Below are 576,716 nucleotides of genomic sequence, written 5' to 3'. Positions count from 1 at the left end.
CTTGGCTTGAGGAATGTTGCAGAATAGAGCACATGGGCCAGAGAGCAATCATACACCAGTACATATGAATGCTAGGCAGTTTCAAATTTGCTCTTTGGGAAATGAAACCTCTGAGAAAATATTTACTTTGCAAATAAAGTTCATTTACAGTGTCAGACAGGGTGACTCTTTAACATCACACCAAACACTAGAAATTCCAGTATAATCACAGCATCTCATTAAACATGAAAAATAACCTTCATGCACTGGCATGTTCTGAGGCTGTCAGCAGTAGCAAAGGAAATGCTACAGTATGGGATGGCCTCAGTAGCCCTGAGGATGAAGAGATATAAAATGGCAAAGAGCACCAGGCCTTGAGAAGGCTGATTGAGAAGGCCATGAATCTGGGAAAGGTACCAGGATGCAGAAGAGAGAAATAATTTACTGAGAAGCTCTAATCCAGGGAAGTCCTTATGCCACTCCTGAACGAAAAAAGCTGAAGTGCTTGCTAGTGGAGCACTACTTTGTTTTGATGGCTTTACTCTGATGTTGTCAGCATGGAAATGACTAGCACATAATGAACAATTTCATGTTATTGATATTTACTTGAGAAAAATATTAGTCTATCTATAAGTACACAATATAAAAAATACGTATGTTTTCAGATTTCACAAAATCCATACAGTGGCACAGAAAAAATTAGGGCATCATAAGTCATTTCAATTTGAACAATATAAAGATCATAGTTTTTCCATTTCAGAAATTTAAAAAGTACTGTTTAGGTAGCCTTAATGACACAATGTCATATCAGGATCAAGATAAATCCCTCAACATCACCCTAAACAGAAACATTCTAATATGACAGTCCACTTCTCAGATATTCACTAATCTTCCATAGCAATCTGGTTCCCAGACAAACAAGATATCAAACCCTAATATTCAGAAACACTTCAGCTTATATCAGGATGAACAAGGAAAGAAGACAATTTTGACCAAAAGTGGATAGAGAAAATCTTTCAAAATTTATATATAGGTTGCACTCATGAGTTAGTATTCAGAGCCTGTCTGAGCCTGCAAAACATGCCCATCCTCCCCCACAAAAATGTAAACCTATTCTTGTCCACAAAGCAAAGATCCAGCCTACAGGTTTGGGGAAATAACCAGGGAGATTTCATTGAGTTAACTGCAAATGTAGCTGGTTTCTGACTGAAGGTCTTCTGTGCATTCCTTTGTGCATATTTGTGCATAAGTCATTTCTTGGCCTGTTCCTCTGCTCTCCAGCTATCTGTAAGAAAAATGCAGTAACAGAAATAGCCTACTACATATTGGTTTACATTTTTAAGCCCTGTTTTGACAGGACAGTCAGATAGAAAAGCGGAGATTCTCACTTATTTTTCTAAAACTCTGACATGCAGAGAAAAACAAAGGGTTTTCTTCTCTGCAACACTAGTTTCCAAGTGCACAAGATAAAGTCTGTCATCCTTAAAGGGTCCATGTAGCATTAAATATTAATAGATAAAAACTATTTCCTGGTAAAAAGGAAACAAAGTTAGTGCTGCTATATATAGCTTGTAACTGTGGATGTTTTCTTACATGAAAGCTTCCTGGTTAATGTATGTTGTATTTATAGTTAGGCATATTTCAAACCATGCAACATCATGTGACACTTTCCTCATCGTTCTTGAGTAGTATGCCTCTTTCATACTGCTTTGAACTTTGTTGGTGAGGAGGGTATTCAGACACCAGAGCTCTCTAGGCTCCATACATTGATCTCTGTTGTCTGCACAGCCATGAAAATCACTTTAATCAGATTTTCATTTAGCTACATATTTGCTTTTCAGTCTCTAATAAAAAGGTTGCATTTGGAAAGAATAACTTAGAAGTAGCTTTCCCCCTAAAAATACTAAAATTACATCCTAGATTACTGCTTTGCATTTCATATTTCTTCTCACATTTGTTTTTTTTTTTAATTTATTACTAAATTCCTTTTTTTTTTGTTTGTTTGTTCTGAAAGTTCATTAAAGATGCTGAATAACTTTTTATCTCATAAAAACAAGCTTTCTAGTTTAGATGATAAAGAATGAACTGGAGAGTTTCCCAGGCAGTAAAATCTTAAAAACTTGCAAATTCTTTTTGTGGAACCTTAAGTTAGCACAGATCTACCAAGAAGAAAGGGACTAGGAAATCCAGCAAATCATCTTGTCCTTCACAGTTGTTTGGGATCCTTATTAGCAATATTGCTCAGTAGGGTCAAATCTAATAAGCATAAGCCCTTTTAACACCTTTATAATCTCTGAACAGCCTAACAGCAAAAGAAATAAAGAAAACAAAGAAGAAATCATAAGGACAAAGTTTCTGATATGATTCATTTCAGCTGAGAAAGTGAGGGCAAGTTAAATGAAAATGTATGGGGGCATGATTAGCTTTCTCTTCTAGAGTAAGCAGGCGTAACACCTTATGCCTGGAGGAATCTCCTACAGAAATCTCCCAGGCATTGAAGTGAACAGAAGTTTATTTGAACAGAAATGTTCAGAAAAATTACTATACAGTGTTTACCATATATATTAAGAAAATACAGTGTTCTAGAATAATCAGAATGAACATCTCTGTACTCACCAGTGGTTGCTTGATATGCTTTAGAGTCACCTGGGACTTGAATGGAATGTGCTGAAAGGCTGTATATTTTCTGGTTTAAAACTTCATTAGATCAATATTGCTTACTTTCATTAAAACTTGAAATTAAAACTTGAACTTGCAGCAAACTGCCTAGGGGTATCAAGTGAGGTGCTGAATGCTTGCCTTTTCCATACAGTCAGTGGCAGAATGACACAGAGTATTTCCTAGGAAGAGGTCAGTACCTGCCCTGTCTAATGGACTTGCTGGGAGCTGATAGGCTGCAAACCTGGTTTGGAGGTGTGCATCACCTTGCTAATTCTTTTGTACACACCAAATAAATAATAATAAAAAAAAATGAACTCCATCAAAGTTTTCCAATTTACTTCCTCTTGGAAGTGCATAGTAACTAAGCAATAATGGACTATATTTCTACCTTTCAGTGAGAACTTGAGAATATACTAAGAATTTGAGTCTGGATTTAAACATACTGTATGTAAGTGACATCTATTTTACAGAAAAACAGCATTGTTCACATCCTGCTCACCTTATTCATGTTGAAGAGTAACAGCATGAAATGGAGCAAGAAGTTATTGCCTCAGTGGGTTTACAAGCAAAGTTAAGAAAGTAGTAAATCAAATTAAAACTGAGGATTAGGAGTTCTCTCACTGTATATTGCTCTCTCCCCTCCAGATCTGAGTTAGGGACTTTGTTTAAACAACTTGTCTCCCTCAGAGAGTTTAAGGTTCTTTTCCTCCTCTTGATTTACAACAGAAAATATTTTGTAGCACTCATAATAATACTTCAAGAGAGCCTGTTTCTGCAGTATTATCACATCTCTGATTTTGACACTGCTGTTCTCAGTGGAGCACCTAAGGAAAGAGATATTGAAGGTCTAGCTTCTTGCTTACAGGGAGCTTTTTGTTTCAGGTTCAGTCAACGGGGATTGAACTTCCTCATCACCTCCAAACTTCACAGAATAAAACACACACAATTCTTGCTGCCTTTCTAGTCAAGGTTTTAGTGACCAAAATTTATACTCTAACAGGTGCTATTTGATGTGCGTGCTTGTGAAATGGTACTGCCTGCTGCCTGAGGTTTTGACATGGGGAGTTTCTGCACATATGAATACACTTCCCTGTCACGCATCAGCTTTGTCAGAGTCTTAGGGGAAAAAGAGGAGGAGGAGAAACACTTGCTAAAATATTTGTAGTATATCCCCTGATCAGATGGCAACAGCTGCTTGCAATCAAAATGTGTCACTCTTTATTGAGTATTCATGTTGTGAATATAGCAATGGATTCTGCTCATAATAAATAAGACGTTCTCTTCTGAAAGTAAGAGCCCTGGAGAAACTGACCCCTTTGCACCATGAGTGACAGAGAGAAGGTCACCACTCCTGTTTGCATTGGAAATAGTGAATTTCCCTCTTCTAGAATCACAAACCTGTTATTACAGGGTGCCCTCACAGTCTCTGAGTACAAAGAAGCCTTGTTCCTTCACACCAGCACTTATATTTCTTGATTTCCCCTCTTCCTCCTTGGCAGAGAATATCACTGAATTAACTATGGTGTTTTCCATGCAATTCCCATGTCTACCTCTGGCAATAACGCACAAAAGGAAATTGTTTCAGAAGAAATGCTGATCTTGGATGGGGCTCAAAGGCTGGGGTTTGTTCTTACTTTTCACATGTGCACCTTGGAGTTTTATGAAAGTGCACAGCTTCCCCTTGCACCATAAATGCAAAAGGCAGCAGCTACCTGTGGATGACACTGTTTGCAGAGGGGCGCAAACTCCTCTGCACATAAAAGTGACTTATTTAAAGGAGCAGACTTATAGAAGACTGGTAAGGATACTTTTAGGATTGATGAGTGAAAAATAAATGTACTACAAAGACAAAACAGTTAGTCTTTAGTTCATAGCCACTTCATCATGGTAGAACTGCTTCTCTGGCAGTCTTAAGTTCTGAATGTGAGTCCTAAAGAAAGGTCTTAAGTAGTAGTCAACAGCAAGACAAGAAAAAAGACAAAAAAGAGGGTTTAAAGAAGACACAGGCACATGCATATTTTAGGGAAGAATGGAAGAATTGGAATCTGTTTTAGAAGTGTTCATATTATTGACACAATCCAAAACAGAACTTGCTCTATTTTGGTATTTGTAACATTGCAAAAATGTGTTCTATTTAAATACACAATTATTATGCTTTGTTTCTGTCTTACAAAGATACTTCAACCATGAAGAATTAGGCCCAATGAGAAGGATAACTTCTGAGCCTGCTATTAGAGAAAACCAGGCTGATATATTTTGCCAAGAAGCAAGAGGGAAAAGCAAATGAATAAAGTTAAATGGCAAACTTTGTGTTGGCACTGACAATTCATAAGTACATGTGGTTCCTTAAGTACTGAAGAAAATCAGTTTTCATCTAATTATATAAGAAATTTCTTGAGTCAAATAAGCTCTTGGGGAGCAAAGACTAATTTTCAACTGAGCTTAACCTATTCATCAACACTAAGCTTCCATAATTAGTGAGCTCAGTCATGCAGAAAGTTTAAAGAAACACATCTCATTGTTATTATTTCAATTTCCAGGTCCAAAGGAGAAATACAAGACATGTTACCTTTGATGTTTCTGAAATATAACTGAAAATTGCTATAGTCACACAGCATGTACTTTGCAGTTTCACTGCACCAGTTAAAAGCAACCTGGGAAAACAGATTTCTGAACAAGGTCTAATATTCACCCCACTTTAATTTTTATGGTTTTATAACTCCACTGATAGATGGAGGCAGGCTATTGTACAGTAAATCAGACATCCTCCATTTGCTACTACTTTTGAGGATCTCCTTTTCATCAAAAAGGAAGGCAAAAATCACATAGTTATGTCTCATACCTTATATGACCTGTAGTACCTAAAAGCCCCTTTCTATATTAGAGTTCTGACAAGGAAGGCCAAAATTACTCTTATCATAGCTGGTGCTCCAAACACCTCTGTGTGAAGAAGGAACTTTTACAAACTGGCCTCAATGTTTTGCATCTGCAGGAGGAAAACATGGCATTTGTAGTTTTATGCGCCCTACCATTTTCTGCTTCATTTCCTTAGGATTTCTAGACATGACTCATATTTGAAACACCAGCAGAGTAATTAGTGAAATTTCTGGAAAGGAAGAAATCTCATTTTACTGAAAATGTATGGAAAAGTCTTACTGGTAATGCTCCTATCTCTGTTATACAGCAAAGCTGCTCTAAACCCACAAAACTACTAATGTAGCTACCAAATATTTATTAATTACATCTCCATTGTATACACTTCAAAGAAGCGTCCAGATAACTATATGGATATGTGGGACATATATGTACATGTTTAAGAAAACCTTATGACCTATTTATTTTGAATGTCATATTGAGAAATCTAAAATAATTTCGGGAAGATTGAAGTGTATTGTATCTCTTCTGTAGTAAAGATGGATTTACACTCTACAGTAGAAATTGCATTTCAATTTCATTTTCAAAGGGAAAGATGCTGATTAGAATTTGGGATTCTAAGAATGGAATGTGTAAAAATTGATTAGAAAGCAGTACCTCAGTATTCTTCATCTCAGTGAAGAATAGGTGTCCAGGAAAGAGAAAAGAGGAAAGGAAAAGTTCTGTTAGATATAAACTTTTTGATAGAGTTTCTTTGTACTCCTGTGCTTCCTGCTGTTCACAGATAGCAACCACTTTCTTGGAACTAGGACTATCAGTTTATTGGATATAAGGACATTGCACACCATGGAGAGTTCCTCAGTCTCCAGATGGAGCACTAAGGTGCAGAAATAGCTGCATGGGAAGAACAGCTGTAATAGCGGCTTTATCATCTGGACTACCACCTCTATCTCCTCAGAAAAGTATCTGTATTAAAATCAAGTACTGAAAGTATAAGACAATGTTCTTTCAAAATTAAATCATGACACAGAAACCACCACTGTATTTGGTCTTTTAGGCCACCCCAGATGATAAGACTTTTTATTTCCTCTCCAACTATTGTGTTGATGGATTTTGCTTTAATGCCCAATGTATCAAAATAACAATTGTGCAGTATTTGGCAGGTGCAAACCAATTTGTTCAGCTCGGAATGCTTGACTTTTTATGATGGTTGTGACACTACATTTGTTTGACTAATGCAATGAACATACAGTAAGAAAGATGCCAAAAGGCAAATTCATGATGAAATAACCAACCTGAAAACAAAATCATTGAAGAGAGTTGTTGTTATTGGTATTCTTCACAGACTGAGCAGTTTTAAAGATTGTGTAGCAACCACAAGGAGGAACGCTATCCAGCCTCTTAAAGACTTGAATAGATGGTTTGTAATGTACTGTGTATGTCTGTTCCTCTCTCCAAGATTTTTACCAAAGTGTAACAAAAAACAAAAATCTTAATTATTTTAAAAGTACTTTATGTGTGTACATGCATATGTGTGTATATATACTTAAGCCAGTTGTTTCTCTGACATGATTTTACAATTTTATAAGTTGAACTTCATGCCTTTATAGGAAATCATCCAGTTATTTACACTTCCAGAGAACTTCCTTATTTCTCAATTCATATACTGCTTAAAAACAGAATTAGTGAGAATATTATATATGTCAAGAAACATTACAATTCTGTAGAGAAAACTTTGAGGATTCTTATCCATTGAGTAAACATGAACAAATTTAAGTCAGCCACACATGCCTATTTACACATATGAGTCTTTTTGTTTGCAGCTGAAGGTTTGTCGTTCTATTTCTTGGAGTCACTTTTCACAAATTTTCCTAATACTGTTTTGAGCTTCTGGAGACATTCACTAGCACATTATTTTGGTATTGTAATACTATTTTTCCCACTCTGATTTTGATATCCTAGCATCTTTGATTTAGGTTGAAACCCACTTCTGATATTTCACATTGACAAATATTTGTCTCACAGACTCCGATGGATCTCTGTTTCTTGTGCGCACAAAGAGACAAAAACTTCTTGCAATGATTGCTTAAATGCATTCACTGGCATAGCAGCGGGTCCTGACAACAGATGTGGCAGCAGCTGGAGAAATCTTTTTTAATTTGAAATTGATGCTTGAGTCTATATTAAGCCAAGTATATCTCTGGCATTGAAAACATGTAGATTCTTGAGGATGCCTTTGACTGTGTTGAAGATTTATTTCTGTTTCTCTATGATGACTATTTTCACTAAAAATTGATAAACATCAGAGCCTATCTAAAATTAAGTCGCATGTTTACATGTCCACATGATGAAATGTCTTCACTGATGGGTCACACCCTAACAGTGAATTGTCTAAATAAGTCTTCCTCTAGTAAAAGTGCAATTATCTATCTTTCCAATGACTTGGAGCAGTTCTCAGGAAAGTTGCCATCACAGAAATGCACACAAATCTCAGAAAAGGCAAAGGCCTTGCTCTTGTTTGCCTTGTTGTAGGGTGACCAGCGTATGGAATTGCCTCAGGATTTCTCTGAAGCTTGCCTAAATTTTATCAAGGTTGAAATACCTTCAGGGTATGTATCAAAGTGAGGGGTCTGGGATCTAGGAAATGGACAATAAGTATACAGGACACAATTTTGATTTCTCCTCCTTTATTTGATAAAAGAGGACCATCTTATAAATTTTCACTGCCTGGAAGTTTAATCAAAGTTCAAACTAAGTGAAAATTATTTGTAAAAGCCTCACTTAAGACTGTGTAAAATTTATACTTAGCTATTTCTGTTGATGTCATCCCTGTTGCAGCCTTCTTCCAAACATTCTCTCAAACTTCTGTTTAAGTTTAGCAGATGAAATTTTAGTTTCAGCTTCATCTTGCACACTACTCAGTAAAGCTGTAGTCCGTAAAGATCAACATTCTGATGAAATGTGTCCCTGTGTTATGGTTTTTGATGTCTAGCCTATACCAGGGCAGAGATAGGAATGTAAGCTGCTGGAATGCTACCAGGAGTCAACAAAAATCTGTCTGTTTCTTAAAATTATCTGTTGCTTCACTTCTGCAATACATATAAAAGGAAGACCCCCAAAATCACAGGATGACATCTATGCCCAGGGAAGTTTAGGCTGGACATTAGGAAAAATTTCTTTGCAGAAATAATGATTAAATATTGGAATGGGCTCCCCAGGGTGGTGGTGTAGTCACAATCCCTGGAGACACTTAAGGAAAACTGGATGGGGCAAAAAGGGCCATGGTCTGGTAGACAGGGTGGTGCTGGGCTATGGCTTAGATTCAACGAACTCAGAGGTCTTTTCTGACCTAACTGGTTCCACTGTTCTGTGATTCTGTGAACAGCAGTCTGATGTTCTTATTACTATCTAAACAGAGGAAATATTGATCAGCCTCTGGTTTCCTGCAAAAGCTCCCCTGATTTACAAATTTTATGATCAAGCCTAGGTCCTTCTAAGTGCTGTCTAAGTACTATTTTGCTGCAGGTAGATACTGCATATGGGATCTAGAACCTGCTGTAGAAGAAAAAGACAGCTCTTTTTGGCTACGCAGTCCCAAAAATCAGTGAGCTTCTGGTACCATACAGCTTAACCACAGTCAGCAGGACTTTGGTGGCTAAAGATCTGCCTATGAGAAACTCATGCTGTTTCCCTTCCACCTCCCACTCTCCTTAGCTTACCTACACTCCAGTAAATCAGGGGCCTGGAATCAATTAGGTGACCCTGTATTCAGAAAGACTGTCCCAATAACTATTAAACACAGACAGGTAATTTCAGATAGCAGCTGCAGATGTTCTGGTTAAGGAAAACATGAGTTTACCTCTTTGACTTCTGTTTGCCAAGATGGAGAAATTCAGTCTTTATGAGATTAATAAATATGTTGTCTTGCCTGGAAGTAAATGGACGACTCTACAAAAGTCATTTCACCCAGAAGAGCTGAGACCATGTCTTGTGCTTTCTTTTCCTAATGGATTTTAACGTCTAAGAGTGAAGAAAGACATGAATGAGCTGAAGTTTATCCATAAGCATGCTTGGGTCAATGGGGATTTGCAATAGGCAGAATTTCTCTCCAGTGTTTCATTGCAGTATGTAACTATCATTATATATTAGGCAATGTTAGTGAAATGCATATGTGAACTCCTAATCCAATCAAAAGAGTTATGAAACTGATGATTTCTGAGATGAAACAGCTACTTTTGGTTTTATTTCCTGAGACCCAAGGGCATGTGACATATGCTGAAACAGCATAACAGACAACCTGGAATTTGAAAGACAGCTTTCCACTTTGTTATGAATGTTTCCTGTGTTTGTGACAAACATAAAGCAGATAAAATGCTGAGATTTTCACCCTTTTTTGTCGCTCTCAGCTACTCTTCTGCCTTATGAATTCTGAAAGATTTCATAAGGCAGAAGAGTAGCTGAGGAAGAACGTGCCCAATTTTTGGGAAATCTTGAAATAATTTCTAATGAACTTGAAACTCATTTCAGTGTACTGTAGGTACAGAATTGTTGTTGTTTATTTTTTTTCCCTCACAACTTTGAATCCATGCTGGACAAAATACAGGTCAGACTGATTTTTGGATTGCTGCTTTGATCTTCTGTAAATGCAGGCCCTACAATGCTCTCATGAGGCATATAGTAATTCTTAGTTTTGACTTTTTTGTTGCAGATCAAGAAATTGAGGCACATACATGCCACAGCTCATTTACAGAAATGCAGGGGCTAAAAGTTAAAATTTAACATTTTAACTATTGATCATACTTCTTTATACTTCTTTTAATTTGACTTCTCCTCTGAAATTCATTGTTCAAATGTAGCAAGGTCCATACAAGGTGTGTGACAACAGAGACTTCATAAAAGGCTTGTATTTCTCAACTCAAGTTTGTTTTCAGGAGTAAGAACTATCTGTTACATAACTCACTATTATCTGAAATAAGAAGGAATGTGTCCTTTGACCAAAAAGTACAGAATTTAAATCCTGGGAGTTATAGGAAACTGCCACTAAAATTCTGTTATATTTAACATGTCAAAGAGCATATAATTAGACTGAGAGTTGCAATAACTGTAATAGCCATTGCATGACACTACAGTGAGTGGGCAGTAGTGGAAATCAATACACTCAATAGAATACTACAATGTGGAGATTAATTATCATCCTGTCCAGATAGCAGATATTTTTACCCCCGAATTCATGCTTGCAATTCCACTAAGTAAATTCAGGGAAGGGAAGCATGAAAGTCTATGAAAGGAAATGTGTAAGATATGAGAGATAAAAATCTCAGCTAACCCTGCCTGTGAAGTTCAGCAAGACCCCCATTTCACCTCCCTAAACTTATTTGTTACATAACAATGTGTATTTGCATTCTTAGAGAGTGATTCTCATATGTTCTCACATTATGCTTCAGTGACTAAGCTGCAAAATATTTTGTATATTAAAAAAAAGTCTCAAGGACTACATAAATTCTCCATGTAGAGAGACAATAACTAACTCTGCAACATTTTTCTCATAGCTGTTACTATAATAATTTAAAATACTAGAACTGCTATAAGAAAAAGTAAATAAAAGAATCATCCACAGGCATGTCTGTGGTATGATCTTAACCACTTAGGGAGCAAGTAAAACAAGTTCACACACATAAGGTAAGTACCCTGGTTCCCGTCTCACTGATGCAATTTTTTGGCTTCTCTGGAAGTATGATTATCTGGGATGAGACAAAGCACACATCCGGGATAGTCTGTTCACCAAATGCAAAGACACACTCAAAGGAAAAAGAAAAATTCACAGCTCAGTTAGTGCTGTGACCTCTTGGTTCAGGGTCTGCTATGAAACCAGCATGAATGAGGGAAGTACAATGGCTGAGCTAATGTACACCACAAGCAGTCAGCCTTGCTGGGCCTGTGCAGCATGCTAGATTGCCAGGAACAGATTTTTTCCAGAAATTGCGTAGGACACAGCAGCCGGAAGCTCCTACTTTGGTGATTGAGGATTCCCTGGTGAATACCTCCCACTCACAGTTAACTCCTCCCAGCAGCTGCAGCTTCAGAGACAGAGGGCATGTACAGCTTCATTGTTGTAGATAAGAACTGGGACCAAACCTCTCAACCTTTTCTTTCTTGGAGGGAATTTCTCCTGGAAAGCCAACTCTCCCTGTTGATAAAATTAAGTCAGAGTTGCTTCGTAAGACTTAAAGAGCAGTGTCTGGAGTTATTTGAGATCTGGAGAATACATACTTTTGTCAATTTCTCATTTTAATAAAATCCAATTGTTTGGGTTTTTAAAATGTGTATAAATAGTAATTTTCTCTTTTAAAATTCCTTAACTCTCAAAAATATTTTACCATTTCTAAATGGATGGTCTGATCTATGCGGTCATTAGTGGAGGAGATGTGTTGATAGCTTGTAGTAAATGATGGTCTATATCTAAAAAGTTTGGAAAGTCCAAATATAAAATAGAGACCTGTACTTAATAAAATGGAAGAGTCGTGAGAAGGAGCAGCTATGGAGGTAGGCCTGTGCTAAAGTGCTTTTGGCAATTTCTGGTATTTAAGGTGCTCATAGGATTCTTTAATGAGTTTGAATCAAGACAGACATATTGCAGGAGATGTGCTCAACAGAGGCTGCATGAAATCAGTCAGTGCACACATAGTTAATCACAGGCATAGCACTGCTAAATCCAGCTAATACACAAATGCTTAAACTTTACAAGCACCAAATCCCTTGGTGTCATTACACAAAACATGGCAGTTGAAGAGCAAACAAACTATTACAGCTTTTGTAGGCATATGATATTTCAATGACATATACACAGAATTAAATATTAATACTCACTGACACCAGTACAGTGGGGCCTCTTGGAGCCACACAATCTCCAAAGCTACCTGTTTAAACCAGCCCTTCAGCCTGGAGGGTTGGGGACAGCCTGGGGTACTGCTCTTGCATTCACAGGTAAGTACTGAGCAATATGTGAATTTTCAGTTTAAAAAGCACAGCAAAGAGAAGTGGAGGGGGAAGCAGAGGAAGTGAGTGGGGAGAGGGAAAGAATTGGGTGGGATGAGTACAAAGTCAAGGAGATGACAAAGTGATGAAATTGGAACCTTTTAAAAATGAAAACAGAATGTCTCAGACCTTTTGTTTTTATAATTTTTCTCTTTTTGTCATGATTTCCTTTCATTGCAAGTTCACATATATCTGTTCTGAGTATTTAATTCCACTCATGCAGATGAGCTGATGTGACACTTTTTGGTCTTCTCTTTTGTCCCCATCAGCTCCATTTTAAGCAACATTTCCTCTCCAAATAATTGGCAGGACAATCCATTTCTAGGAGAATACAAATACTTTGAAATTGATTACCTTTTTCTAAAGTATTAAAACAGTTCTAAAGAAAGTGATCTTCATTTACACACTGAATAGAAGTTTCAAAAAGGTAGTGTATTTAGGTGGCAACAGCCACGTGGCCTTGGAAGTTCTGCTGTGAACAAAAAATGGGCATAGGAGAAGAAAAGGCAGTTTCAGCCAATCTCACAGTTTTCTCTTTTCTGGATTTAGGGATACAGTGACTTTTATCATTTCCCCACAGTTCCCAAAGGGCCACATGGAGGTGTGTGACCCCTCAGCTCCTGGCATGCCTGCCCCTCGGTATCTCCCTTGGGGAGAGGCCAGCACAGCCCTGTCACCCGTGCTTAGGAGCAGATTCTGACATGTGCTATGCCAAAGATGCTCTCAGGTCACTGCTCTGCAAGCGGCTGTGTGAAACAGCATTTACAATCAGAACAGGGATTCTGTTCTGATTGTAAGAGGGGCAAGGAGAAACCCAGGATCAAGCTAAAACTGATACTAGCTACTTTCTGAACCTCTAAGACTTCATTTTCCCCTCTGATGTTGAGGAGGCACATAAAATACTGATGGTAATAGCAATTAATGGATGGGTCATGCAACAGATGTAATTGCTTTGCATTTTCTTCAACAATTCAATTTTTTTTAAATACAACTTTAATTGCAAATGAGCAGCCAAAAGCAATAAAAATCTTTCTCTTAAAAAATTCTCTTTGCATGCCTTATATTACCAAAACTTATCAAGTGGCAGGTAGTTGTTCTTGTTACCTCATCAGCACACCATACTTCTCAAATAATGATTAATTTTTTTAACCTTTTTATCAGTTTGTCGAGAAAACAGGTTCATCAGGGTGCTTTGACATCATCTCAGTAACTGCACTAAAATACTTTAGGTGACTGGAAGAGTAATTAAAAATATGGTGCCAATAACTTTAGAACTCATGAAAAAAAATGTATAGGTCATTGTTGCTTCTGTAATGCCGTTCACAAAGTGATAAAAGAAATTGCTGTTAATTACCAGGCTATTACCATACTTAATTCTGATAATGGTAGGCTATCCAAACAATGTTGAGAAATAGAAATCACATTATTTTATTCCTCCAGCAAAGTGGCAGTACTGTTCCTATACCATTTGTTCTGGGGTTGCTCTATTTTTGTTAATGAATTAGATTTACTGCCTTATAGCTGATACAGAGACGTCAAAACTTTTACTTTGAGGCATCAGCTATTCTCTTTCAGGGTGATTTACATGAATGCATATGAACATGGTCTCTTGAAAACATTCTAGTGCTGTGGCATAGTTTTCTTTTCCTCCTTTAGGATGAAACTGGCAAAGTAGGAGGTTGTGCAAAGCAGAAATAGGCTTTACTGACACAAAACCATAGCTCAAAAACTCCAGGCTCCAAATCTCACCCAGACTACAGCTGTGAGGAAAATATAAGAACTGTGACTCCAGGGAAATACTGGGAAATAGACCAAAATTAATTCATTTTCATTATGACTAATTCCAGAAAATGTCTCCTGGAAAGTGTTTAAGCTCATGCCCCTTTGATTTCAATTGGAGTTTAGGGAACCTTACAAGAACTGAGTTGGCAAATGTTCATCTCATGAGTGTATTTTAATGTTTTGAAAGTATACAAGCTGGAAATGTCTAGAAAACACAAGGTTAGATCCTGTTTCTGTTTATGCATGTAATGGTTTCGCACTGTTTTTTAATAATTTTATAGAAACTGAGAAAAAATAAGGTTCTTAAAATATCATGTATCTGCGCTGCAAAATATAGAGGATGATTATAAACTCTACTGCAATGAAACCATACTTAGTGAAATCCTCAGTTGTTATAGAACCGTGGAACATTTCCCTGGAAAAGAATTGGTTTTATTCCTCCAAAAGTCATTGGAATTTTCCTAGAATAAATGTGAACAAGATGTGATCCTCCGCATTTCTCTTCTGTAAAATCAGTAACAAATGCCATTTACGTTTCACAGTGCTAAAGCAGGCATTTCAGCTATTGTCTTCTACACTTTTTAGCATCTTTCCTTAACTTTGAATAGAATATTTTTTCTTGTCATCATCTTCGCTGTTGTCTTGGTAAGTTTCTTCACCAAAAGAGGCTGAAAGTCAGAACTCCCTCTGCTCACCTAAATTTTCTTATGTTCCAGTGCAAACTAGGGGCTCTACAGGAACAGTGTTTCCCTCTGTGTTATTCCTCTCCTCCTGGTCTTTCTGTGTGTTTGGGCTGAAGAAATCCTGCCGCAAGTATGGCAAGGATCAGGCAGGAGGTGACTGTCAGGATCTGTTGGTTTGCAGTGCCAAATGATACAAATGCAGAGGCACGACTGACTTCCCAGCATCCTGATGTTCTCACTCTTCATTCTGTACACTGCTCTCTCACTTACATTCATGGGCAATTGAAAAAAGGCTGGGGTACAATCAGGATCGGTGTAGATCCCATACATGCTTTTGCTAACCCAAGCCAAAGCGTTTTTCCTTGCAGTGGATTTAAAATTAGGTCCTAAGTGGTTCTGTGACCTCAGGTGGCCAAAATCTTCTTTAGCCAGCTGTCAGTGCACTGTGAAGGGAGCTACAGCACTAAGATTATTTTTGTATGACACCATATTTTATGTGGCATAGTAAAAAGAGAACAAGCAATCCCTCTAGTCACTCACTGTTACTGTTAACCACTGTTTTGTTCTGCAGGACCATAGGTTTTGCACTATACATCTCCTTAATTATTAAAATGAGATACATTGAATCCTGTATATCTGTTTTAGTGCTAGAATGCAATGACCTTATGATATCTGTGATTATAGGTCTTGAAAAAATATCTGAAACCTAAAATCATGATACTACAAACATGTTGAATTTTCCTTCCCATATTAATCTTGTGAGTACAGTAAAGTTGAACTTTTCCCTGCATTCCATTTTAGAAAATATTAAAAAAAGATCAAAATGTCTGAAAAATAGAATTAAAATGTACAAGTCTCAAAACCAACATCATCAGAAACAACAACCTGGAGAAATACTTGATCCCTGAGAAATTTTTTGGATGTGTGTTTGGGAATAGCAGAAGAATTAAAATCTTAGCTAACATACAGTGTGTAAATTTAGAAGATCAGAAATTTCATTATTTTACACGAGAGTTCTGTATAGTTCTTGCATTTTATTTAAAGATCACGTCAGATATCTGAGCTATATCCCTTGTGCAAAATATTGTATCTTCTTTTTTCTAGTGATTTTAAAATAGATGTTTAAAATACTTTATTATGATTTGAAAAGAAAAAAATATAGCAAGCTTCCTTGCTTATGTCCCCTCTTTCAGCTAATACCACTGCAGATCAACACAAATTTCACTTAAACAAATGATCCTCGCTCTAAGCTGCCACTTTCTGAATATGTGAATTGGTGCATGTGTCTGCATGCAATTAATTCATAAGCAGGCTAGAAATACCCTCACAGAGCTCTGTTAAGCTGTAAGTGGAAAGCAGCATAAAACACCTTTATAAGAGAGTGTATTTCAGCCATGAATAACTGCACTTAGTCCAGTTCCTCTTGAACACACCAACTTCATGTCCATCACTCAGTGTGCCAGGCTCCAGTGCAAAGATGTGGCTTTAACACTTCAGCACAATGATAGGTTGACTTTCTTGGACTGGGAGTTAGTTTCTCCAAATGTTGGTGCTCTAGCAAACCGTGCAGTTACTTTCCATCATTGAGTTGACAGTTTAAATAAATTGGCATTTTAAAGGAACTAAATAATCACTCTGCTGCTAATTTAACTTTAAGTTCAGTTCAAAGGTTTACTTCAAGACATGGCAAGGCTGGCATAAAATAAAAGTGCTGTTGAAGTTGGATGCAAACACTCCTCACCTTCAACATGATCAGGAGTGAATGCTATGTCTTGATTAGAAGATAGACCATTTTCCCTTGAACTCTATGATCTCTGTGGGCCTGACCGAGGAAGGTTGTGCTAATTATTCGGCATCTTACCCAAATAGCATCAGTCATTCTGTCTAAATCATTGCCATAACTTGCATGGGGAAGAAAACCCCAATTATCTTTCTTCTTCTCTTTTTTTTTTTTTGATGTTGCTCTTTTGCCAACTGACTCAAAGGCAAATTATTAAAAATAAAAAATTTGAAAACCTTGTTAAAAAACCAGAAATGGTTTTATATTTCCTTTCCTGGAAATGTCTAGAAAAATAGTCAGTGTTTTATGATTTCATTATCTGGCTAATAGTCCATTTTATTGCACAGCAAATGGTTAGGGATTACCTTCATACATTCACAGGCTCTATTTTACAGCTTATATCTGATTTATAATCACTCCCACAAGCTTCAATGAAGTTAGATTATTTCTCTAGATTTGATCAATTTTCTGAACTCTACATTCATGTATAAACAGTTTTGCATTTCAATGGAGACTGGTTTTAGTTTGGGTCTTTGTTTTGTTTTTGAAGAATGCAGAGTCTGAGATTAATAGGATTAATAGCCTGTCAGTGAGCATGTATAATTATGTTCTTCGTTACAGCAGCAATGTTTGCAGAACTACCACAGGATTTTTTGAAAGGTGTGCCTTTTGCTCATGAAAATGGTTCAAGTTTATCTGGGCATAGGAGCCGTGATTCCTGTGAGAGGAAGCAGGGCCAGTTCTGAATGGCATTACTCATTCAGAAACCAAATAGCCTTTGGGAACCATTTGCATGAGAAAAGGCTGCTCCTTACACGGGAAAGGATTGTAGAAAGAAGGCTGCACAGACTCAATTCCTGACACGTCTGACGTGTTGATTAAGACCTTTTATGAATAGAGACCTTGGTTTCAGCCTGCTATTAACACGTTAGGCATTATTAGTTGCTCTGCAGTTCTACAAGCAATGTGTTGGGAAAAGGAGGATATATGTCCTTTGCCCAGTGTCTTTCCCTTCGCAGAAAAAGTGTGAGTAATTGTGACAGTGGTCACAAGGGTTCTTGCATGAGGGAAGGGACAAGAACGTTGACTCCATGTTCAGAAGGCTTGATTTATTATTTTATGATATATATATATCACATTATGACTATACTAAAAAGGAATAGAAGGAAAGGTTTCATCAGAAGCTAGCTAAGCTAAGAATAGAAAAGAATGATAACAAAAGCACCTGGCTCGGACCGAGAGCGAGAGCCAGCTCTGCTGTGACTGGTCACTGAACCAAAACATCCACATGAGACCAATCACGGATCACCCTGTTGCATTCCACAGCAGCAGACAACCTATTGTTTACATTTTGTTTCTGAGACCTCAGCTTCTCAGAAGGAAAAGTCCTAAAGAAAAGATTTTTCATAAAAATCATGTCTGCGACAAGTAATATGTGAAAAAGGTCTGCAAGCTCGACTTCTAATAAAGAGAGTCCTCCACCTAACGCAAAATGTAATGGTACTGAAAAACCCCTGTTTTAAGTTTGTGTCCATTTGAAATGGCATCAGAACAGCTTTGCCTTGTCCACCATGTGGTGCTGGAGACTGGGCAGTGCTGTGCCAGGTATAGCCAGACATGCTCTCCCTTCAGTGGTGTGAAATAATGCTCCATCAGCTGGGACATGAACACGAGAAACATAAAAGCAAGGCAGGAATTCTCAAGTCCAAGCAAGGATTCCTGAGTCCAGACTAAAGTGGGTTTGATATTTTGTTAGAGAGGAGTCTCATGATTATATAAGCGTGGCCCTAGAGATGTGGGCACAAACACAACAGGGGTCATTGAAGACGGGTAATGTCAACATATGGTTTGACTTGCTCTGTCCCAACCACCTCTAACATGAAAAGGGGTTTAACTGGCAGGCTATTGAGGCTGGTCCCTCAGAGCATTTCATTTGTGCAACAATCCATATGGCAGCACAGAAAAGGAAACTGGAAAAGTTACTGGTATCTATTCTTGTTCATCCTCTTTCCTCAGGTTAGGGGTTGTATGTTGTGCAGATGACAGCTTCATCCTCCTGAGCAGGCACATGGTAAAACGTAGGTTGTAAATTCTGGGGGATAATGTTAATAAACTTACCATGCAGCTACAAAATACACCTCGGCTCTTTCCCCAGAATGTTTCATCCTAATGAGAAACGGGAGCCCTAAGTATTCAGGAAAGCACTTATGGAAGAAGAAACAAGAAAACAAAGGCTGTACTCTAAAATTTTTCTGGCTTGAGAAGTCCAAGGAAAAGTGGGATATTGTAGCACTCAAAAGGTTTGATACAACTAATCTGGTGCTTTGGGCTGGGGCCAGAGTGCACGTCCTCATTGTCAGATCATAATACACAGAAAAGTCCCTGACTTAAGGTAAGCCCTGCTCAGAAACAACCTAAACATCAATGTGTTATCAACCTTATTCTCATACTGAATCCAAAACAGGGCACTGTACCAGCTACTAGGAAGAGGGTGATTCTATCCCAGCTAAACCCAGGAAGGTAACAAATGAGGGGATAATCTAAGGGATGATCCAGATCACAGCCAGCAGAGTAACCAGAATCATGCCCTATCATTAGTATCCTTACCTATGTTTCTTTCAATCCTTTCCAATATTTACAGAGCAATATCTCTGGTACCCGTAGCATCAAATAAAGTTTTAAAAATTATTCCCATATAATAGGATGAAAAGCAATGTGCAAGGAAGCAAGCTCTAGTGTTCCAAAGGGATTAAGTAGTGATGATGCACTGTCTCACTGTAAGAATATGCTATCTTTATTCCAACAATGAAATTAAGCAGCCTTCTAGATAGAAAAATAAGGAGGTTTGCAGCCCTACAAAATTACATAAAAATACGACAACATAACAAGGTTTTACCAAGAATATAAAAGTACCATTTTGGAGCCAGGGAAGACATTGTGAGATGTCATCATAGGTTCTGCTAATCTGGAGCTGGAACCCTGCTTTGACTGAAGTGGGAATGTGAGCCCACCCTCTTTGACCAGTGACCTTCATCTGGCTGTGGCCACCCAAATGCACATGTTGATTTGGACTGAGCAGAATTTAAGAGGAATGTTCACTCAGAAATATTTGAATGTTTTCCATTAGGAGGAGAGCATTGTCAAGATGCTTCATATGCTGGAATGTTCTTGTTCCAAAAAAAAAAAAAAAAAAAAAAAAAATTCCAAGCTTGTTCCTGGAAACCTTCCAGATGTAGCAAGAGTGCTGTGTTCAGACAGCTCTGCAATGTGCATACACATCCTTTGGTCTGAGAAATCCCTCTCTATCCCTCCTTCTTTTATTCACTAAACCCTCTACATTTCTTGTGCTGTTTCCCTGCCCAATATGAATAGGTGAAGGCAGGAGAGCACTGACCATGCTGCTGAGTTGAGCATCAGCCTGCTGTCCTCTAAAGCAGCCTGTGGTGTGAATGGTTCGTGAATCTATGCTCAACACTGCGCTAGAGTTTTCTCTTTAGATGAAGAATGCTCAGGCCCTAAGTCATTCTCAGAACACAGAAGTGTTGGTCAGACTTATTGATTTCGTGACCTGCTAGAATATACGCAATGACTTTGATGTGCCTTGTCACTCTGAGCCTTTATGTATCTGTGAGAGGTAGAAAAAACCCATAATACTTCAGCCCAAGCTCTGAAATTATTCATGGCTTTGATAATTATGATACCTGTAGTGAAGTGGATGAATCAAACTCTGAGGATGTGATTTTCATCACTACTGCAAATTCAGATAATTTATGGAGCTCCCTTGGAGTATAACAATCCAAAGGGAAGTATAGTGTAGATATTTGCATGGCTACAAATAACTGTAGATAATGGCTTGTTTTTCAAATTCCAAAGTTATAGCTGACTTTTTTGATAACTTTTATCACCCCTTCCTATTTTTTCCCCTCATTTATTGAGCAATGAATATGTCCCTCAAAAGTGTGATAATGACAATTAACTTCTCTTTGCTGAATTCTTATGATCATCATTAACTGTCATGAGGCATTTAATCAAATACAAATATGGCAGTAGTGAAAACTTAACAGGTACAAGTCTTTTTTACATTTGAGCAAGACACTATTTATGAAGATGTACATAGATGCATGTTGCAATTTCACTTTACCTCTGAGCCTTGAAACTATTTTTTAAGTTAATATAAATTTCTAAAGCAATCAGCAGTAGTCTGTGGTTCATGTGAAGCCAGGGGAACAAAGAACAAGGGATTACAGCAAAACTAATAGCCAACACCAATACTTTTGAAAGACTTAGCCCCCTGGCATTTCTGATGGAGATTTAATTTTGACATCCCATGTTTTACTTTTAGGCACTCTACAGCTAAGTACAGCTCATATGAACATCTGTTCACCACTATAAAAGCTTATAGTGACCTGTGAATTTGAAATTTAAATCAGGTAACATTTCAGGTTATAACTTTTAGATTAAAAAGAGACAGCTCAGCATTGTAAATTAACTAATGTTGGCAGAACAGCTAGAGCATAACTACCTTATTTTTTTTACCTTAAAACAAAAAGCATATGGGATTGATGTCAGCCAATGCCATTTTCTCAGGGTACAATTATATACATCTGTTATTGCAATAAAATGTTCTTTGCATCTGCTGGCAGAATTTTTTCCAAAAGTAATATTAGCTTATAAACCTGTTTTTTTATTGATACTAATTTTTTCTATTCCAAATGTCCCTCATATTTTTCAGCTGCCTCCTGCTATTTTGCTCCATTCTGCTTATGGCTTCTCTGATGGAGAGCCATACGGAACCAAATCCTGTTCACTTACAAAACTAGCCCCATCTGTCCTACTATGTAGACTTAGGCTATGTTTTCACTGTCAAAAAAATTTATTTTTTTACAGTGAGATAACTGGATGCATTAGAGAGATTTCTATCAAATCCTAGTGGCAATGAAAATTTTTTCCATGATGTAGGTAGATGAGCCTAGGTTTTAATGTTAACTTCGTCTAGTAACACAGTAGTAGCAAAAAAGAATTACTTATACCTCATGTCTGTTATGATCCTAAACTGATGTACATTAGTTACTTGGCTATAAGATAACCACCTGTTTAAAAAAAAATGAAAGAAAAGTACTGAAATCATTATTTGCTAAAAATCATTGCAAATTCATTGGTGTCATACAGTTCGTAATCTTGTATCACCCAAGTAATGACATTTAATAAATTGAAAGTGCTTTCCAGCTGCTGATTCCAACTGTTATTTAAACTGTGTTCCGACTTCACATTGTCACGGAAGTAATGCACAAAAACGGAAGTCCAGTTAAATGTTGGTCATTGATACAGACTATAATGTGAGGCATACCAATGGAGAAAATTGCAAAATATGTCATGATTTTGCATATATATTTTTTTGTATCCTGTTTTTATCATCTTATGCATTTAAGTCTCAGGAAGTTGAGCTGCAAGAAGTTTCTGTCACATGAAAGTTAGAGTAATAGTTTCCCTGTTTTGATTACTTTGCAGACATATATGTGAAAATGTTTATTCTGAATTTATGTGGGCTGTTGACTGAACCATGGGAATATTTTGTCACAAAACTAAATGACATGAATTGAGAAAACTTATATCATAATTTCTAGTCCTAAAAAATTTCTTGCTATTACTCACCCACTGCTCCAGCTCAAGAGTGGAGTTTTCCAAAGACAAATTTTTAATCTTCAGATGCATTGTTGTTAAACTATATATTATATGAAGAAGCAGTGAAACAATATATAAAATTATTTTCAATATGATTAGCATGATTAGCATGAGATTTTATAACCAATGTTCTAACTTATGGGAACTACCACAAATCTTTTGAAAATATATTTGATATTTTACAGTGATAGAGTTGAAAATTCTGTGTCACTCCTTCATGGTCTTTTGAAAATATGTGAGAAAATATGAAAAAAAGAGCGTGTTGGGGTTTTTTTTTCCGGAAAGTCATACAACACAGACAGTACTTACACTCTGAACTAGTTATTCTTTCTGATCACTGTGTTCTCTGGGAAGGGAAGTGATATAGCTCCCAAATTGTGCGTATTTCTCCGTCTTCCTCACTCTGTACTTCCCAACCATAACTTGTCCAAATCAAGCTTCCAGCTTCACTTTCAAATTTTCTCTATCCCTTTTTCAAGCTCTTTCTTATACCTGTCTTTCATTTCCATACTTGCTTAAGATGATTCTGTCACATCCTCAAAAGGGAGGAACAAAAAAATGCATGCTTTCCCAAACATAGCAGCCAGAGTTCAAATGAGGAAGAGCAAACTATTGCTCCAGCAGAGAGGTCTAATGAACAGAGCAGCAAAAACAAACAGGAGGTCTACTGCTCCTGTGAATGGCGGTAAAGAGGTATTCTTCTTCCATACCCACATGTCCCACACCCACTCTGAGAATACAGTATAAAGGATAATAGGGCTAAAATGAAAATATTAATCTGCCATAAATTTTGCAGATGAATAATCTAAAATGATTAGCAATATTGATGGAGTATAAGATAACTGGATACAATACATGTATTTCTGCATGGTAGACGAAGTTGTATTCAGACTTATCACACACAGCGCACCTCGTGTTAACCTGAATGACCCAGAGTTATTGATGTAGCTGGAATAATACAGAGGCAACTGTCATGCTAAATTGTATGGTAATAACAGCAATGTTGCACAACTGAAAACCAGAGTGAATTCCAAAACTGGATGGTATTTCGTCATCATGAACTACATAAAGCTTGGCTTCATGTGATCCATTGCCATATTCTTTGAAGAGATGACATTTGAACTAAAGTACTTTCAAGACTGGTGCTGTGGAACAAAGGTGTACTTGACTAACAGAACATTCTATGAAAAAATGGTGCCAGTTTCAAAAGCTGACAAATGTTCTTAGTTCTTTAAATGCTAAAAAGAGAAAAAAACCAAAGGAATCCTGGAAAGCCAGGGCGTGGACAAGGGGCAGGCTGCCTCTGGACTCCAGAAAGGATGGAGACACAAGTTCAGCGTGGCAGCTAGGTAGACATCCAAGGACTGGGACTATTGACCAGGGCTGTGTTATCCATACACCATATACTACCTTTTACTATGATATGATTATTACGGCTAAATGGCTGTAAAGACCTTAATTCCCTTGAATTTGCATGCAGAAGGCTATTAAGTTTGTACAATACATACTTGTAGAACAGGGTTTCACTTTACCTGGCCTCATCATCACTGTTCAAGCATTGTGAAATTAGTCTTGAATGACTGAAATTGCCTTTCAAGAATTCTAAATTCACGTACAATACACCACAAGAACTAATAATTAGTTTTCCTAGCACTCATTCTGCTAACTGTGTTTTCTTCTCCCTGAACAGAGATGAAACTTTTATCCCTGCAGAGAAAACTGCAAAGTTCCCCATATGTCACAAAAATGTAAACAAGAACATTCAGCCCTTTTACTATTTACTAATTCTGTTACATCTTAAGAGGTCTGTGGACTGTGTATTCCTAAAAGGATGTTTCTTAATTCTATATAACTTGAAGAAAATTAGAGTAAATTTTAAGATGGGGAAGTAAGTGATAAGCTTTTTGACAACTAAAGAATTTGATATCAGTTGGGACTAGGTCAGAGTACTTAAGAAAGATTGACATTTTCAAATATGGGAGATATAAAAGGTTTCAATATTTATGTTTCTCCTAACATCCTTCTATCCCTTATCAGAAGAAAAAAATCATACCACTTGCATCTGGGAAGAGAGGGGAAGAGGAAAAGGAGGGAGGTTGTGTATATGATTTGAGAGATCTAATACATAATTACCACTGAAGAACTTTCAAGTCATTTAATCATGGGGGAAGGTTTATTTTTTGACCTTGCTTAGTCTCTGCATTGATTTTGTTTATGTTTACTTCTAGCAACAGTAGTATAATCCTCCACTTATGCAAGGCAGTTGACAACATGATGGAATATGAAATTCTTACCATACTACATCTTGCCATGGAAAAATATTAAGACTGTTGTCCTAAATCTAGTTGAGTCTGATAAATTAGAGTCTGATAAAAAATAATCACAATAAAGATGTTAAATGGCTGATAGTAATTTTTTTAACTGTAGTTGTGATGTGAACGGAGAAGTTTAGTGTGAAATGAAAGGGCATATGAAATGAAGTACAGGGACAACTGACCATGCAGGCATATGACCAACAGTTCCCCCCTCAACAAAACAGGAAATCTGGACAACTGCTTTTGGCTACATGAGGTATTTCCTAGCTCAAAATAGGAGGGTAATTTATATTCTGGTAAATATCTTCCAGAAATGTTAATATTTTAGGATGCTTTTGCAAAAGAGCAGACTAGTCTGATAAAAGGAGCAGCCAAAGATCATTCTGTATATAACCAGGTTTCCATCAGAGATAAATCAGGCATCCTATCCACATTCTCCAAATTTATTCTAGATGTAAATAGTCTTGGGATTCTTGTGAATCATGTTTTAGTGATCAAAAGTGATCCTGTACCAACTCACAAACATATGCACTGTTATTTACTCAGTGGTAGTTTAGCACACCATGTGTGAGCAAAACACAAAAAAACAGCAAACCATAAAAAAAAAATCTATTTTATTCTAAATGCTATGGAAGTTCCTGGAATTTAGTGGACTGTAAAGATTCATGACAGTGTGTGTTGGTTTTGTCTGGGATAGAGCTAATTTTTTTTCGCAAGTGTGGGACTTGTTTCTGTCTTGTGCTGAAAACAGTGTTGAAAACTCAGGGTTGTTTTCCTCCTGTTGATCAGGGCTTGCACAGAGCCATGGCCTCTTCTGCTTCTCACCCACCCCAGGACCGCACAATGAGCTGGGATAGGACACAGCTGGGACAGCTGCCCCCCCCCGCCCACGGGGACATTGCAGACCGTATGGTGCTGGGCTCAGCATATGAAGCCATGGAAAGAAGGAGGAAGCAGGGAATATTAGGAGCGACCTTTTTTTGCCTTCCTAAGTCACCACTATGTGTGTTAAAACCTGATTTTCTTGGAAAAGTCTGAACATTTTCTTCCCCATGGAAGTGGTGAATAAAAAATTCCTTGTTTCACTTTGCTTGCGTGTCTGGTTTTTGCTTTACATCTTAAACTCTCCATACCTCAAGCCATTAGTTTTCTCATAATTTTACCCTTCCAATTCTGTCCCCCATCCCACTAGGGCCGAATGAGCGAGCATCTGTGTGGAGCTGAGTTTCCATCTGTGGTTAAACCACAACGTTGAATTATAGAATATGAGAAATACATTGACAGCCTTGGAGACAAAACAGTGGTTAAGTGCCTTTGAAAAGGATTGTGTTTGAATCAACAAACACTTGTGCATTTCACATTTGAGGTAACAGACCTATAAAAGGTCTGTTACGTATGCCCAAGTATAGGAAATGTCTCTCCTTGGTGCTCTTAATGTAGCTCCAGCCTGATTTATAGGAAATATGATGCTTCCTTTGATTAATGCAGTTAATCTCTGTTCTCAGCATTTGCCACTAAAATTCAAATTCTTGATAAAATGTGAAGCTCTGTAAAGTGGGCACGGAAAGCACTGGTGTATAGTAAGGAAACAATTCAGCTGCCTTCACATGGTTTCTAGTACCATTTTAATATTTCCAGTGTACTCTTTTTATTCTGGACTTCTGCTGCTCCAGACAGATGTGGGGTTTAACTTAGTCCTGTGTTATATCATATGACCCTACCAATGACTTAGATACCAGAAGGTGCCTAAATTCATTCTAGTGTTGACATTTTGTTATGGCATGTAAATGACTTCCTTTTAAATGACTTTCATAAAAAAGTGAGAAGATCTTTCCAAAGAGCTTTTTCCAGCTGGAAATGCAGTGCCCCTAGAAAAGAAAACAGGCAGTCCCATTCCTGGTATAATTTCATCTCTTTCTCTCTTGAATTGTAAATTCTTTGAAAATGAAAGAGAACTCAGTAAAACAATGAAGAAGCTATTGCTAAAACAAAATAACGATTTAAAACTGTATACAAATATGGTACAAGAAAACAGGAGCTCTCCTGCTTTAAGTGCTCTTAGTGAGAGCTTAGTGAAGCTCTGTGAGAAGGATATACCATCTTGAATTATGAAACTGGATTCAGGTGGTATCTTGCATTAAAATACATATCTGAGGTTCAGCTGCAATTTACTGCACAGCTGAAGAGGAGGAAAAGCAACAAAATAAAGTGCTAGGAGGTGTAATGAAAACACAGAGGATTATACAAACACCCTTTAACTTCAGACTAACACTTAGGGTAAGAAATAAATCTAGACAGTCCTGTCTCACAGTAATATTGGAAGAATTAAATGGAAAAAGGCTTCCACATAATTTTTCACAGCAGGAAGCTTCTAGATGAGCATTCCTTCTCACTCAGGGGAATCTGTCAAGGAGAGGTTGGATGGACATGGGAGGGTGGAGCACTCTGTTGCGTCCTGGGGAGCTGCTGCTTATAGCTGAGAGGACTCACCATCTTTGAAACACTCACAAGTGAGGTCTGTTCAGAGCTGTCATACTAAGGGAGTAAAAAACTAGAAGGTGGAGACAGAATTTCAACAGAAAATATTTAGGCAATTTAACCTATCTCTGCCTCATAAAGAAAAGGTTGCTGAGGGACTGCTTGGGGTGAGGATAAGAGACCACAGATTCAGTTCAAAGAACCAAAAATTTAAACATGCAGACACATCATAAAGGTATAGATATAAAGGTACAGAGTTAAGGGACAGTTTCTTATAGAGAATGACACAAAAGCTGCTACTGCGGACAGATAGACAAAAACATTAAAAATGAGTAGTGGATCATTTGCACAATAAGCTCAACATATGCAAAATATTTAATTTTGAAGTATACTGAACTGCTAGATGATAGAATTATATAGAAAGCCATAGCATTAGACATGCTAACTTGAATGAAATGGGAAAAAAAGGAAATGAATTTATGAGAAGTAGCAAACAAAGTAGCAAAAGGTGCAAACTTATGTAAAAAGTAAAGATACTTAGCTAGAAAATAAAAAGAATGTCTAAAAATGTCAGAAGAGGGAATTCAGAAGAAAATAATGAGCTGCATATTCCTATCCCAAAGACTGTACAATCAAACAGTTCTAGAAGTTTTTATCGAAGATGCAGCAAAACACCATGTCATAGTTACAGCACAAACGCATGTAGATCATTCTACTTGAAAACAAATCCAAAAATATCCATAGAGGAAGTTTTTAAAAAACTACTTCAGAACGTGGGTGAAAAACTAAAATGGTGCGTATCATGTAAATAGTATAAGACAGATAAGGACAAGAGTGGGTGCCGTGATAACATGATTTCAGTATGCGGAAATGACTGGCACAGATAACAGTTATCAAGTGATATGAAAGCAGTACATCAAAAGACAGCTTTACAGAGGAAAATTAAGAAAACTATCACAGGGAAAATAAAAGCATGAAGGTACTTGCTTCTACGCAACAACTCACTGGCACTGATAGTATGCCAAGGAATGGTTGAAGAATAATTACAAATTTCTCTTGAAAAGCTCTGAAACCAAAGACCAATCTCATCATGCTGGACACACAGGAAACCAGAAAATAATGGGCAGGATAACACTTCCTGCAGCTGCATTCAATAGGGACACATATGGGCAAAGACTGTTTGTGAAGAAAAGGAAGTTGGAATAATTGATGTGGGGCTTCAAAGAGCCTGAGATATGCATATTCACATACACCATGGAAGTGAGCTTTCAGTGATATTTCTAGGAATAAAATCATTATTTGTAATAATGTGCCTGAGTGATAAATTGCTTTGCATAATCTCCAAGAAGGAATAGCTAGATGATAGAAAGGTATGATCAGGTAAGATTAGGGAAGAGAATCAAGTAGTGGTAGTGAAGACTTTTGTGGAAGAGGAAGAACAAAGTAATGACATAGACCGGTAAAGGACTAACTAAATTCAAATAACAGAAGTATGGAAATATGGAAAGGGCAGGAGCAGGGGGTAAGGACAGGACTGGCAGATACTTGATGCATCAATGAAAGAAGATAAAAATGTTGCCTCAGATTTAAGTTGAGAAAAGTGGTGAAAAAGAATACAGGTAAGGGAAGAACCACAGATGGTAGGGGTTCAGAGATAAGTAGAGAAGGAAAATCAGATAAACCATCCATGTTTTCTGTATTCTTTTAAAAGGCTTACTATTAAAGCATCACATTTTAAACTGTGAGTTGAAAGAAAGAGCAAAAAGCTGAAGAGGACACAATGGGAGAGATGAAACAGTGAAAGCACAGCTGATGAAAGATAATTGAACCAGCAGAAAAGAAGGATACATGTTAAAATAGGCAAGGCACAGCTTGAAGCCAGAAATCTCTAAGAGGAAGGTAGTAAAAAATGAACTACAAAGGCTATTTTATATTACTGTGCGTTCATAAATGATGCAAAACCATGTACACAAAACCAAGAAGGATCAATGAGATTCAGTTTACTCTTCAGAGAAGAGGTTAGTCAGAACTGCCTGCCCAACTGCTGCTGAACCAAACTACAGTCATCCATTAGGGTAAGCGTAAATGAATGACCTTGCCCTTGTACTGAGCAGCCAGGTCAGAACTGTTCGTGTGATCCATACAAACAGTGATCCCGCAAAGTCTCTCTTCTACGCTATATATCATCAACTAACCCTTCCATTTTTCATTCATTATTATATCACCATAAGCACTCATGTCAGTGAAGATCTGCCATATGGTGTGGCTTTGGCACCAGCTGTTTTTTTCAGTTATTAATAGATAACAAACTGAAAAGTCCTCTAGTAAGACTCATACAGATGATTTAATGGCAGCTGAAGAATGGCTAACAAACTCATTCAAAATTTGCCTGAGTGGATAAAGTGTCTCTTAAATGAAGGGATTTTTTCTCTGTTTGTTTTTATATTGTTTTTAGAATCACAGAAATGTAAACAACCCACGTGATCCACCCTTCATAGCTATCTAAGAAAACTCACAATGGTTACAAGACAAAAGGCAGAGACAGTTTTAACCATGCATTGGGACATCTTGGTAATCAGGAGCAACAGGGTTGGATGATCCAAAAAAAGGCTTGGAGAGAGCATTTTATGGACCATTGCCCTGCTACATGTGATAGTTCAGAGCTATGCCATTAAACCTTAAATACAGAATTCAGGCCAGTTCATAGCACTACAAAATTCAAAGCTCCCTTTCCCCTTCTTTTCATTAGTGTGCATGAACATGTGCATGAGAGGCAGACACATAAGAAAACCAAAATGCACTTTGACACTGTAGAAAGTAAGGAATGGAGAGGAAGATGTTAAAAGTTAGAAAAATCCATAGTTATTTTGGTGCTGGAAGTTGCCTTAGATAAAAGCAAACAGTTAAATAGAAACCAATTCAATTCAAACAGACAGTTTTGACATTTAAATGAAATTTCCAAAGCATGTACTGTGGTTAAACAAGGAGTGTGGCTAGCTTCCAGATACATATGGTAATTGTGAGGAAGCAGTTTTATTGATGACAATCAAAGCTGGCAAGAGATTTTTGGGCCCATGAACACACAAAAAATCCAGGGCCTTTTGCATAATCTACGTCATGTTCCCCCTTCATCTAATAACTTTTCCCTTGCCTACTTTCCATCCATGTCTTTCTGTACTACTCTCTAACTTCATTTCTAAATGATCCTTGCCTTGATTGCATCCTCTCTTTGATTGATTATTTCAATCTTCTCTTTCCACATCATTCTCTTTCCATCATGCTTCCATTCTGAACTTCATCATTCTCTGATATGGAGATAAACTAGAAAAACACTCCCATGACAAACGTGCAACAACCAGATGAATCTCCTCATAAACTCTGTACCTGACAGAGTTAAAAATACACATTTAACAACTGCCAGCAATAGGACAGCTGTCAAAAAGAGGGCCCTGATTTTTATTTACACCTGAAGAATTAAGTCTGGTTTTAATTATTGAATGTTCACAAACCATATGTAAAAAAGCTTAATGCTTGCTAGTATATGTAAGCATCATGCCTTTACCAATGTCACAAATAAGTCTCCAAATACAGCAAAACTAAAAAAGGTCCTGCAAATTACTTTTAATCTTCTGGATCCTTTTTTTTTTTTTTTTATAATGTCTTTCAGCATTTTTATACTACACACAGAACTAAAACTCAGTATCTGTCCCTATGGACTAGTAGCTCATTTCAAAAACGGAACAAAACAAGACAGTATCCAAAATAGTTGCTGCCTGCAATCCAAGATGGGGAAAGGCAGAACGAAAATGTGAGCCTTTTATCCTACCCTACAGGAGTCAAGACTAGCTCAGATGGATCTCCAGCTGCACTGAATCCAATGCTCAAGGACTGTCTCAACAGCAAGCTTGTCGTTCCTGCTAATTCTGCCCACTAAACTGAAAGCCAAATCCTATTTCACTGGAAAGAGAGAGTTATTACCAGAAAGAGCTGTAGGGATGCAGATCAGAAATGTATTAAATCCCAAACTGACTGAACAGCAACTAGAGAGTTGGACACAAGAAAAGAAGTCTCTTTGGTCTGCCTTAGTTTTGAAGCTTTAAGTGTTTCTAGGCAAATCTACAGCAGTAATAGAAGGAGGGTTTTTTAACTGTCTGCTCGGGAAGGCATTAAATCAGATTTCTCACTAGTTAGATCTGTAATACAGAATAAAATCTTAGACTTACCTGGTGATACAGATACACAAAAGAAGCCAAAAGAAATACTGAATACTTTGAGATTGCTCTCCTTTTCCACAGAGAAATAAATATGCCCTCATACAAAAGGAAGGTCAATATCCATGTAACTTCATTCACTTGCTGGCTAACATTACCACTTTCAGTTTTAGGCTGAACACAGTTGTGGTTATCCACTCCTCACTGAAATTAAAAATTAATTACATTTCTGAAAAAACTCTCTTTCTGGAAGTGCTGAATTCGTTTTGATAAAGGATAAGGTGTAACTTCAGCTAAACAAAAGGACACTTGCGTAACAGAACACATTATAAATAAAACTAGTAAGAAACAATTTTCAGTGAATTGTTTCAACAATAACATCAGCTATTTTAAGGTTATGTCTGACACTGAAACTGATGCTAGAACTTCTGTTTAAGAGAAATATTTACCTACCATAAACGACACTTTGAACAAAATGACCCTATCAATGGTGAACTGAACTTTCCCTCAGTCTTTTTATTATAACCTCCTGATATTTTTGCCATGGTTGCTCCTTTCTGACAAAATCAGGGAATTATACCATACTGATGCTGTCTAATGTACATGCAGCTTCTGATGCAAATCACAAATCAGTTCTCTAGCCTTTCTACTGAAGAACAACCTTTCAAGATGGAAGCTGTTGTCTTTTGATTAGAATTTGACTTTCAAGATACTAGATCAATCTGTAATTTTATCTGTACACAATAGCTCTCTCCAGCAAGTTATGTTCAGATAGTAATCTCCTTTCTCAATTGCTGTTGGAAAATGTTTTCAAAGTAAAATTTTGGTCTTCACGCAATGAATCCACAAGCAGATGTAATTTCTAGGTGGATTTCCAAGGTACAACTGGCATGGACTTCATCTGTGATCAGCTAAATAATACACACATATTATATAAATGTGTATACAGAGATTATATAAATGTATTATAGCTGTTTCAGCTAAAACCAAATCCTTTAGTTTGTATGTCATCACCATCAATGTCACAAAACATTGTTTGAGCAGGTTCTCATTTTCTGCTTGTCAGTGTTAAAACTCTAGTGATCCTTTCATGGCTATCAAGGCTTCCAGAAGACAGGAAATACCAATACACTGCATAAAATACTCAGAGAAATCTGAACTTTTCATTGAAATTTCCCAAGACCAGCTAGGTAATATTAAGCATCCAACCAACCTGCACATCAGGCTTGCTTTTGCAGCTGACAGATTTATGAAACACAAGGACAAAGGGAAAAAAGAAATGAATCTTCACACAGCCTTTTCCACATGGATAAATTTATTAACTCTGAAAAGTGCCATGGAAAAAGGTGACTGCATTATGTTTGCATCTGCAGGTAGGAGTGTTCGCACCCAAAACAGTGCCTTTCTTGTATGCAGTGCGCAATAATGTGCACTGCACAGTTTAAAAAAGAAAAAAATCCCTGCAATTTTAAGAAATATGAGGCCAAACAAACTGAACATTCTGAGAAAGAGAATCCATATAACCTAGATTATTGCCAGAGTTATACTACTGGAACACCATTTTCAAAGAGACAAAAGAGAGAAATGCATCAGTCCCAAGCAGTACTTGGGGACAATATATATTAAAGTAGAAACCCCATGAGGATGGACATTTTTAGGTTATAAATGGTAGTTTTGTAGCTAAAATACAACAATTAGAAAACATGGGAAAAAATGTCGGAGAGGTGTTTAAGTCACAGATACGAAGATATAAAAATAAAAATTAATTTCTTTAACCTGAAAAGCCATACCATTCAAATCTTTGCAGTTAGACTACAGGTATCTTATCTCCTAAAAACTTTTCTAATCTGGTGTGTAAGTGAATTTGAAGCCTTTCAATTGTCAGGGAAAGTTTTCACTGGCTACTGTTTTAATGTACATAAATAAAGATCTCATTCATTCTACTGATGTTATATGTAAATCATGTAAAATATTGTACCTTCTCTCTTTGGCAGCAATGCTGAAAAATTCAAGACAAACAGGTAAGTTTTACCTCATCTCTTGCTCTTGTTGCAGGAAAATATGCTGTGTAAGAGTGCTGCTGGTCAGTGTTTTGCAAAATATCTCTGTCCACCATGTTGCCTTCTTTTTTTGACTTTAAGACTTGTTTTATGGACATATCATCTTTAATTTCTAAACTTACTCATAAAATTTGCTTTGTGACATATTAGAAAAAAAATAACAGCTGAAATTTAAAACCATTTAATCTGAATCTTTGCAGCCTAATATGGTAACAACACAGAAAAATGAAGTGTTAATCTCTTTATCAGAATTCATGTTTATCAGATAGGATGCACATTTTACAGTTAGTGACTCACACCCTAGGCAACCATAATGATATTAAAATTGCATTCCTTTGGAAATATTCAGAAATTTTTTGAGAAAATGACTACTCATCCTGCTCCATTATTGAGCATAAGTAGATTACATTCTGCTGTTTATTCTCTCAAATTTGAAATACTCTGCAAAACAACATATCATCTCTTATTTGAATTTTAATCAATCATGAAGTACTTAGTGCTAGCCTAAGCACAAAACCTGGAAAATTTATAAGCGCCTGATTTTTAGGGGCTTCATAAATAATGAATGATACAACACCACAGAACAGAAATAATCGTACTATTTTGTACATAGAAATTTGGTGGTTGACCAGTTCTAGTAAAAGGGTTACTGCTACTAGCACAAACCGATCTTCAGTTAGCCTTTATGGTTATGATAAAATGCATGTTAATTTCATCTGGCTCTAAATCAAACCCACAGTTTGGAACAATACTAAATTTGGAAAAGTTTAGATCTGGCTGTGGATTCTTTTACTGTGGACTGTTTCTACATTTTTCAGAATGGTAGGACTGTTAATAATGTGACAAACAACATAGAATGCAGGACACCAATCTCTTTTCTGGCTAGCCTCCTGTGTGCAATGGGTTGAATTCCAGACAGATGGCAGAGGCAACTGGGATGTTGGCCAGCAAGTGCCCTGCAGCTACATTTCCAGTTGCTTATGGTTATTTCAGTGGAAAAGGGTGCATAGGAAGTAGGTTTGATGATTAGCTGATAGTCAGGATTTAAAAAAACATCTCTAAACATTCTGCTTGTGGCATAGAAACTGAACTGGCAGGGATGGCAGCCCTACCCCTCCTGCTCTCTGTCATTTACAACAGGATATTTTGCTGCCCAATCTTTCTTTAAACCATCTAGTGCTCTCTATAAGGACGAGCTGTTGTCAACCACTGTAGCAGTCAGTGGACCTTGAACTTGACAAATTGGAACAGTCGTCTCTATGCAGTCTTGTGAAGTTCCCATTTTGCATCAACAATCTTATCAAGCCCCCTTTTCAGGTGAACTTTACTCTCAGGATAATCTAGTCAAACCATTCTTTGGAAATGTCAAAATTGCTCTTTCTAGGAAAGTGAAATTGAATTGTTTCCTTAGACTTAATTATGGCAACAGTGTTCAGAGATTTTTTTTAGGAAAAATGTGATATATTAACAAAGACTACACAAAAAATTCAAACCCAAACAAACTGACAAAAATCACCCTATCCCTTCCTTCACCCCAAATTCCAGAAAAGATTGCATAAAGTCACACCTGCAATACCATACAATGTACTTAATCTAACAGACTGTGGATAACTAGCTCATTAAGAGATCCACATGGGTATCTCTGTAAGCAATATAAACTGATCATCAAGATATTTGTTCATCCTGATGTAATATCAGAAAATTGGTATAATTGAAGACATCAAATGAATCAATTCAGTAAAAATAGTACCTGAGATAGCAAGAACAAAACTGTGGAAGGAAAGATACATCTACTAAATTAGATTTATTCCTCTCTGAATTTAAAGTGAGTAAGAATACGTGCAAGTATTTTGTGTTCATTTCCTTGAAAGACTTGGATTTCAGCACAGGCAAATTATACACAAATAGCCCAGAATCAGCCTGTCAGTCAAATATGAGGGTCAGAGTACAAACAGGCTTCAGACTACCTTCCACTAAGGCACCTACCGGGAACAATTTTTAAAATAGAAAATACTTTTCTGTTCTGGAGACTGGAAGGAAAGGTAAGGGCGCTGCTCAAAACAGTTTAGCACCTAGACTGATTAGCAATCCCAGAGTTAAACAGACAAAATTTTACTCTCAAAATAAAAGATTGAACTCTCAGAGACTTCCTGCAGAGTAGAAAAATATGTCAGTATATACAAAAATAAAAATATAAGCTAACAACATTTAAGAACTTCACTACACCTTCCAACTAAGGACTCTGGAACATAAAAAAAAAAATCCAAACCAAGGTTGCGTTTCATGTCTATAGTCTCTTTTTAAATGCACACATCGAGGATAAAAAAAATGAATATACCAATAGTGCTATAAATCTCATGTCTTAATCAAACTCGGCTGTTTTCCTGAAACATCTTGAAAATTTCTTAACCATGCAGAATGAAGAGACAGTTTCACCATTTAATTTTTAAACACAATTTAAATTTTAAGTACCATGTCTTGGTTGTGTAAGTGATAAAGGACAGGGGAAAGTGCACTCACCACTTCTCTGGGACACTTACTCCCAAGATAGCTACATGATGAGTGCTGCTGTGCTCAAACACATCTCCATACACAGCTGGGAAAAAAGCTTGGGGTACTTCCTCAGGTAGCTCACTGTTCTTAGCTGTGCTAAAACAGAGGTGATCTGTACATAGAGCAAGCCTTAAAGGCTGCACATATGCCCTCATCCAGCAGGGACAGACCAGCTGCAGGGAGGGCCAGGGGGACAGACAAGTCCGTCTCCTACTTTTTGTAGAGATACTACCACTCTACGTGTTTTTTGAAAGTATTATTTCACCATGACCAAGGCTTTCTACATCCAAACCTTACTAAGCGGATTAGAAGAAAATTAGAAACTAATGGGATAGTTGTGAGTAGCACCTTCTCCAGCTTCTGCCCAGCACTGTGCAATACCTGCTGATAAAGCCAAGCCTGGCTCCAGCTTCCAGTGCCCAAGGAGGCTGGATTCCTCATGTCCTGGGCCAAGGTGCCATCTCAGGTGGGCAGTTTTACAGCAGAGGAATCTGTTCTGTAAATTCTTGCTAAAAGTGAAACAATTTTTCACCTAGCTATTTTTTTCAGCTTCATTAGGTATGTTTTTGTGGTATATAGGAGAAAAGGTGACGTTATCACTCTCTACAACTCCCTGAAAGGTGGTTGTAGTCAGATGGGGGTTGGTCTCTTTCTCCAGGGAGCAACTGACAGTGAGGATACAGTCTCAAGCTGCATCAAGAGAAATATATGTTGGATATTAGGAAAAGGTTTTTACAGAAAGGGTGATAAAGTTCTGGAATGGTCTGCCTGGGAAGGTGGTGGAGTCACCATCCTTGGATATATTTAAGAAAAGACTGTATGTGGCAATTGGTGCCGTGGTTTAGTTGAGGTGTTAGGGCATGGGTTGGACTCGATGATCTTTAAGGTCTCTTCCAACTTAATAATTCTGTGAATTCAGTGAATTCTGTTTTAGTCAGCACTGATCTTAGAGTGTTTTAAGTGAAATGACTTGGATGGAAGAAGTTCTGAACTCATTTAACATTTTTTCCTGAAACATGGAGCAAACCTATGAGTCTGAGAAACACCACCTTATATGAAGAGCTAAATTTGTTCCCCCTTTTGAGAGCAGATACAGATGATATTACTAAGGCCTGCTGGTGTTTTTTTTTATTTTAAGCAATTACATTATCTTATGGTGCAGAATTTGTCACCACAAGAGACTGAAGAGGAAAACTTAAAGTTACAGAAAATATTTCACCTTTTATATTTTTTCTTTCACTTTTTGGTAATAAAGAGAGAACTTAAATCAAAAAAAAGAAGATGAAGAAGCCACCTTGAAAAAAGTCATCATAGGATGATATCTCTTTCCTTCTGCTACCAGTTTCTCCTTGTGGGAAGAAAATGTTAAACTGTGTATTTAATTTTTGGCGGAAATTAATGTAAAGAACCCAGCATGCATTTTCATACAACCAGAATTTTTAGATAAATTATATTAAATTTCACCCAGAGAAAAACTAAAAAGGAAAATTGAATGTCCTTAACATGGAAGCAGAATATAGACATTATTGTAACCCATGTTAGCCTTCAGCTCACTACTAAAAAAGCGTAACATTAAATAGCATTGGAGTGGCTGCATCAGCTCAATGCAATCTATAATTTTGCCCTATTAAAAAAGTCATCAAGGATTGCTACATCCACTGTTCTTTACTGTCAAGTTTTATTTTAAACCCAGTATCTCTCAGGACTTTTTTTGTGAAAAATTGGAGAGAAATACTGCTTTTCTATTTTAAATAGAAGTATTTGATAGTTTATTTGCTATTGTATTTTTATGATGAGACAAAGAAACAAATAATTAGTGTTTTGATGCAGGAACTACTTCATCTCAGTGTTTTTAAGGATGGATGTAAGATTAATAGCTTTCAGATAGAGAACAAGGGGGAAAAAGAAATTAACTTAAGTTTTGGTTGTATGTTTTTTGTTTGTTTTGTTTGGGATTTTTGTTGTTGTTGTTGTTTTTATTTCTAAAAATATTTCCAAGGGGAAGTTTCCAAACTGATTTTCAATTGCCCCAACATTTAGAAATATAGACATCATCAACCAATGTACATTCTAAATGGATCTAATTCCATAATATATGTATACAATTTTATTTTTCACCAGTAAACCTAACTCTTCTACAGCTATTAAGGAACAAGGAACATCTGTTCCCAGCCATAAATCTCCAGTAAAGTCACCAGTAAATCCCAGCAAGAAGACATTACTTGCACATTACTAAAAAGTCATAGTCACATGCATAAAAACATTGTGTCCTGCAGACCAGCTGCCATGTCTCCTCAAACTTTTCTAAAATAGGGCAGTGTGCCAAAATACAGGCCATATCCTTAAACACGTATGTATTCAAGACAGCAAATCCTATACAGAGGGATTCGTCTTCAGACACCCTGGAATACTGCAAGAAGGTGAACTTGGCTGCCAATATAAAAGGCTGTGCTTGGTCAACAGCCACTCCAGCATTCCAGTGCAGTTTGATATTACATTATTTTAATACTGCCATTTGGTGTAACATACATTACAATAATACCTATTGACTTCCATGTTGAGGACACTCAGTTTGCCTTTTTAGTTTGTTCCCTAATTGAATTTTAATAGCATTTGTTCATAACTTCTGAAGGTTGTATGGAAATGGGCTTCTGTTTTTTACATTGTTTTCTTCCAAAAATTAAATACAAGGGAACAAAAATCAGATATTCATATTTGAGGTAGTTCCTCAAATTATATTTCCTCAAGAAAAAGGGAATAAATTAACTTTTGTCTGGTGGGAAGAGAAAAACCAACAGATAATATATTACAAAGCCTTATTTTTTGAATTATCTTCTTGTCGCATGACAAGCTACATCTGATTAGATTGGGGAGTGCATTGGAAAAATGGTTCTGTCTGTGATACTTGCCTTGTGTGAAATTTTAAAGTGGGTTAAGTTTAAAGCTATATTGGTGTAGTGTTACTATGGGTCTAGGACAACTGGTAATCAGCTTAATTGAGAGCAAAGAAGATTGAGGCTAGATATTACAGAAAGCTTTATAACTGCAAGGGTAATTAATGCCACAAAAAATTATCTAATGCAGCCGTGTAAAAACACACATTTAGTGTTTTCAGAAACAGATTAGGCAAGAACCTGCACATGCGTATCTAATCCTATCTCAGAGCACAGATGCAAGCTACGTGACCTCTTGAAATTCTCTTCTGTCTTACATTTCTGGGTCTTACAATTGCTGAAAACCAGGACATCCATAGGCCAACAGAGGACTGTTGTTTGCAACACTTCTGTACACTTGTTTTCCCTTGGATCTATGTTTCTACAGAGCAGAGAATGAATTGAAACATTTGCCTTTCCTGCACTCTACTTTGTAGAAATTGTGACTGAAATTCAGGAAAACTACATGTCCTGCCCTGCTGAAAAGAGTTTATCTCTTCTAATTTTAGCAGTGATTTTAGTGCATGACTGCTAAATTACCAGAAGATTGCAGAAATATATTCTAGTGTCTATGATCTGGATACATCTGTGTCACGTTTTAAATTACATTTATCTTCAGCTATGGCAATTAGATTTGTGTCTGGTTGACTACTTCCGAAGAGGTTTCTGATGTAGCAGTCATAGAAGTCTGCAATATTGGAATGGGCTGTCTCTGGAAACTATTCATCCTAGAATCATTATTCATAGTTGAGAATACATCTTCTGTGTTCCATATGAAAAAATAAAGAATAAACAATAACTCAAGGAGACTGCAAATACAGTCTTTAGCCAGAATAAATATGTTGCAAAATGCTACAAATGCAATATTTTAAACTCATAAACCCACTGTATTATGATAAATGAGACAATAGTGAAGCTGCTTCTTTCATCCTATATCCATTTTCTTGGTGCTGTGCATTTATGAAGGATCTCTATAGATTTTGAAGCCATTAAATGGAAGAAAAGCAGCAGCATTCAATTTTTTCAGAGAAACAGCAAAATAACAGGTGCTTAGTTAACAAATTCAAGGTATCTGAAGCTTGTTGGAACTCATGCATAGGCACTAACTCAACTAATTTCACGTGAGATGGCCATCAATTTAGCACTGGCAAAGTATTTGTGAGCTGTCCCTGTTGCGAACTTCCCCATGATGGTGCTATGTAACAGTTGTGCCTCTATTTCTAATCAAAGCAGAATGACAGCTAAAAGCACATGCTCCTGCAACATGGAGATTACAGAGTGGCACCCATTCATGGTACAGTGTATTGTAAATTATTTATTAAATGTTAATAAAATGGCAGTGGTTGCCTGAATTTATTTTTCCTTTCTCATATTCAAGGTTGCAAGAAGTTAAATCCATAGAAGTGTTGTATCTTAAATGTAGGAGTCTTTGGCTTCTAGGGCTTTCACACCCATTCCAAAACACATGTTGTGCATTTTGGTGCCTAAGGTTCCTTAACAATGTGTAGGTAGTGCTATACCCCCAAGAAGACAGTCCGCCACTACCCGCTAGGGATCGCCGTCAGGAGGGCTGGTCCTTAAATATTGCCTCCATTTGTGGTTTGTGCCTTAAAATGAAGGACAAGGGAGAAGTTCCTCTGCCCATAAGGCATAATTCTCTACCTTTTTTTAAAATCATCCTTTTCTTTTACAACCCAAGGGGTATTTCTCAGAGACAGGTATAGGTAGATAGAAGTGAAGCTGCCCCTCTGATCCTTTTCCTGCAGACAATCTCTTTGCTAATTTCACCTATCATTCCCATACAAGCCTCACTCCTGTAAAAGACATTTAGTCAGAAGATATGAATCTTTATCTCTCTTCTGGAGAAAAACTGGAACGGTTTCAGAATCTTTTTTGTAGAATTCCTAGCGAGCCCAGGCTGCCAGTGCTCTTTCTCTGGGTGAATTGATAAACTTTAACTGTGTGGTGAGTATGACCTTAGAGGGGTGGAAAGAGCTGGACAGAGCCTGGGACTCCAGCCTTGCTGCTGGGAGAGCTCTGTCAACTGCCTAAGATATATTTCCCTGTGTTCACTTTCCTTGTCCCCAGAATGGGAGAGGACCACAGCCTTATAGTGGATCAACTACAGCATGTCATAGGACTGAACAACCTAAGGGAAGACAGCAAGCCCAAACAAGTAGGTTGTTATGAATTCCAGTCAGCTGTCAATATGTATCATGATAACAAATCAATTAGACTTGGACAGCGCTTCAAGTTAATAGCCAACAACACATCGTGAGCATTTTCTTTATACTTCAAAAGATTGGCATAACTCACACAACAATTTCAAATTAAATAGGTCACAGCCAGACAATCTGGTGTATGGTATGATCAATGCTACTACAGTTCTTGCAACCACCAAGTGTTCCCTCCTGGAGCCATTACACATGCCAAAGTAGTAAGTGCCTAGCACTGTTGAGACGGAGATGTTAACGTCGCAGATTTAATGAGTCATTGCCTTCTCCACCAAATGCTTCAACTCTCCCAGTCTTTCCAGCTTAACTTTGTTTTAGTTTTTTGTTTTTGTCTTCTCAAAAAAAATTTTTGATAATGCAAGATCTACTCTTTGGCAACATATGAAGCACAGGCCTCTGCACTTGCCTAAACAAAGAATTTGCAGAGTGGAAAAATAAAAATCTCACCCTTGTGTATGGATCATTGCCTGGCATTAGGAAGAAAATTTGTTCTATTCTCTATTTGAAGTGTAGAAAAAATTGCACTTGTTCACTTTTTGTCATAGAATGGTTTGAAAGGTTTGGTCTGGAAGACACCATAAAAAACATCTGGCTCCAGCTCCTGCACCATGGGCAGAGTCACCTTCCACAAGACCAGGTCGGTCACAGCCCCATCCAACCTGGCCTTGAACATTTCCAGCAATGGGGCACACACAGCTTCTCTGGGCAGCCTGTGCCAGTGCTTCACCATCTTTACAGTGAAGAACTTTTTCTGGTATCTAGTGTAAACCTCTCTTATTTCTTTTTCAAGCCATTGCCTATTTTTCTACAAATTTAGCTGTATTAAAATATCTGTAGATATGAAAATACCAAAAATAAAGACACATGTAATAAGCAGCGAAGTTGTGATATGTCCCACATAAGTCTCCTAAGCCCAGTCATAACAGAAATCCTTTTAATCCTTTTAAGATCTGCATCTTCTTCTCTCTCTCTTTATTCCTCTCTCTCTTTTTTTTTTTTTTTGTTTTTTGTGTGTGTGTGTTTTTTTTTAAAGAAAAAAAAGGTAAAGGACTATTCTGACTAAAGCCAAAAATAAAAACACTTACCAAATCCTAAATGTTTTTCGGTACAGTCTTCAGAATTGTTAGTGATTATTGCAAGGGTTTTTGAAAGCTTTTTCAAAAAAAGGGAAAAATATTTGAGTCAGGAAATGAAGAAAAATATTCCTGGTGAATTGTATCAAAATCAGAGCTTTAAAATTGCACTTAGAGTTTACTTCCCTTTTGATGTACAGCCCCAGAAATGTCTATGGATAAATACTACAGGAGGGAGTACTAAGCTCCCAAGAAACAGAGGCTGTGCTAGGGTCTCAAACAACCACTGAGAAAATCATGTCCAGTTCCTCTCAGACAGAAATATTCCAAGGTGGTAGAATGGGATGGAAAGCTTCCAGATTCTCTACAAAGAACAACAGACAATGCATTCAGGAAGTGGAAAGCATTCCAAAGCTCAGTGTAACACCTTACAGGATCAGTCTTAAAATATAAGCTAGCAAAAGGTTTGACTTAGGAACCACAGAAAAGATTGGCAGCATCCCTCTGCTTTCAGCAGATGGACAAAAAAGTAGCACTGTTCATCTGCAATTCTTAAGCCTGAGTCTGAGTTTTATCAGGGAGATATCCATTGCTATCATGATCCTATGTGATCATCACTGTCATGGCGAGCTTCCATTAGTTTATAAGGCACAGGTGAACCTAAAATCAATGAAGGTATCCATGAGAGTTATTCAAACAAAGAAGAAAGTGGGAGAAAAAAGAACAGAAAATTAGAAAGACAGAAGAATTAGACTGTGAGGAAAAGCTAAAAAACTAGCATAGCTACCTTGCTTAATGATTAGCTAGCAAGACCGTAATACCCATGCAGAAATATTTGAAAATTATTACATGCACAGGAAAAGTTGAGATTAGGGATAATAGAGGAAACAAACAGAATTTATCAGATAAATACAAAGAACATATTTGAGCAGGATATTAACTTTTTCATTAAAGCTCAGTTCATTTTATGCGATTTTTTCAGTATCGTGGACAGATCCAGTAGAGGACCAGTAAAAGGATGGTTACAAATCTCAGAGGTGGGCATGTAAAATCCACAAGTGGATTGAAATTGTGGAACGAATCAGCCATGTTGGGAGTGCTGGGGCGAGAAGAGTAATCTCTCTTTATTGGAGAGACATCACAGTCTCTCCAATCTCACCCCCTAAGAAACCATGTTTTTGCCAAACTTCTGTGAACAGCTGGTCGCTCTGTTTCTACAAACAGCAGTTGAAAGAGTGTTTTGGGCTAAATTGAAAACTTCAATATTTTGTAAGTATTATTTTCAACCTCCTCTTTCAAATTTATTTAAAAATGTGAATTGTAAAAAGAAGCTATGTTTTTCTACTGAGTTGACACAATTTCTTTTGGTAAATATTGAAATTAGGCGTGGAGGGATTTTTGAGCTTCCTTCCCTTAATAGTATACCTTGGGAAAATCAACAAGCATCATGCGCTGAGCTTCTTCTCTATTACTATATGGTAGTATTCTGTCTGCTCCTGCAGTCCAGACCTTGCTGCTTGCTTACAATTTTGGCCTGGAATTCCACAAAGCCCATGGGCTTTTTATTCACACTGCCCCTCACTTATCAGCAAGATGTACCACGAGGTAGTGGCTGTTTCACTGCCAAGCAAAGTAAACTCTCTCATACACTGCAGGAAACAATCCTATTCTGGCAAAATGGAAAGAAGAGAATGACTTCATAGGTTTTTCTATTTCTAATTTCTGTCACTTCCAACAAAAGGATGAAAGCAAATTGTACTTTAAGTAGTGGTGATCAAAGAATCTAATAGCAAAGGGTGCCCATGGGAAGTATAATTTCCTAAAATGCAGAATATATGATGACTCCCAAAGTAAAGCCAGATCAGATGAATACACACAAATCAGCAGGAAAAGATCAGAACAACATTGAATTGCACCTAGGTAATTGTTGTTTCTACATAAATGTGATATGATTTCTCACCAAAATCACAAGTTTTATGTGTTACATTGACTTTAATATCTTCAAGACCAAAACTGTTTCCCTGTTAAGGTTTTTCTTTTTTTTTTTTTTTTTTTTTCCTCAATGTATTGAAGCAACACTGAAATAAAGAAGTATTGCGAATATTTCAGTAAATTTAATTAGGATAGCCGATGATCATCCATTTTTAAAGCACATGCATTCATCTCACTACACTTGTGTCTTACAAAAAATTGACTTGCACAGGACACAAGTGAGAATAAACTGTTGTTTATGACTACTTCATATGAACCAAGACCAATGATAGAAAACTCATTAGTGTAATTAACAGGACACTTGTTCAGGACAGAAATAGTGAATGTGTGAGATGTTAGCTCTTCAGTGATACATATTTTATCAGCAGAAGTGAAAGTAATATTTGCTTGCAGAAATTGTCAGGTGATTATTTAATAAACATAGATAATGTAAATAGCAAAATACAGAACTGGATCTCCAAACAAAAAACTTAGTGACTGAGCAGCTGTCAGTTAAACATTTTAACATGTAATACCCAAGAAGATAATGCTAAAAATTACTTTTGTTTGGCAGATTTCAAAATGATAAAACACTAAAACATGAAGATGTATTGAGGTAGAATAAATGGATCAGTCCTCCTTTACTCTTAATTTTTATATAGACAACCATGATTTCTACTATCTTCATTTAATAATTAACTTGAGGGGGAGTGTTTAGTTATTGAAAAGTGAGAATAAAAATAAATACATGCAAACTCCAGTTTCAATGAAAAATTAAACACACTTGGAAAGACCAAGCGTCTTTACCTGTAATACCTGTGAAAAGGCAGACATACATGAGTGATTATTCAGAACAACACATGATTCAAAGATATGTCCTTTCTCTGCATGTACCATAGAAGCAGCAATTAGAAGGAGTGGGGGAAAAGGATTGATGAAAATTTGGTGTTAATTAAGGAATTCTCAGAGGAACATGTCCCTGAGCCAAAGAAATTTTAGGCCAACTCTGTGGTTGTGGCAACTCAATATAGATCTATAGAAGTCGGAAACACAATATTAATTAATACCAGTCTACTAGTTGCCTTATGAAGTTAAAGAAAATATCCCTAGCAATCATAACCATAAAATCTCTGAGTCCAAAATAAGCCTTACAGCAGTAGATGCGTGAGGCTAAGTTTCAAGCGTGGTGCAATTACCCCAGAAGTGAGTCCTAGAGAGAACATCTACACCTAGCTCTGCCAGTATTCAGGACTGAAATGAACAAAGCAGAGGAAAACTAGCAGAGTGGAATTTCCTGTCTTTCAGATTGCCACTGTGACAGCAGGGAAAGGTTCAGTAAAGTGGATGAGGAAGATGGGATGAAGGAATTGCCACACTCATAAGAATATCTACTTGATTGTCCTGGGTTGACTATATGATGCTTTTATCCCCAGTCGTCTCGTTCTGTTTATGGTGAATAATAAGTTTTGCACATTTAAGACTTGTTCCGGAGAGTGAAGGGGGGAGAGAAGAACGCACAGTTTGTTTTCAGACACTGCATTCACTCCTCCACTTTCCTGCTCCTGGACTGTGTTGTCTGCAGACGGACAGACAGCGGGACAGAGCTCTCCTTTGCTTTTAGTTAGTTTTAGCTGGCTGAGGTAAAGAAGTTCCCTGGACTGTGGGTTTTTTCCCCTTTTCTTTGGACCTGTTCAAACCTGCTCTGGACTGAACACCCAGAAGAGCACCAGCAGCTCACACCTGTGGCCACTGGGCCGGGCCTGGCCTGTGACATTTCCAGCACTGGAGGGACTGAGAAGAGACTGAGTGAGCTCAGCTGCAACCCGGGGAGAGGACTTTCTTAATTTGTCATCTGTTTTGGAGCGGCAAGGGGTTTTTTTGTTTAATATTGTTTAGGTTTTATTGTTTAATAAACAGGTTTTTTCCACTTTTCTCCAAGGGGGTATTTTCTCTCGGACCGGTTGGAGGGAGGGGCCGATTGAATCTGCTTTCCTAGAGGAGCCCCTCTGGGGATCCTCTCCCAAATTTGCTCTGAACCGGGGCATTGATAAAGTCATCTGACTGCACCAAAAGGAAAAGCAAATAAAAATTAAAAAACAAAACAAAACAAATCAAAAAACAGATGAAAAAATAACTTAATGAGAATGTTTACCTGAGAAAATAACTTTTACTGAACTGATCCTTATAAGTGAAGTAGATGGAGGGGGCAATGAAGGATGCAAATGACAATAAAATGCACCAGGAGCGAAAAACGTTTTATACATCTTTATATTCATTCTAGCCAATTTCAGTTTTCCATCAAAAATAATTTAAGGTCTACAAAACTTTGAGTAGCACAGTTTCCTTCAGAGGTCTGAGAATATTCAGGGTGCTTTTTTATGGAAGAAGAAACATTACTCAGCTCTCCATGTGAGTTAAGTAGCATAAGGCAATGATAACACTTTTCGATATAATGTATGATGAAAAGGTTTCATATATAAGGATAGGAGTTTTGGATTTTATCCTGTGTAGTCGGCTTTAAGATGACAGAAATTACCTTTTTTCTGCTTATAAGATCTACTGATAATGAAACTGACATCACAGAAGTTGATGCCTTGGAGAGGCTACATGAAACAGAGGCTAGACAAGATTAAGAGCATAAAAGCAAGTATTTATTAAAGGCCTTCAACACATACAGCTTGGGCAGTCAGAAGCCTCCAAGAGGATCATGAGTTTTTCAGATAATTATATGTTTGGTCCATTTACATATCAGGGGTTAATAGGACAATTACAGCTTCAGGTAGTGAAATCATATAGCCCCAGTTTGTTCCCCTCCCAACTCACTTTTGGTCATACTTTTTGGGGCCTGAGGCAATAAAGTGTTCCTGGATTCCAGGACTAGAGGGATCGCTTTGTCTGACCGAAATGTGAAAGCAGATAGAGAACTACCCTGAGTTTGGAATTATACACTAATGCAGTACAGGATTTCAAAAAATATAGAAGGTAAATCCTAAGGCATCAAAGAAAACACAGCTGTATCTGTGCTAACAGCTTTCTCAGTGAAACACTGAATCATGGCAGAAATAAGACAAGGAAGTAACAGCATGATTGCAGAGGCAGCCTAGCATTCAAAGTTAGGCTGGGTAGGACTCTGAGCAATCACATCTACTTGAAGATATTTCTACTTATTGCAGGAGGGGATCGGGGGTTGGACTATATGGCCTTTAAAGGTCCCTTCCAACCCAAACTACTCTGTGACTCTGTGACTGGGGGAATTGTCAGGCTGCAGAAGGCACTTGGCTGTGCTCTGTCTCCCAGAGCGGCTCAGCCAGAGCTGACTGCCACTTCAGGGCTCAACATGTGGTTATGTTGTTCTGTTTATTTAATAACTTCACAGTATGTCTGTACCTTCCCTATAGTATGTCAGAAAAAAATCTGTGAAAAGACACGGAATATTTATGGTTGATATATAGATATATATATATATATACATACACATATATATGTATATATATACACACACACACACATACATATATATGTATATATGTCACCACAGAGAGCATTTGCTGAATTTTCCAAAAGGTCTTAGCAACTGCTGTTAAGACAGTGAATTTGATTACCAAACAGCCTTTTGAAATTAGGAATAACATGGGGCTAAACACTGATTTTTAGTTATTTTATCGAGATATACCAGTGCGTTCTTAGCCTTTCTCAGTTGGAATGAATGCAGCATAGCTTAAAATCTTGTCTCCTGAATTTAAGCTGAAATTATATTGCTTTCCAATTTAAATAGCTAAGAACGAGCATAAAATCACAGTGATTAAATTAATAAGTAATATTCTAAAATGTTTTGATAATATTACCTCATCCTTAACTTTGCTTTGTTTTGTTTTTCTTTTTATCTTTCAAATTTCATGTAGATTTGAAACAAAGTAGGAGTTTTGCAGTAAAAAACCTAAATATTTTATTTTAAAACAAAACATTTCAGACTCTATCTTTCAATGTTTATAATAAATTCAGCACAAGTTTGATTAAAAATTTTATAAAGTCTTCAAATTTTCATGTCTATATTACTTTTGAAACCACATTTAAGGCCAGGTTTCTATTCAAGTCTATCTGAGAGTTTTGGATCTCTCGCTTTAAAGACAGGACCTGATGTGTCTTGTCTGTAGACATGCCTATGTCGAGTTCTTACAGGCATATGTGTTCTGAGCAGACTCTTCTCAAAATTTCAGTACTACTTCTTTCTTTTGCCGTGTGTCTTGCCCTTCCTCACGGTTCTGGGATTTCATGCATTCACACACACCAATCATTTATTATTGTCTCCCAAGCCTCCAACACCACATCAGCGATGGCTCCTGCTGGCTTGTATCTTCATGTCATTGCCATATCCTTTGATTCTGAGGGAGGATATGTGTCCCTCAATTACACCATCACTTTTCCCAAGAGAGGCACCTAATTATATGTCCTAAATTTGTTCCTAAATTTATCACTGTTTTCATCAGGGGATTCTCCTACAACTGTCTTAGGCCCCATGGTATTTCCATAGGGATTGTCTTTGACCTGTGACTCATCAAGCTAGATGTTTCTCTTAAAAATTTTGGGAATAAATGCGATGCATTTCTGAAGAATACCTGCTTGATTTCCTTTACAGATTTCCTAGAAGTCTGTTACTAGGACATGTCTTCTATGAAGGACTTCTCTCTCTGAACTTTGTTAAATAGAAATAAAATATTAAGTTACAAATCTTAAAAACCTCATCAAGGATATAACATGTAACTTCTTTCTCTTTTAAATGCATTTAGTATCTCATAAAATGACATGAGTAGATGTAAAATTTCCAAAGGTTGGCGCTTCTTTGCAATAATTTATGTTGGTTCTTTCTTTTCAGTCCTACTTGCTAAATCTGCTTATATATGCATTAATTCATTTCCAAGTTAGTCAATTTTCTCTATTAACATTCAATCCCCTTTACCAACACAGTATCACAATGCCACTTCCCTCATATCCTTTGAAATTCAGAGTAAATGCCCATTATTTTTTACCAAATTTTATGATGTTTATTTTATTATATTTACCAAATTTTACATATTTTATTATGTACTTCTTTTAACTTTTAAAGTCATGATGTGCTCTTCTTTACTGACAAAGATACTTCTTCTCTTGCCAATTTTACCACATTCTTTTGGAACTTCCTAAAGTTCAGTTTGCCTTTTTTGGACCCAGAATACTCCAGCTGATGACCTTATTTTTGTTAATTTCTCTTAAATGTTTTCTAAGCCTTCCATCAATGTAAATATGTTTTCTATGTATTTGTAAATCATTATTGCTATTTAACTGTTTTTCCCTAGTTGTACCCAGAGGTTAATCAGACTTGGCATCCCTTATGCCTGGCAGAGTATTGAACTAACAAGAGCTGCATTTATGCAACATCTTCAGTAGTTGGTGTCTATACTGCAACCCAAGCTCTTTTGTACTTATGCTAATTATACGCATACTCAAGTCACTTTGTATAAAACTGATCTGCCTATATGTGTCTGTTTTTTGTATCTACTTGTGTGCCAATTTCATGACATCTCTGCATTTAATTATTAACACTATGTATTTCATCATAATATGAATATAATTTCCATATGGCATTTGCAATTTCCTAGTTCGACACTACAGCTAACTCCATCTTAAACATTCTGCAGCTGACACAGAACAGCTTCTCAACAAAATAACCAGAAATTCTGAGCAGCTGAATAGGAGGAGATCCTCTATTAAAAGCTGCCTTGGAAACTTGAAAAATATGAAGTTTTACTCCTGTGGGAGATATTCAGATATAGTGGGTGTCAGTGCTAGTCTCAGTCCCAAATTTGCAAAATTTTACAGGAAAGCTTTTTGTTCCATGCACCACTTTTCAGTCATGTTCAGAAATTCATTAAATATTCCTTTAATTATTTTAATCCTTTCAGAATATTTAATGAGGAAAAGTTATGAGGCCATTATGCAGTACCTATTTGACAAAGGCTAGATAGCTAGAATTGGTTTCTTTCTCCACAACTTTTCAAGCCTTCTAGTTTTCATCTGATAAACCCTTGCTAAGCTTACACCAGGATGATGGGTCAGAACTGTCCCATGACAGGGAGAGCTGTTGTTTGACTATTTTCACAGAATCATTAAATCATGGAATGTTTTGGCTGAGAATGGACCTTAAATATCATCTAGGTCCAACCTCTGCACCATGGGCACAGATACCTTGCTCTAGACTTTCAAAGCCTTATCCAGCGTGGTCTGCAATACTTACAGGGATGGGAAATCCACCACCTTTCTGAGCAGCCAGTTCCAGTGTCTCACTCCCCTTGAAGTAAAGAATCTATTTCTAATATCTAATCTAAAGCTACACTCTTTCATTTTTTGTTAATGTAAAGAAGAGAGCTCAGGCTCTTCTGTCTACAAGTAGAGCAAAGCCATTAATAACTTAGATTTACAGACTTTTAAAGTGTTCTAGAAATTGCTAATAAATTCCAATGGAGAAAATAAAGAAAGAATTATTCTTCAAACAATTAGAAAAGTCAATAAGTTTTTATCAAAGCCTCGAAGTCATGAGTAATTTGCAATAGTTTAGACTCCTAATATGTTTACATGGTAAAGCATAATTTTTAACCTTATCAGGACAATGCACATGTGCTCATGTTCTACAAGTCTTGGATTAATCAGAATAACCCTATTTCCTAATACCCCAAGGCAGTATCTAGGAACTACAATGGGCAAGATTAACATTTATATATTCAGTATATCAATATTAAATATTCACATTTTAATACCTTACAGTATCTTAGCAAGTTTTTGTATCATTATTTTAGCTTAGCACAATGCTGTGTGAAACAGGACTCTTCCCATCAGTACTTTCATTATACTGCTGCTCTAGGCAGATACAGGAGTAAGCTGCTTATACAGTATGGAGTCATATCCAGCTAATATTTTGATAGTAAGTTAGTCAAGCTTTACAGGAATATGATTCACTGTGTTGAAAACAAATGGCAACACAGTAAATGGTTCACTTGAACAGAACCACCCACTGTACTAAAGTTAGTGTAGGAGTTGCTCCTGGAAAAGTTACTGGAAGAAGTATGGAGGAGGTGTGGCTTTTCTATTTTGAAGCAGGAAACAAAATTTTTATTTTACAGGTACCACTGATTGAAATTACCGCAGCCTGGAGAGTACACAGATAGTATACATTTGATCTAGGTAAACTACTTTAGGAGGCCCAGTCTTTTCTGTCATCATACTTTTTCACATCCCATCAATGACTTCCATTTTTCAGCAATGGGCAGGTTTTGATAGGTTTCCAGGCAATTATAAAAAAACCAAGATTGAGCAAAGAACCACTTAATATTCTATAAATTATTCTCTGGCAAGTCACTGATACTGATAAGGTGATTTTAGATGTAGTACCACATCATACCTACAATAATTTCAATTGTGCTGAAGGAACAAAGTGGATATAGGGAATAATAAAATCTGCTGCAACATTTTATGAAAATGTGTACATATAAGAATTACTATGTAGCTAATCTAGTAATTAAGTTCTTTTTCCTAGCCATACTGTGTTGATAAATAATGAAATGTATATTCTTAATTTCAGTTTCATTTTAGAAGAACTGATTATTGGGGCTTCTTCAACAATAATTTTCTTTCCTCTCATCCTATTTTTTCAAGAGCCTAAAGCTGTAGCTTAGTGCTTGACTTACTTATAACTTGAAGTAGTTAGCTTTACCCAACCACCTCTTCTAATGCTGCATGCATAAAATGAGTATAAATAGATAAAGACACTCCTACACTCTTTCCACAGTAATACCACTGCAGCAGTCCCACAGCAGACAAGCTTTTTCTGTAGCTGCGGAGGAAGTAGAAGTATATGCTTCACAGGAAACAGAGCCAGAAAACATCCCTTTGGTCACACTAGATTTTCCATAACACTGCTACCAGGAGATCTCAACAGATATTTTTTCCATGGAATTTCTAGTTCAGTATCCTCCCCTCTGCCAATCCTCTTTGTTGCTCCATTGTTTTGCTTGAATACTAAAGTCCAAACTTGCATTGCTTTTACCTCCTTGTTAGGTCTAAGAAATTGCCTATTTCATTTGTAGTACTACTTGGAACTCATTTTACAAATGATCACCTAAGTACCCCAGATCTGACTTCCCCAAAAGTTCCCTTCGCTGTGTATGACACATATTTTTTTAATGTTCTCTCATCTTATGCCACTATTCAAGAATTACAAAACTTTTGTTGTCCTTCTTTATAGTTTTCATGCTGATCCTATAAACACAGAGAAGAGTGAGGATTTTTTGCTAGTGTTTATTCCAGTCAATATTTAGGTCGGAGTCATACAGAAAAGAGCACAAATAATCTGTACCCCCACTTCAATGGTACAGAGAATCATGCCAAGGGCCAAGGGTACAGAGAATCAAGCCTGGGGGCCGTGCAGTATGACACTACTCTGGAGAAAATGTGTTCTTAAAACCCTGTGCTGATACATGCAAACAGCCAGGGTTACATTAAAAAAAAAAAAATTATTGTAGAAGAAGTGCTTATTGTATCTGATGCATTTATGCACTTCACAGCTGTGGCTTATTCTATTAAGCAAACTGACTTAAAGTATATTTACAAAAGGTTTTTGCTGGATGGTACACATGTCCGTGTAAGTATTATTTTAAGCACAACTGTTGGTGGCCATAATTTTTCACAGCTGTGTCATCAAAATGTTAGAGCTCCAAACTAACAGGACAAACTGTCTTTATACTAATGACCCTTCACAGTTTTAAGAAAGGTTTCCTAGAGCTGCTGCCTTTCTCACTACTGGGATATTTCAGTGAACATGGGTTTTCTATTTCCACTGCTTTTTCTTCAAATAACTTGACATACTTCCATCTCCCTAAATTGATGCCTGCCTCTATGTGACTTTCTAAGAAAAAACCTTGTAGATTTTCAGCAAGAAAAGCAGAAGGAAGAAACATGATGAATCACAGAATCATTAAATAATAGAATCATTAATGTTGGAAAAGACCTCTGAGATTGTTGAATGTAACTTTTGACTGAACACCAATGTGCCAACTAAACCATAGCACTGTATGCCACATTCAGACGTCCCCTGAACACTTCCAGGGATGGTGATTCCATCACTGCCCTGGGCAGCCTGCTCCAATGCATGACTACTCTTTCACTGAACAAATTCTTCCTGATGTCCAACCTGAATCTCTTGTGGTGCAGCTTCAGGCCATTTTCTCTTGTGTTGTCACTGTTTGCTGGAAGAAGAGGCCAACCCCCACCTGGCTACAACCTCCTTTCAGGAAGTTGTAGAGTGTGGTAAGGTCTCCCCTGAGTCTTCTTTTCTCAAGGCTAAGCACCCCCAGCTTCCTCAGCTGCTTCTCACAGGACTTGTGCTCCAGACCCTTCCCTAGCTCCATTGCCTTTCCCTGGACTTGTTCCAGCACCTCAAAGTCTCTCTGGTTTTGAGGGGTCCAGAACTGGACACAGCACTTAAGGTGTGACCTCACCAGTGGCAAGTACAGGGGGACAGTCACTGCCCTGCTCCTGCTGGTCACACTGTTGCTGATCCAAGCCAAGATGCCACTGGCATTTGTGGAGACCTGGGCATGCTGCTTGTGTTCAAGCTTGTGTTCAGCCTCTGCAGGCTTGTGTTCAGGCTCGTGTTCAGGCTCGTGCTCAGGCTTGTGCTCACCAGCACCCCCAGGTCCTTTTCCACTGGACAGCTTTCCTGCCACTCCTCCTCCAATCTGGACCACTCCGTGGGGACTTTGTGACCCAAATGCAGGACCAGGCACTTGGCCTTGTTGAAGCTGAAGGTTTTCCAGGAGAAGGCTTTGGCAGATAGTATCAAAGTCTTTACTGAAGTCCACGTAGACGTGGTCACAGACTTCCCTCATCCACCAGGTGGGTCACCTGGTCATAAAAGGGGACTAGGCTGGTCGGGCAGAACCTGCCTTTTCTCAACCCATGCTGTCTGGGCCAGGTCAGTTGGTTGTGCTGTGCGTGCCATGTGACAGCACTCATGATAATATGTTCTGTGACCTCCCCTGGCACTGAGGTCAGGCTGACAGGCCTCTCTTATAGACGGGCATGACATTGGGTGAACTCACAGTTAATCAAGACAGATAACAGATAATGGAGTGGCTTGGTGAGCTCTTTTGATAGTTTCCCAAGTATTCTCAAGCAGATCCCATCTGGCCCAAGGGACTTCTGAGTGTTATGGTGGCACAGCAAGTCACCAACCACTTTCTCTCGGATTGCAGGGGTTTTACTCTGCTCCCCCACCTTGCCTATCAGCCCAGGGGGTTGGTTGCATGAAGGATAACAGTTTTTTGTCTAAGACTAAGGTTAAAGAAGGCATTGAAGTGTCTTGGCCTTTTCCTTATCTTTAATGACAATGTTTCCTCCCACATTCAATAAAGAATGGATATTTTCCTTGGCTGTCATTGTATTGTTACTTTATAAAAACACCTTTTATTATCTTTTACCCAAGTGACTGGCCAGGTTGAGTTCTAGCTGAGCTTTTGTCATTCTAGTTTTCTCTCTATGTGATCTAATGACATTCTCATACTCTTTCTCAGCTGTCTGCCCCGTCTTCCAAAGGTCAGAAACTTTTTTTCCCCAGAATTCCAGCAAAAGCTCTCTCTTTAGCCATGTTGGTGGCACATAGGGGCAGCCTGCTCCTGCACCTTTAAGATTTCCTTCCAAAAGGGTGTTGAACATTCCGGTAGCCCTTTGTTATAGAGGGTTGTTTCCCAAAGAAGTCTCTTAATGACTGTCCTGAACAGGCCGAAGTCTGGCCTCTGAAAGACTAAGACAGAGGTTTTGTTGATCCCCTTCCTTACTTCATCATCTACTGAAAACTCTATTATTTCATAGTCACTGTACCCCAAAATGGTCTTTGGACACCACATCTCCTCACCAGCCATTCTCTGTTCATAAACAGGTTTGGCAGGACACTTCCCCAATAGGCTCATTTACCACCTGTGTCAGAAAGTTTTCTTCCACATGTTCCAGGAGCTTCCTAGTCTGCCTCCTCGCTGCTGCACTGAGCTTCCAGCAGACAGCTGGGAGGATAAAATCTCCTGCAAGACCAAGGGCTGGTGATCATGAAGCATCAGATTTATCCAGCCACTGATGGAGTACTTTATGTGCTTTTTTATCCTGACCTGGTGATCTCCCACCAGGAAGCGTGCCTTGTTTCCCTGATTTTTACCCTGATCCTTACCCATAGGCATTAAATCTTAATTTCACTGTTCTTGAGCTCTATACAGTCAAAAACCCTGTATGTTTGTAATCATACGTACCAGAAAGGAAGGGTGGGTGAAAAATTTCCCCTGATATCCTGACACAATATAAGTACTTTTTTAGAATAACATTCAGCTTGGCTCCCATCCCAAGTGGTAGTTCATCTGTTTCCTCCCAGTGTCTTTGGTTATGATATCCTGAAGCTAAACAGCAACAACACGCATTCCAGGCAGAATCTGAACACCTGATACTGGAGTGTGTGCTTTTGAGGAATTTACTGGTCTCCAATTTTACCCTGTAGACTGTGCTTAGTGAGTAAAGGAAGGCTTGCTGCAGCACATAATATTATTTTTCATTATCTTAATATTATGAAATATTATTATATTTTGGAAATTATTTCCCTATGTTTTTTAATAAAAAGTCATTAGTTCTGAGAATAGCAATGACCTCTTTAATCTCTTTAAAAAAGTACCTTTAATCACAACTCCATGTCATAATAACTGGATGTAATAATTGCACATTACACATGTAACTGATACCAGAAACCTCAAGTCCAACCCTGTTTTCTCCTGCCTAGCAGAATTTATTGCAATGCCCATCTTACTGCTTTGTGCATAAGTTTTTCGAGTTATTACTTATTTTAGTAGCATCACACACTTTCCTAGGCTCTCCTGTCACGCAGTACCTAAGGCCAGGCTACAGTTCTGGATGTTGAATTGGTGCTGCCAAACAAACAGATGCAGCTCCAGACTCAGCTTCAGGAAGGTATAATCCAGTTTATTCCCACTGACATTGACCTGAACCCCTTGTAAGTACCTTCTCAAGACAGCTTGGCAGTGTTAGTAATACTTTAAAATTGTTAAAAACAGTATATCTAAGCATAAGATATTCACCAACTCTCTTCAAAGCAATTTTGCTTTTTCTACATGACTGTCCAGCAGACCATGGGAACCTGCTGCACAGACTATTTATTTTAGTCCCAAGCTAGACCCTCAAGCTATGATCAAGCTCATTCAAGCAGCAGTCACAATAAATACAGTTTTACTCTCTTGAGCAATAACATGGACTCTCTTTAAGGGTGAATTTTTTGAGCTGTGTCAGCAAATACAACTCAGTAAGGAGGGATATTTCTAGCTATAAAAGACCCTGAGCTAGATCTCTGGCTGTAGCTGAGGAGTTCCAAAGTACCTGCCAAGAGATGCCAGATGAAAGCCCTTTGCCTGCACCTTGCTAAAATTGCAGCACAAGATGCAGCAACCACAGTGACTTGGTGCTCAAAGAAGCATAAAATAGAAGTAGACACAACTACTTATTTTATCTTAGTGAAAAGGGAAAAAAAAAGAGCAAAAACAAGTAGCAAAAGAAAAAAAAAAGGCTCTTGGGAGAAAAAAGTGAGCCTACCCACAGAAAAAAAATCCAAAAGCAGCCAAAGGAACAGAAGTTGTAAATAAATACATACAACTGTAAATAAATGAATACAGCTGTTACAGTGCTGGGTCTGATGGAGCTCCCTGTGGGGCTGTGTCAGTGCTGTATGCTGTTGAAGGTGCTGTGTGTAGGAAACATCCATTGCCCAAGTAGCAGATTCAGCCATGGTGTGCCTTCCTCTTTCTTCCCCTCTCTGTGCGAGTGACACACAGCCTGCCACTGCCCTGGTGGGCACCAGGCAGCTGCCAGCAACTGTGGAAGGAAGCCAGGGATCCTGTGTGCTCACACAGGTCACCCATCTTCCCCCAATATCAAATCATCAAATCAAATCAAATCAAATCAGGAGGAGCATTCTATAGTTACTTCTCTAGGTGGCCTGGCACAGGATGAGAAGGGAGAAGGGTTGTTGTGCTCTGCACAGTCATGCATTGGTCACAGCGCGATTCTGCAGAAGCACATAAGCTACTGTCCCAATTTTTCTGCCTTTTCTTGGAAGCAATGAAAATTAAGGTGTTAAGATGGCATCCTGTGCGCTTCTTGGGGAAGCACAAATGCAATGCCATGATTGGATGCACTTTAAACTTACATCACAGATTGACAGTCAAGTTAAGCATGCCAGCCAAGGGCTAAATGCAATGATTGTCTCATCTGTTGCTATTTTATCACAAACAGCTTTCTCATGGCACAATAGTTGTTCAGATAAATTTTAAGAATCAGCATAAGTATATATATCAAGCAACCAAATTAAATACTTTCCATTTGAATGGCAAAAAACTTCTTAATGTGTATGGACTATTGAACCTCCAGGTCTGTGGAAAAGATCAGATTCCAGGGGTTAAACGGAGCTGCCAGGAGCAAGTATTGCAGTGCCACTACAGAGGATGTACTCAGACACATCTGCAAGGCTGCCACATGTGGTGCAGGACTTCTGCATTGCTCTGGAGAGGTTTTTGGAGGACAGACATAATTTAGAGCTTCTGAAATGACTATAGACACCTATGTTAAAATAGTTAAAGTACTACCTTAGCGTACTTTGTCAAACAAGTGCAGGGGTAAATGCATTATTGGGAACAAAGAGAAAACCTTGCAATTCAGTTTGCTATTCCAGTAATTTAAAGTTTACCCAGTGTCTGTCTGTCTATATATCTATCTATCTATCTATCCATGCATCTATCTATCTATCCATCTATTATCATCTATCAAATTGTTTCTACCCATGCATATACATATGCATTTACATACATCGCAACTGAAATACATACAATGTGTCTGAAAATAACTAGGGAATTTTCTGCCTTAGTGATTGCTGCAGAAATGGCTGTATTGGTCATTAATCCTTACCATTAGCCAAATGACTTTATTTGTTTGAAGCAAAAATATTTACAAGTCTCCAACCCTGAATGTAGAGCTGGAAGGAGATTCTTCCTCTTTTTTAGAGTCTAAAAGGAAGAGGTAAAGACACCTGAGTGTTTTTTACAAAACTGATTACCCTGATTCCTGATGGTCTGTCAGGGAATTTGAAGCAGAGCTGCTGTGTCTTGATCAGTTAACTCTGACAGTGCACAAAGCCCACTGGAAAATAATTTCCAGTTTGGTAGGAACAAGATTTAACTAAAATGCAGGCCCAACATGTGACAGCACAGCCAAAATCCATGAAGAAAGAGGAGACAATCATCAAATAATTAAAATGAGGAAGAAACTGTGAGAGTAAACAATAATTTATCATTTAACTGAGAGGACAATTTGTATCCTAATGAAAAAAAATCTGTTTCTTTGGAAACCAAAAAAAATATTTTCAAGAGATAAGGGGGCAAATGTTCAAACACAGCATTTCCTTTGATCGAAAAGTTAAAACAGTCTGTTAAGTTGAAATTCATAAAAGGCTTTAAGACTCTAGAGTTCCTATTGCTCTGACTAGCATTCAAAGTTTTAATCCAAAAAGGTAGACTGCCAAAGAAAATAAAAATTTTAAAATGCCTAAATGTTAAAAAGTTTTTGTGATGACAAAACATTTCAGTTTTTCAAAATCTTTGAGTGCACTTTCCACTAAACAAATAAATACTTATGCTGACAAAACTAAAGCTGAAAATCAGAAAGTATATAATAAATTGGTTGGGTCAGATTTTAGATCAGTGTAACCAATATTTTACACAATGCTGTCACAAAAATATCATTCTCTGTGTTCAACATACCTCACCAAATGGAAAATTTCTTGAAACATTTTCTTTATTTTCATCTTCCCTATATTTGCCTACGATACAAGCATCTGCCTGACTTAAGACTTGAGCAAAATCAGAGTTGCTCACAAAGCAATGGATCTTAAAATTTTTAAAAGCCACAGCCATCTGTTGGTGTGGTGAAACATGCCACCCTTGGTCTTTCCAAATGCATCATCAAAGGAAGGATATTCTAGGTCGGTAACATTTTGTGTTACCATAATGGTTTCTTGTCCTATATCTGAGTCAGATTTAATTACATGTGCCATGCAGGTTTTCCCCAGGTGTCATAGCTGCTGTGACGGCTTCCATCCATCTGCAAGACAAATCAATACTAGTTTTCTGTAGCATCTGGGGAAAGAGAACATTTAGATAAAATTCAATTCATGGTTTGTCTAAATCAAAGCAATCACATCCCCATTACAAGTGTACAAAATTGCATGCATAAACGTTGAGTTTAATTCATGATCTTTCTCCCAACTGTTTTATGCTGGTAATATAAGTAATCCCAAATAGGCAATTTTAGCCTTACAGGAAAAAATTCTCTAAAGAAATAACATAAATTTATTGTTAATTATGAACATTATAAACTGTGTTTTATCAAGTGCCACAGATTTACATCTGGATAATGCATTGAAATACTGAATTCACTTTTGATGAGCAAAATTGATTAACAAACTCTTTTTTTCAGCATTTTACATCTGATGTCTGTATACTAAGTATTAATAAAGAATGTAATCCTTTTTTACTACTGACTGTCATACTCTTGTTTTGGAAGCAAGGTTTCTGACATAAAAGAAACTGAACTATGCTCTGCAAGACTGCAAGATTCCTCCCCAGTTCACTTTTTCAGGAGTGCAATGGACTACTTTTGAGCACCACACTGCCTTCATGGGTCCCTTTCCTGATAATTCTATGTCTCACTGTACAAGTCAGATCTTGTACAAGAAGAAGAAAGCTTCAAAAGCTTACTCTTGAGCAATGCAAGATGTGTTTGCTATCCTGGTTGTGCTTGCTACAGCCCTGAACTGCACCACAGCTGTCAAGAGCTGAGATGACAGATGTGATACTGAGCATGACACCACTCAGGGCTGTGGAGCGTAACCTGGATTCATCAAGTGTAGGTTAGCATAAGCACATGTGCTTTTAGCACAGTTTGCCCTCACTCTATGGTGTGCTATTTGTCCTTATCTGGAGTCATGCAGCTCATTCATCTCTTCACAGCTATGCTGCAGCTATGCCCTGTACAGATGCAGTGTATGCTGTACGCTGTAATTCACACCAAAGAAAAAGCGACAGAGACCGATTATCTTCCCTGTCCAAGCACCACGGTTTCTAAACTCATAAACAAGAGACAAGTCCTCAGGAAAATCTCTGGGAGCTCTCAAGCATGTTTTCAAGGATTAAACAGCAATCGAAGACTTGTTTGGACTAATTTTTATAACGGTTTAGAAACCTTTGAGGGTAGTTACTAGGAGAAAAAAAATAAAACTGAGAGACTGGTTTTGTTTTTTAAATCTGAAAGGAGAGGGTACTTGCTCAACTGCCTTCTGAAATACCTGTGCATCGGTTGTGTGTCTGAGGTTGCAACTCCCAAAATTGGCTATTTAAATTTGCAAAAGTAGCTCTCCAGGTAAAGAAGTATAGGCAGCTCCTCTAGGACATCCAGAGGCCACCCATACCATGAAGCAGAACCTTGTTAATCAAAGAGTTTTCAAGGGATGCTCAAGAAGAAGCTTGTTGATCGGCTGTCTCAATGATTTTTCATTGCTCAGAATAAGCAGCTAATGATGCAAAAGCTTGATTAAGTAAACCTTGGCAAAGTCCTTTTCTAGTCCCATCTTCCCTGAGATGATTCTACCAGACACCAGTAAAGTGGACTGACAGCATTTCCTGGTTACCTGAACTTGATGTTTTACTCACAGACTGTGTTCATGAAAGCCAGATCATATTGCCAGGTGGAGGAAGAGCACAGGAATGCCTGGTAAAACAGGACTAAATCCTCTGTATGATTTCTATATGCAAACTGTTAAAATGGAATGTCTGCTTCTGTGCTATTGGTAAGACCAGAAAACAATATCAACTTTCTCCTTCTACTGGAAGCCTTAATTTTGTCACCCCAAAATTTAACAATTTTAGTATTTCTTCTAAATTCAGATTCCAGCATGAACTGTTACCAACTACATGTTTACAGTGCCAAATGGTTTTGAATCCATTCCCAACAGATGGAAGTACAAATCCTGATAGCATAAAAGCTGTTCCCAAAGCAGTTGTTCTTTCCCATACTGCATCATACATATTGATTGGTCAATCTGGTTGTAGCAAGCTTGGGAAAGCTAGGATTTTGAGGTATTGAAATAAACATTTGTGATAAATTGCATTTGGTACTGTTTGAATATGTTGATGTAAAGGGGCTACATTTCGCTTCCAGATTTTGAATGAAGAAGCTCTTTTATCTAGAAATTTATTTTGAATTATGTAATTATATTCTGAGTAACACGTCCTTTCTCTTCCCTTGGAAAAACTACAACTACAGTTCCTTCATAATATTTAATTTGCAGTCTTTAATTTCTACTCATTTTGGTTAACCAATGAATATCTGCCATTCCATGCTTCTGCCTACTATAAATGAATTCTACATTTAATTTCCCATTTTGTACTGCAGATGTGCAATATGCAATGATATACTAGCCATTACACCATTAACATCAAACAGAGGAAATATTTATTGGTTTCTTAAAATTATATGTTTGCTCTCAATAACAAATTAAGTTTTAGTTTGTCCAATTAGAGATCTAATCTATCTGAAGATTCAGCAATGAGGGAGTTTCAGGTTACATGAGAATTTGACTGCACAATATGAAACCCATTAGAGGTTTTAAAATAACACACCCTACATACCTCTTATCTTTCCAAAGACCATTAATATTATCAAAATAAAAATTAGTACTTGTGTTAGAAATTGTACCATTTAGTCTGTACAATAACCCTCATGGGGTTACATTCCATGATTCATGAAGCCACCCAGTTTATTTGGTATACATATAAATTTTCTACCCAAGAAGACATTCCACTCTGAAGGATACAGAAAGCATATCCGCATCTGAATGATAAAAATATTATGATTTCAGATATTCAAGCGCCTTGAAAGAGATAATACCTGTTTCTTAGGACAACTAGCAATTTCCTTTCTGATACTCTTGTACTACAGTGGGAGAGAAGCTTGACTTGCTTTATCATCCATTTTAGCATTTGACTGGGCTTTGTATTCACAAAATCACCACATACAGGGTACTCTGGATACAGTACTCTGGATAGTATTTAATGCATTTTTGGCTTTCTGAAAGCTGAGGAATTTGGACTCCAGCCCTGCTATGTGGAAAGACCAGTACCACAGCTAGCAGAGAAACACCTGTGACTTTATGCTGCTGGTTTTAATTATAATTAGTTATAATCTTGGATAGGTAAGTATCACAAAAGATTTCTCTTGTCTGCTCAGCTAATACTTAAAAAGTGATGCTAATTCGAATTCCTGAATTAATTTTTCAACAGTGTTTATCAAATAGTTCTGAAGGCACCTGGTGATGTCACCTTATGGGGTCACAAGTCCCTAAGGCAGAGCAAATGTGACTCCTAACATTTTATTTTTTGTTTTCTTCTCATTATTAGCTTCTACTAATGAAGATGAAGTAATATAAGATTTCTACAGGATCATTAACTCATAATATTTACCATTATTCTATGCAGGCTAAAGAGTTTTGAAAAACATTAGCTTTTATTTAGACTACATGTTGTAGTTGAGTAATTAAAAATAGCAACACTCATTTTTGTTAGAAGAAATCACAGTAAGTTTTTGCATTCATATTTAAAGAAAGTTAATTCAGAAGAAGGTTCACATTCACAGATTGCTCTATAACTCATGATTTTTGAAGAAATAGAGCTAGTAAATATATTATCAAAAATCGCTTGTTCAAAAATACATCACTATTATAGTTTATGCAAGTCTGAGAAAATGAATATGTGACAATTTTTAAATAAAATATATTTAACCAGCATGTTAGGAAGCATTCTAAAATACTTGTCCAAGCTCACAATAAATGTAACAACTCATCAGTTGATTTACTCCAAATATATTTGTAGGACTGGAAATAACATCTATTTTTGTTAACTTAAAAGCTAAACAATGAAGAAATAGGTTACCCTGATCAACATGATAAATTGAAAGGAAGGTCAGGAGGCCAATATTAGCTCTACTTAAGAATAGGTAGCAGTAGTACATTGTAATACTACAGTTGTAAGCCTTGGCATATGGAAATCACATGAACTGAGAGTCATAAGAGTTCTGTTATTATCATTAAATCTAGTGGCTATTTTTGTGTCAGTTAAGTAAATCATTCTGCTCTAAATATACTAGAAGCAATCAGATAAACTTTCTATTAATTTAAAAAGAGAACAACTTTGAGTCCACAATGAGTTCTCAGCTGATGAAAACATACTTAAATATAATGTAGAAAATTGTTTCACTTGATCTTTTGACACTATATTTTTACAGCCTTTCCTCTCACACAGTTTTACCCATGGGCCAGAAGATTCTTATACACTTTGCCATTTTTTTCAGTATGTGTAAGAGCTACACATGACCTCCCCAGTAATTTTCCAGATCAGAAGGAGCAGGTGTTAGAATGAACTCCCTTAATAACAATTTTAGGACATAACAAGGAGAAGAAGGAAGGAAGGAAGGAAGGAAGGAAGGAAGGAAGGAAGGAAGGAAGGAAGGAAGGAAGGAAGGAAGGAAGGAAGGAAGGAAGGAAGGAAGGAAGGAAGGAAGGAAGGAAGGAAGGAAGGAAGGAAGGAAGGAAGGAAGGATTTTTGATAAATCTACATCCATTTTTAGCAATGATGTATTAGAAATATTCTGAAGTTGGCCCAGAGCCATGTTAGTCATTGTCCTGTGTAAGACTGTCTGAGCCCTTGGGCAATAGGGTTTCTGGACAATTGAAAGAAATGGTGTTTGGAGGGGGTAATAATCTCATCCTTTCCAAACACAGCTCCAGCAGCTCATTCCTTCTCAAAGAAGTCTTACATCCTTCTTGTGTGGAGGATGCCATGCCACAGCGTCAGTCATGAGAACTGATGAGTCTGGATGGAATACAGGTTAATATTGATTAATTTTTCAAGAGCTTTATAAGACTGTGGGTAACTCATCAGGGCATAATTCCTCAAAGCTGTCATCTCAGCTTGCACAAGTCACCAGCCTCCTGGGATTGCCTTGGTTACCTCCAACAAACATGTACCTTGGGAGCAATGCCCCTGACCGCCACAGAGGACACTGCCACAGAGTGCTCACTGAAACTGCAACAGCTGCACTTGGAAGTGATGCTGTTTCCCTTGCTCCAGGCCCAAACAGCACTTGAACAGGTGTTGGGAACTGGTGAGGTAGAAATGAGAAAAAGATCTTTCGCCTGACAAGCACACAGGCAAGTGGTAGCAGCCCACTGACAGGGCCTTCACTGTTGTCTCCAGGTAGGCCAGGTGAGGGGTCTCTTGATTGCATTGTATTTGCAATCAGGATGAACTTCCTGAAGATGGGGTTAAAAAGTGCAAATATCCATGGGAGATATGTTTTTCTTTCCTTTCACTCCTGAGGATATGACCAAAAGCTGCCCAGGTATCTCTTTCCAAAGAAGTCTCAGGGGCCTCATGGATCACTTTGTACAGAGGGAGAAGTACTCTAATATCCCTCATATTAAAATGGCTGTATTCGGCTTAGGTAAAGATCACTTTGGCCAACTGGATGAAGCTTTGCATGAACTTGTAAACTCAGCTACTCAAGCTCCTTAGAACAGAGTGTGTTTGTTAAGGATTGTCGCCAAGCGTAGTGAGGGCCATGTGCCAGCACAGAACACGTCTCTCCACAGCAATGGGTTGCAGGACATATGTGTGTAGTTTGGTCACACCATACAGCCGGTGAGAAACAGCATGCCCACTGCAGGAGGGCAGGCTAGACAGCAGCAGAAGGGAGTGGTCATTCCACCAGATTAAAAAAATTTGCTTGCAAATTCAAGGTGGCTGAGCAAGGTGTCTCAGCTCTGATTTTCCAGCGTGATTGAAGGGATATTTGGTGCTGGGTTACAGCTGTAAAAGCCAGGCTCTCTGACAAATTCCCCACAGAGCCCTCTGGCACTATAGGCAATAAACATAGCAGGGACATATGGGGATTCATGAAATTCACCCCAAAAATCACCATGGACTTTCTATTATAGACAGTCTCTAAGAAATTCTATCTGAGAGCAGAGCTTGCTTATGTCTGCCTCTTCCAGGGCTGTGCAAGCAAACCACCACAGTACAGCCCTTCCCACTCTGTACTGCCTAGATCATTGGGGCCCTAACCAAGCCCCCCTGAGCTCTCATGTTTTTGCAGAGGCGCTCTGATGGCCTTGTTCAGTAGGAGACTTTTCCCTCCATCCCCCTGCCTCAAAGACTGAGAATGATCTCCCTCAAGAACTCTTGTTTACTGTTACTAAGTCCAGTGAATTTTAACCCCTATCATCAAGTTGAAAATGTCTTAAGAGATTTTGCTGAAAGGAACTAATGATGATTATTAACCCTTTGAGAATGAGACTATTATGCTGAGTAACACAACTCAGCATTAACTCTGAGAGGTAAGATGTAAAATAAGCAGCTAGCTGTAAGTTAATGTCTCATAGTGTCTCCTCAAGAGCTTACTCTGCAACAGAAACAGTATGGCTAAAATCTTAGTTTTCTGCTTAGCAGTCAGTTTAGGATCAGGTCAGCGAGTGGATGATTAGGACAGAAGCATTAAGAAAGTTCACTTACAAAAGTTGATATGGTAACATAGAGGAAAACATACATTCCTAAAATTTTTTTCATTCTCAAGGTACTGTATGGAATATCAGTTTAATTTAAGGCAAATTGAATGTCCTTGGCTAGGAAAGGGAAAGCACTCAGGGAGAAAAATACTGTTTGGGAGGAGTGCACATGAAGCTTCCAGCCTTCAGATACCCATGAACAGAATAGATGCCAGGTTTTGGATTTCTTTTCCTACAGTCAAAGCAAGAGAAATGTGCGTGTGAAGAGATGGCATTCTTATATTATGCAGCAGCATTAAAGTTGCATGCACTTAACAGATATGTGGATAATAAAGCTAAATGAGATCCCTACGCCTATCTTTTTTGGCCTCCTCTTGTACATAACAGGACTCTGCTGAATTAATACCTCTTTGAACCAGAAGCTTTTAGTAAAGCTGCCAATCGCCATTTCTGTTTTCCACTGATAGAAAATTTGCTACTGCTGTAAGAAAGTGCCACTTAGAGTCACTGTTGAAAGTGTACTTCTCATTTGGAGCTGATGTTCCCTAGCTTTAGCTTTTAGCTGGTGAATGCTATTTTCTCCTTGTCTGCTTTATTGAAAATACTCTATTCTGAAGCTCCTCTTTCTCATATTGATATTCTAGATTATGAACAAGCCATTTCCCCATAGCTTTCAGTTTCAGCTCAAGGACTCTTCAATTATAAGCTATACTGTCCAATCCACTATTTATTTTCATCCTTCAGAAACAATTTAATTTTTTTCCACATCTTTTTTTTTTCAGTTGGAACATCAAGCAATTCTCTAATATTCTAGAAATATGCAGCTTATGTAGGAACAGATACCAAAGGCAAAATATGTAAAGCAATTATTACCCAATTATTACACTGTTTCTGCAGTCTCAATCAGTCCTCTGTGCTACCTATCATGAGCTCAAGGAAAATAGTTGATTTACCACAGTCCCAAGAGATTTTTACAGAATCACAAACAAAAATCTTTTAAGCAATATATACATATGTCTACAGGTCATTATCCTTGATCTACATATAATTTCCCCTCAGATAACTTTATACTTGCTCACATAGGAACACCGCCTATTTGGAATTTAAAAAGACAATTCAGACCATTATATATAAAGGTACTCTACTTATTCTCCAGTAAACTTTTTTTTTCTGCAAGATGGAATAATGATAGTATTTTGTTCCACATTGCTGATGAAACTCTAAGATAATATTTGATCCAGGAGAAAATTATTTTACAGAAAATTCTAACATTACTGCTGTCTTTAAAAACCAAGTAAATAAAGAACAACAAAAGAAGTATCAAAGTTGATTGAAAAGCACAAATTCCATATTAATTGTTCATTGGTATTAATTATGCATGAAATTCTTTATTAATTGTGCCCCACCCAAGTAATTACATTATTTTGCCTAGATCAATGTTTTACTGACAAGGCAGTAATTATCCGGGTCATCCCATTTACCTTTCTTTAGTTATTGATGTATTAGCCTTCCTCCAGTCAATTAGAATTCTAAGTATTCTGCAAGATTTTTAAAAATTAAAATTAGCAGTCTGGAGACCAGCTTGGCCAGTATCAAGGATGCAAATTATTTAGGCATACCACTTTAAACCACTGATCTTTAGTAATTATTCTTTAATGACATTCTGAGCCAGATTTAAAATTATATTCTATTCCTTTGTATTGGGCTTGGAAAAATGTTGGTAGTGGTAAGGGGGTTGGGGGTGTGACTGAGGAGGGGCTCAAGAAAGATCCTGCTCAAAGCTTCCCCTGTGTCTGACAGAGCCAATGCCAGCTGGACCTGCCGCTGGCCAAGGCAGCCAGGAGCGGCGGCAGCTGGAGGGACAGATTTAGGAAGGAGAAAAACCCCCTGCCCAAGAGCAACTGCAGTGAGAGAAGAGAGAGAGAAGGTGTGAGATGCACAGCCCTGCAGGCACCAAGGTCAATGAGGAAGGAGGGCAGGAGATGCTCAGGCACTGGAGCAGAGATTCCCCCCCCCTTTTGTTGCAGCCCATGGTGAAGCAGCTGTGCCCCTGCAGCCATGGAGGTCCACGGGGGAGCAGAAATCCACCTGCAGCCCAGGGAGAAGCTCTGCTGGAGCCAGCAGATGCCTGAAGGAAGCAGTGACCCCATGGGAAGCCCACAATGTAGCAGACTGTTGCAGACATCTTTTCATTAAAAATCCTTTCTTAGGATTTTTTCCCTTCTGAGAAGCTAAGAGGCTTCAGAAACAAAATGTAAACAATGGTTATTTGCTGCTGTGGAATGCAACAGGTGCATCTGTGATTGGTCTTGTCTGCTTGTTTGTAATTAATGGAGAGTCTGAGGCAGCTGCCTTTGTCATCATTTTTTCTATTCTATTCTTAGCTTAGCTAGCTTTCTGAGATGAAACTTTTCCTTCTGTTCTTTTTATTAGAGTTTTAATGTAATGTATATCATAAAATAATAAATCAAGCCTTCTGAATATAGAGTCAACATTCTCGTCTCTTCCCTCATCTGAAAACCTCTGTGAACACCATCACAGCAGACTCCTGTCAGGACCTGTGGTCCCATGGGTGGCCCATGATGTTCCTGAAGGACTGCACCCTGGAAGGACCCACGCTGGAGCACTTAATGAAGAACTTGGGAAAGTCTCATATTGGAGGAGCTCATATACCTGGGACCCCATATGGGAGCAGGAGAAAGGTATAAGGAATCCTTCCTCTTCCTCCTCCACAGAAATGTGTGATGAACTGAGCACAGCCTCCATTTCTTATCACCCTGTGCTGCTGGGGAGGAGGAGGGAGAGAAATTGTGACTGAAATTACTCCTGGGAAGAAGTGAAGGGCCGTAGAAAAATGCCTTAAGGTTTGTGTTTATTTCTTATTATTATATTCTATTTTGATTGGAAATAAATTAATTAATTAACATGTTAATCCAGTCAGTTCTGCACATGATGATAATTGGTGAGTAATACCTACCTGTCCTTGTCTTTCAATGCACTTTTTTGTCCCCTGCCCAGATGAGGAGGGGAGGGTTAGAGCAGCTTTGGTGGGCACTTGGTGCCCATCTGAAGTCAAGTCCTCACAAACCATATTCTGGTATGAGAATATATCATCTGATTCTTGCCAAAGTATTTGTTGAAAATGGTATCAATGCCAAAAAAAACCCCAAACAAACAAACAAACAAAAAACAACCCAACAAAAAACCCCCCAAAATAGCAGCTTGGAGCTAGAGTAAAGGGAAGAGCAACTAGGAATAAAAGAATGCTTAAAAATCTAGGAACTCGATTCAGTCTGTCTCGTCTTTCTAACAGCTTTATTGCAGTGGACATGCTGCAAAAAGGAATGATTCTTTGTGGATGCGCATGTGCACACACAGACGACGTAAACCAGGAAGAGTTAGAAAACAACATGTTGACTATTTAGGCATGGTGACAAGACCATTACCTTAATAAGCTAACATAATGAAGAGTTTTTCCAGTATAGCTAGCACTTTATTGTCTTGTGTGCTATAGACACTAAAAACAACCTAGTCCTCCTTTTATTTTCAGTTGAGAAGGGACATAGGTGTGGAAAAGATATCTCGTCAGTCTGAAATAAACTCATACATGTTATCTAGGAAAACCACACTAATGTTTATGCTACTACTCATGTAGAATGCCAAAGGTATTCTTAACTGAAGAAAGACTTACCAGGAGACTTTATGAGAAAGTCTGCAGATTTCTGTGGGAATTTGAGAGAGGAAATAAATTTTATGCATTCCACATTAAAGCACTTTGTGATGTAGTACCTAGTATCCAAATACAGTGTCCCTGTCCAGATTCCTTTGTAGCTTTGGTTAAATAAGAAGACAACTTCCTACAGCAACAGAATTTAGTACACAAGAATGTCAGTCTTGATACAGATAGGTTTTGTGATCTACTCTGTGTTATTGCCCAGCAACAGGGCCTGGGGCTCAGTAAATTTGAGCCCTTATAAGAATATGAACACCTTGTAGGAAAATTGTTAGTTAGACAAGCAAACTTGACAAGTAAACTGTTGCGGCGCGCGCGTTTCAGTTTGAGCAGTTTGGTGTTGCATTTGTTCAGTTTTATGCCATGATTATTCCGTTTTGTAAGTTGTTTAAATTTACCTAAGATGGCTTCCCCAAGGATTGGTCTCAGAGCTTCCCATCCCCTTCTTCTCCCCCGCGAGCTAGGTGTCCATCAACATCACTATGGCAACTCCCGCCCTTTTGTTTCTATTTTTATGTCAATCTGTACACCCCTCCTTGTTTTACTTTATTATCATAATTTCTCCTCCCCGGTATCCCTGGCAACCCTCCTGCCCATCATCTCCTGCCCACTCCCCAGCTCCAGAAACTTCTACCCTGGGCAGGGGATGATTGGAGCAGAGAGGGAAGCCACTCCTTTGCCGTGCCCTGATTTGTGTTTCCCTCATGCTCATCATTATTTCATGTATTGTTATTGGTTGCCTGAGATCCGTTCCACCCCCAGGGATCCTTTAACTGCCCCACCTGAGGGGCGGATCTCGGGCAGTTGCTCGCAGTTTCACTACCTCCACTGTTCTCCCTTTCCCTCAATAAACCTTTCCCTGCTGCGGACAATTGCCTGACTCGCGCATTTCTTCGCCTCACCAACACTTCACCAGCTGCCTTGCGCTCAGCCTTGCCTTCATCAGAGATGCCTTCCCCACCACTGCCGTGGAGAGGTCTCTGGCAGCCGGCTGATCGCCCCAGTCGTCCCTTGCCTGGGACGAGGGCTGTCGTGGCCACATCAGTCGGCCCAACCAGGCTGTTGGCTGCGCTTTTTTCCTTTTCTGTCGAGCCAGCTGGGCTCAGCCTCGCGCGCAGCCACAGTAAACCCGCTCCTTTTCCAAAACTTGACAGTCTGTGTTCAATAATGATGATAAAAGGATAATATTACCCTACCTCTCTAGGAACATGAATGAAAATTCAGTCAGTTTTTTTGTAAGATTAAGTAGAACTGTGAGTTATGCATACACGAAACCATACCACAAATACTGTTTTCAACTCTATAATTTCAGAAGGATTTGGCTCATTGTGTAGATGGGAGTGCATTGTATTTAAAAACAGATGTTTTCCTGGAATTTCTAAACCTTGCTTATTCTTTGACTCTGTCAAATACATGACTTTTGAAAGAATTTTGGAAATGCTTGAGAAAGATAAGATTTTAAACAGAGGAATCAATAAAAGTTTTAATAAAAGTGCCTGTTAATACATGAGTATGGAACACCAAAAGAAATATATAAATACAGCTCTCCCTTTATTTTATTTGCTATTCAATTTCCTCAAAACCCTGCACTTACGAAATATTGAAAATAAAAGAAGTGTGAGGCCGCTAAAGAACCTGAAATTTAGGAAAGAGAGAATTTGGAAGTAACTGTAAATTACTTCCTATAAACACCAGCCTGAAGAATAAAGAAACAAAGGCAACACACAGGAAAAAAATGGCTGTTCTCCAAAGAAAATGCTTTTTGCCAACAGATGCAGCTGAAAACATTCAAAAGAAAGTAAAATATTTAACTAATATTTATATCCTTGCAAAGGATGTCTTAGTATATTTCTGTATTTGTGTTCAATATTGCAGAATAGTTTGGGGTCTAATTCATCAACGTTTACGCCTGTGAGAAGTGTAACCTTATATCAAAAAACAAGTGAGACCAAAAAGACTGCATGAAATTTCCAAATTGCTGAACACAAGAAAAGATCTGGAAATTGGTCAGTGATTGGCCCTGGTTCATACTCATCAATATTTAAAATGTGACCTTGAGTAAAGACATTTTTTAAACAAAACACAGCTTTTTCCCATCAATGAGTCAGTGGCAAAGTATATTGTCAAATTGTTTTCTGTTGTGAAACTTATTTTTCCTGATTATGGCTATCCACTTCAATGGATTTCAGTCTGGATGATTTGAGTTAATTCTGCCTTCTACCAAGCAGCCACAGCACCTCACTGAAGTGGTACAGTATGGGTACCTCACCCTGCTTCAGCTTGGCTAGACTGTGTGATATATCCCAGCAAGTTTATCCAAAGAGGAATGCTCCTAGCTAAAGTACATGTCCCTGGCAGTTGAGAAGTCAAATTTTTAAAGCATGAGAGAGAGCTGTGTTGCTTTTCCTGTAAGCCACGATACTGACTTAGGCGGATACAAAATACATCTGAACCATTTCAGAATGAAAAATACTTTCATTGCTTAACTGACCTTTCCTGAAAATGGTTGTTCTCTGGAATGTTTTGAAACTTTCTTTGCTAGAGAAAGTAAAATATCTGAATATCAGCTGTCTTACAGAGCTAAAATCTCCTTTTCAGTTCTACTAGGTAGAGTATCCTTGACTCCAGATAAAATGAAATTTATTAAGTTTATTGTGTTTGATCACTGAGAAATCTTCTTTTGGGATAATTGTCATGGTTTTATTTTCCCCACAATGTACTACTGAGTGTTGGAAGCTCCTTTCGTTCACTTTGCAAGGGTGCTAAAGCATAGATTTAATTATGATATTTGTCTGAAGAAGTAACTACTGCACCTATTGAAAACAAAAGTACATTTCTCTACTTTGAAATACCAGCTTCTTGCTAGCATTACCAAGCAAGTCAGAATAGAACCTAGAGTACAAGAAAGCAGAGAAAAAAGTTGAATAAAACTTATTTGCTGAATTTATCTGCTTTTGTACTATGTATTTTATACACTGAGCTTCCAAAGTGTAAAAAAAAAAGCAAACTTGAATGGAGAGAAGTGAAATGGTGTCAATACTCATGGTGGTCTGCGTCATACAAAATAAGCCTTGCACTGCTGTGCAGAAGCTGGTGATAATCAGTACCATCAGACCTGGAAAAAAGAAATCTGTGTTCTCACTCCATTCAACACCAGCAAACCAAGCCTTGTTCTGTGAAAGAAAGCTTCAGCAGCCTTTGATATTACAGCAGTTCACTGAAGGGCAATGTCTTCAAAAGTCCCTTATTTGTGAGAACAGATTCACATTACGAGCTCCCACTGGCACCATCTGGCCCAAAGTTAAAGGGAAAATCCAAAGTATACACATAGAATGAGTGCATTTTAAGTGAAACTACAACTGAGGGGAGTTATATGTGGTTATACTGGAAATGCTGTAGGTCTTGTGGTGATCTTGGGAGAGCATGTCTGTGTGTGTGTGTGAAACTGGTGTTTTTAGATCAAAAAAACATCAAATGCGAGTCCAAAATCCCATAAGGATGTTGGAGTAATTTAGGGATAGACAACATGACAGATAAGCTGTAAACTGTTTTTCTATCACTGCCTCATATTATCTATCTCCTTTTTGTAAGGGGGAGAGAGAGAGAGAGAGAGAGAGAATTTTACTGCTTCAGAGCCTATGTCAAATAAAACCACTGAACATAGAAATATGGTACTTAACAAAAATGATTAAATGATCTCAATATTGAAAGGGATATAGTAAAGTACAGTGTAAAAATGTGTTTCTGTCAGGTTAGGGTATTTTTTGTTTTGTATTGTTTTTTGTATTATAGATAAAAATCTACAAAATGGGGTAGCATTCCAAGAGACGATTGAAAAAGTGACAAAATGCATTTTTACCCTTACAGTCCATCTTTCCCTGTACATATTTACAGACACAGTGTAAGTAATACGCTTAAGTAACCCTGCTGAACCAGAGCAAGTTTAGCTGTGACCATGACATCATCAGAGCAGTAGAGTAGATGATCTTTGTGTATCTCTACAGGTAGAAACTATGACTGAGGGTTTTCTGAGTTCCAAGTGTTGCTTTTAAACTGTCCTTAACAGTTTTCTCAATTTGCTCAGATCTGTTTGAGCCTACATAAAGTCTGAGTGTATACAACACTCTGAGTTGATAGTGCTCTGTGAAGCACTGTCTCCTGAATTACTTCCCTTCCTGCTGCCTAGGCCCTCTATTGAAAAAGAAAGGACACAAGAACACCTTATGCTTTTTCATTCTTCTAATAATTTTTACAGATTTTTGTTCTATTCTTTCTCGCTCATCTCTTTCCCAGGCTGAAGAGTACAGGTGTATTTAGTTATTCCTTCTATTGATATTGTTCTTTAATCATAACCCTGATACCCTTCCCTGCACTTTCCTCAATCACTATTCTCACATCTCAAAAATAATATAACAGAAGTGAAAGCATTTAAAATGTAGTTGTATAACAACTACATTGTGCACTACATTTGTGCACTGGCATAATAGTGCTTTCTCTTCCCTGTTCCTTTTTGAATAATTTCTACCACTCTTTTTGCTTCTTTCACTGTTTGTGATTTGGTACTTTCATAAAACTACATTATGACATCAGCATCTCTATTTTGTGCCTACTGCTCAGTTTGGATGCACACTGAATTCTTACTAGGTGTGAAATCATACTTTGGAGGCAGAAATTCAGACCCATGCTGGCCTCAGTGTAGGCTTAGTCTACAAGAGAGCTTTGTGATCACTTGCAGATATTGAAGAGAACATAGTTAGAAATTTTCTACATGAAAAATTCTGCATATCAAATGATAGGGCTTTGTTTTGCTACAGAAAAAAAATGAGTAAATCTTGTAAATATTCCATGTGAATCTTTGTTATTGAAAATTTAATATTAGGAAGACTTTGGAATTTTTTTCCCCTTTTAGAAGCAGAGTTTATGGTTAAAATTTGAAAACTCCTAGATGTGGATTTGGGACCATTCCACCTTTCTTTTTTAAATGATAATACAAATGTGCAGGTTCTGATGTTGAAACCCTAATTGATTTTTAAAGTTTGTAAAGTTTTTGCATACTTTGATCTTCAGCCTTCTACTCTGCTAAAAGCTAATGTGAAAAAAAAATCTTCTGTTTTTCAATTCAAGTAAATTCATGTAAAGATGTAGCTAGCTGCTTTATCATGTCCCCTTTTGAAAAAAAAATAATTTTTACCCAATTACCTAAAAGCTGGAAAACTTAATGGGAATTCAAAAACTCAATGTGAGCAGAAGGGAGAAAATGATGATAAAATCAAATATTCCTCAGAAAATAACATAAAATATGAAACCTGAAAAGAAATTTTCATAAGAAAAGGTTTTATTATTGCTTTTTTCTCACTGACAGAGGGACTGGATGAAAATAATTTCTATAGAGTTTTTTAAAAATTTATTTTGAGAAGGAGATTTGGACCTTCTGCTCCAGTCAGGCTTCCTAACATTCACAGCTATTCAATCCTGTCGAGAAAGAAAACCTAATTGGGCAAGTAAACTTGAAAAATCTTACTGTGTGCCTTTGTGCAATTCAGCTTGCACTGCAGCCTCTTTAAGGGCTTCTTTGACCAGCTCTTATGCTACAATTTTGTTTACATCTGCTAAACTAAATGCAGGTAGAACTAAAAGCTCTGGAACTCTGTGGGTCTTTGGATCTCTGTGATCAAATCAGAGCCTTGAGACATAGAATCATGGAGTCATAGAATGACTTGGGCTGGAAAGGACCTTGAAAATCATCTAGTTCTACTCCTGCTGCAGTGGGCACCCTCCACTGGACCAGGTTGCTCAAAGCCTGGCCTTGAACACTGCCTGGGAAGGGGCATCCGCAGCTTCTCTGGGCACCCCGTTCTAGTGTACCACCACCCACAGAGTAAACATGAAGCATTAAATAAAGCTTACAGGATTTCTAAATATCTGTAGAGAATGAAGTCTTTGGTGCAGTGACTTAGTTCAATGACAGCAGTCTCATTCATCCCTGTCCAGGATTGTGACCCATATTAAATAAATACTTGCAGCTACAGCTGCTTTCAGCTGAAGGGCAGTCCTTCAGCATTTTCACAGAAGTTAAGTAAAACTCTTTAATTCAATATCTTTACACTATCTTAGCTTACAATAGTTTTCAGAGTAGAATATGAAATACAATTCTGCAAAGTACACTTGAAAACTTGAGGTATTTGTGTGTCTAGGGACACAAGCAATTTCTTTCTAGCTTTAGTTTCACAAGTCATGGTAGTGGTCAACTGGATCTTCGTCAAGAACTTGAGGAGCTGAGGGCATGTTACTAGTCTGTAGATCAATTTTGTGGCTACAGTACCCAGTACCCTTCAGATTTTTAGAATAAGAGAAGCTTAAAGAACAAGTAATCAAATCTCATCTCTCCCAACAGTGTCTTGTAAATAACTTCACATTTCAAAAGTATCCTAACTCCAAAACTCTTTGTCTTAAACACCCAAAATATGAAGAAGGAAGAGATTAAAGAAGTAATGTTCCATATACAGAATATGTTTCTGTGCAAGCCTTACTACTTTCCATCGAAAAATCTGTCAGTAAACAGGAGTCCAGACTCTTGTGTTTTCTGTAACTCTTTCACAAAGTGCTGGTAACTGTTCTTGGGAGCCACTGAGCAGGTGTGTGTACAATTAAGTTAAAGGAAACCTAGGCCTGGATTTCCTCTTCCCCTTTACGTTCCCCAGCATTACTGAGGATAGTTGGTGGCTGGAGATAGTGCAGTCTTAAAAAACATCCTGCATAATGTCTAAGTGCAGTCAAAGGACTGTACCAAAGATAAAGCAGCTTTTAAAAAATACCTTCTTTTAGGCGTTACTTTGCTCTACACCCGCGGAGTCAGTTTTGCCACTCTGTTATAATGGATGCAATATTTCTAATCCTAGTAAAAAAAAGGGATCAATTACCAAAATAAGTGAATACCAAAGAGGGCGCTAGCTGAAAATTTCTAGACATTTGGATTAAAAAAAATAAAAATTGTTATATTTTATTAATTATATTTTGCATTTTAACCTATGCATTTTAAGGTTCCCAGTAGTAACTTAATACAGAAATATCAATGTTGCTGCAATACCCAAGTTCCTTTGTCAGAGACTACAAAATAACCTGGACAGATGTTACATAGAATGAACAAGAATGCTTTCTGACACAAGCATCTTGCAGATTAAGTAAATGATAAAGGTAATGTGGATATAGAATAGGCGGAAGAGCTCAAGGAAACAGGACAAGTTGGTCAGTCTGACTGCCCTTGTAGCAGCACCCTGTTGTAAGATTTTGCATGAACATCATGGAGAAGAAAACACAAATTTAAAGGTTGATAATCCTGCAGCTTTGTGATGGTTTGAGTGGAATTCTTCCTGAGGACATTGGAATATAAATGACATAAGACACAAGCAACTCTGAATTTAACAAAATGTTGCATCATGGTGGGTCAGACCTGGAGTTTAGAGTGAAAAAGAAGGTTGGGTAGAGAGGAATAAAAGTGCTTTTTAAAAGAAAATATACAGCTTCCATTTCATAAAACAGAAGAAAGGTCTAGAAAAATAGAGGCATGTCTCTGTCAAAGAGTTTGACAATATATATGAACATTCCAATAGTTTTTAAGGCTAGCGTGGACCAAATGCGATCACATTTGTTTGAGGAAATAGTCTAAGAAACCTCCAATTAAAAGGATAAAAATCACAGCTAAAAATGTAAAAATACAAATTAAACAAATGCGAATAAACTTGTCCTTTTCATTCATAAACAAGGAGTAAGATTTTACAATTTCCATGATTTATATTTTATGTGATTGAAGCAATCCAAGAGTAAGGTGACTTGTGGTTAACACAGGAAGCAATTTAATAAAATAACAGTTTCTTTTCCTGTGGCAGCAGACTATCTGTCATTTCTATCATACCTTTAAATTTGCTTGCAAATTTCAGCCAAAGTTGAAAGAATTGGCAGTTATAGGTTCCTACATATTTTATGAAAGGTAAACAAAAAGGCAGGGGAGTCTCACACCAGTGTTCCATAGAACACTTTGAAAAAACACAACCTGTACAGATAGTTTGGGAGCAGTCAGCTTGCCATGTAAACTTGCTCTGTGACACAAATGCACTGATTGGCCAACCAACAGTTAGGCAGCTCTCTAATTGCAACATTTCCTATGAACCCCTACCAGAGAGGGGATGTAGAACAGTAACTGTATGCATGAAAGTATTAAGGGAAAAAGGAAGCAAATACGTAAAAAAGAAAGCCTCATCAGCACTGCTCAGAGAATTGGCTTTTTTAGTATCTTAGGCGGAAACAACTTGGAATTCAAAAGAATAACCCTGCTCCTGAAGAGACATGGCATGTTAAAAATATGGAATAGTGTCACTCCAGTTATACTGTATTTCAGAGTCTTAATAAAGCTGTTATTTTAAATATTTTAAAGTATTGCAGTACAATAAAGTCGTTCCTCCAGCTGAAGTTAATTGACTTTTTTTGGCAAGAATAACAAGACCCCTACATATACACACATATTTACAGATGACAACTGGTAAGTGAGCTCATGTATGTGGGGTACCATCCAAATGATCAATGAATTTTGCTTCTTGTCCCCAACTCACCAAGGCTGAGGCCAGGGCCTCTGGGCTCCTAGGCACTGACCTTCTCCCCTCTCACTATAATCGTGAACCTCTGATATCTGGACAAAAAGATGAAAAAGAAAGGGGATAGGGTCGCAGAGAAGCTTGAAATACCTTTCTGGTTCTACACTACCAATTTTGCTGATGATAACTAGGACCTAGAAATAAAAAGCTAGATAACTTTCTGAGCATGAGCATAAAATTTTCTTTTCCTTTTTTTTTTTTTTTTTTTTAAGCACAATAGTGTATTGGAATGTAGATAAGAAAAACATCTAAGCAACACAATTATTTTGACACAGCTACTTCTCATGTTACTTACTTAACATGAAATAGCATGTGAAAATCTATGTGAAACTAAAGTAAATAAGGCGAATGAAGAACAGAATATAGTTCTTTTCCTCTGAACTGGATAATTTCAATGGAATTTTAAGTGCAAGTTAAAACTTCAGAAGATTAGGATGAGAACTCTAAGTCATAGATCTGCTATTGACTGAAAATATCTTACAGCACATTTGGTCCAAGCCAAGGGATATCTCTGAGATTCCAGAGTGGTATCTTGGCAATGATTACATATATTATCCCAGTCTTAAGAGCTACACATGTATCATTGATTTATATTTATCATTGATTTATATTTACCATTGATTTTTGAGTGTAATTGATTTATATTGTTTTCCAGAGGTATTAACTAAATGCGCTGAAGAAATTAAAGTCAGACAAACTCACAAGTCCTAATCCTATCCAGGTACACTACAACATTCTCACCTATGGAGCTACTTGACAGGAAAACCAGAGAGATTATTTGCCTTTTTACAGGGTAGATTTTCCATATTCTTTGCCTGGAAGCATTATAGGCACCTCTTCTCTTTTACATTATATAAATTAAGGTTGTTAAAAATATATAGTTGCCATTGTATTCCAACCTAAATATTTGAATTACAATCAAAATGTTTTTCCTAAAAAATATTCTGATTTCTGCACATTTAGTGAAGAAAATGCGTGTTTTTAGTCTTCATAAAATTTTATATATTAAAATAATTTTATTATTGAATTTGAGTTACTCCTGCAAAGCCAAAATAAATAAAGGATTTTATATATCATTAATAGTGCCCTAGCTGTTGGGAAGGCACATATAGACTCGGGGCCAAATCAGGTAAAGGAGAGGAGGCTGGTGAGCAATTTGATTCCTTAATACAAGCCCTGGCTCAAGAGATGTGGTAACTGAACTGTTTTAATCAGTCTGTTCTGAATGAAATTCAGAGGTCTTTTTCTGAATGGTGATTATTGGGTTTCACCAGCAGTCTTCTGTAACAAAAGTCACAGAGCTGAGGGAGATAAGCTTCATTTTTGAGACACTACTCTTGACAATGCATTTTCATGTTAGTATGTCAGAAAACTGAATTCAGGCAACACAGTCTTCACCTGTGAGAGGAAAAAGAAGCAACAAAAGCCTCAAGTATCTGTGTTGTTGAGAAGATCCGAGAAAGAGGTCAGTAATGAATTACACACAAATCTGACAGCTGCTGCTTTTTCAGCACCACTGCAGAGTGCTTTAATACCTGCTACCCTACTGTTATTTTTTTCTGGTGCCCTTATATAAGAAAGATTTCTGCTCCTACCAGCCGCAGTATTGCTGTCACTTCTTTCATCAAGCTAATTTTAACTTTAAAATAACACAAAATCATTCAAAACTTTGAGGTCAGCCTCAGCTTCAGCGTGAAGATGAACTCACTGATATCTAGATGTCCCCTCTAACACAAGTTTTTCTCATATCTTTTGATTTTAATTCCTTCAGCAGAAGAAAGATCAAATTACCGTGGAGTTTCTTATCCTGTATAGTGCTTATACTTTCTTGTGATTAGGACATTATGTAGCTATTATAATGGAAGTAACACAAACTCCTCATTTGTTCATGCTTTTCTGCAGAACCCATAACACTGCAGCTGCCCACAGTGTCTGGGCCTAGTCACCTATCCCATTACTCTGCTAAGAATAAATAGCCATCTTCGTAGTGGGTCACAGGCTTGCCAGAGAACCTGCATGCTGAACTCACAACCACTGGGAAGGAGATGGGCAGGCTGAACACCCACCACCAGGTGACCTGAAAACAGAGCTGGTCACTGGTTTCCATGCTATCCTAGTTGTTGTCATTTTCCAGCCTTTTTTTTTTCAAAATAAAAATAAAAATGCATTGACTTTTGCTTTGAAAATGTGCTGAGGAATTTTAGAGTTTGATCAAGGTACAAAGGTTTCATTTAGGACAGCCTAGCATAAGTTTTGTTTGCCTGTGCTGCCCCACATGAACTGCTGCTCATGTTGGTCTTGTACTGCAGTTCTCTGGAAGGATTTCAATTCCCATTGGGCTCCACAGTCCTTAAACTGAAGGTGCATCAGGGAAACTCTTGGCAGTGGTACCTTCTGGATTTTTTCTCTGTAACTGATTTTTCAAGCTTAGCTACTATTACACACCAGAGGATCCACACAGAAAAAGCCACATGCAGCAAGTGGCAGGAGTTGTTCAGCCGAATGCCTTGGGACATTTGTGCTATCGCCCTCACTGGCCATCCTCTGATACTTGATGGAAAATTTGATATGTGTTATCTTTGAGATCTCTACCCCATTAGGGCTTGACAGAAACAAATGAAAAGACACATACAGAAGTTACATCCCTCATGTTATGTAAATGTAAATTAATGTACCTGTAGTTCTTGCAGACGCGAATACATGGCACACTGGACAACAACTAAAGCAATTCTGCATAAGCAGTGTTGGGCTTCAATTGCAACCTTAAAAAACAACAGAAAAATCCTTTTATTATCAACAAGGTGAACTGCCTTTTTCTGCATGGAGATCCTGTTTTTTCTCCTGTGTTAAGAAAGTAACTGAAATAAAAACATCTTATCTCAAACACCACAAAGGAATAAGAAGGCAGTGGTAATCCAATTTCTTGTGTACAGTCATACTCAGCAGACAGCAATAAATGTTCCAGCCGTTTTCTAATTTATTTGAATGGGAAATAGCAGGGATCTCTAAGCTGCTATGCACACAATCAACAATGCTGTTAATGGGTGTTACCATATTTCCGTAACTCCATTAAGTGAAAGAACTTTAGCTCTCTGTGATATACAGTGCATGTCCTGAAGTTATTTTGAGATATCACTGACTTTCTATCTAAAATTATTGTGTGATATCAGTTCATTGAGGTGGTGCAATCAATCACACCTTGTCTGACTAATATTTAATATTATCATCCAATCATATTGCAAAGACAACAAGAGTGTTTTAAGATCTCTGGACGGAGAAGAAGGGTTATCTCTTACTGGCTTTTTAGAAGTCAGAGATATAAAACACATATTTGGAAACATCTCTTTGCGTTACTCTTGGTTTTACTCTGAATGACAGTTAAGCTATAAAAGTAGATACTAAAGCCACATAATATGCTAGCCTTAGGAAAAGGGAGTTTTACATTTCTCTACTGTTTTGTGAAATAGAATATATTTTGCTAAACCTTTTCAACCCTTCAGAAAATGTTGTCTATTTCAAAAGATTTAAATACAACACGAAAGTATGAAGAAAACTAGAGGAGATACAAAGTTCAGGCAAAGGGGAAAAGGCTTTCTGTTGGCACAGATGACACAAAGGGACAGAATGGTAAAAATGCAAATCTGGGCACACTGCAAGTACCAGGGCGACATCCAGTCTGTAACTGCAAACTGCCGAAGTCTGGGATAGGGGGAGAAAAGCAAAAGAAAAAAAAATTGTACTCAGCACAGAACTGTTTAGTACCTCTGTCTTCCTGCAAATCACTGATTAACTGGCTAAGAAACTGTGTCCGGAGCTCAGCAGAGTGTGGGAAGAAGATGTAGAAACAAATGGGAAAACTTCTGCCTGTAGAACAAAAAAGTGTCAGGAAAAAATTCTTACATGCCATAATCAATGCAAAAGTGTGAAAATCTTGTGCTTTTGAAACTCTTGTGCTACTCACAAGGAAGCATAGTCACAGAGAATAAAAAAAAAGAGAGAAGGGAAGTCAGCAAGTAATGGAAAAAGGTTAGGAAAAGCAGAGTGATGTTTCACATACAAAAGTGAAAGACAAGAGTTTGGAGAACAAATAATAAATGGATCGTTTCCTCTGAAGAAATAATAGATGAACCACAGAAAATATTAAGATGGATTAATACAACAGCAAGTAAGATATAGAAGTTTGACTGAAATAAGAAACATGGATGGACACATAATGAGCAGAGATATGATGGGGGAATAATATAATTATTTTCATATTTTGGTATTTACAGATAAAAATCTAATTTAATAATACTTTTTTTTTTCATTTTTTAATGCTTTTGTGATATTTTAATGCAGAGAAAAAGAAGACACATTTCTTTCTTTTTATCATAGAATAATAGACTATTTTGAAATAGACTATTTGAAATAGTCTATTTCAATATTTGACTTTTGAAATAGACTATTTTGAAGGGACCCACAAGGATCACCAAAGTCCAGCTCCCAGGCCTGCACAGAACATCTCCAAATATATCACATTGTGTGCCATGAGTGTGTTTTGCAAATGCCCCTTGAGCTCTGTCAGGCTTGGTGCTGTGACCACTTCCCTAGGAAACCTGTTCCAGTACCCAGTTACCCTCTGGGTAATGCAACTTTTCCTAATATCCAGCCTAAACTGCCCTTTTCCTAATATCCAGCCTAAACCTCCCCTGACAACTTCAGGCCATTCTCTTGGGTCTTGTTACTGCCACCACAGAGAAGGGATCAGTGCTTGCCCCTCCTCTTTCTCTTGTGAGAAAGCTGTATATATTCTTCTCCCAACAATGATCATACTCTCACCTATTTTCCACAATAATGGCTAGTTTCTTTCCAGAAATGTTACGTCTAGTAACTGCATCTAAAAGAGCTGCAAGGTAGTGACGTCAATATGCAAAAGCAGATACTGAGAGTGCACAAAGACTGCTTCATGCAACATGCAAAACATTAATCACGACGTTTGCTTTCAGGAACTCATTATGTTAGGTGGGAATGTAGAAAAGTAAACATGTTCCTCTATTTCAGAAATGTAGGTTCTCAGGTAGCAGATACTGCAATATGTCTAAAAGGTTCATTTGCTTCCAGCTTTAGGTGGTGGTTATAAGTTACATAAGTATGGGAAATTAGTTTAATTTGCATACATGCTAACTTTATAAAATTAAACTAAACTTGAAAAGAAATGCCTGTTTGAGGCCTAATCTTCTGAATAAATTACAAATACTCAAGTTTAGTCCACAAAATGCATCTGAAGGAGAAATTTTTAGCATTTTACCAGGAAGTTAACACAGGAGTAAATGAACGTCCAACACCTGTAATTTACATAGCTTCTGACTTTCACAGAAGGAACTAAATGTTGAATGAACCCTGTAAGACCATGAAAGCTTTCTTTTTCAATTATTATTTTTAACAGACGCATGTGTGTGTGTATGCGTGTATTCACTCATGACTGAGTTGATTTGCACGCATGACCACTGGATAAATAATTCCACTGTTCTTCCCATGCCATGAATGCTGCTTGCCAGTTGACTTATTTTCTTCTGGAGGCAGAAAATTCAACCTTTTATTAATTACAAGGTAATGAAACCCATCCTCCTAACTGTTCACATTGACATTCACATTCAGCTGTGTGTCATCATATCTGTGAGTCAGAAAATGAAGCCTCAGCCCACATGCCGATGAGAAAGGTCAACAAGGCAGAACTGCATTTCATGTACTAGAAATTACAAATCAGGAGTTAAAGAAAAACAAATAAATTTTATATTAAAATAACAGGTTACTCTTTTAAGGGACTGTAATTCTTGCTCATCAGAAGCTTTACTTTCCCTGGGGCTTTCTGTAAATGCTGCCTGACACTTTCTCCTCAATCTGCCACTCCACAGGAAAACCCAAACAAAACAAAGCAGACAATGGAAAATGTGAAGGCGTGTTCCTCATACCTCTCTATTGCATGTTTCTTCTAGTCTCTCTTGAGAGATACAACAGAAATGAACAAGATACAAAGCAAAATGTTGCAAAAAAAGCTGCCATTGAGAAGGGTTTTTCATCATGACCTAGGAAAGATACAAGAGAAATATAGTGTTGTTCTTATTTCTATTTTCAAATTCCATTTGAAATTTAAGACATTTCCTCTTCTATTAACACATTTTCTTTTCTATTTTTTGACTGATTAAATTTAATTTCTTAAAATTAATTTATAGGGTTTTTTTTTACCTAAACAAAATTATATTATAAAGTGAATTTTTAGAAGACTGAGATTCAAAAGCTTAAGAACTTTAAATTTTGGCACATTTTCTGCACATAGAAAACACAGAATTTGGCCGTTAAATGTTGAAAATAATCAGATAGTTACATTTCCACATATCAGCCCATGTGCAATGTAAGGCAGTTGGTGTGGTAGGTGAGAATTTTGCCTGTTTTCGTAAAGGTCACCACCTTAAAGGGTGGTTTTTCTGGATTGTAAGCGTATTTTTCAAGTGGATGTTTGCCATTTCACTGAGAACAAAAACATCTCATTTAATTCACAGTCACCTGACCCCAGAGTATAGACAAGTTCATTTCTGTAAATGAAAGGAAATTGCCTGAAAATAAATACAAATAACAGAGCAAGCCCTAATTTATTTTGTACTCATAAATGGACACCTATTTACATTAGGAATTCATTCCCTAATGACAACCTCTGTAGCTTACTCATTTACTTCTCCAGAATACTTTTGTTTTCAGGGCAGTGGAAACAGAGGACGAATAAATACAAAATGAAGATGAATAACTCATATTCTGATTATAGCAAAGTGACTTTTCTGCTACTTTTCTGCATAATGATTTTGTCATCATATTGCACGGCTTTGAGTTGAACTTAAGTCACCATGTTTTCTACCAGGAAAAGGTGGGAAAAAGTGGTGCAAAGTGAAGGAAGTCAAACTGAGAATTACCTGACTTTAAAATACGTCCAAAAGAAGGACTTTGGTCAGAACTATACAAAGATGCCTCAAACAAGACATTATGTGTGTTGTCCTGTTTTAAAGTGGCCCCTTCTGTATCCAGGACTAGCCCCCACTCCCTCCAAAAATCACACCATCTCAAAAAAAACCCAAACAAAAAACCCCAAACAAACAAAAGGAAAAGCCAAAACCAAAACCTCAAAACCCCCAAACAAACACACGAACCAACCAAACCAACACAAAACCGAAAAACAACAAAAAGACCAACAAAATTCCCCAAACCAAACAAAAAACATACCAACCCACCATTACTACCACCTCCACTAAGAACAAAACAAACAAAAAACCAAACAAAACAAAACAAAAAATCAAAACACAAACTCCCTGTTGGCAATACCTATACAGTTTATGTCTATGGACTTTACTTTTACCTGAGAATAGATGTGGCATTTTTCTAAAACAAAACGCTAGAATTAGGCAAAAGTTGACTGTATCACACAGGATATTCCTTGAAGAAAATTAAGAATGCAGAAGATGGCAAAAATGTTCCTAGTATAGTACTGAGACCTAGTTAGTTAGGACAAGCACTGGTCCCTCAGATGGGGTATGCTTACAGTGCTACCAGAATCACAATTTATTCAGTTTTCTTTCTGTGGTAAAATGGAAATATGGAGAGAAAAATAAATCTATTCAATCTGAAAGTAATAGCATCCTATTTAAAAATAATGTACTTTTATTCCACTGAACACTTTCTAAGACATTTTGAATATTTTCAATTTAATTATGTTACACAACCCTTAAAAGTGATTTTTTCTGCTTCCTTTAATATTAAGATGCAATTTTCAAGGAAACATATGAAAAATTTGTTCACCTGCTGAAATCTAAGATCAGATTTTGCAAAATATTAAGGAAAGAATTATGAGAAAGGTTTTGATATTTTCAGAATTCGATCATTCAAGCCATCCCTTCTCAGAGGGCTGATTTGTTTCCAGAATAGTAATTCTGGTCTCTCTGCAGCTTTACCTACAATTCGTGAAGGTTTTCTTTAACGTTTTGTATTTACAGTGTGATGGGTATTGAAGACAATCCCCTGAAAATTCATAGCCTTTTAAAGCAAAATGGCAGTAGGCATAACAAGAATGAGAACGAGATTACCTTTTCAAAGCATTAGCCTAAGTGCCTCTAAGTGACACTTTAGTAATTTGATAAAAAATTTGTTCACATTTTGGAATATTTTCCTGGTCTGTCTTGATGAAAAATACAAAAGAAAAAAATTAAGTAGCATTTTTTTTGTTCAGTAAGAATTAAATTTAAAAATAACCACTGGGGAAAGAAAGAGCTTTGTTAAAAAATAGGAAAAGGAAATGGAAAAGGAAACCAAAATAATTCAGTTATGCAGCCCTGGATTCTCTGGATATTCTCTCCTAAGATCAATGAGGGACATACGAAACTATACAGAAAATTGCATTTTATGCATTTAAAAATTCTAGGAGGGGGATGTTTTTTTCTTCACATGTGCTGACAAAAAGCAGAGCAATACAACAACAAAAAATAAGAAGAGTCGCGTGGTCTGCTTCTCATTGATTTGATAGGTATTGCAGTGCTTTATATTTACGATCTAACTTCAGATTTGCATTTCCTTTTCTCTCATTCCACAAGGAGATACTGTACCATTCAGCCAAATAAATCAGTGAAGAAAAATACCATTAAGAGCTGCTCTGACTTATGGACTCATTCAGTTCAATAATCTGGAGAGCATGATTGCCTTAAGGTTTGAAATTGAACAGCATCTTAGTAAAAATTAAAAACAAAGGAATGGACTCTGGTTATTGCTTATTAAATTTTCAAGCCCCAGTGACAATAACAAGTTTAAATTGATTGCTCAATATATTTAAAATAGATGGTACTGAACGTGCAACAAAACCACACCAGCATGGCAAAAGACTAAATGTTCTTGAATGGATAAGTACCTCAGTACTTTACCACCTCTGGAGAGTTTAGGGAATTCAGTGGGGCTGACTCGAATGGATCCTATGAAAATGCTGAGCATCACACACAGTTAGTGCTGGACTGCACCAACAGCTGCCTCAGTTTGGTGCTTCAGGGCAGCAAAATATGCTCTCTCCACACGCACATTCTGGCTTTCTCAGCCCTCCTGGAAAAGCCATCCACTTCCTTGCTGCTGCCTCAGAGTCACGACATGTTTGTTTTCCTGGCACAAACCCGAACTTCCTCACGTTCTGTTAATTTTTTCACAAGACACTTCATTTCTGTAGGTAAGGTGCTGGAGTTCAACACCAGAGACAAACCAAACAAAAACACTTTAATACATGGGAGATGGGAGGGAAAAGTCTGGACTACAGGGTCTTGCCAGAGTGTATGGAAGGAGAAAAGGAAATGGATAAGGAAATGGGGAAAAGGCCAGAATCAAAAAAGCAGCTTTAGAAGAAAAGCCGACTGGCTTATAAATCTCACTTCTCATCTTCAGAGAGCTTTTGAAAATGCTAAAGGAGTTTAAAGATGTGAGTTTAAATTGTTTTCTGAAAGACTGTTTCTGCAAAAGCTATAACGTATTCTGAAAAGTCATGTAACTGGAGAAATGGGACAAGGAATATATGAGTAGGAGAGAAAGGGAAAAGCAATTAAAGTACTTGAGCAAAAGTGACAAATTAGAGTTCTCACTTTCACCCTGACTTCGTGCAATACTGTAATAACACTAATTAAATACAGGTTTCACATGTTGGTAGCAAAAAGACTCTTTGCTCAAACTTGGGAAGTGATATATTTTTTACTTGTCTTCCAGAGAAAACACACTGTCAAAGAGTCTGTCAACTAAATACAGAAAGATACAGACAAAGAAGTATGAACCCAGCCAACTAAACCCATCAACAAGATGAGAGCCAACCTGTCTGTGTTGTTACAGAAGCAGCAATTCCACCCCTTGGAGTGTGCTGCTGCTGCCCAGATTGCTTGGCAAGCCACAAGGTGAAATTGCCTTCTTGCCAGCTGCTGTCTTTAAGACTGCTTTAAATTTGAATACAAATTTACAGCACCTAGAGTTTGTAATTTAAACACACATTCAAGGATCACTTCAAAGGTGTTCAACCTGTAAGGTTAAGTGTATGAGAACGTAATTATAGGTCATTAGAAAGAACCCAAATGTGCCAAAATCATCCAGAAATTGTGGCATGACACAAAAAGCATTGTGAATATTTTCTTCAGAGCATAGCTCCTAGGAGCTAAGAAAAATAAATGGAGAAATAAAATAATGGAATGGATTCTAAGGTTTGTTTTTTCACTCTTTCTTTTTCTTTTTTTAATACTTCTTTTTCTCTTAGCAAATGAGAAGTAACACCCATTGAGGAAAAAATGTAGAACATCTGTTGATTAAAAAAACAAACAAAAAACCCCAAAACTGCACAGGCAGTATGAGATGATAAATTTATATTTCTCTTTTTTTCTTCTGATAGGTGAGATCCTACTTATTAATTCCACCTCTTTTGCTTTTTATTTTTACATCAGTACTTCAAAAGGAGGGGTATGTGGATGTCAAATCAACATATTTAATTTAGCATTAAATACATAAAGTTAATATTATTTTAATCATTAAAATAATATTAGTGGTTTTTAAACATAAAAAGGACTCATTGCCATCAGCAGTTAGAATTCATATTTGTGTCTCATTTAAATTCTCTCTTTTATTTAATTACAGTTTACAGGACCATTGAGAAGATTTCTAAATTTTCCATACAATCATTTTTCTTCCTCTTACTAAATTTCAAGAACCTTTTCAAGGCAAACACAATGAGAAAAAGAATGATAAATTACTAGAATTAGAGCAATGATGCATTCTGATCCCCCTCCAAATTGGAGGAAACCCCTAGGAGTTTAGAAAGCCTCTTATTTTGCTAGAATGCTGTCCTGGAGTGCTATAGTCAGCCACTATTAGAGAAGGTGTTATTAAATTATTTTTGCTTTTTATTATCTGGCCTGTTAAGACTCTCTCGACTCAGAACCCACTTGGGATCTGCTGAATACAAGCTGAGGTATGAATCAGAGAACATGACATTGCAATGCTTCTCAGCTGCTTAGCAGGCAAGAGAAAGCCTCTTTTTTTTTTTCCTTTCCTTGTTTGTGGGTGATAGTTCTTCACAAAATGAGGAGAAAAAGGTATCAAGCAAAGCTAATTATAGTTTTAGAAATTTTTCATCTGCAATTCAAATAAGAATCTCCCTGAGAGGGATTCAGATTTTACATGCTGTATGTGCTAACCTGCATCATAATAAATGGCAGCAGAAACTGAAATATTTTCCGTATCAAGTGTATTTCATACACAAAGTTTAAAACCACTCATGCATTTATGCTGAAATGAATTATCTAATTTAAACAAATGAAATCAGGCAGATTTACAAATGAAGTTTAATTTAAAATTCATACCTCCTTGTCCCTATTTCAAAAGGGAGAGGAAAGCTTACAAAACAGTGAGAGATGACTAACTTCCACACAATTTACCTTAGAGGAAGAGAAAAGATTTAAAAATTGGGGTTGTTGATTGATTCAACAGACAGTAAAAACTCTAGTATTTTCTGGTGCTAGAATTTCTCCAAGAAACTGTCTTTCACAGGTTGTGAATTAGAAATGTAAGAGGAAGTATTTCTGCTCACTGGGACAGTCATGAAATGCAGGCAGGAGGTAAATAACCAGACATGGAGAAAATACAGGACAGCAGACAGCCAATCTGAACCTTCAATATGAGGTACTTTTCTCACAATGGACTCAGCACAGTCTTTATTTTGCCAGTAAAACTCACTTGTAAAAGAGTAATTTCTCAGCAAAAAGAAGTTGAACACAAAATAGTGGCTCCTGAGATTTCCATTTATGCAAAAAAAATATTTTAGCATGCAGTTAATATGTATTTATACAATACATACACAAAAAATTAACAAAAAATAATAATAATAATAATTTACAAGAAATAAGAATAATGATAAGAAAATAAAGTCATTTGAACACAGGTTTTCCCTGAACCAAATGCAGTCAGAAAATGCAACATATTTCACTTTTTTGTCATGCTCCACTGGCTATATTTTCCTAAGCGCCTTCCTCTGGACAATACATAATTATTTCTACTCCCTTATAAGGGCAATTATAGATTAATATTTGGGGTTTTGGTGATAAACCCATATGCCAAAGTAAAAGGCACCATATAAATGATTCATTGAATATGTAAATAACAAGGAGTATGTGAAATGTCATTGGTAAGCAGAAACATTGATATCTGAAAGTAAGTACAGCTTATAGATAAAGGGTTCATGTTATAGCCACAACCAGAATTCAGATACTGTCTCTACCCTTGTGTCACTTGCAGCTTAATATGAAAATGAAGATATCTCTGCATTAGTGTTTTAGTTTGAACCAGGAGTGCTATTGAAGTAACCACACACATGCTCTCTGCTAAGACTATTTGGGCTCCTGTTGCAGGAGGGTTTCAGAGTGAGTGTGCTGTGCCCTCTGCGGCAAACCTAAAGCTAAAGATGGATCCCAGCACTGTACAGTCCAAGGAGTCTGGTCTGAGCTGGGGTGAAATTGCAGTCTCCAAGAGGGTATGGGGAGGTTCTCAATACCCTGCATCTTCATATTTATTGCAGTTTCCATTGCCTTCTGATGCAATACATCTTGAGCAAGGTCTGCACTGCATATATGCTTTTTTTGTGATCTTTTGCTTTAGAGTAGATAATAGTATAGGAAAAGTTAATCTCTGACCTAAAAATTAAAAGTCTCTAAGCAGAAGTTTTGTTCTAAAAAGAAACCAAAACATTTTTAACCCACTCTTTCAAATCAAAACAAGATATCATTTCATAAAGAAAAAAAATCTGATTAATTTTTTTTTCTGTCATCCCTTTTATATTTACCAAAAGCTTCCAAATGTCACTAGCCTCTAAAATGCTGAGTTTTTAACCATCTGGATACACCTATGCTGCTGAGACACTTACTACTTGCAATTTAACTGAGATTACTGTATCAAAGGAGTTTCCTTAAAAAATTAATACTTTTAGAAAAATTGTTTTCTATTGATATTTGAATGTTCCTTAAAGAAAATTAAAAATTAACACAAAAAATTCATTGTTTAGTTTTCTGATGTATTTCTCAAGGAGAGCCTTCAGCAGGAACCCAATTATGTTTTATCATATGTGTATTACACACGTAAATTTATTCCATTAAAAAATTAAGTTTTAAACTAAACTAAATGTCTAGTAAGGTCTTTCTTTTTCTGTTGTCACGCAGCAGTATAGCCATCTGTATGAATTTTCCACCCATAACTTATACTCCTGTAAGACCACAGTATCTTTTCCAGCCACTGCTTTACTGAATGCTGTATCACCAAACAAATCACATTTAAAATGATACCATCTTCTCAGTGTTTTAATTCAGCTTAGTGGCTCTGAGTATAAGCTGCTTCCATCTCTTATAAGAGATAAGCAGATGCTATCTGTTGCTGCCCTTATTTAATGTTCTTTCTGACATCAAAGAGCAGTAAAATGGGACATGCAAGTGGCTACAACATCCCACTGGAAGCATATTCATAGGTCACTCTTCAAGCCATCATCTGCTGGGAAATTGAGAAATTATTGCCACCATCCTCTGGTAATGGCTTACGGCAAGCTAGAAGGCTGCAGTTTATTTTCCACTGACCCACCATAGAAGACACAGCACAGTTACTTACATGGCTGTTACATTTACATACTGGATCATGCAACACCTCAGATGCTACATTGCACATCCTCAAATAACTTTATGTTTACCATCACTTCCCAGCTTGATTCTCTCTCAATTCAAACTTTCTTCTTTCAAACACATCAGAATCTTCAAAGGTAACCACAGCTTCCTGGCATTCACGATCTTTAAATAATAGTACAGATCCATGTTATAAATTGTGCATGTGCCCTTATGTTTTGACCATCTTTGGAAAGGGTGATAATTATGTTTGTATCTGTGGTTAAATACAAGGAAACAAATTTCGTATTCCATATGGGATCCCATAAGCCATACTACTAGAAGGACTACAGAGATACATCTGGCTGCAACTACTCATACTCAAATACTCTGAGTGCAACTGTTTAGATCTTTAACTCTCTTCTTAAAAGTTTCTATGAGAAACAAATAGGAAGAGATTAAAAAAAGCCTAAAACTTTACTTTAAAATGTGTTATTTCTCACAATTTGGATTAACATCATTTGCTGTTTAAGTATAAAAAAAACCCACCTCTTGACACTATCAAAACTATTTTCTGTGGGAAACCCTCTTTCACATCATGTTCATGCAGCACTGTATGAGGAGCCTTTGATAACTTGCTGTGAGCTGCATTACCTTCTTTACAAGAAACAGGTGAAAAATAGAGGACTTTTTAAAACAGCAAAGGGGTAAAACAATGTAAGCAGAAGGCTGCTTCTTCCTACCACATACCATGCAAGAAGCAACCTTTGAGAGCAAGACAGCTATTAATGGTGTTAGCTTAGATTTGGTCGAAAGCATTCTATTCCTGTCATCCCTAAGGGGATGAAACATGACATGGTACCTTTGCTAGCACTAAAGTAATCTAGTTATGGCCACTGTTGTTATTGGTAATTTAGCCAGCTGGGGGAAAAAAAAAATAAACAGAAAATCAAGACAGTTGCTCAGATTTGGGGATCTTTTGATAAAATATACAATTTTATATTTTGATAAAATATAAAATAAAAATCAATGTCAAAAAGAATGGTAAGTTCAAAAGTCCATGTCTTTGCTAATGTGATTGTATTTAACTGGCAATTAAGCGGGTATAATATCAATAGAGTTTAATGAACTCACAAAATTGTTTACGACAATGCTTTCTGAAGTTTGAAAGGAAATATGAGGGGGAAACTTTTTAAATTGTATACGTTAATGACAGATTGGGAGTACAGTTTTCCTCTTAGCTTTTCATGTCATAAGTAGTTGTTACAGTAATAATGGCCAAGTTAGTTTATATGTTACAGCACAAGCAATACACAGCTTGTTGAAATTACAGGTTTTACTTTATTACTGTCAGAAAATAATGCCTAAACTCTAGAGTGAAATTAAAATCCCTTTACCCACTGGTGACCCCCCTGACAAATCAGTTTCAGGCTTGACATAATAACTGACACTGCAGAGAGCAGAGAGCCCCATATCCTGAGGGACTGCTCAGATTGTACTCTGCAACTGAAAAGACTCAGCTCTGGTTCCTAATGGCATTATGTAAATACAAAGAAAATGTGCAGCAAATACAAAGAAAATGTGCAGCATGCAGGATGACATCACAGTATATAGGAAGAAAGGTTGATCACAACATTAAATTAAATCATGGCAAATATAAAAAACAAGCTGCTGAAACCTATAAAGATATCCTTATTACACTACATAATACAGATGCTACTTGTACTTTTAAAAAGCAATAAAATTATGAGAAAAGAATATTACAAGAAAAAAATTATAGTAAATATATTAGTCTTTGTGAATTGATTAGAACTATAAAGTATTTTTTTCTGATGATTTCTTCTTTAATAATAATTTTCTGTCTGTAAAGCGTAATGACTGTGTATCTGACTACAGTCCACAAATGCTGCTGATTTTGAAACTGGCCATCCATAAAGGGATTTTTAAAATAATATTCATTAAATTATGTTGCATAAAGGAACAATATCTCTTGATGTAACAGCAGAACATGACCTTAAAATTTAAAAAAATTTTACACCATTTTCAAACTCTGTCTTAACTCAGTTATTTTAATAATGTATTTTCTTTTCTACAGCTTTTTATTACTATAACTAAGATTACTCAGAAGGCCCAACTCTGTTAACAGGGCAGGGGGGACCTTACTGATATTTTTAATGACCTTAATTTATGTTTAGTACTGTGATACAAAACAGTCACCTTCTTGCCACTGACTACAGCCTTGGCCATTTTCAAATCAGCTGCATAAGCCTAGGTCACAGAACTAAGACATCTGAGTATGGCCTCTCCTTTTCCAGATAAAACATTATTTTTAAAGTATTCAGAAGTTTTACTGAAATTACTGGTTTAAAATATAGAATTTCAAAATTCTGCTACCTTAATAAAATCTTGTGGACTGTTGATACTGTCATGCTGGGGGTAAAGTACAGCTCACCCCTGTGTTCTTACCCATGACTTTCATAATAATATATGGTTAGTAAAGCTATTGTGGGTACATTCAAATATCTTGAATGCAGAGAGCAGTGTGTAGAATGAGTTTGTAAACTAACGCACCATGTGAGTATAGGTTTTCCTGCAATTAACTTTTGATAATAAACCTACTACATCCTTCGCTTTATTTCATATTCTACTGTAAGGATAAGTTCTACCAAATAATTCAAAACCTGCAGATTATGCATGAAATTGCTACTGAGAATATTTGCATATCATGTTATTTTAATTACATGATACTATTGATTTAATTAAGTGGGGCCATGCTAATTATCACTTTCACAAATCAACTAGACATGTCATAATTGATTGCGATGAATATAAACTCAAAACTCTCACTCTGGAGAGTCTCATAAGCCTGTGAAGCAGTTCTTACTAAGCATATTTAATGATACAGTTTAAAGTACCAAAACTTTCTACTACAGTGAAATTCAAGTGTTTGAGAGTCCTTAGAAAGTTTGAAAAAGCAGAAATTATAAAATTCACTGTTGAGTCTAACAATGATCATAAATCTAAGAGATGATTCTCATAAATATATTACAGGTACCTTTAGAACAAACAAAAAGCCAGGTATATTTTGAGTTTCCCCTTTTCTTAATTCACTTATGTGATAAGTTCAATAAAAATATATATGTGGCATTTCTCTCATCTATTTCCAGATCATTCCTGGGTCAAATACTATAACTACTGATGAACACTCTCAGTGGCAACATGAGGGAATTATACCACCATTTTTTCACCTGAAAACTCTGATTGTTGTTTGCAAAACTGTTTTCCTAGTGTAACACATCTCAGTGAGGAGCACCTAAGCTTGGATGTCAAAGGTACAGGCTTGTGACGCAGAGCAAGGCTCTCTAAGCAGGCCAGATCCCAGAAAACATGTACTCCACTAGACAGTCTGGGAGAACCATTCAGTTCTCAGACATGGTGAGTGCAGAAATGACACACCGCATCTCGCAGGGAGAAGGGTTATCAAAGGGAAGGGATGCTTCCCAGCTTGTCAGTGACTGTCTTGTAAGAAAAACAGCTGACACAATCTCCTGTATTTTTACTTTTTGAAAGACTTATTGGGTAACTTGCCCTCTCTAGATCATGCTATCTATGTACACTTGTTTAATGAAGGTAAGAGACGTGTCTCCAGGATGGCAGCAAATCCAGAATGGCAAAACTTGATCATAACCGTCTCTATCATGTTCCTTAATTAGTTCAGTTTTTTAGCTTCTCTGCCCTGTGTTCTGGCTTCTTTTGGCTTAATTCTTATCTGTAGAAGTTCTCTTGTGGGTAGATCAAAATATGAAGGTGTATAACACAATGGTGTGGCTTCCACTGTGTGATCAACTAACCAACTAAATAAGAATTTGCAAGGCTGATCATTGTCTTACTTTGTGTCATATTTGATGCCTAAGAAGCCACAAAAGAAGCGCTGTTGGATTTTCTATGATTTCTGTTTTTATGTGGGTAGCTGTACTGCAAGGATTTTCTGATAATTTTGGAAAGCAAATGTTTCTCCTTATACAACAGTCAGAAAATCTATGATTTTTATGACACAGCTAGTCAGACAAGACAGAAAAATTTAACCATCCCTTCCTTATCTATCAACCATCCTTTACCAGTCACAAATTACCAATAAATCAGTGCATAAAAAAGCACATGCTCACACACCCGCTTCATTAGCAATCAAAGGGATTATGGAGTCCCCATAGTTACATATGGTATAGGACTTAGTAGAGCAACAATTTTCAAAAACGCTGATTTCAAAAACGCAAAAATGCCATAAATCTTGAAAAAAATAATCATCTTTCACAGAACTTCAAATCAAAACCTAGTCAGTTCAAAACTCTTTGATACTTGTCAATTTCATGTCTATGGTGACTCTCTTTTGTTACTGGACATGCTGGCTGTGAACCAATAATATAGATATTAAACACACACATATAAACATTAAGATTCTAAGTACTGGAAAACTTTTATGTATTTCTTCTGATACTAACAAAGATCCTGTATTTAAAAAGGGAAGACTTTGCAAAAAGGGATTTTTTTTCCCGCCAGGAAGTGAATTTAGCTATAAATTTCATGGATGACTAAGTTTTTATTTCTTATCCTCCCCTTTATTAAGGCTCCCAAGGGGACATTCACTTCACCTTCCAAATCCTTACCAATTTCATATTTTGTTGTGCTATCTAATCAAATATTTTTATATAGAAACAAAACCTTCTAAAACATCAAGCCTGTGGACCTTTCCATGTCCTACACAGTTTATGTAGGAAATCAGTGTGTCTCATATTTTGTGTGTTTCGTCCTTTAAAATCCCTGAACTCTCTGTCTGTAAAAGTGCTTAAGTCGCATTCACCTCTTCTTTGAAAGACATGTCATGTATACTGGAACCAATGGCAGGAGCTTGTATAATTGTCACTTCTGAAAATTACGTGTAGATTACTTTTAAATACAACCAACTATATAAGTCCAAATATGGTTAAAAGAAGGTACAAAACAATTAAGAGAGTGATCGTGACAAAATCTTATTGATCCTAATGCTCTTTTAGTATCTGACGCTTATGCCTGAGGACGGTATCTTACTACACGCCATGGGAAAGCAATTGTAAATTTCTGTCTTTGATAAAATTTGTTTCTTTCACCTGGTCTACAGTCAGACATCATTCTCTGCTCTGAAAAAGAATTTACTCAAGCATAGTTGAAAGCCACATCTAATTACCTGGAGTATAAATGAAATTAGAAAAAAAGAGGCGAACAACAACAAGAAAATGGCTTTATTTCACTGTAAAGTAAAATGTTATGGGATCAGAGCAAGGCTATACAAAGAGTTATTGCCATAAGCACACTTCAACAAAACCTGATCTCTCTTCTAAGGCTACTGATGCACCACTACAGACATCTCAGATTTCAGTCCATGTTCAGTTAGACTATAGATATTTCACAAGCTGGTAAAGGTTTTGCATCTTTATATTTTCTCTGGGGATAGTCTTTCAGAATCCAGAGCTAAGTTTTCACTGCTTCTTGTAAGGAGCCTGGTGAAAAGTCTTGCCTTGTAGAAAACTTAGAGTCTGTGAATACACAGATGGGATTTTGTGGTGAGGTGTCCTTGGGGAATGTATCTCCTCTGTAGCAATCTTTATCTCAGTCCCAGTTAAAGCAGTCCACTGTCTGCTGTCTTGTCATAAAAATATATTTTAATATTCATTCACACAGACTATTTCACTGATTCCTCTCAAGCGGAGAATTTTTCTACAACATATTTCTTGTATGAGACTTCCAATGTTATTGTTTCAAATTGAATAATAATCCACTGCCGCCAAGGCTTTTTTTTTTTCAATACAGCACAATGTCCAACACTTGGTTCAACACTTGGTTGACATGAAATGTCAATAATCTCTTCTGATTATTTTGCATGTCTTGGAAGAGAACTGTTCATTACCATGAACAGATAGAGGTAACCTTTGTTACCAGTCTAAATGTCATGCAGCACTTTGCATTTGAAATTCACTTGTTGAAGCAATCATCTAAGCCTAAAATATAGGGAAACTAAAACCAAGACTTCAAATGTAAACTGGTTGAAATAGTGATTATTAAATAGTTCTGCTCTTTCTGTAATATCAGAGAGGAGATATTCAAACATTCTATAATGCCACAAAGAGGGGAGAAAATTACAGGTTCCCACCTCCATGGAGATCTAGCTGATGGGGCTAGATTCTGGTTGCTTCATGCAGAGTAATACATAAAAGGATTTGTATTGATTTTGGTAAGTCTTGATGTAGATAGAACTCTGAGAACAGTGGTCAGGGATTTTAGCAAAGTAAGTAAATATGCAACAAGATTCTGGTTACAGGCATACCCAGTCAGAATGGAAAATGGTAATAATAGATCATGGAAAAATTCACGCCATGGTGAAATTTCTTAAATCTTGCTGGAGCTTATTAAAATATGAAGAAGTTACACAGAGATAATTCAATTGCATTACAATCTGTGGGGAGGGTTTGCAGTGTAAGTGAGGACAATGCTCTCAACTTGCAGAGGTGCTCAGTGGGAGAATACTTTTCTGTATTGGAGGAGGTGCAGGAATGCAATTAATTGAGACAAAGTGTCATACTCAGTTTCACTGCCAAAGTTGGATAAAAAGCTGCTACTTTCTTAAGAAAGTGCTCTGTAGACTCTGATAAGCATAATTCATGGAGTCTTAAAGTATCATCAGCTTCAGTCATCACTGTACTCTTTTGCTGAGTGTTATCATAATTCTAGCCAAGTAGCCAAGGAGAAAACATCCCTGTCAGTGGCGGTAGCCCTGGAAGGGCTCTGCTTCAGACTCCTGCAGGAGGATCTCTTAGAGGCTCTGTTTTTCAGTATACTTTTTTCTGACATTCTTCTAGACAGCCCAGGAAACATATATGTTTCCACTTACCCTCTGCTTTTCAGCCTAGGAAACCACAACTGAACACTTTGACCACTGGCTCCATAGTCTGTGAAATAAAGAAGCCAATAAAAAACACGACAACCCACTGTCAAAGTAAATTTATATTTGCAAAGGAAAAAAATCTCATTAATGATCTTTGGATCTCAAATCACTTTAACGTGCTATTGACCTTCACCAGGCAAATCCAAAGTAGAATCATGTATTCAAAAATAGCTTATAAGTATGAAACTGAGAAAAAAAAGCTTGATTTCTATCAAATACAAGAAAAAATGCAGTATTGCTATTCCATTAGAAGAAGATAGCATACTAAGAGGAAAAATTACTGTACGAGAAACACGCCACTTATGTGGTGTGAACTTCCCGGAAGGTTTGGCAGATTTGTAAACCATCTCTATTACAAAACCAGCCCTTTCATATGATATGAAATAGTGTTTTCTTAGCTAAAAAAATCCTGATATTGCACTCAAACCTCTTCTATATCTTATAATACACTACCCTTTAATATTTCAAAGCTAGGAGGCATCATCCAGTGTTGTGCTTTGCTCTTTTGAATTGAACAAGTTTATGAAAGTTAGGGATATTTATTTATTTCTCCTTGCATTCTAACCCCAGTCTGTCCTCTATGATGAAATTGTGTCTTTGGGAGTTTTCCAATAATAATGAGTTTGTTAATGTAGAATTGTTGCATTACAGATAAAAAAAAATAAATTGAACATTTTTGAGATGACTATTGTCTTCTATAGCTAATCTTGAGAAGCCTGATATTTTGAGCTAGGACCTACTAAAGCTTAAAGATGCAATTAAAGAATGGAATTATTCCATTAAATATTCCTCATGTATCTTTAAAATACTTTCTTCATCAAAAAGACTCATCTCAAACCATTCTCAGTGAAATTTTCCGTTCTCCTTAAAATACTTCATTTTGCTTCTAGAACCAATGTTCACTTGGATTGTTTTTAACAGCATTCTGGGAAAGTATGAATACACACTGGTTGTATAATTTCCCTGATCTCTTTCTTTTTCCTGAGGAAAGGATAACTGATGGTGACATTTTGCCTATGGTCATAAAATTCATATATTGAAATGTCATAAAGAAAATATGACTATATGTCCTCTGCCCTCTACTGGATAGCATCACAAGTATGCCTCTACCTGGTACAACCATGTTCAGAAATTGCCAAGCAGACACCTTTCATCTGGCAAGTCATCCTCCCTCTCCAGCACTTGTGGGAAAATTTTTTTTTTTTACTCCACAGTCCTTGTTCTGTGGAGTAAATTTTTTTTAATCTTATACCTGTCCACAGTGAATCCAGAAGTTTATTATTAATGCAGTTCAGTAGCAGATTAAGACTATATTTAAGAAGCAAAAGAAAAAAAACCAGCCTGACACATCCACAATGACTCAAATACTATCTAAAAGTTACAATTTGTCCCTCAAAGTGCATGAGGCCGTGGGAAAAAAAAAAAAGAATTCATTGATAACCAAAAAGTGACAATTCAGACTGTGTAACAGGGATCATAGTCTCATGACAACACCTATGGGAAGCATGCAGAATGAATCTGAAATACCACATATGACCACTGGTTTCCTGAGAAACTTTATTTATGTGCAGTAAGAATCTGAGACAGGGAAAGAACAAGAATTCAGAGAATTTAAGGAGTAAATCAGAGGAGCAACAATGTCCTGATAGAATAGAGAAGTCATAATTTTACTCCAAAAATATAGCTAAGGAAATGGCAAGACTGATAAATCAAGGTAATAAAAAATCTAAAGATTGCCAAACCAATTTGAATGGAAACTAGTGCAGCTGACAAACTGCCTCACCATGACTGCATCATTCAAAGCTCACATTTCATTATTTTAGTGTCATGAACAGTGGAAAAAGATAGGGTATTTAGAGCTGTATTATCTAAAGAAACTAGATTCAGAGACATACTGCCAATCTTAAAATACAAACTAAAAAACTTTTGGGGTACTGAGTTCTAAGGGGAAAATGAGGCATACATTTGAAGGTAGAAATGGTGCAGAACAGATTAATGCATAGGTCAATATTGGGTACCATAAAAGCTGTGTATCACACTGTTTCTGCAGCCTTTGAAGGATGATTAAAAGCACAGGAAGGAAGATGGAGAGGGTATGGGATAGCTGGTGGTGGAAGAGGAGGGATTCACATCTCTGAAACTACAGTGGTTCAGCTGAGTTGGCACATAAGTACCATTCTTTTTGTGTTTGGTGATTTCTGTAATAATTTTTTTTTTAAATAAACTTAAACATGCACTGAGGTTTAAAATCTACAGGAAAGAGCACACCATAGAAAGCTTGGTCATGTGATCTACAGAAATAGAAGGTAATTATGTTTCAGTCAAAACACTTTTTTCTTTTTTTCATCTTTCCTGCTTCCTTTCTTCTGTCTGTACTTTCCAATTCAGGAAAAGTCGGGCTGCATTTTGATTTAGTAAAAGGCAGTTTCAATTGTTCAGTACTGTCAGACTTACTGTTAGCATTGAGTACCACTTCCTCCCTCCCCCCTTCCCCCCAAACACCATCCTTCATCCTATTTTGTTACTTTTACAGTGAGCCCACTGGAGTGTAAAGCTGCTTGGGGCCTCTCCAGGGGTGGTCTTCAGGCACAAGCTACTGTACCAGTAAAAATCAAATTGCCCCTTGTATAATAAGTTTGCAATGCCCAAACACTTGGAAACTGAATTATTACAGCACTTAAATGTGCAAGAGGAATCCAATAAAAATTTGTGATAGCATGGCACATTTTTCAGTTAATTAATTTCAGATTTCAGATGAACTGTTAGAGAAAAAAAAAAAAAAGTGAAAACACCATTTTACTGCATGATGTATGCCTTTGTTGAAATGCTGTAGGAAACCTAAAAACAGAAGCACCATTTTTAAAAGTAGTTGTGTAGCAGGACCAGACTATTTTGCCATTGTTAAAAGCTGTCACAAATGCAGGAAAATATTCCTGGAAAGAGTGGAAATAAAGCAGTCAGCTCAAGGTTTGAATGCAAATCTGAGTTTAGCCAGATCCTGCCAAGTGAGGTCCATTGTCTATAATAGGTCTTAACCAGTTTGTGAGTGCTTAATCTTCAAGCTTCACTACTTGTTCGTCAGTAATATTACACTGCTGAATTATTGTTTATTCTGTAAGTACTCTCTCCAACAGTCTCCAGGATTCAGTTTCAGAATAAATCAAATCAAAGACATGTGCAAACAGCAGAAATAATAAAAAATAAAAATCAATACATCAGAATTATTTTATCTTCCCATGTGCAAGTCTTTTATTGGTCTGTTAGCCATGACAACTTAGTTCTTTCTTACTCTGCCTTCAGAGGAGATTACCAAGCACCTTTAAAGGTGTCAGTGAAATGTCATTACTATTGGCTAGAAATGACAAGAGGAAAGTGCAAGCACATTACATATAAAATATTTAAAAAAATAGGTTTTGTTTTTTCTGGATATTCAATAGAAAGATGTCAATTTTAATACATAAATATCTCTGATATAATAATTCAATTAAGAGCTTAGTAAACTAATAATAATGGCACTAAGGGCAATGACTTTTTAAGGATGACATCTCAAGGCAAACGTGTGAACTTTTATAAAAGCCATATTCTGTTGTGCTTCAGGAGAATGGCAGTCAGATTGTCTTTAGATTAATTCCAATAACTAATTCCATTATTTCTTCCGTGTTTTTAAGTAAGTCATTCAAGTGATTTGCTGATGCTCAATGGCAGTGAGCACCAGCTGCCGTTTTAGGCCTCTCAATCCTATCTTTAAGTAATAATGACTGTAGGGTGCATTTTCATATAAGTTAGATCTCTAAAAATCAGTTAGACTTGCCAGACATTTCCCAAGAGTTGTGTTGTTTGTAGGTAGATTGATGAATTTCTAGTAATCCTCTAAAACTGACTACATTCCATAATCATAGGCCTTCTGCATTTATATGATATCTAAACAAGATCTAGGAAGAAAAAGGAAGGTATTCAAGCCTAGAAATGACAGAATCATAGCACTCGAAACTTTGATTTCCATTCCATGGATAACTTCCCCTGCTCACAGAGTGAGCCTGCAGACCTGCCTGAGGCTAGATGTGCAACATGAAGTGCATTGTCTTTTCTGTTTCCTGGACTTGAAGCAAAAGGTCCAGACTAACAGAGTTACTGCATGCATATGAAAAACCATTGGATGACAGCAGCATCTAAACCAGCAACCTAACTACCAAACTATACTCAGCTGAGGCTGTCTTCAGCTCTGTGTTGCTGTTGTTCCACTCTGTGGATGGAGATTAAGGGATGGAAGGAACTGAATACACAAGAGGGTCACAATTTTTATATATGATCTACTGGAAACTTCATCCAAATTAAAGTCTACGTTTACTTTGAGGAGACATTTGAATTAAAGCCTAAGGCATATCAAGATAATCTATTATATAAAACAACAAAATGGATTCATTTGTATTAATGGACCAGAAAATAGATCTTTCTCCCCTTTGTTTCATGACTTTTAGTCACCTTTTACCTATTCCTAATATATTCAGAAATTGATTACTTCCTTCCTGTTCTGGACATACACATTGACATCAAACCCTCATTTTCCTTTCTAACCAAGAATTCTGGGTCTAAGAACAAAAAGAAACCTGAGAGTCCCAACAAGCAGTCTTAAGCAACAAATTATAGAAAGGATTGGGTTGGAAAGGATCGTCAGTGTTGATCTAGTTCTAGTCCTTCTGTCTATGGCCAAGGACACCTTCCACCAGACCAGACTGCTTAAAACTCCACCCAACCAGGCCTGGAAGGCTTCCAGGAATGGTTTGTCCACAACTCCTCCAACTCTCTTTCAGTTTGAAGATATTTCTCCCTGTTCTGTCGCTATATATATCCTTGGAGAAAGTTCCTCTCAGTCCTTCTAGTAGCCCCCCTTAAGGTACCATAAGATAAACAGGCTGAACAGCCCCAGTTCTCTCTGTCTTCCTAGGAGAGGTGCTCTACCCCTCTAATCATCTTTGTGACCCTCTGTGGCACCCCAAAACATTTAAACACATCATTTACTGAGGTTTACTCTGGGTTTAGGGCATGGGAGAAATACTGACCAGATATTCTCAAGAGGTCAAAATTACACAAAAGTTTACTCACAGAACATAGAAAATCAAAGAATTTTTCAAAGGATTTAATACAGCATCCAATTAACACAAACCCTTATCATAGCATTAACTTAGCCCATTTAACTTAGCAAATTTTAAACCCATTTGATGTTAAATTACCCAAAATGTTCCATGAAAAGAGAATTAGAAGAAAAGTGGAAAGACAGAAAAGATATAGAAAAACACACATATAACTGCCAACTCCTGGGTTTCAACATGGATAAACTCCCTTGTGGCCAGACTTTTACATCCTTGGCCTCAGGGGACCCTGCTCTCAGGTGGGGCTTCCAGAGACACTCAGGAGCTGGGTTAAGTAAGACTGGGGCAGCCTCTGGTGAGCCATGGTCAACAGAGCTGTGGGGCTGGGATGCTTTGGCTCTGGGCTGAGGGGTGTGGTGTATGGGGCAGGGAACTGCCTCCCCACAGCAAGGCCTGACCTACTCCCTCCCCCAAAGGTGCATCCCAAAATGTCTCGAGACATCAATCTTTTCCAGTCTCTGACACTGTCCTCTCAACTTGCTCTGTGAGGAAAAATTCATGCCACTATGGATTTATGTCCAAAAAAGAGACAGAGGGGTCCTGTAACTTTGAGCAAAAACTAAGGGAAAGGTCATGGGCCATTTCCCCATGGGTTCCCTTGAATTATTGGAGGATGCAGGCTCCTTTTTCCTAGTCCTAATTTCCCAGTCACATCACCATCTCCCTTCCTACATCAGCTAAGGTACTAGGAAGGTACAGACATGCCAGTTAATCTACTCTATTCTCCCTTAATATGGACTTCTCCTTTTGCATAACACAGCTCTATTAAGTCTTTGTTCTTCTTCTTGAAGTTCAGGAGTGTAGCATGACATTGGCTGAGCAGCAGTCTGTGTCAACTAGTAACATTTTCTGAAACTGATAGTTTCTCCTGTTGCTTCCTTAATTACAAGTCACTGGCCCTACCTACTATCAGATTCACATCATCTGTTTGTAAAAACACATCATCTTATTCCTTTCAGCTCCAAAAAATCCATGTCCTTCCTGTGCTGAGGTACCCAGATCTGGATGCAACCCTGTATGAAGTGGGGTGTCATCAAGGCAGAGGGACAAATCACTTGCCTTTACCTGCTGGCAGTGCTTCTTTCATTGCAGAGGCAATATTCTAGGTAATATGAGTTTTCCAGCTCTGAATAATCTGACCCTAGAAAAACACCTACACGAGGAATGCTCACAGTAGTTAACTGCTATTGTCCTTCTGGAATGAAGTAGCCTGACAAGACAGTAAGAGACAAATCCCACACTGTCCAGCTCTAATAATCCACTTGAAAACCACGACACACAATCAGGACAACAGTAGTTAACTCTGTCCTTCTGGAATGAAGTAGCCTGACAAGACAGTAAGAGACAAATCCCACACTGCATCTACAGTCCAGTTGAATGCCAGGACACACAATCAGGACAACAGAGTGACTCTGTCCCTACACAACAGCTCTGCATTTTTGTTTGTTCTGCTGCCCTAACACTTCAAGGTTCTGTGGCCATAGCAGGCAGAATAAGTCCACAAAATGCTGTCATGACATGTGCACATGACTTCCTTGATAAGATAGGAGGTCTCCAAGTTATTTTAATGATTCCCAAATTTTCTGTAGCTGAGTCTTAGTATTTCTGCCTTTATGTTTTCTACGTATCACAACTATTCCTTTGAAGGAGATGTGTGCAATTAAAAAACAAAAAAGAAACCCACAGAACCCCCAAAAGCCTTGTATCTGTATCATTATGAGTATAATTGGGTGGATGATAACTGTGAACTGAAGGAAGAAGGTGCATTTCACTTGTTCTCGGTGTTACAAATATATAATATCTGAGTTACATTTCTTTATACAATAACCACACATTCAAATACATGGCGATTAGAAATATGAGGCTTCTAAGGAACCATTTTGCTAATGCAGTTTTATGCTATTAAAATATCTATGAAACAGGTTCACAGAATGTCTCTTTTATTTAAAAGCAAATGACAAAAATTCTGTTTACTATCATTTCTAAGAATGGCATCTAAGTGTTATGCTAATTATATTGATTTAGTCATAACAAATAATTGCAATACACATAGTTATGTAGGCAGAAGGTTAGTCTGTCCTTCAATTGTTTACTGATTTTTGTTCTGTGTGCCTGAGTTACCAGTGCTCTACAGCACAGGTAACTGACATGTTGTATTTCATTTATGGTGCTGAATGTCATGGAACAAAATCCCTGCATTTATTTGTGACAGAAGGGTTTATAAAAATCTTTTCTGTGGCAAACTTCCAACTCAGAAAGGACTCCCAGCCGCTGCACTTGTTCAGTGGAAGCAGAATTCTGCTGGCACACAAAACACATCTTCCTTCATGCATTTCTGTGTTTGTTCTCTGGAGTGCTGCCAGAATAGACTTAAGTTATGATAGCTAGCACCATTGTAAACTAGGAATCGTGAAGGAGAGATTAAAACCTCCAGGGAAGAAAAACACTTTAAGTAACAACATGGAGTGTAGCCATACTCCTGTCTTCCCATTGCAGAGGTGCTGCATGGCTATCTCAGGAAACACAGGAGTGGATTTACAGTGTAGGGATGCTTCCACACTCATCCATTCTCCCTGCAGATCCTGAGCACTTGCCAGTTAATCAGCATCTTTCAAGGCACTCTGATAGCATAGCAACCCTTCCCCACTCAGCTTCTTCAGTGTCATTCTGGTGCCTGTGAAATGACCTTCACTACAAATTTACCACTCTTCTTAGTCTAAATGAAGTGAGTTTTGATCATAATGCACCTTTTTGTGCTTAGAAATAAAAACGTGCCAGCAGTTCCTGTAAGCTGCATTGTAAACTGGAGGCTACATCCATGTACTTACTTCAGCGGCATTTTCACCTCTAGAATGCTCACCCTCTCTCTTGAAAAACAGTGTTCAGCAGATGGTTTGAACACATGTATCTGGTTTTAATTTTCAGCTTACAGACCACAAAGTTATTGTCTTTTGTTTTACTGAAATAATCTACAGAATATGAAAAGACTGCAATGAGCAATATCCCTTTGTATATCAAGGCAAACATTAATAATTTTCAAGAATTACTAGCTTAAATCATTTCTCATAGAGGGATTTTTTCTCAGTGACTGAATGTGCTCTGTCTCAATTTGGTATTTTATTGCTGTGATCCTAAGTTGTTTTCCAGATGTAGTCTGTTAGGATGTCAATTTTTCCAAATATACAGAGCTTTCCCTATGAAGAGACGTTTGGCCATTCCAAAACATGACATACAAGGTTAATGCTGCAAAGAGATGTGTCATTCTGTGTGTCCTTCTCAATCCCTCACAATCAACTTGGCACATACTACGCCTGACACATAGAAACAAATTCCAATTTGTTTATGTCAGTTAGTGGCATGATTGAGGGCAGATCTCCAGTCCTATATCTTCCAGAAATCTCATGCTAGAATTTGAATCTATGCATCTGGTCCTAACCTATTTGCTGCATGATTTAGCTTGTTCCTAAAAGAGGTTTTAGTTTATCCCCTCCATCACATTTTCTCCGCCTTAGATATTGTCGTTCATCTTGGGTATAATAAAAAGTCAGAAGCCACAAAAGAGGATTATATTTACATTGTCATGAGTGTTGATATTTGTAAACCTCAGTCTCACAGTGTTTCATGTTCAAATGTCCATGAAACCCTACATGACTTTTCAGTCTTGCCACAGATTCTGTGATATATCTGAGTTACAAACATTACCCATAAGCACGAACTTGTTGCCTATGGTTGACAGCTACATGCATAAAGTGAGAACAAAAAGGTATCAGTGGTGCAATGTTTGTCTTAAAAGAGATGCATTGCACCTAAATGTTGTATTTTTCTTAAACTGAGCTACCAAGAATATTTACAGACCTAAAATAGGGGGTGGGATTCACCTCCTCTTACTTCTGATGTATGATTTTTTTTCTGCATTAAAAGTCTAGATCTCTGGGTTAATAATCTAGGTACTATTTACAGTCAATGGAGAAAAATTGGTATCTCTGGAATGTAATTTATCTCATCTTAAAATAAATGACTGAAATAGATAAGATAAATCATATTTTAGAAAGGTTTATTTCTTTCCATTTCCTTTAGGGGAATCTAAACAAATAGTTCAAATGTGGATGTGAAGGGAGATGATTCCATCCATATGGGATCTCATTAAAAGATTTTTACAACTTTATTTCCTTACATTTCTAGCTAATATAATGGTTTAATGTTGGAAAGATAAACTGCTTAGGGGACAAAACATAGGGAAATAAAACCCCTCCTTTCAACTTCTACTTTATAGTTCAAAGTGCTAAAACCAGGGATTTGTACAATTGGTACCTTTCCTTCTCACTTGCAGTTTGTTATTGCAAAAAAATTCCTGTATAGCATCCATAGTACTTGCAAATTAGAGGAGAAATCCTGAGATAAAAGCCCAAGGCAGAGCTGATATTCTCATGGATATCATACTATTATAGAATGTTTTGAGTTTGAAGGAGTCCGATAGATCACCTAGTTCCAACCCTGCTTCTGTGGGCAGGGACATCTCAACCTGGACCAGGTTAATCAAAATCCTGTCCAGCCTGGCCTACAACACTTCCAGGGATGGTGCACTCAACACTTCTCTGGCTTCACCACCCTCACATGTAGGAATCCATAAAGTTAGAGGATTTCAGGTTTGTGGGAAAACAGACAGGCCTCAGTGCAGCAGAGCTATGGATATTGCTGATGCATCTTGTTAAGCTGTAGCAAAGACGTGAGGAATAGAACAATAGAGCTATGTATTAGCGATTCGGAATAACTTTCTAAGTTGCAAAAAGTTTCTATAGCAAGGTTGAAATTATGAATAGGGTTTTATGCTTTGTGTTCTTATAAATGAACAAGCAAGTATTGTTTTAACCCCAGCTACATGTGTTTATGTTGATTGGATAGAATCACTGTCAATATGCTTTCTCTCTGTGTAATTGGCTAGGATGAGTATTTGGTGACTTGTAACAAGTGAGTTTCTTTGGCTTGCTGCCTGGATGCGAACTGTCAGGATCTTTGCATAGACAAAACTATGTATTATAAAGATTCTGGAAAATAAACGGTTCCGACACATCCACAGTAGTCCCGTCCCGTTCGTGCTTGTATATAAACTGCCGGCGCAAAGAATTTCCTCCTAATACTCAATCTAAAACTTATGTTCTTCAGCTTAAAACATTTCCACTTTGTTCTGTAACAATATGATGGTACAAAAAAAATCCCTCTCCGGCTTTCCTGTAGACTCTCTTCAGATACTGGAAGTCTGCTCTAAGGTCATCCTGGAGCTTTGTCTTCCCCAGCCTGAACAATCCCAGTGTTCTCAGTCTTCCCTCACAGGAAAGGAATTCCATAGCTCTGATAATTTTTTTGTCCCTCCTCTGAATTAATACCAGCAGGTCCATGTCTTGCCAGGATAGGCGCCCCAGAGCTGGATGTAGCAGTGCAGGTGGGCTCTCAGCAGAGCAGAGCAGAGCAGAGCAGAGCAGAGCAGAGCAGAGGGGCAGAATCCCCTCTCTCACTCTGCTGCCCACACTGCTTTAGTTGCAGGACACATGTGGCTCTCTGGGCTGTGAGTGCCCATGGCTGGGTCATGTCCAGCCTCTCACCCAGCAGCACCCCCAAGCCCTTCTCGCAGGACTGCTCTCGATCCCTTCATTCCCAGCCTGGAGTGATAACAGAGGTTGTCCAGGCCAGGTGCAGCACTCTGCACTTGGTCTTGTTGAACCTCATGAGGTTCCCATGGGCTCACTTCCTTGAGCTTTTCCAGGTTGCTGTGGATGGCATCCTGTCCTTCAGGAGTGTCACTGGACCATTCACTTCATTCATTCACTTTTTTTGTCATCTGCAACCCTGGTGAGGGTGCACTTGATACTGCTTTGTATGTCACTGATGGTCCCATTATGGACCCCTGGTGGCGCCACCTCTCACTGATGTCCATCAGGATTCTGAACCATTGACCACCCAATAAATTCTTTATCCACTTAACAGTCCACCCATCAAATCCATCTGTGTCCAATTTGAAGAGAAGGGTGTTCTGAGGGACTGAGTCCAAGAGTTCACAGCAGCCCAGATAAATTACATCTGTAGCTCTCTCCTTACCCACTGATGGAATCATTCCATCATAGAAGGCCACTAGACTGATCAGGCAGGTGAATCCACAACTTTCTTTCAACAGACAAGCTGAGAAATAAACATAATACTAAGTTCGCATGCAAGAACTACCACTTCAAAAAAAAATTGAGAATCCTTTAAGGGAAAAAAAAAGTGGATTAAGACAACTAGGTCAATAAAAAAGAGACAGAAGAGAGGTATTTTAGTCCCTGTGTTCAAACAACTATTCAAAGAAGTAGCTGTATTTACGATAACTTGTTTTGGTATGTTACAGAAATACTAACTTTCTACCATTTTTCCCTTCATGAAAGTTATTAAGGAAATTTTTGATCCGTTTTCTAAGAAAATTTTGATGGACTGTGAAATATCAAAGCTGTCATTCTTCTCTTTTGTTTGGCTGATGGCCTTTGCTTGTTTTTTGCTTTTCCTCCCCACTCCCTACTCCCCCTGTCTGCCCCAGTCTGGTCCAACAATATCACACTAACTTTGTGAACTGAAATGGAATTCTGTTTTCCTCAGAGGAGCTGCTGAAAAGTGCTGTTTTGACAAATTGCATAGGGATAGGACCCAAAGGAATTCTTCTAAAGAAAAACACACGATGGTATTTCATTTCTCATCTTTAGCAGAGCTTTGATATGACTGGACTCATTAGGAACAGAAACTTTGGTAGTATTGCTACTGATAATGTTTTTAGAAGTAGTTGTTATTATGGTTTCTGCAATACATAGTTCATGTAAACAAAATTTACGCCTCAAAATCACCTTATGTGTGTGGTCTCTTGTTTTTGCTACCTTTGAGCCTGTAACCTTTCAAGAATCCAAGGAACATATGCAGGTGCCTCTTTGTCAGCTGTTATTAGATACCACGATAAAAGATGTCAGTAAGAATCATGACCATCCTTCTCATATTTTCTTATTGCTGCCACAGATGGCAAAGTAACTGCACCAACCAGCTTTTTTTTTTTTTTCCAAAGTGTAACCAGTGCCTGAAAAGATGGGTCAATAAATTCCATTGTCCAAACAATATAACTCACTGAAATTGTTTTTGCAGCTTAACGGAGGTCTCTTCAGCAGGGTAGCAAACACAGCATGCTGCTGTGTATGAAATACATATGTATGTGAAATAAAGGCTGTATCTGAAATAACAAGGTTTGCTAATTTTGCATGATGTTGCCATTATATCAAACAAGCTCTAATCCCACACCGAGGCACTGAGTGTGCCTTGTACAGTAACTAACATAGTACACACATGACACATTAAGCTTGGCTTGTGAAATAAGCATTTCACAGGCAGACACACTTCTGCAGAGTTTCCCCTTTCCTTTTTTTTTTTGTTTTTTTGTTTCCTGTACTGGTGATATGTGTGAGTTGCACTTTATCTATTTAGCAAACGAAGGGTAAATTGCAGTTTATTCACAGGACCAATGAAATAGACTGTGGTTGTGCTAGAAACATGTGCAATTACTGAAAAGAGAAGACAGGCAGATAAAACACAGTGTCATGATGCTGTCAGATAGAAATGGGAAAAAGCTCCCAAAACAAAAAACCGGAATATTTTACCAGTGAATATCTTTGGAACAGGAGCACAGGGTGTTATACTATGTACATGAGTTTATACTATGTACATGAGTTTGCAGGTACCCAGGTGCAATACCGACCACAGTACTGTGTTAAAATCTTGTCCTTGACAAGTTGAGAACCCATAAAGGATTGCTCATCAATCACATAGGTGATTGTTTCAAGTGCCACTGAACCAAGAGTCAGCTCTTATCACAGGAAAGTCAGAGAAAAAAAATTCAGTACTTAAGTCAGACTATTTAGTTTACAATTAATGGATTTATCTTTCAGATTATTACTGTAGGAAAACAGATTCCTGCCCAAGCTTGTGATACTGTAGGCTTTGTCTTTAAACCAGAAACCACCACTGGCTAGAAAGGACATTCCCAAATAATTTACATCCTTTATCTTATTAGTAATAATTAAGTATTGTTATATTTGGTTTTATAATACACATTGACATAGGATCTTGATTTTTTTTCCTTTATTCCAGAAGAAAGTGTAACAATCTGCAATACTAAAAAGATTGACGGCACAGATGATTACTGGTGAAAGATTTCTTAGCTCAACATCAGTACAAGGCCAAGAGTGCTGCAGTTCCAGCAGCCTTCATGTCCCCTCATATTCACCACTTAGAAACACCAATGTAAGCCATCTGAACTCTGCTTATTTGTCAGCTTTATAAGCTTTGTTAGTCATAGGGGCTTCTCTTCTGGCTTAAGGGATCCCACTAACCTCAGTAACCATTTTGCCATTCACACACAACAACATCTAGAGCCAGTATATAAAACTATTGGGCACTATCTTCATAATTTATTACTCAACAGCTGCTACAAGTCCTGTAGAAATTCCATTGACTGCCAAAAGTTTTGAATGAATCATTAGAAGATTTCCCTCTGAATGAAAAAAAGCTTGAATGTTGAATGTTGAAATTTAGACATTTCAAGGCCAGCCTTAGAAGTGTATATATAAAACTTATATATACATATATATATATAAGTTTTGGGCTTATTTGGATATATATATATATAAGTTTTGGGCTTATTTGGTTGGTTGGTTGGTTTATGCTATTCGGTTTTGTTTTTTTTTTTTTTTACAAAATCCATTCTCCCTTGAAATATGATCTCTCTTCACAAATATTAAAAAACCAGGAAATCAGGATATTGGATGTTTTAGAATCCCCCTGCGCTGCTGCTCTGTCAATCCTTTGTGCATGTGATATGATAGGAATGAGGAAGATTATTTATATTCTATGAGGAAACTCCAAATAAGAATCAGACCCTTGCTGAATCCTACAATTTTTCCCAAAATCTCTCACATGTGCTCATTGAGTATTTGGCTCTAGTCTTTGTAATAACCTTCATAATGGATTAAAAGTATCTGCCCTAAAAAAAAAAGGCAGCTAGTCTGAATAGAAGCAGATTTTTTTAAAAGATCATAATCATTTGGTTGAAATAAGAAACATATCTTTAGCCTTTAGGACATCTACAGAAACTGAGCATAAGGACAAGTGCTTATGCTTATGAGTTAAAAAACATGGTTTCTGTTGCAGGAAAAGCATATTCAGCACTATAAATGAAATTGCACTAAAGTGAAATCATAAAGCATATTGTGTATACATTCTGTGTAATATAACCAGGCTTTCTAGCATGTAGATCTGCAGCACATATGCTATCCTACTACAGTGTCCATACAGACTTTGTGATGAGAGGACTTCCAATCACAAAGTAGATACAAAAGTATATACAAAATTGCCCAGGATATGCACAGTTTCTTCAAAATTCCAGTCCAGACGTACTGAAAGTCCCATAATTCCAGGAAGCAAGGTGCTGTAGAAGAGACAGTTGTTGTTATTAACATACATATGTATGGAAGAGGTTGGTTGCCTTAAAATTTGCCTATAGCTGTAATATTTTGCTTGAGGCATATTATTAACTGCTCTGTAACTTACTCCAAGATCACATTTAAATGATTGTTGGAAAGAGGATCAATTAATGCTTCTACACATACACTGGTAATTTGTCATGCTTCATTACTAAGATCATAAACATAAGACTATAGTTTCTGCATCTCCTACTAACTGAAAACAATGATGGCAAATAACATGCAAACTTTTTTTGTTCAGTGTTCTGGAAATCTTATAGCTGCTGATGGTTCTTCGTGGAGAGAAAGAACCCTGTGCTGTTTTTACCCAAGGGCATTTGCCATCTGCTTTTAAATTGCAATCTTCAGGGCCAATTATTCTGGTTTGATACACTTCTCATCACTCAATTTGCTTTTGTGTTTGAAGTGCCTTTTTGATGTATTGTTTGGGGTGAAAGTGTGTGTACAGTACCCTCTGGAACTGTTAAACTGTTTCTGAATATAGTAAAATAGTTTCATTTTTCTAACTACAATAAAATAATGCTAAAAAGACCAAGCAGGTATGCTGTAAAAAAACTACTAGACAGCAGTATTTTCTAGGAACAAGTTATTGCTGAAAACTGCAACACACAGACCTGCTTATGTTTCATTTACAGTCTATACTGACAGGTTTGGTCTCTACATTGGTTCATTCTCAGCTCCTGTGCTGTTGTCCAAACCATTCACTGCTTTATATGCCTGATAAGTATCCTGAATACCTATTGCTTATTAAAATACTCCATGCCTGAGGTCTCTGCTTGTAAGCACAGGAGAAATATTTCTTCACTCATTTTATTAGCTCTGTACACTCTGGCTGGCAACCACAGAGACCATAAAAAGGAGGAATCAACATTTCATACTGTGGCCCCATTCATTACGAATGGGTTTATCCTTCACCATGTGTGAGATGTTATTTTCTAGTAAGAAGGGACATGCTGTTCCTTTCCCTGAGTATGACACTCTGCACACTGGCAAATGCATTTAGCTGACTTCTCTTAAGATAGAGCAAGTTCTGGTTGGCCTTTTAATAGAAGAGGGGTGTAAATATGCTTAACAAGTTTATGTGCCTTTCAAACCTTAGCAATCCCTCCAAACTTCCTGCAGTGAAAATTCAGTTTTGGCATCACTGGAAGAATTGGAAGTTGAAATGAAAATAAATTGGCTGTTTGGAAGAGCCAAAATTACGGCAGATTCTTGCATTTTCTGCGTTTGAATATGGGATTTTCTGTATTTTCTGATTTGCATAGGGACAAAAAAGGGCATTTTAAATAGTCAGCAAAACAATTCAGTGTTAAAAAATAGTAATTACATATCCAAAACCTTCTCAATCACATGAACTACTGAAAATTTTTGAAATATTAATTTTGTCTTTGACAGACTTAGATTTTATTTTCTCTTGAAAAAGCAACAAATAACTCCAGACAGCTTTTTCTATAGTTTATTCCATAAGTCTGTGATCATATTTCACCTTCTTAATTCTGAAGAAAAAAGGGGAAAAAAGTAATCTCCTGAAGTATTTCACAGATATCCCTATCTCTTCCAAGATTTTTCTATGTTAACTTTCTGACAAAATGAAGAAATTATATAATGTAGTTGGCACCTCAGTCCTTTGTCTCAGGTCCTGTTCCTACTCTGTCCAAATATTCTTTTCTTCTTACCCCTCTCCTCTGCTCTCAATCAGAATTTCTTCTGTCTTATCCTGAAGGTCACCTAGGAGGGAAATAAAACCTTGCCTAACTGGTCTACTGTTTTCCCACTTTGATAAAAAAAAATATTGATAAGAGATTTTGTAAAAATAACTGAATGAAGCCATATTCTTATCAGGGTTTTCCTAAAACAAAAATCCAGACATCTTTATGTTTTGGAAACAGCTGGCAAAAGTGAAACAATGGTTTTACAAAGAAATAATGAAGATAAAACCTTAAAAAAGACAAACCTATTCTTTTCAAGTGGACTTTAAAAAGCTACTTTTGCTGTGTAAAATTTAACCTCTAATGTTAGTCTTTGAGAATGAGAGTTCAAGATTCCACATTCCACAGCCCAGTTAAGAAATAGTACCCTAAAATTCTTTGCCATATACTTTTCTGCAGCACTGCTGTGATTGACATATATCTCTTGATACAAGACAAAGGCTTTTCAGAAGGAAAATAGATTTTTAAAGGTGCAAAGATAAAAAATGCTTTTTAAACCTCTATGAAAATTATTTTGTTTAAAATGGAGAGGTCTGGAGCTCAGAACAAAAATATCCTTGTATTTGGAAGATGTGATATGTTACTACTTGACATTACATCCAGTTAACTTGAAATAATGGACTGAACTTGATGGATTCAGGCCACAGTTCAGAATGTCATATGTGGGAAGAATGAGAAAAACTTTGTGAAATGTAAGTCAGACCACTGATAAATGTTTGACCATAGCATGGTTTCATGAGACTTGAGAAATAGGATAACAACAGATATCAGAAGATGCTTAAGAAATTATATACTACCTTCTCTAAGATGTGTGGTATTTATTTCTATTTTCTAGTTTAGGGTTAACCCAGCTAGTCCAAGTCATATTTTATGATTATCCTTCCAGTCTGTAAGACTGGAGAAGTCATCTTTCCCTACTAATTTTTTCTCTGTAGCTTTCAGACTCACAGAAGCAGTGGCTTTAGAAAAAGAAGGAAAACAGTTTGCTGAACTGTGCAACTCCTGCAGCTTCTACACACCCAAAACAAAGATAATAGGCTCAAGTGCAGGGAATAAGAATTTGATTTACAAGAAATCTCTATCCTTACTAATGTTCCCGTAGATAAAACTCCAAGATCTCCATCCAAGAACAAACAGTTCCTGGTGTTAACTGCCGGAGCCCACTTAGCAGAGGAAGCCCCTTATTGGCATTGACACAGAGACAGGTTCATTCCTTGCAATCAGGCCTAAGACCTTCACAGTTACTGAGTATTTGAATTCAACAAGGAGTTTTCAGCAGTTTTCTGTGCTGTGTACTACAGAACATTTTGGGGGAGCTTTTGTTAATCTCCCTCGTGCTATTGCAGTTAAGTTCTGTGGGGCTTCAACACCCCCATTTGACTTTTTCTCATTTCAAAAAAAAAAAAAGGAAAAATTTTGGCTGATTGTTCACTTGAATAAAAACATATTGAGATTCAAATAAGTATTCCCAGGGTAACCCTTTGAAACTTCTCACAAGAACATGACAGCAGCTGCTTTAGAGCATGTAGAGAGTTGTGCTTGTAGCTGGAGCTCTAAACCTCTGCATATTGTTAAAAATTAGCGGAAAATCACATAGTGTGCATTTGCATATGTTATTTCATTAGCTTTATTGTTTGGCAACCGAATGTCATCAAACACCCAAGGCATTTTTACTCATCAAGGATAAAATCCTTGGCAAGTGTGAAGACTTTCAAATGAGTTGAACTAAGATAATTGTCTGCTCTAAAGTTTGTGATAAGGTTTTCTTTCATGCTTAGATAACTTAGTGTTATACCATAAATATACTGCTGAATTGCAGAAGAAAAGTCCTGAAGAAGAAATCCCATTAAGAACATATCTTCCTACAAAGTTTTGAGGTTTTATAGCACCTTGGAAAGGTTTCTTCTTGTTCTTGAAGTAACACATAATGCCTAGTGTAACTCCAGACATATTCAGCCTCTTTGAGATTCTTGCATGGTTGCTCATTAAATGGAGACATTAAAAAAAAATAAATTATTTGACAGAAGTTCTCAGAAGCTGAAGAGAATACAAATCACTCAGGTTTAGTCCATCCAATCTAGGAGTCCTCTGATTAGTCATTCATTCATTCACTTACTCTTTCATTCATTACTGCTGAAGCAAAGTGAGAACTTATTCACATGGTACAACTGCTACACTGACAGATCAGCTAGGAGTGAATTTAGATCTTATGGACATGAATACGTATGAGCAAGTGACGTAGTGCAATTAAGACAACAAATTCTGAGCAAATAAGTTACTTCAGAAAATTCAAAAGACTAATCATTATGATTATTTTTTAATAGCAATGTGAAGTTCTGCATTTATCGCCTGATGGAACGCCTGAAATGCATTGTGTGCATTCAAAAGCAGCCTGGGCTTCTGAATAGGACACTATAAACCTGATTTGAACAGATTGAAAACAAGATGTGACAAGCAGTTTGACACTGGCCCTCAACTAATTTCCGCTATTTGTAAAGAGGCACGTCTGAATGGAAATAGCTCAGCAGAATGGGTCAGTATGGTTGAGGCCATGTCAGTCCACACATAAAAAACATAGTACTGGGGAAAATAAGCAGCCATTGATTTCTGGTGAAAGCCCCCAGCGTCTGGGGAAAGCAGCCAAAACGAGGCACCAGCTGCTCTCTGCTGGAAATCTTTTGTGGAAGAGTGAGGGAAGAGAGAGAAAGCTGGTGGGTATAAAAGGGAAACAAGGCAGAAATCAGGAAAGAAGAGGTGCTGCTGACTGCCTCAGCAATGCTTCATACCCCACACTTAGCAGTCTCTGAAAAATAGAGGAGGGGAAGCACACCCCAAAACTTTTCTTTTATTTATGCAGTGTAATGGGAATGGTTCCAATGGGAATTTCTCATGCTCTTTCACATTCCCTGAATTCATATGTATGGCTTTGTGTGTGCTTGGGGTGGGGGGTGGGGTGGTGGAGGGTGGGGTGGCGGGGTTATTTTTTTAAATACTCCTCCAATCCAGTTAATGTATGCATCAAAATTGGAACAATAACTCACTGAAATTTCGTCTCCTCCTTTGCATTGTTGCATTTTGACAAAAATTTTAAAATTATAAATGGAGGATATTTTTTTCAAAGTTGCCTATTTAATAAAAATCTTTGCTACCTACCTTTTAGGCACTTCCGTAATGATTTCATTCTACAAATCATAGTGAAACTCTTTAGCAATGAGTAACGACTCTCACTTCTCTTCCAGACACTGCAGGCAGCACATTCCACAATGGAATACAATAATCATTAAATGAGCGGTTTCAGACAGTCTGAAGGTCTGAAATGGTTCCTGCTCTTAATACCCTTCCTGGGCCAACATGCAGGAGAAGGGAGACAGGGGGAACACTTCCAGGTCAACACTCTGACTTAATACTGTGTCCAGAATCTGAACCTTACAAACCTGGGTGAGTTTTATCCAAAAAGGAACTGGTTTGAGAAAAAGCAATAATTTAAGTACAGCTATAAACACCATTGGCCAAAGCTAAGAATTATACAATCAGCAAATGGTCTTTGGACCATTTAAGTAAGAACTTTAGGTAAGAAACTTCACATGCCTTTGCAAAGAGCTTTGGAGACATCCCTTCATAGCAGTTACAGATGCTTCTTTCCTATGTGTTTTCACAACTTTGCTTCAAACCAATGGTTAAATTTAGAAAATGGCCAGTGTTACACTCCTGGCCACACCTTGCTTTTGTTGTATTGACATCAGGTTTACAGGACCCTACTACTAGGACCGTTAGACTGCTTCTAAAGAAATACAGTGTGCATAATCAGGTATTAGTTACCCAAAATGAGAAAATCCATGAGCACTCATAGCAGAGACAAGGTAAGCAGGTCCTTTCTGTTATCAGTTCTGTAATTGCAAGCTGAGTGTTTTGAATCTTGACCAATATTATTTTCTACACTTTTTTCAGATCATTTGGTGCACCTCTAAGAACAACTCCATCCTCTGTTGAATGGACCCTTCATCAACTTTTTCTTAGGCAACTACTGCTAACTAACTCCAAATCTAGTATACATTTCCAATATTTGGTTCTACAGAGCCCCTGTTTATTTGCTTCAAGTCTTGGAAAAAAACCTGCCAGAATACCAATAAATTCTATATTGTCTTCAGTTTCCCTAAGATTATATAAAATTAGCTAATATAAGTAAGAAAAAGAATGTAAAACTTTAAACATACATTTTAAGATTTGTGTTTTGTATTGCCACCCGAATCTTCATACTGTAACATTCTTTTACTTTCCTTGGTTTCACACCATTTCTTCTCATCATTTCAGATATGCACTCTGTGTGCTGTGTTCTCTCTTTTCTTTACTCTTTCACAGAAATGCTTAACTTTAGAGAAGGAAATACTGGAAGAAATTGCATGGAGCTTGGAGAAAAGACCTTCATTTTATTTCCTGTAAGCTGGACTGACATAGGCAAGCAATAGGTTTGCATATGTTTATGATTTTAAAACTAGATCCCAGTTTATTTTTGAGTTCCTGTCACCCCAGTATTTTTGGCCTTAATCTTCACAGTTAGGGTTATGAGTCTTCCAAATCGTTACATATTTGCAAAGAGGAGTCTGGGTATGTCATGGTTGTAGGACCAGAGCACATGGAAAACTAAATACAATAGAGTCTGAAGTAATTCAGTAGTGTTGAAGAGCATCAAATCATCATCATTCAAGCAACAAAATATTTTGACCAAATGCCATGACTGCACACTCCCTTCATTTTCATTTATGTCTCACAAACATAGGTTATTCTAGTAGAAAATTTAAAAACAGCGTGTGTAAAGATGAGGCTTAAAATAATCCCCAGACACATATACCTGCAAGAAATTACATTCTTTCACAGTGCTTTGTTTGTTGTATTGTTGTGTTATGGGTGGACAGGCACAAAATCAAGCTGAAGAAATTTTGTTTAAATAAACTGAAGCAGAAGAGAAACACCAGAATATAACAAGATAAGGTGCACTGGGAGTACTGTGTACGCTTATTAGATTCTACTGAGCTAAACAACAGAACAACAGTAAAAGCATTTTATTTTAATTGAAAAAATAACACATTCCCTCTTGCACTCTCTTCAGACAGCCTGGGATATCTTTCTATTACAGCCTGTCGGAATACATGCATTTGTGAAATTCATTAAATTCATCCAGAAAAATCTATTTCCCTACTGCACTGTTATGTAGGTTTATTGGAAGATACATTACAAAAGTTTGCAGTTGTTTAGCAATTGTTATCCACTTCATAAATTCTCCCTGTTTCAAAACCTTGAAGTAATTTTTTTTTTAAATTTAAAACAATTTTAATTTTTCATATCCTGGTGGTGCCCTGGATACAATTCATCACACTAATTTCTTAATTTCCAGCTAGCACATATTTTATCTATATTATTTCCCCAATAATTTTTTTTTTAATCCAGTGGCTGGTTTAATACACATGGCACAAGTAGATCTCTGGCATGGCCTCTCATCATACATCTTACATATGCATGTGTTGCCCAGCTAACTGCAATGATTTGCATTCTCAGTTTGTATAGATGTACAATGTAATTCACTCTGGCCAATACAGTTTACATCTGTTAAATATACAGCCCCGTTCTGGTATGATATATTATTATGTATTAGAAAGCGTAATTTAGTTGGAGGAGGTCAAATTAAGGTCACTTTAAGCACAAGACGAAGCACAAGTCTTTCCCTATTAGTGTGGAATTGTGCACATGTGTATAAATAGTCATATTTATATTGAGAGAAATACATATTTAGAAGGAAATGGAAATACTGGGAAGTTATGACTCAGATGGTTTTGAAAAGGATGCAGTTAGAAGCGATGTCCCTCAGAATGATTATGATGCAGTGGACTATACCTCTGTTATTAAAGTATTTATTATCCCAATTGTTTTTCTAAAAACAAAATATCTAACCTTGTTCAATTGGCCTTACTTTGAGAGCTTTTTCTATAGAGAATTCCTAAAGGCAAAGACAAGAACCATAAAGATTTGGTCAAGCTAGTTATAATATGATCAGTTGTATCTAATTGGAAACATTTACCTAAAAATCTTCACGTGATGTTCAGAAGTAGTGCTTTTTCAAAGAAATTGAATAAAGAGCTGAACAACTATCAATATGGAAAAATTCCACACCATACTCCATAGTGATTCACCAGCACAGAAAAACATATTTCAATACTGCTTTAGAGTTCCAGAAGGAATTCAGTCGAAAGAATCATCTTAAGTAGGAGCCAGCAGTTGAATGAGAAAAGCAGACCTTGGGTGAGGACTACTTCACTGGCTAATAGTCTTATAACTACTCTTGAAACCAACTTCAGACTCCGGAGTGACACAGCCACTTTGCTTCTTCAGAAGGCATCTGGCACACAGTGATTTTAGGAGAATCAAAGGCTGCAGAAGTCTGCACTGTGTCACAGCTACCAACACTGAACTCAGTACTTCTGCTTCTCTAAGATAAAGTCTGTTTTGAAAGAAAACAAACTTTATTGACATTTTTGTCAGAATTGAGAGCAGTTCTTGAAAGGCAAAATTAGGCCATGTGATTGTCTTGGCCTCCATCCTGAAAGACTTTCTGCTGCATCAGGAATGCTTTACGTGGTACAACTCAACGAAGAGCAGACACTACAGTTGCACTTTTTCCCTGTGTTTCCAGGAAGTGCACTACAAAAGGTTCTACCCAAAATGCAGAGCAGATTTTACTATTCACTGAGATTGCCACTTAGTCTAGTATTTCCAAGAAGACTGAAGCAGAGCCATGCCAAGAGGTTTCTTAGAAGATTTAATGAATATCTCCAAAACTCAGAACCATTGTCATCCTCTGTCTCCAGAGATTTTCCACCAGAGTCCCCATAACTCTTCACCACACTCAGATTTCAAAAACAATAGCACTTGAACACAATCACATAAAATGAACACTTTCCTGAAAAAATGGTCTAATCATTCACTAGTGCTGCAATAATATCTAGAGACAGGTGAAAACCTGTTTCTGTTGTCAACAACAAGTTCCATGTTGGTAGTGTCAATGAAACAAACCTCTGGTGAGCCCTGATTTTTGCACTTCAGGGACAATAAGAATTCTGATTGGCAAAAAAAAAAAGTGTTTGAAAATATAGCATCCTATTCTGATGCTATATTTGATACTTGATATTATACCTTGTACTCTTTACAAGGTGCTTGATGATTATCTAGCTCTCATCATTGTAGACTCAAATATCCACATTTTTCTGCTGGAATACCTTTTTGCGTAGATAGACCCTCAGTTCTTCAGTCCCTCTCTTACACATGGGGAAAATCAGTTGACACCAAAAGTAGTATGTCATTTTGAAATTCTGAAGTGCCTCTTCCAATGCATTGAAAACTCTCAAGCTGTAGGCACTCTCCTAAGAAATGGCTGATGAGAACTCCAAATCAGACCTTGCAGTAACAAGACTATCCTGCCTCAGTATGTTAATGGTCTAAAAGTAAATTAAAAAATAGCACTTTTAAAAGAAAGCAAAGCAAAGGTCTTGGTGTGTATAATGCAGCCTGTTCACAGATATCTGAAAGAATTCGGAGCAAGGTGTTCCCAGAAAAATCTTACATTTCAGGCAAAATTTCAATCTCTAAGCAATTATTCCTCTCTGGCTTAACTCAAGGGAAAAAATGCTGAAAGTGTTAAGGCACTTTTCCATTTTCTGCCCTATAAGGGTCCAATAATAGGAGTTTGGCAGAATTTGTGTAGGTAAGTAATGGGAGATCCCAGTATTTTCCAATTTCTTTCTACAAAGTTGTTGGAATAAGTGGTCAAGGACACAGAATTAAAAGTAAGTCAAATGCGCACTGTGTACAGCTGATAGGTTTTTGCTATCTTTAGTCACCAGTACAGTTTCCCATCTCTGTCTATGGATTTCCCCCTCCTGTTTCCTTTTCTTTTTTTATCCTGATCATTTCTTTGCAATCCTATTTAGTTTCATAGAATCATGGAATCATGGAATTGTCTGAGTCGGAAGGAATGCTAAAGATCTAGTTCTAACCACCCCACCATGGAGAGGGACATCTTTCACTAGGAAAGGTGAAAAAGGAGCAGCTGGTCTTGAGCACTTCCAAGGGTGGGACATCCACAACTTTTCTGGGCAACCTGTTTCAGTGTTCCCAGAGTGTCTCACAGTAAAGAGTTTTTCCTAAGACCAAATCTAACCCTGCCATCTTTCAGTTCGAATCTATTCTCCCTTGTCACTACATGGTCTTGCCAAACATCCTTCTCCATCTTTCTTGTAGCTCCTTTAGTTACTAGAAGGCTGAAACTGGGTCACCCTGAAGCCTTCTCTTCTCCAGGCTGACAATTCCAGTTCTCTCAGCCTTTCCTCATGGGAGACATGGTCCACCCCTTTGATCATCTTGACAGCCTCCTCTGCCTTTCAGCTACTAAGTATCATATTTCTCCCAATCTTTTGTTTATTTCACAACTTAATTTCTTTTTCCTGTAATTCTCTCTTATTCCCTCCACCCCAAAATCACATCTCCCATAAACAAATGCTGCCCTTTAGCAGTCCAAGTGAGGTTGAAGTCACTGTACCATTCAGCATTTGTGAGAGAGATCTGAAAGTAAAGACTTTATTTATTTAGAATAATAATACAAATTAAACTATCAAGAAAAGGCTAAAAATTAAACCAGAACATGCATATTTACATTGCCTGAAGTCTTGTTCTTCATTTGCAAGGCTTATCATCAAGAAGGCTAGTAAATGTAGAGGAGACTGAAGTCAACTTCGCTGAATCTAGAGTTGCTGTAACAGACTTAAAGACTGTGACAAGAAAGCCAGAATGGGCAGTAGTGCAAGGAGTCAACAGCACTCTGTGGCATGAAAGCAAAGGTCTGAACCCGGCAAGAAATCAGGCTTCACTGATCTTTTAAGTGATGCTTTGACACAAAATAACAAAAGCAAGAGAAACAGCCTCCCAAATAAAATTTCCTTTACAGATACTGTAGCTATCATCTTCTAGGATGTTGTGCGTTGCTGTCAAATGCTTGTAGGCTGGTAATCACTGACACCACACAGAAATATGAATGACTGTTCATCAATGGCACCCTTAATAAGACCTTGATGTGTGCTGTGTAGTGATGTTTCTGCAAATTCAGACAGGAGCACTAACTGAGACCACCAAAATTATATGAAGTCCAAATGCAGTTACATTCCGCCTACTTAAGTCTGGCATTGCAAGAGAAACTATTGGGAGAAAAACCTCTTCTTTTTTTGTACTCTATTTTCAAGCTCCTGAACACAAGCAGGTCACACTAAAGTTTAAATCCACTTTCTTTTGTTTTTACCAGAAGTAAAATTGTAGCTGTTTAACCAGCATAACATAATTCAGACAGAAGAATTCTAAAAAGGGCATCAGAATTTTGGTCAAATAAAGAAATTTTGGGTCAGACCCTCTTGAATTAGAAATTAAGATGAAACAGATTGCAGAGGAAGAATAAGTTCCTCAAAGGTATTCTGCTAATATTAAACATCCTGCAAGTATGTTTTGAAATCTGTACAAAAACCTCCTAAAGCTGCAATCAGAGGTTCTTCTCCTGTAATACAATGTATCCTCTCCTGCCCTTCCTTTCCTATTCCCTCTCTCCTCTCCTCCCTTTTCCTTCCCCTTCTCCCCTCCCCTTCTTCCTTCCCCTTCTCCCTTCTCCTTCTCTCCTCCCCTTCTTCCTTCCCCTTGTTCCCCGCTCTTCTTCCTTCCCCTTCCCCTTCCCCTTCCCCTTCCCTTCCCTTCCCCTTCCCCTTCCCCTTCCCCTTCCCTTCCCCTCCCTTCCCCTTCCCCTTCCTTCCTCCCTTCCCTTCCCCTTCCCTTCCCTTCCCTTCCCCTTCCCCTTCTAGATCTGCAGAGTGATGAGGGAGCACCAGACCTCAGGAGATGTCCCAGGCAGTGGAGGTCTCTGCTTCCTGTATCATGCAGGGGTACCCCCACAGGGATCCCGTGATGAACGTTATCAATTTCCCAACTTTCCACTGCAATTACCTTTGTTTCAAAGCTTTCTAGACTTTATGACTGTGATGGTTCAAAGCCTGCAAGTTCCCTGCCAAAACATGTTCATAATAATTTAAAACCCATTAGATCTCATTCCAGCTGCATGATTTGGCTTTAAAATGTTTTTATTCACATGTGTCTCTTTTTGGGCCAATGCTCATGTTATTTTGGTCTGTGTTTCACTAGTCTGTAACACACTATACTTGTTTTATCTCAGTTTGTAGGACCATCTCCATGCATATAATGTATCTCCACTTGCACACAGAATAGATTTACATTACTTTTCACTCTACTTATTTTGGAAATGTTTGTATCTGAGGCCTAGCCATTACTTTACAAAGTGCTTCCAGTGTCAGTACAGTTAAAAGTCACTTCAATTTTTTTTAAGTGTCATCTCATTGGTGATGCATATTAATTACCACTGTACAGACTTTGGCTGACAATGAAACATTTTCATTTCTAATACGTGGAATTATTCTTTATTCTTTTTCAAAACATAAGAAATAGTTGATTTTGATTATGAGAAAAAGAGCTGTGTGGACTGTCCTGCCAGGTGAAGGAGTGAGCATACTGGAGATTTCAAAGTCTTGGGAAAATGAGAGGAAATTAATACCTGTACAAGCAAGTCACTGAAACACGAAAGTAATAGCTTTAGCTCTATTCCTAGGGAATGTTGAAGGGGAAAGAATAAAAGTGTCCCCATAACTTAACAACTAACTTCCATTAAAATGTTGCTATTAATATCAATTAGGAAGTTCATAAAAATTTAGCAGAAAAATGAGTGATAAAGAAGTAATCTTTTTTACTCAACCAAGTCCTATGTTATTCAGCTTCAGAAGATATTATGAATTTCCTGAATGATGACAAAAGAAAAAAAAGAAACCAACATGCTCTCCCTGAAAATTACTTCACAGTAAAAAGTCAAAATATGGGGTTTTCTGGGAATGTGTTTCACTCTCACTGCACAGATCCAGGGTATTTTAAGAAACTTGTCTTTTACCTTTAATTGGGAAGATGAGCACCAAGTTAACCTATAAAGCACTTCAGAATCTGGACTAAGGGTTTGTGGCTTGTATGAGATTGCTAAAAATACGCTTCTTTTATGGCAAAACATCAGTGCTTTTCTTCATATTTCCTGTCTGCTCTGGAATTAATGAGTCAGAGTGAAAGGCAGTGATTCTTACACCTTTCATACAAAAAATCTCCCAAAACAAACAAACAAACAAACAACCCCCCAGCTACAATTCCCTGTAGCCAGGTATCTATTGTTTATTTCTCTCCATAAAATGCACATCCAATTCATCGTTCACTAATCTGGTGGGAAAACCCCCTACAAAAGAATAACACACTACATTTTTTGAAGTGTATTAGAGAACAGTAATGATCACCAGCTGTAATCCCTTGCATATGCTCTACATGTAGTCAAAACATCTGTATCTTAAAGCTGAGTAGTTTGAGGTCCAGGTTGCTTTTCCTTTTTTTCTGCTATAAATAGTCTTCACACAAAAATTGCTAATTAATAGTTCAACAATGTAAACAACTGCCTCATTTTTTTCTGCTAGAAGGAATAAAATTCCTGTTGCAGTGAAAGGAACCTTTAAAAATCAGACTGTAACTGCCTTCCAGCTCTGTGTGTGATAAAAAGCATAACAGTGTAACAGCAGAAAAAAGCAAAATAAAGCTCATTTTCACACCCAGCTATGTAATTCTGTCCAAGCTTAAATTAGAAATATTGTTGGAGTATGCAAATTACCTGAAGATTCTTTCAGTTTTACAGTCTTTCGTATACTATTTGTCAGTTAAAACAAAATGGAACAGCAAAGTATTTGTACAGTTATTGTTTCCAGGTTTCCCACACTGCTGTACTACTTTTTGCTGTTTGCCTGAGGTTATATGAAATATTGTCATAATAATGACTTGGAGGGAGGTAAACATTCTGTCCTTGAAGTGAGTCTGAGATATTTATTTATTGATTGGTTTTTAAAGTGCACTTACCTAACAAATTCTGAGAGAATTGTTAGACATTAGAACATAAATAGATACTTGCGATCACACGCATCCCTATATAACTTTGGCAATCACTCGAGTCACTCGATGGATCTTGCTCTGTGTGTTCTGAAGGTCAATATATCCAGACTGTGGTGATGGATGATATAATGCAGGTTCTGATAGATGGATGGATGGATGGATGGATGGATGGATGGATGGATGGATGGATGGATGGATGGATGGATGGATGGATGGATTGTGTACAGTTGCAGACTGTCCTCAAAGAAAGACTTCTTTGTACTTGATGCCATAAGTTTCTCCTATTTGAGGGTTGATATTCAGTAAAAATTATCAGTAAGAATTACCTGTGGTTTTGGTTGAAGGTGGGAAGAATATCAAGTAATGGTGTGTTTTCTGCATCTGCAGAAGCATTCATGAGGATGCTTGGTTTCTTATACCTTAGTCAGCCATAAAAATACAGGGGAGGGGTTCCAGGGCTTTTAAGGGTACAACATGCCTGAAAAATGTTCCCTGATGCAGCAACACCATGAGCAGAGGTGAAGAAACACAGGACAGCGAGCTATGAGAACATGGATATGACTGACTTCCGCTGAATGAGTGGGGAACAAAAAGATATTCACCACCTTCCTCTCTTAAACATGGAATGTTAATGTTCAGAGTCCAGTTTCTGATAGGAAAAATTATCACAGTTCATTGTAACTTGACAACTGATACAAATCAGAAGTGAGGGCGAGTCCAGACCTGACGCATTCTCCATCTGGTTCAATTGAATCTGGCCACTACCTTATAAAGGCTATCTAAGACTCTGGGAACTTCAACATTTATGATTTTTAAAACAGCTGGGTGAGTTAAGATTTGTGAGTAGCCTTTACCTTGAGCTCCATTTATTTTCATTAGTCTGTATTAGGTTCTGTGCTGTAAATTTGCAGATTCTGGCGGCTTCCCTCCCATGGTGTGATAAATGAGACTCACAGTTTATAACTTAGCTGTTTAGCACAGATGGCAGAATACCTACCAAAAAAAAAAAAAAAAAAGACAGAAAAATCAGCAGGAAATGGGAAAAAAAAAAAGGGGGGGAAATAAACTGAATCAAGACATCCTTAAAGCATGATCTCATTTTCTTATTCAGAATCTGAAGTTGCTTCTGCTTTTCTATGTTGAAGGAAGCCTGTTAACACTACATGTAGGAAACATAGTCCCTCATGAATGTCCTTCTGCAGTTTTTGGAGGTTCAAAGTGCATCCTGGTGACTGCACTGTGCATATAAAATTCATGTAAGTATTTTTAGAATGTAATTAGGAACATATGCTTACTTACAGACAAGAAACATAAGGTGTATTCATCACAAACATTGCAGAGTAGAAAAAAATCTTGAATTGGCACAGAAAATTTTGTCTATAGGCAAGAGAGCACTGACATCCATGGGATTAATAATTCATGTATTTTATCTCATTCAGGGCATTTCAGAAAGTCCATTATACTATATTTTCTGTATAGTCAGTAAATTTTGTAGCTCTTAAAACCCATGAAATGAAAAATAGGCTTGAAAAGCCATAACACTATCAATACATAAATATTTATGTAGCTCTTTTTATGACAAACATTCCAAAGTGCTGTCCAGTAAAAGAAAATGAAATAAAGCATGAACAGAATGCAGATGAATGTGAGTCAAAAGGTCACTGAAACAGACAAATCAAATGAATCTGTTTGACCAAGGGACTGACCAAGTTCACCCAGTTTACACTTGGAAATACTATGCTCTTTTTTAAAGCTCTGTCTAACCAAGTTTTAGGAATATTATATCAAGAATCAAGAACATAATCAAAACCATCTTAATAAGTAAGGAGGACATATTTAGGGCCATTTCAGTCTAGACAGAAAAGAAGGTGTTATTTCAAATAAGTACTGAGCAGGCAGCATACTTCCTTCCCTGGCCAGAAATTTATATAACTGATCTAGCTAAGAAGTTTTTAGTTATTTAAAAATGAAAAAAAATTGTGGGAGATATTTTTTTCACCCACCACAGTGGCAAATCATTGATATATATTATGCTAATTTCTTTATCTTGTTGCAGTCATTCATAAGGGACAATAAATGTAGAGGACAAGTGTTCTACCATGCATAACTGCTGACTCCCTATCAGTAGCTTGTTTTCGGGTAATTTTCATCCTTCAGTGTTTTAAAAAGAGTCGTGTTCCATTGTAAGATATCTTCAGATCTGATGAATTTCTTCACTAGATTATAAAATTTATGATCAAAGAAAAAAACAAATTTGCAACAAGCAAACACAAGAAAGTTGAGACTATTTCATTAGATGAGATTAGAAGAATGATCTGTTTTTCTTGGTTTGGCAGGAACCCATGACAAGAGAGTTAAGGGGGATGCTGCATCTTCCTATTACATAAATACTTCTAGAGTAGGATCTGGGAGTCCTAGGGTTGCTGGAGGTTTGTAGCTGGCTTTTAGGAGCTAGTTGCAACAGAAATAATTGAAAAAGAGGTGCACAAAGGAAAATTTTTGGTGTGTTGTTTTTACTCAAGAGGTAAAAAAAAAAAAAATCTACTTTCTAATGGAGTTAATAGAGTAGCAGGAGACAGAAAATTGTGTTTATGTTTATGGCTTTGAGTGTACATATTTTTGAAAGGAAAAAGAAAAGAAAAAGAAATCCTACAGAGTTGTCTACTTGTATTCAGCTACTTCCAGGCATGTTTTTTACTTTTAATTGGAACAGAAAAATTTAATTTTTCTGTAGACATCTGTTATTCATATTCAACCCTCTTAGCAATATAACTTGATTTTGTTTGAATGGTTAGTAGATTTATTCAGAAAGTTCAGAAGATCCAACTGAAATTCACTGGGAAACAGGGGTCATTCACTTTAATTGAGAATATTTTAATGGTTCTTCAGCTGCACATGGGTTCACACTAATTTTCTAGTCTGGATGCTGTACCAATATTGACTTTATAGCTACCACAAGATAGTCAGAACTAAAACTAAATGTTATGTCTCTTGAACTAATGAAGACATATATTCGGCAGCCATAGAGATTTTTTTTGTAACACTTATCATCCTGTAGAGTTTGTTAAAGCACCCAGAAATGTTCCTAGTCTCTGCAGTTTGTCTGTGAAGCATTTTAGAAACACTTTGATTTTTGTTAAAGTAGCAAGCACTTTCACACTGTGTTATCAGGATATCTTATTGCTACAAATAATATCTATAGAAGCTGTATAATATAAGGACCATTTAATATTGGTCCCAGCAGCAGTATAAAACGCATGCAAACTATTTCCTTACTAGATACATTGTTTATTGAAGTAACCCTTGCATCTGAGAGGATTTAAGAGAGTGAATGCTTTGGTTAACCAAGGTGAGTCAGACAGGAAACAAGTAATCTGCTTCCTTACACAAACATAAAATGTAATCTTTTTTAGGGAGCAGTAAGTAAATTTTTTTAAAAAATGCTTTATACATGTAACTAAAAAGCCAAAAACTTTTTCTCAATAAAGTTTAAGCTATTTGTGATCTTGAAGTGTCTATGTGAGGAGTTTTGTTTCATGCTTGTAATTAGAAAACACTCTGAAAGATAGTCATAAGCTGTTAATGAAAAATAATTTCTGATCTGGGTGCTGTGGGACAGTAGTTATTCTGTTATATACTGAACAATAGCAAGTAGATAGCAGAACAGATATTCTCAATAATACAGGCTCGGGGGCATATTCTGAAGATGAACCAAGCTGAATGAAAATTGGGATTTAAGGGTAGGATGTTCCCACTTGGGAAACACCAGCTCATGCCATTTACTCAGCAACCATTTCTGCAGAGTAATTGAGCTCCTCTGGGGTGCCACCTTTCCACAGGGACATTGGCCTGTCCATTCCTGTAGGCTGTGTGTGCTGTTGTATGCTTCAGTGAGCATGCGCAGCTTTTCAAGAGCGGATCCAAACGCAGCCTTGAGGCCAAAATGGCTTTGCTGCCACATCCACTAGCAGTGTGACCATCCTGACCATGCCTTGGTTAATGGTTAGTGGAACACAGTGAAGATGACTCGCTTCCTGGTGAGAAACACATTCAGGTATGTCCAGACTGTGAGTTTTTAAAGTTATATGTGAATAGAAGAAAGGATAATCATCCTTCTTATTCCTCAGCTAATCAAGACTGATCTATCTCACAGTGAAGAACTGCAGGCTCCAGGTTTTCTTGCAAGTTTTTCCATATTTGCTATAGGAGCAGATTCTTTCAAGAGGAATACAAAAGGCTCCAAATCTCTGTGTAAATTAAAGAAAACAAAGCAAGATGGTTTTGGTTTTTTGGGGTTTTTTTTTTTTTTTTTTTTTTTTTTTTTTTTTTTGTTTTGTTTTTTTTTGGTAAATAGGGCTTTTGGAAATTATTGAAAATGCCTGCTTAATTTTTCCAGAGGCAAATTGGGAAGTCTTTTCCATTTTTGGAAATATCTGCATAGTTTTACAACATCATCTGGAATTCATCTCTTACTCATTTAAATAATGAATGTATTGAGGACAGGAACAGCTATTAGTGAAGTATACACCTATTCCATGTGAGAAATAAAAGTGTGGGAGATATACAACCTTTATAATGTACACAAAAATATCTAATGGCCCACCTGTTACAACTGGAAAGATGTGAATTACAAAATTATTATTAAAAGTTTGCATGGAGGGAGTGGGTAGAATAAAGTAAGTTTTATGATCAGGAGAGTCCCTGCTTACCAGTTAATAAGTTATACTTCAATGATTGATTGATTGCTTCACCAACATCAGACAGTAGTAGGTGAGGTACTGACCTATTTAATTTGGCTCTAAGCATGAAGCCTGAGCACACCTGTGCAGGCAATGATGACAAAGCCTGAGTTCTTTAGTCAGAGCCATACACTCCCAATTTCATATCTGTACTTTGTATTTCATGTCTGAATCTCATTTGGAATCTGAATGCAGAAGGAAAAGACATCATCTGTTCTAATAATATGAATGTCTGAGCAAATAGTCTGCTGCGAAAGGTATGTGTTAATGGACAGCTTTTCAGCTGTCCAGCGAGATTTCCAGGAGGTCAGACAAGCTGATTTCACCATTTCCAGCTTTTAAATCTGTGAAAGAGAGGTAAGTTCTTAATATGGAAGGAATGAGCCTTTTAAGTTTCTCATCTTGTGTCTCTCTGGTCTGAATTTCCAAGCTCCATTACATTCAGTAGATGTTGGACTGGGACCTTAAAATTTAATTTTAATGGTTAAACTAGCTGTTTCAAAGTGATAAGTTACTTCCTTATCTGTTAAAAGTTATAAAGTTCCTTGTAAAGCAAGAGAAATGTGCTCCTTTTATGATTAGGCACATTCATAAAGATCCTTATAAAAAGAGAATTTTTTAATGGAAAAAAGCAGAAAAGACCACTCAGCATTGTATATATTTTAGATAAAACCATTTAAACTCATTTTTAGACTAAACACTTTGTGCTGCCCTCCAGCTAACTGCTCTAGAGATGAAAGGCCCCATTATAATTTACTCCCATTTGTCTTTGAAAGCATGAGTCCACCCTCTTTGTTAGTAGACTTAAACCAAAACAAACAAAATAGAAATCAAAACACAGAACTCTACAAATAACACATATTTTTCAATGTGGTGAATCCCTTATACTTAGTTAATTTTTTTTCAAAAGAAAATGCCTTATTGTAGTGCAGACTACTGTTGTGAAATGAGCCCAAAGCTCCAGAGAAACCTTTTTCAAAAGTCCTTGAAAAAGCCTTTGTGATTTCCCTTGACTATTGATCTACATCCCTCTACTGACTTAAGAATAATACATGTTAGCAGGACTTGAAAGAGATTTTTTTGAAATGCAGGTGCAAAATGTTTAACATAACCTTGAGTTTTATTGCAAAAGACTTCTAGTTCTAGGGCAAAACATATTTTCATGTATAAGTGATCCCAAGACCTCCTTTTTTCCTCAGACCTTTTAGTCATAAAAAATTCAGGGGTAAAGAACGCTTTCAAAACTCCCTGTGGCAGAATAAACTAGAGCTGAACCTTCACATGATTATTCCAGAGTGAGTCATTTAAGCATGGGACTGCTTCATAAACTTCAGGGACTTCATTTGCATGTGAATATTGATTCCTCTCACACAAACAGTTCATCCTTTTATGTTGTTTTTGCATGAATTTGCCCTCCAGAGAATTGATTTTTTTCCATGCTTCAGCCGGGTGCTTCTGCTGCCCCAGTCAAAAACACTTCTCCTCAGTGAATCAAATGGAGCAATGAGAAAGTGTAGATAACCCCCAGTTCTTCCTCTCAAGCATAAACAATTCACATTTCTTTCCAAGGAAAGACTGAACATTTGACCTCTCTTTTAAATCACCAGATAAGCTAAAGCAGTTGTATGTGTGTGGGGGTAGAGACATCTGTCAAACAACCTCAATTACCAAAAGTAGTTAGGTGCAGTATTTCCTAAGAAAATCAAAGTACTCTTTCATTGTTCAAACAGGGGTTATATTTTGATTCTTGTAATTCAATCTGGGGCTATGCTTGCAAGCTGCAAATAAAACTTACAGTGTATGAGTTTGACCCCATAGCCTGTACTTATATGAGGAAGTGGTATGAATTTCCTACAGAAAAGCCCAGAAGAGACAACAAGATTTTAGCCCATTTGCACGGGGGTGCTGCATGGGTCATAAAACAGTCTCATATCCTGAAAAGTCAGCGAGCAAGAAGGCAGCTTGGAATAATCTCAACAGACCTTTCACCAAAGCTGCCACTACAGTATTTGGTGAGCCATAGACTGGTCATCACAGAAATACAGTACTTACACATATCTCCACAACTTTACTGACAGACTATGTTTCTGTTTTAATATCACAGCAGAACATAGAAATGTCCTCCCCATTCTATCATACACTATTTTACTGCAGCAATATTCCCTGTGTTCAATCAGAGTTGTATGAGATGCGGTGATGATACAAAAAGTTAAAGACATCATATTACCAGGAGTCAGTCACATATGAAGAAAGATATGTGGGAAAATACAATCAACTGTTAAACAGTTCTCTTAACAGAAGGCTGGGATATGTCTATTTCATAACAAAACTGAGCTATATCAAGTAAGTTCTATGTAGGATGCATGGAAAAATAATGATCTCTATCCTAAGTTATACATCTATTGTTTGTGTTTTACCTGCACTTTTAAAATGAAAGTCAAAGTTCACAATGTTTAGGATAGTGTAGTAACATCATTGATAATGGTATCTATAAAATAAACAAAAATGGCCAGGAAAAACACTTGTTCTCAGCTTCTAAATCAGCTGATAGTGAGCAATATTTTGGCACAATAACAGAGATTCTCAGATTCAGATTTCTTGAGGAAAATATTACTAATATCCTATGGAAAGTTTTTGTACTGTTCATAGTGTATTTGTTTGGGAGATCTGATGAGGAATGTACAACTGTAAAAAGTATGATGAGGAACAACTATTAATAGCTGTCATTTGACAGGAAAAGACTTCTTTCATCCTGCTTCTGACCTTTAGCAATCACTTAAACAACCATTGTTTGAATTTATTTTTTGCTAAAGAAATTGTAGGTTAGATTGTGAGCTGGGAAAAAATGTCACTTGGCTCTGTATAGGATATGTTCATAATAAAATTGCCAGTAAATCCCATCATATGATGAGGGTACAATAAATTACCATGAATTCTCTATCACTGGTTATGAGGTTACTTACCTTTCCATTTCAATTCTTTTGGGCATTTATCCTGATTGGAATATATGGTTATCTGTGTGGTACTTGTCCTTCAGTGACATATGGAATATGTATCAGTGAGGTTGGATTGTGCAGACACAAGTTTCGGTTTAAGCAGCAAAGTTGTCTGAATAAATGCTAATATAATAGTGTTTACCATGAGTATATTCAACAGTCCTTCCTACCTGTCAAACCTGAAGTAATCACTGCATTCATTTTTGGGCATATTTAATGTTTACAGTTTCACAGATTGACATTTATTTGACAACTCCTGTATCTCTTCCAAATGGCTTTCTTTATTTGCTCGTGACATTTCAACTATTGATTTGAAATTCTATCACAGTATTAAATGACTAATTGCTTCAAAATTTCCAGTAAACCTTAAGCTTAACTGAAAAGCATAATCATGTCTTATTTAAGAATAGTATGTTAAAAATAGTGTTTTAAAACAATTTGGCTTTCCTAATTAAGCAGACAGAAATGGGACAAGTAAAAACCTGTGTTTCTACTGCAATATTGTCCTAATGACAACTCTTCATTAAAATAAAGAAGAAAGATAAATCTCTACATAGTCCAAATTATCTGGTCTGGAATTTTAATTGTGCTTCCTATTGCCTGGGGAATTAGGAAATTTCAGAATAAACCCTCAAGAGGTTGTGCACATTTTCACAATTTGAAAACTGCCAACCTGAGTGATGCATAAATTAGTTTGTATCAGCCAAATATTTCCCACTTTCTGTAAAGTGGGTAGTCTAAAAACCATGGGCTCTTACGGACATCAGTAAAGTTAAGGAGAAATTATTTTTCCTAATGTGTGCAGGATGAAAGTAAAATCAGATGATATTTTGGACTGAAGAGGTTGTAATAAGAGACATCAGGTAAAATCATATTCCCATTGCATTAATTCTAGATAACAGAGGGCCACCTGAGTAGTCTTAAACTTAGCAATTTTGATATCTTGGCTTGCAATTTTTAGCATTTTAAATGCCAACATGCAGGTGACATGGACTTACTTGAAACTGGATAATTTTGTGTCAACATTGATAGGTGAAAGCCTGATATGAGAGACAATGATTTATCTTTGTGCTTTTCTCAGTGCTTTGGTACACATCTGAAAGGAAAGAGGCGGTCATAATGAAAAAGTTGGGCAGTAACAAGGCAGATGTCATCTTTTCTAAATCAAACACCTTCAAGTAGTGAGACACAATTTTAGGAAATTGAGCTGCTTATTTCAACATCAAACAGCTGGGGACTCTTGAAGTTTTCATAGAGTTTGGCATTACAAATGGATGTCCTAAAGGTTATTTTTGTTACTGTGTCTGTGTAAGGAGAAGAATTTCCATGATAAATCAAAAAAAAATGGTTCAGCCAGTTTTATATTACAAGTACTGGTAAGCAGAAGCTCAACTTTCTTCTTTCTAGACAATTTATTTTTACAACAAGGAGTATGGGCATCTTTCATGACACACAGGTCAAAGAAATCCAGCCACTGCTATACTATTAATCAAGACTTACCAATTATTTGCTTCACATTTTTCTCTGGCTGATGGAGTACAGAGTAGGCTAAGGGGATGAGAAGATTAGAAACCAGAGCTGACACAGCAATACCTCCATGCCTTTCAACCTGGTTAACACTCACCTGCCATGCCGCTGTCACTTCAGTGGGGAAGGTGAACAGGAGCTCTGTCTGTGGGGCTGAAAGGACATTCCTTTCCACATCCTGGGTGTGACTTGCACAAACAAAAAGCTCAGTAATATATTAGCAGGGCTACCCTTAACTCTAAATACTCATACCATCCCATGACCAATTCAATTTCTTCAATTTGGAAAAGTTACTGATGATGAATTGTCTTCTTTCTCCCCATTTCATTAGTATCAATCTGTGGATTTTAAAGTGTATTCCAGTTAGAAATAACATTGGCATGTTAGACATGACATACTAATTCTTAATAAGCATTATATTAATGCTCCAGGGAATGTGACTGCAATTTTCTTCTATTTTCAACAGTTTTATCACATTAAATGCAAGATGCTTCCTTCTTCTGTGCTGGTGTTTTTTCTCCCTTGGCCCATTCAGAGCTTGAAACTTTACATCTTCATTTCTGCAGCTTATGATTTTAATGCTATTAGGAAACAACTTCTTTTTCCCAAGCCTACATTCTGGGAGTGAATCCAGGCTATTTCCTTGCAATTTGGTAGCAAACAAGAAAGATCATATTAATTCTCTTCCATGTTGATGATATTCAGGAACTGTTCTTTCTACATTTACTAGAGAGAATGACATTTACCTGAATTTAATACTTTACCTATTTTTTACTTTTTTCCCCAAGTGCGATGCATCTAGAATTGCACAAAGAGAAAAGCAGAGGTAATTGAGAAAAATGCATACAGACACATATACCCATGTTTTAATTGAATCTAAAAAGCAATCCTGCTCTGCAGTTCATTTACTGATTGTTTTCACATCAGGGTAGTAAGCATAAATTTGTGCTGCATCCACCCTGACACTTAAAAAATAACAGCTTTCACACTTCAGTTCTTTTAACCCATTAATGTTTAAGTCATTACATTATAATGTCTCTGGTTTTACATCTGCCTTCTAACACTCCTAACTTTCTGTGCATTCAGGCTTTTGTTGTTCTAAGGAGGAGCACTCCAGGTAGGCAGATTATAGGAGCTCCCTGGCAGTGTCCTGTTCTATATTCTTCTTACACCAGACAATATTGAGTGAGATATGACACTGTAAAGATGAGGAATTCAGACACCATATGTCCCTGCAGCAGTGAGACACAACAGGATGCCCTGAGACAACGTCAGGGAGAGCATCCTGCTGTGCCTCAGCTCTGGAGGACGTGGCTGAAGTTTCTCCCTTATCTCTGAATTACCTGCTGTTTACACTCTTCTCTCACTGCTTTGCTCTTCATTGCTGCACATTCTCAATCAAATATTGACACTCTAATTGAATGAATCGCCACAATTTTTTTAATGCCAGGGCAAACTTCTAACTTTTCAAGAATGAAATCAAACAAATACCTACTTGAAACAGAGTCCAAATGAGAATAATGAGTTTACTGAAAATTTTAATTTTCCACGTGAAAAATAAATGGCCATTATAGAAAAGACACATAAAGAGAGTGCTTTGCAGAAAAGTCCCCTCAAAAACCTTTGTCAATGATCAGTCACTGAAGCCTTAACTCACTGACAACTGGTAAGATTTATTTTACTATTGTTGTTAAAAAGATGGAGCTAGGGAGAAATACCTACGCTGCGTTTCAGTCAATGCAATCAATTTAATCTCTTTCTCCAACATCTCACATATGATCTTTCAAGAAATACCCTTTCTTTAATTGTCACATGTATTGTTGTAAAAATGCTTCATGAATGCTCACTAGGAGAAATATAATTTCAAGATTCTAATTTTTTTCTTTTTGATCCTTAGTATTATTGAATGTGAATAAATGTCTAAGTTTCTTCTATTTAAATGGCCTCATGACCTTCTGAGAGGGTGACTTTAATGCTTAAACATGCATACACATTTCTCTGTGGTGAAGATAAACATGAGAAGAGCCTTATTAAACAAGAATAGCTCAATCTAGTTAAATACAGTTCTACCTAGCCTACTGAGTCAATATCCATTAGTGATATCAGCCCTGTTTCAGATATGTTACTTTCATCATATGAACTCTTTATTCTTGAAAAACATAGTCACAGTAAATGGTTTTACAGCTGAGTTTTGGGTTTGGTGTTTTAGGAAAAAAAAGCTTCTGGAAACAACTGATCACTAAGGTTCAATTAAATATAATTTAATGTATTTTTTAGAGTTTAGCTTTATAAGATTGTTCTACTTCAAATTCCATTCCCATTTTTTAGACCAGGAAAAGTCTTATTTGAAAAGGCAAATCTCAGTCTAAAGAAACAATTTTAGAACAAACGTATAAAAAACCTGGAGAGAAATACTCCACATGGAAATTCGGAGAGAACAACTACACTGAGTCACAGAAGCAAACTTTTTAATGTCTGGAATTTCATAAAAATGAATTATGGGGTCAAAACTGAACTGAGGGTAACTAGCTGATGCCTGCATTGTCATGAGGCAGAGATAATTCCTGTCGCAGTGGTGCTGACAAAGCTTCCTGCGAAGTCATTAAACCCTGTGTGTGCAGTGGGAATTCTCCTGGATATAGACTGCAGGCTTCAGCCCTCAGCCTGTCATGCACATCAGGTCTCAAGCAGGAGAGTTACACACTTCTGTATACAAGCACCAGTCTCCCAGTCAAAAACAACGGCGTAGCTGGCCTGGTGCAGAATCTTCCATCTTGCTAGGAAAGTGTCTATAAAAGTATTTTTTAATTAGTTTTTTTTTTTCTCCTGATACTCTGGAACATCTATTGCTTTCACCCCAAATAGATGTCAGGACAATTGGCATAATTATAAAAAAGGACACAAATTTTTACAAGCTGAAGAAAAGATGAAATGCTAATATTTTAAAGATATGCAAAAAAACCAGCAGCATGGCTTATGAATACTTACTTTCTATTTTTATAATTACTTTTTATCATCAAACTCTATAAAATTCCTAGAACAATAATTTCATTCTAAAAGGCTAATATGCTTGCAAGTAGTAAGTTTTAAATTAAGAACTTCTCTATAAAGCCTTTATTATGATTCATTCTTCTAATCAGCTTGCGCAAAACATGTTCAAAATCTTTGAATATTTTTTAATGGAAAATTGAGAAAGACACTTATTGTCTCCATTTATATTCTTCAAAATCTGATTTTGAGTTACAGACTTCCATGCAATGCAGTGTAACAAATTCCAATGCCTTCAGATATATTAATTCAGAATGATATCCAGAGATTTTTCCATGTACAAATTTAGCTCCATAATGCTTCTCCCTAAGCTGGAGAAGATTTGAACGTAAAAATGTTAAGTTTCTGCAGGCAATACAAAGTTCTTACTAATGAAGGTATGCAAAGTCAGTCATCTGAGCTTTGTGTTCCCTAAGCTCTTTCAACTTTTCAGATGAACTCCTTTAAAGTTTCATCTCATGAAAAAAGGATTTCATAATCAATGGCAAATTCATCTTTTCTGACCAAATATTATTTTAATGATTTATTTTAAAATGCATATGCTTAAATACTTCCAGTAAATCTAACATAAATTACAAGGAATTCCCCAAAAGATAAAAAGACATAGACATTTGCAAATTGTTGTATAATTTTAGTATCTATTTGACTTTTAGTTATGATTCAGCTTTAATAAAAAAAATCAGAGTTTTTTTAGAAATTCACTGTTGAAATACATCAGTGTGGTTTCCAGATGCAATCCTTAATCTTGTATTAGTGACCTTGGAGATTCCAGTATTTTAGAAATCAGATCCAACAATTTCCATGCAAAAAAGTGATTTGAAAACAAATACTAAAGACTATGAGAAATACTGAGATGCTCTGCCTTCTTCTGAAAAGTTTTATTTACAGAGGGCTTTAGGTATGTATCACTAATTTCAGACCACTGCATAAGAGTCACAGCATGCTTTTAAAAAAGCAGTGGGAGAATACATTTTCAAGTATCTATCTGAGTATGTTTGTTGGTGGGAAATTATTTGTTTTAACCTTAGTCATATTTTCTATATTAATTAGATTAAATAGGGCGTGAGTCATAACATCCCAAATTGGAACAAAATCAAATAATTTCAAAATTATTGCACCTAGGACTTCCAATCTGGGATTTTTTTTTCTGGATGCTGCAGGAATCAGGCGGAAATCAAACCTATTTTATCCTTGGTTAAGACTTGAAGTTCAGGACTGCAGATCTAAATTTTACTGGAAGTCTTTAAATATTGATGATCTTCCCTTTCGACATCACCCATATCTTGGTTTCTGAACCAATGCTTTTCTTTTTTAAGAAAAAAAGAAGGTGATATTATGCTGGATCTTATTAATTCAATTAGTCAGAGTCATCAAGGAAGAATGCAATACATACTTTTTTATGTATATGTTTAAACTCTGCATGCATAGAGTGAAAGGAACTGTCAGTATGCCAAAACTCCTCTTAGCATGACATATTCTTGATGATGTCATATGGCTCTCAAGTTTTCTATCAGACTTCACTCTGTGAAATTTTCATTTACTCCCATGAAATTGTGTAAAATTATGTGTAAAAGTCCACCTACATGTTAGGTGATTTTCTAGTATCAAGTACAATTTCTCCTTCCCCCAGAAAACATGAGCTACACTTCTAAGTCCAGCCAAGTCCTGTCACTGCTTAAAAGCATAAGAGAAATCTTCATGGCAATCACAATCCATCAGCTCTCCCAGGGACTTTAAATAATTATTTCTGACAGATTGTTTTGTAGTTCTTGTAGAACCCGTATAGTTTGCTTACTGTTATACAAACAAAATCACAATGTTTTTTGCATTGCATTCTCAGAAATTACTACAAAGTGTGGAATATATCAATCCTTCATCAGGTCCTTCAGAAAATAAAAATAAGCTGCAAGGTCCCATTTTCCTTGATTATCGTCACTGGACTTTACTACCACTCAAAAGGAATTGTTCTAATCACCTCATTAATTAAATACTTTGAGGAGTATTACATATTACAAAATTACATATTACCACTGAATATCAAGCTCAAGATACACAGAATAAACTTCACTCATCTCTGGAAGATCTCCAGGACCAAAGCTGGCAACTTGGCTCATAAGAACAAGTCCTTTTCAGGACTTCCTCTTGGTGGTTTTTGTATTCCCATGCCATAATCAAGATGAGACACAAGAGTCCTGCACAAGTGCGAGCTCAAACTTCACAAGTGAGAGCACAAGTGAGAGCTCAAACTTCACAAGTTTTATCATGCTAAAGTAGCAAAAACATACATAAAAGGACATTGTGGAGCTCAATATTTTATTATTCTACTAAGCTGTCTGTACAAAAATAACATAATTGCTCAATATAATATTAATAGCATGCTCAGTCTAAATGTGTGAAGGCCAGTGATGATCAAATACTATCCACAGCAGTAAAGGACTAGTGAATCATTGAAAGGCTCATTTTCCATATCTTATTCACCCATCCTGCACCCTTTCAAGACGGTTGTGGTAGAAGAGCTCACAAGCTCCTTGCTGTTAAGGCTGGCTTGCTGACTTACCAGGATGAAAGTGCAGCTTGAAAGCTGGCAGTATTTCAGTCCAGGGAGTTGATTGTTTTGTTTTGTGAAACCTGACAGGGAAAAAGATTGTTGTCTCCAGTACAGAAATAGTATGATGGGAATGGAACTTGGCTGTTTTAAGTCTTAGCATGTACTAGGGTGGGGAATTTGGTAAGACTTCATTCAGCTCTCTTAAGGCTTGAAAACTCACCAGGCTAAAAAATTGTCTGTTTAGCTGGGACTTTTAAGGTTTTCACAGCTTCATTAATTTTAATCACCTTTTATTTATCTGGTCACACTCCTGGCAAAATCAAACCTGTTAGTCAAACAGAAGTAAATTTTATTCCTGGCTATGGCCCACTCAAGTGTTAAATGACACCATTAAATATCAAAGATACGGTTTTTAAGCATGCAGTATTACACTCATGAAACTTAAAGACTTGAAATGTAATCTTCACCAAGTGCCTACCAACAGATAAATATTCTGCAAAAGGATTAACTTTGAGTTTTTTCATAGTGGTGAAAGAAGAAAAAATATGATAAAAATGTTGCAGCTAAGTAAATACCATGTAATCTGCTTTTGGTGGTATAAATCCACCATTTACACAAAATTTAAAAAAAATCATCCTGATATCGTGTTGTGAAAGGATTGACAAAAATCTGAGAGGGGAAAGATTCCCAGAGGACATATGGTTACTTGGGTGTCAGAGAGGTGAGTTCTGATCAGGTTACTCTGCAAAAGTGCAAAGCCTGTTGGAGTTAGAGTTATAGTCCTTTGTGTTTATCTGTAGATAGCATGATTTGATCCTGTCACAGAAGAAAAAATAATCTTTTTTCCTGCTCAGGCACTTATAAAAGATTACAATATTTTGTATTGAATTTTTAAACGCTCACTCACTGTTCAGAGTACATTGAAATTATCTTAAGCAAAATCATGTGGACAATAAACACATATAATATAGAAAAAATATAGAAAATGTCTGTGAATAAATCATTAACCAAAAAATAGATAAAAGTTTTAAAAAATAACATCCAATCAAGTCTTGTTACAAGGTAGGAAAGTTGGATTATGAATCAAATCCCATTTCTCATAATTCTTCATGTGTTTGTCAACATATTCTTACACTAATTTTTATATAAGTATTCATCATGCTTACAAATAAACTGGTATTGACTTCTTCAGAGAAAGACATTATGATCTATTGACTTCAAAGATAAATACTCAATGGATAAGGTCACACTTCTCTTAGACAAGTGTTAGTCTTGATAGTAATTAAGAGAAGAAATTATCATCTGTATTAACCTATACATTCTAATAACTTGGTTCATTACACTTATTGAAAGTAATTATTACCTTCATCTCGTAATCAGTTACAACTGGAAATTTTTCTTGTGCAACATATTTTAACAATGTATTTACAAAAGCAGGCTCATGGTAGCAAAAGAGACTTGCTTAATGAGAGGTGATAGATAGGCAGGCAGAATAGAGGTCTGTTTAGCAACATGTTTTAGAGTGTAATATACTTCAGTAACAAAGTTGAGGACATATAAATCATCTTGGAATGAAATGATTTAGAAAAATTAGAATACCTGTGCATTTCAGTTATTCCCAATTTAGGAATAATGCATCGCAGTTATCCCCAAGTTAAGAAAATTCTTTCTTCCTCTACCTTTTAATATATCATATTTTATCATTAACTTTTAATTCCATTGCATATTAAAAAACAATGAAAAGCCTTTAGATATTAAAAGGATTAGTTCAAATATTTATAGGAGTTTCAATATGAATTGAATGATAAAATTTGGTAATGTTTCAAGACCTTCTAATATTTTATTCTGATTAAGAATTGAACTGCTTTTACTTAACATCAAGGAAGTAAAAGGGGCCGAAGAAAAAGGGGAAAATAGGCACTTAGCTCAGGAATACTAGATCATTGTTGTGAAATTATTAAGAGAAAATTATGAGGTCCAAAGTCCATTTAGAACTTAATCTGATCATGTATGTGAAAGACAATGTAAAGTATTCCTGCAAATACATCTGCAGCAAATCAAGGGAGGGCCAAAGAGAATCTCTGCCTTTTGTTGGATATGGCAGAAACATAGAGAAAAAAGGATGAGAAAAAGGCTGAGATACTTAATTCCTTCTTTGCCCCAGTCTTTAGCAGCAAGACCAGTTGTCACCAAGGTATCCAGCCACCTGAGCTGAAAGACAGACAGAGGGAGCAGAATGAAGCCCCCATAATACATGAGGGACAGTCAGTGACCAGCTATGCCACTTAAACTAAGACAAGCCCATGTGGCTGGGTGGGATCTACCCAAGAGTGCTGAGGAGGTTGTGGAAGGGCTTGTCAAGCCACTTTCAATCATTTACCGCCAATCCAGCACAACTGGAAGCTGGCAGATGTGATAAAAAGGGCCAGAAGGAGAATATCAGCATGACTTCAGTGCTGGGAAAGGTTATGGAGCCAATCCCCTGAGTGTGGTCATGCGGAACATGTCATACAGAGCAACCAAGGGATCAGACCAAGGCTGGTCCTGCTTGACCATCCTAGTGTCCTTCTACAACAAGATTATCTGGTTAGTGGGTGAGGGACAGGTTGTGGATATGTCAATCCAGACATCAGTAAAGTCCTTGATAGTGTCCTACAGAATTCTGAAGAACACTGGTAGCCAATGGCTTGGCTGGGTGTACTGTTTTCTGAGCTAAAAACCAGCTAGATGGCCAGGCCCAGAGAATGAAGGTGAATGAAGCAGCAACCAGCTGGGGGCCAGGCACTTGTGGTGTTCCCTAGGGCTCTATTGGTGTCAGCCCTGTAATATCCTGATAATATGGATGATGAGATGGAGTGCCCCCTCAGTGAACTTTCAGATGACAGAGTTGGGTAGGAATGTCTGCTGGAGGGCAGAAAGGCCCTGCAGAGGGGTCTGGGCAGGCTGGTTTGATGGGCCAAGGGTGTGGCCCATTAACAGTGTGGCTTTCAACAAAGCAAAGCACTGGGTCCTGCTCTTGGGCCACAACAACCTCAGGCAGCACTACAGTCTGGGGAAGAGTGGCAGGAAAGCTGATCAGTGGAAAAAGAGTGGAGACGCTGGTGACAGTGGCTCAACAGCAGCCAGGGAATGCTGAAGTGGCCAAGGGCATCCTGGCTTGGGTCAGAAATAACATGGCCAGCAGGACCAGGGCAGCAGCCATCCCCTTGTACTGGGCACCTAAGGATGCACCTTGAGTGCTCTGTCTAATTTTGGGCCCCACACTAAAAGAAAGACTTTAAGGTGCTGGAGCAAGTCTAGAGAAGGGCAACAGATCTGGGGAACAATCAGGAGCACAGGTGGTATGAGGAGGGTCTGAGGGAGCTGGGAGTGTTTATCCTGGAGAAAAGGAGGCTCGAGTGTAACCTCATTGCTCTCTGCTACCACACGAAAGGAGGGTGTAGCCAGGTGGATGTTGTGATTTTCTTGCAAGCAACCAGGGATAGGACAAGAGGAAATGGCCTCAAGCTGTGCCAGCAGAAATTTAGATGGAGTATCAGGAAATGTTTGTTTGCTGGAAGGGTTATGAAATACTGGAATCGGCTTCCCAGGGAAGCGGTGGAGTCACCCTTCCTGTATGTTCAAAAAACGTGTAGATGCGACGCTTGACACGGTTTAGAAGTGAACATGGTGCCAGGTTGACAGATTTGGTGACCAGGAGGTGTGTTCCAGCCCTGGTGACTCCATGGTTATAAAGTTTGAGATAGTGCAGTTAGGAGCTCAAGGACCAAGCCTTTGTAACGATTCAACTTGTCAGACTTTTTTTTGGATCACATGATCAACTCTTCCTGTGTTTAATGCTTGGCTGAAGATGCATGTAACAATTTTTTTTGTTATGCTGGTAAAGTCTATAAAAATGGCCTAGCAGTAGGTGATTTGCATAAATGGCACATTGCAAATAATAAATATTATAATGTATTGCATATAACATTTCAAATTTACTTTTTCTTGATTATATTAATTTGGTTACAGTTTCCTGCCTTGTATAAAATTCTACTTCCAATTCTATATTCTTATGATACTTGCAATTTCATTGATCTACATATCAAAGCTATTTTATTGAGGAAATTAATGGATAATTCTGAATAATTAATGCATTTATATTAGAGATATTGTGATCTCTTTTTAAACAATGAACAATAGCACAGAATAGTGGGATCTTTTAAAGAAGCTGAGCAAGTAAAAAATAAACATAATCTGTTCTTCATGTTAGGAAAACCTCTGAAACAAGCTAAAATTTTAAAGATGAAAGTTTTAATGTAGATATTATATTAACAAAGTCTGAAATAATGCAAAACTGCAAGCTATTTAAAGCATATGATATAAAAGTAAGAGGCAGTTGCAGATCTAATAGGTTTGACTCTAAAGTGATACTTAACCTCCATAATGAGGTAATGAGGAATATTTTAGGCTCATACAGACAAAATGACATAGGCTCATTGTTTCTTCATTTAAGATGCTTGAATGATTTCCCAAGAGATTTTGTTGTCTCATGCTCCATCTCCATATCATTTTTCTTTGTAAGTATAAATAACAGCGCATGATCATCAGAAACAAGTGGTACTTCTGATCAAAGATTTTGTTACAGGAATAAAATCAACCATCCAGACCCAAATGGAGCTGTGTATAATTGATCTGGTGATCAAAACCCAGACACTACCTTCATTAGTTTTATTAAAATTGCTGTATTAAAATTGCCATATTATACTCCATTTTGAGTTGAAAAATAGTTCTAAATGTAATCATTCACTCATAAGAAAATAATTTCAACTACAACCATTTAATCCTTATTGTAGAAACCTTGTTTGCAGTAAGTGGATAACTTCTGTTCACACATAATTCACTAGAAGATATATGTCACCAGTTGAAATTATTAACTGACAAGATTCCATTTTTACATTATATGCAATACATTCATTTCCATAAATTTATTAAAAGTGGCCTGAAGAACAAAGAAATTATGCACTTCTATTACTTTTTTTTTAACAGAGATTGAAAAGAAAAATATACTGGCAAGCTCTGCCACTTTACTTAATTATTTTATTCATCACTAGGATACTGAAATGAGACCTCTTAATGATGCTACTTTATACATGTTAAACAGCTGTATGCACACACAGACACACAAAAAAATCATAGTAATTTATCAGAACTATAGATGTTTAAATATTTTCTCTTGCAGAATTGGTTGAGGAGTGTTCGAACAATTAGCTGAATAGTTATGAAAATATTTGAAACTATAAAGTGTACAGGTGAACTAAATTTTTTTGGTGACAGAATTTATCAGATTTATTTAAAGTGTCTTTGCAGACTTCTGTCTTTCCTTGTGTGGGGAGGTTTGCATGACAAGGTCCAGGCGGTATTTAATGAAATTCCTCAGGATGAATCTGCCCATGATGGTAATGAGTGAGCTATCTCTCCCTTTCAACTCACAAGCTTTTTGTGGTATTTTCTCTCCCATATCCAACTGGGGAGGGCAGTGGTAGTCAGACTTGGTGGGCACCTGGCACCCAACCAGGGTCAACCCACCACAACCTTGAATTCTCAGAGGTCAGTGAAGCAAAAGAAACCTTCCCAATCCTCCTGATCTTAAAGTTGAAGATTTGTTAGATGTTTGATTTGAGGTCTACCTTTGAATTAGAGATGGGAATTAAAAATTGAGCACTACTTAAAAATACACCAAACTGTAAGTTTTATTGAATAAAATTTATAACTAGACAACCACAGAAAGTTTAATTCATGTGAAAGATATATCAGTGTTATTCGACATCATCTCTGAGTTCTCTCATATTGTTTCTCTACCAACACTGTGCTATAAGACCAGTATATTGTCTAAATTAAAAAGTGCAATAAAAAGAAAAACAAAACAACATAATATATTCTAAGTTTCCATATTACAATGCTGACATATCTTTCTAACATCTTTGCAGGTGTGTTGCACCCACCTCAAATACATCTCCCCTTTCATTGTACACTCCACAGGTGTGGTAAGCACTTCCCCAGAATTAAAAGTAGCCACACTTTTCTTTAGACCATCCTCAAAGTTTTTGCTGCAAAAGAAGTGAAAGTTTGCTGGGAATTGAGAGGTTTGCTCAATCATAGCATATATCCTTGGCCAACTAGTCCAGAATTCTGCTGAAAACCAGTCTTGAAGTCAGACCAGGCTGCTCAGTGTTTGCCCACTTGGATGGGAGTCTCCACTCATGGCTAGTCTATGTTCTTATCTCACCTTAGGACTGTTGACCCTTTTTCTGCCACACACAACATCTCTGAAAAAAGCAGCAAAGAATCTTAATGAAGAATTGTGACCCAATTCCAGCTTATCTGCCAAGACTGTCTATGCAAATTTCACATTTCCTTATTCTTTGCATTGTTCTGTTTAAAAGTTGTGGCCTAATGATATGATGTTATTAACACAATAATTTTGTTTGTTTGATTTTTTCTATGCTGTGGCAGGCTACTTCTTCTGTCAAGCTTTTAGCTACTATGACAATTCAGTAGTTACAGTACAATGACATAGTGTATAGCTACGACTTTAACTGTAGTACTAAGAGCAAACTTACTCAAGCATGTTAAAAAATATTCCTGAAAGTCTGTCAGCAATTAACAGTTCTTGACAAAAGAGGTGAAGATGTACCATGCCCATAGTGAGTTCAGTGTATCTATTGATTTTTCATGCATTAAACTGAGATAATTCAAAATTAGGTGAATTTCCTGGAGAAAAGTTGCTCATTCAGTGATGCTATGAGAATATATGTTGTCTTTATTAAACTTTTCTTTTGGAAAAAATCAAAGAATTTATGGAAAATTCAGAACCATTTTATTTGTCAAATGGCTTTTTGTTATAATTTGCCTACAATTTGTATTTTTATTGCAAAAGTAAAATAGGTCTCAATTAATTGTATACATTGAAAGTTTAATTTAGTTTTAAACAGTTTGAAATTAGTAATTTTCCTTAAAAAAAGAAAAATCCTTTCCACCTGAAATTTGTTTCCTGCACCCTTACTTAACCCAGCTATCTCAGTACAGTGCCACTTCTGTCTTCTCTCCATTGCCTTCCATATTTGTACTATTTCAAATAAACACAGCTCTCTACTATACTGAAAAAAGGGAATGAGGAATTTTTTATAACACTCTGTGTCACCAAAATTGCAGATTCATTCAGGATCTTCTTAAAACAGTACTATTAGAGTAAGGAAGATATGTGGAATATAATTTTTTTAAACTCTCCTTTTAAATGATCATTTTTACTAGTACTGAGATATTTATGAAAAGAGTTGTGAGACACTGGTTTGTCAAACCATGAACGATAGATTCCATCTTCAAGGGTTCAAAAAAAGAAAGAATTTATGTGTGACAGGAATAATATTAATTTATGGGTGACAGGAATCAAAGGAGATGTTTCCTTATGCAGTGACAATTTACTCAGGGAAATAAGCATGAACAGAAAGCTGAGGGTAGGTTCTGAAACAACTGGAGTGGAAAAATGACTCTCACCTGAATTTATTTTTTACATGATTCTAAGTAGACAGAAAAGATCTTTCCTATTTTTGTTTTCTCAGTCAAGAGCAGTGGCAAGCAACAGTTCTCTTTTTTTATATGCTTTTGGGTTTTGTTACTATTATGGGAATGAAAGATCCTACAGGCCCAGATTATTCACAATTTCTATTTAACAGAAAGGTATTGCCAGTATTCCCACACTATGTACTACAGGAAATGGAATATTTCTACTTCATGATAGGTAATAGAGCTTCTTCAAGCTCTGCAAACCTCCAATTTAGACAGTGTTATGAAGAGGATGCCACGTCTTACTGAGCTGATTATTTCATTTCTTCTTGTGCTCTGTATGAGCATTCTAAATATATAAGGCATGAGAATATGTTACCTCTGAGATATTTCTATAAGTACTTCTAAAAATCAACAGTTTTAAAATCTAAATAATTGGTTTTTACAGGTGTCAACTCTTTGTGGTGATTAATCATGACCAGCAGTTGGCATTTCTCTCCTCTAATGCTGCCACAAGCAGTGAGTATCTGGTCTAGGTTTCTGGGATAAAATTGTAAAGATTGAACAAATACCCAAATTTATTCTGGAATTTTAAAAGCAGAGAAATAGAAGAAATACATAAAAAAGAAACTGCATTCCTATGTCTCTACTACTGGATTGTCAACACTTGACAGAATTTAAAAAGAATTATATTCTTTCTATATTAAAACCCTGAGTCTGTTTATTCATCCTAAGTGATTTATCTTTTCCTTCAAGTGCAAAAGCATAAGCTTTGTAACTGCCTAATACATGAAGCACATAAATCAACTAAAAACCAGTGCCAAAAGCAATAAGAACAGAATAAAGCTAGCACTTTAAAGCTGCCCACAAGCTGGATATTTGGGCTCCCAGGATGCTTTGTTTTATTCTTGTGCTAACAGGGTAAAAAAACTGTCTGGAAACACGTTTTCCACAGCATGTTTATTATATATATATAATTATATATATATATATATATACACACACATGAACTTGAATTTTTAGGGTTTTTTTGGTAAAAAGGCTCAAAACAGCTTGACAAACTAGAAGAGAGTAGATCAGGCTAGCAATATTACAGCAAAGTTTTCAGAAGAACAGGGCAATACATATATATATATGTGGCAATATACTGAATACAATTTTCCAATTGTCATCCCTCATTTTCTCTCCTCAGACAAAATATCTGCTTTTATTGTTGGTGTAAGATGTGCCTTTTAAATCATAAAACTTAATATTTTTACCTTCTATGTTTTAATGCCCTTTAACCTGATGACTTCTTGCTACTTCCTTGTGCTGTTGTGCCTGTCACTTCTTCCATCTACCTGTCCTGACCATTCTCATAAGTACTGCTCCTGAGCAAACTTCAACATTCCTGCACAGTGGATGGTAGAATTGGTACAAAAGCATAATTAATCCCTGTTCATCACAGAGAGACAAAATATGCATAAAATGAGACTTATAAATGATTAAAGAATAATTATACAATTCCTTCAGGATCAAAATATATTCTTATAAAAACAAGTGATGTGGAGGAACTAAAAAAAAAGTTGAAATTGCTACTTGTGAGATCTTATTAATTTTTCCAGAATGCACTAAATTTCATTAAGGATCAACTGCCTAAAACATTAGGGATACAAAAGTTAAGAAGTTTCTGTGTCATGAAAATTTCCAATATTATTGACATGATACAGTTTTCATGGAATGTTTCTACCAGAAAAGGCAAAAGTGATAAATGCAAGAACCTCTTCCATAAATATAACATTTTATTTGCAGAACCTTTTGTTTAGAACTCTAACAGTGAAAGGTAAATTTCATATAATACTTAAAATTATTTCAATTAAATAAAACTATACATTTGATAAAATTTATTAAAATTATAAAAAACAAATAATATTATAAATGATAAATAAAAAACCTCTTTCATGTGCACCAAGGCAGGCCCAAGGCTGGGAATGGAGATGGAAAAAACACCTTACTGCACTGGGAGAGGCAATGTGCAGTTTATCTGGTGGCTCCCTAAAAATCTGTCTTGAATTATTGTACAGTTCAAGACTGCTAAGTGAGATCTTATTCTGTTCATCCTTAAGGCCCATATGTAGAGTGCTTCTCTTGTGTATTTTTGGCCATAATACACATACTTTTAAAGGTCCTTGCTATTGCTCACCACTGAATCAAATAATTATGGACATAGCCTGCCTGCAATTGGTAAAGTCCATCAGTCTCAGTGGTTACAGAAGCTCCAAGAATATATTTGGAGTCCACGAACTTTAGAAAAGCTTTCTACCTTGAAATTGCTTCTTTTGATCATGGGTGGCATTTTTTCTGTTATTGTGAAAAAAATGAAAAAATAAGCAGAAACAAGAAAAATGTGCTAAAGAAATCCTATCCTATGAGAGATAGGATCCCTGAGATATCCTGAATAATCTACTGGGGAAAATAGCTTATCCTAATAGCAGAAGATACAATAAACAGGTTTCATTATCTGGTAATAACCTTCCTTCTCCAACTATATTAGTCATCATCAGACTGGGGGAATGAAGTGAGTCCCGAAAGGAATAAAAATATTGTATCATTCAAACATCCTTCCTATTTTACTTGTTTCATGTGAGTTTTACTATCTAAACCTTTTTTTTTTTTCTTAAGGACAAATAAGTAAATGATAGTGAATCATAGAATATCCTGAGTTGGAAGGGACCCACATGGATCATTAAAGTCCAACTCCTGGCCTTGAACAACACAGCCCCAAGACTATGTGCCTGAGTGTGGTGTAAATGCTTCTTGGACTCTGTGAGGCTTGGAGCTGTGACTACTGCCCTGCAGAGCCTGCTTCAGTGCTCAACACCCTCTGGGTGAAAAATATTTCCTAATATCTAAACTGGACCTCCTCTGACATAAATATATGCCATTTCCTTGGGTCCTGTCACTGGTCACCAAAGAGAAGGTCTACTGAAAGCTGTGGACTACCATGAGGTCTCCCTTCAGTCTCCCCTTCTCCAGGCTGAACAGATCAAGTGACCTCAGCCTCTCCTCACAACACTTCTCTTTAAAGCCCTTCACCATCCTTGTTTCCCTCCTTTGTGCACTCTCTAACAGCTCAATGTCTTTCTTACATTGTGGCACCCAAAACTGCCCCCAGCAGTGGAGGTGAGGCTGCCCCAGAGCAGAGCAGAGCAGAGCAGAGCAGGACAATCCCCTCCCTTGCCTGGCTGGCCACACTGTCCCTGATGCCCTGCAACCCTCCTGGCTGCCAGGGCACTGCTGGCTCATGTTCAACTCATGATGTCCCAGGACCCCAAGGTCTCTTTGCACATCGTTGCTTTCCAGCATCTCATTCCCCAGTCTATCCCTACATCCAAGATTACCCTATTCCAGAGTCAGAATATGTCACTTATCCTTAAAAACTTCATGTAGTTGTTGACTAATGATTTGAAAATCATTAATCAAGATCTCTCTGCAGTCCCTCTTTGCCTTCGAGGGAGTTAGCAAATCCTCCAATTTAATGCCATTAACAAACATACTAAGTATTCATTCAAGTCCTGGGTCCAAGTCTTTTAAGAAGATGTTGAAGAACACTGGAATTACATGTGTTGGCTTCCCTTGTACACCCACTGACAAGGAAGGTTACCTTGTAATAAAAGTAAATCAGGTTTGGCAAGCAGGGATTTCTCCTCATGAAGCCATTCTGGCTGTGGCAAATGACTGTGCTGCTTTTCAGGTGATTTTCAGTATCTCCCAGAACATCCTTCTCCATACTTTTAGTGGGCACTGAAATAAGATTGACAAGACTGTAGTTACTTACCATGGTGTCATGGTTTGACACTGGCACAATGCCAGTGCCCCATGAAAATATACTTCCCTGGTGTTTGCTGTGAGATGTGACCAGGAAATAAGCAAAGCAGGCCTCTACCTTAGGAAAAAAAAGTTTATTAACTAAACTACAAAAGGAAAAAAAACCACACACACACACACGCACACACACACCTGGAAAATGAGAACTCCACAAAAAGCATTTCCTCCTCCCCCCACCACATTTCCAATACATCTTCCAAATTTCAAGTCTCCACCCATCACCCTGTAAATACTCAATTCCAGTCCATCAAAAGGAGAGGAGTCCTTCTTGGGGCCATGGTGACCTCTTCCTTGCATGCCCAGCGCTCTCACCACTGGACAAGGAACAGAGCTGCTTCAAGGGTTATCTTTTTAAGGGTGCTTTGACCAGTTCCAAAAAAAAGCACAGTTTTCTCTCATCTCGGGACCTCTTGTCCCCCCCATACTTGTCTACCCCTGGGGCCGGGGGTCTCCAAAACTGAACCCTCTCAGTTCTGAGCCATCGCCTCCCCCCTGCATGCAGCCTCTGTGTCGTGAGGAAGCATGGTTCTGTCCATGGCTGTACCAAAAAGAGTCCAGCAACCAGCTACTCCATCATCTCTTTCCGGCCTCTTCTTTACTCTCCCAGCCTCACTCACTGCTCCGACTGTCATTCACTTGCCCATTTCCTCTTTATCATCCACTCCATCTCCCCCCCGGGAAAGGTCCAAATGCTCTGTGAGGTCTTCATTGTCCAGAAAGGGGTTAACAAACTTCTGCCCGCGGCCAGGCTCCTTCTCTGCTGCACTCCCCCCTTCCCCCTCCTTCTTCACAGGCCGATATCACTTCAAGGCCACAGGCCCGTACCGGCTTTCTCTCTCCCGCCTTCTGGCTGGGGGGAAGAGGGGGGGGGGGTGCTGCCCAAATCCTCTCGGGGCCTCTCTCCCTCTGTCTCTCCTGGGGGGGCTGCCCAATGCCTCCTGGTGCCCCCACCACCCTTCCATCTTGAGGGGTCAGGCCTACCTCTGCCGGGCGCAGGTTTCCTCTCCCCCGCCCAGCTCGAAGCCAGGCAGGGGAGGCCTTGGCTCTTTGCTGGCCGGAAATCAAAGAGAGAGCCCAAGGGGGTGCTCTGCTTCTAACCCCTGTGTTCTCAGAGGCGCATCCACCCTCAGTGGCCAAGCCTGGTGTCAATTTAAAATCTGAACACCTATTGGCCTCTGGCCACTCCATTCCCAGAAAACCTGCTTCCTGTAAACCCACGACACATGGTCATCCCTCTTGCGCTTCTTGAAAATTGGGACAATACTTTCTAGCTTTCAGTCAACTGGGAGCTCTCCAGACTTCCAAGAGCCTTCAAAAGTCATTGAGAGATGCTTTGTGATGACACCAGGCAGCTCATCTCATTCCTGGATGAATTCCATAGGCACCATAGATTTATTGGGATCCACCTGGAGCAGCAAATCCCACTCGAGTTCAGGGTTGACTGGGAGATTATCACTCCTACAGCCATGGTTCTTCAGGTCAGGGCACTGGCACCTGCAGAGACCATCATCTGTGTTGAAGGCAGAGGCACAGAATGCATTAATCACCTCTACCATGTTCATGTCCCTGTTTGTGAGGTCACCATCCTCATCTTAGAATGGGCTGGTGTTATTTCAGCACTGACTGAAACCATTTCTCATCCACACCAGTCACAGGACTCATCTCTCCAGGTTTTGTTTATGTTAGTGATGTCATTTCTCTGGACTGGGCCAAAGCTTCAAGTTTGTCTTGCTTGCTCTTTGTGCTGCCCATGTTGGACTAGGAACATTTCAAATGCAGCTCATTGTAGCCAACACCTCATAGACCAAACTGAAGGATCACATAAGTATGCACTGCCTCAAATTTTGCCATGCTGTCCCATTACTTATCCCTGGCAAGCCCGGCTTTTCCCTGTCCCCCCAGCCAATCTAGTCAGAAGCTCTACCAATCAGAGCTGCTAACTCTTGTGCAAAACCCGTTTTCACCCAGTGAGAAAAGTGCATCCCATCAGATGTTTCATAGATCATCCCAAGATCAAAATCCAAACATTCTGCCCATAACACTGTCTTTGTTCCATTTTTGTTCTGGTTGGTCTACCTATTCCTTTCAACATTTTTTCCCTGCTAGTGAAACGATCAAGGAAAACATGTGACCCTCATCCTTCAATCAATCAGCTCAAGATCCTGAAATTCTTCTGGTTGTCCTTGGACTTCTACTCATCTTGCCTCTGACAATATGAAGAACAAAAGTAGGTAATAATCAGACAGCCATAGAGTGCTTGCTCATATATCTTACTCAGACCTCATGGAGAATGAGCAGATTTCCTTATGGGCTGGCTCTGAACAGCACTACTCTGTGAAGTAGAATACCTCCAAAAGCTCAACTCCGATTATGAATTGAAAGAATGCTGGATAATAAATGAAGTAAGCTTACAGTGTTTTACCAGCTTATTTTCTGTGAAATCCTTGCTGAAGCAATCACATGAGGAACTTTTCTGTTCAGGAGCAGCATTCACACAAATTTCAATGCAATTTGATACAATTATCGATTTCAACCAAAAGAAAAATACAAAGTGCTGCTTCACTGCAGAGAAAAAAGACATCCAGGCTGTTTTATATTACACTGTTCACTTATTTTCTATATCCAATACTCTGACTCATTTACTGGAGTTCATTTCAGCTGGGAGAGGCTTACAGTGGACATATTATCACCATCTCTGAATTTAATGGGTATTTGGCCCAACAAGCATAGATTTAGGTAATAAAAAGTAACAAAGAAGAAGCAACAATCTACTTGCTGCTAGAAATTTTGCATTCATACTGAAATGATGTTCTGTAACAATGATGCTTTAATATCACTCACTACTGATGAAGCCTCACAGTTTGGTTATATCAATACTGGAATGCACTGCTTAGCTGCAATCCTAAACTCTTCTGCAGGCTTAGTGGTGGGTTTGAATCTCTGATTTCTTTTTGCACAAGTCCAAGGGTTCACCATAGTGTGGAAAAGTCACACATGATATGGCCACCACCCACTCAGTGTCATCATGTAGGCAACACAAGGCAGGCATAAACTTCCAAAAGTGTTCACTGTCATGGACCTAACTTATTTCCTGAAGTTCTTACCAGTGTATTTTGGATGTAGCTGCAAAGTATTCAAATACATATGAAGGCAAGCGTCTTTATCAATCCTCAAAAGTTTTCATCCTTCATTCTTGTGTACACACTGTTTTGTAAAGTAGTGAGTCACAAATAGGCACTACCAACTGAGCTGGGCAGAATAGAGAAAAAAAAACTAGTGAAAGACCAATACTTATTAATGTTTGGGATAGTGATCTAGTGTTGGAGAATTTCTGACTATAACTACTGGCCTTGTTTGCCTTAATCTTCTTCAAAGTAAGAAATGTCTGAGCGAGGTATTCTAGAAGGTGCTGCTGGCTCTTACACATTTAACCTTTTGTGAACTGTAGCAAATTTGTTTTGCTCACACAAAAGACAAAAAGAGCACCCTAGAAATCCATCAAAACTTTATGTGAGATTGCTCATGCTAAGCACTATTTTCCTTCAACAAGTGCATCTTATAGTCAAAGTGAAAGATATCAGTACAATCCTTAGTCATCTGGATTCCTCATGGACCGGGCACACACATTACCTGTGGTTCTCCAATTTCAGGTTGCACTTCTCCTACTCTCAGTTATGTTGATATTCTTCCATTTTTTCCGATGCTTTTGTCATGGTATTAACACTTAAGTGTTTCAACCTAATGAGAATAGAAAACTATTTTTTTCAGTTTGCTAACCAAATTAATTTCTATTATTTTCTTCTTTGTATTGGCTTTAAATTCTGGTTTAGTGAACATTTCTTCTAGAGAATGCAGAACAACATGGAGAACTTAACAACAAAACCATGGATCTTTTTGACTCGTTTCTGCTTCTCAGTCAAGTGACAATGTTAAATAGATGAAAAATCCTGACATGTAGATGGATAAGAATATCAGATGAAAAATCCAGTATTTCTTTCTGTATGTGTCACTGGAATTATGAATTTAAGAGGAAATATTATAAACTAGGAATCTTTCCAGGTGCATCTTGGTTTTTGCTCGTAGGTACCGCATTGATATGAGCTGTAATGTTATTTCTGTAAACAATATAATTACTATTTAATAATGCAGTTATCCCATTACTTACACTGTCTATTGAGGGCTAAAATAAAGATCAAAATCACACTGGAATAGAATATTTTTTTTAGGAATGCATGCAGAGTTATATGTTTGTTATATATGCTGTGAACTCTACAGAATTCCCTTCTTCCCTTCTCTCATAAAATTGAAGACCGATTTGTATGTTTCTTTATGAGCCTTCACCAAGAGTATATGGTAGTTCAAATACCTTTTTAGAAGCAAACTATTTACTGCAGGATTTAATTGGATTTTCTAGTGATCCCTTAAACTGTCACTGTTTGAAAGAAGTGAAAGCAGTAAGTGCTTCCAAATAAATCTCTGTGACATACATATGTTTAAAATGCAATAATAGACATCTACTCTATAAGAGTCTATAGAGAAAAACAGGTAATCAAAGTATAAGTATCCTCCATAACAATAAATTTTGCACTGCTGTCTATGCAGTTTGCATCCATGAAGCTTAACATTATTACAGCAAGTTGCCGATGAAATATGCCTTATTAATTTAGCATTTTATTTTCTTATAATTATGAAACTCAGGAATATGTCAGTTTAATTGCAGTATGCAAGGAACATATTTTCTTTCATTATATGCATGTATTATATTCAGTGATATCTCTGACTCTTGCTAGAAGAACTTATTTATCTTACTTTCCATTGAGGAGCTATTACTCAGTGTTCCTTAATATTAAATTAAACTTTGCTATTGACTAAGAGCAATTTTAGATCTGCAGCAATATTATTTAAATCTTTATTCAGGAAAATTAAAATTTCAGGGGTTTGGGTTTTTCCCCTGTATTTATTTTTTAATTTAAAGTGATACCAATTACATTCATTGCATGCACTCCGTGCATTGCATAAGGTAAATTAATATTCTATGACTTTGGTGAAGCCTTCATTCCACCATTCTTAAAAATATGCATTAGAATGTCCGTAAAACTTCTGATCAAAATCTGAAGTTTTGATAAAAGAAATTCATCTATAAAGGTAGAAAATTATTTCATCTAGTTCTAATTAGTAGATATTAACATGCACTTACTATCCTGTAGTCTACCAGGTCCACACCAAGCAGAATACTACTCAAAATGCGCTGTTTGAATCTGATAAACAAAAAAAAAATAGATTTTAAACTGCCCAGATCTTCATCTCCATACAACAGGAAATTAGTATTTTTCTCTGGACTATGAAACAAATTGAACAGCAGCTGGATTAAGGATAGGTGCAGTGAATTGTCTCTCTGAAGCTTTTAAATTCTGTAGTTTTTCTTTTTCTTTGTAAGTAATTAATATTCCTCTAACTTCTCATTTGCATTCATATATGTTTGTCTAACTTCTCATCTGCAAACACTTGTTATTTTCCCCTCCTTTCTTTCCTTTCTCACCACACTCTCTAAAATCTCAGGTAGTGGCCTCTCCCACACCTTCTAAAGCACAGTGCGTTAAAATTGCACAAGGGGAAAAGTAATTTTGTTAGTCTCACACTGAATCTGAGTCCCCTTCATTCAGCATAGGAGCACATTGTTTATGAGCTTTGGGTGAATGCCATGTGAACAGGTGAAAATGGGATTTGAGAGGTGCAAAGAGGGTTTTTGTCTATAACGCATTCATCCCGCAGAGCCCAGCTACAACATCCATAACTAGCACTTTGTAGTGCTAGAAAATTGCTAATAGTTTTTTAAGTGAAGAGAAGAAAAAGAAATAGATGAGAAGTTGCTTGCACCTTAACGTGTCTTAAGTCTTACAGTATTTTTATGTTGGTTTAAATTCTTTTCTTTCTTCATCTTTCCTTTTCCACAGGAAATGGAGCTCATTTTTAATATCAGTAGGGTACGTTTATAGTATCAATATGATCTCCTTCCAGGGCCTGCACTAGCCACCACACAAAAAAGTGGCTGTTGAGCATTGTTGGGAGCACTCACTATTATTCAGAGCATGGAGAAATATCTGCTTAAGTACCTTGCTACTAGCATTAAGAAGCGAATTCAGCAAATTTCAGAGACTGCAAGAAAATATTATTTACCTTTCTACAGTGATTAACACAATGCCACAGATATTAAGAAGAAAATTAAGAATTTTACAAGAAAATTCAGAATTTTCAATGTTTTTTTGTGACCATGGTAAAAATTATGATGAGTTATCTATCAGAACATTGCAAAAATTGCACTGAAAACAAGGGAGGAAATTAGTACTGGGATTTTCTATCAAATTCTAGAAAAAATTTCAACTCCTACATGGAACATTTAAGCACAATTATTTTATTATATTGACAAGTTGATAGTTTTGGGGTTATTAAAGCCTTCTTGGTCTGTTATGCTTGACACAGAGGAAGTCCAGACAATTTTAAAATTTTCTATCTTTTCCACTTCTAGCTCAGAGCAGCCAGCCATACTCTCACATGACAGAAATGCAAAATATTAAACATCCTGTTAATGCGTTACTCTTTAAAATAGAAATATGCACACTTCATGTCCTTAGAAAAGAATATAGATAACCTAAGACTAAAACACATCAGGATAGCTTACATCAATTAAAAATATCTTAGCCAAGATCAGCTTCACTAAGCTTGTGCCATACTACATATAATTCACATATAATTCATCTATATATTCACATATAATTCATATAACTACATATAATTCATCCATATTCTTTTCATAGTGTATCAATGAATGGTGGTTGTATTAGGAGTAATAACTTTCAGTAGAAAACAGAAATAATACAGCTCTTCCAAGCAGAAATATCTGAAAACACAGTGTAAACTGCAAAAAATCTCCACTGATCTTAAGAGCTAGATGGTACTCAGCTCCTGTGGTTGGAGTTTGGAATTTATTGTTTCACGCAGAAGTCCAGCTCCTGAGGAACCATCTCCTTACCCAGTCAAAGGTGGACACTGGGAAATTTACAATCCTGATTTCTCTGTGTTTACACTGGTGAATTCAAGTGCTCCAATCAATGTATAATCACCCCAGTCTTTTTTTTTTTTTTTTGGTGTGAGGAAGAGGAGAATCTACAAATGGTCAACATTTCTCCCAATTTTCTGGTGCAGCAGGTCACATCATTAGGCGTGCTCTTTGTCTGCGCAAAACCATGACCAGGTGAGTGAGGCTCCTTTTGGGAGAAGCACAGTAAAGAGACAGAAGGATATGTAGCAAATCCATGTTAGCAGCGAAGGAGGTGCCCAGAACCCCTGAGATGGGCAGCAAGCCTCAAGTGCAGCCCCCAAACAGAAGCCCTGAAGCACTCGGAGTCACCAAGGCCAGCAGCTCTGCTGTTCTGGGAGCAGACCCAGGCCAAAGACAAATCACAACTCCTGCGATTGCTCTTGTCGTCACAGAGCTAGAGAAGCCACAGACCATGGTGGGAGACCAGAGGAAGTCTTGCTGCTGCACAGAGCAGGACGGGCAATCTGTGGACTACATGCTGCAGAGAAGGCACCATTGAAAACAAAGGAAAAGGAGAGAAGCTGGATTATAGGATCCATGAGTTATATAATAAATTTGGCTTCTAGAGATACAGGTTTTAAAATCTGTGGTCGTTTTAGGGAATACAATTTCTTTTAGCTATAGAGGAAATAAAACTATCTATTTTGTTTAAAGGGCAGACTTTTCATTGCCAACAAAGCTTTTTGAAGGCAGTTGTCATGCCAAAGTACTGGGATGAGTTTAGATCTTTGTGCCAGTGGTTAAACAAGGTAGTAGTTGTAAAAATGGGATGCAAATCAAATTTGTTTCGCCCCAATAAAAGCTAATGGAGTGCTGAGAGAAATATTGAAGGACTAAAAAAAAAAAAGTAGTCCCTAGTTATTACTAATTATTACTTCTGGACTAAGAGATGTTAATTAGCAATTTTTATACCTGTTTAGTACTAACAGAATATTTGGTCAGAAATAGATCTTCAGTTAACTACTGCTAGTGAAACCTTACCATGGATTGTCCCTTCTTGAACTATCAAGGGACAAATCTCCAAATTCAGAAAAATCATGGGCAGATAAACAGGGTTTTTTATGATCATAAACTTTTTAGTGGTTTGATTTTTCTGAAGTGTCATTATTTCTCACAAAAGGACGAAAATCAACAAAATAATGTATATTTGCCCCAGAAAGTTCATTGTGATGTCCCCTTTTAGAAGACATTTTATAAGTGAATCACATTTATATTTATAATTTTTATGCTTTATATTTATTTGTTTTGTATATTATAAATATTTTATTAATTACAATATATGTTTTATTATCATTATTATTTAAATTAATCACAGGCTAGGTGCCTCATAGACCATGTCTTAAGAATTGGAAACTGTAATAGGTATTATTTTTTCCTCCCTTCAAATGTGAAACTGGGCTCAGGGTGTTGGCCAGGGTCATGGTCACATTCTGCTTCTCTCTGGTAGGGTGAATATTTAAGTAGCCCACAAAAAGTAGAGCAGCTTTGGCAAGAATAATACAGTGTGCTCAAACTCAGACCGCATGGGTCAGGCTTTCATGGCTTTTGCCTCAGGAACACAGGCTCCATATGGAAGAGAAAGACATTACAACTAGGTTTTCCATAGTTTGAGTAGGAAATCTTACCCTGAGGTGTTGACACAGAGCTGTATCAATGCTTGCATGTCATTTCCTCAGTTGAAGCCAGAGCTCTGTGGATCTGTATGTACATTCCCCTACCTATGTATACATATTCCAAATATCAGTGTGTGTGTGTGTTCCCTGTGAAATTGTCTTTCATACAGCATGACTCTAGAGGTAAGAAAGGTTATAGGGGTCTAAAATAATAAGCAGAGGCAATAACAATAGAAGAGGTATAGCAATAAAAACTGACAGAAGAAAAAGTAAAAAACCAAAGATAAGAAGAAAAAAGACAATGATTAGGAAGAAAACTTTGATGGTCTGTGCAAGAGAAAAGTGAGACATATCCTACATGGAGTCATTTCCGTCAGGGTTAAAATATTAAGAGGCTGAAAGTAGTAGTAAATATACTTATGGTCTCTTGTGGATCTGTTACTTTTGACAGAATTTAACTTCCTAAGAAATAAAATATATTCACTTCTATTTAAGTACATAGAAAAACCCATTCCTAAAGGTGTCACACTGCTTTGATTTTTATGACTTGATGCATTCTTGTCATTCTCAGCAAGCCTGAAGTTACTGTGCCACTCATCCATCCACTGCTCAGTAACTTTGAACTTGTCATGTAAGAGAAATTCATCACCCATAGAAAGATGTCACAAGGTGTCAAGCCACAGATATGTCTTTCTTATCCTTTTGCTGCAAATGAGATTCCACTGTCAAGATGATAGAAAGTTCGAGGTGGAGGTGTCTAGCAAAATGTCAGAACCTCAGTCACAGTGAGTTAGCACCTGTATTCACACCTGAATTGAGCTCTGGAGAGGGTAAGACTTGAAATCAAACTAAGGCCCAACTTTTCAAGCATCCTTGATCATCTCCTACTCTTAGGTAAATGGCAGCAGGTTGATTTTCTACATCTGCCAACACAGAGTTCTGCAATGCAGCTTGAAGAATGTTTCTGTACATTCTTCTGTGACACAGAACCTCACATATAGTCTGTGAGGAAAAGGTTAGGCTTGAGGTCTCAGAATACCTCACTTCCAATTCTCTCTTAAGAGACTGAGAAAAAATCTGGGTTTGATGTTTATTTTTATTCAGTCTGGAACATAAGCAGAAATGTAACTTAATGAAATATAGATCCTTGCTAGTCATGAATTAAATAGTGGGGAAAATAACAAAAAAGAGAGAAACTGGGAAATGGAGAGGTGAATGAGAGCAGGAGGAGTTTCTCAAAGATGGAAAATTGTAAAAGATGGATGAAAAATATGAAGTAAGGTTCTCTTCCAATGTAAATATTTAATTCTTAGATGCAAATATATATGTGAGGGGTGTGCTGTATCTAAACACAATGGGGAAAGCTAGTGTGTAAAGAAAAATGGACAAGGACAGAAATAAGAATGAAAAAGGAAAAGTAAATTTCAAAGTTCAAATAATTTTTTTCACTGCCTTGGTTAAGAAAATAGATTTATTTCTGTGCTCATAATGGAGACAGAGGTAGCCTGGAAGTCATGAAGTTACATCTTTTGAAGGCAAATTTCTAGTGAAACCATGGTGAATTAGAAGGATCAGCACATACTAGCTTCCATCCCCCAAGATTGTTTGAAAAATAACTGTGGGGTACTTTACTGTTTTTACATAGGAAAAACCCTAGAAATATACTTTTGTATGAGTTCATGACGGCACATTTTTATAGAAGTAGAGAAAAATTCTGAAAAAATATCAGTTCTGATAAGTAGCTAAACTATTTTCTTCCAAATTGTGAGCTTAAGCAGCATAATAGTGACTCTCTCCCACAGGGAATAAAGGAATTAATTAAGGTTTAGTTATTAAGAAAAAGTAGCATGCTGGCACAGTTTTATATCTTTGTGAATCTTATAAATCATGTTTATGAAGACAATAAAAAGTTATAAATGGTTACTGCAGTGCAGACTGGTCCATGTCAGACACTCAGTATGTCAACTTTATTTCAATGGCTAAGAAAGGTAATAAAATAAGAAATTGTAATATATGTAACTTATTGTGAACCAAACAATGGTTAATGCAAGGTCAAACAATACTTGTCAGCAGCTACATCAGTTGTGTTTAGAAAAATGCATAGATAAAGATATTTTATAAGGAATTTTGGACCCATATTCCTAACCTATCTTTTGTGTCACAGATTATTCATAGAATGTACATCTAACAGTAATGTCTGAATTGAGAGAAACTTTTATGATCTGTCACTTGATCATTTTTGACAATGCCTTCTGTTGATTTATTATAGACAGTAATTCAAATCATCTTCATGATTAGCACTCCTAACTTTTCATCATATTAATGCCAGTCACTTTCCTTCAAGAAAATAATGACAACTTGTTACTGCCTATCATCCCTTCATTTTCCACCAGCTAAGTAGTTATTTTGACTTGGGAAAAGGTTAAAAAGATGAAACTGTGGCATCATAGGTATCCTCACTTTTAGTGTTACTGTATCTAGTGCCTCTAAAGAGTATGGGCTCATACAGTACTGACTCAGGCTAAATCCCTGTGGGAGTACTGTTTGGCTTCTGTACCAAAAGGAACGTGTGCTTTCCCAGAATTGAGAAATTATGTCTGCTTATTGAAATGATGGGCATGTGAGAAATTCCAATAATAGTAATTTTAATTCAGTAGTGAACTATGGGAAAGATGAGAGAGTACCCTGATATAGCTTGTAACTGGTTTTCTCTAACTTCACTGTTGTCATTTCAGAGAAAATTAGTTTTCATCTTGAAAACTGATATGTTAAGCACATGAATTAATTTTGAAACATACAGGTTCCTTGTTGGTACTATAGATATAAATGATTTCTCTGTGGCACCAAGAAACAGGACTGTCTCTTAACTCTTTTTGGAGGATAAAGGACCTGATACTATGTGTTGTTTTAGCATTACACTTTAAAACTTAGTGCTAAACCATGTTTTTCTTGGACCTTTCAGTGCTTTTCCAGTTGTGTTTTTTGGTTCATTGATTGGTTGATTGTTTGGTTGGTTTGGTTTAATTTTTTTCCTCTTCTTCTTCTAGTTTTGCTCTCTTTTAGTTTGTCATTATTATTAGAAAGCTGTACAGCATTTCAGGTTACAGACTTAACTTGCTTTTTCATTTGCTGTGACTCATTTCCTTACTTTTTTCCATGGTTTTGTCCCTGAAAAATCTCCTTTACTTTCATGAGCTTTCTTATTCAACCTCTCTTGGTAAATGATATAATTTTACAGAAGATTTAAGGTCTCTTTGTTTCCATTGCAAATTCTAATCCATCTATATCACCTGGGGCTGCCAGCTCCTTGCAGCTCTCTCTTTCTATTCAGATTGAAGTCTGCACCCATACAGGTGACATTAGGTACCTCATTAAAGCTTTTACAGGTGCATCTTCCTTGTCAAGGAGGTGCACAGTCTGTTGGACAGAGCTAAACTCCTGCGGGTTCACCTCAGACCTAAGCCACTTTGCAGCTGCCTTCTACCCATCCCCATCCTGCTTTTTATGTATATATGTATAAAAATAACATTCTATTATCAGTGTGCACAATCTTCTTCCACTCTTAACCAAAAAGTCTGATATTTAAACATAAAAACGCTTCATCTAGCCAAGAAAGGAAAAAAACCATGAAAACAAAAAACATGAGAGATGTAGAAATAGACCGTCTAATTCAGCAAATCTTCTGGGCCTTCTCAGAGTGACATTAATAAAAACCTTTGTCAAAACACAAAGTAATTCTCAGGTAGAGAAAATAATATCCATTTATGGCTTCCAGCTGCTGTTAAGATAGCTGAACTCTGAAGTAAACAGTTTTGAGTCATCCTATTCTTTAGACTGAAACCAATATCAAATTACTAATTTAGAACCAGTTTTGTATGCTGAAAAATTCATTTGGTGCTGGCCTTTCTCTGTTATAATTTGCAACAGACTTCTGGGCCATGACCTCATAACAAGAAATGTTCTTGAATCCTAGCTGGCAACTAAGCTCCAGAGAGTATCCTCCTTGTGTGGTGGGGAAAAGAACTGGAAAAGTGTGAGAAGCTCATGGACTGGGATGCAGAGAATGTTTAACAGGTAGAGCAAAAATCACATACATAAGCGAAGTAAAAAGGGATTCATTTATGCCTTACCTTGGGCAGGTAGAAATTCATCCATCTCCAGGAGAGCTGGTCAGCATCACGCACAATGGTAACTTGGGAAGACTAACACCAGCATTCCAAATGTTCCCCTCTTCCTTCCTCTTCACCCAGTTTAATGTGCTAAGTATGACCATTCCATGTGGTCTGGAATACTCCTTTGGTCAGCTGGGGCCAGCTGTCCCAGCCATGTCCTCTCCCAGTCCTTGAGGACCCCAGCCAGTCCCTGCCTGGGTGTGGTGAAGAGCAGAAAAGGCCTTGGCCTTGTACAAGCCCTGATCAGCAGGAAGGAATACTCAACGGTATTGAGTTTCCAATACTGTTTCCTGGACAAGTCCTTAAACAGCCTGCATGGCAGCTACTGTGAAGAAAAGCAACTGTGAACAAAAGTATCCCAGCCAAAGACAGCACAATAATTAGGCAAGAAATGTATAAAAGCTACACTAAATTCTAAATTCTCAAACACATTGTAGGCTCTGCACAGTGTTCTAATCTAGTATTTTTTAAGGTCTGAGATTCATGCAATTTGAAGCAGAATTGCCCTGAACTCTTGACAGAATCAGGGACAAGAGATCACCTGAAAAGAGAGTATCAACAGGAAATAAAATATAGCAGGACACTGTCTGCAGAGGCTCGTGACCTAACTCCTGGAAAGCTGAAACATGCATTGCAAGTCATTGCATGGTAAGAAATAAAGAACAAAAATATAGTGATTATTTCAGGGCCACCATATTTTTATACCTGCCAGTAGAATACACAAGCAATACAAGAGTGTTCTTCCCTTTTGATTTACAGCAAGGTTAGTATTAGTGTTTTTATGGGAAAACTGCTCCCAAGCACAGTCAGACTGTGAGAAGAATACTGCTTTAAAACCATAGTGGTTTGTTTTTCTTTTTCTCTAGCACAGAAACAAGGTATCTTTCCCCTGTTTTAAAGCTTTGCAGAAGATAATTGCAAAATTGTTTAAATGATAGCTCCTCTGCTTTATCTCTTGTGGATTTTCTCTCTCCTTCCTCTGTGTCTTCATTTGTCATGTTTTCTTCATTTTCCAACTGGTTCTTACACAGAACAGCTCTGCACTATCCCAGCTTAGTTCATCTTGTATCTCCATGGTCTCTGCCATGACAATGCAAAGCTCTTCAGGGACTTTAAAATCACAAGTAGACTATGCCTTTTCTTTACTAATTGCCTGCTGTAGAATAAAAGTTATCAAAAAAGAAACCATTATTTCTGCTTTTCAGAGAGTGCCTTACAAGTCTCTGAAGACACTCTCTGCTTCTCTTTTCACATGTTTACTATACAGCAATAGTTGGAAACATCTAGTTTCACTCTTGAGATACAAAATCCAAAAAGAGCAACCTGCACATCTCCCACAGGCATCGTTTTTAGACTATAAAGTTAACGCTTTTCTGTGTTTTTCTGAGAATGATAAATGACTTTCTTTGTTGATGTGTGTCAGTTGGTGTGAAAAAGAAACATTGTAAATAAAAAAGTGGATTGTATTTCATTTTCCGCCATCAGTTGGGGAACATGATTCCCTTATCCATCGGTTTTCCTAGCTCCCAAGCCCAGAGATCAATTTCTCTTTTTCAAGCTTCTGCCTCAGAATTTTTACACTTTAAATGACACAAGCCGTTGGGCCAAACACGTTGGGCCAAAATTCATCAGCAGTGAACAACTGTATATTATGTAACAGAACACCCCCACAAGCAAATAAACACCAACAAAGGCCACAAAACAAAACACAAAAAAATTTCTGGTTTACTATTTAAAACAAAAACAAAAAACCAAACAAAACCAAAAAACCCCAAACAAAATAAAAAACCAAACAAACAAAAACAAAAAAAAGGAAGGAGCAGGGGGATAGTGTCTTAGCATCTCTCCCTATGCAAAAATGTCTTTGCCTTTCTGTGTTATTTTCTACCTGCAGCGATTCCCTTTGGAACAGGCTAGGGGTAAATGCTGGCTCCTTGGACATCACAAGAGATGTTTGTTCATGCTTGGTTTTTAAATAGAAACTCCATAAATCACTTGACAAGTGGAAGGAAAGCAGCAGCTTGTTCCTTCTCCAATAAGTTACTTTATAACTGACTTGTGAGAAGTGCAGTCTTTTAGTGGCACTTTAAGTGAGCTGCCAGAAGTCATTTGGAACAATGTGCATAAGAAGGGTATTTGAGTTGCCTGAAAAATACCACGAGGCTCTTTTCTTTTTCAAAGTACTGATCACAATACAAACTCCATCCAAACCATCATGTCTAAACTGACCAAAAATCCATGTAGTTCTCACTGGGGAGGGGAAATGCAGGAGGAAGGAAGGCACTGCCGTGTGTGGGTCGAGAAGGTCATGAATGTGACAGTGGGGTAAATGTGGTACAAGGGTATGTGGCTGGTACAGCAATTCTGGTTGGAATGGGTTGGAAGAGAGGAAATGTGTACAACTGCCTGGAAGAGCCAGGGAAGATGATATGGCCCACCTAGTTTTGGACAAACCTAAACAATAGCCTCGAGAGAAGAAAGTCCTTCTGGTGCCAGAAGTTATAGGGGTTCCAGTCAATACAAGTACAGTCCCTGAGGGAAAGGTTGCACAGTCAAAAAGCAATTGCTTGCGTCTTGCCAATGAATAAGCCTAAGGGACAAAACAAAGGAATATACTTGATCCAATTCAGGTCTGTAAAAGCAAATGATAGCTATTGGTGCTTAATGCAAAAGCCGCTGCAAGTTTCCTTTTTATAGAAGAAGTAATGGCTTTAAGATTGAAACTCAATTGTCTTTTGCCAGAAAAGATTTTAAGATGAACAAGGGTGAGAGAAAGATTCTGCCTGTGGCTTTTAAAATGAAAGCCTGAAAAGAAACTTATTTACAAGATCTTCTCTGAGACTGCAAAATTTTCTAGCTTAGTTTTGGTGAAGTTTTTTATATTATATCTTAAAATAATTATTTAAATAAACTTTCTGCTAATCTAGGCTATAACTTTTCCATGAAGTGGTGGAAGAGATCTGAAAGAAAATGAAACAATGAGAAAACCCTGTGATTCGGTGAGATAGTCCTCTTAAAAAGTATCCTGCTCTGGGCATGAATGTTCTCCTATTTCTCATCTCTGAGGTGAGGTGCAGACATGACATATCTCTTTCTCTGCCTCTTTGCTGACTTAGGGGAAGGAAATCTTGGTACATGACCTAGCAGGAAGCAGCCAACAGCTTAAACAAGCCATTGTGTGAAGATATTTCAAAACAGGACTTCTGAGTCTGTTGAAAAATGCTCATGTCCCACGTTACAGGGGTGACCATCCTTGCCAACCCATACTACAAGACTTAGCTGAGATTTCAATAAAGCCTTGTCTTTTTATCTTGCCTAAGGTGACTGAGAATATCCTGAACTTGTCCAGCTCCAAAGTGGACTCTCTTGGACTATTTCCAACCTGTAAATTGGAGCAAAAGAGGTATCTTGAATAATAAACATTTTATTCTGTGTGATGTGGAAATACAGTTGCCAGATATTTGGGTTTTACTTCATTGCTGCTGTCCACAGAGTGAGTATGAAGTGCAGTGAACTTTATAATATCATGTTTCTTTGACAGAAATGTCCTTGCGCTACTGAAGGAATTAACAGACCCTGGCAGGGATAGGGTAATACAACAATTCTCTGATAGCAGAAGAGTTACCAGGAAGAACACTGGAAAAATTAATTCCATGGGTTTTGCATATTTTGTGCCTTTGCAGGTGCTCTTAGATTTCATTTGAACTTAGAATGATTGCCCTTGTGGTGCTGGGTAAAACATCAGTAAACATTGGTATTGACTTCACAAGGAGGTCGTATTGAGATCTAGGTTATTTATTGCTGCACTAAACACTGCTCCTTTCATTTTGTCCCTAGCAAGCTGCTTGATAAAGTTTATTTCTCTTTCTGCATTGAATGTGACCTTTCCTGCAATGTAATACCAGTTTGCATTTTTGCAAGTGAAGTCCTACATATGTGTGTGAAAAAAACCCCATTCAAATGCCCGTCTGCAATCATTTAGTGCTGCAGTGCTCAACTTCTACTACCTTTAGTAAGTGTAACACTTGTAGGTGGTTTGGGTAGAAATCATAAGGCATTAATGCTCCCCGCAGCCCCCAGCAGAAGAGCCCCGTCATGTCTCTGTGAGCACAGCATTGCCAGATGCCATATTCATCCTCTAGTCTGTGATACACAAGAAATTAGTTTTTCACATGGCTTGTGGATAACAACATCCAGAGGAGGGCTAAAGGGGACCAGAATAACTGTAGAATAGGAAATAAATGCCAAACAGCAAAACAAAATGTGCTACCATTTAATTGTCAGAAGGAAAGCAAATGTTTCCAATATTTTATAATAATCTTGTATTAATAGGCAGCCTGTGGGCTCAGAATAAATGACCTAGTATTTTTTCCTAAATAACAGATAAACATTCAGCTAATAGAATGTGATTTAGTCCTATGAATAAAAAGATCTCATAGATTTCCTGTAACCAAAGGTAATTTCCAGAGGAATTATTCTTGACAGAAACATGCCATCTTTAATTTTGAAATAAGATTCTGATCTTAATTGGTAGATTCTATTTTTGCCAGAGAAAGTTGTTTTCTTAACCTTTTTTCTTCAGTGTTTTCTCATTATCTACTGGAAAAAAAAAGATTTTTTTATTTGTTTATTTGCTTGTTTAGCCACTCAGGAGAAAAGTATCTTATTACAAAATGTTATAGATGTGAACAAGGGTTCTCTTCAAAAGAACAATTGAAATGAAGTTTTTTGAGAGGGGCTTCTTGTGCTTAGAAACTACTTTGCCAGTGTCATCAAATCTGAGTAATTTAGAATGCAGCAGAATATCAGTTAAAGAAAAAGGCAACCATTTTTCATGAACGTATAAACGCTGTCCTCCTGATTATATATTTTGACCTGATTCTTGAAATTCTTTATAAATATAATTTTGTTCTGATTTTTGTATTCAGGAGCTCAATACTATTCCAAATCTCACTGTGATACGCGTTAGAATTTACCACTCATCTGGCAGTTACAGCATGAAGCTCCATGGTTGCAAACTTTTTCATATTAATTCAGCCTGAAAGCAGAATTTGACCTTATTTTAATGAAGATTTTCCTGAACACTTACAAATGTTGTCAAAATAAAGATTTTTAAACATCAGTTTTGATCATAAGTATCCTAACTCTCTTTCCATACATTGTTGAACAGTGAGAATAGTCACTTCTCTTTGCACATCTCACTGTTCTAAGCCATAAGTTTATTGGTTGAGAGATCTTTGGTTCTATCTGAATATCAAAAAATCAGAAATATACTGTCTAAAGTGTTTGGGATTTGTTTGTTTAGGTCTTTTGTTTGTTGCTGTTTATTTTTCTATGTTTAAGCACAGTGAGCTTCTGACTGAATTAAACCAAGTCTGACATACTTTAAATTGTAAATCTGCTCTGAATTCTTTTATCAGCATGAAACTAGAATCATGAGACCGCCAGATTGGCTGCATCTTCAAAATTAGGGAATATCAAGATTTCTAAGACTGTTATTCTACATCGATAGGAAATTTCTGAAATAATGGCACAAGACCTCTAGCTGGGGGTTGCAGTGGAAGTAAATTAATGCATGTGAAGCCATTGGCACATGCTCTGTGCTTAGAGATCACAATTATTTTTCAAGTTTTATGAATGGCCTTGAAGTGACTGCTGACACTGGAAGTAGAAGAATACTAATGAATTTTATGTATTTGCCTTCAGACAAAGATATTAATCAAAATTACATTTTTTAGATGTGCACTGTTCTTGCAATTATTTCTCCAATTTTTTTAATAAAATACGTTCTTTTTTCAAACCGTAAACAAAATTACTGGTTTCATAGAAATATTTTGTTGTTCTTTGTAGTGACCAGTATCCAGTTTTCTGAGTTCAGTCTTCAGAGATACTAGATACTTAATCCCTTGTTAAGTAGCTTGTTCATGGAGTTTTTTTCCCCTCTACATATGCTTGTATATGCTTGCTAATTAGGAAAAAGTCAGAAGGGTAACTGTGTGCAATGAGTCATATAGCTGAATATTATAAAATACCTAAAAGAAAAAAAAATATAAATAGCTGAAAATAGTATCTATCAAGTGAAATCCAGTCTGATTTGGAATTTGTAGTTTTGGTATTGTCAATGGAAATATGTCTGCACTGCCTGACCTGAATTGTCCCTAGGACATACAATCACAGAATTTTGGTGTTGGATCTCTATATTACGTGAATGGTGAAATATGATGTACTAATTGTCTTATCATTACTTAGTAAAAGGATAAACAGACTATTAGAAAGAAAAGAAAACTTGTTAGGAATTACAGCACATTTTCTGGGATCTTCCAGTTATGTCCAGGGTGAGAGGATGCCCCAGAGCCTCATGTCTTCTCCCAGTAACTGCAAATTTCCTCTCATGAAAATAGAACGAATTACAGAAAGTAGAAGAATGAGAGAGAAGAGAAAGAGGTGGGTATATTAATGACAATGGCCAGTTTGTGGGGTGGTAGGCACAAATTTCTAGAGGAACCAAAGTGAAATATAGTGAAAGAAATTTTCTAAATTAACCACAAACACACTGCCACAGGACAGTTGTGTGAAAAACATTTAGAAGGAGTGAAAAACTGTTGTTTGTTTCACAAGAAATGTTGCCCTGGTAAGAAGAGATATTAAAATTATACTGTGCGCTTTGATAGAAATAATGATACAGAATGGTGCCCCAGGGCATGAGTTCAATATGAAGTGATGTTGGCTAGAAAGAACGTGCCCCTTTGGGCACATAGGATTTTGAAATCCTCACTCATGAAAGATTTTTTTACATTTTCTTTAAAGTGTTTGCTACAGGCTCAGACAGAGTAAACCAAACCATGTATCTAGTGGTTTGTGCTACAGAAACACCTGATTTTGTGTCTCCCAAGTAGAAACAGATTGGTTTTTTACTTTCTCTTGAGATGTGAGCACCTTTATAAGGAGATTTCAGTTGTACTTAATTTTTGAACCTCCTGATATATCAATATTAGGTGAAACAAACTCCAGCTACTATTGTGGAAAAAAAAGAATGGGACATTTGCTTGAGCTTTTTTACATTTTCCCATAAGATTCTGAGCTAAGAAATACAGTTTCTTTTGTCTGATTTTAAAAATGCCTTTATTTTTGTTAACAGAGGACTGGACAAAATCTCTGTTAAACACAGAAGTCCCTGTCTATCTGACTTTAGTACTGACACATAGTAAAGGTCTACTGAGAAAATTTACATTGTACTGCACTAGTTAATTTTATTACTGTCCTAAGTTTGCAGACATTTGTACATTGTTCTACTGTATTAATCAAAGACAGATTCTTATAGACACACACAAAAAACATGAATTTTGGAGTTTTTTTACATTTATTCCTCTTATTTTCATTTATGAGGAACATTTCATTATTCACTGACATCTCATAGGCCTAGGTATGTTTCCTGCAATAGAAACAAACATGTACATACAGTGTGTTTCTGCTGTGGTCCTTTAATCAGGCAGTTGTTCTTACTGCGTTGTTCGGGTTTTTTAGTTCAGAGTTCAATTTATATCCCACAATAGGATTTTCTTCGTCAAATCAATAGAATATTGATATATATTGAAAGCAAATTTATGTGTCACATCACTACCGTTAATGGAAAGTGTATTTGATAATAATGCTAAAATATTTAACATTAACACATTTTTAATATGAGAATTTTTAAGAACTGTATTTACTTACTAAAGCAACAAATACTTGCACCAACTTTCCAAATTATTTTGACACTGGAATACTCAAGACTTTAGCTTTATCATTTAGGTCAGAAAAGGAAAGCATCTCGTGATTAATTTGCAGATGACTTTATAGTAATCAGAAGTAGTTACGCAAAACAACCAACTTTTTCTCATATAAAATAGGCTCTTCAGCATGTGTCCTTTTAGATTCAAAGCTAACTGAATCATCAGGATCCATATTTCATCTTCAGTGTTTGTTCAGAATCCTACATACAGGAAAATACATTAGTATTTCTTTAAAACTTAACAACCTGAGAATACTTGCAGTTTTTTCCCCTCTCCCTTCCTTCTGCTGTCCTCTTCCAATTGATTTTTCCCCATTTTTTTGCCAGTCTTCCATATTACTCTCTCCAGTTTTACTTTTTGTTTTCTGGTCAGTTGGAAAATCCTCATATCCAAAACCCATTGCAAAATTTTTTGACAAAGTGAACAAAAGTTGCAAGAGCTTTTTTGACAAATGAGCAAAAATTGCTGTTCTCTCCAACTTTGCCCCTGGATCACACTATCTGCCCCCCTCATTCACTATGAGGAATAGTTGTTCCACAACTTCAGCCCAATGAAAACAACAACCTGCATCCATTGATTTTTTTCTAGTTTGTCCAAAACTGTTGGACAAAGGTTCATGATCCATGATAAATTTGACACATGATGCATATGGTATCTCTTCCAGCTATGCCTCTGATTTTCTTCCTACCTGTATCTTTACTCATCTTGACAGCCATTAAAATTATTTTCTGCTTTATTTCCTCTTCTCCCAAATAAAGGAAAAATTGTACTGTTTCTGTGATGTCGATGTTCATTGTATTAACATTTTGTCAAGTGTAGATTTATCCTGTCACTCTGTTTAGCCACAGTGATGATTCAATTAAAAAAAAGTTCAAAATCTAGTTTTACAGAACTTAATCTTGATAAATGGGTATTTGGTTGGAAGTAATTTTTTTCTAATTTTGGTTTTATTACTGTATTAAGTGGAATAAGGAGTCTGCTCACTGGATTCTACACTTAGGCATTTATTTATTCTATGTGAAATGGGTTTCAGTCTGTAAGTTATGAGCATTATTAGTACACAATTGTACAAGTGGCCTGCAGTTAACATGATGAGCAACTTCTAGGGTGAATTCTATTTCAGGAACTATACAGCACTATTTAAAATGTGACATTTTAAAATATTTTTTTACTATCCTGTATGTTCCTTGAAGAAAGACAAACTCTTAACTTTAGCTAAAATGCTGGATTGCTTGATTTGAAGTTCTTTGAATCAGTAAATATGATAGATGTGTAAGGGGACTAGAGACAAAATGTCTTTAAATCTTCTTTTATTTCATCATGTACTATCTAGTTCTCTAATGTAGATGCTTTTCTTGCCCCATAGAGTTCTCAGTGCCTGTTGCAAAACTATCACTCTGTACCTCTGAAATAGTTTCTTCTGACCTTTTCTGTGGAAAGATTTTCTAGAAAGACTATTAAAATTCAATGGATAAATGTGTCCTCTGAAAGGTACGCTGGTGGTCATGCACACAATCTAATATCCCTTAATGATAAATTATGGTGAATGGAATGGCAATAATCCCACAGGCTAATTATAGCCCATCTCACTATATCTGACCCAGAACCATCTTCTGAAAGGCATTTCTTCTACTGAGATGAAAGGGATACTGCAGAGAATAACCATGTTGGTAAATACACATTTCGGCAAATACCTTCTGCTACCCCAGCTTGTGTAGCAAATGGCTCAGCAAATAGTTTTACAGGTGCAATAACTTTCTTTTCAGAAGCCTTAATTATCTTACAAGAAGGCAGAAATCCTGTTTTACCTTCACACTTACATGTTTCATGCATTTTCCGTATATTTAAGCTGTGAGTTACTTCTTGGACTCTGCTGTAAGTTCACAGTTGTGAGTTCTGCATGTATTTAATGATTGCAAGAGTTGTCTCCCAGAGTTTTCAGCTAGGTTGCATTGATATGGAGTTTAAGCTGTGTAGTCTGAGGCTGGCAAAGGAGTCAAGTCTCTGCCAACTATTCTGGTCCCAGAATAATTTACAGGTCTGATTCATCATAGGTCTTATCTTTCATCTCAAAGCAGGAGATTGGACCATAACTATGCCAAGGAAATTCTCACCTAGGAAGATATATTGTGCTTATTTTTAAAGTATACTATAATCTCAAATACTGTATTCAATATGTAACTAGCAGTTTCCAATTCCCTCTTTCACCACCATTGTTCTTGTTAGTTTTTATGACCTAACCAAACATAAACAAACCAGTAAATTTACACCAGGGACAAGAAACTTCCAGAAAGTGCATAGTATTGATAGACAACCTTCAAACGCTTTCTGTGATCTTTACATGGTTGTGCCTTCTGGATGATGTGAACATTTCAGGAAATATTTCGTAGACTTCTTACTTCCACCTACTCCTTCAGTGCGCCCTTTTGTCTGGTTTAACTCATCTTTTTTAATTCCAGGAAGGAGGAGAATCTGGGGAGGCTCAGTCTCATAGGTGCTCATTTCCTGATCCTCCTTCTGCATGTCCACTTCATTACAATTTTCTTCTGATTATTTAATCAATTTATGGCCTTCTCTTTTCTCCCCTTTTTCTGTCCCTCAGCTGTTGATGGCTCTGATGCTGCTCAACCTAATGGATTTTCCTGTTGTAGTTTTACCAGTTAGGTTTATGTTTAGCAAAAGGGAATAGTGAAAAGTTGTGTGTTTTCAGCAATCCAACCGTTTCCAAAGGTGTGGTTACATGTCACACAAGGTCCCTGCAGCGAGGTCCTCTGGTGACAAGTGAGGAGTGAGCAAGGCATGGTGAAACCCACACTTGTGACTCTCTGATCACACTGTGCCTCTGCCTGGATCACTGCACTAAAGCAAAGCTACTGCTGGGCTTCCAGGGCTCGTGAGCCACCAGGCTACCCTAAGCCAGGCTCAGGACTTTGATCCAAGTCTTGGGGCAGTTCTGCTGTGAAGCTCTCTGCAGAAAGCAGTCCTTGCTCCTTCTGTTCTCTCTCCCTTTTCCTCACTAATTGTTTGCGAAAACAATAGTGAAGTCGGTTATTTGAATTCTAACGGTTTTAGAACTAAAATTTTATGTATATTTGATATAATTAGATAGTTTACAATTAAGTAGTATTTTTAAATTCAAATTATTTTTAACCATGTTAATTAATTAAAATCTTAATTTCTTCAGAGCAAAACTCCTAAAACTTTTGCTGGATCCAAAACCTGTTGAACTCTGTAGAAAGGCTAACAAACTCAAGCATAATTTAGAAAAAGATGTTGAGTTTTTTTAGTTAGAATGACTGACAAAGTATTATTAACTTCTTTATGCTCATGTTTGCTCTCTCAAAGTAAAGTAAAGTGAGCTTGATGGAAATTTTTAGCAAGAACAGTAAGATTTTAAGCAAATATTGCATCTTTTTAGTGTTAAGATTATTTTCAATTATTGTTTTGAAATATTCACAGTGGAAAAATGGAAAAAAATCCTGGTATGGTTTAAGTTTATCCCAGCATTTCCACAAACTTTAACATAAGTAAGGTTGTGTTGCCAACTCTAAGACTTATATTTAACCTCTCAAGGTACCGCCATAAAAACACACTACCATGTCTTAAAAAAAAAATCATAGTTATTTTTCTTCAGTCACCTGCAGTGCAGCTCTTAGAAGATGTGGAGACAGACGCTAGATAGTCTAAGGTAACTTAAAAACTTAGAATAAAATAGAAATTAATGATGAATTATAATATTAACAATACCGGAAACATAATTACAAAGAGTGCACAGTGGAACAAGACCCCAGTTCACAAGAGATATCAATCCCTAACACTTGACTCTGATTAGGCAGATAAAACAAAGCAATGCTAGTATAGCACACGAAGAAAATGACAATTTATAAAATTGTATTCTAGAAATAAAATGTTTTAGTCTAAAAAACAAAAACAAAAACAAAACAAAAAACAAACAAAAACAAACAAACAAACAAACAAAATCCCCACAACAACAACAAAAAAAGTCTTACCAGAGCTGTCATTTGTGCTTAGTGTGGAATTTCAGCTTCAAAGAGAATAATGGGTAATGTCTGGTTAGAGCCAGGTATGTGGTTGTGAGCTTCTAGATTTTCAGGTGCTAGTAGTCCTGGAAGTTCTCTTTGACCCTTTCCCCCTCAATGGCTTGATCTAGAACAAAACTACTACACTTTTTTAAATAACAGAATTCTTGGTTTTTTGTCAGACTTTATGGAGGAAATTCAAGGGTCCTTTTATTCCAGTCTGGATTGAAGCATATGAAAGAAAACAATTCAGCATGGCTTAGTTATAAGACACCTCTTTGATCTGTTAAAATGAAAAAACTGACAAAACACAATTTCAGTGAAATATTTCTTAGAGCTCCTCAGATAAACAAAGATCCCAGTTACTGGGCTGCAGCGTCCATACAACTTCAGTACAATTTTCATCCCCATTCAAGAATTTAGACCTTTAAGCCTCCCTTCCTGACAAAATGCAAGGTTGTTTTGAAGCATTTTCAAAGCAGTGAACAAGAATTTACTGTGATACAGAGTTGGAACATGCAGACAAGTGCCTGGTGTAACATGAAAGTTTCCTACTTAATGGTCATAGATAACTTGTTGTATATTCCAGTATTTTCATATCAAAAGCGTGGCTGCTGATACTATTATAAATGAATTTGGAGAGTCATGATGGAAAACACAATATTAAAAGTTATACTTCCCATATAGATAATGTTTGTTTTGAGATTTAGCTTGTGTGAAAAGCATTTACTGCAGTACATATATTGAACTGAAGGCACAGCAACAATTTTCAGCTCCTTTCAGTCACCACTTTGATTCCAGGATTATGCTGATAAACAGAGAGATTTCTCCTTGACTTTGAGACTTTAACATGATCCTGGGGAAAAGGAGGAAAAGGCAACAGAGAGAAATCCCTTTTGTGTACTAAAGTGAAGAGGTAGTGACACAAGCTACAACTGACCTTTCAAAAGTGGATGGATCTAAACAGATTTAGAATTTCTGTGTAGCTGTGAGCCTCATTAGAACAGCCTTCATAACAGTGTTTTCCACTTCCTCAGTTCTAGCAGAACCAGGAATCTAGAGAGAATAGAGAGAAATCTTTTGATCCTTCTGCCCTTAAGACTCAAATGAAACCAGAAGTGTAAAGAACTAATAAAGGCAAAAGAAAGAAATGTCAGTTTCTGGTTCAGTTTTGGATTTGTTGCATCACATTCCGTGGCTGTTCCTTAAAAATTAAGTACTCTAATCCCCTCTCATCTTCCTTCTTAATTTGAATGGTTCATTCAAAACCTTCAGTGAATGGCATCTTTCTGTTTATTGCTGTCAACAGAGTTGCTGCATTTTAGAACATCTCATTCTACTTGATTCTATGCCATTTTTTGGTGAGGTTTTTTATTTTTGGCAGCTATTTGAGCTCATAAATATCTCAAGTACAACTTTTGTTCCACTTTATTCTTGTTCACCCTCTTTCCCCATTCCCTTAATGAATGCAGTCATGTGCTTGCTACACATCTTCCTTGTGTAGCCAGATCATAATTTCATCCCCATTTGCCTCACTTTTCACCTGTTTGGAAGGCTGTGCTGGGTTTGAGTACAAAGGAGTGCACTGAAGCAGCAAAGGACTTTAAATGAGAAGTTAGCAGAGCTGAGTAGGAGCAAGATGTCTGAGGAAACAAAGGAACAAAGTTCAAGGAAGTCAACTGGATTGGAAATCCTGAGGGAAGAAAATAATTACTAAGAAGCAGATGCTTGGAGAGGTGAGGGAAAGAGAGTGAAAATGTGAGGCCAGAGCAGCTGTCATCCTTCAAGCCCTTTTTTTCTTCCACAGTCGACCCAGTCAGAATCTTTCACTATCTCTCTGACCTCCTGGTGCTCCAGAGTCCCTGGCTCAGCTCTGTATGAATCTGCTTTGGGCAGAGACCTGGCTCACATAGCTGAGAAAATTGCAGAACTGTAAGGAAAGGCCGTGACCAAATCTGTAGAACAGACACACACATGATAAGGAAAGTAAAATCACAGCACTAGGACTGTGTGGTAAAGAGCTTGTTAAATCAGGGGCTAAGGAGAAACCAGCAAAATTGGAAGGTGCAAGGTTTTTATACACTATTGGGATGAAATTTTGGGACGTAAGAAAAGGAGGAAGAAGCCACAGTCATGTCAAGTGGTGCAGCATGAAGAGAGTGATTGATGCTTTCTTTTTTAATTGAATTTCAAAATATGCAGATAACAACACGTCTAATGAGGAAGGACAAGATGCATTAAGAACTGTGTGAGGATCTCACTGTCATTCAATATGTTGGAGTGATCAGGCTTATCAATGCCTCCTAAACAGAGAAGAAAACCTCACCTGTCTTTGAGGCCTTTGGCGCAGCTCGCCTCATGGAGGACAGTGCAGAGTCTCAAGGAACAGCTATCTGGAACCAGAATAGAAGATAGAGTGGATGAAGTGCTTTGCTAAACAAAAGGCAAACAATATATTTTGAAATTAAAGCAATGAACCAGTCACTTTGAAGGAAGCAGAAAACAAATTTACTAATATCACATATCCCTGCAACTTCAGTGGAAATACAATGGGAACAGAAGACCTTCTAGAAGTTCTCTGTATCAAGAGATTTGCTCCATGAGCTGTATATAAGGTAATCTTACAAAAATGAAGCTGGATATATAAATTTCACATGAAGTAAGGTTTTTCTTTTTCTCAGAATCATTATATTAGATATTAGCTGACCATAATCTGAACGATTCTTGTTCTTTTTTCAATCCCTAATAGTGTACGTGACAAGTACTGTTGCCCTTTTAAAAGAGATTTACTACCAAGTAAAATCTACTGAGGAACAAAGCCCAAGACCTCTATTTGGCATGTCTTCAGAGTTAATTTGTAAATTTTATATTGAGATAGATTTCCCTTGGATACTACTGTGATAGAATTCTGCATGAAATCATCCTAAATTTAAATGGAAAAAATAAACTTTCTACAAGGATTAAGAATGGAACAGGAAGCATTTAAGGTTTCAGTCTCAGAAAGGTTTCGTGTAGTCTGTGAATGGGGAAAAAAATTGAGAGTGGGGGGCATAAAATAGAAGACACCATAAAATGTGTAGTGTCTCCAGCTAAAGAGGGCAATTAAATAATGAAAAACAAGCCCATTCCCAGGAAACTGAGTCAAGTAAACTCCTTGGCTTTTTTTGAGAAGCAAAGTTGCTTACGTTGAAATTATTTTAAATAGAGGGAACTCTATGGCAGGAGAAGGAAGAGAAGAATTAAGGGAAAGTTGAAAATACCTGCACAAAAAAAATTATTAAGAAAAGTTCTTCACTGCAGTAAGTATCTTGTCAATAGTTCTAGCTTAAATACCCCTGATGAACGTGGGTTACCAATTAAGAGCTGCACATAAGGTTCAATCCCTTCCTTTGTCCTTTTGCTGCAGTATTTTCTGCTTGCTCTTCACTGCTGCCAGATCAGATGTTGCACTCCCATTCCCACCTGTCCTTCCTCACAGAAGCCATGGGATGACGCCTACCCTGGTGGGCTTAGGATTGGACTCCCCAAGCCACTGCAGTGCTTAAAAACAGATTTAAGATTGTTTTAGCTTGCTTGGAATAGGTGGCAATAAATCTTCCTTTCTGGAGTCCCAAGGATCTCATGGATTACTTACCTCCTTTCTTCAACCACCTTCCACAGTAAATCTGTTCCCAAAGACTTTAAAGTACATTTATGTCAGGTTTTACAGAGTTGAGACATTTCCAGGAGGAGAACAAAATGGAAGAACTATATTGTGCTAGTAATAGGAATTTTTATTTTGGTCATGATAGATGTTTTAGTTTTGGGTAGTATATGCGATGCACAGGAAGCAAGCACATAATTTGAAGTGACAACACTTTCTAAGTATCCCTCAGAGAAAGTCGCCTTACTTATCCCCTGAAAAACATAAAAGCATGATCACAGGATCAGAGAATTTTCTGAGTTGGAAGGGATCCAGTAGGGTCGTCAAAGTCTAACTCCTGGCCCTGAACAGGCTGCCCCAAGAATAATACCATGTTCTTGAGACCTTTGTCCAAATTCTCCTCTGACTCTGTCAATTTTGGGGCTGTGATCACGTTCCTGAGGAGCCTGTTCCAGTGTCCAGCCACCATCTGGGTGGAGTACATTTTCCTGATGTACAACCTAAACCTCCCCTGGCACAACTTCAGGGCATTCTCTGTGTCCTGTCGCTGGTGACCACAGGGAAGAGATCAGTGTCTGCCTTTCCTCTGGCCCTTGTGAGGAAGTTGTAACTGTGGTGAGGGGTCCCCTTAGTCTCCTCTTCTCCAGGCTGAACAGACCAAGTCACTGCACCTCTTATCACTTTCCCTCCACATCCTTCACCATCTTCATTGCCCTTCTCTGGATGCTCTCCAATAGCTTTATATCCTTACATTGTGGCACACAAAACTGCCTCAAGCTGAGGCTGCCCCAGTGCAGAGCAGACTGGGACAATCCCCTCCCTTGCCCGGCTGGCCATGCTGTCCCTGATGCTCTCCAGGACGTGCTTGGCCCTCCTGGCTACCTGGCTCAGATTCAACTTCCATCAACCCCCACACCACTTTTCACAGAGCTGCTATCCAGCATCTCATCCCCAGTCTGTCCGTACATCCAAGGTTGCCCCAGCCCAGGGGCACAATCTGGCACTTTCCCTTGCTGGATTTCATACATTTGGTGACTGCCCAGCCCTCTCATTTGTCAAAGTCTCTCTTCAGGGCGTCTCTGCCTCTGAGGAAGCCAACATCTCCTCCCAATCTAATACCATTTGCAAACTTTGGAAGTATCCCTTCCAGTCCTTGCCCAGGTCGTTTATGAAGATCCTGAAGAGCACAGGGCCAAGAATGGAGCCCTGCAAGACCCCACCAGTGGCAGGTCCCCCATCTGATGCCACCTCATCCACTATCACCTTTTGTGCCTCACCCATGAGCCAGCTGCTCATCCACTCCCTGGATGTGTTTATCCAGCTGTGAGCTGGATGTGTTATCCAGGAGTACGCTGGGATAGACAGTATTGCAAGCTTTACTGAAATCCAAAAAGATTGCACCTACTGTCTTTCCTCGATCAGCTAGGTAGTTTACCCTGTCATAACAGTAATTTAGGTTTGACAAGCAGGACCTTCCTCTCATGAATCTCTGCTGGCTGTGACCAATGACTGCATTGTCTTTCAGGTGTTTTTCAATGGCCCCTGCAGTAACTTTCTCCATAATTTTACAAGTATGAATTACAGTATCATGTGTGAATAATACTAGCAGAATTAGCAGTTTACAGTGTGAATAGTATTCCTGTTGAATATCAAAAGCATGGGTCTAAGGATTTTCCTTAAGTGTTAAAGGAACTTTAAGTCCTTGATTCTTAAAAACATCCACATTTTGAACTAGGTTTGAGGAAACCATTTATTTGACTTCAATGTACTGTACGTATTAGCAAAGTCAACCATAACAATAAATATCTGCTGCATTAGTGCTGTCTAAATAGCCATGACAAACCAAAAACTAATAAAAATCCTTATCATATCTAGAAGGCAGCAGCTGTTTGGGAAAGACAAAGCTTAGGAAAAATCAAATCACATAGAATTCTATAAATCAATGTTGTGCCCAGTGATATTTGACAGTAAAACTTTTCTGTTGGAATATCATACCAAGGGTGCTGAAACTTTCCAAAAGAATAAAAGTTCTATGATGAGACCAAATAATAGCTTGCTGGTTTATTTCTATTTGTAATGCTGGCAGAATCAGCTTTGAGAACATGAACAAATGTCAGTCCAGAAGATTAATAAAACAAAATATACTAAAAACAAAGGAAGAATTAAAATATTATGCATCAATATTTAAAATGCAAAAACAAAGAACAAGTAGATAAACTGTTCTATTAGGAATCTGTTTTATTATAATTTACAAAAATTTTGATTACTCTTCTTCCCAATGACATTTACCCAGAAAATAAAGAACTCATATAAAAAAATGATATAGCAATTTAGCTAGGAACATAAGCACAAAGACATCACTGGCTTCAAGGGGTCCTCTCATATCTTTAAAGTCAACTGATATGCTTACTTGCTTTTCTGAGGTATTCCATGGATTCTTCTGCTCCTAAAAAAAAAAGAAAAGAAAAGAAAAGAAAAACAAAAGCTTAATTTTTTTGCGTAATTGTGAAAAGAAAAATCAGTTAAAATGTAAGACCTGTGTTTTGAATAGTGAATATGTGTTTCTGATGATATGAATTATCAGTTCCAAGCAACAAAAAAACCTAATTTTAATTTTCAGTCCTATGAAACACATACATCTCATAGGTTTTTTCCTTATATTTTCAGGGCAGATAATGACAGTGACTTTGGGAACCTATTTTTTTTCAAGCTCTATCTTGTGATTCTTAAAAAGAGGTTGCATTTTAGAAAATATTTGACTCTTTTTTCTTTCTTGTGATTTCTTGTTTTTAAATTTCATCAGGATGAAGGAGAAACACAATTTTTTTAAAATATTGGCTCTTTTCTCAAAGTACACTCTGAAATGTTTGCATTGAACTATTTTGTATTCTAGCTTTAGTCAGTTCAAATGTGCTTTAGTCAGAGCACCAGACTGTCCCTCATGCTTTTATAAAACATTGCTCAAATATTAAAAATCAGCTCAAGTAATTTAAGTGTTTTTCAGGAAATATAGGCAAACTACAGTCTCTGGGCCAAAACCACCATGGATATTCTAACCTCTGTTAATGTGTGATAAGAGTCTGCAGATCCTTTTATTGATTAGAAAGCATTGATTATGTTGTGTTGAGAGGAAAGGTCCATTAATGCTTCTTGGATGTTCTCTTCACTTCTGCAGCTAGGATATGAACATGTAAATCTTTTCTGGAGAGAAAATAAAAAATAAGTTATATTGTGCAGAGTTTGAAGAGGGGAAATATGTAAAGATAAAAAACTGTAATGTGAAGAGCTTTCTTTCCATTAGAAAGGAAATCACAACATTTAATTCTTTTCCACTGCTCTCATCTAATCTTGCTGGTCCTGTCCTGGTCTGCTACTAGCTTTAGAAAGCACTAGAGTGCAAAAGTTTGCTCACTGTTATTTGGAGTAGCAGGCAAATAATTGTAGAATTATTTGGTATTTTACATTTAACTGGAGCTGGAAGATTTACTTCCAGCAGAGAAATATTAGGATCTGTGTCTAGCCCTCTGCTTTTGCCACTTGTGATAATTTAGAGCAAGTTTAATGCTGTTGTAATGGATGATATTATACATTTTCTTCTGAATTTGTATTACAAGACTTATGTTGTAAAAGGATTTGATCTAGGCAGTTACACAGCATCGTCACAGAGCTCCTTGTTAGCACTTCATTGTGGTTACAAGGAGGGGAGGAATCAGTTGTTAACACTCTACCATCACAGACAATCTCTGCAGAGATATAACATGTGATCAGATGTAAGACTTGAACACAAATTAGCATTTTTCAAGCCATCACACAACATACCTGGAGCTCAGACCCTTAAAAGAAAACCAGACCAGATGGAGGCTTATACATCTGTCTTAAGACAGGGCAAGTCACCCTGTGGAAGCATGATCACTGCTTAAAGACCAAAAGTCACTAAATATGTTACTTCATTAGAATATGCTGCATTCACTTTCTGTCTGAATATAATGAGTCTCTACTTTCCCGTCTGTGTTCTTTACACCTAAAACTGGATGCAGAATCAGTCACTTTTCCACTATTCCCAGCACCTACAGAGGACAAAAAAACTTTTCTAAAATGCTCTCCAGAAGAATATTCTCTGTATGCCTTTCAAATTTATTGCTGTGAATCAGAAAAATCTGTCCTCTGGATTCTAGTGGCTACAAAAGAAGTTTTCATTCCCCAGCTATTTTCAAATAGTCAGTTTCATAGTTGTTTCCACATAAGTGAAGGATCTCTGTGATAACTAGGATATTTATTTTAAGGACTACTTCAACCAGAATTTCTGCATTGCTTTTCCTGCAATGTGTTTTGGAAAAACTAGTCCAAATTGTATTGCTGATTCCCTGTATCTGGAGTGAACGGGCACCGTAAAGATGAATTTTGATAACACTGTATTTTTTTGCAAGCATTTCTTCACAGTGTTCACAAGAAAGGAATTAAAAACCCTCATGACAGGAAAACAAAGTGCAACGTAAGCTTTAATCAAAGTGCTTGCTGGTACTGAACATGCCACAGCAACAACTTGTGTGGCTTAGGGTGTGAGTGGAGACTGTCTCATGTACACTAGAAAAAGCAATTTTAAGAAATCCTGAGAGACAAATCAGCTTTGATTTCATTTTTTCAGAACAGAGGAAAGAAAGTGAAACAATGCTAGTTTAAGAGGTTGCAAGCTTGCAAAGATTCCCAAGGGTCAGATTTTATGCAAATGAAGGTGTTTCACTCTCCTGCTTCAGTGTCCAGAGGTTAGCAAGATTTACACCCATAAGCTGCAACCAAATTATGATTCTGTATATTTCTGTAAGTGGCATTCAACATAATATCACCCAGTTTTGCTGGTAGTTCAAAAACAAGCATCTGCTATTTATTGAGACATCAAGTCATGAAAGTTTGGGTAAGTGGAAAGGTTGGTAAGACCTTTTATTCCTAAAAGGCATAGCAGTCTCTTTCAGGAAACACTTGAAGGAGCTTCACTCCTCTAATCAATATATTTCTATATTAGTACACTTTATCAGAGCACATCTGCTTTTCAGTTGTTCAATAAGAGAGACACAGAATCAGTGTTACTACCTTTATTACATTGATTTCTTTTATTTTGCATTTTACTCATACGGCAAAATTAAATATTTTTACTTCAGTAACTAAAACTTGACATAAAATCATTCCTTTAGAAAACATTTTTCTCTCTCAATACAGCATCTTAAACTGCAGCTACTGCAACTCATCATTTTAGCTATGAGAATTCAACAATCCTGTAGTTATTTTTTTCTGAGTATTTTCCTCACTAAGCCTGACATCTGTTACTCAGTATCTGTACAGAAAACCATGTTGCAGATGCTTGCTAACAAGATGTTGAAAGAATCTGACAGTGTGACAGAGGATTCAATTTTTTGTCTCCCTAAAATAATATAGATTTACTGAAGAAGTAAGGTCTTGCAGAGTGAGTTGCACTAGACTTTCAGAAAGCATTCTAATCCAAGAAACAGTCCAAAACAGTAAAGGATTTCAACTGCTTACTGTAGAATTTGCTGCGAATTACGAAAAAAACCCCTTCAGAGTAGCCCTTTGGAGATTAATAGAAATGCTTCACCTGGCATTTCACCTGGCACCTTCATGTAGCCAAGAGCAGAGACAATGCATGTGTTGCTGCAGGATGTTAAACCCATAACCAGGAGAAACAGCACTGCTCCCCAAACTCAGTAACCATGGAGGGACAGCCACCTGCACCTCTGCCCTGCAAACATGCCAGGACTGGAAAACTCCAGCTGGACAAACTCAGCTTATGCTTTGCCCAAGAGAGATTATGGAAGCCAGACATTCTGCCTGGACTTGATGGGAAGCAAAGAAAATCTTGTGCCCCAACATTCTGGTCTCCAGCGGGAGTACTGCTTACATCCCCATTTTGTTAAGAGAGAGGAAATCTATAGCTAGGATATCTGATTAAACTATCATTGATCTGCTAACTGCTGTCTTCCACATATTAATTGGTTTCATCTTTGCATCCCTAAGAAATTTTTCTTGGTGCTCAGTTCTAAATTTCATTCTAAATGAAAGATTTGCCCCAGCAAGAGCCTTTCATAAAGTGATTTTTTGGGAAACAAAACAATATTTCTAAAGGACTTGACTTCAAACAGACAGACAGACAGGCAGATTGACTTGTCCCTTTTTGCTGCCAGAACCTGGCAGAAGGTTGCATGAGTATGAACAAACTTTCTGTAATGAAACTTAAATGGTGAGGTTATTTTCAGGTTCCTCTCTCAGCTCAGTTCTTACATTAATAATGCCATTTAAATTTCAGTGGCAAGAAAATCTGAGTAATAGCCTTTCCACTTTATCTGAGTTCTTAGCTCAAAAACCTGACTTTTGATTATAGCTAAAAAAATCCTGTTTTATAATCTCAAGTGAAGAAATAAAATAATGCATATTTGAAGACTGGCTTAAGATTTAAACAAAAAGAAATCACCTTGTTTTCTCCCATGATTACTGATTTATCCAAAGTGATGCACAGCTGATGAGCAATAATACCACAAAATCGATTGCAATAGAATTGAATAGAATATCATGTTTTTTTCTTCTATTTTGCTCAGAACAGAAGGTGTAACCTTCTGCCAAAAAGCGTTTTCCAAAGTGTATTCATTCTAGTGGATGCTTTGATCACATTATTTGAGAGACATTGTCCCTGGCCAAAGGGAGTTTATCCAATGTGGAGAACTCCAATCAGCAAGATCTGTCCTCTTCCTAAAGAAATCTTGCAGAAAATATGCTTTGCCATGGAATTTAATGGAATCATGGAAACATTGACTGGATCTCTGTCACCTAGCCCAACCTCTGTCTTGAAGCAGGATGGTAGCCAAAACTAAACCAGGTGAGGTGTATCCTGGCCTCACTGTATATGTGGAAAACTTCCAGGGATGGTAATTTTGCAGTCGTTCTACACAATCTGTTCCAGAGATGGACACTCTGCCATGGAGGATCCTTCAACATGAGCTGATAGGGATGGGGTCAATAGGGTTTGGAGGGGAAAAGTGTGACCAGTGAAAAGCAGGCCAAGATAAGGGAACAGAACTTTCAATGAGGGAAGAACAGAGGAATTTCCCAAGGACTGATGGCAGTCTGTTTGCCCTTGCCTTTCCCTGTTCCTCCAGTACTCAAGGTGTAGCCTAACAACTGTTATTTTTTTCCGGTTACAAGCTCATTTATTTTTTTTAAACCAATGTTTTGAAAGGATATTTCTTGTGCTTGAATTAGCAACACCCCTACTGTATTAAACACATTTATGCTGTTATTTAAATGCCCGGTAGTGTATCAGCTTACAGAATATTGGGTGAAATCACACATTCTTGCTTAGAGAAATAGAAATTGAAAACACAAGCATTTCCCAGCAAAATTGCTGAGGTCCCTGCCACAGGTCCTTCAAACAGCTTAAGAGCCTAAAGCATTTTCTGTCTCTCCCAAATATGTTACTCATCCTTTCAGAGATTACTTTCTTTCCTTAGGAGACTGAGAATGTTTTCTCTGATGCAATCTCATCAACTGGTGCAACAAATATGGGAAACATATTCAGTGAGGGATGAAGAAATGGAGCGATGATTAGTAGCATTAAATTCTAGGTCTTTTCCTATTAGGTGGTGACAATAGGGTGGGATGGGGAAAGGATTAAGGAAATTTTAGAAGTGACCTAGACTACATCCTACACATCAGTTTCTGTGTTTATGCTTTACTTGTTCCCTCTGTGGCTTCTTCCCTGGGTATTCCTGTTCCTAAAGGTAAATAACTTTATTCTTCCGCAGACATTTCACCAACCTTTCTCTTTCCCTGCCTTCCACCTCTATACAAGCATGGAGGTTTTTTAGTAGGCAGTGAGTGAAAGATGGGAGTATCACTTCCTGCCTGGGAAGTGAAAGATAAATCTAAATGTAAATTTTCTTTCAGACAATTTAGTTTTTAACATCAGAAATGCTAACTGATTTTGACTACTTTGTCCTCTGCTTCTGTATAGGGTGTAGATACCACATGAATCCTCCATGTATGTCACAGTAATAGAGGCCCCTACAGTGTTTTCCTCACACTGACAAAGATTTTTGCATTGAAATCCTTTGTGCCTGATATGCACAGCTGCTGTAATCTCTCTTCATTTTGTCTCTGTGACTTTGCCCTGGGAAAGCTGGGCAAGGCTGTTTTGGTCAGAGTGAATGACCATGCTGTGGTGATGGGGATTTTCTCTCTCGCTTCTCTCATTTTATCCCTTCTCATGTTTCCCTTTCTTGGCATGCATGCGGGCTTGTATGCAGGCCTGTAAGCAGAGCTGTGGCAGTTGTGTTGATGAATGCTAACTAGGCAAAAGCTGGTGCAGCTCCAGGCAATCATTCTGCAAGTAATTCATTTGGATACTGAACACCCAGCCTGCAGTTTCTGTGCATCTATCCAAGGGATAGCTCTTCACATTAATTTAACACTCCTTCCAGCAGGACATTATAACCCCTTTCTACACTTTCTTTTCCTTGCTTTCTTTCCTATTTGTATGATGCAGTATGGCGGGGTCTGTACCTAAAAACAATCTCTAGTATGATTCCTTCTGAGGACACAAGTCATGCCAGCCAGGTTGTTATTCATAAGGAAGTCCCACTGTCAGCATACACCCCTGCACTCACATGTGTTTTAAACTTCTGTAGTTTAAGAATCTTCTAGTTCAGGGAGCAGGAGGTGAATGCAGCAATTTTTTTCTTAGGAAGAGGTATGTGTCTTAAAAAAGAGAAAAGGGTCCTGTAGCCCTGTTTGAAGGTGTTTTCTTCTGCTTTTGTGAATTAAGCCATGCTATCTCTCTCCTCTCTCAGTGGAAAAGCTAGCTAGCTAGATAGGTACATAGATAGATAGATAGATAGATAGATAGATAGATAGATAGATAGATAGATAGATAGATAGATAGATAGATAGATAGATAGATAGATAGACAGACATATATACAGAAATCTTATATATGAATTGTTGGGGCAATTGACCAGGCTTTCAGGAGGCTGACACCTTATGGCGAGAGTGATGTGGAGCCTTTCATGAGCCAAGATAAGGACAGAAATCAATGTGATATGTCTCTAGACAGGTAGAAAGATAAGACAAGATCAAAACCTTCCTGAAATAAGATCATGTTACTTAAATAGTTGTCTAAGTAGGATGCTTATGACCATGTAAGGTATCTCTGTTATCTGGAGACCCTCATCTTGGATAGCATTTTGCCTTGGAAACAGCATCTGTCAGATATCAGCTTCCCAGGAAGCACTAAATGTCAGGTGTGCACTCTGGCAGCCAGTGGGTATAGATGGGTCCCAAACAAGAAATTGCAGGGCAGGAGCCTAAAATAGATAGCAGAAACAGTTGTGTCCAGAAAACTATCTTATCAACATATGGGGGGTCTGGTTCAAGAAAATAAAGTCCTTGCCTCTAAAATGTGGTCATTGACGTGCATCCCTAACAATTTCCTTCTCGGGTGTACTTGCTGAGGACAAAGCCAATACAGCACAGGAAAACAGTAGTTTCTATGAAGTGTTTCTCTGGAATAGAACACAATGTCCTGGGACCTGTGCTTCGTGGGAATACCATAGCTTTTGCCCACTTCTATGTCCATTATTGTTTTGGTACTTGTTTTACAGACACACAGTATGATCACTGCAGTTGTTCTTAAAAGTGTATATCGAATGGAATGCTTCAAGAGTTAGAACAAAGCAGTAAACAAAGTTGCTTATGTAGCACATTATCTCTGTATGTAATTGTAATTAACCATTGATATGCCTCTCAACATATATTGATTTTCTGATTATTAAAAATATCTACACCATTTTCTGGATATTAACAAAATGTGAACAGATGCAAATACTTTCCAGAATGCTGATTTTAGTGTTTAGGGATTAAAGTCTAGTTTCTGCAAGAATGTAGCTTCCTGGTACATTTAAACAGGCATATTCACTAATGTTTTGTAGCTGCTACACATATTAGTAGCAGTTCTAGTATTTCACCTAATTTAACTTCAAGATCCAACATTTCTTTCAGATATGTGTCCTGTTAAAAAAAGTCATCCTCTTCCATGCTATTTTTCACATAAGTATCATATTTTGTTTGAGATTACCTATCCCATGGTGACACAAAATTTGAAAAGCTCTTTCTAAATCCTTGCATACTCAAGACCAAGTGAGTAAATAAGAATAGGATGAGATGATGAGGATCATCTCCTTCTCTTGTCCCAGCAGAAATGTCACTAAGAGTTTTAGACCAAGTGCATTGTTCTGTAACTGAAGATGCTTATTATTTGCTTCTCAATTTTCAGTTGGAAGCAAGGTTCAAGGACAAAATATCAATTTCTTGCATGCACAGCTTTTCTCTTATCCTGGAATTATACCATTAGGAAGTAAAATAAGAAATACAAACTATTACATGGTATATATATAGAATAATAAGCTATAAACTAATACTACAAAGTTAAGTCTTTGACTTCAACAGTTAATATAATTTTACCACTGATTCAGCAGTTGATAAGGATCTTACCTTGCTTGTATCACAAATCATATAATCATAGGATATCCAGAGTTTGAAAGGACCCAGTAGGATCAGTGAAATTCTGCACAGGACAGACCAAGGAGTCACACCATGTGCCTGAGAGCTTTGTTCCAAGGCTTCTTGAACTCTGTCAGACTCGGTGCTGAGAGGACTTCTCTGGGAAACCTCTTCCAGTTGCCTCTAAGGAAGAACTTTTTTCTAATATCCAACCTAAACCTCTCCTGACACAGTTTCATGCCATTCCCTTGGGTCCTGTCACTGGTCACTTTAAAAAGAGATCACTGCCCCTTTTGCTTCCCCTCATGAAGAAGTTGTCACTGCAATGAAGTCTCACCTCAGTCTCCCCTCCAGGCCGAACAGACCAAGTGACCTCAGCTGCAGCTCATATCACTTTCCCCCAAGGCCCTTCACCATCTGCCTTGCCCTCCTTTGGACACTTGCTCACAGTTTAGTGTCTTTGTGTTTTGGCACTCAAGACTGTCCCCAGCACTTGAGGTAAGGCTGCCCCAGAGCAGAGCAGAGCAGAGCAGAGCAGAGCAGAGCAGAGCAGAGCAGAACAGAGCAGGACAATCCCCTTCCTTTCCCAGCTGGCCATGCTGTGCCTGATGCCCCCAGCATATGGGTGGCCCTCCTGGCTAACAGGGCACTGCTGGCTCGTGTTCAACTCACCATTAACCAGGACCTTCAGATCCCTTTCCATGGTGCTGTTCCTTAGTATCTTGTTCCCCAAGAACAAGATAATAATGCAAATATTTAATTCTCTAACAATACAAATTTTAAAAAAACGTTTATCTGTGTATAGGTTCATTCTATTATAGTGCCATTCTTCTGCTGTATTTGTACTTGTCCTTTCAGAGGTTTCTAGAGGTTTCTGCTCATCCAATAGATGCTGCGCTCCCACCTGTGACAGTGTAGCCCTGGCACATTGTGAAGCACCCAGACCGATAATGCCTGAAGTGTGGTTCAGGATTCTGAGCCACACAGAAGCCTGTGCTTCACTACATCCCATCTCCATTCACCTGTCTCTAAAGGATGATGTGATATGAATTTTCTAGACAGCACAGTTTTAGTAAAACTGAAAAAGTAAAGACAGAGGATAAACTGATGAGACACATATAAACTCACACACAAATTAATTACCTTTCATTTTCTTCTTAATTTCAATCAGTTTCATAAGAGTTTCTTTGTAAACAGAAGAGAATATTAAGAACAGCAAGTATTTGCTTTTCAGTCAGTCACTGTGATTTTCTTCTATCCCTCCATCCATCCATCCATCCATCCATCCATCCATCCATCCATCCATCCATCCATCCATCCATCCATCCATCCATCCATCCATTTCACCTCCCAGTTTCCATTCATGGGCTTATAAAATATTTCTTTCCTCTAGTGTCTTGCTTCTTGTCCCTTGTCCCAGAAGCCTCAGTTGCTTTTCTTGCTTTATATGCCATTTGTCACAGTCACTCTGTTTTCAAAACATAATTACCACATTAGAAAACCTCATTCAGTGCTGCAAAGATATCTAGCAGAGATACCTGCACATGAAAGAAAAGCAAGATGGGACAACAAAAAAAGTAAGAGAAAACACAATCTTTTCTTTAGAGATATGTGAAAATATTGATAATGGCTGTGCTAAACATTTTCCATCCCAACTATTCACCTGAGTAAGAAAATCCCAGACAATACCAAGACCTTTAATTTTCCATCTTTCCCTCCCTTCCTCTGATTTTCTTCTTTTAGCACGCTTAAAGCATCCCAATCACCTCTATTTTCACTGAAGGGAACAGATCTGGTTTTATATAAATCTCAGGCCTCTTCTGTTCTTAAGAACCTTTTTGTACTTCTACTATTGCAGTTTATAAAGAAGATGCCTTAGGAAAGTTCTCTTAGGCTTAAAAAAGATTATCTGATATTCTACTGACAAAGAATATCTGTCTTCCTCTCAGTAAAGATGCTGAAAACAAACAAAAAGCTGCAAGAAATAAAACAGATGGTTGATTGTTAAAAAAAAAAGACTGTCGACTATCTTTTGGAGAGCAGGGGGCATATGATAAAGTCAGAATAGCCAAGAAAATCTAACCACATTAAGCCATGCTAAGGAAAATCAAAAATATACACACAGTAGAGAAGGAGATTTTCTTGTTGAACAAGTAGAAAAAAGGACAGAAAAAACATCCATGGCCCAGGATGCAGTGTAGAAGGGATTCAGATGTGGGACAAACATGATGTGATCTTTGTTTCATTTTCCAGTAAGAAGGATGATGCAAAATCACCTCCAGAATTATATTTAAAACTGGAAATAGACATGTCTACCTGTCAAAAGCCAGCATACACACATTGAGGTGGCAGATGAAGTCTCTGGAATGTGGTCTGTTCTACTGAGTCAGGTCCAGTAGAAAGATTTTATGGTTGATCTCCTTGAACTGATCCTGACTTGAAGTGATACTGACTTGACTGCAGAACAGTAAAGATACCTGTCAAGGAAAGGTATTCAAGAACAAACATGATGCAATCTGTCCAACACAAACCTTGTGAATAAATTTTAGAAGAATGACTCAGGAATATAAAAAAATAGTTTGTTTTTAAACACATTGGAAAAATCGTAAAAAAAAAGGATTGGCAAGGATGGTTTTAGTCATGTTAAATAAGCACTTTGATAACATGTATTTTTTGAACAAATGGTGAATGGTGGACTTATCTCACTTGATTTCAAGAAAACATATCATAGAATGGTAGGTCATAAACAGGCTAAGATGATGGAAATGGTCATTGCTGCGGAAGTCATTAGAAAGGAAGAAATGGTGAAAGGCAATTGTAATAGACACTGCTAACAGGACTGAGTAGAACTACTGGTGGAATCCTCAGAGGCTTGACAGACTGATCTTAGACAGTAATGACTTGAGAAAAAGAAATGAGAATATAATAATTAAATTTACTGATAGTGAAGATTTGAGAGGCATCATCAATACACAGGAGAATCAGAATAACATACAGGAAGAGCTGAATGACCTGGTCAAGGGAACTAACTGAGAAGGGGCAAAATTTAATCATGCAAAGTGGCATCTCTGCATTTGGCAAGATCCACTAATACAAACAGAGAACTCATCAACTGAAAGTGACAGAGAAAAAGAAAGATTTAGTGTTTTTAATCAATCACAGGATGTCTGTGACCCTCAAATGTTGCTGTTGTCATGAAAATAAATGTATCAGGTGACAAATTTATTTACAGGTATTCCCTCTCAAGACAGGGAACTTATAAATTGCTCTAAATAAAGCTACTGATAAGCTCCTGCATGATCACACACATGCAAGAAAGATTAATTCAGGCTGCAGAAAGTGGCAATTAGTGCTACTAAGATGATCAGAGGAATGCCAAACCTATCCTACACAAGAAGAGTAAAGGCACTTGGCTTGTTTAGTCTTGCCACACAAGGGAAGAAAACGGTGTATAATTGCCCTCTATAAAAAATACCAGGGAAGAGAAGAGCTGTTAAAGCCAAAGGATGGTGCTGGCACAAGAACAAATGAGTGTAAGCAGTCATGAATAAGTATGGGCTAAAATTAAATGAAGGTTTGTGTGAAAGGAATGAGGTACTGGGACTGCAGTTACTGGATTGAATCAGAGGGGCAAAATTTAATTAGGTTTGAAATGAAGCTTCACACATCTCTGAATGAGATTATGTGGTGGAGTTTTTTTTGGTGTTAAAAATGGACCAGACTCAGAAACTCCCTTCCATTACTGTGGTTTTTGATGCTATTTTAAACAATAAGAACATATGGTGGATATTACAGTCATTCAAGTTTTTAAGGGCCTCTTTACATGTTATAGGAGTGCACAGAAGATCTTTATATACTATAGATTTCTTGAATGTGTTCATGGAGCCACAGAAAAAGCTTATGAGGGAAATTAATATGGTTCACCCGTTCAGTCCATCCCATCACCAGTGCCATATTCTTAAATCTTCTGCAGAGTTATAGTCATATAGTTAAGGCTTCTGTCACTTTCCTTGAAAGACAGTTCAAGGGTCCAATTGATCCTTCTTCAATTCCTCAATTCCAAAATTACACTTTCCTGAGAACAATTTGAAATTTACACTTTCCTTTGCAGTCATTCACCTATTCTTAAATGTTTTCTGAAGGTGTATAACATTTCAGCTGCTTCTCAACATTTAATGAGCATTCAGTACATTTCCCTCATAACTTATCTTTAATCCATCATTACAACAGCTCTTGCTGTAGTTTTTGTAATTCTGTTGTCAAAGAAATTAATTATGTTCTGCCTAATGTCTTTAGAGGGTAGGAGAATACATGTGTCTAACATTTCACTTTGAAAAATTTATACGATTTTAAAAAATGTAATACTGGGACTTTTGCTTTTTCAAGTCAAAGGAAAGCCCTGGTGAGTTCTGAGACCAATGCCTGCACCATTAATGAGAGTTTTCCTCCACTATGGCCTATGTGACTTCACTGATGGAAGCCCTGGTCTGATATTGCCAGCATCTTTTCCTGAAATAGCTGGTGCTGACCTGAAAGCACACCTTTCTCACAGACACTGTGCTGGAACAAGCCAAAAACCTGTCTCTTCTTGTGATAATACTCTGAAAGAAAAAAGAAAAAAGCAAGTATTTTGTATGTTTTGAGTTCTTATATTTTTATCCATTTAAAAAAATATATCAACACTGTTACATTATGAATGTGGCCATTCAAGAGCACTGGGAAAGGGGAAGAGGTGCAATTCTTTCTCCCTTTATCAGGACCATTGCAGAAGCCAGCTCTGATCTCACCTTCCACTTTAAGGGACTGAAGCAGCAATGGCAGAACCCAGGCATCTTCAAAAGGATCTCAAATGTATCTGAAAAGCTATAAAAATTTAGTCTCTCAGTGTACCCAAGAGTATCAGATAAATTTTGTTCTTCATGAAGAAAACATATGCTGCCTAATCTTCATTTGCTACACAGAATGCAGACTTCTATATTTATGTTTTCCTTCCTAGGGCCCTAGTAGGTACTTACTGCAAGTGAACACGCAAAGGACACTTTTTCCAGAAAAATCTGTTATACTTTCAGGGACCAGTCAATGAACGATAGTTCCACCTATAAGAAAATAAATTTTTGCAGCATCATTTTTTCTTGTCCAAAACTTAAGAAAACCTAAATTGTGTGTAGAATCCTAGTAAAGTATCGACATAATAAATTAGTTGCAAAATATAGAACTAGAGAACTATGTTTATTTTTTCCTTTAGACAACAGTTGATCTTTACATAAGACCAATTATGAGTTTTGTGCCATCTTTGAGGGATTATCAGTGTTTAAATTTTCTCCTAAATTTGTTGCTCCTTTGTTTATTGATAGCACAGTGGGAGAGGTGAGACTCTAAATGTGTCTCTAAATTTTATGTAATAAGTGTATAAACCTGACTGCATGTTTTATTTTTCTGGAAAACAATAGATGTGCAACGAATCAAGCCAGGTGTGTTGTGACCTAATTTTTTCAAAGGGAGTGTGTTAGACCAAGATTTTCAGTTAAGGAAACATCTTGGGGAAAAAAGTTTTACAGCAAGCTATCTTGATTGCTTCAGAAAGGAGAAATTGATTTATGCATATGTAGATCAGAAAGTAACTGCTTAATGTTTTTGTTTCTGGATTGTTGATTCAGATCCAACAACCATCCATGAGATTTAAACATCACTAACTTTTGCTGAGGTTTGTGATCGCTTCCTGGATGATTCTGGTACTAAAAACCTGAAGTGAGTAATTGCTGTTCTATCCTAAGCAAAAGATAGCTGATCTGCAGTAGTCTGATAACATACAGTATCCAGAGGAACAGCAGATTTCAAAAGATGGATATCTCCAAGTTAGAGACTACATTTCCTATTCTGAAGTCCAGGTATTTATTTAAGGTGGTTTAGTGCTTGATTAGGTGACTATGCATATGCTTCAATCAAATCCTAGTTATTCATTCTTAAAAAAAATAAGGAGCTATTCTTAAAAATTCAGTAATACAGCTGAATAAGTTATACAGTGTAAAAACAACATGTACATGAGTAATACAGAAAATATACCAATAAATATAACTATAGATATTAGATGTAATAGTGTTTATACAATTATATGTTGTTGGCTGGTAGACACCTTCTCTTTTTTGGACTTATTAAATCAGTTATTCTTTTGACTGTCCTTAGCCACCCAAAACCTTCCTTAATTAAAATAAAGATCTTGATTATCATTCCTTCTCAGAAAACAAGATTATCATTCTACCTTTGGAACTTTACGACATAGTTCATTGCTACCAACATCATGTTTCTTCCAAGGAGAAATACGCTGACATCACGGAAGATCCAAAAATAACATTATGTTAGATGTAGGAAGAGACTGGAAAAGCACAGACTCAATACCCCTTAGTCAAAGAGTGGAGTGTCAAAGACCCCATTTGCACACTGCAAAGCTCATTGCTGACAGAAGTTGGCCTATGGCAATGCTGCCACCAGCACCTCTTCCATGTTTATCGCGAAGAGACAAGTTTTGCTATGAAATATTCATTTCTGGAAGATCCAGTTGCTCAACACTGTCAAGAGGATGTCTGTCAGCCTTGGAGACACCTGCGCGTGTAAATTAATCACTCTGGTTTTATCAACAGCAAATGCATCTCTCTAGAACAACTTATTTTCTTTTTAAAGGAAAAAAGTCTCTCACTTTTTAATTTACCTCACTAAACACAGGCATACAGCTGAACTGCTTGCAGCAGAATTGTGCTGGAGGTATTTTTCTGCCACTTGATTTCCAAATGGCTAAGAGCAACAGGACAAAAAGGTGTCTCCCTTTAGGGGAGAAAGTAAAGCTGGTATGCAATTTTTTGGCTCATCTTGTGATTGTCTTGCCAGCAAGTCTTTTGTTCAGATTGAATCAGGTTGACTGAGTTCCTTTTCCTAATCCAAGCAAAGATTCTGGCACAGAACATCTCCAGAATAAGATCTGAAATTTCTTTTTTTAGGAACTTTGAAAATTAGTACTGAGAATAATGGTTGCTACTGAGTCAAAAAACAACAAAACAAAACAAGTTTCGAAGTATTCAATTCTGACCTTGTCAGCAATGATACTGTGCCAAAAGAAGAACCTATGCAAGTGAACATGCTCATTGTCTTCCTTTGAAACTTAAAATAATTCCTAGTTCTTGATGATTTTATGGCTCTAGAACCATGGAGAAGGTTTGAGTCCTTACTGTAGCTCAGCCTATACAATGTGCTGTGTGAAAGCTGCATCTTTGCTGTGTGGATACCTCTAAAACCACACTGATTTCAGCAGAAGTATGAGAGAAGGATCTTAACCCAATGACACAAGGTCTTTGCATCCTTTCTTCCCACCAGCAGCCTCTAGTAAATGGAAAAGTGAAAAGGGAAACTGGGTGACACTTCCCAGTCACGTCATAGAGGAGGATTTACTGGATCACTTCAGTTTCTTGCTAGAATCTTCACGTAAGCAGTTTCTAAAACATTCTGTCCAAAATGGAGAGCTCTGATACAAGTAAGTCAGCCATGTTGCAAAAATTAATGTTTTAGTATGGAAAAAATTCTGCAAAGCAATAACAATTACCCTCTTTTGAAGAGAAAGTATGAAGGACCAGATATTTTTAAAATTGTTGGGGATTTTTTTTTTTATCTGTGGACCTCTAAAAATTTTTTAGTCCTTTTAGACATGTTTATTGGTAAGATATTATATGGCATATAGGCACCTCCTCTTTCTCTTCTCTTCTCTTCTCTTCTCTTCTCTTCTCTTCTCTTCTCTTCTCTTCTCTTCTCTTCTCTTCTCTTCTCTTCTCTTCTCTTCTCTTCTCTTCTCTTCTCTTCTCTTCTCTTCTCTTCTCTTCTCTTCTCTTCCCTTCCCTTCCCTTCCTTCCTTCCCCTTCCCTTCCCTTCCCTTCCTTCCTTCCCTTCCTTCCTTCCCTTCCTTCCTTCCTTCCCTTCCTTCCTTCCCTTCCTTCCTTTCCTTCCTTCCTTCCTTCCTTCCTTCCTTCCCTTCCCTTCCTTCCCTTCCTTCCTTCCTTCCTTCCTTCCTTCCCTTCCCCTTCCCTTCCCTTCCCTTCCTTCCTTCCTTCCCTTCCTTCCTTCCTTCCTTCCTTCCTGGAACCCTTCCTTCCTTCCCGAACCTTCCTTCCCCTTCCTTCCCGGAACCTCCCTTCCTTCCTTCTTCCCTTCCCTTCCCTTCCCTTCCTTCCTTCCCTTCCTTCCTTCCCTTCCCTTACCTTCCGAACCTTCCCTTCCGGAACCTTTCCCTTCCCTTCCTGAACCTTCCCTTCCTTCCCCTTCCCTTCCTTTTCCCTCTCCTAACCTTCCCGGAACCCTTCCGGAACCTTCCCGAACCTTCCCTTCCCAGAACCTTCCCTTCCCGGAACCTTCCCTTCCCTTCCCGGAACCTTCCCGGAACCTTCCCGGAACCTTCCCTTCCCGGAACCTTCCTCCTTCCTTCCCTTCCCTTCCCTTCCTTCCCCTTCCCTTCCCTTCCCTTCCTTCCCTTCCTTCCGGAACTTCCCTTTCCTTCCCGGAACTTCCCTTCCCTTCCCTTCCCGGAACTTCCCTTCCCTGAACTTCCTTCCCGGAACTTCCCTTCCCTTCCCGGAACTTCCCTTCCCGGAACTTCCCTTCCCGGAACTTCCCTTCCCTTCCCGGAACTTCCCTTCCCTTCTCTCCTCTTCTCTCCTCTTCTCTCCTCTTCTCCTCTTCTTTTTCCTAATTTGTTTCAAATAAGAAAAAGTTGTCCATCAGATTTTGCGGCAGCACACAAGCGAAACCCGGCGATGCCTCCACAGCAGGGAGAAAGGCACAGTCTGCAGCCTGGTTGGGCCGACTGGCGTGGCCGCTGCGGCCCTGGTCCACTCTGGGGATGACTGGGGCGACCAGCCGGCTTCCCAAGACCTCCTCTGCATCAAAGGCAGAGGAAGGCATCTTGGTTAGGCAAAAGTCCCGCGAGCAGCAGCAGCGATAAGTTGGCGAGGAGAAGAAGAGGCGTGAAGCAGGCAGTATTCCGCAGCGGGGGTGGGTTTATTAAGGGTCAGGGAAGAGCAGGGTCGGAGGGGAACTGCAGATAACTGCGCAAATCCCGCTCCTCGGGTAAGGCAGTTATAGAAACCCCGAGGGGAGGAACAAACCACAAAGATCCAACAACATAACATAATACAATGAAGGACGCGGCACAATGACAAATCATATCACGACATAGGAGTGTCTCCCCACCCTGATCCAATCACCCTCTGTCCCTGAGAGAAGCTTCAAGGGTAAGGGAGTGGACAGAGAGTGACGGACAGGGGGGTTGCCGGGGAAACAGGGGAGGGAAGAACTAAGATAATGAGATAATTGGGGAGGGGTTACATAGATAGACACAAAAACTGAAACAAAATGGCAGGAGTTGCCATGGTACCCTTGTGATGGACACTTAACTGTCAGTTGAAGGAGGGGGAGGGAGCCCTGAAGCAGCGCTTAGTCGGCCATCTTGATCTCTAACTTAATAACTTATAAACTTATAAAACGACTTATAAACCGATTCAAACTCATTCAAACAACAACAAAGAACCTGCACCACAACAAGATTTCATATGGCCTTAGAAATTGTCCACCAGTGCCCACAGAATCACTGGACAATTGTTAAAAATCCCTGAGTCAGGCAGATTCAGTGCCAGAATTAATTTTGTCTTCACTTATTTTTCCTTCTCTGACAAAACTCTGACAAATTTCCCAAGTCCTAAATCTGTGACTAGCAATAAGCAATAATCTTCCACTAAGATTTGAAGATAAAAACAAAGAGAGAGAGAGAGCCAAATTGCTCCTGGAGAGGCAAACAAGCCCACTGAGTCAAAGGTTCAGCAGCTGTTCTGAAGTGGCTGCTGCTCAGGTACTGGATTTAGTGGGTTGGATTTGTTTGTGGTTTTTGTTTGGGGGATTTTTTGTGCAAGGCAAGCAGGCACTGTCTTAAACACAAAGTTGCACCACATCACTTTTGCTAAGCAGAAACAAGAACTCTTTGTTCATAGATGAGAAAGTTACCAGGCTGCAAAAAAGTGAATTGTGATGTATGGATGTACTCTTCTTACAGATCATATAATTTTTCACTCCTTTTCCTATCCCCAGTTTTCAAATTTATCTTTGTACATTCGTCCACTGCTCAGTCACTGGAGGTTGTTCAAGAGACTATTTTGTATTTTCACTGGATACCATAATAATTGCGTCTTTATCTACTGGATTTGAAGTTACTATGTCAAGTATTGATTTCTAGCATCACAGCCTGGGTGGTAACTTTAACAATTCAATTGTCCTTAATACCCAATTCTACACTTTTCTCTGCTGTCTCTCTCTATTGCTGACTGCAGAATAACCCACCACAAAATTGCTAGCACTTCTCTCTGGATTTACACAGCTTGTAGTGAAGTAATACGAATTCCTCAAATGCAGATTGCTGTAATTGATCAAAACTGAAAAATAGGAAACAATAAGGAAAGAAAACAACTTTCAGATATCTCAGGTGTAATGAAGAAGGTGATATAATTCCTAGTAATTATTGAAGTAATCAAAGCTTCCAAGGAGATAACATGATTTTCTAAAATGCATTCATTCTCTAAAATGCTCTTGTTACGTCAAACTGTCATGAAAACCTGCACATGCAACGAGACACACCAAGGTTTATAGCAGCATTGCAGTTCCTAGGAATCTGATACCTTCATCTTATATTTTTGTATAAATATAAACCAGTATTCTTTATCTAAGGGCTTGTGGCTGAATGGTTAGCTGACAGTCAGTGATACAATATCTGTGTGCACAGCTGGGCATTCCTGGAAGGAAAATCACGGAGGAGAGTTGTCTGCAGTTTGCAGTCCCAGGACTTACAGGTTGCCAGGTGAGCTGGATGCCAGTCAGACACTTGGAGAAGGAGCCCTGAGGTGGATACAGGTCTGTATCCCTCTCACAGACAGTATTGCCCTGATCTGCTGTCTAGCACTGGGGGACAAGATACCTCTAGAATCATTTGTGCTCAGGATAACAGACTGAGGCAGCTCTTGCTTCCAATAAGGGAATGCTGTCTAACAGTTTCATATGGCCTTATAAGTTCTCTTGCTGAGAAAAGACACATCAATTCTCCCAGCGAAACAAGGTCTTTTTCAACTATGTGCTGCTTCTTTCCTGTCACCTTCCCTCAAGAACAAAGTGTGTGTATGTTGTCTTTATTTGGGTTTTTAGTATAAATACCTTTTCCTTTAATCTAACAAGCTTTTTAGTTTGACATGTACCATACTATGACTAAAAACATTTGAGATCCATAGGTGAATTTAAGGCAGAGGGAAATCTGATGGGAGGCAGATCTATTGGCAAGGGTCTGCAAGTGTCTTGCTATAGCACCACACTTGAAATAGAGAAACTACTGGGCTGCAACACATATCTTCACTATCCACCCAATAACAGAGCCAGAGAAGCTGGGATCTAATCTCATTTTCCATGGGACTGTGTGTGGGAATTGCAGACAGCCTTAACAACACCTGCAAAGACAGCCATTCACTCCTTACAGTGTACTCCTACTCTTGTTTTCCACTGCAGCAAACAGCAAGAACAAACTGGTTTCTGATCTTAGATTGACACAGCCTTTCCCTAGTTGATATCTGACAAAACACAGAGACAGCCTTAACCAATGCACGTTCAGATTGACAATTAAGCATAAATAACTTTTTATCCTAGGATGCTAAAAAACCCAGAAAAGTAATTTTGAGGCATATAAATCTCCTTTCTCTATGCTTATATTCTCTGAAAGGACTCTTTTTCTTTCAGCCTTCCTCATTTCTCTAGATACTGTTATACAATCCTCCCCTCCATCTTTCTGGGGTCTGGAGCTGCCCAGGGTCTGAAGATTAGACTGATTCTGGTGTTCTGTGTACTCCTATAGAAATGCTCCTTACATATATATTGATTAATGCCAAACTTTACGTGATGCCTACTGGGTTCAAACACTTATAGTGGGACTCTTGTCAAATTTTCAATGGACACATTATCTTCACTATAGGTATTTTATCTTTTATACATTGTTCAGGCACCACTAAATAAATTGGGAAAACTTCTGAATTATTGTGGTATAGAAAATTGAGAGATAAACTCTTTAAAAACATGCAAGCAATGTCAACCTGTGTATTTTTCAGTGACCATTGAAGTTTAAGGAGCAATAATTAAGTTCTGGATCAAATCTGGTGAGGCAGAAAATGATAACTCCTTAAAAGCAAAAGCAGAGAATGAAAAAATCAATGATAACCTATGCCAAGGAGTGACAGAATCCAGGAAGTAATTCCTTTGAGCTTTTAAACAAAAAAGACAATTTAATGTCACTGTCTCACAGTGCAAGCCTTGCTGCTGTTTCCAGTGGTTTTTTGTTTACATTTTTGTTTTATTTTTATTTTTGTTTGTTTTGTTTTTTAAACCTTAGTGATTTATGATGGCTGCTGTCAGGAGAGGAAAACTTTAATGCAGAGCTGGGATAGTTCAATTGTAATTCAGAGCTGAAATGACCAAGTGACCGCATCTGCAGCTCAAAGTTCTTCACCATCCAAATTTCCCTCCTTTGGACATTCTCTAATGTATTTCTTATATTGTGACACCCAAAAATTGCCTCATATTCTTCACATTTTTGTCTCAAGCCATAATACATCTCCTTGTATAACGCAAAACAAAATACCCTTAGATGTGAAAACCAACAAATAAGCACACAAGCTTTCTCTGTGTGTTTGAAGGTTACTGCAGTAGGTTTGCAAAGTGCTTAGAGTACTTTGATTTAATTAAAACAGTTAGGTTAGGACATTACTTATGGAAACTCCACACATTCCTAGACATCACCTTCCTATTTAAACTGCATCTCAGAGGCATGTGAGACCTCATCCTGGTGCTTGCAAGAAGCTTTTTGTGGCTATACAGCATTTTGTCTGCTAAATAATACATGTACACAGTCCCCTGTGCCCAAGACATTTCCGGGTAACTGAAAGATTACATCAGCCTAACACACAAATATTTGGAGTAGTATTGTTAATGTCTCTAGTGGGGGAAGGTGTCAGCTATTTCACTAAAATAGATTCTATGTTTTCTGTCAGTTATTAATACATTAATTTTAACTGAGGGAAATTCTGGGATCCCTACTAAATGAATTTGTCTTTTGTTTTCTTTTATGGAGTATTTTGAATGAACTCTTGTGCTCTCAGAGAGATCTGAACATAATCCTAGAATATTTGACCTGCTGTGTTTGGAACATCTGAAAAGTATTTAGCTGCAAAGCAAGTTTAGCTTGAAAAGCTTTAGCTTCTTTTTCTTTCCTTTTTTTCTTGCATCATATGCAAAAATTACATATCTTTTTTATGCCTTGACAACATACAAGATAAACCCAAGACACAGAAATAATAGAGTCAGTTTTCCTAGGATCACAAAGGTTGTGGAGTTCTCTTGCTTTCAGTTTTAGATCCAACATAGCTCAAAGAAGTAACATTCTGAACCAGAAAACAGGAAGGAATGTTAATCAAATGTGAAAAGGTTGCTGGAAAAAAAACAGCCTCAGAAAATGTTTTTAAAGATCACTTGTCAAGAACACCATTATTTCTTTGGCCCATTTTATGCCAATTTTTAAAATAAATGGATAGTAAATTTCATTTCCAGCGTATACTGTAGTCATGTGTACTGTAAGGCTGCTTAGTGGTTAAAGAGAATTTCTTAATATTTGCATTATAAAGAGATCTTGAGTTCTCCAGGTACTTGGATGTATTTTGTGATTTTTTTTTGCTCTCATCCAAGCCAAGGGGCTACTTCAATCTCCTTACTGATGAGGATGATTGATAGAACTGTGTTTCTGATGCACATTTTTAAAATTAGTTGGAGGTTGTTATTAAATGTCTGAGTAGTTGTTGGCCTCAGCAGCTGACATAGTGTGGTGTGACTTCAGGACCCATGCAAGTCCCATCCCTGAAACCTGCCAGCACAACCCGCTCCCTGTGCACATTCCTGAGGCATCTGAGGGGCACCAGGTCCCATTCCTCAGACAAGAGCAGCCTAGGGAGAAGCTTTAAGGTACAGAACGAGTGGGAAAATTCCATCTGATAGAGAGAGAGAAAAGAATTGGTCTTGCACTAGTCATACAAGTCATTCCACCAAAGAAAGAAGGCTGGTAAGCCTCCTGCTTGCAACTAATTGATGATTAAGTCAACAACGAAAGTAATAAAGTTTGTGGTTCTACAGGCACAGGATTTAGAAAGTAAAATTTGTGACATATACTAAGGCTTCAGGAAAATTTAGGTCAAGAGCATCACTGCATTCAGACTCCTTTAAGCTGATGAGGCATCCTATGGTTACCCAGCACAACTACAGTATTTCTGACATCTGCCAGGAGACAAAGGAATACTCCTTTTGGCGAGAACCTAGTGGACAATAGCCCCATTTCTCCATTTTTGTCTCACATAAGAATACCTTCCTTCCTCCTCTCTGCACTTAAAGCTTTTTCTACCACGAAAAACTAAACATTTACTAAAGAAAACAAGCAAAGACAGTGCATTGAGTCCAGAAGAGAATATCTAACATTCAATATCACATCTTGACAAATCTTTTTTTTCACATTTATCAACCTCCTAAGTTTCTTAACAATCACCAGTAATATGCGTATATCTCATGTACCTCATAATTAGTTATGGTCTTATAGGATTAACGACTTAAAAGAGCAGCTTGTAGGATCAGTTGACTTATTCAGAAAGGTAGGGAGTAAAGTAAAACCAAAAACTGGACCAATGTTTTCTACAACTCTGTCAGGTGTTGTAGAAAAAGCCCACTAAATCCCAGATTTAGTACAGCTATTCTTCTTAACTTTCTTATATGGAATGGTATTTGTTAAATGGTTCATCAATTATGCACCAAAAAGGATACAAATCTCTACATTAGACTTAAAAAAATTAATCTTGCATGCTCAGAATTCTGAATTTGAGTTAGACTTACTTAGAAAGAAACATTTTATATATTTTAGTTTAACTGCACAACCATAATTCTTCCCATAAAAATTCTTGTGTAAAGGTTTGCAAATTAACTTATATTTAATTTCTAATTTACAGTCCCCAAAATCACTTGTGGTTTGCTGCATTAGTGAACCAAAATTGTGTAGCAGTTACTCATGGAAAGGGAAAACTGTAGGGAAAAGGATGTTACTGATTTTACATGTATTTTACAGTTTGGTCACTCTTCCAAAACATCTAGAAAATGAAAAAAAAGATTCAAAGAAAAGTAGATATTCTAAAAAAAACCACCTTTTTTTACCCTCTTTTGCTAGTGCAAATATATTTTTCATAATAATTATATATTCACTTTTGTGAAACATATACACTTGTTTTAGAAGCATCTATCCATTGTTTTACAAAGGTCTTTTCCTTCAAATAAGCCAATTTATTTTACTGGTATTATTAGGGTGTTTATGAGAATTATTTGGTATTTGTAAATTGTATATTCAAACCTTCTCTGGACTAAGGTTTTATTTGCAGATGCACTTCCCACCTCAACAATGTTGCCCAAGATGTGGAATGTGAAATTCAGACCAGTTCTCATTTTCCTTGTCCTGTTTTGCATCCCTACCATCCATGGCTATACATCATCCACCAGCTGACAGCATCCTGGGGAGAGTACCAAGGCATGCCTTGAGCTCTGCTGTGGCCCTGCCTGCAGCTCAGCCACTTTCCTGCCTGGGCTGTCTTGCCATGGATCAGCTGTCTGCACATGGAGTGATGGCAGGCTGCACTCTCAAGTTACACTGGATTTAATGACACTCAAAGAGGTCTTAATGACTTTTCCATTCACCAGCTGCAATACAACCTGTTTTTCTTGCAGTCAGTGGCACCTAGAGTTGCTGTCTTCTCTACACCTTTTTGTCTTAGATTTTATATTTTTGGCACCTGTGTGTCAACAGGTGTAAGTGAAGGTGGTGCTTGTGATTTGGCACTGTTACAGAGCAGAATCTTCCTGCCAAAGGGGTAATTCCTTGACAGAAACACACAAAGCATCCAGACCAGATCTTCGTTGGTCTTTCCCCTATTTGTCAGAAAATATGAAAAGCCTGTTCCATCACAAAGCAGGATGGACATACCCTAGCAAGAATTAATGCATTGGGTATGGATTGCTCTGCATATTTATCTAAACATATTTATCTGTATTATTGAGATCTTTGTAAATGTCTTCTGCTATCAAATCTTTAACTGAAGTGAGTTATTTCATTGACAAGATAATATGCTTGGTCAATATGTAAGAGAGTGATTCCTTTTCTGCAGGACCTCACACCCACCCTATTTCAAGGCAAACAGATTGCCAAATTTCAATGGATGAGTTGGCAGGCTGAGGGAGATTTATACACATCCTTGCCTGGGGCTCTGAAAACAGAAGGACTGGGGAACCCAGGGGCACATCCTCCTTCCAAATCACATTTCTTCAGTGTAATTCTCAACTCTGTAACATGTATGTTCAGGCTCCCATGTGTTTTCCAAAGATATGTCTATATGGAATATCAGTCTTTTTCCACAAGGTCTTTGTGTGTGTCTACTTACAAGGATTAGTTATGCACTGAATGGTTTGGGCTGCTTCCAGAGTGTGGGGAACACTGCATGTCCAGTTGCCATGGCTTAATGCAAGCCATTTATTAAACTGTCAAAACTGGCTAAGCACCAAATGCTGACTCAAGTGCTGGATATTTTTGTAAGGTGTTTATAAGCTTTTTGTGTTGAGAACTGGGGACACTTGAGAATGTGAATACAGTGAAAGATGCTGCTAATGAGTATTAAGACAGTAACAGACATGACTTCAGCAATCAGCAAAACCCATACATAATATTGTAAATAACAACACTAGGCAATTTGTGATAAACTGCACTGAAAATGTCTAGAGTTTTGTAAATGTTTGCTGAAGGAAAGCTCAATTTTTCTACTGGTATTCAGGATCTGAGATAAAACTTTCAGCTTTATCATTAACAGCATCTTATCAGGAGCAGTATCTTCCACTTCCATACATTTGAATTTCAGAATTCCAGCATCTCCTAACACAGTTCTGAATGAAGTGGAAGGGTGCTGTTAGGTAGGCTACTGGACCAGAGCTGCCGTACATGGATATCTTACAGCCTTGTAAAGGTCCTTGTCTTTGGCAAATCTTCAATGAGCAATTGAATTGGTAGGAAAAAAACACCAACAATTTATTCAGCAAATAATATGTATGGTTCATAAAATTCATCAGGAAATTCATATGAGCGAAGCATTTGATGTGTATGAGGTAGAGCTTTCAAACTTGTGCATTTTGCTGCAGAAATACTGTGTGTTGTATTTTTCCTCAACAATCTCTTGTCACCTTAAAACTCCTAGGTCAAAAATTGTAAAAACCTCAGTTTTTCATAACTTTGAAAGTATATTTAAGAATAAATTGCTTTTAAATTTCCCATTGATATGTGTGAAATCACCATTTTGGACAATCTACCAGCCAGCAGCCAATCTTTGAACATTGTAACTGCAATGGATATTTCCCATTTTGATTGCAAACTAAGAGTAGATACTTCTGCTTGGTGAAGAGAGCTTAACCAATGAATTTTCTAGGTAAAATTTCCTTCTCACTTGAAATGTCAGAAGAACAGAAAAATAGGGACAGGAGAAGAATTATTTTTATTTTTTAATCTTCTGCAATACTGAGATATTGCAGGTATCTCAATAAAGTACTGCTGTGTAGGGATTTGAAATCAGTAGGTAATTGCTGCTTAAGGAGACTGATTGAATTGTGTTTCTTTTAAATTTGCATGATATGCAAACATAAGTCTTCACATTTCTTCTCTTGGTAAGACTATAAATGAATTAATGTCTTAAAAAGCTGTAGGAGAAAGTTCAAATGCCAGATGAAGGAGAACTTCTTTTAATTTCCTGGCGGTTTTCCTCCACTTTTTGTAGCTCAGATGTAAAGTCCATTATGTGAGTGAAAGCTGCATACATTCAAATTACTTGAACTATATTAAGTTAATAAAAAGGGCAAATGCATTTACTGAAAAGTAAAAATATTACGAAGGAAAGTGTATAGTCATATGGGAAAAACAGAAAATGATATAATAATGGAGACCAAATCCTTTACTCAGGACAAGTACTTAATTGTTGGTATTAACTGCTGAAGAAAAACTGTATGCAAAAGAAATGAGAAATGCCTTGAATTTGTTAGATAGGAAACAAGAAGATTCTAGAGGACAATGACAGGAACATAGTAAAATTTAAGACCGGGAAGTATAATGAAAGCATAATCTTGCTTTCATTATAACAATCTTGCTCTTTCATATCTTGGACAGTACAAGAATGATTCATACAATAAATAAAGGCAGTAAAATTCTACCCCACTTGCCCTCCCATAATAAAGGGAGTCTAAAAATGTCATACAGATATTATTTCTGATGCACATGAAGAAGAGTGAAAGATAAACAGTACACAAACAAATGCAAAGTCACCTAGACTGTTGAGTCTGCCACTTCTGGAGTAAAATTTAACAATGGGTGGTTTTTAATGTATTTTTTTTTCCAGAGCAGTTGAGCTAGAGAAATCTGAGCAAACATTTAGTTATAAAGTGATCTTGTACATCTGTTCAGATAGGTTTTCTAAATAGCAGATGTGGTTCATAAACATAAGTAGAGACAGCAGCAAACAACAGAGACAGAAAAATTATGTCTGATTCTGAACTCAGTCTAGTGTACATAAGATTAGCTACTTGGAATGGAGTATATCAATTCCAGGGTGAAGTCACAGCAAGAGAAAACTTGTTCCCAGAAACATCTGGATAAATATTGATCAAGACAAATTTCTAAGGAAGGCTCTGATGTTGTCCTTCTGCCCTTTAGACCTTCTCTTGTTGACCAGGTGTAAAACAAGCATACAGATTATGCATGGACTCTCTAGCAAAGCCACTCAATTCTCAAACACAGTCGGTAAAAGATTTTCTCCATAAATAAAACCGAAGGCACTGAAGTGGTACAGAAACTCTCACAATGAATTCATCCTTAAGAGGAAAATGCAGAGATTTAAGTGCCAAGAAGACTGTTTACTGCTATGATTTCCATTACTGAAAACTCTGAAGAGACCCTGTAACAGTAAGTACTTCTCTCAGTATTTCCAGGGACTGCTTATGACCTAACATTGTTCTGTTAAGACAACACCACTTTAAGTGCTTTCCTAACTTAGTTCTAATATATAATTTATATTGAAGTTAACCAGCCCACTGTGAGTTCTTTAGTTGTTAAAAATATCACAACAGCTGCAGCTGAAGCTATAAGTTAAAATGGTCAGACTACCAATTTTATTTCTCTGCAACAACAGGACCTTTGTTTATTTTCTAATACTGCATAAATAGTGACTAGACCTGTTCTGTTCAAATGCTTTCCTATTAGACACACTTCTGTTTTCCATTTGTGCCTTCTGCATTAAAGGGATGCTTGAAAGCTTTGGGAGTGCTAAATGATTGCAATACTATGTTTCAAATTGTAACTGGGGGCAAAAATAACATATCTGAAAAAAAAAAGAAAATTATTTTTTAGCTACTGTCTTTGCAGACCATCAACTAAATTTTTCACTTTTAGTCACAACTAATCAAAATTATGACATCCAGCACATTTATTTCCTTTTTAAATTTTACTCTGTTTTTCTTGGTCTGTTTCCCAGTTGCTGGCATAGTAATGTGAAACTTTCCAAAGCTTTTGTGTTACTGCAATGACACATACAATGGCAGCATGGCCCAATGGTACTTGATAATTCATACTCTCTCATTTGGTTACAAAATATCCACCACTCTCTGGATACAAAATATCCACCTCTTATCTTGAGGTGACAGGAGATAATAGATACCAGAAAACTTATCATATGAGATGTGGTTTTGTCAGGTGACCTCATAGCATTTAAATAGAGATATTCCCATTATGTTGCCCCTGGTAGATCCTTTCTGCGACAGCTTGGGGAGCCCCAAGATATTTTTACCCTTAAAGGAAACCTGGTGCCTGATCAGCATTGCTACATGAGCTCTGGAAGGTGTCTCAGATAGAAGACAGCCTCTGTCTGTGAAACCTGTGGACAAACTTCCTCTCCTCTCACACTCTCAGGAAAGTCAAAGCTAGTGCTCTCCTGTTTTTCTATTTTCTCTTTCTGGGTGAGGACACCAGAAACACCTCTGGACCATAGAAATGGGAAAAGGAATGTCATAGAACAGTTGGTTGTCCTGTGGTGCTGAAAAAGCAGCTAAGCAGCAACACCTTCAAGAAAAAAATAAGATTAAATGAGCATAATGAGTGGTCAGTTAGTAGATCACAAAATCATAGAATTGTTTGGGTTGGAAGGAACCTAGAAAGACCTTCTAAGTCCAACCCTGTCTTCTATGACGTCATTCACAAGACAAGGTTGCTAAAAGCCCTAATCAACCTGACCTAAATATTTTCATGGAAGGGACACACACATTTTCTCTGGACAACCTCGTCCCAAAAAGCCCAATTCTTCTTTATAACTAAGGTCAGCCTGCTCTATTTTAGTTTAAAACCATTAGTCATTGTCCTGTCACTACATGCTCCAGTCAGAAGTTCCTCTCTAGCTTTCTTTTTGGCTTCTTTTGGTACCAAAATCTTGCTGTGAGGTCTTCCTGAACCCTTCTTGTCTTCAGGCTGAACAGCCACAACTCTCTTGGGTCTTTTTTTCACAGGAGAGGTGTTGTTGCTCGCCAACCATTTGTTTGGATAATTTCATAGAAGATAGTACTCACAATATCCTTTTTTGTTGTACAGGAATGCAAGCTACAGCTGGATCCTGTGTTTGTGTGGGTGTGCAACCAGCAGCTGTGGCTGGCACACCCTCCCTCTGCTGGAACTGGTCCTGGAGGCATTTCCATCTACATCTGCACTGTTGCAACATTTATTAAGGACTTTCAAGTCACCCTCATACCAGTGTGAATTTACTAATGTGAGTGTGCTTGGGAAGGTTTAAATCCATAAAAATGAGATAGCTCCCACAAGTGTTCCAATCTCTGTATTCTACCATGGAGTACTAGTACAATGAATTGGAAAGCACAATATGCTCCATAACTCACATATAATTCATAATCTGAGCTGTTAAGTGGAGTCCTGTCAAATCTAATCAAGAACTTTTTAATTCCCATTTTCCTGTATTCTAAAACAGCTCCCTGCAAAGACACAGTGTTCTCTCATACACTCTGCAATATTTTGCACTATCTAGGACAGTGTACTTTGTGAATGGCAGAAAAACTTCTATGACTAGCATATTAAAGACAAAAACATTGCATCACTTAAAAAATTACTAGATAGTTTAGATGGATGAGAAGTGCATGTAAAGGTATTGGAAGGACTAAAAGCTATCAAACAAATATTCATGAACTAGTTTGTTTCTTCACACTTCCAGGCATTTTGATAGTACTTTGTTGAATCAATCCAAATATGTAGTAATGTATTTTGTTATCAAAGTGAGACATTTTAACAAATATTAAAAGAAATCTTACCTCTCAAAAATATGTATGAAATATGGGAAAATTTTTGGGGAATTCAACATTCTTCATTGTCATCGCCTAGCTATGGACACAACCGGACACAACCACTATTGTGATGCAAATTACAGACCAAGAGGGCTTAGTCTGGAGGTGTAGCTTATGTGGTCTGAGCACAAAACTTAAAAATGATGGCTCATGGAGTTTTGCATCAACACAGCACAAGCACTGTGATCAAGTGAATGAAAATAAAACCAGAAAGAGTATTGCAAAATACTTACAGATATCATGTTTTTGTGAAAGTGTTTAAAATGTGAAACCCAGATACTTTTATTCCAAATTAATCTTATTCACTGTAGATATTTAATTCTTGTCTAGGAAAAAATAAAACAAGGAAAATAGAAGTTATCCATTAATCTTTGCATTAATAGCCGTAATCAACTGAAGTGTGTACACAAAGGCTTTTTATGTCACTATTTCATGCTATTGATCCTTCCCAAAATAAGACTCTCCTAATGTAGTACAGTTCAATAGCAGAGGCATTTGCACTATTTTGAGCAGTACCAAACAGAAAGGAAAGCGCAGGAATACATTAGACATTGCCTATAAGAGGATGTACATCTGGATAGGAGCTGCAGCATTACAGTGGATGATGGGGTGAAAGACTATGCTGTGGACAAGTCCTTTGCAGGGAAATATCTGAAGCCAGATTCCCTAAAAGGCTGCTATAGTTTTATTAGCCTTCAGAAGCTGATCATGTAGGAGAACGAACCGAGATCTCAAAGTAGTAAGCGAAAGATCAAGAGGTCTTCTACCCTCTGTTTGTTTGACTGAAGCATGATGAATGGAAGGGTTTTCCTGTCCCAAACCCTTGAACTGGAAAGAGCTGGAAAGAGGAACGTCTCTTAGGGACAGTTCTTTTGGAAGCCAAGGTGATTGGCACACTGCAGGGAGGTCTGTGCAGAGGCACTGCATCTGGCAGAGGTGACTGAGACACCATAAGCTGATCCCTGGAGCTAGCATAGATTTTAACATGTCAGAGGAGGCAATTGCCTTCATGTTTGAGAACTGACACCTGACTTTGCACATGACAGCTCAGTTATTTGGCACTCTCATCAGGCAGTCCCTTGCTGCTGTTGAAGCTCTGCTCGTTTATTATTGAAAAGAGAAAGGGAAGACTTCAGCTAACTTCTGGGAACACATCATAGATTGCATTACACATACAGACATGCATGCAGATGCTGGCTCTAAAACTTTTAACTCCTAAAATAAACACCAGTAAAACACTCAATTTATGTAAATATGTACACCGCAGTTATGTGTGTACCTTACTAAAACTAAAAAAAAACCAACAAAAAACCTACAAAAAAAAGTGGGGGGGAAAAACCAAACCAAAACAAAAAAAATCCAGAACCAGCTTTTCTAAATTGAAGAAACATATTGAAAATTAACAAGAAAATTTTATAGTGCTGCTGGTAATTTTCCAGAGAAATGATGAAAAAGCTAGCTCACTGACAACTTTGGAAGCTGGCAGGAAGAAAAAGCAGTGAAGGTCAAGCCAAGTAATTATTAAACTAAGACTAACTTTATGTGCCTATGTTTGAAATTTTAGCAATAAATATTTGACTGTATTTAAATGCAAACAAAGGTATACTTATATTAATTAAGTTTGAAGAAATTCTCAATTTCAGAACCAAATCCAATAAATATTAGTGTTAACATTTTTTTTCTCTCCTACTTTTTAGCAGGATGTCATAAAATAGTACAAGGTGCTTATTCCTCTCTGATTTTAAGGCTTTTTGTGTATAAAAGGAAAAATAGAGTACCTATCAAGAAATGTAAGCCTTGCATAAGAAATCCTGATTTCCATAATTAGGCAAATAGAAACTGTAGTTTTAATTGTCCTTATAATATGGCATGACTTGAAAGAAAAAATCTTACTTTAAATGATATGCTTAAGAAGGTACTTAATTGTAAGTGGGTCTTCAGTACCTCCTGATCTCCAGAAGAACATGAATACATGCTTCTGTACTCTCCTGAATGAGTTGATTTCTGAACAGTGTTTTTTCTTGTCTCCCTCCTTAATTCTGCCTGCTATTTAGCACTATGGTTTTGGTACTATTAATTGTGTCCATTCTAAATTATATTCATAGACCAAAGAGACAAGTAGGAGCTGAGGGCCTAGCATCCGTCATCTCTGTATAGATGGGTTCTTTTTTTGTCCAGAAAGTAAGGATGGCATTAATACCACCCTGTACCCTAAGCTGTCCCTCACATCATGCAGAGGCACTGGTATCCCAGACAGCTGGGAGAAGTTGCCAAAAGGAAATGAGATGGGGTTCAATAGCATGCCTCAGTCCTAGGTCATGCAAACCTCATGAAATTCAACAGGAACTACAAGGTCTTGGGACAATCCTAATCACCAGAAAGGTCTGGGCAGAGATCCAAAGGATGGAGCACCTCTGCTGTGAAAGCAGTTGAGGAAGTTGAGGAAGTGGTTCGGCCTGGAGAAGAGAAGGCTTTGGATGCCTTTCAGTACTTGAAGAGGGCCTACAAGAAACCCAGGTAGGGACTTTTGGCAAGGATATAAAGGACAAGAAGAAATGGCTTTAAAGTAAAATAGAACATATTTATATTAGATATAAAGAGAAATTTTTGGTGAGACACTGTAACAGGTTTTGTCCAGAGAAGTTGTGAATGCCTCATCTCTGCAAATATTCAAGGCTGGGTTGGATGGGGCTCTGAGAAAATTGTTCTTGTGAAAGAAGTCCCTGCTTATGGTAGTGGACAGGGAGGTTTATTATAAGGTCTTTGAAAGTTCCTTCCACACCAAGCAATTCTATGTTTCTCTGAAAATACATTTTTTCTCTGCCCAGGACAGAGGCTGTACTAAATCTTACCCATGTGACTATTAGAAGATGAACACTGCTAAGCTAAACAACCTGACAGCTGGCCTGCTGCACTTTCCTCTACAATAATAAATTTTCTATGCTTAAGAATAATGACAGTCTGCTGGAAGAGAAAAGTTGATTGAAAAATACATCTTGTATTCGTGTGAGATACAGAAAAGCCCACCCTTTTCCACAGCTCCAGTTGGAATTGCTAGCATAAAAACAGAATTTCAGAATGTTTTTGTATATTTTTTCCCCCACAGTTTTTATCATATATGCCTCCCTCCATTACCAGTAAAATGCTCTCCCCAGAGAGAAAGGATGTCACTAAAAGCAGTTGGGCTGCACACAGGAGGAGCCATCCCTAGTGCATTGCCTGGTTGGACAAAAAAATGCCACTCTGTTGATGTCTTTATTTATTCCCATATTTATGGATAAATGTAGGCAGACTTAAAGATTCTTTAGTCTGCATGACACAGCTCTAGAAGCACCAGTCCCTCTCTAATAACAACCCACAAATGCAAATCTAGTAACCTAACTTACATACACAGATAGATTAGGCTGAAAAAATTGACAATTGTCTCTTTGAAAAAATGAGCTCTTGGCATTCCATCTCTACACCAAGAACAGAGAAAAAAATGCTATTTCTGGGTAACAGTTTCCAAGGTTGTTTAATATTCAGTGAGGATCTTAACATTAGCTCACATTTTAAGAATTTCACAGCACATCTGTGCATCATTGCATGTTTTACAGGTTTTCTTGGACACCATAATTTTTTTCCTAAAACTCTTACTTGACAAAACAAATTCAAGGTATTAATTGTTCTTCCTCCACAATCTCCAAAGAGATTGCATTTCTAATTACACACAATTGCAGCTTATTCAACTTCTTTACACTGCATGTTCATACAATGTGCTTTTGTCAAGAGCTGCTACTTGAAAAGGTGTTCACAAACAAGACAATGCAACATTTGATCCTCCTTTTCTTCCTTCAACAGTTTATCAAGACAGTACATTTTAGTTATGAAATATACTACTTTTATATTGCAAGCGTCTTTAAGTAAGTACTTAGGATTGCTATGATATTGTGACAAAGCAATGCTAAATTCTGTATCTTCTCTAACAAAATGGTTAAGTGAAAACTGAAAATAGCAACCTTAATTTTTTTGAAGGTCTAAAAGATATGACAACACATCTATCCTAGTTGTATAATAATCTTCCAACAAAGCACTGGACCACAGCACACAAACAAAACTGTCCCCACACTAATTATCATGGCACATTTCAGCCCAAAGGGAGTTTATCTGACTTATAAGCCTTTGGGGAAGGGGTATGAAAATATAATTGAAATGTGACAGATTCCTAATTATAGAAGCAACTGTATCAGTCAAATATTCTCAAAACAATAGCACGTGTAACTAACTTTGACAAAGTAATGGTTTTGTGAATTAATGTTGCTGACATTCATATCCAGCTTACAGGGAATTCAAGATATTCTGTGATGTTCCCTGTCTGTGCCCCTGTTAAGATCCAACATGATGATACAATGAGGAGTGACAATCATAACTAAGACCTTTCCTCACTAAGGCAAGCCTCCTTATTATCAGAATAATTTAATATATATTCATGTAGACTGTTATCTAATAAGAAAATCTTATCATAAAAATAAAACTTGCTTCATATTTTCAAGGACAAAAACTTTCTTCCTGTATGTCCTTATAGCAGTGACCTCAACATGTACCAGGGAAATAGCAACTCAGGTAGTGAACAACTCTTGGCAGTATGTGACATTTCTCAGAAAAAACTAAATTGCAAATAAGAACACAAATTCATCCAAGTTGACTTCCTGCAATTTCAGTTAAAAGGTTCTTAATAAACTTTTGTATAACCTAGCAGCACATTCCAACCTGGTGGGAGCTATTTTCTCAGATGAAGGAATCTGAGACCTGTATGAACAAAAAGTCAAAAGGGCTGGAATAAAGCAAGTAGGGGAAGAGGGGCACAGAATAGCTGTGCAATTTCTGGCAATAGTCCCTCACAGAGCATGGGAACAAGTGGGTCCCTCTTCGGCTTGGAGCACGCAGTACTCTCTTGGTGATATGAACTCTCAGAGTTCAAATGTACTCTCAGAAAACTAGATGAGTCTGACATCCCAACTTTTTGTGTAATGTGGTTGAGAATGCTGCAATAAGTGTTAGAATGTGTACCTACATCAAGAAGCGACCTGTATGGCACCCACTTCCTTTTGCCACCTGAGTACAGGCCATGCATGACCCAGCCATTGAAGGAACATGTTCTGTGGCTTCTCAGGTGTGAGAGATGATTTGGCTCCAGTGTAGAAGAAACAACCTCTGCCGTACAATTCAACAAGCTAGAGGGAGGAGAGCTAAAGCCACTGAGAAGTGAGAGCAGATGTAAGTAGCCAGTCCCCAGGATGCCGCCAGCCAGGTATACACAAGTCAAGGTGTTCTTTTATTACATCTGATCCCAGCAGACAAACGCATCTGATCTTGGAGCTGATATTCTTCATCCCAAGGAGTAGCAGGGAAAAGACACAAAGCCATAGTGCCTTGCGCACACCACAACAGTGCCTATTCAAAATAGGTGGATTTGACTCAAGCAAATCACCTTATCTTAACCTATGAGTTGTTCTCTGTTGTAGTTTCTCCCTTCTGTACGGCTGAGCAAGGGGACAGACAGAGTGATTTGGTGGGCATCTAGCATCCAGCCAAGGTAATCCACCACAGAAGTGAAGCCAGAGGATATCCTAGGGAGTGGGTGTCTTTTGTGGATGGATTAGAAATTTTGCAGGGCAAATATGCAGTAAGATCACACTGGTTTAATCCACAGTATGAATGTACAAGCAGGATGGATGCTCTGAGTTTTAGCCAAAGGCAAGAAACACTTGCATTGGAATTAACTCAGGGCTGCTTAGCTGGCTGAAACACAGATACCAAATGTTAGTGCTCTACAAATGTGTTTTTTAGATCTATTCAATTTGAGTGGTGTCTCCTAACTCTTCAATTACAGTTAACACCTTTCTGCTGACTTGAATAGCTTCAAGACTGCATTGTAAATGTGTAGTTACTACAAGATAATTAATCAATTAATTAAAAGCTAGAATCTGCAGGGAAGCAAAAAAACTCTGGGTAGCTAATGCAGTATCTGAAACTTTCCTCCTAGGAATGTAAGGAGATAGGTCTCTGGTACAATCATTATGGCAGCTGCTGCCACTCTGCCATTATTGTCTTTAAGTCTTTAAAGACAACAGGATCTTCCTCCTGAAGACAGAGACAGAGAGGAGGAGATAAAAGGTGTACCCTTTCATCACAGGGCAATGTGTAACTCAGATCACAGATTGTAGTGAGCCATTGAGGAAGAAAAAATTAAAGAGAATTCCACTTTGGTGTCACTGTCCTGTTCAAACCCACAAACTTCCTTTCAGTTTTACTCCTGGCATTGTTCTCAAGCTTCACTGCATTCACTTCCCCAGTACAATTCCACTGAGGGCCAAGTTCTTCCAATTTCTGTCCATTTACAATACCACCACCCCTGTCTTCCTCTTTTGCGGCCTAGTTAAAAAAAAACAGTGAATTTGGGAAAAATAGTTATTAGAAAGAGAGAAGATTACACAAGGTGATACTGACAACAGCTTTGGCAGAATATATTCACCACAGTAGACTTGGTCATGCCTTGTTTAGTGAAGCTCTCATCCCTTTTACAGACAGAAAGTCCAAGCCCAGAGAAAACAGAATCTGTTCTGCATGTACATAATTAATTTTATAGGCATGAGTAGTACCAGCAAACTCAACTGCACTGTTTGGATGATGAAAGATATTGGTACAGTGTGGTGCTTATAATTGCCTTTCATAATTTGTATATACTGGAATGGTCCTACTTCAATTGTATGAGTACCCATGGCATACCACACCTTTCTATTTCAATTTAGTTAAAGTGTATTAATCCCAGAGAGTAGAAACCAGAATAGACACTGATAATTTTAGTGTTCTAAAAATCTACTGACCCTGAAGTTCTGATTTTGCAAAAGATCCTTCTGTACAAGCACAGTGGCATGGATACCACAGCCAGCTTTACATATGCAGCTCCATCCTTCCCTACCTGCAGGCTGAAATGAACATTCATCAGTGACTCTCAACACTTATTGTTCCTTGCATCTAATTTTTATTGTAAGCATTTATTACTGTGAACTTCAATTCCATGTTTATTTTCTAACAAAGTAATTACATGTACAGTTTAACTGTAGTATTTATGTTTATTTTATACAATATCATAAAAATGTTATACATAGCACCATCTGTTGGCTGAGATAGCTATAACAAATGAAAAATAGTTTATGCAGATTAGGAAGAGAAAAGTAAACAAACAAGAAAACAGAAAAAGGGACATAAAAATTTAGATGACTAAACTGCACACTAAACTGATCTTACATGTACATTTTTCTGTAAGTTAGGGGATATATTTCCAAAGAACACATTTAAGGCTGCTCTACTTAAAAATTTTGGACACTTTTTGGAGGAAAAAAAGATGGATATGAAAAAGCTATAAACACTAGTAAGAGAGTGTGATAAATTAATTCACCTGCAGCACCATAGCTTACTCTGTGCTCTAGCATCATGCTTCTCTGAATCCTTGGTGCTTTTAATGGCTTTAGAAACACAATAAGGAAATTTATGGTGTTTTCTGCAGCCAGACATCTACCTGGAGAATTTCTGAGGCAGAAGGGTGTACTTCTCCCTACTGCTCCCACACAGCCTCCCTGAGAGCCTGTAAGGCAGCCTGGTCCCCAGGGTGCTGTACTTTCTGAGGTCCATGTTATGCGTGTGGCATGCAAGCAATCTACTCTGCTGGTGGTCTGTGTCTGCACAAAGGCCAGCCACAGCTGCAGTCTGACATCCCTGAGAACATCTCCTCAGAGTAAAAATTCTGTGAGGAGGAAGTCTCAGTGTGTTAGCACTTGTATGAAAGCCCCCTTTCCCACACTTTAGTCAGCCTCATGCCTACCACACCTACCTGGTGTGCTGAGCTGGATGGGATGCCCTGTGCTGGGCAGGGACTGGGCCAGCATTTCCATGTCCAGAAAATCTCCATCTGGCTGGAAATTACCACTTTAAGCAAAGACTGCATAAAGGTACCTGTCAACCCCTTGTGTTCTGTACCTGTACACAGTAGGTTTTGCTGAGCACCCCAACAAACATCATGACTTTTGTCTAGCAGTGCCATTAGACAGGCCAGAGTATTATCTAAAAAAACCCTTCAGTATTAAAAACGTATATGCACAGCTTTTTGCTCTTCAAAGTCAGGCAAGGAGAAGAAAGGACAAACTTGATTTTCCAGACAAGAAATCACAATATTCTGTTTCTCCGAATTTAGACCAATGGATCTTGAGATAATGAAATAAAAAATATTTTTACACAGAGCTTAATGAGGCAACTGAATTAGAGTTTAAATCTAAGATCAATCTCTTTATACAAAAAGCAAGTAGAAAAATTACTTATGAATTAAGTACTTCTGTCAGGAATACCCACTCTTAGGTTCCCTGATATCAAACCAAGAACCTGGTAGCTGCCTCACACAAAACATCAATCTGATACAAACCCACCCAATTCAAATTTGGTCAAAACATTTTGACATGTTAATTTTGTGCAGGCAGGCTCCTTTGTGCCTGATGAGCTCCATATCTTGCTTTGCCTAATTCCACAGAAGTGCAGTCACACATTTGATCTGAAGGGGTTCAGAGGTGCTGGGTGACCCAGTGACACGGGGAGGAGGCTCTAATGACATGGCCACCTCAGCTTCAAGTAGGTTCTGGTATTAATTTAGGCAGAAATCCAAGACTGCTTCACAGTGTGCATGTTTCGCTCCAAGCCTGCTGCTCTTGCAGCAAGAAGAATCTGACAGTCTTTCAAGACTGACAACATATTTTATCTCCTATGGCTGCCCTTTTACAGGACAGAGGAAGTCATCATTTCTTCCACCTGCCACTGTGAAGGAAACATATTCACACAGCTCATCATTCAGGGAGCACAAGCCTCAGCACATCTAGTACTCTGTAAATAGTCTTGGTGCAGATATAGCAATAAATACAGCTTTTAAAGTTGTAAAAGGCACCAGTGTTTCTAATGGTATATTTTTCTTTTCTCCAAAAGGCATTAACAAGAGTAAGGGCCAAATTCAACGCAGGGCTATTGTGTTCATTGTACAAAGCTAAAAGTCAAATGTCTTAATATGGTCAGTTTTATAATGAAGAAAAAAAGGACTAACAAAATATGTTCATTGCGTTCTTTTGTCCATTTTTTAAATCTGGAAGATTAGTGGCGCAGTTTCTCATAGCAGGGGGGACACTAATTTTTTTTTTAAGGATCTCATGCAGGAGCTCATCAAGTTCTGGGATTTACACATTTGTTTCTAACAAATTTTGAAATTATAATCGAACAACTAACAATGATTATTATGCTGGGAATGGATAAGAGACAATAGAAACAGCAAAAAAGACAAAAAAGACAAGCTACAGTGCACCTAAGTTTAGCTTGATTTCATAGTAACACATTTCATATTTGGTAGATTGAAAAGTTACAGTGCATATCTATAACATATCATGGAAATTGATCAGTATGTGCTAGGGAACAGTTAGAGCACAAAATAACTTTTAATTCCTACACATAGTTCACACAATTCGGGCAAAACAACCATACTTCATTTTCCCGCTATTCTGCTCTGCTCATCCACTAGAACAAATGGATTTCTGTATTTATCTGCCTGAGGAAAATGCATGGAAACATGAATCATTTAGGTTAACATGTCCTGGCACAAATGAAACTGTGAATATATTGCTTCCCTGAAGTCCTAAATGTGAAACACTGAAGAATAAGAGCAGGTCAGCCAGAGACAAGATCTCTAGTGGTCTTGCTCAGTGAATATTTGGTGCATAATTTGCACTGCTATTTAATCTGTATGAATTTGTGGACACAAAACCTTCCCTGTTTATCTTTGTGAGGCCTAACATGCAGTCTTTTCTCCTGTTTGTCAGAGATCAGTATAACCTCTACTGCATTTTGATTTCATTGCTCAAGGCAAAGGCAGGATGAGTTTTGAGTCAATGTCATGTAAACTGACTTTTCTTAAGTTTTCTGGATAGTTTATATGTTAAGCCATTTTTTAATAAATTGACATATACATGAAGGAAAATACAGAAATCAGGAACAATCAATAAGAATCTGTCATTACAAAATTATGCCTCATCAACCTGGGACAGTAGCAAACTGCAGATACCTTGATTTTCGTAACACTTCTGATACTGTTTCCAGTGGCATTTTAATCTGGAACGAATAGCATACTCTAATGTAACAGCCGAAGGTTCAACATCTGTCAATTAGTAAGAGAGGGGTTTCTGCAGCCTGATGGAGAAGGAGTTCAGGGTGATCTAATAGCACACAACTTGTTTGGAGGATTTACAGATATTACAAAGCCAAACTCCTCAGTCTTGGTGGATATCACAACAAGGGCCAAATTGCATCTAGGGAGGTTCAGAAAACATCAGGAAAAACCTTTTATTGGGAAGGATACTGCAGCAATTGCTGCCCTGAGACACTGTGAAGTCTCCATCTTATTCAAGACTTAATAAGATAGAAGCACGGTGTTGGCAATAGTCTTGCTTTCAGCAGAAGTTTGGAATTCCAGCCAGTGTTTCTGTGTTTCTGCGATCTCATGTGAGCTACAAAATTGACATTATCATATGACAGCAGTGCAGAGCTATTAAAAGTGACCCAAATTCACCAATGAATTTCCATAATGTATATCTACTGACACACTGGAGCCACTATTATGTTATTCTGAACAGAAGTAAAAGTCAAACAAAAGACGAAACATGTTTTTCTTGCCTTTTCAAACACTTAGATCCAGCACCAACTGTGTAATGGAGAAAGACATGCTAAAATTAGGAGGTCATCAACACTGGCAGTTGTGCTGGAAAGTGGGCAGCTTTAGTAGCTTATACCCTGTCGAAACAAATCAAGGACAGAATGTCCAGATTCAGTGCACAATGCAATGAACAGTATTAGGTGGAATAGATTATATAAAACATGTTGTATGTCTTCTTGCTTTCTTATCTCACTTAAAAATCAAAAGAACTGATATAATCTAAATCAAAGACCAGGAACTGACAGCAATAATGATGTTTACTTTCAAATCCCCACTATTGTTTGCACTACACTCCACCCAACAGACCACCATTTGCACACCCTGAGTGAAAGAGTGGATGTAAATTGAGCAAGCCTTTATTGTTTGGCAAAGTGGAAAATCCATTATTAGTTTCTTTTGCTTCTGCGCAGGGCAGTTCTGCTCCACTTTCACTGTTTAATGCAGTGTGACTAAAATTCTGTACCCTGCAGAAAGCTTTCAAGCAGTAGCAGAGCTGGATGCATTTGTAATGCTCTGGAAGCAGTGAAGAGCAGTGAACAGAAAAAGTGGCAGGGAACAGAGAACTGCTGAGCACACAATACACTATACCTTTCCCCTTGATATTTTCTGTCTCTCCCTAAATTTAAGTTCTTGGCCATTCATCCATATCCAAGAGGAGCAAAGGTTCTTCAGCTGCTGTCTTTGAAAGCAACATATTCGTAATTAGGGAAAGAGTGACCGGGCAGACATTTATGAGGTCTGTGTTTCATTTCCTTTGCTAAGGTAAACAAGATATGGAAACTGCTACAAGTATCTGGAGGACAGGAGAGTGGCCCTAGAGACAAATAAAGATACAACATTTTTCTCCCTACATGTCATTAAGATTTGTTGCATTCAGGTTTTCATTCTCCTGTCTCTTGACTCACATGCTACAGTAGGCATACTGTCTTAGGATCTTATTATGAAGGCTGAAAAATTAAGTTAGCTTTTAATCAATATTGCAGAAAAAGACACAGGTATCTTCCCTTCATAGCAGCAGGTACATATACACATGAGTAAAAACACAGGCTAGAGGAGAGGATATGATGATGGACATGGGACACCTGCCTGACCCTGCTCCTTGCTGCGAACTGTGCTGTCAGCAACTCCACCTTTCTTTTTTCCTTTACAGTGACCCAGAGCGGTGTGCTGAGGCTCCTGTCCTGTGAGGCAGACAGCTGGAAGAGGTGGGGGAGTACCTTACACCAAAAGAGATTCCCAGTAGAGGTCAAATTTTGCTTTTAGTTATTTGCATTGTTCTTTCATCTATTGCTATCTAGAAGGCTGAAGGGTGTTGTGTTGTGCTTCTTGTCTAAGAATAAATAAGAGCTAGACAGCACAAAGGAATGCCTTCCATTTGTTCCACTAGGTGTGTCAGTATATGTAGATGATTTATACTTAACTTCCCAGGCCAAAACCATTAGTTTTCTCTGAACATCTGGCTGGCATCTGCAAAATCTACATGTATGCATCATTAATCAGAATATCATTGTGAGGTTTAGTAATGAAAGATAGATCCAGTAAATTCACTATATTAGTGTAATAACACTTACTAGAATACCACAGAGCTACAGCTTTTAGTGTGCGCTTGAAAAAAGTAATTGCTTTAATAACAGCCTAGAGTAAAGCATGGTATTTGTGTTTAACAAAGTAATCTAATGAACATCTGTCTTCATTCCTACAAGTTTGCTCTGTACAAAGCAGATATCAAACTCTTCATTTCTTGTCATAAGCTGTTGCTAGCTATTAACGCCCTAATAACTTTACATGGATATGAGCTACTTGTGCATGTGTATATATATGTGTGTGTGTGTATATGTGTGCTCATGTATGTATATAAAGAGAGACAGAGGAGCACGTCGATAACTTTTTCTTTCTTCTGACTCCTCTCATTTCTCTGTTAGCAAACAAATCATAAGAAAGGGATCATTTGTGCTTAAATTTCTATTGGAAAAATTTTGAGTTACATGCAGTGCTTCCCCTGTTAATACCACCTACAGATTCTTATGGGATTTCTCTGCTATATGATTGTAGAAGGAAAGACAGTAACTTCTTTCCATATGTATAATATGGTGACCAAAAGTGGTTTTTGCTCTACATCAAGTTAAAATAATGTGCTTTTGGCGAAGTCAGAGCTGGAGGGTATTTGCCATATGTTTCACACATGAAAACTCACTTCATTTTCTGCCATTTAAAAAAACTCTGGTAAAGGTGTTTTAGGCACACTTTAAATAAGTAACACTGGAAACTGTGCAAAACATAATTGGTCCATTTCACACTTTTCCCCTGGCAGAACAGTGGTTTATATATTTCTTCTTGTCTTAGCAAGATTTTAAAGATCACTGTTTTCCACAATTAACGTTGCCATTTTAAACATAAAATATCTCCTTCTCACGCACTGGCATCCTCATTATCAGCTACGAATCCATCCAGAAACACTAAAGAATTAGAGGTAAATTGGTGGTGGAATTGTATTTTGGATTGAATTTGTAATTGCTTTTTAATATCAAGAAAAATCAGTTGGGTTATAATTGGCTTTAACTGGAATTCACACAGGATGGAGCTTTTGTCTTTACCTGAAGCCAAGTAGCTCTCAGACAAAGGAGTTTCTTTTCAGCATTTGAAAACATCAAAGAAAATCTAATCTGCACCATGCCATGCAATCTTTGATGAGGAGAAAATAGTTGGTAGTTGGAAGATAAATAGAAAAAGGACCTCATGTTTTATCCCCAGAAGTAGTCTCCACACTGCCCTTACATTTGAACCAGTTTTTTTTTCCTAAAGAACTGTTTTCTCACAAAGGTTGTTTAGTACCAAAGCTGAATAATTCAGGGATCACAATGGTAGAGGACATTAGTTCCTGTCACTCCAAAACTCCTACTGCTATGCTTCCTTTATGTACACAAGAGACTCTAAAAGCCTGAAAATACCTTCCTTCACAAAATCACTAGTTCTTCACTGAAGGTGAGCAATGTAGGAATCTGATAATGCCATTCCTTCAAAGGAATTATGAAGAGACTGAGCAAAATGCTTGATAGGGCCTCCATATTTCTGTAACTGAAGGCAAGAAGCATAGTGACTGACTGAGTGGTTGTTTTAACATATACGTCAGAAAGTAAAGTTAGCCATGAGCCATCAAAGGCAGAGAAAAGATACAACAACACGATGACCATACAAAAGAAAATTACTGTCATTAGCCTGGATAGTCCCATACAACCTATCCAGAGTGAAAAGTTGCTCTTAGAAAGATGTTTTATTCTGAATGGTTCCAAAGAAATGGAGCTCTCTCTTTCCCAGCTCTCATCTCTCACTATCCTTCCATGCACCAGCTCACAAACTCGCTGAAAAGTACGTAATGATTCTGTAAGCATGGTTCATAATTACTTTAAAATAGTGGGAAGTTAATTTTTTTCTGGATATTTGTGTATTTACATTCCAACATGTAAAGAATCTAATCTTAACTTTATGTCTAGGCTATTGCTATATGAAAGTCCTGTGCTGTTTGGCTTTGGGTGTTTAGACTGAGTATCTGTGGTGATGCAGAATTATTTATTAGGGGTTCTATGCCTCTATATCTAGGTGTCAGTTACGTGTCACAGCTGCCATATTAATGTCACATGTTCTTAAAAAGGCTTGCTCTGGTTTTCTGATTTATACTGACAATTGTATTAGGGTATTGGACTCAGAAATTACTCCTTTCTTGGACAAGGAATCAAGGGGGCAATGGAATGAGGTTAGTGCCTGATTTCAATAAAACAGAGATTTCTAAAAAGAGATGTATAACTGTCTGCCAAGGAATTCTTTTTCAATAAACTAAGCATTGGTCCTTTTAATCTTTCCCATCCTCATATTAAATACCTCTTGTTCCACATTTCTTTTCAAGCTAGTGGTAAAATACACATATTCTCTACAATAAACTACTATTTTGAAAAGCGAGTTTTAAAGATATTGCATTGGCACTAGTCCTCCCAAAGTTATTATCTTTAAATTTTGCATGTGTAACACAAGTAATAGCAGAATCAGAATCTGCCTCTGCAGAGTTATAGCACTTTATAAAAACAAAAATCAAGCACAGGAGGTTCTTAATATACAAAGCGTGTCAATGACATAAACAATGATAATTAATAATCCTAATTGATACTTGCATTTTGAAAGTTGTCCAATCCAAAAAATCCCTAAATCCAAAACCAAACATGAGGTGGTATAATAAATCAAATATTAGATATTACAATCCTGATAAAGACTGCCAACAGATTGTCATGATTGTCATTAAAATATGGAGCAATTGAAACAGCAGGATAGCAGTCATGTGCCCCCCACCTCTGGAAGTGAAAAGGCTTGTGATGAATCACTCACACAGAGCTTCATGGCACCATTAGTGCTAAAGCTCAGACCTATGCTTTTCTTGACACAGATTACAAAAGCTTATGATTCAGACTTTGCAGTCTGAGATGAAAAAGATGACATTTGCTGGTTCTGGAAGGCTGATCATCCTGCGTAATGTTCTTTCATATAGTTTTGCCTGCAACTGTAGTATTTATACTGCATTTTGCGCTGCTGTCACTCAAACACTGCTGTGAATGATCAGTCGAAGTTTCGTTCCAAAACAAAAGTGCTGCATGGCCTTGTTAACCTAGCTGCTGCTCAGAATTAATATTTGTGTGATGACTTGAATTATCTCCTCAGATAATCACAATATGGCATGCAATTTTGAATGTCATGTTTGTTTCACTCCTGGGAAATGGGAATAAAAAATTGCCTGGAGCATAGTGAATGCAAATAAGTTACCTCTTGGCAATGGTCACCTTATATTATATTATTACAATTTTATTAAAGGCACATCTGAACTAATTAAATATTTCGGTAGAATTCCACAATCTTTTACAAATCCTGCTCTTTAAAATGGACGTTTTACATGGGGTTGTTGATAGACATTTTCTGGAATTAGGAGAGCAGAGAAAACTAGTTAAACTTTGTACAAACACACTTCAATCACTTATTAAGTGAGAATGTAGTGTTGAAATTAATTATGAATTCACAACTGTGTGTATCCTTTTGGCTGAAAGCAAATATTCTAAGACAAGTTCTACTATACCTTGAAACTTCATTTACTTGTGAAATTATGGTCATTTAACAAGAGTTCTAAAGAAAAAATAATATTTTCAAAATGGATGGATATAATTTTATGTTATACTAAATAAATGAAATTCATGGAAGATTTGATCATAGATTTAAATGATTTTAAATTACAATACTTGTGTACCATACTTGTGCTAGCTCTTGTCCAAATTCTATCTTAACATTTAAAATTTCACTTTTTTCACTTGTACAATGCTGGATCAGTGTACAGGATTTCTGAGCACAGGTAGCCAAATCTTGATGCCAAATGCTGTAATAAGCTGGTTTAGGCTTTAGTGTAAAACATCTGAATCATTAAAATACTATTTGTTTTGTGGTGGCCACTGAGATTGTTCTGAAATCTTGCTAGGTTTACTAGACAGTGGCTTAGTACAGTTAGATCAAGTCTAGGCAGTTATTACAATATTTACAGAATTACTAAGCTCTGCACTGATATTTCTAACTTTATCATCAAAATACATAGTAATAATATGTGACTGTTGGCTGTATGACTTTTCTGAGAGTATAGACAGTTTCCACAGAGCATGTTATGGGAAAGGACATAATCACAGGCATGTGGGACTGAGAGGAATGTGAAGACCAGAACAGGACAACCTGGAACATCATCCACTTTTATGTGCACAGCCCATTGCACAGATTAATCAAACATTTGGTTAAAATTTTTCAGTGGAAGACATCCACAACTTCTGGATAACCTCTGACTGTTCCACCAACAAGAGTTGGGTGTTCTTAAAGCCTAAGCTCAGTCTCTTCTATAAATCAAGCCTGTATCTTCTATATTTCTTTTCAGAAAACAACTGTGGACTCTGGGACCATTTTTTCTGTATTGGAATATTGTCACAATAGACTACATCATGGGCTTCTCTCTTAGGTTTTATTTTCAGTAAATTATAAAGAGAATCCATTAACAGCTCCTCAAAGGATATATTTCCTAAACCTCTATCAATATTACATTTTCTGTCTGGCTGCATTGCTGGAGTTTTTCAAGACCCCAGGGTGGCAGATAATCTCATCCAGGCTCCCTTCCCCTGAAAAGTTGTATCTGATCTTCTGAAGTCCCTTTCTAGCTGGGTTGTTCTATGATTCCTATCACCTACTGTTGTATTCTTGCTAATGTGGGTGGTTGGTCTTCATCATCTCAAGGGTCTCTTATGATTCATATTCAATTTAAACTCAAAAAGAAGTCCTTTTTTGGGGACTAGAACTCTGTTTCATATCAAAGGTCAATATTTCAAAATAAATGTCCCACAGCTACTTACTAGTGAGAGGAATAAAATCAAGAATATGGAATTAGTTGTCATGAGTGGTTGACAGAGGTTTCAAGGATTTAAAAAAAGCAATCATGTGGGCAGTGAGTGTTACAGGCTTTCAAGAGGTCATTGACTTTGATCACTTCCCTTCACCAACAAGCCCAAATTGGAAGATGATTCTGGTTAAACAATAAAAAAAAAATAGCTACAGCCTCTAAATGTGGGATTTCTCTCAATCTCTAAATATACATAGACATTTAGATACAGGGTGAATGTCACTGACTGGTGTAAATAATCAGTTCTTCATCAGTTTCAACAAAGTGATGTCCTTTGTACTAGCAGAGAACACTGTGGGTGGATGGAGGATTAAGCTTATTTCAGTCATAGAACTTTTTCTGTATGAATTCATACTTAGTGTGCTGTGGTAATCCCTGGTACCTGGTACAGAGATGTTGGATACTTCTCTGTCTTTCATTGCTCTAAGCTCAAAATCTTGAACAAACAAAAAAAACCAAACCCAAAACAAATCACAAAACCATAAAAATGCACAAGCAAACAAACGAACAAACAAAAACTGAAGAAAAAATAAATCATTATGATTATCTCTGAAATCTGCGAAAGAATCCTCATTTACAGCTCAGGAATGTGGAACCACCTGGAAACTTTAAACATTGTTTCTAAGAACTTAAGACCTGTAACTCTGCCATTTTAGACAAAACCCAATAATATTCCTAACTAATTCTGAACAAGACCCCTACAAGACCAGATTCAAGAAGTCTGGATGCAAAGACATCCTGATGATTTGAAGTTAGAGGAGAGAGTTTTCTGACAGCTGAGGAACTGGAAAGGGTGATTGATAAACCAAAAATCAGAATCTTAATGGTAGTGAAGAGTTTCTTATTTTTGTTTTGAATCAAATTTTTTACTGATTTTTATTTTGTTCTTTGTTTTGCTATGGGTATTTTATTATTATATAAAAATAAATACACTTAAAAGCATTTTATATGGAAATCCAATTTCAGAGCTAGTACTAGATAGGGTCAAATTATCTCTTAGTTTAAATGGAGCACCTGTGCTCAAGTTTTTTCCTTCTGCTTTACCATGAATAATCTTTGCAAGATCCTTCTTCTTCTAGTGTCATGGACACGGACCCTGTGCTGACCAAAAGAACATCCATTCACACAGTTTTTCTGTCCACAAATTTAGTTCTAAAGGTGGTAGTCACTCAGAAAAAAATAGTCATAGAATCACAGAATTATTTGGGTTGGAAAAACCTTTAATCATCAAGTCCACCCATTAACCCAGCACCACCAAGCCCAGCAGTAAATCATGTGCCTCGGTGCCACGTCTTTGTGTGTCTTGAACTCAGCCAGGGATGATGACTCCACCACTTTCCTGGGCAGACTGTTGCAATGCTTGACAGGCCTTTCACTGCAGAAATTTATACTAAAAAAAAAAGCCAATCTAAACCTCCCAGGAGCAACTTGAGGCCATTTCCTCTTGTCCTATGACTTGTAATCTGGGAGCGCAGACCAACCTCCACTTGGCTAGAACATCCTTTCAGGTAGTTGTAGAGAGTGATAAGATCCCCTCTGAGCCTCCTTTCCTTCCTCCAGACTAAACAACTCCAGTTCCTTTTATCTATCCTTGCACATTTTGAGTTACTCAAACACTTCATTTGCCATTTGAAATTGTGTTAATGCAATCTGTACCATATTTTCAAAAAAATGTGTTTCTATGCTTCATTTATTCTAAGAATTCATGATAATTGTGAAGTAAACACTGACTTAACTTGTTAAAACATGAGTAAATTAGACAGCAAAAATAATGCTTAGATCCTAAAATTATTTTTAGAATAATTGGTTATGACTCACTAGGAGCTGATGGCTACCAGAACATTTGTTCATAGTTTTTATACAACCAAATGCATTTCTTGTCAGATGTTTGAACCACTTCTTTCATTATTCGTTCTAAACTTGAACAGGTGCCAGAGGTATAACACCATATCTGAAAAGCTGAGACAGTCATTATTTTACTTTTTTGTCTTGAATTGACATGGTTATAATACTGATTCAGACAGTTAAGTCTTAGCAAATCTTACCATTATTAAAAAAGGGGGAAAAAAGTCTTTACAAGAAAAAGAACATTTACTATAGGCCTAAGGAAATGCTTTAATAAAATATTTTTAAAGGAGTGGGATTTTACCCCTCATAACTGTTCATCTCTAGTCATTGTATCAAAGAATTAGGAAATGAAATGTCATCAACACACACACACAAAAGGACAGTTATATCCCAAAAAAGTACTAAGAAATAGAGTTTTATTGTCTCATAATATGGTGAATTAAGACCAAATGTAACTCTAGGCAAAGACATGTCCTTTTCATATATACATAAGCTTTCTGCAGATATATTCTCATTCGGAATCTTCAAAAAGATTCCACATGAATATTTCCTTACTGATTTATTACACTCATATACCTAAATATTTAGTATCTTTAGAGAACTACAAATAATGCGAGTGGCCAGTAACCCTTCAAGGAGACACACAAAAATGGCCCCACCTAATCTACCAGTCTAGTAAGTAGTTGTTACAATAGCATTTCAGTTAAAAAAAAAAGTCTCCATATTCGGTTATTGAATACAAGCTTGTTGCCTAGTCTCAGATGAGGACTTTATTCTAACATAAGACTGGTAGAGGCAAAAGGGCTCCATCACTAATCCAGGAAATGTAATGTCCACCTTACAAAGCCCCATGCCAATGTAGAGAGGATTTCCACTCATGATTAAGTGGTCTGCAAAGAGGAAACTTAATATCTAACAAGCAAAAAGAAAACAATTAGTTCTGGATGGCTGTAACAAGTTGATGTATGAGAAGAGTTTTTTTCTCTTAGAAGTCTCTTGTTTTAATACTAAAACAAATGATTCTTATATCCAGATGCAGATAGTAGAGCTCAACCCTCTGCCAAACTGGGGTGAACCCCTGCAAATTTCTAAAGAGTGTCCTACCTGTCATAATCTTATCAAAAATTAGGTTTTTGAGAATTAATCCAAAGTCCGGATCCTGTTATTTGGCATTCAAACTGAAGGACAACAACTAGGGAAAAGCAGCTGGATGCAATTTGTTAGGGTTAACTACAGAAGTAGTGCTTCTGACTTCCAAATAAAGGGAAAAGGCACTCCTGAATATTTTCTAAAATATGCACTGTGTATATGTTGACTCCTTTGCTATCCTTCTTCTAGAACACATAATTTCCCCATAAATAACAAAAATAATTTATTCGGAATGATTGCTAAAATCTTCTCTCTATTTTCAAACCTGTCCCTATTTGCCCTAATTTTATGAATTTTCCTTGGCCTATTAAAAGGTGTAATCTTGGCTGCAACCCTTGCCCCTATTTGTAAGTTATCACTTCATCCTGACTACAGCCCTCTAATTGCAAAGCTTTTTTTTTAAATCATACCCGATCCTCATCTAAAATGATGAAGAGATTGAAAGTTTCTCTTTGTTTAAATGAAAGAATATTCTTATAACCTGTGTCTGCATGGAATATTTCCCTGGAAAACCTTTTGGTATCTATGATTAGTGGTAGAGCCTTATACAAGTGTGGCATAATTCCACATGTAAATCCATCCAGCACTTCAGAGACTGCAATCCAAGTGTCAGCAGAGAGCAAAACTTGTGCAAATTTTTAGTGGTGAATGTGGAACTGTCCTAAATTATTCTAGCTACTAAGTCTACACCTCTGGTTTTCTGTTTTCTTATCACATTTCAAAGATAAACAATAAGCACATCCAAGATTTTGCTTTCTACTTGCCTTGGGGCCTTTGATAAAATTTAATGATTTACTACTCTTGAGATTGCAAACTTTGCCAAGGCAGAAGTATAACTGCTAAGTGCATGGGGATCAATATTATCAATCCCTTTAGAGTTCGAAAAGCTTGAAATTAGGACCTTATAAAATCTTCTTGCTCTACTCCAGCATGAATGACTTCTAGTTTCTCAGTGTTTTGTTATACCACGAATCAAGAAAGACGTGATGATATGACAGATAACTACACTCTTGTGAGAAGAACTGTATGCCCTTTGTAGGATTTATCATATGAAACTTTTCTCCAATAAATATTCCTGGCTGCTTTCTTCATTGAAGCTGACAGCCTGATATTTTTTAGTACAGCTTTTTCCTATACTTTCCTTGAAATCTTTGTTGGTTTATTACATGTGTTATTATTTTTTTCATCTCTTATACCCCTTTACTCTAGAAATTACCAATGTGTTTGAGTCTGTAGTGAAGTCCATTTGCAATCTATTATGCAGTACATAAATGACTGTAGTAATTTTGAATCTGATTGCATTTTACATTGTCCTTTATTATTTAATGAGACTTGCAGTTTAGTATCATCGACCTTGGCTATGACATTACCTGCTGGATCTTTGCTCTGTTCTGCCTTTTCTGAGCCAATTGCTCAGACTAAGTGTCTTGACAGATTCAAGATCCTCTTCTCATACCAGAAATACTTTTCAGAAAAGCAAAGAAAGAAAAAGCAAGTAGAATCCAACCCTAAACATATGAAAACTGAAAGACAAGTTTGCCTAATCCAAGTTTGGATTGCTGGAAATAACCTATATTGCAAAATCTTAGTGCTTTATTATGAGTAATGTGTCCTGGAAATGAGCAAACTAAATTATGATAAATGGGACCAGGTCCCATTTGAATTTATAAAAAAAATCTGTGAGCATGCTCTGCTTTGCACAGATATGGTAGAAGACCTAGGATTAAGTGTCAAAGGATTGTTTCTTCTTTCAGAGGTTTGATGCTGCTTTCTCATTTCTCTGTTGGCGTCTTATGCTCAGAGTTAACTGTCTTCAGTTAAATTTTCAAGTGGCAATTGTTAAGGAGAAGGACAGTGACAAGAGGAAGATAGAGAGGGAGGGAGGAAAGCTTTGTAGAACTACATGCTTTATGCCTGAGGTAACAGATGAATTTCTGTGAAATTTGAATTATTGCTATGTGTCAAAAATTTATGCCAATTAAATGTTATCAGAATACACAGAAAACTATGTTACTCAGATAATTCACAGTTTTGTAGCTTTCCCTTAGCAACGTTGCTGAGTACCTGAATTGCTGACAAATGATCTATCTTATTTCTCACAATGATTGACAAACAAAAGTTTCCTGATTTGATTCTCAAATTTCCTCCCCCAGTAAACCTGAAAAGAACCAAAAGTCACCAGAACTGGTATGAGAGTGTCCCTCCTCTCTCTGCCAAAGGCAGCAGGAGCCCACCTGTATAAACAGTGGGTGTATTTATTGAATTGTGCCAACTTTTTCTGAGAAACGTTGTTCATGTAAGATTCCAGAGACAAATACCCTTTTTGACATTTTCTTTTTTAATGTGAGATCTCAGTAGAGCTACCATGAGGCCTTTTTATTTTCAAAATTTCCTGTCTAGGAAATGAGACATCCTGGAGGGGAGAGTATTTGCGCCTCTAATGGGAAAGGAGTTATGTTGGCTTCATGCCCTCGTTGCCTTGAATTTTTTTTCTGAGAACTAGAATTGCCTCAACAGTATGAGCAAACTCAAAATATGGCAGCTATTATCTTACTTCCTTTGTACTCCTTGAGTTGCTGAATTCATCTATGTAAATTGTAATATTTTTTCATCCCAAATGTACTCAAGCATTGAAAACTTGCTTGTTAGTTCTTATGTAAGGCAAATAGATCACTTTAATTGTAATTTAATCAGCTGCAAAACAGCACTTCCTATCAAAAACATTGTGCAAGACGAAGTCAGTGCTTTCTTAGTGTAGTGTTGCTCACTCTTGCAGGCCTTCCCCCTTCAAGACATTTAAGCTATGTAGATTGAAAGTACAAAAACTTACTGGTCTTGGGAACCTCAGAAGCAGCTTTTCTTTTTCTTTCCTTCTCTCCTTACTAACAAACTGCCAGATGACAGTGTCAAATGACTTAAGTGAGGAATATTAACTAACGAAACAAAATGCCTGCTCACACCTTATGGGCCATAGTGGAATTTAGTAGCATGATTTAAGCTAAATATACATGCTTTTTATAAATATTCATGGAATTAAGGGTATTGTAATAAGTATGCACGCTTTTAAGATAAAAATATTCATGGCTCAGTGGAAAAACTTCATTCTGGATTTGAACTCTTCTAACACAAGTTTATTCTGTTGGCTATAGAAGTCCTTAGCCCCTTCTTGGTGTAGCTTGGTGGGCCTGACAATATTGTAGTTTAGGCACAGATGCTATTTTATTACTTGTATTTTCTCAACTATGCTCTAATTGCACTCATAATTATACTGCATATATTACAGCTGAAACTAACATATGATCGACTTTTTCTACTTAAATAATAAGTAAAATTATATAAATTATATTTAAGAATATATATTTGAATAAAACCTAATATGGATACTGAATTATTGGTTCTATAATTTGAAAGAGGAACTATAATGTGATGTTTGAAAATTAACTTTGACAGCTTAGAAAGCTTACACAGTACTGTTTATTAAACTTTTTCATCAAAAGTGTGCAACAACATAGTCCATAAGTCCTATGGAGTGCTCCCTTCCCCTCACTCTCTTCAAGCTAGTGGTCACATTTAGTTAACAGAAATATCTCAGTATCATCTTCTCAGGCAAAAAAAAAAGTAATAATTGTGGCTTATTCATACCTTCTTGTCTGTTCTGATGGCAAAATGACCTGTGGGGAAAAGACACATTGATATGCTCATCTCTTACTTAATCTGTCTTGCTTTGTGGGAGCAACTCTTTCTCTTTCAGCTAAGTAATATAAAAAGGAATTATTCTATTTGTAGAGATTCTACTTATCAATGAAATTTGAGATTGTGAAATTGTAAGTAGGAATCATGACCAAAATGCACCATAGATTTGAAAGGCTGCTTTCAAAATATCTTGAAAATGTAAAAGACATGTTTAGGCTTCAAAAATTGGCAATGCTTATATTTTCTGCCGACAAAAGGAATTAGAAAACACTGATTTTTCAATTTCTTGAAAATCCTAGAATTTCTTGAAACAGAAAAAGTGAAAAACTGATCTAAACAGAGAGAGTATTTTTAAAAGAAAAAAAATAAAACTGAGAATACTGATAATGGTATTTCTTTGGAAAGAAAAAAAGCTGACAATTTATGTTGATTATTCTGGGTTCATTTCTCAGCCTGGTATTTTAACCAGTTGTGTTTGGAAAGAACTTGAGACACCCAGCTCTCTCAGCCAGCTCATGAGCAAATAGCATTGCAGCGGCTGATCCAGCAGAAAGGAGGAATTCCCTACATGTCCACTGTGGAAGCAGAGGCCAAACATCCCAGCACACCCCCACTGCCAAGGACCCCCGATGCTGCCAGTCTCCTGTGCTCCAGGGCAGACCCAGCTCCCTGTGGATCTGGCGGTCCCAGGGACATGCCGGGGGCTCTCCTTGCCCCCAGGGCAGGAAGGAGCCGCAGCTCGGGCGGGGTGTTTGGGAGGCTGCGGCTCCTGCTGCAGGGCTGGCAGCTAGCCTGGAGCCTCGGTGTTCAGCAAAGGGGCTCATGATCCCACAGGATGAAAAGTGCTTTGAGTCCCAGTTTCTGTAAGCTGCAGAGAATGTATTGGAAAGCTGAGAAAGGTAGTGGAGTCTTGCAAATACAAGTCAGTCTTCCTAACTTTTACAAAGCAGCAGTGAGTGATACTCCTTTGTATAGTTTTTTCAGTCCCATTGTATTTATTCTTTTTCCTCATACTGAAAGGATATGCGCACCAGATTTAAAAAGCAAAGAAATTAAATTATAATAATCTGTAACAGTATAATTCTCAGATGTGTTAAACCCAAACTTAAGCTAAAAAGTGACTAATGTATCTTTTTTCCTGTTTTATCATACCTGATTTTTTTCAAACATCCACTCTGAAAAAACTAACCAAACCATCAAACCAACAAAACCAACCATTCTCCATTCAGGGAGAACGTTCAGAGCCTTGGAACACTCACAGTGAAATTTCATGCAAACTATCCCCAAATTTTTTGCAGCAAGTAGCTGCAAAACCATGACAACAGCTCCTGCAACAACAGCACAGGGAGGGATGGAACCCTGTGACTCTTTATAGAGGAATCTACTGATCTAGTCTACTTAAATGCACTAATAAAACTCTACATAATGCTTATATCTTGACTTCAAAATATTTTTAAAACTCTGGCCTTAATTTATAGTATCAAGCTTTTAGTAGAGGTCTTTAGCTTTTTAGAGAAATAGATGCAATTCCTTCTTGTAGGAAAGTAAATTAAGTTATCAAATACAGGGGTCAAACTTTAGTGACATTTTAAATGACAAAAAATACCCCTTGTCCCCCAATGGCTAAATGGCTCAAAAGGAACTCCATAAAAATATGATGACTACTGTCTTCATGGGGAAAGGACAATACTGAAAAGATCAACAGCTCTTTTAAGTATGAGAAATTTGTGCTGATACGATATGATATATGTTGATGGTGAGCCTGTTACCAAGCCTTCTGTTATTTTGATTTCCTTTCATTGGCATACTTATGTGACGTTAGTAGACATTTTTCCCCTGTCATAACTATGGCTGCTTAGGAAAGGTGGCTGTCAATGTCCCATTTCAGCAGACACTTAGACACCTTAGCAATTATACAAACATCTCTTCCTAGAATTTGGATCAGCTCTTGTTGGTACATTTGACCATCTGTTAAGCATTTTAACAGTTAAGTATAAGAGGGGTAGACAGAGTGATTGTCAAAGACTCAGCTTATTGTATAAAGATGATGCCGAAGGACATATATGGATGGAGAACACCACTTTCTCTTGGCACCACGTTTTCATATTTTGCCAGATTTTATCTTCAATAGTTGTGCAATGTCTTAAGCACATCCATGCTGCAAGGGAAGTTGGGCTTTGATTTCTCTAGTAACCTGAAGTCACCCACTACCACTACAGCCAATGCCCCTACGGTTAAATCAATTGAATGAGATCATAGCTCAAATAACTGCAAGTAGACTGAGACTAAAATCAGACAATGTTGTAGCATTCATGAGTGCTATTAGTTTAAGGAAAAATCCTCTACAAGAACAGATGAACACTTTTCACATTGGAGGATTAGTATTAATGGTTTGCATTTTGTTTTAGTTAGGGTTTTAGTTTTCTCTTTGAACTTCTCTATAGCAAATTAAAGAGTAAGATTGTTATATTGTCAGTTCCCTGTTTTTCACGAAATATTTTAAGATAATGAATAGACTCTTACAGTCCCCCTGCTCCTGACTTTTGAGTTGAACATATGTCAGTCATTTCTTGCAGAGTCTAACAATGGAGAGGTCTGAAAAAAATCTCAACTGCTTTTGAGTGGTCTAACTGGATTTTGTGGTCAGTATGGTTTACCACATGCACATGGTGAAAAGAACATGCACATTCTTTCCATGTGCAGACCCTCTTATTTGTGTACTGGAGCTCAGATATGAAAGCAATGGAAGTATCATGCTCAGTGTCTCAGGCCTGAGACAGAGGGACTTGTTAAGCTGATGTTGATTCCTTAGTCCACCTCCTATCCCACTTTTTTAATGTTGTGTTCTGTGGGCCATTAGAAATACCTGACTGGTGTTTAAAAGCTGCACCTTTATTATGTGAGCTGAAAGCTATTAACAGACTGGGGATATTAAACACAGCCTCAGAGTTCATCCTGCTGCAGAACATGTGAGACTGCTACTGCTGTACAACTTGTCCTACATCATTTGTAATCACAGAAACAAGAAATTGCTTCTCATTAAAATTATGAGGGAAATAATTAAGCAACATTTAGAAAAAGAGCACATATATAATGAAATCTTACTGGTGGAGTTGAATAACACACAACAGAATCAAATCTCAATCCTTGTATAAATGAAAGTACTGAAGTGAAATGCTCTTCAATGTACCTAAGCTGCGGTGTTCCTAATGCACACAACTGAAACCAATAAACTGTCCTAGATAATATTTTCCTTTCAAAAGATGCCGCAAACTTGCTCCTTGAAAAGGTAGTCATATATTCATTGCCACTATATATCCAGAATAGTAACTGCCAAAACGGGTACAGAAAAAGGAGCAAACATATCTTTTCAGACATGGAAAAAGATGATGTGGCCAAAGACTAACAGGAGTTAATATTTCAATTTTTGACCCAAAAGTAAAGACCAGCTGTTGTCTGTCATATAGTTAACTACATATACAAATGCATTACCTGAGATTTTGAAAGTTTCTAAAACTTTGTGTGCACTTGTTTGTAGAGAAGTGATTTTTTAATGTTAAAACCAGCTATGGATGATAAATATAAAAGTACTTGGAAGCCAACATTTGATATTTCTCTTAGTGCAGTAACAAAACATAAGGGAAAAATTAAAAGGAAGAAAAAAAGTAAAAATGTTGAGACTCTTAAGAATGCAACTATTTTCTTTGGTTTAAAAAAGCCTATGGTCCAAATTTTGAAGTATCTCTTTTTGATTCTTTTCCTTTGTCTCAGTGCAGAGTTCTACAAGGATATGGGTAGCAATTATTGTGTGCACACACAGTAACTGAGGAATAGTATTTTCTTGTCAGAAATATCCTTTGATTATATAAATCTATTTTTTTGTTTCTTCTTTTGTTTATAACTTGGTGATTAATACCCCTGGGCCAGTGGTCATTTAAGCACTACAGTTAGCAGCAGTGGTAGATATCCAGATTTAGGCATTTAATTTATCTGTGTGAACAAGGTTTATATCAATTCTGCAAAACCTTTTCCACTTTCTTGGAAATAAGATGGGGGAAAGAGAGAAGAAACATCTGCTGCATTTAAATACCTCAATGAAGCCAGCCCCGCAGTTAATCAGCGCTGCCCTCACCAACAGATGTCACTGCAAGCAAAAGGAATTAATTTGTGAGGTTATTGGGCTCAAGGAGCAACAAAACTCTCTGAAATACAAATGTGAAAGAACCTCTCTTTCAGAGCATATGTTCATGTCTCTGTTCCTCTGCCACAAGCTGAGAATTAGCAGCAGGCAGACTGGTAAAAATAACAAAAAAGAGGAAGGGAAAAAAAAAGTAAAAAAGCGTTCGAACTTACAGCCATGTGAAACAACTGAAACACATCAAAAGAAAATTCAGTACCCTGCTTTTAATTTTATGAATGACTTAACTGAGAAAACAAAATCAGTCACTTCATTGTGTATATTTCTACAAGGCACACAGAAAATTAGACATTCCAGTCACCTGATTCTGTGGGTAAAGATTACAGAAGGAATGTGTTCATATAGCAGTTAAAGCAGTTTTACAAATTTTTCTGATTAAAAAATACACATATATCAGAGCATACAAAACTGTCACAAAAAATGTTACAGCTACAAAATAGAGACATTAAAAGCTAAAGACTCTTACCATTAGGATTATTCACATGCAATCTTAATTTCCTATTTTTTGCATGCATGCACTGGTACAACTTTTAATTGCAGTCATTGCTGCTTTGTGTTTCTGAAGACAGCCTTAGATTAGAGGGAAATATTAGAATTCCACCAAAAAAAGGAATTTTGCCTCGTATGTCAGCAGGCACTAAAACAAATGCAAGTCACAACTCTCTCTTACATGTCCTACCATCAACACTGGCAGCAAGTGCAACCGATATCTGAGAAGGGCTGGTACACATTTTCCATACCTACTCGAGAGCCATAAAGGAATAAAGAAATGCATGGACTTTGGGATGTTACCAGAAGCTTTGAGGGTACAAAGAAACATTTGGTCACAGCACAAATTCTGTCCTGGCTCCTCACAGCCTGCTACAGCTATGATGTCCTTGCCTCTCTGGAACACCTCCTCCCAGTTCCTGTTTCTTCCTCAGACTGCTTTCATGTCATTCAGGTCTGTTTGTCTTTCTCTCTCTGTTCCGATTTGCGTTTTCCTGCTCCATGCTCCCACTTGTTAGCTAGGAACACTGTGAAGGTTGAGGTTTTTTCCCTGTTCAAAACTAATCTATCTTGGATGCCAGTAGGAAGAATTGCAAAATTGTCTTGCTAAGCCCCAGTGCTCTTCTCTCTCTCACTTAGATTTGCTGCAGCAGGAATCTCTGGCAAATTTAGCTGCCAACCCTTGACAAACCTGTGCTAAGCACTTGGAATTTGAGCTTTGTTACTTGCAAAGCCTTGCAAACTCAGCTGATATTTAGCTCACTTTGTTATTAGTAGTACTTTCATTAGTAGCATCATTACTGTTGTTATTATTTTCCCAGGGAAAACCAGATACCAAATGTCAGTCTTTGCTTGAAAGTAGGGGAATACTACAGGTTTTTCATAAAAGCAATAAAGTAATTAAGGTCCACAGGCAAATATTTTTTTCTCTCTTTCATTTGATCTGAGATTATCTTGTTGATGGTGTGAGCTTTCAGAGGAGGGACACAGTCATTATGGAACACATCCATAATGACTCCACGTAGTTGGAGAAAATACACAGTGTTCTCTATAGCACACAATCAATCTCACTACATGTGCTAAATGGAACATGCCAGAAAGATAATTTTAAAAACTGGAAATCAAAATGTGACTACTTAGAGAACCACTGGCTTTGAAAAGCATCATTAATTCTGACTGCCTTAGCGAGTTTTTTCAAACTGTTTTATGCTTTTGAAAAAGTATAAAGTATGATCACCACTCACAAATGATTAAAATTTTTAAAATAAAACCCTTTTGGTTTAAGCAGATTACATGCAGAATAGCTATGCAAGTCCTGTGGTAGGTTCATCTACACCAAACCCTGATGTCTGCCTTCTCATGCACTCTTTCTGCTTTGTTCAAGACCAAGCAAAGGACTGCCTTCTTACTAAACAGCTGCTTTGTATCTTGTGATATGACAAAATAATTCAATGAGGGTGTGGGGGCATGGGGTGGTGTGTGATCTCCATTTCATAGTCCTACATATTTCCCAGACTGGAGTCAGTGGGCTTTGGCAGGAAGCTGGACAATTCTTTTCATCTTTAATTTTTTCTATTTCTTTATTTTTGTTTCTCTCTCATTCTTCTTTCCCATTGCATTTTTCCTCCTACATGACAGCTAAAAGCCAGTCTGAAATAGGGCAGCACTTAGCCTTTGCTTTCTCCTTTCTGACTTGTTTTTGTTTTCCAAGTTCAATAGAAGAAACCGTAAATATTTCAGCTAGACCTCAGAAATATTCAGTTAGAGTTACCTTTTAGCAAGATAATCTTTCCTCATATCTGCAAATATAAAGTGGTAGTTTAGTAAAAGAAAACCATATTATTATTGTAGCCAGCATAAAGAAGCAATTCAAATACAGGTCTGTACCTATTAACAAAAGAATGGGAGTTTCTGTCACATAAAGAAAGTCTCTCCTCCCCTGTGTACAGTGTGAGGAAATGCAGCAGAAGTAGCAGATGGAAATCAGCAATACAAACAAGACTGCAGCATTCCTAGAGTCCAAACAGGAAATCACAACACATCAAAGATTCCAGCCACTTTGAAAGATCCATGAAAATATATAAGCAATTGGCCACCAGCAGAGCTGTACTCCAATCTTTGTTCTCCCATGGAGATGGGGAAATGCTGCATGTATTCCAGCATATTTGTCTTCTACTTAACATGGGAAATCTGGCTGCACTCCACAGAGGCCAGCTCTTTCAAAAGTTCAGTTGTTGACATTAGCAGTTTGGGTGACTAGTGTGTGCTGTGGTGGGCTGGATTCTTGCCATTCTGTGATGAGTGTATTTTTTAGTGTAGCACATTAGAGGAAGAAATTCCCTGCCATTACCTAATGAGGCTCCAGGCTTCCCAAAGCTAAAAAAACTCTTCTTATCTCTCTTCAGATGCCATGCAAAAGTGCAAGCAAGAGAGGAAGCATATTTTCCTAATTCACTATTAACATTCATAATTTTGAAAAAGAGATCTGGGGAAAATCTAGACATAATTTTCAGGTAGCATGGAAGTAGCTGCTGTTGATCAGGATATGAAGTAGTATCAGTAAACCTAATACAAATAAATTAGCAGGCAGAGTGAATTTGAAGTGATAAAAGATGTCCCATATATTACGTGGTTATTGAAGCACTAGTATTGTAAACTTTTGCTCCTATTTCTCATTTTAAGCAATCCCTCTGAAGTCAGATAAGACAAATCATTAAAGTTGAAGCTTGAAAAGTCTTGGAGCAAACCAAGTAGACTTGTGTTGATTTTAATTCTTCACATTTAACAATAATAACCTGAAGTATGTTAGTATGTTGACTTTGAATGTTGTGCTAGGTACTGTTGCTACTTATCAGATTATTTGTATTATTGTCTGCACAGTAGATACATGCTGCATGCAATTTTTTAAAACAAAAGAAACTGAACTGTCTAGAAAAGCCATTTATTTCTTACAAAAAATGTACCTACCCATAACTTACTTGAGACTTTCCTCTCTATTTATCAGTATGCAATAGGTACAAAATGGCCAAGTGTGAGCACTTTTTAATACTTAAGTCATGGTTAAAACATTCTGATGACTGATATTATCAAGTTTTTTTACTAAATATAATTCCACAATATTATATATAGTTTATATAATCCCCCATAAAACCAAAAACAAAGGAAAAAAATGAAAACAACCAAAACCCACAAAAAACCCTACATAAAAGATCAAGAAAAAACCAAAATGAAACAAAAAAAATTAAAAAAAACAACCACCACTACCCAAAAATCCCCAAAAATAAAGAAAGCCAATGCAGGATACAATAATCTCTTATTCGTATGGGAAATAGAGCTGACATTTCTGACCTCCATGAATGGAAAGATTTGCAAATGTTCAGTTTCCTTATGTGAATTCACCATTTCTAGTAACACCAGCTGTTTGTGTCAGTGTTTGCACATACAATATGCAGTGAAATGTCCCTCCAAAAAAAATCAATAGCCATTATCATTGTTATTTACCATCATCATAACCCATCATCTGCTGTTGTTTCACACCACGCTTTCCATGCCAAGTGTGGGTGTGCACTACCATGTTTATGAATAGCTGAAAATTGCCATGACATTTTGCTGAGTTTCTGCTGAGTTTCTGCTGACTGACACAGTAAAAACTGAATGATTCTTTACAGCAATATACTATTAATACATGCTACAAAGTTCATCTCTCATTGAGAGTTTCCCAATTTGGTTGTGTTCTCCTTGTAACATGCTAGAGTAGTTAGCCTCCAGATAGAGTAAAAGAAAAGCTTCTATTACAAATAACAATTTTGAATAGAATAGTAGCATCTGTCTATGAGTAGCATGAACATGTCTTTGCATTTTGGTTTGTTTATTATGATAACAGACAGTAAATCAGAAAAATGAATATACAAGAAACAACACATTGACTAAGGACGAAAAATTAAAATTCAGGGTAATCTTTAGCCTTATCTTTTCTTTTGCATGGTTGCTGCAAACACTGTGAAATCACCTTACCACCACTTATCTGTAACCAGTGTATTGCTCTACTTTTCAACCTGTTCTCCATTATAGAAGTTCTTCTAGAGGCTGAAGACAGTTTCTCATCTCCACAGCTAAATAGGCTAGATGTATGTGTTAAGGAACTCCTTAAAAATTAATAGCTATATAATTGTTTTGCTACTTTCTTAGATTCTTATCTGGTTCCATTTTATAAAATATTGAAGCATGTGTGTTCAAGATCAGTATGGAAAAACTCTTCATGAAAACCTGCAAGCCCAGAAGTGCTCAGAATATCCTGAAAATGCTTTCTATTGTCCTTATGCATTTATAATTTCACTTCTTGCCATATTACTTGCTCCCTGGCTTCAACAATTAAACACCCAGTCTTGCCCAAACCTGCTGATGTGAAGGCTAGGTACTCAAATACATTTGATTTATCTAGCGCACAGATGTGAATGAGTGCAAAAAGGATAAGCCAAGAGGTCAAGCTAATTTGAACACTCTCCTCCTTGCAAAGGAGAATGCTGATTTTTAGAGAAAATACATCTTGGCATGGTAGGGCTGTCTGTTCCAGCAGTATTGTATCTTTGCGGTAGGACAGTTTATCTCAGAAGCAGAGAGGTTGTTGTAACGTCTTCTCATCTTAAAAAAGGTTCTGACTCAGCATCCCACAGCAGCCAGAAAGTTAAAACTTGATTTCTTTTTCTGTATCTCAAAAGCCGAACCTGGGACTTTTGCATGGGGTAGTCAGAGCCTTTGTCTGCTGGGTAGAGGAGCTGCAGAGGAGCACTCTTCTGGGCAGGACATCTCCTGGGCATGGGGACTGCGAGACTGTGTCTCCTGCATTCTCTGTTGCTGACCTCTCCATAAACCATTTCCCTGCTTGCTGTGTAGAAGGCTTACCTGGTATCTCTGAAGTTTGTGTCTTTATCCATGCATTATGTGGGCCATAAGCACATAGCATAGAACTTTAGAGGAAAATCCGAGGAACACAGTGTCTACATTGTTGGTCGGACTCCATTAGTAAGGAAGAAAGGAGTCAAATCCAAATTTGTGTGAGTGCAGACTGGCAAAGGAAGGCATATGAATAAGCTCATTTTTAGCCAACATGACTTGGAAAACAGTAACCTTCTGTGTTTCATACATGGTGTTGAATTTGCACAAACACTTAAACGCTTTCTTCATTAAGGACATAAATCATAGCCTGGTTCATAAATGAAAACTATACAGTGAGATTCCTGCCCCACTTAGACAAAAAAGAAACATTGTAAAATTTTCCAAGGAATATATTATAACCACAAAATATATATTCTATTAGCTTGCTATAGTTCATTGTTAATCAGAATACAAAGTGCTTTTTAGAGAATCCTGAGAAAACCACTGTGGAGAAAAAAGTAAAGACAATAGCACCAGTGTGTTCTTTTTAGTATGCTCATACTCCAGTATGCATATAGTTTCTTTAAAACATATAGCAGGCCATATTCATGAGTTCAGGACTGCTTTCTGGGAAATACTCACTTTTTCCCCAAAACACTATGTCTGTGACTGTATGTGCACTGAATGACTGGAGTTCATAACATGTACTTTAAGAAACAATTTTTGAAGTTTGGAGTCCATCATCATTTTTCCACATTGTAAATGGAATAAGGAATGACTAACAGAGTAACTGTAAAGATTTTACATCTTCAATATCTTTGACAACTTAGTCTCTGCTAGTCAGCTGTTCAGAGCAGAGCAGATCTAGTGTAGCACAAATAAATGGTTTTAATCACTTTTCAATGAAGACAGAAAATTTTCCTTCCAATTAGTATATGATGCTCACATGAATTATGCTAACATGGTATCCTGATATTAAGAAAATAATTTTTTTATCTGTTATTTTTAGGTGTTGGGCTGATTTGTGCTGAAAAATAAAGCCATAACACAGGACCCTGGTGGCTTATGGATCCTTAGCTTTTGTCTTATTCGTCAAGATTTCCAAATATGAAATTATAATGAAGTTTCAGTTAGTGAGCCTATGAATTGGAAATGATAATTAGGATAATTGATAGAAACATAGTTATGAGAATGAAATCAACATATTTAGATCAGATCTGAACTTAAGCACATATAGTCTGACATCCATCTCCACAAAAGCTCTAAGCCTCCAAGCTCTTGTGTCTCCTCTTTTGCCTCCTCTTGTGCCTCCTCTTCCTCAGACCAGGGTGATTTCACACTCCTTGCATGCACAGATTTCTTTGAAAAAAAAAAAGAAATCCAACTAAAAACTCCAACCAATCAACTAAATAAAAAACAAACAAACCCCCCACCCCAAAATCCCAAACTGAGATATGAAAAAGAATAATGGGTTCCAAAGATTCAGTATGTAGCTGAGAAGTAAAAGAACCAGGCAAGACCAACCTGAGCACCCTGTAGCTGCTCTGCAGTGCAGATATTTTCTCACTGTAGAGGTGGACAGCTAAGCAGACTGACTTTGCAGGCAGCTCACAGAAGTGAGGTTTAGCATCCTTGTTTCACCTCTGTCCCAGCTATCCCCCATGTGTCTCAGTTTTCCATCAGGAAAATCTGACCTCTTTTCAGAGCCTGTGTGACTTTGAACAGGACCAAAGTGGAGGGTTAAGAGAACCATCAGCACTGCTCTTGGAAGGAAGAGGTCACCTAACTGCAGCCTGTTGCTATCTCTAATCTGGTTCCTCTGATGGTTTCATTTGTCTTTCATGGCTTTTCACTGGTAAGGAAGGAAATGGATCTGTAGTATGAACATTTCACTCTGCACTGCACTGCACCAGTGAAGTCCCATTTCAAGTACTTTGAGCAGCTTCAGGTGTCACAATATAAAGGGGACATCAAACTAATAAGAGTGTGTCCACAGGAGGGCTGTAAATATGGTCGAAAATCTGGAGGGCAAGACTTACAATGAGTGGCTGAGGTCACTTGGCATGTTCAGTGGAGACAAGAGACGGCTGACAGACCTCATCATGGTTTACAGCTTCCTCAAGTGGGGTAGCGGAGAAGGCACCGATCTCAGTCTGGGGATCAGCAATAGAACTTGAGGAAATGGAACGAAGCTGCATCAGGGGTAGTTCAGACTAGACTTTTGGAAAAGGTTCTTCATGAAGAGTGTGGTCAGTCACTGGAACAGACTTCCCCAGGGAAGTGGTGAAAGCACCAAGCTTGTCACATTCCAAGGAGCATATGATCTAATATTGTAGTCATGTGATTTAGTTTTATGTAGTCCTGTGAGGAGCTGGACTTCCTGCTCCTATAGATTCCATCCAGCTTAAGATTTTCTACGATCCTATGATTCTACTGCAACAAGTCTTATTTGAAGAAGCATCTTCTAGTTCTAGAGTTCATGCCCTTAGTTGCAGTTTGAATCACACATGTATTAAATGTGTGACCTGGCTTCAGATGAAGGTGTCTAACAAGGAAAAGGACTGTAATTTAATGTACTTAGAAGAATAAAGAAGAATGCCTACCAATTTTGGTGAGAGTGTTGATCTGCTGGAGGGCAGGAAGGCTCTGCAAAGGGATCTGCTATGGCTGGAAAATAGATTTGAGGCCAGTGGCATGAGGTTCAACAAGGTCAAATGCTTCCTTTGGAAGCATTGGACCTTCCAAGGTCCTTCCCTTGGATCACATCAACCCCAGGCAGTGTTACAGACTGGGGGACGGGTACCTAGAAAGCTACCCACTGGTATAATACCTGGGGCTGTTGGTTGATAGCTGGCTGAACACACGCCAGTATGTGCCCAGGTGGCCAAAGAAGGCCAGGGGCCAGTGGCCTCCTGGGCTGTAATACAAACACTGTGGCCAGTATGATGAGAGTAGGAACTGTATTGCTTTCTACAACTGCCTGAAAGGAAGTTGTAGTGAGGAGAGGATCAGCCTCTTCTCCCAGGTAACAAGTGACAGGATAAGAAGATACAGCCTCAAGTTGTGCCAGGGAAGGTTTAGATTAGATATTAGGAAAAAATTCCTCACCAGAAGGGTGGGCAGGCATTCGAACAGGATGTCCGGGGAAGCAGTAAAGTCACCATCCCTGAGAGTGATCAAAACAGATATGTGAATATGATATTTGAGGGCATTGTTAGAGGTGCACCTGATGACTGTGACAGGTTGACAGTTTTTTGAGGTCTTTTCCATGATTCTAACAACTGGTTCTGTCCAGGAGAGAATTAACGTTTTTAGTAGCTAGGAGGGGACATGGCGGGACCTGGAGGTTATTCTATACTACCTCACATCACTGCAGGGGGGTGTGGGAAAGTGACTTTCTTCAGGGGAGAAAGTCCAGAAAACATGGCAGGAAGTGCCAGCTGGTATTGTCTATTGTCAGCGAGGGTGTGTGGGGTGTGCTCAGTTACTGCTACCATTCCTTTTCTAATTCCATTTGCAGTTTCCGGTAAATTTTTCTCATCTCAACAAGTGATCTTTGCTTTTTGTCCCTCCCAATTGCCAATCCATCTAATAAAACGGAGAGACGGACGGCAAAACTGGGGGAGGGACAGAGACCAGCAGCCTGGTTTTGGAGTCTTGGTGGGGCTCTGAATTGGTGAGTACTATTCCACAAATCCTACACAACAGAAAAAAAGAAATATATTGCATAGTGATATCGTACAAAGCCATGGTTAAATTCTAAATTTTAAAATTTATATTCTAAGGACAGAAACACGTTCTGATTACAAACCAAGCAGTATTTATTCTCCACCTTAATTGCTCTACAATTTGGTTTGTAAACTGCCACTGCTCATACTTGGCTGAGTAGCTCTTTGGACAGAGGAAAACAGAGAAGGGTCTGCTATGTCTCAGACTGAAGTTAATTGGAAGGCTATATGTGAAAAGGTTAAATGATTTTTCTTGTCAAAAGTGGCTGTTGGCTTAGCATAATGAACTACCTCCTTAATGGCTGTAAATCCATCAACCTCACTAGGGCTACCATGTTTATTTTATTCGTCAGACTCACTCTAATGCAGTCATAGAAAAAGAAAGTTTGAAGTCTGTTAATATATTTACTACTTTTGTTCAGGTCAGCAAATGAAATTCAGAACATGTGTTCCACAATATGCTCAATTGCTGCTTTTTTCAAGTTACACTGGGCATTCAGTTTACTTATCTACATTTTCAAACAAAGCTGGTAAGATGAATGGAAAAGGCAAAAAAAGGGCCATTCTGAAAGGAAAGCTGAACTGGTTAGGCATCCACCCATGCATGTCTGGATGCACTTGTTGAGTATGTAAACATTTTTCTTTTTTTCATCTAAACAGCTTTTAATTTTTTTTTTATAGAAGGACAGAGTAAGGAAATTGGAAGAGGCTGGCAAGCTGAGAAATTGAGGCAAACATGATTTCCCTTGGAAAAGGCAGCATGGAAACTTTGTAATGATCAACAATTCAAATAGTTTTACTTCCTTTGAATGTTTTCCTTCATTCCTTCTGCTGAACTCATTTGAAAGAAATATTATTTCCCTCCTAGACATACTGAAATTATTTAGCTCTAGTACCATTCTATTATGTTTTCTGAAAGCTTCTATATATTTTTTCCAAACCTGCATACCAAAATTACTGAATAGGATATATCATCTTCCTTTCTTTCTACTGTGTTTACAAAATTGAGGGGTTTTTACTGCTGTAATGCTCATTAAAGTAAAGATAAGCTTAGTATTCTGGGTGCTTGGTGAACAAGTTGTCTGTTTCAGAGAAATGGCAGGTTGCAAAAAATATATTATCTGCGATATAAAAAAAGTAAATCAATGAAAAAATCCCAAGAAAAACAAGAAGAAAAACAAAAATTCCCCAATACCACCAAAAACCAAGCCAAGCCAAACCAAAGCAAAGCAAACCAAGACCAGAAGATAAATAACAGTACAGAGGCAGGTACAATCACATGAAATGTAGAACATATATCTGCAATAGTGTAATAATGCTCTCCTGGTAGAAGAAAGTACAAGAAATGGATCCTCCCCTTAAATGTTTCTGTCTGTGCTGAGCCTGATGAACACTGTTTGTTGACTTTTACATAGAACTACACTATTTTAGAAGACGGGGCTTACAATTATTGTCTCCTACAGAATTTATGCTCTTTATGTGATGATACAATACGTTCAATGAATAAAATAATAAATTAGACCCTTAGCTTAACACATAGTTACAACTAGTAATATTGAGGGTGAAATCACAGAATTATTTTTCTTCACAAACATCTATACTTCTTACTTTTATCAACAACATTAAAATTAAGTTATTTAATAAAATATTATTCCCATCTAGCTTGAATTAAAATATACTAAGTTATAATTTTTAATGAAAAAGATGAATGTAATGAGTTTATATTCTGAGCGTGTTAATAGATAAAGAGTATTGGTACATTTTCTGTATAGAAATAGCGCCTAGTGAAAGCTTTTAAATGATACTGGGAAGACAGCAAGATTTCTTTGGGTTTTGAGAATCAGAATTTATTTTAAAAATCAATATGGCTATCAATTAATAAATTGTGTCCTATGTAGACAAAACACAGCACAAAACTGGTACTATTAGAAAAGCGAGTAGGTGCGGATGAGAGCCAGTGGAACACAGCCCACACCCTGCCAGTCTTGGAAACAATATTATCTGAATTTCATTGATCTTATGAAAAGAAAAATGAACATCAGCTCAGAATTAAACACCAACAGTCTTTCTTTCATTTTTTTCTTACAATGACAAGAAATAAAATGAGAGAAAGAAGCTTGTCTCACATGAGAATAACATGGCTCATTTGACCACGTGATAATTCTGCAGTTAAAACTTCTTGATCACATGAAACTATACAAAAACTTCAAGGGCAATGTTGTACATTTTGTCTGTGTATATAGGTAAAGTATGAACCTTGGAACTTTTGTGTCTATCTCTTTTTGAAGCGTCACTGATCACCCCAGGTTTCTGTGAATTGCATGCAGAGTTTTCCTTAGTGCTGGTTTTTGGACTCCTCTGATTCTTATGTCCTTCCATTCCTATGAACTTCCAGTAGCAACAAAGCTGCAGAAAAGCAGAAGGAAGGACTACATAAAGAGAGTGATAGACCAAATAGAGAAGGCTGAGATTTTGTTTATTTATCTTCCCTGAAAAGAATAGAATTCTTTCCTGTCAGGCCAACATTTTGTCCCTTCTTAGAGCATAGTCTATGTGAGAAAAGTCTGAGGTTTTAAATCTTCAGATGAAGTCATCACAAGCTGACGTGCAGATATGTGATTATTAATGTCTGACACTGACAGTCACTGCATCTAACTAACCTAGTGGGTCATTCATTCTGTCAAATGTGTAATTTAATTTCAAGAGCTGTCCTTTTTTTCCATAAAAGCAGTAGTACTGTACACCTTATACAAGTGGATAAATGGGACCTGGTAGGTGTCTTTTAAGAAAAGAAAATAAAAAAGCAATATTATTTAGTCTGTGGCACAAAGATTCTGATCACTTGAATATCTGACCGAGAAATAGAAAATGTCAATCAATTATGTCAAACGTATGATGGGTCTGATAAGGGGGATTCTAAAGTGGTGATAAATGTTAATTTCAAAAGGGTTTTAGTCTATTGCCAGAGAAACAAAAATAAAAAATATATTTCAAAATTCTTTCAATTCCTAGTCCAATCTGAGGCTGTCCTGGAAGGACTCAAAACAGGAAAGTTTGTTGTTCTACAAGAATAAAGGAAAAGACAGCATGCAGAGGAGAAAAATGTACTGAAAGGAGCAAAGCACCTATTAAATTCACTTTGTTTAGAAGCAAAAAGTGCATTGTACTGTCATGTCTTTATCTATGCCTCAAACTATTTTTTATAGCACATCTTTCTTGAAAACCATCACTCTGTGCAAGGCAGGAAACATCACTCATTTTATAGAGGGAGGCTTGAGAAGGAGGGTTCAGATGGGTGATGTGTAATGGGGCCACCAAGAGGGGCCAGTTGTTTCCATTCCCTACTGTATATTTTACTTAATCATTCTTTATCTGGAATTTTATTAAAAACAACAAAATTAAAATATTCTCTGAGGAGTAAGGCAGTCAGAGGAAGTTTGTTTTTCCATTGGAAAGTCAGGAATATATTCTAGGACCTTTTTCATTGATCTTAGCCAGATGTGTAAATGGGAAGGTGGAAACAGCAGGGCTATTTCCATCCAGAAGTTCTGTGGCGGTCTAGCGAACTGGTGCATCACACATTTCTATGTGCCCTGGAATAAAACCATTTTTTCATCAATTCTGTTGAAATGAGTGTATGAATCCAACATCTTCCACAATTTATATTGTTTTTGCAATTGCTTCTAGGCATTTTTGAGCTTGGACTGTTTATAGTTCCTTGTGCTTCACTTTCAGATATCTTCAGACTTTTTCTTTCTCATGCTATTTTCAGCCATTCTATGTTAATTCTGTGACAAGTTTAGAGAAAGTTTTTCATTCTGTTAGAGAAAGCTTTTTGTTCATGTGCTGAAGGACAAACAGTAAAGTAGTTTCGAGAGACACGGTGAAACATATGCTGGAACAGAGTGAAGTGAGAGACCTAGCTGGGATCTCATATCACCAAACTGGAAAGAAATATATGCATGCTTACTGTGAAAACAGAGCAAGGCTGGGCCTTCTCAGTGTGAGAAAAAAGCGTATTATTGGAAAGAATAAAGTAGTCCACTCAATTAAATCAATTTTAAATCATCTCATGGTTACTGGAAATAAAATACTGAATTGGAAACTATTCATCTTTCATTTCACTGTTATCTATCAGGCATAGCTGCATGCCATTACATATTGCAGTATGTAGTCTAAGTGATAAAACATTTGAAAATAAAAGAATAAAACATATCCAGTTCCTGTTCAACTTGCTAATACTCAAGATAAAAATAACCACTTTTATTGAGAGAGGAGAAGAATCAACACTGTTGTACTAAATTTTGCCTAGTGGTTTAAGCATTTGGTTTAGTTCCTTTTCTTTAAAAATATTTAGTTACAGTTGGCCTTAGCTTAGAAGAAAATTCTAAGAACAAGAAAATTAGATAAATGTTATGCAATTGCTGTTGGTTTACTGCACCTTTTTTTGTCATAAGCAACAGCAGGAAAATAACTTTTTTTTCCTTCAGTGTAGCATTTCCATTCCTGGACTGTTATTGGTGTTTAGCATCTCTTCACTTTTTCACTGTAGAAAGCAGCCTAACATCATAAATGGAGTCAAGCATACATTAGAGAAAGAAAACAAGCTGAGATTCAGATTCTTGCAAAGGTAAGACTATGTACGTTGTTGAAGTGAATCTACACTTCAAAAAGGTGAGAGCACATTTTAATATTTCCCAGAATAAAATTTCCTTTTCAGTCCTTCCACAACTTTTGACTTCAAATGAGTGAAAATCCATCAGTCCTTCTGTATCAAGAAGAATAGAAAAAAAAAGCTTGAAGGTTTGGTGAAATTCGATTTTGAAGTGCTAGCTTTGTTTGCATTTTCTTCACTAATGTCCTCTAATATCCATTTTGATCCTTATTTTCATCTCCCTATTTTTCTCTAAAAATTAGTCTATTTTCTTTCCCAATAAAATGAATTGTAAGAAAGATGTAACAATACATTTTTAAGAGTGAGAAAGATGGACAAAAATTATTTCTGTATTTTCTTCAGATTTTGCCAATAGAAGTTCTTTCCCATTTCCCAGTGTAGCTACAATCTTACCATCTGCAATGCATTTGGCATTGTCCCACACATTAAAAAAAATTATACTTCATATTCTAGTAAATTAATGAGAATTTATCAAGGTAAAACAATGTCACTTCTGCTTTGATTCTAGTAAATTCTGGCTTAAGGCTGTTAAATCCATACAGTCCTGCCTGAGCTGTCCATGCCTTGTCTGGAAGCACTTTTTTCATTCTCCAGCTCTCTCTCTTTCTTCTAACTGATTAGCAATCAGTAATATCCTGGGATGCATCAAAATGAGCATGGCCAGCAGGGCAAGGAAAGGGATTGGATTCTGCCCCTCTGCTCTGCTCTGCTCTGGTGAGACCCCACCGCAGTGCTGTGTCCAGCTCAGGGGTTCCAGCTCAGGAAGGACATGCAGCTGTCGGAGCGAGTGCAGAGGAGGAACACCACAGTCATTGGAGGGACACAGTGTCTGTCATACAGAGAGAGGCTGAAACAATGGAGTTAGTTCAGCCTGGAGAAGAGACGGCTTTGGGGTGATCTAATTGTGAACTTCCAATACCTAAAGGGAGCTGACAACAAAGAGAGAGGCATGATTTACAGGGGCATGACAGGATAAAGGGGAATGGATTCAAACTATTAGAGAGCAGTTTTAGATTAGATGTTAGGAGGAAGCTCTCTATTGTGAGGGTGGTGAGGTGTTGGAATGAAATACCAAAATTGCCGGATGGAACGTGCCTGGGCCCGTCTGGCCCTTGCTGCTTGACCAAAGGCGGCAGCTGTGGTGGTTTCACTGCACAGACACCTTTGGCTAGCTGGATGCCGCAGCTGGGCACTTGGGACAAGTCCAGGCTTGCAGGAGCTCAGGTTTTCCTCTGGCGGAGAGGCTTCAAGGTGAAGGGAAAGAAAGGAGCCGGGTTCTGCTGGAGGGTTTGGATTCAGAGCTTTATTCCTGGCACACACGCTTCAACATCCCAAAACAGCTCTAACAGAGCTCTGCAAACTGCGTGCTTACTGCTCCTTTTAACCTCGGAGAGAGCGGGTGGGAAGGGGTAGGGATCCCACCAACCAGGTAGGGGGGGAAGTCTCAGGGGACAAATGACACCTGGATGGCCCAATGTCCTCCAGGGGGGGAGGTATCTTTTGAACTCTGCCAATCACTCGAGGCCCTTCTGGAATGCCAGGATTGACAGACAGCACTCGGCAGGGGGCAAGGGTGGGGGAAAGGAGAGGAGGCTGGCCGATCTAGGGAAGGAAGAGGAACGTGAAGCGAGGTATGGCGTCGCGCCGCAGCAGTGAGGCGCTGGAACAGATTGCCCAGAGAAGCTGTGGATGTCTCATTCCTGGAGGTGCTCAAGGCCAGACTGAAATGGCTGAGCAACCTGGTATAGCGGGAGGTGGCCCTGTCCATGGCAGAGTGTTTGTAACTAGATGTTCTTCAACATTCCTTTCAATCCAAATCTTTATATTATTCTATGATTTGTTTTAGATGTTCAAAACATAGGTCCACAAAAAGAAAATAACCTTCCATCTCTCCTATTTTTTCTTTTACTCAAAAGAGAATTCCAGAAAAAGTAAGATATCATTTTACCTGCCTTAGCTCATCCTATTAATACTCCACCAAGCCAAAAAATCTTTCGCCTTGAACATCATCCTCTCCATTATGAGTTCAAATGATAGTATAAAACATAAAATGAACATTAGTTATTTTGTGGCAGCAAATCTCAATGCTATATCTTTCCATCCCTGAAATTATGCTGAAAGAATTCTCTCTACACTAGGAATTATGAATCACTACATTTTATTTTGGTGAATGAAATCCTTATCTGTGCTTTAACCTTTTGTTTTAGGAAAAAAAAAAAAGTAGAGATGCAGATAAGTTTAATTAATTAGTTGCAGTATTCTAACTTCTGTCCCCCAACTGGATAACAATGTTTTCCTACTCTTAGTATTTTCTTCAAGGAATGCTGAGCTGAACAGTCTTATGATGAAACTGTTCCTCGGATTAACCAAAGAATTCCTATTTTCTGAAAACATAAGACAGTCTTCTGAAAAAAATTTTAGATAGTCTTGGAACATTTTTTCTTTATTATTAAAAGGAAATTAAAAATATCTTGCAGTCAAACTATTGTTTTTGAAAGAACTTTCACAGACACTCAGTATTTTCTTTTCCTATTGAGTCTATCTCTACCTTATAAAAAACATAAAAAATGCTGTAAATATGCTAGTGCACCTACATGTAAGATATTACCTGCTGCCCATTTCTTCATTAATTTTTCTCCTCCTTCAATGAAGCTAACCATGGAAATAAACAGGACACTGACTTTTGTTCAAGAACCAGTGGAAATGTGTTTTCCTGTGAAAGAACCTAACACTCATGAGAAACAGGCAGCTGGTGGGAGACATACATTTAAGAAGGCAGTAGATATATCACTGGGAATTAGAAGAATTGTCCTTGTCTGTCAGTTTCTTCCACAGCACAAAAGTTTAGCCCTGTGCATTTAAAAAAATAAAATCCTTTCAATTTTTTTCTCATCTTTGCCTGTTTTACCCCACTTCTTAGTTTTAGTTTCATGTCCAAAAGTAGTCCAGATGTTTTAGTTCGGTTGTAAATTTTGCCAGCTAGTTCAAGCTAGTATTTATTAAATGAAGCAGATAGTGAGGCTGAGAATGGTGGGATTAGACTTCAACAAAATTCTTTCAGTAAAAGTAGCTACTTATGAGCTTTTCTTTCTTTGTGTTCACTGTGGCCAAGATGACCACCAATCACTGCTTCACCACTTCACTCAAACAGCAACAAATCGAGGAGGACACTATTCCTAGTTGACTTCCTTAGTATCTGTACCATGAAGTTATCATTCAGGTGTTTTAAGAATCCTCTGGACCTGAAGAATCCTCTGTCCCAGCTGTGTGATGATCCTAGTTAACCTCTGGCAGGTTGAAATCCCTGATAAGAACTCAGGAAGTTGATTTGGAGCTGTTCATTTGTTCTTGAAGAAAAAATCATTAGTGCCATCATCTTCCATTCTTGTTATTTATTTGTCCCTTAACCCTCACCCAGATGCTCCCAATCACACCAATGCTGACTGTGTGCTCTGTACTCTGCAGCCCCTCCTTCACACACAGTGCCACTCCACTGTCCCACCTGCCCTGCCTGTCCCTCCTGAGGAGCCTGTAACCATCCCACATCCACACCAGTCACAGCACTCGCTCATCCCACCAGGTTTTTCTTGTGCCATGATGTCACTTGTGTGGGCCAAATCTTTCAGCTCATCTTGCCTGTTTCTCAGGTCGCATGTGCTGATTTCAGGTGTGGTTTGTGGTTGCTAATACCTCACAGAGCAGATTGAGAGATCGCACTCTCAGTCAGTTCCTCAGGATTTGGTGTGCCATCCCACTCATTATCCCTGCCAACACTGCTTTTGTGCCTTTGCCCCTTCCAATCTAGTTTTAAGATCTATCCATGAGTCCTTCTAGCTCTTGTGCAAACTTCCTTTCTCCCTCAGAGAAAGGTGCATCCCATCAAGTATCAGTAGTCCAGCTGGTGTAGAGACCATCTTCTGGTCAAAAGCCCCCAAAATTCTACCAACAGCTCCAGCCTTAAAGTCCTGTGTTGATTTGGTACAGAGTCTGCCTGTTCCTTTCAATATTCTTCAAATAGATGACAGTCCTCCTAATATTTCATGGAAATTAGGTCTAACATTCAAGAAACACATAGCTGGAGTTTCAGGTGATGTATCTGTTCAAGATCTGTTCACAAACATTCAGATTTGAATAAACAGAAAGTAGAGGCAGTTTGCATGTTATGAAGGAATCCATAACAGTATTCCAGCTGAAAAAAACTCAGACTTTTAGGTTAGCAAAAATGCTTAAATGCTCCAGAAAATATTTTTACAAATTTCACTTACATCTCTGTCTGGGCTGTAACATTAAGTTTAAAAGATCAGTAATGTATCACCTGAATTAATAGCACTACAATGAAAAGATTTATATATTTGTTTTGCTAGTTCTAGAGGATGTTTCCTCCTTTCTGAGAAGGTTTCTGATGATAGCTGCATATTGATTAATTTCAAGTTCTTACATAGTTTAAAAGTCAAATTACAAATTTGTTTGCAATTCAAGTTGAGAATCTTGTAAGTCAATACTTGTAATTTTGTCTCCAACTGCAGAGCAATGCTTTTTCCTTAAACCACCAGCATTAACAAGAGCAGCCACAGGTCTGCTTAAGGCCAGGTAATGCTTGGTGCCACTCTGATTTTCTATCATGCTGGGGCTCTCAACTGGCCCTGAATATGTTAATAATGTGACATGGACCAGGATTGTTCAGTTTAATCTTATGTTCTAATTTGAACAAAACCCCCTTTTAAGTCTATTATCTGGAAGAAGGCTACTTAATATTGTTCCTCATCATCTTGCAGAATCTGTGTATTTTCAGGCCCAAGGAATTCTTAACTGGGTCACATATTTAGGTCAACAGCCCAATAAACTAGGTGAGACTGTGGTGCTCCCATGAGGGAGTACCTTACCTGGGAGTCACTGACCAGGGAGTCACTTACCCTGCCAGGGAGTAATTTACCCTGCCAGAACAGTGATTTACCATGGATTTGAAAAGAGTTTGATAGAGGGTCATGAAGATTAGCAGTGTTAATTTCTATTAATGCTGAGAAATATAATTTGGGGGGAAAAAAAGGAAAAAAAGTCATACTTGTCCTTCCCTGTTCTAAAACTTGCTTGGCTGTATTGAAAGTGAGTAGAAATGGCACTGCCACAGAGAGAAAAGTGTTAGTTAACTAATAATATATGGAGTTAATGCAGCTACTAGAGTATTTGTGAACATTAAAGTAACTCTGCCTATTCTGTATTCAGTGCTATGTCTGAAGAATATAGAAATAGTATATAAACACATACTCCCATTGGGTAAAGTTGCTTGCACATGCCTTCTATTATTCCAGTGCCAATATGTCTATAGCTGTTTTTTGCGTTAGTATGCTCAATTATTTACTTCCCAGAAACCTATTCCAAATGGCCTGCAAACCATGTTTCCTTTATGATTCAGGCAGAAAATTATATAAAGGCCTAATTCCTGGAGAGGATAAAAAACAAGTCACTTTTTTACTTGTATTCTGATAAGGGCTTTGGAAAAAAAAAAGTTAATAGAGTTCTTTCCTTACTATGGTATGAAATTTTTTTAGAAAATTCCAGAACTAATTAATATCAAGACTTTCACTTAAAGGTAATCAGAGGTGCCTTTCAATATGCTACAAGAAATACATTTTGCAGTCCAGTGTGATCAAAGATATGTGAAAAAGTCCAATCTCATTTGTTCCACGCAGTTTAAATGCTTATTTTCACTAGTCATCCAATTTGTTGATACTATAACAGGAGACTGCCTCGCTTTTTCTTGAATCAATCATGGTAAAATTTTCTTTGTAAGGCTTAAGCAATTAATTGATATATTTATTCAATGCTCTGTGGACTGAAAACGGAAGCCAACAAAACAGAATGGTTTCAATGGAGAAAAACAGTAAGAAATTATTTTCTGCCAAGCTCTATTTCCTTTGCATTAAGCCCTTGTGGGAGGATCTTGCCAGAATAAATATTTTCCCCACATGAGGAATAGATTGAGTAACTGATGCTGCCGAATCAGAGTTACTGGGCTCAATGCTCCAAAACAAAAATCCTCCCTCCCTCCCTTGACATTTTGTGTTTATCACAGAGTCTGAATTTTATTGAATTCATGGCCTCCATGTTCAAACTCCCAGTTCATAGTTTTCATTGAATAAAACTTCTGCCAATGCCACTTACCCTTGAAGATGTTCAATGTTTCAGGTGCTCGAAAAGCCTTTTTGTGATGTTTTGCATTGGCTCTTGCAAGCATCTCTTAGCATTTCAACGTATAATCAGGAAAAAAATCCCCTGATGATATTTGGCCTTCCTGCTTTTGAATATGCTTGGCTATAAAGCTTTGAAATAGCGCTCACAGTATGTCAAGAGATGTGAATTAGGTCTTTACACTTCATTCTAATCTAGTCTTTCCAATTTGTGCTTATTTTTGCAAAATGAATATAGGCTGTGATCATTGAAGCCAAACTCCAGCGTTCTATGGCTTCCAGTTTTGAAAGCCCAACAGACCCCGAATAAATACCCACAGAAAAAGTCAAAACTGTCTAGATTAAGAATATAGAGCCATAATGATATTTTTGCAGTTATTATGAAGCTGATGATCAGTTTAGCATGCAATTGCTAAATTTAACTGCCTCTTTGAATGGTACTGCTTCTGTGCATTTAAACCTTACAATTCATTTTCTCTTGTTATTGGAGGGACTGAAAGTGTTAGAATTGCCCTTCATACTCCCTGTTATTTGTCCCTGAAGCATATGGATTTGGTGGCTTATATTGCTATGGGTTTGTTTGAGTTTTTTGAAAGTTTCTTTTGTGCAAAAGATTAATAGTAGATTTATGTGCTAAAAGAGGTTTTGTGGGCTTATGGTCTCTGAGGATGAAACTTTCTATTTATGGAAATTTATTTATAGATGTTCCACAATGTTTTTTAACTCTCTTATCAGAGCATCTTGCCATATTTATTGATCAGATTATATTACTAATAACTGTATTGGGTAAAGTAATAAGAAAAAAGATAAGCAGTTGGGAATTTGCTTATTGTGTCAACTAACCTTTTCAAAACCAAGCCAAATTTGGTTTATTTTTTAAATTTAAAGCAACACGGGAAATATGGTAATTGGGAGGAGCAATAGATTCCCCAGAAAAATATTCTGAGGCAGACTGTGGGGATCATTCTTTTCTTCCTGGCTGCATAATCACCTAGGGCACCACATCAGGGTCTTTTTCACAAAGGTATCTGACTAATTTACCAATAATTTCAGATAACAGGAGCCATGATGTCTTCTAAAGCTAAACGTAATGTACTATATTGTGACTTGGTATATGTCTAAGATCTCTGTTCTTACTAATTAGTCTTCATAGGAATGTCACATGGAAGGAAGTCTGGCTTTTTGCTCTATTTTCTTACATGGAACCAGAAGTCCAAGGGGACAAGAGAGGCAGAACAGAGCAGATGGTAACTTCGTGCCTGTTCCTGAACTACAACACGCGGGATAGCCTGGAGAAGGAAAGCTACTGGCTTACTCTTAGGACAGGAGACCAGTAAATTGCAAACTTTTTTGGGCAAGGACTGAGGATTGTAATTCAAAAATGGTGTCTGACACTCTGCCTCCAGAATCTAATCTAAATGCAGACTAAGCATACTTCTACTCATCACCTCTCCAAAAACTGACAGACTCTCTTAAATGTTTAATTAAAACTAATAAAATATAGTGCTCTCTATTTCTTCCTATGTTTTCCTTTTTTTTTTCATGTCCAGCATTACTGATAACAAACTGCAAGAATTTCTGCTAATTTAATTAAAGGAAATACATTATTTTTTTAAATTCTAACAAATTGGTTTTGTCTTATTTCCTGCCCATGACATCTCAACTTTGGAATGATCTGAAATAACATGTCAGTGGAACAATTGCTGCTCATTTCAAACACTTCAGCAGTTCATAGATTTCTATGCTTCTTGAATGTTGCACAAAACAATTTATACTAGCACATTCAGATAAATTGCTTGGCCCTGCAATTCTGTTTAAGTGGAGATCTTGGTAGCCTCTGACTACTGTTCCAGTCAACACATTATATAGTGCATTAATACTTCTAGTATTGTCACATTACACCTTGAGAGAATTTTTATGTGCATTTATACATGCATATACGTTTGTAAGTCCTGTTTAAATAAGCAGCAAATTGCCAAGAAGTCTCTCTTTGCTTCTACTAAAGAATACTGTGTCAGTATTAATATTTTATTAATGACCTTTCTAAATTACTTGTGCCATTTAGGAAAACACAGAAAGCTTCCCACAAAAAAGTGGGATAAATTATTGTTAAAAATACTGGAAAAGCTTGTGCAAAAGGAAAACGGTGCATATTAAGAACTGTGTCATTTTTTAGCTTTATACTCTACATTGTACAAAACATTGTTTGTAGCAACCATGCCTGGGAAAAGATACTCAGTATATTTATGTGAATGACAAAACAACAAGATCATTGGTTACTGCATGATTTTCAGTTTACCTCCTTCTTTAGCTTATGGAGTGGAGTGTTTACTACAATCTTCTATTTGACAAGCAGCTCTTGGATGTGTCAAACCCAGCTGAAATGCTGTCCTTCTCTCTGATTCTTACATGATGTTGGACCATATTTCAGCTCCAATGCTCTCTTAACAAGCTTCCTCAGCAGCCCTTGCTCTCCTGAGCCATGATTATTTGCCTTTGGTAGGGAAGACCTGGGAAATCTCTTAAAGTCTGTACTGAGACAAATCTTCAGCTTGCATAAATCAGACTAATTCCACCAAAGCAGTGAAGGAAGCTACATTGGTTTACACACGTGCAAAATCCTGCCCTGTAAATCTGTAGAGCCTGACATTTCAAGGGCCTTTGTACTCAATCTCTAGGACTAATTTAGTACTGAAAGTTGAGAGCTTTGCTGGAGCAGAGCCAGGCTGCTCCTCAGGAGCAAGAACCCACATATATTTCCCATTAATCCATTATTTCTTTCTATATTCAGGATGTTAAAGTAAAATAAATAATGCAGTAAAATCTAAGTAACTCTTTGAAATCTGTATAGTTTTTGAAAGAATACATTACTGCTGAACTTGTTTAGTCATAGCAATTGCAGTACATTTCATATTGAACCTTATCAATGCTTAATTTAAAAAAATTATTTTTGTTGTAGTATAATTTGTGGACAGAAAGGGCAGAAGTAAAATAAATAACAAACACTGTTGCCAAATACTAAAGTTTTTTACAGGCACCTTCTGTCAAATGTTCATGGATGTTTCCCGCCACTTAATGTATCTTGTACATGCAATTTATTCTCAGCTACTACATCTCAGATGTTGAGACTGACCTTTGAAAAACCAATGAGCACCTGTAGAGGAACTGAATAGGTACATTTTGATGAATTATTTTTCCCTCAAAACTAAAACCACTTTTTCTTTGTCCAGCCTGTTAATACCCAGAGTATTTCCTTTAACTCAGCTAAACCTAATAAAGTTTAAAGTGTTGTTTTCACGGTCTTTCGGTTCGCGTTGGCATTTCCAGAAAGGAAATCACACATTATTTTCTTCTGACTCAGTTGCAGCAATATGTAGTTGTACTCTTGGCCAGTTAATAAAAAAAGAGTGTTTCTATGAAGGCCACTAACTTAACATTACTCAAGAGCTTTGGCCCATAACTATTTGGCTGAGGTCCACAAATGACTTTGTTTACACATCTGCACCCCTGCACACACCTCATTAAGAGAGCAGGCACTGGACTATGCCAATTAATGCTTCACACTGCGTATGAAAGCCAGAAGTAGGATCTAGCACTTGAAATCTCAAGACTTCCCAGTTCACTCCCCTGCCGTACAAAATCAGAAGAGCTGCACCTGGAAAAAGGGCTATGTTATCACCTTTTCTGCCTCCCAGGCTGGGAGGTTGCTCCTTCCAGCTAGGAAAAAAAGGGAAAAGCAAAGGTAAATACTCTAATTTTTATATTATCTGGGACTCCTTACATCACTCACTTCCCTGTACAGTATTTTAAAGTGAAAAAGCCATTTTATAGGCTAAATCCTGTATCTAATGGCTTTATTACATATCTATGAAAAGTACCATTTAGTAACAGAAAAAAATACAAAATAGAAAAAAAAAATCTGAATTTATAACCAGACTCTAAATGAAACCTTCTGTGAAGATTTCCTGCAAACCTATGTGCAGAATCACTTTGGGTTTTTCATGCATCTCTGCAGTTGCTTTCTCACTGACAGCAATATTTTTCATTGGTTGCTACTTTAAAGACTTTAAAAATTTTTCAATCTACAGATCATTTGAACCATGAAGCAGGAAGTGGGTGGAGCATTACTAAACACATGGCCAATAAATTTCTTCAATCCTCACCTGAGACCACTAAGATAAACCAAAATGATGCCTAAAGGTGAATGAAAAATTACCACACTGCATATAACACAGCTACTTTACAAGAATTATAGGACACGGAGTTCCAAAAATGTATTACTTTAAAATAAAAAGTAAATCAAACCAAACAAAAAAGCTTTCATGTTCTATTAAAAATATAATTGTAAGCTAAATTGTCCTGCAGAAATTAGGTTTTTTTGTTAAAGTGCTTGACTTAAAAGCCTCGTTTCAATTACTTTTAGTCTTTTTTTTTTAAATCTTGATTTCTGGAACTGCAATTTCCTGTTGAAGGCTTTCTGTAAATGTTTGCCCAAGTTTTCCATAAAATCTGCGATCTTGCTCATAGCAAGTCAGTCTTGGTAACCTAGGTCAGTCCTTTGGAACTGAGGTACTGCTGCAGAGTATCTGATATAAAATTCTAACATGTTGGGCAAAAACCTGATATCTACAGAAGCCATTTCCACAAAGAGCACTTACCAAAAGCAGAGAATGGAAAATTAAATTGTTTTGACTTTAAACGAAGCATAAGTGATTTTTACTGTCAATGTTCTGGGATGCAAGTCAATAAAATCTACATTTTTTGGTCAGAAGTTGGAGAGAGACAGGCCCGCTAGTGTTGTGGTGAAAACACAGCATGAAATCTAGCCAGCCACATGGAAAAAGAACGAGTTTAGACAATTTGTTAATTTGAACTTGAATAGGAGTAACACAAAGTGATTTATGAACAAAAAAATTTTGTAATTTATAAAATTTGCAAACAAATATTTTGTTTTAGTTGAACTTTTAATAGGCAGATGTCTACTTCAAACAAACCACCTCCGCACCTGGCACTAATGGACATCCTTGGTGTCACTTCCAACAGAGAGGTCTGTGATTTCTGTGGGCCTAAGGACTGTACACATATGCTTAATTGTGACAGTTGCTGTATCTTATGTATTGCTGTACTAGAAAAGAGTAATATTTACAACAATGTGTGTCCAGTTCTGCACCCAGCACAATTGGAATGCTTTTCAGCTCTGTGAGCACAATGCTGCTCCACAAGATAGAGCGCAGCACTCATGCAGGAGCAGAGCAATGGCATCACTCATTGTAGCACGGAAACAGTGTCCTACAGACACAAGTCATGGGATTTTGCTTTGAAGACTGAATATGGCAATATGATTAGATGGGCTTAGGTTTTTACACCAGTGTGTTTGGAAGACAGGATAGTGTTGACACTACTACACTTTGCTGTCAGACCTTCTGTAGCAGTAAAACAGTTACAGTATTTAACAGAGTAGTTCTGAATTTCTTATTGTGTATAATGAGTATAGAGCTGAAAAAGTAAAATTAAGACAGAAGACTGAAGAGAAAGACCAATTAATATTTGATCCTAACATCTCTTGTGTTGTTCAAAACCTTGGACTTTACTAGTAAATGTATCATTTGCTTATAGTCTTTCAACACTTATGTTATTGCACATGTGTTAGTGTGTACACAGCCTTCATCACTTGAGTCCTACTTTTCTAGGCAAGTAATTTTTGCTCTGATTTTCTTGATATACAATTTTAAGCACTATGGGTTTTTAAAGCTGACAGTGCTGTTTCACTGGATATTATTTTATTCATGGAGATTTTATTTCATTCTTCAAAGTTTTTTTTCTTTCAAATAACCTTAAAATTTAGGAAAGTTATTCAACAGAACTTCATGTCTGAGATACTGTAATGACAGAATGATCATTGAACATTCAGGAATGGTTCACATATGAGTCTGAAGAAATTGTCAGCATTCATTAATAAAAAGCAGCAGATCATTTATAATACATCAGATAGAGCCCTTCAGGAATGGAATGGGGTGGGGAAGGTTTGCTTTATTTTTCATGAAATGAGATAGTAAAAGCCAAGTGTTTTTCTCTTAAACAGGATTTCATTTTGATCAGTCTTTCTTTAGTTGCAGTCTAAAATCTATTTTATGCGAATTTGTAATAAAATTGTGAATAAATCCTACATAATATGCATCTGTAAACTATGTTCTTGAACAGAATGAGTAAGAAATAGTGAAAGAATAATTTTATGTTGCTGAGAATAGTGTTTCACTGTGAAGTACATATTGGAATGCACCAAAAATAACCAGAAACCTGCAGAGCTTGTTTTTCAATCCTCTGATGGCAAACAGCAGCTTGTAGTTGCTGTACATCAGTTTCACAAAGGATTAATTTAGCTTTGAACACTAAGTCCGCATTAGCTTGATGCTGTGCAAATTTAATAGCTTATTGGGCTATATGGAGTTATAGACTGGAATAGCTCTGTTTTGGTGCTGGTGCTTCATCTGTTGTTGATAGCTTCAGATCTCACTAGGATTTTGAGAGGAACATTGCATCCATCAGGTCAGGAAGGGGACAATCTCCAAATGCTATGATTGCCTCACCTCTGCATAGGAAATCATCACTACAGTTCTAGCCCTACACTCTGCCAAATGAAATTGAGACTTAAAACCACTGAAGAGATGACCAAGGCTACCATATCTGAACATAGCATAGTCATTTGAAATAATTTACTTCTTTTGGACTGCCCCTGTAAACACGCAGTACTAGACAACTGCCTTAATTAACCAGTTCCTAATTTCCAGCTAACACAAAGTTGTAAAGGTTAAAATTATGACCACTTCTATGCAGTGTTCTCCAGTGAAAATGCAAGAAGTTTACAGTAAGGCCCTTTTTAAACACTTTCTTACCAATCTGGAAACAGAAAAAATAAAACCTTATTTAGCTGTTGGTACCTGGCTGAACCCATGTTTTTAGTAATTCAAACTATAATTAGAATCCAAACATTAACTTCAAACCAATATTAAATATTAACCTCTCCCTAAGGTACTTCTAATTCATGCATTATGTAGCATTATGTGGCTTCCTATTTTTAGCCTTTAAAACCTAATTCAGCTATCCAAGACCATAAAAGAAATAATTTCTTCTATCACATTAATCTGACAACAAGGATGGTAAAGCCCAAACTAAATCTTGATGTGATTAATTTGAAAAATTAATGGAACTTAGAGCTTATGACATTTGTATTCTGTGAGAAAATCCTGGCATGCTGACATTATGAGGAGAGCTTCATAGACAAAGAGCAAAATCCATTTTCTTGTCACCATTAAAACAAAACCAAGATGTTTCTGTTTGAATTTTTACAAAACACCAATGGATACATATTCAAAAGACACGTGTGATGGGTTAACCTCAGCTAGCAGTCAAATACCTACTCATCTGCTAACTCACTTCCTCTTGTCAGCAGGACAGAGTGAGAAAATAGGATAGAAATACCTATGGACTGAGATAAAAATAGGGAGATCACTTACTAATTTCTGCCTTGGACAAATGAGTTTCAGCTTGGGGGAAATTAGATTACATTTACTTTCAATTAAATTACATTTAATAACAATAAATAATTAGAAACAATAATAAATTATTTTCAGTAATATTTTTTATTTCCATATTTTTAAAAAGGGCTTAAAAGACACCTTGTCTCCTTTCTTAGTTCCAGCTTCCCTGCTGCACTCCCAACTTCACGCAAATCATACAGTTCACAGCCAATTGTTAAAAATGGTATTATGGTAAGTACGGGACTGTTTCTTAGCGTTACCCTCCCCTCATCACCCTTTTTCATGCTCCAGCCTGGGCTTTTCAGACTGTATTTGCACCAGAAAATATACACTGGCTCCAGTGTGAGGGTTCCCCACAGGCTGCAGTGTGGGTACCTGCTTCACCATGGAACATCTCAATCTGCTCATGGTGTTCTCTCTACTTTTTCTCATTTTCTCTCTTTCACCTTCTTTTCCCACTCCCCTGCACACTTGTCTGGTGTGTTCTGATCTTTCTGGAATGTGCTTTCAGAGAGGTATCTCTAGCTTGGCTGACAGGCTCAGCTATGTCCTGTGACATGTTTGTTGGACACAGAGTGATTGTGTCTGGCCCTGTCCTCTTCCCACAGGTGCCACCTCTGCAGTCTGCACATAGAGCACAAATACATACACACATTTGCTGCTGTGTGGCTTTTCAATGTTTGCTGCAGTTCACTTTAAACCTGTTCCAAAATTCCCATGTTCAAAAGCAGGAAAAGACAGGATTTCTGCCAAATATCTGCACCTTTGCCCAAATCATGCAGGTAAATTGAACTGACAAGCCCCTTAAATTTGGTATGTCTCTACCTGCATTCACTAGAGCCATCTCCACACCATATCTTGTTGCATCCAGCAGAGGTATGGCTGCCTGAGTGAGGACTGCTACTGCTTCATTCCCTGTGTGTTTTTCCTGGGTTTTGAGTCATTTGGTCTGGGAGTCTTCCTTCACTGGTTTGTTTCTCAGTGAGGGGTGTCGCTCTAGATTGCTATCAGGTGCTTTTGGGATAAGGCAGCTCAGAAGAAGTTTGGACTCAGAGCTGGTATAGGGTGATGACAAGAACCATATGTTGCAGCAACACCTCAATCTCAACACCTCAAGCCTGCCACTTCCAGTTGTGCCACAGGAGTGAGCAGGTGGTGAAATAGCAGATAACTTTGAATAAGGGATACGGCCACAGCACTGAGGGGGGTGAATACCAAAACAACACTGGAAAACAATGTCTTAACATTAATCTTTAGCAATAATCTTTAAAAATAATCAAGATGCTATGCCTTGTGGGGTAGCTTTCAAATCTCTCAGCTGCTGTTGTTTATTCAGTATCTCATGTTTCTGTGGTCCTTTCCTTTAACAGATAACTACAGCCTTTATAAACAGGCCAGACAAGGAAACAGCAATAAACATTCTTTTCTAATCCACACAAGACCCGATGTCTTTCCGTAAATGGATCAATTTGTAGGAAATACTTTTAGGTCATGTACAGTCACCTCTAACAATAGGGAAAGCAACTGCATGCACTTTTCCATCAGAATCACTGTATTCCATCAGTATATTTTTTGTTAGAGAGTATGTTCTTGAGGCATCAGAGTAGAGAATTTATTCTATAGCTGAAGTTCATTCTTTATCATTCTGAAAGCATGAATTTACTATGAAAGGGCTTATAGTTTCTAGGCTGCTACTTCTAAAGCAAATTACTGCAGTCCTGCTGGACAAAGGAAAGCTATGCCAGAGAGGCAGAAAGGGTCAATCAACAGAAAACAATCTTAAAAACATTTTTATTGAATATGCAGAATATATTAAAAGTGTGAGAGGGAAGGACCGTGCGATATTCAGTACCCTTTGTCCATCTAGGATAGTCTATATATCCCAAACCCAAAGGAACAAAATTAGATTACTTATTACAACACCATGTATTTTTCCCATATCTTTTCTGCCACTTTGAGAATATTCAACTGTGGGTGAATTGTGTCCTTCTATGTACTGTATTTCTATGTACTAATGTACCTAATTTCATTTCTTTAAGTTCTGACAGAAATCAAGAAACTTATTCTCAAGGTTTATATCCATTTTCTTAACCCCTAATTGGAGATCAAAAAAGAATTTGGAAATATTTGGCATTTTTGTCAGATCATCCTATAGTCTAATGACAAAGAAAATTATTTTCAAACTGTCAAGAGAAAATATTTCTTCTATTTTTAATGTGCATTTTATGTTTTCACATTTTGATTTTAAAATATGCTTTTAATAAGAAGCTTTTAGATTCCTTACTGTTTTAGTCATCTGTCTGGTTTTTGTTGATGTGTTTTATCTCTCTGCTGATATTTAGCTAGTGGCAAGAAGAGATTATTTTTGCTAGATTAAGACACAAAATCAAATGCTGAAAACAAGCCCCTAAGCCCCTAACATTACAGTTAGAAGAATCACTTCTCTAAATCACTAACTGCCTGTAAGTGGTTATTCTAGCTTCTTCACAGATACTTGTATTCACATATGGCATTAACTTTGCAATCCAAATCTAAATTCAAGATGATTACGTGAAGTATGATTAATTTTTAATGCGACAACAAAGCTGAACATGTAGAGAAAAAGTAGAGCATGCAGCTTGGCCAAACACTGAATTATCATTTTCTTTAAAAGAAAGAATAATCCTGAAATGTTCTGCAGGGCAAAAGAAGCACTGGTCATCACATTTATAAAACAAAAACTTTTTTAGAAGGTTTTTGTGGGAAAAATGGCAAAAGTAATTCTAGTTGTTGAGGAGTATTGATACAAAAGTATAAAGGTATTTCTTTTAAGAGGTATTCCTAAAACATGAAGTTACTACCTTCCTATTTAATTCCTAAATGATTCTATCAGCCTCATATCTGAGGGCTGGTTTTCAGCTGGCTGTTTTGGATTTTTATCTGTCCATTTGAAGTGATAGTGGCAGCATAATTGGGCTGATATGAGCAGAAAATATTTGCAGACAGAACTAAACCCATCTGTTAGACAAGCCAGGTAACTTTCTGAGCATAGAGACGTGCATCTGAAATTATAGATTATTTTACCCGGCTCCTCTTTCAGACCTGAAAAAGAGCTTTTGTATCCCAAGCCTTGTTCTGGTTTTCTACCCATGTTCTCTGGACTAAGAAAATTAAATTCCCTTTCCCTTCAAGCTGTTGCTTGTGAACAACTCTGTTTTTCTATGTCAGTTTGGCTTTCATAATATATTATTTCCTTCTACTAAATTAATGCAATAGATTCTCTTTGAATTTTTAACTACAGAGTATTCATATATGTACTAGTCCATATGATCTTTACCTCATTTACTCCAATCTCTGTCCAAAACAAAATTTAGATTAGTTTTCAAGAAGTATTTTTCTAATAGTATAAATCTGCATCAGAGCGAAAATACATCAACTAAACACTACTTTCTCTGAAAAGTCATCACAGTTTTCTTTTTTCTGATGTCTTTTTGTCTAGAATAGATAGATATATGTGGTATTTTTTCCTTTAGATGAGATTTAAAATAGAAAACATGGAAGCAAAACATGAGTGAATTACAGTGGTGCAGGCTGAAATATTGCTGATATAAGAGCTATTTAGTGAGCAGTGGACCAGTGAAGATTACTCCTTACAGTAAATCTATGTCCACACATTTTGTGTGTGGAAAAAACAAGAGATAATTAGAACATGTTTTTCATCATGTTACAAATAGTAGAAAAGGACAGTGGATTTTCAATTCACCAGCCAACCTGTTTCATGTTTCTCCAGTTTTGCTTTGCCCTCCTTGGCAGGTCTTTGGGCTCTGAGACTTTCATATGAAATTGGAAGTGGGGAGCAGTGGTTGTGCTGGTGGGAGCAGGCCCCCTCACATTTCTCCTTGCCCCATGGGCCCCTGAGGGTGTAGAAAGCATTGATTCACTTGTGTCCCTCTCCTTATGAAATCTAAGACAAATTAAAGAAAGCACTGTGGAGAGGGCTGGGTTTAGGCAATGTGAGCATGACCAGACGCAGGTGCCCCACCACAGTGAGCTTGTGGTGCAGCACGGCTTGACTGCACTGATTCACAGGCCAGGGATCATTTAGGAAACGAGTATGGCAGAGATGGTTCACCTCCTTCTTATGGCACCCTCTTGGTACCTCATCAAAGCATGGCTTGTGAAACAATGAGTCTTTTAGCTGGCTGTGCAAAGTACTGCAGCGTGGGCTTCCCATCTAACTGTGGATTTTAGCCTATGTTCATTTAGGCTCTGTTACATGAGAGCAAGCCAGATTTCAGACCTCCTTTAGCCAGGAATGACTGATCTGCTTGGCATATTATCCAGATAAATTTTAGAAAGCTTGATTAGTGGGTAAGTAAGCTCATCAGTGAGTTTTACTTGGATAATGATACTTCTTATGATGCCTCAGCACTAACCAGGTCCTTTTTATGGCTGGTTTGTGTTCATAAAACCTTATTCATTATTTCTGTCTTTTTGTAGGCCTATACAGTTTGCTACTGCTGAAACCTTTGTACAATTTGCCTTTTTTAGCCTGTTGAAAGCCTCTACTCATTCTTTGAATCAGTAGTTTTCATACAGTAATTGTATGTCTGCCTGCACAGAAAAACATCAGGCACAGAATTATTTATGGTTTGTTGGGAAAGATGGACTCAGCAGGCTAGAATATAGAGTATTTTATCAATAAAAAATCTGAAGAAAGTCCAGCTCTTTCTGAGACTATTTAGTCTCGTTTCATTGTGCAAAAGAGGCCACCATGGAATTAATCTGTCCTTTTGTAAAGTTATCTCATGTATGCACAAAAACTTTTTAGAAATTTTGTGGAGGAAAATTTCCTCCACAATTTCCTCTATGAGGAAATCACGTCTTTTCTTTAGAACACAAATAAATACAAAATAAATGAACATTAAACATGGAACCATTTTAACCTTTTATTCAGAATTTTTCAAAGAATATTTGGTGTGTATTTTCATTTTCAGATTTTGTCAGCTGAAAATGACTGCAAGAAGTCAGTATCCCAATGTATAGGGATTCATCATGGAGTCAAAAAACAAGCCAAAATGAGTTTTTCCACCTGATTTTCCAAAGTGGTTTGGAGCCACTTGGAGGTAATCACAACTCTGCTAATGCCCTAGACACACATGTGAGCTTACATCATCAATTCAAGAGGTCCCATCCCTCTTTTTTCCCAATTCCTGAGTGTGAAAGTGAGTGGTCTTCAAATCAAAGAGGACAGAGATTTCCTGGAAATAGACCAGATGAACTAAATAGGAGAGCTGGGATAGTGAAGCAACATAAAGAAAACAAACAAAAAAAAAAACCCTAATTATGTTGTAAGTGAAATTTTTGTCTCTCAATTATTCCAGAGTAGATTCAGCCCATTTAGCTTAATGTTCCTAGGACAGTCTTAAATTCTTTCGTTCCTGCAAAAAATTACATTTCATCCTTTAAGTATAGAATCAGCCAAGTTTTTTTCTTGGAAGCAAGCTTAGCATGCACCTGATTTTTGTGTTTTAAATATCACAGGTTTTGTAACCTGCCTGTAACTTTGCTGCTTTCCAGAATAGGAAGGGATGGTGTGATGTGTGACTTTGTGCGGGCAAGAGAGAATGGTAATCACGCAGGACTCAGACCTGGCCAAGCACTCTGTGCGCCTGTACAGCAAAGGTGTTGCAGTGTGTTAACATTTGACTCTGCCTGTTTCTTAAGCAGTGAGAAGTACTGATCCATCTATACCATGCTTTACACGTGTCCTTTCAGTATCTGCACTATTTCAGCTGTCAATAAATAGACAATTGATGGAAAACAATCAGTTATGGATGAGAGGCAAAGAAAAATGGGCAGACAGACCCTGAACTTGAATCTCGCATATTGTTGATTAGCCTTAAAGTCAGAAATAAGTAATCTATAAATTAGATTAGGCTTTTGATATTATCATCTCTTCATTTCTGAATAAAAGTTTACATTTCATATGTAACCAGAGACTGAAAATGAAAAGTTTTGAATTGAATCAGTCAATGCATTTTCTTAATTTGACTATTTTGCTTCAGACCTTTTTTGTACTCCTCCTGTACAGTGACTCCTGGTAAAAAAAGGAAGTTCTGTTCCAGTGAGAGTCCTTTTGCTATAGAAAATGTTAAAACAGGAAAGCTATGTGAAATAAACTAAATTATTTTTTCCAAAGCAGAATACCAGAATTTGCTGATGTAAACAAACAAAGTAAAAATTTCTTAAGGATCTAGACTTTTGTAACACTTATTTATGACTAGTTCATATTAGCCTCATGACATTAAATTAACAGTTACTAGAATTTCAGAGGAGTATCTACAGGATATCCGATAAAAAGCTGGAAACTTTATTTTGAAATGTTGCCTAAGTCTCTAAATAAATCTGATATGCATTATTGAAGTGAATTTATGTAACTAAAAGGAGTTAATGAAACATAGCACTACAAAGGCCTGATTCAAGCTGAAGTTTTTCCAGGATGCATGCAACTGGAATATAGAAAATGTAATAAGTGAGTTCTGGACTAATGAAAATGTTTTATTGCAGTGATGACAATTGCACATTGAGATGGGTTGCCCAGAAAGGCTGTCCAAACTCCATCCTTGGACAGTTGCTCTGGGCAATGTGGTCTAAATTCAATACTGGTATTGCTGTGAGCAGCAGGTTAGACAAGACTACCCCTTGAGATTCCATCTGCATTATTCTGCAATTTTAATTTGTAAGAGATATTAAAAATTGATTATGTAGCTGTGATCTAGGTGCAATTTCATCTATACAACTAACACTGAAAACTCGGTCCTATTTTGTGTAATACATGACAAATTTTGGACTATCTACTTGGGAAATCAAAGAGCTAAATCATGTTTTCTTTCCTAAACAGCCTTCAAGGAAACTTAATTGGAAGAATCTGGGGAAAACTTAATTTTCTGTTGAAAGTGGTGGTTTTTGTGGATCTATCCTTAGGTTATTTTTACTCCTAATCATTTTTATGATACAGGAAGAATGTTCACCTTCATATTTAATACTCGAAGCAGATGATTCAGATAATCCTTTAACCACCAAGAATAATTCTCTTTTCAAAATCATAACTGTTATTAGAGAAAATGCCTTGTCTTTAAAATAATACAAAATAAAATTTAAAAAGAGAGAGAGAGAGAGAGAGACTTTTCCAAATAACACATATTACACACGTTAAGATCTTGCCTCATGCTATTTGTGACTCTCTGGGCACCATAGCTCTAAAAGTGCATATGGAAGTATTCTGATGGCATCATATTGAAACACCTTAAGATACAAAAGAAATTAAGGAATAATTTTGTATTAAGGAATAAAAGAACTACCTCAAGATTACTTATTAATGGAAGCTAGTGGTTTTGTGGCAAAACAAATGGCAGCTAAGACAGCAGTAAGAAATTCAAGCCAGAAACATGGAACTGAGGAGCATTATGTATGCTTTGGAAATTACTGCTTGAAGATCATTCACAAAACCTTCTTGGAAAATAAGGTTCTTTTTTGTTTAAACACATGCCTTTTCAGCCAGAAAAGAGCGTAAGATGCTTACTTTTTTTTCCTTCTTCTTTTTCTATGGGTGAACTGGAAGATAAAAATTCTGATAATTGATAAACCACTTCACAACTTAATGAAGCTCCAGTAAAAAATAGGTTTTATTAAAATAAAAAAGAAAAAGAGCAAATATTTTTTAAAAATTTAAAAATCACTGTTAAAGACACCTTTTTGTCTCATTTGGTATTCAGCTAAGATTGTTCCTTTAAAAAAAATCAGACTGCAATCTGGTCATGTTAGAAAAGAATCAACTGCCAATTGTTTGTAGGAGAAAGAATAAGCCAGGTTACCTGGCCCAAATTCAAGAAAAAAAAAGGGGATGTAATCCTCCACCCCCAGAAAGAATACCTCCCAACCAAAACAAAACAAAAAACCCAACCACAGTCACCCCAACGAGAGTAAAAAGGGAGGGAAACAGAAAGAAAGGCTGTTTGCCAGTCTTGCTTCGTAATAGCAAGGAAACAGTGGTTTATGGCTTCCACAGCCACTTGTGGTTAGGTAACCCAACAACTTCAACAGGCTATAGCAGTGCAGCAGCTGCCCCATGACAGCACAGTCCTGGGACAGCAAACTTATTTTTTGCTTTAAAAGACTGAAAACCACATTATTATTATTATTATTATTATTATTATTATTATTATTATTATTATTATTATTATTATTATTATTATTATTATTATTATGTGCAAATGTTTTCCTGTTGGAGGTCGAGATTTTTTCCTGCATTCATAACATAGCAGATTTTCAGCAGAAGTATTAATTCTCTCAAGAGGACTATCTTGCCAGCAAAAGAATTAGAATGAAAAGTGGAAATACATCACCAAATTCAAGCGTCATTAAAACCTCAAACTCTTCTTTTATTTGCTTGCAAGCACTAGGTAGAGTAGACAAGAGTCCAGTGATGTTAGGAAATCCAGGAGCTGTGGTAGCGTCCACATGGCCAAGTGCCCTCTTCTGTGGGGTGCAGGGTGCAGGTCCCAGGGCTCCCTGCCAGGTGAGTGACTACCTGCACTGCCCAGAACACAGGCAAGATGCAAAGCCATTATTGACCAACATCCTGCTGTTTCCTTTTGGGGGCACTTGTTCCATCTTAGCCTGCTGCCATGATAAACCCCAATGAGTTTCCTTGGAATAGGTTGCACTTTAGTCTAACATATGTCAGAAAAGTCAGTCCCTACCTATTCAGTGAAAGAGAATCTGTTGCCTGAGGCATTTTCAGATAAGTTCCCAGTGTTTATTTCCTGTCTCAGAACAACTTAATCTCTTAGCTGATGAAATAGGTGCCATTCACTTGTGAAACAAAATTACTTCCTTGAAAGTGTGTATTTCCACTTCCAAGGTAAATCACGTCAACAACCACTCTTTTTAATGTATTAAGGTCTTTGAGGTCATCTGTACCCTGACTTGCAAGGAAGCAGTGAGAGCACAGCTTCCAGATACATGTAATTTGATATAATTTTGCACGTTTCTGTGTTTATACACATTATATCAGCACCTACATACCTGCAAGAGATACCATACCTGCTATATGTACCAGAAACGATAGATAAATTGCAACTAAATATACAACCAAAGACTCAGTTCCATCTGAAACTAAGACAATTGTAAAATATTAAACAGCTTCATACAATTAAGAGACCTTGATATTCTCAAGAAGCACCAGGCTAAAAACATAATGACTGTCATTACATCCCCAAGGGATATAGGTACATACACCTGAATATCGTTATCATTGTGCTGCCTCATTCCTCAGGATTTTCAGTGAATGCAGATAAACCCAGCAGGGAGAACAAACAGCTTCATGCTGATCAAGCAAACAGGGGAGAACAAACAGCTCAATGCTGATAGTGAACTTCCCTGACTTTTTAAACTAAACAAGCTTTATTTAGATTAGATATAAGGAAGAAGTCTTTTGCAGTGAGGTTGATGAAACATGGGAATAGTGGGTTTTTCAAAGACGTGGTAGGTGCTCCATCCCTGGAAACACTCAAGGTACTACTCAGCGCTGGTGAGGCCATGTTTGGAGTACTGTATCCAGTAGTGGGCTCCTAAGCATAAGAAAAACATGGACATACTGGAGAAAGCCCAAACAATGTCACAAAAATGAGTAAGAAAATAGACCTTTTCTAATACAAAGAAAGGCTGAGAGATCTGGGACTATTTTGTGAGGCAAAGAGAGAATTCAGAGAGAGTCTTACTAATGAATCTGAATACCCGAAGTGAGGGTGCAAAGAGGATAGAAGCAGGTTCTTTCCAGTTGTGCCTAGTGACAGGACCAGAGGCAAGCTCTTTTTTTTTCCTTGTAGCATGAAGCCATCCAATCAACAAGATTGAGTGTAACTTTCCCTCAGCACATAAATGCAATTCTCTCTGAAGATTTTGCTTGCCAGAAAACTCCTGAAACTATGTTCTAAGCCTTGTAAAGCTGTGCATTAGAACAAAAAAAAAAAAACCAAAAACAAAAAGAACAACCCAAGGAGGTTTAGAAGAGTTCATTTATGAAAATATTAACAGTAAAATCACTACACCAGGACTTTGAAGGCACATTTTTCAACAAACTACCAACCTGTTACATGTGAGATTCAAGAGTGAAAGAAAAGAAAAACAAAATCGTTTTAACCCAGAACTGATGCAATAGACCAAAATACAGAACCAGTAACTTCAATTAGAATGAGGACTACCAGCTAGACTTTAACTTCATCTCTAAATACCATATATCTTCAGCCCATTGTTGTTGTCTTTTTGATACAAGAGCTCTTTAAATTTGAAAACCTGAACTAACATTCTTTCAAAAGAATTCTAAGGACAAAGAGCTGTCATAAGTGTTATACAGTGTCTATATTTCTAAAATAGAAGATGGACCTGCTGCACAAGTTTTTAAAATCAGGAGAATCTTTGAAGGTACTCCAAAAGAAACAATGTCTACTCTACAAAATCAGAATTTGGCCCCAGTAAAAGAACTCAAAACTCTGATTTTCTGCAAAAATTAAAGACAGAAATAAAGAAAGAGTCAAGCCAAAATTCCACAGTATGCAGGTGTCTGTCACATGAGTCACCCTTTCTCCATGAGGCAAAGTTTAAGGCTGGAAGTAGAAAAAATTATTAAAGCAATCAAAACTTGTGCTTATACTGAGCCCACCTGTGTAGTTGACAAATTCCCCAGGTGATTCACATGGAAAGAATCCTATCAGAATCTTCTGTGTATATTGATCCAAAGATCTATTATCTTGCGCTTTTGAGCAGTGTTTTTTTGGAAACCAATTTTTTTTTTTTTTTGAAACCAAATGCAAAACTTTTCATTTGAAAATAAACTCTATAGATACTACTTCATCTCCAGTAAATTGTCAAAACTCAGTAAGATGTCTCACAAACACCCTGTACCCTTTTCCTTACCTTTGTGACCATCTCCATAATGAAATAACATATGCAGCCAGCACAGGTGTTTCTTTTTTTCCCTTAATCTCCTTTGTAAAGATTAAAATAGCTGTAAACAACCTAATCCTGTCATAATATTTTATTACCTTTTCAGTTATTAGAAGCTTCTGTAAGAGCATATTCAGTAGTGGATTTTCTTTAACCTTTATTATACTTCAAAGTTGATTGTGGTATGTGCTAATGGTTATTCCAGGCATTTTGCATTAGGTGTAGAGATTTTGGGACTAATGAAAGTGGCATATGCTTACAATAATTCTTTATGTTAACTTTCACTACTTCCACATCTGATTTTTATGTGTTACCCAAGAGACTCAGTGAGTAAGTTTTAGCTTCTTTGAAATGGCAGAGAAATGCTGGGCAATGATTTGGCAAACATTTCAGAGATGAACAGGGAAAAAGAGAGGGGTGACAGTGGGGCTGGCTTGGCTCGATAAAAAAACAGCAGCTGTCTGTGGAGAGCCTCAGGGGGCAGGCAGCATTCAGAGGAGGTATCAGGTTTTGCAAATTACCAATATCACATTATATTCTAATCTCAGGTCTCCAAAACATACAGTCAGCTATTACTTTTGGGAGAGTACTACTGTTAGTAACATGAAATTATGCAGCCGCAGGGAGTTTTTGCATTTATCTATATAGCTCCAGGACATCCACAGTATTTCAATCTAAACAAAACAAAACAATTTATTTTTCTCTGCCAGAATTCATTTTTCCCTCTTTCTAAGCATGAGAAATGCCTGAATGTTTTTATTATTTTTACTAGAAAATAAATTGTGATTCCAGTTGAAAAGTAAAGAAAAAAATTTGAACCAGCATCTGTTCATTCGAGTGCTATCATTTCCTTTTCTGTTTATCATTAAAACCATATCTCCCAACTGTTCAGACTGTCACACCTCTAGGTATCTGATGACTGATGTAATCATTGTGCAATCAGTGGGATCTCCCTGGCAATTATCTAACCCTCTTGGAGCAGTTTCTAGGATCATGTTGAGAAGTAGTTTAGCTGTATCTCTTAACAAATGATATTTAAAGTCCACCATTGTATCTCTGAGAACTGACAACAGTTCTAGGCCTGGATCTTCCCAATCTCTGTAAAGGTTTGCACAGAAAAGCAGCATTTTAATCGGCTTTCATCACCCTCCAGAAACACAAAACATGTATGATTTTTATGGGGCAAAATTTAAAGTACATTTTTTGTCATTCTGTCATAGAGGAACTTTTTTATCGTCCTTTCAACAAAAGAGGAGTAATATATGCACGTGTCTGTGTGTGTGGATAAATATATACATATTTATACGTATGTATATATGCACGCAGGTATGTATATACATAAATGTATGTATGTATTTCCTGGTCGAGAAAAAAAATGCTGCTGCTCCAAAATGCTGACTCTAGTCATGACTAATATGAAAATCCCCATTTTCTTTCAGACAAAATATATGGTGGCTCTGTGGTAAGCTGGCATTCTAATCTAATTTTTTTTTAATATCGAAGGGTTTGTTGACCATTTTTGAGCCTATGTGTCATATTGGACTGAAATTTTAAATTTTAATACATTTTTATCAGATAAAATGAGCTCATTAAAAAAAAGTATCTGCTTGGAGAGATATACCATCTCTTTTGGGTATAGAGATTCATCTGAGCAACCTCACTCTACTAAGTAGATTTATCACACTGACTTAGTGAGCAATACAGGTGAAATGATGAACTGAGTTTTTCCACAGTCATTCATGCCGTGAAAAAACAAGCAGTCAGCAAAACTCAGCAATCATCAAGTTAACTTTGTTTTGTTTAATACCATGAGGAGGATGATCATGATGATGAGGATGGTGCAAAAATGCCTCTTAGCCACTCTGCATATTAATTTACCAAGGGAGCTCTCTTTAAAAATGACTTCTGAAAGATTCCAGTGGATCGAAGGGTCCACACTATAAGAGAGGTCAGAATTACAGGGAGAACTTCAGCAAATCAATTGCCTAAATCAAAAACATTCTGCATTTTTGTACTTTCTATTGATTTGATGTTAGTACCAGAATTTATAAATTTCTTTTTCTGAACTTATCGCTGCAGTCAAGCTAGCCAGCAAAATTGCCTGTTCTATCTCTTTGTCCATTAACCTAATTTCATTTAACCGCCATTCTATCGTTCCCCATATCTGTTTTCTTGAAGGATTTTAAATTGCTGCAGTCCTAGCCTGATACAAAAATTCAAGGAATGGAAAGTTTATCAAGAACAGATATGTAGTTTGTGATAGGAAAGCCACTTAAATGATGATTGAAACTCCTGACTCTTGTTCTCAAGACACCTTATAATGGTTTTAATTTTGCACACAAACAATAACAAATATGTTTATTTGTGCACTACAGCAATTCTGAAACACTTATTTTCTTTTTTCAAAGCCTTATTGCTTCACTGTAATGTATTTCCACTAACCAAGTGATGTGAGCTCAGTGTGAGGATAATCTCTTCACAGAAGGCAGAAATTAAAATCAGATCATCCAGCACCCCATTTAGTGCAATACTCGCTGAGCTACAGGGGTATCTGTCACTTGGAGGTCAAGAATATGCACAAAAAACCTAAAAAAAGGAATTGCATGTTGCATATACCTGGGATCTTCTCTGTGGCAGGACCACTGAGCTTTCTTCACCATGAGATTTCACTCTTCAGTTGTGAAGCCAGCTCTGAGAAGTCTCCTGAAAAGATCTTTTGGACTCCAGACTTTGAAGACACAAGTACAGAGCAAACAATATCTCCAGGAATAGGGATTTCTACACCATTCAGACAGTGGTCAGATTGCTTTCAAACTTAGATATTTTGCAGCTTTTTTTCCTGAACCAGCTTCTTAAAGGTCTATGAAAAATGTCCCAAAACATAAAACCCTTCACTTTTAAACAGACTATTTTATAGTGTGAGCCTGTGTAAGTCTGTCTTTCAACTAGCTCAAAAGCCAATATATAGATTAGTCTAGCAGGCAGTGCTATAATGAGAAACTTAGGCAGCAAGTTTTTGTGAGTTTATTTGTTTTTTGGTTTTTTTTTTTTTATGAGCACTTAACAATTGCACTTTCTTAAAAAATAATTTAAAAATAACGTGCTGACAGTAAAATGTAATAGTGAATGAATTCTTTAGGTAATTTACAGTATTCTCAAGAAAAGAGAAATTCCTTTTTTCTATTACTACAGACAGCTAATTAGCTCTAATTACCTCTGATTAGTGCTATGAACAGGAGGTACATGTTTTTGTTTTTCATAAGCACTGACTGCAGACTCTCCAGTACAGAGTCAGGCAGCTTCTTCTCATTTCTCTGTATTTCTGTTCCCAACCAAACTGCCTTTGGGATTGTCACATTTGGAGGCAAAGGGTTCTGAAGCCGTAATGAGCAGGAGTATAAAGCTGTGGTAAAGATTCAAAAGGCCTGTAAGCCTTCCATTTTACTACATGTAATGAGGACAAAGCGGTTTTATTATGCTTTGAGATTTGCACTGGCTATATCACATAAAAATTAGTTACAAATCTTGGGAAAAGAACTAGGACTAGCTTAAGGTGTTGATATTAAATCAAGTACTGTCTAATTTTTTATTTGGGGAAAAATAACCCAGAATTTATGTACCTGATAAATACAATGAAGCAAGTCTGGTTAATTGGCTGTAGATTGTTAATACCCCTGTGTCTTCCTGCAAACCATTAAGATGAGAGTTTAGGGATTGGAATAATAAAGGCAAATATATAGGGGAAGGCAAGGGGGACATTTTGCCTTTATCCTACACTGATCTGATGAAATATGGGGAACCCAAATTTGTACTCTAAAGAGGAAAGTTGAAAGATAATTTTATATATATTTCCTTTTCTGATCCTTTTAAACTGCAAAGCCAGCTAAGACATTAAAAAAGACATGACAATCAAATTCCTTATGTAGGTTTCTCTTCTATAGTCATAGAATTTCTTAAGAATACCTAACCAACTTGAAAGTACATCTATGAAGAAATCAATTCTATGTCACCATAAAACACTGATTTGCAGCAGTTTGAGCTTAATTGAAGTTGAGGAGCTGAATGGGTTGACTATATTTCTAAATGCAATACATATGTGGTCCCCAGCCTTTCACTTGAACAGTTAACTTTGAAAAGTTTCAATCCTCATTTAGGCCTCAAAGAAAGTACTGTGGAGAGATGCAGTCTTTTTGAGCTTCCCTCCTTTTACTGAGCCAGAAAATCCTAGTTCACCTGTGCTCTAAGCATCACTGTAATTAGCTTCCCTGCTGGAACTAAAACAAAGCCAGTATTTAGGAGACATCTGTGGGAGTTTTCTAGGGCCCCTTTTTTCCACTAGATGAATACAGTGATTTTAGTGGAAAACTTTGTATTTGGAAACCTCAGCAGGAGATTTTTTTCTCCTTGTGCACTCCCCCTGAACTCCTGCACTCCCACTGCTCACTGCTCTACTGTTTCTTATAGGACTCTCTTGCATATTCCTATATTCAAGAGGTGGTGCTGGCTGTTAATTTGCTGGACTCAGGTATTTTAAGAGACTCCTAACAGTTTTACAATGGCACATGTTTCAGAATAACCATGAAGGATGTGTGCAAGGGAGAGGGCTTGGCAGGTTTTGCACATTTTTGTTTTTCATCACATCTATTTCAGCCTTTCCACCACATACAATGACAAAAGTTTGGGGAGCCTGGGAGTAAATACAATGGGAAATGTTCAACTTTCAGCCTCACATCGCTGCAAGTGTTTGGACTAAATTGTGGGGCTTTTAAAGCAATAGGTAACAACAATTTTTTCACTCCTTTTTGAATAGCCATCATTTTGAGACATTTCCGAGTTGCTTGTTTCACTAAAATGGCCTTGTCTATATTCTGTAGGGCATACTGGATGATGAACATTTTCAAATTACATGGTTTGCAGTTCCTAGTACTACTGAATTTACAGCTGCTTTCAGACTCAGTGAACTGCATTTGATAAGGCTGTATTCAGTCCAGAACCTTTCTTTAGGTACATAATTGAAACTATTCTACCAAATCTGTTTCACTTAGACTACAATCATGTTCTACCAGCCACTCAAAAATCCCCATTCTGCCATGAGCAGTTAGTTCGTGGTGGGTGTATAATATCATTTAATCATTTCCCTCTAAAGCTCTGGCATGTGAGAACAATACTGCAATGATGATCAGGTACGTGTCCAAGCAGTGTCTCAGGCTATTCCAGTGTGTGATCTTGTGGCGTGGCAGCTATAAATTTAGAGACACAGATGTCCCATTAAGGGACAGTCCAGACTTTGTGCTGTCATTTAGAGGCTGGCATGTGGCTCATAAAGGACTCGGTGGAGTTTTCCATCTGTTTGACCAGCTACAGCCTGCATAGTGAACACCTCCCCCCTTCTTGCTGTCATATTACAACTTGGGGGCCATCACTTTTTTTCAGTCTGTGTTGTAATAAAGGGGCTCTGAAAACACATTTTTCTTATAAATTCTCAAAGTGATTTGTTTACTAATTTTTCCCTCTGTCACTGCAGAATTGATCTTGCTTTACAAATTACTGCATCACTTTGTCCAGACATTTCTATGACAGGAGATTTCCAGTTCTTTCAGCAATCAGTCTGAACTGAAAGAGAAAAAAGAATTGCAGTGCTATTTACCATATTCCAGAAAACTTTCAAAGCAAAAGAAAAAAGAAGTTGGAGTTTCTTTTTGTTTGTTTGTTCGTTTGTTTGTTTGTGTGACCTGCTAATTAGGTTATTTAAAGAAATGGGATTGTGACTTTATAGGCAGAGAAATTAATGAAGAATGCATAAAACACTTTCTTCAGATAAGGATTTTCGAAGATATAGAAAAAAAATTTACAATTCCTTTTCTGAGTTGTAAATGAATCCTAGAACTCTAAATCTACTTTCTATTTTAAGAATATTGATACTTCTTTCATTCAATTTTAAAATTATATTTTTGTTAATAAGTCTGTTAAAGCAGCTCGTTTTATGTTTTGTTTGAAAGAGATAAATAAGAGATGTTTTTGCTACACTACTAATTTTATATTTTTCGAAGCTGTCATAATTAGACATTTACTATTTAATCCAAAGTCAGTTCAGTTTACTGCTTTGTGTGGAGCAAAGGGATTTGTAAGTACTTCTAACTCACTTTTTAAACCCAGCTGTTAAGCGACAGAGAGACTTTTTGCCATCAGCAGCCATACTGACAGTGACTTCCTTTTGGCTTCCCCAAGGAAAGGTTTGCCTCTTTCCTCAAAAAGGGCAAGGGATGAGTTTTGGGATAGATGAAGGCGCCCTGCTTCCACAGGAGGCATTGCACTTCTGCTGGGGAACAAAGACGAGTCATCATCTACATGGTGGGACCCACTGCATGAACTCTACATGAACTCTGGGCTCTTCATCTTGGGCAACAATGACATTTTCGGGAAACAGGCACTGAAAAGTTGGACCTAAAGGAAAAATTTCCTTTTCTGAAGGTATCATTTTCATTAGAGAATTTATTCAGTAATACTTCATTAGCATTTCATGTATGTATTTCTTGTTGTTTGGCACTCTTTCTGCTCCTTGGCTGTCGTAATTATCCAAGTAAGTAAGGAGAGTAGGAAATGGTCTAACCAAAGGGATAACTGTCAGTTCCTTTTCAGGAAATATTAAAATATTGTATCTTTTAAAACCTCTAGGAGTAATAAAGAAATAATATTAAATTTTTGTATTGCTTAGATCAGAAAATATCTGAAAATTAATTACAATGGAAACAAAAATATATTTGTATAGATGTCTGATAGAGCCAGCCTACTGGTGGCTCTCAGTCTATGGTCAATAAACAAATAATTGTCTGCAAAACATTTCATTCTTTTGACAACAAGATGTTTTGAGAGAAATATACCTGGAAAGATAGAAAATGAAATTAATTTTATCAAACTTCCCACAAAATTAAAAGGTAGAAATGCCTTAGATGTGTAGTATATTGTTTTTCTCCAGTTGTACATAGTGGGTAAAGCCCCACAAAGCCCTTACCAGTCCTGTAGATCCCATTTCAAACAAAGGCATGGCTCAACATAATTTCTGCTTTAAAGAGTATGTGGTTTAGGGCACAAGAGAATGTATCAGCCCTCGTAAAGGCAGAAATAAGGTACACCAAACAAAATATTTCTGCACTGCCATTGCACTGTGGAAAATCAAAGGCAGGATGAACACTTGCAGAAACATCAGTATTTCCCATGGCTGTTCTTAGCCTGGATCATCCCTATGCCTATCAATTCATAGATAGACAGAAAAAGCAGATACAGATGGAAACATATATACATCTGCACATTTAATATATGTGCAGTACTAAGGTCAGTTTTACTAAACTTTTTTTGACAGTCTTTTATTCTGGAAGTAGGCAAAACAGATTTGTCAGATTCCTCTGACAAAAAATCAGTACCTTTTATATAAATTTTTTGAACTCTCAGACATTCATTAGATGTATAAAAGGATCGGCCTCTGCAGACTATGGGGCAAGGGTGAAGAGGGTAGCAAAGGGCAAGGGAGACTGATTGAGCACTTGGAAAGTTGCAAATAGGATTTGATTGTTTTATTAGAGAGAAGGTTGGAGGTTATAAGACAAGGAGAAAAGATAGCTCCTCTGACAGGAAAGTTGGAGATCCACAGAGCCAATTAAGAGTGTGGAGGACTTTCCAGGCGGGGAAAATGCTGAGTGGTGCTGGGGGTTGGCACTAGGAATGTGAAATAGAGAAGGAGGAGGGAAAGGATGTGTGGTAGCTCAGCAGCCAGAACAGGGAAGGCAGTGGTGTAAATCACATGAACTGCCTTGCTCCTACATGGAAAGAAAAGAAGAGGAGGTCAGTTGGATTTGCTTGGGGTTTCACATGGTGTATTACCTTGGGTTATCAAATGGATCTAGAAACAAAGTGCTTGTTAGAGAAAGCAATTAGGGACAGGATTGTAAAGCAAACAGTTACCCTGATGTTTACAGAGAGTAGGTTGAGGTTAAAAGGAAGATGTCTGGAGGCACTCTGAAAGTAGATGTGCTTGTTTGGGTCTTTTTAAAGTAATCAGAAAATACCTGAAACCCCATTTCTACTCAGATTCTTATCTAATCTGATACATATCTTGAACTCACCAGCCTTAAGAGATTCAACCTTAGTGTTTATAGTTTTCCTTTTATCTTTCAAAAGTGGATCTATAGGATACAGTGGGGAGCTCAAAAAATTCTGAATAACTAAATAAATACAACTGTATAGCCATGATTATCTGTGTGTGCAACTGTCTCATAGGGAGAATGCGGGTTTCTGGCAGAGTGCCTTGTGTCTGACTGTTCCCTCTGTGGAGCAGTGGTGTATTCAGGTAGTCACGCCTATATCTAATAAAAACAACAAATTAACAACTCTATTTCTGAAAAATTAATCCTGCATCAAAAACCACATGAGAAAAAACCTTGCCAATACACATACACAAAAGCCATCCCACTATTAAGTGCCCATTACATTTTACATGGATACAAATTACTTAGGAAAAGAAACCACAGGATTAGATATGCTTAAGACATTAGTATTATTTTGGAAAGATCATAACCTGTGAAAGACTGGAAATGCTATAGCCAGTCTTCATAACCTGAAAGTGCTTAAGCCCAAACTTTCATGCGCCTGAGCTCTGACCATGAGTTTCTCGAAGTGAATAAACTATCAACAATGTCCTACCTCTAGGTATGTAAATGAAAAATATATTGGCAGATACTATATTATAATCTTGATAAGAAAATACTTATAAATCAAAGAATACATCATTTATTTAGGGTAAAAGACAGAAATTGAAGCTAAAATTGATGAATCACAAATGATTTAGAATGAAAATGGCTTCTTTAATTCTTCCAGTCCAATCTCTCTGCTCAAGCAGAATCAACTAGAGTAGGTGGCACAGGACCATGTCCAGCTGGGTTTTGAGTATCTTCTAGAAAAAAAATCCACAACCTCTCTAGAAAACTGTGCCAGTATTTGACTGCCTGCACAGTGAAAAGGCATCTTCTCATGTTCACATATAGTTTAACATGTTTTATAGTTTTAGTTTTAACATATAGTTTTAACTGTCCTGTTAGTGGGTGCTTCTGGGAAGAGTTTGGCCCCTCTTCTCCTTTCCTTCCTATTTAGTACTTATACATGTGGACAAGATTCCCTTGAGCCTTCTCTTCTGCAGGGTAAAGGGTAGCAGCCTTCTTTGTTTATGGAAAAGATGCTCCAGTCTCTTAAACTTCTTTGCGGCCCTGGTGTGCCTCACCAATATAATTACTTCTGGGATGATGTGACAGGATGATTTGTGGATGAGGGGAGAGCAGTTGATATAATTTTCCTCAGTTTTAGCAAAGCTTTTGACTGTCTTTCATACAGTACTCTGAAATCCAAATAAGAATTTTATTGTCTGCATGTGTGCACTACCAGATGGAGGAAACCCTGGCTAGATGTTGGACTCAGGGGATTTTGGTTAATGCCATTGTCAAGGGAACTACTGCAGAGATCTGTACTGGGATATGTCCTGATTGTGATTATGTAACCTGGAGGAGCAGAAGTGCTGTACCCATATCAAGCTTGAAGCTGATGTCAAATTAGGGGAAGTTTACAGCAAGGAAAGAAATGGAACAAGAAATTCAAGAATTCAACAAGAAAAAATGGAAATTCTGCCCCTGAGAGTGATAACCCCTCCGGCAGACTGCTTGACTGGGAGGAGCTCTGGCAGAAGGATTTGGGATCTGAGTGGGCAGGAAGCTGAACAGAAAGCAGCAGTGCTCTGACAGCTGTGAAGGCCAACTGGACTGTGAACTAGCCAGTCAATTAAGGGATAGGATTTTCTCCACTGGTTTGGCACTTACTAGTCTACACCAATATACTGCCCACAGTTTATGACCCCCAACAGCAGAAAGAGATCGATAAAATCAAGCTAGATCAGCAGAGGGACGCTTAGGTTATTAGAACAAAACAAATTCAGCACATTCCAAGAAGACACAATATCTAGGGAAAAAACCACATACCGCTATGTTATACAGAATGGTCATATTATTCTTGAAAGCAGTGATCTGGAAGAATTAAAAGTCATAGGAGACAAATAATTTTGTGTGGACTTCAATGACTTAAGTTCTGAGGTGATATTTACATGTATAAGCAGGGAAATAGAGTCAGGAGAGAAAAAGAAGGCACAGAAACCTCTAGATGTGAAATACGGTATCATTGTCTATAAATATTATGTAGAGGATTTTTTTGTGAGAAACATACAGAGCTTAATCAATTTACTTCACCACATCAGTGAAGAGACAGCTTGATTATGATGTGAAAGTGGGGGACAAACTACCTGTAACTAAAGAGCCTTTTAAACTACCTGTGAAGTGCCTAACAAGAGTGAATTGCTGCAAGTTAGAGCCAGTCACATTCAAACGACTAATACAGAACATTTTTAAATTATGCCGATTATCCGGTAAAACAATCTACAAATAAAAGTGAGGGATTTGAGTGAGGAGTTTTTCCTTTCTGGAAAAAGCTTTGTTGAGCTTTTGCATATGATTGCAGGTGTGAGACGCAGGACGTTCAGAGAAATTATGAGCTTTTGGCTGGAGGGTGTAATGACATAGAAACTAATCCTGAATTCAGACCAATTTGTTGCAAATGTGCTACAAAGTGGCAAACTCAAGGCGTTGCAATGGACTAGGATCAGCATGTTGGTTTTTTCAAACGAAGTAATTCAAACATTTGTAAACTATGTGAGCATACTGTTAGTTACAAAAAAGCTGGAATGGATTCTGTTGAGTGAGAAACGGGTGTAATATGATGGATAAACAGACAGATGGTATAATGATCCTTTCTGGTTTTAAAACTTCTGAATCTGAAAAAAGAAAAAATTCTACTTTGCTTTAGGGTACCCAGCTACATGTTATGCCTAATAGCAGCAATATGATTTACTTTGATGAGTTTTAAGTAATGTCAGAACCTTAGATATAGTCTGAGCCATAACTGTCATATTTATTGCAAATGATCAATCCGCATCAAACAAATCTTGAACAAGGAATCACAGTGGAAGTTTGTTGGTTTTTTGAGGAGGGTGGTTTTGCCTGTGCATCCTGAAAATCACCTTTGCTGTGGCAGCATTTTCAAGGCAGACTCAGGTGGAATCTCTGCGAGGAGGAGACAGAACAAGCAGGCAGCCCAGGGAGTCTGTGCGCCCACAGCCATCCCGGACAGCTGAGGATGCTCACAGTGCTCCAGGCTCCGGGGGCAGAGCTGCCACCTCCCTCTGGATCCAGGGTCTGGCAGATAAAACTTGCAGTGAGAGGGTCATGATAGAAAACTTGTCGGGAGAAATAGTCTTCACAGATTATGCATATTAACCCTAGAGCTCCAAGACAATTTGTCAACACTGCACATTATTTGCACTAGTTGAACAATTTGGTGCCTCTCAATTCACAGGAATTTCCTTGCAATTTAACAAGTAAAGAGGGCTGTGATGAAAGAGGCAATGAGTGGAGGAGAAAAGCAACAGTTACAGGGATACAAAATCATGTTCAGCCCTTAGTAAATCAGTCTAACATGCAGGAGGAGCCCTCAGGTGCCCTCCCAGCTGCTAATATATTGATGGCTTTGCCTTCTCTGAAATACATTAATTTCATTTCTACTGTGACTGTTTTGAACAGAAGTAATTTTTGTTCTTTGGAATACTGATCCTTTCCTGTTGCCACCCCGACACCCCTGTGTAACAGAGTCCAACATTATTCCCTGCAAATAGCCCTCTCACCAGCATTGCAGGGGGCACACATCCAATGGGCAGGACAGAGCCTGATTCTCTCACAACTTTAGAGAGAGCTGGACATGGTCACTTTGAAGACCACTGCTTGATTTACAGCTTGTGCACAAAACTGAAATTCATTCTTGCTGGGAGAGTCTGTCCCTCCTCTCTAATAGTGCCTGGGAGGCTTGAAACGAATTTCTGTTTCTAACCTCCAATTTTTACACACAACTTTACACACTTGATGGGTGGATACTTTCATATTTTATGAGTAATTTTGTGTCTGTGGCATTTAAATTTCTTTTTTATGCGCTGAAATATGCCCACAAAAATATGTGTTTAATGAACAGGTACATAGGTCCTCATTGAACATAGAGCTAGCAAAGTTTGACTTACATATTACCTAAGAGAAGACCTTAGTCGGAATTGTATCGTAGTTACTCTTTCTACCCCTATATTGAAATAATGTTTCAGAAATATTGGGAAGCAAACACGGAATTTTAAAACAATAAATTATAAACACCACATTTTAAACAGCAGTGACATTATTTTGCCCTTTGATTTCTGTTTTTCAGAGCATTATTACCAATGCAAATTTACAAAATTTAGCTTTGCATCTTTTATTATCAGCAGAGTGACTTTATCACTTTGGCCAAATAAAAAGAATCTGGGAGGTAAGCCACCATTGCAATTTTAAGAAATTTGGACTCATATTTTTACCTTTTGGGTATTTTAATGACTGTTTATTATTTGATAGTGATTATTCAAAAAGGTTATGTAGATAGCACTTTTTAAAGCAATATTGTGTGCAATAACCAGAATATGCAACATTTTAATCGATTTCAGGTTGTTCAATGGAGGTGTAACTGTATCTGTCCCTTCAGTTCCCGAAGAATTAGCAGGAGAAAGAGGGAAAAGTGCTAGAAGCATCTTTCCATTCAGTTGTTAGCTTCCCTGTATTCTCTGCTAATGCACTTGAACGCTTGCCTACAGTAAGTGCAGGAAGACCACTGAGAAGGTAATGGAGTTTATCTCTGCTCGCAGTCACCGCTCAGCACTTGTGCAGCCTGACATGACCGGGTCTTTCAGAGGGGCAGGCACGTGGCTGTAGAAGGCAAGATGAGGATGAGATGGATTTATTCGCTGGGGGAGTACTTTTTGCTGAAAAACTAAGTTGTGAATACAGTGGCATACATTTTAATCACAGAAAGATTTTAACAAATTGAAGTGCTTTGGAAATGTGATGAGTATAAGCCTTCTGATCCTTAGAGGTAGCTGGAGGAGTTTAGAGGAAGAGAATAGGACAGAGTCCTGCATCTGCAGAGAATGCATTGTTTCATGCGTATGTAACCATCTCCCTTCACAGCTACTCAGACCTGCAGCTCTCTCAGCACAACCACAACAAAAAGAAGAAACAATCAATCAATCAAACAAACAAACAAACATACAAACATAACCAAACAAAAACCCAAATAACTCCAACCTCCCCCCAAGAAAACACCCCCCAAAACCAAAAACAAACAAAAAAATCCCCTAGACCAGCACCATTCACTTTAACAAAAAAGACATATGATACAGATGAAATATAACAAGTGCTAAGGAAGCAGATTACATTTATTTACAAACATGCAAAGGAAATCTTATATTTCTCTTCCTTCTTGTTTTATTTCTAGAGCATATCACAGCATGAAGCAGCTCCACCCTCAAAATGGCATGAAGAGCCTGAGCAGTGGCATTTTAACAAGCCTAAATGATTTAGAGCCTGTAGTGATCTTGTTCTTTGATTGGATGCAATTAGTATGGGAGATACATGCCTGAATGCACCGAGTTGTGCACTCTAATGGTCTGACCCATTAAGAGACTTCACTGTGAACTGCATCCTGCTATACTGCAGGCAAGTAGGGCAGTAAATGATTTCAGTTTTATCACTGAATAAGGCAAGAGGTGAGAGGTACTCAGGTGATGCTGGCTTTCCCTTTCCCCACTGTGACTTGATCTTTTCTGACTGTTCATGTAAAATTTGTGAACAGGGAGCTGGCAAATAACATGACAGCATTCAGAAGCAGAAGTGGGGAAAAATATCAAGAGAGAGCTTATAGAAAACTCTAAGGTATCACACCAGATGATAAGAATACTAAGCCAGCTTGCTCCTACTAGTAGGAATCTTAGCCCTAGATATCATCCTAGCCAGTGACATTCAATGTTTTATTTTGTTGTTTGGTTTTTTTTTTAATTTTTAAAGCACAAAACTGAAAATGTTAAAGCATTTTAAGACAGCATAAGTTCTTTGCATTCTACTTCAAGTACCAGAAAAATCAGACCTATTGAAAAAAATGAATCCTATAAAATTTCCCTGCCCATTTTGCTGGGTTTCAAAGTGTTTGCTTCAATTCATGTGCACTTTGAGCATTGAAATAAAAGTTGGCTGCTTACTGAGAGCAGTGCTTCCCATTGTCTGTATCAACTTATTGCCTCATTTGATGATGATTTGGGTAACAGTATATTTTCATTATTCACAGTGTCTAGGCAAGACAGGATTCTGTCCCATGAATATAATTTCTATCCTCTATCTTAAAACATGATATAAACAATGAATAAACTTTAGGCCAAACAAAGGAATCCATTGAAATTGTATGGATATGACCCCAAGATGAAAAGTAGCATTTGCTAGTGTAGTTATTGATCTCCTGCAGTCTGAAAATAAAAACACACAAAAAAGATGCTCATCATTCAACAGTTCTTAAGCAAACTGCAAAATTTACAGATTGGGTTGTATAGATTCTTCTCCAGTTTGTACCACAGAGAACCTGGTGAACGACTGAAATTACATGGAGCTTATATTGTTTAGAGTGGGAATAGAATTTACTGCCTCAGTTATCCTTGAAGCTGGCATACATGCTCTGTGTGCATGTGTTCTTTAAGAGCATTGACCACATCTTCCCCAAAATATCTGACCAAAACTTTCACAATGCCTCCATGTAGAAACATTCAACACCATGACTGTGCTCAATCACTAACTCAAATACAAAGCTTGAGGCTGTTCCTTAAAAAGAAGAGATCAGCAAGCCAGTGCGTGCAGAAAGGGTGGGAAATGACAGGAGAGAAACAGAGCCTTGTATTCTACCGATTTCATGATAGTCTTAAAAATGAGGCCACACAGTTGGAAATACTTAATTCTGCAAGATTCAGGATAAAACCTCCACAAAGGTGTTAATCTCCCAGTCAAAAGTCACTCAGCACAAACAGAAGTTTCTGGAAGAAAGCATTGATGAAGGTGTCATACCAAAATACTACAAGAAGACAACTCACTATAGAAAGCAGACAGATTGAGTTTGAGGTTGAAATTTACATTTTCCCTAGAAAAAAAAAATTACTTTTCCTTAGGAAAAAAAAAAGAAGAGGTGTTCTAAGCAATTTGCAGTCATTTGTTGAAGTTAACACAGCAGAAATAGGGAGGGTATGGGCAGTAGCAAGCAGAGGTGAGCTCTCTGTGGACCACTGGACAAGATTACAAGCAAAGGAAATCAGACAGACGGTCTGAAAAGCAAAAGAGGGTGTATTTTAGTGATTTTTAACTGGAGACAAATCAGTGTCTTGCTGCTGGCAGTTATTGGTACCAGAGTGAAAAACATTATGGTGTGGAAAAAACATGACGCTAAATAGGAGACAATTAAATGTATATTAAAAAGTATGTTAGAGAACTAGAAAATAAAGGTGGGATGGATGGAAAATGTTCATTTGGAGTTCAAAAATTCTTTTGTCTCCTTCCTCTTGTAAGACTTTATTTCTAGGAAGAATAGGGAATGAAGACTACTCAACAAAGGTTGGGAAATACCCTCTGGTCATGGCATGGTCCTCAGGTGAGCACTGCTGGTTCATTCTGTTGTCCAAGTGGTACAGGATACTTGTAAATGTGGGTTGTATTTATACTGTTCATTTACATTGTGTTAAAAATTTTGGCTTGGAAAGTATGGTAACAGGGACTGTTACATATAATGACCTCTGGAGATGAGAGATGGAACAGCAGGAAAATATGTATTACAGACTAGTGAAATGAGCCAAAAAGAAAGGTCTACATATAAGAAAGAATAATAAAATAAATACTGAAAAGCTGGCAATTAAAAAAGGGAAATCTGTAAAACTCAATATACCATGGGACATAAGTAACATTGGGAAAGCATGGCAAAATCTGAAAGGCGTGTTTGAGAAACAAGTGAGAAACTGATTTTACTGATTTCTGAACCTGATGAGCTTTAAAATATTAACATATTTCCCTTGAATTTGTAGGATTCTTCTGAATCAAACTGATCAAATAACATCTGTAGGGGATTGCCCAACAGAGAATGATATAATTTAGGAATTTTCTTTAGCAAGACTACAGTTATTGCTTGGAGACTTTCTGTGAGAGAACTGGAGGAGAATGAGTTTTAATAAGATATTCTAATTACCACAAACATATTGTGAGAATCTGGTCTGAGGGCTAAGCAGACCGGCACACCCTGCCGATCTTAATGTTTTTCATTATTTGTGAGAAAAAAAAATTTGCTTTACTTTTGTTGAATTATGTAATTACTTAAATAGCTTCTCAATAAGCAGCCTTTATGGCTGGTAACTTGTTTGGATCCTGAAAGTCTTCCTTGGATACTGTGAGACTCCTAAGGGAGCATCAGGATTTCGTCAACTGTGTTATTAATATTTTATTTTTCTCTATAAGATTGGTAATTCTGCCTTGGGTGATTTATACCAATATGCAAGTCCTCAAAAAAGCACATATAAAGTGATAAGCCTGGGTAAGTTGCTATATTTGAATTAGAGGATATTTTCTCATTTAAAACCAGGAGTACATCAAACAGTGCACTGCAAAAGCAATCTACTAGCCTGGCTGTACTTTTTTTGTTACCACATTGCCCTTAAAAGAACTCTCTTTATAATCAATATCAAATAGTAAAAAGTAAATGTATTTCAGTGGAGTTCCCATCAAAACCAAAGAAATCACCTTGCTTTTGACTCTAGTTGATGGCATTTATTCCCAATTGAAAAAAAAAAAAAAAACCACAATCCTAGATGCAGCAATTGGTATATTTTGAATAGTTTTGTGATGAAAATTTGGTCCATTTCTGGACCATTACTGGACCATTTCTGGACCATTATTTTTTTACATATTGCCTGTGAGTTCTTTTCTGTTTATTTTTATCTCTCTTGTACAGTTGATGTGTTATCAAGGAAAAATTATATTCTGTGATTTTATAATGGAGATCATCATGTAACAAGGTGTTTTGTTGTCCCAAGTTGTCAAGATAGTGATAACAAGTGAAAATTCCCCTCTGCTTATGTTCCTGTGTACCTCATGCCTAACTCTGTAGAACATCTGTATTGGTGTTGTGCCAATGGAGCTACATTACTGAAAGGGATATTTTCACCAAAATATTCACTCAGTGAAGTATTGTTTTCTGCAGCAGTTTTGAAAAGCCCTAGAGCAATTATAATGTGCTGTCACTATAGTGTACATAAAAACACTTTTAAACTTGATAAAATATATTCTAGACATCCTTTCTAGGGCAAAACAATGTTGTTATGACAAGAAAAATTATGTAATACCTTCTGAACAGTCACTGTGCTGACCTATTCATTTGCCCTTTGGAAAGGAAATAAAGTTTTATATGGTCAAAGCTTGAGTTGCCTTCTCTAAGTCAGTCAGAGCCTCCTTAAGTTGGCTAAGATTTGATAGATAAAATTAGTAGGCACCATCTAGAACTATCCCAATTGAAGTAAACGTTATCAAAATCACACAGTATGAGAGATTATGATTGCCTTCTTGTATGCACATCTGTTTCATGCATGTATTGACTGCTTGTAGAGTTTATTGCCAACTATTTTGTTAAATGTCTTTAGGTAGTGAATACAGGCTGCTGTGTCCACCACAACTTTCTTCTGTTTGGCACCACTTTGATAAACATGAGAGAGAAAGTAATAGCTGTTAATTTTTCAGAGACATCTTAACACCCCAGTTTAGATATGAAAATCACAATGGTGCTAAACTGTCTAGAAAATTTCCTGTAGAAGGAGTTCAGTCTGCATGTGGTAAAGCAACATATGGTTGGCTGAAATATTGGGAATTCTGTTTCAAAGCCACATTGCACTTTAAAATTATATTCAGTGAGGACACAGTCCAGAAGGACTCATGACACCCAAACCAAATGCAGCTAAAGGATGAAAAATTGAAACCTCTCTGAAAGTTTTTTATCTGCTTCCCAGCTTTTGCAATCAACACAGTAGCTTTCAAATGTTTTTTTTGCTCATTTGGCCAAGACAGAATTTTTGTTAATATGGAGCAGTAGACCATAAGGAAACAGTAATATGAGTATCCAGGAAGCAAAGGCATAAAAAAAAAATGTTGAGAAACATGAAGGTTACTTTCAGTGTATGCTGCAGATGTATTGCAGCTATGAATGAGCTCCCACCAGAGCAGCTTCTGGCAGTCAGGAGTCAGCAGTCTGTTCAGCAGCTTATCCACAGCCTGTTTTGCAAAAGGGCATCAGACATGGACAAAAACTCTTCCCTGACTTTTTGTCAATCTAGACCTCTAAGCCCACTTCACAAAAAACTTGAATCAAATCTATCATTCACACCCCACCTACACAGTTCTCCTGCACACCTCTGTTCTGTACAGTCATCTGAAATGATACGGAAATACTCTGCAGAAATTATGATTCAAAAACCCATTAATCTCATCACATGACATCACAATCTTCTCGTGATTAATGAGAGAGTTTTAGGAGCTGATGCTATTTACCTACTGTGTCTTAGTGAAATACAATATACTGGTGTCTCCATCTGATGAAAATATTTACTGAACTTAAAGAACATCTCAGATGTTTTCTTATCAACTCCTGATGTGGTTTAGCACACCTTCTGGAAGGTCATATTTCAAAAAGGCCTGTGCAGCTTCCAGTGTTTTTGAGTTTTGGATGCAATATTCTGTGGAACAAAACTGGATGTTACAGTAATTGTTGCCCCATTCCATTGAAATGTACCATAATTTTCCAAGTTGTCTCTGCCTTGATATCATTTTATTGGAAAAAAGGCAGCTTTTTGATTTTAAGGTAAAGAATTTTCCAGAGCTCATCTGCAGAACCCTGAAAGTCAGCACGAGCAACAACTGACTAAGAAAAAATACTAATTCCTCTTCTGGGGATAATCTGATTTGAATTATTTAGTGTTTACTGAAAATTTGAAGTATGTGCATGGGCAATTTCTATGGATCAACCAAAATGCAACCGCTTCTCACTCTACAGTAAGCTCTTTGTATGTATAAGAACATTATTGCTTGCTTTGCATGGCATCCAAACACTCAGTTTTCCTTGGTTTTAGTATAGAATACTGAAGGGCTGGTGTTCTCTTATCTCCCTTGCTAGTTTCAAATAAATTTGTACTGCTTATGAATTTTTTATTTGCCCTCTGCTTTTTGCTTTCTGGAAACCTGAAGGGAAAATTATTTTCTGTTTCACGGAATCATGGAAACCTAGGATGTTTGAAAAGATCCCTAAGAACATCAAGTTCAATCATTAAATTAGCACCACTGTGTTCACCACTAAAACATGTCCCCAGGTTCTACAGCTATATGGCTTTTGAACTCTTCCAGTGATGGTGATTCAGCCAATTCCCAAGAAACCTATTCCACTGCTTTACTGTTCTTCCAGTAAAGAAAATTTTCCTGATATCTAACCTAAGCCTCCCCTGGCACAACTTGAGGCCATTTCCACTTCTTGTATAAATTTTTACTTGGGAGAAGATCCCAACCCCTACCTGGCTACAGCCTCCTTTCACGTAGCTTGATGAGAGTGATAAGGTCTCCCCTGAGCCTCCTTTTCTCCTGGTTAAACAACCCCAACTCCTTGAGCATCCTCACAGCATTTGCTCCAGACCCTTCAGCAGATCCATCGCCCTTCTCTGATCATTCTCCAGCACCTCAAGTGTCTTTCTTGTCATGAGGAGACAAGAACTGGACACAGGACCCCCTGGCACTGGCCTCACCAGTGCCCAGTACAGGTCACTGCCCTGGTCCTCCTGGCCACACTGTGGCTGACACAGGATAAGATGCCATTGGCTTTCCTGGCCACCTGGGCACATGCAGGCTCGTGTTAAGGTTCTGCTGACCAGCACCTGCCTCAGTGCACCTCCATCAGGTTCTTTTCCATCGGCGTCTTTACAGACCCTCTTTCCCAAGCCTTTAGCACTGCCTGGGGCTGTTGTGACATGAACTTCCGACCCAGCACTTTACCTTGTTGAACCTCATCTAACTGGCTTTGGTCTACTAATCCAGATCCCTCTGCAGAGCCTTCTGACCCTCCAGCAGATCAACACTTGCCCAACCCTGCAAATGAGAGCAGACTCAATTCTCTCATCCAAATAAAGATATTGAACAGGATTGTCCCCAGCCCTGAGCCCTGGGGAACCCCACTTGTGACTGGACACAGGTTAGATTTGACTCTGTCCATCACACACTCCAGGCACGGCAGGTCTTTAAGTCAGCTGTCAATGCACCCACCCAAACCATGAGCAGCCAGTTTCTGAGGAAAAATGAGAGCGTCAAAAGCTTAGAGAAAGGCAGGCAGACACATCTACAGCCTTTCCATCTTCCAACAAGCAGGTTAGCTTGTCACAGAAGGAGATAAGTTTGGTCAAGCAGGATCTACCCTTCATAAAACCATGCTGTCTGAGCCTGATCCCATGGTCATGCTGTATGATGAAACACAAGATTATCTGCTCCACTGCCTTTCCTGTCACTGAGGTGAGACTGGAAAGCCGTAGTTTTCTGGATTCCTTCCTGTCATTTTTGTCAATGGACATCACATTTGCTAACTTCCAGCCACTTGGGTCCTCCCTGGCTGAATAGGACTGCAGGTAAATGATTGAAAATTGTTTGGCAAGTTTTTCTGCTTCCAGAAGACTGATAGCTGGGTATTTATCACATTCATAATATTCTGTTCCATTTTTAACCAGAACAATAAAGATACGTGTGCCTGTAATACCATAAAGACACATGTTCATGTAATAATAATTAATCAGAGGAGAATTTCTGAGGAGGCTTAACATTTCTGTAACCACAGAGGATGTGAAGAAAAGTTTATCAGATTTTCAAGTAAAGATAATGGACAATTGTCATCACAACTAACTTAATCTTAAAGTGGGGTTATGATGAGCCCGTGTCTAAGACTAAGGCATACATTTAGCTCTGTTACTTGACACAGAAATTAATACACCTGACAACAGCAGTATCATGGTTTTGATTTTTTAAAACTCATATTTATAAGTGACTAATTTGAACAATTTAATAGAAGTTCTAAACAGATAAAATATAAATGAGAACAATTACTCCTTCATAATTACTTGATCTATTAAAAAAGAGGATTTAATTTGTAAATTTTTTCATATTTACATCAATAAATGCATGAATGTTATGCATGTTAAAAACATGATTTCACCAAGAAGTAAGTTTAAGAGCAAAGCAAATATAATTCGTAAGTCTTGACTGACCTGTTAAGGTTCAAAGCCATTCTTTCTGTTCAATGCCCTCTGAAACCTTTCAGCAAACAGTAAAAAAGGGTGCAAATCTTGCTTTATAGAGCTAAGCCTGTCATCACCATATGGACATTTTCATGAAAACCACACATGATCAGGGTGTGAAAAAAGAGATAAAGAGGACAAGAAATTCCTCAGTGCTTTGGTTACAGAGCTGCTATTGTCCTGTCATATTGTGAGAAGCATGTGGGTACTGTGGACAGCACACAGACCTTCTAGCAGGCCAACAATGCTCTCTTTCAGTATGGCTTTGCAGAGAATTGTACCACCCATGAAAACAAAACAGGGTGAAGAGAGAAAGGTGCTGTAGGTACTCCCCTTAATCTATATTTTCTGTGGCTGCATCTGCAAAAAACACAAAGGCTTAGTAACATCCACTCATTTGACTAAATTCTAATTCCAAGACAGAAATACTTGTAATCTGCTGGGCTTCTATACTTACAAAGTCTTAGCTAACCAGGCCATCATATGTACAATATACAAACATGATAAGAAATATTTTTTTTAATTTAAAAGTAAAATATTTGCACACCTGAAAAATTTCCAAGATGCAAGAAAACCAATGAAAATATGCTTGAATGTTTTTTAGACAAGAGAAGGTACAGCTGATTTGTTTTTCATTGTTTTCTTGATAGTACTGTGTACTTTGCTTCCAAATTCCAATAAGCAAATTCTGCTTTCTCAAAATATCTTATTCATCTCCAATATTTTAACTTCTGTCCTGCAAAAAAGTCCCGATATGTGGATCTGTGAATTCATATCATTCTCTTCTTCCCTTGGCACTAGTAGCCATTTTGGATTAGTGTATTTGGGTACATGTGCATTGATGTTATTAGATCCAAACCAATTTCCAGCCCTTGAGGAGACAGTCTTCCCTGCTCTGTCTCAATGCAGGTCGCATTATTTGGCCATTCACTAAGGGAGGTAGAAGAGCTATCACCCAGAAAACATAACTAGGTATTTGATGTGGATGATTATGCTAGGAAAGCCAAATTAGAAACTCATTTTCTCTTGATATGTGCGCACAAAATCAGAGTAGTTTCCCTATAATTAAAACTTTGAAGGTCACTCCCTTTTAGAGCATTAATTCCTGAATGAACCAAACTTTAGGTTCTCCACTACCGCTCACATTTGTATTTTATTAGCAATAAATAGGCATACTGAAAAAGGGGAATAATTTTTTAGATTTCCCTCTAATTTATATACCAAGCAACAGCCAGCTCAAGGCATTGCTTGTTTTGAAATAAAAGCACATCATCTCTTAGTGAAGAAATCTTACTGTAGGGAAAAGTAGATGCTGACAGTTTTATCAATCCTATTTGCCTAGGGATTATATGCCTTGCAATTTCATTTGGGTTGAAAGACAGTTTATGATGATTTGCAAGTCAGTTACAAATTCAGGTTTGAAATTTTAAGGGTAACCACTGGTGCAGTGGCTAAGTGATAAAGCCTCAAACAGAATTTGAGGAGCTTTGAGGAGTCTGAGTGATGCTGGTCCTAGGTCAAGCAGTAATGTCAGACATCAGATCCCCTTTCGCTGTGCTACAGACCTTAATCTAGTGGAGGAAGAGGCTGCATCCCTCTGGGTACCTCTGTGAAGTTCCTGCAAATCTCTGCCGGGCAGAGAAAATTTTGCAGGAATCCTTGTAACAGTACAGGAGAGAGCAGGTAAGGGGAAGGGCCTCACATGGAGAGAGGAACAAAGTCTCTGCTGGGGCTGCATTATACTGACCTCAGGCATGGGATAAATCACTCATCAGCCAAACACAAACTTGATGGCCACTAGCCTGTTGAAATAAAAGAAATATAAGGCAGAAAAGTAAGGGGAAGGAGAGTTGTGTTAGCTTCCTTTAAACACTGCACATTCCTGAAATACATACATGCATCTGTGTGGATGTTTTTCATAAATATGTTCTAAGTATATGGAGAGATAGAACTTAGTATTACTGATCCCAGTGGGATGATATATACTTTGTGACTTTTCTCGGTGTTAATTTCATAGGATGTTTAGTACCTTGGCTGTGCCTTGGCAATGCTTTTATGCCAAAATCTGTTTACATAATGGACAAGCATGACCTTACTTATGACCTATATTTGAAAATCTCACTGAAATGTACATTTTTGCAGCCAATGAAGTTGGTATGGTCTTCTGGGAAAAGCAGTGAGAAAAGTCCTCATTACTCAAAAGTAAGGAAATGTGGACTTCCTTTTCACACATCAATATTTTTTTTTTAATACAGAATTTAGTTCCACTTTAATAGTGTCAAAAGAATAAATTTATTTTCCATGTGCAAAAGGTCCAAGGAAGAAGATTCATATTTCAATGGGTCAGATTGTATTCTCTGAGTTATTATAACAGTTTATCATAAGATATAAGGCCATTGATCTGGGTAATAGCTTCAAACTATGAGGATTGTGGATTTTATTCCAAGTTATTCTCCCAACTTTGACATGATCAGATATCCTGAATTACACAAGCTGTTTTACAAATCCCAGTTATTTATGGGAGTATATTTGGTTTTGGAACCTTTTTGATTTAAATGGTTTCTGATTAAACATCTGTAGGCTAGAACCTTACTTTAGCCAATCAACATTTAGGAGGCCTGTTTTGGGAGTTTTTGAACTTTATTTTTTGTCTCCTTTATAAAGAAAGGAAATATACCACTTGTTACCACTTTCAACTTCAGAAATCTTGGATTCTAATACCACTGCTCTACTGTGAAATAACATTTAAGTAGATGTAACCTTGAAAAATGTTACTTTATGTTTTGATAGAAAAGTGTGGAAGTTCCTTTTAAGGAAGTGAAATCAAATTGTGGTAACAGAACATGTTTTCTAGCAAGAGTTTTAACAATTCAATGATGATGCAGGGTGGTCAGGTCTGATGATAGAGTCAGCAGAAACAGCAAGTTTTTTCATTGTGGGTTAGAAAAAATAAAGGTAGTGTGTCCAACCAGGACAGGGTGAATTTTTCACAGTAGCCAGGAGGGGGTATGTCCAGGACACCAAGATTATTCTATACAATCTCACATCATTTTCTGGGGATGGAGGGGAAGGCTCTCTTCCAGGTGGGAACAGGGTGGCAGCAGAGAAAGGTTGGGTATTTTCAGGGGTATTGCATGTGAACCATTTTCTTCTTTCTTGTACCCTCTACCATTATTATTGTTGTCGCTGCTGTTTGTTTGGTCATCTCATTGCTTTTTCCAGTAAATTGTTCTTATCTCAACCCATGATCTTTACCTTTTGTGCCTCTAATTCTGGTCTCCATCTTGCCCCAGAGGAGGTCAGGAAAGAGGTGGGTTAGTGAGCAGCACATGGTTTGGAGTGGTTTCTGTGGGAACACTAAATTGGAGAATGCCATTCTAAACTACAGCAGCCTTACTGCTTACCCCTGGTTCCAAGCAAATTGGCATTCACTTTCAAATACTGAATGTGACAAAATGCAAGGACTTGAAACTGGTAGCAGACAGTTAACTCATTATGTGAAATATTTGGGGCTCTCAGTTTGATCTACTGAGAGTTATACAGAAGAAACTACTAATAATAATGATCCAGACAAAGAAACAATGTCTAGTCCAACTCTAGACAACGTATACACTTTTAAAGAATATATTAACTCAATCTGTTCAGTTAAAAAAATGCACAGCAGACTTACTTATTGAAATATAAAGCCATTTACAAAACTCTTTATCATAATATTTACCTCTGCCTGAAGTTTGGGGTCAGTTTAAGATCCCAAAATTCTGCCAATTTTTGTACTTTATTTAAAACAGTATCCTTCAATAACCTGTATATTTTAATAAATCATGTTTCCATCAATTTTCTAAGACTAAAGACCCAAATGAGGGTTTATCCATACATTAATGAAGTGCCTGGAGGATTATATTACCAAACAAAATTTTTTTCTTAAAAGCATTCTATCATTTTAGAGATCACATTGTTTTCAAAATGTCATTGTCCAGCTATTGTAAAGTCCAGGAAACTATTGCATTAATTAGCTGATTTTGAAATAAAATATAGCCTTTATTATGACCTTGCTTTCTCTTGAGACTTTCAACTGCAGTTCAAGCAAGTCAATAATATCTTGGTTATAAGGGGACTAGTCAATTTTAATGAACTCAGACAGTTAAACTTTTTCTTCTTCAGGAACTATTCCTGGCTGTCTGAAACACTATTCTTGTTCTCTTGTACAGAATTGTGTAAGGCCTGAGCAGTTTGTCTCACTAGACAAAAGGAACAGCCAGCTGCAGCTCAGCCCGTGGAATCTGGGGTCCCAAACATGTGATTGTGTTCACTGCTGCTTCAGTGCAAACCTGTATAATTGTGCATGGACAAGTTTCACAGTCTTGTGGAGGCTGCTTCACTGATGAAAACAGGAGAAAAGAATACCTTACCAAGAATAATCCAAGTTAAAAAATAACAAGCTGAAACTTAGATTATCACTGGACTAACAAAGTAAGGAAAGGATTAGGCTCAGGGAATTTTTTTCACATCTGTCCCTTTCAACGTACACAAAATTATGCAAATGGAGCAAGGGCTGGCACTGCATAAGCTTGTTTGCCCTCCATACATGGAAAACTCTACTGGAAGAAGCTCTCTTCTATGTCTATAGCTACATTCACTAAACTTTGACATTAATCATGCTCATTTTTTGCCTTTTGGATGACAGTAAAGACAACATCCATTTTCTTGCTTTTTAAATTAATATATGTACCTGCAGGGTTAATCCAGTGTTGTTGAAAGAGCTCCCCTAGTCACTGAAATACTATTCTTTATCAACTTTGAGAGTAATTTCATCAGCAAAAATCCCATATGAGTGGAGAAAGGAAAATGTAATAGAAGGATCTTAAAAAACTCAGGCCTAGAAGCTTCAGTTTAACCTCTGTCCCTAGGAAAATCAAGAACTAAATACTCACAGAAGCCATCTCCAAACACAAAAGGACAAGGAGGCAATTAGGAATAGCTGGACTGGATTTTCCAATACCAAAAATAGATCCAATATCTGGATCTATATCACTTGGTTTACCTGGTTTACAGACACATTGGTTACAGTTTAAGAAAAAAAGTATGGAGAACAAAGAATGCTTTTTACCTTGATGTCACAAAGGGTTTCAGTACAGTAATAAGGTACTTATTTCAAAGAGATACACTGTTCAAAGCGAGCAAAATAAGTGAGATTTTGAGTCTAGAGAGTAGCATAGCTGGTAGGTTTTTGTGATATTACTCAAGGTTTCAAAATGTAAACATCTTCTTCAATGACTTTTGTAGTAATGTTATCAAGTTGGATGCCAGATTTTGGGGAATAACTGATAACATAGAACATAAAAGCAATTTCCCTGCAATCAGTTGGAGGAATGGCCTAACAGGAGCTGTGTAAAGTTTGTGACCGTGGTGAAGTTAAGGATCTAGGCTGGAGTAAACCCTGGATGAGTTGAGACAGTTTGGGGAAGCAATTATTTCCCTTTATTTGACATTAATTCAGGTTACCTCTGAAATATTTGAGTACAATTTTAGACTTCCTGGTGCAAAGAAATTGGGGTGAAACCAGTAAAGGGCCATAGGGCCCATTAGGAGTCTGGAACAGAAGACATCAGAGGACAACGAGGAAAGGATAAGGAAACTGGGTTTGTTTGGCACAGAAGCCAGCTAATTACAGACTTCCTCTGCACAAAGCTGGGTTAAGATGGAGCCAGGCTGTACTCAGAGCTATGAAGGTAAAGGACCAGAGACATCACCAATGGTTTACAGCAGGGAAGGTTCTGTCTGGTTTTAAGGAAATCTGTGGGCAATGAAAGTAGTTAAGCACAGGTTGTCCAGAGGGGCTAAAGCATCTCAATCCATGGAGACCTTTTAAACTTGATATGACACAGCCCTGAGCAGCTTGATGTACCTGTCACATCAAACTTGCTTTTGAGACTGGTTAGCTACATTCCAGAGGCCTCTTTCAACCTAAATTTTTCTGTGGTCCTATTGGATCAATGATGATACAAGCTAGTACTCTAGGTTTGAAGGGTGAGCGATGATTTTCTCCTAATGATCAGGATCAAAGGCAGCTGATCAGCATAGGTGGGATGAATCAGAGATGGTACAAGGATACATTGAGAAATCTAATGCACATATGAGTCTGGGTAATCAATAAAACAGATTTAAACTTGCTCAGACTGCCTAGGAGGCTAAAGTGGATCCTCTGTGAGTCATGGGATATTGTCAGCTACATTTCTCTCCAAAACACACAAAATCAGGCAAACTACATTTTTCTCGTTGCAAGTAATAACAAGCACTTTTGAACACCAATCTTTTGCTGAGGTGCACTTCACTAATAACTAAATAGGGCAGAGGGAATTACATAATATATCTGCACTAGATTCTCACAAAAGGTTACCTTTCAATAGACTAAGAAGTTTTTAGATGGATTTTTGGTTTAACTACTTCAACAAATAGACATTTTGTTACAGTTTCCTTATTTTTTAATGTAGACAACTGACTGTTAGAGTATATACTACCTTGATGCACATTTCCAACAAATGACAGTGAGCAGAGTGAGTACATTTTTGATTGTAGTTCTAAACTATAAATTGGATCACACAGTATAACATGCCTTTGATACTCTGAACTTCAACAAAGTACTTAAATAGCTTACATCTTCATTTCATAATGATTAATAAAAAATGCTGTGTTTAAAAAGTTGAAAGTGAGAAAGAGAATATTTTACATTTCAGTGCTTGGGGAATAAACAAGTAATACAGTTCTGGTCATAATGAAGCAGGTCACCAAACCAAGACAGTCTATGACAAAGAAGTCATGACCTCTAAAGTCATTAAATCTTATTTCTTGCTGTTTAAGATTGAGATGAGAAACCCAAGCTGAAATTAACTAATGGGCTTTGAAAGTTTCTCTGGAGGCTTAATGAACTGAAGGAGAGGAAAGGACATTTCAAAGTTGTTATAGCTCAAAATTAAAGTTTATATTTCATACATTTACTCTTTAACCAGAAAGCCCAATAAAGAGTCTCAACACACAGTAGAATTGTAATTCTATTATATAAATAATCTCAAATAATGCATCATTTCAATGATATATTGGCACTTCATGGGACTAGCAATTCCAAAGAACCGCCTCATGGAGAAAAGAGATGCTATTAAATACTTATCTGAACTGCAACTTAAAGGGTTGTGGTCACATCCCAAACTCACTGCTGAGTAATCCCCAATGTCAAAGGACTCATTCAACCTGTACTATACCCTGTAGCAAAGGTCTAGATGGGGCTCAGACTGCTCCCCATATCTAGTGTTAGGGCACAGGATGTGTGAAGGAGTCCTTTACAATTGCATTTTCATTCCTTGCAGCTTTTGACCTCATGTCTTCCAAGCTCACATAAATACAATCAATATTAATCATCAGAACAGACAATCTTACATCTGCCCCGAGCTTCCATGGTACCACACAAGCATCAGACTCTCTAAAACAGCCTAGGGTAGTTCCAGTACAGATTCAAAATTATTTTTCTTCTTCCTGAACATCTCCAGTTTTTGAGTTTTCCAGAAGTTTCTGAATGTAAAAGTGAGGGATGTCTAACCCAGGTTAGATGTTAAAATATGGAAGGCTTATTGCAGAACTGAACTTAAAGGATTTTGTTATGGTTGGATCTTCAAAATCTATTTAATCCATACACACAAAAAAAATCTGTTTGATTTCAGAGGATTTTGGATAATGCAAAGTTGGTTTATTGCAGTCACTCTAGCTGATTTCTTATGATACCACACACTCTTGTAGGTAGCACTTAGAAGATACAATTCCCATGAGTTGTTTGGTTGTCTCAGCAGTAGAAGGACTGGTGCAAGAGAAAAGATCCTGTTTGCTGCATTTTTTTGCAAGACTGATGCTTTTTCCCTGCTTCTTTTGTTCTTTCACCTTGATCATGATGTCAATGACTCTTCTTGCTTCAATTTATTGCAACAGCAATATCTGCAGATTTTTTCTTTCTTGATAACTTTTCTTCCTGTCCCTGTCATGGTAACAGTGTGCTAGCTTTATCATTCTGCTCACCTGCTTCCACTCCAATTGAAGCACTGACCTCTTTTGTTCTTTTACCACATCTGGTGGTTGAGGTCCTCTATACACCTTCTGCTCTTACACTTCCCTGTGTTTCACCAATCTGATGCCATTTTTTTTTCTCAAGCAAAATATATTTGAAGAAAATTAGGGGAGTGGAAAAGAGGTAAGAGATTTTTCCATTCTTCACCCTGCTTTTCTATATGAGCATGCTCTATCTAGAGCAACAACTATATTACTATTTTAAGTGGAAAATAAAAGAAACAGGTAGGAGCAAGCCTAGTCCTGTTTGCTTTTGTTTAGATTTGTAATTTCAGCTTTTGCTTCAGAATATCAGGAAGTAGTGCTAATATTTTGATGAAAATTGAGGAGTTTAGGCTTTTGTAAAAAGTTGTTTCTTACACTCCATCCAAAACTTTGGAGAAAAACTGCAAGAAGCTTCCATTTTTGTTATATATCTTTATTTTCTAAGAGTGTAATAGTTGCTTATTTTTAATTGCAAGATGCAACAGAATTCTGCAATTGAGTAGTCATATATGACAACATAATTGACCCATAATCAATTTAAATAAAGCAAGCAGGTTAAAATTCACTTGTTTCTGGCTTTTCTTATTTATGTCCAAAAAAATTCTACAGGATTAATAAAACAGATATAAGAACAAGAGTTACTCAACAATGTCTAATTTTAATTTACTGTCTTTTTAAATATCTGTCATTATGCTGGGAAAAGGTGAATTAACTGAGAAAAACAATCTGTAGGGTTACTGTCTTTTACACATTTATTTAGCCTTTACTGTCATTTTATATCACAAAGAAAAATGAAAAGAAATAACATGCTAGAAAACCATTGTTTATAAAATAAATATCTGTGCCATGGATTTGTGTCAGAGCGCTCTATCCTTCTTGAAACAGTTGTTTAAAAATATGACTTATGTAAAATGGGTTTACAAGGGAAAATTTTGCTTGTAATGTAGTTTCCCCAGAACTGAAGTTAATTGAGTCTCAGAAGTGCTAAAACCACTAAATTTAGGCAAGAAGAAACATTAAGGGCTTCTCAACATAAAAAATGGCCTGAAGTTTCAGTGAATACAGTTTAGAAATGCCAGCATTTTAACTTGCAACATTAAAAACAAAGAAACAAAAAGGGGAAAAATGTTTTGGCCAGCAGGTTGCCTGAGATTTTGCAGCCACTAGATGCATTAAAATTTAAATGATGAATAATATTTCCATCTATTGCTGACTAAACCCTAAAAGAAAGCACTTTGTAATACAAAAATTAAAATTGAAAAAACTAGTGCTAAAGCAAGACTCAATCTTATTAAAAGTTACAGAATTCAGTGAACATTGCTGTTCTATTAAATAACAAGTATGGCTAGATATGGGACGAGATATCTAAGCCAGAAGGAGATAACATAATTTTTACATGATCTGGGTTTGTATGTCTGAATTCTGAATAATTTTGATTCCCTGTTACCAAAATACATATTTTACAAAAGAAACCATCCCTCATATACAGCATTTCCTTGTTTTAAAAAATGCATAGTTTTAAAACAAGGAAAGCTACCAGTAAAGTTTACAATTGCAGTTTATATTCCTCCAATAATCATATTTTGCAATAGAACCACATTACCCTAGGTTAAAAACCTAAATATCAACTATTTTCCTAGTATCTGAGTCTCAGAAGGCACTGTTAAAAACCTGCCAAGTTATTCCCTGTGAGTTATTTTCACCACCATAGCTGGAATTAGTCAGAATGTTTGTGAGACAAAAAGCCTCTGGCTTATCTGAAAAATGTGAAGTTTATTTTTTCATCAGATCTTAGAGAAAAAATATTGTAAGGCGAGAAGTGTTTTAAACCCCTAAAGATAGATGAAAGTGATTGAACAACAGTTGAAATTTTTTTTCAAACTTTCAATTCACATAAATCTGACTATTATTTTACCGTTTGTTACTTTCAGTTTTGATGTAAATTTTTTTATTTTGATTAAACCTGACTCATTTTGCAAGGAGTGGTATAGCAGTGCTACCTCCCGCCTTAGAAATTTCTCTCATTCCTGCACATATAGGTTGAGAAACTAATTATTACTGTGTTCATTAAGCAATTCTCTGAAAATTACTGTAAAAAGATACCTAAAGACAGGAAATAATGTTTTCTTTTAGATAAATTGAATACATATCTGTATAAAGCCAAGAGCAAAATACTGCCTTGCTTTGGAAAGACCACATCAAAGGGGCTAGATTAATTGCTGAAACAAATATTTCACACAATTTTAATACATATTAGAATTGTGGCAGTAGTAATCTAGTGATGAAGGCCTGAAATGTGAGAGCAGCTGACCTTGGCTCTCATCATTCATGACCTAATTAAATGCATTCCTGCCCTTGCCTGTATCCTTGAATCCCGACTGAATGGTTCAGCTAGTTCTGCGCTTACACAGCTATTTCCAGCTGGTTACTCAATGATACATGAGCCTAGAGGAGGCATGGGAGGAAGAGCAGCTATACATAGCTATACATTTCAAATCTGACTTCAAATATAGTAAAAGTCTCTTTTCCAGGTAGAAAAAAATTAGTAATTTGTGTATATCGCTTTAGGACAAGAATCCCAATTAAAATATGGAAACTGTGATGATCTGCAGACCTACAAGTACACACCCAGAATTTGGTCAAGCACCTCTTCTCAGAGCTGACTGGGATGCAAATCGACTTGCATAAAATTGTGAATGTTTAGGGACTTTTGAGTCCAGACCGTACCTGTGGTATGTATAATGACTGTAAAAGTCTACCAAATCTTCTCAGAAAAATAAGAATACCTGAGAATATCTTTGACCTAACCTGAGAGGCTTTAATCTAGGAACGTCATGACCTTGACCGATTAATAGTGCTCTTTAAATCCTGTGAAAAATGACTACCACACATACAACATGATCCTCTGTTGTTAAAGGTTGAGGGTGATTTTGAATCTCAACCTTTTTGCAGGTTTTTTGTGCCAAAAGACAGAGAAGATTCCTTGTTAAATCATTCGCTTCTCTGTAATGGACAAGAACTACAGGTCCTTGAGACGAGACTACTATGGAAGAAAACTCTTTAGATTTTGGAGTTTGCACTGGAACAGATTACCAACAACTGGTATTCATTGCAAATTATCTTTAGTATATATCTTAAGAGTTTACTATTTGGAAAACCAGTGTAGTCTAGACAGTAAAACATACAAGGACAGCACAAGTGACCTTAAGCATCTGGCCATATCCTACATTACTTTGCAAAATTCCTTTGTGGAACACTCTTAGAAGGTTTGTGGAGGTGCATGGCTTGATTGTTAACGGCTTCTGCTCTGACACCTGAAAAAACTTTATTTTGTGTATATAATTAAACTTCTTACTGCTGCATGGCAGTAGATGAAATTGGCTGCCTGTTCCAACATCTGGAAATTGAGAACATATAGCTGATAGTTCATAAATTAAGAATAACAAAACCATGGAATGGAACACCCAGGTTTTTTCAAGCAACCACATAGATCAAGACAAAGATGAATCATTTCAACCAGTTTTGCATGACCTGTGATACGCCTCATTACAATTAACAAGGATGCATGTGAACTGAAAGATACTGAAAAAATAGCTAATCAAGAACAACTGTACTAAACCAACCTCTAGCTCATTAAAAATGATAGTCCTTTGAGTTTTCTCAATGTTTTAAAGTAAAAGAAGTTATGAGAAGATTCTTTTTTGGGGAAATATATGCAAGAATTTGAGAAACTTCACATGTGAGCACTGCTTATTTTCTGATCATTTGTAGGAGAAAAAAATCTTGGAATTTTAAGATTCCTTTTATAAAGCCAAAGAATTTTGTTCAAACCTTTGGTAAGTTCATGAAAAAGCAGTCTCCAAATTTTTACCAGTTTTTCTCTAGTAATAAACTACAGCCAGTTTACAGGAGAGTGAAAATATTCAGACTTTGCTGCTGAGGAGCAAACCTTTACCCAGTTCCCAATGCTTCTTTGCTGGCAAATCTGACTTCCTAAATCTCACTACAACTGATCCTGTTATTCTCTTCTAAATAATTAAAGTCAATGTGTTGCTACTTTTGCTGACAACTAAGACAATTGTATGAAATCATTAAGTTGAAAAGAGCAGCTCTGGAAAACTGCTTTTAATGAGATAATCTACCTTCATCCTGCATGACTATCATGCCCCTTTAAGAGGAGAAGACTTTCTAAGTGTGAAGGTTATGCATTAATTGCCTGTCCCTTTGAGAAAATGTCCTGTTTTGCCTTACAGGTGCTCAGCAGGGAGAATGCTGACTGCCATTTGCTAGCTCTACACAGCACAGACTGCCCATCAAGCAAGAGATGGAAGTGATGGATGCCAAAGTGGGCGAACCCAGCACACAGTGTTTTGTACCAAACTCCTTTCCAGCACCTCAGTAGGAGCTGACGTGAATGCCTTGCACAGGTTCCATCATCTTCTCTGGCCATTGATCCCAGTATGACTTTTGCACCCAGACTTGCATCTTGGATTGCAGGAAGGAGTTTGACAGCTGATGTGATCATAGAACTAGGTCAAAGGAGGCTAGTTCCTCAAGACCTTCTCTAAAACTTTCCAGATGATGGATAGAAGAATAATGTTAGAACAAGTGTTCAACCTATTTGCCTTAATTTTTGTGTGATATGAATCACCTGAAGTAGTCAGATCTATTAGCAGACTAAACATTTAGTTAAATGGAGGTCACCTCTTTAAATCTCTGCGTACAAAATATGCTTTGTCAGACATGCCAATAATCCAAATCCCTTAACTGCAGTAAGCTTAGGTTCATTTCAAATACAAGAATGAAAAAACAAAAATTGATTTTTCTAGACATTAGCATTAAAGAGTAGCCAAAGAATCAAATTTGTTTGAAGTTTGTGTGATAACAATTACAGCACCAGCATCAAGCTTAATCTTTTTTAAAGCCCATTTACATGGAAAATGAATTTATAACAAGCACTTGAGTCCCACAGGATATAATAAATTATTGCTTTCCTTACAGTTTTTGGATGTTTTCTCACCCTTCATTGCCTTTGATATATAACACTCATAACACAAAGCTTCTAATAAGTCACAGAAAGTGTAATTCAATGAAAGAATATATTAAATGCTGTGCCCTACAAGGATATAAAAGGAAAGTATTTTTTGTTTAAAAATGCCTTCCTGTTTTACCAAAAAAATAAAGAATAGTCCCAATAATTACTGGAAATGCCCCCTCAAAGCATAAACTCCTTTTATCTGTCCAAATAGATGCTGAGATCAAAAGGTGAGATGCACGCATTAAGGGTAGATGTTTAGTCAGCAGCTCTTGTTTAGTTTAACAGAGATGTATTCATGAGCATGAGATGAAAAGACCATTTTGCACATGATTACAATCAGTGGTGAAGAGTTCTCATAAATAAGGACTTCCCCTCACACTGTATGGTAAACAGCTGGACTTGTACAAAAACAATTATTAAAATCTTTCCAAGATGCTGGAATGCTACACAGAATAAAATTTTCTGTAGATACTGCCTTTCACCCCTTGTTTTCTGTTTAATTAGCCCTACTGAGATATAGAGATCATTAACACCGTCAGAGAACAATGTTAGTATGCTGGTTTGTGATATGAGGGCATATCACTGAGGAGATAAAAAGCTTCCTATTCCCCTCTAAAACTGACTTCAGTGAGTTATTCTTGTTACACCATGAATTATAACTAGGAAAAAGAAAATAACCTTTGCAGAAGAGTTAATCCTTTTGGCAGAAGCAGTGACAGAAGCATTGTCCTTTCCCTAAATCCAAAAGGAGGTTTAAAGGAGAAAAAGGAGACTGTACATTTAATTTCATTGAAAGAGCATATTTATGGGGTGTATTTGTGCTTGAAAATGCTGATTTACAGACATTTATTAAACCAGGAGTTGTTTATTTATCTATATATGGCAGCTGTAAGGAGCAGAGCAGGTCAAAGCTAAGTATTATTTAAACTGATAGCAAATGACATTCCCCTCCCTGAAGTCATTAGAGTTTAAAATAAATGTTCATAGAATAACCTTCTAAATACAATTTATGTGCAGCATAAAGCATTCTATTTTAAGAGAGACATATGGGAAGAATATTGCTAATAAGGTTACATCTACACACAAGGTTACAAGAAGAGATGTCTCTTCACTGCTCATGCTCTCGGGTGGATGTTAGCCAGCTCTGGCCTGGAGTGACCAGGCTCTGTCAGCATAATATTGTCTTGGTGGCAAAATACTCAGTCTCTTAGCAGAACCTGTTGACCCTGAAGCTATGGGGTTTTTACTAGGCAAGGACTGGATCAAGGCCACGCAGCACATCAAAGAGAACTGAAACAGGAGCTATTCATGTAAGGGTAGATGATAATAAAAGGATTACCTCAACACTGCTTTAATAGAAACCTTGAACCTGTTGCTAACTTTGCAAATAAATGCCTCAAAGCTGTATAACATTGTCTTCTTGGTACTCTTTTGTAGAAAGGCAATATTCCTCTGGATGTCAAAAAGGATGTCCAAAGGATGTCAAAATAAGTCTTTCCTCCTTTACCTTAATTGAATGATTTTGGACTAGGACCTATCTCTACCTTTACTTCCTTTTATTAAGAGTAGATGCACACAAAGTGTTGTAAGTGTGATAAATCAAGGTTGGGACTGTGCAGAAATATTTGCTTTTTTTTCAGAGATGTGAGAATGGATCTGTTGGTCATTAAGGACAAGTTGTAGCACCTTAGTTCTCCATTACTGTTCACCCCCTACCAATTCTGATTACAGACAAGATTTTTAAAAAGCCACAAAAGCACAGGAAATGCTCAGCTGGAAGGAATTGCATTCACACCAGGTGAAAGTAGCCTGTAAAGATCAATTACTCAAGACACTTAGTACAAAGAAATATGTTCCCATGGGGTCAATAGTGCAATACTATAAACAATTATTATTGAGATATACAGTGAACTGAAATCTAAGCTATACTGAACTATCTTTGCTTGGTTAAAAACCTGTTTGCCTAAGATCAAAGCTAATTCTAGCTTTGCAATTTGCTGAATCTGCATCTTTCTTATTTTAGGAAAAAAAAAACTGAAAAAAAGAAAGACGCAGGAAGGGCAGTGACAAAAGAGAAAGGAATACTTCTGCTGGGATCCAGTATATACAGATCAGATCTCTCCTGAAAAGAGCCTAGTGCATAAGAGAATGGAACAGCACTCTGCTGGCTCCCCTAGAGCCATTAATGCAGCGTTAAACTCCCGCATCCAGATCATGGATCTCACTATCAGCCAGCCCTGGGGGGAGGGATGAGCCCTGAGGAGCAGCTGCTGGCCACTCCCCAGCCTGCTGGCCAAACCTGCAGCCCTGCTGCACAGTGTCCCTCCAGCCAGTGCTCCACTGGCCCACATGGCCACAGCTGGACCACTGCTACAGAAGGTCCTGTGAGGCACAGTATAAAAAGCATCACTAAATGCAAAAAACCCTATATCCTCTGCATTTCTCTATTCGCTGGGTGGGTGGCCTTATCTTAGAGGAGACTGGATTGTTTGAACAGGACCTTATCTTTGTGAGACTCTTTGTTGACTGTGCCTGAGGGCTCTACTGTCCTTTAAAAGACTTTTTATGGCACCCAGTCTCTATCTGTCTCCTCCATAATTTTTTCAGGCCTTGAGGTTAGACTCACAGGTCTGTATGTTTCTGGGTTTTCCCTTATACCCTTCTTGTAAATTGGAATAACATGGGCCAGCATTCATACCCCAGATTCCTCAACCTTTGGTAGCTGATGGAGAGAATTCCATAAGATCTCCTCGCTCCTTCAGCTCTCTGGGTTCCATGTGATCAGGTCCCATGGACACATGAACCTTCCCCTGATGTAGCTGGTCTCTGACAAGCTCAGAGTCAAAACAAATGGGGACTCCCTGCTCCCACCTCATGGTCCTTTGGCTCAGAGGATTGGGCAGTCCATGGTCTATCAGGACTGTTAGAAGCTGAGGGAAAAAAGCACGGTCTCATTTTTTGTCTAAACTTACTTCCGTGGACGTGGAACATCCTTGACTGAAAGGAGAGGAGGCAGGAAAAAAGAAACAAAACCAGATGGATTACTCACCTCTTTTTCAAGTTCCTCCTCTACTGAATCCATCATCCTTGTGTGAAATTCTTTTGGAAAACGGCAAACCTTGTTATTGCTTTGGGGAATATATCTCCCTTTTTCCTACCATTTATTCACTTCCTATCTTCTTAACCATCCCCTTGCTCTTGAGATATTTTTGAGGTAGAGAAGCCTTTAGATGCTGACTGTCAGTATTAACATCCAGTCAAAGTTACCTAAGAGATATTTTACATCTGCCCAACAGTGACAGCCTGTTACTTGCCGCCTGAGTGACCCTGTTCCCTTGAGCTGAAAGCAAAGAGGGGTCTGGTGAGAATACTATGGGTTACATATCAAAAGCAAGAATTTGATCCCAATTTAGGAGCAGACAGGCAGGTGGTTATATTTCAATTAGGCCAGCAATACAAAGCTGAGCACTTTGGCATAAATAAAGCATCTGTGTTACCTTTTCTTGCCAGTGCTAAGCACTCTTCTGGGAATTCTTCTAAATCACATCTGAAGACTTGGAGAAACATCACCAGTGACTTTGGTGAAATTTGCATCAGGCAACTTAATTTGGATATATTTTTTACTTACTAAAATATATTGTTGTTTTTCAGACATTGCCTTGCCCCATACACCTCCAAATCCTAGGAGAATTATTGAAACAAACAGTCTGGGTTCACCAAGGATAGAAAAAAAGAGAGAAGGCCTATTGTGTTTTCATTGTTGTGTGGACCCACCACCAGGACCACTATCTCAGAGACAGTTTGCAGGTGGAAAGATGCCTATGTGTTTCTGCTGAGGCAGATGTGCCTGTATCTAAATTCTATATTAACTCTGATTTTCTTCTTCTGGGACTTAGCTAAGACAGGCTGTAGGTTTCCCTGTATATCAAAAATTTGTAGTCAGACCTAGGTAACCATTTATCTTCACTTAATTTTGTCTAGTAATCATACTTTTTCTCATACATAAAATTATTACGGATCTAGGGCAGCAATTTCAGTTGGACAAATGATGCCTTGCTGTCACAGAGTATATTCATGATTAACATGAACATACCCTCTTTCAGAATTGCATTTTGACTTAAACTTTCATATAGTTATAAGAGTAAAGAGTTCAAAGAGGCTACAAAATCTTTTAGGCATTGCTGACTTTTTAGTAGTCCAGTCACTCTTTTTAGTCATAAGAGATTCAATTTAATTTTGCATCTTTCTGCCTGCCAGAAAGCTCTACTTTTAGTCATAATGAATACTAAACCAGATTAAAGCCATAACATAAAGAATATAACAATGCATAATTACTTAAAATGCCCATATTCAGTTGGAGTAATTCACAGTGACAATATGAAATCAAATACTTCAATTAAACTGGTGTGCAAAGTTTTGAATTCGAGCATGTTACAGAAAAAAAAAAAAACCAACCAAAAAACAAACAATAGAGCAGCAAGACGTCATGAACAAGGTAAATAATTACCTAGCTACTTCAAATCCATGTTAATTTTTTTTTAAAAATCCCAGAATAAACAAACTAACACAAAAAAAAAGCTTAATGCTGATTCCTTGTAGTAACTACATACCTAGGCAAAGAAAAGACAAATCAACAATACATTAGCAGAACACAGAAAATAATGCAAGATTAATTTGGCTCAATTTCTTCGAAACAGTGGAATACTGGATATTCAAGATGGCATCCCACTTAGTATAATTTGCTTCTTGTGAATGTAGCCCTCAGGAACATACCTACTTTGTTTTACATGAGCACTTTCAAATAAATGAACCCTGAAATATCTTTACCAGAACCTCTGTATTTCAGGATAATTTCATGCTCCACATAATAAAACATTTTACCACTTTTCTACTGCAGAGTGGAGAAACATATACATTTGTGGCTTCAAGCAAGCAGTCTTTAGTATCCTACACACAACATTTAGGTCCCCTGGGTAACAACATTCTTTTGCTGACTTGCTAATCTGCCCCATTATCCAACTTTTGATGCTTTCAGCTGTTTCGTGCAATATATATGGAAGCAGGCCTTTTCAAGGCCACTTAGATTAGTTAGACAGGCTTACTTCTTGCTGGTGGTACACGTGTAACTTTTTTTTTTTATTTAATATTTTTAGTTCTTTAAGGCAGTAATGATAGGAGACTTGCCCTCAACACTAAGCATAGAAACGCAGACTTGGGTTTATTGTGCCCATAAGAATAGATTCTGAAATCTCCGAATATAGATACACATTTATCTCATGTAAACCAGACTCTGTTCTATCTCCTTCTGTGCATCCAGGGCTTGAGTTAGCCTAATATTGATCTAATTTTTACATGAGCAGGGATGATACAAAAAGGCAAGAGTTCTTGACATTGATTTTATGTGGTGTTCTCACTACATAAGTTAAGCACACAAACAAATTTTTTATTCAAGCTAAGACTTCAGCTTTGATTAAATGTTTTTTCTTTGAGTGATTCAGAGTTGAGTAAAATGGTAAGAAAACAGTAAATGCTTTAAAAGGGACTTTGGAGTATCTCAGTTTTTCTTTTATAAATAGCTAAAATAATAACATGAAATAAAAAATGCTCTCCATGTTTTGCAAGATTTGTGCCACTGAGCCTTGATTGTCTGTTTGCAAGGTAGATAAATAGGTATCATTGTCTAAAATATAGAACTGTCCTGTGAAAATTTAAGAACAAATATGCCATACAGCATAGAACAAATTTAAGTAGCTAATGTTTTTCTCTGTTCTCCACTCTTTTGAGACATAAAATATTTCTAGCAACACTCAGAGATACCATAGAAGAAAACACCATAGAGAAACAGCTCTGCTCCCACCACAACAGACTTTCTCTCCTTCTCTCTATCAGACAGAATTGCAGCTACTTACCCATTTTGAATTCCAAAAAAGAAAAAGGGGTGTATGTCTGGAAGTCAAATCCAGGTGAATATTTTAGGGGCCATGTCTGTGATGAAAAAGCTTTAATAATTTTCAGCCAGATATACATGCAGTGAGAAAGTCATCTCCAGGAAAGATAACTTGTAATTTACTTAAAATCCTGCCAATTTACACACTGTGAAATTTAAATGTTTTCTCTTTCCCACTAGTTTACTTTTCCCCAGCTTCTTCTTGTTCTCTTTTTATACAGAAATCACATTAAAATCAATGGGCAATGGCATTTCCAGTCTCATGTTACAGAGAATATGTTTTAAGCCTACACAAAAAAATTTCACAGCACATCAGACACTGCAAATACATCAAAACAGTAAATATAGGCTGAATTCTTACATCTGTTGTAAGGATTTTTGGAAGTGCAATACCAAGCTACTGGGTTGCCGAAGTCTTCAAGGTTTTGCTGTGAGACTGCCCACCTGTCTTAGAAACTGAGCAGCTCCAGGCTGTGCCCCTCTCAGCACAGTGGTGCATCTCTGGAAATGAGGATCAATGGCTGCAGTTTGCCAGCTACTCCAACCTTTTAAATAGGCCCTTGGAGGAGAAGACATTCAATAAATAAATTTTTCAGACATAACGCAACAAGCATCCTTGTTCATCTTCGTATTCTTGCTCTGCTGTGTCCTCATGTTCCACATGAGCTCAAGCAGACTTAAAAAACAGGAGCTATATCCCAATTTTAAACATCTTTAAATAGAAGGGACTTCATTACTTCATCTGTGATCTGACAATGATATAGAACTCCACTTACAAAGATAACAAACATGATTGTTAAAGTGATATTACCTTAAGCCTGTGAGGGAAGGAAACATTCTTAAAAGGAATTTTTTAAACTCATTTTGCCCTTCCATTGTGGTGTTTCAGCACTAGGAAAAGATGAATTAGTATTTATGCAATTCTCTTTAACGAAGTACTTACAACACTCATGAAACTTATACTATGAATCTATTAATCTTAATTATTAGGCAGATTAAGCAATTTTCCAGTGAGAATGTAGAGACCTGGTGTTTTTTCAGTTCCATCTCTATGAGTAAATTGCATTCTGTGCTCATAGGGGCATCTAGATGTAATGCTGCAGGTTTCACAATATTGCACCTCCTTTCTTTGTATGAATTCAGGGTTCATCCATCCCCTGACCTTTTCATTGACTTCTGCCCATGCACATAGCACCAGCATGGCACATCCCTGCTGGAGTCTGTACAGAAACAGGACATTTCTCTCTGACAATGCAGCATTATGTGTCAGTGACAAAAGGGAAAGTGAAGTGAACCTTACTGAGAAATGATCTATCTATAGCCCCTGTAGCCAGTGGGATTCATAAGACCTCTGTGTGAATCTAGTCCTAGTCCAGAGTTTTATCATTGCTGTTAATATAAAAAAAAATTTTCATGTCTTTATGTTCTACCCAAGTAATACAATTCTGTTTTAATTGGTGCAATTAGACCATGAGAAGTGACATTAAATAAAATACTATCAGTTCTTTTGCTTTTTTTTTTGGGGGGCGGGGGTGTTAAATCTGTGGAATAGTAAGTTTCTTTTTTGTTTTTATTATTATCACTGAAAAAAATGCCAGCTAACAGTAAGAAAGTTAACATTGCAAAGCTTTCAAACTATTAAAAGCTGAGATTTCTTAACTGCCATTAAGGGCACACTTGCAAAGTAACAGGATTGCATAAGTGAAAAGTCAGCACTACAAGAAAACAACCACACATTTTTTCCATTCCAAAAGGATATCTAGATTGACAAAAATGAGCATTTATGTGAAAGCTAACTATGTATCACCTGGAAGTAAAAGACCATTACTGAGTTTCATACTGTACTTGCAAAATTGTGTTTCCTAACACCAGTGAAATATATTTGGGTTGATTTAGGTCTGGTTTTGGTCTATTTTGTCTTCCTGAGAATTGTCCTAGATACATTTCTCTGACTTTTCCCTTATTTAAAGAGTTGTTCCTGGAAGAATAATGGTTTCACACTTTTCCTGCTTCTTGTTATGAAATGTTTGAAAAGTTCGTATACCTACAACTCTTTTATTGAATAGCTAGTACTGCAAGTAGTCTCAGCAATCTTTTTCTTTTTTTTTATTGGGCATGTTGTCCCTGGCCAGGGAAGTTATCTGACCCTTAGCAGAAAGGAAGGTAACCAACAGGACACCAAGACAGCTGAAAAAGACAAGAACAATTCTTTCAGTTTAAGAGAAGGTTACGTGCACATATGTGTACATTGACAGGCAGAGGAACCTGCTTGAAATGTCTCAGAATTATGTTTGCCATCTACACAAAAAAAAATTTAATGGACCTTAACAGAAGAGTAAGAAAGCTGGTTTGATATTTGTCACTTTTCACATCCTCCCACTCAAAGCTAGGAGGATTTGAAGCCTGTGCCAGCACTGCATCCCTAACTTCACCTTCTGATGTGAAAGTGGAGTGACAATACAAGCATATTTCCTGTTTTTACAGTGTGACTTTCAGGGCACAGCAACAGTTCTAATAAAGTTCTCGTGGCATTATCATAAGGAGAATTTCCCTAACTGGAAACGTTACTGGGGACTCCCTGAGATGGCTTTTTTTTAGTAGCAGAGGAGACCCTCCTGATCTTTCGGTGCAAATCCTGACAAGCACTAACATGTGAGTTGCTGATTGGTTTGGTGGTTTGGTTGAGAGCAATCATAAATCAGATCTGAAAACAGGACACAGTTCAGTGAGATTTAAATGAGATTCACTATAGCAAATGATAATGATAAAGAGATGGAAGAGAAAGATAATATTTTTTTCCCAACAATGTTACAAAAGGACTTAAAAACCATTACGTTGATCATTCCTAAAGAGGTTTGCAGAAAGCCCTCATCTGCGTTACATCTGCTCATTGCAACGCAAATTGCTTATAAAGTTAATACTTTGCATTTTGATAACTTGCTAATTGAAGAATCCCTTCATCCTTTAAGAATATAAATTATATCTTGATGTTACATGCCTCGTTAGATAACAGGTGTTTGGAGGACAGTTGCTTTAGAGAAACACTCTCTAACTCTTACATAAGAAGTCTTGCTGTCTTGATGTACTCAACTGCTTACATTGTATAAAAGTCCTTCATCTGCTAGTCTGATAAATTGTTCATCAGCATGTAAGAATTATTTCAGTCTAAGCATAAGCTGAACCAGTTTGTTGACTGCTTTGACTCAATATATTTAATCGCATTATTTCTTTGGTTTCAGGTTTCATGATTTGGCACTAATTGTTCTGAAATGGCTTCATTTTAATTGCTGGTATTTCTGATTTAGTGTTAAATCAAACTGTATTTACATTAGTACAAATAGCAACAGAGTGCAAGACAATGGGACACCTCACCTCAATTACATGAGAAAAATTGTTCCAGAGAAAATTATATAATTATAACTAAACAAATTTTATGAGGTACTTTAATTTCATACATTATTGCATCATGCAAGTTGTTCCTGTGGGTCAGCTAAGCTTTTATTGTCAGTCTTAGATACAATGCATCAATGACAAAAATAGGATAAAATGTTACATGCATGTCCTCTCACAAACCCGCATGACAGGCAGAACAAAATATATGATCAAATCCCATCATTTTAATAACAAAAGAACATTCTGATAAACCTGAATTCTGTGTTGTACTCCAACTAAATTAAGATTTCTCCCTGCATATACTGGGGAAGTGAAACCATATTTCCCATCTATCTTGTGATGAGGAATAAGATAACAAAGAAAGGGAGCTAAGATCCCAAACACAGACAAGTTTTAGCCTTCATTTTTGGAGTAGAGATTTTGAGTGTTGGCTGTGTCCAACACTCACTTTGTGTAGTGTGAAGGATCCCATAGAATCTCTATTTTGGCTATATTAGATTAGTGTAATATCACATAATTTTTATTGCATATTATATTTTAGGTGTTTATATTTACAATGTGTATTTCAGTGGGATAAAAATTTTAGGTATTTCCTCCTCAGATTCTACCTTCCAATCAGAAGAAAAGCTTTCTACTGCCTGCTATTATTCAGATTAAGCATATTACAGAAGGAACAAAAAAAAAAAAAAAAACCAAGACAATTCAGTGAAATAAAATTTTTTCAACCTTAATGTAATTAAATGCTTTGGCTCTTTTTCCACTTTCTGCAATCATCTCAATGTTTTTATATTAAATTATTTCAAATAAGTTGGTATTGATGATTTATAACACCCAAATGGATTTATTGTAAAGTACATTTAAATGAAAATTAATCAAAGTTTGGGGTGGTTCTCATGTCATGCATGAAAGTCACATTTGTGTTTTAAAATAATCTGAAATAAGAAATGAGAACTTAGCTAATGTTTACAGAGTGCAAAGCATGAATCCTGTTATAAGATCTTAATATTGCAAAGATCATTGAAATTAATTAAATTTCATGGAGCAAGAAATCAAAAGAAGCATTCTAGAAGGAGTGGATATATGGCTTTTCATTTAGAAGGCAGTGTGATATCCTTGTTACACACCCAGTTCTCATTTTTTTAAGAACAGCCTCCAATTGTTCTGTTGTAATTCATACCTGTTTAGTTGGAACAGGTTTTTCTTAGCATAAAAGAAATGAGGTCTTATTTTCTTTCTAAGATAGTCTTCCATATTCCAGTCACATTCAGACATATGCACCTGAGACAGTGCAGAGAGAAACAGCACATCGAAAAACATGTACAGTTCCCTTTCCAGAAGTTCAGGGCTTTTCCAGCCATTTTGTTCCTCTTCATACCATATAGTGGAGAGATACATGTGGGATGCTCAGCACATCTTAATGCAGAATTTGTTGTTGGGCTTTGGATATAGTCTGCTGAGGGGGGAAAAATCAGTCTGGCGTGTAAAAAAGTTCAGTGTTGTTCTACTGGTACAAATCAATATACTGAAATGCCAGGGAAGTATTAGAAAGGGGAAATTTCCCCATTTTAGAGCTAAGACAGAATGAATTTTAAATACTTGTCTCATTTAACTTTTCTTAATTCAAAATTGAATGCATGTAGATCTGAAAGCAAAATTCACAGATTCATTTGTTCATTTTTTTGTCCCTCAGAAGTTCAAAACCAACCTTATAATGGAAGATTCTCTGTTTCATTCAACTAAAAGTTAATTTTCTCTCACTTTAAGGGCCAAGGGGATAAATCAAGGATATTAATTCAACACTATGTATAAACAGATTCCTAACCTCCACTTGGAAAGTGGTTCCCTGTGTAGAGGGGAACTAAAGAAATGTCAAACTTTAATACGCATATGCTGATGCCTTTCAGAAAAGGTGCAGGTGGAAGCTGTCTTGCTAAAATAATGGAAGGGTGAGTATTCAGAGGTCATATTTAATCAAAATTAATGTCAGTGTATGCTTTTCCAAACAGGACATCTGAAAGATGGGACTTCAAAGTTCAAATGATTTCTGTTTTAATTGAGGGAACAGAAGCTGGCAGCACATTAAGGTATAAGAAGTAAGGCATATGAAAGTTTTACCTATACAGTTTTTGTATATCTAATGAACACACCCACCAGGACAAACCATGTTAACCTCATGCAACATGCAACAGTTTCCAAACAGGGAGTCTATCAAAATACTACAAGAAAAAAGCTGGAAATGCTATATATATACATATATGTGTGTGTGTGTGTGTGTGATGTTATGTGCTTAATGATGTTACAAAATTTCACTTACTTTAAAATACTGATTTAAAAATATGAATTCATTGACAAAAAAGTAGAAAATAATTTTTAAAAAATCACTGCTTTCCTAATTATAGCAAGTGTCATTGCAGAGCTGAGTGAAATAATTATGTGTATTCTTAGGATCCACTGACATACAGTATTTTGATGATTTTCCTTTGTCATTCCAAATTAAGGACTTAAACAGTTTATGGACATCTAATCAACTTTTTAGATTGTTGCATTCTCATTGTTGGAAAGGAAAACTTTTTTAACATGCTTAATACTATCATTTTTCATTTGCTTATCTATTAAATAATGGAAAATAAAAAGTTCAGTCACAGTAACTTTCACACCTCTCTGGTTTCATATACAAATTTTCCTGATGTTGTTGTTTGGCCTGTGGTTCCATGGAAGTATTTGATGACTGATGTTAGATTTTGCTTTTCTGAGCTAGTGAAGTAAATTCAGGAGAAAGACCCAACAGTAAAGATGGGAGGCACTGAATTTTTCAAATTTAATTTCAGATATCTATAATTTCAGATATCTATATTAATATAATAAAATCTATATTTTTATATCTATATACAAGAAGTGTCTCCTCTTTTCAGTCATATAATGTAATTCTTATTTAATCTGTAGTAATTTGAGCTGTAGTTTCATAATACAGCAGCTGTCCTGTATCACTCCAGAGGTTCATATTATTGTGTTCTCCCTCCAGCTGCATCTGTGAACAAATGACTTAGAAGGAATGAGAAGGGGCAAATCATGGTGCTCCTCTTTCTAATGCAACTTGCTTCATACTTAATTATATTTTTTTTATTTTGCACAGAGGCTGCCTGAGTTATTAGTACATATATTTGGTAACCATATATTTTTCCCAAGCCTTTAAATAAATTGTTCCTCCTAGAACTTGTGAACTTATGAACTTTACAATAAAACAAACTTGACAGAGAGCACAGCTTGCTATTTTTCTGATTAGGAGGCACCTTTGGTTGTTTTGAACCAGGCTCCTACTAGTATGTTCTGGAGGTGCTCAGAAAATCAATTTGCTTCCCACACAGCATGATGATTTGTTGACTTGCCTTCCAAAAGTCTTCTAATCCCAGCTGGAGAGTACTAGTTTACTCAGCCAGGCATACTGCAGAAGTTGCTTGGTACTTTTTATCATCCTTGTCGTCACTTTCTGAAGTTTCTCCTTTTCAACTAGATTTTCTACTGCTTTTTTTTAAGATGGGGAGATGGGGAGATCATGATTATGCAGACCATTGAAGAGTGAACTGGCAAAATCAAGTCCTCTTGTTCCACTTAATTATTTTCTAAAAATTCTCAACTTTATCCTTGTTTAGATCTGAAAATGGTTTGGATCATGTATTCAACTTTTCATGGAACTATACAGCAAATACACATTTTGAAAATCCCCCCTGTGCTGCAATAAAGTCTTAGATGTGTTTTGAACATTCCACTATTCCATATTAAACAGCACGTTGTAAGACTGTCACAATATTTGTGCACCTCTCTATCACTGTATCTATCCTTACTAATCCTTCTCAGATGAAGAACAAAGACCCACAGGCAGTAGGTGAGACACAGCACTGGCAATGATGTGCATGCACAATGAACAGATTCTCTATTCTGAGTCAGATCTCTATTCTGCTGTTAAGTAACTTGGATTAGGCATTGTCTTTCTTAGCATGTCTGGACCCTCATCAGGCTTAATTCAGTTTAGCAGTGAAATGGTTATACTGTTTCTAGGTTTTCACAGAATACCAAGTTGGAAGGGGACTCAAGGATCATGTGGCCCAGCCTTCCTTGGCAGAAGCCCAGTTTAGACAGCACCTGGTTCAGCCAAATCTTAAAAGTGTCCAGCGTTAGGGAATCCACCACGTCCCTCTGATCATTCCAGTGGATGACTGTTCTCATTGAGAAAAATTCTCCTGTTGTGTCCATATGAGATCACCTCAGGAGTGACTTGAACTCATTACCTCTCAACTTTTCATGTGACTCCTTTAAAAAGGGAGTTTCTATCATCTTTGCAGTCAACCTTTTAAATACTGGAACATACTGATTAGTTTTCCCTTAAGCCTACTTTCCCAGGGCAGAAACCCCCAGTTTTCCCAGCTTTATCCCATATGGCAGGTTTCCGTGTCCTTTGGTCATCTTTGTGATCCTTTTGTGGACCCTTGCCAACCAGTCCACATCTTTTTTTCATGGGCCAAAACTGAACACAGTATTCCAGGTGTAGTTGACAAGTGCTGAGTAGAGTGAGACAATGACTCCTCTATCTCTGCTGGTGGTGTCCTTGTTGATGCAGCCTGGCGTCCCACTGGCTTTCTCTGCCATAGCAGGACTGTTCACTGAGCTTGTTGCCCAAGGACTTCCCGGTCCCTTTCCACAGAGCTGTTCCCCAGACAAGTAGATGCCAGCCTGTGCTTATGTTTTCCCAGGCACATTGCCTTGCACTTGTCCTTGTTGGATCTCCTAAGGGTCTTGTTACTCTTCCAATGTATTCAGGTGTCTCTGCAGGATGGCTGTCCCTTATGGAGTGTCCACATCCCCACTCAGTTTGGAATCAGTAGCAAACTTCATTACTGCACACTTGATCCCATCACTTACTGAGGATACTAGCCAGCTTAGGCTCCAATATTTATCCCTGAGGACTACATTTTTGTGACAGGCTGGCAATTTTTAAAGGAACTTTATATCCTGGGTGCAACCAGGAAGACAGTTCCCCAACCACCTCACCAACCGCATGCCTAGGCTGTAACATATCTGTTTTTCTAGGACTGGCTCTGGGAAACTGCATTGAAAGCCTTGGAGAAATTAATGTGGACAATGTCCACCTCTTGCCCCACACTGACACAGCCGGTTACCTTGTCATAGAGGGAAATTAGTTTGTCAGGCATGATTGGCCATTGGTAAATCCATGCTGACCTTTCCCAGAAATGTTCTTCTTCTCACTTGTAAGACCTCCCAGGAGAAATTGTTCCATAATTTTTCCAGGAAGAGAAGTAAAACGGATGGAACTACAATTGCTGGATTTAAGTCCTTCCTGCAAATAGGGGTGCCTTTGGCTTTCTCATAGGGTTCTGGCTGTTCTCTGATCTCCACAACTTCTCAAAGATTATGGAGTGTAGCCTCATAGTGATGTCAACCAGCTCCCTTAACACCCTGAGGTAGATATTGTCAGGGCCCATTGATTTGCAGGGATCAAGGTTCTGTAAAAGCTCAAATACCAACTCCTACTTCTCTACTGTTAGGTCTGTGTTGGCATCAACCCAGAATATTCTTCCCAATTTCTAAGACCCTATAGTGCTGGCAAAGACAGAAGGAAGTATTAAGAATGTCACACTTTTCAGCATTGTTGGTGGCTAATTCACATCTCCTGTTTGACAGTAGGTCAATACTTTCTTCCTTTTCAGTTTTTTGTTTGAGTACCCGAAGAATCCTTTTGTACATCAAATTTCAATTCAAGCTGAGCTTTTTGTTTTCTAACTGCATCTCTGCACACCCTGGCAATGACCTTGTAGTTCTTTAAGGGTATTTATTTGTATTTCCATCTTGATTCCTGTACAATGATGGACATGCCACTGTTCAAGGCTGGATCAATGAGAAATGGTGCAATGTACCACAACCTCTGTGACAACATATTGAAGAAGAAGAAGAAAAAGAAAAAAATATTTTGCTCTTGTAATCACAGGCAGAGAAGATCAGGGTGAGAATATGCAAGTGGAACTCGGGAAGTGCCAAGGTTAGTGGAGAAGGAAGGTCAGGAAGTGCTCCAGGCACCAGAGCTGAGGCTCCTCTGTCACAGACATCTTTTATGAAAATCCTTTTCTTAGGATTTTTTCCCACTGAGAAGCTGAGAAGCTACAGCAACAAAATGTAAAAAATGGTTATCTGCTGCTGTGGAATGCATCAGGTGTGCCTGTGATTGGCCCATCTCGAATGTTTACAATTAGTGACCAACCACAGACCAGATAGCTTGGACTCTCTGTCCGAGCCACAGACCTTTGTTATTCATTCCATTCTATGCTTAGCTAGCCTTCTGAGATGAACCTTTTCCTTCTATTTCTTTTTAGTATAGTTATATTGTAATATATATATATATCATAAAATAATAAATCAAGCCTTCTGAACATGGAGTCAACAATTTCATCTCTTCCCTCATCCAAGAGCCCCTGTGACCACGGTCACACTCCTCTGCAGCCTGTGGTGCAGACCATGGTGAAGCAGCTGTGCCCCTGCAGCCCTTGAAGGATCTCAGAGATGCAGAAATCTCCCCACAGCCCATGGAGGAGCCCTGTACTGGGTCAGGGGGATGCCTGAAAGGAGGCTGTAACCCCATGTGAGACCTGTGGAGAGAGGCCCACATTGAAGCACCCTCCCTTTGAAGGACTGCAGCCCGTGGAAGAACGACCCATGTTGCAGCAGTTCGGCAAGGACTGTGAGATAGAGCCACATTGGAAAAGTTCATGGAGGAACTCTGTCCCCTGGGAGGGGCCCCATGGTGGGCAGGGGAAGGACTTTTCTCCATCAGCAGCCAGAGAAGCCACAAGTGATGAAATTACCATAACCCCCATTTGCTGGGGTAGCAGGTAGAGCTGGAAGGGAGGGAGGGGTGGGGACAAGGTGTTTTTGAGGTCTTATTTTACTTCACGTTATCCTTCTCTGACTTTGTTTGTAATAAATTCAATTAATGTCCCTAATTCTAGCTGGTTTTTCCTGTGACAATATTTGGTGAGTCATCTCTCCCCATCCTTATCTCAACTCATGGAACTTTTCTTATATTTTCTGTATAAGGAGGCAGGAGACTCTGTCCAGTCTGCAGAAGGGAGTGAGAGATGAACTTGGCAGGCACCTGGTATCTAGCCAAGGTCAAACCATTACAACATTCAATGTTTTCCTTAACATAAAGTGCTAGTCCTACACCAATTCCTCCTAGTCCATCTTTTCAAAACAAGTCATGTGACCTGTCCCACCATGTTTCAGCTATTTCTACAATACAGTTCTGTCACAGACATTTCTTTTATGAAAAATCCTCTCTTAGGATTTTCCTGCTGAAGCTGAGAAGTTCAGCAACCAGACATAAACAATAGGTTATCTGCTTCTGTGGAATGCAACGGATCAGTTCTGGATTTGCCCAGATTGAATGTTTGGAGATAATAGCCAATCCAGAACTGAGCTCTCTCGGACATAGTCCGAGAGAGCAAGGTTTGTTGAGCATTCTTTACTTTCTATTCTTAGGTAGTTAGCAGCTTCTGGAAACTCTCCTCTTCTTTTTCTTTTTAGTATAGTTATAATAGATGTATATATCATAACTTAATAAATCAAGCCTTCTGATCATGGAGCCCATCTCGTCTCTTCTTTCACCCTGAAAACCTTGTGGCCAACCGGCGACAATTGGTGACCCCTCGTGTTTCTGAGGACATTTATCACTTTGTGAGACCCCAGAGGAGCAGAAGTGGATTCGGGCCAGGAGCTGAAGAACCGAAGATCCAGATTTGGACAGAGTTCACAGCAAGGCTGACCACAAAAAGGACCTTTTGAAGCCTCCAGGAAGATGCCCAGAGAGCCTTACAGCCTCGAACAGGAGCTGGCCAGAGAGTGCTGGATTCTCTCAAAAAAAGGTACTATTAGGTTTTCCCTTCATAAAGATGCCGCCCTGTGATGGTGGTGGCTGGAAAAGTGGACGAATTTTCCCACTCAAACAGAGGTCCATCTCTCTCCGTCAGAGGAGAGACAAATTTCCCTCTGGAAAAAATGGGGTGAGGAGGATGGAATTCTCCTGTTGACAAAAGATTTATATGACTTTTTTCGATGGGCAAAGTTCTTTGGATTTTTTACTAATATTCTATATGCATTGGATTCGTATGTATGGGAATGCATGCAATTTGTCTGCCAAGCTGTTTGGGGTCGGACTTCCCGTGTTCCTCGCGCTTATCCCGTCTTCATGGCTTTGTTCCCGGTTTTGAAACGAAGAGCAGCTGCCTTTCCCTGGATCGCGGAAGCGAGGGGGCAGGCGCCGTTCCCCCCGACTCACGGGGGACGACCCTTCGGAGGGGGACAAACGGCTGCTTCCCAGCCCCCCCGTCCCAGCGGGGGGGGCGAAGTTTCGCCCGGAGCTGCAGGTTTTTTTCCTCCATCTTCGGCGCATGCGCAGATGGGGCCACCTTCTCCCTCCCCCCGCCGCTCTCAGAGGGGGCAGCCAGCGCTGCCGGCCCCACAATCTCCAGTGGTTACGCTTTTGCCCGCAGTGCCGAGGTCGGAGGTTGCACCTGAGAAGAGCGACCCGCCGCCCCCTCCGGCCCCTTCCGGGCCAGCCCCACCACCTTCTGCGGCCGAACCAGACCCCCCCAGCAGCCCCGCCACCTCCCGCCGACCCGGTTCCAGTCCAGGATGATGCCGAGGGCGGCGATGGGCCCGCGGGACCGCCGTCAGAGCTGCCCGCCCCAGAGGTTCTGGCACCTTCGGAGGCCCCGTCCCCTGGACCCAGCGTGGCTCCCACCCCGAGTTTTTCAGGCTGTCCCGGGGCGGCCCCTGCGGGGGCAGCTGGGACAAGGGAAGAGGGCTTCAGCCTTTCCTTCCGTGGGGGGGGCGTGACCCGACAGCTGGGGGCGTGGGCAGCACGGCTGCCTGTTTTCAAAATCAGCGTTTTTGGGGGGTTTGGGGTCCTTCCTTGGAAATTGTCATCTCTGACACCCCTCGTGCGCCCCAGTGGCGAGGGGACAGTGGGTCCCAAGGGGTCTGCCTTTGGTCTGCAGCCCAAAGGGGGTGTTTGGTCGTTTTTTTCCCCTTGGGGGGCGCGGATCCCTTCACCGCCCCTCACTCGCTCCAGTGGCGAGCTGGGGGTGGATCTCGAAAGTTCTGCCTCCGGTCCCCAGTCCGGAGAGGATGGGGGTGATGCGAGGGGGCAGATGAGAACAACACCCTCTGCATCTGCATGGCAGGAGCAGGGGGGACGACGGAAACGTTTGGTCACCCGGGTTGCCATTCCATTGGCAATGTGGTGCCGGGTTGTGAGAACACAGAGCCCGCCCGGCGGGCTGGGCCTGGGCCATTGGGCTCGGGTCCCTGGGCCAGGGCCGCCTCACGGCCTCCGGCTGGATTTGGGGGCTTTGTTTTCCCCTTCAGGTCCTGGGCCACCGTTTTGTGGGCCAGGTCTGGGGTTCCTGATTCTCCCACATGGGCCTGGCCCCCCAGGGTCTCTCTCAGGCCCCTCTGCTGCTTTCTGTTGTTTCAAAAAAAAAAAAAAAATAATAAAAAGGGTTGAAATACCTGCAGCAGCAGCTCAAAAAGCATTGAAGGGCCAAAACCTAGCTTCAGCCCAAGTTGTTCAATAAGGGGCTGTGTCAAAGACATTTTAGAAACTTTTTAAAAAATTGTTTGGAACTGTTTGATAACTATTGATGGATTCTCTGCAGCAAGTCTGTTTCAGGACCAAAAGACACTTTCAGATATGGCAAAGAAGAACATCTTCAGTCCATGGACTTTTTCCTGAAACTCAGCTGTTGGGACTTGGACTTTGTGTTTGCATTGTTTTTGCATTTTCTTATATTGTAAGATTGTTTTAGTGGTATCATAGAATTTTATGTTTTATAGGTGAAGAAATTCCCTGTTCATCCCACAGAAGCACTTGATTGAGTTTGATTGGCAACAGATAACCTGTCAGGTGTTTGTTCTTTTCTCTGCATGACTCAGCAGAAAAAATTACAAACATTTTTCTTTTTAATTTAATTAAATAAAAAGAGTCAGATGTCACAGACATTTCTTTTTATGAAAAATCCTCTCTTAGGATTTTCCTGCTGAAGCTGAGAAGTTCAGCAACCAGACATAAACAATAGGTTATCTGCTTCTGTGGAATGCAACGGGTCAGTTCTGGATTGGCCCAGATTGAGTGTTTGGAGATAATAGCCAATGCAGAACTGAGCTCTCTCGGACATAGTCCGAGAGAGCAAGGTTTGTTGATCAATTCTTTACTTTCTATTCTTAGGTAGCTAGCAGCTTCTGGAAACTCTCCTTTTCTTTTTCTTTTTAGTATAGTTATAATAGATGTATATATCATAACTTAATAAATCAAGCCTTCTGATCATGGAGCCCATCTCGTCTCTTCCTTCAATCTGAAAACCTTGTGGCCAACCGGCGACACAGTTCTCTCACAATGTCTGATGTTCCACTTGCTCCAGTTTCTTCCCTAGTCTGAGTGTTTTACTATGAAATCTCTTGAGGTGGCTGGTCTTCTGATGCTCATCCTGGGAGGCAGCTAAGTAGCATTGTTTTGCAGCTCTGGTTTTCCTGGTCTATTCATCAGTTTGTTGCAATATCATGAGTGTTGCCACCGTGGATCCTGTATCCCAAGTCCTTAATTTTAAAACCTGCCTCACCAAGTTTGTCAGTGTGTTGCTAAAGGTTCTTCTGCATCTTCTGTAGAATTGTAGATGCCATCTCTCCCTGACAGTCTACAATCATGGTAGAATGCCCCATTTTCATAAAGACCAAAACCCTCAAAATAGGATTTTGCCACAAAGCCAGAAGCTAGTTTGCATTGCATGTCTATTTCTGACTACACCCACTCCTGCAACTCATAAAACAGAAGAAAAGGCAGCTTGGACACCAACACCTCACTTTCACTCCCCGGGATCTGCAGCTTTTCCTCATATGCCCAAATTCCAGCTTGAAGTATCATTCATGAAAAAGTAGTAAAGGATAGTAGGCTGTGCTCTGAAGAAGTTGTGGCACCTTCCCAACATCATTTCAGACCTTAGCTCCCAGAAGGCAGAATGCCTCTCACGGCTGCCTGTAAGCTCAGCAGGTGTGGGAGCCTTGGTAACCCTTAACAGAGTCACTCATGAGTACTCCTCATGTATTTTTGCAGTTTTCACTGTGAGCTGCTGTATAGTTTCTCCTTGCAGGTCTTGCTTGTCAGTGTCTACAGCTGTTAAGCTGCAAATCTATTTTTGATTGTAATGCTGGAGGGTTAGGAATGATGCAGAGTCCTGAGTTTGTGGTTATTTTCTCCTAACAGTTTCATGGAACTATACAAATTATATGCCGCTTTGCCAACTCCTATCAAAACATCTAAGGAGTACCAAGGAAGTTGAAGAGGCCTGAAAAAGGTAATCAGATTGTAAATGCCTATCTGAAGAATTTCAGAATTGGTAACAGCATTCACTCATCATGTGATAAATTGCAGATTTTCTCCATCCAGCATCTCAGACAGCCCTCACTTCCACCCTTAGCCCTAGACTCAAATTAAAGAGATAGACACAATATCCTTCAGAGATTTCATATGAGCAAATCTCGCCAATATATATTTGGCACAATATTAGCCTGGCCTCATACAGATTACTTATCACAGTACCCTCACACCTCATGTCAGAAGCTGGAAACTGATGAAACATTGAGATACAACCAGGTTTAGAGAGTTTACAGGAACTCTCTTTTCTGAAGACATGAACTCTTTAATGAAAGTCTTTTCCAGCTCCATAAATTTCAAAGTCAAAATCATTGTCAGAAAAATGTGGGTTTAAGTTCTAGGTAAATTAATAACTTTATATTTTCTAAATAAGAGATCTCACTCACGCTTCTCATAAATGCAACACTTGCAGTTGCCTCAGAGTTTTCCACAGAATATTTAGTAAAATGTGTGTACTCCGTGTTTATTTGCTTTTCTCTGTCGGCCCCTCTTATGCCTTGTGAGGACAAAGGACAGTCCAGAGGGGGATTTTCTCTCTGCAGATTCAAGCATGGACTTCCTTTGTTGAGCAGAGAAAGGGGCATGGGTTTCACAAGGGTGCGAATTTAGAGTTGGTTTTTTTCTATTCAGCAGATTCTGCGCTAATTTAAAAGATTCCTTGCTGTGTTGCCAAAGAGACATACTTCTAGGCTTTAGCCTTTCCCATACTAGCTGTTCTTGGCTTTGATGACTCTTGATTACAGCAGACATTGTGGTGGTCAACCCTGTAAGACTTCACACTAAATCAACACCATCTTTCTCTCAGTCTAGCATAACACACTTCAATGGCTGACCTGGAGCATCTCTTTTCTACTCTAGTTATGAGCTTTCTAGGACAAGGACCATCCTTCTGTCTATGCTGTTTGGCACTCTGCACAGAGGGCTTTGGGTTCAGTTGCCAAGGCAAAATGCAGGTTAAACAGACACAAGACTCATCAAGGCACCTATCTGCCAAGTCATGCTTTAAAACACATTTTCCCACTATTTCTTACTTGTACTGAGATTTCTGAGATACATATTCAAAATGTGTTTTTGGTTAGCTGGAAGTTTATGTTTCAGAGCTTATCATGGTAGTCTTTTCCCCTGGTTTCCATATGGTTACTCACTTTACCAGCTAGTTTTATTTCATAATAATACTACTTTAGGACAAACTCTATTTCAGAGATTTCATGCTATGTTCATTTTTCAAGCTTCTAGTGCTAAAGACTAACTGACATTGCTAGAGACATTCCAACATGAAGATTTTATTTGAAGTGATGTAGCAAAAAAAAATTTAATCTACTTTTAATCACCTATTGTTCTTGTAAGTAATCATAATTTATTTAGTCCTGATTTCAAATAGGGATGTTACCACATGGAATCCTATGGTTACATTACTACTTCCGATAAATAACGTTCAGAAGCCCTGAAATGCAGCATTTCACTATTCACTACTTTAAAGTGTTTTAGTCTCTCTCTAGAGTTATAGTGAAGATAATTTAATCATTCCTCATTTAAATTTTATTAATCATCCTGCATAACATTTCTTCACTATTGCATTTGAAGCAATGATTCAAGTGTTAAGATAAATGTAATTGGCTAGGAGATCAACCAATAAAGAAGGGGTTTCTTTATGATGAGATGGTGATTTCTGATTCCTTTTTATTTTATGTAACTTTTAATTCCCCTGTAGCACTTTCTTATGCAAGTTTTCTAATCCTAATCTACTGATCTGTCATTTATGATTCATTTCAAATTAATTTTATTGCATGCATCTCATACAAGGGTATGAGAGATAGAAGAGCAGTACAGTGTTTCACAGAGTCATTGGCAGTTTATACTCAGATCTATGTCTCCCTCAAATTGAGTCTTCCTCTCTTTAAACGGGGAGACAAAATTTAAAAATTCTCTGTTAACTGGATTTTAATGCATATTAAAGCTTTTTTTATGTTCTATCTGCTTGCTTTAAAATTCAAGCTTTTATTTGAGCAAACGAGTGAACCCAAATTTCATATTCTTAACATATATGATACAACAGCTCAAGTCACACAAGCGACGAAGCAAAAGGAGTTGAAAAGATGGAGATAAAAAATTGATCTGCAACACTTTGGTCTTGCAGGTCACATTTGAGCAGTAGCAACTCAGGGGCCTGAAAATCAAGGACAGAAAACCTGATTTGCTTCTTGAGAGCTGAGGCAACACTCCACACCAGACAGGGTTCTTCTGCCTCTGAGGGGGCCTTCTGGAACCAAGATAGTTATCTTGTTATTCCTGGGATCCAACAGCATCAAATTATCCTGTTCGCAGAGTAGATTTTTGTTCATTTTCCATCAAAAAAAATCACTTTTCAATCTTTGAAAAAATGCACCTTTTTAAAAAATTAACATGAATATTTCTGTTTCCTATATTTTAAATACTTTTCCAGGCTAAATAAAGTAGAATGCTAATAGGATAGGAAATACTCAGAAAGGAAGAAAAAAAAAGCCTCTGAAAGTATTTGCCTTTGCATATGGGACTCTCTGATTAAAAGAAGCCAAGTACACACCACCTCAGGTAATTTTAGTTATAAAAGCCAGAATCCACAAGTCAGTGATTTCCTTAATGGAAGAGTTTTAATATTTCTTTTGGGAATATCAGGCACTCAAGCACTATTGAAGCAGAATGCCACTTACAGTTTAAGAAAAATTACTGTCAAGTGAATAATGGCTGCTCAAGGCTCATGTTATCTATTTCTGCAATTAGTAGAGAAATCCTGTTGTAAGACTCATTTAAAACATCAGTTTTGCTGCCAGAGGAAAGCAGCAATGTGTGTTGCATTTGGCAGCACCACTGTGCTGTAGTTTAAGACCTGTCAGGCTTACAGTTACAAGGTTTTATTTTGAGAATTGTGCAACCATGAGATATAAATTTTCTCCAAACAAAGTCTGCGTTCAAGATTTCCCCTGAGAAGGAGTTTCCTCTTACTGAAAACGAGTCAGTCAAAGGGGATTTTTTTCTTTTTTTCAAAGTTGTCAAAGGTGATTTTTCTTTTTTAATGTTAAAAATATTAAAACCTTAAATCTAAATTGCAATAGATTAAGCAGATATTCATATTATACATGAAGCAGTGGATATGAGACTTGCCAAACTCTATTTCTCTCAGAGCTAAGTCCTGCACACCCAGTGTAATCTTTCCCACCAGCTCACATGCTATATACATTGAGAATCAGATAAGTCTTTCCACAGTGAAATTTGAATAAAGGCTCAGTGTGTATAGCTGTATTTTGCACTCAAGTGAGGACACATGTCCCTGAAAACAGAGTAATTCAAGGACTATCTCCTTTCCGAAGTAGTAGCAGGAAATCTCTCTGCATATACACGTAAAAGCTCTGAGTCCCAGGGAACCTGGTCTAGTATGATAGTTTTAACCTAGAAATTGTATTTGCAAGCGTGTATTCACAACATTTCCATGCTGACAATTCCAACATTTATTGTGCTATAAATCATTCATGGAGGTTGAAAACCTTCATCCCGTTACTTGCCTCTGTGTAAAAAACCAGAAAGCTTTGAATAAATGGACCTCACAACAGAATTGTAGTGGAAAGAGAAAAGAATGTCAGGATGGGGACGTGACACAAAATGCAGTTCCTAATCCATATCCACATGTAGTGCTATGTTAAGGTTTCTGAATCCTCATATGAGCTACACCATTTTCTTCCTTTCCTCCTCCTTGGCGCTGCCCAGATCAAGGCCCATAGGACAAATGTCATGACAAGTACTTCCACCACATTCCTCATCTGAATGACATAAAGAGAAGAGAACCAGGACATTCTCGTATCACATCAAGTCAAAGCCATGAAGGGATCTACTGTTCCAGAAGTTCAGCCTGAAATACAGTCCTCTGAAAGGAAAATTTGGAAGATCCTGCTATATTCTGTGCATATTTATTTAGATACTTTGTGAGTAAAAGAGGTCTCTGTGGCTTTTACCATAAGCCAGGATGCAGATGCTAGCTTTGCAAACACAATATTTTGCACTTTTAATGATATTTACTATCTGTCTAAGACATACATGGCAAGTAATACCAAATGCTTCGCACTATCAAGAAACACTATGCAAACTGCAATGTTTCTTATGTGACAGTCCTCATAGAAAGAGAAAAAATGTATGTACTAGCACAAGTATGATAAATAAGCCTTAATAATGCACAGAGAACAAAAAATTATGGTACATAAAGTTTTCCTGCTGTCTGGGACAGGAGATTTCCTCTGGAGCAGATTGTCTCCACACTCCATTTTTGTGTAATTTGTCTGGCTCTTTTCTTTGGAGCCTGCACTCAGAAAATTACGTGTATTTCAGGTTTCTTACTGTGGTGATTGGTTTGGTGCTAAATAGCACACATTGTGCAAGCAGATTGGTGAGAAGGAACATTTTTCTGAGATGTAAAATGTGGCCTGGGCATAGAAGAGTGTGCAGTTCATGGTTGTGCAACACTTTTTCAGACATTAACGAGATGTGATGTGACTTTCCCTGGGAGAAAGTCTAACACAATGCAATGTTCCCATCCTATTAACTGGCATTACATAGTTTTAGATTTTCATACAATGATATTCACTGCTCTGGCATCTGCAAATATTGTCTCATGTTAACTTCAATACAAATCAGATATACGTCAAGAAGAAAATCTCAAACAGTACATTTTGTATTTCTAGTATTATGCATTTCAAGTTTTGTTTTTAAAGTTATTACATCATAATCAACACAAACAGTTAAAATCAATACCAAAATTATTTTATAATCCAAGCCCTTATTCTACTGGAATTCTTTCCTTGCCCATTATAAAAAAAGAAATAGGCTTGCTGTTATATTAGTTTCACTTAGAAACTCATGCTTGCAGGGTCATAAATAATTTTAAAATTAAAATATTTTTTCACTTATTCTATGAATTTCAAACTTCTATCACATCTTTGCTTCATGGTAAAAGAAGGAGAAGATATATCAGAATAAGATATATCAGCATAAGTATGAGGCAGCCATGACAGTAAGGGTAAATTTAAGTACTCTAACACATTTAAGAGTTCATCTAGTGGAGGCGTGAGAATAAAACAAGGGCATCAAAAGAAAAATAAATGTATTTTAACCACTCCATTTCTGCAGGGATAAGGAGACTCAAACAGTCTTTTCTCTCATTGTACAAATGCCCTGTTTCCAGCCCTGTTATATAGTTCTTATGAGAAGAGACATTTAATAAATTGATTACAACATAAATCTGAAGTAATATTGTTCCCTCCTCATACCTTCATGAATAGAAATCTTTGGTGCTTTGACTGTGTGCCAGTGAAGTGGAGGGTGTCCAAGACAAATCTGCATTCTCCTACATACCCTAAATATTGCCCTAAGGCATGCACTATTCTTTTTCATTCATTCCTGATATATCTGGTATAAGACTGTAAGTTGAAATAACAACTACTAGGCTCTGCAGAAAAAAATTGTACATTAATGGCAGATTATCAGTCCATTAAAACCCTAAGACTATAATTATTTCTGTAGGCTCCAACCTTTCACTTCTTCATTTTGCTCTGGCAGCCAGAAGCAAGTGTAGTTTTGCTTTTGGAGGCATCCAGTGGAGATCCCCTCCAGAGGACAGAAAACTCACAGGAATCCTTTGTCCTGAATCAAATGCTGCTGGCACAATCTGTGCATCAGCACAGAAGAAGGCCCTGTACACAAATATTCACGCCTCCTTTGAGCAGGTCAAAGCATTACAGCTTTGACATGAAAGCAAGGTCTGAGAGGATTTTTGACAGAAGATTGACAGCTCTCTACTGGCCCCAGCTGATTTGTGGAATTTTTTTGACTCTGTATAGTTGCAGAAGTCACTTTAACCTTGGGGGGTATTGTGGGTTAATAACCATGGATGTCTGTTGCTGCAATTTTGCTTTTTTATTTCGTATTTCTTCCTCACGTGATTTTTTTTTAACACGTCCTTTCCCTGGCAGTAAGCTGATGTATGTTGACAGGTTTAGCTCCACAGTCAGTCAAAAGAATAAATTGCTAGATTGACTATGCACTTGTTTCAAAGATATTCAATTTTTTTATCACTGAAGGAACTAAAATTCACTGTTGTATCTGAGACATTAGTCAACAATATGATCTGAGCCTAGCTTTTTATTTGCATTAGGGTCACAAGCTTATCAGAAAAACAAGGTTACTGAAGTGTGAGTTTGAAGACATATGAAAGTGACACCTGTTTGTGTTACACCCCTCCCAGGCTTCCCATTCTCTTGCTTTGTGAAGCCTTTCCAGTCCAGCAACTTCTAAGAGCATTTCAAAATGTATTCTTCCTCGACAAGTGCTTCTGTTTACAGTAGAGCTTTCAAGAACTGACAGGTATGCCTTAGTGCACTAATTTATTTATCCTATTCATATGCAGAGCTGCACACAGCTTCTTAGTGCTGTCTCAGGTTGAGAACTGAAAGTACACTACAGCCTGTTAGATACTGAATTTGACATGGAGCTATCCGTACCAACTCAGTTTGCAGATCAGGGTCTCCAAGGCAATAGGGCCTGTGATTTGTAGACAGTTTTTCCAGAAGCAGGTTTCCAATAAACCCTGTTTCTTGTAAAATCAAGTTTCAGAATACACCCTGAAACACTACTTTTGATGAAAAAGCAAATTGACTTGCTTGAAGTGTATGAAGCTGCTCAAAGATAATTTTATAAAGGCTTTGTAAAATTAGCCAAGATAATAGCTTTTATAAGAGAAGTTATAGATATAGAATTTAAAATACTTATTTTTAATAATATCATCCCTGACCACAAAATAAGATATCAGTCTTTCCATTAAAAGCAGAGAAAGCAGAGTGTGTACTTTGCTATCTCTAAAACCATAATATGGAATTAAGTTTTCTCAGGGTCCTAGATGTAACAAGCTTACCATTTGTGATAAACTTATCCAGCCATTTGTTGTCTTCATTTCTCTTTCAATTTTATGTTCACAGCATTGCCTGATATTTATTCTGACAGACTCTGAGTTAATGATAAAATTCTCAGAAATGTTAGTAATCCTGATTGACACATAGGCATGCAAATTTCAGATGATATTGACCATGTTTTAGGGCTCACAGTCCAGATATTTCAGTTTGCTCCTGAAAAAGAATGTAATTCCAAACAATCTCCTCAGGAAGGCTGCAAACAGAACATTAATAAATTACAATACATTGTTTTGGATTATTTCTCTCCCTTGTTGTTGTCTGTAATAGTTTTTGCACACATTTCCTCTTTAGAGGATAATGTCAGGAGAAGCTTAAAAACTCTGCAGGAAGCTCATAAGACCCCCTGCCAAGACCCAAAGCAATGCTCATGGAAAATAAAACCTCTTATTTTATCCTCATTTCTTTCCCCGCCCCATTTCACCCAGTAAAAGCAAGTGAAATAGAAGACAGTGAGAGCAAGACATCCAGTGCAGTGAACAAAGAAAAGCAAGCAGAAAAACATCTGAAGAGCTGATAAAAAAATAGCATGTGTCTCCTGAAACACCCCTGTCCAATTATTTCTAGTGTTTTCTATTATCTGATGTGTTATATGATTTTCTTTTTAATGCTTTATGTATGGTTTCATGCTGTAACCAGTTTAACAATGGCCACATTTTTATTTCCTTGTACTGATCATGGTTTCAGCATATCCAGCGTACTCAGAATCCATCTTCAAGTGTATCTGGAGCTGCAGTATGTCTCCGTAAGCAAACTGATGATGTGCCACATAAACCAGAGAATGAGGAAGGTTTGCAGTGGTAATAGTGTGGTGAGGTAATGTGCTGTAATAACTAAATCTGCTAAAATAAAAGTTCATCTGATTCTTACGTACAATTGCGAGCAGTAAAAACAAACCCTGCTAAACCTATTTCCTTCTCCCACTATCCCTAATAACTGAAAGTCTAGAAAATAATTGTAGAATTTAATACTAATATGAAATATTTTGTTCAACATGGAACAAAATATAATGTGGTCTATTTATCAGTAAGACAGAAAAGCCTGCTTACTACTGTAATTTTTAACTCTTAGTTTCACATGGACTTGCCACAAGTCAAACTAAAATTAATTCAGTGGTTTTGGTTTGTTGTTTTTTTTTTTTTTGGTTTAAGCACTTTTTCCCAAGTTTTGTTTCCCCTGCGTCTTTTTTTTTTTTTTTTTTTTTGGTTTGGATTTTAGTTTTTTAGTTTTGTTTAATTTTTAGGGGTTTTTTTGTGACTAACAGCATATTTGTTTAGGAGGTAAAAAAAGTTTTCTTCTGCTGTAAAACCAGAGTTTGGGAGAGCAAATGTGGGAAGTTTTCTGCCCTTATTTCCAAGCAAGCTGAACAGGCATCCTGAGGGCGTACAGAACACCGACTTTGCTGTTTTGCTTTTTCCTGTTGTGTCTGCTTGTTACACTGAAGGACAATCAGCCAAACTCAACTCAGTAGTAAGGTAGGCAAGGTAAGTCCCCACTCTGTGTACACTGTCCACTGAATTAATTTACCATTGCTGCAGCCCATAATATCTGCATTCTTTCTTAGCAGGCACTGGAAATGGAGGACATAGAGCATTTCTGGTATGTCCTGTTTTCCCAAAAGATGATCACACTTTCAGTGCAACAGTTCACCCTGTCACACACAGGCAAGTTTGTTTACAAGCTCTGCTCTGGTTCAGCAGCTTCCTGCTGCAGTAAGTGTGGCATGGACCCAGTGTCCCAGCAAGGCTGATGTTTGATGCACATAACTCAGGAGTAGAACACTGGTTTTTGTTTAGGGCAAAATATTTACCAACCCTGTGGTAAATCATAGCCACCACAAAATGAAAAGTTAATCTTTGAGAATAACTGAAGTTACCAATATGATCTTTTCAGTCTTCATTTTTTGAATTTTATGGTCTTCTTTATAACCTTCAATGTGTTTGTACCTGCCCTTCCTCCTCCTGTTTTCCCTTCTCTGCTTTTTTCAAACACTAAGCAAGATTTTTCAAACACTAAGCAAGATATCGAGAAAGTACTATTTACTGCTAGAGAGGAATTTTGTACCTAATCTGCTTCTAACCCCCCAGATGCACATTCATTTGTTTGATATACAGTGTTCTGCACATCGTGGCCTGAGAGGAACTGTGCAAAAGTAAACAGCAGTGTGAGACACAAGACCAGACCACCAGGCATTCACAGAGGAGAAGTACCACCCCCTGGAACACCATTCCTTCCTTTGTTTTCCAAAGGCAATCAATCATTTGTCAGTGAAAACCCTCCCACTTTTGCTGATTTTTTTTTCCTTTGCAGAATATATTAGTTAAATCTTCTACTTTGCAGCCAAAGGAAAATCTCTGCCTGAAATGGTGTCCCCAATTGAAACACAAATTTGTCATGCCCATTTAATCCTATAATGCTTATCTGCTTTACCACCTTTGGGGTGTACAGACTTCCACTATCATCAAAGTCCCAAGCCCTCTCTCCTCCGTTTCCCTATTATAATCCTATAAATAAACATTTGAAGAATAAAAAGGACTACTTTCTGTGTGGGTGGGGGAAGGGGCTCCTAGGTGATTTTTGAAAGGACACCACTAAGCTAATCACTCGCCTTGCAGATGTGTGCCCATCTTTTCAGGCTTGCCAAAAATTGCTTTCATTTGTGTGCTTTCATTTTGTGTCAGATTAACCCAACAAAGTGATTTGACAGCCAGATTCAGATCCAAAATGGGCTTGTTTCATAGCCTGCAAACTCAAATTATTCCCAGGCTTTTCATATGTCAGCTGCTGTAAACATGCATGGAGATAACAACAAATATCAGAGGTTTGACTGAGCTGGCATTGCAGCTCTCAGCGCCACTCCTTGAAATGTTTGAAGTTATCTTAGTAACACAACTTCACCTTTTTCCTGAAGAAAAAAAAAAGGCTGAATGCCTTGCAGACTGTTAAAAATCAAAAAGACTTTCCAATGTGATCACTTACATGAAGCTGCTTTAGAGACAAAATTCTGATGGAGGATATTTAACAAATTTAACATAAGAAATTTTGAAAAGCAGTGTATGTTTTCAAACATTTTTGTACACTTCATTTTTCCCATAGATTTCTTCCAAAATCCTGGTTCAAATTTAGTAATTTCAGATATTCTGCAGAGGTGCAATGTCTAAGTTGGAATGCTATCTCAACATGGGCTTAGACAAGATTTTAGAATTTGTGAGATCACTTGTTCCTGTTCACAAGGAATATTGCTGTGTTTCTGATCAAAATTAACATATTTTTGTGTTCTGGGCCCATTTAAAAAAAAAACAAAACAGGAAAGTTCATTCACTAAATTAAAAAATTAAAAACTCTGATTCACTTAAATGATTGCTGGATTGGATTTTTTTTCAAGACACCAATCATCAGTCAAAGATAATCCTAAAAAGTTAAACTGCCACAAGAAAGCTGAATTGCACTCTGCCATTATTAGACTGTGAAGAAGCTGATGTGAGAAAAGAACTAAAATAATTGTGCCAGCTTCTTCTTTAAAATGTCTGTTTGTAGTAATTTGAAATGTCTGTGTCTGGAAAGTCTTGCTTGACAAGTAATAAAACTAGTTTTAAATACTAGTTGAGTTTTTCATAGACTGCTCACTTCCACACAAAAATGCACACATGTACTGTGTAATCTGAGGTTATTTACAGCCTGAGCCTGACTATGAGTCAGGGAAACCAGGACTGTAATACCAGGTAACACTGCATCACACGAACCTGCACTAAATTTCAGGAAGAAGCAAAATCAAAAGCCTTGAGTTTTAATACCTCTTGCAATTTTTTATTTCCCTTTATTACGAACTGTAAGGTAAGCTGATCCGAGAAAACAAGAGAAACAACATGCCGTTTATTCTACAATCTATCAAATTTCCAACCATATTCCTTTGCAACTAACTTAAGATAATTAGTTACCACTAATCATTAGTGAAGAAAGGTATGTCCGTCAGACCGAATAGAACTTCATACACACTTTTTATTGACTGAATGGAAAGAAACTACATAGTATAAAGCCTGCATTCAGTACTTGTCTACAGAAACAAAAAGACACCCCAAAAAGGTCACTGGTCAATAAAGTACAATCCATAGACTTCCAAGGAAAACACTGAAGTTGTGAAAGTTTTTGGTTTTCTTGAACATATTTAAATAATTTTCAAATTGTCAAACCAAGAGGAGTTCCACGTCTTTACTATAAAATTTCATGCCACATGTGCTGGGGTTTTTCTCTGTTAATATTTTTAGTACCCCATCAAAAGCTGAAGCATCAGCAAATACCAGAAACAATGCCATAGTTAACCCCTGCTTGATTAATGGTGCTTCAGCCGCAATGTCAGTTTAAATGGATGTATAAATAGGATGGGGGGGGAACAAGTTCTAAATTAATCTCTAACTTCAAAAGTGTTTAATCTCAGTAAAGTCTATTTCAAATAAAGGTGGCACCTCTGAACAGTCAAGGGATATAATTAATTATTTGTTTCAGGTTTTATAGAAAGAAGCATATGTATGTATAGGAAAGCTGAATTTGTATTTTTTTTTTAAACACTTCTGTCTTCAGCACTTATCTCCATTTGAATGACATTAAATTGAAATCTGGTATGTCAGACCAGATGTGTTTGGTGATTCCTTTATTTTGAAGGGAGGTGATTGGAAGAGGTTTTGAAAAGGTTGTGCTTTTCATTTAAGAAAGCAAAGCCTATAAGTGGGTAAAATTCTTGCAAACGCATGAGTAGTGAGAGAGAAGAGCATTAGATTAAGAATTTGTTCATTCTCCAACATTTTTAACATGATTTTTTTCCCCTGGAATTTTGAAATGCTCCCTTCTGAAAAAGTTAAAATGTATAAAGTGGAAAAATTTAGTATCATGAGGATTCATACTTATCCTTAGTTAGCCTTGTGTGTTACTAATTTCCAGCTCACTTTAATGAAAATGAAAAGATCACAACATATTCAAAATACACCCCTGCAAAGCTAAGGGTGACAGAATATATTAGTGTCCATAGGACGTCTTCATAGTCTGAGGGTCTTGACGCAGCAAAGTCCAAATCTTATTGAGAAATTTTAAATATTTGCCTCTTGAGTGAGAATTTTGCAATACTTTGGGTATATGTCCTTAGGGGCTGTTTCATAATTTTCTTTTTTTTTTCTTACTGAGCCTAGAGAGAGGGTCTTGTGATATCAGATTTATGGTAAAGCATCTTCTGAGCTTTAGGTCTTTTGGTAAACTTCTATTGTTCTCAAACATACTAAAATCAAAACTGATGTTTCAGTACTAACTGAAGAAAGCTTACTGTATAAAAATATGAAGTCAAAAAATTGCAGATGAATGCCCTGCAAAGTGAATCCATCATGGTTCTTAGGGCATTCCGTGGAGAGATCTTCCGTACCAAATCTAGATCACCTGGGGACCCAGAGTGTTGATTCATGTACTTTCTAGTGTTTCCAGTGGTTTCCTTCAGGAAGCTCTTGTTTTAGGGACTACAGAGTCCTCTCATTCTTAACTTGGCCACTTCAACATCTCAGCTTGGCCTCCTGGGACTATCTGGTATCTCTACAATTTCTGCAACCCTAGACAAAAGAAGGTGTTTGCCATCAACATGAATATTCATGCACGTGTCTAGTTACATGGGTTACCCTTTCAATACTTTAATAGTATGCAAACAAGTGGCTAATCTTCAAAATTTTCGAGTGCTTCCTTCAGTAGTCTTGTTCCCCAGAAATGAGGAAGAGGGCAGAAGAAGACCTTACACTCTGGGGTTGTTTGGAAGTCGTTTTGCTTTTCACAGTGTCTCCTATAATAATTTTGTGGTAAAGTCAAGGCTGGAGTTACATGTTCAAGGGACAGAGATATAGATATTGCAAACACAAGGAAAACATTGACAGCCTGGATATTCCATTGGTGTCACCAAAATTTGTATATTAAGGGAAATTTATTAAACAGCCTAAATCTTTATATTCTTCGTTAGGAAAAGTTTCATTTGAATGTGGAATTGTTTTCCTTAATTTGACTATTTCCAAAGATTACATTATTTTTAATTTATTGAAAATGCAAATGTGTAGGTTTTATTAACTGAAGAACAGGTGTTGCTTTTTCCATCTGTGGAGAGATTTTTTCACTTACAGTAAACTGTGACACAGAGACACAGAGCAAACCCACAAAGTCAGGACCAAAGCATGGCTTTTAGTAATTTGTCTGCCTTAGCTACACCTTGCAAGTATTTACAAGAAGATTACACCTCTGGTAGTCTACTTTTCATTAGTGATGTGTATGAAGTTGAATTTATTTTCTTGCCCTAGACAACTCTGTTGTCAGAATCTGTTCCCACTTGAAAAACATTACAGGAGAGTGTGGTGTTTCAGTTGTAATAAAACCTTAATAGATTTATATTATTAATTAAGATAAATCTAACAAAACCTTAATATATTTATCTTAAATAATTTATCCCTTCCAAGATCAAAAATACCAAGAGGGTCTTTGCAAAAATTTCTGGCACACAAGTTTGTCCTGCTGTCTGGCCTGTGTGTTATAGACAGAGAGGTAATGTTAGCTAGGCTGGATTTTTAGGTTTTATGCTGTTGTGTATCTAACACATTTTGTGCTTCTTAATCTACCTATGTCCTAATTTATAGGAGCATTACCTTGATGCAGATGATTTGACCTTCTATCAGTTATTTGTGTCTGCTACACACATTCTCAAATTTCTAAACTCTCTCTCAGAAGCCATCATTTGCAAGTGGTTAGCTTGCTCTCCAGCAACTCCCATGAGAAGGTAGTCTGGAAAAGCATGAGTGTCTCTTGTTTCTTGCAAAAATTAATATTTAAAAAGTCTCATGTTTGCAGTATTACTAGAGGATCCTTTCTAGCAATAATACAAAGGTCGTATCACTGCTTCCTGAACTAGCCAATGAAGTTAAGCTATTTTTTACTTTAATATATTTGTGAATTATCTGTGCTTTTTCAATATATATATTTTAAAATTATTAATTGTCATTACTGGTGCAACAATAATCCTTTGTATATATTGCATTTTCATACTCTAAAACTGTAATATGGTATCTTAGATTAACGCTGACCAACACCAGCCTATCCCAGTGCTTGGAATCCGGGACAGGTGAGAGAAAGCAAGTAGTTCTGCTTCACAACTCTTTTCCCCAGAGGTAGTGGGAGTAAAGAGAATACAGTGGGATTGCCCCTTCCAGAATGTGTTTTTGAGTGTTTTGGCATATGGTAGAGGGTTGGAATGGGTTTCATTGTTGAATTCATTTCAATGGCCACTTAAAAACAATTTTTCCACTTAATTAACTAAAATCTAAGAATCAGTCTGTCCCTCGAGTACACACTGCATGGAGACGGGACTACTCCAAATTCAAAGTCAGCCAGTCTCTTGGAATTACATGATGTAGTAATTAGCAGTTCCACACATCAGTACATCTTTACTCAAAAGAATGCAAGGAGCCTTATCTGGATTGATTGGTCCTACTTACACCATTTTATATGCTGAATTAGAAAAGGGTTCCACATCTTGTGTTTGGGGAATGAAACAAAACATCATTCTATTACCAATTCCCAGACAGAACTTTAAAACCATGATAATAATTAATTTTCTAATACTCTTTAGCTTAAGATGTTAAAAATATATTTCTTTACATAAATCAAATATTACAAAACCTGTTAAACCTGGTTGCAGTGTATTAAAATAATAAAATTTTGAGCTGAAAAACTGATCTTCAGACTAAGGACTGACTGTCCAACCCAGCAATCCATCCTCCCCCCCTACCCCTACCTAGAATACAAGCAATTACAAAGAGATAGCATTCTACCTTAGTCAGCTTTTTCTGGGGAGATAATTTTCCACTTTGTTTTGATAAGAACTTCTCCAAATGGTTCATATTAACACCAGAACTGCTCTGAACTCTGTGTGTATTTGTACAAGCCCAAGACAATTTGTTCACTGAGAGTGCTGACTGAAAGACAGCTTTACTGGTGAGTTAGAGGTGAAGCAGTCACATGAAAGAACCTAATCTGCTGTTTTTGCATTAGACATCCTCCACTGAAACCTCAGAAGTGAAAAAATCCTCAGATTTGAATAAGGGAGCTAGAACTAAGCCACAATAGCAGGCACTTTAAAAGCAAGCTCGCTTTGCTGGGTTCTGCAGACTGACAGATGTGCCAAATTTACCCAAAGCAAGAGACACGTTTGTTCATCTCTTGCCTTCTTAGCCTTTCCCCGATACCTTAACCTCATTTCACGTGTAGATGTATCATCAGCAGCTATAAAAGATTTTACAATCTGTTTGTCTGTAGTCTCCAAGGAATCTTCTGTACGAAGCACTTCATACACAGTGTATAGATTGTCTTTCCTAACAGCAGAACAAAATCAAGGGAATCCAGTTCATCTTCTGATCAAGACACAAGACTATTCATGCAGTAACTTAGGACAGATGTGTTGAAATAAGCGGCAGAATTTGTAGAAATTATGTCTAAACACCACTGAAGAAGGAAGGCCTGCCCAAAATCTGGACTGTGAAAGACGGAGAAAATGATTCTTGAAATGACTCTTTCCATAGACAGCCAACTAGAAATTACTTTGAAGTTTCCTACCAGAGAAAGGAAGAAGCCAGGACTAATAGATTTTATTTTGGTTTTTGATAAAGATTTGTGGCATTTTATGCATTCATATAAATAGGTAATAATATATAAATTTGATAATGTATTAAAGCAAATAAAATTAAAGACATTATTCTTCAGCTACAGGCATGATGCAAATTGCAAGTATTCCCTCATAGGAGTAGAAGCTCAAAGGATTGTAGAAACAGCTCTGCTGTGTAGACCAGGATTTCACTATTAATTGTACCCTCATCAGCTCTCTTCTGAGAAATCATTGAAGCTAGACTGAAAATTAACACACAGAGTCACAAATTCATGTTCATGTGCAAATGCTGAGCAAAGTCAGCTACATGTGGGCTTTTTCTGCAGGATTTCATCCAGAGTAACCCAGATCCAAACAGCAGAGATTTAGGAGAATCCAAACCACAAACTGTGACAAGTAAGTGAGCAGAAAAAAGCCTACATCACTCCTCTGGATAGCCTTCTTAGAGCACAGCTGCAGTGACACAAGCTATTCATAACCCTCATTGTATGTGCTGCCATTGTCAAGGGAATATGATGGTGAATCATATAATCACCCAAGTCATAGCAATGCAAAATCACCTTTTTTGTCTTTCCCAGAGGTTATGTCTTCCCTGCAAACCATCTTTTTGAATCCCTGCTGGCTGCAGGAGAGCTGACATGAATACTTTCAGCTGTGTACAAATTGTTAGGAACGGCTCACGCTCTTGAAAGGTTCCAAATTTAGCAATATGACTCATATATGTGATAATTTAAAATATCTTCATTATTTCTAGTTCATTTCATTCTGAGCTACTATATATAAATATAGTAGCATTAGAGAGATCACTTCTAAAAACTTACTGGCAAAAACCCCCATATATATATATACACATTTAAGATAAGTTGACCACAGAAATGAACTATTTTTCAGCACTGATTAACTGTGAGGAGAGTACCATGTGAAGAACAATGAAAGGCTTTTTTTCATATTACAAAGCAATTCCAAAAACATGAAGCAGGCTTTGGTCTATACTTAAAATTTACTGCATAAACAGGATTTTCAAAATGTCAATACAAGATATTTAAAATATTTCTCCCAGGTTTTGTTTGAAGAAAGGAATGGGTTCCCACAAACTGATTTTTATGCATCCAAGGTGCAATCAACCCTAATATAAAATTAAGAATATTCAGTAGCTAACAATGGAACAACAAGAAATACAAGCAAATAAAAATGCAGAATTTTCTTTCAGGCTCATCTTAGGTGTTCAGTCGCCATCAAAGAAGTGATGAGAAAAATACATTATTTCAATGAGGATCTGCCCAACAAAAAAATAAGACCAGAATATCAATAGAAGAAAATTCTATCCCAAGATAACTATACTGAGAAATGTTAAGCAATTTTATGGAAAAGGCACCACTAAATTTTATAGAGTTTTATTCTGCCAGCACATGTTATAGTTCTCTTAAACTTTGAATATTTTAAAGTTCCCTTGGTTTTCATCTAAATTGTTCTCAATTTCTGGTCTCTTGGTTCAGAACTCCAGAAAGGCTTACTACAATTTCTATCAGGATAATAATGAATGTTTTTCATTTTACTGCTTGATATGTCAGTGGCATTAAACAATTTCTGCAATCTCACCTTGAAACACAGAGACATATTAAAATATTAAGATAATGGAACAAGTATCCTGGTCTGTATCGTGTTCAAACTGAGGGGTTTATCCTATTATTATGTCCTCCAGCATGTACTCCCACTAGAAGGGTATAAAGCCCTGTAATTTGTCTTTTACTGAAACTGTTCAAAACACATCTTGCTTTTTATATATTTATAGTTGCCAACGAACTGGTAATGGTGTAGAAAATGAAATTCTCATATACTAATCACAGGTAATGGGCAGTGCTTAAGGTGGCTGTATTCCTGATTGCAGTTTTGTAAGCTCAGAAATGATACTACATCATCTCGTGCTGCTCAGATGTGTCAGCTACTGAACAGATTTTAACTAGGAACAAAAAGCAAAGGATGTTTTGAAATGCAAATTCAGAGCTCATATTTTCCTTCTATGCTTACTATTTAATCTTTCCAAAATGTCTGAATAAAACCACAAAGCATTGCAGCCCTACTTAATTTTGAAGCATCAACATCCTTTAATTTAAAAAGAGTCTCTACTGTTACTTGTTTATGGGAAAGCTACGAAAATATCCATGATAACCACTCACTGAATAAGTTCCAAGCATATAATTTTGCTTCTGTACTTTGAGATGATGAGTAGTCCTTTCTGACTATGGAGAATGTAGTACTATTTAGTGAATATTCTCCTTGTTCAGTTTTCCCTCTTTTAGCATTTACTTCATAATAGCTAGTTAGATTCAGCTTTTTTGTGGGTTGCATGTGGTTATTGTTGTTCAATTCCATGCCTACTTGCAGCAAATGTGCTCATATAGCATAGATAATTATATGTGATTTTCTCCCTTAATGAATGATAAATAATTTGGCAGTCTTGCCTCATGTATTTTTTCTATTTTGATACAACTCATTATTTGGATTAGGTCTTTTTTAATACAGCTTTGCAAGCAGATCAATTGTGTAGCTTTTAATGCAAGGTACTGCTATTTGTATTAGAGATTTTCATATGATCATTAATTTCTAATACTAATTATTATTTAATGATAATTATATAGTTCTTTTGTGTACAAACTAAATAATTTCTGTTATACAGAAATAATTTTCTGTTATACAGGCAGAAAAACTTCAAAAGAAACAGCAGAAGGCATATTTATAGCAACTAAATAGAATGAAAAGCAGTAGTCAGTTCTAATTTCCATTAGACCCTATTTCTTCTTGTCAACAACCCTTAATGCAAAGAGACACAAGTCAGAGCAGGACAGGACTCAACAAAGACAGAAATATTTATGTAATATTTTCCATTTTCAGATCAGATTGTACTTCAAGGTGTTAGACTTACAAATCTCAGGCAGTTGTTACAGCTTCACACCTTACAAATGAGTGCTTGACAGAAGAGAAATTTTTTAACAAACTGACACCTGCATGTAAAACTGTTTACATGAAAAATCTTTGCTTCTAGTTTTTTTAATTGTTATGAGGAAGCTTAATAATCTGCCAGAAAAGTCAGCAGCTCTGCTTCAGTGCTCTCCAGTGACCATGAATGATGCACAAAGATGTTCAGTGCCACCCAGAACAACCAGACAAAAAAGATAACAATCAGCTTGGCAGTTTTGGTTTTGTGCTCTAGCAATTTTTCTACAAAAGTGGGACACCACAAAATGAGGAGAACAAAGGGGGCAGACTGGTTAATGTAGCTCAGAGGGCTGGTTTATCATGCTACGTTTATTTAGCTGCTGGAAAAGAAAGTTAGACAGGAAAAACAAATACTGAAAGAAGTGGCAGGAGGAAGAAATTAAATAAATGAGCTTCCAGTTCATATTTTGCTTAATAATCTTTGCAAAGATAAATTAATTAATAACAACACTGGGTTCCAATCAAAAGAGAAGATGTTACAGTTAAGGAGTAATATGAGGAAATCATAAAACTAAACCCCAGAAATAAACTATTTGCAAGCAAAATATGTTTATGGAGAAATGGCAAATTTTAAAACAAAATAATAACCAGTGTATAAACATCCATGTGACCACTATACCTGATTTTGATGGTGTGGTTTTCTTTTGTCTGAAGAAACTGAAGCAGATATCAGCATAATTCTGGCAGAAAAAGAAACAAGTCTACAGGTGACAGAGTGGATATGCAGCTGAATAAACCATTGGATTAGAGCACTGCTGTGCAACAGTTTTTATATGTTAAGTCAAGCTGTGTTCCTCAGGCTGAGAAAAGGAAATTCCACATGTATCTGCTTGGGACCACCACTGGAGTAAAACATTTAGGTATGACAAGGTCAAGAAAGAGTCAGGGGGAAAAAAAAGCAGGAATAACAGTTAAGTACTTGACCAACTAAAGGTTAAAACTTCTTTCTTCTGGTAGCTAAGTTTAAAGGAGGATTTCCCACAGTGGAAATGAATGAGATCAGCATGGAAAAGGGAGAAAAATATCAAGCCTACAAATCCAATTAGAATTAAACCCAGCATTCCATTGCCAACAGCCAAAATTAGCTACCTTTGAAAGAACCCATATCTATTCTACGTATATTGTATAAGCACGACATGGTTGCAAAACATATCCAGGAGAAGGAAGGTACATGAAATGGTGAACAGTTCCAGCATCAGGCACCCAGCACAGTAACGCAAAATGCATTTCAGATGGAGCTGTAGGCTTAGTGCACGTGGGATTTTCTCTGTTCCAACTCTGCAGTAACTTCTTCTTTAAAAATTGACGTAAATAGGAAAATATGCTGTCTAATATGGAAGATTATATACATCCAGAATAGCAGATATGATAAATTCACTGTTCAAACACAATAGCACAGTTTACATGGGAGCCTTTTGGAGACCACTGACCTCATACATGGCCTTACAGAAAAGTCTCCTGAGTGCCCAGAAGAACCCTAAGGCATCAGGTCATTGCAGAACACATTAATCTTAGCGAACCTCAGGAAGAGCAGATAGGCAATACATGAACCAAATGGCTGAGGAAAAAAAGGATGGTTGAGATGGAGAGGAGAAAGTGAGAAAAGACATACATTTTGAGTCCTACTTTCTACAGCAATTTTGTTTCCTTACTGTTAGGAGTTGAAACTCTTTATAATCACAACTTCTACCTTGTCCTGAAATCTGGAACATTTTTAAAGAAAAAGCCATCTTATGCATATCGTTGGCCTTCTGCAAGACTGATGTTATGTCTATCTGCCCACAGAACTTCAGGAAGGACAGCCCTAGTTTTGCATGACCTATTGGTGTCCATACAACAGATTTCATTATTATAAAAATAATTCTTATAAATGTCATCATTCTGTTTGCATAAAATAAGTTTACCACCACTTTTGCTTTTGATAAGCAATTGATATCTTTCAAAATTATTGCCTTTTTTTAATATCTGAGACTGAAGTGTGGACTGAGGATTGTGGTAAAAACAACTAGGAACAAATGTGTTCAAATAATTTTGTATTTGGTATAATAATGCTGTGGGATATTCAAAAGCAATATGTGTTTTCATTACAAACCAGGAAGTACAGATGAGTTTAGACTGTTTCTGTCACTTCAATGAATTGAGCAGATGGATTCACTACTTTCAAAGGTAGTATTGTTAAAGGTCTATAAAATATGATGTGTTCCATTCAGCGTCACCACTTGTTCTGTCTAGCCTATGTGTCTCATGCAATCTTGCAGATCTCCAATCCCAATTCTTTTAGGAAAAGCCTTTCCACCTGCCTCTCTCCTTGTCTTTTATACAGCCTACCAGAAGACAATATGTTTCTGCAATATTTCGCTACAGTAGCTTGTAAGAACTCTTTGCCACAGCTGCCAAAAGCTTCACGGCACCTCAAGCAGCTGAGCACTGATTTTGATTGAAGCATCACACTGCAACAGCAGCTGCTGGGGCTCCTTTACCTCCAGTCCTGACCTGACATTAACCCTGGGACAAGAACACAGTAAGGCCACTCACATTTTCTGTGATGCATTAAAAACAAAGCAGAATGTAGGAGGCAATAACCAGGCCAGAACACAATGCTTTCAGGCAACATTTAAGGAATCCTTGGATCTTGTGCCAGCTCTCTGCACAATAGCAAATTTCACCTTCAATGACTATGAAAAACATTGTGAACTGAGCAGGAATGTGAATTTCCTGTTATCACTGTGAAGCACAGTTTTTCATTTAGCTTATAAAAAAAAGAAAGAAAAATGAAGATTTAAAAAAAGTGAATGTATTCTGTTTCTGAGATATAACTTTTCACACTTAAAAGCAGAAGAGTATGAAATGGTGTTTATTGTACCAGAATGAATCCTTTATCCTCTGCAAGTCTTAAATATTTAGGTCATCATTTCTTAATCTCAGAAAAGTTTTTGCAAGTTGTGGGTTATAATCTACCTAACAATAAAGAGGAGTTCTACCCCTATTCACAGACAGCTTTTATGTTACAGAGGAAGACAAATAGGGGAAGAAAAACAAATCCAAACCAGAACTGGCATATAACCTGTGAGATTAAAATTAAAGCTGGCCTGTTCTGTCTACTAACCAAGCAGATTTAAAGGGAACAGACTCTGTCTTTCAAGATGAAACAGTTATGTTTTTTAAGAATGACACTCTAGAAAATGCATCAGGAAAATCATGGCACAAAGGCTTTTTGACATTTTGTTCTGTAGGAAGATTTTCTCTTCTCTTATTTTACACAGAAAATCAGGCTTCAATTTTTAACACACAGGATACAGAAGGACAAGGCTGGGCACATTTTTGACTCAGAGCTTTGAACTCATAATTTTTGTAACATTGGAAACAGGTCAATTGATTTTTATTTCAGGGAGAACCTGGTTCCAAATCACCATCTTTGAACAAGTTTGTTGCTATTATTTTTATATTGTACAACTTTTTTCCTTTTTTTAAATGTAATTTTCCACCTACTACACAGAAGTCTTCATAATACTGAGAAGCCCTTGTTCTTAGAGTGCGTTTCAAGTTCGAAGGCTTTCCAGCATGTTTTACTGCACTGAAAATGTCTTTCTTTAAAGATTGCATGTCATTGTTAGCAATGTGACCTTGGGAAATTTTCTGTGGCAGAAAAAAGGTACTTCTTGAAAGATTGGAATGGAATTCCTGCACACGTATCCATAACGTTTTCAGACTCCCAGACATGGAGAAAATAAAACTTTGACAAACACTTGCCTTTCACAGTCCAGGATTTTATTATCACATAATTTCTCTGGGTTTTCAAAAAATACCTGAGTGTATATATGGCATGTGGTTTTAAACCTCTGTGCCTTATGCAAAGAGGAACAAGTGAAAGAAAGGCGAAGTCTCAGCACTTGTGCTTGACAGAAACAATGGCCATTGCTTGGTGTGTTTGCATGACTGCTGACTACTCCTGGTGAGAGCAAAAATATTCAGATATTCAGGAGAAAGACATCCAACATTTTAGGTCTAGGAAGTTAGTAAATCGCACTCAGAGTGTGCGTCTTCCCAGAACGACTCTTCATAGCTCAAGTACATTGAAAGCGTCAGGAAGAATGCCTTTTCATAAGCCAGAGAAAAAAAGAAATTTTAGCCTCTAAAGACTGCAGAAATTATTTCTGCCAAAATATAATGGTAGCCTAACTGAGGCACACTTTGTTATTTTATAGCATGCTACTAATTAATTAAGTGCTCTACCTCATGATTTTCCTCATGTATTTACTTTATATTTCAAGAGTTTAGCACCTTAAGTTTTCTTTTTTTTTTATTTAATCATGAAGTCACATTTGAATATATACATATACATATATATATATGTGACCTTCTTGAAAACTCCAGAAGAATATTCTCAGAAATCCACTTAAAATGTAGATTTTCAATTAAATAATTCAAATTCAAATCAAACTTTCATACAGAGGTGCAATAAATAATTGGTCATTAATTTCTATTTCCCTACCAGACCATATTTTTCAAAGTTTTTTTATCTGAAAGAGGATATGCAAAAAAAAGACATCTCAGATGCAAACAGAAACAAAATAAATTATAGATACACACATGTTGCCTCACCATTCCTAGACTTAGCAAAAAACCCAAACTGATTTGCTCAAGCATATAAAAAGGGTAGGGTTTTGTCACAAAGTCTTGAGATTCTAAGAGAATATACACAGCAATCAAACAAAAATACTGCTAACAAAATTGTGCCCTTAATCCATACCCTTAAAACAGCCTCAGTCTACCCTGTAATCTGTAAAGAAAGGGTTTAGTTGAATGAATCTTTCTATTTATTGCAGCCATCATTTGATCCTTCCTCCTGCATCTTAAACGAGTAGTTTTACCTTCTCAATTTGGCCTTCTAGCTGTTGAAAATATAACACAAATAAACCAGATAACAAGCAAGATAGATAAATAATGCACTCAAAATGAGATGGAACACAAAAGTTGCAGGAAGAAAACATAGCTGACAAGAATCAAAAATCTCTGAAAATACTTTTTTTTAGTCAGGGAGAGAAAATGTTCCTTTTCCATCCCTTTCAAGAAAATGCAATTTTAATGTACTGAGCTGCAATGGAGTACAAGACCTCAATTAATTATAGTTTCCCATGGATTTGGTATATTCAGAAGCTAACTGATATAAATTGATTTTTCAAGTGGTTGTTTACTGGTGGATGATTTTTTTCTTTTGTCACATCTAGAATATCTACTCTCAGAGAAAACTGTTGTTTCTATTCTCTGATCAGTCTTTATCCTTTAAGATGAACAATTGCTCTCCCATATAAACTAGAGAAACTATAGTTTTCCAATTCAAGAAAAAAACCTCTCTCTCTCCTGCCAATTTCAGTCTCCAAATGGCAAAGCAATGTAGTGGTGAATCCACACAGACCCTAGAAAAGGTTTTTTGGATGAAATACATTAAACTTGGGAAAAGACAGACAGGATAGACTAAGCACTGGCATTCCCCAAGCAATGATTAACAGTGAATATTTGTAACAACAACAGCAACAACAAAAAGCTTAAGCTACACTAAACCAAGAAATTGTGGCAAAATATGAAAACAAAACCCAAAAACAAACCAACCAAAAACCCAAGTGCCTCAGGAAGTCACAAGGAGCTTCTCTGTGGAAATCTTCCCCTACCACTCAGATGGCCCCCAAGATCACTATTTGATGAAGGCTACTCCTTTGACCTTAAGAGAAGCAGTTCAAGGCACAGCCCAGGGAAATTTTCTCTCCTTTAAATTATATGTGTTCAAATAACGCTACCACTCTTCAAGATAAAAGTAAACGTAACCGTTTCCCTCAATACTTTTCACTGTCACGTTTGATGGATTGAAATAAGTTTTTTGTGGGGCTTAATGCAGGTTACACTTGAGGAAATCATGTCATATAATCATGATGTAATTACAAATCAGTACATGCACTTCATTTGTTTGCTTGCGCAATGGAGTACAATGTAGGCACATTTCTGATTCATTACATCTTCTTCCATCCCCATCAGGAGCAGAAATAATTTTGCAGGCCTAATTACATGGTTCCTCCTCAGCAAAGACCAAAGATGCAGAGAGACAGAGGAAAGCAAGAGTCACAACAGTCAGCCAATTCCCAAAAATAATATTAATTTTGAGAATGATAAGCTATAGGAATCAATTTCATTTATGCAACTTTCAAGAGAAAATTGTTTTATATTCTCTGTAATTCCTTGAGAAATTACATATTTTATATGCATGTGTTCATATATAACTCTATCCCTCTCTTTCTGTACATATATACTATATAAATTACACAAACATATTGAAACACTTTGAGAAAATTTGTTCATATAATCTTCTACTTCAGGAATGTCATGGCAGCAAGTTTTTAATTAGGATAGGAACATTAGTAAGTTATGTGTTTCCTTGACAAAATCCATCAGATCAGTGCTTCACATGCAAAGACTTCCAGTGTTTAGGTAGTGACAGATTAACACAAAGCTAAGATAAATACCATGGTTTTATGGTTTACAAATAACCAAGTTATTTGTACTTGTACTGTGAAGATTTCTAACCAATTTCTGTGCATAAATGTACTTTAGGTTTTCAGCAGAATAACCTTCAAAATTTTAAAATGTGTTTTTTCACAGAATACTTAAGGAGTTCAGATTTTATATGCCTCTTTTTTCCTTTTAATTTCACAGAACTATAAAATCATTAAGGTTGGAAAAAACCTTCAAGATCATCAAAGCCAACCACAACAAAACACCACCATGCCAAAAAAGACCATGTCACTAAAGCCCCTCATCCAGTCATTTCTTGAACAGCTGTTGTTTAATATGGTGGGTGCACCTCCCTGGGAAGCCCATTCCAATGCTTAACCACCCCACAAGTGAGAAAAGCCTTCTTGATATCCAGATGGAACCTCCCCTGACACACAGCCTGAGACTGTCCTCTTGTCCTGTCACTGATTGCCTGGAAGAAGAGACCATCCCCACCTGGCTACAGCCTCCTTTCAGGCAGTTGCACAGAGTCCTGAGCATCCTTTGCTCCAGACTAGACAACCCCATCTCCTGCAGCTGCTCCTCGTAGGTCTTGTACTCCAGACTCTTCTCCAGCTCCATTGCCTTTCTCTGGACACTCTCCAGCACCTCAATGCCCTTGTTCCCAGGGCCCCATCCCTGGACACAGCCCCCTAGCTGTATCCTCACCTGTGCCCAGTACAGGGGGACAGTCACTGCCTGCTCCTGCTGGCCACACTACTGTGGACACAGGTCAGGATGCCATTGGCCTTCTTGGCAACCTGGGCACAGCTGGCTCATGTTCAGCTGCCATTGACCAGCATCCCCAGGTTCTTTTCCATCAATATCTTTGCCCTTTCTCAAGCCTTTAGCACTGCCTGGGGTTCTTGTGACCCAAACTTCTGACCCAGCACTTCCCCTTGTTGAATCTCACATAACTGGCCTTGCCCATCAATCCAGCCTGTCCAGATCCCTCTGCAGATCCTTCCTACCTTCCAGCAGACTAACACTCCCACTTGTGTCATCTGAAAACTTACTCAGGGGACGCTTGAACCCCTCGTCCAGATCACTGATAAAGATATTAGAGTCCTGGTCCCTGTACTGAGCCGTGGGGAACACCACTGCTGACCAGCCTCCAACTGGATGTAACTCCATTCACCTTCACTCTCTGAGCCTGGCCATCCAGACAGATTCTAAACCAGAGTGCCCCTGTCCAAGCCACAAGCTGCCAGTAGGACTTCACCTGCTTTCAAAAGACCCATGTTCCTCAAGCAATCAGCTATCATCTAAATAAAGACCTTTCTCATCTAAAAAATTGTTTCAGTAAAGGAAATTTTGTAGTGCAATATGTTATTGAACACACTAATAGAAATCCAAGAAAATCTCTGCAGTTTTAATTTCCTAATAATGTTTCTTGCCTAGAAAACCATTTATAACAAAGATTAATCCATGAAAGAAAAGCTTAGGGTACTTTTATCTAGGATCCATACACTACTCTTAAAATCCAAACTGCATGCACTAAAGAAATATACAGTTTCCAGCTGGTCATCTAAAAGAAAATAGCACAGGTTCTTGTCACAGTGTACAGTATTAATTGTCTTATTTCTTGTAATTACTTCAACCTGGAAAAAAAGTGTTCTTCCTGTCTAAATAGAGGGCAATGGGAGATGAAGTTATGCAGACTACTCATCAGTCATTTTTACGGGGATCTGACAATTGTTACACAAACAAGGAAGTATTTTTATTTAGTTTTTGTAGTAATCTTAATAAAGGATTTTATCAATGGTCTCTCTGTTTGAGAGCAAAAGCAAGCCCATTTCCATGCACCAAATTATATGGTATTCATAATAATTCTCATCCATTCACACATCAAAAAACAAAGTAATAAAAGGCCAGGCGTATCATACAGGCATAAAATAATACACTGTGATGAAACAGGAGCTGACATTTTTGACACCACTAACACCACATAGATAATGCAAAGAAGGAAAAATCATGACAGGAAATAGGTTTAAGAATATGTAACACTGTGCCTTGAAAGAATAGCTGTTTAAAAATTAAAAAAACAGTAACATGCTTATGTAGATCTTTATAATTCTTTCATACTACCGAACAGTGACCAAACCTGCCTGATACCTTTGCATGGAAAATAAAACCAACATGCAATACACATTGTTGCTACCATAAAGAATATGGAATTTTCTATATTTGAACTCATTTCTTACATTCATCTCTAATTTCCTACATTTTAAAGCCCCTTTTGCTTTGCAAGTTATTCATGACACATATATTTTATAAGAATCATATTTTGCAAAGGAATTAAAGGATGCAAGTTTCTTCAGTCATTTACCAAGGTTCTTGAATAAATACAAATGGACTTAAAGGAGTTTCTGCACCTGACAGATGCTTGGTCTCTACTCAAATCGTCACTTATCTTTCATATCGTACAGAAACAGAAGGACATCAAAAAAAGTCTAACTATATGACAGAATTTGTTTTTCCTCTAGGAGGTTGGTTGGTATCCTGTTATCAGACAAAAATCTAATAACTCTAAAAATAAATAATAACCTAAAATAAATCTACAAACTTGAAAGTGTCTATAGAAATAAAACTTTTATAGCACAGTAAAAGATAAAATATAAAGATAGCTGTCATTGTTCTGTGGAGTATTATCACTGATGATTTATATCCAGAAAATTTTTCAAGACTGAGAGTATTTCACAAGTATGATTTTGAAATATACATGATAAATAAATCTAAAAACTGGTATCTGCATTACCAACAATATGTACTGCTGAATGTTCACTTTCTTTATATGTAAAGACATATAGATATACACAATTGTACCTCTGCATAGGGTTAAAAATCTTCCTACTTTGGAACATCATCACTTTTTTACAATGAAGACTTCATAAACTGAATTAGCTTTGACCTCAGTATCTGGAGTAAGGACAACTTCACAGACATAGAAATAAAGGTTGCAAAACCTTTCTCAGGAGGTGAAAACAGTTTTTTGTCTCCATTTAACTTCAGGCATAATACTTTTAATACCAAGTCTAGCAATGGAAGGGTGGCCTTACGTGATTTTTTTAAAAGCCTGTTCACACATAGACTTCTCAGAAAAAAATGCTACACACTAATTGTTTACTTTTGCTGACTTGTAGCATCTACACGTGCTTGTGAAAAGCAAAGAGAACTGAAATGGTATATGGGAATTCTTTCCTTATTTTCAACTTCCCTCATGCCTTCTGCTGACTCTATAAAGTCTGAAAACCTCTTCTCAAAACTGCTTGATGTGAACAAAAAGCTTGGTTAAACCAGTATTGCTTAAATGCCTGAAAGGCTGAGAGTTCATTCTGAAACAGGAGTAACACCAACAATTTCTTTACAAATGTGTCCGCTATCCAACATGGTATAATAATAATCTTTGTGTCAATAGCTGCTACTGCAGAATGCCTGGTAAATATTGAATCTCTGATCGGTTTCATACATTAGATATTTTGTCTTGGGTTTGATATTTAAGCCTGATATTAAAAGATTGGTAATTTCTAGGCTATGCTTGTAGGCAGATGTGAGTCATTACAATAGAGTAGCAGAAATATAAACCAAATATACATTAGCAGAGTGCAGGTAAATATAACTGCCCCATTTTTACTCTAATTGTTTTTGTTGTTGTAGTAAAATATGATAATTTAATTGAAAAAGAAAAAAGACAAAATTTCTGCATTGGGAAGATTAAAGAAGGAATAAAAAGTCAAAATATAAAAAGAGAAAAACCTGAAATTTTTATGAAGTGCTCTTCATAAAAGAGTGAGTAAGGAGACCAAGCACTCCTTGAAGGTGGCTTCTGCGACTACTTCCTACAGACATATTTTTTGATCTCTCATAATTCACATTAGAAATTTCAAATTTAAAGCAATTTTACAAAAACTGATAAAAAAATATGTGGCTTGCCTGCTGTGGGACCACCTCACGGCCTTCCCTGCTGAAGCACCTTCAAAATAGGGAAGCCTCACTTGAATAATTTTTTAACTATAAATTGAATGGGGTTGAGACTTAAGAGATGGGACGTTTCCCTGCAACACAGGAAGATCCCAGCATAAGGTTATCCTGTGTGAATCTGTCCCAGTATTAGTTTTCCACCTTTGACTGTAAAGAAAATTTGATAATGACTTGATAAATTTCTTATTTTGGCTGTATTAGAAATCTCAAAAGTCACTGAAGAATCTTTACTCCCTTCCTACCTCTCCAGTATTAACACAACTACTGCCTTTTACCACAGCTTTTTATTATAATCATGGAAAAAAATATTTTTGAAGGATGAAATAAATTAATCAATATTCTAGATTAACTGTATCTTTGATGGTATTTCAAGATCATATTTCTTTTGAAATGCTGTGGTGAAGGTTTTTTCTTGGACATACCATGGAATCACTTTGAGACAACAGAAAAAACATCCAGTGGAAAAGCAGCAAAAGGGTCACTGGTGTTGACAAAACAACTTAAACTCTTGTACTCAGTTGTACCTTCCAGTGAGGATCTGTCTCATCGTCTTTTCAGTGTGTATATCAGTTAATGAAGTAGACACAATATGCTTTTGACAGTCTTGAGTCTTGGAAAGCAAAAGAAAAATGCTAAGAGAACTTGTGCTTGTGACTGCTGCCACTATTAAACTCTGCTCAATATCTCTGGGGAAGGTAAGAGAACTGTTGACTGAGCATTGCAGAAAATAGGCTGACATCTCATGTTATAAGGTGCAGTCTGAAAGTATTCTTCAAACATAAAGCAGAAAACCATTCACTGACGTCTGTGATCCTCTATGACTAAGTGAAAAGCAGCCAGAGAGGTACTAGAGCTTGTATTTGCTAGCTCTGTGCATTTAATAGTACTCAGAAAACAAGTGTTCTGACCGATGTTTCCTAATGTCAAACTGATCTCCCTGGAGTTTTCTGCTAATGGCACACAAAGGACACAATTCTCCCTACTGCAAGTGGAATAATGAAGTGTATTCATGGAGTTAAAAGACCAGCAAGCCTGGTAAATCTGTTCCTTGACTACCTGGACAGAACACAACAGATGTGCAATGAATAGACAATGCAGAGAACCAAAGTGGAGCATTGGTAATATGTTGCTGTGGGGAAAAAAAAGGCAATTCTCCAGATTTCTCAAAACCTGAAATTCCAGTGTCCTCTCTTGAAACATTAACTAGGGACTGTGACTGCCATCTGTGTCTCATTACCAATAAAGATATACAACCCCTTTATCACTGAGGACTGACAGTTTGGGAACACAGCACAACAAAAGAGAATGCAATCACAAGTGACATTCTCAGCTACAAGGAAAAACCACTCAGCACTTCCCATTTTTCAGGAGGAAAACCCCAGCATCACTAGAAATACGCAGACACTATGAGCAAAAGCTATTAATAATAACATCCCTTTTTATTACAATATGATTCTCAGCTGACTGCAGGTTCAAATTTTAGATCAGCCTTCTATTTTGTACATTATAATTTTTTTCTAAAGACTTTAGAGAAATTCAACTTCACACACCAGATAGATCAATACACATAAATATACCATATGCTAAGAAACATTTCCAGCTGTTGGAAAAATTATTTGCTTAAAACTGAAAAATCCTGAATATTGCTATTTAGCAAATAGTTTGAAAGTGCTAAAGAATTTTATTGTGATTTAAATGCATATAATAATCACTTTTTCAAACGTGTCAAGGCAACTATATACCAAGGGATTTTCTGGTCTTCCAGTACTTCACACAAATTTTGAAAGCAGCCTCTGCAAATAAGCATTTGAGATGTATAATATAATTCTTAGGGAAAAAATACCCACTGTATCTGTTCCAAAGTGAAATATAAAAGGACTCTCTCAGCACCTACGCAGATTAAAGCACTGGTGGCCAGTGAAGTAAAGATGACAGAGAAAAAGATGGACTGACGACATATATTGCAGCTCAAAATGATGCTTGCAGGACAAAAGCCAATACTTTGCTGAAAGCAAGGCCTTATAATTTCCAGTAAATAAACACATGATTAGAGCAGAATAAATAAGAGTCATCCGTTGCCTCCATAGTTTTGGAATGACATAATTACAACCAATTAAAGGAAATGCATGCTATAGTCAAAGAGAGCTTTATCAGCAGCCCTGCCCAAATGATGGAAACAGGACATCACCATTGCCAGACAGTCTCTAGATTAAACACACTTCTCTGATCCTGTCTTCTGTAGTACAGCAAATATTAATTTTTCCCATAGGTGGAAATAAATACACTCTTTAGCTTGATTTAAGGATACTGAGGAGTCATAGTAACATGACCAATGTAAGAATTCTAAGAACAGAAAATGAGAACTACAATCATTTTGGCACTATTTTTCATAAACAATATTTGTGTTGGCAAGCAAGGTAATATTTCTACATGCAAACAAGTGCATAATGCAAGTGGTAAGGTGCTCTTTCTGTCCCTCTTTGAAAAGAATATTAAATTTTGGAAAAAATAAATAAATTATTTACACTTTTTTTTATCAGGTTGATATACTAAACTAATAGAAAAATGTCTCTTGTGGTGCAGTCATCATCAATTGATTGATACATACTTCTCATTTAACAAAATGATAGATGTAACTAATGAAAGTAGAGTGCAAGGTTGTTTTAACAAGAGAAGGTTTTAATTTGTTTTAGAGGTAAATATAGTTGGTATACAGTACCTCTAATACATCAAGATTGCACGCAAATTGGGGTTGTATCTGACCAGATCTGTATCTGAGAGTTTCCCAGAACAGTTAAGAACATGGCACTGACAAAAGACACATTTCAAGGCTCCCTCCAAGTTTGTGATAGGTGGATTTGTAAGGGAGTCTTGCGAAAAAAAGCTAATTAACAGTGTAGTGAGATGTGGAAGATGAACAATTCCCAAAAACTAACATAAGTAATAAAGGTGTAATAAAAATTTTCATTAATAAAGACAAAAAATAATTATTACATCATGTGGAACATGTCTAATGAACTATGCAGCAGACAGAGTCTGCATTCCTACCTGGGTCATGAATCTTACAACAGGCAAAGGAAATTTAGAAATGTAAGCTTTTGTGGTATGTCTACTAATTATTGTTAAAAATCCAGTTAAGAACAAGAATATAACAGAATATTCTGAATGGTAGCAGCAAGGATTGTCACTTAAGCTCTTGAGCATATGTTAGAAAGCCCTATAATTGAATATTAGAAGACATGAAAGAACTACTGTTCTTTAGATCCAGACCTGGGAATAGTATGAAGTAGAAAAGTAATTGCATAAAAAAACCTTGCCAAAATAATGCTTTTAATATTTTACTATCAGACTTCTGATAGTAAGAAATAAATAAAGAGACAGTAGTCTGGAACACAAAAACAATCACTGAAGCAAAGGTAAGGACTGAAGCAGGGCACTGCAGACTGCTGAAATTCTGTGGACAGCATATCATTCAACAGAGAATCATGGAATTCAATTGGGCTTGGGTTGGAAGAGACCTTAAACATCCCATCATTCCAGTTGTCATGCCATGGACAGAAACAACTTTCACTAGACCAGATTTTTCATCCAGTTGTCTTGAGCTTTTGCCACATTACTATTCTCAAAGAAACTAAAAGTAAGAGGACATCCTGAAAGAAAATTCTTCAATGTATGAAACTCAACTATCAGATAATGAACAAATTTAGGTGTTCTATGTCTCTAATACTATACAACACACAGAGGAGTCGCTAAAATATTAAAAAAATATTGACAGGGTTAACTATGAAAAAAATCTCTTCATCATTCAACATTTATGCAGTAAGATTTGGCAGCAAAGCACACAAAATTATTCAGGAAATATAAAGCGGAGTCAAAATACAGCCCTGTTGCAGGTTATTCACCTCTCAGTTTCTATTGCAAGGCAACCCAAGAAGTTGTGTGTATCATAGGATCATAGGATCATAGAATGTTCAGGGCTGTTAATAGACCTCGAATACCATCTAACTCCAACCCTCCCTGCCATGGGCAGGAACATCTCCCACTAGATTCCATCCAGCCTGGCCTTGAACACTTCCAGGGCTGGGGCACCCAAAGCTTCTCTGGGCAACCTGTGCCAGTGCCTCACTGCCCTTACAATAAAAAATTCCAAAATATAGCCAAAAAGTCCAAAATATAACCTAAATACAACTTGAACAAATAGAAAATCAAGGAATGTTTTTACTGGAGCTTTAGCTTTGAGCTGCCAAATTTTTTTCAAAAGTTTTCCTATTGCATTTTTTCCATCTAGCTCAATGTTTTAGCCCCAGCTGCGGTATTTTGGAACTTCTTTACAAACCTTACTGTAGTGCACTTTTCTATATTGGCCCTGTTTCTCTCTCTCTGCTCCTCTGCAAGTACTACAGCTGTCAAAACCAGACAAATTAATAATTGCTAGCATTGTTATGACATGTAGTGTAAACCAAAGCTGCAGGCAGGCAAGCCACTGGCCAAAATGGATAGCTACCACTATTATCTTTAGGTCTGCATTCAAAAGTTTTATTCTGAATCAACTTTCTGGCTGGCTTTGTTTTGTGATGGACAGCACCTGTTCATCACACATTTGGACTGTATAATCCTTCAATGCATTCTTTTTTATGAGGCTTGTAAAGAGCGATAATCCTACAGGTAAATTAGATGGGCAAGGAGTTAGTTCTATAACTCATTATCTTAAATAAATGTAAAGGATTTATCAAGCTGATGTTAATACCATAAAAGTCACTGTATTAATATGAATTTCAGAGAAAAGTATTTCAACAAAATTAGAAAACTCTCCAGTTTCTAACCAGTCTTTTCTTTACAGCTTAAATACATGTATAAGTAGATTAGAGACACCATAGGCCTTCCAAATTGGTTAATTTCATATCTGTCTAGTTTAGCACCTTTTTCAACTCATGATTTGAACCTACCTTTGTCATCACTGTCATAATCCAGATGAAAAACTGTTACATACTTAAAGAGTTAAGAACTTCAAAAGCAAAAGTTGTTGCACACAAATCCTATCCCATGTCACAAAAACAAGTAATTTTTAATATACACCAGCATATCAACATGGCTAAAAGTTCTGTTGAATATCACAGTCACAGAATGACTGAGATTGGAAGGGACCTCCAGAGCTCATCTAGTCCAACCCAGTTGCAAAAGCAGGATGGCCTAGACCAAGTGGCCCAAGACCATCTGGAGCTTTTGGATGCCTCTTGCAGTCAGTAAATGTTTCCTGATGTTCAGAGGGAACATTATGCATTTTTGTTCATGCCCATTGCCTCTTGTCCCTTGGGAACAATCAGAAAGATCCTGGCTCCATCTTCTTTGTACCCTCCCTCCAGGAATTTCTACACATTAATAAAACCCTCCCTGAGTCTTCTCTTCTCCAGGCAAAACCGTCCCAGATCTCTCACAGCAGAGATTCTTCAGGCCCTTCATCGTCTTCATGATCCTTTGCTGGACTTTGAAACTCATCCAATTGAATTTCTCTCTAGCTCGGTGGCCCCCAGGTTTTTTCTCCCCAGATGCAAGATATTACATTTTCCCTTATTGAACTTTAGGTGCTCCTGTCCTCCCACCTCTCCAGTCTGTTGAGGTACATCTGGAAGACAGCATGATCTTTGATGATTCATCCACTTTTTCCAGTTTTATGTCTGATTCTGATGCAAATTTACTGATAGCACTCTACAATATTGTCCAAATCATTAATGAAGATGTTAAACAGGAGTGGGTCCAGGACTATCCATGGGGGTACACCACTAGTTCAATGACCCTTCTACCTTCCCCCGGACTCTGGAGCTTCTCCTTCACTCAGCTCCCGTCACTGTAGCAAGGCTGCCTCTGGTGTTTGCACACTCCTTATTGGTGAGTTTGTGGCCCAGCACAGCATCTCTCCTTGCTGACTTCTCTATCACTTGCAGAGGAGGGTATCATCAAAATAGTGCAAGAATCTCCTGGATTGTTTATGTGCTGATGTGTTGTCCCTCCAACATGTATCAAGGTGGTTGAAGACACCCATGAAGACCAGCACCTTCAAACCTGAGGTCTGTATAGAATCTGAGCCACTAGTTGAAGAACTGTGGTCAACCATAGTTGACTCTGTGGTCAGGTGGCCTATTGTAGACGCTATAATGCTACCTTTGCCTAATTCTAACATGTAAAATCCCCTTGGCTGCTCATCTACCACTAGGTAGATTTCCAAGACCTTAAGCTGCTGTGTCATATAAAAGGAAATTTTCCTCCTCATCATACTTTCCTGTCTTTCTGAAAGAGCCTGTATCATTCCTTTGCAACATTTCAGTCATGGGGGCCAACTCACTATAATTCCATCATCCCAACAAAAACATAGTCCTGCAAATGCAATAAACGTGAACATACACACATAAGTATTTGCAATAGGAATGCTCTTCACTTTTGATTTTCCACTGTCATTGCTGTTCACCTTATGACCCTCTCTGGAAATCTTGTCAGGCAAAACTTATTTCAAACAGATTCCCTCCTGTCCTGTCTCTGATGGGAGAGGATATCAAGGGAACTACTGAGAAATCAGAGAAAGGAGAAACAGAAAAAATTACAATTAATAACTAAGAAATAAATAAACAAAATGGCAAATTCCTCTCCCACAATCCCCCCACCCCCAGCCCAACATTCAAAAGCTACTTAGTTGTAGCTCAAAAAATTACCCCCAGCTATGCCCAGGAACAAAAGTCCAGTCAAGAAAATGAGGATCAGGCTGCTGATTTGGAAAAGGCACTGGCACAAAACATGCAGGAGATTTGGGAAATGCCTGCTGATCCAATCAAGAAAGGAACCAGCAAGTATTTTCCTTTCCTGTACTTGTTTCCAGATATTTAAAAATTATGTTTCAAAGCCTAAACAAATGTTTACTGCTTGCTCTATGATGACAAATATGTCACATACAGCGCACCACAAATAAAAAGAAATAAAAAAGTGAATGGCGTATGCATTGTAGAATCCACTTTAAACATGATTGCTAACATGCAGTTAGCAATAACAGAAAGGAATGTGGTGATGCCAATAGGGCAGGGATGGCAAAGATTTGGTAAGATTGCAGGAGATAAGTCTATTTTGTAGTAGAAATATGGGCAGTCATACTATGCAGTTGTATTTTTCATTCAGTATAATTTTACTGTAAAAAGTAAGTGCTTTAAAGTAAGTGCTTTCAAGTAAGTGCTTTAAAGTTTAAATCACTTGTAAATCTAGATACAAATAATAGCTTTAAAACTGTTAGATAATGTGTCATGTCCTGTATAGTTCAGATCTTTAGAATTGCCAAAAGTACCAGAAGTATTGAAATGTAAAGTAAAAAAGTTAGCTGGAGGTGTTGTTTGTCATTTGAAATCAATACTAGTACTAAGTTTCACCAAGACATTAAAGTACATTGTCTTAATAGCTGTATTAAGCCCAGAAGCAAATCTCATTTCTTACAGGTAACTCATAGTGCATGTCAGAAAACACCGGCTTAGACTGCCACATTCCTTCGTGTTTCACTGCATTCAGAATTTCCTTGTTTCTTTTAGCAACATGTGAGTTATTTGTTGGACAGAGGGAAAAGTGTACACCCAGCTTTATGTGTACACCCTTATCAGGTTCAGGTCTTATTGTAGCGCTTTCCCTTTTAAAAGAAACAATCCATGCAGAAAAGGAGCTGGGCATGCCTCGGGTGTAGATATCTCCAAATGCACCTTCAACGCTTGTTGCCTATATACACTTGATAACTTTCTCCTGTTTAAATGTGACAGTAAGAAGCTATTTTACACACTAACAGTGGCTAGTTAAAAGTGGCTCAACATTAACTTAGAGCACCTTTACACTGTTTTGGCACAGATTACTGGGAGTCTAAAGTGGACAAAAGCTACGTGTAAGGCACTGGCACAAGGTTGAGCATAAACCATCTCCTTCTACTCTGGTAACTCATAACATAAAGCATTACATAACTTTAATTCTTAAAACACTAGATACTTTAATGGAGACAAAGACAAAATGTATCCTGTCTTCCTATGAGCCCTGGTAGACTTGCATACTGCGGCTGTGACCTGACTTACTGTGATAAGAGACTTGTTTTATATATAATTTTAAATAATTAGGCATTGAATTAACTTCTGAATAGGTGAAATTGCAATGTCTGCCTTTTCTAGACTAAGAGCTGATAGTACTGCTGGAGGGAGAGAGCCTTTACCATTCCCAGTGGAAATGGCCTTGAACTCAGGAAATCATTAAGCGAAACAGTAAATGGAAATTACTCAGTAGCTGAGCTGCTGAAAAAAGGACATTAAAGAGGAACAGGGATTTCTTTTTTTCCCTCTCTTGCCTTGCCTTTTGATGGTCGCTGAGCAAGATACTTGTTAAGGCAAAGATGTCAGCAAGGAGCATTCTGAGAGACGTCATCTCCTTAGTCACCAAATACAATCTCTAGAACAATGTGAAACAGAACATTACATTGGTGATTAAGCATATATGTGCATATATAGATATATATAATATATAAGTATATTATATGTATATAATTATTTAATTATATACATAAGTATATATATTCATATATAATATTATGCATATATATACACATAATCTCTATACATATATATATATATATATATACATATATACATATATTCTTCATTGATAACAGAGACAAGAGAGAGAACATTAAAACCCTAATATAAAAATTTCAGGTAATTTTTCATACTCTGAGAAAGTTTCTTAAAAATTTTTCATATCCTAGAACTGTCAGAAGAGTTTTTTTTATATATTCTTCTGGAACAAATTTGCTTAACATCAACAGAGCCTGACCTGATTTCTAACCTTTATTAAAGTTTGTATCAACCAAGCCTTAAGGTTAACTGAAGTAAATTTTTGTTTTTACTCTTACAGATCTGTCCTTCTCCCTGGATTTTGTTATGTTTGGATTTTTGGAGGGGTTTTTGTTCTTATTACCTTTACATCAGATCAAAATTAATGATTTTTCTTCTGTGGGAAGAGAAAATTGGAGCTATGTGTTGACTGGCCAAAGCTGCTAAGGAAAACAACTACTGGCACTCAGTAAGGAGTTTAAAAGATATAGGAGAACAGAGGAAGAACAGAAACTTTCCTGAGTAGTTACCTTACTGTATTCTGTGATTTCTTTTTTATTATTTATGCATGTTAGATTTGTCTTCCTTGTAATGTTAATATAAATGTTGTATTTTAGAACATGATCATTGATTTCAGGATGGGTCCATTAACTTTTCCTTAGCTGAGAATCAATAGATGCAATTATTTTCCAGTGAGATAATTCAGGATGGTATTCAGAGAATGATCTTTATCCAGTATAAATATGAAAGATGTTGACAAAATGGAGTTTAATTTTGTTTACTTGCAGCATATATTTTCCTCAAAAACTTTGGTTTTTAAGTTTCAGGGTGGCTTTGCAATTAATAGAAATAGTTATGGGGTTAAAAAGACATTCTGTTAAAAGAAAGAGAACATATAAAAACTCACTGCAGTCACTATGAGCACTTAGAATATGGTCAAGTTCTGGTGGTCTCAGATCACTGATATTTTATAATTCTGAAAGTATTTTCAAAATATAGCAATTGCAAAAGTATTTCAGATAATGTGTTAGCTATCCCTTAAAAAAATCCAGGATGTATCTGTAACTTAATAATGGTGCTAGGGAAACTGTGCAGAGTAGGACCAAGTGACTTAGAAAAAGCCCTATTATTGCTCTGATTATTTATGCTCTGGTCCCATATGATAAATAAGGTAAATGTATACTTAACTTCGCTGTGATGCCACCCTAGGAAAAGTTTAATGTAAAGTTCTATAATAGCTATTTTCTTTCTTTATCTTGGACACATTTTTTAAGTAATATTTATTCTGCTCCAGTGTGGAGATACCAAGCACAGACACATTCTCATGCTTCTGACCATAAACCAACACAGTGTTTATGCAGAGATCTCTTGTTTTTCTACAGGAGGGAACATGTAATAAACAGCAATAAACAGCCAACCAAAGGATGTTCTTCTGATTTTTTTATTCATTTATTGAAGTAATTCTTCATGACTTGGTTAGATTCTGTGCAAATTAATTCCCTCACTGTTACTCCTTACAGATTTAAATATTTCTCCCATACACACTCCAAATATTCTTTATATAAAGAATATATATTATATGACTTCTTAGCAAGAAGTGGTTTTTGTGGTCCCAGTTAAATATCTTGATATGTAATACAGAGATTTTGCTAATGCCTCCTGTCCTCTCAAAATGTCCCTAGAGGAGTGATCAGCAAAAAATCCTGTTTTCACAGCCCCATGCTGGAATTCAAAACACAGAAAAAAACTTTTTATCAAGGTCTTTACAGTGCTATCTTTATAACTGTCTGCTGCCTGGCATAAGGACATTCACGAAAAAAGCGATTCGAGCACTTTCTACCTTCCCAGACAATCATGTTCTTACAAAAGCAGTTTAAGTAAAAAAAAACAACTTTGGAGCATCAATTGAAAAATTTACTAGATCAGTCCCTTGGGAAAACAAGTCTTAAAAAAAAAAAAATCTGATGCATTTTAGAGGGTGTCCTAAAGAACTGTTTGGACCTGAGCATGGCAAAGCAAGTGCCAGGGCAGAGCTGAGTTGGAAGTCTGGCACCATGGAACATGTCCAGTAGCACCGAAACAGCTCAAACTGTGCAGACCCCACGAGGAACTGCTGTTCTGCCTCATATGGCACAGAGCTCACTTCTTCCTTCCCAATTCTGATTCCACCAGTCATGCCCCAGCTCAAATAACTGGAAAAACAGAGGAAATCATGCTGTAGCTAAACAAAAGAAAATATATCTGAATAATAAGAAATTAATTAGAAATAAAAATTAATTTTAAAAGGACTACAGAAATAAAGAATTAAGAAATATGTACCTAGAAAGCAACATATTACATATTATGTTTTTCAAGATATCTTATCAAGATGTCTTATGATAACATAAATTGTTTAAAAAGATATATTTGGCCATGAAATTAAAAAAAAATGTACCAGCTAAATATGCAAGAGTTGGAAGAGTTACAGTAATATTGTTCCAAGTTCATGAACAATAAATTCATAATTATTGTTCTTAAATCACATATATGTGAATTTATGCATATACCTACACTTACACACGCATATAGGTATATGCATATTTCAAAGGCAAATTTTCAGGTATGAAGTCTACAGCAAAACGAATTCTTAGCAGGATCTGTTTGTGTCAGTCACAAAAATACTGCAAAGTTCATCAATTATCTAAAATTAAGTCGGCTATAAAGAAATAACATGAGGAATTAAATACAGCAGTAAAAGAGTTTAGTTAGTAACTTATCTCCTAAAACAAAACTCTGACAATGTATCTAATAGTAATTAATTATAATTTCATAATTTTAAAGGAAGGTATAACCCCTACTATTATCCTACCATGTAAAAAAAATAATTATACCTTGTATGAGTATCCCTTCTAACGAGTTCTTATAAAGAACACAGAATACAGTTACAAAAGACTGCCAAAATGCCATTTTATGCCATATTCAAATATAAGTCCTGAACTTTTCAATTGCCAGAGGCACAGGGAAGAGTTTCATAATGCTCTTTTTCCTACTTCCCTTGATTAGCATCAGTTTTTATATAAAGTCAGACAAGTTAAATGATGTGTGGCAGTGTTTGTTATTGAATATTGAAAGGGACTAGGTTTCATATATGCAGCAATGGATTGAATGTGCCTGAAGAAAAATGTGAAATCAATAAGCTACTAGGATATAGTTTATGATACCATATGTTGTCATCAAAGTGGGTGAAGAGCAGCCTCTGAAATTCAGAGTCTTGGTACTCCAAAAGCACTGTGTGTTCAGGAATGAATGCTGGCTTTAGAATTCAGCATGAGGTAAAATAAAATTAGAATTCAGCACTTTCCAATATAAAATCAGGCTCATTAACATATTCTAATTAAATGAACACAAAATAAAAGATGTGTTAACATAAGTTTTCCTAGTTGTTTTGTGTAAAAGTCATTAAGATAATAGCTGAAGGATTTTAGAAATAATGAAGAGTATGCTTAAATAACAAATATTTTACTTTGAATGAAAACAACTTTTCCATTGACAAGTAACTAAAAAAAATACAAAAGTTCCAACAAACTCTCCTAAGCTATGGACAGTTCAATAAGTTTGAGGAAACAGCTCAGCCCCAAAACAGAAATAAGTATATTTTCACTACATCTGCCACAAACAACAGTACCTCATCATTTAACACATAGCAAACAACTTCATTCTGTCTGCCAACTGCATGTGGTTCCTTATGACACATACACACATGAGAATTATGTTCTGCATGCAACTGTTTATTTCTGTGAATTTGTAATGTTATCCTACAGGCAATAGACTAGTGTTTAAGACTCTGCAATATTGGAGAATGAAACAACAAAAACTTGTGTGAGAGAATTGCATTAAACTGTTCATAGCTTTTGAAATGAAGCTGAAATTACTCTCTCACTCCTTGTTTGCAAGACATTTATTAGTTACTACTGATACTGTGAAATGTTTTTTCTGAGCAAAAAGGTCATCTTTTCAATTTTTTTAAAGAGTTTTAAGTACAAGATTGACCTACATATTCCTTTTGTCTGTTAGCTTAGCTAATATCTCTAAATATTGCAGCACAAGCACATCAAAGGCAGGATTAGGTTTATCCAGTCTAAACCTGAACTTCTCATCCCAGTGAATAGAAGGCCAACACATACATGTGGATTTAACATAAATATCCTGTCTGCAATCCATTTAGTCATTTGCTTATGCCTTTCCTTTATATTTCCCAAATATGTTTTTATTCCCTGTGTCATTCCAAGTCACATGAAAAATTTAAATTCATAACTTAAAGGAGCAGAGTATTTATATCTGGGACAACTGGTCCTAATCCTTCTCTAATTTTTTTTTTAACTCTCCTAGTAGTGATGAGCCTGCAGCAGCACTTCAGATTATTTCCTCACAAGGCAATAGACAAAATAACAAAAGGCAAAAGACAGGAGGTGTATTTATAATTGTGACATCAATCAGCATCTGAACTCCTTTCTTAAAAGTTTGGAGTAGGAATTTAGAATTAATGTGTCACAATGTTATTGCTGGGCAATGATCCTTTAATCTGAATGAATATTCACTGCACAAATAATAAATATTAAGTATTGAATATATAAACAAGTCTTACATCTTGATAACAATTGACATATAACTATAGTTTATATTATTTGCTTTATAGCGGGGAAAACCCTTAAATTATTATCACATCTTTTTACTATTATTGTATTTTTTTTTATTTATTACCTAAAATTAAGGAGAGTAAGTCCTCTCAGAGAAACTACTGAAACATATAATTAGATTATTTCCATGGTCAAGCGGTAAAAAAAATGCTAAGCATGGATGCTAAGCAATGGGAAATGAATCAAATGCAACACCCACCTTAAAATATGTCTGAAGCTCAAGTACAACAGATGATAGTTCAAAACCTATGCAGAACCAAGCGCTCCATGTCACTCACCAAATTGTTAAAATGTAGCTGCTTCACCTGAAAGAGGGTAGAAATCTTCATTGGACAATATTTTTTACAACAATTTTCTCCTCTGTTAGCAAATGCTGGTTGAAGCATTTCTTGCCTACTTGAGTCAATTACATTCAGTAACAGCAATACTTCAAACATTTCCCAGTAAGGCTATGTCTCGCACTATGATGGTGTCATCTAATAGGACTTGTCCACCCCAATCTTCTATGTGTTAGAATAATACAGTTTGTAAAGAACAAGATATAAAAGAGGAAAACACTGAAAATAGCATTTCATAATCTTACTGAGGATTTCTTTTGGAAAACACAGAGATTTTGCCCAAACTTTAACTGATATATACTCATTTAACCAAATAACTTTCCCCCTCATTTAAAAGATAATTTTTTCCCCATTATCAAAGCTGATCTTGAACATAACTGCTGAAATACTAAAGCAGATGTTCAACAATAGCTCGATTTCTCTCATGAGAATATTGAAAGTGCATTTTTGAGGATTATGCTGGCAAAATTTCTTCACAACAAATGAAAAATGGCTTTTCCTATAGCTTTGTTTACCAGGACTCAGAACACTATCAAGTTCACTCAAGTTCTATTCGAAACACACTGTATCTTTATGGAAGTCATCATCAGGTAGCCAAATTATCAAAATATCTTTAAATGTGAGCTACCTTTTTGTTTTCTTATGACAAGCGTGGAAGATCTGTTAACACTTACCCCTCAAACATGGAAGAAAGTATGTGGGAGGTTCTTCAGATCACTTGGTTTAGACTTGCTAACAGAAAATTCTTGTGTTGCAATACTAGTAGAGTTTTATTTAAAATGCTCTATAACTTTTTCTTAAAATGCAAATTTAACCCTATAGGGAAAACTTCTGGAATTTTTGACAGACAAACCTAAAACATAGTCTTATATAAAAGATGTAAAATATTATTCAGCAGAACTATTATTCAAATATTTTTATTGGGTTTGATTGAACTGCAGCGACTGTTGGTTATTGTTGAGATGCAGCAGAAAAGTAAGGAAGCCTACTTTATTTTCCCCATCCAAGTCAGAGTTGGCCTGCCTTCACAAGAGGAAAGTCCTGCTTATCAAACCTGAATTCATTGCATGACAAGGTAACCCACCCAGCTGATCAAGGAAAGCCAGTGGGTGTAACCTTTTTGGATTTCAGTAAAGCTTTTGATACTGTCTCTCCCAGTATCCTTCTGGACAAAACATCCAGCTCACAGCTGGATAAATGCATCATGGGGTGGGTGAGCAGCTGGGTCAGACACAAAGGGTGACATCGGTGAATGGGGTGACACCAGACCGGGGACACTTGACTAGTGGGCTTCTGCAGGGCTCCATCCTCAGCCCTGTGCCCTTCAACACCTCCAGCAATGACCTGGGCACAGGACTGGAAAGGATAATGTCCTGGGGTGACTTTATGGTGCTGAACTGTACCCCAATTTGTCTGTTTAGCCCAGAAGCAAGTTTTGTGTCTTTACATCTAGTTCCAAGAGCAAAGGGGCAGAGAGGGAAAAGCAGTGGAATTTTTTTATATTTGAAAACATAGAGATAAGAGCTTCAGTTCTCTCTCTGGGTGCATGTGGTCTGCAGCATGGACAGGGAACGGAAGAGAGCTCGCCTTTGCTTTTAGTTAGTATATTTTATCTAGCTGAGGCCAGTTTTTTGGAACTGTTCAGCTATGGTTCAGTCTGGGAACACCATGACTATTGTCCAGGGGCCCCCAGGCTGCACTGCAGCTGGGACATCAGACCTTAGTCCCCAAGAGACTGAGACAGCTGAGGACACATCCACAAAAAGGACTCTGAACAACAGGGCTTTCTAAATTGGCAGTCTCTTCAGAACAACAAGAGGTTCCATTGTTTAATATTATTCACTTTCTCAGGTTTGCGAATATTTTGCTTGTCAAATAAACAGTTTTTTTCCAGTTTTCTCGAAAAATTGTGTCTTTCAAACCAGCTGGGGGAGAGGCAGCCTAAATTTGCTTTACAGACGAGACCACTTCAAAAGTTTCCTCCTAAATTTGCCCTAAACCAGGACAGATACTAAGCGAGTTCACAGCTGATACAAAGCTGGGAGGAGCTGTTGGTCCCTCAGAGGTAGAGAGGCCCTGCAGAGAGACTTCAACGTTTTAGAAGGTTGGGCAGTCAGCAACTGTATGAAATTCAACAAGGGAATATGCTGGATTCTGCACCTGAGGTGGAGAAACCATGCATGAATGGACAGACTGGGGAATGAGAGGCTGGAGTGCAGAGCCATGGAAAGGGACCTGGGGTTCCTGGTCAATGGCAAGCTGAACATGAGCCAGCAGTGCTCCGGCAGCCAGGAGAGCCCCCATGTCCTGGGGTGCATCAGGCACAGCATGGCCAGCTGTGCCTCATGCAAGGGACAATCCCCAAGGGAGGGGATTGTCCCTCTCTGCTCTGCACTGGGGCAGCCTCACCTCGAGTGCTGGGGGCAGTTCTGGGTGCCACAATGCAAGAAGGATCTAAAGTTATTAGAAAGTGTCCAAAGGAGGGCACTGAAGAAATGAAGATGAAGAGCCCTGAGAGGAAGCCATGTGAGGAGTGGCTGAGGTCACTTGGTCTGTTCAGCCTGGAGAAGGGGGGACTGAGGGGAGACCTCACTGCATCTTCTTGTGAGGGGGAGAGGAGGGGCAGGCACTGATCTCTTCCCTATAGTGACAGTGACAGAGCCCAAGGGAATGGCCTGAAGATGTGTCAGGGGATGTTTAAGTTGGATATCAAGGCAAGGTTTTTCACCCAGAAGGTGGCTGGTTCACTGGAACAGAGAAGTGATCACAGCCCAGCCTGACAAAAGAGTTCAAAGAGCATTTGGACAATGTTCTCAGGCACATGACGTGGTGTGACTCTTGGGGTGGCCTGTGCAGGGCCAGGAGTTGGACTCAATGATCCTTGTGAGTCCCTTCCAACACAGCATATTCTGTGATTCTGTGAAAATTCTGTAAAAAAATTATTTTGTAATAATTATACTAGACAGAAAATAAAATGCAGTTACATTTCTTCTGGGAATTCCTAACAACAAGTTAGGAATTGTAACTTGCAACTAACTGTAACTGAAGTGTGACCAGACTTGATTTTTTCTGATTTAGTGATGAAACCATAGCATCTGAAATAAAGCCAAAAGAGAGAGGCCATATTTACCCTTATCTTGCAGATTTCAATGATTTCTATTCCTCTACAAAAAATACCCCAGTATCTCTAATGTTTCTCACAAAAATATAACATTAAATTTATCATTTAATCTTCTTTTCTTTGTGTCAGTTTATGGCAGTAAAAATCAAAATAAAAAGAAAGAATGTATGAGATAAATAAGGGTAGTTTTGGAAAATGGAAAGGCGGAAGTATTCATTTCGGGGAAGGGAGAAAGGGACTTTCTCCACCTGAGTAACATTATAACAATGGAAATAAGGTGCAATAACCAGTCTGAAAATGTGACTGTCCTTGTGAGGGACTCAACAGATTCAAGATAATCCATGGCTCAGTAACAATATAGAAAAATTGTAGAAAAAGCTTTTTTTTTTCAGTATCATCGATATGGGGGTTGCTCTTTAGGGAAAACTAAGAAATCTATGAACTAGATAAATGTTCATGAGCTAGTACAGAGCTTTTTGCCTTTAACTTGTTAAAGTAATAATAAGTAACACTTCTAATTTTATTATACATGGCAACACTGTAAAGGTAAAATGAATTCCTCATTGCATCTTCCAAATGACACTATATTTATCTGTCAGAATGGGAAGACTGCATCTCCTAATCTCTTTTCCTTCCCTGAGTACCTCTATTGAATAAATATTAAGTAGCTGTTGAATAAAGATGCATCTTTCTCCTCTAGTGCAAGACTGAATGGGGTTCACAGGTCTTATGTCAACATTCACTGCTAGCTATTTTTCTTCCTTATTTCTATGAAGAGCTTTCACTTAAAGTATATTACCCTTATGAAAACTTCACAGAAATATTTTATACTAATTGAGTATTTGCTGTTTAGAAAGATAGCAACACGTTGACTTTCTCTATGACACTGAACTCATTACTGTTGATTTCAACATTCCTGCTACTTTGTATTTGTTCTCCTAATACAGTAGCTACTAAGGTGATACTACATAGATAAGAATGATTAAGAACACCTCAATGCATATTTTTCAGAAAAAAACCCACCATTATTGTACCAGATTTTTCCATTAGCAATGATTTTTAAAAAGATATTCCGTATAATACTTTAATATAGGCACAGATCCAGGGGAGGACTTAAACACTTCCAAGAAATTTTGCTTGGCTTTCAGTGTCAATCAGAAACTGGCATATGATTTTAAGCTCTTTCTCTCGTATCAAAATGGAGGAAAGATACTGAGTAGAGAGGAATGATCACCACTCCTGACCTGCTGGTTAGGCTCTCCCAGTGCTGACCAGGAGGCTGAAATCTCCTCTTCCCTGCAAGGGCATACTACTGATCCACCTTCAATCTGAGAGAAATAACACTGCCTTTCTTTTTCATTTCATCTATGCCTGATCTATTTATAGATTTCTGTAACCTGAGAACTTTGTGTAAGAGAAGAGATTATTCACAACTTTCACAGCTTTCAAAATGTAAACAAAGGACAAAGAATAGAGACAGGCAAAGGGAGAAAAAAGTGAAGACAAGATGAAAAATAATTAAATTCATCAAAACATCACATCTGAATAGTTGAAGGATTAAAAGCACAATCAGATTTTCAGTGTATGCTGTGACCAGTGTTGTCTTGCATATGCTTGCATAAAAAGACAAAGAGTTCAAAAAGAACATAATTATAAAGAGGTATATTTTCTCGTGAGTGACAAATCATGGGTAATGCACTCCTTCAGGTGTTATTCGATATTTTTGGCAGGGTTGATATGATTTGATAACTGGAACTGCTAAGTGATAGCTCACAGTGGCACTTCTCAGCACTTTCAGTCCATCAGCTAACGCATTTATACACTTCTGCAAAAACTAGGACTCCACTATGTATATATCAATAGAGCACAAGAGCTCAGAAGATTCTGTTAACTAAATGTGGGCATCAGTTTCATGAGGTATATTTGGTAACTGTAGTAAGAAAATACTATATAACCATAATTATCCAACAGAAATAGAAACCTCTCCCCATGTCTTCTTTACTAATTTCAGAAATAAGAAAAGCATGCAACTTGTTTCTTTAAATTCACAGCAAACTTTTTGGCTGTTTCAGTTTGGTCACTTCAGTAAGAAAGATTCATATTTGTACTTTTAATTGTTGGTTATGCAAATCAGATAACTCCTGTTTTCATCTAAAATTTTCTTTTAAGAAAATCTGTGGGTAATTTGGGGTCTTTCTTTGTCTTTTGAATAGTGAAGTAATTCCACCCAAACCATAAGATCAGAACAATTACATTTTAACTTTTCAAGGCACCAACCAACAAAATTCCTTCTCTTCTGGAAAATGAGGGACTATAAAGAGCAGTCCAATTCTGCCTTCAAAATCAAATGTATCAGGAGGCTAGGTGCTGTTCCCAAGGTGTTGATTTGCAAGAGTCTGGAGATTTTAGCAAAAGTGAATGAAGAAGTTATGGATCTTGAATAACTTCACCTTATGCCTATTTTTTCATAGCAGTATAATTTTCAGATGCACTGAAATAAGGAAAACAGTTTAATTAAAGCAAGTCAAACAATCCACTGCATTCTTGGATTATCTTCTCCTATTTGTTTGATGATGCAGCCCCACACACAAATGATTGTGCTGACAAGCATGCGGTGTTACTGCATAGGAGCAGTTCCAGGAGTTCCAGGAAGCATTAAAACTGCTTCCCCACTGAAGCCAGCATCTCATGATGCATTCCTCCAGTCTACAAGCCCTTTTTCCCAATTATCCCATTAATTCTAATGAGTTTTCTCAGCAAGACCATAAGTTGCCAAAGTTGGGTTTGAAATATATTCTCAGCAAAAGACCACAAGTTCCAGCAATATAATTTTTAATAAGAGCAGCAGTCAAAATACTTTTCCTAATTTTTTTTTCATAAACTAAATAACTCAGTAAACCAGTAATCATTTCTCTTTGTTTAGGTATAGTCATGTCTCTGTGACCAGTATTTTATGCATTCACAGGTTTATGTGGACATACAGTATAAATATACACATGCATCCTTATTTAAGGATAATGTAAAAACAAGAGTATCTCTTGTGATACCCAATAGTCCTACATCTAATAATAATGGCTTTCAGGGATAACTTCAGAAAGCAGAACATTGAAATATCATAACAAAGTCATAATTTCTAGTCTGTTGCACTTATAGTCCAGGAAAGCATGCTCAACATACATAATTTCTGTATAAATTGTGTGATATGTGTATTGGCTGCACTGCAGAAATGGCAAGGGCCCAGGTTACTGATTCTTTGCTTCACTGCTTTTAATACAAGTCATCTAACAAGGTAATGAGGTAGACAACACGAAATTTAATATTAATTTTCCATGGCCTATTCAAACCTTTTTCTTCTAAGAATTTTTTTGATTTACCTTAACTAATATCACCTAGTCAGAGACATCATTATTTATATCTATTTAAGCAGAACAGGATAACTGACTGTAACGCAGAATGTACCATTGCTAACATTATACCTTGCCTACAGCAAGACAATAAAGGCTTGGCTTTCAAAAGCAAAAGTGTTTATATGCAATGCTGCAGTTGATTTCCTTTCTACAACTGATTTTTATTATATTCCATAGCAAGTACTCTCAGCAAATTTAAAGATCATCTGCAATATGCATTCTTGGAATAAACCTGCTGTGGTTATACAAGGAGTTCTATAAACTATTCCTATAGATTCATTTTACAGTTTAATATCCTTAGATTAAAGAGACCATCACAGCATTTTATATGCTGAGGTATGCAAAAAATGTACAGTGGGGCAAATATTTGATAAATATTACTTCAAGACTTGAGCATCTATTCCACATACATAACAGGATGTAGTAGTGAATCAAATAAATTTTTTCTTTTATTTTTAGTGATATCTTCATTTGGATGTAGTCTCTACCACAAAAATTATCTTTCCAGTGACCTATTTTTCTATGAACATTATTAGGAAATATGTGTTAATGAATATACAGACAGTATTCTCAGTACATAGTTTCTCATCTCACAGCACTACAACAGACAGGAAAACAGTCATCAAAACCTCTTCTTGAGCAATGGAATATTGTCTGAAGCTTGTTTCAGATTTCCATTCAGTCTTAGAAACAATGACATTTCAAAGAAGTGTCCTCTGATCTAGAACACCTGTTTTTTGCCACATATGAGTGAGTTGCATCATTGATTGAAAATCTACAAAAGTTGAAAAGACTTGGACAATGATACAAAGTGCTTGTTCACTGTAATGTAACTAGCTTTCAGCATACTGTTTACTGATGTTGGAGTTAGAAATGTCAAGAGTGGCCTCTTGGCCACAGACAAATCCTGCATCCTCAGGTCGCCTGCTTGGCACAGAAGGGGCAAGGATTTTCTCCTGGACAGACTGTGAGAGGATTGTACCCAGAGGCCATCAGAGTCCCAAACACACCCTTAGCAGAAGAAAGTGGGCATCTTCAACTGACAGTGGGCATCTTCAGCTGACAAAGTTCCTGCCTTTGTGCAGGGATAAGACACTGGCAACCAGCTGCCTCACCATCATTTACTAGCGCATCACAGCTTGTGGTGCCTTTTGATATCTTGCCATTAGGCAAGGTTTGCTGTGGGTGGTTTTGAGTTAGGACTGGTTATATCTCTTTTTCTGAGCCAAAGGACAACATACATGTACTTACAATGCTTGCTTCAAACATATCTACTAAGAAAGCAAATAATATATTTTTTATATATATATATAATTCTTGGCAGTGATGACAGCTTCTTTGCTGGCCTTAAGAAATAGATCCTTTAGGACTAATAATTTTAAAAAATTCTCTCTTTGTTCACTATTTTACCAGGTAGTTCTGCTTTTGCATTTCTTTAATTGCAGAGGTGCTGTTTTTTCAGTTACTCAGTTCATTAGCAGTGTGAAAGACCCAAAGCTCTGGTGGTATAATTTTTAAAGAGAGATTCACCTTTCTCAAAGATCAATGGAAAAAGCAAAGTCATGACATAATTCCTCATTTTATAATGGGGAATTTATTCAAACATGTTTTGGTTACCATTTATTACTGAGGACACCTTACAATTAAATGCCTTCATTTGCGCATAAGTATTCCCAAAACCTTTTAAATTCCGTTAAACTCACTCTGGATTTTCCTTCTTTTTTTCTTCATTTTCACTTAGTCTCTCAGCTCTGTTTTGCAACAAGATAGAGTCATGCTGACATAATAAACAGTTTTTTTGCTTGCATGTTTGAAGAATCAGTATTTAATTAATAACAGGAGGTTTGTGAAAATTAAAAAAGGTTTGTTTCGAAAGTGCATTTGAGAACACAGGGACAAAGTAAGTTTGCAGGATGGAAACTATCCTTTTTCTTTTTCTCTTGAATTATCACTGTATGAAATAATTGAAACAGTTGCCATCTTTTTCATAGCAGCCAGAAAATCAGACACTGCTTAGAGTAGTGGAGAAGATTTATTATTAGGTGATACAGAACATTTTCAGATGAACATGACAAGTTAATTCCCAGGAATCCAAACAAAATATATAGCCCAAATTCCCATATTTATACAAACTCACTTTCACACTACTGGCTGCCTTTTAAAGTCATTCTCATAACAGTGTTTCGTTACACTACTATCATTACATCGGTCACATGAAAATATTTTTCATACTTTTAGCTGTTATTTATCTGCTTATAGATTGGGGTTTTTTTATAATTAAGATATTAAAAAATATATATAAAGAGAAACTGAAATCTATCCCTCTAGTGATTATTTCCTTCTGACAGTGGTTTATCTGTGCAGGGGTATCCATGCTGAGACCTGAACTACTGGCACATTAATTACAGCATGAAGAGCACAGATGCATTTTCTTTGAGTTACCAAAGTATGTATGGACTCAGATATATAGGAGCATCTCAGCTGGGACCATAACAAAAAAATTAACCTTACCAGTGTCAACATTATTGCAGCTCCTGGCAGCCAATTTAGACAAGAGTTAATTTGAAATGCAATTCAGAAAAGGAAGTGTGGGGATCTAACAGCTAAAAACAGATTTGTCCCTTCCCCACCACCACCCTCACTGTGCACATAAATCTTTCTCTTTTTCTCTTGAATTACTTTTCTCCACACTAGCCTTTCTGTTAATATTGCAGGCCATATTTTTGCAACTATTTCTACCACCTCCCCTCTCCCTTCACATTGAAACTTGCACTCCATGTTGTTCATATACGTAATCTCCTAGTTTTACTCCAGGAGCTGAGGAAGTGGCGTTGCTCTGTGCTCTCTAGAAATGCCAGAAGATGCCACAACCCAAAACAACCCTGGACAGCGCTGGAGAGAGAACATTAGAGAGAACATTTGCAGGCACTGATAGCATTGTGCATACCAGAGCACTGCTGAGAGATCTCAGGGTTATTGGCTCAAGAAAATGAGATGGTTGACAATATAAAAAGATGTATTTATTAATTTTGGGTAATCTACCTCAATCGTCAATATATAGTATATTTCAGTTTGTTCAGATTTGTGTGCTATTTCACAAAAGCACATTACAGGCTTTTGCAAATGCTGTGGTATAAATCATAATAATATTTATTCTACACTGTCAGTAAGGTAAAACACCTAATGAATTAAAATAAAGATAGAAGTGTGATTAACAAGACAGTTTTCCATAAGGAAACCAAGCCAGGTAGATGGTCAGGAGCAGAGAAGCAGCCTGTCTTTGCACCCTGAGGAGTAGCAAAGGCATTGGAGGTTCCCTCCACAAAGCAGGAACATTTTTTTCTGGGAAAGCAGAGGGATTTGATAACCGAATTTCCTGGTCATCTGTGTGTTATTTCACATACCTCAGTCCCTCCTGCTACCCAGCCACTGCCCCAGAGCAGTAGGATGCTGCACACCCTGCTTGGTCTGCAGCTGCAACCACAGAAAGCCACCATCACCCAGCAAAACCAGAGTTATGTGGGGAGCTTGTCCAGATGCTTCTCCCAGGGAAACCTATGGGGGGAAAAAAAAAAAGTCACCTCTGCTTGCCCTCCTATTTCCCACAGACCTATTTCCTGTTTCATGCTGTTCCCCTACCAGAAAGACCATTTCCCCTCTCCACCTATTTCTTATTAAGCCTGTCTTCAATATGCTTTCAGGGCCCTTATGGAAGTAAGACACTTCCATAAACAAAACTCTGCAGAGTGCAGCATTTTAACAAATTATAACAGCCTGGCATTTGTATCATATGTACAACTTTTAGGAGATTTTATCAGCTTTACTTTTCTAACACATGAAGATGTGTTTCTTTGATCTCATCCCTGCTTCTGCTAATTGCAGAATACTTTCAGGATGGGGCTGCCTTTTACATTCATGTGTTAAAATATGTTTCAAAGAAACAATAGTATCTTTTTGTGTCCAGTAAGGTCCAGATTGAACCATCAGCTTTTAAAAAACAATTATTTGCTCATTTCAGCTGACACAATTCAGTTAATGTTCTTTTTAGATGGAACATTCATTTTGAATTTACAATTCCAAACATTCATTTTGATCTATTTTGTTGTTATCAGCAAGAATCTTTACCCTTTCTTTGTTCTTGCGGTTTGTAGTTCTTTTGGTCTTAAAACAAATAAAACAGCACTAACTTGACTGAATAGTCAACTGACCCTCACCATTTGCTTCTAGGGACACAGCATAAAGCAAACATTCTTGTTTATTTTTTTTGTGTACCTTAAATTATGCAGGCATCTTGCCAGTCTTTGTGAAGTTTATTACTTTGGTTGTCTGAGTAATACTTCAGGTTATCCTGATAAATAAATAAATAGACCTTTTTAAATATAGTTTTCCTCTATCTTTACTTTTCCATAAATAAAGACATTTTTTTTAACACTGTGAAAGGAAAAGCAGAAAGTAAAAGAAAAACATCAGTAAGAAAAACAAATTTTGACAAGGAGCACAGTTTTCAGCTGCAGACTGTAATGTAATATTTTAGTTCAAACAAAAGCAAAGGAATTTCTATGTAGGTGTAGACAAACAGTAGCAATGCTGTGACCTGTCATTTTTTGTTTCACATGGGAAAGGAATATCAGTAGAGCATATACAGACATCTGAATCGACTTACTAACATCAATAAACACAAGCTATAGAGAAAAAATCTCTTCACTAGATTACTTTTCACTGAGAACAGTAACTGCTCTGTTAATGTTGTCTTTGAAAATTCTGTTTCATGCTTGATGCTCTAAGAACAAGTAAAGTATTTTCTCACATAGTTCATTAACAACACTAGAAAGGGATCAGTTCTGAATTAACATTTACCTGAATACAAAGATCCAAATAGGAGAGACTTTTACATACAAGTCATTTTAATGCCTTTCTCTCAGAAAGACAACTGGCTGTAAATGTGCTTATTACATCAAATTTGGGCCAAAACTGAAGTTGGCCAAGGAAATCACAGAAATAATCAAGTAAATAACCTTTATCTTGTGAGAGGTTTAAAAAAATTTAAAAAGAAAGAAATACCCTCAGAAATATTTCATGCAAAAATCTATTAGATCTAGATTGGAACATTTTAAAAAAAGACAAAAAACAGTATGAGTTGTTTGGGTCTTATTTCAGGTTCTCATGTGCAAAGTCTTTCTTTAGAAAAGCCTTTTATATATCTTCGATTGATAAAAAACAACAAACAAATAAACTAGTCAGTTCAATACTGATGATGTGCTTGGTATTGTTATTTTGTTGTGGAAATTATATATGCCTTTTTTTGATTTTGTTCCACTTCTATCATACAACAACTATGTCTAAGAAAAGTTTTCTTACTAAAAAAAAAAAGAAAATAAAAATAAGTCTATAATTTAAGCACATTGGTTTTAATACTTTGATCCTGTTCCTATCTTCCATAAGAAAAACATTAAAATCATGAGAAAGTTTTTTTTTTGCATTATTTTATTCACACCATTTTTCTACTGAGATGGAAGGGTAGGACAAAAGAGAGAAATTTAAAGTTCAAATTATATTTTTTTAGCAATTTAAAAAGCTGTTTTTAAAATAAAATATTTGATAAATTGATTGAAAAAGTATAATGAAGTAGGAAAAACAGGGATCTTTCCAATATTTTGACTTGCATCATGATGTCAGAAAACAGACACACTAGAGTAACACATATAAAAGTACACTGAAAGCAAATTCCTGTTAAATACCTGCTTTTTCTGTCCTCTAATGAGGAAATTACAGTTTTACCTACAAAGTTACTGCTTAATTCATCATCATGAGAGAGTTTGGTAATGCATCTGTTATAGTGAAACACCATAACAGAGATATTTCCTTTTCTTCTCCATGGTAAGATTTTCCACAGGATGACAAAACATTTATTCTCTTGCTTTTGAGCAGGTAATTACACTCTTCAATAGCAGGAGAAAAATTTTCAGTTTCTTTGCATTTGATACTCATTCTCTGCATTGAAAACCTGTTGTCCCTCAGAGCTTAATGCAACCTGTCAATCCTCACATCAAAATCAAAAGAGCACCTGACTTTCCTCTTCTTCAGAGACAGCCAGCCTTTGTTTTTGGAGGATGACCTATTGTATCTCACCCAAGACCAAGTAATAGCAATATCATCTGATAATCATAGAAGTAGGTAACTGCTTATGCAAAACAATCCACACACATTTGTGGATTTGTTCATTTTGTCTTTGTCTCATTTTCAATTTTAAACAGACTTGCTCATTCAGACACACACGTACCTTTACCAATTTAGCATTCAACAAAATGTCACAGTACATAAGCAATTCTCTGAGACTACAGCTGAAGCTTCACCATCCTCTTCAGTGACAGAGCCACAGTCAAGGTCACCTGTAGCAAGGTCTAAAACTGACATTTCTGAAATGGCACTGCATGAATAAGTACAATGAAAAAATAAACAGAAAAGGCAGAATAGACAGAAAGAGAGGGGCTAGTAAAGGAATGAGAACAGTGAAGGAAATGAAAAGTAGGGATGCACAGCTTATCAATACCTCTCCACACAGTGGGGGAGATTGCTTGCTCATTTGGTTCTCAGGTTCTCATGCACAGATTTCTTTCAAATCCTATCTGTCAATCCCCATTCTGCCAAACTGAGAATATGTGGATTTTTTTTTTATTGTTTTTACTCTTTACTTTATGATAATTCAGTCACTTCTCATCAGTCTTTGACTAGCATTTTAAATGTTGTGGCTCCTTCAGTTCATGGCACAGAATTTACTCATCAAGGAATAATGAAAGCATTAAAGATCTTTCTATGCCTAACAGAGCTTTAGGCATCAACCAGTAATAGCTGATGATGCAACATTTTATGTATATGTTTACTTTACTAGAAAAAAAAGTTATTCAACCTTTACATTCAAGGTAGGGATTGTAACTTATTAAAGACTTAATTTTAAAACTAGGACAAAAGAAAGCTATTGCCATGAGTGATGTTATATTTCTACTACAGCCAAAGTGTGTAACTTTTATCCTCAAGAAGCATGCAGAACTGCATATTTGCTTCTGAAGCATTTGCCAGGTTGTACCTGTAGCAATATGAAAAAATTTACGACTCTTGGAAAACGAGTAAATCTGAAATCATGAAAGGTGGATTTAGAACTGGTGTCTAGCACCCAAGTGTAACTTGAAGAATTACATTATTACTTTCTTGTGCTACAATTTCTATTTCTTATTTACTCCTAGGATGGTTGATTTTTTTTTTCCCTAGAAGAAACTTCCCCAGTACAGATGATGCAGAAGCACTGTATCTGCAAATGACAAGATTTCATCCTTGAATAGAGCAATTTGTACTGGTATTGACATGTTCTTTAGATTCCACGATTCCTTTTTGAGTTTAGTGAGTCAGGGTACACTACCCTGGGTTTATGACTGAATGTTTTGCATAAAGACGTGTACCTATGCACATACACAGTTACCTGAATGTGCTAATACAGTTACTGGGCCTCCTCTGAACATAAAATATGTGCATAGTCCCTCATGGCTCAAAAGCAACAATCCACTTTCTTGACCTTTGTTTTCACACAATTTCATTAAATTTACAGGAACTTGCCATCTTCTCTTTTTCAGCTTAGTTTAAACTGACCTATGATTAGAAGGTTTTGGAGGATAAACAAAAAAACTTTTGGATAATCTTTTTTTACTCAGGAAACTGAGACCCATAGTGTCTCCTTTTGTATTACACTTAGCAGATGGGAGTTCCTTTATGGAAATGCAGTGCAAGAAGTAATAATAGTTGTAAATATGTCTATGATTTACTACTACAATAAAAAAGTAAAGGAGTACTTCAGTTATGTATTTCATATATTGATTGGAAAGAGATATAAATTAAGCTTTAAACAACCATTATTACCATATGCTTCTTAGAGACAGCTTTCAGTTCTCTTTTACTTTCTAATTTTCATTTCATTTTCTATAGAAGATTAGAAAAAATTTCTCTTATATACAAAAAATATGCTAGTTCAGATATTCTATACTTTTTTCCTATGCAAAGCTTAAAATTTGTTTTGTAAAACATTATTTGTGTCAGAAATCACGAAGAAAAAAATTTTTAAGTATAAGTATAGAAAAAAGCTAGTGGAGAAAAAGTTGTTTTCATAAGATTTTTTAACACTGTTTACAGAGTGATATGAAATACTGGACATCCTCCTGAGAAAGAAGAAGATTATTGCTAAGTAACAGTATATCTATACAGAGGTCATGCAAGTTTTGGAACAGATGTAAAGTCTATGTATGAAGAGAAAGAAAAAATGAGAATGGAAAAATAAGTACTTTCCATGCCTCTGTGCCCTAAGTTTTTTCTTGGCAGACAGACACATGTAGCATGGCATCAGCCCATTAGCCCACAGCTTTTCTGAGCTATGCTAGCAGTAGTAGAGAGGTGGCAGCTTCATCATGTTATTCCATTTACACTGAATGATGAACCATCATATAGATCTATCAGTGTAGAGGTACAGCTAGCTCTGAGATGGCAGAAGTCCTCTGATGCAAAATTTTCCACTTCCACTCCGTGACCTCTAAAAAGGATATAATGTTGTACAATACATCCATGTAGTGTGGAGACCTGGCCAGGTTTTCCATTCCAGCAGAACTTTGGCCGTCCCTGCAGCACACCTCTAGGTGTGTACAAGACATTGTCCTACTGCACTCAGGACATGTGGGCAAAGGCCATGACATCAAGTTATTATTATACAAGATTGAGAGCTCATGCTGTGGGACTGTCTAGGTCCACAAAGACACAGGTCAGTAAAAGATCTCTCTCAAATTCCTAGAATAAGAAACCTCTTTTGAAGAAACACATGATTGTTTTGGCACCATCTGAAATACAAAAATGACTGCTACTCATTGACTTCTGTGTAAAACTTCTTTTTTATTCTGGGTACCAAATAAGTCACTCTAATCCACTGTCCTACATGTTCAGTGTGTGTTAAAAAAACACCTAAAGTGATAAGACAGCTGACAAGAGCACATCATCAAGAACAGAGGAATGGATCCTCAGGACTGAAAATAACATACTTGAACTCTTTGTAAAGGGAGTAGTCCAAGATCATATTACTAATCTTTAATGATTTTAAAAGAATATGCAGATAAAGTCAGCTCTTTAAAGTAATTTGAATGCTTAAAGATTTATACTATTACTTAATTGGTATTTTTTTCAGCAGGACCTCATGTCTGAATCTTATTTAAACTTCTGAAAAATTCTCTGCAGGTGTCCATCATCATTTTGTTTAAAAGCCTGGTCCCAGTCCTACATTTCAAAGATTTAAAAGAGAATTAGGATAAATTTTAAATCCTTTCTTTGTGATCTCAAGCCCACTCTCTGAGTAGGCTTCTAAAGGCATTGCTTACATGTGTTTTTCCTTCTCAAGTAATCTACTGTGTCTGAAGTCTGAGAAAAGCTGTGATAGTAATTTTCCTTAACTACACAATTCTTTCCCATTTGAAACAACGGGGAGTGAAATGTCACTATTTCAAACTGAAGCCTAATTACAAGAGCAGCTATAACTGAAGATTAATGATAAAATCCTCACAACCTCCACCACCAAGGCCATCATCTGCTAACATTAATTTTGTCACCAGTTCTGGATCCAGGTATACCCAATTGCCTGGCCTTCTTTTCCCCTTTCTTCCCTCCTGACTCCCAGCAGATATCAATACTGTATGGATGTTCTCTTCCAAGCTTGTTGCAGAGAGAGGTGCCCTAAAGGAAGGCGTGGAGTGACTGGCAGGGTCTAAAGTCAGTGCTGTCCCAACGACAGCCACGAGACTTCATGGACCTTCACAGGCATGCCACTGCCCCTTATGTTTAATTTTGCACTGAGGTAATTCAGTGCAAAAAATACTGTTTGTTATGATTTCTACATGGACCAAACTTTTCTGTCTCCTGACAGAAAAACCTATAGAATACTTTTCTAGTAATTTTTGTGACACAAATGTGACAGAAATTACTTTCTATGCCAAGCTACATTCAGTGTTTCCGTTTTATTTCTATTCGTGCTGAAGTGTTGAAATCATTAAAACATTACAAAACAATGAGAGGACACAGAATAAGGTATTGTCTTTGTGCAGTATCTTGGAGATGTGATACCCTTCACTGGATCCTCAGACAAATGAACTTTAGACCCACTGAATTAATTATTTGATTTCAAGGCAAATTAATTGAATACCAATACTACTGAATACTCCTGCAATGTTCCATTAGATTTAACACGTGGTTATGTCATCATTCTCTTTTAAGAGCCAGCTTCCTAGTCTAGACTACAAGTCCCATGAGGCCTTACAGAAACTCAGGGAAATGTAAGTTTAGGTCCAAAAGATAGACATAAATACTTCTTGTTTGACCAGGAAACTTCCCTGAAACTTCTGAATTTGCAAATGTCAAATCTTTTGCTGATTTGTTTGTTTCTAGAAAATGTTCATTTAGTAATAATAAATTATTCTGTGAAAATGTTATTTCAAATCACCAAAAGAACAAATAATAAACCCACGTCAAACAATCAGAAAGAAATTTCAACTTCAGTGCAATCCTTTCTAAACCAGTTACATTTCATCTTCTCAATTTAACAAGAAAATCTTCAAACACAGGCTGCAGTTTTTAAGAATGTGCCACACTTCACTCATCTCTCACACGCTGAACATAACACGGAGAATTTTTGCTTGTTCAGCTCAATTCTCATGGAACACTTCAACATTGCAAAACTCCTTTTCATCTTCTTATTTCTGTATGAAAGAAAAGAAAAGTGTTGCAGAAATGTGCCTCCAGTATCAGTAATCACCTCTTTAGTGGTATGGCCATGTTGTAGAGTGACAGATTCTGTTGTTCCCTCCAACTCAGGAGCATTTTGCAGCATATCAGCGAATCTTCCTCATTCGTTAATGCTGATAATGTTTTCTTCTGGTGCTATTAAGCCTCATATCTTTCAGATAATGTCAAAATACCTTTCAAGCATGATGAAGAATGTTAGGAATCAGGTATTCATTGTTAATATCTCCAAAAGACTTAATTTGAAGATCAGTTATATTTCTTCTTGTCTAGTTATTTTGAAAATTGGTCACTTATGCTGGTTTTGGCCGGGGTAAAGCCTCACAGTGATTAATATGAGCCCTCAAAACAATATGTTTTGGATTTGCGCTGGACACAGGGATGTTTTGTTATTGCTGAGCAGGGCTTACACAGAGACAAAGCCTGTTCTGCTGTTCGTGCTGCCATGCTGGCAGGAGGGCTGGTTCTGCATGGGAGGCTGGGAGGAGACACAGCCAGGACAGGTGACACAAAGTGACCAAAGAGATATTCCACATCATCTGACATCATGGTCAGTGCATAAACTGGGGGGAAGAAGGAGGAAGGGGGAGCTGTTTGGAGTGGTGATGTTTGTCTCCCTGAGTCACTGTCATCTCTGATGGGCCCTGCTCTCCTGGAGATGGGTGAACACCTGGCTGTCATGGGAAGCAGTGAACTGATTCCTTGTTTTACCTTCTTTGTGTGTGTGGCCTTTGTTGTAACTGCCTTTATCTCTATCCATGAGTTTTCTGGCTTTTGATCTTCTGATCCTCTTCCCGATCCTGCTGGTGGGGGACTGAAGGAGCGACTGCTTAGGACTTGATGTCAGCTGGGGTTAACCACACCTACAGTGCAACTGAGATTAAGGTAAAGTACATGGAGAAATTCAATTATGGAATCCAGAATACACCACATGCTCACAGAGAGAACTTGCCTACCAAACAGGTTTTTCCATTCCGTGAGGGCCCTCACAAAGGAGGAAGCATCAATTGTGAATTTGGGATGTGTATATTTGTTTGCTGGAACAATTTCCACTGTCTCCCATTCCCATAATTTTGACAGGAAATTCTTTTATCCTAGTCTGAATGTTCCTTTCTCCCACTTGAGCTCACTTAGCTATGACTGGAGAAAGTTAAAGAAAGGAGTCAGCGTTTGGTAGTCAGGCAGGTAAAATAACTACCCTTTTTGCAAACATATTTATATTTTCCCCATTCTTTGAGAAGTAATATTTGTTTATTAATGGTTCTTGTTTGCCAGAAACACTGTAACTGTGTTATGAGCTCATGACAAAGTACCTTTCTGACCCAGGAAAGGGAGAATGAAATTCTGCATTCACTGGAAGAATGAAATTCTGCAAATTTTTAGTCTGTTTTCATTTTGACAGTATCAAAATACACAAATACATGCCTGCTTTATTGTATGATAGGCAGTAAGTTATTTTCACCAGAGTCCTAGAAAGAGCTGTAATTTACAGAGAATATCCCCAATGTTGTCTGTGTTTTTATTTCATATAGCATTTACTTTCTATATTAGTTAGAAAACTATAAAGATACAGGAAATGAGAGTTCCTAGGGTTAGATAGCACACAAATAAAAATATAAATTCTCCACTAATTAAAAAATTAACATAAATCTACTCAATTAACATGTTACTGCATCTTCAAGTCCTATTGTCATATTAAGCACCTGGGCAAAACATACAACACAGTAAGAAAACCACATTTTTATTGATTTATTTTAAAAATTAATGAATGAAGAGCTTTCTTGTCCAGCTTAGGTCCCCTCTAACCTAAATTTTCTTTTCTATTCTATTTAGCTTTAGGTGTGAAAGAGAAACAGGACTCTTAAAAAAAAAATCAAAGATATTTTGTGAAAAAATGTCATTACATGGCATTATGTTTTGTGAAAAACATTATGCCTGAACTTCCAGCAAAACCAAAATATGACTAATCCAAAAGTGTACTGTATCAGCTAAAAAATGTCAAAAAATTCCAAAAAGTGAAAGAGGAAAACAGACTGTACAGGTCCAATCGCTTCACCTCAAAGCAAAAACAGAAATAAAAAAATACCCATTCGCTCCCACTGCCTATGGACCTGATAACAGATGGGCCTCTATGGTGGAAAACATTGTCTGAGGAGAGGCTGAGAACTCTGGGCTTGCCTAATGTGGGAAAAAGGAGATGGAGAGGTGACCTCATTGCTCTCTGCAACTTCCTGGTGACAAGGATGTGGAGAGGGAGGTACTGATTTTGTCTCCCTAGAATCTAGTGAGATGCAAATGGCTCAAAGCTGCACCACGGAGATTCAGACTGGGCATCTGGAAGCATCTTTTAACTGAGATGCTGGTCAGACACTGGAACAGGCTCCCTTGAGAAGTGGTTGATACTCCAAGCTTCTCTGTGTTTAAGAGTCATTTGAACAGTGTTCTTAACAGTATGTTTGGTCAGCCCTGCAGTTGGGGTTTTTGCCTTTTTCTTATCTTTTGTTTTCCTCCTCTCAAGCAGAATAACTCTCCACAGCCCCCGAGGGCTGTAGGCAATGGTAATGCAGCTGCTGTGGGGGACAGGCCTGGCACAAGGACAGGGTGGACATTGCTCAGGGTGGGTCAGTGTGCACAATATTTTTCCTGATTTTTTTAAGCATTACCTGTAGCAGGACAAGTTAAAAGGCAGAAAACACCTTTAATACAGTTTATTTTGAAAGAGAATGTATCTTGAATTGTGCCAAGGTAATAACATGTGCTATAGAAGTTATGACATTCACAGCTTCAGACTTTACAGAAAAAAATGTACTCTGTAGGTATTAAAAGTAGAATTTAATTGAATTCTTTATTTTATCGACATAATATTAAACCAGTCAAATCATAACTTTCTTTTTGAAGCATCAGTTCCTCTTCAGAAAATGAACAAAAGTTTATAGTTATGTATACTCCTATAGTTATGTAAACTCCTAAATATATAGCACAAAAGGTTCTTACAAGCTTATTTTTAAAGAAAAGCTATCAGATATGGACCTGCACAACACCAAAGTGGAGTAATTTAAACTAAAATTTTTGTCTGAAAAACAAACCAAATTCGTATCTGAACTTTGAAACTACACTACGTGTCTTATTGTTTAATCATCCCTTTCCATTTCAGAAGTTTATTCCATTAATAAACAATTAAAGACAGTACTTCGAAAGTTAAACTTAAGTATTTAATATCTCAAAATGTTACTTAGTTTATATAAAATTTCAAATCAATGTTAAAAAGCTAAAATAAAAGATTTCTTGTGTACAGCTGACAAAATAAGAAAAAGTTTTCAATATGATAGCAATATATCAAACTTCCTGATCTAGCCTGCTTGCTTTAACCCGCAGCTCTAAGGAAAAAACTCTAGTAAAGCATTTCTTGAATCTGAATACCTCAAATCTACTTTAATTATTCTGAATGGACTGATACAGTGTCCCTTCCATGGAAGTGTTCAAAGCCATCATGGATGGGATTCTGAGCAACTTGGTCTGCTGGAAGGTGTCCGTGGCAGAGGATTTGGAACCAGATAATCTTTAAGATCCCTTACTACTGAGGCCATGATATGGAGGAAAAAAATAGTAAACTAGCAAGTAGTGTTTAATCCAGTTCAAAAATACCTTGCAGGTAAAATACAAGTTCCATTTCTCTTTTGAACATATTTGTGAATTAATTATTGGCTAGACAACTATAAATATACAAATATAAAAGTAGAATATACTGAGACTACTATCAAAGCAATTACTTTAAGTCTTTGGCTCAAGACCTTACTGAACTGTCATTCTAATTCTGCGTGCAGCTTAGACAAAAAGTGGTAAGTAGACTGCAACATACCTAGTCTAATCACTTACACTGAAGCACATAGCTGAATCTCAATAATAAAATTCTTTACCACAACAGGAAAATAAATCTTAGGTATTTATTTTACTATGTTACACAATTGATTTAAAAACAGAATGAATGGGACACTTCGCCCAGGTTGACTGACTACCTATAGGAAGTTGTTGTTATGTGCTGAATGGAAAAAAATAATGTCAACGAAAATTATCTATGACTCAAACTGGACACATATGACCATAGATGGAAATCAACAGTAACATAAAATCTAATCAAGAATTGAGAACTGCTCACAAAAGTTTCATATGCTTTTGATTCATATACTCGTTTCATATACCTTTGGTTTAAAGGTCCATATGTTGTTGGAAAAAGTATCTGGAACAAAGAGAAGAAATCAGATCATGAGTAAAATGAGAAATTAATTGGCATTAAAAAAGACTAAATTGGGGCCATTATTAGGTGATTATGCTGCAGATAAAGAAGGATATATCTCATTGAAGATTTTTAAAAGTGCAAAAAGTATCAAAGAAATATAAATCTTCTTCACTATTCAGAGTGCTGATGGTCTCCGAATATAGAAAAGAAGACAACAAAGAAGATGTTGTTGTGGTAGGGATGTGTTAAAGAAATCCAGATTCAGAAAGAAAATCATTAGACTAAGGTTTTCTTTGTACAACAAACAGAATTTCAAGGTCATCTAGAATTAGAGTTCACTAACTGCTTCATTATGAAAGGAATGTTGTAGAATATGGGTTGTCCAGTGAAATCTTAGAATGAGTATTCCACTCAAGGCAGAATGGTTTTAAAAGACTGTTACTACAAAGGAATGAAGAACAGCAGCCTCTTTAGAACACAGAGAGGATGAAGTTCTTGGTTTCCCCTATCTTCTCATTTAAAGACAAACAAGTAAACAAAAATCATGGAAAAAAAACCCCTTTGGGTCATTTGAAGAATATGCTCGAGAAGAAAAGAAAGAAATAGCAGAATTGCTGTTATACATTTTTATTACGCTTAATCACTCTACATACATAATGCATGCATTAAAAATCTAACGCAAAAATGAATTTACCTCACTACAGGCACTGTTAATTGTAGATGTATTATTTTCACACCTGACATAGTTTGAAATGGAACACATCGTATTTCCACTTTCTAATTGGAACTGGCTGCATTGAGTCCTGTACCTCTAAAACAGTAAGACGCAATGTGTTCAATGTGCTTAGAAAGTATTTGGAAAAGGCACACCATACATCACTTACTCCAAGCCATTCACTGAACAGACTAGTAATGTGCAGAGCAAGAGTGCTGTTACAGAAGTTAGAGTTGCCACACTAATTATTTAGATAAATAACCTGAGTTTTATCACTTTCATCATTTCTATTCTAAGATAAGAATTACTCATTAATTTTGTCACTGTACTGGAAGCTGATGTGTTAGGCTCCTATGCAGACATTGGCTAAACTGAAAAGTGAAAACATGTGAGCACTTTCTGGTCTGCAAATACAGACACAAAGATATAACACTAATTTGTGATATTGACACATAATCTCTTCAGTGAAAAATGGAATGAAATTTTTCTTTTAAGTAGTTTAAACACAATTGCTCTGACCAATAGAATTACTTGAGACTTTTTCCCTTACAAACCACATAAATACTGTGGTTGTCATCATTGTCTTACTTTTGTATGCTATTTACAAACTCTTCTGGATCAAGATGTCTTTCTGCTTTTCACACTAAAGAGTCCTTCATTACTGGAGCAAATCCCGCACAAAATACACTTCAAGACATCTATTCCTTGTATTTGCTGGTGTGGTATTGTTGTTCTGCTTTTAGGACACTACTCATTGCTGGCCATAGACGTGAATAAAGTGTACATCTGTTGCAAGCAACCTTCTATCAAGTAGAAGGAATATTCAAATTTACCTTAGTGTGGTGAAAAGTGGAGGTTATTACCGTAGGGATGGAGTACCTAGTCCAGCTAATGGGTATCTAAGCCATTTTAGGAAAAGTGTTTCCCTGGTAACAGACTCTTAACAGTATGGGTGTTGTGGAATGGATGTATGTAAGCCTCTAAGAGTCACAGGAGAAAGTCAAACAAGCAGGAGTCCTAGGGTGAAGTCATGAAACAAGGCAACTTTAGAGCAGAGTTCTTACAGGCAAAAAAGATTCTGATTTCTAAGTAGGACACTCTCATTTAGACATAGTTTTTCCTGACTGCAGCAAAACAGAACTTTGTTTAGTCTCAGTAATGGACAAGATATCAACATACTGGTATATATTCACTGTCAGTTCTTCTTCCTAAGAGAAACATATCAGCAAAAGGAAAAAATAACCCCGTTATTTATTTAGCTAACTAAAAGCACTTAGTATGCAGGAGATGTTACTGAAAAGGATACCAAGGGTGTTTTGCTTGAAGGCAATGTGGGTTTTGCAAATGGCAGTTGTTACATAAATAAGTCAAATGAAAAACAGATGGTTATTCTAATTCTGTCCAGCATGTTGTTCTTATTATTAATAAATCATAGAGAATTCATGAAGACAGTGTTACAGATGTTAACAGAACCTACTTGAATGAATATAGTTAGTAAATTTGATTTATCCAGATAGTTTACTGTGGTAAAGCATGTACTGACTAAAGGGTTAACAGAAATAATAATTTATTTTTACAATTCATTTTAGTGTGGCAGTTCAATGAGATTAGCAATAAAAAAAATCATCCTTAGAAACGGCACTTTGGGGTTCTTCGTAATACAGCTCTGAAACTTGTGAAAAGGGTAAGTTCAAATACTCAGTTTCTCAGGTTTTACTGAAGGCTTTCTGTAATATGCTCAAAATAAAGGAAAAGAATAAAGATTATGCTCAAGGAGCCCTAACTCAGGGAAAGAGATGACACTTCAGAGACAGAGTCTAAGAATGCCCAATAGCAGACTATCTGAAGAACTTCTTCAGCAGCCCCAAGGCATTTTGTCATCTGAGCAAAATTCATCACTAGCACAGTTACAGCAGGAGCAGTTGGATAGAAGATTTAGATAAAAGAGTACGGAATAAGGAACCCTAGTACTCCTGGGCTTTTGACCTATGGAATGTATGAAGCCAATAGAATCTTCAAACAGTCAAGGAGCCTTACAAGCCACTGGACATAAGAACTAAAGAGGTCAAAGACATGTGAGGTGATTTAATCTATTTTCCTTCTCCAGTTTTTCAGAAAGTGCATTGTATTTTCCAGTCTATACAGGTTTAAAATTATAGAATAACAGGCTTCCTTTTAGGACAGGATGAAGGAAGATATGTGGTAATCTTAATGATAGCATATTTTGAATTCTGTTTTCTCTATTTTTCCTATCAAGTACTTGAATGTGTAGCTTAAGCATCACTAGAGCTAGTATTTTCATCATTTATATTTGCACTTTATTATGAGATCACTGACTTCATATTAAAAACAGGACAACTTGCTGAAAAGCATCCAAAAACCTCAAGAAAAATATAAATGTAAAATATTGCCCCAAAAAATTGATGTTACAAATTTTATCTCAAACAATCCCTAATAAAAACCTATAGTCAAAAGATGGAAAGATATAGAGGTTTTAATTTTTTTTTAAATTCAGTAATATAGTAGAGTCAATAATGTTAATTTCTTCAAGTTTTTTCTATAGGTATGAAATATTTTGTTCAGAACTGGTTAAATATGCAGAAAGATATCAATACCATATCTATAGGGAACTCAGCCCAATATTTTGAGTGATAAAAAGCAGAGCATTGTAAAGTTGGTACAATGTGCTGCCATCCACCTCTGCCCGCATTTGTGACTGACAGCAAAACTTCCCTTGGGAGGTAGGGCTTATGAAAATCCTGGTAGACATCCTCAGTGAGGAATAAATATCAGAGAAAGCGCACATACACACTCAGCATACATAGAATTATCCCTTTTTTTAAAATAAGAATTAGACTAATAATTTCTGACTAAGAAAATTGATTTGCTGCCAGGTATCAGTAGTTGCCTATGGACACAGACTTTAACAAAAACTAAATGTACATATATGTGATGGAAAAGCACAGCTGAAAATTTAGGCATTTGTGATAAATCTTTTATTTATAGCAAAATATAAACTGTCCTGATAATCAGAGATAAAAGTCAAGTTGTGTGGAAAATCTTGAAATCAAGCACCAGATGTTATTTTAGAAATGTTAGGTACTTCCCTTTAAATGTGTCTCTTGTTTCACCTGGTCACATTCTATACCTTGGACCTCCTCCTTATATTGCTTTTATTGACACTTTTTTTTTTTTTTTTATTAGCACTGTCATTAATTATAAAAGGTGTCAGGCTATAGCCTTTGAAGATACCTCTTTCTGTGTTATAACTCTAAGCTTTTCAATTCACAGGGTAGGTCTCTGCCTATCACTTAAAGCTAGTTAGCATGAAGGCAAAGGGCTGTATTCAGGATTAGGTCTTGCCAATTATAAATGAGACCTGTGACAAAATCCCATTAAATTTGAACAATTTTCAGTGGCTTTCATTTGCCTAGCACCTTATCACCTGTCAGATTACATGCTTTTCCTTCCTTATTGATTTCTGTCTCATAATTTGTTGGACTAATTTCTAATATCTGCCACATTGACTGCTGCATTCTGATTGCCCATAAATTTGTCTTTTAAGTCCCACATTTATGACTGCCTTATTACTTGTCTTAATATTATCTGCAATATTATCTAATGTTTTCTTTCTATAGATTTACTGGTGTTTTCCTATTCCTCTTAAGGCAGTTATCTGTCTGACTCTATAACCTCCCCTTTTTGCCTTTCCATTTATCTCTCATATTTTTCTCCTTCATCTTCAAATTCTTCAAGCTTTCTTTAGTTTATGACAATGGATACTGAGCTATTGATTTTTCAAGCTTATAACAGAGTCATAGAATGATGCCTTTTTCCACTGTCCAGCTAGGTGTCTGATGTATTTTCTCTTTTGACTTGTAGAATCTACCCTTAACTCTACCCTCTTTCTTCCAGGAAGGGAGGGAAAGACATCTTCACCATCTTAAACAGCAGTGTGAGGAGGAAATTGAAAAAAGAAAAAGCTTTTCAGCATATGTTGTAATCTTGTTTGAAGCATTTTATCTATCTTGTTGAAGACAGGAAAAAAAATGTTATGACTCAGGTGGCCATTTATTTATGTATGAATAGCAAAAATCTCAAATGGGAAAGACTTCATACTCCACCCATTCACTAAAACATATTTGGACCAGTGGCTCAAAGAAATTCAAATTAAAAATGCATTCTTTCAAAACAATACCCAAGAAAAAAAAATTAGAAAACTGAAAAGGAATATATTCATCAGATAAAAAGTGTCAGATAAAAGCTTTACTGATCTCTGTCATTGTCTGTGCCTCTCATGCTTCACAGCTGAATTCTTGATAGTGGAACATATAAGACCACAGCATCTGATGGACACTGATATATCTCGCATTTTGTTGGTATTTTTTTTATTTTTGTTGGTATTTTTCTTTTAGCTCTGGAAAGCATGTTTTAGAACTAAGCTGGTTGCTGTCTTTTGAAAAATGATGTGTTCTTTGGGCTTATGATTCATAAATTAAAAAAATTACCCAGTGTACTTTCGCAGTTTGCTTTAGAAGATTCTTATATTTGTGAGATCAGTTAATTTTTTTTCTCTTTTAAATTTTTCAATTCCTTTCTATTATTAAATATATCTTTCAACAGTTGGCCTGGAAGTATTTATTTTGATTTCAGCTGAGAAGTTTGAAACTGTCACTTAGAAGCTTGAACATTTTGGGGTCACCTCATGCACAATGTAGAAGGGAGCAGGAACACATCTCTATCTTGTTGCACATGGCTTTCAGCCATCGTTTTTCATCTTTTTGGATGCTGTCTCACAAGTTTGACAAATACTTGGTTGTATAGTGAGATTTTAGTGCTGCACTTTTACACACTAGTAACAGTTCTGGAAACCGTGGCAGTATCTACATCATATGTTCTGATTCAGAACACAAAAACAGCGAGTGGATATTAAATTAAATATTTAATTTAAAATGCATTTGAATTTGTCTTTCTTCTTTCATACATTATGACCTCTAACTAGAGAAAATTTTATTTTAAGGTTGTTTCTTCTCTTTGGATCTGTGAGAATTTTTCCTGTGTCTCTGAACGCCCCCATTCATTTTTTTTGTCACATTCACTATCAAATTCAAAGATCTATTCTTGCTATGGAAAGTACCACTCACTTCCTTTTCTTCTTGAAATAGTTTCTGGCTTTTTATTGTTCCAAGTTATCTCAAACTACTATTTCCGCACTCTCCTTTTCTAATAATTTTTATCGTATGGGTTTTGTGTGTGTGTGTGACAGCCAAATGTTCTTTATCTGGGTTTACCTTTTTATCATCAGTAATCAGATGTATTAGTCCTCTTTTTGGTACATGGAATATATTGTTTTTGATAACATAAGGAAGATGTGCTGTAAAATACACAAATACTAAACTGAAATGGTAATATTGGAAACTGAGTTAATAATTATATATCTGCATCTTCTTTGTGTGGGACTCAATTGCCTCTTTCCCTAGGAAAAGAAATTTTCAGTAATTTTATGGAGGATGCTTCATATAGTTACGAGAAAACTGATGCTTCATAACTTTCTGCCATGTATGCAGACTGTTAAAATGTACTCTGAAAAAATAGTCTGTCATTTCCAAGGTAATGAAAAAACCTATGAAGATGCCCTGAGCATAAAATTGTTTCTCTGTTTTTTTAAGCTTTATATCTTCTATAATAAATGTGGTTTCTTCTCTATGTTATTCTGGGCCCTAAGCTCACACATACTGGAACATTTTATTTTGGTCAGTCACAAACGTATACATCAAATATCAAGTTATGTTGAATGATGCTGTTTGCACAATTTTAAAAAACTCTATGTCTTCCAAGCAATATTTAGTGAAGATTTTTAATCTAATTTTAATTAACAACTAAATTATTAATTAAATGCTAATTTAATTTAACAATTTAATATAAAAATGCTAATTTAATTTAACAATTTTTAATCTAAACACTTTGATTGTGCACATTTTTTAAAATAACTATTACACAGTGTCATATCTACAGTGTACTTAACCTTTGTCAGATATTTTTCCTTTTCCTGTACTCCCTACTATATATGTTATCCTTGCTTTCTGGAAAAAAAAATCATTTAATCTGTTGTAATTTTAAAATTTCTTGGCATTTTTATCTGATAGAAACCAATACAACCTATGAAACCTATACCATAGCTCACTAGGCTGGTAGATGAAAGTTAAAGATGAAGAGCTCTGGTTCAGAGCTAGCTTGCAGTTCTTTTAGTGACTTACTTCACAAGGCATTGGACCCCTGGTTGACCACAAGAAATTTAAAATTCTTCATGCTCACCTTTCATGACTAGTTGAAGTACCTCATCCTAAAACATGAGTGTTGCAAAGATTAATTTCTGTAAATGGTCCTGAACAGGAAGACTATTTACTATGATAATGTAGCTCTTAAATTGTAATGGACATAAGAAATGAACATCCTGTTTAAACATATTTTTTTACTTTGATAGTTTTTCTGTGTATAAATCTTCACTGCCTTGTGGTGTGATAATTTCATTCTTTCTGTCTTATTATTTTTTGTTTCAACTAAAGTAATTCTCACAGCAAAGGATTTTCAGTATGCGTGGCAGTTAAGTTATTACATTCAATCAGTCATTCATGTCATCTCAGTCAGGGTAAAACATTTTTAGTATCAAACAAAAACTAGAAAACTGAAGATCTTTTGCCTTTAAGAAGTAATACAGTGAAGCCACAGCAGTGAAAGCTCATACTAGAAAATAAATTACTTTCATGATAGGATACCTAAGGTTTTCTACCAGTTTCACTCCAGGTAATGACAAACAAACCATGACAGGATAATTGGCATTGCAAGCTGACGAAGATCAATGATTTTCTTTTATTATTGCAGGTAAACAGCCAGACTCTTGCCTTCAGAGATTCTACCACAGAAAAGTCCTACTGGTCAAATAATTTTCACAAAAAATATCACTGAAGACTTTTAGTCATCAAAACAATTTTGCTTTGGAAAAAAATGACATGTAAATTTACACAAAGAAAGTACATTTCCTTAGTTTATTCTCAGGCTGGCAGTCAGAGGCTTAACTTGAGCCTTAATCCCTTTTAGCTGAAAGCTCCTTTAGCTGGAAGTTCATCTGCCAGCAGTCTGTCAGTCCAGCTATTTCTCATGTCAGCTACTGATGAACAATTACTGACACATTAATCCTGTATCACTTCCTCGCAGACTGGGCTTTGTCTGGGTATGAACAGAATGAGATGAGATATAGCAACTATTTTGGACTACCTAGGGGTAATGGGGAGGAAAGGAAAAATAAAGTTTAAGGAATATATATCATTAAAAAGGACTCTGACCTCTTTGAGCATGAATTATTAAGATCATAAGAAATTATCATCAAAATATTTTCAAGTTTATAGTGGAAGTATGGGAATGAGTTCTGAAAAATTAAAAAGCTCTAATTTTTAAATAGGCTGCTGCAACCAAGTAGAAGGAGTCATTCACAGAGGCAAAAAATTCAAAATTTCTTTCTGTAATGTTACTCTAATTCATTTCCTACTTTGCTTTGTTTTTTCTTAACTATATAAATATATTGCAAATTAAGAAGTATTTGTGAACCTCAGATAAAAAACAGCTCTAAATGTGACAAACTGGATCTTCCACTGAATTATCCTTCATTCTAAATCTTAGCTTTTCAGAAGGGATTAATTTAAGGTGTAGAAAATAAAGCCATCATTTAAAATTGTTATAAGTGCATCAACTTTATTTTGATTTTGATTTAAGTGATTAGCTAATTAGATTAACATTTTATTGGTTATTAAAATAAAATTTCAAAAATTATAGTGCACATGTTTTATAAGGTAAAAGTGCAGTATACTGCGCTGACCTTTCCAATATTCTGAATCATGATTGTTGTTCTATTTCTCTTCTTCTATTAAGGAGCTCTAAACATACAAAAGTGATTATATAAGAGCAGTCAACATAATAACTCTAGTAGAACAATGCTAATCTTCTAGCCTGACCTAAAGACAAAAAATGAAGGTGAGGGAGGAAATGAAGTAAAAAATTCTTTTCCAGAAGAAAATGCTTATAACCATGTGTTTCAGAGTATTTTGACATATGTGTAAAAATTAGTTATTTAGAAATATTTCTTTCACACTCTATTGTTATCACTCAGTTCCAGACACAACTGATTTGTAGCAGGCTTAAACTTTAGCATCGCATGATCTTCAGAACGGATTGTTCATTCTGAAGAGAGAAGTTATAAACTTAAAATTTTAAGATTTGTGTTTTGGTAGCTGTAGACCCAAAGGTATCAAAACAGCCATGTATACTGTCTCATCTGACCCAGTCAATATTCAGCTACAAATGCCAATGGAGAGGTCTATCATTGTATAGATTTTGATGCCATATCCCTGTTTTTTCCTTATGAATTTTTTGATACCCAAGGGACATAAAACATGAAAATTATTTAGTTAACTATTACAAACACATTATTAGTAAATGGCACTGTCATAGGATTGTTTTTGCAAGGCAGAAAAAATCATGTCTTTGGCCTTAAAAAACCCCATATTTCTGTTTTTCTTGGAAAAATATGGCTGCATCTGGTTTATAATACAGAACAAGTTACAATATTATAAGAATCTTACAGCATCATAATAATTTTATAGAGTTATAATATTCCAAAGAGTTGATTTGAAATAATTTCCAACAAGCTGGAAGAGTTTTCAAGACTTTGGGTTTAATTGTTTTCAAACACAAACTGTTTGCCATTATTTTGTGATACTTTCAGTCACACATTGTGTAAATGAATAAAAGTGGGTGGCTGGTTTCTTGACCATTCCTCTTTCTCCCACTCCATTGCAACCTGTACATAACTCTTAGTCAAACAAGGAGAGAACTGAGAGCGGTAAAAGATTAAACTTGGAACTTAGAAAACTAAGCAGTCAATGACATACATAAATATAAGAGTCAAATTTAACATTTTTATGGCAACATAAAATCTTCATCATAGCTAAGAATGAGAACCTTAGGAATGTGTTGTGCATGTGTTCAGTATCAGGTACGAAGACGGATAGTGGGAGCAGAGAAAATAGTTTGTGATCTACACCTCAAAGAGGATGATTTATTCCTCTTGGAATAAATTTTTCTTCATACAACCTCCACAAGGAGGATGCAACTATATATAGCCTGTAACTTTTACTTTTCTGGGAACACATTGGATTTGATTTGACACTTGGGAGTTCTAGAATCAACAATGAAACTACTTTGCTAAAATATCTCGATATTAATATCGATTAATTTAGTCCTTTCAGTTAATTTTTTTTTAATTTAAATAAATTATTAATTTCTCCAAAATGAGGAGAATTATAAGCATCAGTTGTTTTTCTGTTCTATCTCAAAAGTTGTCTCTTTTTAATATAAAAAACACACATGTTGGAACATTCTAGCATACTTATTTTAAAACCTATTATGGAGCAGTTTATCATAAGGACTACTGTAATAGTTTAATGATGAAAAAGCTGCCAGCTGTGAAATTGTAAAATAATCAGTATAATTGAATATGTGTAAGTGTGGAAAACATTTTTTTTTCTCACATATTATTAAGAACAACTATCTAACCAGGCTCTATTTTCAATTTCACACCATTTATTAGGTCAGGAATTTACCACTCATAAGCATCTCAAAAACATTCAGATCCCTACATAAAACCACTGTCTGTTTCCTTGAATGAAAATGATATAACACAGTGCCGTAAGAGCCCATGACCAGAATCTGAACCCATCTTATGCATACCCAAGTATGCATAAGATATTAACCCTATTAGTGACTTTGCCTTCAAGAGGATCTATCTCGTAAGTAGCTGACAAAGGTCATCAATATAATCTTTAATCAAATTTTCTTTTTCAGTGGAGGATAATACAGGTTTTTGAATTAAAAAAAAATAGAACAAAAGAGAAAAATTTATGATACAAAAAAAGGTACTTGGAGGACTTCTACCCACAGCAGAAATTTCATCATTTTTTGGCAGTCATCTTTAAACAGACTTAGACATGATATGGTGGTTATGAGAAGTATTATACTGCCTGAAATATTTCTGTGCCAGTCATGCTGTCTTGGGTGCAAAATGAAATGTGCAGTTTGAAGACTTAATTCTGCATAATCCATTTCCCTGTAAGTAGCAGCCTCAGTTCTTAACCTGAATGTATGACTTTCTGTATGACTCCCTGAAGACAATGGTGTTTTAACTCCAACTCTGTAATAACCAGTGTCTTATAGTTTGTTAACGAACTTTTGATTTCTTATGCAATTAAACTTCAATGAAACACCAGTAAATTTTCACATATCTATACATGGAATTCTCAGGGAAATCGGAGCCTTGCAAAAAGATATTGCTGTATTTTGAGAGTCAGCGCAGACTGTGATAAGTCAGCCAAGTTTATTAAAAATGCCATTGACATGCATAAGAATATCTTATAGGAGAATAGGTGCCAGCAATGGAGAGAGACAGGGAGACCAACTCGTTGATCAGAATCTGATTTTATTGTGGGATACAAACACTTATATACTATTTCAGGGAGACTAGTAATGTGTACTACAAAGATTATTTTGAAGTCACATACACAAACATGCATATAACAAGATCTATTGCTTGCAGAGTTCAATGGGATTTTCTTTTTCTGGTAAACTTGTTTAATCTTCTTGCAATCCAGGTCTGATTTTCAAAGTTCCGTTTGCTTTGGCATCCTGTCATAAAGTCTCTTATGTTAACCCGATCCCAAGTCCATCATCTGTCTTGTGTCCTTCAACATTCCCACAAATAGGTTCTTTAGAAAGTTCACAAGATGCTCTTAATGGAGTTCATGAACTGTAAGTCTCCTAGCTCTGCTCAGACCTTGATGCTGTGCAAGCACTGCTCAGCAACATCTAAAAGTGGTGATGACATTATTAGGAGTGTTTTGGTCACAAATCTGAAGCACAGTACCATAGAGGATGCTATGAGGAAGCTCACTCCATCCCATTCAGACTCAGAATTGCTGGAAATGTTGCTCATACTAAAGCCAGAGACATGGGTTTGACAGGTGTAGCACTCAGTGGATAAGGAATTGGATAGATGGTTGCACTCAAAAAGCTGCAGTCAAGGTCTCCAAGTCCAAGTGGAGGTTATTGATGAGAAACATTCCTCAGGGGTTGGTGCTGGGACTGACAATGCAATGACATCTTTGTCAGCATCAGAGATGGTGGGATCAGAGCACCCTCAGCAACTTCACCAACACCAAGCTGTGAGGTGCAGCCAACATGCTGGAGGAAAAGAACGCAATCTGGAGGGACTTTGATAAGCTTGAGAAGTGGGCTCATGGGAATCTTATTCATTTCAGAAGGCCAGTTGTAAGATCCTGCAGCTGTGTTGGAGCCATCCCAAGCACAAGTACTGTCTGAGTGTAGAATGGATAGAGAGCAGTTCTAGAGAGAACGACTTGTGGGTGTTGGTGGATGAAATGTTTGACATGACCTAGCAATGTGAACTGGCAGCTCATAAAGCCAACCTGGGCTGCATCCAAAGCAGCCTGTCCAGCTGGGAGGGCAAGGGAGGGGATTCTGCTCCTCCGCTGTGCTCTGGTGGGATCCACCCAGCTCTGGGGCCCCCAGCATAGCAGGGACATGGATGTGCTATAGCAAGTCCAGAGGAGGAACAGGAAGGTGATCTGAGGTATAGAGAACTTCTGTGAAGACAGACAGAGAGAGCTTAGCCTGGAGAAGGCTCTAGGGAGGTCTTGTAGTGCCTCTCAGTACCTGAAATAAACAGCTGGTGAGTGGCTTTTACAAGGGCATGTAGTAATAGGAAATGGGGAGTGGGATTAAGCAGAAAAAGTCTAGGTTTAGATTAGTTTTTTGGAAGAAATTCCTTACTGTGAGGGTGGTGAGGCACTAGGAGACATTGCCCAGGGAAGTTGTGGAAGCCTTATCCCTGGAATTGTTCAAGACCAGGCTTTGTAGTGCTTTGAGCCATCCTGTCTACTGGGAGTAATCCCTACTTATGAGGCTGAGTTGAAACTAGATGATCTTTAGGGTCCCTTCCAAACGAAATTATTCGGTGATTCTATGATAAAAAGTAGCAAAACAAGAATCTATAGCTTTTCAGCAGCTCATTTATCACCTGTATTCAAGATGCATAGTAAAACCTGACTGCATACAGTGTCCTAATTTCCACACTGAGTTTGTCAGAAAATAGTTTCTGCATCTCATCAAATTACTGGAGAAAAACAAAAACATAGAAACCTAGGAGCCAGGAAGTTAAAAAAAAACACCACTTCTGAACTGTTAAAAGGTGAGTTGTTTTCAGTTTTCCAGACTATGTTGAAAGCAATGGCTGCAGATACAATATGTAGGATCAATATGGAAAGTGCAAAGGCAAGTTAGCTGTGAGTGTACAGATGACAACAAAAGTAAATGGGTTAAGGCCTACAAAGCATTTTATTCCTCTATTTTTTTTGTTACTGTCAGCTCTCTATATGAACTGTGAATGCTGCACTACAGGGATGTCATGTTACTTCTGACCCCATTTCAAGGACTATAATTATTTAATAACATCACAGATAACATAATTAGCTCCTCAAATGTGGGTTAGTTGCATGACATATTTAACAGACAGACCCAGAATAACTCTCCCCTCTGAGACACTGTGCTGTAGGAAAAGGAGAAAACAATATCAGAATAAGTGCATGAATAATATTCTGCAATATTAACACATCTGTTTCACTGCAAGCAAGTGACATGTTCTGGAATTTTAAAGTGTATATATACTGGGTTTTTTGTTCAATAAAGATAATTCATCAGACCAGAAATATCTATCCAGTGGAATTAATTAATGTTATAGTTAATGTCCTTGTTAAATTCATTATGTATTAATTTCCCTCTGCCTTTTTTTTTGTCATGATTTATCATTATTATTGGATTTATTGACATTTACCAAGTCCTTTACATTACTGACTTGTTCTCCCCTCATTAACCAAGGTGCAGGACAAAATTTGGCTGACTGAAGTCCATCACTGGAGCAGCAATGCCATGGAGGCCTTACTGCAGGCACATCTGTCGCTGCTGGAGTCCTGCAAGGGCTATGGATGCTCCACCAAGTGTCAGGCAGGAACAGGAGAGGCAACAGAGCAGTCAGGAGATACAAGGCTTTATGTCTGTACATCTGCTGTTGGGAAGTTAGGAAACATCCCATCAAGAGATAAAGGATCAAGAGCATGTGTTTGTGTGTATTGTATTTGCAGTTTTTACACTTTTTACAGAGGAATTCAATGCCTCAGCACAATTCTTTACAGCATTCATAAGGTGCAAGACAGTTGTAAAGAAGGGACATCATCAATGCAAATGCTACACGGAAGATAAATAAAACTGCAACACATCCATATTGACATCTGAGCAAAAATTACTTCACACAATTTTAATAGGCCACAGTGAGTTGATGCAGCAAATCAAAGCAGTCATATTTCCCATAAACCACCTTTGACAGTTATATTTCCTCAGGAGAATACATAAATGAGTTAAAAAACGTGTTTTCTTAAATGTGTTATATGAAGAAATAAACCTAAATGTACCAAACAAAGTGAAAAATGTGTTTGATCTCCATTATCTGTATGCAAACACAAAGTGCTCTCTGGTGGGGGCTGTTCAGAAAACAAAGCAATCCAAAAAAGGAAAGAGGCAGCGAGAGCAATTTGGAAATTACTCTGTTATTTTAATTTACTTTTTAGATCAAAAAGCTCAAATTATTTTTGCAGGGATACATACTGCTCTTGGCTACAAGGAAGAAACTGCACAGTGTGTAATATTCATCCAGATCATTTAACCAAAGCCAAAAAACCAAAAAGCTCTTTGGACTGCTCACATTTGAGCCTGACTAGCAACAAAAATATTATTTTGTTTCTGGGTCCTTTTCATACAAATATATATAAATACACACTAAATACTTTCAGAGAGCATAATAACTTCACATTCAGAATAAATTAAAATATGTGAATCCAAACTACTTTTTGCCTCCACCAAACAAATCCATTTAAAAAAATCTAAATAAATCATTATATCATAACAAAAACACTCATTAAATTGATTTCTACTACCCAGGTGACTATTCTGAACATGGAGAGGAAATAAGGAAAGTTGTAGAAATGTGTAACAGAAATATGTGATAAGATAAAAAATCATAACTGTTCTGGTCAATTTTTTATTTTAAGAATAAAGTGTCAAATTCCATTAACTTCTTCAGAGACTAGCTATTACTATTGATTTTATACAGAAAACATTCAGATATTATAGCAATAACTCAAATTTTAAAAAGCCCTTAGAGATACAATTTATTTGTGGCTAATCAACCAAGTATTTAACCACATTGAGAGCATGAAACCTTGAAACCTTAAGCACAAGTATGGGTGTAGTTCTTCTGTTTCAAAATTACCTGAGTGATGAAGTATTTGTGTCCAGAGGCATCTGGTTAATGTGACAGCTTTTATTGCTGAAAGAGTAATATCTCCTACTTATATTTAAGAAAAATTCAATTTTTTCACAAAACAAACCAGACTTACAGGACTTAATATAACATTCTCTCTTCCACTTGTGTACAAAAAGGCCAGGCAAAGAGCAATTACAAAACATAATTTCAACAGTTTCATTATGTATGTAAACAGATAACATCTGATTCGTGCTTATCTATAATATCCATGTTGCTCAGTTTTAGGTAAACACAAAATAACAAACAACAATGACATTTTCTTCACAAAAATTGTAATGGAGTTGTTATGCAGAACAGATTTTGAAGTGACAGCTGGTTTCCAAGAGAAAAGAATTTATTCTTGGATGTCTTTTTTCCCAGAGACGCTTATAGGTTAAAAAGATAATTCAGTGATTTTTCTAACATATTGCACTCCTCCTAAAGTAACATGATTTAAAATTACAGTCAGTCTGAGAAGCTGGTAACAAACTAGATAGGATGTGAGACATTTTAGAAAATTATGATTTTTTTAATGTTCCACTCATTTTAGAGAAGAATTGTCCTCCAGACACAATGTTTCAATCATAACTAGCTCAGCATATTAATTTTGGATCTCATATCATGTTTTTCAAATCATATCTGAAACTAAGAATAGAACAGGACCTGCATCTGTGGATGGGTAGAAAATGTCAAAATTTGTTATGCTTCCTGAGAGAAACAAAAATAAAAAAAAAACATGTAAGCCCTTATTGTAAATCCAATCTGAGGTAGCATCCATTAGCAAAGTTGTGAATCCTGAAGAAAAGATGATCTGCAGACTTCAGGTCATTCAGGGTTTCAGAAAACAAACAGCAGGTTCATCCCTGAAGGACTGGATTACAAACGAGACAGATGCTTCAAAACTAGAACTAGAACTGGAGATTTTTCCCCTAAGCGTTTTTAGAACATTTAAGTACAAATATTTTAGCAAATTTTTAGCTCCCCTCTACACCTAACCAAAAGATAGTTCTGACCAATTGTCCATTTCATGTATTTACTGTAATTAATTTTGTCTTTGACAATGGCTCTAGGTGCCAAAAGTTGTAGACCAGCATAAGTGAGAATAAGAACAGGATGCAGAAGTTGACATTTTGAAAAATATAAAAAAGAGTGGAGCAGGGTTAACTATACTCATGCCTTTTGCTCTTTTTGCCAATGGCTGGTGATTAAGTCACTCTTAATGCTGTACATTTGACACTTGATGCCAAGAAGCAAAACCCACAGGGACATTTCCATTCATATTACTCTCTATATTTTGTGATATTCCTTTTTTATTTTTTTTTCCAGGTCCATTGCTTAATTTAGGTTATCCCATGCAGGGCCACTGTCAGTTGAAAACTTACCCTCAGCTGCATTCACTGTAAGGCAGGAAGTGACTGCCTTCCTTAACATGAGATCTACAGGCGAATGAGGCTTGGGACTGCGCAGCTTTTTCTCAGGGTTAAACACCCAGATGACTAAGATCTTTCAATAACTGCCTTCTATCTGAAAGACAACTGGCTAATCTCTAATGATTTGGGGTTTCTTTACAATAAAGCTGCTAAAATTAAATTTCATTACATTTGTTGTATAATTATTTATGCTAAGTAATCTGGTTAAGATTGTCTGGTTTTTGAAAGCTTAATGGTTACCCAAGATGTGCATTTTCGTTCATTGCAACACTTCACCACAGTTTGTACAGTATACTTTAAAATCTTAATATCATAATAAGAAAATATCACACTGAAAAAAGTCTGTGGAAACTAGAAAAATATTTGGGTATGATATGCCTATTTGTATAGCACCCTCTGTTATGGTTTGACACTGGCACAATGCCAGTGCCCCATGAAAATATACTTCCCTGGTGTTTGCTGTGAGATGTGACCAGGAAATAAGCAAAGCAGGCCTCTAGCTTAGGGAAAAAAAAGGTATATTAACTAAACTACAAAAGGAAAAAAACCAAAACACACACACACACACACACACACACACACACACACCCACACACACACACCTGGAAAATGAAAACTCTACAAAAGCATATCCTCCTCCCCCCACCACATTTCCAATACATCTTCCAAATTTCAACTCTCCATCCATCACTCTGTAAATACTCAATTTCAGTCCGTCAGGAGGAGAGGAGTCCTTCTTGGAGGGCCATCGTGACCTCTTCCTTCCATGCCCAGCGCTCTCACCGCTGCGCATGGACTAGAGCTGCTTCGAGGGTTGTCCTTTTAAGGGTGCTTTGACCAGTTCCAAAAAAGCACAGTCTCTCACTTTCGGGACCTCTTGTCCCCCCATACTTGTCTACCCCCTGGGGCCGGGGGGTCTCCAACACTGAACCCTCTCAGTTCTGAGCCATCGCCTCCCCGCTGCATGCAGCCTCTGTGTCGCGAGGAAGCATGGTTCTGTCCGTGGCTGTACCAAAAAGAGTCCAGCAACCAGCTATTCCATCATCTCTTTCCAGCCTCTTCCTTACTCTCCCAGCCTCGCTCACTGCTCCAACTGTCATTCACTTGCCCATTTCCTCTTTATCATCCACTCCATCTCCCCTCCAGGAAAGGTCCAAATGCTCTGTGAGGTCTTCATTGTCCAGAAAGGGGTTAACAAACTTCTGCACGTGGCCAGGCTCCTTCCCTGCTGCACTCCCCCCTTCCCCCTCCTTCTCCACAGCCAATATCACTTCAAGGCCACAGGCCCCTACCAGCTTTCTCTCTTGTCTTCTGGGGGCTGGGGGGGGGCTGCCCAAATCCTCTCGGGGCCTCTCTCCCTCTGTCTCTCCTGGGGGGGGTGCCCAACGCCTCCTGGTGCCCCCACCACCCTTCCATCTTGAGGGGTCAGGCCTACCTCTGCCGGGCCACAGGTTTCCCCTCCCCCGCCCAGCTCGAAGCCAGGCAGGGGAGGCCTGGCCTCTTCGCTGGCCGGAAATCAAAGAGAGAGCCCAAGGGAGTGCTCTGCTTCTAACCCCTGTGTTCTCAGAGGCGCATCCACCCTCAGTGGCCAAGCCTGGTGCCAGTTTAGAATCTGAACACCTATTGGCCTCTGGCCACTCCATTCCCAAAAATCCTATTTCCTGTAAACCCACGACATTCTTCCATGCCTCATTTTATGCTATGACACTACTGAGCTAACTGCAAATATTTACTAAAAATGCATGGTGTTAGATATTGCACATATCCACAAAGATAATTTCTTCGTGAATGCAGATGTTTCAAGAGAAATATAAAACTCTATTCTTCCAGTTCTTAGATCATAGGTTTGGAAGTACTATTTCTTGTTTACTGCATCAACTATTACAGCCCAGCAGATGTAACACACCATGTTTTATTATTGTTCACTCTTCTTGGAACACTGCATTTCCTTCCTTTGGTTTTAGTAGAGATTGCTACACAAGAGAAAATTAATGAATCTCCAGAAATTATTTAGAGCAGTCAAAATAATTGGATCAGCTTTAGAAAAATCAAAACAACTTCTTGGAAAAATTAATTTGATTAAGTTTTACAAGAGACTTTCAAAATTCCATCTTAGAAATGATTCCAAGAAACAGAATAATTATAGTTTGCCATTAGTAGTAATAATTATATACACTAAATAGCAGAATATTATTATAATCAGATATTATAAACCACACTCACTCTAATTAAACCTAATTATATAATAATTATAGGGCAATGCAATACATGAAAATTACAACATATTACACCCCAAGAATTTAAATATTTAGATGTTCTTTCAAATAAGCAGAAAGAGATGTATACTGATATTGACTTCCAGTAAATTCTGGTGTGCATGTCTGTGAAGATTCAAAATATTTTCAGGGTGGGCCAAGGGAAGGCACTGATTTGGGGCATTGGTGGCATGTTCCACAGGCGAACATATACAATGTTAAATTTCTAGCAGTACCAGCTTTATGCTTATGTTACCCGGTAGACCATCAACCACATCAAAATGGCTGGGGCGGGATTTTGTGCTATTTTCTTATTTAGAAATTACTGTCTATTTGAACACTGTTATTGGAGTTTTCTCTGGATACAGAACTTCTGGTTGTAGAATTGGCTGTGCTGCAACCTGCCTACCAATCTTGTAGCTGCTTTTGTGTTTCCTTCACAGAAGGGTGAGCACATGGTGCAATCATCTTGGATCAGTCCAACGAACTGAGTACTGCGGAGAAGCATTAACACTGCAGTGTTATTTGTAGCCTACAGGGATTTATAACCTCTGTGGAACACAGAGCAACCTATTACTTTTCCAAAATAACAACTAAAATAATTGATACCACTCTTTTATTTGTAAAGGCAAATATACCAGTCTTAATCTTTCAGCTAATGTCAATCATATGAGCAACATCAGCTCAAAAATATACACATTTTGCATATACAACATAATCTATTAATCTATTTAGCAATCTTGGCCTCAACAGACACAGTCAAGACAATTGCAGTTTCTAGACTATCTTTCTGGTTTCAAAAAGCATAGCATGGTTTGCTTTTTAATCTTTCAAGGGGCAGTATTCTAAAAGACATTTAAGCATGGACTTGTCTTACAAATATAAAAACCTTAAAAATTCATAAACCAGTGAGAATAAAAAAATGGGTCAGTGTCAGGAATAGATTAATTTTTCAACACAAGAATTCAATTCTCCAGCACACTCTTTCCAGGACCCTTTGAAGTAAACAGCAGTAAAATTGGAACGTGTTTGAGTTCAGAATTTGTGTATTACATTTTTTAATGGAGCTGCTTTTGAGTACAAAGGAAATTAATGAGTCCTTTAAAACTACATCATTTCATGTTTTGCTTTGAACATACAGTTACACTGAGTGGCAAGGTTTGTGAAGACTGGAATAAACAAGAAAGAGTAAGTGTCTATGTCTCAGCAGTTCAAAGGAATACCATGGGGAGCCTGCATCAAACCACGAAGTCCCTATCCTTCATTACCACCATCTTCAAGCAGATATTTGGGGTGTGTAATTGCAAAGGGTGGGGGGATTAGCTTTTAAATTTTTTAATTATTTTGCTCTTTTTGAAACACCATGAAGATTATGCAAATGTATAAAAGCATATTTAACATTAACCATGAATCAATTATAGGAAGTCTGTCCTTCAAAAAGTCATACAAACTTCAACTCAAACTATAAGGAGATTCATGAAGTAAAGACCACTACATTTAGCACTGTCATTCTTTTAAATCAATTTTGCAGGAACACCAAATTCCTTATAATTGTACAAATCACAGTCTTGTTTTCAAAAACAATTTAAATAATATTGTACTAATTGTGCACTCAAGCTGCTTCTACAGCACTCACCACAAAATATCCAAGGGACCCCGGGTGGATTTGGATAAGCCAACTTACTTACAATATGTTGCATTGTTTTTCTGACCTGCCCGCAGAATATTTGTTAAAAACTTAATTCAATATCCCTAATTTATTGGAATTTGATCAATTAAAAAATCAAAACAAAAATAAATTCTAAAAAAAGGTATTTTAGGAAAGCCTGTTATACCTGTTCATCAAGCACAAAACAACTAGGAACAGTAGCCCATTTCAGACAAAATAAAAATATCTTACCACAAGCTTCATAACTTTAATTAAAAAACGTTGAATAAAGTATCCTGTTGTGAAGGTCATAGCCACAAGTAGGTGAACATCTAGACTTATATTTATAATTATTTACTGACAATACTTACATACAATTAACAATAAATTATGGTGAGGTAATTTTTTTTTCTAGCAGTAAAAATAATAGCTCCATTATATGCTGGATTTCTCTTTTCTCTTTGATGCTTGATTTCTATTTTATGTGAGTATTTTTCAGAAAGAACTACTCTAAAATCCATGTGGTGTACTCAAAAGTGGTATGAGATCAAAACAGGACTTATAGTTTTTCCTGTCTTTTTTTTTTATAATTCTATTTGAATATGCACACAGAGTAAACAAAGCTTTGGAATGGGCACATGGCAATGATCTGCTTTTTCATTGTCACAGTGGGTAAAAGGATTATGGGTAGGTTTTACATCTCAGCCAAAACACTGTCAAGACAATTTTCCATACATACATGCAAACATACAAAGTAGAAATATGCCTATGCTTCACTAAAGAGTATGCTAAACGCAATTAATCTCTCCTACACACTTGGTTTGAACAGCTTAAAGATTATTTATTATTATTTTTCATCTTCCACCATTTTCCTCTAAAAAATGAATAAGTTATTTCATCATATTTTTGTATGTAAGGCTTTGAGTATAATTGAATCACAAAATCAATTTGCATGTTCTTTTTCCCACCCAAGGCAACTGGTCCTGGGGTAGTTTAGCACTAGGTTTTGCTCTGGCCATGATTTTGATGAAAAGATTGCCAACTTGTAACTAAAGAATGGCCTAAGAGGATTCATACCCATCAGCCATCACTTCTATAGATTTGAGTTCACTGTGAACATAAATCTGACTCAAAAGTTCATCTATGGACAATGAACACCATGTATCAGTGCCAATCTCCTAACTTTTCTCTTTTTTTCACTAGTTAGTGAATTACTAGAAGTAATTTCTCAGGGCATGTCTCTTTAGACCAAAGCTTGGAATGAATCTTTATTATTTGCAACTGCGCTTCTTCATGGCCTAATAGGGCTTACATCATTTAGTTGTATTATCAGCAAATTAACTACATAATACTGAAATATTTTTGCACTTTATGCAAATCTTCCTTTAGAAGAAATCTTGGATCACATTTTTTGTTTAATTGTATTGTTAATAACGTCACTGGAATCAATGAAATACCTTATTTTTAATAATGTTGTAAATTATTTTTTCATAGTGAAATATGGAATATAACAAAATATATTAATAATATATTACTCATAAATAATACATCTAGCACACAAAGATAGTGTATAAATAAAAATATATAAAGCTACATTGTATCCAGCAGAAGAAAACAAAACCATATAAATTTTTGTTTTCCTTCCCTGCCATTAAAGAAAAACTTCAAAACAATATAAATTTTTGTTTTCTTTTTTTTCCTTCCCCGCCTATAAAGAAAAAATTATTGCCCTTAGTTTTAAATACCTTTGAAGCTTGCTTATCCATTGTAATGTCCCTGTGGGCTGTACATATTCTGTTCTATAAAATAATTAAACATATGTTGATCTATATGATGCTAATGAAACTGGAAGTAAAAGGCTTTGTACAGAAAAAGGAAACATAATTCATTCATAAGGCACACCTACTTTCAGAATGGCCCAAATAGCCTCCTGAATGGAAATGCAGAACATACTGCAGAGCTAAAGAGTGGCTCTGCATCACCAGGCAGGGAAAAACTAAGCCTGTGCGGCAGCTCTTTAAGTCTCTTTCACAGTTCAAGTTAATGTTGAGCCTCATGTAGCAAACCCTGCTCAAGCTGGAGGGTGAGCAGGGTTTGCTATGTGAGGCTCAACATGTTGTTGCTGGCCTTTGGATGAAGTTTTACCAGATTGATACCCCAATCAGTATAAAAAGAAACAAAACTCTTATGAGCTGATTATATTTCATAGGCATGTTATGCTTAGACAACAACATATAAATCAGTATAAAATCCAGCCTGGTTGTTATTTACATTTATTACACCTTTACTATGCTTCTATTATTCTTTTCCTTGTGGGTGGCTCTTCTTTTCTTTAACTCTGTTGCAAATCCTTCATGCCCAAAGCTATATATATATATATATATATATATATATATATATATATATATATATATATATATATGTCCATGGTACAAAATACTGTATTGTTTGTCAGATTTATCCTCTCTTACAGAGCCAATATCTGTCACAACAGCTAAGGATCTGACAGATACTTGTAGTTCCTTTAAATCTGGCTTCTTCTTATGCCAAGAAGTAAATATCTACAGTTACCCACAGCTCTACAGTTTCAGCAATAATGAGTGGCAGCTCAGGGAGTCAGCTTCAGATATTGTACTATTTTACAGCATAGAAACTTCCTCTTAATATACAATGAGATATCTTTTTTAAAATCCCTCTTATTCTCTCAATATTTAAAATCCATGTCAACTCAAAATAAGGGTGTGGACCTGGTAAAGAGGGTCCAGGGGATGGCCATGAGTGTGATCTGAGGCACGGAGCATCTCTTCTGTGAAAACAGGCTCAGAGACCTGGAGCTCTTGGGCCTGGAGAAAAGAAGGCTCCAGGGAGACCTGACTGCAGCTTTCCAGTGCCTGAAGGGGGCTTGTAAAAGGGAAAGAGATGGACTTTTTATACAGGCAAGACAAGAGGCGATGGTAAACTGAGAGAAGACAGGTTTACATTAGATGTTAGTGGGAAGTTCCTTACTCAGAGAGTGGTGAGGTGCCGGCACAGCTTGTCCAGAGAAGCTGTGGATGCCCCTACTCCAGAAGGGCTCAAGGCCACGTTGGATCAGGCCATGAGCAACCTCATCTAGTGAAGAACAGGATGGCTGGAACCAGATGATCTTTAAGGTCCCTTCCAAACCAAGCCATTCTAGGCTTCAATGATTCTTTGAGTCTATGTATTTTCAAGGCTGTTTGACTTTTACCAGCACACCTATTTTCACGGATCTCTAACTTAGCATAAAATCTCAGTTCTTGCCTAAAATCTAGAACCAGGCAAATTCTCTTTGCAATCAATTTGCTGTAGAAAATGAAATAACATAAAAATGCTTTTACTTTTTCCTTTATGATACAAAAACCACCTATTCTTACTAAGTTATACTTAGGTAAAATAAAAAGTTATATGAGCAACATACATCAGAAGGGGGTCGTGATATTTTAGAGATTGTCTTTTCCTTCAACAGCCAGGTGAAATTTCATATTAATCCATAGATCTAAGAGTTTTACTCTGTAGGATTACTGCTTCCAGCTCTCAAGAAAGCCACACATCTTCTTTTTAGATCTTGATGAGATCTAAAGAAGCTAAAAATTCCTTTAACAATAGACACATTTAAACAATAATAAAAGAAGAGCCTGTGTGTGAGTCAAGAAAGCAACCAGACATCAAATGTGTAATTAAGTGCATGTAGCCAAATGCAGGAAAACCTGAAAGTTTCAATTTCAAAACCAACTTTTAGGAAATAAAATCCTTAAAGTAAACACGATGTGACCACTCAGATTGCTGTTTACCCAAGTCAACTTCTGGTCATGTCCACCAATATGAACTACAATATAATTGCTCACTTGCCCTTTTTCTCCCACTTTCATACTTGAAAAATCTCATGTCTAATGCCCTAATGCATATATACATATGTGTGTGTGGTATTTACATTCTGTGAAAAGAGAGAGACATAACTCTCCCTCCCAGGATTTTTCCTGGGGAAGGCAGTAAGAAAGCTCAGAAGCTCAGAGAGAGAAGAAAAAGATATTCTTACCTCTACTTGCTGTGCCTGTTATTTGGCACATGTGGAATGTGCTATGGAGATTATTTATAAAAAAGGATTTGTTAACTGGCCTCTGCTGATGGTTGTTTGGACTGATTGACCAATTAGGTCAAAGTGTGTGGTAACTATCTGATAAGGGTCACAGGTTTTTCTTTAGTAGTATTGTATAGTTTTAGGATAATGTAGCATACTAAAGCATTTGTTCAGGCTTCTGAATCATGGAGTCAGAGCATGTAATTCCCCGGCTGGGGGCTGCCCTGCATCGATATATACATGTAGATAGATAGATAGATAGATAGATAGATAGATAGATAGATAGATAGATAGATAGATAGATAGATAGATAGATATACATACATATGTACTTTTAGGGCATAGTTCTGTATAATTTCACTTCACTAATACAAAATGACTGTCTTCGGTTGCAAATGCAAGATGTGGCTGGGGGTGTGCATTCTATTATCATCTGTCAGAAGTGGGGCAGTAATATTCTGTTAATTGGGCCACCTGTTAAAAGCAGGAGGGACAGTTTTCTATATCCCTTCCATGAGCCATCCTCCCTCAGGGGAGATGTCTTCTGTTAATGGGCCATTGAATCTCACTGCATGACTGATAAAATTGCATCATCTGCTTGTGAGATGCTCTCACCAGGGGGAGGAGCCAAGCATTCCTACTTGGATATAATCTGAGATTTGGAACACCACAGGCAACCCTTCTCCCTGGATTCCCAGAGAAGCAGCTTTCTTCTCCACTGGATTCCCAGAGGAAGATAAGGCCCATCTACACCACCACTGGACCTTCAGAGGAAAACTCCACCCTTCTGCAGGATCACCGCTCCAACAGAACCACACCTGACACTGCAGGAGGGCTGCAGCCGCCATTTCAACTGGACTGCTACCAATCCCCTGACCAACAGGATGTCACATCGTATTCTGACTCTGTCGGTGTTGTTTGTATTACTGCGTTTTTATTTTTCTAATAAAGAACTGTTATCCCTACTCCCATATCTTTGCCTGAGAGCCGCTTTAATTTCAAAATTATAATAATTTGGACAGAGCGAGTTTACATTTTTCCTTTCAAGGTAGGTTCCTTCCTTTGTTAGCAGACTCCTGTCTTTTCAAACCAAGACAATGACAGTTCAAAAAGTGCTTTTGTTTTAGGTCTGTTGATGTAGTGCAGGATGCTGCAATTTTGAGGTGCTATGTTTGCTAAACCCAGGGGGGCACAGCAGTGGATTCAGTTCTGCAATCTTCTCTAAATTGTCGGCTAAGTTAATATTTTAATGGAATAAGAATTAGCCTTCTGCTTACCTGAAGAAGCAGTTGTGCTCATTGCCACATGATCCCGTAGTAGTTCCTGAGTCAGCAAAGCCAGTGTGGAACTTCCCATTGCCTTCACTGGGTCAAGATTAGTGCTTTGTCATGTTTAGCTGAATGAAGTGTAGTGGTACATTAGCACACCAACTTCTTATGAGAGCAAAAGTTAATCAAGCCAATGCAGCAGAAGGCCAGATGAAGATCCTGCCTGAGTCTACAGGCAGAAAGTACATTTAGACTGTTTTGGCAGAATTCACAACTGTGATATAAAAGAAGCTGGATATTCTCAGAAAATAATGTGCTTGGTTTTTGAAAAAACAGCATCTCCAGTCCATTAAATGGAAATCTTAATCTCTTTTTTTTTTGTCTTCAGGCCCTGATGAATATAATTTAAAAAAAGTAAAAACACAGGCCTAATGATTTTTTTTCTGTATGGAAAAAATTGCTTAAAATAGACATGGATCAAAGAACAAGAACATGAAAACAGATCTGTTCCTTGTCAGGATTTTGTACATCTTTTTCCTCAGAAACACCAGTTTCGAAAAATGATGTTCCAGTTTTTGTGCTTGTTATTAACTTAGTTGAGATTCATCCCACAGAAAATACATCATTAATTTTCAAGTAATTTTCTTTCTTTTTATGTAAGACAAAAGGCTGAGTTCTACACTGGGCACATACAAGGAATGAATTTTAATTTATGTAATGAGTGAAAAATACATTTTATGATCTCTGCAGAATAGGAACATTTTTGAATCATGATTTTTTTATATTGAAGTCTACCAAATATTGTTTTATTGTCTCAAAAGGCTGTTCATATTATATAATTTTTATACACTTTAGGAATTAATAACCAAAACATTACCATTTAATGATAAACAATTCATGGTCTTTTTCTGTACCTTCCAATACACTAAATAATCCTTCTGGGTTTTCTTGAGGTGTTTTGCAACCAAATCTTTCTTACATGTCACAGAGAATAAAAGAAATCTTGTTATATAATATGGTAAAATAAGAGAGACTGGAACATCAGAAAGTCCAATGGTGGATTAATGAGGTCTGTTGCAACTCTGGGTAAGTAGTTTCCAAAAGCTTTGGTGGACCATATTCAAATACTTGCTCCAACCAAGTATTTTAGTGTAAAAGCCTTTTGACTTGAATGGTGACTACCCCATCAAAATCTTTCTTTCTGTAATTTTACTTTGTTTTTTCTTGTCTTAACCTCAGTGGTTATGAAACACATCATACACCATCCATCTCTGAAGCTTCTCTTTAGTCTTTGAAGACATATCACACTTCTTCAACTTTTCTTCAGCTAGTCTGTTATTCCATGGGTGTTCTCTGGAGCCAGTTGGCTAATATCTTTCTTGAACTGCAGTTATCAGGAAAAAGCCGAAATACCAAGACAAAAATCTTTACTCTTACAGTTTTTTAACAGCATGACAGGTCTGAGTCATGTTCTGCTTGTTATTCATGATAAACTGCAAGTTTCCTGCACTGCATTCCTATTTGTGTTGCAGATTATCTGAGCTAACTTTAGAAATTTGCTCCTGTTCTTATTTCTCTTCTGCATAAATTAGATTGATTTCTCAAATTATTTTGAATAGTAAACCTTCTCTTTGATCCTGATTTTGAACCTTAATGGTTCAACAGAATCTGCAAAACCAGTAAATGGACTATATATTCTATGGATTATTGCTAAGGAGAGTAAAGATATGCTTTATATTTGCATTGAGATATGTACTTTATTGGAGCATATATTTGTATGTCTGTCTGCAGTTCTTGGCAGACTCCCATGGAACCCTATTTGTTACATCTCCCTTTTGACAATGAACCAAAATCAATCTTAGATACTGTCACTTTATCCAAGTTTCATCTAAACAGCATTTTCCTTCAGACTTCCAGGTGGGAAGACAATTTCTCTCCTGGAATGGAGTGGAAGAGTAATTTTCCTCAAATAAGCACAGGGCTGTTGAATGTGAATAAAATAAATTGATACTGTGAATACATTCCATCACCAGAGTAAGTCTCTCCTAACATAAACAGCTGCAAAAAGGGATGGAGGACAAATAGCTAGTGAGGGGAGTGGAAATGGCTCAAGCTCCCTTACTGTTAAATTCACACTTACATTTTTTATATGATATGTATTCATCTGACAGATTCATCAAATATATATTTTGTAAGAATATCTTTATACACTTTATAGTCTTTAAAAATAATATCTGGGAATTAGATATGAGTGTGAAGAGTTCATACACAGAGATTTAGCAGAGTCCAGAGTGCCTCCTTTTTTATATATCTTTTTGTTTACAGCCTCTTTCAAAGTATCTGGCTGTGATATCCATTCCACAGAGCTATTTGAATTGCCTGTATAAACAGCCATGTACAATATTCACTAAATAGTAGCTCAGACTTATTTACTTTTTCCTGCTAATGACATTCGGAAAAGGACACAAAAATGGCTGATGCCCTGAAACCTGCCTGACAGTCAAGGAAAGCATGACATACTCTGCACGGAAGAGCAGAGAGCAGAGAGCAGAAAAGAGGTCACAGTTTTCTATCAGACTTTAAATATTTTCTGAATTGCTGAAGAGCACCATATTACATCTAGGGACACAAGTGAGCATCAGCTGCATGATGTTTACAATAGGACTAGGTTTGTATTTCATCAGATAGACATTTTCATTGCATCCTCAAAAAGGTGGAGTCTCTTTCTTGAAGGAAAAAAAAACACTCCAAAGAAACAAGCAACCAACCAAAGCAAAATCAGGCAACTACAAAGAGCTTTATAAAAAAACTACAAAACTACAAAGAGCTTTATAAAAAACATTTATCAATAATACACATAAAGAGGAGGAATATTAAGGACAGAAATTTTTTCTTTTTCACCTGCAAGGTGAAATGTGTTCAGACTTCAACAGAATGACATTTTCATCTGAGCTACAGTGGCCATTAAGTCAAGTACGCTCAAGTAAGAGTATGTACTAAAAGGCAAAGACATTATGTGGGCTCTGAAAACACCTGAATCTAGTGGTTAGGGGGTATCATAACATGTGTCCTAAAGCACCAGCTGCTGCTGTGTCCTATGTATGTTGATTTTCTGATTTTGCTACCATAGTGTCACTTTGCCTTTCAGAAAGGTAAATTTTCACATAGCCTCCTTCTTAAGATCAGAGAGAAGCAACACTGCTGCTTCAAGAGATTGGTTGTTGAAGCTGGCATTTAACTGACTGTCAATTCAAAAGTTTTAGTTCAGTAACCTTTCATTTCTTGTCCTCTTCCTTACTACTGTGAGAGACTACTCAGCGCAAGAAATTAGTGGAGCTATACCATCTATACCACCAGAATATCTGACAGCACATTTCAAATACATGTAATTCTTTTCTTTTAGGGCCTTTTCCTGTGAAATAATTTAATTTAAAAGTTCATCTTTTCATGAGAAATATGCTGCAGCATTTATAAAAATAGCAGGGATTCTACCCAGAGGAAGTATAGACAGATTTTATCTGTCAAATATATATGGTTTGATTTTTTTTTCTCTAACTGTTTATTTGTTTCTGCATTTTCAGTAATATTTGTTTGGTTGGTATTCTGGAGCATGAGAATAATCACAACATTTCATCAATGTCATAGCTGACATGCTGCCTAGTGGAACAGTAGGAGAGAATGCCAGCTGAATGCAAATTGAGATAAAGTTCAGGAAATAATTAAATTTTTAATTGTAAAGGTCTTCAGAATATTTCTGTGGCTCCTACACAACTGATTTGTCCTTAAGAATCAACAAGGTGAAAAACAGACCATGATATTAAGGGTGGGAGGAGAAAAAACTGGGAAAAAACACCACAAATATTGTGGATACTGAAGAAAGAGGAGCTAGTGAATTTCTTAAATACATGGTATCATTCAGACCTACTTGGTTATGACATTTTTCATTAATATCATGGACCTGAGAATATTTACCTGAGCGAGAATTTCACAGCTGATAAAGGACTGACATATTGAGTGGAGTACTGAAAAAATTCTGTACTGTATCCTTAAAAAAAGTGGCTACTTTAAGATTGTGATAATGTCTTGCCACTTTTATTAAGGCTAAATCTATAAAGTTAATCTTTTGCTTATATGAAATGTGAAAACATGCCTCTTTGGTATGTGAAAACATGGTGTATGCTGAAACACAACTTTCTGATAACACATGTGGTTCAAAACAGCATAAGTCACCTGGTTTAATACAGCAAGAACAGATTATCCATAGTTAACAAAATATCACTCATACTGTGCTATTCCAAGTTATCAAAACTAGACTCATCTTATTTTTTTATACTGTAAGTATGTTAAGTTCAGGAATTCTTTGTCCTGATTACTTAATTGTATGTGTCAAACCACACTTAGCAAAAAAAAAAAAATCACTATATCTGTGCTAATCTTCTTTCTATTCTGCTTATACTGATTATATAACATACTCTCTTGGTTTGAAACAGGACACATACAATTCTTACAGAGTGGACTGGCCATAATTTCTTTGGTTGCCCTTAAAATTTCCATAGAATTAGGAGAAATTACATATATTGAGGAGATTTTTCAGCATAGAATTTGGCTTTTATATGAATAAAATAGAAAGTGTACTGGTTTTCCACATTAAAAGTTGATGGAATTGATGTTTCAAAATAGTAATTTTGTTACAAAGGATATGCTTTTCCCTATGACTTGGTTCATGGTTCTTTGGAGCAGAGAAGAATGTGTGGTTTTGAATGAGGAATCCACTTCAAATGATGAGTTTATAAACAAAGCCTGTGTCAATAGCTAGAAAAGGAATAACTAGGGAAGGGAAAGGTAGATGTAAGGAGCCTATCAGTCAAGTCATAATTTTAAATTTTTAATCTGAGTTCTTACCAGACTTTGATCAGAATCAGACAGAATTTTCTGATGCATAATGGCTTGGACCCATGTAGTGCACAGAGAAAACTCAATTTGTCTCATCAAAGAGGGATATAAAAACATCAACTTACTAGCATTATTTTTAATCTCCATTGCTATCTCTAATTGAGGTCTAGGTTACTAAGACAGAATTCATAAATGTTGTATTAAGCAACAACAATATATATAGATATATGAGCACAGATTGAGTAACTTTTATATTCATTTTACTTGTAAGCATATTTCAGCATTAAGAATGCTTTTTTGTTGTTCCATACTCTTGATCTTTTGAAGGGGGATGATTTCTGGTTATAGCTTGTGTAATTTTGAAGGTAATCAGCTTACCAATTTACCATCAAATCGAAACACCTGCTCTTCATCCATTTAAAATCCCTTAGGAGGGATATTTCTGTTGCATAAAAAAGAAAAATCAACCCAACACTATCTTACAGTAGGTTTTTCTGTTTAAAACTATAAAAGCTCAGTCCAGAAATATAGTTACTACAGAACTCAGGTTAAGTCATTAAAATTTTCACAAATTATTTTAGCATTCCCTAAAGTAATTTATATTCAGAAGAGAGGTCAGTCTTTGCTTTGAAATGGATGTACCTTATTCTCAAAAAGAAATACTATGCAATATTTGGGAGCGAGCAAAATAATGCTTTCAGAGCAGAAACACAGTTATTTATGTTATTTATCTTTGCTATTCAGTAGCTTACACACATAAATGCACACATATTCACATACATCTCTCACCCCTGGACACATCTGGAGAATTTTAATACTGGAATAAAAATTCATTTCTGATTGAGTGCAACATTTTTCTTTTTGCCACCTTTCCTTTTTTTTTGCATTACAGGGAACAGAGAAATTAAAAGCTTTCTGCGCAATGTCTTGGAATCTGATAGAGATCGCTATCTTCTGCAGAGAGACATAAGATAAGGGAAGCAGACTTAGAAAACCAACACATGAGGAGAGCTGCCTAGCATCTCTAAAATCAAAACTGCTCCAACAAGCTAATGCTAGGACAAGGAGACGAATTCTAACAAAAGCAGTGGAACTGTAATAATGTTTCACTATACAATATAAGCATTCCATGGGAACCCTCAATGCCTGTAGTATTCTAGGACATGAAAGCATTTGGCTACAATGAAGCGAATACAATTGGAGCTTTCACACTTAGCCAGATGCAAAATCACCCTATTGTTTTCCCAGTTATTATTCATGAGACACTTTTTCCAAAACTAGTAGACCTCCTATAATATTTCTGCTGATTTCAAAAGCTTCTGCCCCACATCACCTATCTGAATTCTTTTTTTTTGGAATTTGTATAAGCCTTGGAAATAAATAGTCACAAATATTTCCAAGTCCTATTCTGTGTGTTCTCCTTAGTAAGGACATTGAAGCTCTAATTAAGTCAAAAACCTTCGTTCCTTCTTATTAGAAAGAAGGGGGAATGACAGAACTGGTAGCAAAATCCATTATTTTTTAACTAAACATGTGGCTGAGGAATATTTGAATACAATAGATGGAGTTGAAATTTTAGGGAAACCTTCTTTTATTTAGAAATGTATTATTGCTTAGTTGCACTGTGTTAAAACTGTTTACTGTTTGTCTCATTTTCAGATCTTTAAAATTAGGCTATAAGATATTTTTTTTCCATTTCTTCTTGAGAAGGAAGCCATTACAGATGGTAAGCTGTGAAAGTACAAGGTGAGAAGTGAAAATGCAACCTGACTGGGGATTCCACTTATACTTACGGTATAAGTAAGTATCCCCAGACAGAGATGCTTTTTGACAAAATCGGTTCAATTGGTAAAGTGTGAAAAGTTTCAAAAGAGCAACTGAAGGGATATTTGGGATTTAGCAGCAAGAAAGCATATGGAAGGGCTACTACTTTATAATATATAAAAATGTAAAAAAACTGTTAAAGAAAAACTAAATTGCAGTTTCCATGTTCTTATTCCTTCTGCTCGGAGGTCCTTGTCTCATAGTTACTATCTACCTGAACTTTCCTACTGATGAGTTGACACTCCCTTGTCTTCCTTTGAAACTCCTCTTTCCAATATCTTTGGCCTCCATCTGCTCTCGTTTGCTTTTGACCTGACATCTGAAGGGCTTTGCACTCTCAGAAGGCCAATGCTATTGATGCCTGAGCCTCTGTACCTTCACGGAGCTTCTCTTTCTCCAGTATCAGAATATAATTTTCAGTCTCCCTACAAGTGACCTTTATTTACTCTCATATATCAGCTTTGATGATATTCCAGTCTTTAATGAAAACAAATTTGCTGTTTAACCTCTCTCAAAATGCTTTCTATAAATTATTGCTTTTTTTACATAGAAATTAATCAACTCTGCATATTTTTCCTTCTAAATTGTCATGATATTTAAGAGTTGGGCTCATTTGTTATGAAGTGGGCAGTTAACTTATGTATAAAACGCACATCCCTAAAAGGGATCAATAATCTCTTTTTGGTTAACGTTTTCCTATAGATTCAGATTCCTATAGATTTGGAATATAAAATAAGTCTTTGGAAGATAATGAGGTGTTTTAGGCAGGAAGTCTTCAGCTGACTTCTGTGTCTGAGTTTCATTTTCAGAGAACTACCTTAAAACACCTTGAATCCCGCTGCTTTGAAGTGGGTCAACAAAGTAATTTCCTAAAAGGAGAAAAAATTCCTAAACGTAGGTGGAAATATGGATGCCTCAAGGGCAGACTGCGCATACCATGTATTTAATTTTAGTTTTATATACTGGAAGAAAAATATGGGCTTCAAGCTCTACTGTAAACCTCAGGGTTTCTGTGATTTTTGGAGTAGACTGCAGATGAGGATGGAAAAGGAGCTATTTCATTAATAGGTAGGGGCGTAGCATTTCAGGTCACTGCATTCAGCTGTGGTGGAGCAGAGAGTGGCCAAGGGTGCCAGCACAGTGTGGTGTACAAACACAGATGGAGCAGTGATGCTGTATGAAGTCCACTCAAATCAGCATATTGTCAGATAGTCACCCTTTTTTAGCCTGATCTACCTCTTCTTCTGCAAACTCAGAGGAAGTCTGCTCTGAAACCTGGTCTGATTTCTGGGCTACATGAGTAAATAATCAGCAGTGGCAGACTTTCTGCTCAGTTCTTTCCAATGATGAGACGGTTGTAACTGGCAGAATTTGAAGCTTACTGGAAGGCCTGTAAGAAACCAGGCCAAAGAAATGCACCAAGATGAGAAGCCTCATTTTTGTAAGAAGGCTTTTTTCAAGTGTGTCACTGGTGCTTTCTTCATAATACAAATTTTCTTGATGCCCACAAAGTCATTAGAATGCTTTCAAAAAGCTCAAGACAAATAGTGTTGACAGGTACAAGACAGTGCTGAGAAGTAATTGGAATTAACACCGGGAAAAATGGATATTTGGCAGGTCTAGCATAAACTGTCACGTAAACCAAATATCAAATTAACTTCCTAAGGCATACACAATCCTCAGTAACCTCTAAGATCAGGTAGAGCAGGAGTATGATGAAAGGGGAAAGAATCTGAGCAGAAAAAGCAGAAAGAAGGGTCGACAGGAAGGCTATGCCTGTTAGCATATATATATGATGGAAATAAGATATCAGTAAAAGATCCAATGGTCAGTCTGAGGAATTGGAAAGAAATGGAAAACATACTTCTAATTTCTTTGAGAATATCTGATCAGCCAGGGTCACTTAGGTATGGATGTTGATGTATTTGATACTCTGTAAAAAATTTTCTGTATCTCCTTGCAGGGCTTGCACAGCAGACAGCAGATACAGCCTGCCAATAGAGTCTGAGCATCACTGAAACCAAATCTTTATTTTTCAACAACATCCAGCTATCTCTGTGGAAAATGCTGGTAGCTTGCTGTAATACCCCAGGGAGCTAGATCCAAGAACTTTTGATGATCATTCTGCTACAAACCTTTTATTTTTCACCAAAAACTCTCAGGGCTGCAAATTGAACTCTCAGCTGAAGTCCACAAATATTGACTGTAGACTTCATTTGCCAACATAAACCAAACCAGATTGTTACAGCAGATTTAAGATGTTCTCTTTTATGGCATTCATTGCAAGTATCTGACTTAAAATATCAAACCACTCAACAGTTTGGAGATATGCATGTACAGAAATAGTGCGATACATGTACTTTTTACAGTTTCTTAATAAATCCTTGTAATATTACATTTGCATAATACTCTTCTGTATTTTAATTTTGAATTGGTGAATTTTCTTTACAAGATATTCCTTTTTGCTGTAGTCAAAACCACAAGATTTCAGATTTAAAATTGAACTTAGAAAAGTCTATTCTATGAATCTTTTCACAACACAGTTGCACTAACCTCAGGTCAGAATTTCTCCTGGAGAGCAGTTGGAAAATAAGTATAAACTTTTCACAGTGCACTTAAAACTTTATAAAACATTCTACACAACACAGCATGGGATATTAGGCATTTTAAACTAGTTTTCTGTTCTGTTTTATTATTTGGCCAAATGTTTTGGGTCAACACTACAACATCATGCAGCTGATTTTACTTTTTAATAAAGTTGAGAATGTAGATTTTTATTGCTCACTTGTAAAATGTGTTGCATAAACAACATGCTATAAGCACAATTGACCTACCATTATTCTTTTGGAGCTCAGTGTGGAACACAGTAACAGCACCATTATCATTATACACTTTGTGTTGGTCCAAAGCCATTCAGAAGGTCATTTCAAATATTGTCTCCAACTGTGCCTAACATACCTTACTGAAAAATTATCTTTGGTTCCCACCAGTGTTATGAAGTTATCTGCTTTAGACTTCACAGAAATGTTAAAGAATGACCTAGGGAATGACTATTTCTCTGCCTATGGTATTTTGATATACTACCTTCTCTGTAATAGGAGTTTGGAACCCAGCTCAATACTAAAGGAAAGTTCAGACTTCCTAAACATGAACCAAGCTAGCAAAATTCTACTGCTCAACCTCGTTTCAGCTTCATTCAAAAGTTGTTGTCCTACATGCAGATCTTGGCTGCAGGGTCCAGTCCAATCCATTGGATGACCATGACATCAATGCCAAGACTCTTGTTTATACCCTGGATTCTGTACCAGATGACAAAGTTCCAAGTTAAGGTAAGTTGGTGAAATCTGAATTGTTCCATAGATGAGATCTCAGTTACATTCAATCCAATCTGGATGAGATCAACGTCTCTGATAGCATTCCAGTTACAGTTAATCACGCTCTCTTGACTCAGAACTCAATACTTTGCAAATCTGTCTACTTCATTCTCTATCTGTTCTCCCAGGCTCCATAACTTCCTGGTTCCTGTTCCAAAGAGGAATTTGTGACAACTTCACACAAGATGATCCAACAAGATCATTTCTACTTTTCAGAATTTATGGATGATTAAGAGATATAATGTTTCAAAAAGACAAGAGAAGTAGGAAAAATATTACATAATTATGCAAGAGTGATAGAGCAAGTTTGATGTAAACCCTGTGTCTAGCCAAGGTCAACATACCACAGTATTTTTCAATATCCAGCATGAGGCTCAAATAATTTGAGATAACTCGGAGACATAAAAAGCAGAACATGGATGGAACGCTGTTACAGAGCAAAATGAAGGTGGGGAATTTTGGTTGTTCCAATTTTGAAGAGATGAGGAGTGGATTTTGTGTAAATTGTCCATTTTTATTCAGGGTTATAATGATGTTATTTTGATTTTGATGTGGCAAATTCTTTTTGTTGATGGTGAAGATTGTACAATTGATATTACTTTAATGAAAAAGCTTAAAAGTGCTGTTCAGAGAGGCTAGACACAGAATATAATGAGTTTGCATGGTAAGGTTTTGGAGGCAGAAGGGTTGCAGGAGTGGCTTATAGGAGAAGGTGCAAGAAGCTTCCCTTGTGTCCCATAAAAGCAGTACCAGCTGACTCCAAGATGGACCAATGGCCAAGCAACAACAGTGATAGTGCCTCTCAGATAACATAGTTAACATGTAGGGATGGATATAGGCCCCTATAGTGCAAGGGAGATGCACAGCACTCAGCAAAATGTACCAAAATGGCTTCCTCTAAAAGAATTTGACGCTTGGATGTTGTTTCACATTTACTTCTCATACATTTTATCTCACAATAAACATCAAAACTAGATTAGTCTGATCTGGTCCAGTATAGCAATCCATAAACTCTCATGTTCTGTGCCCTCCTTGTGGACAAAGCTTTCAAGCAGCATGACACTCAGGAAATGCCACCTATGAAAAAAATAATGGATCACTCTGATTTTTTATTTTAATCAAACTATAATAGAAGAGCTAAAGTTCATCTGGTCCAAACAATTTGCAATGAGCAGGGACATCTTCAACTAGCCCAGGTTTTTCAGAGTGCCCTTTGACCTGACCTTGAAAACACAGGGCACCTAGCACGTCTCTGAAAAACCCATTACAGTGTTTCACCACTCATTGTAAAAAGTTTTTCTTCTCATTTAATCCAAATCTACTATCTTTTAATTTAAAAATGCTGCCCCTTGTCCTGTTGTTTCAGGACCTGTTAAAAAGTCTGTTCCCATCTTTCTAGCCCAGTTTAATTCTTGAGAGGCCACAAAAATGTGTGTCTGGAGGCTTCTGTTGTCTGAAAAGCCCCAACTCTTGATCTTCTCCCCATAGGAGATGTGTTTCTGATCATTTTCATTGCCCTCCTCTGGGCTCTATTCAATAGGTCCATGTCTTGCGAGGAGGACCCCAGAGCAGGGCACAGTGCTCCAAGTGACACCTCATCAAAGTGGAGCAGAGGGGGAATATCACATCCCTCAACTATGGAGGTAGTAATTTCATCTCATGCCAAAAGCTGATCCTGTGACAAACCTGGGAAAAAAATAGGAGAACAAGAACGTTCTACTTCTCGTCACTTCTCATATTTGACATGTTCTTTTCAGTCTGATACAATAAGTACTTGAATATATAGCAGGGTTGTGATTCAGACAGGGTTTTAAAACACATGTTTTGTTTTACAAATACATCCCAAAACATAACATTGAGTTGCATTTTTGTCTGGCAGAGAAAAGAACATTAATAGATAACTGTGGGTTTGAATCTAGTTGTACTGACCCTAGAGGTTTTTCTGGTGTTGTAAACTTTTTAAACTGCAGGTTTGTACCTTAGGACATAAAATACAGGCTCTTAAGAAATGCTGACTTTTGTGTTCAAAACTAATTCATAATGTATATTGTTAACATTGTCTCTTATAATCAAAGTTTGGAGAACCATACAGAAGAATGGTTAATCCTGGGTTAGATTTTTGGAGAGTGAGGTACACATTTCCAGCACTTCTCTTGGCACGGTTACTGCTTCCCCATTTTCATGATCACAGTTGGGAGTTCTTTGAAAGCTACTTCAGAATTGCTCATATTATTCATGCAGTTCATTGGAAGGTATTGACACCACTGCATAAGGAAATTGAACTCATATGTTTAAGTAGGCAAGTTTATAATGGGCTAAGCCTTCTCGGGATAAAAAAAAAAAAAAACAAAAACAAAAAAAAAAAAAAAACAAAACAAAAAAAAAAAAAAAAAAAAAAAACCAAAAAAAAAAAAAAAAAGAAACCCAAAAAACACCCCTGAACAACTTATAGTGGCCAATACCTACTTGCTGATACCAGGGGTCATTGACCCCTGTTTCCTTCAGAAACCTTAAGACAACCAATAGTATTAAACATGCAGCAGCAAAGTGCTGTTTTCTTACTTGTGTTTTCTCCTAAGCAAGGCTGAGACATGTAAGACCATAAGACTCTTTAAGTTACACAAGTATTCATAATCCTTCACATCTCATTCAAATAAAGTCTTTAGAACCACCTGACACTCCCTGGTCATCTGTCACTCCAAATAAATTGACTGTAACCATAAAAAACCAAAACTAAATAAAATTAATTTTTCATTATGAGAAGACTGCATAATTCTACAGTATAGCAAATAAATACTTATACCTTCTCTCTCCTGAAAGGCAGCAGAGACTAAATGAAACACTGGATCAAATATTTCCATTGTGGATAAAACAACAATAAACCTAATGCTGTAAGCATTGTACTTCTCAAGTTCCTCTGTAAAATTCAGAACATGATGAATATTATTTGTACACAGTACCGTGAAAAAAATACTTATTAAATCAAAGCAAATAGATTTGGATCCTAATGTAAAAGAGTACATTCAGAGCAAGTTGACTTCCTCAGCTGTTTTCTAAATAATTAAATTAGCAAAACAAAGTTGTGATGAAAGGAAAAACCTTTACACAAAAGAAAATCCAAGGCATAAAAGGAAGCATTTATTTAAAGAGAAGAAAAATTAAATTATATTTATTTTCTGATTCTAGTGTTTTAGAACACATATTAAAAGAACTTATTTTAATTTATTAGGTTTGAGGGAATTATCTTACTGTTTCAATCACAGTACAATAAATGTGCGTTTAAATCCAGTCTAAGTCTGACCTGCAGACACTATGAAACTAAATGATACCTGGGGTTTAGAATTCATTTATATTTCCAACTGTTTCTATCTAATTAAAATGAAATTTCTGTCCTGAGAAATCACTAGGATCAGAAACCATTGTCAAGAACACTCAGAACCCAACAAATTAGACAGGTACTCTACAATTTAGTAGTGCCTGAAAAGAACATCAAATGCCTCTATTTATTGCTATAAGAAAAGTCAAAGAGTATCAGACCATCAAAGGTCTGTCTTACTGAGTAACCTCTTTCTAAGTGTGCCCCAAGTCAGAAGTGTAAGTGATGGATGAACACTAAAACAGGGCAAACAGGATGTAATTCTTCGCAAAAAAAAACAAACCAGCAGCTCCACCCTTTTCAGTTAAGAAATTTGCTGGGCTAGAGTTAATTTTTCTATTTATGGATTATTTTCCATAAATTAAACTTCTCTCCTCCTGAGTCCATATAGAGTCCTAGAGTCTATATCAGACCCTGTTGCAGTAAGAAGAGTCCTTCTTTCTTGAAAGTTTTGAACTACTCCCCTGCTATGTTTATCAAGAACTTCATAGAGGTTATTTTCAGCAGAAGTACTAGTAGACAATAAATTACTTTTTTCATTGTCTATGCTGTCCAAGAGTTTAATCATCTTTCAGGTTCCCTTCTGGACAGACAGCTGCTCACTTATCTTCATTGTAACCCCTGAGGAAGCTACCCTTGTTCTACCCTTGACCTGCCCTTGATCACCTTCCACTGCATCCACAGCATTTTGATTCTAACAGTAAAGGCAGATTTGAAGAAAATCCCCTGTTTGTAGCACTCATTCCACACTGAACAATTCTGACACATAAGAACTAGATTTTTTTCCAGACAAAAACAATCAACCTGTTGAGGTTTGCAACAAGCAGAAAGCTTTGAACTGTGTGCATAGCTGTATGGCTATATATGGCTATAATATATGGTTGTAAGGACAACTCCCAAGGTATCTACCATGTAGGTGTAGAGTCCTTTGCATTAGCTGCTCTGCTCAGTTAGTGCAGCTCTGTGCCTCATCTCCTTCCTCTGAAACTTTTTAAATTCATGTACAGTGTCTTGGAGATGTAAAAAGCTACGTTATAGTCAGTATTGAAGAAATTGGTGTGCATTTTAGCAGCGTAATAACTTCCACTGTCCATTTCTTAATAATTTGCAAGATACTGACTTTTTGACTGCTACTAAGCTTTAGGTTGACCTTTCCATGTAGCTATCTCCTAACAGCCTGTACCCTGGTTGAAATCTGCTACTTATTACAATAATTCTGACTGAATTCCACTGAAAATTTTACTCAAGAGAAGAGCATCAATATATGCTACAACAGACCCAAACACACTAAGTTAATAATTACTCTAAAAAATATCAGATGACTGTGAATATGTGGAACATGCTTTTTTCAGTCACACCTTGACTTCCTCCTTCTGCTTTAAAATGAGGATGAAACATCCCACAGAAACGGCCTTCCTTGCTCTCTGCCCTGATCCACAGGTTCTCCTGCTGAGAAACGTTTTAATTGCCATTCTATATTAGATTTATAAGCCATTTTGCATCACAGAAATAAAAGAAGGAGCCAGAACACCATGCCATCAGATACCCAATGTGAGCATGTTAGAGATCACCATATTTGTCAGGGTTGGGGAAGCCACAGCATATATAAAAATATGGCTACATGTTATGATTCTGATTGTATTTTCTTTTTACCAATTAATAATAAATCTAATCTAATCTAATCCATACACTTAGGCAGTTTTAAAGGGAAGAAAAAAAAAGTATTTTTGAATCTCCTCCTATTTTTTCCTTGAAGCAAGTACTTTTTGAACTATGATAATTAAATTCCTGGGATAAACTCTCTTCAGGAGTCCTCAAGTCCCAAAAGGACAAAGCCCTGAGCAAGCTGGCATGAACCCATGCTTGACTGCTCCCTGCAACTCCCTTGCATCAGACAATGCTTCATTTTCCAAACATATAATGTTATGCATATTAAAAACAAGTTGGGATGAGATTTTGACACCCTGTTCCTCCATATCCAAAGAATTGAGTTAAAGAATGTAACTCCTGATTGCAAAGTAGGTAGGATTTCAGCAACTCTTTTAACAGTCATCGAATCGTAGAACAGCTTTTGTTGGAAATGACCCCTTCGATCATCCTCCTGTCCCCCTCTGGACCTGCTTCAGCAAGTCTGTGTCCTTCCCGTACCTAGAGCTCTAGAGTTGGGTGGTGAGGTCCCACCAGATCAGAGCAGAGCAGAGGGGCAGAATTCCCTCCCTTGCCCAGCTGGATAGGCTGCTTTGGATGGAGCCCAGGATGTCTTTGGCTTTATGGGCTGTCAGTTCACATGCGAGGTCATGTCAAACTTCTCATCCACCAACACCCACAAAGTCCTTCTCCCTAGAACTGCTCCTTGTCGCATTCTCCATCTAGCCTGTATTTGCATGTGGAGGTGCCCCAAACCATGTACAGAGCCTCACACTTGGCCTTGTTGAATTTCTTTAAGTTTGCACAGCGCCATCTCTCAATACTTCCAAACTCCCCGTGGACAGCAATTCTTCCTGCATCACCCAGCTTTGTCTTGTTGGCAAACTTGCTGAGGGTGTTCTCAGTCTCACTCTCCCCATCAGTGACAATGTTAAGCAGTGCTGGTCCCAGCACTGACCCCTGAGAAATGCCACTCTTTACTGTTCTCCTCTTGGACGCCGGGCTGCTGACCACACCACTTTGGGGGCAACCATCCAGCCAAGTCCTTATCCATAAAATATGTGTCTCTCCAGTCTGGAGAGAAGATGGATGTGTGGGATAGTGTCAAACTCTTTGCGCAAGTCCCAGCAGCTGATATCACTCTCTCTTGCCTCATTCAGTGCCTCTGTAACCCCATCACAGAAGGCCACCAAATTTGTCAGGCACAATTTGCCCTTTAGGAAAGAGTGTTGATTGTCACCAGTCGCATGTTTTGAATCAGTACTTTGACATATGCCCTGCAAATATGCCACAAAAGAAAAAATCAGCTTTTTTAGACTTATCTTTTTATCCTTTGATCATCTTAGAGTTCACCATATCCCAGCTCTTCTGTTCTGTCTTCTTTCTCAGTAATTGTTTCTCACATTCTTTCAGTAGAGGATGAACTTTAAAAAAAAATTCAACAAAGGCTAACAATGCCAGTGTGAAACAACAAAACAGTGAATGAATTTGATATCAAAAGCAAAAGAAAGATTTTCTTTGCATTGATTATGTTCCTTTCTACCTTAATTCTGCACTAACAATATGGAATTTATAGTGTTGCCATGGGCACTTCTATTACCAAGTTACATTTTCCTTTCATTAACAATCACACATTCATCTTATCTCAAAAAATGAGATCAATTCTCCTTTATGCTTTACTGTTATCCTTTCATTTCCAAATTCATAAATGTATTGAGCTGTAAGTTTTCCTAGCTGATTTCTAACTTTTCTCCAAACTTGAGCTTTTTAAATGTTTTTTTTTTTTTTTAATTAGCTCTTTGCTCTTTCTCTTTTTCAGTACACAGTTTGGAGGGAAGAAGAATGACTGAGGAGGCAGAGGTGCATTGAAGATCAAACCCTTTTCTTGCTGATTGTGTTTCTTTTCTGACCATGATCAAAATTACACTACAGAATCAAGACTAAGTTGAAGTGGCAGATGTAAGTGGGTTTGTTTTTAGCTTCTACTGCACTTCTGTAGGGCAGAAAATGAAGATAATGGGCACCTAAATAAGCCACATAGGAGCCGAATTAAATTCTCTGTAATGTAGTTCTAACATTTCTATGTCACTATAATAACATTAGCCTTGACTGTGTAGCTTATCTAACATGGTTTAAAAGCCTTTGGTGTACAATTAATTTGTGCTAGATAATGTTTTAAAAATTGTGTCCCAGATTCCTCCCTGGCATTACTTCATACTTCATTACTGGTTTCAGCAGAGGGACACAAGGGATTAATTTGGTACTAGCAATTTACTTTATAAAGTTCCTATTACCTTTGATATTTTCAGGTGTTATGGCATTTTAAATGCTCCTGATAATTAGAATACAAAAGTATTATAAGTATAGTGCTGCACATGTTTTTGCTGTTAAATTCAGAACAAGGTCAACAGCTAAGTGACAGACAGGGAACTTGAGTTTGCTTAGGTTCATGGTCACTTGCTATGAGAACGAGGAAATTTACTTCATCTATTTCCTCAGTGCAGGATTTCTTTACACAACACTGAAATAAATTGAGGTAGTCACTAAACAGAGACCAAGAGTATAAAATATCTTCGAAAAGTCATAAGCCAAATTCATTGAGGACAAATTCATCTGCAACTTTTCCACAACAATGACCTGAGTGTACTATAGAGCTTACAAAATCCTGAACTTGCTGCCTGCCACAAAACATAATGAGGGAAAAGTTTTTCCATGTGTGGTGTTTCTTATATTCCTTCTTATACTCTTCCCTATTAGAGACAGTATAGCAAGATAGACAAAATATCTCTTTCACCCCTCAGATACAAAGGGTGTCTGTGTATTACATATGTAAACAATACATTATATTCTTGCATATGAATTCAAAAGCATTAAATATGCCATTTTAAGAGAGCCCTTTAAGCACTTATTCCTATGTTTGGCTATATCTAACCGGTTTATGGGCTGAGGTGGATGATGGCAACTATCCAGTTCTTATTTTTCAGCTGGCTTTTGGTATGGAAGTAGGAGAGCACAATATTTTTTACTCAACCCAGTTATATGTTGTCCACTAATCAAAATGAAAAGAAATGTGAAACCTCAATATTGCTTACTTGTTTTTGCAGCAGGGAACCTCTTGTCAGTTGCACTTGCACTGCTTTTTAAGTAGTTCACCGACAGTGAATTTCATCATACAGAGCAGTGTTGGTTTCCATGTGATTAAGGCACTCGGATCCAAAAAGATATATTTAGTGGTGTCAAAGATGGAGGAATTATTTTCTTTTGCCCTGCTTTTATTGGGGAGCTGTAGCTGGTTGAGATTTAATGAAAAGAAAATGAAGTAATGACTTAGTAATCTTACACAGACACTTGCAAATAGACAGGGGAAAAATTAAAAAAAAAATTAAAAGTTAATTTATTTTTAGTATAATTTGTAAGGAAAGTTTCAAGAGAACCCAGCAAGGTGTTGTCAGTGCAGCAGTTTCAGAGAAATTTGATTGACAATAAGGAGTTCAATGGTTCAGGTTGTGCATGCCTGGAAAAACAGTGAAAGTAACATGGCAGGAGAAAAAAAAGGACCAGTCACAATTCCCAGTTCCAAAATTAAAGTACTAATGTATTTATAGACTCTTTGGCCATTGAATAAATGTGTCATCTTCTCCACAACAGTTCAAACACAGCACAAGTAGATGTTGTACTTGGGTGTTAGAGTGACCCTCACTTGGATCCTGCACTACATATTTTTTATTATTTCCTTCAGATGGTTACACTTGCCCACCAAATCCAACAAAGGTTTTAATTTCAACTGTCATGGGAGGCGCCATTGTCATTGCCTCCAAATCATGAGACTCAGAGGTTCTGCAAGTACTCAATTATTTTTGTTGAAGCTAAAGTATTTTTACTTTTATTGCCTATATCATGTATGGCTGGTCATCAGAACAGTAATGATCATCATCTAACATGTTAAATTTTATCCATACTAAGATTTACAATGCACAAAAATACAACCAAGAACAATAATTGTTTATTTTTTCTCCTATCCATCACTAAGAGGACCTATTTATACTCTCATTACTTTGTGGTATTGTTAGGCCCGGAAGCACGATATACCTTTAATCAGAATAATTTACAGTTAATATCTAGGACTCCCACTGAAAAGTGTGCTGCATTTGTTGTTGCTCAAAAGAAAATATTTTACACAACATGATAACAGAAATGCTCATGTTGACACTGTCTTTAGCAGAAATGGAAAGTGAGGTTCTTGAACATGTTCCTGCTGTTTGAGATTGGAAGCATGGGTCATTAATTTTTTATTGGTGTCTTTCATACAGTACCCTTTATACAAAAGGTTTTCAAAGAAGCTGGATATCAAAGCTGGCTGGCCTCCTGATTTAACAGTACTAAGCGGGTGTTTCCTGCATAGAAATGTATTAGTGCTGCACAGATGACAGGATCTAACATTCCAGACAGTGTGAGACAGTTGAAAAAACAAAGTCCCAGGGCTATTATTGATGAAAACGACATAATAAAAAAAGGTATGCTCACAGCAGGAGTTTTTCCTGTTGAATACAATCCCTGTTTCACACTTTAAAAGAATCATTTCAGATTTCTCTAAGCACAAATCTATAAATTTTGACAATAATGAGTGGCAGATATTTTTCTTTACTTCCTTGTTTAGCCTTATCTGAACATATTTTGCCACTGGGGTAACATTAAAAAGGCCATATAAAAACCTGTGCTCAAGCAGGCGTCTATTGAGATGATTTCATAGCATTTAGTTGGAAGTAGGGTTTTAAACAATGCTCTCTGGTCTCAGGCAGGAGCAGTCAGAGTACTCACATCTCCTTTTGAAGAGTTACAGTAGTTACTGACTACCCTTGACTTTCTTTACTGGCAAGCAGGTCTGTGGAGGAGTAGGATTTGGCCTATTTTCATTTAGAGTCATGAGGCTTGAACCAAGTTGTCATAGGTCCCTTGTAGTCCACAAATTGTCTTGTTCCTTCACCTTGTGCAGAATTCCCTCCTGTTCTCTAATTATAAAGCCATTAGTATCAACATAAACAAGATGCACTGCATTACACAAAATTACGATAGAAGGGGTCTGTATGACATTACATGAAAGGGACTTAGAAAGTGAGCTTATTTACCTTAGAATTTTTTTTAATAGCAGTTAAGGTCTACAATTTTTTTTAATTATTGTTTATTTTATGTATATAAAAAAGAGACAGGGTCTAGTTTTTTGAGGTACCAAAAATATGTACAATGAGCAAACAAATCTAACTATCATAGTCCATACGTTGCTTTTATATTTATTATTTATTGAACAACTTTTAATCTTTCTGGTGTTTCAGAAAAGCAAACTTTCTGATGAATAAAGGAGCAAAATAGTAGTGAAAAATATTTACTCCACTTTACTAGCTCTGTTATACAGTAGAGATACCTGTTTCTCCTCAGCAGTATTTCCTTATGTCCTTCTAAAATTGCAGGACTGGAAACAAGTCTAAATTACAAGAGCTACTCATTAGCTAATTATTAAATTCCTCAGTTTTTCACAGACAACCAAGCACTGTCCAAAAACATCCAGTTTCATTTGAAACAGATTTTTAATATATTCCTTTGAAAACCTGGCCCCCAGCAACAAATGGGGTTAAGCACTTGACTGCTGGAGCACAATCCATGGCATCATGTTAGATGTTGCTTTCCATACCCTGCACCCAAAGGGATCTGCCTAGAACCAGGCGGTAGATGTAAAACTGCAGTGCTTGCACAGTCCAGTTGAAATATGTCTGCCTAAACTCAGAACTTCCTTCGTTAGACCATGACAAATACATAAGACACCTATGCAAATCAAAATTCATTCTTTTCTGTGACTCAGATACTTCATTCACTGTATCTGGAAAGCACAGCTTGCACAGAGGATTCACAGCTCTGTTTTCTGTCCAAAACAAGCAGTATTAACATTTTTAGAAAAATACACTTGTGGTTCCTCCAAGCTTTTTCCTGCATCTCAGTATTGTAGCACTTGGTTACAGTCAATATTGAGTAGTGTTGGAATGAAATAAAAAATTAATTTCTTCATATGTCAATCCTTTCTACCTTTCTCAAAATGTAAACAATAATATGAAGTCTAATTTGTGTGAAAGAGTTTTCCACCCATTTTCTTCTTCCATTTAGCTGAGAGATTTTAAGCATTTGCTGACTGAAGTACAAGAGATTTCTGGTCCTGTTGACATTTGGCTGGCAGTAGACTGACATATCTTCCAAAACCTTCTCTGAGGACTGTTTAAATATTCCAGGCTATTGTTTCATGTAAAATATAGTCTTGAGTATGACCATCTGATAAGAACCCCAGCTGTTAAGATACTATGAAAGAGGAGCTCTATTTACTCCTCTGGCTGTGTTTTGTTTTTTGGTTTTTTTTAAGTAGGGGTCACTGAATTCACATCCTGGTTACTAGTTTTGAGGTTTCCATAACTAATTTTAGAGGATCATTATCCTCAAAAGTGAGATCTATATTTAATTCTTTTACCTGGAATAAGAATCATGAAGACTTAGTATGAAGAGAGAGCTATTCGTATAAACTTTGTTAGGTCAGGATGATATGTTATGATAAAGAGGCAAGAGCATTATGTGTACTTGACTTGAATAATCATCGGAATCTTTGATCATTTCTGAAATAACAAAACAAAAAACCAAAAAGCAAGAACAAAAACAAAAAACCAAACCCAAACCTATTTATTTTATCCCTATCATGTTGAAAAATTAGGCAATTCCATCTAAGGGATTCTGGGGGGGAGACCTTACAGAGTGAATTTGGCTTTCTGAGGGTTTTTTTAAATTTTGCTTTTTATGCTTTTCTCATTTGGCTTGTAGAATATTACCATTTCTGGCATGCACACCAGATGGGCAGTAGGAAATAAATGGATAAATAAAATCTTAAATGTCTGGAGCCTTTAAATTGATTACTGTGTTAGTTAAATACCAAATGACTAATTTGCATGTGCACATTTCAACTGAGCAGAATTTATTTTATTTAAAGGTCTGACATATAATCGAGTTTTGTTTGTCATACCCTTTGACGCCCAGCCTTTTACATAAACCTAGCTTTAAATAACACATGCAGCTGGTGAAAACATGTCTGTGGTAATAACATAGCTACCTTGTATTCCTTCCCAGCGCAGAAATAGCTCATGCTGCCTGCATGATTAACGGATATGCTGGGATATTAGATGTCACAAGGAAAAATATCCGCTCTGTCAACATTCATAGTAGAATTAGTCCTAGATAATTTCCTACTGTGCAGTATAGCACAAGTGAGGCGGCTCTGCCTTGTGAATATTTGTGTGGGAGGATGTGCTAAAACCCTGTCACCCTAAAAATCAGGTCCTTTCCCTGTCAATCTCTTTTTATTTCTGAGCAACTTCTGAGTTTAGAACTATATTCTTTATCACATGGATATAAACTTACACTCAGGCAGAAATGCAGGGGTTTTCTGCATCCACCAGCACACATGACTAGCTGCAATGGTCCAACAAGCGCTTTGTTTTACGGCTGACTTCCTACTGGAATCAGGATGCAGTGACTCAGAGGATTCAGGAGACAGTGACTTGGTTTAGAGGTGCAGTGTTGTAGCAGCACAGTGATGCATTATCTCTCCATTTAACTCAGCTAAATCCTTGACCGGAACAAACACTCACTAATCTACAGCAGCAGAGAAAAAGTCACAATTGATACGTTTTCAATATTCTGATGCTACAATGCTGAGTGATGGGTCCCTGTAGCACCCATTAGTAGCACAGAGTTGCCAGAAGAACCTGTGTGTGCCTATTTCTGCATCCTCAGACCCAGACCCTGCTCTCCAACACTGCTGAGCTTCGCAGTGGGTTTTAACTTCTAATAAGCCCTCCTCAGGAATAAATAGTCATTATAAGTTCCTCCATACTGAAATAATCTTTCCTTTCTTTTTTCCTTTCTCTTTTCCTCTTTCATTTCCTTTTCCCTTTCCTATTTTCCCTTTATTTTTTCCCCTCCCCTCCCCTTCTCACCTTCTCTCCCCTTCCTTCTTCTTCCTTTTTTCTTTCTTTTTCTTTTTTTTTCTTTTTCTTTTCTTTTTTTTTTTCTTTTTTTTTTTCTTTTTCTTTTTCTTTTTTTTTTCTTTTCTTTTTCTTTTTCTTTTTCTTTTTCTTTTTCTTTTTCTTTTTCTTTTTCTTTTTCTTTTTCTTTTTCTTTTTCTTTTTTTTTTTTTTTTTTTTTTTTTTGTCTTCTTTTTTTTTCTATTCCATTCCATTCTATTCCATTCTATTCCATTCCATTCCATTCCATTCTCCTGTTTGCAGGGCTGGCGCTCCATCAATATCACTATTCAATTTTCCAGGAGTAAGTTAGTGAGCTGTGGTGATATCCTACAAGCAATCAGAAAATAAACTCTTTGGTGAGAGACACCATTCAAGATTGGCCCTAGGCCAAGGCCTAAGACTTTCTGTTTAGTCCTGGTTTCATGAAAGCTCCTGCACCTGGCATAAGCCCTGTAACAGCATTCTTAAAGACACTATCTTTACACTTGATTTATTGATGTTTTTCCATTCAGAAACAGTGTAGATGATAGTCAAGAAAAAGACATTCTTTGTTGTGGAGGTCTTCCACTATTTACCTTGTTTTCCCCTTTTTCAGTCAAACTAAAAAAAATGAATGGTTTATTGTATTTCCAGTTTGTAGATTGCTGCTGCTATTTTTCTTTCTTTTCATTCACAAATTAATTGTTTTCATTTATTCAGGGACTAACAACAGCCACTTTTCACCTCTTTTTATCTTGTGTTTACATTAAATAAAATATTCACACTTCAACACTGTAAATTCCATATAACTGCTACTGTGAAGTTATACACCACTCATTTAAAAGAAAGAGCAGAGTTGAAACCATTATTCTGAATGGTTACAAAGATACATTTACCTTTCCAGCTATTTACAACATTTTTAAAAATAACAAATGTTCAGCTATGAATTCTTGAGTTCACTTGTGAATTAATCTTAGTATGTGTAAATCTTCCCTTGTGAAAGTCCAGAAGGAAAAAATATATATGAAAGAACTGACGTTCTAAAATTCAAAGTTTATTTTAGCTGGAGCAAGTATACCAAGATTCATCAGTCTTGACAAAGTACTGCAGCAGAGGAAGAAGTAACTCATAGAAGGAAGGTTTAAAAGTTTTATAGCAGGATAACATCATTCTAATTTTGAAGGTTTTCTGTCCAATATAAATGTGTACTACAGATTATCTTGCCTCTTTTTCATAAGACAACTCCTACCTCTTCCTGTCCCATTTTTCATCCAGAGAATTGTTAAGTACCCCTGTTTATATTTAATGAATTTTCTTGGCTTCTCTATACTTTTCACTAACTGCTTTCCTTTCTGTCCATGCACAATTACATGCTCTTAGTTGCGACAGCGTCTTGTCTAGTCCTTGGCCAATCTCCATGAAATTAACAAAGGTCTGAAAGCTCTGCAGATGTCAAAAGCTGTTCCATGTACTTCAGATCATTGTGGGGTTCTAACTTTTAATAATGGGCAGGGAAAGGTGCTGGAGTCAATTTTCACTGCCAGCTCCTGACACATTTAAACAGAATCACAGGAAGGTTATGAAGGCCATTTCTGAGCTATGGTTATGCTCTACTGATGTAGCTCTGGAAAGTGGTTTGTTTAATTTCAGTTAATGTAATACTTAGACCTCAGACAAGCACACTGGAAAATTCAAAGGTGGAAGTGGGAGGAGAGAGGAGGGAATGCCTCAAACACAAAGTACACCCCCAAAATAAAAAAGTTATGGTTTTACATCAAAATTACTCCTCATCTCTTGGGTGTTACATAATAAACGAGGACTGGGTGAGAGACAGGAAACTAAAAAAAATACAAGTTACTAAATAAGGCCAAGAAACTGCACAAAGAATATTTGGTATTTAACTACCTGTCCTGGGTTGACTTTATGATGCTTGAATACCCATTCATTTGTTTAGCCCAGAAATAAGTTTTGCACCTTTAAGATTGGTTCTGATTGTGAAGGGGGAGAGAAGATCGTGCAGTTTGTTTTCAGACACTGCACTCACTCCTCCACATTCCTGCTCCTGGACTGCATTGTCTGCGGATGGACAGACAGCGGGACAGAGCTCTCCTTTGCTTTTTACTTAGTTATAGCTAGCTGAGGCAAAGAAATTCTCTGGACTGCGTTTTTTTCTCTTCCTTGGAGCTGCTCAAACCTGCTCTGGACTGAACACCAGAAGAGCACCAGCAGCTCACACCTGTGGCCCACCGGGCCAGGCCTGGCCCGCGGCATTTCCATTACTGGAGGGACTGATAAGAGACTGAGTGAGCTAAGCTACAGCCCACGAAGGGAACTTTCTGAGTTTGTCACCTCTTCAGAGCAGCAAGAGGTTTTGTTGTTTAATATTGTGCATTTTCTGTGCTGGTGAATGTTTTGCCATTTAAATATTCAGGTTTTTTTCACTTTTCTCTGAGGAAATATTTTTCTGAACCAGCTGGGGAGAGGCTGCTTGAATCTGCTTTCAGGAGGAACCCTTTTAGAGGTTTTCTCCCAAACTTGCCCTAAACCAGGACAAATATATATTTTAGTGCCCAGTATAGGGCCTCTGGGCCAGTCACAATAGGGTGTTTCTTCCATTCATTTCCTGTCAGGCTCACATCACCTTCTAACAGGGTCAAATCCTGTGATCCCCCTGTCATGTCAGCAATAGAAACAGATTCTGCCCCCACATTTCTCGGGATTAATGTGCACTGTGCACCAGTACCAACAAAGGTCTCATATTTTTCTGGTTCTGATGTGCCAGGCCAATGCATCCACACAGTCCAGAAAACACGATTTTCCCTAGCCTCTGTCTGGCCAAAGGCAAGACCTCTCTAAGCCTGGTTATCCTTCTTTCCCTGGATATATGTCTTGGAGTTTCCTTCAAGGGCATCAGACATGCCATCATCATCATCATACCTGGCAGTTCAGCTACAGGCAAATGGAGCTGCTTTCCTTTTGGTGGAACTTCCTCTCTGAGTCTTGTTGTTCTTCAATTCAAGCACCCATGGTTCCAGAGCAGCAGTAGATTTTCCACTCCATTTCCTCAAGTATTCTCCGCAATCACGCAGGAAGAACCACAGCTCAGCTCATGGAGTGTGCCTTCTCTCCTCACCTGGGGGATGTCTGCATTTGGTACCAGAACTTATTATCTGTACTGCCGAGATTTGGAGAAGGTCCTCTGTAATCTCCTCCCTAAGTTTCTTGTGAGTCTCTTGCATGATCTGGGAAAAGGCTTGTTGCTCTTCAAGGCTTGACTGGAAACTGCTCTTCTTGTGGGTGACCAGGTGGAGAGGGCTTACAAGACCCTTTAGGGGTTTTCTCCCAAATTTGCCCTAAACTAGGATGCTACCAAGTACAAGTTCAGTAATTCAATTTAACTGGAAAATTTCAGGGTTTGGACTATTACCATTGATCAAACAGCCATTGCAAAGTATTGTTTGTGGGACTCTAAAATAGTAGAATATTTGACTTGATTTTTAAAAAAATATTTAATTTTAAAAAGTATGCAGATTGTGTTAATAAACTGCACTCACAAATTAAGAATAAAACAACAGAAATTAAAATTTAAAAAAAAACTAAAACCAAAGAAAAAAGAAAAAATAAAAACTTTAAACCTCACAAAACATCCAGATTGGCAGTGGACAGTATTTTTGTATATGGCCAGCAAATAAACGGAAAGAAATCCATCAGTCAGCTATGAAATGCAACATTCACACTGACAATATTAAAAGAGGAAACAAAATCAGCAGCTATCATACTAAACAACAAAATTAATCAATAGATGTCTAAATAAATATTTTTTACTTCAGAACAAGCAAGAATACTTTTCTAAGCAAAGATCCAGCCTTAGAAGTAGTTTGGGGTCTTTTGAAGGTTCTAAAAACATATTCATAAAGTGTTTCATTTGTTACAGTCTGAATTTTCTAAAGACTTTTGACAAAATCAATCCCAAAACCTTTTGACAAAGGATATGGTGAACAAAGGAAGTACAAATGGGTTCAAGTGAAAATTTGCTAAGTAAATTGGAAAACAGATACACTGAATTTTATTAAGTAGATAAATCGTAGCAGGTCCAGAAAATGCTCTGCACTATATGGAGTTGGAGGCTTCACATTTATCACAATGAAGTATCAGATATTTTTTTCCCTGGCTTTAGACTTCCTTTTCCAAAAAAAACATCAGAGAAAGTGTCTGTCTCTTTACAGGTCTGTAGCCTAAAAAAATATGGCTATTTCCATACTTTTGTATTAATAAATAGGGTTTTCTTGTACTTGTCCCGTACTTCTGACTATGTGGTATTGCAGTGCCCTAGATAAGTGAGGGCAACACAAAACACCTTTTTCTTTAGAACAGACTGGCTGCTTAATAGAGTGCAGATAGTGCTTATAAGAGGGAAAAATAAGTAGGCATTTTGGGTTGCATCTAAGTTCACTACATAGCCAGATCTGTGATTCAAAGGGTTAAAGTTAATTTCAAGGTTTTTTTTTTAAAACAACATGGGATTTCTTTTTCTGAAAAGCAACAGTAATAAAATGACAGGAAATCCTGAATAGTCCTCCTATAGCTGAGGGGATTTTTTCCCCTCCTCATGCAAAATCAAGTACAGAAGGGTTGTCAAGCAAGGCTCACAAATCTCACACAAATTTGGGTGAATTTACATTTTTCTTGGAGAAAATACAGTATTTTTTAACACACTGGATTGTGCTTTATGTGGCTTCATATGGCTTTATGTATCCATGTCTTTATGTATTCGTACAACCAAAAGTCTGAGGTTAATCAAAAGAGGCTTCAAAACCTTGCAAAGAGCAGCAAAAAATATGGGAGCACAAAAAATATTTTCCTCAATCCTAGTAGTAATTAAGGGAGAAGACAGAATATATGTTATCGAGGCCAGGATATTAATACCTGTGTACAAGACTTATGTGTCTCACAGAACTATGGGTTTTTAAACCATGGAAGAGCCTTCAAGAGACAAAGTATGTTGGATCCTGTCAGGGTGTGCCTGTCCTGATGAGTAAAACATGCCTTTGGGCTTAAGTGAGAAGAGCCGATCAAGAGGTCTTTAAGCTAGAATTGATTCTGGAAAGGGATACCCATAGGACTGCAGTGGATAAGCCAAGGACTGCCATGGCATCAGGGGTGGAAGGAAATCCAATAGGAACATTTACAGTGCTTCTGGGAGCACAGAGGGTTCAGGAGCACATCTGAAATTCTTGTACATAATCACACACAGTGTGAGAAAAAATCAGGATGAAATTGAAGGATTAGTCAGCTCTCAAACCTACAACCTCACTATCTTGGCCGCAGTCCTTATGGAATGGTTGAGTTTAACATTTTCAGTGTAATGAAGTAAAATCTTAACAGATTAGTGACTACAAGAGAGCAAACTTTACTCATCCATGGAGCTACTTGGCAAAGTAACCAAGAAATCTGTTGGATGAGGAGATCATGAGCATTTGTCAATCTTAAGAACCTTATGTTAGAAACAAGAAACAATTCCATCGTGCCCTAAAGAAATCAAGAAGGCCAGTTGGGCTGAACAGGGAAGTTCTCACAGAGCTCCAGAGGAGAAAGGGAATTGTAGGGTCTCTGGAGCAAGGTCAGTCTCTGTAGGAAGATAATAGACCTTGGGTGTGTGTTTATGCCATAAGAAGGCATGAAAAGCATGAACCAACCAATTTGAAACTGGTCGGTTTTGTGTCTGACAACAAGAAAAGATCTTCAAGGATGTTAACAGCAAGAGGATGTCTAAGTAAATAGTAGTGCTTGTTGACAATGTCAACAGGCGATGTTGACCTGACAAAAAGATGAAGTGAGGCATTCAGTGGTTTGTTTGGGATTTTTGCCTCAGTCTTTAATTATACTGATAGACTTTGGACTGCCTTTTCCCAAGAGTGTGGGAACAGTGATTTCCCATTTGTTTGGACATTGAACTTGTTAGAGACCAGCTATATCAGCAGAATGTTCACAAGTCCATGGGGCCTGATGGGATGCAAGTCAGAGAACTGAAGTATATGAAGGGTGTTATGGGAGGAATTTTCTCCATCAGCGATCAAAAGTCTGAAAAGTCTGAGGAACTCCTAACTGACTAGGGCACTGGCCCCTGCTGTTCCAGTTTAAGGTATGAGAGAGGATGCAGGAACCTATACACCTCTGTGTCTAGCCTCAACACCTGAAAAAATGTGGAGAAGATGGGTAGACTGGGTGCCACCAAAAGGCATTTAAAGAACAACTCAATTAGGCACAGTCAGCGTGTGTTCACAAAAGAAAGTCCTGTTTAACAAATCTGATCTCCTTCAGTGTAAGGTCAATCACCCAAGATGAAGGGAGCGTGGTGGATGTGCTGTTTTTTGGCATTTAGTGGTGCTTTTGTTACTGTCCCTCACAGAATCCTTGTGTACTGAGCAGCCACCAGTGGCGTTCTTCAGGGCTCAGTCCTCGCTCCTGGGCTGGTCAATATTTTGATCCATTATCTGGATGTGGGAGTGGAATACCCCATTAGCAAGCTTGTTGATAATAACACATTAGGAGGTGTTGTTGACTCACTTGAGAGACAAGAGGGGTTGCAGGGGAATCTGGATAGATGAAAGCATTGGGCAGTCATCGGTGGCGTGAAATTTAACCAGTCCAAGTGCTGGAAGGCTGTAATGCTTAGCACAGGTCTCAGCTGGGAGAGGAGCGGCTAGAGAGCAGCCCTCGAGGAAGGGACCTGGGAATGCTGGTTGGCAGCAGGCTCAAGTGGAGGTAGCTGTGTTCCCAGGCAGCCAAGAGGGTAAGCCACATCCTGTAGCATCCATCAAAAGAAACATGGCCAGCCAGTTCAGCTGTGTTCAGCGCAGGTTCAGCACACTGCTGGGCCCCACCACTGCAGGAGCATGCCATGGTCCTTGAATGCTTCCATAAGAGGAAAACCAAGCTGGGGAGAGAGCTGGGAGGTATATGCTCTGAGGAGAGGCTGAGGACTTTGGGCTTGTCTAATGTAGAGAAAAGGAAGCTGTGAGTGACCTCATGACGTTGCACCTTTCTGAAGAAAAGTAAGGGCAGAGAGAAGTGCTGAGCTCTTCTCCATGAGGTTCAGTGAGAATGGCTCAATGCTGCAACATGTGACCTTTAGATGGGACACCAAGAAACATTTCTTTACCAAGAGGATGGTCAAACACTGGCACAGACTAGTTTGAGAGATAGTTGACACCCCAGGTCTCCCCATGTTGAACTTGATTTAACATTTGGTCAGCCCTGAAATAATTAGGCAGCTGGACTAGGTGATCACTGTAGTTCCCTTCCAGCTGGAACTATTCTATTCTATTCTATTCTATTCTATTCTATTCTATTCTATTCTATTCTATTCTATTCTATTCTATTCCATTCCATTCCATTCCATTCATAGGTCAAACAATTCAGCAGACAAGTATTTTACTTTTTTGTTACTTTCCGTGCTGTATGTTTAACCTCTATGTACCTGTATGCTGAAGCTTGTCATTGCCTATAAGACTGATGGTATTTTGTTCTACCTTACTAAATGTAAAACTGATTTTTGAAGTGAAATAATAAAGTTAAACCATAAATATTAAGGAAGATAATTGTAGGCCTTTGTTCTTCAGTCTATGAGAAAAGCACACCCTTCATGATTCTTTCTTCCTCTTCAATGGCTGCCTGGTGGTTGCTTCAGAAAATCCAGAGATTTTTCAGCTACAAACACAAAATAGGGGGGGAAATTATCTAAATTGAAACTCTGACTGATTTAAGAATGAGGATACCAACGATGGGTTTTCATCAACTAAACATTAGGCCACACACATGGATGTTTTACACTGATGTTATTTCTACCTTCATCTTACACTTTGTCAGGCTGAGGCCAGAGATGAAGAGTGGAGTATTATTTATCCTACTAACAGTCTACTTCAGCAAAACAATAGAAAGACTTACCAATGAGCATCTGAAAGCAGAAGTAACTGCTGAAATATACCACCTAAATTCAAGGAATACCACCTGCTTTTTTCTTACACCGCTCTTACTGATGTTACTTTTCTGGCTTCCTATGAAGGAAAGTAGCTTTTGTGCCTAAATATGCAAGTAAGGATAAATAACGGCTGCAGATTTTGCTGCAGCATTTGGACTCTAAAATCCTTTCGTTTTGATGCCTCAAAGCTAAAGAAAATCCCGCCAGATGTCTGCCTGTAACATTAGGTGTGTAAACAATATTGAAAGGCAGGCACTCAGAGACAAGCTAGGAATTCTTTCAGAGGGTTTGACACACAAAAAGTCATGAGATTAATCTGTCAGATTAAATTGGTGGGCAGCTCAAATGAGCACATTTTGCCATGCACTGAGTTGCTTCATTTCACCAGGCAAACAACAATGTCACGTGAAGTTATATTCCAATTCTGCCTTGCAATCCTGTGCACAAATCCAAAAAAGACAGATAAATGAGTAGGAGTAAGAAAGCAGTTGAAACTGCCTTATAATGTTGCTTATCTTGCAACTCAACATAAATAGTACATGTACTTAAACAGATTCATACATACATGCCTCTCTTCCATGCCTATCTGTATTGACTTTATGCCAAGCCATGTTTGTCAGCAGAGGTTTCAGCTAAGTCATGAAGCAGGTGTTAATCAAAATTGTTTGCTTATATAATTTTAAGCGTTTTCACCCTGCCAATTTCTGTTTCTTCTGTGTTTTAACTGACCATCTGCTTTCCATGAATGGGTTGTTCAAGCAGTTCAAAAACGTATGTCTCACTTTTGAACAGCATAATCTTACCTGTGAAAGTAAAATTATTTAGAACTCTGTTGAAATAGATAAATTCATTTCTAGAGGAAAAAAAACTCCACTATTTCAGTACTTCTGAAGGGTGGTGTCTCAAAAAGAAATCCTGACCATGTCCTGAAGCCTAATTTTAATTTTTCTTTGTATCAGATGAAGAGGATAGAATTTTCTTAGAAACTAGCTGCAGGAAAATAAAGATTCTTCACTTATTTTAGGCATTCTTACCTTAATCCATAAAATTTGAGGGAAGGGTTGTGCGCTAAATGCAAAGTACTTTCCATTTGACCAGATATGACAACGCAACTGAATTTTTCACTTAATTCAACTTTCTCGACTCAGAGTCGTATATTAAATGTTCAGATTATTCTTTCAAATACGTCCATTGCAAGAGAGACAGAGTACAGAAATATGTTCTAAGGACAGCATATGCCTCATCTGACTGAGAAGTTTTCTATGATGCTATAGCACATCCAACTCTTCCTACACATTATAGTGCTGCAATGTTGTGTTTAGAAGAAATTTTGTATCAAAATTACTAATATTAAATTTTCATTCATTTACTTGGCATGTAAAATCATCTGATTGATATTTTCCTTGAAGTAGATCATTATTATTTTCACTCTTGGAATCTAACTGAAAAAACACTGGTGGAATGCTTAGTGGAATGAGAGATTATTTTTAATACTTCAATAAAGGTGTTCAGCCAAAGGTTTCTACGTACCCTGTGATCCATATCAGTCATCAACTGAAGTTAAAATCAAAGCAGCTCTTTGCTGTGCTTCCAACTCTTCCAGCTAACAGGTTTTATATGAATGAATGGGAGGAGAAAAAACTATAGCAATATCCTTAATTAATTTTATTGTTATTCCTTGGATGGTTTATTTAATGTTAAAGGGTAAGATGTGATATACAAAGCATGTCTAGGAAGAATGAAGCATAGCCTGAGGCATCCTCTAGTCTCTGAAGCATTGCTGATACACTGAATTTTCTTCCTCTTTTGTTTTTTTTTAAGTGTCAAAAATCACTTCACATGGCAAGCCAGATAGCATTTCAGGGTTCATTACAGCCTCAAATTGCTTCCACTGCTGGTGATCTACAGAGATTTCATTAGTCTCCCTGCATTCTATATTAACATGGAGTTATGGGTTTGGTCTTCATGCCAAAGGGATACTTTTCATTTCAGAATGAAGCTCCTAATGAGCTCCAATGTTTTTCTTAATGAGCCACTGCACATCAGCCCCCTTTCCAGCAATAGAGTCAGAAACTCCTTTCTGACCATCTGCCATGTAAATGGACCAAACCCTGGAGATAATCAAAAATAAAGCCATGGAAGATTTGATGTATAAATCGCAGAAGTACTTTTGCCTTGCCTTGCCTTGCCTTGCCTTGCCTTGCCTTGCCTTGCCTTGCCTTGCCTTGCCTTGCCTTGCCTTCCCTTCCCTTCCCTTCCCTTCCCTTCCTTCCCTTCCCTTCCCTTCCCTTCCCTTCCCTTCCCTTCCCTTCCCTCTCCTTCTTCCTTTCCTTCCCTCTCCTTCTTCCTTTCCTTTCCCATTCTTTTTATGCCTTTCTTTTTTTCTTTCCTTACCTTGCCTTGCCTTTCCCTTGCCTTGTTTTTCTTCTCTGATGAGCAGGTTGAAGACCATCTGCTTCAAGGATTACCTCAGCTATGGATTCCAGATGGGAAATGCACATCAATACATTCTCCAGCCTATACAACCTATTAAGACAGGCTTTTGGAGTGGGTCAGCCTAATAAAGTCTACCCTTGGATAACCTTATGGCTGTGCCTTCAGTGTATAATTGTGAATGCCAATGGTTTATTATTATGTTTCTCTGTTGCCAGATGAAAAATGGGAACAGTATGGGAAAGGAATGAAGAACACAGAAAAAGCTCAGAAAAATATAAAGGATATCGGTGTGCGTAACAGTTCTCTGATTTTGAGGGACAAGACGAATTCAGACAGATCTGAACCCTTTTATACCATCTAAAAAACTGCCTCTTTTTAAGCTCCAGCCATTTTTTAATATGTTTCCAGAATTAGCCTCGTGAAACAATCCCTTAAAAATCTTAACAATATTTGCCTTTAAAAGACATAGAGTACAGCTACATGAAAGGCTGCTGGTGAAATATTCTACTCTACAAATACATTGCAAGGATACACAAGAAATGTAAATATTACCAAAAATTCAAACACAAATGAAAGCCTAAACAGATCTGGATAAAAATTTAAGGAATGTTTAATTACATAATTTAGGTCAGAGCTGATTTAGAATGCAAAGAATCAGAACTATACATCAAAAGATGGATCATGATCTGGCACGTCTCAAGTAGTCAAGGTTTTCTAAGACAAACAAAGTTTTGATTTTAATTCCAAAGGAAAGTGTCCTGAATGTCTGCACATTGTTTTCCATTAAATAAAAGGAATATTGGATTTTTTTCAGAGGAACGAAATTGTGTATTACTTCTAGGAAATTGTTAACTATGGTATGTGAGTACATACACACTTTTAGGCAAACTGTTCAACATATGGGCTAAACACACACTCACAAATTTGAAGACAGTCCTTCACACACAGTGAACTCCACATTACTTTAGGCAGGAGCCTACAAAATTCTATTGAAATGTTTGCTCTTCATCAAGGAGACAGCATCATTTGTGTTGAGCTACTATTGTATAGCAATCCTACTTCGCTTTGTGTAACTTTACCAGTACAAATGGTGCAATACACCTTATATCATCAACCTTTCTGAGAAGAAAAATTCATTAAGATAATCCACTATGCAGAATCATAAATTAACCCTGTGAATCAATTCACAGTCTCAGGAATAACCTCTTACTTAGTTATGTCATCCCTTTAACACATATGAGTTGTTAATTTTATTAGTACCAGGTGAGGAAGCAGTTCTTATTTATAGGTGAAATTATCATTAATTTTTTGGCTCTTAAAAATTGCTAAATATGTGAAAATTCATCAACACAGACTTGTATACTTCTCCCCATTTGTCTGAGACAATTAATACCTGGAAAGGCCTTTTAAATGGCAACATTTTTGAAGGTAGGAAATGAAATAAACATTGGATTACAGCGGTGGTCTGTCATACTGAATTTCAAGCTGGAATAAACTGTGAGAAGATTTATAAGCTCTTTTCTTTGAAGCAATGGATGAATAATGCCATCCAGTACTCAGATCTTCTTAACACTTGAAGGAAATCAAATGGAATGACAGAATTTTTATTTAATGTCTTTTCTGAATCCCCAGCACGTGAGTTTAGAATCTTTCCACACAAATGTAATGTGAAGCCCGAGGGCAACTGTGGATGAACTCTTCCTTCATCAATAAAATGGTGTAACACATTGGTATTAGCAACAATTCATTAGTCTATACATATTTATATCTTAGAAATTATCAGCATCTAAGATATGTTCTACAAAACTGAAAAAAAAATACAGTTAACAAACTATAGTGTTTCAAATTGAGCAAAAACACTATATGTAATCTGAAAAGCACAGCAGCAAGGTCAAAATGCTGGTATGAGGGGTTCCATAACATAAGCAACAGCATTGGAGAAACTTCTCTCCCAAGGCATTCTGGTGGTTTCCCAATTTTATTTGCCTCCTCTGCATAAGAAAAAGTAACTTGAGAATTCTGGTTGGTCTTCAACACGGGGCTCTCTGAGAAGACTCATGAGCAAAATTTATGCAAGAAATTTCCATTCATGAAGAAACGAAAATTTTTTTATAAAATTTATTATCGTAAAATTTTTTCAGGGGTATTGCAGAAAGGAAATCATGGAGTTACGGCAATTAATATGACAGCTAAATTTTGAGTCTTTTGGAACCAAAAGCTACAGTGAATTTGGAAAGTGTAGCTCTCCTTGATAAAGAAATTCACAAGGACCACCAGAGGATTCGATTCCATGCAGATGTCACAGAAACTGAACTGAATTTTAGAGGAGTTATTGAAACAGTAAATTCGAAGTAGTTATCTTATCTCATCTTATCTCATCTCATTTCATCTCAGCTCGTCTCGTCTCATCTTGTCTCATCTCATCTTGTCTCATCTCATCGTCTCATCTCATCTCATCTCTCTTGCATTTCTATTTTGTTGTTTGGGTTTTTTAAGCAAGAACTGAGACTTAACTATGGGTCACCTTGGATGATTACTATCTCTAAAACCCACATAATACTCTTACCAGTCAGTGCCAAGGTGATTGACAGCACTGTTCCGTCTCTTAGAGAAACAAAAAATAATAATAAAACAACAAATCAGCATTTGATCCCCGAAATACTAAGAAAATCTAGAGCAGCAACAGATATAAAAAGTTCTATCCCTTTCTTCAACAACTGCAATATCATTTCCATTATTTCTCCAGGCTCCCATTCTGAATTCAAAGCAATTTATCTGAAGTTCAGACACTGTCAGTGTGATTTAGTTTCACTTTTATGGCAACTGCAGGTCTCTAATAAGTATGCTCCCTTCATTGATTTTGTTCCCCTTCAGCTGCTGCTGTAAATGTAATTGAAATTTTTGGGTTTTTTACCCTGACCTACCTTTCTTTTCCACTGATGGTAGAGCAATCAGAGCAGATTCCTATATCCTATTAATAAGAAATACAGCTTCTCCTGGAAATGGACTTCCATAATAACCATTATGATATTGATATTAAAATATCGCTAATTTTGTAGATACAATTTTACAATTTTGCAGGTTTTCATTAATAAGTAGCCCAATGAACAAAGAGAGTCTGAATATTACTTTTTATTTATGCACACAAAATTGGATGCTATCCTCTACTTATCTAATGCGCCAAATTTACTTCAATAAATAATTTTGCCAATATCTCAAGCTGTCATTTTAGCATTAAAACAGTGCTTTCTGCCACCTTGGAATATAAGCTGATTGATGCATAGGGGTATATTAATGCTTTGTGCACCATTGTTCTAGACTGTATGTGATGTTAGACTCCTATCTGCTTCCACACCTATAAATGGCAAGGGAATGAAAAATATTACTGAAGGAAAACCTAAATGAGAGAAATTAATTATGTGTTTGGTTCTGAAAATGATCAGGTTACTCTTCTTTCCATACAAGATATTCCACAGGCCAAGTCCTGAGAAGGGTTTTGGCCTCCCCACTGGCAATGTGCCCAGTGTCCAGTGACACGTGATCCAACAAGACCTCCCTGTCACCAGGGGGCTGCTGACCAGGATGAAACTTTGATTTCACACTGAACTAGACCTGTCCTTATGAAAACCATACTCAAATGTATCTCAAATACATCTTAAATTAATATCTAGTGCACAGAGCAGAGGTGCTGATTGAGACGTTCGTAGTGCCAAGTTATGCGGCCAACAAGATTACCACATGCAGGACACAGCTACAGATTTTGTGTATGCGTGATGCTCTGATAAAAGATACATAATGCAACAGGAAATAGAAGTCTCAAATGGTAAAATTATCTTGCACTTGTATGCAGGCAATCTTCAGTGACACAATAATCACAATCACATAATTTAATTTATATTAATAAAAAGGCTATAGAATGAACTAGAAACATATAGTCATATTAATGAAACAGTAAAGAATTTCATTTCTGTTCCCTCCATAGTTTAACACTGCCCATCTGCTAGCCTCTTCATCTAGAGCTGAATGTAGCTGCATAAGCAAAAAAGTAGCCATGGTTTCACAAAATTTTGCAAACTGTAATCTGCATTGTAAGTATCCAATCACTCACCCATAGAATCAATTAATAAAAAGGCATAAATGGAGTGAGTCTTGTCCACACGTATTTCTACAATCATTGTGGGTTTTGATTTATAAAAAAATTTAATTGCCTTCCAGTAGAAACCACACTGTTTACAGTTAATTGCGCCTAAGACCCTCAACATGGAAAAATCTTCTACCGTGGGTATAGGTAGCAAGTATAAGTAGAAGGAACAGGCTCCTTCTCAGCCACAAATCTAGGTTTCACAGAGAATGACCCAGAACACAAGCAGCTTTGGTGTTTGTGAGGGTTTTTTGTTGTTCATTTTAGGATTAGAGTAGGTATTCAAACCCCTTTAATCTAAAGATCCAACTTGCAGACAAGTCTTTGCAAATCTTTTGCATTTTGTCCACCTGTCCTCGTGGCAGACAAAAGCTTTTGACAGAGCAGCTAAGGAACCTGCCTGGGCTCCTTGGTGGTGTGAGAATGTTGGTGAGGCGACCAAAGGAAGCAGCCCTAGTCTGGGGCAGTGGGGAGAAAACAATACCTTTTAGCACAGAGGAGCTACTGAGTCTGGGCGCAAGACTTTGGACAGCCCAGTCAACACTATTCAAAAATTAAAGCCCAGTATTGCACTGTGGCATTCTCTGCACTGGTATCTGTTATGCACATCAGGTACTGCTGTTGCACAGAACATTTAATTAAGCAAATAATTCAGTTTAACAGGGTGATAAATGGAGCAGTGTCACAGTAAATCCTGTGATATACAGAGAAACAAAAATTGCTCATATCAAAATCTTAGAAAAGCATTGAACAGCCTCCAAAAAAGGGATAAATTTTAGTATTTTCATACTCATGCATTGCTCCTGTTTCTAAATTACTGTGGATTTGAGCTTTTTTTTTTTACTATCAGTGGGGCTTAACATATTGATTTCAGTCAGGCCCACTCTGGGTGTTGCAGTTAATTAGCAACCTCACAGTGTGAGGACACAAGTCTGGCGCTTCAGTCTCTGCTTCCCAGGGAGAGACGGTTATCCTTAACACAGGGCAGCTGACAATTCTGTCTTTTATTAGCCAAGCCCCAGACATCTGTGGTTCCACAATCACAATCCTTGGATGCATATATATAATGTAATCAAAGTGATAGCACATGAAGTTGCAGTGCCAGATACTTTTCATTTCCACAATAGCTGTCAACCCCCTTGCAAAATGAAAGTATTGAGAATAGTAAATTATCACCTCAAAATGTGTTTGGGAAAAAAAATTTGTCCAGCAAATATTTTAACACTGATAAGCTAATGGTCCCTTTGGTCTGGATCTTTACTATAATGGATATTAATGCTTTTTGACGTCTCATTTCCAACCCTGTTGAAAAAAAGCCAGTGAATCAGCAGATTAGACTCTGAGAGAACTAGTGACTGGAGATAATCACTTTCAGAGCCCACACAATAGGGGCTGCGGTTTCCTCCAGCAGTGGAAAAAGAGTGTGATCCTCTTCCTGTTCAGTCTGTCATTGTTCATATGCTTCTTTCTCATTTTCCTTCCTTAATCTCAGAATAATACCCCGCCTTGTCTGCTGCCCTAGAGATTTGCGTAGTATAGCCATAAAAAGCTGCCAGTGTGTTTTAAAAGAGTCAGAATAATAAATATATAAAGCCATGGTGGGGAGAAAGTTGTAAACAATCAGCACTGGTATTTATTTAAACCTTTGTATTTAGTTTAAATATGAAATTAAATAAAAACACTCTCTAACCAAGAACATATATTTAAATCCTGATCTGCATGGCTACCAGTCTTGCCTGATAACAGTTCTATTTCCTAGATTTTGAAATAGAGTTTATTTAACATTTCATAAGTCTGGGCCCTTTGATACCAACTCAGCATCGGGTAAACCTGTCTAAGGAGCAAATCTAGTCCAGGATGATTCATTGCCGTAACGCATAACAGGAATTTAGCTTCCCAGACAGCAGGGACACGCAGAAAGTGCTATCATCCACAGAGTATACATCTCTAGTGCAGAGGACCAAAGAATGCAACTAAATCTAGATAAGCCTTAAACTAAAGAAAGAATCTTCCTTCTGTTAGAACGGAACATCTGCAGAAAAAAAGAATTCCATCATTTATTAGCAAATGTCTAGCCCTTGAGAAGTCCCTTCCCTAACATTTTTCTTTTTCAAAGTAGCTGGTTCTGCAAGCCTCCAAACATCTGGCTTATATGCATCACTGGCACTTTTCCAGCCTTCAGGAGAGAAAGCAAGGCAAAAACAAACTCAGACTGCTGTGAAAACAGAAATGTAGGCAAAATGAGAGGTATGTTTCTTGTGCTTTTGGGTTTGTCCCCTTTTTCTCTTTCATTACCTGCTCAGCTTATTCCAAATAAAAGAACATGTAAAATACCAACAATTAAGGAGTAACTCCTGCCTTGGGTGCTCTAAAAACTATGTGAACCTTAACTACAGGGGGGGAAGAGAACATTAGAAACCAGCACAATGTACGCCTGCCAATTGCCAGTAGTACTCAGAATAACACATTCTCAGTCAGCAATATTGCCTGGCCGATCCTTCTGCAATGCTCTATGCAATGAGATGATACCTTTCAATATTTTTAGAGGTTGGGAGGACACTAGAAGCAAAGGTTTCCAAAAAATAAAACAAAGTTGTGAACACATTTTGCCTTACAATTTGCCTCTCAATTTGCCTCTCAATTCAATACAGAACTGGTGAAAAAATTGCACAGTCTTCATTTTAAGATTTATTCTACTTAGTTTATGTTGTATCAATATGCTTTTTAATCTTCTTAATGTTAGCTGTTATAATTTCTGTAATACTAATTAGATGCCACAGACTGTCTGCATTCATTATACCACGAAAAGCTGCTTTTCATACTAAATTAGTATGATTGCCACTGTAGTTAGCATATACACTCAACAAGTCCCTGCTGGAAACAAATAATCAATCAATAATCACTCATTCAGTGAACAGATTAAGCAGAAATCTCATCTGAGGTATATTTAGGTAAAGGTGAATACAGCAAATATGTCATAAAGCAGCTTTTTTAAAACTATTAGAAAAACAAAAAGATACCTCCTGCTTTTTCTGGAAACACATCATAATATATGCTCTATTATATAGAGAGCATACAATTTTACTATATAATTATACTCTGGTGTAACTAACTGGAAGTTTATGGACATGAATAAAAACACACCGTAAGAGAAAAATTTGCCAAAATCACACCTGTAATAACTGATGTTAATTATCCTAGCTAGATATGAGACACATTGCATGGCTAAAAGGATGACACATGCTGATTCAGCTGAACACATCTTCCCCTGGCTACCTATCTTATTTGTTCCCTTTCTCCATCACAGATTTCTTGAATGTCCCTCATGTATATAGTACAGTCTTATATGTTGTTTGGTAGAACCAAAGAGAATGTCAAAGGTATAAATTGTTTGAAACAAACTATGCACCTTAAATATACCAAAATGGGGAGAGATCAGCTTGCAGAGAGGGAGTAAAGGGATGGATGAAGAAAGTAAGAGACACAGTACAAAACTGTCAAACTGAGATAGGCAATGAGTTCATGCAGACCTGTACACCACCTACGGTTGACCATTGCCTTCCTTTTAGTATAACCACTGAGTTTTTCCCTAACATCTTAAACCTACTCAGAAGGACACATCAGATGCAGAACCATTCAACCATGAAGGTTTAACAAGAGGTAATCATAAACATCTGTCCTTCTGTTGTATTTTTTCAGAGGTAAGCCCAGAGGGCCTTTGTTTGGGTTCAGACACCAGACTAGGCAGGTGGAATCCAGAGGGAACCCAGGCATAGTAAGTTTCTCCCCTTTCTCAAAGGACAGCAGGGCCAATTAGAAAAGAGGTATTTACATAACCCCTGGAAAAAATATTAGTCGTCTATAGAGTATGCTAATTGATTTTATTTCTTACTGTGAGTCACCATTTTGCCCATAGAAATGTGAACAAACTTTTTAATTTTCATTTTGCGTGGACATATAACACTAAAATTTACTTTGAAATTCATGTGAGGTTGTATTTGCATAATTATAGAGAAGTGAAATTATAACCGCTGGGGTTTGTGTCAAACCTATGCTATTCTATTAATTGACCTTTTTTTCCAATACTTGCATATATAATAGTGCATGTTGACTCATGGTACTAAATTGTGCAAAAAATGGATGAATTTCCAATGTTCCTAATTTGTGTTTTGAATTTGCAAGAACAAGATAGTTATACATTAGTCCAGATCTCATGAGAAATATTTTTTCATCCCTGTATGGTATTTCCTATGCTTTCATGGTATTAGAATCACTACACACAAGTTTTTAAATATACTAAGAGAAAACACTCTAGAGCCAAAGCTCAGTAAAAAATAAGCTGATGCCGTTTTCCAACAGCAATTCAATATATTTCACTAAGTTCAACAGCATGGGTATTACTTAGCCAGTCACCTCTTAATTAAAATATGAACAAAGCACACATGTTGCAATTATCTAAGTGGTATAATAGGTTATAGTACAAATACTTATTAAATAAAAAGTAAGTATTAATAATAAAATAATTAATAACAATTTAAAATTAGTGAGAATCATTCTCATTTCTTGGTGGTTTCCAGCAGACAGTAACCGATAAATCAATAAGTTGTCTAAAAAAATTACTGTAACAGAAACTGCCCCAAATGGGTAATGCTTTCACAGCTTTACTTAAGTAAATACTCATCTAAGTCAGGATATACCTGACATGACCTCTTCTTTCATGAGCAGGTGTCTAGGATGTAGAGAGGAAAAAAGAAAAACTTATTTAAAATAATTAAAAAGAAAAAAAATGGTAGAAAAAATGAAAGAAAACACCTGGTATGAAACTCCAATGCAAAACAATTGTCATAAAAGTATGGAACAGTCATTATCTTTCAAAAACCTGACAAGATAGGAAACACAGGAATTACCACCAGGGGGTTGAGGTAGCTGCCAAATCCTGTTCATTACTTGCTTACTTAGCAGCTAATTGAGGCTGCAGTTCAGTACCTGGATCCATGCAAATGGATAGCAGTATTTTCACTGTCCTGATGACTCCTTTTGGGACACACAGAAGTGTGAGCATCCACCTGTGGAGGCACGACTGCAAGATTAGAGGTCAGCTGAGGCTCTCCTGCCAGAGAACAGCATGTGACACCTTTACAGTGTCAAAGGAGGAGGACAAAGCAAGTAAAAATAAGCAAATGGGTCTTAGATTGTTCCCTGAAGTGTTATGGTACTAAGTATCCATTTAAACTAAGTATTTCTACTTTATTTACTTTGGAAGCCCTTCTCCATACGTAACATGTAATCTATCTTAAAAGTCACTGGATACTAAGTCTTTTGCTTAGAAAAGCAAAACAGCAGTACTTTACAAACAAAAACACTTCCTAACGCATTTCAGAGTTCCTTTGTTGCTTTTAATTGAAAAAAAAAAAAAGATAAGGAAAAACCACCACTTTTCTCACTTTTCTTCAAAATCACAATTCATTAAACATAATTGCCCAGAAAGTAAAATACAAAATAAATCTCTTCCTTACAGTCTTTAAAGTCAGGTATAATGGCATATACCTTTTTGTCCTTTCAGCTGTAAAGGATTTTCAGAACAATGAGTTATTACTAGAGAAGTTGAAAGTTAAAATTGATGTCATTTTGATAGTGGAGCCCTGGAAAATATTACAGATAGACTCTGAAAATGTTAGGCTTTGTGTTTTGCCAGATCATTGCACCTGCATAAGCAGTATGATAAATTATAATATTGTTAGATGTGATGATTGTTTAGTAATTAAATATAATTATTGTATAATCATAAGAAGAATCATGACAAACTATGTTAGAAATTTAAAGGGGGGCCACAAGGAGCCATGCTTGGTTAAAATCTATGTATACAATAGAACAATATAAGTTTAAGAATTAACACGAAAGTTATACAATGATAGAATATAAAAACATGTTCATCCTGAATGCATATCAGAGTCAGATTTGGGTTGTTACCCCTGACGCCCAGAGCTCTTCAATAAAAGCAGCTACATATAATAATTTTGTGATTATGTGTTTCTGAATGCTAAGATTTTGGTGACGCAGATGGGACCCTGTGAGTGCTGCTGAGCAAGTTCACGACTCGATCACGCTCCAAGCCAGCACTGATAGATTCTCGGGGAGCCCATTAGCTGCGACCGCCTCTGCTGCTCACAACGTCCCCAGAAGAAAGGTAAGGTGCTTTTACTTTGGTTTGGTTGCCTGCCAATAAGACGCAGCGAAAGCTACACTTGGATTGGGCTAAAGGAATTCCTGGTGGCATTGCCTAGGCGCCATTCCATAAGCGTTACAGGTACGGCATTTGTGGTGTATTAGGATGGAGAAGCTTAAAGGGATTTTAGGCAGCAATGCCTCTATTCCACAAACTTCTCCTTTGGGGTGCTTATTAGCACATTGGAAACAGGGTCATTTTGGGGAAGAATTATGTAAGGCTAAGTTGATTGATTATTGTAATACATGGCGGCCAAAATATGTCTTGGAGGATGGCGAAAGATGGCTGAAGTACGGGACTCTGCAATATAACACTATTCCACAGTTAATGTCGTTTTGTAAACAAGAAGGAAAATGGGATGAGGTTCCGTATATTGATTTGTTTTTCTATTTATGGGGAAAGCCAGAATGGCAGGATGAATGTGGATTAATGGTTGTTAGAGCATCTGCAAGTGATAAGTGTGGGATTAGTGACAAACATTGTCTAGAACACTTGGCATTGAAAGAAAGTCTGAGTAGAGAAAATTATATAGATATTGACTTACAGGTAGCTCCAATAAGACCAAGAGAACCTAGCCCTATCCCACCTGCTTCACCTGTCCCTATCCCACTGTCTGCCCCTACATCACCTAATCCTGAACCTGTCTCGTCTAATACACCCTTCTCTCTTTATCCTCCTCTCCCACTGTCACCTGATCCCTCTTCCTCAGAAGATGAGCAAAAGCTAACTCTGATAGAAAGGAGGGGGAGGGATGCAAGTGAAAAAGGTAGCGACAGTAATGAATCAGCGACACCGGTATCCCACAGAACTCGAAGTAAGTCAAAGCTTGCCCTGGTCGTGGGCAGACAAAAGCAAACTGTGATTGCCCCCTTGCAACAAGGTGTAGGAGTGGAAGGCTAGTACTTGTAAAAGTGCCTTTTTCTCCTGCAGATTCAGTTATTTGGAAACAAACAGCCGGAACTTATAGAGAAAATCCTGATAAGATGGCTCGAGTAGTAAAAATGGTTATAAAAACTCAGAATCCTGACTGGGATGACATATAAGTAATATTAGATACTTTGATGGGTTCTACTGAGAAAGAGATGGTACTTAAGGCAGCAAAAAAAGGGCAAGGGAGGATATCAGAAACAGGCTCATAACAGGAACTTTAGATGAAAATTTCCCAATTGAGGATCCAAAATGGAACCCTTATTTATCTTGGGGTATGAGAAGGCTGCAGAGATATCAGGAATGGATCCAAATAGGAGTTCAGAATGCTGTGCCCAAAACTATGAATTGGTCTAAACTATATGGGGTTTGACAGGAAAAGAAAGAATCTCCCACTGCGTTTTTGGAGAGGCTTAAGGAGGCAGCAAGGAAATGTACAGATCTCCAAATAGACACAGAACAAGCAAATGTTCAGCTTGCTCTCATATTCTTGGGCCAGTCACAAGACAATATCAGAAGGAAATGGCAAAAATTAGAAGGGGAGGAATTAAGGAATCTGGATAAACTACTTGAGGTAGCCTCGAAGGTATATAATAATCGCGAAAGAGAAGCTAGTAAAAGGCAGCAGCAAAATCTTTTGGCAGTAATACAAGGAAAAGGGAACCCAAATTTCAGGGGACGAGGCAGAGGTAGTCATGATAGAAGACCAGTTATGCAAGGGTTAAGCCTAAATTAATGTGCTTATTGCAAACAGGTGGACCATTGGAAAAGAGAGTGCCCAAGCAACTTGAACAATCAGTTTCACCAGGGCAATCAGTTCCAGCAGGAAAACATTGCCAAGGCGATGGTCTTAGGCAAATATAACAGCTGACTAGACGTGGAACCTGTAAAACAGGTTCAAGAACCTGTCATAAATATACAGTTAGGTCATAAGGAGGTCAAATTTCTAATAGATACAGGAGCTATGTATTCTGTGCTAAATTATCTGCAAGGACAAATTGGGGACAAGAAAAGAACAATAGTTGGGGCTACAGGGAAAGAGGAAAAATGGCCATTCTTGCAACCCCTAGATTTGTGTTTTGGGAACAAGGTTTTAACACACGAGTTCCTATATGTACCTGAGTGTCCAATTCCGCTTTTAGGGAGAGATTTGCTAGCGAAACTTGACGCGGTAATAACATTTGAAAATGGGGAACTTATAATGAAAATACCTAAATCAAAGACAGGACAGATTTTAATGATCAAAAAAAAACCTGTTCCCTCTATCCCTAGGGAGGCAGAAGATGCAGTCATCTCCTCTGTATGGGAAACAGATATACCAGGAAAAGCTAAATTGGCACAGCCAGCGCATGTAGAGTTAAAAGAAGGGGCGAGGGCTATACTAGTCAAACAGTATCCCATAAAACCAGAAACATGGCAAGGAATAGTAAAGATTATAAGTTCTTGAAATACCAAATTCTAGAAGAATGTGAATCAGAATTTAATACACCAATTTTTCCAGTAAAGAAACCAAGTGGTGAATATAGATTAGTGCAGGATTTGAGAGCAATAAATAAAATAACAAAGGACATTTATCCAGTGGTAACAAATCCCTACACATTGCTGACATCCATAAAAGAGATATATAAATGGTTTACTGTAATTGATTTAAAAGATGCCTTTTTCTGCATACCCCTTGACAAAGAAAGTAGGAAACTGTTTGCCTTTGAGTGGGAAAACCCAGGGAACGGAAGAAAGACCCAGCTCACCTGGGAACGACTTCCACAAGGCTACAAGAAGTCACTCACCCTATTCAGAAACCAACTGGCAAAGGAGCTGGAGATTTGGACCGAAAATGGGCAAGTACCAAGAGACCAATACCTATTGTTGCAGTATGTTGATTATATACTAATAACTACAGAAGAAAAAGCAATTTGTATAGAGGTAACCATTGAGAATTCACTGGGAATGGGAGGTTATAAAGTATCCAGAGGAGAGTAACAAACTGCCCAACAGACTGTGATCTGCCTGGGATGTGAAATTTCACAAGGGCAATGAAAACTAGGTACTAACCGTATCCAAGCTATTTGTGCTATTCCAGAGCCCCAGAATTTACATGAGCTGTGAGTCTTCCTCGGGATGGCAGGATGGTGTCGCCTGTGGATCATGGACTATGGGCTTGTGAAACTCCTGTATGAAGCTCAGAAAATGAAGCCATTCACCTGGGGAAGCCACAGAAAGAAGCCTTCCTAAAATTAAAGGAAGCACTGACAACTGCTCCAGCACTAGGGTTACCAGATCAGTCTAAAGATTTTCAGCTATTTGTACATGAAAGGCTGTGCCTAGCACTAGGAGTCCTGACCCAATGTCTGGGAAGCTGGAAAAGGCCGGTCTTTTCCAAACAACGACAACATAAGTGCCAAGTGACTTCCATGTCTGTGGGCAGTCACAGCCACTGTTATGTTGATACAAGAAGCTAGGAAGCTTACTATAGGAAGGCACATAGATATGTATGTACCACACATGGTAACCACTGTCTTAGAACAGAAGGGGGACCACTGGCTATCTCCAAGCAGGATGATAAAATTCCAGGTAGTCTTGACTGAGCAGGATGATGTCACATTAAAAACAACTAACATTTTGAATCCAGCTTTGTTCCTAGGTACCACAACTGAAGAAGGTCCATTAGAACACGACTGTGTAGAGGTAATAGAGTAAACTTATTCAACAAGAGAAGACCAGAAAGACGTTCCACTAGAGCAGCCAGAGTGGGAGCTATTTACAGATGGGAGCAGCTTCGTGGAAAACAGAGCCAGATACGCTGGATATGTGGTAACAACAGTAAGTACAGTAGTGCAGGCAAAAGCATTACCACCAAATACATCTGCCCAGAAGGCAGAAGTGGTTGCCTTAACCAGGGCACTAGAATTAAGTGAAGGGAAAAGGGTAAATATATGGACTGACTCAAAATATGCTTTTGGAGTCGTGCATGTACATGGAGCACTGTGGAAAGAAAGAGGACTATTGTCTTCTCAAGGTATGCACATTAAACATCAAGATGCAGTCCTGGAATTGATCAAAGCAGTACAAAAACCTGAACAAGTGGCAATTATACACTGCAAAGTACACCAATCAGGAAACTCCAAACTCTGTGAGGGAAATCGAAAGGCAGACTGGGCAGCCCGACAGGTTGCTCAAGAGGTGCAAACAACAATGGCATTGATACCTTTAAAGCTTAATGTATCCCAATTCAATTTGCCTCCAAAACCAAAATATTCAGTAGAAGATGAGAGACTGGCGCGTTTACTAAACGTGCAAAAGAATTCAGAAGGATGGTATGTGACTGCACAAGGACAGATAGTGGTACCCCCCTTGATAATGAGAGAAGTTCTACAAATTAAACATAACAAATGTCATTGGGGTGCAGAGGCATTGGTAAAATTGCTAAAGCAGAGTTTAATTTCGGTACGGATGTTAACAATGACAAAATCAGTAATGTCAAAATATGATATCTGCTTGAAAAATAACCCAGTGGCTAGGCGACAGGAAGGAAGAATTCAGATAGGAATAGAGCCAGGAGACTACTGGCAGGTAGAATTTGTAAAATTGCTAAGAACTCGAGGATACAAACACCTGTTGGGGGGGTTGACACATTTTCTGGATGGCCAGAAGCCCTTCCCTGTCGCACAAACCAAGCAAAGGAAACAGTTAAGTAGTTATTACAGGAGATTATTCCCAGGTTCGGGGTTCCCCTAGGGGTGTCATCAGATAGGGGGCCCCATTTCATAGCTACAGTAGTAAGAGAGTTAAGTAGATTGCTGGGGATAAGTTGGGACCTCCACACACTGTGGCGACCCCAGTCAAGTGGACAGATAGAGAGGATAAATCAGACACTAAAAAGGCAAATCAGTAAAATATGCCAAGAAGACAAACTGCAGTGGCCCCAGACTTTGCCAGTAGCACTGTTGAGGATTCATATAAAGCCTAGGAGCGGGATGTCAGTCAGTCCTTATGAGATATTGTATGGGAAACCATATGAATCTCCTGAGCCTAACCCTAATGTACATGTCACAGGAAAGCAGGATGCGTATAATTATGTTCTGTCTCTCGGGAAAATTTTAGCTCAGCTCTGGAGCATCCTCGTGTGGAACAGACCGCTGACTCTCAAGAATCCTGTTCATAACATACAACCAGGAGACGAGGTGTACATTAAAAACTGGAACAAAGAACCACTGAAAGAAAAGCGGGGTGGACCCCATCAGGTACTACTGACCACCTTTACAGCAGTCAAAGTAGCCGGCGTGGACCCCTGGATTCACTATACCCGAGTGAAGAAAATCCATCCTGGATCACGGACTGCATAAACTGTGGAACCAGCAAGGCTGCAGATAAGACATGTTTAATTGCTTTGAGAATGCAATCAGTAATTGTGCCAATGTTATGGTCATTAATGTCTTTGGGATATGGAATGCAAAAGGATCAACTAACCACTATTCATTCTAGAATGAAGAGAGAGGTACAAGCAGAAACACAGGTGATAAAAGTTTCTAATGCAGTTCAGGCTGAGGATGTAATGATTGGATTAGTCAAAGACTGCCAAAATGCAAAACACCAGCAGAAGAACTGTCTATCTGCCAATACCAAAGGCAGCAGGAGACCCAGTAAATTGGGGAATCATAACATCAAAACTACCTGAAATACAGAAGAACAAAACAATTGCATGCAAACAGGTACCTGAGTTGAGGCAAGTAATCAAGGAAACTTGGGAGAAAATAGGAACATGGATGAAACCCATGAGCCAGAAAGCCTGTATTCTAAGTGATGGCACACTAGGAACCCTTCGAGAGAGTCGGGAGGCATCACACAATGGCAAAGCTATTTGCCACACTATAAAAAGATTATAGAAAATATTACAGAAACCACTCTGGTATGGAAGTGTGAGGCCAAGGATCAGAAAGATCAGATAGAGCCTTGGGACAGTGCGTGGTCTGTGAGTATACTTCAAAAATTCCAATATATGGCAAACACCCCTTGGTGTATTAAGTGGGAAGGCACTGAGAATGAAACAGATCCAGCAGTAGCATACACTGCCAGTATACCAGTAGCAGAACGAGGGCAGACATAGTAAGTTGGTGGGCATGTAATAAAACTTATGACTGCACTTCTGATGATGCAGAGATAAAACAGACGCCACCCCTGGCAATAGCCCTACAAATTGGTTGTGCTTGCAGAGGGATCAAACATAAACAAGGCAGAGTGAATTATAAAGTAGTTGTAGGATGTACCAGGAGTACAGTCCAAAGTCCAGGACAATTTGTATGGGCAACAAGCGATGGTACCTGGACAACACATCTGCCTGTAGATGGGAAAGTAAAGGAAATTACTTTACGCCTCCCAACCTTATGTCCAATTTGGAAAAAGTCCCCATTTAACGGACAACATGAACTTCTACAGATAAGAGCAAGATGAGAAGTTCTAGACAATGAAAATCTAGATGACACTTGCAAGAACCCTCTAGTGGAGTGAAATTTGGGTGGGCCCTAGCATCTTTGCTTGGTTCTATAGCAAACTATCAGAGTAGAGAGATCCTGTACAAACTTACAGGTCAGGTAGATAGACTGGCAAGAGTCACCCAGGAAGGATTGAAAGAATTAAACATACAATTAGAAGCCACCACAAAAATGACTTTACAAAATCGATCAGCCTTAGATTTGTTACTCCTGAAAGAGCATGGAGTATGTGGATTTTTAAAGGGAGGGATTGATCATTGCTGTATCCACATCCCAAATGTAACTGCAAATGTAGAATATGACATCAATCAGTTGAAACAAATAGAGCATGAAGCACAAGAAGAGCAAAAGGATTTGACTACGAGCTGGCTAGGCAAAATCTTTAAAGGGTTAGGGTGGAATGTGAGTTCATGGATTAAATCTGTCATTGAGAGTGTGATAATCTTACTAATTGTATTCTTAGCAATTTGGTTAGTTTACAACCTCTTAAAAGGAGAGATACAGAAGAAAACGTCCTGGAGCCAGAAAATAATAAAGGCACTGACACGAGATCCATGCCCACCATCTTCTGGTTCTCCAGTTCATTATAGCATCCACAACAAGGTTTACATTAACCATGGATTTGAAGATAGTCAAGTATAAATTGAGAAATAAAGGACTGTATCAAGTGAAAACATTTACACCTATAGTGAAGTGAAAATGCTTTCAAAGGGGGGAGAATGATAGTGGGACCCTGGAAAATGTTACAGATAGACTCTGAAAATGTTAGGCTTTGTGTTTTGCCAGATCATTGCACCTGCATAAGCAGTATGATAAATTATAATATTGTTAGATGTGATGATTGTTTAGTAATTAAATATAATTATTGTATAATCATAAGAAGAATCATGACAAACTATGTTAGAAATTTAAAGGGGGGCCACAAGGAGCCATGCTTGGTTAAAATCTATGTATACAATAGAACAATATAAGTTTAAGAATTAACACGAAAGTTATACAATGATAGAATATAAAAACATGTTCATCCTGAATGCATATCAGAGTCAGATTTGGGTTGTTACCCTTGATGCCCAGAGCTCTTCAATAAAAGCAGCTACATATAATAATTTTGTGATTATGTGTTTCTGAACGCTAACATTTTGTCTTGGTAGCAAAAAAACTTCACTTTTTTTCTTAAAAGAAAGATATCCTCAGTAAAAAGTTACAATGTGCAGTTGATTCTATTATTACGTTAATTTTTATCATACACATAATCAGCTAGAGCACAATTGATGTTTTCCTCAACCTAATAATAGATTTCACCTACACTATAGTATAGCAAAATTGTGTTGGCCAAAACCTTGTAGAGTACTGAATTGTGTCTACTGTAGACCATAGGGATCATTTGCTTGAGTTCTTCTCAAGAGCAACTTAACTCTGTTGTTCAAAAAATATTTTTTAGGTAGAGAACACTGGGGTTTGGAAACGGTGTATATTATGTTTTGAGATGTCTAAAACTCTTTCATATATCTACTTGAAGGAGGAATTCAGTGTGGTTCTTCCATATTTCATAAGTGCACTAATAGATTAATCTCTTGAAAAACCTTTCATCTTCCTTACATATAAAAACTAGTTTCATTGAGGTATATCTCCTCCTAGATTTATGAAATTTGGCCCCCAGCTGATCAGGAAAAATTTGCCCCCAGCTGATTTTATGAAAAAAATTTCCTGTGTTTTCATATTTAATTTGGTGTCTTCCAACAAAACAAATAAAATAAAAACTTCTGCTTAAACTGAACAAATAAAATTCTTTTTTTTTCTAGAAATGCATAGTCTGGATAAGTTTTGGTCTTATACTGCAAATCCATATAACATGTATATTCTACTAAAATGGCATTTTAAATATCCAGAGAAATTAGCTGGATTCACAGACATTCTGCTAGTAGTAACAAGCTTCAGGGATGTTATGCATGGTTCTTTCAAGGTGCATTAATGCTTATCTCAGTATGGTAATTCCTGTTAATAGAAAACTTACAGTCTTTATTATATCATCACAGATCCCATAAATTCTTATACTGAAATCACAACAGATTGTTTTTCAGGGATTGAGTGGGGTTTGAACCTAAGTCTGAAAACATTCAATGTACACTTAAGATCTCCACAGTGTAAAATTGAATAATCCATCCTTGTTTACTTGTTTGCACTCAATATTCATCTTTTGGTAGTTTCAGGCTTCAAGGCATGAATGTGTATTTTTTTTTTTTTACTGGGAGGCTGAATGCATCTTTCAGACACCTTTGGCATGCAACACATTAATAGCTACCTTCCAATTAACCAGTTGTAGTTCTAGAGCACCTTGTGGCTAAGGGCTGTGTTTGAAGTGAAGAATGTAATACAGTGTGTTTATCATTGTGTATTTATCACTCCACCTGTGAAAAAACCAAAAATGTTTCTGAAAAAAATTTTATTTTCCAAGCTGCTGTTGCAAACTTCAGAGCTCTTCACTTTTTTTTTTTTCCCATTAGTTTGGGGCTTAGTGGAGAAAATTCTGATCCAGTGTCTTCATGCCTAAGCGTTGGAAACTAGAGCCTGGACAGGGACTGTGCAAGTGGATTTGCTAACTGTCCTGTTAAAGGTGGAGCCCAACCTTCCTACATTACTCAACATCATGTCTTTCAGTCCCACCTTCCTACTGTCCAAAACTGCATGAACAAACAGAGGTACAAACGAGCTTTATCAGGTTTTCAGTCTTGCAAGCAGTGGAATTTATTTCTGAACCTGATTGTATATCCAACTCCATATCTAAGCCATTATGACAGCTATAGAAGTGAAAAAAATATGTTAAAAAGTTGTCAAAAATAAATTTCTCTGCAATATTTTTTTTGTATTGATATTTGAGGCTCATCTCAATGAGTAAGTAGGCTGGATTCAAGATACTATATTTATTTCCTCTGGCTCCTGGCCTATGGAATACAAGTGGAGAAGACTACATTACAAAAGTAAAGGCAGGTGCTTCAAGCTCGGACCATAGCAAAATCCTGTCATTTGCTGGAGCAGATCAAGATGCTTACAGCCGTTAAAAGAATTTTTCATCATGATTTCAGTTAGTTTCCCCTTTTCAAGAGTCTTGTATTCCACAAGCATTTTTAAGAGACATAAATTTAAAAAACATAAAAGACTGAAAGTCAAGATTGCCTAACTGAGTATATTTCAACTGTCATAAATAGATTTACAGAACTCTTACAGCTTCTTCCAAGTCTTCTTCCAGAGTGAATTAATGTCCTGGTTTCAATTTGGAAGGAGTTAATTTCTTCTCAGGGGCTGGTACATTGTTGTGTTTTGGATTCAGAAGGGGAATAATGTAGAGAACACCAGTGTTTGATTTGTGATATTTAGCCTGAATCAACGACTTTTTTTTTTGTGTGTGTCTGTGTGTCTCATGCTCTATTGGTTAGGAGGTACACAAAAGAAAAACTGTGAAGGAGCATAAGGACTGGTGGCCCAAATGTCATGTCCAGTATATAAATTAGAGGTGTTACCTGGAAAGGAGACAGACCTGGGTGCAATGACTGGGGTCATGCATTGGTCAGAGAGTGGTGAGTAATCGTATTGTACATCACTTTTTTGGGGTTTATTATTTCCCTTTTTATTATCATTTATATTTACTATTGTTATTACATTCTATTTTGTTTTCAATTATCAAACTCTTCTTATCCCAACCCACAAGTTTTACTTTTGATTTTTCTTCCTATTCCTTTAGTGTGGAGAGGAGAGGTGGAGCTGAGCAAGCAACTGTGTGATTCCTATTTGCCAGCTGGGCTTAAACAACAACAACTATCTCATGAAGGTAAATTAATATTTAGCCACCTCTCTAGGATGTTTTGGGAGTTCAATAATTAAATATCAGTGAGGTACTTTGAGATCATCAGATAAAACATGATGTTTGAGTACCAGATATTATTCCCTGTTATGATTCATCCCATGCTTTTATTACTGCATGCTATAGACTTTCTAAAATTAGCATCTTAATGTTCTTCAGGAGTTATTGAAGCAGTGACTCATGTTCCATCCTCATGTCTTGCAAGTTGTCTTGATCTCATGTCAGCTGAACAGCAGACAAAAATAATTTTCTAAATGGTCCTCTCTCATCTTATTTTTAATTCTCTGCAAACAAAAATTCCTTCGCACTCAGGCACTAAGATCTTTCAATTTCTGAACATAAACAACAGTATGCAAAAAACAAATTTACAAGAAGACAAAGTTGTGGAGGTTCATAAGCCCATATACATTGCTACATATATACATTATTAACTTTAAAAAACTTTCCAAAAAAAGTGACAGAATTTTATCAAATCACAACATCACAGCTGGTTCAGATGGAAAACAATAAACATATGGACAGCCATGTTCATTCTATGTTTTCCATTATGCCTCCTTCTACAATGATTTGTCTATTTGCTCCCTGCAATTATTTGACACGAGAGCTACCTGGAAATGTACCACCACAAAAGGCACAAGATGTGCTGTCAAGAATACTTAGTTCCTTTTGTACAAATTATACTTATGGCCATAAGTAAAGCAATTTCCCCATTTTCATCCTGGAAGTCTACTAATACTAGGTAAAGAAATTATTTTATTTCTGAAGCTTAGGAGATACTTTACTGGCTGTCATTTCTTATTGATTCATTCCTTGTTAGAGGGGAGAGAAAAAATTGAAAAATCCCAACAAATTTCCCATTATAGTCGGATGTATTCAAACTATTACAATGCAAGAAAAAAATCCAATTTTCATAAGAATAATAACAGAAGAGCATAGATTACTTTTCTTGTCTGGTATCTCATCTGAATTACGCCATAATTGCCTTTTTTGGTAACATTCAAGGGTACACTCCACAGTTGTACAGATGAGAAAAATTTTTCATAAAGCAATTTCTTTGATTATATAGCTCTAATGAACAACATTATATTTTTTGAAATTTATGAACTTGATTGAGAAAAAAAAATTAAAACCAGTGTGTTTTAGTTTAAATCCTCAAAGGGAATATAGACTTCTGCTGGAAGTTGGTAAGTAGTAAAAGTGCCTGCAAAAGTAATAGGAAGTAGACTTGTACCCTTATGGCAGCCTTGTAAAAGCCTTGAAACAGTAAAACATAAACATACCAAACTATGACGTACATTGCAGTGCACTTAGAAAGTCATTTTATCAGGAAAATTATGAGGAAAGTATCAAAGTAATTGAACATGTCTCCAGCTTCACTCCTGTTGTGAAGCACCATCCTTTAATACCATGTATATGAAGATTTCCAGTTCTCCCAAGACACAGAAAATGAACAGTTTATTAACAGCATGTCTGTTCTTCCTTTTTCTAGATCTAAAAGCAGAAAGTCTATAGTGAGCAATCAAACTCTTATCAATACTCCTGGCAGAGGTCATTAACAAGAATTGCTGCAAAAAACATTTAATGTTCACAAAAGTCATAAAACCCCCATTGTGCTTGAAGCTGACCATGTTTTATACGAATAATCCTTGGTGACATATTGAGTTTTATAGCCTGTAGATTTGTCATAAAGAATGAATCGAGCAGTTCCCAAATCAGAAAAAAACCTGGCAGTTTACTAGAAATTTGATTTTCTTAATACTGGTTGCAGCAGCAATCATATGAAGAACACGAAGGCAGCAGAAATCTTCAGGTTTGAAAACACATAGGAACTTGTTTATAATACCACTATTCTTGAAATAATCATTTGCCCAGTTTGTGTTATTTCTTGTGATCATGGCTAGTTGGATATTTAAGCAGATATGTCTACATACAGCCATTAGATTTGCAATGGCCAAGGAAAATGCATAGTTTGGCAGCTATGAATAGATATTTAGCTCTTTACTGCTGGATATTATATTCCCTATGAATCAGTTCTATATTTTAAAGCTCCGAATCCAAAGTGTCGACTTTAAAATATGACTCTGCCTGCTTAATATTCAGAAATTGCTTTTCCTTTGTCTCATTTGCAGCAGAAGTATTGTGGCTTAGATGGATCTTGGATTCTAACATTTTCTAAGTATTTTAAGCGATTTTGTTAAAGCTGCTGCAAGTGATAAAATGTCTAGTCTACCATTTTTTATTGAACATTTCATGAACATCCACATTACTCACTCAAGGTAATTTATGTTCTTGGCAGAACTAGACATGTTTTGGAGCACATTTTTGCACATCCCAATTTAACTGAGTTTATGAAGAGATATTTACAGTAAAATGCTTCCTGTTGCAGAAAGGCACATGATGTGCCATGGAGCATTATTGACATTGGAGGACACCACCCAAAAAATGCAAGACACAGGTGTTTCTTCCATTACTCAGAAAATACCAGCAAATAAGATTGCCATAAATATATGTGTATACATTAGACATCCAAAAAACCATCAGTTCTTGCTTCCAAATCTAAATACATAAAGCAATTCTGGCCAAAACTAAGCTCTTGTACCTTTCTTGCATAAATCTGAGGACTAACTTTTTAGTAAACTAATATTTTTTTAATAGTAAAGGAATACAAAGAGACCTATAGTAACATGTCCAAGGAAAAGTTGAAAGCAGTATAAATTAGATCAAAATAAGTAGCATCCCATAAACGTAGTATGAATTTATAATAAAATCAATAACTTTGCAGTAATTTACCACAAGGTTAACAGCTAATATGACACTGTTACAAAATCAGGCCAGATCTTCATAAAATTGCCTGGTTTATCCATTATTTTGAAAGATAATCCTTCCAACACTGCCACATCAGGGATTTCAGTTTTCCAGTCATGAATTAATAAAATAAAAAGTGGTTTTAACTTTAAGAGAATTAATTTCTTTGCTGTGGGAGAAGTATGGAATGTTTATCTTTTTAATGGTTTAAAATCCTGGGAAAATATCTAGAGCTACAGAAGTAAATAACATCAGGAGAGGGAAAGTTTTCCTAGTGTTTGCATAATCTCAATGGATTTAAACTTCAAACTCCAGATTATTTAAAATGAAACAATAGAGAATAGATCCAAATCACAGATATTTTTGAACATTAAGTTTAGATTGTAAATGAATTTGACATTTGAAAAATTTTATCTGCATAAAATTTTACATGGTCAGTAGCAGCAGTATTCACATTAGAAACCTCTATTCCATTCCCCTTACCCTAAAATGTCTGAAAGAGTGTTTCAGAAATTACACCTCATGAAAGTATATTTTAGTGTGCAGGATTTACTGTCTAACATTTTTTATTAAATAACTAAAAGAAGAGTAAAAACTTAATAGATTACTTGGGTTTTTTTGTATCCAAGAAGAACTACAGCTGAGTTCATATAAACTTTGGGAAGAAAAACTGCAACATAGGGTATAGCTTGTGCTTACCTCTCAAGAAAGTGTTCTCTGACTCATTGTGGGAAATATTCTGGAAACAGCTCACTGATCAAGAGATAGGTTTAAACATTAGGAATCTTATAAAAGAATGAGAAAGTAATAAGGAAAATTAATACATGTGCCCATATCTTGAATTCTGTGAAAATAAATAATACATAGCGAAAAACTACATATGAGGTGACAAAGATGATTAGCACTATCAAGCATCTTAAAGCAAAGGAATAAACAAATAAGTAAGGATTTTTCAGCTCAGAACACAGAGTAATGGTACAATGGAAATATACACATTCTAACTGATACAGAGGAATCAAACATGGAAGTTCCTAAACTGTCATAAAATAACTTTTTAAATCTAGTGGTTCTGCTTGATGACCTTGTTGGCCACCTAAACTTGAGGAATGCATATCACTTGGTTTATTCTGGTAGGCTTTTCCTTTTCTGCTAACAGCTGCTGTCGGACACTGCATATTAAGACCTTTGGTTGGAGGTAGAATAGTCATTCTTTCAGCTTTGGAGCCAGTACTGTACATGAGTCTTGCACTATGTAGGTAGCAAGATGCCTCTTCAGTACAGTAAAACTCACTGTCTCTAGTCATAAAGATACGCATATTTAAAAAGAAAGATCTTGTGCAAAACTGTTTGCTCTCAAATCAGGAGTATTAGTCTATTGCCATGTTTTTCCAAATTTAGTATTAACTACATTAAAGAAATACAATTTTAACTACTTTTATTGGTATATTATCAAAAGTCTTAATACATTCTCCTAGAGAATACATTATCCTAGAGGCTTTTCTATAATTTCACTTTAGGTTAAATATGTTTATATATAATATCTTTGTATAATTCTATATAATCCCTCTGGGTAATTCAGGTTCATCACCCCTCCAAGACTAGATCACTCAACATTTAAATATTGATATTTCTTCACTTACAGGGTTTTTTATCCCTCTCTGTCAGCTCTCTCTCAACATCAGAGGTGATTCTAATGCTTTTTCTATGCTTATTTCTATGGGCAAGAGTGGCAGCATAAGACCTTCTCAGACAAAAAAAGAATGTTTGGTGTTTAGAACAGTTCCATTTTAGGCAGGAGATGGGAGAAAAGTTGCAGAGTCCAGCTTCAACTTTTACACAGATTGATCTGAATGCCGAATTCCTGATAAAACAAATAGCTCAAATAGTATAGGCAGAACTCTGACACAATAATCTGTCATAGATGCTAGGAAAAATTGTGGTTAGACATTGATGATACCCAAAATAAAGTCTGTAAAATCTTCCATGCCTGAGTGTTCTAGAGAGGTCATACACAAACACTTCTTTATCTGTGCCCTTTTCCAACATTTCCTTTTCCTCTTTTCACAGTTTCATTGGGCAGCAGACACAAAAACAAGAGTAAGCTAATCTTGCAATGCTAGTCTACCAATTTTTCAGCACTACGACATCTCTTGCATTACGAGTCATATGCAGATGAGTGCAAACATTAATTCTCCAAGAAAGTTTGAGTTGTCCAGATATATTAATTTATCTTCTCTAATGATTTTATTATTTCTAATTATTTTTTTAATTCCTGTAAACTTTAATTTTTTTATATCACACGTGTGTTCAGCTCCCCTGCATGAGCTATAATTGACAACACTCTTTTCCGGAGTAGTTATGAAGATTTTAAAATTAGGATTTAACTAATGCAGGGCCAATAATTCCCCACCAGACTCACAATATTTTGCCACTACTCATTAATTTCTTATTTAAGTCAGAGTGAAAAGCACATTCTAATCTTTGTGTTCAGGCAGACCTAAAGCACTTGTCAGATTTAAGATTTCATCATTCTTTGCCAAGGCATTACAGAAATGTTGGTGACATAGAGACTTGATTTTTTTTCTTATTCCACTTGCAATAAGTCACTTTTCTCACTAAAATAAGAACTTCTATACATTTCAGGAAATTTTCCATTATCCCATGTAAATCTAAAAAATGAGTTATTTCTGGTATTAGGATTTTTTATAAAAACGTTATCAAAATATCTAGCTTCCTCTAAACATGTTGCATCAGCTCATAAAATTAAAGGATAAGGTGAAGGGTTTTAACAAAGCAAAAAAAGAACCCCCTAAAGTTTCTTGTTATATGGTTGTAGAAGTTTTCCTATAAATTCTTCCTCATTAAATATGAATTATAGCTCTTTAAATTGAGATGGTTTGAAAATCAGACAGGCTTAGCTTTACTCCACTGCTACATATCCACAGGATATATAAATCTATTGTAAAGTTAGTTTGAAAAGTTAACTTGGCAAAATAGATCTGTGATGATTTGATCCTATGCTATGTAATTGAAAGCATGTTGCACAGAATCCAGGAAATGTTCATTCCCAGAATACTTGGGAAATATATTTTTTCTACTTTGAAGATTCTGGGTGTAAGAAGCTTACCATTTCCAGGACAGATTATTATATTATGGGAATATACTAGGAAAGGCAGGGTTGCTGGTAGTCTGCAATAAAATCCTGATATAATTCAAAAACTACAAGGCAGTCAGCACCTTGCACAGGACATTTTTTTCCTAAGACCTGACACAAAATTGGGACCCTAGACACCAATATGACTGATAACTCTCAGGAAAAAAACCATCATACACCAAACTGCAGGTGAATATTTTTTTTCAGTGGTAACTGTCACAACAAATACATGTGATGTATTAAACCAGGTTTTTAGACGCTGGACACCTACATTACTATCAGTTTTCACTGCAAATACATGTGCCTCATTAATGTTGCATTTCAGCATAATTCATAGTACAGTAGTAGGTCATGTTTTTCCTGAGCTGCATTGCATATAAAGAGGCATCATTAAAGAACACTTTTAGATTGTTTTACACTTTCCAGCAGTCAGAAGATAAATCCTTTAGACAAGCCTATCATTTCCCAATTTTTCCTGGGTCAAAGTGAAAATGATTCATATGCCAATCATTTCATCTTGGGACCTATAATACAATAACATAGTATCAAACATGACATCAGAGTTGATGGAAGAGAAAATATCATGCTATACTGACATTATTATTTTAAACATTCTTTGCTCTCAGCAAAGTGACACAAAGTGATTTTTTTTCCATTTGCCTGTAAATGGGAAATTGACTTTCGAGGCATGCTGTACTAAGTAATATCTTTTTCTAGGTGCGCGTCAACTTAAATGTCCAAAAATAGCATTCTTTTCTTGTTTTATTTATGCTGAGTTTCCTGATTTTTAGCAACTAATAGAATATTCTGGTAATTTGCATACTTTAATAACAAAACATTTTTTCTACACCTAAACATTTTTCATTCTATTTTAACTAGGTAGACATTAATGCAAATTTCTTTCCACATTTTCAGGAGACTCCGCTTAGAAAATGAAAATGTATCTTACAGTGTTCAAGTCTGTATAATGCAATAGCAGAAAGGCCTTGGTGGGGAGTTATGCAAAAAAAGCACAGTAATAAACTCCAACACAGCTGATTTATCACGAGTTATTAAAACATCTTTAAATGCACAGTTTTGAGGAATAGTAAGGAAAGGAAGGAATGAAATCTCCTAATTTTAGGGATTCTCCAGGAGGGTATTCAAATATAATATATATGACAAAGGTAATAAAAGAGAAATTACCAAAAACATTACGGAGCATATTTCATCTGACTGATGTGGTCACAGAATTTCCTGTCAAAAATAGAGTCAGTATTACTTGAGTGACATATTAGTGACCAGATATTTAGGACTGGATAATTGGAGTTTCTTGGGATCAAAATACATATTTAAAACCAAGGCGTGCAGAGCAGAAGATCAAAAGTTAGTTCTGTAGTTCCTGTGTAGCTCTGAAATCCTTCTCATCTTAGCCTGCCTTTCTGATGATTTCCAGCTCACGTTGCTAAATTCTTTTCTCTTCAGGCTTTTGAAAAATGAGAATTTGAGAGCAATCATGAAAGGAAGAAAGAAATAGAAGTTTCTTTCAGTTGTCTGGAATATCGATTCCATATTGGTTTTACTGTCACATTCTGGTTCTCCTTGAGGTACTCATTTCATTCTATTTTTAAATTAGAAGAGAGACCCTGAGAATAAACATACTGAAGGTGAAATCATGTTCAATAAAATTCAGGGACTTGTGGTAGAAAGAAATTTTTTTCCTGAAACTTGTATTATTATATTTGTGGAAATGAAAACATAAAATAATAACTGGTAATCTTATCCTGCTAGTAAAAGAAGCTGAATTTCCTCAGGCTAGCAATAATTTACATACAATAGCGTGGCAAACAGTTGATTAGAAAACCTGTGAGGCTTTTTCTTCCTTCAGTATTTATGTTTAACTCCCTATTATTAGGATTATGTATTGTCAAAATCTCTGCTGAGACGCTTGGTTGAAATGATTCTCAGTTGAGTTATTTTATAAGCAGCTGAGAGCCACTTTGCAGAGGGACACATTGAGATTTATTTTATGAACAGAGTAGTATATGCAACACAATGTCAAATTGCTTACCAAACCAAGCACAGTATCCTTGTTCCCACAGTACTCAGGAGCTGCTGTTCAGGATAAAGGGAGTGGCTTGTGCCAGAAAAGAGAACATCACTCTTTTCTGTAGTAGGAGACAACGTTTCCTAACAGTTCTTAAGAAAATTAACTAAAGTTTCTAAGTCATGAGATGTGAGTATTCATATCTCAGGACCTGATCCAGAAAAGCTCTTAAGCATAGGCTTAACTTTTACCAAGGTCTTAAGTGATTTGTTGGATTTGAGCCCTGAAACACATAACTACAAATCTTAGTCATCTGATGAAAGCAGCAATTCTAATTGCTGTGTTAGTCAATATTCTCTATTTTTGTGAAGGGTGCAACAAGAAATTTATGTCAGTCATACAAATATGGGATTTTTTTTTGTTTTGTTTTGGGGAGGTTTAATTTAATTTTTAATCTTAGAGCTAACCAAAAAATGTCTTCAGCTTCAAAACAATCTGTTAATACTCATTAACTGTTTGCATGCCATTGGTAAATTACTGTTAATCTAGCCTACTATTAAGTTGTAAACTTTAATCTCTGAATTATTTACCTTACCATAGTAGTAGGTTAATGTCATATCAATACAGAGCAAAAGTTCTACTTAAGTGAGCATACTCAGAAGTACAAATAACCTTAGCGGGTTCTTAAAATGCATAGAGATAAAAATTCTCAATGCCAGAAATAAAACCAAATGAGTAGATCTTGCACTGTGTACTGATCCTGTTCTAAGATGAAATTAAATTTAAAGCACTTCCTCAATAATACTGCAATTGAAAAGAACACTTTACTTACATAAATTGCTTATATTTATACTTTGTGTATGCTGTACATTTAGGCGTATCTTTTACTAGGTATCTCATTTTACTCTCTAGTTCACTATAAGGAAACCAACTGCACATCACATATTTAAAATGTATGTCTGTACTTCTGCTACATAGAACATTATATTTAACACTGTCAGGGACACTGCCTCTGGAGAACAATCAGAATTAAGCATGTTTTCTATACTGCTTTATAAAGATGAAGTTGATCAGCAGGTATAGGAGGTTCTATTTAACCTAATTTTCTATCGAAAACATTACAAACACACTATTTACTTTCTTAATGATCATCTAATTCTTGGAGTGATATTTCAAAGCCAGGCACGCTGTTTTCTCATTTAAACGTTTTAGTACCCTATATGCCTCCCTCCCTCCTGCTACTTCTCATTTCACTCCAGGGTCTTGCCTCATTTTACTTCTGAATTGTATTGCATAGGAACAATCTGAGTAGTTACATGGTGATTTTCAGGTTTCCTTAATCAATGGAGCTAATTCCATAAAGCAGAAGAGACTGCAGAAGATGCTGTGACTCATTCCAAGGCAGAAAAACCTCTCTGCAGAGCTACATGCTTCTAAAGGCACTCTTCTATATGCTGAGCAGTTGGCCTCTGCCCACATGTTATTGTGACAAGTATTGTAACTGAGTTTTCCCTCCAGACAGCACAGAAACGTACATGCTGGGAATTCTTGAACATTTATTTCTGTACCCTGGAACTGATTTAAGAAATTAATTAATTTTGCTCATTTGCAATGTAACAAAAGAAATCAGCCCAGGATCTGAGAGAGATCAAAGATGAACATACTCCTAGAGGCTATTTTGTCATGTCTAAACTCTTAATCTTAACATACAAGGAGCTGTTGTATTGTCTTTTGTTTAACATTATTTGTATTTCTTCTCCATCACATTACAGTACAATATGTTCTAAGAGCAACCATTCTCTGAGATCTGAGGACTCAGTCTGCTGTACCACTCCTTCCCTATAACCTCCAGCGAATACACTGAGTGATGGGAGCCTGAATAATGAGTGAGGGCAGTGAATGTAGGCCATAACACTGTAAAATCCCTTTTAATTGTATGGCTGAGGAACTAACCAGACTGTAATCTGTTTGACGTTGTATTAAACTTCTGCATCAAGTATATATTTTCAGGCTTGGAATAGAATTATTCAGAAATAAAAATCACACAGTTCTTAGAGGGACCCAAAGAGGGATGTGCACTAATGTGAAAATAATAGATGTGCACATATAAATATACATACATACATACATACATACATACATACATACATATATATGTGTGTGTATATGAATTTATGCACGAATGTAGGACAGGAGCTATTGCACTGTCAAGTAAGAAATAAAATCTTCATATTAGAAGAAGGTAGTTTTAAGGAGACTACTTTTAGGAGCCATAAGCCCATATTCAATCTGCTGTTTCATTTTGTAGTCTACAGAGTCTGCATGTCCATCTTAAAGGAGCAGGAAAAAATGAGTCATAGAAGAAGCTTTCCTGAGAGATGCAGTGATATTTTGGAATAAGAGCATGCTGATACCTTGTCTGGAAAGTGGTCTGAGGAAAAAGCTGGGAGACACTCATGGGGAGCAAAGCTATGTGAAAAGCAATAGCCCATAGGAGAATATTACTTTCCTGTTGTCCTCTTGAAACTACAAAGGAGGAAATAGATTGTCAAATGTCCTCCCAAACGTCTTGAAAGACAGAATGTCTCACATATCACAAAATTTTGCTCAAAAGACAGAATGACCCTGTAGTTCATGGAGCAAGGTCTAAGGTAAATTTGCCTCTGCCTGCTCATGTCTTCTACAGCCAACAAGTACAGAGACATGTGCATAAAAGCAAACAGGTTTCTAAGCAAAGGTGAAAGACATAGGTGAAGCTTGTTTTTCTCCACATGATGTCATTGGCATACCATGTGCCACACTTTAAAAAAATTGTTCCTGGTGCCAAATGCTTTTCCTTCTTACAAAATAAAAATTAATCCCACCAGATTGTTTTCTTCTCAGTTTTCATTCTCAAATCTGTAATGTTTGCAAACAAGTCAACACAATGATAATTTCCCATAAAAATGGGAGATTTATGTGTTCCTATTCATTGCTCTAATTACCCAGCTGGGACCTTTATATAATTTTTGTGTCCTTCTTCCTTATGCTTTGATCATCTCATTTTGTCACATATACTGAAAGACATGGCTAATTTGATCACAGCCCATAATGACACTTGAAATACAGTTTTTACCTATATTATTTCAAACATCAAGTTATCTAGATCTTTCTGTAGAAACACTGACAATATATTAGATTTTGGGGATATTTCGTTGGGGTTTTTATTTTTTTCCAGTGGGATAACTGAGGGTTAATGTATTAAGTCCACTTTATATAGACATTCCTAGGATGTCATTTTCACAAATATTTTTCCAGCCATCTCCTATATATAGAAATTATTGCACTAATCAGGCAAAAGTTATTAAAGCCACCCAGTTTTTTAAATACCTAATGAAAAGTCATAAGGATATTTCTTGTTGCATTTTCCCAGAATGTATAATGTGCTTACAAAGCTCTCCACAGGATTTGAAGTCTAGCTTGGCTTCAGGAATGGAAAATATTCTGTAGTCACAAACAATTTCATCCATCTCAAGGCAGTCCTTTTCATCAGAAATCAACAGGGAAAATTATCATTTGAACTTTTTAAGTGACACCACTTCATCTCTTCAAAAATATTTGAATATAACTTGCTCTTAAAGATACTAAATAAGAGTAAAACTGTCAATTAAAAGGTTTTTAACACATTTTAGACTGTAAAAGAAATCATACATTTGACAAAGTATGTTCATTAAAGGACAGTAGGACTACACAGCAGTATTTGTTGGAAATGGAATGGAAATGACAGAACAAGTATGGAATGGAAATGACTGAACGAGTATTTTGAAAGCATGTGTAAAAAATGGTTTTCATCTTACTATTGGACAGAAGCACTTTCAGACTTTCACCTTTAGAATAAAATTTGTATTTATGAATAGTCACTGCTTGCCTTTGAAGCGGCAAATACAGACTGCAAACACTGCTGGACCTGAAAAGAGTCAAGGGACTTCTCTGGCGGTAATCATTTCAGCAGCGACACCTCAGCATCTTCTTGGACTTCACAGAAAACGCAGTGAGATATCATGACTACTTCATTACCTAGTTCTTAAGCAAAGTGTTTTCCTGGGATTCTCCTGTGAAATATGCTTATACCTTTGTACAAACATTTGGTAAATTAACCTTACTTTGTTCTCTTTCTACTAGGTATGTGAAAAAGCTCTAGCTCTACTTCAGTCTGGTCCCCAATCAACATCCACGTTCTGATTATTAAAAAGAAGTACAATGTCCTTTATGCTTACTTTGGTTACTCTTTTTTGCTCTGCCCAATAGGTCAAGCACTTGTCACTTAGCTCCAGTCTCCTCGTGTGGCAGGTCCCTATCTGGACTAGACTAACCTGACTATTAAAAGCCACTGTTCTTGTTGACATAATTAGCAAGGAATGTAAGGCAGCTACAGCTAATACAAAAGGCTTTGCAGCCTGCAGATCAGCTAGAACTTTTAAACTCCTACCCTTTGGGACCACTTCGGAAAATTGACAATTCAAAAACATTTATGAAGACAAACTATTCCCTGGTAAGCCTTTCTAAAAATTCAAGCATGAGCTACTCTTAATTGTTTTCAGCTCATTCTGTTTTGGTAAATTGCATAAGAAATATCTATTTATTATTATGAATGTCACACAGTAATGGAGAACTCTCTAAATTATTAATGGACTGTTCACACCGGAGAAGGATGGGGAGATGTAAGACAAAGGGTGAGTTTTTTCATAAATTAATGAAAGTATTAATATTGTAAATCAGGGAAGACAGTTAGAGTTCTCTCCCTAGTGAAAGAAAGAAAGAAAGAAAGAATGAAAGAAAGAATGAAAGAAAGAATGAAAGAAAGAAAGAAAGAAAAAGAAAGAAAGAATGAAAGAAAGAATGAAAGAAAGAATGAAAGAAAGAGAAAGAAAAAGAAAGAAAGAAAGAAAGAAAGAAAGAAAGAAAGAAAGAAAGAAAAGAAAGAAAGAAAGAAAGAAAGAAAGAAAAAAGAAAGAAAGAAAGAAAGAAAGAAAGAAAGAAAGAAAGAAAGAAAGAAAGAAAGAAAGAAAGAAAGAAAGAAAAGAAAAGAAAGAAAAGAAAAGAAAGAAAGAAAGAAAGAAAGAAAGAAAGAAAGAAAGAAAGAAAGAAAGAAAGAAAGAAAGAAAGAAAAGAAAGAAAGAAAGAAAGAAAGAAAGAAAGAAAGAAAGAAAGAAAGAAAGAAAGAAAGAAAAGAAAGAAAGAAAGAAAGAAAGAAAGAAAGAAAGAAAGAAAAGAAAGAAAGAAAGAAAGAAAGAAAGAAAGAAAGAAAGAAAGAAAGAAAGAAAGAAAGAAAGAAAGAAAAGAAAGAAAGAAAGAAAGAAAGAAAGAAAGAAAGAAAGAAAGAAAGAAAGAAAGAAAGAAAGAAAGAAAGAAAGAAAGAAAGAAAGAAAGAAAGAAAGAAAGAAAGAAAAGCACTTTGAAATTGCCCAATCCAGACCAGGGGTATGACTTTCAAATATGAAAAGGACATGGTAAAGGTAAGTTAAAAATAAATCAAAGAAAAGAACACAAGACATAAAATTTGTAGTCTGCCTACAAAAAAATCCTCTCATTCTCAGTTACATTGTACCCATCACAGAAAAAGTCCCTCTCATGGTCTAGAATTCAGAACAGTTTGGAAGAAAGGAGATACAGCTTCCAAGAACAAGGAATGCCGAAAAAAGCTTGAGCGGGTCAGGAATGACAGACTACCCACTAATGGCAGGCAGCCACTCCACAGAGCCCTGCAGGACTTTCTCAGACAGTTTCAGCTCAGTGCTCAGTGGTGACACAGCTACTGTGAGCAGCAGGACCTTCCCAACAGTGTGGGTCTTTGTGAAGCAAAAACCAGATCTTTACAGGGCTTGTATAGACAGGGTCAAGCCAGAAAACCAGGCACATGCTGGGGGTGGTATTTTACTGCACATTCAGACAGCAGCACACATGCTTGCTCCCACAGGTTAGGGAAAAATTTCTGAGATTTCAAGTTTGTTGTATGGAAGAATGCAACACACTTAAATCCTCACACCACAATGAATGGCCACATTTTTCACTTGAGTGCACTCATTTTCCTTTGAGACACCAATAAGGGTCAGTTCTTTCATGTCTGCCAGTCCTAAGTTTTTAGTACATTAAATTTATTGCCAGTACACTTGTGTGAATATGGGAAAAAATGTGCAAGTGTATGAATGACATTGCAAATTAATTACTGAATATAAACAAATTAACTATTTCTGTCAGCAGTGGAAGAAGTTCTATATTCTTCCCATATCTTCATATTATTAAAATCACATTTACACAAGTTTAATTTCCGTAAGAATAGAGAAGTGGAAAACTTTTTAAAGAAGTGTGACTATAAATTTGAAATCTTATACCTTGAAAAGCTTTTAATGTGTAACCACAGATTGGATGGCAAGATTTTTCCATCTAATTAAAAAATTTTGCACCTGCGACTTAGATAATTGCTATGATTTGGTTTGAATGCAGCTAGTACATAGTGCATCAATCATTACCAAAGAACAGACATTTGTCTGGCAGTAGTATCTGCGATTTTGGTAGGTGACTCAGGGAGTTTACATAATGATAACCTATGGTCTGGCACGAATTATTGTTTTGTGATTTAGCAGTTTTAAACCTGAGCCTTTCAGAATGCAATTTTTTGTATGCTTATCCTATGTGTAAAATTTATTTTTTAAACCATTTTATGTTTTTATGGAAGCCATGACTTCTTCCTTCATCTGTAAAATCCCCACTGCCTGTACAATGTTTACTCCACAATTGTATTTGTGCCTAATGTCTCCCTCTGCTCCCCTATAAAACTGCATATGTTTGAGTGAACTGCTGGCAGAAAGCAACTCTCTTTGCAAACCAGACTGTAATTCAGATGAACACTTATCCCAGAACAATTACATGAAAAAAATAATTCTGTGGTAAGGAGTAAGAGTTATTTATTATAGCTTCATGATTATTGAGTTAATAAAAGTGGAAAAGGCCTTTAAGTTTAAATAAGTGCACCATTAGAAAGTAAATTAGGAAAAAAAAATTGATCGAGGCTGTTTTCTAATATCCTTCACCTTAACAGAGTCCATTTGGCATATAGTGCTACCAAGAGGTCAGCTATAAAACATTCTAAAATAAATTAAATTAATAAAAATAAACACTCCTTTTGCTTAAAGAAGCTGTGTTTTTAATAACTAGTCTAAGGTAAAGATATTAGAATACACTTGGGAAAAGAAATAATTAAAAAATAAAACCACTTGATATTTCCCAGTTGATCAAATTAGAAAGCAATTTGAAGTAGAAAATGCATTTTTCAGATTATATATCTTACATAAAATTTAATAAAGATTTAGAGTTTTTTTCTGAGTTGTATTATTTTAATGATTTCTACTTAGAGGTAGTTAGCAATACTTTGAGCTACAAGATGCCACCAAACCAGTAAAAACATTGTAAGAAAAATCCTTTAAAAGTTAGGGGTTTTTCCCCAGGTTGATAACAAACAAAATTTCCTTCAAAAGAAAAAGTACCTTTGAAGAAAAAACACAGTTGGTAACTGGGACATTGCATAAGATGTCATATAATACATCAAGGCCAGCCTCTCTGCATGCTGTTTCATGTATTTTTGGGGAATAAGACAGAAGTGTTTTCTCATTAAGAAAGACTAAACATACAAAATTTTATTTTTTTATACCTAATAATCTTTATGTTTTGTCAAATGCAAAAGTTACCAAAAAAAATTATTAGAATACAAGAAAATAAAATCACATGTGGGTCAAAGTCATTTAAACAATGTTTATTTATAATGGAATAACATATTTATATAGACACTATTATTTCTGGAGGAAGGTGTCTGGGATATATAAAGACAAAGACATGCAATCAGAATACTGATTTGGAGTTCTTTGCTAACATTTTCTTCTGTATGACACAGCTTTTTTCTTTCTGTAATTTGTCATTTAAATAAAAATTAGGGACTCTCATGTGCATTTCCAAAATATGTTTGGAAATTTTCATTCTTCTTGTTCCAGAAAAGCATTTTTCTTAATCAGCGGAAAAACCAGTTATTAAAGGAGAGTAACATCTCCATCTTTATTCTCTTTCCCCTTGTCCTTACTTGCCCAGTGCAACCCACCCTTATTATCTCCTGCTGGCCACATGTGCAGCTAGAAGGCAGCAGAAAACACTGCAGGTGTTGTTCTTCTGGGCTGGGATGTCCTCTCCACTCTCTCCTTTTAAATGCAAATCAGAGCCTCTAGGAGAAAAATCACCTTGATGAGCAGTAATTTCACTTCTAAAAACTAGAAACAGATTCTAGTATATTTCACTAACCATTTTATGCAGCACTTCTTAAGGTAGTCCATGTTTGAAACTCCTAGCTACCTTAAGAGTAAATAAAACCAATTAAAAGTATAAAAAAGAAATTAGATGTAGACTTTCTTCTTTGAACTCACTTTAAAGTTCACCCTTACTCTTGCAGAAATACATTTTCATCATACTTTTTGTACTTTAGCAGTTGCTTTTAAAGTATTTTGTATGAGCAAGCATTTAAGATATTATCTTTAAGAAAAGCCATGCAATATAGAAACTGTTTATGTAGTTGAAGAGTTCTTTGAAAAAAAATGCATGCTGTGAGGCATAGCTGCAAAGGAAATTTCAAAGTATTTACATAAAGCTATGATCAGTATTTAGAGTTGCCAAAAAAAGACTCATTTTTTTCTTTATCCTGGAAGAGGATAGTAGTACATTTTTTCTGTCAACTAAAGCGAACACTCAGCATGAAAAGCACAAGCAGCAATTTACTCCAAGGTAAGTTTCCAAGTAACAGAAACACTATTTAAAGCACATTTTCTTAATAAATTTCTGCATGTACAGTCATAGGAAATTCTGTCGCGGTTAGAGAAAATTATGCTGTTTTTCTCAGAGACAGAGATAAGGGGCATAGGAGGTTTTCTTTGTTTTTCAGGTTTTTAGTTAGTTTTTAGTTTTTCTTTGTTTTTCAGACTCTGCAGCTTGAGCAATTTTTTCCCACTTAATGGGCTGAGATGCTTTAATATTGTAAAATACCTCTAATATTTCACTGATTTATGGCGTAATGATGCATCACAAAGCTGGGCTGCAGAGGAGATCATCCTGTCATCAGAGGGGAGAAGAGTGAAGGAAACCCCACTAAATATGCCAGAAATTCAGGGAAAAGAAGTTCAGGTAAGATAGACTTGCTTTAGTAAGCCCATTCTAGATGAGGGAGTGCTTGCTATGGAAAATAAACTCTTCAAAACATTGTTATCTGCTCCTGGCTCTTGCCACAACCTAAGGTCACCACAAATGCTTCTAGAGATTTCTTAATGAAATTTATTTCCTCATCAGCATGTTCTGAAAATTTCCAGTGCTCTCCCAGTTTCCTAGGTAGGCTTTCATTAGCTTCCAATTAAAAGAACTAAGTAAAGTTTTGGGGAAAAAAAAAAATCTATAAGTGGGAAAAACTTTAATTCTCTGAGCATACATATTTCAGATTATAATTTATACTGAAATTCTTGCTGAGTTATTGAACTGTTTTACATAAGAAGAGTTAATAAAACATTTCTGATAATTTTTAAGCAAGATTTTTGTTTCAAGAATTATATAGTTCACCAAAAAGGTAGATGAGTAATAGCAGCATTTTACATTTTGTACTGTGGAATTCTGTAACAGACAAAGCAAGAGAAGAAAACAAAAATTATGTGTCAAATAGACAAAGCCCAGTCCAAGGAAAGATGTTTTAGGTTGGGTTTTCTTTCAGGGAGGAAAGAGAATTTGTTTGGTTGATTTTATTTCTTTTTAGAAAGTGACTGAGACCTAATAATTTTTTATGGTATCCAGTACCAATGTTGTCCTATTACCATGGAAGTCACATTCCACCTAATCCAGTCTCCATTTCTTTACTACTTGCATCAATGAAAAAGCATCTCTTCCTTTGACAAATCAATTTCAGTTGTGCGTTCACCAAAAGAGCTATTTTCTCATCAATACATTCCCCAAATAACACATGGGGGAAAAAGCCATCACAATGTATAAGAGTATTACAGCAAGTTTTTTTTCCTTTGTTTTTTATTCAGTTAAAATGTCGTTAGTCATAAACAAGAGAGTTTTAATTTATTAACCAACAATCCTACATCACTGTGGACACACATGAATACATGCTGCACATAAAATAAAAAAACAACAAAAACCGCTCTTCAGTAATGAAATTCCTGAATAGCTTGCGATGTGTAATTTGGGATTAAAAGGAGGTATTACTTGTAATTAAGCTACAGTATTATCTTTCCTTGTTAGTGAGAGGCGGCAATTATAAACTGCCATATTTTTAAAAAATACTATGAAATCTACTTTTATAGATACAATTGTAGGTTTTGGCTGTCTGTAACAGATGGATATGGCCCAAGAAATGAAGCATTTGGAAAGGCTGAGAGAAGCCTGTTAGTAATCCCACCAAAAATTTGTCAGCTAACACTGTTTCTTGGCATCATGGAAATTTCCTGGCAATATAAAGGCTGTAAGAAAGATAAATCCCATATCCCCTCTATACAAAGAAATTGGGAAGGAAAATACACAACACTTTTCTGTATGCTGCTCTTTGAACATTGCAAATCCAGCTTGGAGCACCACAACAAATCTGTGAAGGCCTCCAAATGCTACGAAGTGTGTGCAAAGGAATACAGGCAATTTGTGTCCCCAGTCTGGTATAATAGTGGTGATAGCTGCTGCTCCTCTGCTCCAGCCTCCACAGCAATATTCCCTGCATGATGTAGATGATAACTGCTGCTGATGAGGAGGGCAAGATGTCAGGAGATTCCTCAGCAATTCAAGGGAAATCCTGAAACAAGGCACACACATGGGTGGATAAGAAGGGCATTGAAATGGGATGGTGATGGATTTTTGGATGAGATGGATTGGGAACAAGGAAGATTTTACTGATTTCTGAAGTAAGGAAGAAAGAAAAGAACTTGAAGTTTTAATAACAGAATTTTTTTTCTTCTACCTCAGAAAAGAAAAGAACATTTTCTCTTTTTCTTTATTACAGTTATTAAGTCTAACTTGCTATTGATTTTTAAGAAGAAAAGTCTACTTTTACTGTACTGCAATTCTCCAAGGATGTTTTCTGAGAGAATCCAACAACCATAAATATCTTTGACTTTTTAATGCATCATAATATCAATAATTTAAAAGGTTATTCTAGAACTTTAAAAATGCTCTACTGGTTTCAATGTTACAAAACAATACCCCTTTCTGCAGTAAAATATTTGTGCATATGTTGCACCAGATATCTAAGCTATTTACTTAATGTTGGGACTTTGTAAACCTTTTTATCTTCATCTTACAGTAGACCAAACTACTTTCATCAACTGGGAAATACATTTGCCTTCTGGGAAATTCCCCACAGTATTTCTGGGTTCTGCACAGAATTCTAGGGTTTTATATAGAAGACTTTATTTTCCTCTCCATTTGTTTCCTGGTTTAGTTTGGTCAGCAATTGTGCTGCCTAGCGGATAGCTCCAAAATTGCCATTAAATAATAGAAGATACAGGGTTGAAGTTACAGAACCCTGCTAAGATTTTTGACAAGGCCTGGAAATCTACAACTACAGAAAAACTTCATGGATCTGAGATTTTATCTATCCCTAGATGTTCAAACAATACAGTCTCAGAGTTAAACCTGATAGTAATGAGCCTTTGCAGCTTGGTATAGGTATCTAAAATTGTATTTTCTTCGTCTGCCATACAGGTAACTATGGGTTGCTCTTTTAATTTCTGTACTGTTTAATGGCAAAAAAATCACATAGCTACATGCAAATGTTTATTTTATATTTATATATATATATATTTATATATATATATATAACGAATTTTCATTTTATACATATATATGTGTATATATATATTTCATTTCATTCATATATGAAATATGAGATATATATTATATCTGATCATATAACTAGGAATGTTAGTAAAATATTAGAAACGAAATTAATCTAAATACAAATTTTTTAAATGTAAAGAAAAAGTTTAATTCAAGAGCTGTAAGCTATATTGTAGTATATTTTATTTCACAAAAGAGTTAGCTGCTCTAAACCTTTTAATTACTTTTCAAAATAAAAGTAAAACCCACATTTTTAAGCTCTTTAATGGAACTTACTAGAAATTGTTAAGAAATATTATGAACTACAGGTTAATGAATAGAAAAAATGGCTATTTAATTTTGGAAAAGGAACTAACTGGTGATTTTCTATCTGAAAATTCTCACCTTCCTACAAAATAGTACTGTATTAGCAAAATACTCCAGCTTTTCCAAGAAAGATATTATGGTGGTCAACTATAGTGGTCTTTCATTCAGGGATAAAAATTTGTTCTTAAGTGTTTACTTTTGCTCTTCAGCTTGCATTATCATTTCTTGGGTTTTTATCAATTGCCTTCTACACAGAATGTCTCCTAAGTAAACTTATTTTTCCCTGGAAGGAATTCCTGGAAATGCAGTGACTTATTTCCCTGAAAAAACTACTCAGAAAATTTATATAAATTATACAGTGTATTTCAACTTCTTTTGCTCCATTTTGTTGTGAGTAGCAGAATTGAATGTATTGACTTCTAGTCAGGAAAAAAGAAACCACAAAAAAACACAAACCCAACAAACAGCACAACGCGTCATATGAACATATTTTTTCTTATGAATCTAGCAAAAATTCTCATTTTTTATTTTCCCTGGCAAACTTCACTTAAAAGTAACTCAGGAAATATGTGTTATTACCCTTTTTTTCATCTTTTGCCATGCTAAGTCTTTCTTTTTCTCACTTCTTTTAATAAGTTTATTCACTGACATATTCTCCTGAATGCTCAGTCTACACACTTGGTGCCTGCGCGACAAAAGGTGGAGGGTGGAAATTGGAGGTGCAATTTTTCAGCTCCAGAGAGTTGAACAAGCTCTTTCCAGAGTTGTGGAGACTTATGAATATTAAACTTTGATTTTACTGTGCAAAAAATTAATTCCTTCACCATCATTCATCCTTTAGTTAAAAAAAAATTTTGCATTACATACAAATTGAAGGGGAAAATTTGCCTCCCACAGATGTCAGTAGCCCATTTGCCACTCAGTTCAGTAATTTCAAAATAGATTACTGCTTGATGTATTTTTTCCCACTCAGGATTTCTCATTCTCAATCTATTTTTAAATTTAAAGCAGGATAAATGCACAAAGCAAAATATTTCTTGTTCTTAGTTACTGAGAGACTTTGCATAAAAAAGTCAAGTTGCCAGCCCTGGATGAGAAAATCTCATTGTCCCTCTAAGCTGTCAACTACTCACTTTTTGTATTTTTTGTAAACTAGAGTGAAATAATTTATTTCTGCCTGATTAATGTATACTGATGAAACCCGTCTATTGTTGGAGACCTAACCTACATTTTTATTCTCAACACTCTATAAACCAATATAAGAAAGAAAGCCCAACTGTATTTTTCTTAAATTTCAAGCCTCAATTGCAGTTGAGGATCAACCCAGATGTTCTTGCAAGCCAGTTATTTCCTTTAAGTTGTTCATGTAATATCCCTCTATAATCAATGCAACTCCAGGAGGCAATTTCACCCATCATAAGTCAACTGACAGAAATAAATGGACTAAACAACCCTCTACAAGTATTAGCTGGGATTTGCTGAGTGCAGAGCAAAACTAGCTAGCATAAACCAAGCATCTAACTGTATGTAATAAAAATTACGTCAAAAATCTGTCATCCTAAATTTTAGAGGGTTTTTTGGTATAAAATTACAATAAATTATTATTAGTCTTTGTAGGATAAAATGGTAAATACTCAAAAAAAAATTTAAAATACACTTTTAAGACCTTATATGCCCAAAATCATGGACATCTACAAAACTTTATCCTTTTTATTTCTATTATTTCCCATCATTATTTTGTATTAGCTCTCCCAACATTCAGTTTTGGTTTTAATTCTGTTAATGAATCCAGATAATGGAAAAATTTCTTTCCAATTTCCAGATCTTTTCTTGACTAATTTCTCACCTTAACCTCCTCTTTATAAATGGGTATGGTGAAGCTTAACTTATTGTGCAGATTTATATTTTATGTGTCACCACTGCCTTGAGCGCTCCATTGTCTCCACTCCAGGTTCCCAATGAAGCACTCCTGGACTCCACAGTCACTCTTCCTCCCTAGACAAATGTCTATCATTCAAGTACAACAAGCAGTACATATTACAAGGCCCAGGTACTCACTCACGATGGAAAAGCAGTGTTACTATACTGTAGTTTCCAGTATAGAGATATTTCTTAAGAAATTATTTCCTGTTAATTAATAAAGAAATTGTGAATTACCTGAAAAACTTTTAACCATAAGTCATATCAGCTAGGGTACCCAATAAATATTTGCTGCATCAGAAACTTATTACATCAAGCAAAGACTGTTCTATGTGTTTCTACTCTTTCTAAGAGAGAGAAAATATTGCTTTTTATTTTCAAAAAAGAGCTAGCCTTTCAATCTGCAAAAGATCAATTTACTCAAAGTGATGCTTTTCTAAAAGCTAAAAGACTTTTAGTTTCTTCATACTAGAAGCTCATATTGAGAAATCTAGTTCGTTATATGTAGTAAAATATGATTACTCCTTTCATTCCTTGGATTATGGTTGCACTTATCCTAGAGAGTCAGGCGTGAATGACTGTAGTATGTACACAGACTGAATGAACACATAGTGTAGACCAAATTGAGACCAACAATGCCACACAGAGAGAGTGCCCACGTATCTCATAGTTTTCTCATTCTTTGGGGCTTCTTTTAAGACATGAAAGCAAGCCTCAAAAACTGGGAATTTTTTTAGAGATCACAAAGCACCTTTAATCAAATGCAAATATTAGAAAGCCTACATGGTTTTTCCCACACCAGAATTGTGGGAGAGGAGGGGAAGGAAAAAATGAGTTTCTGTACTGTGTATTTAACTTGTCTGGGCTATATTTACTGATGTTTTATTTAACTGGACAACGTGAACATTTACAATATTATATTACACAGCTCATCTGCAAGCAGCGCTGTATTTGTTTTTTATTAGATAAAGTCCTTCAATGAACTTTTAAGTGACAGATATTATTTAAGGAATCTTTTAAAATTATTTTTGATAGTCACAGTTTCTGTCATTAGTAGGGCAGACTGACAAATTATCAATGACATGTTTATGCTACTGCTGGTATTCCCTGGCAGCCAGGACATGGAAGAAAAATTTTTGGAAAACAGTATGTATACAGTATAGTGGATGTTTGCCACTTGGTTATTTGCACTGAGTTTTGCATTAATTAAAAGGGAGTGATGGTGGGGCTACTGGTTTTGTTGCAAGCAGGAGATGCCGTATATCTTTGGGCTTTAGTAGGCTGCTTCTCTTTATGACAACCATTTCCTTTCGTATGTCATTAGAGACTCAAACATGGCAACGCTCCATCATTGCTGAATTGCAATTGGATTTGGATTGCATTTCACCTTTTCTTGATAGAATTTTCACTTTTTCTAGGACTAATTCACTGAAAAGGAGAGGGCCAGCAGCTCGCTGTGGGAGGCAGTGAGGGAGCAGGGCAGGCCATGATGGGAGCCAGAGGCAGTCCCGGTGCAGGACATCAGGCATCAGTCCTGCACAATGCTGGGACTGTTGCAGTGCTTAAATTACTGGCGGCTGATCTGCTTCTTGCTGTGTCCCAATGGAGCCAGACATGTCTAATAGCCACAGGATTAGCAAATGCACAACACATTTGTGCTGCCTGAGGAGTTGCCAGAGGTGCATATATCATGGATCCTGGATTTGACTATGAGATTCTTGCAACATTTCCTCTAAATCAGAACATTCACTCAATTTTTAAAAAGTAGACTGAACAAGACTCTAAGGCTGTAGAAATATAGTATGTACTTTCAAGACAATGGAGCTGCATCTGACTTTTCTTCGATGGGGAAGAATCCTCTGTGCTTTCTGCTCTGTCATGTTAAGCATTCCACAGTCCACACAATGTGCAATAGTTTCCTAAAAGTTGCATTTGCAAAATATATCATATCAACCTTTTAAAACAAATGGAGACCCATGTCCACAGCTGTTACCAATGTGTAAAATTCCAATGAAGTTAATATGGCCATGGGGATTTCTGCTCCTAGACTCAGAGAATTTAAGACTTTCAAAACAGAACACAAATAAAGTCTTATAATATTGTCATAAGACCTAATAATAAGTACTGCACAACAGTATGAAGGATATCCTGATAGCTGGAGGCACAAAAGAAGCGCAAAAGGATGGGTATGCATTTAATGTTTGCAATCTAGTAAGTACTGTAATTACTGTAATTATACACTATCCTCAATATTGTGCTCTGTCTGATAGCCAAGCATCATTTTATGTCATATTTATGTAGCCTTCTCTACAGCTAAAATATTTTCATATTTTGCATAAACCCTGGAAGACAAAATCTTCTTATCAGGACAAGCAGAATGTACAGTTTGCTGCAATCAAAAACCACTGACCTTCAAACTCCTCCTTGCACTACATTACCTTACTTATGAGATTTTAGTTCTGCTTTTAGTGTGTTCAGTTATCTCTCATAGATATGATAAACCAGTTGCATTTAAGTTCTGAAATTTGAATTTTAACTGTTTTTTAAACTAACTCAGAATTTACTCTTAAGGAGGTGGGTTAAAACCATTAAAGTATGCATTAGTCCTTCCTGGATTTGAAGGAATCTACAGAACACAGTTAATATCATCCCATTTCTATGACTAGAATTTCCCTAAAATTATTTAAATATGTGAAATAAATAAGAGAAATTATTTAAATATTTTTCTTAGAAGATTTTGTGCTCAGTGGTAAACATGGGATTGCAGTCCTTATCTAATCTGAAATAAAGTATATTAGGCTTTCTATAATGTGCTCAGCTCTGCTTTCGCTTCAACACATAAAAGTTTATTACTTAGAAGAAAAAGTCTGCATGGTTCATAGACCATAATCTGTCCCTGCACTACTCAATAACTACAATGTGATTACACCCTTTATTCTCTAAATTTACCTCTAAATGATAAGAAATCAAAAAGTAATGTGGTAAGGATGAGCTGGTGTGTCACCCTCTAGTTTAAAACTTTAGCCAAGACTTTTGCAAGCACAAAAGCCACAGTTGCTTTCTTAATGATGTACCATTTTTTAGCATATTCATTCTCAAAGATATACTGAAGAAAAGACAGAGAATAAACCTGAACTAACTCCTGTCCTGGTAACCCAAATGTCTCTTTTCACTTTGGAAAAGTCGAGTTCAGTTCTGATATCAACATCCAGAGATGTTGAAAAGGAAAATTATTCAGAAAAATTATTCAGCTGGAGCCAGTCAAAAGACACACACTTCTCAAAACAGCCCCACATCATCAATATTTTCAACTTGTCATTTATCTAAGAGGTATATAGTTACATTTTAGAGGGATCTATACAAAGATGAAAAGTTCTATCATATTAAGGCATAAATGCATCAAATTTCCCTGGAACACAATTAGACAAAGTGAACTGCTGAATAGAGGTTAGTACTGAGAACAAGTGATGGCTCTGTTATGGTACTACAATCCGCACATTGAAAGGTTACTTTAGAACACCCTCAAATTCAGGCCCTGATGTAGAAGCTCTGTTCACAGATGACTTTATAAGAACTGTAAATATACTCTCTATTCATTTATTAATCCCTATTGATGTACTGTAGACAGTGTAAATGCTATTACTAGGGAAGTGCAAACAATTGGGTATCGCTGCTGTTATAAAGAAAAGCTTGAAGTCGGAAGCAATGTTTGTTCCAATACTTCAGTAATATTATTGTATTTATTACATAAAAAACATCTGGAAGCAGAAGGGATAAAATCAACACTCAATTTTAGCAAGAAAATATTATACAATTACTGAAGTTAATGTTCTTTCCTTGAAAAGCTCAAGTTGCAGGACAATTGAAAATGCATGTTTACCTGAAAGCCCTTTGTGAATGATGATTAGCTGCAGCATGAAATCACTACCTATGTAAAATCTCCCATATGGCACAAAGTGCAAGTGCAGGGAGATATCTGCTAAATGCCATTCAAATCAACATTAAAATTAGTGCAGTTTATAATGCTAACCTATTTACCAATCAAGTGTGCCCCTAAGGATTTATTATTGGAACTGGTCACAATCATAACTATGTAGCACTTTGAAATTCTTTGAGAAGACAGATTTCTGTTTTTCATTTTTTAAATGGTATATCTGAATACTTAATATTTATTATTTCAATTTTCTGCTTCATTGGTCAATGAAATAATACAATGGAGTATTTCTTTTTCTTCTGTCCTTGGATTAGATAATTGTGAATTATTTGAAAGAAGGGGAAAAGAAATGGATAATTCATCTAAGTCTTTCTCCCATGGAAATAAAATGAAGACAACTTTCAAGATAGAGATGACTGAATGGGACAATAAGAGGACACAAACAGGTCAAGAGAAATTTACAGCGTTTAAGCCCTGCTTTTCTCTTTGGCAAAGAAACCTGACAACTGTTTAAAAATATATACATTTTTTCTCAGTAGAAATAGACACATGTGTATCTGGAAAATCAGTACTGCCTTATCACATATTTAGAAAGTAAATGCACTAATGTATTCTTGAAAGAATGTGTATAAAATCATCTTTTATTCTGACTTCAATTTTATTTATGTTTTACATTACTTTCACCTAAAAAAAAGAGACAGAACAATAATATTCCTTGCAGCTTCAAAAGAAACAGCTTGTTACCAATAATTCATTTTCAATTCAAAGTTCAGTTGTGAACAGCCTAACTAACAAGTCTAGCAGGCTTAGGTTAGTATGACCTAATTAACCAATTAAGACAACCTAAGCAGGTTGGGTTAGGTATGTTGTGGGAGTCTCCCACAAGGAATGGTGTGCTGCTCATCCTAGTACTACCCAACAAGAAAGGCCTTGGTAATGCAAAGGTCATGGTCAGCCTTGGCTGTAGTGACCAGAGAGATTGTGGAGTTCAGTATTGAATGAAAAGGTAGCAGGACAGAAAGAAAAATTATGGCCATGGGCTTCTGGGGGGTAATGGGTCTCTTCAGGGACCTGATTAGGTCCCTGGAGAAATCCCATGTCATAGAACTCTAGCAAAGAAGGGAGTCCAAGAATGCTAGTCAATATTTAAACACCACTTCCTCCAAGCTCAAAACCAGTTTATCCCCATGATGAAGAATCAGGCAAAGGTAAGACCTGCATGGATGACCCAGGAGGTCTTACTGCCACTATAATTAGGGCAGTAGCTGCATATGGAATGCTTACTTCAGTGGCAAATAAAAGCTTTATAATTAATAAAAACTAACCCCTTAATATTGATTTATTACCAAGTAATCACAAGATACTATATAAACATGCAAAGACCATTTTCAAGTAGAATAGTGACTGGAAAATATCTGTTATTGAAGATTCCAATATGGTAGTCTCATGTAGTGATATAAAATTAAATTAGTATTTATATACTTAGTATATAAATATTTCATTTTCAAATTTTTTTCTTCCCTCAGAAGAAGAAATTCTAGTTGTTACTTTTTTTCCTCTGTCAATTCCCTGTTCTGAATATCTTCTTTCCATCATACTCGCAGATCCGTGATAATTCTCAAAATATAACATCTCCTTTGAGGCTTTGGATTCTTTACTGAGTATATTTCTTTTTAAAAGTCAAATTTATCCATAATGCACATATTTTAGTCCCAATTACATTTATCTTCCTTTCTTTTAGTTGAATAAACAGAGAATAAATGACAGCTGTATTTCCAACTTTGAATCTTGTAGCGCACTATTCCAGAGTGTACATTTACCCACATGTACTGGTTGAGACTGAGGTAGAGTTAATTTCTTTCACAGTGGCTGGCATGGGGCTCTGTTTTGGATTTGTGCTGAACACAGGGTTGATAATACAGAGATGTTTTGTTGTTGCTGAGCAGGGCTTACACAGAGCCAAGGCCTTTTCTGCTTTTGTGTTTGCACACTGGTGAGGAAGTTGGGGATGCCTGGGAGGTTGGGAGGAGACACAGTCAGTACAGGTGGCCCCAGCTGACCAAAGGGATATTCCAGAGCATCTGACATCATGCTCTAAACACAAAGTGAGGGGAAGAAGGAGGGAGGGGGAGATGTTTGAAGTGATGGTGTCTGTCTTCCCAAGTCACTGTTCACATCTGATGGAGCCGTGCTTTCCTGGAGATGGCTGAATATCTGCCTGGCATAGGAAGCACTGCATTCATTCCTTGTTTCATTTTCCTTGTGTATATGGCTTTTGTTTTCCCTATTAAACCGTCTTTATCTCAACCCAGCAGTTTTCTACTTTTATTCTTCCAACCCTCTCCCCAGTCCTGCTGATGTCAGAGTGAGCGAAAGGCTGCCTGTGTCTTGGTGTTGCCTGGGGTTAAACCATGACGCTTCATTACCTGGCTGATTTGTCCACACTTCTGTACAGCACACTTGAAGTGCTCACTCTGGAATCATCAAGCACTATCTTAGTAGTCATTTATGGATGATCAAATAGAGCTTGTTCAGTAATTCTCAACAATTAAAGGACACTAGGTAAACAAGAAGAAACTGAAGAAAAATATTACTGACTTACAAGACTAATGCATCTTTAAAATCTATGCCCTGAATTATGTAAGAGACTGAACTCCATAGAAAGCACGAGGACACAGTTCCAAACTGACTCTTGGATGCCTATCTGCTCTTTTCTATTTCTGATTATAGTCAATAGGGATAGATAATCAACACCAGCTATAGTGCCTTGAACCATTTCAGGTCAGGATGCAGATGCCTACCAGTATCTGCAACACTTTCTGACCTTACTCAAACCACCATCCAAACGTAGACATCTGAATTTAAATCTTTATAAATGAATACAATCCTCATAAAATGAGTTCAGCAGCATCTATATATTTTCATATGGTGTAGTTGAAATTACACATTTCTCTGTTTACTACACCTCCTCTGCCTAATGGAGACCAAATCAAGAATGTTTCACTTCACACATATCTCTTCTTCAACAAGTCCCATGACATACTGACTTTTCTGGCTCAACCAGCCAGGTGTGCTGTAGCTCTCAGTATAAGCACTCAGAGATGACTTGTGTGTTAGAAGCAAAATAGTGTAACTGCTTTCCCTTATTTTCACTGTCTGCACATTCTTTGTAGTGATTATCCGCATATTGCTGTCAGTTCTTTGCACCTGTACAAGAGATTCAACCACAAATGACAGAGAGGTAAACAGTAATGATAAGTAGGACACAAGATCACAAACTATTTTCCTTGCTCTTACCTGAGTGCTTCATGCCTTTGTGTTTGCCTGGCTTGTAGGTAACTCTCAGGATGTCATAAAGGCAGGCATACTCCTTTTCAGCCCTGTGACAGCCCTGGAGCACTGACCACTCAGTAAAAGGGGCCTGGCACCTCACCAGAGCAGACCACATGAGACACATCTCTTTTGAGATCAGTTAGAATGACAAGAAGAACAGTTTGTCTCACTATTCACTACTCACCAATACTTTCGTATTTCTAGATCCAACAGTCAACCAAGTGCTAGGCTGCCTTCCCTTTCATCCACAAAGAATGAAAGCCTTAACTGATGACAATAATTTATTGAGCCCTGTCAGAATGACAGAAAATGCAAAGGGTAGGCCTAACTAACACAGAAGTCTAAAATGGAAACAGCTTTTTCCATTCTTAGGCAAAAGGTTTCTATGACTGCAAGTACTTACACATGCACAATACTTACGCATCCCTCTGCTAACCCAAATCAGTTAATTTTTCTTTTCATGCTAGCTAATCCTATTGAGCAAATTGTATCATGAGAAATAGAGGTTCTACACTTTGCTTTTTTTATTAAAAATGCTTACTGGCTCCAATACAACTCTTAGCTCCCTAATCAAGAATGGACAGCGAGAAGATATACACTTTCAGCTGCTAACTGAGCATATTACCATGGAAATTCCAGGGACCACAGTACTCACATCACACTAATGTTGCATAGCCTCCTTTCAGATCAGAATCCCCTTAGTTTATACTGGCCCACCCAGTAACAGAAGATGGCTGGAAATGACTGCTGAAGATCTGGAAAGAGTTAGGAAGAGACACCAAAGATCTCATTTGCAATGAGATTTTAATTCAATCCAGGCTATTCAAAGGAAGGAAAAAGGACTTTTATGAATTTTCTAAAGTTACTTGCAGATACAGGACAAAGCAGTAAAAGCCCAATCCAGTGAGTCATTGACAACATTTTATTTCCAGTGAGTCACTGAACTTCAGAGCACCAAAGAACATTCCCTTATTTTTCCTTATTTCCTCTGAGAAAATTGTGATCTGCCAAAAGACACCTGTTTTAAAATAGCAATAAAATATCCTGAATGTCTTCATTAGTGTCTTTGATGTATCTTGCAGTTCGATTTTGCAAAAACCTCTGAACAAGAGATTTTATTATCAGCAGGTAACTCAGATTTTATCAGGTGCCCATCACCTCATTTCCTAGTGCAGTCATAGGTTGTGTCAATGCCTTCCTTTGTATCAAGAATAGATACTAATTTGGACTAAAATGTAGTTGAGACAAAGAAAATAAATTGAAAAAGCAACAACTCATCTGAAAAACTGTTTAAAAAGACAGCTTGAAGTCAGCTCCTGAGCCTTGAGGATATTTTCATAACATCTTCGTCATGAAGTGGAAAGTATTTCTAGAAAGACAATACATAAACTTAATTGCTTTTAAGAAGCACATGTCTGTACTGTGAGGCAGTGAGCTTTATTTCTAGTTTCAGCCCCAACATTAGGGGCAGAACTAAAATGGGATCACAGCAAGATCCCAAATGTTGCATAAAATGTATTAGAAGGAGGAGAAGCTATTCTTTGTCACTGAAAAACATTACCTGATCATTATCCCTAGTTCCTCCTCCTGACATTACTTGTTCATGATATCATGCCCCTGTTCACTGGTTACCTCCTTCACAGTATGATGTACTATCTCATCATCCTACGATGAAACCTGTCCTGAATCAGAGAGGGCTAAAAGGTTCAGAACACAGAGGCAAAGTCAAGTACCAATAAGAAAGACTATCGTATTTCATGTATTTCTTATGAACCATTAAAGTAATTTCCCATAAAGTCACAAATTACTTTAAATACTTGCTTTTAACCTACTGCATCCTTCATGGACACAGCTCATCTCATTTAACTGAATCTCTATTCCCCTCAAATTCCACTTCAGCCTCTGAGTCTCTGTGAAACGAGTTGTGAAAATGATTGCATACATATTTTATGTATATATATATTTGTGTATATATTTGTTTTATATATATTTGTATATGTATACATATTTTTACTTTTATGGCTGGTAATTCAGTGCTGACTACCAACAGCATATTCGCATTTACCAGTTGCCCATTTAGCTGATATGTTCCTCACATACCCTACAAAGGCTTTCATACAAAGTCGAGCCACAGCCTAGACTTCATGCCTCATCAAAGCCTTTATTAAATATTCTCTCAAGGATCTTGAATTCACAGTTTAAGATCTCTTTGTACTTTCTTCTCTACGTCTCTAACTTTATGAAGCTAGAATTAGCTCATCCCTCTTTCTGTTGTTTCAGCTAATCTTCCTTTATGTCTTGAAAAAACTTTCTTGAATTGCAACTGTTTCAGGAGGACATGAACATTATTGTATTCTCAGAACCTGAGATATAAACACAGCTTTATGATCTTAGAATACTATTTTTAATATAACCTCACAGTAGTTAAGAACTTGTTTAAAATTGCCCCCAAAACCAAGTCGATTTCTTTCTAATGCCTTAAATTTCCACATTTATTAACAATATCTTGTGGCAGGCCCAGAATTCAGTAAAAGAGGGCAGTAATGAGGTCCCTAATACTGTCTGAAAAAAAATATTAAAATTAGGCAGAGAAAATATATACTATTTTTAATATTTTTTATTGCATTGGCTTTAAAACAGAATTATTTCATGAACAGGAAAATCCCTTTGTTTATAAAAATGAAATATGCCAGAACTACATCTATGCAGTGTCAACAACCTAAAGCATGAAATCCATGCCTAATCTAGACCCAGACACAAATTTTCCTTACCAGTTCCTCTCTTTGCAGCTACTACAGCCAATTGTCTAGAGAAAGTCTAAGGAGTTTCCTATGTTAATGCCGTGGTCCCTCTCCAGTCATACATTTACCACATGCAGAGCGTTAGAAGTCAACTCATGTTCTTGTTATCAATCATTGACATATGTGTATCTAGGGTCTCAACATTAGATTTTTAACTAGGTTTCACCCTTAGTTACTATTGAAAAGGATTTTTTTTCTTTTTTCAAAGGAAGAGTTATGAAAACCACAAAAGGGAAAACAAGAAAGTTGGCAAAAATACAGCAATATTATGAAACTCATTAACACAAAGAATCTAATTAAAACAGTGGAGAGCTTTTCATCATGAACAAATTAACCATTTTCTTAATATATAGTGGGTGAGAGGTTGCAACATCTGACAGATGATCTAGAAGGACATTTTTTCCAATATGAGGAACAAAATCATTTGGAGCATCCATCATTTTTAAAACACGCTAGGAATCCAAACAGCACAGAAAAGTGCTGTGCTGTGCCCTGGCGGACAAATGCAAATCATTAACTTCTGTTCAGTTCAAGCAGCCCATTTATGAAGTTTGCCTTTTTTACTTAGTGTGAATTGAGTACAAAAATATCACAAAGTTTCCAGTCTTTAAAATTTATGTTTAGACATTAGTTCAGGGTGGGGGTTTTTTTCACCTTACGATAGCAGTTATCATGGTCATCTGCAACCCATTGCAGCTTAACTGATTGTCATGAGGTTTAGGACAGGGTGGTTTTGCTCACTCTTTGGATCAAAATCTGCTGTATTTCACTGTAAATTCTTTCAGTCTGAAATGCTTTAGTTGTAAAATGCAAGTAGAGTTGGGAGAATAACGAGATCACAAATAAGTAACTGGCAGAACAACAGGTCATTAAAAACTTATACAAGGCTTTGTATACTTATACAAGGCATTGTAAACTTATACTGCATTGTTTAATGCAATGATTTTTGGCTAAGCAAAAGCTACTAACTAACATTTAAAGTCCTCTCCTATATATAACTGAACTGGCGTTACCATCTCAAGAAATAACATAGAAGAACCTTACAGTTTACTTACTGTTAACAGACATATTCCCTATTCTGGGAGAAGCACTTTATGTTCTTGTTCATAATTCAGACTCATAGAGAATGGGGATTGCACTTTATTTTTGGAAGAAGTTTAGGAGGCTATAGGATACCTTAGATGAGGTCCAACACTTTGCCAACACAATCATGTAGGCTTTGGGAACAGAACTAGTACCATTACCCCTCGACAAATGTATTTAGAACTGCTGCATCACACTGCACAAAAATAACAGATCTAGTTCCTGCACTGTTTACTGTGGAGCACACAGTTCTAGTCCTAGGTCACAGTTCTAGGTCCTAGTCATGTCATCTTTTGGGGGCAACTTGTTTTCCAACCAGGACAGCACCAAACTAGCAGATCTTCTTTGAAGGATCTATAGAGCAGATGACACGTCCATTATCCTCAGAGAGATTGGCTTCGACACTTTAACATGTAGGCAATTCGGTATTACTCAAGAGAAACCAGCTTACTCCAGTAAGGCAATCAATAAGGCAATAACACAGCCAGATCAGTTACAACACCAAGAGATTTGTGCTGACTGTGATGGACATCTTGTGTCAGTAGTAGGAGCTTCCATGGCTGTGTCAAAACTGGAACAGATGACGTATGTTTAAGTACCAGGCTTACTGAAAGTATAGAGTGTGTTATTCTAACTCAACACCTTTCGACTAAAATGTTGTTAAGAAGCTTAGTGATTGAAAACACCTCCTTTTGCCTTTTAGAATTCTGTTTCTCTACTCGATGCATATTGACTTATTGAGAAGTCCAGATGGTTACTATCCACTTGGATAAGTCAGCTCACACAAATTTTAAAATCTGTTTTGAAATACCATATGGACCCTTTTGTTGGTGAAATACAAGCCCAATTTGAGGGTTAGAAAAAGAAACTAATCCTTTTTTCTCAATGGGAGAAAAGATATAAGCACATTAATATTTTGGGAACCAAAATTAATGCATGAGAGCTCCCATTCTTAAATCCCAGAGAGACTGTCTTTGTCCTTTCACTTCATACTTGTAAGTGAAGGTAAAGTCTGATGTAGACAGACTTGTGACTATATGTTTGTCTGAATGAAAACCTGAATAAGTTCAAGATCAAGCTGTTATTCATTCATATTGAGTAGAACTAAGTGATTTATTTGTCTATGTTTAATCCCCTAAATATCATTCTTCTTGACAATTTGCTACTTCTATTTTGTTTCGGTTTTATTTCTTAGATGAATCACATTGTAATACTCAATGATTTTCAAATAGAAAGAAATTTTGCAATTTTGGGACCATTTCCAACAACTAGATTTACAGCTGGCAAAGAAAATCACTTTGTTTCATCTTAAATTGTACTCAGTATTGAAAGAAACTGCTCAATTGTTAGTAGTATAACTTTAAGACTTTGAGCCACAGACTGGCAATTTTGATAATGGAATTTAATGGGGTAAGAAGAAAAAGTCTTTCAGGTTTAATGAAGTGTATCTGTACAAGACTCAGCTTGATACAAAACATTTTCAAATGTACATTTCAAAGCATTGCTTTTCAGCCACTAGAATAGAAACACTGTATTAAAAAACTTTTTAAATGTTGGGATTTGCTTTCTATGTAAAGAAAGCTGATTCAAATGGCAAGCACTGGGCAAAGAGAAGGCAGTTTTCTAGTGCGCAGGTATTCCCACATAAAGTCTTAAAGAAAGAAGAGATAGAGTTTCTTTTTGAAAGCTGAGAAACTGTTAATTGCAATAGCAAAAGCAGAAAAAATAAATAGAAGAAAGAATTTTTTGTTCATTTCCCGGCCAGACACTGTATAGTGGAAGGGGCCTGCAGAGTATATACAGGAATGGCTTTTTTTCTTATTTAATGATCAAGAAAAGCTGTCATTCATGTTTGTCGGTTTTTATTGTGAAGTCAAACTTTCTGACACTTTAACTTTTCCCATGCTTTTCCTTTCTGTAAGAAGGGACCTGAAGCAAAGCAAAGGTGATATAATTACTTAGCAGGGCTTCAAAAGACCACTGCACTGCTGTGAAAAATTATTATTATTATTTCTTCCTATTGCCTCTACTCATTTTTTCCAACATTATTGTTTAGCAATATCAGGATCTGAAACAGCATGAAGGTCCAGAGCAGTAACTGATAAAATTTCATACTTTGTTTTGAGCAGGTGAAATAACATTTAACAGTATTGAGAAAACTTTGAGCTATAATGGGATCATTTTAATAAATAAATAATTTCAGCCAAATATTTACATGTACTGGTCTTTCATTGCACTAGCACAAATGTCTTAAAAGACCACAATAGAATGAGGTCAGAGAGTGGGAGAATAGAATGAGGTCAGAGAGTAGGTGAAGTAAGGGAACTGTCCAGAAGTATAGGAGAAGAGTCCAGAAGTATTTGCTTGACTATTTTTTAAAGAAAAGTGGAAAATGGAAAATTTGCCTGTCTTTATTTTCGGATTTTACATCTTCCAGGTCTGTATGAGTCAAATTCATAGTTTTCAGTCCTTCCCACATGTTAGATTCTCTGGTCAGGAATCATAACATCATCTCAAGCCATTTAAAAATCTGGCAAAACAGCAAGAAAATTATGGGATTTATAGCGCTTTACCTCTTTCTCATTGTATATGGTATAAATTTGGATTCTATTTAGGTAGAATAACATTACTCCTCTATAAATTTTTTGTCTGAAAAAAATAGAAAGGTTATTTCCCCAGTATTGGGTTGTTTGGTTTTTTTTTTTTTCATTTTCCCCCCTATTTTATAATAATGGCTTAATCAAAAGAAAGACACAAGCATAAAAGATATTCTGGGTTCTGTTTGCAAAATACAGTATGCTAGAAAACACCAGAAGTTCTGGAGTTAAATGCAAGGTAAATGAGAGAAAATATAGTTGATTTTGAATCCTTTTCCAGCAGAGGAAATATACATAATCAGCCATCATTATCATTAAACCCATCCTGTTATCTCAGCTGGTCGTCAAAAGTCCCATTCAAAAATGTTTCACCTCTCGCAGCACTCTCCCTCTTTAATTACTGTTGATGTGCACAGAAACAACATCCTTTGCCCATCTCACCATGTGTAAATTTAGGCCTGAAACTTCAGTTCAACTACTTATGCACCAGAAAGCCACCACCAATCATGGCATTTGAAGTAAGACTGTTCTTTTTATTTATTGCATTCAGGATGATTCAAGTATGTCCTATATCAACAGTTGCTTCCAAATCAGCAGTTGAATAAAAAATTAATACTGAAATATTTCTGCTTATCTTTATAATTCTTTCCATCTCATAGTGAGGAATAGAAGGTAATGTAGACATTATAGATATTTGGTGGGTGAAATCACTCTACAGCAAAGAAAAGAATGAATCCTTCTTCAGTGATGGATCTGAGAACACAGGATGCATCTTGTGTGCCCAAAGGTTTCTGCTGACCAAAGCCAACACACACAGGGGCACTGCACACTTTGGGCAGACAGCACTGAGGGGTAAAAAGTCATCAACAGACATGAGTGCAAATACACATCACAGAGGTTCTGTACTGATACAAAAGTTTTAAGTGCATCTGTGCTGCAGTCAAGACCTGCTCCATGCTTTCCTGACATACCTCTGGGACAGTTGAAATAGGGCAACACAGCTCTGACCCACCTGCATCTTCCCTGAATATATTATTATCACCCATCCCAAACACTCCTTACAGATTATCTGGAAGCACCTTTAAATAAGGCCTGGCCTGGAGGCAGCCCTGCGTCAGTTTTGTGATAGCTTTTCTTCTATAAGGGCACAAAAAGGATCAAACGCTTGAGGTTTAAATGTGAAGCAATAAGTTACTTACTCTCAGTGCACACAGAAGAAAGCAATCTCATCCTTTGCTACATGAGAAAAACACTTGTTCCTATACAAATGAACCCTGTGCTTGAATGTAAATCAGTGGAAAAAAGGAACATTTCTCTTTACATGAAAAATTCTGTGAGAAACTAAATACATGCTAAAAATGTCTTGCTGTTTGCTTACCAAAGCTCATCTCCAAGCCATCAGGCATTCTTAATCTCAATTAAAAAATACAATTGTTACTTCAGCTCTGACAAGTCCTAGAGTGCCTGCATGCTGTTACTAATGTAAAACAATTCTCCTATTCTCCACTCTCTCACTACTCATCACTCCCATAACTCTCCTATCACTGCAAAGTCTGAAAGGAGTTAGTAACATTTTTTAATATGTTCTAGGGCCTCTTGCAGGGGAGTGAATCCTGTGTTCAAGTCTTACATGAAAGGCATGATAAGACACACCTCTACTTCAGTTTAGAGTAATTTGTGGTCTTTTTCTTTGGTTTTCTAGGTTCATTGGGGACTTTCCTCTTCTTTAATCAGCATCATGCATATTTTTTCCCATATGCAGAATATTTTACACTATAAATTTCTGAACAAGTGTGATATGGCCAAGATCTAGAGAAACCTGTTGAGCTTTTTACAATCTGAAATTATTGAGACAACATACGCAAGCAAGACAGAATTTCCAGATTGACATTTTCTTTGTTTCATTGAAAATATGTGCAACAGTATATTTTAAAATTAATTAACTTAAGGGATATTGCAAACTAGGAATTGGACATAAATTTCTTCTTTGAAGATTACGCCTTAAGATATTTTTACAGCTGTATGTAAGATTTTATTTTTTAAATGTTCCTTCTTGTCATGTTTGATATTGCCTATAACTGTACTCACGGTTTCTCCCCATTTCTGTTTCCAATCACCAATTCTGCTTTAGATATGCTGGTTGATAAAAGATTTTTAAAAAAATAAATAATAAAGCACCAAAAACTATCATTTGGTTCAAACAAGTCTAAAAGTAACTTTGGAAAAAAACTTTAAACTAGGTGTGAGAACATTAATCATCAAAGGGAAAAAATTAATGAACACACAGAAGTGGATAAGTAAACCTATGTGGGGTAGTTGCAAAATTGTAAAAAACTCCTTTGTATTAAAGTAATTCCTGTAAATCTTTTTCATTTGCTCAACTGTGTTGTAAAAAGTTTTCATGCAATGACCACGCAAAAAAAATTTCTTCACATACACAAAAAATCCTAGTTTAGCAGAAGAAACCACTTATGCTGCTATAGTAACATTTCTAAGTCCAGCTATCAACAACTACAAATTTATATTTCTAATTAAGTTTTTTCAGATACATAAAAAACTGTATAAAATCTTCTGACTTGCCCCGGACAAGCTATAGATACTTTTTACAAGTCATTTATATCTTTTTCTTACAATGAAGCAAGCAGGAAAGTTTGACAAAAGAAAGCTGAATAATAAAGAGTCAGAAAATTTAAGAGTAACAATTGCTACATCAATTTCCACATATATTTTTTTAACCTTTTTTTAAGTGTTCACCTGCATTGTACACCCACAATTAGGGATCAGCCATATGCCTCCAATCTCTGGTGGAAAATTAATTACACTATCCTGCCAGCATAGCTGGACACTTCAGTATCTGGATCCCTTCCATGTTTTCTAGAAACTGTTGTGAAGACCGAACAAAAAGCTGAACAGTCTAAAACAGGGTAACGAGTTCACACACTTGTCTTTTGAATTTGGCTCTGTGTGTATATGTATGTGTGTGGGTGTGCAGGAATGTATATATACAAAGAGCTACATAATAAATAGTACTACATATAGTATATAATTTTATTCATATGTACAATGTATAATTTGAGATACAATATGTGTGATTTATCTCCTTGGCATGAGAGTGAGAGTTGCCAACATGAAACCACACAGAGTTTGACTTTGATAGGGACCATGAAATGCTACATAAAAGGGAAGAGCGCTGCAAAAATCAGGTTATCTTTCTATAGCATCTTTCACTTTGGCAATGGTCTCTGATGATTCAATCTCCACAGAGATATTATGACTTTCTCATCCTTGATATTTTGTAAATGTAGGAAATAAGATCAAATGTAGGAAATAAGACTGTTCAACAGTCAAATGAACATATTTCTTCTCCTGGTAACAGTAGTGCCTAAAATCAAAATATACATTTTGCAGACAGCATTACCAGGCTGTAGTTGAAGTAATTAATTTCTTCATGATCTTTTTTTAAGCCATTTTAGATAATTTTGAATATATAAGATGTTTATGGTTTCTTTAAGTATATTCTTCCTCTATACTAAATTTTTCAGACTAAGTTCTTACAAAAACATATTAATGATAAAAACTAGTCTGTAATTTTGATACATTAAAGCATACCTCAAACATATCAAAAGGTTCTAACAAGGCAGACATTAATGGATGAGATTAAAGTGTACAGAGTAAAATAACTTCAGTAATAAAAACTTTTAAGTCTTCCCTGATTAAGCAATGAGGGAAAATGAAAATGTCTAATATCTCTAAATACAAAACCTATGTTAAAAGGGATTAAATTTAAAAATCTCTTTCTTTTTATAGCACATATAGAAAAAATCTCTTTCTTGGATCATGTTCCCTGTCATCCCAGACAGCTACTTCACCTACTTCACCAGTCCCTTTCATAAATACATCACGTTGAAAATTTCAGCATCACTGGATATACACTACAAACTCCTTTTTAGAATTACTTCATCTTCTGAATTTCAGGAATAAATAAATGGAAATACCACAATTACTATGAGCTAAAAACAATTTTTTACCAACAGCCACCTGCTGGGAAAGCAGCATCGGAAGCTCTAGGGAATCCAGGAGACTCCTGAAGTTCATTGAAGATATCATCTTTAGCCACGTAATAGACAGGCCAAGCAGAGGGGATGTGGTACTAGGTCTGATGGTGACCAGCACAAGTGAGCTGGGCAGAGATGTGTGATTGGAGACAGTCTGGGCTGCAGTCATAATGCACCAACAGAATTCACAGCCCTTGAGCACAGGGGTCAGGCAAAGAGTAATTTCAGGACCCTAAATTCCAGGAAAGAAAACTTGCAGCTGTTTAAGGTATTGGTCAGCAGGACCCCCTGGGAAGTTGCTCTCAGGAGCATAGGACATAAACAGAGCTAGCAGACCTTCCAGTACACCTTCCACAGAGATCCAAAGGTCTTGGTTGCCAGGTGTAACAAATCAGGAATATAAGGGACCTGCATGGCCAAGTCAAGACAGGCTGGAAAAATAAAAGGGCAAGAAGGAAATGTACAGGCAAGGGAAAGATATCCCAGGAAGAGCAGAAGAATGCAGTCTGGTTGTTTAAGGATGGAATGAGGAAGACCAAGGTGAAGCCAGAGCTGAAAATCACAAAGGATGCAAACACTTACAAAAAGAGCTTCAACAGGCCCGTCAGCCTGAAAACAAATATCAAAAATGTGTACAGCCCCTGATGAATATGACTGGCAAACTGGTAACAATGGATGAAGACTGAGGTACTCAACAACTTTTTAGGCCTCAGTCTTCAACAGCAGCCTCTCTTCCCGCTCCTCTCAAGGGGATGGATGAAAGGCAGGGACTGGGGAAGCATAATCCCTCCCAGTGAAGGAGAAGATCAGCTCTAAACCTCCTGAGGAACCTGAACATATATTAGTGAGTGACACCTGAATAAGATGCATCCCAGAGTCCTGAAGGAATTGGCTGACATAGTTGCCAAGTCAATCTTCACATATTTAAGAAGTCATGGCAGTCACCCGAAATCAGAGGTGACTGGAAAAAGAGAAACATTGTTCCCATCATATGAAAGGGTAGAAAGGAGGATCCTGGGAGCTACCAACCTGTCAGCCTCACTCTGTGTCTGGGAAGATCATGGAACAGATCCTCCTAGAAGGTTGGATCCATGTGCTAAGGCGCATAGAGGACAAGGAAGAAATTTGAGACAGCCAGTATGGCTTCATCAAGGGAAAGTGCTGCCTGACCAAGCTGGTGGCTTTCTGTGGTGGAGTGGCTCTATCAGCACATGAGGGAAGGGCCAGGCATGTCATTTATCTGGAATTCTGTAAGGCCTTTGACAGCCAGCCCACAACATCCTTATCTCTAAACTGGAGAGAGGTGGGTTTTTGATCACTGGCTGTTCAGGGGATAAGGAAGTGGTTGGGTAATCACCACCCAGAGGTGACATCCATCCTAGCCAAGCTTAAGGAGTGGGCCCAGGTGAATGTCATGAGATTCAACCAGGTGAAGTACAAGCTCTTGCACTTGAAATGAGGCAGCCTGGTATCATTGCAGCCTGGAGGAGAAGAGATCAAGAGCAGCCCTACCAAGAAGGGCTTAGGACAACTGCTGGCTGAAAAACTGGACATGAGCCAATAATGTATTAACACAGCCCAGAGGGCCAACTGCACTCCATTCTCATGAGACTCCACTTGGAATGCTGCATCCAGCTTTGGGGTCAGAGGAGAGTGGGTTAGAGGAGAGTCAAAGTAATCAGAGAGTTGGAATACCTCTCGTATTAGGAGAGGCTGAGAGATGCGGTTGCTCAGTCTCGAGAAAACTCTGGGAAAACCTTATTAATCTTTCTTGCAGGGCGCTTATATGAAAGATAGGAACAGGATTTGCAGTAGGGAATGTAGTGATAGGACAAGATGGCTTTACACTAAAAGTCAATTTAGAATTTAGAATAGATATAAGAGAGATATTCTTTTACAGTGAGGGCGCTGAAACACTGGAATGGGTTTTACAAAAGGGTGGTAGATTCCCCATCCATGGAAACCTGCAAGGTCAGGCTGAACAAGGATCTGACCAAACTGGTAAAGGTGTCCCTACTCATTGCAGGGGCTTGGACTAGATTTCCTTTAATAAGGTCCCTTCCAATCCAAATAATTCTATGATTGTAAAAGCAAAGATAAAGTATTTAATCTCTTGACCCTCTGTGGTGCTACATTGTTTTCAAAACCTGTCCTGTAGATTGTAATCATCATGCTGTTTTGTATATGTTTGTAGGGACTTGGAGGGGAAAAAAAGGTATATGCAAAAAATGCTAGGGACTCCTATGAATACAATTTTGAGGGTTTGCTTATGCTTGTTTAGGCAAAAATTTTCAGGAAAACACAACAGTTGCTTCAGGTTTTCAAAAGATATGTCATGAAATGAGTGGTTCAGCTCCGCAGTATTAGAAAATTCAAGCGACTTGATTTCAAAGGGCTGGAATTAAGCCATAACTCCATGTAACCCACAGCAGACCAGTAAACTTATTATTGCCCAAGAATATTTATGCATCTATATATCCTTAGACATATAGACATATAGATCTATAGACTTATTTTCTCATTATAGTTTTGGGAATTCTCACTAAACATCATTCTGCATCACACAATGAATAAAGGTTCTTCCAATTGATTGTGCTTACCCTAATCAACCCTTTCTTATATATGCCTTATAAATTCAGTTAAATGCCAATATAGAATAGTAGTAAAGTCATAATTTTGTTCCACTTCATTTATAAACAGCTCTTCATATCAATCCTTCATCTAGTTCCAATGTGAAAAATATTACCAATAACATGACAGTTTAAAAATAAACAAATCAAAACTAACATAACTTCAAGACTCTGCCAGAATCACTTCCAATAACATATGACATCTTTTCAACCTGCATATCATATCAGAATAGGTTACTTAAAGCAAGGAGTCAAAGACATAAAAATGCTTGTAGAGATGCCTTTATCAATCTTTGTGCTCAGAAATTTTATTTTGAGCAATATAAAGCAATAAAATATTTATAGCTTATCCAGCTATAAATTTTGTTTAAAGAAGGAAAAAAAATTAAAAATGTGGTAAATAGGTCTTGTTAAGCACATTTTAAAATCGTCACTGTTTAACTATCAAAATAATGTGCTGATTTTCAATGTTCCCGTGAATTATTAGGTCTTATTTATGCATAAATCAAGGTTTGAAAGGCAGTTTTTGGAAATACATAACAAGTTGTGCCAAAAAACAAACCAGGGTAGGTCAGCCAATATTTATATATTCCATGACAACAGCAAAAGAAAGTGTATTGCATCCAATTCTGTAGTTGCAAACAAACCAGATAGTACTACTATTTCCTATGCATTACTTCATACAGGTGGCATTTACTAATTACTTGCAAAATGTGGAATCTTTAAAATTATCTTGAGAAAGGATGTTCTTTGGTGGTTGATCTTCACATACTTTCAAGCCTAATCAAGAAGAAAGATGAATTAACCCATGAAACACAGAGCAGCTAACAAGCTCTGAGTGATGTGCAATATTTAGAAAGACAAAATACTTGATGGAAGAGTTGCCTTGTTGAGGTTTAGGGCCTGACATGCATCAGTGACCTCAGACCTAGGGGAAGGGTAACAAGACCTGGGAAGAAGGATGTACCACCAACAGTGAACACAACGAATGCAGAATTTATGGGCCTCAAGAAGATTTGGCAGAACTCCCAAGATAAGGGAGAAACTGATAAAGCAAATTCAGCAACTGTGCTGAAATTAGCTCTGATTGGGTGAAAGGTAATTCCTGCAGAGGAATCTGCAACCATTGGCTCACAGACCACAAACCCAAGAAGCCCACTGACTCTAGGGAAGAGAGAGACTGAGCATGCAGACTAATTTAGTATGGGAAGCAAAATAATCATCAACCAGTAGAAGACAGAATATTAATAAATAAGAATTATGTAACTTGTTACCAATGAACACTAAAGCATTTTTTTCCTAAAATGTATAAATGGAACAAAAATTTTGATATTCCATATGCTTGATTTGTGAAATACCACTGAGCACCCATGCTTCTGAAACATTTAAATAAATAATCAATGCCTCCCTCAAGTGTGTAACCATCAGTTTTTATGTCAGGTAACAAATCTGATTTTCATGTACAATGTTCTCCTATTCTTAGTTTTTCAACACAGGAATCTGTTCCAATTGAATATCAGAGCAGGTAAAATTCACTCAGATCACTAGAAAATCTCCAATCTCTTTAAACTTCATCAACCCCCGTAAAGAAAGGAGTATGTCCCAGCAGTGTTTGCCCAAGGTCTGACAGATAGACAGTGACCATTTTCTGTATTCCATGAAGTTGATATGCAAAAGGCAGGTTCTCACTCTCACATGCACACAACCAGCCACATATAGACTGAGAAATGGAGTTTGGCATTTCCCCACTAGGAAATAGAAAATACCAGTGTTTAAAAACTGAAAAACTGAAGACAATGTGCTATTAGCCATCTCTAGGTGGTGGGACAAAGTGCAGTCAGAAGGAAAACCTTCTGACAGAATCTTCTCAAGCAGTGTATCCACTGGCTGGAAAATGTGCTTAGAAGCCCTCTCACTGGAAATTCTTTGTCTGGCAATCTACAGAACAGGAGATGGGGATGTCATCAGGGGACTCTGTGGCCCGCTGAGAACTGGAAACTGCTTGCTGCATGGTATTGCTTCCTTGGTGGAGCAGTGTCTCAATGGTGACTTTGTGGTGACATTATCCAGAAGCAAGGTTGTATAAATAGCATCTTTGTGGCAAAGTGCAACATTCAGCTCTTACAGCCTTCTGTTGAAACAATCAGGACCCAAAAAAATAAAAGGGGTTGCCTATAGAGACAACCTCATATTTACAGCAAACCCTTCCACGTGCACTGCCTGAAATCTGCTCCTCAATGAGGAGATGATAAGAGTGAGCAGGGAGTATTCAGGGATCTGTTTAAAAGTTATATGCCTATAGGATTTTCACACCACAGTTGGGGAACTAGATGACTGACTGATGGTGAGATATTTCTCTGATTATTTATTCTTCCCTAAATGGCATTGGTTTCTTTTCATCCTGGAAAAGATCTTCCTTATTCTGTATACTGACTCATGCTTCACAAACATTAAGGACACTTCTGATATGGGGCATGATTTCAAATAAATCTGCATAAGAATTTTCATGAAAATTAGATTCATTCATACTCCTCCTACATGACTCAAATGAACTGAAGAACATACTTAAAAGAAGAAAATCAGCGCCTACACCTCAAACAATTCAATCGGTTAATTCCACCTTAAAGAATTTAGAATTATTTGCATTAAGTGTTAGGGAAAATCTGCATCTCAGCTTAGTCTTTACAAACAAGGCAAGGTGACTTTCAATCTCCTTACACTGAAATACTATTGTCACATCTCATGCCTTGATGTGAATGGGTAGGCATCACAATTTGGGTATGTTGAAGTTAAGGCCACTGCTGAAAGCAATATTGTCAGGGTACCTTCGCTGGTAAACATGGCGCAAGAGTGATGTTGGGATGGAAAATTCTATAGGACAGGAATTTTTATAGAACTAAGCCTGACTCCATCTTTTGCTAAACACATTGGCCCTTTTCTGGCTCTGACACACAGCCTGCAAAGCCAGTGAGATTTATCGCACACAGGCTTTTTAATAATCCTGTCCAATTACTGCACCTAAAACAAGAATTCAATGAAAGACAGTAATTAGACACACACAGAAATGCACAAAAGAGAGAAAGAGGATATGATTAAAGTCCAAAAGAATCTGGAGCTATTTATTTTATAGGGACTCCTTTATGATTCCAAACTCTATCAACACAGAGTCCACACAATTAGGACTCTGCAGAGGTCACATATTTTGGCAGATAACTAAATGCCCGTAAATGCCCATAAATGACAGAACTGCTGTGTCTTAAGGAAGGAAAGGGGAGGGGAGGGAGGGGAGGGAGGGAGGGGAGGGGAGGGAGGGGAAGGGGAGGGGAGGGGAGGGGAGGGGAGGGGAGGGGAGGGGAGGGGAGGGGAGGGGGAGGGAGGGAGGGGAGGGGAGGGGAGGGGAGGGAGGGGGAGGGGAGCAGTTCATCTGCTGGAGGAAAGGGATACCAAACAAAGGGCCTTTGAAAGACTTTGGGAGTGGAGTCATCTGAACCTCTTGCAGTTCTGCAAGGACAAGTGAAAGCATACAGGTGGATGAAAAAATTGCACATGAGACCACAGTGTGTGCTTGCAATTTAAAACGTCAACCACATCCTGGGCTGCACAAAAAAAAAAGCGTGGCCAGCAGATCCGGTGAGGTTATTCTCCCCCTCTATTCCATTTCTGTGAGAGCCCACCTGGAGAAGAGCATCCAGGTCTGGGTCTCCACCAAAAGGAAACCATAGATCTGTTAGAGTGGGTCCAGAGTAGGGCTGCAAAGATGGTCCAAGTGCAGACACCCTTCTGCTATGAGCGCAGGCTGAGTTGGGTTGTTTGGTCTGGAAAGCCTCCAGGGAGACCTTATATCATCTTCCAGTTCCTAAACTGAGCTTATGAAAAGAAGAAGAGAGACTTTTTACCAAGGCCTGTGGTGACAGTCAGGAGGCAACAGTTTTAAACAAAATAAAGCTGTTAGTCAGTCTGAGACTCTGTAGCAACCAGATTATGGCTTAATTTCATGGACTGAACAATTTTAGTTATAAATTAGGAAAAAAATATAAGCTTTTCCTCTTCTTCTTCTTCTTCTGTGGACAAAGTATCACAGTTCTAAATTTCATTTCATTCCTACAGGAGCAACAAACTTTCAGGTTTTTTGCTGGGTAACACGCTGCCTTGTTATTACACCAGATTATTCTTTCAGCAGCCTCCAAATGAGACTTGCTTCTAAATCCACTATGGAGTCTAGCTGCTGTTTCCCTGCTCAGCTCTTTTATCTCCCATGAAACTAATGGCAAACTCACTATTTGAAGCCATTCACATAGCACTACCAGACAATTTATTGGAAGGACTCCTTCTGAGATGCCAATTAAGGTTGCTAAAACTCACTGGTTTTGCCTTAAGGTGTAACATTAATATTTATGTCAAAGTTACATCTAATTTTCCTCAAATTTAAAGGGATATGACTATTAAAATGTATATATTTCCTTGCTTAGTAGAATTCCACATGGAATCTGTTATAATTTGAGAGAGAAAAATCAACCTGCTGTCTCCTACATAACTATTAAGGGCCAAAACAGATGTTCCCACTCATTGCAAATATTTAAAAATTTGAAAGTTTATTTTTATAATTGTTTTTAGTTCTAAAACTAAATAACCTTGAAATTAAAAAAAAATCCTAATCCTTAATATTTGTTTCCTACTTAGAACCAAGACAGAGTTTCCCAAGTGATGAAAAATGTAAATTAGTCTAAAAATAAACAATCATCTCTTCTACAGGATATTTATTTTGGATTTCTTGAATAAAACGCAAAACAAATATCACTGTAGTTAGAACACTACCAAAATGGCTTTCAATGGCTTTCCTTCAAAATGCAAGGAACATCTACTTGAGAATGACCTCTTTAATCCAACTGATCAGAATAAATTAAAGGGAACACACTGTACACCAGCTAACTGTCAAAAAGGTTTAATCATGCCATGATATAACAGTTGCTGTAGTTCATGCTAGCTAGCAAGTACTGGGAAGTATTTCAAGGAGAGAAGTCTCATACTGCCTTTAAAAAGAATACCTTACCCCTGGGCTTTCCACCCTCTGCTAATAATGAATTCTATTGCAGGTGAACACCATCCAGGCTGCTCCTTCAGCCACTTTCTGACTTTCACTTAGAACACATCCATTACAAAATTTAAAATTGATCAAACTCTAATCAATATTTAATTTCAAATTGGAGTAGGTTTTTTAGTAAGGACCTAATATGGAGGGTTCAGAAAGGTTACATATCACCTAAGACATTGAATTGGAAAAGGAGCTCAAAATTGTCTTTGTGACTGCCCACAGTGGCTTACCAGGAAACTACCACCCTGTAGATTGGTTTCTCTGGCACTGTGCTGTATTTGGGCACTGGCAATCCTGCCCCTGCCTCTGTTGGGACAGAAAGTGAAAGGAGAATTCTACATACCCTCGCTGAGCCTCTTGCAACCCAGGGACAGCCTGGTGGGTGTAAGTGGCACCAGATTGGCAGAGGAACTAAGAAGCATGTGTAAGCCAATTCATATCCCCTGCCTCCTCTGAGCTCCTACACTTCCATTGCAACCAAAGTTGAGCTACACTACATGAAATTTATTTTCTTGAGCTACTTTTGCCTCTTTACGTTTAACCTCTCAAGGACTTCTCTACAAATATGTGAAAAAAATATTACATTTGTTGCAGGTCTGTTATCAAATCACCATTGAAATCTAATTTATACTGGATTTTGCCTAGGTGCAACCCATAAATAAATAAGAAACTTTAATTTGCATTTCAGTCCCAAGTGAGAGTACAAAAATGTAATATTTATTTTTTATTTTGAGAGTACCAAACACCATTAAATAATATGACACCACCAGTAAAAGCATTTATGTCATCTCTGTTTCACAATTGCTGCTTGGAAAGTCTACAACAGAGGAGCTTCTTATTAGCACATCTGCAGGATGTGCTATGTGTTGTTTTACCTGTTCAGAATTCCACCAGAGTTCACACACAGCTTGAACACAGGGACAAAGAGGTCTTTTTGCTTTGTCAGCTGCAACCAAGCAAGGAAACCAAACAGCCCCCCGAACCTAACAAACTTGAACAAAAAAAACACCCTAACTCTAAACATGGCAAACAATCTTTTAATTTCCTCAGATAATATAGGGACTTTAGTTCATTAAAAACAGGGCATGGCTAGAACAACATATTGGAAGCATCTATTTGATTAAGGTATTTTGCTTTGAGACTTGAAAAAAATGCAATTAAATAAAGAATTTGGAAGTTAAATTTTCACTCAAACTACTTTCATTCACAGCAATAGCTACTGTAGTGTTTTTCTTTTGGGAAAATCCTCACTGGGAATTAACTTTAGAAAAGCAATTAGACCCTGCTGGGTAGCTAAATGAATCAACCTGTCTAAACTATTTTTTTACTAGAAATATATCTGCATTCCAGCATCTTGAAACTATTGTGAAAACACACACACACTACGTAAAATTAATCCCCAGGGGACCATAATAGTTGTTGTTAATAATACTCATCTGAACTTGAGGCCTCAAGTGTTGAATATCTGTCAAATAAAGAAGAGAGACAGCCAGCAGCAAAAGGACAAAACAAGGGGAGCATTTTCAGCTTCAACAGGTACAAGCTGTAAATGTGAAATGGGTTGTTAGAAAAATAAATTATTTCCTGCCCTCCTCTAATTTTTCACAGTCTGTGTGGTAAAGCCTTCACCACTGACACAATTGACATAGTCTTTGCATCTGCATTCACTTACCGTGACCTAGCGGATAAACCAATCTTGCTCTCCCTAATAGCTTAATGCCAGAAGCACTTCACAAAATGTAAAACATCTCAACCTCCCCAACACTACCTCAAATTAAAAGGAAAAAAAATCAACCTGGTCATGTTATTGCTTGTCTAACAACTAAAAAGGTGGTTATGAAAGTCTTTTGTTTTCCTGAACTTCTGTTTAACAACAAGCTTAGCCCCAAACCTAACCTCTTAGGAACATCTGCAGGAAAGTTCATATCTCCCCAGTGCATCATAATTTCTTCAGTAAAATTATGTTTAACAGTTAATCCTACAACTGCTGCAGCATGGTCATGCCCTGGAATGTTTCTGTGTTGTCACTGAAATTAATGAAATCTTCAAATCTCAAAATATGCTGAGCATAAAATAAAGTGATATTTCCTACCTAGCGTGCTGCTAATGCAACTGACCCGCTGCAAAACCAACTGTTTTCACCAGCTGTCTTGTTTTGTCTTTCCTAGAATGATGACAGTGCAGGTGAAGTGAAGAATCCAGTTCTTTTACCATCTCTAGTCAATAGATGGTCAGCCAAGGCACCTGAACATATGTCATGCATATGTAGTAAATTTTCCTGACTTATGGGGATGAAGACAGAAAGCTGAAAAATATCATTGTACATATAAATGCACTTCCTCTATATTAAGGAGGGAAGGGGCAACCTAGTGAACCACAGAGGACATATGATTCTCAGAATTCCTCGCCATATACTTTCTATGAGTCCTACAGGGATTCACAGCTTTCTTCTTTTTCATTATGGAAAATACCTGTGACCTGAATTGCTAGTGTGCTGAGGAAAATTAAATTTCGACCATGAAATGTGTGCACTCTTTTAAGCAGAGTCCTTCTATCTTCTTTATTTATTTGTACAATGCATAGAAGAATAAAATCTAAATATTGCTGAGGCCTCTGTGAATTATTGCTGTGTAAATGAGGTAATAATGGTGTTATGGAGCTTACTCCTGGAGTAAATTGAGGGGGCAAGTGCAAGTACTCAACAACCATGTCCTCCTATCCAGCAGAAAGACTGGGAAACAAGCTGATTTCTCAGTGTTTCTTAGACTGCTTTCATGGGCATAAAATAAATATTAAACCTATGTTTTTCTGTGTCAAAAATAAAACCCCCAAAAGGTGTTTTGCTTTGTGCATGGGAAAGCAATCTGGACTGACCGCTACTAAACACACACCAGTTTCCCTGGCTGTCAGTTCCACTGCTCATGGGCTGAGTTAAGACTGAGTCTGCCTTGTTTTGCTCACTTAGAGCAAGAGAGTGACTGGGGTCAAGGCCCACATCCCCCACAAGCACATATTCTGTGAATTGTGATAGCTACTCAGGGGGAAAAAAAGCAGCTTCTGAGCCATCACTGATATACATATCCATGCAAAACAGGATCTAATCTGAGACTGCGTCTTAAGCACTGCTCAAAGGCAGAGAAAGGAAATTAAAACAATAGTGGTTGTTCAGAAGGGAGGTCTTCTGCAGAAATGTCATACGATCTGTTGTCTTTGAAATTTTTTGCTGCTTGGATTTGAACAATCAAAAGCAATTATATTTTTAAAAGCAAATCTGTAAGTAGTATTGTATTTTTCATCTACTGTGTGTCTTTGGACCACACAGACAAAATTATAGGTGTACTGAAATCTCATCCAGCAAAAACCAGTAATTATTTTTATGGTTTCTGACACAGCTCAAAAAGCTCTCAGGCAACCATGTGTTTGCAGAAGCATACAGATCCTTTCCCTGTGCAGCTACAACTTTCCTAAAAAGAAGAGTAAAGAGTGCAGTATGTCATTATTTTGAAGGGTGCAGATAGCAAGCCTTAGCTGTAACAATGGAGGAATATAGTTAGCAAAACTAACGAAGAATATGATCAGCATAAACTTATCAAGTTGTATGTCATCAAAAGTCACATGGAGCAGCCAGGAATTGTGAGCTGAGACTTCTTACAGTGCATGTGTAATTTTTAAGTGTGAAAATACCACACAGCTCTACTTTTCTCAGAATGCTAATATACGGATGTGTTAAAAGTGAAAATAAAAACCCCAGCAACCGTCATTTTATACCAGTTGATCATTTTATGCAAGCAAAAGAATACATAATATTTAAAAAACTGGATCAATGATATACTATAAGATACTAAGTATACCAGGCAGAAAAAAGCCTTCCTTGTTACCACATCTCTGGATGTAATTAAGGCTGTCATGATCTGAATGAGCGTGACTTGATCAAAGCTAAGCAAAACAACACCAGCCTTTTAAGCATGAAGAGATAGACACTTTATGAAATACAAAAAGACATGGGCTAAAAGATATTCTATGAGATGAAAATAGATTTTTTATGAAGGCTAATTTTAACCTCTTCCTACAATGAACTAGGTCACCTACTGCAAACATGCAGAAGCTGAAATTCTTAGAATTTTTATAGCTGACATACAAAAAATAATGTGAAAAATAAGTAAAACATCCTCTCAGTCTTTAGAAAACAGAAAAATGCAGTTGAAGTGAGGATTTTAACAGGCAAGAGACAGAACCAGAACTTTTACAATGTATTTGCATCACTGCAGATATACTTAGGATATACAGTGATGGCTGATACTGAAGTCTGTTGTATGCAAAGGAGAAGCAACACCGAGTTTGAATGACGCACCTGCAGAACTTTTGACTGTATATAAATTTTTTATTGTTGTATTTTTTTTCCATTTGTCCATTTTCAATATCCTGGACAGATTTCACATTATGTCTTACATCAGCTGCACTATAATACCTCATGAGATGTTTTGCATACGAATTTGCATTCCACATATTAATATAGTACAAGAAAACCCAGATAAAATCTTTCCTTTTCAGCTTAACCTGAAGTAAAATAAAATCTTTGGCACCCTCACAATAATGTCTTTGTATATCATCAGGTTTGTAAAGTAGTGCCAGTTCCATGTCTATGTTTCTAAATTTTGAGCAACATTCTGATTCAAAATCTCTAGTAAGAGCCATAGAAACTGTTAACAATTAAATCTGTAATTATATATTTTTCTGACCTCCGAGATTGTTGCAGGCCTTTGTTTCATTTACAGAGAGTCATGGAATGTTTCGTTGCTCATTAAATCCTAACAGTACAAAGATTTCTTCCTCTCACCAAAATATTCCAGTTATAGCATGTCAACTAACCATAAACAAAACTCACACTATAACCACTGTAACTTGGTTTGGTCATTCAAATTATGTTGGTGGACACATTTTACCACTTTTAACATCTAGACCATTTTACAAAAACTTTGCATTAGAGTAGAAAGTGTCAGAGGGAAAAGGCCTTTAAACCAAGCATCTCTTTGATCCAACTCATGTTCCAGAGTGTAGGAAAACATACACTGCCAAAAATTCATGGATCACATAACTGTGCAATGAATCTGTGTCTTGGGAAGGGTCAGGAAGGCTTCACTGCATTATTACCCTTGTGTCTATGATAGGTCTTCAAGGTTGGACACAGTGTCTAATAAAAACAACAGTGAAAAGAAATCATTAATATTTCTCATTCCACGTTGAGGGCCAGTTGCACATGCTGTTGTGTTTTTTATGTAGAGGTGTAATGCTTACCAACACCACTTAACTGCCTCAGAACTAATTCACATAATAAACCTTTTTTTACTGGGTCAGCCATTACTCCACCCTTTTATGTTCTTCTGCCGGTGGATGGACAGCCTGGTAGGCTTCTGCTCCATCCTGCTTTTTCAGGCAGCTAACTGGTAAGCCTCTGCAAATTCCCTGTGAAGGACAGGGGCCTGGCAGCAGTTTCCACACAGGGCCATGTGAGCTGCACCCCACCGCTCCCTGGAGGCTTTAAATACTTCACTCGGGAGCACCAACTGCTGTGGGATGCCAGCAGACGTAGATTGTTCCAAAGCCTCTCCTCAAGAAAAGCTTGCTGCAGTGATTAAAATTAAACAAACGAGGACGTGTCTGGCTCTTCCTTCAGGAATATTTATCAAAATGAGACATGCGAGTGGTTCGAAGTTAAATGATATCCAAAGATTTAGCGTAGGAGGAGAGCGGTTCTTATTTTAGCAATACTGCTACATACACGATGAAACAGGATTAAGATTTTACATATGCTCTTTTATTTGTGCATGATTTATCTACAGAAACAGCTTAATGTGTTGGCGGAACAGCGCCCATCAACAGAAGTTAAAAATCCCATGGAGCAGAGTATCTGCCTCCAGGCATAGCCAGGCAAGACATGGATTTGCGTAGAAGAATCAAGTCTGTCAAACAGGCAAAAGAAATTCTATCTTTGGACCCATTAGTAAGCTGACATTATCCACAGTTATTTTTGTTGACTGAAAATAAGTTTAGGTGGCATGTAAGAGATAGGTTCCGTTCAGTTTTGGGGAAAAGCACAAATGAATTAGAGTGTTATAAATATCCTAGGATCTGTCTTGTTGGCTAGTCACGGTGTACGTTTTTATCCAGTTGCTGAAACAGTTGTCATTTAAATACATGTCCTCCTCCAGTTCTCTGAGCATGACACATAACCTGATTTTCTGCCCTGTGAAAAGGATGCAACAGGACAAAGGGCGCATTCAGGGGTTTCAGATGTCAGGGTGACAAAATCATTTGATGGTCCCAAAGGCCAGAGCCAGTGTTTCTGCTGTAGAGATTTCCTGAGCAGTAGCACCTGCTCTTCCAGCATGGCAACTTGGACAGGAAAAAAGCAGCATCTGAAGAGACACATTCTGCTACACCCTGTCTCCTCATGACAACTATCTTTCAGCAGCTTTGATGTATCCCTTTGTCCTTATTAAATAAGGCACTGAATGTTTTCAGTGCAGTACTGTAGTGGGTAAGTGATTTTCTTTCAGAGCCCCTTTGGAGCTCCCAACTGGGAAATGAACTTGGCTATTTAATCTGCGTCCCATCTGGACCAGCAGGGCTCATCATTCTGCAAATACTCTTCCAGTAATTCATGGCTGCTAATGTCACATCAAATTGTAATGAAGTTAGGCACATTCAAATGGGTTTTCCAGTGGTATTATCATTGATGTGCCTCTTTATTTATTGAAAAGGTGGTAATATTCCACAGACAAAATTCTTCATTCTAAAACTGAAATGTTAAGACATAAATGGCAGATGGTCAAGCTTATAATGTAAAGAATTTGGTTCCCTAATTACAGCTGGATAAACTAATCATTTTAGTAGTATGAGCTGTGATTTCATACCAGCCTCTCTACTTTTTCCATTCAGTCCTTGTAAATGAATTTGGGCTGAAGGGTAAATCAGACAAGCTATAAGGAGTTCACACAACAGTGATTTCCATGAATCTGGCTATGATGACAACCTTTGTACTTAGCCCTTTTAACTCCTTTGAGCCTGTAGCCTTTCTCCTTACCCTCCTTACTACCATTTCAGTCACTCCTTCTAAGGCAAAACTTGTGTTTGGAATGACATTTTTTTAAATTATGACTTAACAGGCTGAGTTTCTCGCTCCAGAGTTGAACACATGTAGCATAACAGAATTATATTTCCAAAGCTCTAAAAGGATCACCTGTGTCTGAAAAGACAGTTAACGTCAGCCTGACTACTAAACATGTCTCTCAGCTAACAAAAGGACAATTAAAACCATATTTGTATTAAGAAAGAGTCATTAATCTTGCACTCCATCATTTTTGAGTAAAATCTCTGCCTGCCCACTATGAAACAAAGATTCACTTGGCTGAAACACCTGCACTAGAAAAAAAGAATGAATGGAGATTCTCAAAAAGGCTAAATACTGTACAGGCAGCCCAGATGCCAAGGTAATACTGTGAGAATATGTGAGGAAACAAGGAAGTCCATAAACTGAACTGGGCATTGAAAAAAAGCTTTGCTCAAAATTTGTTAAAATGGCACATGTGGCACTTCTCTTTATACATCGTGAAAAACCAGTACATACACAAGATGCTTGCAGTTATTTACATCTATAAACTCGGACCCAGGATTTGTTGAGACTCTCTTCTCCAATGCAATGCATTCCAAACTACCCAAGGAATGCTATGTTATGGATATTTTAGTATATGCTATAGATGTCTTTCTCCTTATGAAATACTAGAGTGACTCTACAAATGCTTTTTCTATTTATGAATACTTGGAAGTCACTCCATGTAAATATTTACTGAGACTGAAAGATTTCAATGGTAGTCCCAGAAATTGAATCTCAGTACTTTTTATTAGTAACTATAGTTTTTCTGATCATTTTATTCCAAATTTCAGGCTTCCCAGCAGGCTCTTAGTTAAATAGTCAGCTAGCTCCTTAACTTGACAAATAGAATTGAAATGGCTGAAGAACAGTAGAAATGTCCACATAATTTCAGCAAATAAGGTGGAGATGTTGCAGACAATTTTATTCATGCACAGATATCTTGAACTTAAATCCAAAATGCTCAGAATAAAAGCATGGTCTATCTCAAAAGCATGTGGAAAATATTTTAAATGTTCTAGAGGGGAAAAAAAAAAGTAAACACGCCAAAAAAAGGCACTACAAAAACTGCTAATATATATTCACTTTTCAGCTATTATTGCTGGAAGCTTCTCTATTAGATCCAGAATGATGGTCTATGGTAACAGGCCAAAGTTTCTCTCCTGAGATGGAGACATCTGAGAGGCAATTGAGGAGCTTTTTTGGTGGTTTCTGTAAAGTCTATTTTGCTCTAATATTCCATGCAGCCGTTTTGTGTTACACCTTCCAGAATCAGAAGCATGTATGCTACCATTTTTAGAGCAACACTTTTGGTCCACAATGAGAAAATCCCATAACAAATGTGTAAAAGGGAAGAATAATTTCCTGTGGATAATATGTGAGACAAAATGTAGAAGTCCAGTATCATTTGCATTAACCAAATGGCTCATCTGGAGTCTTCTACTCAGCACAGAGCTGGTGAAATCACTGTGTTATACCAAGCATTCAAGTTGCCAAGCAGTCTTAAAACATAGAAGGTTGTTAATTAGAGAAAACAACTGAGAAAAAATACACTTTCTATTAATAATTAGGCAGAATACGTGTGTTGTGACAAACGCTTCACAGGCAACCTACTCATCAATGACACACTTAATGGGGTATAACTTGCAAGGAGACTTCTTTCTTGGACTTCTTTCTTCTTACTTGGATCATATCTGGTCACAAAAGGCCTCTTCAAAGATGAAGGGTTTAAAGGTGTTTCCTCTTTCTAGTGTCCCTGCTGCGTGTTCCCCACTGTAATTAGACACAGAGTTTTCATGAAATGCTATATGTGAATGCAATTAAATTTTTCTCCTTGATTTTCCGCTTGACTATGAATGGACACAAAACTAATTATCTTTCAGATCCTTGCTCTTGCATTGCAGTGAAAGTTTTCTTATGTTGGACAACAACTTCTAAAGACAGAGGAGTGGGACAAAGAGAAACTAATGAAAAATCCCTGAAACTCAACTCCTTTCAAATCCTTAAGTAGAAAAGATTCTGTGATTGAACTGAAATACCTGCAAAAAGCATTAGGAAACTAAGAAAGAGGGAGAAGCACAAAAGAGAAAAAAATTAAAAGTTTCAGGACTGGATTACAAATTTGAACATTTTCCATTTCACAACAAAAAAAAAATTATTGCCTGTGTTTAAAGTGTTTGTAAAGTAAATTAAGTAAAATGTAAGTAAATTATGAGGAATGCTTCTGCAGAGTTATAACTGATGGCACAGAGATCAAAGAGAAATCCAGACAATGAGAGAAACAATTTGAAAGACAGCTTCAGAATGAAGTGGGCAGATGTAATGGAAATATCCTCTGCAGAGCACAACACAATTTCATTTCTCCTATGAAACTCATAAACAAGACCCCAGACACAGTATTTCCCCTTCAGAAATAAAACCATTATCATCCAATCATAAAACATGCTTACTGAACTCCAATAACCTGTCTCTGCTCATACCAGATATTCCTAGGAGGGTAAGGGAAGTCACCAATGGATGTAATATGTCAGCACTGCTAACAGTGAGAACCTTAATCTTCTCTATAATTTACAGTTGATGAAGTCCGAAAATATGTCACTGAATAGGTCTTCAAAAATATTGCATTATTAGGAGGAATTACTTATTAAATTTTGCTCTAATTAAGGATCTGCCACTTCACAGCTTAAATAAAGACAGTGTATCATGAAAATTGTTTCTAACATGAAAAGTCTCCCACTTTTTCGTTTAATATATCCAAATATTTTTCTTTCTTCTGTCATGTTCCACACCAACAGAAGCTCCAAATACCTTGCCTTGTTCTTCCCATATCTTTTTTATAATTTCATTTCAACGATAAAAAGTACATTTTCACGGTGAAGGTACTCATGGTGTACATGTCCTTACTCCCCATCTTTCTCTCTGCCAGAAATGCTGTGTCTGAAGAGCATAAAATTGGGCTTCTGAATATTACATTTAAGTCAATTTATTATTTTTACCTACAAACCTCTGTTGGGCAGTTTGAAGTGAAAGACTTCTGCTTGTAGACAGACCATAATATGCAGGTAAAGGATCTATTATTGCTAATTCTGTATCTTAAGAGAATTGTGCTATACACAATATGGAGGGCATCCCAGAAAACTTCTGGAAACTGCAGTCTATAACACTCAGTACTGCTCTTGGATCTGTCATTCAGGTAAGGTTTTGTGCCACAACAACGTTGTGTGATAACTTACAGAGAGATTAAGGACCTTTTCATTAAGCAATTTCAATTACAAGCATTACTCTGTAAGGAACTATGTCAATATGGTAGCACATTTAAGAGATTGGCCATCAAATTCTACTCCTTAAACAAATGAATGCGGAAAAGCAAAATTCAAAAAATAAATTTGAAAGAAAACTATTTTTCTTTATGTATATAATGTAAAATATTCTATTTGTAGTGCTCGGGTTTTTTTCAGTAAGAAGAAAAATTGCATTGTAAAAACATGATAAAACTACAGGAAAAAAGCCCCAAAACTGTATAAATATACATAGCTTGATTTAATAGATTTCATTCCACATGACAAAGTTACAATGTAACAGTCTGGCTTTATTAAAATCTGGGATTCACACAAAACCAGCATTAGATTACAAGAACCTAAAGATGTTTTGTTTGCAGATTGATTGGAGGAAACATAATACAAGAAATGGTAGGTAACCTGACATTTGAAAATGGTTGCATGCAGAGTTAAAGGTAAAGGAGAGGTTATGGCATGGATGTAATTGGAGACCTCATCTAGCAGAGTATTTTTTAAGAATGCAAGAGTCTGGAATTGTTCTGTAATAAAAACGTCACAGAACCTATGTTCTAAACCAACACAATTCAAGACACACATTAGGAAAAAAATGCATATCCTAGTTGTCAGCTTTTGAAATATTGTCTAACCCATCCAGGGATAGCTTCACAGCAGATTAGCTAAAAATCTTGCCAACTACCACCCGAATAAATTGTTGTACAGCAATTGTCCTTACAAAGTCAGAGAAATTCTCTCCTCTCTATGCATATAACTCCCAGGAAATCCTTAGGCAAACAGCAAATAAATATATTAACAAATTTGAAATACTCTTTTGGCTAAGAAGAGGGTTTGAATCCATTCAAGGAATGCCTCACATGCACACCCAGCCCCCTGAAACTGATTCAGGCTGCAGTGTCATGGGAACCAGGTCTCGTTGGAGCCTGTAAGGGAGAAGGTGGTGACCGAAGGAGTCTCCCATGCCACAGCTGGCTTCAAATCAAACACCACCACTATAGAAGGAGACACCTCTAAATAACAATCCAGGAGTTGTTACAAAATACAGCATTCACAGGAGGGCATCAATCTGCACTTTATGCCAAGATAGCACAATGTACTTCTTGAGAGCTTCTCTAATGGGACAGAGAAAGCATTGGAAACACAGAAACATGTGCTACATCCACTCCTCCTCACCCTCCCCTTTCACAGCTCACTAAAGAAGCATAGTCATTTATAAGGCAGAAGAGGATAAAGCAAACTTCTCTGAAAAGCCTGCGGCCAAGATCTAAGAGCATAAGGGGGAGGCCACAAAATAGCAGAAACCGCCTGAACTCTGAGTATCACGAATAAATGAATTGGAGGAAAGAAAAGTTTTGTCTGGATAGGAGTCAGGCTGCCAGGAACAGGAATTTTCAAACTGGCTAATGCTCTCAGATAATTCAAGATTCCATGTCTCAAATACTCATTTTACCACTGAATTCTCACCATATAATGCTCACACCATATGTTTGTAGAAGATAAATAGTCTGGGATTGAACAAAATCAGAAGTCCTGCCCAAACTCAGTACTGTGCTCTTTCATATGCTGGTGTTCCCCCTTGGACCACTGGGCTTTGGAGAGAACTGCAGCCTGGAGGCACCCACACATAAGTACAGAATGGGATTTCTGGGGTCAGAAATGAAATTGCATGTCCATATGACTGTCTGTCTTGTTTTCACTGTGTCCCAAATTGGAGGCAAGACTTGCTAATCCTTGTTTCAATATAGGCAACTATTAAGCAACAAATAAAATGTAAGGTCGTCTTTTTATTTTCATTGAACACAGCAAATTAGAAACTTCACTTGAAATACTGATTTCAAACAATCTTTGAAAATATAGCAGGTACATGGGAAAAAATTTACTAATGAAAAAGCATGGATGTTTTTTGTCTTCTTAGACCAACATTTCTAGAGTAGTAACGCTAATCTCCTTTCAACTGTACAGTCATCCAATTTAAACAAGAAAACTCCCTTTAGATTGTCTTCAGTATCACTGCTAATGAAATGGGTCATTAACTTTAATAACATAAATGTGTTGCACTAGCCCATTCAGTGCAACTAGTGTACAAGATGATATTTTAAGAGCACACTTTGCAATGTAGCAACTAGTAGATAATGATATTTAAAAAAAAACACCCTTCTATGGCAATGGGCCACCAAAATCCAACAGCCTAATGGTGGCAGATATGATACAGGAAGGCAACAATGGACAATGTAATCTTAGATCCAGGCAAGCACAATTTAATAACTGAACCAAAGGGTGTTTTCCATTTTTAATACACTTAAACCAATCTTTCAGAGACACTAAATATTTTTTCAGAGGTAAAGGAAGGGTATATGAAATTTATATTTACATTTCCTCAATCTAATTCTGGATTTGTAATGCAAAAATCCAGATCATTATGCAGTATTTCATTTTCTACTTATTATACAAGAACTTCAGCAGCACACTTTCTCACCCTTTTTTCTATTACATAATTTGTTCTTATGTGTTTTCTTAGTACTTCAATTTAAAATAAATTGACTAATAGGATCTCCCACACTAAATTGCACCATTTATGCATCAAGTCCAATGCCTTGCCTCCAGCAACAGCCAGTATTCAGCAATTTAGAAGGAAACTAAGAAATATATATTGCTTCTCACCAATTGCGGTAGTTTTAGTTCACAAGGGAAGTGTTTCCTGCCTTCTGAAGCAGTTCTTTTTTATCCCAGAGGTCTGTAAATCCATTTGTGCCAAATTTCATTCAAGACATGTGTGTCACAATATTACTAACAAAAACTCAGGGAATGCTTCCATAAAGCATGCATTTTTCAAAAGGTATATATGCCAGACCCAGCACAGGGACCTGTTTGCTTCATTTTCATTTTCTCAAAAGAAAATCTTATCTAGGTCTCTCACTTCTCGTCACCCTTCTTTTGATCCAACCTGTCCTCTTTTACCAGCACTGTGTGGGTTAAAAATTATACTTATTCTAAATTCATCTTTCCCAGAAAAATTGCTAAAGAAACAAACAAAACCATTTCTCACCATAAGTGTGCCTTTTCAGCCTGGAAGTGCAGGTGCAGTATAAGGGCCTTGTTTCCTCATTTCCTTCTCCAGCAATTAAAGGCCTGGAAAAATCATTACTTCGGTGATATAATTGCTTCCCCCATCCCAAAGATACTCAGAAATATAATAGGATAAAAGGTAAATTTCCAGGGCAACAGAATAGCTATCAAAAGCAAAGGAGTCGTATATCACCTTTACAAACTAGCTGGTATTAATTTTTTTTCAGAGAGAAGCATAGATAGATCAATCTGTATGTCTATTATTATTCCACTGTAGATCTGAGGGTCAGAAATGTTCTTCTAATTCCTACCACACTTTTCTTACTGATAGTTTCTCTTATTTCTTTTTATATCAGTTAAGTAACTTCCTTTGCTTGACATTTACTTCTTACCTCTCAATATACACCAAATCCATTTGTGCCTTTCTTTTCCCCCCAGTTCAGGCCAAGATCCTCTGTTCTTCTTTAAATAAATATGGTTCTGCTCCAGACTCCTTTCAGCCTCAGCTTAACTTCCACATACTTAACTGGTCTGTATGTACCTGAGTCTTACACAGACATTTTGGATATTTATTATCCTTGTCTCACTCATTACACCAGATCTTTCACCTTGTGGCATTGACAACTCAAATACATTCATTAATCCATTTGTTTTCCTTATTATAATCTTGACTGCTTTTATTTCCATTTAGCACTATAAATGCAAAATATCTATTAATTTTAAAGGAATGGTTTTTTTGCTTCTGTATAATTAAGTAACAGCTCTAGTTCTGAAAGTTAACTTTTGCAATTTATTCAGCTTAGATCAATTCAACTGTGTTGCTTTGCAGATCACAATTGTTCCTCTACCTTATAAGTCACTGGCTGTCTCCTTTTTTCTTGCTGAGGAGCACTAAAATACAGCTATATATGTCAGCATTAATTACAACAGACCTGTAATTGATGGAACTTTCGGCATTTTAAAAATTTGTTTCCCAGGCCTTCATAGATCTAGTGATACACTTCCAATTGGCAGAAAGAAATGTGGTAAAACTTCTTTTCTTCCTTCTCATGTGCTGCATGCTAAGATAGGCTTATCTATAAATTCAGTAGCATTAATCATGTCCTCATTCTGTTGACTCATATTTATAAAGAATGTGTTATAAAAGAGACTTTTGGTAGCAAGCTTCCTCTACAGCTATTGCATTCTGCTGACAGCAGTATTATAATTCTTAATGAAATGTAAGTAAGAAAGAGTTTGCCTTCCATGACCTCAAAACAGGATATAAAATACTGGCAGGAGAGGTGTACAAATGAATTTAATCCAAAGAAGAAATGCTTTTTAAAAAACATACTCTTTTAATAGGCAAACTAAATGTAAAGAAAGAATACTATTAAAAGGAGATAAAAAGAAATGTTAAATGTTTTAACTTAATGAAAAATTCTGTGCAATTTGGCAATCAGGAGATATTTTTATGCAGATAGAGTGTAACTGTAGAACCTTACACATTATGCACATATGTAATAAGTACATTAAGATTTATCGTCAGGAAAAACAATCTTATTCAATTCTATATATGATGTATGCTCTTCACTGCAGTCAGATTTTTATAATTTTAAAATCAAGAATACAAAAATATCTCATTATTCCTCAATATTATGCACCAAGACCAAAAAAAGTCATCCTATTACTGCACCCCTCCCCCCCAAACAAAACCTCTTTTACTGGCTAGGTTACAGAATATTTTTTTCCTTATTTCAAACAGTCTCAAAAAATATAGAAGAGCATTCTATCATTTGGAGAAGACCACTTGAAAACTTACTGGCATTTAGTAGTTTAAAAAACCTGATAGAAACAAGGATCATGTTAGATGCCTCAGTGTAAAACCAGGAATTATTAATCTCATTGTATCTTCAGAAGCTTAAAAATGTTAAGTGTCCAGAACCTTGATGTGTCAGTTCAAATGATTTCTTTATATGCTGTAATCCAAAACAAGACTGAAATTTCTAGGCATATAGACATTGAAATTAGAGAACTAGATCTGGGTCATTTGTTTGTTTTCCAAAGTACTCTCTATGAAATATCACATTGTCAATGCAGTTTGTGATAAATACTCTCTAAAACTCCACAGAAATTAAAATCTTCATTAATGTTAAAAAATTTCCATCCCAAAAGCCATTTACTTAGAGGGCAATGGCTTACAGAAACAGTTCAGAAGAGTCCCAAGGTCTTTCTATTCTGTTAGCTAATCAAAACATCAGCAAATATAATAAATGAAAATATTTATTTCAGTAGATCTCTTATGTCACTACCCTTTTCTCAGTATCTTTACTAACGCCTTAAATGTATTTATTATAGGAGTTACATATGGGTATATTGCTTATGCTGTCATTCTGTTCAGCAGTCCTAATTACAGACTGTTTGATGTTATACAAAAACAGAAAATAAATTATGCCTGCCTTCAACCAGATTAAATGGAAATTGAAAGCAAGAAAAAATCAGGAAAGGCACAGTGTGCATTTCTGAAACTATCACAGAACACTGACAATTGAGCCGATTTCAAGGTTGTTTTTTGTATAGACAAGGTTGTTTTCTACTACACAAAAGTGAGAGGAACTAGAGAGGGTTATACAAGTCATTCTGGAAAAAAATATCTGCATGTTTAATGAGTAGTGATGAAGTCTGAACCAGATGGTAACAGGTCAGTTATTACCACTGAGTGAAGGACAAGGGCCCTAGCTATAACCTCTGCCTGAAAATAGGTGCATGGGGATTTATTATGTAGCAGGACTGATGTAGAGAAAGAGGAGGCATGGATAAAAAAGCTGAGTAGAAAAAGGGTATGTCCAACATCTCAAATCAAGGCCAAATTAGGGAGTGGGGGTAAAGAAGCACATAACCAAGGTGCTGGATATGAATTATCTACAAAAACTAGTGTAGGAGATGGCAAGTGCAAGAGATTGTACAAGGGATAGAGAGAGGCTAGGAGAAAAGACAGTGTGTGCTCTCTGAGAGAGGAAAAAAGGGGAGGGAATGAGATACCATTTCAGCGAGCAAAGAAAACTTGGGAGCAGCCATATTCAGAAACACGGGAAAAATGGGAGGTGAAATCTCTGAATTACAGACACTGAAGAGAAGAAGCCTGGCGTGTAAAACAAGATAAAGCCCAACACATGAAATCCAATTTACCAATTGCTTTAATTCTTTTTGAAATATTTAAATATATTTAGCCTCTGCATACTAAATTATCATAACCAAAACTGCATACCTTAAACAGAAGCAACTGAAACTTGTGAGAGTAAAGGGAAGGATACACCATATGAACAGATGAACAAAAAGGCTTTACATATTGCATAGCAGTTAGTCAATATTCACACTCTTCATGTGTTTGGCACACAGTATAAAGGTGTGAAAATTTACAGGTACTGAGCATCTGTGTCTAAACTGACAAATCCAACTCCAACTGTATGACCTAAAGCGAATCAATACTAAAAGTGAATGTTTGCATCTATATTTTTAGTGTGGAAGGGAACTGAGTGATTTTTTTTTTTTAGGTAAGAGCAATTGCTGCCAGCCTAGAGCACCAGAGAGAATATTCTAATATATGAACTTCTCTCTACCCAATTAGTGTTTAAAATTACAATAGCTGCAAACAAGGCTTCAAAATATTACAAGGATCATGTTAGATACATCTGCATCTAATGTGCTTCTGAGAATTTCAGATGATTCTCTAAAATATCAAGAAATCAATATCAAAAAGCAAACAAATGGAGGAAATATTGAGAAGCTGACAAAATTTATTTAGAATGGCAGTTAATCTGATGCCTTTGAAAAGCTGGCACTGCAGAGAGCTATGGGTCTCTTACCAAATTCTTGCCATAGGCAGTCATTAAAAAATAAAAACAACATTCATTTCTACAAATAAAAGAAGGTCTCTGCATGTTAAAATTAATGGTCACCTATGAAGTAGGAAAACTCATGTAAGTGAAACTGCTGAAAACACACTGAAGGGAAGAGAACGTGCTTTATTCCCTTCTTGATGTGTGAAACTTAGGAAGAGTTAGAGGTAACAGAACCTTAGAGATAACACTAAAGATGGCTTATCAGATAAATATAAACCAAATCTATTGAGCCAGCTATATCACTTCCATACATTTTTATATTAAGCAAACACCTTGATAAAAGGCTAAAACCAGAATGGGCAGGAGATGGCAGAAGAAAGTACAGCAGTCATAGAAACTACTGTGAACTGATAGCAATAACACAAAATTAAAGAGCACAATTCAATCACAAATCCACTGATTTTTGCCAGTCTGGGGTGTTGTGGCTGCAGTTGCACCTTATGTTTTATTTACCCATTCCAAACTGTATCAGTTGCAATTTACTTGGTGTCATCAAGAGGGACAACATAGGCTCCACACACATGCAGTCACATAGGTGACTTAGGGGTGTGTTTGGGAACTAAAAGAGCACTTCACATCCTACCTGTCATGGCAACAACTCTTCCTGTTAATGCTCTAAATAACCAGAATTAATTGCTCAATAATGAAGCGGTATGGATTAAAGCCATACAACCAATGATTGATTATATGGCTTCACAAGAAGAGCCTCTTTTTTTCAACCTACCAAATATTGTACATCAAGTGATAGACATTTATGCTTCTAGACAGATTTTAGAAAAAGCAAACAGCCCCTCTGCTGAAGTTAAGGGAGAATCACAAATGTGTTAATTGCCTAGTAGCTGTAGCTAGGCAGAAGCAAGGGGAAAAGTTTCAAATTACATTCAGTTACCAACAACACAAGGCTTTTAGTTTTTTTCTTAATCCCTAGAAACTAACAACAACAACAAAAAAAAAATTCTGATGCTGTGAATATTATCTATTCACATTATACAATAAACAAGATGGGTCAGTCCTCAATTTATCTAGATTTTTCTTAAACCAGAGAAGACCCTTTAAATTGGAAACAAAGCCATTTTAGACAGCTAAATCCTGCAAAAACTGCCAGTAGCCAGCAAATTAACTCTGTATCATCAAATTGCCAAATAAAAGAAACAGTAATGCTTACTCTGTATAACCCAGATTATGCCTTTTTGGCTCCTTCTGGAATTAAAAACACTTTAAATTACCCATTCAGCTTCCATCAGCAAGACATGTAGAACTGCAGGGGGTTAAGGCTAATTCTCAGAGCCAGATCCTGTGCCCCATGTTTACAGTATGTTGTTTACAACAAGCTTTAAAAGAAGGAACAAAACAAATTGGTAATAACTGAGCTCATAAGAAACAGTAGTAAGAGGACAGAATTACTTAAGAAAAAAGGGCAAAAGAAAATGAATGCAATTTTTAAACCTCAGAATAAGTATTTGTACCACAATATATCTTGCAGGGAAGGGATTCTTTCCCCCTTTTTTTATTGTTGGTAATCTTTGAAAATTTTATTACAAATTTCATTGTTTACAAGATGATTATTTAAACAATTGATACAAATAGGTTCCAAAAGATGAAGCGTTGTCTCTCTGCAGATCTCAGCATTTACAGTTTTAAAAAGTAGGAAACATGCTGTGAATGTAATGAACAGAAAATATACCTGAGAAAAAATTATCTGTTTATGGACACTTTTTAGACGTAAAGAAATCAATAAACACAATAAACATACACATACACACACACACACACGCACACAGAAAAGAAAAGGAAAAAAAAGCCACTAGAAAATACACTGTTTACTTCTGGAATTGTGTTTGTTTTTTTTTTAAATACAGAATCTACTATACAGAAATACCTCTTGTTCTGCAAAATGTCAGAATAGGCTTTTGTCAAATGTGGATCATATCTCCATTTTTTTTGCTGTTCAGTTCTCTCTATTTCTATTACTCTGTATAAAATAATTGCCATTTCTACATCACTTACACATAAAAGTTTGAGGTTTTAGCTCTGTTAAAAATTAAATTCTCCATTACCCTTCAGGTAATTAAGCACTAATCCAAGTTATTTTTTAATTAGTTTATTGATGCAGCACTGTAAGAAACAGACTTCCAAGGGGATCATTTTAACCAAAATGGAGTTGTAAGGATTTTGGGTTACAGGGGAAAAGATACAAACTACACCTTGTCTACGGGAAAGTGGTACTGAAGAAAATTGTTGGTATCTTGCAGATGTGACTGTGTCTCGTAACCAGGCATCTTGACTGATAATTTGAGAAGTCTGCTTAATGCAATAGTTCATCTTCCTTTTGTTTACATCATTAGGCCTGCTATTAACAGTGAAAGGGCTCATATTTAATATTCTGCAAAAGATTCTCAACAAGTCCAGTCTCTACAAGCTCTCCTCTTCAAAATAAAAGAAAAACAAAACAAAAAAAACAACCATCAAAAACAAAACAAAACAAAACCCAAAAAAATCCTCATAATTCAAAATTGCAGAGTTTAAGAACAGAATCCATCTGTACCACTGATTTTTTTTTCTCAGTCTTGGACTGCTTTCATCATTTGAGAAGGTAGCACCATTAACAGAACTGTATTAAGACTAAACAGCTATATTTAGACATCTGTAAATTGACAGACCTTTTGTTACTCTTAAAATTGTGAGAAAGGTTGATTTTCTGAGACATCAGTTGAGGCAATGTATTTAATATCTGTTTGCTCACTTCCTAAAGCAGAATATTATTATTCTGCTTTAGGAAGTGAGCAAACAGATATTAAACAGCAACATTCTGAATTTAGGAAGTTTACTTCCCTCATCTTCACCTCACAGAGATGGAAAAGCTTCGAGTGAAACATAACATTTTAAATTGTTATGCTCTGTTATGAGACTTCTCCAGAGGTCTGTTTTCTTGTGGCTGTAAGTCATAGGTAAACAATATAGAGAATAATTACTTCAGTATAGCCACAGATGAGCTCAGTAACATGCTCTTATGCTGGGGAGTCAGCAGCACAACTCAATAACAAAATGTAAAACCCTGATGCCTCTGGTTTAGTGTATCATGAGAGATCTGGACATCTGGAACCATAAAGCTGCCAGAAGCAGGGTAATGTTTTTGCTTGGCAGAAGGCAATTAAAAGGAAAGCTTTCTGTGAAGATGCCAACATTTTGAAAATGTTCAATGCCAACAAAGTGGTGCAGAGATCTCCACCTTGATAGCAAGTTTTGACATCACATTACTGATAGTCATTTGGCAACTGTGTCCTCTGGTGCCTGCAATCTCAAACATAATGGATATTATAATTTATTTAGGTAAAGCCCTAGATCAGAAGGTGACTCAAGCAGACATCTAGAGCAGTCCTGGAAGACACAGAGGGGTAAAAAGAAAGGAGAGAAAAAAGGAAGGAAAAAAGGAAAAAATAAGCCTGGTAGGAGAAAACAAGTGTTGACAGTAACTACAGGTAAGAACACACAGTTATTAACAGATCTGCTGAATTTAATGGGTCTTCCTTCAGCTACATAGTTGAACTATGGATAAAGGAACACGTGATAAAAACACCAGGATAAATCAAATTCTGAAATGTGCAGAGCTTCATAATTTTTAAAGGATGTCTGTATTTCATTATAAAACATACAGAAGAAGTTATAGCTGTTAATTTTAAAGCATCAGTTTAGTATCAGTAAACTGCAGACCAGTTTGTGAAATATTATATGTTTTCCAGCCCTCATTGAATCTAGATATATTAGCTATGGGACTGTAACAAAATCTTATGAACTGCCAGGTTTTTCACCTTCAACATACATGCAGTTTTTTATGCTTTGAAAAAAAAATCTTTGATTGCAGCATCTGATATTTTTCAACAAGATTATAAGAGACAGTATTCATAAGATAGTCTATTTCATGAACCTTTTAAGCTTCTCTAAACAAACATAAAGAATTTGTTGCTCCTCTGTTTCCCTGTTTTCACTCCCTGATAAAATGTTTTAATCCACTCTCAATTTTGCTCTCTAATGTCTTGTCCTCATTGCAGTCACTCTTAATATTCACTATAGAATAAAAGAGAAAAATTAGTCCCATTATATATACATTCACATTAGCAGATGGGATTTCAGGTGGGACTCAGACCAAAACAATGGTACAGAGAAGAAATCCTGCAGAGCATTCAGCATCCTCGGGGGTTTAGCAGGACGACTTTAAATCACCAGTGCCCTCTGCTGCTCTCAGGATGGTCTTTTACCTCGTCTTGTTTTTCCATTCAACCAGGTATAACTTTGACAGTCCTCCAAGCCATCCTTAATTGCTGCTTCCTTCATAGCTGCTGTGATTTGCAGAATTCTGTCCCGGTGAGACAGAATTACAGCCTGTCTTACCCCTGCAGTGACATGGGTGTGTTGCTGAGGCAGGGCTTGGGGTGATGGCCTGGGAGCCAGGGCTGTTACTGCCCTGCCTCACAGCTCTGCCAGGAGTGCTCATCCTCTCCAAAAGCAAAAGCTTGCAAGGTTTTCAAGGAATTTTACAGCTTGTCCCTAAAGACCATGGATAGAGAGGGACAATTGTCTCTGCTTTTGCCTAGGAGGCTCAGTTTTGTAGGGAGGATTCAGCGCAGTAAATAGACTAAATCTAATAATAAGAAATATGAAGGATAGAGAAACATGAGTAGTTACAATTTCAGCAGCTGCGCAGAGTCATACCTACCTAGGGGGAAAATCAATCAGATAGTGTCTGATCAATGTTTCTTGAGAGCATTAGCTATGTGGCTTATAAAACCTCTGAGGAGATGGTACTTGTTTTCCTTACCTGTGTAATTCATTTATTAGCCTAAATTTACAGCTGTCAGCATTGATTTGAAGCACCAAACATACATGAACACACATTCTGTGGGTTCCAAGGACAGATAGCTAAAAGCCTAAGCAAAAACTAACAGAATTTTTTGCACAGAACAGCTAACTAATTTTCATTTCATTTATGTATACAAGAAAATAATTTGATTTGTAGAAGGAAAGCTCTCTGGTCAGGAGTTCTGAATTTGGCTTTCATTTCCCTTTCTCCATAAGGAAGTATGTAACTCCAATCCAATACAATAACTCTCATACCCCTCAAAATAGGAGGAATGGTCAACTTAAAGTGAAAGGACATTTTTTGTGACTGTAGGCTACATTTACATGCATGTCCAAAATCCTTCTGCACAGCCACTTCCACTGACTACCAAATATGACAATCTGAACTTGTCTGGCACAAAAAATAATGTTAATTGCAATATTTATTTGGTATGCCTTTTTATATAAAGGTACAGAAGAGGCCAAGAAAGCCTTATTTTTCTGTTGGGCCAAATACTGGGTTGACTCATAATCTAATGTGGTTCCTGCTTAAAGTAGACATGAGACAGCTTGGGTGCTCCCCCATTTGCTTGAACTTTTATTCTCTCCTTCCTCTTCATACATGGCTCTTTGAGAGGTATAGGGAAGCCTTGATTTTTTGGCAGGAAGGGCTGCTGCACACAGACACTGCTCACACACTTAGGGAGAGATACATGTGCTCCTCTTCCTCTTCCTCTTGGTCTTTACTAGTTAATGGGCACTGTGGCAAGCTGATGCTGCGATATCCATTATGCTGTTCGAGCTGTCCTCTGTGGGGATCTGATATCTTTCAGCATAGGATCCAGTTTATAACAAAAAGTTACTTCTGTCCAAGGCTGACCATGTCCCAGAACAGGAGCCTGGGATGTGTTTCGCTGTCATTCATTTGGCCATTCTACACCAAGATACAGAGACCCCCTCCAAATAAAGTTGTTCCCTGCTTTCTTCTGAAAGTAAAGGATTTTTTTACTCATTTCCCAAAGATGAGGTGCCACCTCACCTATGTATTATGATTTGGTGGCAGCGCCAGACCACTGCAATAAAATAATATCAGTTTACATAGCACAATGCAAATTATAAGGCACATTCAGTGGCCCACAGGAAACATAAAGTACCAGGAGAGGTATTCAGTGACTATGCCTTATGAAGTATTCTCATCAATTATATTGAAAAGTAGCAAGAGGCTCGGTAACTCAGGCAAGTTACACCAACAGAAAACAAAACGAAGCACTCAACCCTTGCTGACTTTCAAACAAACAGACCATGTGCAACTATTGGCATGCTCCTCAGAGTTAGTATCAGAAAATAAAATTGGATTTATCTAGTCTATTCTTTGATCAAGAAGTCAAGCAATATCTTTTTCTTGCATTTGAATGTTTGTGTGTTTGAAGACCATCCAAGTTAGATGAAAAATTTTCACATTTCCTGACAAGTTTGACTGCTGAATTATAGATTGTTTTAAATGGAATATTGTGATGGTATAGGTCATAGATTTTTGATACTTTTTCTCAATTCTGAGGACTTAATTGCCAAAATCAGACAATTCCTGTTGTGAACACTGTAATAGTCTAATATATGGCATCTGTATTTTGACATAGGTAAAGGTGGCTGTTGTCAACATGTGTATCACAACAATACTACTCTTTTCATTGACACTATATCTTACTGTGTCTACTTGTTCATGTTGAAAATCAGCTTAATATGAGAGCATATTTTTCCCTTGCACTCTTGCAAAAGAAATAGGAGGAAAATGTGAAGGGAAAAAAGTGAAAGGAAGAAGAACAAAGAATGAAAAGGGGAAGACAAAATTTGGGAGCAAGGGAAAAGAGCCTTATAGTCCTTCAAATGGAAGCTACTCAGTGCAGGAGGAAGTTCTGCTCATTTCTTTTGCCAAAAAAAAACAAAAGAAAACTTATGTCCTGGGGCATTTTCAGTTGCTGTCTTCATTTTATCAGATACATGCTAGAATTTTAAACGTGTGCAAAGACCATGAATTGTTTTCTACCAGCTACACTCTAATCTTCTCATGCTGATTTCTGAGCTTAATCTTTCCGTGAATTTCACACCAAGAGACAGATAGTTGCAGAGGGAGAGCAGTTCAGAAGTCAGTGTTTCAATACATAGGCAGAAAGTAAGTGAATTAAATGATTATGAATAGGACAATTCATAAAACAAGCGCACGTTGGAAGACACTGAGGAAAAGGGTTTCAACCTCCTTGATAAATTTCTTGAAAGGAATTGGAAATTCCTTTCCAATTATGAAAAATTTCCTTAAACCCATTAAAACACTTTGTCTTTCAAATATATGATGCCATGCAACCTTGGCAGGGTTTCTGGAGAGGAGAAGGGAAACAAAGATTCATATGAAGCTCAATAGAAGATTTTTTATCTCTTCTATTTTTCAAGAGAAAGGATTTTTTGTTATTATACTGTTTATGACCTTCCTTGCAAAGAAGAAATCTCTCAAGGTTTGTAACATGAAGAAACAGCTCATTATGTCTAGTTGCTTTTTATATGGTATACACCTTTACTTGTATTTTTACTTCAGGACAAATTATGAATCAAATTCATAGTCCACCATTATCCCCCTAAAATTAGTGGGATTTGATGAAGATCTTTTCTTTTCATTAATATTGGCATTAAGGAGTCTAATTCTGTAAAAAGATTTTTAAAATGCCAAAAATATTTGTTTCATGGATATGGGCATGGTCTCACCATTCTCTCCATTGCTAATCACTTCTGTTGATATCTGTGGAGCCTGCTGTGGTACCTTTCACTTGGTGTCACCTTTATTTTCCCAGCATTGTTTTCCTGGAATGCCCACCTTTTCTTAGCCAGTAACAGCTGAAGACTTTCCCCTAATTCAAGCTCCTTGTCACGCTACCTCCTGCCCTGTGTTTGACTCCTTGTTGAGCTCAGTGTCCTCCCTCAAAGCTTCCTCTTGCTTTCAGTCTGTGCCTTAGACCCTTAATTTGTGTTGACTCACAGCATGGTTGCTGTGAGCTCTGCACCTGCTCCTACCCCTACTTCAGCACCTGAATTCGTACAGATGACTGTTTCCAAGGGAGACTCAGGAAGAAACTTAAAAATAACAGTGGAGCAAGATATGCAGGGCTGCCTTGAGCCTGTGCACACAGCGGCTGCCAACACAGTCCCACTTCAAAACTGCACCACGCAGTCACTGACCCAAAATCTGAGCATACTCCGGCTTCCCTCGTCCTAGCCAAGCCAGCACCTGCACGAACAACATTAGCCTGGTAGCAGCTCTGGCTAAATTCAATTCTGCTTGCCCAAATGTACCATGAATGTTGACAATTTCCTTGCTTAAGTGCCTCTGCGCAGTGCCTCTGGGCTTCCTGAGGCTAAGCCTTGACAAAACCAAAGTGGGTGTTTTGTATGGAAAACTTTGAAGAAAATTAGGAAAGATGTGCTTGAGACAGACTTCCCAGTTTCCCAAAAAGATAAAATCAAAACTACAACCTTCACATCTTCCTCCCAAAATATCAAAAATTTTTTCCCTTTTTATTAAACAAAGAATGTGGAAGACAGGAAAGCTTAAGAAATTTTGTAGGAAAATAAATTAAAATTTCAGGTTTTCCTTATAACCTGAATGGGTTGGAAGAATTTTCTTCATCACCACTTCCATGAATTTGTGAGAAAATCATACAAAACAATCCTTCCTTTACACTGTTTCTTCTGTGACTATGAAACTTGTAAACTGAATCATAACATAAGAACATTAGGAACAATGTCTGAATTGTAGCTCAAAATTTGTTATCATCATATGAGTGCAGACACCCTCAATTACTTTAACAAAGAACAGCTGTGTTGTTGTGGGGTTGCCATTTGCTTCCCATTAATGATTAATTTTTAACAATCTCACAGGACCAGCAATTAATAAAAAAAAAAGAATTAATTATTGGCTAATAAATAATACTTATGACAGGAACATTTATGACATTTGATTCACATTGTACATTGACATGGATGCTATTTATTTTTACTTTATGTCACATGAGAGAAAAAACACTTTTTAGGCAGCAATAGCGTTCTTGAGGAAATCAAATCCATATTCAATAAAATCAGGTATTTTTAGTATTGTAAAGTACTGGCCACATTTTATAAAAACAGTCCTTTCTTTATATAATTTTAGTTATTGTCCAGCTTGTGAAAGATTCGACTGAAGATAGAGAGCAACATAAGGCAGTTTGCTCTAGATGTTTAATAAGAGGGCGTTTAAAACTATTATAGCTGCTACATTCTTCCTATTCCCCAATGCTAAACATTAATCCCTTTCATAAACTGCACTCCTAAATTAAAGATGAGCCAAGGCATTATTTTATTACCCAAACTCTACTAGCACTTCCTCTTCAGAAAATTTTTATGCTTCAGTACTTTGGGGGGTTTAGGTGATCTAGAGCTTTTACTGCTGACAATAAATTCTTGGATTGAAAATTAATATAGACTAAAGTTAAAAAATTTTCACATTGAAATGTTTCAGTTGTGAAAACCTACTTTAAAAAACAAATCTACAACCAAACAAAGCTTCAATCCTTCAACATTTGTTTGGAAGTAAACTGTGAGGAGAAGAAATTTTCACCCCATATTGAAACACATATACTTGTGTTTCCATATACTTGCATTTGTTGCTTGTGATAGGGAACTACAAAAGCATCATTTTGTTTTGAAACAATAAAACAATACAAGAACACAACAAAACCTTTGGATGAATACAACAAAACCTTCTGATAAAATGAACTTATGACAATAAGTCTCTGGCAAATCTCACTAGCCTGATATACAACCGTATGGAAATCAATCCCAAACATACCTCTTCAGAAAACTCAGTGGAAATACACACATTATTCACACTGGTACTTATCAGTTTTTATTTATCACCTAATGAATACTCAAAATTTATAAAGCACATTGTCTTCAATTTCAGAGATATCACTTAATATACAAACATAAAGCTTGAATTCTCTCCTTGATGGATATCATATAAAACCACTTAGCTAAAACACTGGCAAGGCCATAAAAACATTTTAAAAGTTGTTACAAAAAAAGGCAATGTATAGTAACATGATGGAACTTTTTAAAATTTTCTTGCTGATACAGAGGAATCTCTTAAGTATATCTTGAGATCCTTGTAAAAGTCATTGTGTTTACAAGGTCAAAATGATTAAAAATAACGCAGTGAGTAGACTAAAGAGGCAGCAAAGAAGCTAAGTGATTTATTTGTTTTGGTTTGGAAAGAGGGAAAAGGGAGGAAATATCTTGTTTTAGTGCTGATCTTTAAAGATAGTGAAGGTGAAGCATTGTCAAACACAGACACGTAAAAGAATAAGATAGAAGAACCCTAGAAATTGTACTAACATAAATTACTGAGGCACGATGCCAAAGCACTGGCAGAAAACAGAAGCAGAAACTGTTGAGCAGTTATGCTCCAGTTCACTATCCCTGGACTTTTTCTGGATGTGGAATGAAGGATAGGAGCCTCCAAAGCCATATTAAACTCTTTTAACCTACCTAATATAGATGAGACTCGTTTCATTCATCATAAAAGGGACAAGTTCTCCAAAAGCACAGCAAATTAGATTCAGTGAATAAAAGCATAAAGAAAAATTATTTTCTGGATGCGAACAGCACATAATGACCGAAGTATGACTGAATGATCAGTGCTTAGTAGAGAAAGGGGTTAGAACTGTTAGGTGAATAGTGAAGACAAATTTCCAGAAATCTGTGTTATAAAGTTGTAATTAGTTAGTTTCAGATCTGCCAACACTTTTTCAAATCATGCTTTTATTTCGCCAGCATGAATGGTATGGAGACCTGCAATTATGAAGCTCTTAGTGTAACTCTACCCTTGCGGAGCAGTTTCAACACCTCTACCTGCACAAAAGAGTAACAGCACTGCAGAGACCACCCATGACCAGGCAGCCACAACTAACCAGCTCATCACATGACTCCTGCTTCTGGTTTCCTGTCCAAACCTCATATGCACAATTCCTCATATACCTTTCCCATGCTGCAAAAACCACAGAACCTGCAGGAAAGCAAAATCAGAATGTAGACAGTGCATCAGGGAGTGAATCCATCTTGGACAAAAACCATCATTTTTGTCCAAGATGGTTTCACAGGCAGACAGTAGGGCACTCTAGCCTAACTCAGTTCCACTTGGCAGCAAACCCTCATCTGCCACCACCAATAGGTTTCTCTAGAAGAAGGAATGAAAAAGTGAGATTGTTTCTGTAGCATATCTCAGAATCCAGAGATGCTTTAGACATCCAAGGAATCAATAAAAAACATCTGCTTACTGCACATCATCAACAACTCCTCCTATTAAATCTGCATAGTGTTATGCATATTGTGGTCCTGACCATCCCTGCTGCACTTACTGGGTTTAATGTAAAGACAAACCTTGATTCCACCTTAGGACAGCAATTAGGAAATCAGCCTTTATCTGTTGACAGCAACTGGTTTGCAGAGCATTATTCCACATGTACTAATGCCAGTATAGTAATAAACTTTCTTGTTGTAAAATGGAAAAAACATATTCACCTGTCCAATACAGTACTATAAGCATATATTTTTTAATAGAAAAAGGTTTGTCTAATAATATTTAATGTCAGTATCAATGGGACAAAAACTATTTCTTGATTTCTTTTTATTAAATAAATCTATCAGCAAGCAATAATAGGTGGTGAGCACAATAATACATCAAAATCCCAGAGAAATTATTTTGATTAATGCCAGTAGCACATAGCAAGTCTCACTCATATTTCTCTACAGTATGTGCAGCAGGACATATCAGAATGTTAATTTGGATATAAGAATAAATCTTCCAGAAAGTTTCAATTTGCTTGATTGAGTGTTTAGGTATACAGAAAGCAACCCAACAATTAGTGTTAAACTCCTCAGTCACCATTGCCTAGCTAGCATCCTTGCAATAACACACCTACCCAGTGTTAACTCCCATAATAGAAGATATAATCCTAAAAGATAATTGCTGCTAAAAGTTGAATTTTTCAAGCACTTGTTAATTACTTTGTCCTTGCTCTGGATGCCTATGTTATAATAGTGCAGTGAATTTAAGCTGTGCAATACAACTTAAATGCTGTGTTTCTGCATCTCTCAGTCTACAGGTATTTCCCTGAAAATATCATAAGTGTCTCGTGTAAACCCATGTTAGCATCTGAGGGACTGCACCAATCAGTCTCTCATGTAGCTGCTAATCATCTTCATTCTCAAGATTCACCTCGTGCCAATTGCAGAACACAGTAAGTAGGCTTCATAATTTTTAGGGTTTCACAGCATTACTGAGTCTTACAATCGGTAAAATCAGTCAGCTGTTCAAACTTGACAGTATAAAAAAGAAATAATGGATCAGCAACATCATGCAGGGTTTGTTTCCAGAGTAGAATATCAAAAAAAGGCAGTTATTTTTCTTTTCACTCTATTCTTTAGACAGAGCAGTATTAACCTTGGATTCACACCATTTGCTACTGTTGAAGACCCCACCATTCATCAGCAAAATGGCTTTTAGATGGTTCTACCCTAACAACCATAAAAAAACATACATAAATTTGTCCTTTGTAAATCTTTACATTTTCCACTGTTTTGTCTACAAAGCAAACTAAAATGAAGTCAAGGATGTACAATTATATATCTAGATCAAATAATCCATGTAACATTGCTCTTAGGAAGCAAACACTACTACCAGACTGTGTTAGGGAGGGGTTCCATGTCATTGACTCTCATTCTGCTGGGAACAGCTTCTTGCTAATATATTTTTGAACTAGAAAAGCATCTGGACATGATTCTGAGCAGTAGCTGTTAACACCAGTTATGTCCTAAGCTTTGTCCCACATTTCAAAATACGTCTACTGCATTCTGTCTGCACACTTCATGCTAACTCAAATTGTGCATTTGGATAGTTGGGTTTTGCAGACTACTGCATCTCCTGACTAATCCTATTATGAAATATTTTCATTCTTGTTGATAGTCCAAGGTAATTCTTTCCAGGTGTTGCATTCAGATTTCATGTACTTTTCACTATGAGATTGTATCATTAAAGCTATTTTCACATCCTTTGAGATTTGCTCCTTATTCCACCAGACAAAACAGGAACACATGGGATGCACTGCCATTTCTCCACCCAAACTAAAGCATCTCAAATATTCTACTACGAAACATGGATGACTAGTATGAATTAATTTGATTGCGCTTCCAGGCATTCTTCACATTTTTCACTCTATTTCAATCGGGGAAGTATTACTTCTCTGGTACCAAATAGGGAAAGTATTACTTCTCTAGCACTTGTAGCCCATAGTGTGTCCCAATGGAAATGATTACTAATCTCCTACAAGGAGATTAACTGCAGGATGCCTCACACCTAGACTATGAAATTGTCTGTATCAATATCTTTATCTTTTTTTTTTTTTTTTTTTTTGCTAACATTCAAGGCAGTACTAACAGATATTACAGCTGGTAACTGCTGAGGGAAAAAGCTAAAACATCATAATGTATTTAAATGTAATGTTATATATATTTTTGTTACTGTAGTTGTGGGGCTTTTCTGATATGCAAGTTCATAACATCATATACATATTTGATGTAATAGCCAGTGGTATGAACTTGCATATCAGAAAATACCTCACAGAATTTGATTCTTAATAGAGTATTTACTCAATGTAGCAGATTTTAAAACTCAGACATGAGCAAGAAATGGCTACATATAGGTATTAGCCAATTGTAAAAATCTGAAGGCTCTGAAAGGTTTGAGTGACTTCACTAAAGTGCTGAAAATTTCCAGCATCTGTAATCAATCAAATCAATCAATCAATCAGTCAATCAGTCTCAAAAAAATATTATTTAAATTTGAACATATATATCTTTTCAATCATATAGATACATTTGATAGGGTTAAATTCTATAATATATTTTCACTGGCATTCATTTACAAATTTACCTAGTAATTTGTGCATTGTATTATAGCTTGTCATTATAGAGTTAGTAATATGTGCAACTCTAACAAACTTGCTTTTAACACAGCATAAAAAAAACCAAGTACAAAAAGGTTGTACTGCAGAAATCCCTTAGTATCTTGCTTTTCCTCAGATTTGTTTGAGGCAACTAGGGATTCTGCAAGCTGGGACTCTAAAAACTTTGCACACTTTCCTGTTTTTATTCCATGACACTTGCCAAAGTCTCAGAAAATTAAATATATCATACTGGACATAAGTGTCTTTTCCTTTTCCCCTACTCTTCCGTTGTCCTCAGTCTCCACATTTAAAAGAAATCTCTGGATGAAAAGGCTAGACCTAATAAAAAACTACTTCTCTATAAAATATTTTCTACCAGTCTGTCTTTATAAAATATGAGTAGAGCTATTTGATAGATATTTTTAATGTTGTCATTCAGCTGTAATCTCTAGGCTGTAGAGATTACAGCTGAATGACAACATTAAAACTTCAAAAATGTTATCAAATATTATTATTGTTTAGTATTATGTAGAAAATGTTCCTCAACAGAACAGGAGTTCATGCAGTACATAATCTTGGTTTGGTAGAACAGACTTCATTTGATTTTCATGCCCAAATCACTCACAACACCCACATCTGCCCACACCTCAGCAGGACATCTACTGGAAAACCATCACAAGGGACTATATTCATATAAGTACCCATGCCCTACTGCTGAATGGAGAGCACCTCTGTATTAACAGCCTGGTATTGTTTAACCTCCGAAGGTCAGGTCTACAAGGGCATTAAGCTAAAACAATTTTCATCACCCATTTTTTCGTTAAAACTGCTGCTTTCTCCCAGTACAGTTCTGATCTGGATAAAAAGATTGCAGGGCACTCTTTGAAGTCTTTACTAGAATTAGTATTTCAAGTCTGTAGCCATGTGCATAACATGTACCATTTTTTTCAGAGAAACTAGAACAAAAATGTCCAATAATTGTAATTGTTCTGTAGTTAAAAGAGCACTAATTTGTCAATGTTATTTGACACTTCTGGCTTTGAATGACCATAGGACCAATTTAGTCTACCAGACTATAAAATGAGATAAACATATGGTATTTTACTGTTTCTTTTTGCTTTTCTGATCACAATGAGATCTTCAGATCAAAAGTTGTTTTCCCTAAAAAACATAGGAAAAATATTATATGGACATGCGCAGTGTTCCTAGGATATTGGATATCAGGCATGCCAAATCATTGTTAATGAGATTAATATTATCTTACTATATGAAGCAAAATGCTCCTAAATCACTGAAGAAATAGACAAGATATAGGCAAGTTTTAAGGAAGTACTTGGACTGCTGGGAGGAAGGGATCAGCAAAGAATGGAAGTTTCAGCAGCTGCTCCAGAAGAGGAAGAACCATTATACATCATGTGGTAGCACCTTGGCACCACCAAATTTAAGGGTAGCAAAGTTTATGAAAGAAACTTGCTGTTCATCTGGAACTGAAATAAATGAGATGAGGATGAACTATGTAGAGTCAGGTATTTGTTGAACAGAACTTATGAACCACAGGATACTGTTGTTATTGGAAAGATTTCTAACATTGTGAAACTTCTAGTTATATTTTGATTGACCTTATTTGATTATAGGCAAATCAAGAAACATATATTTTCACCTTTCCAGGAAAAAAAATAAAGCTAAAGGAGATTTTTTGAAGGAAGAAGAATACTAATGAAAGCAAAAGAAAAACAAAGGTTTGTTGATATTTGTTTTGTTTTGGTTTTTTTTTTCTAAAGATATCATGATTATTAAATGACAAGAATACAACTAAGAAAAGAATGCAGGTTTGAAAGAAGTTGAAAATATCAATTGAACCTGTCATAAATGAAATGCTGGCATCAGAAGAAGATAGATGAGTGACTGATAAAAACCCCGAGATACTGTTAATGGGAGTATTCTCATCCCCGAGAGTACTGATATTCCCAGTATTTGGAGGCAGGTGTGTGGCATTGACTTCAGCTTTGTGTAGTCTTCTGCAATTCAGCAACTACTGCCTGCTTTTGAGGGAAAAATCATTGTTTACTTGTATTCAGAGGGAAAAGTTACTGCTCTGCTTTTGTGAAGAAGCTCAGCAAAAGCAAATCGATGAGCAAGGGTCTACAGAGATTCCCTAAAATGCATATCAAACTGAAAAGGACAAGCTACTCTTCTTATACATCTGTGTACACTAGTTCAGTTACAGATAAAAACAAAATTAATATTCATATTTTAGATTCAAACACACAAAAATGTTCAGAGGCATTTCTCATTTGAATTTATATATTTTGTGTATTAACAAGGGAAAAACTAAATAAAATGTAGATGATCCTACAACTCACCTGAGTGAAATAATTAGAAGAATTACAAAGAGCCTTAAGCAGATAGATCTGAAAGTAGGCACAGACAAGTTACTTATACTTGGCTTTAGATATCAAAAGTGTATATAAATTAGCATCTGCTAACATTATCTACAAATATATTTCTGCCACTTAATTATCTGAACACAGAATCTGGTATTTCAAGTCTCAAGTCATACTCCACTGACTGTTGCTTCACATGTGACAGTAGGCAGCAGGTAAGAGGGCAGTTACCTCCACAGATCCAACCTGGGTAAGTCTGCTTCCAAAACACTCTGACAGTTTTGGGAATCCTTTGACCATGGTCTAGAGAAGATTGAGAAAGCAAAGGGGTGCAGTAGAAGACTGTAAAAATGGTTGGCAGATAGCAAGAAGCTGAGGGAAACAGGATTGCATCATATTTGTCCCAGCAGGAACTTTGTCATTTCCAAAATACAGGTTTTTAAGCATACAACTTTAACCCTGAGAATTGCTCTGCACACTCTTTGTAGCTGAGTGTCGCATGAGGAGATCAACAGCAGAAGTCTTGGAAAGACACTCCAGGACAAGACTACCAATATCTGGGTTTTAAGGCAATTTTCTTACAAATTTTTAAGCTACCTCTGAGCAAAACAGAATTTGCAGGTAATATGAAGAACCGTGCAAGAGGGACTCGGCAGTGGAGTGAACTCTTGGCTCATGAGTGAGAAAGCAGACAAGCACAGAAAGCAAGTTTCGTAAAAATAGGCCATGAAATGGTCCAATTTGTCCCTTATTTGGCAGGGACCCGAGGAGCAGTGGCCATGAGTGCCCTTCTTCACGTTGTGCTTTGCCCTCTGTGGAGCTCCCTCTATCACTGCCACAGTTAAACTAAACACTGGCATTAATTACAACGCACAGAAACTGTACCTCATGCGCATTTAAATGACTGGCACTCCATTAGAGAAACAATTCAGTCTGTATTGTTCACATATTTTGTCATCCTATGATGTAAATGGTACTCCTTTCATGGTCATTCTTTCATTATTTTAAAGATTTCTTTCCGACACACAAACCATTCATTTAGTTGTGCATCTCACTGGAAAAAAAAGAACGACGAATAAAGCCGAATAGTGCTCCCTTAATCTGTTTTAGCAGGAGATCATATTAGTCATCAGTGTCTGAACCCTCTATAGTTTCCATTTCCCTCCTTCACAGTGGATAAAACAGAGCTGACAACACATTTTTTTCTTTGTCAAAACATTTCCATTTCACCTACTCTTCAGCGCACAGACTTCTTTAAGAGACATAACTTGGGCCAAGATTACAGCAACGTTTCTCTTGCTATCTTGCTGGTATTGGAAAGGTACCTGCACTAGATCCTTAACAGGAGTATACTAGCTTTAAAACTTGTCGCAGATAAAACAGGATTTCTCAAATGATAGTGTCAAATAGAGACAAAAAATAACCTAGGCAGTTATCAGATGAGAGTGAGAGGGCTAGGCCAATACTGTCTTCTATGTCTATATACGCATCATGTTCAGCTGTTTCAAAAGTCATTCAAGCACATTATAGTTTTGGTTGGCTGAAATGCAGTATATACATCTCATTCTACATCCTTGTCTGATGCTTTTTTAACTTTTAGAGAATGGCCAAAGCAGACACAGATAGTTTGTGCAAAACCTTGCCTTGCAGAAAATGAGTTATGGTGCTGAGAAATGTGTCTTCCAGGTATATTTTTCCTGAGGATTATGTAAAGAAAATCTATGTATAAATCACAGTAATCTATGAAAAAAGCATGCGCAGAAATAAATTGCTCTGGGTCCCAAATATGAAGTTGTAATACAGTTGTCCTTCAAATATTTACTTCTCAGTGTGAAATAGAAGGACTACCAATAAATCAAAATGCTGTGTCTGCACACTGCACACTGCTGCAAAATGAAAGGCAAAGCAAAAATAACTATTAATCATTCACAACAGACAATTACATTATTCCTGATTTCTACATGTAAATAGACACGAAGCTGACCAGGCTGATGAGAAAAGCATTATTATAGCACTTGTATCAAGAGCAAAATTGCTACTGTGTGCAGAAATAACCACAGACAGTAAATTCTGTTGTATCCAAAGTGAAGAACTGGGCATGGCCACAGGAAGCTGGGGTCAGAGGACGGTTCTCACACATGGTAGATTGAGCAGACATTTCAATGTACCAGGACCTCACTTTCAGCTGTCTGTTTCTCCCTACTTCTACTTCTACCTTGCATGGCAAAAGTATACCTCTCTCAGTATTGTGAGACCTCAAAAAAAACCATTTAAATTGTTTGTACAAACCATGTATGCCTGGAAACTAAAGAACTGGGAGATGCAGGAAGGGAAAACACATTTAAGCAAAATTCCAATATAATATTATTCTGGTTCACAGCTTCATGACTCAAATTATATTCAGTTCAGCTGAATAAAAGTATTTATTTCAAATTATACACTTGTTAATTTTTTCCTTAGCTGCAGCCTGAGCTCCCCTGCCCCCCATGCATTCCAGTATTGGCACTGGCCTCGAGGGTTTGACAGATTGATTCCCTTTTCTATCCTTAAATATACATTGATGGTATGAAACATTTTGCACAGTCATCCTAATAATTGCCTACTAACTGAACAATTATTTCATATTTTTCTCTCATTTTAATTTATAGTACAATGTGCAAAATTCAATTACTGAAATGCAGACTTTTTAAATGCAATTCCTTGAAACTGAGATAAATGGATTTACAATCCTATATCAATTAGGATATGGGTCTACCACTGTCAAATCAGCTTAACTGTTAAATGTTGACCAAATCATATCCTAATTATCTTTTTCAGATTCTATATAAGAAAAATCACTTATTTTAAGAATTACTTTTTCTACTTAGTCCACACTGACAAATTAATTTCACACAACGTCATGTTATATCATATTCAACACCTCATTATATTTCTTAGGTTCATGTTTTCTTGTCTGCAGTTGCCACATCCACATGTGATTTTACATTTAGAGTCATTTCACAGAAAATGAAAGCCTTACATAATATTAATACCACAGAACTATAGAGTAATCTTGGGTGAAGAGATCTCTGAAGGTCTCTAGTGCTCCAAAGGAATCGACCACTGTAGATGTAAATTTATATCTATTCATTTAATGCACCAACTGCCATAAATTCCACCTGCAACAATGGCATCTTCACCTTCTGAATGCCAAATCACAATAAATTGGCATAAGTGACTTTTAGTAGTCCATTTTATTTGGATGACGTGTTTTCCACTCCCCATGAGTCTGATGTCATGGTAGACAGAAGCACAGAGCTGCAGCTCAGCCACATCCTGTGGATGGATGGAAATACAGACATGATCATGTGGAACAAATCTGTACAGAGATGGAAAAATAGAAACTGGAAAAACAAGGCCCATAATATGCTTATTGTAAATTGAAAGTACACTTAGAAAACATGTGAAAACATTCCAGAGTTATTGCTTCTTTATTCTCTCTTTGAATTAACAGTTTTAACTGCAACATGATAATTTTTTTTTTCTTTTAACAAATATTATGCTGATCATATTTATTGTAATCAATATAGAGGTTAAGTGTACATCTAGTTACACCCTAATTGATCTTTAACAGTCATTTTGGGTGATTAAAGACCACAAGCTTTTACCCTTTCGTATACAGAGTACTCCAGGTATGTATTTATACTCCATTAATGCACCATCATCCTGTCTTATTGCTTAATTCCTTTACATGTTGCAAATCTGAAGCAATGGTTTTTTCACAATATTTTTCTAGAAAATGATTTGGAGGAAAGGATGTTGCAGAATTTCCACAATGGGTTAAACATCTAAAAGAGAATTTTGTAATAAATTGAAATTGTGTTTACTAAAGAAGACTCTTTGTGGCTTGTAATCTTTATTTGAGTTATGACCTGCTATGAACCAGAAAAAAAACTTCAGTAACCTAAACTAAGCAAAACCAAAATTTTCCTGCTTATTCTGCTTTATCCCTGCGCAAAATTTCCAAATGACTACTGCTTCCTCTACCACGTTTCCCAGGCTCAAGGCAGGAAGACCAGGACATGTAAAACAGATGGGCACTCAAGTGACATACTGCAGACAAAGGGCAGCCTCTGGACTAGCAGAGCAGACCAGTGGAGAAACAGCAGGTCGTCTCACATTTCTTTTCCAGACAACACATCAGATTACTCACAGTCTTGAGCAATTTTCAGCTTGAATATCTGATTTATACCTTTAAGGTTTTCCTCACAAAAGTAAAGGACAATCGACCAAGATCTTAAAAAAAAAAAAAAAAAGGCAACCTGAAAAGTCATGTCTGAAGTCCAGAGTGAAGTCATGAGCTGTTTCGTGTCACTGGGCTACAAAAAGTCAACTCAGATCATCCCTGTTACTTCCTTCCATCACAGAAGATTATATGTACAACACCTCTTGCCAGTTACTTACAAAATCTTGTATTAATAGACACTTGCCCTCATTTCTTTTTCAGGAAAGCTTGTTTTAAATTCCCTAGGTCTTGGCTCAGCACACCCTGAGTCATTTTATCCAGTTTCTTGCATGTTCTCCTACTACGAGTTGGACCCATTTTAAACCATAATATCACTCTGCTCAATGCTCTTGATCAAAGTAGTTAACACAGATGTAATTACTCTTGAGTAGTTTCCAGAGCAATAAAAAGGGTGAAGCAAAAGGATATTAACTTCATACAGAGTTATCATTACAATCATTAGCGTGACAGTAGGTGAGATGCAACTTGCAGAAATCTACTCAGTTGGTAATCCAGATGGGTAATTCTGAGGTTGTTTGCAATTTGGAAAAGTACCATGACTGTTCATTGCTCTCAACTTGTCCAAAATAAATGAAACATCCAATAAAATGTTGGTAAAAGGTTGAGAACAAATCCTAAAGCTACCAACTATGATATTATGACTGTATTTCCTTGATGAGTTAATAGGCACACAAGTCCATTATCCCAGCCAATGCTGACAAACAGCATTGAGTCTTACTTAATGGAAAGGTTAATCAGAAAAACCTCATTGGAGGCTTTTAAATACACGTGATTACACATACATAGTGGAGCACAGGGTCTAGCAGAGAAGTTCCCTGTTGTAGAAAGACTCTCAATGGATCAAGGGATTCTTGGAGCCCAGTCCATATCTGTCACATCTACTTCTGCATCCACCTCCTATCACAGGTGAATACACCAGAAACCAGAGAAAAGTGGAATAGCTCAGGTAAATCATTAATAGTTAAGTTTAGAGATAAAGATGAAGCCAGCTCTTAGAGCCAAAATAGAAAAGCTGATATCATTAATTTTACCCCAATATACCAATAATAAACTTGGTCAGAAACTTGCAGAACGTCTGGTAACCCCTAGAGGAAACAGCCTAGTTCAAGTAATTCAGACAACAATATGACGCAGACCAAGGGCTCCATGTTCACACCCAGCCACAGGAAAGGACCTAGATTCAGTCAGATTCTGGGGGAAATGTGGTTTTCTGCTCTCTCTCATGCTGTACACACCCATATTACAAAGGACAGATATGCTGAGTACCTGGGGACATCTGGCTATCCTGAGTGCCATGGGAACCTGGAGAAAAACAGCAGACATTCTGGCAGCAAGAAATGGCTTATCTCCAGAATAATCAGGGCTGGGGCCTATGCACAATGTAGCAAAATAGGATGGAGATTCTGTGGGAAGAAGTCTGAGATGGCCATGGGTTCAGGCACACTTAAATTCTTCCCCAGAAATGATGATAACTCCTAATTGCTACACGCAGATGCAAATATAAGTTAATTGGTATCAAGATAAAACTGCATCACGCCGGTTTTTGCTCATCAGTTTATTGAACAACACTACTCTTTCCCTCATAAATCTCAAGAAGGAGCCCTTCCTGTGCTCATTATCCCTGGTAAAACAGAGTAGAATGAGCAATTTTTCATTTCTTTGAAGTGAAGCCTAGATTGAAACTGTTGCCTGAGTAAGTACAGACAATGTGCAGAACATGAGTAACCCCATTGAGATTAGAAAAGACCCACTGCTTCCTAAATGCATGTAGTTAGTGGAAAATGTAGCACATTTTCTCAACATTACTTTTCATTTTGTGTTTTGCATAGATCTAACCAACTCAGACTTCGCTGAGCCTGCAGAAAAAATAAATCTCTTCTGCATATGGCCACTGTTTGTGAAGACATTCATTGAGACTGCATCATGCAGAGCTCATTATAGGAGCAGATCCAGAGAAATCTAATGTTGTGCAGCTGAAAGATTAAGTTCCCCCCTTAGTTAAATGTGAAGTTTTTACATGTGGCAGTGTGATAGCACTTATTGAGACTTCCTTGCCTCAAGCCTGGATGTCATCAGTCTTTAAAAAAGTACTATTCCTGTAACCTGAAACTGATTTTGTTGTCACTTATCTCAGTTTTGCACAGGAATATTCCCAGTAAAGATAGTTGATTTTTTCTGACACATGAAGAAGAACCATTGTTATATATACCAGCTCAACAAATCAGCTGTTAAACAGTTCTAAGTTGAATCAACTTTCATGGGAAATGTTTTAAATCAGACAGACTCCCTGGCATTTATTTTATCAATATAAACTGTTAAAATAATTTTCAAGCACTTGTGCTGGCCTAGCAATGTAGGCAGGTAAAATGCATGGCATAATACTATCAAGTATGCTATGTGAGTTTATGATTTCACCTTTGTGCCAGCCAAGGAGCAGCTTCTTTTGGAAATAAACAGTCATTAATAAGGACTTCTCCATAATTTTCATGCTCTCTGTGAAAGGACGAAGAGATAATGGAGCTCAAACACCTTTTCTGGTTTAATCTTCCTGAATATCTCTTGCATTACTGTAGTAGAAGAGGCAGAACATTGGGGTGGGAAAAATACATGCGTAACGTTTTTCTTCAGACAGCTCATAAACTCATTTTCTTGCTTCCTGCATATGATAAAGTGTCCAGCTTGCAACTTAAATTCTGATTTATAGGAAAGGTCAGTTAATCCCAAGCAGGCATTTTGTTAAATATCAAAATACCTCCTCATGTGTTTTCTCTGTCAATCTCAAAGAAGTTGGAAGCTTAAGCATCAGAAAAGCTTACAAGGCAATGATACCAATTTTAATCACTATCACAGCCTTTTTTCTCCCCAGTATTGAATAGTTTATGGACCACAGTTAAGATTATAAATGTACAGATGTTCTGCCTTTGTTGCAATACTGTTCTTATAGATAAATTAGTAGGCAAACATCCATCTTCCTCTATTGCATGACTGCTGCACTGACAAGCAAACAGTACAGAGAAGAGAAACTGCATTGAGAATAATACTGCAGTTCCTACCAAACCTTAGCATTTCCCCTGAGGCCAGCATGAATTTTACATCAAGACTAACTCATTTAGAAATACCAGCTCTCCCCAGACATCACATGTCTAACTTTCAAAATACCAGGTTTTAAAAATATTCTTTAAAGGACAGCAGAAATATTATTTGACAATTGTTTATTTTCCAAGTGTAAAGAGTAGGAGCAGTCTCCTCTGTGTCAGAAAAGAGGAAAAAACCCAACCAAATCATAAAGTCACTACAGGGTCCAGAAAGCAAATGAGGAAACTTTATTAAATTAATACTTGTGGAAACCTGTGTGTTTATCCAATGATATGAAATAAATGGAGCAGAAGTAGCAACATCAACATTTGATTAAGTAGACATTAACAAGAACACAAAGTATAAATAAAAGGAGATAAAAACTTGGTAATAGCCCAGAAGAAAATTGCTGAAGTGTCCAGAAGTAACACACCATAACCCTTTCTATATTAAAATAGTATATCACACCTGACAACAGACCAAGGAAAGAGAGAATCACAGGAAATGCTTTTTCAGATTTGTTCTTGGTTTTTTGTAACTTTCTGTGGCATGTCAGAAACACTTCATGCAAGAATGTGCATCCTGAAATTTTGACTGGGGAAAAGGATCATACCTATATTTAACCAAAATCTATGCTCTCCCCTCAACCATGCAACCATGTAAACAACATTCTAACTCCAGTGTAGATAGTATGTCACTGTGCTTAAAAAGTAGTGCGTGTGTGTGTGTGTGTGTGTGTGTGTGTGTGTGTGTGTGTATATATATATATATATATATATATATATATATAGTTTAAAACAGAAAAAATCTTTAGAAAGAGCACACCCAAGATGATTAATTTTTCCACTTGAGAGGCTGGATGTTATTCTAGAGCCATGAACACATAATGATTAAAGAGTTAATGATGATGCTTTTTAAAGGTCTCATCTGAAAGGCCCTGCACTAAGCTTCACACTAATCCTTTTTGCTTTTGAAGTAATCTGAGCTGAACTCACTAAAATGTCAATGTGAAGTCTGAAAAGTCCAGACATATTTTTGAACAGAAAGCACAACAAAGTCTAAGTAACGTATAAACTTTTATTTGAATTTCATCTGCATTGTTTTATAAAATTACTTAAAATTACTTTTAAAATTACTTTAAAATTACTTTAAAAATCTTAAATTACTTAAAAATTATTACCTTTTTCTTAAAAAAAAAAAAAAAACAGGTGGCTATCTCAGCATTTTATAGAAGCTGCTATAGTAGTACACAAAGGGGAAAAAAAAGAAAAAAATCCACATGCCTGACCACTTGTGTTGCAGGCAGTCAGTGGCAATATTGCATAAACTGCTTAGTCATCAACATTCCCAACACATCTCAGATCAAAGTCATTGCCTACTTAAAGACAGAGCTTCAGACAGTGATCACCGCTCAGAGCTTAGTCATTAATCAGAAAAAAAATATTTGGAAGGAAAGTCTAGAATATAATATTGACCATCTCCATATGCTCTGGAAAAAAGCCTGCCAAAAAAAGGCTTTTCCTGATCCGAGATAATTGCCCAAAAAGCTCTCCTATGTCTTTTCCACACCAGCTGGACAGAACAGAGGATGTGGGAGGAATGGCATCAGCTGTGTGATGGAGCTGCAGCACCGCCAAGGAGCAGGACCATGTGAACCATCCTGAAGTTACACTCACCTCCATATTTGCAGGCCTGCCTCCCAGCTGGAGCAGGATAAGGGTGGTTTTGTTATTCCAGTCTTTTGTTTAAGGACAAGATACCTTTACAATCCCATCAAGTAACTCTAGACCTACCTTTTGCTTTAGAAACTCTGTTGGTTGCAGACATATACAGCTACCATTAAAGAGCGTATTAATCTGGAAATTTCAAAAACTGAATATAAGATGAAGTTAAAAGTTGAAGCTGGGGGCATTCTTCAGCTTTGCTTAATTTTTTGTAGCATTTAATCTTATAGTTTTAAAAATGAAAAATATTAAAAGAAATGTCTCTGACAGTACTAACATTTACGTAAATGTAATTACAAGAACAAAGAACAAAAATTATTAATATGAGTCAGAATGGACAATTAACATCCATTTTGTTCTAAAAGGAGAATCCTCAAGGTTCTGAAATGGTCCATGTTTCCTAAACCAAGTGTTTGTCAACTTCCTTAGGTCTTTGCTCAAGGATGTCTGTGAAAACTTAATCCAAGACATATCTGACATCTCTTCTAGCATTCTTCATTATGTCTATAACAAAGCTGCATTTTACAGTGTTAGATGACTTCCATATTTTCAGACTTCAATCCTTTACCTTAATTCAAACTGGCCAGCTGTAAATTTGCCGCAAATTATTTTTAATATCACACAAAAAAGAAAAAAATTTATTTTAAAAGAAAACATAGAACAAAGATTCAGCTCAAAATAAGTCTAAGAACATACTCTCAGGGAATGGGTGTGAACAGTTCTAAGAAATTTAAATCCAAAATTATTTTTATACCCCAAGTTTTCAAAGCACTTTCACAAAGTCTGAGACTCAGGGTTTTCCCAATATATGTTTTATATAACAGCAGTGGCCAGGGTGGGGTCAGAAAAGCATTCTGAAACATCCATCTCTTCATTGCCTCTCCTGCAATAACTCTCAATTGAATAATCTTGTAAAAATCAGTGGTCAGGAGTTCATCCTCTAGATTAACTGAGTGTCTAATAAAAGGCCTTAGTCATGAATAAAATTTTAATTGTTGCCAAAATTAAACAAAAATATGAGACCAAGCATTGCTGTTCTGTTTCCCAGCAGTTGGATCAAACACTTGCTCCACAGTTTCCTTGCTTCCTCACAGTCTGTATATTCCATACACATCTACAGAAAAAATCTCAGTTAGTGACTTTATGCCTCGGCAAAATAGAACTGCAAGAGTTTGAGACAGATGAGATGGGTTTTACTCCAAAGGGTTTTTAAAGCTTGTGTTTGAACTAGAAAACAAAAATTGCATGACATTTGAGGGATTTAACCGACATAAATCCCAAGGCAGCAGTTCAGGGCAATGTGTTAATTTGACTGGCAATTTTAAAAGCAGTTAAATGGCAATAGGAATTAAATACCATTGAACTGGAAGGGCATAATGGGCCTAAAAGATTCAATATTCTTTGGGGAAGGAATTGTCCCACAACTATGTAATACCGTAACAATCTTTCAATTTAAAGGCAGAGAGTGATAGTTCAATTACTTTGCACTTTTCTCTTGCTTTTACTAGCTGAAAAGTGATTATTAGAGGATTTGTGGGGCCTGAATTTTGGCATCTCCTCTACTGTAGGAATAATAGCCTCGATTTTCCTTTACAGTGTAGTACTACAGACCTGAGTATTGCTGCTGATGTGAGTCAAGTGTGAGCCACACTGGTTTACACTTGCTGAATCCTCATGCTGGGTTTTGTGAGAGTTTGACATCAGGTGGGACTAGAGGGGAAATTTTTGTGAGAAGCTTCAAGAAGCTTACCCTATGTCCAACAGAGCCAATAGTGCCAGCCGCCTCCAAGGTGAGCCCAGCACTATACAAGTCTGAGCCCACCAGGATGTTGGCAGCGCCTCTGGAATAGTAGAGTTAAGGTGGGGGAAAGCCTACAGAGCTTTTGCTTACTGCAATTGCAGCCAGAGAAGAGAGAAGTAAAAGTATGTGAGAACAGCCTTGCAGGCAGCAAGGTCAGAAGCAGGGGCTGGTGGCTCCAAGCACAGAGATTCCCCTGCAGCCTGTGGCGCAGACCATGGTGAGGCAGCTGTGACCCCAGGGAGGTCCTCAGAGGAGCACAAATCCACCTGCAGCTCAGAGAGGACCCCACCCTGGAGCAGATGAATTCCCAAGACACTGTGATTCTGTGGGGGGAACATACTGGAGCACAGGTCAGAACCTGTGGATCCATGGAGAGAAGAGCCCACACTGCTGCAGGTTTGCTGGCAGGACTTGTGACACCATGGAAAATCCACACAGGAGCAGTCTGTTCTGGAAGGACTGCAAATTCCAGCAGTACCTTTCCTAATTAGCAAAAATCTTGTACTTGTTCTAAAAAAGTGTCACTGGTCTAGAAAGAACCAGCAAGAAATATGCATTATCAAATTTGTAGGGTTATACCACGCTAGAAGCAGCCAGATTTGAAAAATCAGAGAGTTGGTCTATAGATTCTCTCCTGGGATAAAGGCAAGTAACAAGGTACACACATGGATCCCTCCCAAGACATGATTCCTCAGCATAAGCACTCTGGCATTATATTCTGGGGCGTAGACTCCTGAGAATAAGAGCAGTGATAGCCTCTATAAATCTGCATTTATCCCGAAGCTGTCTGCAGTACCCTAGAGCACCATCTTCCAGAGATGATACTTCAGAGAATAAGTGAAAAACATAGTAGATGCTTAAATCAAAGGGTATCTCAGCAGCACACCTTCTGTCCAAGAAAATGAGGTGTAGCCTTGGCTGGGAAATTATCCGAGAATACTTTTCAAGCTAAACCTGCTTTGCAAAAATTAATTCTAGTTAAAATAAATTACTTTTCATGCATCTGTAACCAAATTAAGTTCTTTAGGTTGCTATAAATCCAGCCTAGAACACAATGCAAGTTAAAGAATAATTTATTTCCCAGTTATGTTGGAGGAAGATGGACAGCTTTCAAATATTGCTAAAAATGTTGTTCAATTCTCACAGCGAAAATCTGTTTCTTTATTGGGTACAGTTAGAGATATTTCTTTTAGATAAATTGCAAGAAATATAGTTTGCATACATATTTGGGTTTTTTTCCTAAACTAACCTTAAAATTTGTTTCAATTTCCTCAGAATGTACTACCTCACTCTCAGCATGTGTGCAGTGTTACTACCATGGGTCCATTGTGTTTAAATCTCCCCTTTTACTCCCACCTGAGCCTTCCTAAAAATGGAAGACGTTACCTGAAAGGTATATTCCTCACACATTTTTGCAAAACTTAGGAAATAAAATACTGCAACTTTAGAGGGAGGAGAAAGGAGAAGATGAACAGATTTTTGTGTTTGTTTCCTCCTCCCTTAACAGCAATGGACTTCTTAAAACTGCCTGAGAGCATGGTTGGGACGGGTACAACTTCTCATGAAGCTCAGCTTCATTAAGATTCTCATAGTTCAATTTATTTTGTGTTCATAGAAACAATTAGTTCTTTTTTTATATGAAAATAGAGCTCAGTGGAAACAGGTAGAAAGAAAAAACTGAATGACAACCTGCAGGTCTTTCTTTGATGGTTTCCCCCTCAACTTTGCAGACCAATCCTTTCTTTCAACTCATGTCGTTCCATATTAAGTATGCTACAAAGAAACTTTCTGGGCACTGCATACATTTCAAACATTATCCACCAGCCAGGCAAAGGGCATCCAAAGGTTCAGCAGCACAAGTGTACTTAGAGGGAAGGAATTATCTCTTGCCTCCAAGGACAAAAGAGATGTGCACCTGTAGGGTATCATGTACTCTTTTATCTTCGCTGGAAATAAAAAAGAGAGTGTAGTGCAGAGATAATTTTCCTTTCCACTTAAGTGAATTTTGGCATCTCACCCAATTTATTAAATCAGCTTCAGAATTAGACATTTTTATATAGAATTAGACATTTTTGCTTTATTCTTGACACTCTTAAAATCACAGAATGGCCTGGTTTGGAAAGGAAAGATCATCCAGTTCCAACACCTCCACTACAGGCAATGACATGCCACCCGCTAGGTTCAGGTTTCTCAGGGTCCAATCAACTGAGCCTTGAACACTTTCAGGGATGAGAAATGCACAGCTTCTCTGGGCAAACATTCCTGTGCCTCACCACCCTCACAGTGAAGAATTTCTTCCTTACATCTTATCCACATATCTTCTTTCAGTTAAAAAAATCTTTCCCCCTTGTCCTATCACAACATGCCTTTATTAAAGTGCCTCTCCCTCTTCCTTTTTAGTCCCATTAGATACTGAAAGATTGCAACATCTTTCAGTACAGCACCTTTCAGATTGCTGAACATCCCCAGATCCTTCAGCCTGTCTTCCCAGAAGTGGTGCTCCAGCCCTCAGATCACCTTGGTGTCCCTCCTCTGGACTTTGTCCAACAGCTCCATGTCCTTCCTGTGCTGGGCACCCCAGAGCTGATGCAGCACTGCAGGTGGGTCTCACCAGAGCAGAGCAGAGGGGCAGAACCCCTCCCTCAGCCTGCTGCCCAAGCTGCTTTGGATGAAGCCCAGGATACCACCGGGCTGGCTGGCCCTCCTGATCAGCATAGTCTGCTGGTAAAAGGTTTTTACAGGTCAGTGAAAATCTGTAATCCACATTACCTTGCATTGCCAATTTCAGTGTCTACTTGAACTTTGAGGAACAATATTCTGGACACTAAAACTGCAGATCAGTTACCAGACTCAGCGAGATATCTTCCTAGACAGCATCTCCACAGCAGGACCAATGCCAAAACAAAAAAGCAAAACCCAACCAGCAGGTTTATTGTGTGAGAAGAGATACACCTATAAAGGAATGACTGATGAAAAAAAGAACAACATCAGATAAACACCCAGTACCAGAATGAATGCCTATTAGCCAGAAAATCTGTAAATGATCAGTTAAAAATACATGAGAGTCAAAAAGGAACATGAGAACAAAAAGAGTCCAGTCCCAGTTTTCTAATGGTTTCAATGTTTTCCTTCCTCACCAAATGAGAAGCATATTCACATGACCTTGGGTACAGGCTGGCTCTTGGAGATTGGTGTGTGCCCGTGCAATGAGAAATGATGTCAGCACTGTGTAGTATGACTGAGCATGGTACTGCAGAGTTTGACAATGGGGAAATAGAGAAAAATTGAGCACAATTATGTTGGGCCTTCAAATTAAGCAAAGGACTTTTGACAGTACTGCAACACAATTACTTTGATGTCGGCTTGGTTTTAGCAAAGTTGCCCCCTGAAGCATGTAAGTGCCACCTCTACTGTGCTTCCCATGCTGATGGAAATAAAATTGTCTCATCAATGAAAGCAATTGCACATTTAAGAAAAGAAATGTACACCAGACTCAAGAGGTAGTTATGCACACATTTTAATAAAGATTAAACGGGGAATGACATTCCTTTGGATAAGAAAATATTTCATACCAATCCCTGTCTAGCTCTCAAGCTCCACATTTCAATGCACAATCTTCTGTCCCCTTCATAAGCAGCCAGTGCTGGTCAATGCTGCAGACAAGACTGTGGGTTATAATGTGCCTTTGACTAGATTGAACCATCTATAACATTTTTCAATACCATAATTTAGATAAATACCTTCAGGGTTGAACTACTTGAAACACTCTTTGATTCTATCAGCTGAGAAATTACTTACAATCAGTAGAACTTTAAAAATTTCCTAAAAGATTTGGGGGCTTAAAGTGTATTTTTAAAGTAATTTTTGAAAAGTATGCTATGCAATATTCAT

This window comes from Camarhynchus parvulus, chromosome Z (genome assembly GCF_901933205.1).
Source record: "Camarhynchus parvulus chromosome Z, STF_HiC, whole genome shotgun sequence".
NCBI lineage: Eukaryota > Metazoa > Chordata > Aves > Passeriformes > Thraupidae > Camarhynchus > Camarhynchus parvulus.
Note: the sequence above shows the minus strand (reverse complement) of the source record.